Raw genomic sequence first — 576,716 nt, forward strand, 5'->3', positions numbered from 1 at the left:
AAAGATGCCTGAGGATGAAGTGGTAGTTCATCCCTCCGCAACGGTTTGCCAATCCTTTGACATGCATCGCATGCCTTACAGTATGCTTTAGAATCCTTGTGCAATGTTGGTCACCATAATCCTGCACCCAAAATATTCTCTGCAGTTGATTTCCCTTCATAATGGCCTCCCACATCTCCTCCATGAGCTTCAGCAAGAATAATATCACGCTCAAATTTTGACACATATCTCCGCAATATTTAGTGTACCCCCATTTTGTACAAATGTCTCGCGATGACCGAAAACTTTACTTCACAATCAACTAGTTCTCTCTTCTGCTCAGTTGTATATCGTTTAGGCACCATCCCTGTAGTTAAGAATTGAATAACATCAGAAAAATGGTCATCTGCTACATGTACCATAAAGAGCTTCACGTCTGGTAACCCTTTCTACAAATTACATGGTTTTTCACCTATTTCAATCATTGACAGGTGGCCTCGACTGATGTTCAATTGACTAGGGTTCACAATAACTTCAAAATCATATCCCTAAAATAATAACAGCCACCTGCAAATATTTCTGCCAACACAGGCTTGTTGCCCAGGTACTTTAAGGTTGAATGGTTTGTATACATCTTGAAATACCCTCCTAACAAATAATTCCTAAATTTCTACAACATGTAGACCATGGAAACCCCTTGCGCTTCATGGTTGAATAATTTTTTTCAGCCTTTGATAACTTCCTACCTGCGAAAGCTATAGGATGATCCAGTTCATCTTCACCTACCTGGGTTAGTACTGCACCCAGTGCAATGCAAGAAGCATCCACTTGTACATGAAGCTCCTTCTTCTAATCGGGAAATACCAGGATTGGCACAGTCACCATATTTTCTTTCAACACATCTAAGCTACGTTGGTGTTCCTCATCCCAATAGAATGTTGCATCCTTCTTTAGTAGTTTTTCCATAGGCGCGGTAATTTGAGCATAGGCTTTAATGAATTTATATAGTATCCGGTGTGCCCTAGTGTTGCGCACAGCTACTTGACATTCCTATGGGTCTCCAAGTTCAAAATTACAATGATCTTTGCAAGGTCCACCATCAATCCTTGCTTACACACAACATGACCCAGCAAGATATGAAAAGGAACACAGAATATACATTTTTCAAATTCAACACAATCTGGTATCTTCAACATGTATCCAACATAAGGTGTAGACCTGCAACATGGAACTTTACCAATCCAAACAAGGTGCAGTCATCGAAGTGTACTTCCAGAAAATTATGGATGAATTCTTTGAACGTTATGATGACTACACGAGAAAATATTTCAAGTGCATTCTTTAATCCAAAAGGCATAATAGTGTACTAAAAGCAACCCCACTCTATTGCGATGGTGGTTTTGCTTTGATCGTCTAGCACAGTCTTAATTTGGTGATAACTGGAAAACCCATATGTAAAGGAATAGGTCTCCTAGCCTCCTACATTGTCTAACACTTCATCTCTAAATGAAATTGGCAATGGATCATGAACAAATGCATCATTTAGCTTCCGCAGATCTACGCAGATCCTTATTTCGTCGTTTTGTTTCTTCTCTTAGACTACCATTAGGCTCACCCAATAAGACTCTTCAACAGGTTCTATAATGCCAACATCGATTATTTTGTCCAGCTCTTGGTGACCCTTCTCCTTATACTTAGGATTAAGGCAATAAGTCCTTTATTTGACAGGATTTGCATCCAGCTTTAATGTGATCCGCATAACATCCAAATTACCAAGTATGCCCTTTAAATCTGAAAAATTAGTGGGGAAGATATCCTGGTACTCACGAAGTAATTCAACAACTTTTTCTACCGTAGCATCGTCCCAATAATCTCCAATCTTTGTAAACATTGGTTCTTCCTCATTGACAATGTTTACCTGTCTTTTTTTCAAAGGTGTGGAGATGTCTGGGTCCCCTACTTGTGGTCATGCTATTGTCTGATGCCCTTCTATTTCTCGAATATTGATATTCCTTGGGTCCTTTTCCTCCTCTTCAGTGGTCACCTTATAGCATTTCAATGCCACAGGGGCTTCACTTGGGGAGAAATACCATACCACGTGGGTTCATATTGGGGGATATATATTGAGGAAAAAATGACATAATATATTGGGGGTAAACAGTTTTTATATTGTTAGGTGTAAAAAATGGAGGTTAAAGTTAATATAAAAATATAAAGGGGTATAAAAAATGTTAATTAAAAAATGGATACTTATGATATCTGGTGGAAGTAGGGGTTTTTTAAATTGCAAAGGTGTATTGGGTTTGTATTGGTAGGGGTTTAAATAATGTGATTTTTAGGAGTATTTTCCAATATGTAGTCAAATTAAGGGTATTGTTTAAAATGCCATGAACGCACACGATAGGTCAAAGGTTCATTTAGTGAAGCCCCCGTTGATGAGCCTAGGTATTGCAATAAGAATGCTGCAACTCCTATGGCTACCAACTTTACTTATCAACTCGGGGTTCATAAAAACTTGGAGGTGACTGTGCTATATACACAAGTAGAAGTGAAGGTATTGCTTGTTGTCACTACTCATCTAGCAAGAGACCCCAGGGGTTCCAACCCAGACTTCTATAGGATCAAAAGAAGCTTCATTTTGATGGAAGGACAAAAAATCTATTCTAAGGGAGAGCTACGCTATTGCAAAAATAAAGAAAACAACATGCAATCCTAAATCACACCATAACCTAATTAACCATGGAAATCGCTAGACTAAGCAGAATTGCTAAAAAACACTAATCTAATGCAAACTATCTAAGTTGCAAAAGCAAAAGAGCATAAAATTATCCTAAGGTGCAAGAAAAAGGAAACTAAGCTAAGTCTATGTCTAAGCGGAAGAAGCAATCAGAGGTCAAATTGGTGAAAAGAGGACGTGATGGAGCAACAACGCCTAAGAACCATTGGATCAGGCGAGTGAGAGGTAATTGAACAACTGAGATCAGATCGCATCAGGGTACATAGGTAGATGGAAGAAACAAGATTAACTAATAGGATGGATAGTTGAGATTATGTTGCAGAGGTGAAGTAAAGAGATGGACGGGCGGAATTAATCGGCAGATGGATGACGGAGATTGGCCAAGCCAGTTGGCGATCAGGTGAAGTGACAGTCGTCGGATCAAACGAGGAAGATCAACGGTGGGAGTTTAAGGCGATAAAGTGATCGCGTAATGCGATGGCCTTCAGATCAGGAGACAGATTGGCGGTGGAAATTGGTGTGCTTAAAGGAATGTGCAGAAATGGGGGAGTGGGTTTAGATGGCGGTAAGAAATCACGCACCATCAAAGTTGTAAGAAGTTTTCTCAAATTTCATACGATTAGCCTCCCCAGCCAACACGTAGCATGGAGAAACTGGCCATTTTGCGTGCCCTCAAGCAGATAACGATCAGATAGAAATCCACGCAATATCATGCGAAGGCCGTTGAATCTGGCAAGGAAGATCTACGGTGGAGATTTGATCGAGCGGGTTGGTGAGTGGGTGTGTGATAGTCATCAGATATGACAAGGCAGATCAACGGTTGGCATTTAAAGTGCACAAAGTCAAACGCTAAAAGTGAATTTGGTTGGTGATTGGTCATTTTTGTTGTGTGAGGTGATCTACGGTTAAAAATTGTTTGAACATGGATTAACAGCTTCTGCTCAACTTTTCATGCTGAAGGATAATGATAGGGATGTGAGGGAGATCAAATGATAGGAAGAGAGAGAAGGAGCAGATGACCATTAAAGGAATAGAGTGATATGAAATGAGCTCAATGGTTGTGTTAAACAGAAAACTCCCTATGAAAATCAAAACCCTATGTCTTTGGGGTCACTGCAGGGTTTCTTCCTCACGTCATGGTCCCAGAGGGAGGAGGTGAGGCCGAGACACCTATGAGCAACCTTGTGGATCTTTTCTTTACCAACCTACTGGTTGAGTGAGAGCATAAATGGAAGCAGACTGAATCACAACTAATCTACTCTGCACTACTGTAATGAGACTGCAACTACTTAAACAAATAAATAGAAAACAAGAAGCTACTTCAGTGAATGAACAGGAAAGCCATAAATCTATGCTGAACTACTGTAATGAAAATGCATCTACTTGAACAAATGAAAAATCAAACCATGGATATATTCTACTATTGTAATGGAATTGAACTACTTCAGCAAATGAAAAAAAGCTATGCTACTTAATAATACAATAAAGAGGAGCTTTGGCTGCTAGGGTCGGGCCCTAACCCAAGAGCTTTAGCCCTCTAAGTTAACTCAATGTTGGCTCAAAACAAAACTCATCTTCATTATAAAAACAGTGTATTACATCAAGAACTGTTATAGGTCTAGTTCTACAGTCAAAAGTTTGAATTCTTGCTAACTCTTGCTAACTGACTAAAAACACTGAAGTCCTAAGCCTCTTTATTTATAAATTTGAAGTCTCCAACGACTTCCTTCAAAAATAAGGGAGGCACAACTCCCAACTCAGTGATAAACTCGTATTTTCCCTTTCACTAGCTTGGCTACCTTCTAGTAGGGAGGCTACTTGTACTTTCACTTGCTTGGCTACCTTCTAGTACTCTTGATTTGGCTTGTTTTGCGCTCTCACTTGCATGGCTGCCTATACTTTCAGCTGATGGAGGGATATTTGAATGGAGGGGCAGAAATTGAGGAGGATTTACCTCCTGTAATTTCTCTCCCTTGTCCCATTTGAGTTTTTAGCAAGGTATTTTACCATAGTTCCTTGCTTTTATCTTTTTGTCCCCGCATTTTCCTTGCTTTTATCCTTTATTCCTGCATTACATCCACATTAGACCTCAAAGAAAAATATCCAACTCTAACTCATCTCATAAGCAAAATATAATAAAAAATATGGAATAAGTTGTGAGAATAGTTGGTTTGACTAAGCTAGGAGGTGAATTAAGGTCAATTAAGGCCCATATAATTACTAAATGATTAGGATCATCATCACCCCACTACTAAAAGTGTTGCTCATACTCTAAGAAACTTAGTAACTCTGGTAGCCTCTCTGACATCCTATTCTTCTACTGTGATCTCTTTTTCTTGTTCATAGAAGCATGCTTTCCTTTCTACTTCTTCCCACTGATATTCTTTGACCTTCAAGCTATGTGGTAGTGTTTTCCATATCCTTATGCAGGCATGTATATTAGCATTTTTGAGTAGCCTAACCATGTCCTCAAAATGTGAAATTTCTTGTTCTTGGGCAGCAAGATATCTATGTGCCAGCTGAGTATCATTTGTAATTAGATTATTGGTGCTGATTAGGGCTATGAGATTTGATTGTTCAGTTGCTTCTCTATCTGTGAAGCCACTTAGCTCTTTTGTTTCTTGCTGATCTTTCTTTTTCTATGCCTTCTTCCTCTTCTGTTTCAGCATCATGTTCCTTCAGATTAGTGCCTTCTTCATCATGTCCCATGAGTGATTGCATTAGAAAATAGGGTATGTTGAATCTTTGGTGAACTAGTGTTTCTACCCCAAATATTAGTTCTTCAAGCATTCTAAAATGGTAGCCAGAAACAATATTGTATCTACCCTCACATGAGATATTCTTGATGATCATCTTTCTTGTGAGGCTTGAAGAGGAAATGAGCAAATTCTTGAGAAAACAGAGTTTCCTGTGTATGTAATCCACTAGCCCCCCCCGTTTTCTTTTAGAGGAAACTGGCCACCTTTTTACTTGAAAGCCAACTACATATTAACCTTTACAAGCTTTGATCAAAGGATGCATATGAGTGAGTGAGTAGGATACTTACCTATGGCCTTAATGCCACGTTGTAGTTGTCAAATATCAGAGGCGTTGCTAATGGTCATTCTTCTTCCTCCTCTGTTGTCTGCTGATGGTTTCTTAACTGCAGATCTAATGATGCTAATGCTACTGTATGGTCATATTTCTTCCTCTCCTATTGTCTGCTGATGGTGTTTGTGACTGTAGATCTGATGTTGTTGAATGGACAAAGGGATTAGTAGTGTGTGTGAAGTCAAGGATGATGGTAATGGATGAGGTGAGGGGTCCCTATAGAAAACACAATTTTCACCTAAATTGGAGCAATGAAGTGAAAAAAAATGTAATTGATGGAGGGATGCATGGTAAGGAGTGGAGGAGATGAACATATGTGAGGCAGGGCCCCCTTTGGATCTTCTTTTTTCTCAATTGTGTTTCTCAACCTCCTACAAATAGCAATTATGTTTTTTTTTTTTCCTTTTTCTCTTATTATATCTTTTTCTTTTTTTTTAAAACAACTAGGCTGCCTCAGAGAGGTTTTCACCCTAGATATTTTCCCTGGGTGCCTCAAGGAAGGTTTTCACTAAGGGATCTTCTTTTTCCTTCAATTTTTTCTCATCCTTGGACTGCCTCATGGAGGTTTTGAACCCAAAGATGGGACTCAAGCACCTCATGGATGTTTTCACCTGAATCCTTATTCTATTTTTTTTCCAGTGACTTGATGAGGGAGGAGCTAAAACTTGCTCCACCATCATCACTATCTTGTTGATACCCACAATGAGCTCTTGTTTAGATAAATGCCTCTTGTACATTTTCAATCTGTGTCCATTAACTTGTAATGGAATGGCTTCTTCATCTATAATTATGATCTGCACTGAACCGTTGTCACGATATCTTTCCACCACACAAGGTCCGATCAATCTGGTCCTTAGCTTTCCCTTGAATTCTTTGTACCTTGAATCATATAATAATGCCCAATCTCCTTCATGAAATATCTAGATCTTCCTCTGAAGTTGAACTATCTCTGTATGAAGGAGGGCCTACATTCTGAATTCATTCAAGTCATTCAAATGGAACAATCTCTCTCTTTGTGCATGGCTAAGATCCCTATCTAGTTGGGCTGCCATCCTCAATGTGTTATATTCAAATTAATTTGATAGTAGAGCCTTTTTCCCATCGACCAACTCATACGGTGTAAACCTAGTGGTGGTCTTCCATGTTGTATTATAGGCCCAGGTGGCCTCAACTAGTCTCTCTGCCCAATCCTTTCTGCTACTATTCACTACCTTGGTTAGGATGTTTTCCAGTGCTCTGTTGGTCACCTCCACTTACCCATTAGCTTGTGGATGATAAGGAGTGGAGGTCCTATGCTTGATTTTTTGATGCTTGAGCAGTTCTTCAATCATGCTAGAGGTGAACTGGCTGCCTTGGTCTGTGACTAGTTCTCTAGGGTACCCAAATTTGTAGAATATATTCTCCCTTAGGAACTCAACCACCTTTTCTTCTATTGCTGCCTTGATTGCTTTGGTTTCAGCCCACTTAGTCACATAATCAGTGCACACAATGATGTGTTGTTTTTTCTTTGAAGGAGGGTTGATAGGCCCAATGAAGTACATGCCCCACTTTTCAAATGGTCGTAAAGTCACTTGAGGTTGTAGGGGAATTTCATCTCTTGGAGTCCGCTTTCCCATCCTCTGGCACTGATCACACTGACTAACATACTTCTTCACATCTTGATGAAGAGTAGGCCAATAATAGCCTACTTGCAACACTTTGAATGTTGTCCTTTTTGTTGCAAAGTGACCTCCAATAGGCCCATCATGACAGGTCATATGGATGTCAAAGACTTCCTCATCCCTTACACACCTTCTCAAGATTTGATCTGGGCCAAGTTTGAACATATTGCCCCCAATCTAGGTGAATGGGGCACTTTTCCTAATTATCTTATTCCTTTCTCTGGAGGGCAGGTTTGGTGGGCACTGTGCTGACACTAGATAGTTTGCTATATCAGAAAACCATGGGGGGAGCACTGAAATAGCAAAAAAATGCTCATCTAGTAACTAATCATCCACCATTCCTTCTTCACCTACAGGTAGATTCATTCTAGATAGAAAGTCAGCAACAACATTGTCCTGACCAGGATTATCAATGATAGTTAGATCAAACTGCTGTAATAAAAGTAACCATCTTATGATTCTAACGTTTACATCTGGTTTTCTCATTAAATATTTAATTGTAGCATGATCAGTATGCACAAATGTCTGATATCCTGTAATGTAATGCCTAAACTTGTTCAATGAATACACAACAACCAGGAGTTCTTTTTCAGTCACAGTGTAATTTAACTCAGCCTTTGACAAGTTTTTATTGGTAAAATAGATGGCATAAGAAAATTTCTCCTCTATCTGACCTAAGGATGTTCCTATGGCTTTATGTGAGGCATCAACATGGATATGAAAGGGGAAGGCCCAATTTGGGCCTCTAAGGATTGGTGCAGTGGTTAACTTACCCTTTAGAAAGTCTAGGGTTTCTTGATAGCTCTTTGACCATATAAATTCAGTATCTCTGGCCAATAATCCAAAAAAAGGAGAGGCTAACTTGCTGAAGTCCTTTATGAACCTTCTGTAGTATCCAGCCAACCCTAAGAAACTCCTAACATCTCTCTGCTTTTGTGGAGCTGGGACCCTTTGAATGATTTCTATTTTGTTTGGGTCCACCTGCAGTCCTTGCTGAGATATGGAATGACCTAGCACAGTCCCTTCAATCACTAACAATTGACATTTTTCTAGACTAAGAGACAGGTTCATCTCAATGCATTTGTGTAATATTTTACTTAGGTTAGTCAGGGCCTCTTGGAAATTACAGCCATTAGGTGTGAAATCATCCATATAGACCTCCACAGCGTCATGAACTAATTTAGCAAAAATACTCAAGGATGCTCTCTGGAAAGTGGCAAGAGCATTGCACAGGCCAGAAGGAAGGACCCTATAGGCAAAAGTACCCTAAGGATAGTTGAATGTGGTGTTATCCTAGTCTTCTAGGAAAATTTGGATTTGGTTGTACCCATTGAATCCATCTAGGAAAGAAAATAACTTCTTCCCTACCAGGCCATCTGGCACTTGGTCAATGAAGGGTAGGGGAAAATGATCCTTCTTTGTGCCTTTGTTTAGCTCCCTATAATCGACACAAATCCTCCACTTACCATTCTTCTTGGGAACTAACACTAAAGGAGAGACCCACTCACTATCAGAGATAGGGTAAATGAACCCTGCCTCTAACATTTTTTGCAGTTCTTCTTTGACTATGTCTTTGAGGGCTAGATTCATCCACCTTTGTGGTTGCTTGATTGGCTTGCAACCTTCCTTGACGTATATGTGGTGAGTACACACTAAGGGGTGTACTCCCTTCATTTCCTTATAGCTCCAGGAGAAGGCTTCTAGGTTCTCTTTCAACAATTTGCATAGTTGTTCCTCTTCTAAAGTAGAAAGAGATGGATTAATCTTCAAGGTTTTCTCTCGGCCAAATTCTATGGTTTTAACTCGGAGGGGGTTGGAATCGGCCAAGAATAAGTCAGTTTGATGGTTTTTCATTGTTTACTTCACTTTTTCTTCTAATGGTAATGAGCTAGGAGTTGGACTTTGGAGCAGGTGTTCAATTAAAACATCCTCATCTTACTTTCCTCCTCCTATGATGGCCTCCAAAGTATAAATTTGGGCAGAATAAAGCTCATATTTCTTCCTCCTCCTCCAACCATAAAGGTAAGTCATGTTCTAGGGAAGGTTGAGTAGGAGGGTATAAGACTAACTGTTTGGACATATTCCCATTCTTGATGGTCATATTCCCAAATCTACAGCTAATGTAGGCATTAGCTATGACCAACCATGGCCTCCCAAGGATGAGAGGGTAACCAGTAAGCTTAGCCTTAGGCTGGAGAACTAGGAAATCTGCAGGGTACTCCCAGTAATCAATGGAGACCATCACATCCTCCACAATTTCCTCAGGGGTGACTGTGGAATAGTCTGCAAGCTGCAACACTATTATGGTCTTCCTTAATGACCCTTGTAGGTTAAGCTTGAGCATGGTGTCCTTGGTCATCACATTAATGGCAGCTCCAAGATCAATCAGAGTGTTTGGGACAATGGTTCCATTAATGTGCACATCAACTATAGGGCTTTGAGGGTATAAGTATTTTGGACATATTTCCTGCCCTAGCATTAGGTCAGATAACTGCCCAATGACATTAATGGTAGGGGCATCCCTTTTTCTTCTTCCTAGATGCTTAAAGTAGTTATCCTTAATCAATTTATTGTAAATAGGAACATCTTTGATTGCCTGGAGAAGGGGTATATTTACACATAGGTTTCTCAATTCTCTCAGAAGTTTAGCTTCTTCTAGGGTAGGCTAGAGTGGTTGGGCTAATATTTTAGGAAACAGTGGATTTGATTTAAGGTTACTTTCCTCTCTTTCTTTCTCAACCTCCCTATGTGGGGAGGGAGGTTGGTTATCTGGGAGAATTCTCCCAGATCTTACGTTGATCTCCTGGATTTCTACCGCATAAGCTAGGTATGATGTATCTACATCGTATCCTTGTTGAGCCTACCTATTGTTTGGGTTTAGATCTGGCTGGGCAGATGTCTGGGGTTTCTTAGGTGGAGCAGAGTGTAGGAGTTGCGTTTGGGTAGGTGATGGAGGAAATAGAGCTGGAAGATTGTTGAATTGTTGCCTGCACCCCTGGGGTGGGGTATTCCACTGATGTTGTGACTAATTGTAAGGTTGAAATGACTGGCTGGCTGGCTGGGAATGATATTGAGATGCATAGGACCAAGGAGGGGGTGTAGACTAGGAAGGATGAGTAGGGGGGGGGCCAAGAAGGCGTAGTTGTGGTTTGGTTGGGTCTATAATATGCATGGGATGATCCTTGCATACCCTGCTGGTATGGTCTAGGCCAAGGAGGTCTCCTTTGCTTGATGTATCAAAGCTGCTCAATGACACCTTCAACTCCCTAATATACAACTTTGAGTCTAGGTAAAGAAGGGGACTTGTATGTGGAGTGGTTTTCTTCATAGATTGAGCAAATATCAATACAATTTAATGGGCATTCATTCCTAGGATGCCTCCTGGTGCATCTAGGACAAAAAATGGCCAAGGATCTCTTCGCTTCCTCTTTATTTCTTTTGATATTAATGGAATTGAATTGCAAGGCAAGGGTTTGCAGCATCTCACATTTTAAGTCCTCCAACATATTTCTAATTTCACCCTTGATGGATGAGTTGGAAGATGATGTACTGGCCATAGGTTGACTACTCCTACCCTTTTTCTTGGTTGGTAGATATCTCCTCATAGGGTAGTTGGTAGATATCTCCTCCTGCTAACAAATGCAAGGTATCTAAGATATCCTTCCTTACTCCTCTAAGCAGGCCCAACTTCAGTGACTCAGGGTCAAGTGTGCACCTGGCCCTTTTGTAATTGAGTTGGAATCTTTCTTCATAGTATTCTAAGGATTCATCCTAGCCTATTGTCATCCTAAAAATCTCTTCTTTAGTGTCTTTTGACCTATAACAGTCCCTATATTTGTTGTTAAAGGCCTGCTGCATATGAGCCCAAGTTATGATGCTATCTCTAGGTAAACCCATGAACCATCGTAATTCTGCATCCTTGAGGGTAGATAGAAACAATTTTAACTTTTTCTCTTCCTCTGTATAGTCGTAGGTTTGGCATATAATAGCAAACTCAAATAGGAAATTGTCAGGGTCCTCTGTCATCAAGCCATGGAAATGAGGTAGAGGAGAGGGGCTTATATTCTTCATTTTAGTGTCCCCATCGGTTTCCCTAATGGGGAAGGCACTCTCAATTCCCTCTCTATTTCCTCTGTCATCTTGGTTTTCAGCCATTGCTTCAGTAGGAATCAGTTCTTCCTCTTCTTCTTCTCCTAATGGTTCTTCAAATATGTCAGGTTGCTCTCCTAAAGGTTCTTCCAATTCAAAGTCACTGAAGAAGAGAGAAGGTTGACTGTCGGATGTAGTGGGGGTATTTGGCAAGAATTTTCCTAAATTATCCCTATTCCTATGAGGCATGAAAGGAAATGTTTCTGGTTTTTATTTTTTTTGTAAGATTTTTCTTAAAATCTAGAAAGTACCCTAGAGAAAGGAAATTGCTGATTGAATGAAAACCACTAACAAAAAGGAAACTACCTACTGAATTGAAATTGCTGAATGAAAGACTACTGACAGAGAGAAAACTACTTGCAGAATGAAATTGCTTAATTCAATGAAAAACTACTAAAAACTAAAACTACTTGCTGAATTGAAATCCTACTTGCAGAATGGAAAGGAAAGTGGATAAATGACAAATGAAAGAAAGAAACTAGATTACTTTTGCAGAAATAAAATAAGCGAATAAAATTGAAGACTAGAAGTGGAAGAAAAGAAAGTTAGATACTAGAAATAGAAGAAAACAATAATTCACATCCTACTCTAACACCTCCCTAACAACGACGCCAAAAAGTGATGAGCCTAGGTATTGCAGTAAGAATGTTGCAATTCCGAGGGCTACCAGCTTTACTTATCAACTCGGGGTTCATACAAACTTGGAGGTGACTGTGCTATATACACAAGTAGAAGTGAAGGTACTGCCTGTTGTCACTACTCATCTGGAAAGAGACCCCAAGGGTTCCAAGCTAGACTTCTATAGGGTCAGAGGAAGCTTGATATTGATGGAAGGAGAGAAAATCTATTCTAAGAGAGAGCTACTCTATTGTAGAAATGAAGAAACAACATGTAATCCTAAATCACACCATAACCTAATTAACCATGGAAATGGCTAGACTAAGAAGAATTGCTAAATAACACTAATCTAATGCTAACTATCTAAGTTGCAGAAGTAAAAGAGCATAAAATTATCCTAAGGTGAAAGCAAAGGATGTTGGAAATAATACTGAGAGGGGGGTGAATCAATATTATTAGATCTAAGATTTTATTTGCCAAACAGATTTATATACGCTACTTTAGCTAAGTGAACTAGCATGTACACACGACTGTACTTAAAGAAACCAACGTATATGTAGAGAAATTTTGATTTACACAATTTATCATGTATTGAGATTTAACCAGTATATTAGAGATTTATTAGATAGTGTAGTAAAATCAGAATAAAACATCACACATAAGCAACACACATGAACACCAAGATATAAGGTGGAAATCCAATGTGGATAAAAACTACCTGCTACTGTCATCTCCATCTTCTTTTAATAATAGGAAAGTCTGTTTACAATCTCGTACTGGTGTAGACTCATACCAGTATGTAGGCACCCACCTGCAGAAGGCTGCAAACTTCTCTCGTTCTCCAACTACTATTGGAAGGGAGCTACAACCCCCTAGCTCTTGTACTAGCCAATATGTTTACTAGTACATAGGTGCCATCCTACAGAAAACTCCACTCTTCCACCAGGGACCACGTTTCATGAATTTTCAAACTGGATACTCCTAGAACACAACACCACAATTTGAAGGCCACGTTTCATCCAATTTTCATAGTGGATCCATCAACAACATTGAAACTCAGAAAACCATAACTACAATACAACCATCAAATACATCTGCATCAACCAATCACTGAAACTCAATCATCACTTTCTGAATCAACCACAACTGAATCAATAAATCACTGACAACCCATCATCGCTGAAGAAAATCACAATCAATCAATCTGACTATTCAGAACACTGTTACTAGAATACAGTCATCATAATAGAACCCAAAACTCTTCAACAACAAATAGAGACTACTGAAACTTTAAACATCATGCTTCATAAGGTATACACTACTTCCATGTGTCAAACTAGCGTTTATACACACTTTTACTGAAGCGAACCAACATACAGATCTACAAATTCCAATTTATGATGTATATGCTACTATGATATGCTGAACCAGCATGCATATGCTCTGTAACTAAAGCGAACCTACGTACAGATCTTTAAATGCTAACTTAAAACATCACAACTATTCCAAACTTCAGTCATACCCAGATCACCACATTCATAGAATAAAACACGTGTCAGTATTCAGATCTAGACTGTTCAAGATCTAACCACATAATGAGAATACTTTTAAGCCTTTATGATCCTGGTCCATCAACCTTCATTCGCCATATAGGTGCCTCCTTAAATCAGATCAAGCAAACCATCAAAAGCTCATTAACCTGCATATATGATCCAACACCTCATAAGATATTCAAAATACTTGCACGCTTGGCCTAATGATCTTCTCCTCCTTACACAGTTTTAGGCCTTTCTCAATACCATGGACTAAAACTACTTAGGACCAACACCTTGGACCAAATACCTTGGACCAATTACCTTGGGTCAAATACCTTGGACCAAAAACTTTGTTTTTCCAAGATATACGCGCTTTTTCTTCTGTGAAAGTGTGTGTGTACATATACGCTCCTTTTGTTCAGTAAACCTACGTGTATACGCAGCTTGGACAAGGTGAACCTGCGTATACCTCTCTTTCTTCATTCTTTGTAGTCTGATCTGTAATTATTTGACTTGTTGCACTGTGAGCTTTCATCTGAGTGAGTTTCCATCAAGGACAACACCTGTATCATAATGCCAACAATCTCCCCCTTTGGACTTGATGGCAACAACAACACCAAGACACTCTCCCCCTTTGACATCAAGGGCAAAGGGCAGACCAATATATTCTCTCCTTTTGACATACATTATGTTGTTCATGCTCCCCTTGAGTACATGCTGAATTCTCTGATTGAGCTCCCCTTTTGTACATGCTGAGATGTACTGAAACCATCCATGCTTCCCCTGAGCATAAGCAGAGTCTACAAAAGCATTTTCAAAAGGAATAACGTGACTCTTTAACTCAACTATGTGAGTATGACCTTCCTATCACCAATGACTCATACATACATCCATTCTCCCAGCCAAGTGGGGATAGACGAAACTTTATTGATTCACCCAACCAAGTGGGGATATACCAATTGTTTATACATGACAGAAACAATAAATATTACGTCATCCATATTATGCAGAGTGGGGATACAAATTACATCATTTGTCCAATAGGACTCATTCAAATGTATGAGAAGATATATCACATCCTAGACTTTTACATGGCTTAAGCAACAAAAGGTATAAATATCCGAAGCCATAGCTGGACTCAGCAACCATAATTATTGAGGGATTAAATCCCCCAGACCAGAGATTCTAGGTTCGATCCCCAACGGAGTCACCAATTCTGTTGAGGGATTAAATCCCCTAGGGTTTTGGGTCAACACCCTAGCAGAGCGGGGGTTATCTACAGTAAAAAACAAGCATTCCACACAACCATGATACTTAAATAAGTAAACTATGCAAAGAGAGGTGCACCTGGGAGTCCTTTGTTCGGGTAGATTTAGCCAAGGTCCAAACCCTCTTGGAGTTCCTATCGATCCTTGAGCCTGCAAAACAACCAATTCAAAGAAGCATAGCAATATATGGACAAAGTATCATATAGAAATCAACTTCATATCACCTGAATCTTCCTCTTATTGGCTCCAAGTGGAACCATCCTCCGAGTCCGTCCAATCCCAAGTCTTTAAAAGGCTACTTCCATGACTCACACAAGGATATCTCAACTAGTTAAATGACATCATAACTCAAGGAAACAAGGGTTTCCTATAGTGGGGAAAGAGTTGGAAGCACAGGGATCTTCAAACTTAATCAGGGATAATCTTAGTAGAGTAATTCTCTCTCTTCTCTCCTCCCTTAGGCCTTCCCATTGAAGCCTTTTTATACTTCTCCCAAAGTAGTTTTTTAGTTGGGAATTCATTGGGAACAGTTGGGCCACGGGCACTAATAGGTAATCAACAGGTAAAACCCATGACATCCACCCAAAATTAATGAGATTTAATTTTTTTAAGTGTTTTAAGACATATACGCGGGTTGGGTATACACAGACCCACATACACATGCATTTAGCTCAGGGAAATGTCGTGTACAGGGAGTAAAACACTATTTTTTAGAGTATTTGGACTAAGTCTGGAAGGAGGGGTTGCCCTAGGCCATAAATGCAGCATCACAAATATCAAGAGTGAGATTTGGAGCTATAACAATAATGCCAACAATGCAGAGTGCGAGTGCAGGTTAATGTTACCTCTAAACCTGTGCTACCTATGCATTGTTAACAAGTCAATGATCAAGGCATCTTTGTCAGTTAGATAAAAATTAATGAACAAAGCATATCAATAGACTGTGATCATCAACATCAGACAGAGCACCCATATCAGAGCCTGCCCCACTGTTTTTCTTGTCTGAAAAACATATACGCTCCTTGTCCCACAGAAACCCGCATGTGTACGCGACTCAACTTCATGAAACACGTGTATATAATAACCTTTCTCTGAAAAAAATAGATTTAACAACAGGATGATGCAGCAACTACTCCCAACTTTTGTTTGAGATATTCAAATGTTTCTTTGGACAGTGGTTTAGTGAATATATCAGCAACCTGTTCTTTGAAAGGAACATACTCCAATTTGACTTTTTGTTCAAGCACTTGTTCATGTAAAAAATGGTATTTGATGGGTATGTGCTTGGTCTTGGAGTGCATGATTGGATTCTTTGAAATACTGATGGCACTTGTATTATCACATAGAATGGAGATGGGTGGAGTATATGTTATCTGAATGTCTTGCAAGGTTTTCATCATCCAAAGTAGTTGTGTGCAGCAAGAGGCAACAACCACATATTCTTCTTCAGCTATAGATAAGGCAATTGAACATTGTTTCTTGCTAAACCAAGACACTAACCTGGAACTGTTATGAAACCAGCTCAAGAAAAGATAGAAAAGATAGATCAACGCCTTAGAATTCAGCCTCTTCGAGGGGGAAACCTCCTTTACATTACATAAATGAACGATTCTTGGATGATACAAATGACAAAACCTTCTTTCTATATATAGGAGTCTAAGGAGTCACAATAAAATCCAGCCGACCTAACAATAATAATATAAAGCCACAAAAATAACAATAGAGGGATTCTATGGGGCACAGTAATAACAATATGCAGGCAATAGGGGCACAACAATATTAATAAGGGGTATAACTACAATAGTAACGGGGTAATCACTAGTATTATAGGGACCCAACATGCCCCTCTCCTTCAAAAAAGTGTTGTCCTCAACGCATTTTTCTAAGTGCATTCAACTAGTGGAAGATAATCTTCCCACTTTTTTTGTCAATGCATCACATACATCCTCAATGTATCCTCCAATATCCTATTGACCCTCTTTTTCTGTCCATCTATCTATGGATGATAAGCTGAGATAAAGGCAAAATATATACCCAAACCCCCAAATAACTCTTTCCAAAATCTAGAAGTGAAATTGGCATCCCTGTCTGACACAATTTTCTTTGGTATACCATGAAACCTCACTACATCTCGGATGAATACCTGTGCTATATCATTAGCTGAGTATGTAGAATTTACTAGGGTTAAGTGTTCTACCTTTTTCAACCTTTCAACCAGGAAACCTTTGTCTAGTTGTCCTTGGAAACCTATAATGAAGTCCATGGAAATGACCTCCCATTACCACTCTCGAATTAGAATTGGCTGTAGTAGACCACATGGATGCTTACATTCTACTTTTACCTGTTAACAATCCAAGCATCTAGCCACAACTTTGTCACTTCCCTCTTTATATTCAACAAATAATCAAACTTCTTCACTATTGTTAATGTATTATGATATCCTAGGTGACCTAAATATGGCTTAGCGTGAAATTACCTCAAGGTAAGCTTCTTGATATCATTGTTGTCTCGCACATATATCCCATTCCTAAATATGACCAAGCCATCTGTTGTGATATGATAGTCCACATCCTGATCACCTTTACCGTATTGTAACCTATGCTTAAGCTCCATATTCATGTTATCTTGTTGTCCTTCCTACAAGATTGGTTCCTACAGATCTATCCCATAAGAACCCATAGCTGCTATTTCCCTGTGTCCTCCTCTTACTAGCATTTGTAACCCTGTTCTCTTTATCTTTAATGTACATGATCCCAAAGTTGAACTCATTGATTGTGGCCAACCATCTGGCCTGCCTAGAATTTAGATTTGGTTGGTCAAACAAATACCTCACCCATTGTGATCACTCATTAGTACAAACCTCCTTCCAAGAAGATAGTGTCTCCACATATTCAATGCATGGATGATCAGTACCAACTCAATATCGTGTGTCAGATAATTATTCTTGTTCTCATTCCATTTCCTTGATTTATATAATACTACCTCTCCTTCATGCATAAGGAATCCACCAACCACAATGTTAGAGTCGGTCTGGTTAGCCCTCCGTCAGAGATCAAAGCTCTTTGTGCATTTCAATTTTAGGTGTCCCGCTCCATCCATGAAGCTACATTTCGCTAGGGACATGCCATGATCTGATGGAGAAAGTCATGCTACTCATTTCCCCTCATGTCTGGCCTCTACTGGTTCGTGAATTGGTCCGTAATCAATGAAATTCATGATAGTCAAGGACTGGTCATATTGTAGGACAGAGTCATTTTTTATTGTTAGGGTCTAGAAATTCATCAGTTTGGTCCTTGAAAAAACATGTCCAGAACAAGCCATGCAGGCCAGAAGGAGATCTTATACACCTACAGTGCAGAAAGCTTCATCATCACCGCAAGAGACATCCACTCTTTTTTGAAGAAAAGTCAAACAAGGTCAACTATGACAAAATTTTCCAAAAATTGACAGTTGACATTTTCAGATGCAATCATGGATTTCAAAGCCAGAGGCTCAGTCACATAGTCCTCGCAAAGAAACACCGAAATTTCAAAGAAAAAGGAAAAACAGAGTGTTCTAAAAGTCAATGAAAAGTGCAAAACTCAAACATTAGAAAGTGGGTCTTCAAAGAGGAAAAAATTAAACCCAACTCTCTCAAAGCCTATATATATTTGTTTTGGACCAAGACTAAGTCATTGTGTTATGAAAAATCTTGAGAGAGGCATTGTTGAAGAAGAGAGGGCTAAGGAGGAGGAATTCGAGTAAGGAGAGCAGATTGCTAGGTGGCGCGGTGCACACACCAGGGCACGTGACGCACATGGAGGGTGTGACGCATTGGCAGCCAGCCCACAGTGCAAAATCCATAAGGGTGTGATGCACTCAGGGTGCACGACACACTGGGCTTGCCACGCGACACACACAGCCAAGTGCATAAAAACAGTGCCAAACCATTTCAAACCTTCGTGAAAGCTATCAAATCACGAGGTAGGCCTTATGACACCTCTTCTCCATCAATTTGGTCAATGTTTAGCTGTTTGTAAGATGTTTGAAAGGTATCCAAAAGAAAAATGGCCTTCCATGGAAAAAGCAACAGGAAAAATGGTTGATGGGATTGCCAAATTGTAATGATTAGCACCAAGGTCACTTTCCTCCCCTTGTCCCCTCACTCCTCATCATTTTCACCTCCATTCCTCCTTGTCTCCCAAGCAAACCCCCTAAAATCCCCCTAAAACTCCCTCCCCTATTTTTCAAACAAAAATTGTGTCGTTTGACAGCGTGCGGTGCACACACAATGTGGCGTGGTGCACTCAGGGCACGCGACACACTGGGAGCCCGGCCACATTGTTAACATTACACTGGTGCAGCGCACTCAGGGCCGGCAGCGCACTGGGAGCACGACCATAGTGTTAACATTACACTGGCGTGGCGCATACCCGGCGCGCGGCGCATTGGGCAAAGCACGCAGTGCACAGGCCTATGAGCCTAAGAATGCACCAAATCGCCCAAAAATTTTGGAATTGGCTCTTAAAATTGCAAAAGTGCCCATAAATCTTTTCACCACTGATCCTAAGCTTAAAGAAAAATATGATGTTGGTGACCATGAGACCAAAAACAATTTTTTTTAAGCAAACACAAAAATGACACAAAAAGGTAAAAAAAAAAAAACTAGGGTTTTGCTACAGTAACTTGATTGTTAAATATGCTCCTACCCTACCTCTATCAGCTAATTCCCCTGGAGCATTTTTCCCTAATAGTTACCCTAGCTACATTGCAATCATATCCCTTTGTCCCCTTTACTCATATAGCTCAAAAGTTCCTTAACCCTACCCCATCAAAACCATACCCCAAACACTCCCAAATCCCTGATAAATTTCCCCTTTAAACCCCTATTCCCCTTTTCATCATTGCCCTCCTAACACTACCCTGTTTTATTGTCCCCTTGGTAACAGATTTTCAGAGCATTCATCAGTGTCATTGGATTCACAAGGCATCACTAAACCCAGGATACAAGTAGCAGTGATGGCATCAGAAAATTCATCAGATTATGAGGGGGATACACACAGTGACACATATTTAGGAGATAGGGCCCATAGGAGACATCACTGGAGTGGCAGACATCTTAGAGACGATCCCAACACCCTCACAGAGCTACAGGCATGCCCACTTACCATGTCCTGTTTCCAGCACTTGGCATGTTATGAATTTCGCCAAAGGGTGGCAAATGTCAGAGTACATCATGAGTTGGCCTGCCTTTTTGCACTTCATCTACAGGGAGGAAAATCTGTCCTAGCTAGGGTCACTTTCACCTTGACACCTGAGGCTATATCAGGGGCAACGAGGATACCTAATGTTGGGGAGCAGTGGCATAAGAGAAAGAAGGTGGAGAGGCATCACTATTCACATCAAGCTGAGCATGAGCTGGGAGGTCCTTCGTATCAGTTTGAGCCTGAGATGGGAAGTCCTGCACATCAGTTTGAGAGCCATGAGACTACCACCATGCCAGTTTTCATCACATACCAGAGAGGCTATCCACCAGACCGTTGTTTGCAGTAGCAAAGCGAGTGTTATCTCCACCCGGGGTGGAAGGGGCCTCGCTTCCTACATCGACGACACAGGTACAGGATAGGGGCAAGGAGCCAGTGCATGAGGAGGGGCCATCAGGTGAGCAAGAGACTGAGTTTGTTCTCCTCCAGGATGATGAGCCAGATGCAGAACCCACCAATGAGGAGCTTATAGAGATCATCAAAGAGCAACAATCAGAGATTGAAGACTTGACCATTGATCTAGAAAGGGCCAAGTGGAACATGAATTACCTGGAGTGGAGAAACAAACAGCTTGAGGACCAACAGACAATCATGGAGTTACAAAACATTCGTGAGCAGCACCAAGTTGCTCAAAGAAGAAGGGTTCCGCTCACCTCTTTGGAGAAAGAAATCAATGAAGACGGGAGTCCAACCTCGAGAGGGTCAACATGCATTTGGAGAGGCTATTGGACAAAGCAAACAGGGAGAAATACATGCTGAGGCACTTGACTCATCACTACCAGGCTCGCAACATGAGTTCCAAGGTGAGAATCAGGAGCCTAAAGGCAAAATTGAGCAAAGTGACAAAAGAGGCAAAGGAGGCAAAGGAGCAAGATCGGCTTCGAATCTTGGCTAAGGCTTCCTTGGCCCAGCAAAGTACTTCATAGGGAACCTCCAGCCCAAATTTAAGGAATTTGGGCAAATTTTGGTCGCAGGAAAATTTTTTGGGCACAAAACAGGAAATTTCTCCTTGTGCGCCGCGCCACTGGCACGACGCTAAAAATCAAGAACTTAGATCAAGGAAAGGCTTGCATATTCGGATTCAGCATCGCAAATACGTCTACTGATGTCCGGGCAAGAAATTTTGACAAGTTTTGGGTCTCCTAAAGGTCAAAAAACCCTCAAAAATGGCCTCTCTGCCACTTTTGAACACACAGAAAGCAGTCTTGGGAAAACGAAGTTTTGGAGGGGCAAATGAGCTTGAAATTTAGAAATTCCAGTTGGGTTGGAAAGTAGATAGGACAGGCGTTCCAAAAATCCCACTTGGGCACATTTTGAACACCTGAAAGTGCCCCAAAATAGGCTCCAAAGTGGTGCGATGCACAGGGAATTTGGCGCGACGCACAGGGGAAAAAATTGCCAAATTGCTCCCGTTTCGCGAAATTTCGGGTCGCGACTTCTCCAAGTGGGCCCGGTCATTTACTCTTCGGTTTTTTGGCACCAAGGGTGCCTTTTAAAGAATTTTCTCTCCAGGTGGGCATCTATCCAAGTGGCAAAAGAATACAAAGGGTCACCACAGCCAAATGTCATGCTTGAGAGCGCTGCACCTGTAGCTGATGGTTGGCTCTCCATCTCCTTTTCGAAATAATTTTAGTAACTTCCCAACCCCTGGGCATTCCATCTCTTCTCTACACTTTCTATATATTTTAAGAAATTTATTTGTAAAGGGTTGGCTGGCTTGTAACTTGTCGGAGACTATGGGAAAGAAACTCTGTTTCTGCACTGTGTATTTTTGACAGAGAGTTAATGAAAGGCAGCGGCTTTATTTCATGAGATTCTTGTGGTTGTGAGTGTGGCAAATGTGTTCTTATGTTCCATATGTATCTTTTTATGTTTCATAATTCATTTCATGTTTCATTTCTGTGAAATTTTCTAAGTGAGATTAGGTAGAATTCAATTTATATTGCTCTGCCTGTGGGAAAATTTCATGTGCAGTGTTATTCTTCTCTTGAAAAGGATTCATGCGACCATGCCCTTTTCACTCTCTTCAGAAATCTTTCCATTCCGCTTCACCTTATGTTGAAATTGTTGTGCTTCCCGCCTACCTTGCCTTACGGAATAATCTATGCCTTCATTCTCAATTCTCTGTTCTTTGCTAAGCGCCAGTCCCATATACATCCCAAAAGCTCGGCCACTTTCAAAAATCTTTTCCAAAATCCTTTTTCACTTACTAGCCTAAGGTAAATATCGCATTGCAAGTCATCTCAAACCATTTTTCTTATCCATTCGCTGAGCGTGACTCGGAGAGAGCCTCTCCTGCTCTGGTAGGGCTAGCTACCAGACTGAGTGTGGTTTGTGGTTACCCTAATTTTTGCCTTCCTTCAGCCTGAGGCATATTTAGGTGATAACATAGTGGTGACCATACTGGAGAACTTAAGATGAAAATCAAATCCCCTTGTTTCATAAGAATTCTAGGCTTCCGGATGATGAGCTTAGGATTGGAAAGGCTGAGTAAGTTGGTTGTGTCCCGTAATTCCTTTCAATAGCACACTGGCTTCAAGACGATACACCAGAGCGAATTCGGACCCAGACCCTCCTTACATTTACGAAAATCCAAATTTGATCCCAAGGCTCCTTCGTCAAGAAAGCACCATAACCCCCGTGTTCAAATCCCCTTCATATCCCGATATTTTTGAGTATCTTGAAGAGCTTGAGTTTGACGAATGATTTGAGATATCACTGTTTGAATCTAAATCCAAAAAGGTTGTTGATTACACCGTCCCCGATCCACAATTTCTTGTAGACCTTGAGACGGAAAGAGCTAATAGATTAATTGATAACTACATTGCCACACAGCCCCAAACTCCAAGTGTAAGCCCCTTGGAAACTGTGCACACTCCTCCAACACCTCCAAGGCCAAATCCACCAAGAATGATGGCTGCCCGTTTTGCTCCTCTTGTTCTACCCCAAGTCCTAGATGACATGCCAAATGACTATAAAAGTAAAATCTCGTTTTTCAATGGTACTCCTAACAGTATTACAGCTCAACAACATGTGGATAAAATGGCAGATTTCTATGAACTTCATGAGATCGATGCGGAGAACGTGGCAATGAGGCTTTTTGTACAAACATTTGCAGGTGATGTGAGGAAATGGTTCAGAGGTTTGACAGCTGCAAGTATCACCACCTTGGTAGAGCTACAAAGAAAATTTTTGAACAGGTGGGAAGTAAAAAAGAATCCCCTTCAAATTCTGGCCGAGTACGAACAAATCAAGTGGAATGTCGGTGAGTCAGTCCAAGATTATTGTGTTAGATTTAATGCAGTCTACAATGATATCCCAGACCATCTAAAGCCACCGGTGGGACTAGCAATGATGAAGTTTCCGAATGGTTTTGATGCTGACATGGCGTACCAATTACAATAGAGAGAACCAGCTACAATGGAAGATATGCAGAAAATTGCAGTCAGTGTTGAGGCTAACCTGTTGTCCAAAAGAGCAAGAGCGAAAGAAGAGAAGAAAACCATGGTGAAAGAAGAATCTTCTTCAATGGATCAACTGCTCAAGAAGGTAGAACAGATGCTCGAAAGGGTAAAACTTGACAAGCCAAAACCACAAGTTAGGAATCCTAACTTTCATGCCCAACAACAGCCACAATATAGGATAAGACAAAGAGATCAGCGGACTCAAGAGCAGACAGCACAACAACTGATACAAACACCTTTGCAGCAGAATTTTGTACATGGACTGGAATCAGATGAGGAAGGGAATGTAATAGACGAGGAAAACCATCTTTTTACTCTAGATGAGCTGCCTACGTACATCACCAAAGAAGAAGAATGTGCAGTGAAATCAGCTACACACCAAGACACTGATTTTATCCTAGCTAACGAAACCGTGTTGGAAGAAGAGTTAGAAGAATATCAAAGGGGGTATATGAATGCTTTGTCTACACAACAACAACGATATTCCCTTCGAAACAGAGATGTACCGGCTAAACAAATTCATAAAAGGAAGGAGGATGAAACAACAAAGAAAGATCCATCTACTACACAAAGAAAGGCAAAGGAGGCAGCTGTTCCGGAGAGCAGCAAATTGAAATGAGCAGAACAATCACAGCAACCAGCCACCTCAAAAGAGAAGGAAAGGAAAGAGATCCCAGTCAAAGAGGTAGAAAGAACTCCCGCCTTCAGCCTAGAGAGTGAGATTTCTAAGCTAAAGGTATCCATCCCTTTGACTGAAATCATGAAGAATAGCAGCTATAGAGGACAAATTTCTAAAATGTTGAACTTGGACCCAATGTCTGACATGGTAAACATGGAAGATGATCAGCCTGAAATGATTTTTGGGCCAGCGACGAATGGTGAGTCTCCTGAGAGCGAGGTGCCACCCTTCTATATCAGTTTACGATTACATGACTTTGTGCTACACAATGCCATGTTCGATTCCGGAGCCTCTCACAATCTCATGCCAAAGGCTATCATGGATAAGCTTGGTCTGGACATCACCCACCAATATCATGATCTCTACTCATTCGACTCCAGCAGAGTAAGATGCGTAGGGCTCATCAAAGACTTAGTTGTGAGTTTGGATCAGCTTCCTATGAAAAATGTTCTGATGCACGTAGTGGTAGCAGACATTCCTCCAAGGTTTGGTATGCTTCTTTCCAGGTCTTGGGTGGCAAAATTGAAGGGGACACTACAGCTGGATTTCTCCTATGTGACAATCTCGTTGTTTGGACAAATGAGGAAATTATATCGGGAACAAAAGATGAAGTATATGATCACAAGCAAGGAGAAACCGATAAATCATCCTATAAACTATGTACATACAGATTTAGAGTCTTTTGTTTTATTTTTAGATAGTTTAAATGAAATAGATAGTCAGATGGTAGAAGCAGATGACATTCCAGAGATAACAGAAAATTTTAGAGAGATTTTGAAGAAAGAAAGACAAGAAAAGCAACAAAAGATTGGGCAATCAGTTGAAAACGATGGACAACAAATAAATAATGGACAACAAACAAACGATGGACAGCAAACAAACAATGGACAACAAAAATATTTTCAGCACTTGCAAGAGGAAGAAGAAGGCTTATGGACCATGGATTTTGATGGAGCAGTAGGGAATGATGGAGCTGGTATTGGTATTTGGGTACGCAGTCCTTTCTCCGCCCCAAACAAAGTACCTAGCAGCGTGAGAGTTTGCTCCTACAAGCTGGCCTTCGAATGTTCCAACAATGAAGCCGAATATGAAGCTCTGATTGCTGGCCTGAAGATTCTTAGAAAGTTGAATGCGAAGAGGATTTCAGTATATGGCGACTCCAAGTTGGTGATAAAACAGGTCAGAGGTGAGTACCAAGCAAAACATCCTAGGATGCAGGCCTATCGTAATGCAGTTTTGGACATTTTGAATCTATTTGTTGAATACACCTTGACATGTGTGCCACGAATACAAAATAGTATTGCTAAGGCTCTTGCCAAGGCAACGAGCAGCTTGAAGATCCCCATGAACTCCAGCAATAAATTTGAAATCCATGTCAAGCACCATCCAACCATTCTAGACAATCAACGACATTGGCAAGTGTTCCAAGATGATGAGGAGATTAAGGATTTTTTGCTCAACAAAGGCAAGTTCGAAGAAACCTTAATCGATGTGGAAAACGATGAGAACAAAGGGAATGGTACAGAAGAAGTTCAAATCAATCAAATGGACGTATTGCAACTAAAGAACAACATCATTCCTAAAGGCTTGATACCCCTAGAAGAACTTTTCGATCAGGATTATGTAGCCCGCAAGCCAACTTTGCAGCCCACGGAGAAAGGTGTGGAAGAAGTCAACATCGATACAACAGCAAATCCAAAATTGGTAAAATTGTCCAAGACACTACCGCCAAATATCAAGGACAAATATATCAGTTTGATTGCTTCATTTGTAGATGTATTTGCTTGGGATTATTCAGATTTAAAGACCTATGATACGAACATCATTCAACACACCATACCTATCAAGCCCAACCAAAAACCATTTAGAAAAACGCTGAGAAGGATCAATCCAATGTTACTGCCATCCATCGAAAAAGAGGTAAATAGGTTGTACAAGTCAAGTATCATTGTGCCTATCAGATTTTCAGATTGGATATCTAACTTAGTACCTGTACAAAAGAAGACCGGTGAGATCCGCCTATGAATTGATTTCAGAAATCTAAACAAGGTCTCATTGAAGGACAACTATCCGCTGCCCAAGATGGACCATATACTGTAGCGAGTAGTGGGGGTATCTCGTATGCCCCTGCTTGATGGTTATTCAGGATATAACCAAATTTCAGTCCACGAAGATGATAGGGATAAGACAGCATTCACAACTCCATGGGGAACATTTCACTATGCCAAAATGCCATTCGGTTTGAAGAATATAGGTGCCACATTTCAGCATGCAATGGACTTGGTGTTTTCAAATGAGAAGGATGTGTTTTTGGTGGTGTACTTGGATGACTTGACGGTGTTTTCAAAATCTAATGAAGAGCACATGCATCACCTAAAAATTGTCTTTCAAAATGCAGGAAATATGGCCTATCTCTGAATCCTAAGAAGAGCTTCTTCGCCATGGAGGAAGGAAAATTATTTGGGCATATCATCTCAAAAGATGGCATCCACATAGACCCAGCACGTGTCCAAGCAATTCAGCAAGTCGATCTTCCTAGGAACAAAAAGGAGATATAGTCATTTAATGTAAGATGAATTTTCTGTGTTGCTTTGTGCCTAATCTTGTAGAACACTTGAACGAAATGACCAACATGCTTAAGAAGGAAAGCCGGGTGAAATGGACGGATGAGGCTATAAAATCTTTCAACATGGTCAAATTGGCCCTCTCTTCAGCTCCAGTTCTAGTCAGCCCGAATTATACTCAAGATTTCATATTGTTTTCATTTGCTTCTGAGCACACTATGGTAGTGGTATTGTTGAAGAAAAGGGATGATCATGAAAGACCCATTGCATTCTTCAGCAGGGCTATAAGGGATGCAGCTTTGAAATAAAACATCACTGAGAAGCAAGCCCTAGCATTGGTAAAGGCACTGAAAGATTTCCGAGTGTATATCTTACATTCTCACATTCTAGCCTATGTTCCTAATACTGCTGTGAAAGATGTTTTAGTGCAGACTGATCCGGAAGGGAGAAGGGGCAAATGGATCGCAGCCTTGCTAGAATATGATGTGGAGATAAAGCCTACAAAGCTGGTCAATGGACAGGGATTGGCGAAGCTAATGGCTGAGTCAAATTTGCATGCATTGGACATAAATCTGATCGCTGCCATGCCCAATGAGAATGATGAAGGAACTTCAGTTCAGGTATCTAAAATGTTTTCTTTGTCCCCATGGTATTCTGATATAATCTATGTGTTGAAAAATCTATCACCACCACCTGGCATGGTTAGAAACAAAGCGAGAACACTTAAATTGAAGGCTGCCAAATTTTGCATCTTACTAAATTGTCTGGTGGAATAGGAGGCAAAGAAAGTCATGGAATACTTCCGCGGAGGAGAGTGTGGTGGACATCTTTTTTGGAAGTCAACAGCGAACAAAATCTTGAGAGTGGGGTACTACTGGCCTACTTTGTTTGCTGATGTACATAAGATGGTAAAGTGCTGTCATAAGTTTCAAATTTTCGAAGGAAAACAAAAACTACAGCCTTTGCCACTCAAACCTATCAAAGTGAGCCCTCCATTCCAGCAGTGGGGGTTAGATTTCATTGGGGAAATTCATCCCGCATCTTCCAGATAGCACAGGTGGATCCTTACACCGACGGACTACTTCACAAAGTGGATCGAGGCAGCACCTACCAGACAAGCGACAGACACGGTAATCATCTCATTTCTTGAAAATAACATCTTGTCTCACTTTGGTTGTCCAAACAAAATAATCACTGATAATGCAACAGCTTTTAAATCAAAAAGGATGGTAGAATTTTGTCACAAATATCACATAATTTTGGGTCATTCAACTGCCTATCATCTGCAAGGCAATGGATTGGCGGAATCTTCAAATAAATCTTTGGTCAACATCATCAAGAAGCTGCTGGAAATTAATAAGAAGAGCTGGAACAAGAGGCTGGTTCATGCACTTTGGGCAGATAGAATTAGTCAGAAAAAGTCTATTGGTATGTCACCGTTTGAGCTGGTTTATGGTGTGGACACAGTATTTCCCACTTCCCTTGCTGCCCCGGTGGTCAAACTTCTTCAGGAGGCCGACAGTGAGGAAGATCCCATGCAGAGAAGGCTGAATCAAATGATCCACTTGTAGCAAACAAGAGAAGAAGTTTTCAAAAACACATCCAAGTTGCAGGAGAAGATAAAGAAAATTTATGACAGAAAAGCTAAAGCGGACAAATTTCAGTTGGATGATGTGGTGCTGAAGTGGGATGCAAGGAATGAAGAGAAAGGCAAGCACGGAAAGTTCGAAAATCTGTGGAAAGGTCCTTTCAAGATCGCAACATACAGGGGTCAAAATGCCTTTCTTCTTAAAGAAATGAATGGGGAAGACTGTCCTGGAGGGCCGATCAATGGTCGGTTGCTCAAGCGGTATCATTGTTGATCTATTAACACTGCTTCCACTATCATTGTAAATACCATTTTTATTTCAGTTTGGTTTTAGTATGTACAGTCAGTTTTTGAGTTATTCCAATTGTCAAGTTTGAGTCAATTTCTTGGTTACTTCAGTTTTGTAAATAAGTCAGAGTCTTGTGCTGTTTATCAAATGATGACTCCATAGCCCAATGGACAAAGAGGCACTATCTAGCTCCTCCAGAGATCTGTTGTTCTTGGCACCTCCAAGGAGCTACCATCCCCCATTGGAGCCAATGTTAGAGTCGGTCTGGTCAGCCCTCCGTCAGAGATCAAAGCTCTTTGTGCATTTCAATTTTAGGTGTCCCGCTCCATCCACGAAGCTGCATTTCGCTAGGGACATGCCATGATCTGACGAAGAAATTCATGCTACTCATTTCCCCTCATGTCTGGCCTCTGCTGGTTCGTGAATTGGTCCGTAATCAATGAAATTCATGATAGTCAAGGACTGGTCATATTGTAGGACAGAGTCATTTTTTATTGTTAGGGTCTAGAAATTCATCAGTTTGGTCCTTGAAAAAACATGTCCAGAACAAGCCATGCAGGCCAGAAGGAGATCTTATACACCTACAGTGCAGAAAGCTTCATCATCACCGCAAGAGACATCGACTCTTCTTCAAAACTCTGTTTTGAAGAAAAGTCAAACAAGGTCAACTATGAAATTTTTTTCCAAAAATTGACAGTTGACATTTTCAGATGTAGTCATGGATTTCAAATCCAAAGGCTCAGTCACACAGTCCCCACAAAGAAACGCCGAAAATTTTATCATGAGAGCCAAAATTTCAATGAAAAAGGAAAAACAGAGTGTTCTAAACGTCAATGAAAAGTGCAAAACTCAAACATTAGAAAGTGGGTCTTCAAAGAGGAAAAAATTAAACCCAACTCTCTCAAAGCCTATATATTTTTTTTTTGGCCCAAGACTAAGTCATTATGTTATGAAAAAGCTTGAGAGAGGCATTGTTGAAGAAAAGAGGGCTAAGGAGGAGGAATTCGAGTAAGGAGGGCAGATTGCTAGGTGGCACAGTGCACACACCAGGGCGCGTGACACACACGGAGGGCGCAATGCATTGGCAGCCATCCCACAGTGCAAAGTCCACAAGGGCGCAACGCACTCAGGGCATGTAGCGCACTGGGCTTGGCGCACGACGCACACAACCAGGGGCATAAAAGCAGTGCCAAACCATTTCAAATCTTCGTGAAAGCTATCAAATCACGAGGTAGGCCTTATGACACCTCTTCTCCATCAATTTGGTCAATGTTTAGCTGTTTGTAAGATGTTTGAAAGGTATCCAAAGGCACAATGGCCTTCCATGGAAAAAGCAACAAGAGAAATGGTTGATGGGGTTGCCAAATTGTAATGATTAGCACCAAGGTCACTTTCCTCCCCTTGTACCCTCATTCCTCATCATTTTCACCTCCATTCATCCTTGTCCCCAAAGCAAACCCCCTAAAATCCCCCTAAAACTCCCTCCCCTATTTTTCAAACAAAAATTTTGTCGTTTGACTACGCGCGACACACACACAATGTGGCGCGGCGCACTCAAGGCGCGCGACACACTAGGAGCCCGGCCACAGTGTTAACATTACACTGGGGCAGCGCATACCCGCCACACGGTGCACTGGGAAAAGCGCGCGGTGCATAGGCCTGTGAGCCTAAGAATGCACCGAATCGCCCAAAAATTTTGGAATTGGCTCTTAAAATTGCAAAAGTGCCCATAAATATTTTCACCATTGATCCTAAGCTTAAAGAAAAATATGATGTTGGTGACCATGAGAACAAAAACAATTTTTTTTAAGCAAACACAAAAATGACATAAAAAGGGTAAAAAAAACAAAAAAAAAAGCTAGGGTTTTGCTACAGTAACTTGATTGTTAAATATGCTCCTACCCTACCTCTATCAACTAATTCCCCTGGAGCATTTTTCCTTAATAGTTACCCTATCTACATTGCAATCATATCCCTTTGTCCCCTTTACTCATATAGCTCAAAAGTCCCTTAACCCTACCCCATCAAAACCATACCCCAAACACTCCAAAATCCTTCATAAATTTCCCCTTTAAACCCCTATTCCCCTTTTCATCATTCCCCTCCTAACACTCCCCTATTTTATTGTCCCCTTGGTAATAGATTTTCAGAGCATTCATCAGTGTCATTGGATTCAAAAGGCAACACTAAACCCAGGATACAAGTAGCAGTGATGGCATCAGAAAATTCATCAGATTATGAGGGGGATACACACAGTGACACATCTTCAGGAGAGAGGGCCCATAGGAGACATCATCGGAGTTGCAAACATCTCAGAGACGGGCCCAACACCCTCACAGAGCTACAGGCATGCCCACTTGCCATGTCTTGTTTCCAGCACTTGGCATGTTATGAATTTTGCCAAAGGGTGGCAAATGTTAGAGTACATCATGAGTTGGCCCACCTTTTTGCACTTCATCTACAAGGAGGCCAATCTATCCTGGCTAGGGTCACTTTCACCTTGACACCGGAGGCTATATCAGTGGCAACGGGGATACCTAATGTTAGGGAGCAGTGGCATAAGAAAAAGAAGGTGGAGAGGCATCACTATTCACATCAGGCTGAGCATGAGCTGGGAGGTCCTTCATATTAGTTTGAGCCTGAGATGGGAAGTCCTACACATCAGTTTGAGAGCCATGAGACTGCCACCATGCCAGTTTTCATCACATATCAGAGAGGCTATCCGAAAGGCACCAGACCATTGTTTGCAGCAGCAAAGCGAGTGTTATCTCCACCCAGGGTGGAAGGGGCCTCGCTTCCTACATCGATGACACAGGTACAAGATAGGGGAAAGGAGCCAGTGCATGAGGAGGGGCCATCAGGTGAGCAGGAGATTGAGTTTGTTCTCCTCCAGGATGATGAGCCAGATGCAGAACCCACCAATGAGGAGCTTATAGAGATCATCAAAGAGCAGCAATCAGAGATTGAAGACTTGACCATTGATCTAGAAAGGGCCAAGTGGAACATGAACTACCTAGAGTGGAGAAACAAATAGCTTGAGGACCAATAGACGATCATGGAGCTGCAAAACATCTGTGAGCAGCGCCAAGTTGCTCAAAGAAGAAGGGTTCCACTCACCTCTTTGGAGCAAGAAATCAATGAAGATCGAGAGTCCAACCTTGAGAGGGTCAACATGCATTTGGAGAGGCTGTTGGACAAAGAAAATAGGGAGAAATACATGCTGAGGCACTTGACTCATCACTACCAGGCCCGCAACATGAGTTCCAAGGCGAGAATCAGGAGCCTAAAGGCAAAATTGAGCAAAGCGACAAAAGAGGCAAAGGAGGAAAAGGAGAAAGATCGGCTTTGAATCTTGGCTAAGGCTTCCTTGGCCCAGCAAAGCACTTCATAGGGAAACTCCAGCCCAAATTTCAAGGAATTTGGGCAAATTTTGGTCACAGGCAAATTTTTTGGGCACAAAATAGGAAATTTCTCCCTATGCGCCGCACGACGCTAAAAATCTAGAACTCAGATCACGGAACGGCTTGCACATTCGGATTCAGAATCGAAAAATACGTCTACTGGTGTCCGGGAAAGAAATTTTGACAAGTTTTTGGTCTCCTAAAGGTCAAAAAACCCTCAAAAATGGCCTCTCAGCCACTTTTTGGACACATAGAAAGCAGTCTTGGGAAAATGAAGTTTTGGAGGGGTAAATGAGCTTCAAATTTAGAAATTCCAATTGGGTTAGAAAGTAGATTGGACCTGCTTTCCAACAAGCCCACTTGGGCACATTTTGGACACCTGAAAGTGCCCCACAATAGGCTCCAAAATGGCGCGACGCACAGGGAATTTGGCACAGTGCACAGGGGAAAAAATTGCCAAATTGCTCCCGTTTCGCGAAATTTCGGGTCGCGACTTCTCCAAGTGGGCCCAGTCATTTACTCTTCGATTTTTTGGCACCAAGGGTGCATTTTAAAGAATTTTCTCTCCAGGTGGGCATCTATCCAAGTGGCAAAAGAATACAAAGGGTCACCACAGCCAAATGTCATGCTTGAGAGCGCTGCACCTGTAGCTGATGGTTGGCTCTCCATCTCCTTTTCGAAATGATTTGAGTAACTTCCCAACCCCTGGGTGTTCCATCTCTTCTCTACACTTTCTATATATTGTAAGCAAGTTATTTGCAAAGGGTTGGCTGGCTTGTAACTTCTGGGAGACTGTGGGAAAGAAACTCTGTTTCTGCACTGTGTATTTTTGACAGAGAGTTAATGAAAGGCAGCGGCTCTATTTCATGAGATTCTTGTGGTTGTGAGTGTGGCAAATGTGTTCTTATGTTCCATATGTATCTTTTTATGTTTCATAATTCATTTCATGTTTCATTTCTCTAAGTGAGATTAGGTAGAATTCAATTTATATTGCTCTGCCTGTGGGAAAATTTCATGTGTAGTGTTATTCTTCTCTTGAAAAGGATTCATGCGACCATGCCCTTTTCACTCTCTTCGGAAATCTTTCCATTCCGCTTCACCTTAAGTTGAAATTGTTGTGCTTCTCGCCTACCTTGCCTTACGGAATAATCTGTGCCTTCATTCTCAATTCTCTGTTCTTTGCTAAGCGCCAGTCCCTATACATCCCAGACGCTCGACCACTTTCAAAAATATTTTCCAAAATCCTTTTTCACTTACTAGCCTAAGGTAAATATCGCATTGCAGGTCATCTCAGACCATTTTTCCTATCCATTCGATGAGCATGACTCGGAGAGAGCCCTCTCCTGCTCTGGTAGGGCTAGCTACCAGATTGAGCGTGGTTTGTGGTTACCCTAATTTTTGCCTTCCTTCAGCCTGAGGCAGATTTAGGCGATAACACACAATATTTAAAGCATCTATACATGCCACAAACTCTTTGTTTGGATCTGCAATATTTAAAACTGGAGCATTTATCAACAGTTGCTTCAACTACTGAAAACTAGTTGCACATTCCTCTGTCTACTCAAATTTCTTACCTTTACTTTAAAATGATATAATAGGATAATAAATTTCTGAGAAGTTCCTGATGAATCTCCTGTAATAACCTGCTAACCCCATGAATGATCTTACCTCATCCACATTTCTATGACCTTCCCACTCCATGATATCCCTTATCATTTTTGGATCCACTGCTATGCCTTCTTTGGAAACCACATGCTCCAAGTAGTGTACCTATGTCTGAAATAAACTAAATTTACTGAGTTTGGCATACAACTAATGCTCTCTCAACAATCTCAATACTACTGTTAAGTGTTCGGCATGATCTTCCTCATTTTTAGAAGATACTAATATATCATCAATGAATACAATAAAAAACTTGTCCAGATAAGGATCCAACGCACCATTCATCAAGAACATAAAGGTAGATAGAGAATTATTCAAACAAAATGGAACTACAACAAACTCATAATGCCCATACCTAGTTGGGAAGGGAGTCTTGTAGATGTCCTCCTCTTTAATGTGTACTTAATGATATCGTAATCTTAGATTAATCTTCGAGAACAATGTTTCTCCCTTCAACTGATTGAATAAGTCATCAATCATCGGGAACGAATACCTATTCTTGATGGTCACCTTGTTCAACTATCTGTAATCGATGAACAACCAAAGAGTACCATCCTTCTTCTTTACAGACAATGTTGGTTCACCCCAAGGTGACACACTTGGCCTAATGTATCCCTTGTCAAGAATTTCATTCAATTGCAACTTCAACTCCACCAACTCTAGTGTGCTCATCCTGTAAGGTGCCTTTAATGTTGATGTTTCTCCTAGTACCAAAACAATAGAAAATGTTACTTCCCTATGAGGTAGAAACTCCGAAATCTTTGCTGGAAACACATCCTGAAACTATTGTAGAACTAGGTATTTGATTAAGACATCTGCATCCTCAACTTCCTTTGCTTTGTCACTGGAAATATGCATTGAAAATAACACACACCCTTTCCTACGATTGGGCTTCGCTTGCATAACTGTCACCATTCTAACTGATGTTTCCTTCTTCTTACACTGCAAGACTCTTTGTTCCCCATTGTCATCTAGGCACTCAATAGCCTTGTCATAACAATCCACCTTGGTCCTATGAAGATGCAAATAATCCATACCCAACAACATATCATATGATCCCAATGGTAATACATTCAAATGTGATGATGTAGGCATACCATTCAACTCAAATGCACAAGCTCTTACCCAATGGTGAACTCTATTCTTTTTACATGTAGCCAACAACACTAACCAAGATCCTGTATGCACTTCTTTATTCAAACCACACTTATCCACTGGGTTAGGATTAACATAACTATAATTAGATCCAGGATCAATCAAAATAGAAACCACTTTATCACAAAGCTTACCATCCATTTCGATAATAGACGCCTGGTGATCTGCCTGCATACTCTCCATTTCTATATAAATCCATGGAATACTCTTTCCAACACCTCCCACTGTCTGTGCATCCTGAGCACTATAGATATGTAGTCTACCACCATAATGTTGTGGAAAATCTCTCCTGTGATTCTCTTGTCCACAAGTCCAACACTGCAAGGGCTTCCAACCATCACCCTTGTTCTTCTCCTCTAACCGAAATCCATGTCTTTTATCAGATGCATTGAACTTCTTCTGCAGGGTTGTAGTCTCTTTGTTACCTATGTCCTACAGTATAGCTCACTTATTGTCCAATTTTCCTTTATTCTTTGCATTACATTTCTAATCTGGCTTAGTCTCAGATCTACGATTTGATTTCTCATAACAATGCTTTAGCTTCTGTATGGCCTCCTCGAATGATTTAGGCTCATCAAACTCAATCATGTCCTTGAATGCTACCGGAAACCCACTGATGAATCTTTCAATCTTGGCCTTCCCTTCATTAAGGTAAGGCACATACCTCAATAATTCCAAGAATCTTCTATTGTACTTCTCATCGGTCATAGATCCCATCTTCAACTAATGAAATTATTTTTCCCTATCATCATAGTATCTCTCTGATAGATACTTCTTCCTGAATAGTCTCTCGAACTCAATCCAAGTCAACTCATCTTCATAAATACCTCTGACATTATTTACATATCCCCACCAGATATATGATTTACCTTAAAGACTGAATGTATCTATTATGGCCTTCATGTTTTCTGAGTAATCATGCAACCTGAAGAACTTATTCATACTAAGGAACAATACTTCTACATCTTGTGACTTCTTCATTTCTCCATCAAAGGTAGGTGTTTTTTCTTTCTTGAACTCATCCGGTAAATATCTCCTTTTAATCCTCCTCTAAGGATGATAACAATGATGACCATGATACCTATCTGCACCATAACTAGAGTAAAGCCCATGTCAACTACCTCGTCTATCAGGGGTATCTAAGAATATTCCATCTCTAATTGTGTCCTCTCTATAGAACTTGTTCCCACCATGTGACCTGCTACCATATGCTCCATTAGTCTTATCCTCCTATCCATGACTGGTCCTAATTGGTTCCTGTTTCTGCAAGTCTGACAAACTCTAAGGAATCACTACATTGAAATCTACTTGTTTCTCCTGTGCCCTAGCAAGTCTCTCTTATGATTGAATGATTCAGTCATTATCTTCTTTTCAACTCCATATTGTTGCCTTCAAACTTCTCAAAGTGTTTATTATGTCTGGAGAATATCCCTCAACATGCTTCAATATCCCTCGCCATGTTGCTCATATGATCTATAGGGATAATCTTGTGAGCTGTAGTCTACCATCTTGTTATTCATCTTTGATCTTCTATTTCTGCAAGGTATGTCATGCCAACTAAACCAAATCATAAACACACCAATGTACCTCAGTGTAGATTAAGAGAGGATATCTCATCTGCAATATCAACCAGATTAGTGCAATACATATATAAACATATTAATATCAACATTTAATCATAATTTCAACCATTATCCAGTCTGTTAGTGTCAATCTTTGCAGCCTTCCTCCAGTGACCAAACATGCTCTTACAAAGTGTTTTTAAGGTGTCAAGGTCAAATTTTGTCATTTTAGTGAGTCTTCAAGCAAAATTTGGTCACTAGGTATTAGGTCTAGGGTTTGCTTTTACTCCTATAAAATTTGTCCAAATTTTGGTCCATGTCACCATTCAGCTGAGTGTACCATCATTCAGAGGGTTGTCATCATCATGTCAAGTTCCACTGGGTCATTTTACACCTTGTTCATGCTTCAGTTGCGCTTAGGTAAAGTTCATTTCCTCTCCTAGGGTTTTGAAGGAAATTTCTCTTGGATAGTCAAATCATTAGCAAAAATTGTATCTAGATGTTCACACACCCTCCCCTATCCTTAATTTACCTTATTAAACACTTCCCATCATTGAGATCCCCCAAATTCCTCATTTTCGTACAAACCCTAGTTTCTTGCTACAACTTGACAATTTTCTAGGCTAGGCCTATGTTTTGCCGTTTTGGACTGCTTCCCCTCATTGAATATTTGAAATTCCACTTTCCCCTACTTCTTGACATCCCTCCCTACTTCGAAAATTTTTCTCAAAAATTTAGAAGCCCCTTATCCCTTTCATTCGACAAATCCCCTGTTCTACACATCAAGGTAGGTTTTACTCAAATGATGCTTCTAGATGAATTTGGAAAAAATGAGAGAGGTGTTTGTCCATAATAGGCCAAGGAAGAAAAATATCCTTCACTTTTTACACAGGTGTCATGGTTTTAGAGAAATGTCAAAAATACTGTTGCATCGGGAGAATTGATGCACCTCTAAAGTGACCTTGGGAAATTCAAATTTTCTCCTAGCTTGGTTGGCCAAATGACTTGCTTGATGAGTCAAATGATAACTAGACACAAAGTGATTTCCAATTTGCTATCATGAGCTCAATTTGGAGTTGAGGAACACCTTAAAAAGTTGACTGCAACAACACTCTGCCTTGAGGCAACCTCATTTGGCACATTTTGACCAGTCTTGGGAGCTTTGATTTTTGATAGAGAAAATGAGCTCCAAATTGAAAAATTCTAGTTTATTTATAAGGTAGACTCAAGTACCTTTCTAACGAGCTATCATGTGCCCAATTGGGACACCGGTAAGGCCTCCAAAAGTCTTCTAGAAAAAGCACGACACACTGGGTAGGAGGCGCGACGCACTGGGCCTCAAAACTCAGTGTATTTTTGCACAGGCACAGCGCATTGGTGAGGTGTAGCACATTGGGCTGGGTGCGCGGTGCACACATCTAAAGAGCCTGAAAAGTTCCAGAATGACCTCTAATTGCCAAAAACACATGAATTCAGCTTGTTCCAAGTAGGTTGAGCTTCACCTCTACTGTTTATCCAAGTTTGGTGTTGATGTTATGATGGTTGGTGTGGTAAGTGTTTAAAAACAATCAAACCCTATCATTTCAAATTCCTCAAACAAAAATTGCTGACTAGGGTTTTGAAAATCTATTTTTTTACCAATTCATCTTCCCTCCATCATTCCCTTACCCCATTTTCCCTGTTTCATGGTTCCCTAAGTTCCTCTACCCCCTAAATTCACAAATCCCCTATCCTAAGTTCCCTTTCCCAAATTTCCTATTGTAAAATCCCAAACCCTAACCTTATACAAAACTCCCAAAAACATCCCATATTTCCCTAACTCAATCTATCCAAACAGTCCCTAATCTCCCACTATTTTTCCCTCCCCTTATACTCCCTCATTTCACTGTTTTCCCTTGGTGGCAGAGGTTAAACAATCATCAAAGGCAGTCCAACACAGTTTGACACATCAACACCTATCTCTTCAGGACAATTTTTCTACCAGCAGTCATGGCATCTGATCCGTCATATGATCATGAAGAAAAGACACACAGTGACTCTCCCACAGAGGTACATGTACCCAGGAGGCCTCATAGAGGTGACAAAAACATAAAGAAAAATCGCCAAGGCTGCCCAAAGAAGCCTAAATGAGATGACACCCATTCAGCAGGAGATAGAGGTTGATAGAGAGATTTTTGGAGAAGGCCAACAAGGAGAAAGACTTGTTGAGACACGTGGCTTTTCATTACATGGCAAGAAACAAGGTGTGCCAAGCTAGAATCAGGAGCTTAAAGGCAAAACTGAAGAAGAGATCGAGGAGGCAAAAAGTGCATGGTAGACTTCAAACATTGGTCGAGGCTTCCTTGGCCCATCATAGTAGTTGATAGAGAAGACTCAGCCTAGATCTCAAGAAATTTGGAGCAATTTTTGCATTTTTTGAATTTTTGGCACTAAAACACAGAAATTTCTGCCCTATGCATCGCGCCACCTGGTGCTCGATTTTGCTAAAGGCCTCCAAATCACAAAATCTTTGCCTTTATGGATTTTTAATGAAAAGTTATGCTTTCCTACATATGGCCAAGAAAATTTGGCAAGTTTTGAGCCCTCAAAATGTCAAAAAACACTAAAAAAATGACCTCTCTGCCCCTATTTTGACACACAGGAAGCAGTGCTTGGATAACTGACTTTTGGAGGGGCAAATGGAGGCCAAATTGAAAACTTCCACTTGCGTTGGAAATTATACTGATATACCTTTCTAGCAAGCACACCTGGAGCTCATTTTGACATTGGGAATGCCTCCAAAAGTGGGTCCAAACAGGTGCTATGAATAAAGAATCAGGCGCGACGCATAGAGGAAATTTTGCGAGTTTGACCAAGTTTTGCTTTGTTTTTCGCCCAGCTTCGCCTAGTTTGACTTTTTCACTTTCCTAATGGAAACTTTATAATGTAATTTGATGAATATTGATGGATCATGATGTAAATATGTCAAATTCTCACGTGGTAAGGTAGAGTCATGAGTTAAAAAGTTGTTTGAAACTGAGTGAATCAGTTCCCTGGTTTATAGAGGCAGGCAATTTCATGGCCTAATTTCTAGTTCCTAGTTTAGAATCAGTTGGATCAGCTCCTAAACGTATGAGCTTGACCCCTAGAGGCTAGGATGAGCTATGGTTTGTCTATATTATGTTGTTTTTCAGTCATTAGCATGGTTGGACACTTGGGATTGCTTAGCACTTCATTGTACATTTGATCTCTGCATTTTTGGCAAAGGAAAGACCAGGGTTTTGCAGCACTTGTTGGGAGCCTTGTGGCTCTGTGTTTTGATGGTGTTTTTCTTCATTTAATTGTAAGTTCATTGATGTTTTATGTATGCCATTTCCCTTCTCTTTGCTTTTGAAATTAAACAAAGTGAGTGACAAAGGTAGAAGTCATTAGCTTGTTGTGCTCTACCTTAAACTTTGTTTAGTTTTACATGTTTTCATTTGTTTGGAGAGGATTCTTGCAACCTCTTGCCTTCTTTAGCTCCTTAGCGATCTTTTCTATCCATTCAATCAATCTAAAGCATCAAAACTACTACCTACCTTGCCCTAACCAGAACTCTGCAAAAATTTGGCCTCATCCCTGGACCCAAATTTGCCTTTCCCTTTTTCCAACAAAACACCCAAAAAACTCAAATTAAATCCTTGCACTTCATACCTAGCCTAAGATTAGTTGTTAAGTCAGTCATCTCAAGCTCCATCTATTATCTTTTGCTGATATTGACCCGGAGAGAGCCCTCTCCTGTCCTCGTAGGGCTAGCTACGAGGCTGAGCGTGGTTTGATGTGGACCTAGAAGCTTACCTTTTCAACCTAAGGTAAATATAGGCTCTAACACAGTCATCAATGTATGACCATACTAGCCACATACCATGACCTCATGCATGACAACTACAACAATGGTAATGCATGCACAACAATATATAAGCATCGACATGCATGACCAATGCAGAATTGACATGCGCTCATGACAAACACATCTAATAACAACACCGTCAACTTTTCACATGGTGACACCACTGCAACTAGGACCAACGCGATGCATATGAAACAAGAACATAGACCACAAGCATAAGGAACACATATGTAATTGACATGTATGTATGACCAACACACACTGCCCATCCAATTCAAGGGGTGAACCATGCTATGATACCACTTTGTAACCACCTCCTCCCACATTTACGCAAGTTAACCGACCCACTATGGTAAACATGTGACAAGAGGCTACTATGATCTAATTCAACTCCCCATGTATAGTTAAGGAAGTGGAATTGACAAGACACAACCAATCTGACCTTCTACACATGTGACAGAACCCTCAAGAGCCAACCCACCCTTCCAAGTGACCAAACCCTAAGGTAGCTTGACATTTTACTAACCTAGATCCTCATTCTCTCTCATTACATGGGCATGCATGTGACTCGTACCCTACAGTTTCTCCCACAACAAGGCCATGCTAGCGACTAGGGAATTTTCCAGCTAGTTCTAAGCGAGAGACCCCAAATTCAGTACCACTTTTTAGGGCTAGGTCTGAGGCCACTGCGCAGAACTTCATGAAACTCACATAAATGAGAAATAACTTTGAAACAATGATTATAATCTAATTACTTGAACAAGGACATGATATGACGCCTACTAGCCATGATAGGCATTTCATCAAACAGGTCACAAATATGCATTCTATAGGTCATAACAATAGATCTAAGCATAGGGGTCTCATACTTGTCTGAGAATCACTAAGAAGCATTGATTCCTTTTCACAGTAGCTGAATTATCATCTATTAGGTCATATATTCATTTTTCATTCATTTGCAAATCAAAACATGATGAGAGCCATACATCATCATTGCCATAAAACATACTCATAACCGACATTTAGCCAACAGAAATAACAAGGATATAATAGCCATAAGAACCATATAAGAACAGGTATATTTACCCATCACATTCAAGAGGAAAGAAGCTGTTATTAACATATGAAAAATTCAACTAGGTCTATGACTTCCACGTACCACCCGACCATAGATTGGCTGAACCAATATTTGTTACAGCTAATCACCCCCGTGCCATATTCCAAGCATGAATGTGGGATCTCTTGGAACAAATCCAACAAAACCAAACCAAGGCTTCCAAAGGCAAAACCACCTCAACCCTCAACCAGTGGTTCCACTTCACAACCCAACATCACTAGAAATCACCAAATTGGTCTCTACCTAAGTTGTCTAGGGCTCCAAAGCGTTTGTTCCAACTAGGGTTTCCAGGACTAGTAACTCAACCAACAGTTGTTGTCGGGCTTCTAGAGCGTTTGTCCAACCAGGGATTATAGGAACACTAACTCAACCCAGCAAGTGCTTCCAGAGAATTTGTCCAACCAAGTTTTCTAGGACTAGTAACTCAACCCAAGCTGTTACAGGGCTTCCATCACGTTTGTCCAACGAAGGCTTCAAGGAACTAGTAAATCAACCCACGCGCAAAGTAACATGAAAAACGACAAGAAAAAAGAAGGAAATAAACCCACAATACCATGGCTATGCAGGAAATGTCAAGGCTAGGAAAATCCTCCATCAATCCAAGCATTCCTCCATGCCAATGACAGATCATAACCAGGAAACGATATGCATATGCCATGCATGCCAAAACTAGCAAGGAAATCATACATGAAACTCAATACCTGCAAGAAAAAACCGTTATAGCTATTGAGCCTGATGTCCTCTTCTGCCTTCTCTTCCTTTTCCTTCTTTCTCCAAAACTCTAAGTATGCCATACTCCTCCACAAGTTCTCCAAGACACTTGAAGTGTCCAAGAGTATGAGAGAGAGAGAGTAGAATAGAGAACTCCAATCTAAAACTCACATAAGTATCTCAAATGATCCTCAAAAGTGTTTTTATTAATGAGGCCTCTATTTTCTTCAATTTTCCATTATTTTCCTTCATTTTCCTCCTCAGATGCAACCTGTGAACTTTCACCTCCCTTTTCTCCTATTTCCATTATTTTCATAAATAAAATGCCAATTAATTCCTCATCCCTTTCCAAATCCTTTGCCATTGCCTTTTCCAATTTCCATAGCCATTAATTAATAACAAATGATTCACATCCCTATGGTTTTGCCCAACATTCAGCTTGGAAGATGTATCACATGACCATGGATATTATTTTTCCTTTCTTAACTTTATTACATGGATTTTTGACCAAGGTTGTTATAGGTTCCTCTTTGCTTTCAACTTCCTTCTCCATGTCTTTTGGATTCACTGAACTATTTAGATTATCGATAACTTTGAAATGATTATTTGTTTAAGTGGGTAGGATTTCTTGGGGTGGATTTGACTAAGGAGGAACCTTATGATGGAAATTTTCATACCTATTTGAAACCATTTTTAACTTGAGTTCTTTTCTTGATTATTGTTTTGAAGGAGGTTTCTCTTCTTGGATTTGTGGACAACTTTTAGTAAAATATTTGTAAACATGAAATGCATTTCAGTTGAATGGCATCTACTTGTAGTCTAGCATTTGATGATGGCTCCACCCATTGAGAGTGATTTGTAAATCCTTTGGGATTCCTTTTGGTAAATCCACCTCCATGTGTGTGTGTGTGTGTGTACATATACATATATATATATATACATATATATACATCTATATATATATATATATATATATATATGTATATATACATATCTATATATATATATATATATACATCTATATATATATATATATATATATATATATATATATATATATATATATATATATATATATATATATATATCTATCTATATATATATATATATATATATATAGATGTCTGTGTGTGTGTGTGTTTTGGTTAATAAATTGGCCTAGGTTGTTCCCAGATTATCTAAGAGAGAATCATCTTTGGAAATAGAGGGAGGTTTGGTAACTTAACACACATGGGGGCTACTATAATTTTCCCTTTTGGATTGGAATCAAGGGACGGTGGGGTTATAAACATTCCCATAGACCCCATAAAATATGGATTGAAGTGAAATATTGAGTATTAATCTTATTTGTTAAGAGAAAGAAAAATTCAACAGCCGCAACCAGAAGAAAATGCGATTATGTGTATTTTTATCTTGGGGTACTAGTTCTTTGGTACTTGATTTTCTATATCTCTTGGACTAGAATAAAGTCTTGTTAACTTTCGAATCAAATAATTCTCAAATAGAAGAATGCCCTTTTCTCTTGGCCTTGGATACAAGAGATTCAAATAAGGGATGGTTTCCAACTAGTTTAGGAACCTTTCTTTTATGGGGATTGTTTACCTTTTAAGGTAGTCCCTTCTAGAAACACCCTCATTTTGGTGTGATGATGCTTCTTGGATGATAAATAATATTCATTTCATTTAGTTCTTCCATTAGATACATGATGAATTATGCCTCACATTTCTCATGAGTTCTTTCACATGAATCTACCACAGTTTATCAACTACAATTTTCCTTTCACCTCACATGTTATATGCACTCAAAATGATACTTCATGCATAATATTTATTTAGTTAATTTGTTATGTTATCTTTTTAGGGTTTTTTTCTTAGATATGATGTGTTGTTTTTTTACCTAGTTAATAATGGAATAAACATTTGGTTTGATCTAATAACACTTTTTAACACTAAATTTTTTAATATTGTATCTCCTTGTACATGGGGACATAATTGTCCTTAGATAAGTGTTGTCAAGACTTATCCCCAGTATTAAAATTTCATAAATGAGTTATCATACTTCATATAGTAACCATACGTAACACCTTAGGGAGGACAACCACTATTGTAGGAAATATTTCAAACTGTAATGGGGAATTTAAAAGTAATTTTCCGTTAGTGAAGGACCCACGTATGCACTACATTAGGAATAGTCATCATTTCATTTTCATACGTTAATTTTACCAATTTGTTTATCATGCAATTTCTTACAAGTGAAGGCTAAAGATAATCCCTCTTGCATTTACATTTCTCCAACGCCTTTGCTAAAGGTGCCACATTCCAAGATGAAAGTCTTATTAAATTAAATCATGGTAGGAGTGGGAGTAGTACACATAGCTTATTTAAAATCCTAAAATGCATGTTTTTCAACATCACACTATCCAAAATAATTTTTCTTGAATAAGGTGGTGGGGAAGAACAATATTTTGATATTTTTGCACAAAATTTTTGTAGAAGTCAATAATACCAAGGAAGAAATGCAAAAATTTTGAGTCATTAGGTGAGCACAATCCTTCATCATTTCAATTTTCTTAGGATCAACATGTTCTCCATCCCGACTAATAGTGTGCCTCAAATATTCCACTTCTAAGACTTTAAAAGCACATGTAGAATGTTTGAGTAATAATTGGTAATTGTGGAGGAGTTATAAAACATGTATAAAAGTTTATTTGCATGGGTTTCCCATATTTTGTTGTAGACCAATATATCATCAAAGAAGACAAAGAGAAATTTGGATAAACTCAAACTAAAATATTTTGTTTTGAGGTTCTAAAAGAAGGTGAAAATAAGGTGGCACATTGCAAAGACAAAATGTCACCATCAAGAACTTGTAATGGCCTTCATGTGTATGCAAAGGAGTTGTAGGGACATCAAATTCTTGCATTCTAATTTGGTGACAATCAAAACATAGATCAAGCTTAGTGAAGAACTAAGTTCCATGTAACTCATCGAAGAGGGCATAAATGGTTGGAATGTGAGATTTATCTTTCACTTTTAATTTGTTATAGCTCTAAAAAGTTAGGACACTCATGCCAAGCACCTTATCTTTAATAACCAAGATTACTAAGGAGATATAGAGGTTATTGCTTAGGTGGACCACATCTACTACCATTTACTCCCAAATGATCTTTTTGATTTCCATTTTTTTGTGCAAAAGGATTGTGGTATGAGTGTGCATTGGGTGGTTGGATACCCACAAGTAGTGGAATATAATGATCATGATCATTAAACGACAATGAGAATCCTTGGGGAAGTTTAATTTCTTATTAGTGTTTTCCCAAAATTTACTGCAAATTTGAATCAATTGACTATGAAGCATACTCAAAGTCTTCAATAGCATGGAATTGTATAATAATCCTTGAATGGCCCTTGTTCAAGGGTTTTCCTCTATTGTGTGAAATAACTATTTTGAGAATGCCCACTCTAATATGTTTGAGACTATAGCAATTCGTGTCCTTCTTAAACTCATGTATAATTCTAGGAAATCCATTGTCAAGAGACCTAATATTCTCAACCATTTGACACACATAACAATATTACAACATTCCGTTTCAAAGGAAAACATGTAATATTTTCAAGAAATAGTCACCAATTTTGCATTTAATATTTTTCACACCTCTTGTCACATTTCATTGATCCCCATTTGCAATCATTATTTGGAAGTTTTAACAACATGGATATAATATTGTGTTTATGTGGTGATGTGACAATGAATGAAATTATGGGTCTCATTACTATATATCAAGACAATGACCTTCCTATTCTTGAAATATCTATCCGACTTCAATGTCCAAGGGGATGAAATGTTAGTGAAGTCATGACGGGAGATGTGGGGTTCTTCAAAATGCTAGATTGAATTACAAATGTATTCCTTAAGAGGTGTGATTTTCTTTGGATTAACCATGTCAACTCCATCATTAAAAAATATTATAAACAACTTATGTTCTTTACAATACCATGGGAAACATTTTTCTTCATAGTTATTATAGTGAGCTCCTATTTAATGGTCCATCATTTCATCTTGTGTCAATTTGTGGACTGTGACGGGTGGAGAAAGCTATGGGGGAGGCACAATGTTGGGCATGAATGCAAAAAAAAGGTGGGGATTTTGGACTAGGAATATGACACAACTTGCTCATTCCAAGTGAGTTGAGATACCTCCAACTAGGTAGTAGAGTGATTCATCTCAAATTGGGTCTTTATTTCCTTCTTAAGGCCATTGTTAAAACCTTGCTTGAAAATTTCATTAGTTAAATTTATATCTTACTTGTGAAGTGCTCAAAAGCATTAATATATTCTTCCAATATATTCTTCCATTGTCCCCGTTTGACACACTTTCGTATGTCATCCGATGAAATTGGTATCCCTTACAAAGTGAAAATACATGGCTTTCACAATTGTTGTCAAAAAATATATTTCAAGGAGGTTTCCTTATGGCATTACTACTTCTATCAATGTTCCTAATATAGATATATAATTCTTACTCAAATATGTAACTTGTGATCCTCTATCACATGAAGAGAAAAAGAGTGTTCCATTTGATCAATTCAACCTGTTAGATGATTCCCATCAAACTTATTTAGATTGAACTTGGGTAAGTTTCATATTTGAGGATTGATTAGGAAAAGAGTTGTTGTTGGAGCTATGACCATTCAAAGTTATTTTTCCTTTTCTTCTTTTCCTTTTTCCAACTAGACTAAGCCTATGTTGGGGCAGATCGCAATATTGGATGGAAGAATGATCTTCCCACCTATGGGATGCTATCACCAAGGTTGTGTGAGGGTCGATCAAGCCTAGGAACCTTATGGGATAGTTTTAAACCCCATAGGTGGCCCTCGCCCGCAAGCCCTCCCATGAGATTTAAACCAATGACCTTAATGGGGACTAAACACCACACAAATATGCTAATCTACACCTTGTAGGTACCACCATTAAACGTTACATGAGTAATGTGCTTAACCTTTATAGGGCCATCATCTAAGAAGCCAATAAGATTATCATGCTTACTTTTAAGATGTTTAATATTGTCAAACTCAGTAAACGTTCTTATTAACTATAATCATGTTGGTATGAATTTGGTCTACTTTGAAGTGAGAAGATTTAGATTGCTTACTTTTGTATTCTAAGTTATCATGTTTAAAGTGTGGATCATGTCATTGATATAATTTTAAAAATACCTAAAAAATATGGTCATCAAAATATTTTATTTATTATCGACATTGCAATATTTATTATTATTAATATTTAATATTTTTTAAATACCATATATCAATTCTGTATCAAAACATTTGATTTATATTGAATCAATATATGTTAAGTAAATATTACCATTAATTTAGTATTAAACTATAAAATTTAATATAAATCTATTTTTAATTTTTATATATATTTCTTTAATTATGAAAGAATATTTATTTTATTTTATTTTAAATTTTTATATATATTTCTTTAATTATGAAAGAATATTTATTTTATTTTATTTTAAAGTTAAAATTTTTTAAAGAACATTACACATCTTACTTACGTGGAATTTGAGAAAAGTTTCTTCGCACAATTTACTTATTACAATAATGATAAAGAACTTCAACTCAAAAGTGTTGAGAGGATAGCTTTCCTTGATCTTAAACCTAATTATTATAAAAAAAAAATGGAACACAGCTGCCAGCTCAACATGATCACTTGAGCATGTATATGTGTATAAAACAGCCTAAACCTTTAGTGGTGATAACATAAACATAAATATCAGTTTTTAACAACATTCAAAACGCATGCATCTCCCATAAGAAGCAGTAATGACTTATGCCCATATTGCAAGGGAAGCCATCATTGTGCCTCCCAGTAATAGGCCAATGTAGGATACACATAGCAATTTGGGATTGCAATACATTTCCTTGGTGAGAAAGTCTGTAGCAATTAAATCTACTAAAGACATATATATGAGTATTCCTGCAGATATAGAATCAAAAATACCCTCCAAAATGAGTGCTCTTGGGCTGTTTGGGTTGTAAATTGAAGAAACTCCAGTTCCAATAGCAATGCATGCAGGTGTTGTTATGGCAAATAAGCATGCCATCAAGAAGGAAGAAATGGATTTAAAGCCAGCCTGAGAAATTACAATGTCAAAAATAATAAAATTAGATAGGATTATAAAATGCAAGGCAATATATGAAAAAAAACACAGCAATTGCATTCGGGTGGTAACCTGTGAAACACAGCCTCCAAATGCAAATCCTTCAAAGAATTGATGGAAGGTCAAAGCTGCCATTAGGGGTCTGATTGTGCATGGACTTTGTGAAACACCAAGTGAAAGACCAATGATCACAGAATGTGAGATGATCCCCATTTCAAGAACCTGCATTAAATGATTGCATGTTAGAGGCGGTAGAACAGCATGGATGAGAGGTTTAAAAGTTCAACAGAGCAATACATTACAGGAATCCACAGTCACCTGGGAAACCACTGTATGTCGGATAGAAGAATCAGTAGCAGATTGAGATCCATTTGCATGCCCGAATTGCCCATGAACATTTCCATGTGTTTCATTTGTACAGGAATGATTGCCATGGGAATGGTTATGACCGTGAGATGAAACATGAGCATGTATTCCAACAATATGCATATGACCATCACCATGTAGGGCATCTTCATTCTTCTGATTTCCATCTTCAATAGATGAAGCATGGCCCAATTTTGGCCAATACCTTTGCTCAATAGAGTTGGAAGCCCTGCTATCAGCCCTATCTTTTAACTGTTTTCTTTCATAGTATTGTGTGCTCACACAGTCAAGTAGAAGAGTGAATAAAACAGCCAACATTGCAATAAAATCAGCAAATGGAAATTTTAACCAAGGTGTTTCTGGCAAACAATCATCTGCAAGAGCCTCTTGAGCATCTGGTAACAAGTGAACAAAACCTGTTGCCACAATAACTCCAGTTGCAAAAGCCTTGCAAAAAGCAAAAAAGGTTCCACCAGTCCTTACACATTTCAGCCTCATTCCCAGAAAAGGAAATGCCACTCCTAAAGCACTGGTTATCAGAATTATAAAAATTGCAGCTGTCTTCAAATGCACTGCAAGCTCCTCATTTCCACATATACTGTCTGTGTGGCTTTGACAGTCAGCGGTTCCCATTAATTTCAAAGCTATTGCTGCCAGAAAAGAATAAGAAAAATATGAAGTGCAAATGTTTTTACAATCCAGTTGGGTGTGATGTGTAACGTGTTTAACAGATGTCATATGGCTCAAATTTAATTAACATAAAATAAATAAAAAATTAATATTCTTTTATAGTTAAAAAAAATGATAACACCGCCTTTAATCAATATATTGAAAATTTCATCATAATAACAATAATTTTTAAAAATTTGATATTTTACTCCACTCATTTTACTCGATCAATCCTGAGTTGTCAAACACATACATATCTATATATAATTTTGATCCATCTTCCTTCATATGATCTTAATATTGTTGGATTAATTAATTTTATATAATTCATTTGTATTTTTGAATGAGAAAAAATAATAAAATAAATTAATATTTATAAAACCAAAAAATAATTAGAATAAAAAATTCTAAATTAGAGAAAATAGCCATTAGTATGGTAACTTATTTATATATTTCATAATGATCTGAGATGAAAAATAATATTTGAAGTCATGATTAATGGATAAAGATAACATAATTGAAAATATTTGTTAAATTTTTTTACTTTGGAAATTGTAAAAATGAAAAAATTATTAAAATTTCAGAAATATGTGAGAGTGAAAATTTATGTATATATGAGTGAAAATTTGAAAAATCTAAATTGAAATTTTTTCAATTAGTCTAATTTTTAAATATATTAGACATTTAACTAGAATAATAAAATTATAAATTGATTAGGCTATTAATTTTTTTTTCTTATAAGTTTGGGAGGACTACATCTTCATCATGTCTAATATATAATATATCAGGAAGCTTGGAATTGAATAATCCAAAAAAAATAAAATTATAACTTAATTATGCCACTAATTTTTTTTCTCATAAGTTTGGCAGGTATCTTCATCATGTCCAATATATTACCCTTATAGAGACTGGGAATGAACTCCTAACTTCACATCAAAGAGTGCCTTAACAGCTTCATCCAAGGCCACATAAACATGGTACACACTTTCAACTAGAATGGATTTTACTATTACCTAAAAATATAAAAATTAAAATAAAAAATAAAAATGTTAATATGATCTCCAAAAAAAGTTTCAGAGATATATATATGTGAAAATTTTTATTAATTTAAATTATTATGAAATATTATTAATAAATTATTAAGAAAAAGAAATCTTAAAATATCACTTAAAACTATTTAACTCAGTTCAAAAAAAAAGAACAGATTTGAACCATTTAACTATATTGAAGATATAAAGATATTTGAAAATATTATTAATATATATTAAAAATAAAAAAGAACAAAAACAAAAACTTATCCTATTCCACACAATTGCGACTACAACTGTGATCAGGGTAATTTATAAAACAACCAAATGCCCACATGAGATCTCACATAAACATGACTGTTGTAGTTCATGGAAACGAAGGCACAGTTGGGTTGCCTTAACTTCAAACTACAGACCGGAATTGGCCCCTAACTGATAAGAGCCCTGGATTGGGTATATACATAACTCTGTAAATTAAATGATTAACCTTGTAACCAGCCTTAAGATTAATCTAACTTACAATATAAGGTACAGAAAGGTACTAAATAAAGCATCACAAGATCATGGCTGTTCATATAATTATTCAAATATCTAGAGTTTTGTGGTTCAATTTTGGGTAGAATTATGTATATGTGAGATTTGTTTTAGGCCGAGTTTTTTTGTTGAAAAAAAAAATGAAAATGGTTTATATCAATTTCAGAGAAAAATCTGAATATAAAATTTCAGAGAAAAACTTATATTTTCAGATGCTGAAAATATACCTGAAAAAAAACTCAAACCTGCTGACAGAACTTCCTCAATGGCAGAACTTCCTCAATGGAAAAAACGCTGAGACCTAAGAAATTCAAACAGAAAAATCACAGAGAAGAACATAACAAGCGAACCCTTTCGCCAAAGATCGAATCAGAAGCTTTCAACGAAAGAATACCTGGGACACCATCTCTAACAAACTGTTATTATTTATAATTGTTTTCCAATACGGACTCCGAATAGAAACCAATTCGATATAAAAGATATATACCAAATGGGTCGGCAGCAGACAAATCCTAAAGGCCAAGTTGAGAAGAATTCCCGAGCAAAGCATCTCTGTCTCCTATCATTGACTTCAAGGCATCTCTGTATATGTTTTCCAACTTTAAGTAACGGAAACACTAATTATTTGTTGCTTAAAAAGAAAAAACTAATCAGAACAGTAAAACTAGGGTACCTTTTTCAATGAAACGAACTCTGCTGTAAACTGCATTCAAAAGGGCAAGCGCCATTAACATACAGCATTCATCAGATTCATTTTACTTAATAAAATTAAGTAAACAAGTGTATAATCTCATGCTCTCCAAGTAAATTCTGAGTGTACCGTGAAATTAAACTTTTGTGTTGCTCAGTCGCTTGGTTGCCACATCGCCATCTTCGACATGGACCCTTGGGTTAAGATTCTTTTGTCGCTGTCCGACCACGGCAACGGGCGGCGACACGAAACCTCAACGGGTAGAAAAGTATTGGCATGGAAATGAGAATTTAAGTTGAAAGAGATTCTATTTTTATTTTTCTTTTATTTGTTTTCCAAAAACACCTTCCATAGTTTGAATAAAAAAAAGTTGGTGTGATGTTTGGAAACATTTTGATTTGAAAAATTAATAATAATAAGAATTAAATTAAACTAGAAAATTATAATTAATATTATAATTATTAATTATTAAATCAATTTAGATCTATTTTAATTTTAGATGTATTAAAAGTTTAAAGGAATCAAATCTTTTAAGGTGCAAATATTTCTTCAAGTTTTGCACTTAAAAAATAGGTTTTCATCTTTATATATATATATAGATATATAAGTTGTCTTTTAACTTGTTTATGTTGTCTTTTATGTTTTGGTCTTTTTGTAGACAAATTAGTTTGGTCAATTGTGCTAAAAAACCATTAGGAATTTGTTGGTTTACAAGTTTGAGTTGTGAAATTTGTATAATTGGAGTGCACCAAAACTTTTTTCAAGGGATGAATCCATTTATGCATTTTAAATAATAAAAAGACATTATTGACTAGAAAAACAAAAATGTAAGATGTAAAAGTAAATTTGGTTAATTGTGATTAGGGTGACGGAAAAACGGAACCAAGTCTCCTCACAATCGAAAAGAAAAACACTAATAACTGACAAGTTCTAAAAGTGTCTTTTAAGAGAGGCAACTAGACCATATGACTAACAAAATTATTAACTAAACTGATATACAAGAAGTTGATAAAACACATCATTAAGAAGACAAACATAAAAGACATGGGAATAAGAAACATACGAGGGCATGAAATGATAGCCAAACTAGGAATCCTCCTATCCTTCATCGTTAGGGGGAAATTGATTCTTCTACTTGCCCTTGATTTCAATGAATTTGAACTTGAACCTTTGGAGTTGGGTTTGCTTAGAAGTGTCACTATGAGGGAGAGCAATGCTATTTTATTAACATGAAACCATCTCTAATACAATGATGGTATTTTTCTTTCATCTTCAAAGAGTTTCAATGGTATTTCATGTTTTCCTGCTTCTTCTAATATTTATATTTTATTTACAAGGATAAATATTTCTAACGATTATGTGTCCAACATTCCCCCCTTAAGCTAAATGGGTGTTTGTAAGCCCAATCATCATTCTAAAATTTTTAAACTTTTCTCTTCCGAGCACTTTGGTGAAGATGTCAACAGTTTGATCATTTGTGGAGCAGTGCTTCAAATGAATAAGCTTGGCCTTTACATGATATCAAATCAAATGAAACTTTGTGTTGATGTTTTTAGTTCGATCATGGGATTTGAGATTCTTGGTCGACTTAATTATAGAAGTATCTTCAACTAGAAGAGGAATATAATTCACTAATTTCTTCTCCAAATATTCAAGTATCTTCTTGAGACACATAATCTCCTTTGTTCCTTTAGCAACTATCACATATTTTTCATTTGTTGTGGAATTTACCAAAGTTGACTCTTTGTATGACCTCTACGAGACAACTAGTAATCGAAGACCCATGAGATAGCCTAAGATTGGCACTCCTTTTCTTTGTCCCCATCAAAGTTTGAATCATATCCATTCAAACTAAAGTCATAAACCATAGAATATTTGAGACCAAAATTGATTTCCCTTCAAGTATTTCAAAACTCTTTCTACAATAGACCAATGTCCTTCACAAGAATTTTGCATAAAATTGGATAGAATCCCAAAAACAACTAAAATGTGTGGTTTGGTAGTGGTGAGGTAGATAAGACTTCCTTTAAGCTATTTTTTCTTGTTGCATCCTCAAATCCATTTCCTTCTTTTGATGTGAGCTTCAAATTTTGTTCTATTTCAGTAGAGAGAGGATTACATCCCACCATACAAATTTGTTCGAGAATACTTCTTTTCGAGGAAGAATATGTATTTTGGATGTTGCATCACTTCAATGCCCAAGTGGTAGTGAAAATGTTCCAAATCTATCATCTCAAATCCCTTCTTAAACTCTTTCTGTATGGATGAAATATAGTTCTAATTTCTTTTTGTCATGAATAGATCATCTACATACACTACAAGATATACAAAAAAATTCTAACTTTCTTGAAAAACAAAGTTGCATAATCAAGATTAAATGTTTGAAATTCAATATTATAAGATGCTTAGTTAAATTTCATACTAGGCTTCTGTTTCTTGTTTTAGGCCATATAAGGATTTGGTGTGTTTGCATACTTTTTGTTCTTGTCCCTTCATAATAAAACCTTCTAGTTGGGACACGAAGAAATTTTCTTTCATATCTCCATTCAAGAAAGTAGTACTAAAATATATTTTATTCACTTTCCATCCATTCTATTTTGCTAAGGAAAATCGAGTCTAGACGGTGGCCCATTTTAATGTGAGTCAAAATTTTCCTCATAATCAACACCTTATTTCTATGCACATCATTTTTCCATGATCTTTGCTTTATGTTTTTCAAGTGAGCCATCTAATTTGTAATTGTTCTTATAGACTCACTTGCAACAAATTGGTTTCATTCCAAACGGAGGGTGGACCAACTTCCATGTCTCATTCTTGATGAAATCATTGTATTTATTTTGCAATACATCTTTCCACTCATCATGAGTAGTTGCTTCATAAAAGGAAGTTTCTTCAAAATTAGTAGATAAATTCAATTTACAAGCATATGAAAAATCCATATCAACTACATCACCTGAATTGGAATTATCTACATCACCTTCATCTTGCTTGGCAGAACCCCTAGTTTTAATTTTTTTGATGTTGTTAGGATGAAAACTTTCATGGTTTTGATGAGCCACTTTTGTGGACCTTTCTGAGATGGTCTAGCTTGATCCACTAATTGAGATGGTGTTGCATCAAGATTCATACTTCTAATTCTCTCAACCATTGTCATGCAAGGAATCTTCTTGACTTGATGAATTGGCTAAAACTTCATGATAGGGAGATGGCGTTTCAAAAGGTAATTCCATAATTGATCCAAGATAGGGACCCCCCCTTAAAGATGTGAAATATAATTATGAAATTCATTATATGTCTTTACATGAGTGGACCTATATAGATGATCAAGTTATTGATCAACAATATTTTTGGTCTTGGAAGATTCAAGAAAAATTACATCTCTGGAAAGAATAAACATCTTTTTTATCTCATTTTAAATATGACATGACTTTGTGGTATTTGAATACCCCAAGAAGGTTCATTTCCAACTCCTTGTATCAAGCTTGTTTCTTTGCTTCGTAGGAATCAAGGAATAACATGTAGAACCAAAGACCCTAATATGCCTCATTGAAGGAATGTGTCCATACCAAATTTTGTAAGGATTCTTATTCTTAAGAGCACGAGATGGACACATGTTTTCATATATAATGCACATAGAATTGTATCATCCCTAAAAAACAACTTTATATTTTCGAAAAAAATCATGGAGTGAACCATATTCCAGATAGTCCTATTCATTCATTCACCTATGCCATTTTATTGAGGATTGCATGCAATGGTGGTTTGATGTTGAATCCCATGTTGGCAGAGATAGTTTTCAAAATAATTTGATTCAGATTGTATCATTATATTATTTTTCATCCATATTGATGATGTCAGAGTGGAAAAAGTGAAGGAATCAACTCACACAACCATTTTTACCTACAAGACCCAATTTTGGAATACGAGGTCTTGTTGGTAGAAATAGACTTGTGAATTGATTCCTCCACTTTTTCCACTCTAAAAGCATTAATATGGATGAAAAATAATATAATGACCCAATCCATTTCACACCTCCCCATTTTGTGAGGTTTTTAATCCCAAAAACTTCTACTAAACAATGCAAGGAAATTTTTCTCCACCTTCTCTTGGGTGTACCAAAGGTCATGGTTCCTATTGTAGTCTAGTAGGTAATGTGCATTGGTTTCCAGTACAAAGGACAACAATAACTCACAAAAAAATATGGAACATAAGAATAGAAGAAGAGAAACAAAGTAGCAGAGAATCAGCAAAGCACTTTTATTATATTCCCTTGATAAGCCAATCAAAACTAGTACATTGATACATACATTGTCACACACACACACACATATTTAGTCAAGATAGTTACAATAGTTTAGGTATCATAATTGACTCAACCTATCTGACTTAGATGTTTGACTCAACTAGAGAGTCAACTGAATTTACTATGTGGATTCTCAACTAGACAAGGATAGTCAACTAAGTTGACTATCGCCTCCAACATCTCCCCCACCCTCAATGCCTTCTTCATCCTGAAGAAGGGGAGATTTAGAGTCATACAAAATTTGTACAAAATTTTATGCATCATAAAGAAAGGAAAGAAAATGCTTAGAAAGAAATTAAAGTTCTTATGGATGGGTGGCTAGCTTATCAACAACTTTAGTTGCATGGTTGATTGGTGTTTCTTGAATTAGATCTATGGGATTTAAAATGTGAATTCCTCTTCTCTTCCTTTCCTTGGGTGACCAGTTAGAACCTTCGACTTATGTTTCCTGAGTGTCAGATTGTTGTTCACAGGCTGTTATGCTCTTAACCTGCAAAACGATACCCAAATATAGAATATGCGAAGAGAAGATACCCAGAACACAGAACATCAATGATTTTATTATTCAGAGAGTAATGTTCACTTGCCTCTTCGAGGGGGCAACCTCCGATAGAGCAGAGCTGGATTACAAAATAAGACACGATACTCCTCGCAGGGTGTCTCTATCCTTTATATATGACTCATACATGCAATACCACGGATCAATACCGTGGGTTTTGTTAATACCATCTATCCAATACTACGGCCCATTTGCAACTAACTATGGTCCCGTCATTAATTGCGGGTTAACCACTTACAATTATTAATATGGGCTTTATTGACTCTTGACTATGACATGATCCCATTACATAAATAAGGGGGTTAGGGTGGGACCCTAACATGCCCTCCCCCTTAAGACTAGCCTTGTCCTCAAGGATGAAGCTGCGGAAACTGCTGAAGAATAGTGGCTGGTTCCCAAGTTGCATCTTTCGGAGAGGTGTCTTTCCATTTGACGAGGACTTCCTTAAACATGCGGCCACGCAGTTGCTTGTCTCGTGTGTCTAGGACCTGTTCGGGTTGAAGCCAGATGGACCCTTCTTCGTCCAATTCAGGTAGACTGGTCTGAATTCTTCAATTGTTCCCAATCACTTTCTTGATGCATGAGACATGGAAAACTGGAAGGATTTTTGCAGTAGGTGGCAAGGCCAACTTGTAAGCCACTTCTCCAATGCGCTGAAGTACTTGATATGGTCCGTAGAATTTGGGAGATAGTTTCTAACACCCCTTGTCTTTGAGTGATGTTTGCTTATATGGTTGTAGCCGTAAAAAGACCTGGTCCCCTTATTGAAATTGGCGCTCTGAGCGATGCTGGTCTACCTGTTGCTTCATGCGGTTATGAGCTTGATGAAGATTCTCTCTAAGATGGGCGAGCATGGTTGCGCGGTGTTGTAGGAGTTGATCCATTGCTTGTACTTTTGAGCACCCCTTGAGATACGAAGTAAGTGAAGGTGGGAGTTGACCATATACTGCTTCATAGGGAGTCATTTTGGTGGTGGCATGATAGTTGGTTTTATACCACCATTCAGCTAGAGGTAACCACTGTACCCAAAGGTGTTGCTTTTCTAAAGTGAAAGACCTAAGGTAGGTTTCTAGACATTTGTTGACGGCTTCGGTTTGACCATCCGTTTGTGGATGATAGGAAGTATTGAGTTTTAGTTGAGTGCCTTGTATCCTGAGGAGTTCCTGCCAAAAATTACTGGTGAAGATCGGGTCGCGGTCGGACACAATAGAAGTGGGCATGCCATGCAATTTGAAGATCTGGTCCATGAAAGATTGAGCGACCAAAGTTGGTGTAAACGGGTGGGGTAGGGCGCAGAAATGAGCATACTTCGACAGTCGGTCCACAACCACCATGATGACTGACTTGTTCCCTGACTTTGGAAGACCTGTAATGAAATCCATAGAAACCTCCGTCCAAATTGATGCCGGAATGGGCAATGGTTGTGATGTGCCTGGTGTGTTGATGGTTTCCCCTTTGTGGCGTTGACAGACATCGCATTCTGCTACGAAGGTAAGGATGTACTTTTTCATGCCTGTCCAAAAAAATGATCTTCTAGTGCGAGCATACGTCTTCTGAAAGCCCGAATGTCCTGCAATGGGAGATGAGTGCAATTCTGCCAAAATGCAACTTTTGAGGGTGGATGTTGGTGAGATTACGACTCTGTCCCTGTAGCGAAGAATATCATCTTGCCATGAGTAGCCCTTGGTGGAATTTGGATCTACTTGCAATTGAGAAATGAGTTGGGAGAGCTCGGGGTGTGAAAACCATTCCCTGCGAGCCTCTTCAATCCATTCTGGAATGGGGAGGGAAATTGCTAGCAGAGTACTTTCCTCCTCAAATTGGCGAGATAATGCATCTGCTACACTATTGTCTTTCCCTTTCTTGTAAATGATCTCATAATCATATCCCAGCATTTTGGCAAGCCATTTATTTTGCTATGGGGAGGATAGGAGTTGCTCCAAAAAATATTTAAGACTGTGATGATCTGTGCGGATTTGGAAACGTCGCCCCAATAAGTAAGGTCGCCAGGTCTCGACTGCATGTAAGATGGCCATCATTTCCTTCTCGTAGGTAGATTGGCCCAGATTCCTCCCACTTAGTTGTTGGCTTGTGAAGGCCAAAGGTCTCCCTTCCTGCATTAAGACCACCCCAATACCTATACCCGAAGCATCACATTCAATGAAAAAAGATTTGGTGAAGTCAGGTAGTGCTAAGACTGGAGTGGAACACATGGCATTTTTTAGAGCTGTAAAGGCCTGTTGTGCTTCCTCATTCCAAAAGAATGAATTTTTCTTTAGGAGTTGGGTGAGGGGCTTCGCTATGTGACCATAGTTGCGGAAAAATTTACGATAATAGCCTGTGAGACCCAAAAATCCTCTCAAGCTCTTCAAGGTCTTAGGTTGAGGCCATTCCTGCATTGCCTAGATCTTTTTGGGGTCCACGTTGACACCTTCACGCCCCACAATGTGGCCCAAATACTCAACTTCTGCCATGCCAAACGAACACTTGGACATCTTGACAAATAATTTATGCTTGTGGAGCAGTTGCAAGAGTAGATCTACATGCTGAAGATGTGCGGCCCAAGTGCAACTATAGATGAGGATGTCATCGAAGAAGACAAGGACAAATTTCCTAAGATATGGTTTGAGAATGTGGTTCATAAGGCTCTGAAAAGTAGAGGGGGCATTACAAAGACCAAATGGCATGACCAGGAACTCATAATGGCCTTCATGAGTTCTGAAAGCAGTCTTGGGAATGTTGACTTTCTTCATGCGAATTTGGTGGTAGCCTGAGCAAAGATCCAGCTTAGTGAAGAATTGAGCCCCATTGAGTTCATCTAGCAAATCGTCAACCACCGGGATGGGAAATTTATCTTTGACTGTCAACTTATTGAGGGCCCTGAAGTCGGGACACATCCGCCACTCCCCATCTTTCTTGAGCACCATGACCACTGGGGATGAATAAGGACTAATGCTGGGACGAATGACACCTGCTTCCAAAAGTTCCTTGATTATTTTTTCTATTTCATTCTTTTGGGTGAACGGATATCTGTATGGGCGCACATTTGGGGGTTGGGCCCCTAGAACCAAGGTGATGCTATGATCATGTTCCCCTCGCGAGGGTGGAAGCTCATGAGGCTTGTCAAAGATCGACAGATGGTTATTTAAAATCTGTTGCATCTCAGGATGAATTGGCAGAGGCTTGGTTTCGACTGCCTGGATGGCATTAAATTGAGCTACAACTCCATGATTGCCCTTTTTTAACAATTTTTCCATCCTATGCAAGCTGATGATAGAGGGGGCTCCCGCCTGGAGTCCACGGAGGGTATGTGTGTAGTTGTTCTTCTTAAAACTCATATATAACTCCTGGAAGTGCATTGTGATTGGCCCAAGAGTGCGGAGCCATTCAGCACCGAGGACAATGTCACAACCCCCCATGTGTATGGTAAACATGTGAGTTTTCAACTGATAATCCCCCATTTGAAGTTTGACATTTTCACAACGGCCTTCACATTTCATTGTGCCTCCATCCGCAATTTGGACTTGGAAGTTAGAAACTGCTCGTACAAAACAATGCATTGCTTCTGCGACTTTTTGATGTATGAAATTATGTGTACTTCCACTATCAATCAAGACTACTACTGGGCGATGTTTAATAAAACCTCTGATTTTGAGAGTTTGAGGGGAAGAAATCCCTGCCAAAGAATGCAACGAAATAACTAGTTCGTCAGAGACATTGTCCTTTTGGCTGTCTTCTTCTAGCGGCTCATGTTCCTCAAGTGGTGGATCTTCCTCTGTTGAGCTGTAGTCAGTGGCATCAATTTGAAAAAATTTGGGCTCCTTGCATTTATGACCTGGGGATTATTTTTCATCACAGTAGTAACATAGGCCTTACTTTCTTCTTTTATCCATTTCCGTAGGTGACACCTTTTGGACCTTAAGTGTTTGAGTCGTGTTGTGAGCCTGTGGGGGGCGACCTTTAGCGGAGAAATTTGGGCGACTGTATTGGGCTGCTAATGCATGTTCCACGTTACGAGCTACCTTGCAAGCCTCCATCCATGTGGGAGGGTGGTGCAGTAGGACTTGGGCTTTGATAGCTTCTTTAAGACCGCTGATAAAACATTCCGTGTAGAACACATCTCAGAGACCCCAAGTGCGGAAGGCTAAGGCTTCAAAAGCTGTAATATATTCATCCACTGTACCAGTCTGTCGAAGCTTAGTAAGACGACCCAAAAAAGAAGATTCCTGGTCAAAGCGGTCTTGAAGAGCTTTTGTGAATTTGGGCCAAGTCCTAAAAGGTCCATTGCAATGTTGATGCCATTCCCACCATTGCCACCTTTCATTGTCCAAGTACATGCTCCCCAACATAAGCTGAGTCTCATCATCTAAGATGTGATTCAGATTGAAATACTGCTCCATTTGGGCTATCCATGCCGACAGGTGAGAACCGTCAAATTTATGCATATCAAACTTGGGAGGTCGCTAACGGGGTTGTTGGTGGGTGTGCCAGACATGAGGAGAGTGGCTAGACTCACCCTCATTGTGTCCATTGCCATTATACACCTCCTCGTAGGCTTGTTACTTGCCCTTCTGGATCATGCCCTCGACCAAGCTATTTAGTCAGTTAAGCTGAACGTGGACGGTTTACATGGATTCTTCAAGTTTGTCCATCCTTTCATTGGCCATCGCTTGGGCTCTAGTTTCTACCATACACCAACCTTTTTTTTTTTTGGAAAGTTGGGACCGCCTAAAAAAATTTTCACTAAGAATTGAATGGTACCACTGTGCTCAGCTCGTTATACTGATTCTGATGGGCTAGATCACCAATAAGCGCCCCGGAAGATCTCAGACTTTTTTTTTTTTGAAAACTCCTAACGGAGTTTTACTCCTTCCTTATCAATATTGCAGTTGCCAATTCCTCAAAATGTCAATGCGGCCAAAAGTCCTGCAAAAATTATACCCCGGTATAGGAACCCTTCACAACGATTCCGATCTGGTGGATCTGAGATATTTGAATGGTGGATCAGATAGCTATGGGCGGCGGAACAAACTGCTGCTGCGGATCTGATGGATCTAATAGATCGGAATGGCTGATCTGCGAACTCGAGACTACGGGACTGATGTCTGTTGCTGCTACACCCCTTTGCACAAGCGGACCTGGAAGAGATGATGTGTGATCCCCTGATAGAAAAGGGAACTATGGTCTTGAGGAGTGTCAGGTGCTACAGATCGCAATATACATAAGGGTTTGTCAGTAGTACTCGGCCCAATGTTTCAGGGCTCTAAGTAAGTAGGATCGGCCGTACCCTTAACCGTACAACCCGACTACCCTATCGTATAGGCGAGTAATCTCTCCGAGTGCTGTGCTTGGTGTACTGTAGCCGCAAGGCGGCCGACGGTTTATCTGTGGCGAGGTTTCAAGGGAGCCTAGGGGGCTTCCGATATACCCAGAGGGTACGTGGAAGACAGTCTGTGTGCGGTTCTGTCTAATGCGCTACTACTCGAAGGGGTACCCACAGGGGTTACAAGGGAGTCCAATAGACGTGACCACCACTTGTATTTCCTGCGTGCATGCCTCCCCAAATCCGCAGGTTTATGCGCTCAATGATAGATCTCGTGGTTTAAAGACGCCGGAACACGTCTCTAGCCAAAAAAAAAAAAATTTGCTAAGAAATGGAGATCCCACCGGCCCTGGAAAGTGCTCTGATACCATTTGTTATGCTCTTAACCTGCAAAACGATACCCAAATACAGAATATGTGAAGAGAAGATACCCAGAACACATAACAACAATGATTTTATTATTCAGAGAGTAATGTTCACTTGCCTCTTCGAGGGGGAAACCTCCGATAGAGCAGAGCTCGATTACAAAATAAGACACGATACTCCTCGCAGGGAGTCTCTATCCTTTATATATGACTCATACATGCAATACCACGGATCAATACCGTGGGTTTTATTAATACCATCTATCTAATACTATGGCCCATTTGCAACTAACTGTGGTCTGTCATTAATTGCGGGTTAACCACTTACAATTATTAATATGGGCTTTATTGACTCTTGACTATGACGTGATCCCATTACATAAATAATGGGGTTAGGGTGGGACCCTAACACAGGACAGGGAACATCCTAAACAACTTGTGTTAAACAAGCTTAATTTAGGCCATGGTGGAGATGATAGAGGTGATTGTGGTACTGTAGGTGTTGCTGTTGATGTTGCAAGGAATTTTGTTTTATAAATGGCTACTGTAAGCACTTGGAGACATTGATAAAACATAGACCACTCTTATACAACTAGCCTTGCCTGGGAATATAATTCTTTTAAATATATCAAATATTGTACCATGTTGGTGAGTGATATGTGCTCTGCTACTTGTTGATATTTTGGTAATTATTTTTCCAGTTTATATAATTGATTAAGAATTCCTTGCAATATTCAACAATGTTGGAGGCTTCAATTTGTGATTTTTCCCCTTCTTTAAACCATTGTATTTCATCCTGCAATAACTAAGCATGAATCTTTTTCTCCCGGCTAACCTGATTGTCATGAGTATACTTTGCTCAAGGATGAGTCACTTGTTGGAAGCACAATTATCAAATTACCATTTCTTGAGTTCTTATATAATTTCGTGTAGATGTTATGTATTGTAGCGAATTATTAAGAATTTTGTTGAGTGTAGCTCCATGATCTAATGTTTGTTCTAACTCTTTCTTTTCATGGAAAGTTTTGTGGTGAGCCTTTTGAAATATAGTGGATAATTCTTGACTTCCTTGAACTGTCACCCTATTTTGAAATTCATTTACTTGAGCATTCAGTTGCTTACTATGGTCGACCAGTTGATGTCGTAATTGTTGAAGTGAAACAATTGGATCATCAACTTTGGTTGGAATGTTGATCTTCAGTTCTTCTATTTCCCATCTCTAACATTCCAACCATATCTCCCCTTCTTCTTGTTGTCTTTGCTGAAGCTTGTTACTATTTGAATTCCTTCTTTTTATCCTTTTCTTTGCCACTCTCACTAAATTTTCCTAGGCTTCAAATATTTATTTGTTGGAAGCATGCTTTAGGTCAGGTGCCTTGATAGTTGTATTAGTTAGTTCTTTATTTTTTTATGGAGCTTAAGTACGGTGTGTAGTTGATTGTACATGAGGAACTTTCTAGACACTTGTTGGTGAAGTTGAAGTAACCTTTACTTCTAAATTGGTTTTCTTAGGAATTTCCTTTAATATGTCATCTGACATGGTATGCTCGAAAAAGACTTCCTAAGTATCAATTTTCTTGGACAGTGTTTTATCCTTACCAACATTTTCTTCTTCAATTGTTATTAGAGTCACAGGGGGTGAGCCAGAAGTGAAGTTGATGTCTAGAATTTATTCACTTTTCTTACTAGGTTCACTCAATTGACCTTGGTCCTGTGTCTATGTTGACCATTTTGTATGTTGATTTTGGTTGGAGTTAAGTGTTGATGCTCTTGTGTTCTTTGCTTCGTCATCATTTTTTGTTTTATAGTTCCAATAAATACATCTTTTGCATGTCCAAGAGACTGGAAGATGTCTAGTCCAATAAATGTTGTTAGTAATTGCTATGATTTCCTCGGCTTCTTTCCTAATTTACCCTTTTCTTGGGTATGCTCAAAAACTTCCTAGGAAATTGAATCTAGCTTTTGTTTTTTTTATGTGTCTTCTAGTCAAATACCTGTCAAAATTTCTTGCTAATTGATAGAATATGTTGATGTCTCAGTTGGTGTCGAAATCCATGAATATTTGATTGCAATATTCTTAGGAGACTATGTGGCTAGTACTAAGAGGTCAACCTTAAATGGCCCTTTGTACAATTATTCTTCCCTTTCTTGTTATTTTTTCAACATATAAATGGGGTAAAAGTATATCCCTTGCATATTCTTGAGCTTGTGGTGGAATTGGAAAAATTGTATTAGCTTGTCAAATCAACTGTAAATATCTAGTCGACTGTAGGTTGATACAGAAACTCTTGGGGGTCGACATCCAATGAGTTTAGATACCATAATTTGGTTATGTAAAGGCACAATTGCATTTGTGAAGAAGGAGGTAACATCCAACAAATGTGTTAAGGTACCCTCCATCTATTGGGTAATGATTTAATACTCAACAACTAGTTTCTAAAGATTTCTTGGGGGCTACTTGACTTTGGTTTCAACAACCAACCATGATAAAATATTTTGAAATTATGCATTAAGGGGACTGACCTCTTGGTGAATGTTGTCTCCTCAATTGGTGAAGTTTTCTTCATGGCTAGAAAACTCAATAAGGAGTGGAACTGAATGTACTTACCCAAATTTTGACATTTGTAGCAATTCATTTTGACCATGTCGTCTATGTGCTCTGCCCAATCGTAGACTTTCTCATCTTTGTCGTTTATCCAATTTCTTCTACCATAGTGAGTTTAACATCAGAGGATCAACAATAGGAGTGAGACATAGTGTGACAATGATGCACAACCATCTGATCATTGGATCCTGAACTTGACCAATTGTCAAACCCTTTGAGTTCTTGGCAATTCTTCCTCCTGTAAATTATTGAATTTAAGAAGTGGTATCAGTTATCTTTGGGATTTTCCCACCTTTATAAGGGAGTCCCGTGATATTTTATATAGTCATTGATGTAATTTGCATTGGCTTTTTGAGCCATAGAAATTCATTATGAAATTGACTAACAAGGAATTTGCTAGCTTCCTCTCTAAGGTCATGCATGATCGCTACCAAAGCAGCTTTGAGGATATGTCGAGTAATAACTCTGTTCAGTACCTTGGTCTATGGAATACATTTTTTGTCTACCTCTCCCCAATTCCTAAAATATTCATTGTGTTTCCCCCATGGGGGTTCATCCATCTTTTCATGCCTTATGTTACAGATTCATACTTCCATTTATGTTGTATACCTAGGGTTGAATCAAGATTTGGTACTCGGCTCCATTGTAATTTATTTATCCACAAAAAGAACCCACTTTTTATACATTTCAAAATCGTTATGGAATTGTTCAGTCCTTAAACAATCGAGCAATTCAATATCTAGAATAATAGGACTTGGAAAGTTTGGAATTTCCTCAGGATCAAAGTCTATATTTGGAGAAACTTCGAGAAGAATGGTGTGAAATTCCGATGGTTTACTCGATTTTATAGGAGTGGAATTTAATGTGTCATTATGTTCAACTATGGCCACCTTCCTCAAACATCTCATCGGATGATGGTTTGATCTTTCCATGTCGTTTGATTCGTGCATCCACATGGTTGCCTTACATTTTGAAATTCAATGGGCGATTTTATGGTTTCAAGTGATGGGTGATGTGATTCTAACTACGATGCGAATTTTTGATTAGGTGGCATCTGCTGATTAGACATATCCACTCGACTGCTTCAACTCCTAATTTTTAATTTTTGTCCTTTATGTCTGGATGAGTTGGTTTTGTTTGACTACTCTTTGTTCCCGACTTCATGTCTATTGTTAGTCCCCATGATGTGATAAGATACATTCCTTTCTCTTTCTTTACACCTATCATTACTTCTTCTAGTCAAGATGGATATGTCTTCCTGGTTAGTCCACCTATAAGTAAAAAGAAAAAATCCAATTCAAGTGAGTGTCTTTAAAAAAAATTTCCTTGAATCTCTTTGGTGGATCATCTTTACTTTTCCTTTGAGGTTTATGTCAGTTCATATTTTGTTGTACCTTGTTTTTGAAAAGTTTCCTCAAATATGAGCCTTGATCCATTCTTGTTATAATATCATCTAATTGATCAATGGTCCTGCTCTTTAATAGTTATTTGATTTGATGATTTAGTTATTTCCTCCTAACTTATAACTATTTTTATTAATTGACTTACTTAGAATTTTTAATAACATAATTAAGTAAAAAGATGTCTAATGTACATAAAATTGGTTAGCTTAGCCTGCCACAAAGTGGTTTTTAGGCTAGCCCATGTGACTAGTGCCTCAAAGAGGTTTTCACTAGCCACATGCAAATGCTTGTGAAGAGATATACTTTTTTAATCGGGAACCATTAAAAAGTGATTTCAACAAGTTCCCCTGTAATGTCTTTAACTAGAAAACACCTTAGGAACATATATATTTGATGGTGAGCAGTCCAAGCCATGCAATTTCCAATTTATTAGGCTTTCTCATCATTTGAATGTCATAAAGTAGTGCTAAATCTCCAACTTTTAAGTCTTTGGTCTGCAATTTTCAGTCATGCCATCCTTTTTGTTGACTTTTATTGACTACTTGTTGGTGCAGTGCATGGAGTCAATCTTATTCTAAGCATTGTAATTGATGGAATCATTCCTTTCCTTATTTTCTATTATATTTTAGGACAATCAACAAAGTTGCAACATTTGACGTATGATTTAGTGGTATGACTCTCTCTTTGCCATATACTAATTTGTTTGGTGTAAACCCAAACGACTTTTTATATGTTGTGCGATATGCCCACAAGACAATTGTAGTTTTATCATGCCAATCATTTAAGTTAAGGTTGCATATCTTGGTGAGTCCTTTATGCAATGTTTTATTAAATAATTCCACAATTCCATTTACTTTTGGGTGGTAAGAAGTGGTTTTTTATGATCAATCATGAAATTTTCCATCAGTGTTTGAATTGTAGCATTAATAAAGTGAGTTCCCATACATTAATTATAGTTAAGGGAAAACCAAATTGAGTTACTATATTCTTGTAAATAAATTTAGCTGCAACTTCTTTGGTACCTAACTCAACTGGTTCTACCTCCACCCACTTCGTCAAATACTCCATTGTTGTTATAATATATTTCACACTCATCGATCTAGCTCTTTTGGGAAATGGTCTGACAAAGTCAATTTCCCATATATCAAAAGGTAGCACTGGGTTAATAGAGTATAGTGGTGTATGATTCTTAGCTAACCGTCGACCTAATGTTTGACATAGATCACATTTTGGACCTATACTCAACAATTCTGAAACAAAGTTGGCCACCATAACCTTGTTTGCAAAATATTCCTTGTGGTCATGTCACCTACTACTCCTTTATGTTCTTCATTAATGCTATCTTCCCTTTCATGATCCAATATACACTGTCTGACTATCTTGTCTTCTGCTAACTTGTGTAATTAACCATTTATCAATGAAAATGGTGTTGCTTTAATTGCTAATATATTTTTTGTTTTCTCTGATAGTACATCAAGTGCCTTCCCTATATGTAGAAAATGTGTGATTTTTACAAACTCTGATGGAATTGTTTCACTTATGACATATGAGCATCTGGTAAGCCATCTTACAGGTATGTCCGCTCTTGCCATGTATCCAGTCAGGATAGATGATTATGAACAAATTTCTTCTTACTAGGTTGGACAATGACTTCAAATTCAAATTCTTGAAATAATAACCATCGACATATTCTTCCTCAATGAAACAACTTATTAAGAAGCTATCTCAACACTTGGTGATTTGTAAAGAATATGAGTGGGTTAGCCAGAAGATAGTGAATTCTATTTCACAGTCCAATTATCATAGCGAGTGCTTCTCTTTCAGTTTTCAAGTAATTTCTTTATACTTTATTTAATTTTGAATTTGTGTAGGTGTTAGGATGGTCCTTGGATTCATTGTCTAGTTGTGCTAAAATGGTTCTGATGGCCACATTAGAAGCATCAACATGAACATGAAATTTTTTGGACCAGTTGGGAAACTTTAAAATTTGTGCCTCAACCAACTTCTTATTTATTAAATGGAATGATTCCTCGCATTTTTTCATCCATACATAAGGAATATCTTTCTTCAGTAATTTTTCCATTGAAAAGGTGATGTTAGTTTAATTCCTTATGAATGTTCTATAGGATCTAGTATGCCCCAAAAATATTTTGATCTATTTTTTATTGAATAGAGGCTTTAAATCTAATATTACTTTTACCTTTTCCATATCAAACTTTATTCCTTATTTGGATACTATGTGACCTAACAATTTTCCAATTGGTGTAGGAAAGATGCATTTTTTGACGTTTAAAGATAATTGAATCTATCTACATCTCTCAAGCATCAAACATAGCCATTGGATATGGTATTTTAATAATGAATAGAATGTCCAATTGTCGAAATATACCACCATTGTCTTATAAATATATTCTTGAAATGATTTTAGTAAAATCCTTGAAAATACTACAAATGCAGTTTTAAGCCAAAAGGCATTGCTTTGTACGTGAAGGATCCATAGTGACAAATGTGGTTTTTACTTGATCTTCCTTCATAATAGGTACTTGATTGTAGCGAGATAATCAGAGTATAAAAGAATATGATTTGTGTTTCGCTACTTAATTTATTATTCCATCCATAAAGGGGGCAGGGTGTAATAGCCCCTCGTTGATTTTCCATGTAACTAAAATAAGACTAAGGTTATGGGACACGTATTCCAAGCTGAATGGTGAAAAATTATTATCATGGGCATCGCTTTTCATTAATTAATGGCTATGGAAATTGGTAAATGCATTGGCAAAAGAAAAGAGGCAATAATTTGAATTCAATTATAAAAATAAGGGAAAATAGGAATAAAGGAAGGTGAAGAGACATAATTGCATGCAAGGGAAATTAGAGGAAAAAGGAAGGAAAATGAAGAAATAGAGGCATCAATGATAAAAAGGCTTAAGAGAAACAATTGCTAGTTTTTTATCAGTTTTAGCTTTTCTCTCTTACACTCTTGCACACTTAGAGAACTCTTGGAGCATGCTTGGAGCATTCTAGCATTCACTTGGATTTGGAGAAATAAGGCAAAGGAAATAAGTGAAGGTCAAGCGAATGGTTGGATCATCAACTACAACTAGATTGCTTCATATGTAACAAATTTCATGTGTGATTTCCTTGTTGATTATTTGATGCATGGTATATGAATGCGATTCTTCAGTTATGTGCTATCATTGGCATGGATATTTTCCTAGATTGACAGTGGTTTTAGCCTTGCCTTGCTATTTCCTAGATAACCATGGTGTTGTGGGGTTTTCCACTTGTTTTTCCTGATTGGTGCTCAACTTCCTTATGACTATGGGTTGGAAAAAATGCTCTGGAAGCCATGGAACAACTTGGGTGGAATTACTAGTTCCTAGAGCCACAGGTTGGGACAAACACTCTAGAGCCCTTGGTGGGTTGAGTTACTAGTCCTTGGATTCGTGGTTGGAACAAACACTCTGGAGCCCTGGAAGGTCATGGGTCGATTTATTAGTTCATGGAGCCCTGGAAGGATGTGGATTGATTTATTAGTTCTTAGAGCCTTGCACAACTTTTATAGAGACCAATCTAGTTGATATTAGTGATTTCGAGACCATAGATGTGGAATCACTATGGTTGAGGGTTGAGGTGGTTCCATGAGATCCCACATTCATGCTTGGAATATGTCACGAGAGTGATTGGCTGAAAGAGAGATTTGGTTCAACCCAATCTATGGTTGGGTGGTACATGGAAGTCCCTGACTTGGTTGACATTTTCATATGTTAATAGGAGTTATTTTCCTATTGTGATTTATGAACACTTGTACTAGTTATCATGTTGACATTATGGTTGATTTTCCATGGTTTCTATGTTGGTTATTTGTTGGTTATATGATTTATGCTATCTATGGGTCTTGTAATGTTTTGGTAATTTAATGAATGGTTGATGAAAGCATGAGCTAAAAAGTGTTATTGCAAATAGCTAAAGAGGGATTAAAGCCTTGTTGGTGATTCTTAGTTGAATAATATCAGTTTATGATTAGATATGCATTCATGACATGTAACTTACATGTTTGTCATATGTTTGATGATTTTTTTTGTCATGGATTAGGCATTTCTAGTTCAATTTCTTGCTTGATTTTTAATGGTTAGCATTGTTATCATATTTTCCATGCTTCTAGAAAGTTACAGGCAGTTCTATGTAGTGGTCTAGAGGCTAGCCTAAAAAGGTGGCTCATATCTTGGAACTACTGGCACTGAACTAGAGGATTTAGGTTGTAACCACATGGAAGAAGACCTGTGCATGTGGTTTGGGCCTCATAACCACGCTATTTCCCTTTTGTGTGTGCAATTGTGGGTTATTTCAGAGAAAAAGGGGTTCCAAATAAAGGATTGATCATCTAGGGTGGTTGTTCAGTTCTAGAGCGATCTGTAGTCCCAGTAGGATGTCAGTAAGTGTTCAATTTGTAGGCCACACTTCCTTAAATGGAACTTGGAGGATGGTTTAGGTCATAGTGATACTTGTCTCATGTTTACTCTATAAAGCTTGTGAATTTTGGTAAATTTGGGGTGGCATGTTATAGATTGGTATCAAAGCGAGGTTGCAGCACTAGACGTTAGGGTAGATGTTAGTGTTATGCATACATTTTAGCTATCGATATGTTTGTTATGCATGCTTCATGGTGGTCATTGTTACATTCTTGTGTCATGATGATGATGTTGAGATGATTGATATCATTATTTAATTATGTGTACATATATCATGCTAATGTAGATTGATTGTGTAGATGAGATAACCTCCCTTGAACTACACTAAGGTATGTTTTTGATTATGTATATATTTAGTTTATCTAACATGAAAAGTTTGCAGGAAATAAAAGATAAGAGATGAAGAGTAAAATAGTAGATTATAGTTCACGTGACTTTCCTTATAGATCAATTGAGTAGCAAGGAGATGAGTATTCTCTTGATTTAGAAGATACACTGAGAAGTTTAAAGGAAAAACTCATAAGTTGCAAGGTAGATAATGACAGGATAATTAAGTCATATGAAATACTTTCCATAACTTAGGAAAAGCAAGAGAGGTTAATGTAGTGATCCCTCAGACATTATTAGAGTTTTAGACATACGGATAGCCAAAAATTAGTCATGGATGGGAGGAAAGGACTAATGGGGCATATGGAAAAAGGTCTTGATCATGATACAAGTTGGACAAGGATGACATAGTCAGAGGTGGTAGATGGTTAGATACGCCTTATAGGATATGTAGTGATTATGGGTTTTATTCAAGTTATGGTTTAGAGAGACATCATGGTCATCAGTGCCATCATCCTTATAGGAGGAGTGAGAATAAGTATTTGCGAGATGAGTTTAAGAAAATAAAGACTCATACATTTAATGGAGAGATGAAGAAAATAAAATATGTAGAAGCATAGCTACTTGGGATGAATAATTTATTAGAATTGCATGATTACATAAAGAATATGAAAGCTAGCATATTTTTAGTCTCAAGGGAAAAGACGATATTTGGTGTGAAGATTTGAAGCATGTCAAAGGCATCAAGATAGAGGATTTCAGTTGGCATGAGCTTAAAAGACTCGTCAGAAAGAAGTACTTGCTAGAGAGATAATATGATGGAAAGGCTAAGGAGTTCTATGAGTTGAAGATAGGGTCTATTATAGATGAAGAGTATATGACCAAATTTCTAGAGTTGTTAAGGTATGTGCCATATCTTAAGGATGAGAAGACAAAGGTCCAAAGGTTAATAAGTGGATTTCCTTTAACATTTAAAGATCAGATTGAGTATGATGAGCCTCAATCATTTGAGGAAGTCATTGGGAAGTTGAGGCATTGTTATGAGTAGTCTAAGCACAATTCTGAGCCTAAGAGAGATTGTAAAGGTAATGATAAGACTAAAGGAAAGTGGGTTAAGAGGCGAGGAAGATCTTAGGATGTAGGTGATAAGGAGAATGCGGCATATTATAATAATTTCAATACACTTGACAAAGGACATGGGTCTCAGCTTGAGGAGAAAAACAAAGGAGATGGTAGGAAGCCTTGGAAATGTTGAATTTCTAGTGGAGAGAATCACAAGAGATATTTTCTACAAAATCATGGTCGAAGACCTCAGATTTTCAATTCTCAAGAGGCACAAACGGTTGGGGATGTTGTGAAGTTCACTCCTTAGATTTATGTAGTAGTGGATAATAGGAAGGGTGATCATCACACATCCATTATCGAGATGGAAGGTAAGCTTTGTGGTCAAGTTTTTTTCATTTTGGTTGATCCTCGATCTAATTATATCTATATCTGTCTTGACCCGGTGGATAAGTGTTTCTTGAACAAAGAAGTGCATGCACAGTCTTGGTTGGTGTATAGGGACCAAGAGAAGAGTTCATCATTGGGTGAGATATTTTGAATTTTAGTTGAATGGTATGCCTACATCAAGAAATCTAAATGTGATTCCCTTAGGATCATACAATATGCTTTTGGGCATGGATTGGTTGTACATTCATAGGACTAAGGTGGATTTCTATGGCAAGGCTATTGAGTGCCTAGATGATGATGGGGAAAGGAGCATTTTGCAAGGTAAGAGGAAGCCTACATCAGTAAGAATGGTTACAACTATGCATGAAAATCAAAGTTGCAAGAAGGGACGTGTATTTTTTGTAATTCACATTTTCAATGACAAAGGGAAGGATGTTGAGGATGCTGAAGTTTTGAAGAGGTATCTAGTTTTGTAGCAGTTTCAAGATGTGTTTTTAGCAGAGATATCAAAGTTTCCTCCTCATAGAGAGGAAAACATTTCTATTGAGTTGGTACTAGGAGCAACACCAACATCAAAGGCACCTTACAAGATGAGAACTCTAGAGTTGGTGGAATTGAAGTTGCAGCTTAAGGAAATGATTGGCAATGGATACATTAGGCCAAGTGTGTCATCTTGGGGTGCACCAATGATGTTTGTAAACAAGAAGTATGGTACTCTAAAGTTGTGAATTTATTACACATAGTTGAATAAGGTGACTATGAAGAACAAGTATCATTTGTCATGGATTGATGATTTGTTTGATCAATTGAAGGGAGAAAGAGTGTTCTCAAATATTGACTTGAATTTAGGATATCATTGGGTGTGCATCAAAGAAGAAGTTATTTACAAGATCACATTCTGTACCAGGTATGGGAATTATGAGTTTGTAGTGGTTCCTTTTGGTCTTACTAATGCTCAAACTACTTTCATGTGTTTGATGAACAATGCATTGTGTCCTTATCTGGAAAAGTTTGTGGTAGTGTGTATTGATGGCATATTGATATATTCTAAGGATGAGGAAGAGCATGTAGAGCACTTGGAAACAATGTTGATATTGTTTGGAGAGAGAATCATTTTATGCCAAGCTTAGCAATTTCACTTTCTTTAAGATTGATGTTCACTAATTGGGGCATGTTATTTCCAAGGAAGGAATATAAGTGGACTTAGAAAAGATTAAAGCTATCATGGAGTGTCCAACTCCTAGGAATATAGATGAGGTCAGATCATTTATAGGACTAGAAGGTCATTATAGGAGGTTCATTAAGAACTTCTAGCAGATTGGCGATCGTATTACATATTTGCATAAAAAAGGGAATAAGTTCGAATGGACTAAGAAGTGTGCAACTAGTTTTGAGTAATTGAAGCATTTTCTTACAAATGCTCCAGTCATGAGGATCGCAGATCCTGATAAGCAGCTTTTTGTATGTGAAAATGCTTGGAAGAAAGAAATTTGTGGAGTCTTGATGCAGAAAGGACAAGTGGTATGCTATGAATCAAGTAAGTTGAATGAGAACAAGTAGAACTATGTGACTCATGATATTTAGTTGGCATCTATCATTCATGCCTTGAAAATGTGGAGACATTATCTTCTTGGTAGGAGGTTTATTATGATTAGTGATCATAGTGGACTATTGTACTTGTTTGAAAAACCTAATATGAATGCCAGGTAAGCTCGATGGTTGGATGCCCTTAGTGAGTTTGACTTTGAGATCAGATACATCAAAGAAAAGTAGAATAGGGTTGCCGATGCACTTTGTAGGAGAGTGCAAGTGAATCAAATTGCAATAGTAATTTCTTGTGGGATAGACTTGCAGGAGTGGTTCTTGTAGGTAGTGATTTGAATGGAAAAGTTAGTATTTGTTTTGCTAAGTTCTAATTCATAATAGTAAACAAAGTGCTTGAGGATTATGAGGTAAATTATAAGTTTTACATGAGTTTTTATGTCTTTATATGTAATCCTTGAGATTAAAACATGAATTAAAAAAACACTAAACAATAGCGTAACAATAATACTCTCCGTAATTGATAAAGGAGTTCACCCCTCCTAGGCTACGTCTCCTTGGTCCAACTTCCAATGGCTTGACCCAATCTCATTATGCTCAAAATACTTTAGTGATAAAGAGTACATAAAGTGTGTTGACCAAATGAGTGGCTACTTTCCCCTTCAAGGAAACATTGTTATGCAAATAAATCTCACTCTAAAAAAATGACAACCTACAATTAGTCATGAAACAATCAACAAGAAAATGGTTCTCAAATCAATACCCCATACTCCATCTGACAATGAGCATAAAAAGTACAACAATTCACTTGAAGTACTGAAAGAGAGCTTTCCTCGAAGACACAGAGAAAAGAAAAACGTGATTTACACGATAGATGTCTCAGCTGCTTTAGAAAACATATGAAGGTTGGAAAACCCCTACAAGCTCCTATTCATTCTCAAAAGCCTTCAAAAATTGATTCAACCCCCAAGTTGATCCTAGCACCCATAGACTTAAACATACAAAAATTCCACTCATAAGTGCTCCAATGGCTTTGAAACCTATTACATTGGCTTCATAAGACGCAAAAATGCATGTCTAACCTCTTTCTTCTCCTCAATTGTATCAAAACTGAAGAAGTTATGAGATTTCCAAGTTTTACGCTAGTTGACTCACAAATTCGCCAAGTCTAGCTAATCACCCTACAATTTTGCCCTATTTTCTGCTAACGGAGGAACAAATTGGTGCAATCCCAACGCAATTGGTGGGCTCATTAAATTTCCCAATGACACCTTTACACACCCTCCTAGTCACATGGAGCCCCCACGTGACCTGGGGCTGCCCCCGTGGTCTAGCCTCCTTCGAATCGGCCCTTGGTTCCTAGGCTATGGTCCCACCCCTAGTCCTTTTGGGTGCGATGAATAGGGATGGGGCTACACCTCAGCCCTCACCCCTTATCCGCCCCTAATTAATATTCAAATAAGGTTTGGGTGGGTCCTTTTAACAAGGCCCACCCTTGGTGCAATGGCATATGCAGATAATTTTTGGCATGAGGTCTGTAGTTTGAATCTTGTGAGGTGTAGTTCGGTCTCTTAACAATTTTTTGGTGCCCCCCATGATGCCACGTGGTGGCCTCTAGTTGGACTATGCTTGGCCACCGACACACCAATGAAAATATTTCAAATTAGTGCCAATGATATTCAGAAAAGTGGTGAGACATGATTGGCGCAATGGAGCCCACTCAACTGTGCCCAGTTAGTAGGCCTAGTTAGCTTGCCATGCCAGTAGTATGGACTGTCAATTTTTTTTCCAAATTCGCCTATTTTGGAAAATGAACAGAACATGTTTCTGGGATCATACGGAGTCTGTTTCGCGTGAAACAAGTGACAATGAATTCAGGATGATGAGCACTACACGGTCATTCATGTTCCAAACTGATATGACAACTTTGAATTTTGAGCAAATTTTTGAGCTCTGGATCACTCCTCCCAATTTGGAGCTTTTGGACCCCAAAACATCACTTTCAGTTGTTCAGCAGTTGAGGGTATAGTTCCCTCACCTTTCCAATCTCGATCCATTTGACCTTGGAAATTTTCAAGCTGATTTTGAACTGTTTGATGTACCAAATGGATTTTCTCAATGAACTTCTTGGCTTTGTCTATGTCATTATGACCATCAATAGCAACATCCTTCCCAAGAATGAAATCCAATGGCAATCTTCTGCAAAATATTTACCAAGGATAAAATCCAAAAAGACTTTGGAAAATAACCCAAACAAGCTTCACATGGAAATACTTGTATAAATGAGTGCTTGACACATTTGTAACATACTGAATGTGCTGCAACTACTCATCTCAATGTTTTAGGATGCTTATGAAAATATACACAGATGGAAATGCATCTTATAATATGGAATAAATTTGACTCCCAAATTCCCATACAAATTGACTCATCATCAAGCCAAAATAGCATAAAAATGCCAAATAAAACACTGTTGCATATAAGTGATTTATTCACAAACATCACTTTTACAAAATGCCCAATTGTGGGGACATGCAGCCCGTGAAATACAAAATAAATGCAGTCTTTAATTATACAAATAGTCCAACCATGTCTTACCCAACCATGCAGGTAATTTTATTTCTGCACTTCACTTCCTTCTAGAACTGCTTTTAGAATGGTTATGTCATGCATTGCACATTCCTCTACCTTCTCCTTCTCAGGTAATTCCATTACTTGTTTGTCCTTCTTTGGATGAATATGTGGATGCAACTTCCAACACTTTTCAATCCAATGCCCACTTATGTTGCACTGAGTGCAAAAGTTTTTGTGAGATTTTCTTGGCACAAATGTCTTTAAACTTGGATGAAAATTTCCCTTCTTGGTCGCAATTCCAATTGACATTTTGATCTTTTTTACTAATGCTTTCCTTTTCTGGCACTTAGCTACACAATGGTTAGGTGCATGACAAAAAGTGCACGGAAAAACATTCCACAACATGTTATTCAAATCATCATGTTGTTTGTAATCATCAAAAGTATTTGAATAATTAGGACGCTTATACCTCTTATGGTTGTCCTTTGGCTTATGAGCCTGGTGAGGAGAATTTGAATGGTGAGAAGAACTTGTCTTAGTGCCTTCTTCATCTTGCTCATCTCTCTTTGGAGAAGTCTTGCATTTCATGTCCTCCTTCTTTTTTAGAAATCAAGCCTGTACCAGTTTCAGATGCAAATCCCAACAATTTGCCTCCTCATGTCCCCTCTTATGACAAAAAGAACAAGATACCCAAGATCTCTTGCTGGAAGACCATTATTCCTTTTCAACAAAGCCCAAACCTTCATATCAAGTTCTCTCATTTTCCTCAATTGGATGGATGGTGCCTTGATTGTTCACTCCAAGGCCTCCTCCCTTGTAATCCATCATGGACAAGAGCATAGTTCCTATGCCTTTTATATGCTTCTTAAAGCCTGCAAAAGAGCTTAAATCAACATTTCATTTAATGAAACTACATGGAAATGCTTACCATTTGCCTCATCTTTTGTCTGAGGGGAAAATATGCTCTTAAACTCTTTCCTAATTCTTGAGGTGTCTTCTTGGACTCTTGGTCTTTTTTCTTTCAGCTCCTTGGACTTTGGTGCTGATAGAACCTCAACCTCAACACCATGCAGACAAAAGGTACAAACTTGGCCATATTCCTTCTCTGAGGGACTTTCTGCACTAGCCTCTTGTGGGTGAGTTAAAAATTCCTCCTTCTTCTCTGCTCTAGATCAAGCGGTGGAGGATGCTTCAAGGAAACATTCTTATGTCCCTAGTACATAGGATGTGTCCTCCATTTGACAAGAGCCATAGGTTGCATTCTTGCCATGTCAAAAAGCTTTCTTAGTATTGTAGGGACTCCTTTTTTCTTTCATAAAACAACATTCATCAGCCTATACCTCCACAACATTCTGCAACATGAGGCACATCTTTTGCCTCTCTTCCTCAACAACGTCAAGTATTCTTTTGAGCTCCATCTTCTCTTGTTGGAGAAATGAATAATTTCCTTCGAATCTTGGAGACTATCATGCTTTGAAATCATGCCCATGCTTACTATAGCTTCAACTAAATTTTGAAGTAGAACTGGTGGTGGAGATTGTGAAAATCTTGCTCTCCTATCCAAACCTTCTCCTCTTTTGAGCTTCAAACTTGTAAGCTTCACATTCACTTGCAAACAGTTAAATCCTCCTTGCATAAAGAAAACCAAGAGCTTTGATACCAACATTGTATGAATGGAAAAGTTAGTATTTGTGGTACTAAATTCCAATCTAGAATAGTAAGAAAAGTGCTTGAAGATTATGAGGTAAATTTCAAGCTTTACATGAGTTTTATGTCTTTATATGTAATTCATGAGATTAAACACATGAATTAAATAAACACTAAACAACAACATAACAATTGATAAAGGAGTTCACCCCTCCTGGGCTACGTCTACTTCGTCCAACTTCCAATGGCTTGATCCAATCCCATTATGATAAAAATACTTCAGTGATAAAGAGTACATAAAGTGTGTTGACCAAGAGAGTGGCTAGTTTCCCCTTCAAGGAAACATTCTTCTGCAAAGAAGTATCACCCTAGAAACATGACAACCTATAGCTAGTCATGAAATAATCAACAAGAAAAGGGTTCTCAAATCAAGACCCCATACTCTGTCTAACAATGAGCATAACAAGTACAACAATTCACTTGATGTGTTAAAAGAGATATTTCCTCAAAGACACAATAAGAAAAGAGAAACATGACCTACACCATAGATGTCTTAGCTTCTGTAAAAAAGATATGAAGGCTGGAAAACCACTACAAGGTCCTGTCCATTTTCAAAATCCTTCAAAAACTGATTCACCCCCGTAGTTGATCCTAGCACCCATAGATTTAAACATGAAAAAAATATCTTCATAAGTGCTCCAATGTCTCTGAAACCTATTCCATTGGCTTCATAAGACCCAAAAGTGCATGTCTAGCCTCTTTATGCTCGTCAATTGGATCAAAACTGAAGAAGTAATGAGCTTTCCAACTTTTGCTGCCAGTTGACCCATAAATTCATGAAGTCCGGCTAACCGTTCTACGCTTTCACCCTATTTTTAACTAAGGAGAAACAAATTGGCACAATCCTCATGCAATTTCTTAGCTCATTAAATTTCCTAATGATACTTGTGTGTGCTCTCCTAGTCACATGGACCCCCCATGTGAGCTAAGGCTGGCCCCTGTGGTCTAGCCCCCTTCGAATCGACCCTTGGTTCCTGGGTTGTGGTCGTATGCTATATTGTTTTAAGGTTGGGGGAGGTAGGGGGTGGAACTAAGCCCTAGCCCCTGGTCCCACCCCTGTTCATTTTGGGCGCGGTGACCAAGGCTAGGGTTAGCCCTCGACCCTCACCCATTATCTGCCCACAATTAATATTTAAATAAGGTTTGGGTGGGTTCTTTTAACAAGGCCCACCCTTGGTGCAATGGAATATGTAGATAATTGTTGGCATGAGGTTCGTAGTTCAAATCCTGTGAGGTGAAATTCAACCTCTTAACAATTTTTTGGTGGCCCCCATGCTGCCACATGGCAGCTTGTGGTTGGATACCAACCTACCAATGAAAATAGCCTAAATCAACACCAATGATATTCATATAAGTGGTGACACATCATTGGCCCAAGGGAGCCCAGTCAACCATGCCCAGTCAGCCTGCCATGTCAGCAATACAGACTGTTGACTTGGCTATCAATTTTTTTTCCAAATTTGCTTATTTTGGAAAATGAACAAAACATGTTTCTAGGACCATATGGACTTCATTTCACACAAAAAATGTTGTGTCAGATTCAAGATGATGAGCACTACGTGGTCATTCAGGTTTCACAACAATCCGACAACTTTGAATTTTGAGCAAATTTTTGAGCTCTGGATCAGGTAGGAAAACATGATGACATGTACCGGTGACTGAAGCACATGTTGGAGAAGTAGAGTGAAGGTGATAAGGATGAGGTGTATCACATCACAACGTATGGCTTGGTCAGATTTAGGAACAAGATTTATGAGTCGGATAACAGTGATCTAAAGAATCTTATCTTGAGGGAGTTTCATGTAAATCCATATTCAGGTGAACTGAGATGTTAGAAGACATTGAAAAAAGCTGAGAAGTTATATCATTGATCGAAATTGAAGAAAGAGGTGGTTGAGTTTGTAGCTAGATGTTTGGACTGTCAGTGGGTAAAGGCAAAGAGTAAACATCTTGCTAGTTTATTATAACTGATTTTGATTCCATAGTGGAAATGGGAGATAATTTCCATGGACTTCATTACGGGTTTTCTGAGGACATCGAAGCAGCATGATTCCATCATGGTTTCAGTTGTCAGGTTGAGTAAGGTAGCTCACTTCATTCAAGTGAAGTCTACTAATTTAGTTAGTGAGGTAGCTCATAAATTCACCAATGAGATGGTGAGGTTGCATGGTGTTCCAAAGAATATTATATTATATAGAGATTGCAAGTTCATGTTCAGGTTTCGGAAGGAGTTGCTTGCCAGCTTGGGGACAAAGTTGGATTTTAGCACAACTTATCATCCGCAGACAGATTGACAAATAGAGAGAGTTAATAAGATTATTGAGGACATGCTAAGGATTTATGTCATGCATCAGTAGTGGAAGTGGGAGGAGTATCTTCCATTGGTGGAGTTTTCTTATAATAATGGGTATTACGATTCCTTAAAGATGAGTCCATTTGAGGCACTTTTTGGACGGATTTGTAATACTCCTATCAACTGGAGTGATACAGTGAACATGGTATTGTCCATTGGACCAGATATGTTGGCTGGGATGGAATAGGAGATGCATGTTATTAAAAGGAATTTAAATGCAGCATAGGATAGGCAGAAGAGTTATAAAAATCAACATAGAGAAGTTAAGGAGTTTTAGGTTGGGGAGCATGCGTACTTTCACATCAAGCCCAAGAGGATATCCTTGAGGATTGGATCATGTGTTGAGATAGCACCTCCGTATTGAGATCCTTTTGTGATCCTTAAAAGGATTAGATCAGTGGCTTACATACTTGCATTGCTGCCAACAATGAAAGTCCATGATGCATTCCATGTTTCATTAATTAAGAGGTATGTCCAGGATGTTGATCATGTGATTCGTTGGGCTATATTGTAGGTGGAACTAGAGGGAGAATTCTATCCAAAACCTTAGCGCATTTTGCAGTGGAAAAAACTCATGCTTTGGAACTGAGAAATCAAACAAGTTAAAGCTTAGTGGAAGCACTTTGGGCCCGATGAAGCTACATGGAAGATGGTTGATCAGATGCGAGCCTTGTATCTTTAATTATTTACTCGTTGAGAAGATGTGTTTGGTTATTTGTTTTGGTTTATGTTTATGCATATGTGTATTGTATATATTGCAATGAGCTATGTTATAAACCTCCAACAAGTAGTGTGTGATGAATACTACATCGAGCTATGTTATAAATCTCCAATAAGTAATATGGTGTTCATGGTTTCAACAGTTTGGTATGATGTAAATGATACATCGAGTTGAATTATAAAGCTCCATGGGAAGCAAGTGCTTTCTAGTGTTGTTAGGATTACAACAACCCTCTTTTTTGTTTTTTGTAAAGGAAAAAAAAGGGACCTATATTAAGTTTTCTTGCTTTCCCTAAAAAGATAAAAAAAAAAAAAAAAATAAGAAAAAAACAAAAAAAAATTAATAAAGTCAGAGGTTAGATTATCTTTTTCATGAATAATTAAAATGCACAATCTTGGCCCCAACCTCTCGACTACAAATTTAGATCGACTTATGATCTATCCCCATCATATTTCAAACTCGACCACCTAACTCTCTAACCTCCCGGATATTTGACTATATGATCTTTTAGTATCGCACGAATCCTGTGTAGTTGAGGTCGGAGGTAGGTAAAATTCATCAAGAAAATAAAGAACCATTTGAATGCCTGACTTCCTGACTACCCGACTGTCTAATAAAATATTATTTTTTCTTGGTTTGTGTAATTTTTTATTTTTTCTTGATTGTTAGTAAATTGATTTGAAACTTGGTTTTCCACTTTTTCACACTTAAATGACTTTTATTTGATCCCAACATAAAAATTCTCCTACACTTTCTCAGTTTGGGGAAATAAATAGTTGGATTACATAACAGGAAATTAATGATCAAGTCATACAAATTAATTCACACATTCTCTGATTTTTAATCAAAATTCATAATTTCCCAACTCATTTTTATCTTGCATGTTGTTTCAAACTGTTACGTCTATTTTAGAAAATAAATGAATTATCGGAAAGAAAAGATTGAGTTTCATAGATTCTATTTAGGTAAAATTATATTCTTAAAAGATTGTTCATTGTTATTTCGGTTTTTTTTACTAGAGATAACTAATGTTTTCTTTATTTTATCATAGGCCATAAAATGGGAAAGAAGGGAAAATCATTTGCAATGAGACAAGAAGTGGAGCATATAAAAGGAATGCTAAAAGAAGTGCAAAATCTAGATCTAGAGGAATATATGCTCAACCCATCCTTGATCTCTGAATCCACTTATAGAACTCAGAAATAATGTACGATGAAGTGGAAGGAGATTTTTTATTTCTTTGAAAATAGAGAGTGGTTGAAAATTGCAAGACCTTCTCAATCAAAGAATAATATTTTCGAGGGAATTAGGAAAACAAAATTGCATCACGTCGCTACAAGGGCTAAATTATTCGCTTATTATGATATGATTTCCTGGATTTTTGCACATGTGGATATTCCAACACACACTATGTCAGACCACAACAAGAATTTTATAGCCTCTTGGAACAAAAATTCCTGTCTCCCATTTATAAGCTCAGTTTCCCTAAAATTCACCTCAATATTGAATTCCTCAACAATTTCCAATAAACGTTTTTCAAGCCATGTGACGAGAATTATGAAAAAGTGATTAAAGGATGTTTGCTAGAAGAAGAAGAATAGTTTAAGATTAAATCTTCAAAATAATATCCCATTTCTATTTTTAAGAAACCCATCAGATTTATTATCAAATTGTTAACCCGACTATATGGAAAAAAGGATTTAGAACATTTTAAAATGAAATGGATTCCCATAATCCATAGTATCCTTCATGATTCAAAGTGCCTTAATTGGGCCAATAATCACAAAAATCGCAGTTGCTTTGAATTTATCATTGATATCTCCCACAAGCTGCAAAGATATATTTTGTATGTATGATTTTTGAATGAATATCATTATTTCTTCAGTGCCATTTCCCCTAATGAAATGGAATTATTCAGCTAATCAGTAACTCCCCATTTACAGTTATGCCTGAATCCTTTGGCAAACAGATTTCAAATTCCATTTTTATGATATATGTCATTATGTTATGATCCCTCTTCATGAAATTCATTTTGGTAGAGACCTTCCTAAGATAAATGAAATTATCAAAGAAGGCCTAGAATGAATAGGCCACTAGTTTGTCGAAGAACTATTTTCTTACATAAGGGTCTATGGAAATGATGTCGGCCCTCACCTTTTACCCATATACATTCCTGAAAGACTTTATTTAAGGGAAGTAGTAAATTAGGCTGCTTTATATGACCAAGCTCAGAAATTGAGGAAACTACAAAATAAAATTTGGCCAGTATTTCCAATTAAATTTCGAGAAATAAATATCAAATATCGGGGGTATGTGTTCAAATATGAAGAGGAACTCCAATATGTTTGGCTTTTTTCTTTACCTAATTATCAATATTACCCCTATGGAACCATTATTAGTCATTATAATATGGTATGGTATGTTAAAATATTCACTCATTAGGTTCCTCCTTTCGATGAGGTTTTCATAGCCACTAATGATTTCTAGCAAGATTTTGATAGAGGAGAGCTCTTAGATGTTGAAGGAAGGGATAAATTACAAGAATTAAGGGTCAATATTTTTCAAGGATTATTAAGGGAGAAAAGTCTCCATTTCATTATCTCTATAGAAGAATTAAAACTTTTCAGTTCTTTCAATTTAATTTCAAACAGATTACTTCAGATCCTTCCTCTATCTCTCAGGATGAGCAAGGAATTCAAATTGAAAAACCTACAGATGTTTATGTTACATGTGAAGAAGAGGTTAAAAGGCAAGAAATAGTTATAAATGAAAATCAAAATCTCACAAAAGATGTTACAACTACAAAATTTGGTGAGAAAAATCAAGAAGACCCAGAAACAATACAATTAGTAGACAAGAAAACATTGCATGAACATGATATCATTGTTATCAATTCTCCTAAAGGCATAGAGAAAAGGCAGTGATAGAAAAAAGTAAGTGAAAATAGGGAGGTTGATGTAAAAATGGATAAGAAAATATCTGATGATATTATTTCTGAAAAAGATAAAGAGACACCAGATCCACAAACAAATATTGATAAATATTTAGTCAATAAAAAATCTCCAAGTACTTCAATGACACCTATTTCAACTAATATTCATTAGGATTCTCTTCTATTTAAACATGTTTATGAAATAAAAAATATTTCTAATACTATTCCTTCTCTAAGAAAGTATTACTTTAATTCCAAAACCAAGTCATTGGTTAGAAAAACTAAGAAGATAAAGTTTGATTCTCTAGAAATTGTTTCTGAATATAGTTGGCAAGCTTCAGACTATGCAAAGGAGAAATCAAATGAATCTTCCTAGGCCTTAGGTGATTTTGTAAATTATAATCAATATCATCTTAATGAGCTAGAAACATCCTATGATAGTATTTTACAAAGAATTAAAGCAATGAGTAAACAATTAGAGAAGGACAAACTATTTAATGAAGACAACTCACAAAGATATTCCGAAACTCTTGTTCAAGGTTTTGTAATACAAAGGGAAAATATTCAAAATTGATTCTAGATGGAATTGAATGAATTAAAATCAAAACATGTTCAACATATTCAGGAATTGAAAGAAACCCATGAGAATCAAACTCGAATATTGAAAGAATAAATTGAAACTAACATTGAAATCATGACCAAAACTATGAAAGAGTGGGCCAATTCTCTTAAATGTAAACTAAATCAAACCTGGGGAAAAATACAGAGTTTAGAAATTTTCAATGAACAAGAATTACAAATCTGCCTAATTTTAAGGAAGGATCAATCCAAGTTTTACAAGTGAATGGATAAAATCTCAATATTTTATCAAGAAATTTTAAATCTGAATGAGATGTTTGATTCCTTAGTAGAAGAAGATAAATGGATCAAACTCATTTATATGTTTGGTAGCAAGTATCAGAAAAAGAAGAAAACAATCCAAAGTTTAATTTCAAATTGCCAAGTCAGCACAAATCAATTCCATCTTATTCATTTCTCATTTGTTTCTCATATATATTCAGAATGTTTGTCGCATCCAAATCCATGCGCCACATCTACTACTCAACGTGGAGGATAAATACTCTGATAAACAAATAGACAATTTTTTTAGGAAAAATCAATTAATAGGATGAAAATTTTATTTTTAGAAGTATTGCTTTATTAGAGAAAATATTTATGATTTTCTAAGTTGTTATTTATCAAATAGACTTATGTTAATTTTCAAGTATTTATTCGACCTCTTAAGTCAGAGTAGTGGTTCAGAAATTGTGAAAGCTCAGAACTGGTATTTTTGAATCAAATTTTGAAGTTAAAGCTATTTTGAAGAATAATTTCATAATCAAATGTGCTTTTGAGCTATGGATATAATGTCTGGTCTTAATTTTAATTATTTAATGGATGCATCTAGTATTTTTCCTTAACTTGCCATATTTATTTTTGAATGAATATTTGATTATTCTGTTTAAACACTTCTCAGGATATATTGCAGTCTGTATCTATTATCAACAAATGTTTATGAATCGTTAGCTTGTTTATATATTCTTGTATGATGATTGGAGAATGGTATTCAAAAGTTAGAATAGAAGTTTCTCTCATTTACGAGATAGTGTTATTTCATGTTATTTATTGTTAATGCATGCATATAAATTTCAGAAAAACAAGTAAAAAATATTTTGGATAGGAGAAAAGCTTGATAAACTCGTTTTGAGATTTTTGTATAAAAACTCTCCCAACATTTATTTGTGTGGCAACGTGGACCCAAATTCCAACCAAATTTAAATAGACGTGATATTTCAAATGGTTTATTATTTTTGAATGAATCCCCTACACCCTGTTAGGGTCCTAGGATTTTTTATGTCAAATGTATTTTCCTTATCCATTGATTTTCAGGCTTTGAGCAGTTTAGCCTATGACTATTGTTGCTATCATAGCCTTAAAGTTACTTTCTGACATCATTGAAATTCTTCCATAAAGGGTTCATCCAAGGTGTGAAAGGGACTCAATCAGTGGGAGTCATGAGGTCACACATGCTTATACAGTTGGTCAGAGTTAAAATGGGTTTTGCGCTAGTATTCATTGATCAGAACCACCAAAAATGAGTTTGTTTTAGTAAAGGTTCTGTTGGTCATGAGGTTCGGTCATTAAAATATTTTGTTGCCTATGATCTATATTTGTATACCCTATTTCTATCTACCCCATGATTCCCTATCCCACACCCTTTTTCCCCATTTCCCTTCATACTTACACCTTCATCTATATTCCCATTCCATATACATTTACATATTCCCCCCTTTCATTCCAAATGTATCCTTTAAACATTACTATTCATATCCCTATATTGAAATATTCATTCTTACTATCCTTACCCACCCTCATAACCTAATCATTATCTATGTATCATACCCCTACACTTCATCATTTCACATACCTCTACACTCATGATAAGAAAAATAAGCACTAAAGGTAGTAAAGTAAAGTGACAAGCTGGCTATTTAATGACTACGATACAAGACAAAGTTTAAGGCACAATTCAAAGTTTATACTACCCTTACCTCATTCCACTATCCACTCAAGAAAATTGTGCTTATGCACAAGACACAACATCACTACATGAGACCATAGATCAATTCCCAACAGGCACATTATGTTATGTAACCAGCTCACAAAATAGAAGAAAAGATAGATCAATGACTTCAAAATTAGCCTCTTCGAGGGGGTAGCCTCCTTTACATTACACAAATGAACAATTCTTGGAGGATACAAATGAAAATACCTCCTTTCTATATATAGGAGTCTAAGGGGTCACAATATAATCAAAGTCGACATAACAATAACAATATAGGGGCACAACAATACAAATAAGGGCTAAAATGAAAATAGTAATGGGGGAATCACTAGTATTATAGGGACCTAACATTCCCCTCTCCTTCAAAAAAGTGTTGTCCTCAACACTTGAGTAGTTATGGATGCTTCTGTATAAATTATCATCCTCCCATGTGGAATCTCTACCGGGTAAGTTCTTCCACTTAGTGAGATACTCCGAAATTGATCAATTTTGTAGCTGTCGAGTTCTTGTTTCTATGACTACTTCAAGTTCCAATATGATTTTTCCTTCCTTTTCAAGTTCTGGAAATATTGTTTTGATTGGGAGCTTGTCACCTATAACCTTATTTAGGCATGAAACATGGAAAACTGGGTGCACTCAGGAAGCTACAAGAAGCTCCAATTTGTATGCCATAGTACCAATCTTTTGCAACACCTTGTATGGACCATAATACTTTGGCAATAATCTATTATCGTTCTTTTCTTTCTTGAGGGACATTTGTTTATATGGTTATAGTCACAGGAATACCCAGTCACCCACATCAAAACTTCTTTTGCTGTGATGTTGATCTGCCTATTGTTTAATTCTATTCTCCGCCAAAGTGAGGTTATCCTTTAAGAGTTGGATAACTTGTTGTTGATTCTCTCTGTGATCTTGCATTGCTTGAACCTTAGAATTTTCTCTTAAATAATATGTGATGGACGATTGATGATATCCATAAAGTTCCATAAATGGGGTCATTTTTCTTCAGTATGGAATGAAATGTTATACCACCATTCAGCCAGGTAAGCATTTGACCCATTGTGTATGTTTATCAAATATGAAGGAATGAAGATATCCTTTCAAACATTTGTTTACTATCTCAGTTTTCCCATCAGATTGAGGATGATAAGATGAGCTATGAGCTAATTGAGTACGAAGACAAGAAAATAATTTTGTCCAAAAATCTCTAGTGAAAATGGGATCTCTGTCACTTACAATAATCTTTTGCTTTCCATGTAGATTTTGAATTTTTTCCATAAATGTAGTAGAAACTATACTAGCTTTAAAAGGATGAGATAATGGACAAAAGTGTGCATACTTGGAATGCCTATCAACTACCACCACGATGACACTCTTTCCTTCACACTTAGATAAATCTATGATAAAATCCATTGAAACCTCCTCCCAATGTTGGCTTGGAATGGATAAAGGTTGTAATAGACCTGGGGTCTTAATTGTTTCAACTTTATTTTGTTGGTAAACCAAACATTCTGCCACAAACGTTTGAATATCTAATTTAAGGCCATCCCAAAAAGATTCCTTTTATCCCTGTGGTAAGTTTTTAAAAATCCTGAGTGCCCTCCTGAGGGAGAGGTGTGCAATTCCAAAAGAATATTTTGATTGAGTTGGGAATTCTTAAATAGGTATAAGCAATCTTTGTACCATAATGAATCATTTTTTCAACGAAGTGTATCAGATGTATTGGTATCTTGTTGTAACTTTCGAATCAGTGCCCACACTTCTTCGTCATTCTTCCATTCATCCCTTGCTTCATTTATCCAATCTGGCTGGATAATAGAAATGCGCAAAGCAATGCTTCCACATCCTCATCCTTTCTTGAGAGTGCATCTGCCACAACATTTTTCTTCCCTTTTTTGTAGATGATTTCAAAGTCATAACCCAACATCTTTGTGACCCATTTTTTCTACTCTTTTGAAGATAATCTTTGTTCTAAAAAGTATTTAAGACTATCATGATCCATTTTTACCTTGAAGTGTCTTCCCATTAGGTAGGACCACAATTTCTTAAGTGAATGTAGTATTGCCAACATTTCCTTCTCATAATAGCTTTGTGTAAATACTTTCCTTTGATTCGATGGATTTTGAAAGCAATGGGTCTTTATTCTTGCATTAAAACAACACCAATTCCATTTCCTGAGGCATCACATTCCATAATAAAGGTTTTTGTGAAGTCTGACATAGCTAAGACTGGTGCATGGCACATTGCCTCTTTAATATATTCAAAGGCCTTCATTGCTTCTGGAGTCCATGAAAATGCATCTTTCTTCAATAATTTTGTTAGAGGTATTACTACTTTCCCATAATTCTTAACCAATTTATGATAATACCCTGTCAACCCGAGAAATCAGATGCTTTATGGATGTGGGGATTTTCCATTCCTTAATGGATTTGATTTTTCTAGGGTCTACCTTAACACCATCATGAGATACAATATGACCCATATATTCCACCTCTTGTACTCCAAAGAAACATTTGGAGCTTCTTGCATATAATTGTTTCTCCTCCAATAGTTTGATCACCCTATCAACATGTTGAACATGATACTTCCAAGACTTGCTGTAGATTATTATATCATCAAAAAATAGTAACAAAAATTTTCTAAGGAAGGGTTTGAAAATGGAATTCATCAAAAATTGAAATGTAGAAGGTGCATTGGTAAGGCCAAAAGGCATGACTAAAAATTCATAATGACCCTCATGAGTTCTAAATGTTGTTTTCAGAATTTCTTTAGTCTTCATTCTGGTTTGATGATATCTTTAACAAAGATCCAACTTGGTGAAGTAAATTGATCCATGGATTTCATCCAATAATTCATCAATGATAGGAATGGGAAATGTATCCTTAATAGTGAGCTTGTTGAGCTCCCTATAATGTGGACACATGTTCCAAGATCCATCCTTCTTGTGCAACAATACTACTGGAGCAGAGAAAGAACTTTGACTATATTGAATTATACCAGCCTCTAGAATTTCTGCAACCATACATTCAATTCCACTCTTTTGGGCATAGGGATATCTATAAGGCCTGATGTTTGGAGGAAGACTTCCTGGAATCAAATGAATAGCATGATCATGATCACGAATATGTGTGAGGCCTTTGGTAGTCTCAAATACCTTGGAATGATTGTCCAAGATTTTTTGGAGATCTGGAGAAATAGATGAGTTTGATGTGGGAACCTCTAGTGAACATAATTGTGCAATTATGCCTCGTTGTTCTTTGTTTAGGAGCTTTGTCATTCCGTTAGAGATTATTATCTTTCCTGATTTCCCTGTGATACCCCTTAATTCAACTTCCTTTCCTTCCGAAAAAAAAATTCATGAAATGTTCTTGAAAGTTAAAAACTATTGTACCCAAGGATTGTAGCCATGGGACTCCTAGTACAACATCAACACCACCCATTGGAATGGAAAGAATTTTGCTATTCAATACATATTCTCCCATGGATAGCTTGATATTATGGAACTTTCCAGAGCAATGTATGGTTCCTCCACTTGCAACCATCCCTTGACACTCTGGTGGTGGATATAGGAAGCAATTCAATTCCTTGGCTATCTTACAATGAATAAAATTATGGGTACTGCCTGAACCAATCAATACTATTACCTTTTTATTCTTGATATTTCCTCCTATCTTGATAGTTTGAGGAGTGGTAATTCCAACCAATGCATTACAAGATATGGTCAAATTCATTTCTTCTTTCTCTAGGGTTGTTTCCTGGTGTATATCTTCTTCTTTTGGTGTTTCTTGTTCCTTTTCTTCCTCCTCTTCACAATCTATGTAAAATAATTTCTTCTTAGCACACTTATGACCTTTAGTGTATTTGATATCACAACTATAACAAATATCTTTTTCTCTTTTTTCATCCAATTTTTATGGTGTCAACCTTGTAGGTTGTGGAAGGATAGGGGCAACAACACTTCTATATTTATAGTTGTGAGTGGTAGGCTTCCTTGTTGCCACAATTTTGCTTTCCATTTTTCTTGCCAACCTGAATGCCTTCTCCAATGAATCAAGTTCCCAAAGGCAAACCTCATCTTGGATGTTATCCTTTAATGTCCCTATTAACACATCAATCCTATGCTCCTCTAGAATATATTTGACCCTTATATTCAATTTTTGGATGTCCTCAATCTGCTCCATCATTGAACCCTTTTGTTTGAGATTTATCAATTGGCTAAAAAAGGTGTTTCTTTTTGTATCCTCATAATGTGCTATCATTTCTTATGTAAAAATTTCCCAAGTGACAATTTGTTTATGAGAGAAAAGCCATCGATACCATACAAACTGATTTGGTTCCAAATATAAAGTTTCAATGCATACCTTTTGTGTTTTTTGCACATTATGGAGACCAAAATATTTCTCCATCTATAGTATCCATGTTGCGGGATCCTTGCCATCAAACTTCCTCATATAGATCTTTGGAACATGGTGGGTCTTCAATCCAACGTTAGAGTCTATGAAATAATGATTAACATTTTCTTTTTTCTCATCATGAGTTTCCTTTACTACCGTTTCACCATTAGTAAGCATTTCTTGTAGCAACTTTGTCAAATCTGTCTTCAAATCTTCCATGTATCCTTTAAGTTTTTCTTCTATACCATCCATCTTAGCTTCCATGTCATTCATCTTAGCTTCCATAGCTTTCTTTACACCATCCATCTTAGCTTCCATGCAATCCATCATAGCTTCCACGCCTTTCTTTAACCATCTTAGCTTCTGTTACTTTTTGTGAGAGTGAATTTTGTTGCACTTGGTCTCATAATTTTGATATATTATGTTGAATTTCTTTCTCTTCTTCATGAATCATGCTAGAGCTTTCAGGTTGCTGACTAGGTGTTTCCATTTTCTTTCTTTGGGGCATAAATTAATGATAATAATTCTTCACTATGCCCTTTGAATTCCTTCAAACTAATTTTTCAACCAAACTTATGCAAAAGTTTAAAAAAACTACACACCTTTTTTCACTTTGTAGGAGCTCGATATTGAATCTGTTGTATCTCTGTAATTCCGGATCTCTAAGGTCTGAAATTTCATCCTGTGGTAGCCCTCTAAGTCCCCTTTCCAACCCCACAAGTATGATCAAGATTGGATTCTCCAAGGAACTGTTATGGAAAATATCCCATGATGACCTGATTATAGACTAGTTTAGTAGAGAGAACTTGTACAAAGTGCCGCATTTCACCGTTTTGACCTTAGGACCTAAAACCAATACAAATAAAACTATAGGCCATCCTCTTTCTATATCATTTTATGACATTTCAATTTTATGCTGAAAGAGAAGGATATGACGATTTTACCCAGGTCACCTGTTTGAGATATAATTCAGGAGCTTGCAAAACCCTAACTTCCTTTGATCCCATCTCCGAAAGTGTAGTGAGAAAAGATCTAAAATTCGGAAACTAGGTTTATTGATATTTCGACTCAAATGGATTTTAAATTCAGCTTCTGAAATGTTGTAGAAAAAATTGTATGGCGAAAATTCCATGATGGTCTCTTTGGAGAAGCAAAACCCTAGAATCCAAAGGCTCTGATGCAAAATGTTATGTAACCAGCTCACAAAATAGAGGAAGATATAGATCAACGACTTCAAAATCAACCTCTTTTTGGGGAAAACCTCTTTTACATTACAAAAATGAAAAATTATTGGATGATACAGATGACGAAACCTCCATTTTATATATAGGAGTCTAAAGGGTCACAATATAATCAAAGACGACATAATAATAATAATATAAGGGCACAACAATAACAATAGTGAGCTTCTATGGGGCACAATAATAACAGTATGGGGAAAATATGGACACAACAATAACAATAAGGGCTACAATGACAATAGCAAGGGAGGAATATTAGTATTATAGGGACCTAACACATTGATGAGAAACTAAGTTCTTCTTCACTGTAGAAATTCACTGCGTAAATGGTACCCAACCTGGTTACTATCCAGTGCTACACAAATTTCTTTGACACCCTATAAAGCATCCACACAGTCAAAAACCAGTTCTTATTAAGTCTAAGGTAGGAGTCACCATCCCTAATCCCAATTTGACTTTTACAGGCTTAATATGTGATTAATTAAAGTTTGTTAAGACCATCGCTACCCAATCACTGTGTAAGCTCTATTTCATGCCAACTCAAGTCTAGAGATTGAAACGTAGGTGTAGGGTTAAATGTGAGTGTGTTCAAGCTTTTAATGGGGTTGGGTAAAAATACTGTAAATTATTTTTATTGCAATAGTCCTTGTATCTACAACAATTCTCCCTCTTCGTTTCATTCCATAACGTGTTGAAAGCTAGATTGTAGAGTCTTCACTATGTTCAATGCATTGTACACATAGCTAAATTGTTGTCCTACCATCATCCAAACAACGTGCCACGAGTACTAATACATGTCCTATAGTTTTTAAAGACAGATGGCCTCCACTACCAACAAGAACAAAATCAAAGGAGGGGAGATATTGTGTATTGAACCTAGAAATTTAGACCTAATAAACTCTATTCCAGAAATCAGAGTGGATTTTGAGCACACTAGTTGCATTTCCTTTTGTGAAAATATACAATCAAATGGTCACCATGTACAACTTGCTAGCATGTTTGCATTAAACTTCAAGGGAGGCAAGGTTAAGTTAGGAAATCTGGAGTTTGTTATTATAGAAAAGTTTGTTTCTAATGCCATAACCATCCCTTTGAAAGGAGAAAATTGGTTTAAGGGGGAAGAGTTGGATGTATCCTTTTTCAAGGAGTTTGTGAAACCTCAATTTAAAGACAAATTTGACACAACATTTCCCAACACTTACCTTCAAAACCACTACAATCAGTTCTTGAAATTCATACAGAGGTATTTTACTTGTGAGGGAAGGTTTATGAAGGTTTATCAATATCATATTAGACTCCTTACACACTTTAATGCCAAAAAGACTCTGAATTTTCCCTATTATTTGTTAAAAATATTGGGTAAAATGGCTGAGAGAGTGCAAGCAAAGAAAGACAATCATATGCCCAGTTTGTTTCTTTTTTCCTTGATTAAATTGTTAGTATTCCATAAACTTGAAGGGAGGAAAATATCATGGGGCAACTTCTTGTCAGGTGTGGGTTTGCTACATTAGGAAGACATTTCCCCTATGGATACTTGTGAAGAGAAATAAGAACCTAAATTTGAGGAAGAGATTAAAACAACAACAAAGGAAGTGATTCAGGGCAAGAGGATAAGTAGAAAGGGAAAAAGAGAAATTCCAAACAACAACAGAGGAAACATAGTTTGTACTTAGACCAAGAACTAGATTGGGAACCAAGTAAGTCATTGAGGAGACAACTCCTCAACAAAATGTTACTATTTCAGAAGATAGGCTAGAGAAAGTTACAGGTGAAGGACAAAACGTTCAAATGGAAGAGAAAAAAGACAATGAAATTTCAAAACTGTAGGAAGATCTTGCTAAAGCACACCTTCATATTTCTTATCTACAATAGGAGAACACAAAACTATGGCATATAGCATCACAAGTAGCTCTACAAGTGGACAGTGACACATCTGAAGGACCTTCTAAACCTACTGCATAAGAGAAGGGAAAGCAAGCGATAAATGTTGAAGACATGGAAGAACCTAAATCGAAACCAAGGAAACCTGTGATTATAGCAGCTAAATCCGCAACAACATGGGAAGAATAGATGGAGGAGATATTTCAATCAGTATAAAAACCTTAGTTTGACCAATGAGGGAATACCATAGACTATTAGGGGAGATTGAAGAATGCCAACTCCAAGCTATGCAGATAGCCTAGGATTATGAAGATTTCAAAAAATCTGTTAATAAGTTAATTGAAGAGGCTGACACTCAATTTGCAGAAGCCTCGAATGCACTTGATGGAGCCAAGTATTTCATGAAGTGGACTCTTCCCGTGAGCATGTATTTGAAAAGTTATTATATGAGAAATTTCATTTTGAGAAAGAGGTTGAGGCTGATAAACAAAAACTGTCAAAAGCTACGACACTGTTGAAAAAATATAAACAAGCGTCTGGAGCATTTGGAAGTGTGCCAAAGCCACGGTCAAAGCCACAACCATAGTCACAATTAATCAAAGAAGCTGAGACCCCTTGCAATGATATGAGAGAATCATCTAGTAAGCCCTCATCTAGTAAGAAAAGAAGGAGGTGATGTATTTGAAACATATCTTGTTAGCTACTCGAAGTTTCTTTTTGTGTTTGTTGGAGTTTTTCATTATTGCAAAGTATGACTCCTTTTGCAATTTTGTGGAGACATCATAGATAAATTTTTCAATTTTTGATGTTGTTGGGTTAACACAGAGGTTCAGGTGATTGGTTGTCAATTTTGGTTTTGTTTGGAGTAGGAAAGCATGGCTCAACCACAGGTTTAAGTTTTGTCACTTATTTTCTGTGCATGTGTTGCACAAAAGTGGAATTGAACAATCTGGATCCTTCATGTGAAAAGTGACACATTGGATGGGTTTTTCTCTGCCTCAACCACCTAATCATCATAATTCATTAGTCAGTTGTCCCTCAGTGCTACAAGTGTACGTGCCAAGCTGGAGTTGTTGCGCAACTCAAGTTGTTTGTTGTTTCTACTTTTTGTTTTGGTTCCGAAATATGTTGTCATGATAAAGGATGGGGATAACTTTGAAACTAAATGGATAAGGTCATCAAAATGGATAAGATAAAGTGCTTTATGCTTCTTTTAAGATAAACTATGTAGTTTTTATGGTTAGATTTGTTTAGTATTTTTGGTTAAAAAGAAACATGTTATTAAGCTTAGTTTTATTCGACCCACTTAGTGGATAAGACATGGAATGTATTTGGTCAATGGGGCTATCATGTAAAAAATTGTCTTTAAGGCCACAAGAAATATGATGAAAGGGTTGTTTGGGATCGAAGTAGGCCTGGTGTATGTGAACTGTTAATTTGAAAGAACTCAGTGCAATTTTTTGTCATCAGTTTCAAATATTCTTGTGGTATAATCTTTCAAGTTATTACTTTTCTCCCGTGCAACTATTATTCTTAACATCTTATTATAGGCTTGTTTTAAATGTGCAATCATGAAGCAGGTTTCTAGAATTCATTCATGATGCTCTAGATGATTGTGGATTTTTATGTATGACGGAATTTTTATTTCTCTGTCATCATTATTATTTTAAATATTTAGTTAGGAAATTTTGTAACATAATTCTAATGTGCTCTGTTGCATTTGACTGGATATAGTCATGTGTTTCTTTGTTTTTCCACTATACTAAAATCGATATCGAATTGAAACACGTACCTACCATGCCTCTTTTTTGTAGCTAGCTAATATATGCACTGATGTGTTAAGTTAAAATTTTGAACTATGTCACTTATTTCATACCCCAATGACCCTTCCTCTTCCTATATGTGCCAACAATTTTTATTAAATCTTAAGTGTTCTTTTCTAGACCTAGTCTCTACAAGTTTGTGAGCTTTAGTGTTCTTTTTCTTTAGAGTTTAATTGACGGATCCCCCTTCAGTTAGAAAGGACCATTTTATAACCCAAATATGTTTGTGGTTGCCTCTGGTATTTTTCTCTTCATCCTGGAGAAACTTATTGAGTGCTAACATATTGGAGTCATTGTCGGGGAGCGAAGGTTTCACCTTCTCCTAGAAAGGTCATCAACCTTTCAGATCAGATTGCTGATGGTGGAAAATAGTCAGACATATGTAGGTTGAGCCATTCACCTAGAGACTCCAATCAAGTTTAAAGTTGATCCAAAGACTCCAATGGCAGCATGATCCAAAAATCAGAGTTTACTAGAAATTTTATTATCTGAAAATGAATTCAACTTCGAGGTATTCCCCTATTAATTGTGCTCATATACCTGGTTTTCCAAACTACATGCCTTGTGTAGATTGGAAAAATTATCTGTAAATATTCAAAGACGAGGACAAAACTAATGTTGCTCTGCGTCTGGTTAAATTTCACATACATGTACGCAAGTTGAGGGTTCAATTTCCTGAAGATTGTCTCATGAAGATGTTCATGGCTACTCTGGAAGGAAAGGCAAGGTCATGGTCTGAAAAAATACTAGGCGCTAGTTTATGTTCTTTAAAGCATTTTCATATAGTATTTTTTTGAAAATTATAAAGGCTCTTACCCATCTCTGCTACTAGCTCAAAATTGTTGTGATCATTTTGAGAATTTCATTAAGCCTTTGGGATTATTTTACGTAGATGATGAGTTTATGGATGATGATATTATAGAGGCCTTTCATGAGAATCCCTTTCAACATTAGAAGGAAAATGTAGAGGATAGTTTCCATGATATTCAGGTGGATTCCCAGCAGGGAATAATTTCTTCCTTAGCTGAAGATGAAACTGATCAGGCATTTGATGTAGATATTCATATTCATTCTCTTGAGATTTATGAAGTGATACAATAGGTTTTTCCTCATGATCTTGATGAACATATTCAACAAATTTTAAATGATCAAGAAAAGGAAATAGACAATCAACTGGATTATTCATCTTTCGGGTCAGTTATTGAAGAAAAGCATATTATAAATCCTTTTCAAAATTATTATTCTCAACAACATCATAATGAATCCCAAGACAATCTTGTTAAAAAGGTATGTGACATAGAATTTCATCTTACTATGCCAGTTATTGAAGAGTGCATTAAAGTTAATCTTTTTCAAATATCTGATGAATTTGCTACTCTAGAAACTCTCAATTCAGACTCACATGAAGGATTACTCATGAATCCATTTTCTTAAGGAGATATGCATGTAGCTTCAGATTTTGAGGATGCTAGGCTTCAAAGCAATGAAAAAGAAAAGGTTGATCTAGATCCTGTTGAAAATGAAGGCTTTATTCAGGCCTCTTGAAGTAACAAACACATAATATTATGAAAACCAAGATCATATTTTTCTTGAAGCACATGAAAGGTTGAATCTTGACACTCCCACATAATGTAGTTGTTCCATTTGCAGTTTTTCAAGAAAGTTAAAAGTTTTTTCTTGTGGATGAGAAGACTGAGAAACATACAGTTATTTCACTTAGAACTAATTATGAGTTTTATGGTGAAAAACAAAACTTCGATCAAGCAAAAGTTGTAAGTGAAGAATGCCTTTTCCTTCTTGCTAATCGACAAGAGCTATTCATTCATGATTTCCAGGGCCTTTTTGCATTCTCTTGAGATTGATGAAGTGATACAATAGGTTTTTCCTCATGATCTTGATGAACATATTCAATATATTTTAAATGATCAAGAAAAGGAACTGACTTATTCATCTTTTAGGTAAGTTATTGAAGAAAAGCATATTATAAATCCTTTTGAAAATTCTTATTCTCAACAACATCAGAATGAATCCCAAGACAATCTTATTAAAAAGGAATGTGACATAGAATTGAATCTTACTATCCCAGTTATTGAGAGTGCATTAAAGTTAATATTTTTCAAATATTTGATGAATCTGCTACTCTATAAACTCTCAATTCAGACTCACATGAAGGATTACTCATGAATCCATTTTCTTAAGGAGATATGCATGTAGCTTCAGATTTTGAGGATGCTAGGAGTCAAAGCAGTGAAAAGGAAAAGGTTGATCTAAATCGTTTTGAAAATGAAGATTTTATTCACGAAAATTTTCCTCTTGAAGTAACAAAAACATAATATTTTTAAAATCAAGATCACATTTTTCTTGAAGCACATGAAAGGTTGACTCTTGACACTCCCAAAAAATGTAGCTGTTCCATTTGTAGTTTTTCAAGAAAGTTCAAAGTTTTTTCTTGTGGATGAGAAGATTGAGAAACATAAAATTATTTCACTTAGAACTAATTATGAGTTTTATGGTGAAAAAGAAAACTTGGATCAAGCAAAAGTTGTATGTGAAGAATGGATTTTCCTTCTTGCTAATCGATAAGAGATATTCATTCACACTTTCGGGGACCTTTTTGCAAACATGTTGGAAGCAGTTGTAAAGGTGTATTTTGTGTTATTCATTAACATAGGGATTCATTTCAGTTATCATGTTGAACTTTCATCAACTGAATACAAGCTTCAATCAGGTGGTCATTTGCTTGATTGGTTGCATTGGAAGGATCATTTCACATGATTGTGTGTCTATCTTCAGTAGGTTAGAGTAGGAAATTGCGTGATTCATGGGAAGCACTTGTCTTAGTATAATTGTCAAATTTCAGGCAACCGTCACCAGATTTTGAAGCCCGAAGTGAAGGCCCTAAGGTTCCAGTGATTTGATGCTATATGTAAGTCAGTCAGTCAATTAGTCAATTTCAGACAGTCACTTAGTCAATTTTAGTTAGTCAGTTACATTTTCAGTTTTATGTTGAATCCATTTCCAAATGGTCTGATTAGGCTACTAGACCACGGTTTTGTTCTTGGCACCTTGCTAGGAGTTTCCCACCGCCATTGGAGCCAATTTTAGGATCCTAGGATTTTTGATGTCAAATGTATTTTCCTTATCCAATGATTTTCAGTTTTTCAGTAGTTTAGCCTATGACTACTGTTGTTGTCATAGCCTCAAAGTTACTACCCGACATCATTGAAATTATTCCTTAAAGGGTTCATCCAAGGTGTGAAAGAGTCTCATTCAGTGGGATTCATGAGGTCACAAATGTTTGTACATCTAGTTAGAGTTGAAAGGGGTTTTGTGTCAAACTTCATTGATTAGAACTGTACAAAATGAGTTTGCTTTAGTTAAGGTTCTGTTGGTCATGAGGTCTGGTCCTTGAAATATTCCGCCACCTATGATCTAAATTTTTATCCCCTATTTCTATCTACCCATGCTTCCCTATCCCATAATATATTCCCCATTTCCCTTCATACATACACCTTCATCTATATTCCCATTCCATATACATTTACATATTCCCCCCTTTCATTCCAAACTTATCCTTTAAACATTACTATTCATATCTCTATATTCATTCTTACTATCCTTACCCACCCTCATACCCTAATCATTATCTATGTATCATACCCCTACACTTAATCATTTCACATACCTCAACACTCATGATAAGTAAAGTGAGCACTAAAGGTAATCAAGTAAAGTGACAAGTTGGTTGTTTAATGACTATGCTACAAGACAAAGTTCAAGGTGCAATTCAAATTTTATACGCCCTTACCTCATTCCATTGTACACTGAAGAAAATTGCGCTTATGCACAGGACACAACATCACTACAAGAGACCATAGATCGATTCCTAGTAGACACATTAATCAAAAATTGAGTTCTTCTTCACTGTAGAAATTCGCTACACAAATGCTACCCAACCTATTCATTGCACATTTCTATGCAATTGTTGTGCAACGTTCTTCGACGCCCTATAAAGCATCCAGGCAGTCACAAACCAATTCTTATTAAAGTCTGAGGTAGGAGTCACCATTCCTAATCCCAATTTGACTTTAAAGGCTTAATTTGTGATTAAATAAAGTTTGTTGAGACCATCACTACCTAATCGTTGCATAAGCTCTATTTCATGTCGGCTCAAGTCTAGAGATCGAAACATAGGTGTAGGGTTAAATGTGAGCGCTCTTGAGTTTTGAATGGGTTTGGGTAAAAATTTTGTAAAGTAGTTTTATTGCAATAATCCTTGTATCTACCAGAATACGCCCTGTTCTTTTCATTGTGTAATGAGTTGAAAGCCATACTATTGAGTCTTCATTAGGTTTAGTGCACTGTACACATAGATTTACTATTGTCTTACCACCATCCAACCAATCTTCCACGAGTACTAAGACCTATCCTATATTTTTTAAAGACAGTTGGATCCCACTGCCAATAGGAACAAAAGAAAAGGAGGGGAGATAGTGTGTAGTGAACCTAGAAACTTAGATCTAAGAAACTCTGATCTAATAATCAGAGTGGCTTTTTGGCACACTAGTTGCATTTCCTTCTATGGAAAGATACAGTCAAATGGTCACCATGTACAGCTTGCCAGCATGTTTGTATTAGACTTCAAAGGAGGAAAGGTTAAATTAGGATAAATGGAGTTTTTCATTAAAGAAAAGTTTGTTTTTGATGCCACGACCATCCCTTTGAAAGGAGAAAACTGGTTTAAGGGGGAAGAGTTGGATGTATTTTTTTCAAGGAGTTTGTGAAACCTAAGTTTAAAGACAAATTTGACACAACATTTCTGATAACTTACCTTTAAAACCATTATTGTCAGTTGCTCAAAGTCATCTAGAGGTATTTTACTAGTTAGGGTAGGTTTAGCAAGGTTTACCAATATCATATTAGACTCCTTATGCACTTTACTGCCAAGAAGTTTATGAATTTGTCTGATTATTTGTTCAAAAGCTTGGGTAAAATGGTTGAGAGAGTGCAAGAAAATAAACGCAATCATATGACAAATTTGTTTCATTTTTCCTTGATTAAATTGTTAGTATTGCATGAGATTGAAGGGAGGAAAATACCATGGGGAAGCTTCTTGTCATGTGTGGGTTTTCTACCTCAAGCATACATTTCCCCTATGGATACTTGTGAAGAGAAAGAAGAACCTAAAACTGAGGCACTGATTAAAAAAACAACAAAGGAAGTGATTTTATGCCAGAGAATAAGTAGAAAGGGAAAAGTGAAAGTCCAGACAGCAGTGGAGGAAACACAGCTGTACTTAGACCAAGAACTAGACTGGGAACCAAGTAAGTCATTGAGGAGCCAAATCCTCAACAAACTGTTACTATTCCAGAAGACATGCTAGAGAAAGATACAGGTGGAGCAAAGAATGTTCAAATGGAAGAGAACAAAGATAGTGAAATTGAAAAAATGCAAGATGTTGTTGCTAAAGCACACATTCAGATTGCTTATCTGCAAAAGGAGAACATGGAACTCAAGAATACAACATCACAAGCAACTCAACAAGTGGAGGCTGACACATCTAAATGAGCTTCTAAACCTACTGCAAAAGGGAAGAGCTAGCAAGTGATAAATCTTGAAGACATGGAAGAACCTAAAATGAAACGAAGGAACCCTGTGTCTAGAGCATCTAAATCTACAAATACATGGAAAGAATAGATGAAGGAGGTATTTCAATCAATAGAAAAACCTGAGTTTGACTGATGGAGGGAATACTAGAGACTATTAAGTGATATTGAAGAATGTCATTTACAAGCTATGCAGATAGCCCATGATAATGAAGATTTCAAAAATTATGTTAATCATTTAATTGAATAGGCTGACAATCAACTTGCAGAAGCCTCGAATCCACTTGATGGAGCCTAAAATTTCATGAAGCAGAATATTCCCCTACACATGAATTTGAAAAATTATTATATGAGAAATTTAATTCTAAGAAAGAGGTTGAGGCTAATGAAACAAAAACTGTCAGAAGCTAGGAGACTATTGAGAAAATATAAACAATCATCTGGAGCATCTGGAAGTGTGCCAAATCCATAGTCAAAGTGACAACCACAGTCACAGTTAATCAAAGAAGCCGAGACCCCTAGAAAGGATACCCAATAATCATGTAGTAAGCCCTCAATCAGTAAGAAAAGATGGAGGTGATGTATTTGAAACATATATTGTTAGCTACTAGAGGTTTTGTCTTGTGTTTGCTGGAGTTTTTCATCATTGTGTAGTAGGAATTATTGGGCGCAACCCAACTTGGCCTAGATTTTGGTGAAGACTCTGCATTTTGTGGAGCAGAGTGTGATGTAAAGAATGCAGTAGAGCATGAATTGGACTATGCAGTGGAGCAGCGGAGCACCTTCTGGATAACGTAGTAGATATACCATGTGGTGTGGGGGCTTCAAGGTTGGTTGAAGCCCATCCTTTTTGTAAAAGGCAACTAATATTGTAAAATATGAATGGTTTTAGAACCACAGTAGCTTGTATTAGGGGAGTCCATGGTATGTGGACCATGGTATTTTGATGATATATCCCTTAATGTAATAGTTTATATAGGGATCAATTAAAAGAAAGGAATAGGATTAGAATTGCATCATGAATTAAATGGTTGTATTCGTATCATCTATGGTTTGGAAGAAAAGGGGGGGCTTTTCAGCTAAGTGTGCAGAGGCCTTAGGCTACAGTTGAGTGTGCAGACGACTTGTATCTCAGTGTGCAAGTCAAGAACTACTTTTTGTACAAGAATTATTACTATAAGCAATAGTTCTTGTGGATGTAGTCCCAAATTTGGGCGAACCATGGTAAAATCAGTGTCTTCATGTGTATATTTTCTTATTATCTGTTGTAGCATAACAATTTATTACAGTTTCATTTTATTACAACACAATGATGCTTATGGGTTTATATGATGTGTTTATATGATTAAATGAATGCGCTGAAGTAATCTATGTATGTTAAAGATAAAAGAAAATACAAACACCACACCACATCATCCCTCAAGGTTGCAGAAACCTGGTTCTGCATCCTCCCATAGTCACTTCGAGTGAGACTAGCATCTACTTGTAGGTTGTTTCCAAAAGGGCTAGCGATTAAGGGTTTTGTTGGTGTGCATTATAGATCGAACTTGGGTCAACTCAACCTAAGCCAACAAATGGTTCCATTGCTAGGACCAGGATCTTTTTGAGGGATCTATTTATGTTGCATCCATTGAAGAAGGAAACTCAGGATTGGCTAGAATCAAAGGGGTGAGAATTTTCAGGTCAAGGGAATATAAACCCTCCTCTGAAGTCAAAAACTTGGTTACAGAGATATATTTTCATAGATCAATATGAATTTTTCTTCGCATTATTTCGTTTTGAAATGTACGAGTGGATATCAAGGTTGACTGAAAGAAAAAGCTATTTTAAAGGTGGAGAACACATGACATGGACTCCTGAATCGATACAATGACTCAAGAGCACTGAAAATATAATTTCAAGGACTATGAATTTCTAGATTGATAGCATCTTGGGAGGATTCGTTACTAAGTTCGTAGTAGACCAGACCATGTCCTACAACGAAGTAGAACAACGATTCTTCAAAGGGCAATGAGGTAATTATTTAAAATCTTTGAAAGTCTGGATTAAGATGCTTCTATGTGAAAAAGGAGTTTTACGGATGTAACCAAATTGATAGTTTAGTTATGTTTGGAAGAAAATAAAATGAATCTAAGTAAGAGAATAGAACAATGCGAAGCAGAAAAAGATATAGATTAGATACCATAAAAAGAGCTCGTGGACAAGACCCAAAGACATTTATAGAAACTAAGTGTAGTCCTCTTTCGAGTGAGTCTAAAAGTGAAAGGGAAGATAGCCACCCTGATAAGCCCCAGGTAGCTTCATAGTATTCACCTTCCAAGCCCGAGAATTCGCAGAAGACAGAATCCAGCAAGAGCCAGGGTATTTTTGATTCTCCCCCTCCCACTCCTTCTACCCCTCCTACCCCCATCCCCCTCCCCTTACTTCTCCCCCTCCCCTTCCCCCTCCTCCTCCAAGAAGAAGTATGGTGGATGATATTAAGTTGCATGTTTTCAAAGGAACTGGATCGGAAGATCCATAACAGTTTTGGTTTTTATGTGAAGTTGTATGGACCGTGAAGTAGATCAATAATGAAAATATAAAGAAAGTGCAACTCATTACGACATTGTGAGATAAAGCTCTAACATGGTATATGAAGTATTCCAATAATCAAATTATAACATTTTCATATATTAAAGCATCGCTGATAAGATAATTTAAGAAGCCGAAGTTTGTCGTAGTGCATCACTGAGTTAAAAGAAATTAAATAGAAACCTACTAAGTTTGTTTGGGAATTTGATCAAAGATTTAAGGAACTGTTCGATCAAGTGAACTTCGTAATAACTCCTCAATGACATCAAAAATTGCTTATAGCTATGTTGTTACTGCATATCAGATTACTATTGATGCAACAAAAGATAACAAGTCAAGTTGAAGCTCTACATATTGTGATGAAGTTGGAAGCATCGACTATAGGATAGACTAATGTAGGTATGCAAAAGATTCAGAGTCATCTGGTGAACCTAACCGTACAGATACAAGATATCAGGAAAAGAAAAGAAGCCGGAGAAGAAGTATGATGTAAAAAGTGTAGATCAAAGAGCCATTCTAAGGAAGAATGTCCTATATTTAGGGATTACATGGCTAGAGGGGCACCGAATCCCTTAAAAGTAAGATCCAACATATGGTGCGAGATATGTAAAACCATAGGCCAGCATCACTTAGAATATTGTTACCTGTTAAAGAAATATGTGCAGACTCAAGGAACCTATATTGCAAATTCTATAATAAATGAGTAGGAAATGATGAAAATAATTGTCAAGCTTATGAACTAATGATGGAGAGAATGCTGACACTTATAGAATGCAAGAAAAAGGACATGGACATGAAGGTAGTGGACAACGCGGTGGTGAAGGAGGATAACAAGGAAGAGGTCGAGGTGCTGGAGCTAGTCGAGGACACGAACAAATTATTTTCTATAACTGTGTTCAAGAAGGTAATTTTGCGAGGTATTGTCAAAACCCTACTATGACATGTAAGCACTGTAAATATTTTTGTTGGAAATAATACTGAGAGGGGGGGTGAATCAGTATTATCAAGCAATTTACCAAATCTTCCTTATTTGATCTTTTGAATTATTCTTGCATATCAGTACCATAAAATAATGAGCATGAATAAAGAAAATAGACAGTCACACCAAAGAACACAAGATGTAAGGTGGAAACCCAATGCGGGAGAAAACCACCTGCTGCAATATGTCTCTATCTTCTTTCAAGAAATTCTTTTTACAATGATTTTGTACTGGTGCAGTCCTTTACCAGCACACAGGCTGCAACCTGCAGAGAGCTACAACTCTCTCTCGTTTTCCAGTCTCTCCTGGAAGGGAGCTACAACCCCCTACTTCTTTTCATGAAGAATCAAATGATCAACAAGTATACAACAGATACAGTCCACTACAGATATCAGATCAGTAATTACAGAAATAACCCAGAACACCTTATGAACAGAAATATACAGTCAACAGATCATCTTAAGACAGGGACGCATATTTTCTTTCTGTGACCTGCGACTGGACGCAGTCTACCTTCCACTGTTCTGCGTGCCGACGCACTGTTCTTCTATGCTTTGCTGCGACCGGCGCACCCAGAAACACTATCGCGCCGCGTCTTTTGCTTCAGAGACGCACCCAATAACACAGTCGCGTCGCGTCCTTTGCCTCAGAGACGCACCTGAGCCTTTACTGTACTGCGTCCCGGCGCACTTTCCCTTCACTAAACCTGCGTCCCTTCAGATATAAAAGATATGAGGACTTCAGAACCAACCCAAACACTCAGATCCACAGATCTGATCATGCGCCATAGAGATCACAGTCCATTAGAAGATTCGCCTTCATAGATCTGGACTAGATCTCACCAAAAGATATTCAACCAAAAATGATGCCTAATCCAAATGAACTCCTTTGCTTTATATAGGCAAGCTTCTCCCAAAACATGGAACAAAACCACGAGCCGACACCATAGAAACACAAAACCGTCGGCTAGATACCACACAAGAAACCCCCACGTGCTTTTCTCTGCCTTGAAATGTGTGCACTGGGCGGACGCACCTCCTGAACGGCTGGCCTGCGTCCCTGGACGCGGGTTCTGTATGGTATACCTGCGGGGACGCACTTGCTGAACATATTTCCTGCGTCCTTCTTGATTTATCACCTGAATGGGTTTGCCATCAAGGACAACACCTGAATCATAATGCCAACAATCTCCCCCTTTGGACTTGATGGCAACCACATAATCTTCAGCTTCATTCTCCCCCTTTGACATCAAGGGCAAAGGGTATGCTCCCCCTATGCTCATGCATCTCCAGATCTGTAACCAGAAATCCATCATGAAGGAGATAGAGACATATTGCAGCTATTTCCAAGATCTCCTTCTTCATAATGCCAACAATGCATTATGTGCTCCCCCTGAGCCTATACCACCAATAGGAAGATGATCAACAGTAAGATGATGCATCAACAACCCCCAGCTTTTGCCTGAGGTATTCAAAAGTGTCCCTGGGCAATGGTTTGGTGAAAATATCAGCAACTTGTTCCTTAGAAGGAACATACTCCAACTTGACCTTCTGTTCAAGTACTTGTTCCCGGAGAAAATGGTACTTGATTGGTATGTGCTTGGTTTTTGAATGCATAACCGGATTCTTTGAGATGCTGATTGCACTTGTGTTGTCACATAAGATAGGGATTGGAGGAGTACAAGTGATTTGATAATCCTGCAAATTCTGCATCATCCAAAGGAGTTGGGTGCAACAAGATGCAGCAGCAACATATTCTGCTTCAGCTGTAGACAAGGCAATTGAACTCTGTTTCTTGCTGAACCAAGAGACCAGTCTGGGACCCATAAAGAACGCACCACCACTTGTGCTTTTCCTGTCATCCACGCTTCCGGCCCAATCTGCATCTGTATAGGCATGAAGAGTAAGATCTGTATCTCTAGGATACCATAAGCCATAATTTTGAGTCCCTTGAAGATATTTGAAAATTCTCTTCACTGCTTGAAGATGAGTCTCCTTCGGATTTGCCTGAAATCTTCCAACTATTCCAACTGCATGCATGATGTCTGGTCGGGTACCTGTCAAATATAGTAAACTTCCAATCATAGATCTGTAGGTTGGTTGATGTACTGCTGCAGATTCATCATTTGCACTGAGACTACATCCTGTGACCATGGGTGTACATACTGGTTTTGCATCTTCCATGCCATATTTCTTCAAAATCTGCTTGAGATACTTGGTTTGAGATAAAAAGATTCCTCCTTCCTTCTGTTGGATTTGCAAACCAAGGAAATATGTCAGTTCTCCTAGCAAGGACATTTCAAATTCTTTCTGCATGACTGAGGCAAAGCTTTGACTCATAGCTTCTTCATTGCTGCCAAAAATAATGTCATCTACATACACAACAAGTATTAGCAATTTGTCATTTTCAACTTTTATATACAGATTGCTATCTGCTGAACCTTTTAAGAAACCTTGTTGATGAAGATATTTGTCCAACCGGTAGTACCAAGCCCTTGGAGCTTGTTTGAGACCATAGAGAGCCTTTTTCAATCGGCATACAAGATTTGGATCATTTCCAAGAATGAACCCATCTGGCTGTTCAATGTACACTTCTTCTTCCAAGTCTCCATTCAAAAAGGCTGATTTCACATCCATTTGAAATACTTTGAAGTTCTGAAAACTTGAGAGAGCAAGGAACATTCGGATGGCCTCAAGTCTTGCAACAGGAGCAAAAGTTTCTTCAAAGTCTATTCCTTCTTGCTGCGCATACCCTTTACAGACGAGTCTGGCTTTGTTTCTAATTACTTCTCCATTTTCATTCAATTTATTTTTGAAGACCCATTTTGTTCCAATAACATTCTTATCTTTTGGTCTAGGAACCAGCTCCCAAGTGTTGTTCTTTTCGATTTGCTCAAGTTCTTCATCCATTGCTTTCACCCAACATTCATCTTTGCATGCCTCTTTCACATTTTGTGGTTCAGTGGAGGAAAGTAATGCCAAATAGCTTGAAGCTTCTGCAACTGTTCTTCTAGTTTGTATACCTGCTTCTTTTTGTCCCATGATCTGAGATTCTGGATGGTTCTTCTGAACATATCTGGATGGAGTCTTTTCTTCTATTCTTGTCCGTTCTTCTGCTTCTTCGTGAGGTTCTTCTTGAGATTCTTCTTGAGGTTCTTCTTCTTCATCATTCTGTCTTTGAGGGTAGCTCTCATCTTCTTCGATGTCTTCACGATGTATTTGCCTAGGAATATATCCCTTTTCATCAACCACTACATCAATGCTGTCAACAATTCTGCCAAGTCTTTTATTGTAGCATTTGTATGCTTTGCTATGTGGAGAATAGCCAAGAAGAATGCCTTCATCTGCTCTAGGATCAAGTTTGCCAAGCTGCTCCTCAGTATTCTTGATATAGCATTTGCTCCCAAATATTTTGAAGTGCTTTACCGAAGGAGTTTTACCACTCCAGAGCTCATGAGGGGTTTGAGTGCTGTTCACCCGGACATTTGTCTTGTTGAGAATAATAACCGCAGTATGTGCAGCCTCACCCCAGAAGGTTGCGGGGGTTCCTGATTCATCAAGCATAGCACGAGCCATTTGTTGGATTGTTCTGTTCATTCTTTCAACAACTCCATTTTGCTGAGGCGTTCTAGCTGTAGAGAATTCTCTCCTTATCCCATGTTCATCACAGAAATCGAAAAATTCATTTGAAGTAAATTCCCCACCTCTGTCAGATCTGAGGCACTTAATTTTGTGACCTGATTCATTTTCAGCCAAGGCTTTGAAGGTTTTGAATTTTTCGAATGCTTCATCTTTGTGCTTCATAAGACCTAACCAAACAAACCTGGAGAAATCGTCAATAAATAATATCAAGTATTCCTCTCCTCTAGGTGTTCTTTTTCTGAATGGTCCACATACATCTGTATGTACTAGCTCAAGAGGCATGCTGGCTGATCCTTCTTTCTCTGGAAAGTTAGTTCTGGTTTGTTTTCCAAACTGACATGATCTGCATATGGTGTTGTCAGGAATTTTGATATCTGAAAGATCGCGAACTGCCTGATATTTGCAATCTTTCCTTATTTGTGAGAAGCTTAGATGTCCCAACCTTCGATGCCATAACCAGTGCTCTTCATTCTTGCTTAGATAGCATTGTTGTTGTCCTTCATCAAATATGTATAGATTATTTGGAGTTCTCTTTCCTTTGAGAACTGTTTTACCTGTATCAAGATCACGAACAAGGCATCCATTTGATCTGAATATAACCTCGGTTCTTTGATCACACATCTGGCTGACACTTAGTAGATTATGCTTCAATCCATCAACAAACAAAACATTTCCAGCCTTAACATCTTCTTTTAAAGGAGCAATACCTTTTCCTTTTATAGTTGCAGGAGTATCATTTCCAAAAGAGACTTTCTTTCCCTTTTCTAAATTAGAATAAGACTCAAGTTTTTCTTTATCACCTGTCATATGCTTCGAACATCCACTGTCAATGTACCATAGATTTTCTTGTCCTTCTGCATAAAATGCTATCCCACATCTTTCTGTTTGAGGTTCCTTTATTCTCCATGTTTTGGCGCCTGAGGCTTGTTCCTTTTTCTGCTCTTGTACCTTTCTTTTCGGAAACCTGCTTCTGCATTCAAAGTCTTTATGTCCAAAATTATTGCAAATAGAACATTCAACTTCATTTTCAAGAGCTGAAAAGTTGTTATAGGTCCTTTTTGTAATCCCTGTCATACTTCTTTGTTTTTGAGCTTCCCTAGTCATGATTGTTTTATACGCAACACATTGAGCTGCTTTGTGACCAAAGTTATGGCAAGAAAAGCATTGTCCATTGAAGAAGCTTCTGCGATTATTGGATCTACCAGCCAACTGATTGTAATTTCTATTTTCATCTATTCTTGAACCAAATTGAGAAGATTTTACCTGTGGCTGGTTGTGGCTTTTGTTCACCCTTAAGCTGGATTGCCCCTGATAGTTTCTGCTTGACATTTGTCCCTGCTTTACCTGATGATCTTCCTTGTGCTCTTGCTCATTTCTTCTTGCTGCATCAAGATAACTTTTTGAAGTGGATGCTTGAGAAGTTTCTCCATTATAGCCCAAACCTGTCTTATTTAGTGGAGACCGCTGCACACTGATAATCTCATCCAAAGTTTCAGATCCTTTGACAAACTTGAGATTAATAGTTTTTGTTTTCTCAATTTCTTTTCTAAGACCAACAATTTCACCTTCTAATTTTTCAAGATGTTTTTCCTTTTCATCAATTTGGAATTGTAGAGTATCAATAATCATGTTCTTTTCTTCTATGCATCTCTTGAGTCTAGTAATTTCATCATAAAGGTTATCCACATCTACAGCATCCTCATAATCATCATCTTCAAATGCCATTAACAACCTATATTTATTACCTTGTTCATCTTCATCACTGTTTGATAAGCCATCACTATCTTCATGGGTGTAGTAGCTTTTCTTATTTGCGCTTTGTTTCTTGTTCCATCTAACTGGTTCCTTTCCTTTATCCTTATAAGAGCATTTTGCAGCATAATGACCTACTCTTCCACAAGCAAAGCATTTGAAAGGTAGCTTACCTCTGAACCTTCCAGAACCTCTTTGAAGATTTCTGACAAAATTTGATTCTTCTTCCTCTTCTTCTGGATCATGGCTTGCTTCATAGTAATCTTCTTTGCCTGATGCTTTAAAAGCAGCCTCCCTTCTGTCTGATGGTCCTCCCTTTCTCATTTCATAAGCAGTTAGAATTCCATGTAGCTGAGACATAGTAAGAACACGGAGATTTTCTTTTTCTTCTATTGCAGATACTTTGGATTCAAACTTGGGGGATAATGATCTTAGAATCTTTTGAACTACTAGAGACTCCTTTACTTCTTCACCCAAATTTTTCATACAATTTACAATCTCATCTACCCGAAGAAAATAATTAGCCACACTTTCATCATTATACATCTTGAGAGTCTCATATTGAATTCTGAGAGTTTGAAGTTTGGCTTGTTTTACCTGTTCATCTCCTTCATAGCTTGTGATAATTTTGTCCCATATTTCTTTTGCTGATTTGAAGTGCATTACCTTCATGAATTCTGTTTGGGATATACTTCCTAATAGAGTACTGACTGCTTTTGCATTTGTTTCATACTTCTTTTTCTCAGCTGGATCTGTAGGAGTAGCTGAAGGAAAAGCATAGCCTGTTTCTACAATGTCCCAAACTTCAGTACCAAGAGATTGAAGATATGCAGTAACTCTTACCTTCCAATAATTGAAGTTTGTCCCATCAAAAACTGGTGGCCTGATTGATGCTTCTCTCTCGTAGTTGCTCATGATGAATGATCTACCTTCAAGCGATCAAGCTTTTCTGAAGGACCTGCTCTGATACCAATTGTTGGAAATAATACTGAGAGGGGGGGTGAATCAGTATTATCAAGCAATTTACCAAATCTTCCTTATTTGATCTTTTGAATTATTCTTGCATATCAGTACCATAAAATAATGAGCATGAATAAAGAAAATAGACAGTCACACCAAAGAACACAAGATGTAAGGTGGAAACCCAATGCGGGAGAAAACCACCTGCTGCAATATGTCTCTATCTTCTTTCAAGAAATTCTTTTTACAATGATTTTGTACTGGTGCAGTCCTTTACCAGCACACAGGCTGCAACCTGCAGAGAGCTACAACTCTCTCTCGTTTTCCAGTCTCTCCTGGAAGGGAGCTACAACCCCCTACTTCTTTTCATGAAGAATCAAATGATCAACAAGTATACAACAGATACAGTCCACTACAGATATCAGATCAGTAATTACAGAAATAACCCAGAACACCTTATGAACAGAAATATACAGTCAACAGATCATCTTAAGACAGGGACGCATATTTTCTTTCTGTGACCTGCGACTGGACGCAGTCTACCTTCCACTGTTCTGCGTGCCGACGCACTGTTCTTCTATGCTTTGCTGCGACCGGCGCACCCAGAAACACTATCGCACCGCGTCTTTTGCTTCAGAGACGCACCCAATAACACAGTCGCGCCGCGTCCTTTGCCTCAGAGACGCACCTGAGCCTTTACTGTACTGCGTCCCGGAGCACTTTCCCTTCACTGAACCTGCGTCCCTTCAGATATAAAAGATATGAGGACTTCAGAACCAACCCAAACACTCAGATCCACAGATCTGATCATGCGCCATAGAGATCACAGTCCATTAGAAGATTCGCCTTCATAGATCTGGACTAGATCTCACCAAAAGATATTCAACCAAAAATGATGCCTAATCCAAATGAACTCCTTTGCTTTATATAGGCAAGCTTCTCCCCAAAACATGGAACAAAACCACGAGCCGACACCATAGAAACACAAAACCGTCGGCTAGATACCACACAAGAAACCCCCACGTGCTTTTCTCTGCCTTGAAATGTGTGCACTGGGCGGACGCACCTCCTGAACGGCTGGCCTGCGTCCCTGGACGCGGGTTCTGTATGGTATACCTGCGGGGACGCACTTGCTGAACATATTTCCTGCGTCCTTCTTGATTTATCACCTGAATGGGTTTGCCATCAAGGACAACACCTGAATCATAATGCCAACAATTTTGACCATGTCAATGAAGAATGTCTCGTACTTATGGAAAAATTGCAAGAAAAAAAGAACAAAAACTAACTGAAGATTCAAATGATCACCACTGAAAGAAGGAATGATGAGCCACAAATTAGTATTGTTACTAGAAGTGGAGTTGCAACTGGTAGTCATAAAACAGATGGACAAAAAGAATCTGAACTGCATGGTTCATAAAGACTGCTTAGAAAGCTCCTATTTTTTATATTTAGAAATAAAAAGAAGTGTTTATGGAAGCAAATTGAAGCTTTATGTGTGTTGGAGCTTTGACATCTAGTGCGTAGTCAAAGGCCTATAAGAAAATCAAATGTGACGTATCATTAACTTCAACACAAAATCAAGCTTCGACACAGATTTGAGCTTTGACACAGGATCGAGCTTCGACACAAGACCATGAGTCAGCAAATCAAGGGGGTACTTTAAAGTATTTTCTGCAAACTTGAATGAAATGATTAAGAGATCAAGAGAAACACTGCGAGGTGAGCTGCGTGCAGTGAATAATTTGCATCGATAGAAGAGAAATGAAAGAGAATTGATGTTGAGTGTGGATATAGGAGAATATGAGATGGATCAAGTTATTTTAGATCTGGGATTTGATGCTAATGTTTTGACAAAGTGGACATAGGAATTAATGGGTAAGAGTGGTCGCCTATTCAGTTAAGGATGGAAATCCAAGAAAACATCTTCCCCTTAGGAATTCTACCAGGTGTAACATTGAATATTAAAGGAGTTCTCACTATTGTTGACTTTGAAGTAATAATGATCATTGATGATATTAACCCATATCCTACATTTCTTGGACTTGATTAGGCATTTGATAATATGACTATAATTAATCTGAAGAAGAGACAAATGATATTTGAAGGAATAAATATGAGAGTAATTGTTCCCCTACATCCATCGAAAGGAGTAAGATATACATAACTTGTCAAAGAAGAGTACTACATAGCTGATATAGACAATATCTATCAGATGACATCCAAGGAATAAGACTTTGTTAACCCTAGTGCTAATCTAGGTGGATATTGGTGGCCACCCACCTATTCCATTTGGACCCCCATCATTTTTTCTTTCAGTTTTTCAGTTTCCTTAATTGTAGCATAATTTACTATTTTTGGCAATTTTTCAGGTCCTGAACTTCTGGAGCCGTTTTGAGGCCCTAAATGACATTTTTTTGAAAAATCACGACAATGAATACTAGGTTTTAACTTGATATTTATTATTAACAGTTGCAGTCCTCAAATAGATATTTCTAACAAGGTATTGTGCGCGTAAAACAAAGATCGTATGCCAAAGTTATGACCCTAGGAAGTTGATGTACCAATTTACCCCAAAGGGGCCCATAGTTTGGTGTTTCATCTCCTAGGGTTAGGATTTTGGATGTTTGGAGTTTTCCATTGTTTCTAAATAATAAATAGGCCTTAAAGCCTCATTGTAACAAAGTTCATGGGCATGTAGATGCCACATCTCTTCTTAGAGATAAGCCACCATCACCCAAGCTAGTTTATTTCCATTCTGTATATAAGCATATTTCAGTTCTTTGATATTAATGAAATGAAGTTTTATTTCTAATGCATCACTATGTTTATGGTTATATCTATAATTTGTTGCATTCTTGTTTAAATTTTGATCAGTGGTATCAGAGAGGTGTGCTCTTTCTCAATCCTTCTTTGCATGTCCCCAACGAGGTTAGGGTATAAGGAGTTAGGGCTCAATCTGGTTGAACCTTTGCAAGATCAGCCTTGCAAACCCCGATGGATGCCCATGGGGGAAGAAAAGAAAGAAGAGGGGCCAAGAGATCTTATCAAAATATTGCTCAAGGAGGCCCTCGAGAAGCAAAGGAATGCGATGATGGATAACATTTCCTAGATCCTTCAACGATTGCCCACTGACGATGCATCCACATCCAGCAGTCACTCTTGAGGCGCCATTCCTTTAAGGTAAAAGTAAAATTTGACTTTCCCATATTTGAGGGCCAAATAGATGCAGACACCATAGATAAATTGTTAAATCTGCTAGAAGGATATTTTTTGTTCATGATTTTTCTAGTTGGGAAAAAATTACTTTTTCTCTTCTCAAAGCCACCTCCCATGTCAAGGATGGGTGGGAAACCTACTCTGAGCATAAGGATGAAAGTACACCCTCACTGTTTTCAGCTGCACCCAATTGGATTCATTCTGGGATTCCATCAAGGAGCAACACTACCCCGTCGAAAGCTATGAGGATAAATTTATAAAGTGGACCATTCTGCGGCAGGGAAGTGGCAAAGATGTGATAGAGTTCACCAATCCTTTTCATACCCTGAGCACGAAGTTGGGTATCAAGGATTTTGAGAAGCATTTGGTACTCAATTACCGTGGTTGCCTACACAGGACCATCTAGGATGATATGGAGTTCCTGGACATCTCCTCGCTCGACACAACATACTGATATGCTTTCAAGATCGAGCAGAATCTTGAACAGAAAAAATGAGACTTTGGATCTATGAATCCGAAGCAAGGGAAAGGTGCCCCCAAACCACAGAACAAAGGACAAAGCCAAGGCGGGGTGGCCTAGGACAACTCGCCAAAGCTGCAAGTAAAGAACAACACTGCGAAGCCGAAGGACACATGAAAGTGGTGTGAGTTCCATAAGAGCTCCACCCAAAACACAAGTGAGTGTCGAGCCAAGCAGTCATTAGTGGCCGAGCTAAAGGTTTATGAATCAGATGCATGTTCTAACTCTGAGTGAAAGCCCAACAAGGGGAATGAAAAAGGGAAGTAGATTATCAATGGGGATCCCAACTCGACCATTGCCACCATGAAGATCCAAAAGGAGGAACCCGACAACCCAAAGGAGGAGTAATGCCTCTTCCACTCCCAGATGTGGGTAAAGGGTTGCCCGCTATAGTTCATTATTGATAGTGGAAGCCAAAAGAATCTCATTTCAGCAAAGGACATGAAGTGGCTAGGCTTACCAACCATATCACACCCATAATCATACACCATCGAGTGGCTTCACCAAGGACATTATCTTTGTGTAAGCCAACAGTGTTTCCTTCCATACAACATAAAGCCCTTCATGGATGAGATATTATGTGACATTGCTCCTCGTGATGTTTGTGATGTATTATTAGGCCAACCATACTTGTAGAAGCAACATGCTTTGTATGAGTCAAGGCCTCATACTATTGTTTTTACCTTGGGAAATAAGTTGTACAAGATACCGAAGGTGGTACCGCCTACTACCATCTCTTTGGTTACTGGAAAACAATGTAATAAGCTCATTTCCAAAACTAGGAAATTTCTTTTCCTAATGATATTCCCTTAGGGAAAGAAGAATACAGTGGCCATGACCTCCAGACAGGGCCCCTCTGCATGACAATAACAAATAGACAAGGTCATGGAGGAGTACAAGGACATCTTCACCTCCCTCGCATGGGTGCCTCTACACTGTTAGGTCAAGCACTCCATCGATCTGACTCGATGTGCGTTGTTGCACAATGGACCAATCTATCAGTGCTTTGTTCTGGAGAACAACGAAATCAAGAGGTAGATTCAGGAACTGGTATAGAAAGGTCACATTTGGTTGAGTTCATTTCCATGTGGGAGCTTGATAGTGTTGGTACAAAACAAGGATGGGACTTGGAGAATCTGTATTGACTATCGGGCATTGAACAAGATCACTGTCAAGAATAGGTAACCGAGCCCACGGATTTATGACCTTCTGGACCAACTCAAGGGGGAAAGTATTTCAGCAAGATCGACTTGAAGTCTGGATATCACCAGGCACCAATCGAACCCTTTGATGTTTGGAAGACTACCTTCAAAGCCAAAGAAGGCCATTTCTAATGAATGGTTATGCCTTTCAGGTTGACGAATGCTCTTGCAACCTTCATGAGGTTGATGGATGTGATCTTGCAGCCATTCACCAACTCATTTGTAGTGATATACTTGGATGACATCCTGATCTTCAACCAAAGTTCAAAAGAGAACCTCCACCACATCCGATAGGTTCTCCAAACACTATGGCAACATAGGCTATGTTCCAATTTGGAGAAATTCACTTTTGGCATGACCTAGGTTCAATATTTGGGATACATTATTGATGAACGCAGTGTGCATGTGGATCTAGCTAAGATCCAAGTCATTCGGGATTGGCCAGCCCCAACCACTCTAACAAAGTTCTACAACTTTCTAGGTCTTGCCAATTTCTACCACAGGTTTGTGTTCGGGTTCTCTCATATCAATTGGACCTTAAGTCAAGTCACCAAGGGAGGAGCGAAAGAAATTTCTTTCGGTTTGAATGTCAACAGAAGGCATTCACAAAGTTGAAACATCGCCTCTGCTCTGTACTAGTGCTTGCATTACCAGACTTGCAACAACCATTTGAGATCGAGACAGATTGTTGGGTCCCTATAATACTAGTGATTACCCCATTACTATTGTAGTTATACCCCTTATTAATATTGTTGTGCCCCTATTGCCCCCATATTGTTATTACTGTGCCCCAAAGAATCCCTCTATTGTTATTTTTGTGGCTTTATATTATTATTGTTAGGTCGACTGGATTATATTGTGACTCCTTAGACTCCTATATATAGAAAGGAGGTTTTTTCATTTGAATCATCCAAGAATTGTTCATTTATGTAATGTAAAGGAGGTTACCCCCTCGAAGAGGTGAATTCTAAGGCATTGATCTCTCTTTTCTATCTTTTCTTGAGCTGGTTTCATAACATTTGGTATTGGAGCTTTAGATTCTAGGGTTTCGCTGCTCCAAACAGGTCATCGTGGCATTTTCACTATAACCTTTTTTCTGTGACGTCTCAGAAGTTGAAAAAAAAAACCCATTTGATAAGAAATCACGCTGAACGTCAGGTCTGAATTTCAGAGCTTTTTGCACTATATTTGCAGAGATAAGATCTGAGGAAGTTGGTATTTTTTGCAGACTCCTGAATTACATTCCAAACAGGTGACCTAGGGAAAATCGTCGTAACTTTCTCTTTGGGGATCAGATTGAAATTTCCTTAGAAGGTACAGAAAGAGGACGGATTGTAGTTTCTTGTATGCATTTTTCAGATCCAAAGGTCGAAACAGTGACTCGTGGCATGTCGTACAAGTTCGCTCTACTGAGCTAGTCTATAATCAAGTCACTGTGGGAGATTTCACATAACTCTTCCTTGGAGAATCCAATTTGGGTCAGACTTGTGGCATTGGAAAGAGGACACAGAGGGATACTGCAGGTCACAAATTTAGAACTGGATGATCCGAAATTACAGAGATACATCAGATTCAATATCAGGCTCCTACAAAGTGAAAAAAGGTGTGTAGTTTTTTTTAAATTTTTGCATAAGATTGGTTTGAAAAATTAGTTTGAAGGAATTCAAAGGGCATAGTAAAGCATTATTATTGGTAATTGATGCCCCAAGGAAAGAAAATGCAAACACCTAGTAGGCAACCTGAAAGCTCTAGCATGACCCATGAAGAAGAGGAAGAAATGCAACATGATATATCAAAATTACGAGACCAAGTGCAACAATTGTCACTTGCACAAAAAGGAACAGAATCTAAGATGGATGGTTTAAAGAAAGATGTAGAAGCTAATATGGATGGTTTAAAAAAAGGTGTAGAAGCTAATATGGACGATTTGAAGATAGATTTGAAGACAGACATGGACGAATTGAAGATAAATATGAATAAGTTTCTACAAGAAATGGTCACTAATGGTGAAAGGGTAGTAAAGGAAACTCATGATGAGAACAAAAGAAATGTTAATCATGATTCCATAGACTCTAATGTTGGATCGAAGACCCACCATATTCCAAAAATCGATATGAGGAAGTTTGATGGCAAGGATCCCGCCACATGGATATTACAGATGGAGCAATTCTTCGATCTCAATAATGTGCAAAACACACAAAAGGTACGTATGGAAACTTTATATTTGGAACCAAATCAGTTTGTATGGTATCAATGGCTTTGCTCTCGTAAACAATTTATCACTTGGGCAATTTTTACGGAAGAATTGATAGCACATTATGAGGATACAAAAAGCAACACTTTTTTTAGCCAATTGATAAGTCTCAAACAAAAGGGTTCAATAATGGAGCACATTGAGGAGTTCCAAAAATTGAACATAAGGGTAAAAGATATTCCAGAGGAGCATAGGATTGATGTGTTCATAGGGTCTTTAAAGGATAATATCCAACATGATGTTCGCCTTTGGGAACCTGATTCATTAGAGAAGGCATTCAGGTTAGCAAGAAAAATGGAAAGCAAAATTATGGCAACCAGGAAGCATACCACTCACAACTATAAAGACGGAAGTGTTGTTGCCCCTAGTCTTCCACAACCTATAAGGTTGACACCACAACAATTGGAAGAAAAAAGAGCAAAAGGGCTTTGTTACAGTTGTGATAGCAAATACACTAAAGGTCATAAGTGTGCTGAGAAGAAATTATTCTACATAGATTGTGAAGAGGAAGAAGAAAAGGAGCAAGAAAGGTCAAAAGAAGAATATATACTCCAGGAACAAAGCCTAGATGAAGAACAAATAAATCCGACCATATCTTGTAATGCATTGGCAGGAATTACCACTCCTCAAACCATCAAGATAGAAGGACAAATCAAGAAGAAAAAGGTAATAGTGTTGATTGATTCAGGAAGCACCCACAATTTTATTCATTGTAGGGTAGCAAAAGAATTGAATTGCTTCCTATATCCAGCACCAGAGTGTCAAGTGATGATTGCAAATGGAGGAACAATAAATTGCTCTGGAAAGTGCCATAATATCAAGCTATCCATGGGAGAATATGTATTGACTAGCCCAATGCTTTCCATTCCAATGGGAGGTGCTGATGTTGTACTAGGAGTCCAATGGCTACAATCCTTGGGTACAATAGCTTTTAATTTTCAAGAACTTTTCATCAAATTTTCTACGGAAGGAAAGGAAGTTGAATTAAGGGGTATTGCAGGGAAACCAGGAAAGATAATCAGCTCTAATGGTATGACAAAGCTTCTAAAAAAGGAGCAAAGAGGTGTAATTGCACAATTATGTTCGCTAGATGTTTCCACATTGGAATCATCTATTTCTCCAGATCTCCAAAAAGTCCTGGACAATCATTCCAAGGTATTTGAGACTCCCAAAGGTCTCCCACCTATGCGTGATCATGATCATGCTATTCATCTGATTCCAGGAAGTGTTCCTCCAAACATCAGGCCGTACAGATATCCCTATGTCCAAAAGAGTGAAATTGAACGTATGGTTGCAGAAATGCTAGAGGCTGGTATAATTCAACCGAGTCAAAGTTCTTTCTCTGCTCCAGTAGTATTGGTGCACAAGAAGGATGGATCATGGCGCATGTGTCCGGATTATAGGGAGCTCAACAAGCTCACTATTAAAGATAAGTTCCCCATTCCTGTCATTGATGAATTACTGGATGAATTGCATGGATCAATTTACTTCACCAAGTTGGATCTTCGTTCAGGATATCATCAAATCAGAATGAAGATTGAAGACATTCCGAAAAAACATTTAGAACTCATGAGGGTCATTATGAATTTTTGGTCATGCCTTTTGGCCTTACCAATGCACCTTCAACATTTCAAGGTTTGATGAATTCAATTTTCAAACCATTCCTTAGAAAATTTGTGTTAGTATTTTTTGATGATATACTAATCTACAGCAAGTCTTGGAAGGATCATGTTGAACATGTTGACAGGGTGCTACAACTATTGGAGGAGAAACAATTATATGCAAAAAGATCCAAATGTTTCTTTGGAGTCCAGGAGGTGGAATATCTGGGTCATATTGTATCTCATGAAGGAGTTAAGGTAGACCCTAGCAAAATTAAAGCCATTAAGGAATGGAAAATTCCCACATCCATAAAGCATCTGCGAGGATTTCTCGGGTTGACAGGGTATTATCGCAAGTTTGTTAAGAATTATGGGAGAATAGCAGCACCTCTAACAACATTATTGAAGAAAGATGCATTTTCATGGACTCCGGAAGCAACAAAGGCCTTTGAACATCTTAAAGAGGCAATGTGCCAAGCACCGGTCTTAGCTACACCGGACTTCACAAAAACCTTTATTGTGGAATGTGATGCTTCAGGAAATGGAATTGGTGCTGTTTTAATGCAAGATGAAAGACCCATTGCTTTTGAAAGTCGTCCAATCAAGGGAAAGTTTTTAAGCAAAGCTATTTATGAGAAGGAAATGTTGGCAATACTCCATGCACTTAAGAAATGGCGACCCTACCTAATGGGAAGACACTTCAAGGTAAAAACGGATCATGATAGCCTTAAATACTTTTTAGAACAAAGATTATCCTCTGAAGAGCAACAAAAGTGGGTCACAAAGATGTTGGGTTATGACTTTGAAATCATCTACAAAAAAGGGAAGCAAAATGTGGTGGCAGATGCACTCTCAAGAAAGGATGAGGATGTGGAAGCATTTTTGTGCACCATTTCTATTATCCAACCAGATTGGATAAACGAAGCAAAGGAGGAATGGAAGAATGACGAAGAAGTGTGGGCACTTATTCGAAAGTTACAACAAGATTCCAGTACTTCTGATACATTTAGCTGGCAAAATGATCTGTTATGGTACAAAGATCGCTTATACCTCTATAAGAATTCCCAGCTAAAACAAAAGATTCTTATGGAATTGCACACTTCTCCCTTAGGAGGGCACTCAGGATTTTTAAAAACTTACCACAGGGTTAAGAAGGAATTTTTTTGGGATGGCCTTAAATCAGATATTCAAAAGTTTGTGGCGGAATGTTTGGTTTGCCAACAAAATAAAGTTGAAACAATTAAGACACCGGGTCTATTACAACCTTTATCCATTCCAAGCCAACGTTGGGAGGAGGTTTCAATGGATTTTATCACAGGTTTACCCAAGTCTGAGGGAAAGAGTGTCATCATGGTGGTAGTTGACAGACTTACCAAGTATGCACACTTTTGTGCATTATCACATCCATTTAAAGCCAGTACAGTTTCTACTGCATTTATGGAAACAATTCAAAAGCTACATGGAAACCCAAAGATTATTGTAAGTGACAGAGATCCCATTTCACTAGAAATTTTTTGACAAAATTATTTTCTTGTCTTGGTACTCAGTTAGCTCATAGCTCATCTTATCATCCTCAATCTGATGGGCAAACTGAGATAGTAAACAAATGTTTGGAAGGATATCTTCGTTGCTTTGTATCTGATAAACAGACACAATGGGTCAAATGGTTGCCTCTGGCTGAATGGTGGTATAACACTTCCTTCCATACAACAACAAAAATGACCCCATTTATGGCACTTTATGGGTATCAACCACCATCAATCACATCATATTTAAGAGAAAATTCTAAGGTTCAGGGAGTGGAACATCACATCGAACATCAACAAGAAATCCTCCAACTCCTAAAGGATAACCTTGTGTTGGCACAGAATAGAATGAAACAACAGGCAGATCAACATCGCAGTGAAAGAAGTTTTGATGTAGATGATTGGGTATTCCTACGGCTACAACCATATAAGCAAATGTCCTTCAAGCAAGCTAAGAAGGATAATAAATTATCACCAAAGTATTATGGTCCATACAAGGTGTTCCAAAACATTGGTTCTATGGCATACAAATTGGAGCTTCCTGCAACTTCTCAATTGCACCCAGTTTTCCATGTTTCATGTTTAAAGAAGGTTATAGCCGAAAAGCTCCCAGTTCAAACAATATTACCAGAACTTGACGAGGAAGGAAAAATTATATTGGAACCGGAAGCAGTCACAGAAACAAGAACTTGATAGCTACGAAATCGATCAATTTCAGAGTATCTTATCAAGTGGAAGAACTTATCTGTTGAAGATTCCACATGGGAGGATGAGAATTTTATGTAGAAGTATCCAGAACTACTCAAGCATTGAGGACAACACTTTTTTGAAGGAGAGGGGCATGTTGGGTCCCTATAATACTAGTGATTACCCCATTACTATTGTAGTTATACCCCTTATTAATATTGCCGTGCCCCTATTGCCCCCATATTGTTATTACTGTGCCCCATAGAATCCCTCTATTGTTATTTTTGTGGCTTTATATTATTATTGTTAGGTCAGCTGGATTATATTGTGACTCCTTAGACTCCTATATATAAAAAAGAGGTTTTGTCATTTGAATCATCTAAGAATTGTTCATTTATGTAATGTAAAGGAGGTTGCCCCCTCGAAGAGGCTGAATTCTAAGGCATTGATCTCTCTTTTCTATCTTTTCTTGAGATGGTTTCATAACACAGATGCCTCTAAATATGCTATTGGGGTAGTCCTTACTTAACAAGGGCATCCAGTGGCATATCATAGTGAGACACTTCCAGACACAATCCAGAAGTATCCCACTTATGACAAAGAGATGTATTCCATTGTGCAGACCTGCCGACAATGGAAGCATTACATTTTGGGGAAGGAAACGGTCATCCACATAGACCACCGACCCCTGCAGTTCATACAGATGTAAGAGAAGTTGCAAAATTATAGCCATAAAAAATGGTCCACATACCTGCAATGTCCTATAATTAATCGATAATCTTCAGCTCTCACTATTAGGTGTCTTTTCTGCCTCGATGTGTATCCCTTTGGGTAGTATCATATTGTTAGTAACACTTCAATCTCCTCTAAGTAGTCTGGAATGGCTTCTATTTAGAAAAAGTCAGCATCTGGCAATTGGTCATCTAATGGTCCTTCATTTTCTCCTGACTCTAACCTTGATAGATTGTCTGGCCCCACATTTAACCTTCTCGGTTTTATGGCCACTTCGAATGTGAAATCTTGGAACAGTAGTAACCGTCGATAGATTCTGCCCTCCAACACTGGCTTGTTCACCTGATATTTCAAAGCTAAGTGGTCTGTGAAGAACTTGAATGGTGCTCCCAGTAGATAGTGTCTGAAGTTTTATAGAGAGTAAACCATTTCCAGTGCTTCACTCTTTGTTCTTGTGTAGTTCTTCTTGACTATTGACAATTTCCTACTAGCAAAGTAAATTGGGTGATCCATTTTTTTTTCTTCAGGTTGCACCAACACTTCTCCTAATGCTATTCTTGATGCATCAATATGTACGTGAAACTGCTTATTCCAGTCTGGGTATACAAGAAGAGGGGTGCTTACCAATTTTTCTTTTAATTTGTTTAGTGTTGCTTGACATGCCTCTATCCACTTGAAAGCTTTTGTCTTCTTCAACAGTTTCTCCATAGGAGCCATAATTGAGTCATAATTTTGAATAAATTAATGGTAATATCATGTATGGCCCAGTGTTGATTGTAGTTTCTTTATGTTATTTGGTGGCTCCATATTTACAGTTTCTACAACCTTTGTGGGATCTACACACACCCCATCTTTGCAAACAATATGGCCCATTAATGTTCCGAATGGAACTGCATAGGTTAATTTCTTAAGATTTAAGGTGATTTGTAACTTCCTGCACCTTTCAAACATGACCTGTAGTAGACTGGTTTGTTTCTTTAGCAAATTGTACACCGTCCAATTGTCCATGTATACTTCTAAGAACCTGTGAATATAATCTCTAAAGGCAGCTATGACATTTCATGAGAAAACCGCTAGCGCATTCTTCAAACTGAATGGAATTACATGATAGGCATATGATCCCCATTCTATCTTGAATGTTGTTTTATTCTTATCTTCTTCCGCTATACGGACCTGATGATAACCTAAAAATCCGTCGGTGAAGCAATATGCTTCATTCCTCACAACATTGTCTAGAACTTCATCACTAAAATAAGTTGGGAACGGATCATGTACACATGCATTGTTTAGGCTCATGTAATCTACATAGGCTCTGATTTTCGTGGCATATTTCTTATTTTGTATTATAATCGATCTAATCCATTCTTCTTCATCCACCGAGAATATGAGTCCGACTTCTAAAAAAATTTCAATCTCTTTCCTGACATTCTCTTATACTCTTGGGTTTAGTCTCTATGGTCTGTGCTTCACTGGACGTGCATATGGTTTCAACATGATCTTCATCTCTCTGATGTCCCCTTTTATTCCTTTTAATTCAGCCAAAGAGGCTAGAAATTAGTCATTGTATTCATGCAACAGATCAAAAATTTCCTTAATTGTTTGCTCATCCCAATAATCTCCAATGGATGCCATCATAGGTTTATTCTTTAAGCCAATGTTATGCTTCCACAATTTCATTGGGAGAAAGTGTGCAACATCCCATGAAGGGCTTTCTTGAATATCTCGTTCACCTTCTGTTTCTTGAAATGTTAGGTGTCTAAGTCCTTCTAGATCATCCTCCTCTAGATCTGCATTTACTTTTCCGCAAGACATATATTCTGGATACCTTGCTTCATAGAAATACTGTAGGAATTTCTTGTCAACGCAACCTTCCCATAGTTGTCCCAGAGTAAATAGAATCCTTTTAATGACATACAAGGTTTCAGTCATGCGTCGATCCCTATCTTTCAACGAGAAACTGGTTTTGAATTGGTTAGCCATGATATCCCAATCTATTGTCTGTCTACAAATTTTCTCATGTATATACCATGCTTGTGGAATGGTACCTAAGGTAGGTATGAATAAATGCACCCAGAGTTCCTTTGGTACTTTCTCTTTTTCCCATTTCTTTGTGCAGTCCTCTAAAAGTTTTATGGGATCTGAGTTTCCTCTATACTTGACCTTGTCATGTGGTCAATCTCCTTCTTGTCTAAAAATCTCCCTCATTGCTCGCTTGATAGTCTCGCATTCATGCAAAGTGTTGCGATGCGCTTTCCACCACCTTTCCATGGTGGCTTGTAATGAAATATCTAATAGCGGGACTTTGTGATATTCCCTTATGGTTCAATCCACTCTATTAAGGAAAATGTCTATTGATTCAATGGCTTGGAAAGTAGGATAATTTCTTACCTCTGCCCCAATCCATTATATTATGCATACCTTGGCACAACGTCACGTATCAATCTCATACCCTCCTTGTTGACATGCATCCCAAGTGGCATCTCAACCAGCTTCTGAACTTTGTATGCTCCTCCAATTGACTGATCCTCTTGTTGTGGGATTTATGTAGTCTTCTATTTTTCCCGCCATTATCTTTTACAGATGATCTAGCATTCCTCGCTCGTCTCAATTATTATCACAAAAAAATGATCATCTAGCCATAATTTACTAGGTAGGTCGAAGTACACCGTGTAGGGCCAATTTTACTAGAGTAAAATTGCTTTCACTTTAGGAAATTACATAATAAACCATATTTGTTAAGCAATTTATAATTAAACCCATGAAGAATAATTTAAGTAAATCACTATTTATTTAATTATCTTCTAAGAATAATTAATTAAACCATTGTTTAATTAATATTCCTTGTCACATTTGACCCAGTTATGAGAAATAAATATATAAATCATTATTTGTTTATTATTCCTTAACCATATTCCTTAAGATGATAAATAAATCATTTATTTATTTATTATTTGTAAATAAAAGTTTAAATACTTTTTCCCTCTAACCAAATATAATAAAAAATTCCAAATTGTTATTTCTAGAATGGGGTTAATAGTATTTTATTATTGCTCATTATTCGAGGATAACCTAATATTTTGTTATAAATAGAAGGGCTTTCCATTCATTATTCACTTTTGATTATTTTCATTGTTGCAATCATTGTTGTAGCTATGATTATTATCATTATCACACACCATCTTCTTTTCCATTTGAGTTCCCATTGATCTCAAAGATTTTATTTGTTGGGTTTTATACATTATAGAGGAGAGAGACTCTACAAAAGCTGAAGACATTTGAGGCTAGCCAAGAACCCATCCCATAGATGGGGACTGGTAATGTTATTTGTTCCCTTCATAGGTGTTGTTTAATAAAATATATTCTTTATATATATGGTTTCCATTGGATTATTGAAGTTATTTGCATTTTTTTTACTATTCCATTTTGTTGTTTAACTATGATTGTGGCATAGATAAGGGTTTTGGCAAGTTTTGTTTCTATCTTTTGCTGCAAATCTACAATGTTTAGCATCCATTTATATTGTTAGGATTGTTTTTCATCCACATTCCAAAGTGTTTCCTTTTCATACACCTTCGCGGAGAAAACACAATAACAAAATTGGCGACTCCACTGGGAATTTTTTGATTGTCGCTACAAAATTGGTGACTCCACTGCATTTTTAATTCTGATGTGAAAACCTGGGCGACCTTCAGTTTTCAGCTTAGGATTTTTCTTTTTTAGTCTCTTAATGTTTTTTACTAGCTTTCTAACCCTAGATCAGTCAAATTTCTAACTTCCGTAAGTTTTCTAGTCATTTTCGTAGGTCACAGGAACCAGCCACAACAAAGATGATAAATTTTTCTGAGGCTTGTCAATCGAGAACCAAGGAGTAGAAATCATACTTTTCTACCCCAAAAGTATGATATGCAGGTCTAGAGCACACTTTCTAGCCCAAAAAGTGTGATATCCCAGGAATTAGGTCAGTACCTGCGATTTTTAGGGTTTATGGGATTTTTTCCGATCTGTTTATGGGTTTTGTCGAGAGCTGTCTGTTGGGTTGGTTGACCACTGTCCTAGCCCACTTAGGCCTCGATCTACTCTAATTTTCTCGTCAAAGTGGAATTTAGCCCCTTAGGGCTTCTAGTACGCTTCCACATTTATAATAAGAGTTTAGCTGAGTAAGAAGTTTGAGTTTTTATAGAGATTTCAGCTATATTTTCTAGATCTGTACCTTCCTATTTTAGATCTTCAAAGATAGGTTGTTTCCATCCAAAGTTTCATATTAAGCATTGTTTGGCCATTTTACTTAAGGTCCTGGTTGCCCTAGGTTTCACACCCATCTCCCTATCTTTTTGCAGCAATTTCCCCCCTAGTTTTTTGTTGTTGATGCACGACTTTCTAGCAGCATAGTGTCATTTGATCCCAGTCACACCGACACTTAGATCTCTTGGCCTTTTTCATGTGTTTTCATTTGATTTCACCACCAACCAATAGAGTGTTTGCAAACTCTATTTGGGTAGCATTTATAAAGATGATTTGATGTTCATTTGATGTTTTTAATTTCAGTTTATTTCAATAATCTTTTTCTTTTTTCAAACATGATCTAGGCTTAATTAATAAACACACTTGCACACACCAGCACACCTTAAGTGAAGGGAACTTGTTTTACACTACCAAGCTAAGACATAGCTTAATTAATTTCTCTCCCCACACAGAGAAAAAAGCATCTTGTTGATCTCCCTTCACCATTTCCATATCACTTGTGTCTTACAACCATTGCGCCACCAAGGCATTTATCGTAGAGACTCTTAGGCCTTCATCCCTAGTTTCCGCTTGGGCATATTACTCCCCCCCTTAGCGTTTGAGTTCATAGTCCCTCGAGTCCCCATACTGACTCCACTTCTGGTTCATTCGATTCCTCATTTGATTCCGAGCCTCCTGCACCGCATACCGTCATCATGTCAGGACCCACTACAGGTCTAGGAACCCAAACTATTGTTGGCTTAGTTTCTACCCCAGTGGTCACATCTAGTGGAACCATCTCATGAACCGTTCCAGCAACTCCCATGCTACCTTTCATGGTTGGGTTAAGCCTTTCGGATTTTAGCCAGTTGATTAATGATCCTCTACACCATGATGATGGTTGGCTAGCTATGAGAACTAAGCTCCCCTCCGACATTCCCAAGTTTGAGGGTAATTATGGAGAGGACCCTACCAATCATTTCCACTCCTTCTATATGTGGTGTTCATCTAATTCCATCATCGATGATTCCATTCGTCTTCAGTTGTTCCAACGCACGCTCACTAGAGATGCTGCGAAGTGGTATCTTGACAAACCCACTACCTCTCATTCCATTTTTGTGACACATTCTAAATCGTTCCTCTCACATTTTTAGTTACCTCTCTGATACGACACTGATATAAATCTCTTGATCGCATTCCACCGATCCTTTGCCACCCGTCTTCTGATCATGTCCAAGAATGGCATAGAAGCAGGAACATGTGCCGTGATCCACCCTTTAAAGACTGTGTCTACCTCGATTGGTTCCTTAGGACTCTTTTAGAACCTCTTTCCAAATATTTCATGTCTCATTTTCCTCAAATAGAGGATGAGGCTCTCAAGACTGCTCTAAGATATCACTTGGTTTATGCTCAATCCAGTTGTCTATACTATTATACTAGACCTCCCTTGTCCTGGTGGTACTAATGCACTAGGGACATCTCACGCAACTGACTGTATCATTGAAGCTATTTCACATCCTTCATCATATACTCAGCAGAGTTATGGCTATCCGTAGGGGGCACCAGTTCCTCCAACACATATGCCCCTCCTTCCAACACCGTTTATTCAAGACAAAGCACATATTATGCATTCACCCATCCACATCAATAGATGTTAGGGCCAAATAATCCTCAACCTGTCTACCAGACTGTTTCCCCTTCACCATATTACACCTATCCACTATCGAGCGCTCAAGCCCCTTAGACATTAGCGCTGCAACATCCCATGTGTCCTCAGCCCCAGTAGCCACCACTCCCTTAGGGTCAATTCTTCGCATAGCAGAGTGTGACCAATCCCAAAAATTCGAAGAAAAAGAATAAGGGAAAACGTAACATGGGTAACCAGGGTAACCAAGGTAATCAACCTAATGAGCCCTAGGGGAACCAACCTAACACCAACAATCAACAACATGGTGGCTAGCCCAAGCAGAACAAGGCTATTTGTATGAAAAATCCTTGTGCATGTTGTGGTGTACATGGCCATTATACTCATGAGTGTCCCCTCTTACCCCAAATTCAGAAGATGTGGGAAGCCCAAGTAGCTTCTAGAGGTCAACCGTCCATACAACAACTGCCTCATAATTTTGTTCCATCTCAACTAGCCATGCTCACAAATCCTTTCCCTCAGCAAGTATTTGTTGCTACTCAACCTCAGCCAGGTCAGGTAACTCACCTTCCCCAAACTTCTAGTCCTGCTGACTACCAAATCCTCATGATGACTTCTGATGAGGTCAATACCTCTAATGTCAGCTTGAAAACTTGGTCATGTCAATATGAAAATCCATCTAATTTGTCTACCACTGAGTCCAAAATGGAGAATCTACTGAGCCTCTTACGACACCAAATGGTTCGTTGCAGATCCCTCAACCTAAAGTATAGCCAATTCCTAAGATCCCAAAGGGACCATTACACTGTAACGTGGTTTCTAACCGAGTTGCCCATACATACGATATAGTAGACGACTTGGCACAATCCCCCACTGCCATGTCGATGCTGGAAGTCCTCCAATCATGCCAATCTCAAAAGAAAGATATACTAACTTCTTTTGGCATAGTAGATCCTTCAGACGATCATTCGATTGTCTTCCATGTTAATACGTCAGAACATCCTCCATTACCTTCATCCTTTGCTTTCTAGATACCAGTTTGATTCCATAATGCCATCATCCCTCGATGCATTATTGATGAAGGTACATCCACCTCGGTGATGTCCAATATTGTTTGAAAGAAACTCAAGTCACCTAAGTTGTCCCTATCCACCATCACTTTCCGTGCTTGGCACATTCATTCCTCCTAGCCTCTTAGCATGTATCACAATTACCTAGTGACTCTTGGAGGAACAACTTTTCATGTTGACGTTGAGGTTATTCATACCCCTCTCAATTACAATATTCTCTTGGGTTGTAGTTACACTTATGCCATGTTAGCAGTCGCATATGTAGTTTTCCATAAGATGTGCTTCCCCCACGAAGGGAATTTAGTCACCATCGGTCAGTTGACATACTAGGAGACAACATCCTTAACTTCCCCTGAGTCCATTATCTCATCAATGTCCTACAAACAATCCTCTATCCCTCTCATTACTGTCTCACTCAGTGTCTACAAAGATTCCTCATTATTAGGTGCTTTCCCCAGTCCTCCCCCTCCTATCTCTGAGCCTAGCTCTTTGAGTGGGCTGCTCACAAGAACTCTGGTACATCTAATCAACATCCAACTCCTCAACACCTTGTTGTTACTTTCTCAACTGAGCCATTCAAATCCACCCCCCTAGGACCTCCTCCATTTGTGGGTTCCTCTACTTTGTTCCCACCAAGAACTATTCCTCTAGGTCTCAACCATCCAATAGTTGTTCCACCAGGACATTACCCTGTAGGACAGATAACTTTCTTGTTCCCTCCGCCAGGAATATTTTCTGTCCCTGTCATGGCTTCATTGAATCTTCCTAATATGACTTTGGGGATCCTAGTCTACTACATTGATCCCCCAGCAGACACTCTGCCTAGTCAGGTCAGACCATATCATGCTTTGATCCTGGTTTAACCGGTCCCTACAATCCTTGTCAATGCTCCAGTTCCATCGCAGCTTAAACAAGAACCCAGTCCTCTTGCAAAAGCATCAGGACAAAGGGGCAAAGCCAAGAAGAAGGAACCTAAGGACAAGGCTCCCCAAGCACCTCCATCTCCTAAAGATCCAAAGTCAACACCTCTAGGCTCTTTGTGTAAGTTTGTTGGGCATGCCACCAATACGTTTCCTAATCTTCCTCGTCTCAAACCTTTGGTTCATGAAATGTTCCCTAAGTCAAATATCCCTGAGGTCAAAATTACCTTAACCCGACCAGCCAAGAATCTCAAAACGTTGTGAAAAAATCATAGTTATGACTTGTACGGTCATTATGTTCACTATTCCCATTGTCTCCCTCATCTCGATGAATTTCATTATTACCTTCAAACACTTTGCGAATACAAGGCCACTCATAGTGGATCACCTACTCATCTACCCATGGAATCTAGTACAACTAGTACACTAAAACAAGGGGACTCTGCTCTGACCATTGTGATCCCCCCCCTGAAATCGAGAGATAGACTCTGTATTCCATATCCTTTACCTATCTTTATCCTTGAGTTCCTTGCAAGAAATCTTCTCTGAGGTTGTTCCGCATGGTTCTGTCGAACCTCCTTCATTGGAAGCCCAAGCCTCAACATCGGTAGATTTTTTATCTACTAGCTCGTCGCCTACCATTCCACATGATGCGTATCTAAACCTTTTTTCTCAAGATGATGCAATGGGTACTGCCGCAACATCATGTAGTCAATCTATCCTCTCATCTCCCCATCTTCCATTATGATGAGGACATCATGGAAGCCATGAATATCCCTGGTTATACTTGGGACAATATGCACCATCATGCATACTTCCTTCCATATTTGGATTCCACCACTCTAAATACATCGAGTACACCCATAGCATACTAGGGGGCACATAGGCACCTACATCTCCTTACCATCCTTTGGTGGATTTTGTGCCAAGTTGGGCCGAGATGCTTGAATCATTTTTTCGAGCACTTGAAACACAATGACGCTCCACAAAATCGTCCTGCTAGGGGGCATCATTCCCACATTTGCATACCAGACCAATCCCCTCTGTCACATATGTTTGTGGGCAGTATCCCATGCTTAGGGTCATGATGGTTTTCCCCCCTAGCCATCTTCTCAGTTAATTAACATAAGTCTTGGCCTAGATCCCATTGGATCTAGGTATGGTCAATTATCGTCCCATTCCTTACATAGTTTTTCCTACCAGCCTCTCCAGCGAGCCATATGCACTTCGCATATCATAGACATCTCATACCATATCTCGAAATATTCTACTCTATGTCCACATAGTCCCCATGTTTGACTTAGTGGGTGAGGATGATTCTAGACCTCCCCTAGAACTTCATTCTTGTTTTCATCTTCCCTTAAGTCTTCACCAGGAACTATCATTTCAAGAAGAATTAAGGGCATCTTTAGAAAAGTATGACCACTTACCTAAAAGTCAAAAATCTCGATTCTGATGGTCAGTTTTCCCACTACAATCTCCACAAGATTTATGGCCTTCTCCTCCTCTCAAAATTGGAGAGAAAACACCCTTTTATAGGAAAACCCATACTTTCTATTCCGCACATTGTGACCAGAACGTAGCTCAGTTTGACAAACAATTACCACCATTGTAAATCTCTCATCGAGTACTATAATAGGTCTCTCTTAGTTTTTGATGATTTGACACTTCACCCGGAAGCCTTTTTTCTAGGAAGGGCCACTTCATCGCCTCTCAAAATCAACATTCTTCATATGTGACGTTGGTACTTTGGGTACCACCTTCCCTTGGCACTTGTCATCTCATGTGTCAATTTTCATCACAAGAAACAAGCATTTTCTCATGTTTTCATGGTCCCCACTTGGCCTATTCTGTGTGGCAGTGTCATCGAGTCACCCTTGTTCAGAGCATCAGCGATGAGTCACCTTTACATCCATGGAGTCTATTTCACATCCCATTGTATCATGTCACTGTGTTCCATCCATATTTTCATACCATTCATCATGTGTTTCCAATTTTGGCCTCTAGTTATATTGTCCCTCATCCCCTCCAGAGTCGAGTCAGTCATTGCCAGGTCAACCATGCACTTTATGCCCTGACAAGGGCAATCATTTGTTTGTCCCTCAGTCCCATATTTTCCATTGTCCTTGGTGTTAGTCCATCAGTCACATTACTATTTTCCCTCGTGCCTTAGTTGAGGATCCTCATTTCCTCACCTATGGCAGACCCTATTCTCTCAACATCAACACATATATTCTGGAAGAACGACCTAGAGGGCGATGTATCTTGGTTCCAACTTCCACTCTCATTCGGTGCCTTAGATCAAGCAAAGGGAATCGTCATTTCCCTTTGAATTGGTTGTTTCATGTCTGTGATTCATACGCTTTATGGTCCAGTGATGCAATAGATTATACCAATGATTCCTGTGTGTGTTTTACATGTTTCACACCTCATGAGGGCGTGGCCCTCCAAGTAGCCCCTCACATGCCCAAATGAATTCATATTATGCTACAACCTCAGATGAAGTTCCATAGATTTGATGGGTTTGGTTCCTTCCGCTTGCAGCATTCACAAAATTCATGTCTCCTTCAGATGATCCATTCAGTTTTGCAGAGCTCTTCCCTGTTTAGTAGGGCTTCTTCGGTTGTTCTACCCTCCCTCCCACCCATTTTTTGATGGAATGGCCATTATATCTCATGTAATCAGATGTTATTGTATTCAATCCTAGCTCATGCTTTATCTGGGCACATTATGTATATGGGACACGTTGTATTAATTTCTGGCTCAATTATGCCAGCATATCATGTACCATTCAACATGTATTTTGTTGCTCAGTTTCACATTTCTGGGCACATCATTATTTTTGTACTAAGTTATCTCAGCGGGTATAGGTATGCCTCCCCCACTTCACTGAGATCTGGTACCACAACATAAAAGGAGAGTTGCATTGGTCTCACCCCCTCTGTCCCTATCCTCTTTCGCTTCAGCTCCATTGGTCTCTCTCTCTCATTCTTTGTCTCCACTTCATTGTCTAGTGATTGTGTCCTTACAATGTACTTCAATCATACATTTTTCTCCTAACACACATACGTTGGGGGGCAATCTATTATCACAAAAAATTGATCATCTATTGATAATTTACTAGATAGGTACACCATGTAGGGCCAATTTTACCAGAGTAAAATTTCTTTCACTGTGACAAATTACTTAATAAATTACATTTGTTAAGCAATTTATAATTAAACCCATTAAGAATAATTAAGTAAATCACTATTTATTTAATTATCTTCTAGGAATAATTAATTAAACCATTGTTTAATTAATATTCCTTGTCACATTTGACCCAATTATGAGAAATAAATCGATAAATCATTAATTATCTTATTGTTTCTCTAGGAATAATTAATTAATCACTAGTTAATTATTATTCTTTGTCAAGCTTGACTAAATCCCTTAGGAATAATTAAATAAATCATTGTTTCTTTATTATTCCTTAACCATATTTCTTGAGATGATAAATAAATCATTTATTTATTTATTATTTCTACATAAATGCTTAAATACTTTTTCCCTCTAACCAAATATAATAAAATATTCGAAATGGTTATTTCTAGAATGGGGTTAATAATATTTTCTTATTTCTCATTATTCGAGGATAACCTAATATTTTGTTATAAATAGAAGAGTTTTCCATTCATTATTCCCTTTTGGTTATTTTCATTATTGCACTCATTATTGTAGCTTTGATTATCATTATTGTCTCACACCATCTTCTTTTTCATTTGAGTTCCCCTTGAGCTCAAACATTTTATTTGCTAGGTTTTATACATTATATAGGAGAGAGACTTTACAAAAGCTAAATACATTTGAGGATAGGCAAGAACCCATCCCATAGAGGGAGACTGGCAACATTATTTTTTCCCTTCACCGATGTTGTTTAATAAAATATATTCTTTATATATATGGTTTCCATTGGATTATTGGAGTTATTTGTGTTTGTTTTACTATTCCATTTTTTTGTTTCACTATGATTGTGGCATAGATCAAGGTTTTGGCAGGTTTTGTTTCTATAATTTTTTGTAGATCTACAATGTTTAGCAGCCATTTATGTTGTTCTAACTGTTTGTCATCCACAGTCCAAAGTGTTTCATTTTCGTACACCTTCAAGGAGAAAACACAATAATATCCATCATCCATAGGTTTGGTGAACCTTGATCCTTGATATGGGTCTAGCAGTTGTATTACCTGCATCCCTTCTACTTGAAAGATCATCAACTCTTTCTACAGGTTAATGATATCATACTTCTCGTATGCCCAGTCAATACCTAGAAGTGCTGCATATGGGTCCTTATCATTCATTATATTTATTACTTCAAATCCAATATAAGTTTTTACCCCTCCTATATCTACTTCTACATGTTCCAACCTTAAAATGGACAATATGCAATATTGATTCACCATCTGTAGTTGTATTGGTGAATATTTAAGTTGTAGTTTCCCCAGCGCTTCCCATGTCTTTATGGGTAGAATATTTACATCTGGCCCTAGATCTAACATTGTATCCTTACTGTGGATTCTTGCAACTTGAGAATTAGTCTGAAATTCTCTACTGGTTCTCTTCTTGTTCCATCGTACCCTTCTCAAATATATTTCCAGTAGGTTTTCCGATATTGTTTCCCTCTTTTCTTCGTCCTTTGGCAAGACTACTTTTAGACTCATGCACAACTCCTTTAGCATCTGTTCATTATCAACAATCTGCAAAAATAGCCTAAACCATTCTTCAATTGGTCGAGTGTTACCAACTATATGTGATTCTTATTTCTTGTCTCCTTTTATTTTTGTTAACCCATCAAATAACTTGGTCGCTTCCTGATAGTATTTTTTTTGTTGGGTGGGGTTATATGAATGCTTTGGTGATGCTACCCAAACAATTGAAGGATGATCTACCATACCCTGATCATCCCCTATATTATTACCCCCTCTGGTAATTATATTTACATTAGTTACTGGAAGTGTCTCAACATTTTGTGGTTCTCCATTGATCAAATTAGTCCCCTCTGTCTGGTTCTCTCTTCCCATTTTGCAATCAGCTTGTGACAATCCTCTGTGGCATGTGCATTGACCCTGCATTGTGAGCACCAAGGCCTTCTTTGGAGAAGACAGTCTATCGCGACATGCCCCTACTTATCACAATTGTAACACCTTACATGTCCTCTACCCCCTGTTCTTCTGCCTCTCATACCTCCTCCTCGTTCCCCATGACAAGATTCAATGATTCTAAAGGTGGACCTATCTAACCACTCTACTAAGGCGTCTAATGCTTGGCATTGGTTAGTTTGGTGTGTTTTGGATGTGCATAATTCACAGTAACTATTGTTAGGTACGCTGGAATACTTTTGTAGTATTGAACATACCCGCGGAAAAGGTCCATATTTCCTACAAACTTCACAGTAGTCTTGCATGTTTTAGCCTAGGAAAGATCCTTGTGATCCCACTATCACAACTCTTGTTATTGATTGGGCCCATGATGATCCTGCAATTCCCCCTAAACTATTTGTGCCTCTCAGCCTCAAGCATTCAATCACCACATGGCCTTCCACAAAGCAGTGAGTACACCATACATTGGGTCTTACTAGTCGAATTGGTTGTAGGTCCTTTAATTTCTCTGTTAGACTGGTGATTTGATTTTGGAGGCCCATGATTGATGGGTCTTGTGATCCCATCCCTCCTCGATACTCATGTGGGTATCCTGCCATGGCTTCTATGCACAACGTGTTTTCTAAGGCATCTTGGAGAGTTCCAATCTTTTGTTACATCAATGGTGCTCTTGTAAGGGGTAGGAGCGCTTTAATGAACCGATTCCTCTAATGATTGTGATCTATGGTATATCTTAGCTTGCCAATATCGTCTTTAAACCTCTGCATCAATTCCCAAGCAGTCTCTCCTTCTTTTTTCTTGATCTCTCATAGTTTGGATAGTCCCTACTGATTTGTTTGTGGCACCTTGAATTCTTGAACGATGCCTCTCTTAATATCATCCACTAAAGGATTCTGGTTCTCTTCTGCCCATTAGAAAAGTCGTCTTAAATATCTTTCTCTTAATGTGGTATGGAACTCAGTCAACTTTACATTATCTAGTCTTTGGTGTGCTCACAATATAGCTTCACACAGATACCAATGTTGTTCTATGTCTTCATTCCCTCTACGAGCAAACCGAGGATATCTGGTAAAGGGCCCTGCCATGTTGATTCAGATGTGTGCTAAGACCACAAATCCTTGGTTATTGGGTTGCTGAGATCCTTGTAACCCCATATTACTAACATTTCTATTAGATGTATTACAATTCGCTTTATATTTTTCATGCACACTGTGTAGTCGTATTACTTTAATCAACTTATCAAAAATTTTGTCAAGGTTTTTGTAAATAACCAGGGGAAGGTCAGGGTGAACACTACTTGATATTTGGGGATTCTGCTGCTGAACTCTAGTTGATGTATCATCCTTGGTGAACAATCTCCTCATCACATCACGCATCTCACCTTCCATCTCCTCTTCATAGTTGCTGCGAGTGCTTCCTTCCGACATATTTCCTACAACCTGTAAGGGAGATTCCATATCATACTCCTGGCTCCTATCTATCTAGTCAGCATTCCTTTATTTGTTTGCTTTTTTCTCCCTACCCTTTCCTTCTTTCAGGATCCTTGACACCACTCCTACTTGGTGGGGTTCCATACATCTTTTCTTCAGTGCTTGTACTGCTCCTTCCTACCACTTCTCTGCTAGTAGCACTCTCCTATGCACCTTAATATCTATATCTCTCTGTAGTCCTTCTATGTCCATTCCTTCAGCAGCATCTACATTTCCCCAAATGGTAGCATTCTCCCCTTAGGCCCTTCCCCCAATACTGGGGTTTTACACTACCATAGTTTCTTTGGGTAAAGGTAACAATCCTTCTTCCACCATCAACATCTTAATCCATAAAGGCACTTAGTTTAGTAGTTTCCCTCTTAACCCCAATCTGAACACTACATTTGCCTTTGAAAAGGACTGATAGTTTTTGATGCAAATTCGACTACGTACCCTTCTATGGTAGTATGTACCCAAAAATATACTACCCTCGTCAGATAATTATCCAAGTGTCGAAGTGTTGTGAGGTCTGCGGGAACCCAGTCGCGACGAGTTGGCATAGCTCCTTTTGGCTGACTCTTTACTTTTAGCCTCCTCAGCCAGTTATACAAGTCTTCCAGAAACTTACACCAGAAGATCTCGTACTAATCACTCACAGCCTCTAAGTACAAAATCTCTCCTCTCACTTTAGCGATAGGTTGGCTTCAACAAGTAGCCTTCTTTGATATGAAAAGATCTATTCAGTTATCCCACCAATCTTAAATATCCTTCTTAAATATCCTTGACACCATATTTCAAACCAGTTCTTGTGATTTCAGGTCCCGGCAATGGAACCATTTGTTGGCACAAAAATGTCATCAGGGAAAGACCCTGGGTTCAGGCACAAGGGGCCAACAAGGGTCCGTTGTAGTCTAGGACAACGCCGACATTTTCACCCTACCCAAACTAATAAGGAGTCTAACCCGAGACATGTTGTGACCTAACCTAAGAAGGGTTTAGAAGGATATCAAGGATGACCAAACCATTACTCTATGTATATCTTAAAGCATACATTCATCATAACACTATATCACTATAGAGATCATATTCCTATGAGGAAAGACCGTCAACATTAAAAACTTTTGAGTAGGCCCATAAATGACAACAATACACAAAGAAAATACTATGCAAATGGTCCATGTACTCATTCATATTAACCCTATGGAAGATTCATTACAACATACATTTGACATAAAGTCGTGAGAAAATACATAAAATACCATGACCATAAAATTCTCTAGATCCCCGAACAGGCCTAGGTTTGGTCTTCCCACCACTGCTCCAGTCCTTGGATTAGGTTCTTTTGTGCCACAAACTCCCTTAGATACCAACTCCTTCTTCATGTTGTTCTCTACTTTTATCTACTCCTCCATTGCTCAAACTTCCAATTCCATTTGACTGTCTATCCCCCTGGCTGCTTCCCATCCCCCTCCTTGTTCACTCGGTTGTTTTTGCTTATTCCTAACACCTTGCCACAACTTCCCCACGACTTCATGGTCTAGCTTCCTTTTCCAACTATATTCCCCACAACTTGATCGTTGCTCCTGCCACGTGTTTTTCCCTCTTCATACATTCAAAACTTTCAAAATTGAAAACAAAGGCCCGAACATATTCCATAATCATATGGCTTAATTCTCAGTTGAGATTGTTCTAAAAATCTTAATTCTTATTTCTCAATGGACTAGTGTCATTTATGGCTACCCTTAAATGGTAGGAAAAATAAAGTCAAAGTCGATTGTGAAAAACATTTGAAACATATAGTAACAGACCTTGAAAATTCTAATGAACCAATCAATTCTCCTAAATCTTCTTTAGGAAATTATAGATTTGATACCTATAATGGTAATTTCTCATTTGAAGAATCTTATTTGTTGGAAGCTAAAATTGAAAGCCTAAACTTTCTACTATTACCATCTTTAAATTGAAGATAAATTTCATATGCTAAGGTTCCATCTATCATTACAATTGATCAAATTAATAGTTGGACTTTCTATTTTTATGGTACCAAACCAAATGAGGGAGCTAGTATTGGATGCATACTAATAGACCCCCGAAGGAATATTTTTCTCCTATATTATAGTTTAAATTTTCCATTCACCAATAATGTAGCTGAATATGAAGCTTTAGTTCATGGTCTTCATAAAGCTTTTGAAACGGACATCAAACATATCAAAGTTTTAGGTGATTTAGAAATTATAGTAACACAATGCAATAAAACTATTCATTGTGTATCAAATATTTTAAGAAATTATAGACATGAAGTATGGGACTTAGCTCAAAATTTCAGTAACTTTGAATTAAATTTCTTACCCCATTCTCAAAATAATGATGTTGATGTTCTTGCTAATGTTGCATCAAGGCTTCTGCCAGTTGAAATTTTTTCTCCCAAATGATTTTCAGTTCAAATTATTTTTAAACTTTCAGTCCCTGACAATATTCAAAATTAGAGAGAATTTAATCATGATGATAAAATAAAATATTTCTTAACTCTAGAAGATACTTTTCAAAATTTTCATTATTGATGAAGATCAACATTGTTCTTAATTGCTATCAGATTTTTTGGATGATAAAAAATGTCAAAATTCAATTCCAAAATATGTAGTCCGATTAGAAAATTTATACGAATTTAAAAATAGATTCAACGGTAGTAAAAATTACAATACAAATAGATCTTTAATGAAATTTGAAGTTGCAAATCTGGGAAGAGAAAACAACCTCAAAATATTAATTTGGGAAGTAATTGTACACCTAATATTGTACAAGGATATTTTCTCCTAGAATTGTGATGATTTGAAAGTTTATGATATTAAAATCATTCAATATGTAATTCCAATCAGATTTGATACTAAACCTTTTCAGAAAAAACAAAGGAAAATGCATCCTAGACTTGAGGGTCAAATCAACGAAGAGCTTAATAAACTCTTTTAATCTTAGATTATTTTTCCTGTAAGAAATTCACAAAGGGTTTCAATTTTAGTCCCAATTCGAAAGAAAAACAAAGATATCAGAATCTCCATTGATTTTTGAAATCTGAATAAATCATCTGAAAAAACATAATTATCATGTTCCTCTAATGGAACAAATTTTAGAACCAATTGTAGGACCTGAGATGTTTTTGCTTCTTGATGGATTCTCTGGTTACAATCAAATTTTGGTTGCACCAAAAGATCAAATTAAAACTAATTTTTGAACTAAATGGGGCACATATGCTTACAAAAAGATATTGTTTGGATTAATCAATGTTGGAGCTACTTTTCAATGAGCCATGGATATTTATTTTAGTGGACTTATTAATAAATTCATGGTGGTGTATCTGGACGACATTACAATCTATTCTAAAAAAATTATCTTAACATGTTGATTGTTTAAGAAATATATAAGAAGCATGTCGGAAGTATGGGATCTCATTAAATCCAAAAAAGACCATATTTGTTGTCTTGGGGTTTATAGTTTCTAAAAATGGTATTGTTATTGATACAGGCATAATCAAATCATTCTTCCTCACAATAAAAAATGGATGCAATCTTTCTTAGGAAAGATCAATTTTGTTTGAAGGCTTATTCCAGGTTTTGCAAAAACAATAAGACTAATGCAAGATATGATTAAAAATAATCATGTTTTTAAATGGGGACTATTAGAAAAATATGGTTTTAAAAAAATCAAACTATCTATTATTGCTACTTCAACATTAATCAACCCAAATTTTGGTAAATAATTTTTATTATACACATTTTCATCTGATGTTTTGTATGCGACAATTCTCACTCAGAATTTTTTTGAAAATACAGAAATCTATATTTCTTTCATGAGTTATGGCTTTTAGGGTGTTGAATTAAATTATCAAGAAATAGACAAGCAAGCCTATGGAGTTTATAAATTTGTTAAATACTTTAGACCTTTCTTGTTGAAATTTCATACTAAATTGATAGTTCCACACCCTGTAGTTAGGAATTTGTTGGTACATAAAGATTTAAGGGAAAAAAGAGAAAACTGGATGAGTACATTACAAGAGTGTGATGTAGATATTGAACCATATAAATTCATTAGAGGATAGGGTCCATGTAAATTATCAACCAAATTAGAGGGATATCATTCACATGCAGGTGAAAATTCTAATTCATCAATAGGATGGTACAATGAATTTCAAATGAATCAAGAACATATACCTTTTGTACATGTACCAAAAAATACACGGTATGCAGATATAAAGCATTTCTTATTGATGGTATTTCCCCTGACCCCTTATTAGTTTAATGAAAAAGAGCTTTGCGTTTGAAATGTTCCAAATATCATTCAATGCATGGCATTCTTTTTAGGAAAAAATATGATGATGTATGACTAAGATGCCTTGAGAAATTTGATGTAGAAAAAGTCTTAGTAGATATACATGATGGACCTTCTGGTGGGCATTTTGGCAGAGAAACCACTACACATAAAATTTTTCTGGCAAGCTATTACTAGCCCAATATGTTCAAATATTTCTATTCATACACGAGGAAATATAAAGAGTGTCAAACAACAAAAGGAAAGTAAAAACGACCAACTCTCCCTCTTTAACTTGTAGAAGTGGAAGGACAATTTGAGCAATGGGGATTAGATAACATTGGTGAGATTAATCAAAACTCTTCAAAATTACATAAATACATTCTTACAATGATCAATTACTTCACAAGATGGGTTGAATAAATCCCTTTGAGAAAAATAATAATGAATAGGTACGATATCTCCTAGAAACCCATATAATCATGTTGACTGTGTTGGACCCACCAACATGTCAAGGGGATCTTCCCTGTAAGAAGTCCCAATTAGATCTCAGACCATTTGGTGTAGGAGTCCCAACAGTGGTTCGTAAGGTAATGCCTTGAACACGATGTCGCATAGAGGCAAGTAAGATAACTCTATTAGTAGCAAGGGTGTGACTTATGTAGTGAGTCAAGGAAGGTGTATGAGAGGTTCCAACACTTCAAAGGGAAAGGAAGGTGAAGGTGAGTTCCAGGTTGAAAGGGATCAGTCCCAACTCAGCTAGGAACACGCCACATAAAGGACATGCACAGCTTCAGGCAAGCAGTCCACTCGGATGCGGCAGTCACATAATACAAGGTAAGATAACACGAACAACACGCACGAATCAGTCCAACAGAAGTGTGACGGTTGTTATAGCAAGGTTCAAGTGAAATGTTTGTCTGATGTCTGACAGATTAGTTGACATGGATGATGACATCATTAATAGCATATGCAACCCATTAACAACAAGATTCATATAATTGCATGTGAATCAGTTCATACACAAGTATGTAAGCTAAACATCATATATCATTAAAGCAACTGGAGCACTCCAACTACAATAAAAAAATATGCATGAAAATGTGTTGGCTATTATTATATAAAGAAGTGTAAGTCACAATCATACAATGCATCCATGTAAACCTTCTAGCCCCAACAGTGGAACATTACAGCCACATCCGCCTGCTCCTACAAAAAGATGTACTAGCTCCGAGCAGTGGAGAAGCCAAGGCGTGTTACAATACTGTCTAAGCCTTCTTCAAGATAGTCTTAGTAGAAGCTTGGCTAACCAAAAGCCTATAAAATGAGTTATGAGGGACTATTTATAGCAAAGTGTGCGGTGACCCTTGACATTCCCCTTTATGACCATTCAACTACCCTCATGACTCTTCACCTACTCTATGACTATTACATCCACTCTTGACACTTGACTTACACTTGTCATGACTCAACATTACAATGCACATGTACCCATGTGAATAATGGCTCAGACAAGCCAAACTAGACATAATTCGGACTTAGACAACCATAGAAGTCCAACTGCTCGACATCCTCACCCTGATCAATAGTGACATATTGATGCCAAGATTGGTAGTCCTTAGGAGTGTCTGTGTGTTCTGCTATGAAATCCATTTGAAACTTGAACATTGCCTCCATAGCATCTGGGTACACTACTCAGGCTCCTCCGTCCAACTCGTCTGTGAGCATGCGCATCATTGTCTTCAGTGTAGTCAGACCAGCAACATACTTATGCATGATGTTTGCACTGATAATCAAGTTTGGGCTGGTGGCAGTGCACATCAGCTCGTCGAGTTGAGCTCTTGTTGGATCTGCTTCTTGGTCTTCGCTTGAGTGAGGGTATTGAGTGAGGGTCCCAAGTGAATACTCATGCATGGGAAGCCTGTATGCTAGTGACAAGTTGCGCTAGGTATTCATAGTTCTAGATCTAACTCCGAATACGTGCTTGCAACTCGAATGCCTTGGCCTTCATCGTCTTTGGAAAATGAAGCGGGGCTCCCTTGTACTTCATTGTCGATGCTCGCATGTTATCAACAATAGTGTGTATGTTCTTCAAGATGCGTACTCTTCTTGCACATCATTGCTGCCATTCGTGGAGATGAACGATTGCTTGATGCACGCTACCAAACTTGGAGTACAATGCTCGCATAACTTTTTCCAAGGACAACACTTCATCCAGTATTAACTTCTTCAGTTCACCTCGGGCAAATATTGTCACCAAGTCTCCTCCCTGCTTGGCCACCTATAGTTCCTTCGAGATTCGCTTATTATCAACTATGAGAAAATGAACACTTGAGCTAGTTGTTTTGGCATACACTCTAGTTGCATCGACCAATGTAGTTGGATGCTTGTGCACATCAGTACTCTCTCAGACTACATAACTCTGCGATGGGATTCGTCAAAGTAGATGTTGTGCATCTATGCTTCTAGTTCACCCCCAAGGATCTTAGTGCCTCTTTGGTCATCTGATACTCATTGTCTGGAAGCATTGAAGCAGGTGAGTCGACCTCTCTTTGGTGAGGCATGAGGTCAGTGTCCTGCTCCAACTCCTGCTTCTCCATGTCTGCATCCAATTGTTCAAGAACCTATTCTATCTCATGAGTAAAGTCTTTCCCATGCGAGGGTTCACCCTATTTAGCTGATGCCAGATGTTCAGAAGAATCAACTACCTGTACGGGCACTAATTTGTCTATCTGCACATGATGCACCCCTTACTGAATCTGTTGTTGTTGCGCTTCCTTCTGATGTTGGCACAACTCTTGTTCTTTCTAGAGTTGCTCCCTCATCTCATGTAACTCCTTCTCTGCTTCTTCCATTCTCTTCTTATCCATCTGCCTTTGCATGATTTACTTGTCGTGCTGCTACCTCTTCTGTTGAATATCCAGAGCTACTTGTTCTACAAGTGGATCTGCTCGAAACTTGTAGCTTTGTTCCTCCTCCATGTGGTCAAAAATCTTTCTCTTCCCTTTCTCACACAAATGTATTCTTGGCTCTGCTGGCTCTGCTGCTACTGCTACTACTGGTGTTCTCCATGATGCTGCTTCATGCTATTGTGCGAAACCAACGTGTTCATTTGGTCTAGAGGAATTGAAGCAATACCTCCATGAGTCCTCCTTGGCCCAATGAAATGCCCCATGGATCTAATTGAACTGAACTCTCATGTAGTGATCCTTCACAAGGCAATGTGGGTCATACGGGTTGAAGCTTTGGAGGTTGAACAAGTACTTCTTCATCTATTCAGCTTCAACATCCTCTTGCTTGATGCTCTGGATCTTGTATAACCCAATCCGCAGTAGAAGAGTGGGCCAAGGTGCCTTATTCTTCCACTATAGCCTAGCTATTAATCCTGGTGAGATATGATACGCTACTTCCTACATGACAAGCACGTTTAAAGCCAACTTTGGTAGAACATGCAGAGGCTTCTTCGCAATGAGCACTCAGAGGAATGTGTCGTCCAGTGAGGCATACCAATCTGCAATGCTTAATAATGCCTTCATCACTTCTTCTGACATGTAAGGTGGATCCTATTCCAATATCAACATGTACACTGGGGTGACAAGATGGTCAAACAACCATATGATCACTCCTATGAAGCTGCACTCGGACAATAACTCGAAATATGTGCTCACAAAAATCTCTGCTGGTGACCATGCTTACTCTAAGACCAGGAACTTATTTCGATCACAGACTATATCTAGAATGTAGGCGGACAAGTAAATCTATGCATGCATGCCTTTGGGTGACTGTCGAGCCTTCATGACATGCTCCTTCAGTTGATGCGCCATTATGCCAGACCATTTTCATGGTCTTCCTTCTCTAGCCAGTTGGTCCAATGCGACCACCCAACTCTACGGGAAGGTCTCAGCGCTCGCTTGGCCACTCAGTCAACATACGAGTATGACCAAGTATTGGTATGCGTTCCTCAATATATTTGTTTTATAGATCTGATTAGGGGTCATCTTGAAATGAGCTGGCTCCTTAACCCAATCCTTCATAATGTCTCTGGAGTGGCCTCTGCTATTAGGCAAGCTGAACGGGGGTCATGACAGTCATGGGCTCGGTCATCTGATACATCTCATTATAATCTCGTGCCCAAAAGATTTCAAGCTTCTTCCCACTGACACTACTCAAGGTCATCGTCTCGGGGTTAGTGTGAGAGGCGATGCAGTGAATCATGTCCATGCATGGGAACGTAGGGTATCTGCATGCAATCTAGTACAAACCGGACTTATGGATGTTCACATACGCCTAACGGTCTTCAAGGTCTTCCATAAAAGTACCTGTGAATGTTTCATTCACCTGTTGCCACTTCAGTTTGATGTCCTTGTCTAGATACAACTTTGTATCTTCATAGATCGGCAAACCAGAGGACACCTCCTTAGCTGCTGCTCCAGCTGCCATACCATCAATGTCTTGTGATCCTGTTCCCTTGGAAGCCATTGAGAAATATGAACACGTGAAGGATCTGGAAACAAACAACATGCATGGAAAGAAATATGTCAATGAAAACAAAGCAAATATAGGGAAGGACATAAGACATACTTGAGAAACAGATGTGCAAGATTGTGCAAATTTCACTGGGAGGTTGAGTGATTGGCTACCATAACTGTGCAAAAGGTAGTCTTGACTGACTAGGAGGCTGGACTAGCTGTTGGATCTATGAAATACACAATCCAGTTGGGCAGTTTGATGTTGGGATAGCGCAATGCGCGATATCAGTTGGGAAGGACTACTGGCCCTGGGACAGATTTGTGAAAATTCCTGGGCCAGGCAGTCACTTCCCTCTAGGAATGCGCAAATTAGTCTAGGAGGCCAATGTTGGGCCTGAATGTGCAAATCTGGAGAGGAAGGTGAGCCCTCCTTCTCCAGATTGTGCAATGTAGCCTTGGTGAAGGCAAAGACAGGGCGAAGGTTGGTCTAACTCACCGAACGACAACTAAAAACAAGTCGATGAAATGCATGACGAAAGTAAGTGATAGTAGCAATGATAAACAGTGCATGAAAAACATGAATGGAAGATTCAACAAACAGATCAACATGCATGTGGGTGAGGTCGTTTGTTGGTTGGGCGAATGTTCATGCAAAATAGTTTCATGCATGCAACAACATTGACATAGCAACGAAAATTGAAACAGAGCTAGGACAAGATAGAAGATATATAAATGATAGGGGGTGTTCAAATAAATCAAGCAAATAACAGTCGCACAAGCGAATACACAAAAGGTGATAGAAATGATGAAAAATACAAGTTGAGGCCACTTACCCATGAATAGCTGAGTTGGATGTGTCAAAGATTCATGGATGTGATGTGGGATGTTAGAGCTCCAAGATAAATGTGAATGAATGAGATCTGATGCATCGAATAATTAATTTTTGTCTCATGACACGCATGCCACAAATCTATGAAAAAGTGATACTTGGAGCGAAACTTCGAAAACAATGTCGCATGTAACCCCCGGCTGCTAAAATTAGCTCCCTAAATCATGGGATGCCTTTTGCATGTTGTCTCTTACTATTCCAGGAAGATCCAGTCATGCATGCATGCATGTCAAGTTTCCTCGGTCCCCGGTGGAACTAGTTGACCGAATTGTCCATGCATGCCAGTGCTCAACTACTTGAGAAAAATGTGCATTCCTAACTATAAGCTAGGCTGATTTCCCAAGGGGATTGCACAATTTTTGGGTAGAGCAACTAACTTCTCCCCAGATTTGCACAAATTCTACGCTGAATAGCCTGCTGCTAGGAAAAAATGCACAAATCATGCTGGAAGGGTTGGCTGGTAGGATTGCACAATCCTAGAGCCCATAAGGTTGTCAGAGAGGATTGCACAATCCTGGAGCCTAGCAGGTTGTTAGAGAGGATTTCACAATTCTTGGAGGGAAGGCTCTTTTCACTCTAGGAATGCACAATTTTCAAGGGGAAGCTACTCAACCTACAGCTGGACCAAGTCTGGGTGAGCAACCTGTGAGGGGAATGGATCGACTGTGATCCACAGACTGCTTTTGTGCGAGGAAAAAATTTAAGCTTGAGTACTTGATGATGCAAGACAAATTCCTATGTAAGGTTGGTAGGGGAGGCTCCAAAATAGGCTAAGGAAAAATTTTGGAGGGTGGTTGTAGCTGCTACAAAACTTGGCGACACACTGGTATAACTCTAGCTCTATAAATGGACCTTGTTCGTGAAAAACCAATCTAACACCTCCGGAAGTATTGTTCATTTCTTAGCTCATCATGGCTTCATACTAGCTTGATGTAAGATGTAGCATCTGCTAGAATCTTGGTCGATTGACACACATTCAAAGCCAAGGCAACACAGTTGTTTCAATTGGGGTTTACGGGTATATAGGTGCATAAGCAGTATAGTCGTCAGAGTCTTAGTTTCATCTCTGGTGTTGCTCCATTTCCAGTAGGCCTGGACAGTACCTCGGTGGAGTCACATAGAAACAAAACCATGGCTCCGCTGCCAATGAGCCTGGTCATTACCCCAGCAGAGTTTCTTGCATCACCTCCCTGCACAGGAAGCCTTTCTCTTCTTTCGCCTTATTCATTTTTCATTTCGAATTTTTGTACATTTTTATTTTCTTCATTTTCATTTTTACTATGCATAGCACTTATTCATTTTAGAGGCAGATGAGGGATCCCGACTTATTGAGAGCAGAGGAGGTTATTCTAGCAGAGAAGTAGTTTATTATACCTCTGATGTGCATATTAAGGTTTTTCCCCTCACCTTACTCTACTTGACTCAGCTGACAAGGGTTAACCGAAAAATAATCGAGTAGAGAAGGTGACACTAGTTAGTGCGCAAGCATTGTGTTTACACCAACGTTCACTTCGAAGAGTACGTACTTTCCTTCGACATATCATGGACTAAGAGTAACAAGTTCATCATACAGATGCAAGATGATAGATAACCAAGTAGTGATAGACCCTCTTATACTTTACCCAGCTCGTTTCATGATTTAGACATGGTTTCATGCAAACTAACCTATGAACGAAACAAGTGAATGAACTAACAACAAAGTTAAGTAAAAGCAGAAGAAAAAAAGAGAGCAAAGCAGGTAAACAAACAAGCAATCAATCAAAGCATGAAAGTGAACAAGCATGTAAGCAAACAACTAAAAGCAAACAATACTCCTACTCCTACACTAACGGTGCATGGGCCTAATCATGTGAGGTAATACTTCCAATGCAGCCACCAGTTCATTGGTAGACCCATGTGGGTGAAGGCTTGGTTTGCGAGTAACCCAGTTGTGCAGACCAACATACAAGAAAGATATAACAATGAATATAGCCACACTTCGTGTTTCAAAGTGCCTACGGGACATAAGCAAGTGCATGTGCATAACGGACAATTCGTGCACTTGTCGTGGTGTTGTGTGAAACTACATGGAACTTTTAAGAAAAAGCACACTCTTGACTATGACATGTAAGAAAATGAAATAAACAAAGACAACTTGTGTCAAGAATGAGTGCTTACAATGTACGACCCCTCCAAAGCATGAGAAATGGGATCGTGCAGTTTGAGTGGAGGAAGTGTGATCTGTGTGTGAGATGGATCTTCAATGCATACAGATGAGTGATGAGGAGACTTGGGTGATTGAACGATTTCATGATCGGAAGTAAGACTAACCTCAAGAGAGGGAGGGCCTGACATAACCATCAACTTGGGCTGAAGTTCCTCGATAGTCTTGGGTGTCTCAACTTCATCATTAGGTAGATCATCATACAATGGTGGCTTAAAAAAATCAACTGCGATAGATTTGTGATCGTGATCAAAATTGGAATCAAATGGATCACGACCACCATGGTCAAAAAAATCAATGAATTCTTCAACATCCTCATGATCAAGGGAATCAATGGATTCTTCAGCATCCTCAGACTCCCAGCAGTGGATCATAAGGTAATGCCTTGACGGTGATGTCACACAAAGGCAAGTAATATAACTCTATCAGTAGCAAGGGTGTGACTGATGCAGTGAGTCAAGGAAGGTGCATGAGAGGTTCCAACTCTTCGAAGGGAGAGGAAGGTGAAGGTGAGTTCCAGGCTGAAAGGAATCCTAACTCGACTAGGAACACACCACACAAAGGACATGCACAACTTCTGGTAGAGCAATCCACTCAGATGCGACAGTCACATCATACAAGATAAGATAACACAAACACCACTCACGGATCAGCCCGAAATGAGTGTGACGGTTGTTATAGCAAGGTTCAAGTGAAAGGTATGTCTCATGTCTGACAGAGTAGTCGGCACAAATGGTGAAAACATTAACAACATATGCAACACATTAACAACAAGATTCATATAATTTCATGTGAATCAGTTCATACACAAGTACGTAAGTTAAACAACACATATTATTAAAGAAACCGGAGCAGTCCAACTACAATAACAATATATGCATGAAAATTTGTTGCCTCTTATCATATAAAGAAGTGTAAGTCACAGTCATACAATACATCCATGTAAACCTACTAGCCCCAACAGTGGAACGTTAGAGCCACATCTGCCTGCTCCTCCAAGGAGATGTAGTAGCTTCGTGCAGTGGAGAAGCCAAGGCACGTTACAATACTGTCCAAGCCTTCTTCAAGATAGTCTTAGTAGAAGCTTGGCTGACCAAAAGCCTATAAAATGAGTTATGGGGGACTATTTATAGCAAAGGGTGGGGTGGCCCTTGACATTCCCCTTTGTGACCATTAAACTAACCTCATGACTCTTCACCTACTCTCTGACTATTACATCCACTCTTGACACTTGACTTACATTTGACATGACTCAACATTACAATGCACATGTACCCATGTGAATAATGGCTTGGAAAATCCAAACTAGACATCGTTCGGACTTAGACAACCATAGAAATCCAACTGCTTGACATCCTCATGATGATCAATAGTGACGTATTGATGCCAAGATTGGTAGTCCTTGAGAGTGTCTGTGTGTTCTGCTAGGAAATCCATCTGAAACCTAAACATTGCCTCCATAGCATTTGGGTACACTTCTCGTGCTCCTTTTTCCAAATCATATGTGAGCATGTGCATCATTGTCTTTAGTGTAGCTGGACCAACAAAATACTTGTGCATGATTTCTGCACTGATAGGCAAGTCTGGGCTGGTGGCGGTGCACATCAGCTCATAAAAATACGAGTCAAGCTCTTGTTGGACCTGCTTCTTGGTCTTCACCTGAGTGAGGGTCCCAAGTGATGGGATTGTATGAGTGTGCACTATATCCTCCATGCTTTTGAATACTCGTGCATAGGAAGCCTGTATGCTAGTGATAAGTTGCGATAGGTCTTCATAGTTCCAGATATGACTTCGGTTACATGCTTGCAGCTTGAATGCATTGGCCTTCATCATCTTTGGAAAATGAAGTGGGGATCCCTTGTACTTTGTCATCCATGATGGCATGTTATCAACAATAGTATGTATGTTCTTCAAGATGCGTACTTTTCTTGCACATCACTTCTACCATCCATGGAGATGAACAACTGCTTGATGCACAGTACCAAACTTGGAGTACAATGCTCTCATAACTTTGTCCAAGGACAACACTTCATCTAGTATTGCCTTCTTCAATTTAACATGGGTAGACATTGTCACCAAGTCTCCCCCCTTCTTGGCCACTTGTGGTTCCTTCGCCACTCGCTCATTCTGAGCTATGAGAAAATGAACACTTGAGCTAGTGGCTTCGGCATACACTCTAGTTGCATCAGCCAATGCAGCTGGATGCTTGTGCACATCAATCATGATCACTTGCTCTTCAAATTGCGCAGGGGATGTTTGGTCTTTTGGACTTGGTACTCTTTGAGACTGCACAAATCTGTGATGAAATTCGTCAAAGGAGATGTTGTGCATCTCTACTTCTGGTTGACCCCCAAGGATCTCATTCCCTCCTTGATCATCCGAGACTTGATGATCATCTGGATGCATTGAAGTAGGTGAGTCGACCTCTCTTTGGTGAGGCAAGAGTTCAGTGTCTTGTTCCAACTACTGTTGCTCCATGTCTGCATCCAAATTTTCAAGAGCTTGTTCTATCTCATGAGAAAAGTCTTTCCCTTGCGAGGTTTCACCCTTTTCTCCTGATGCTAGCTATTCAGAAGAATCAACTACTTGTAGGGGTGCTGCTTAGTCTACTTTCACGTGATGCACCCCCTACTAAATATGTTGTTCTTGCACTTCCTTCTCATGTTGGCATAACTCTTTTTCTTTCTAGAGTTGCTACCTCAACTCATGCAACTCCTTCTCTGCTTCCTCCATTCTCTTCCTATCCCTCTTCCTTCGCTCAATTCGCTTTTCACACTACTGCATCCTCGGTTGAATAGCCATAGCTGCATGTTCTATAAGTGGATCTGCTTGAAACTTGTAGCTTTGTTCCTCCTCCATGTGGTCGACTATACTTCTCTTCCCTTAGTCATGCATAGGTATGCTTGGCTATACTGCCTCTGCTGCTGCTGCTACTATTGGTGTTCTCTGTGATGGTGCTTCATTCTGCTGTGCTAACCACTCTACGGTGAAACTGGCTTGTTTATTTTGTTTGGAGGAATTGAGGCAATACCTCCATGAGTCCTCCTCGGCCCAATGACATGCCCCATGGATGAAGTTAACCTGAAAGCTCATGCAGTGACCCTTCACAATGCAATGTGGGTCTTATGGGTTGAAGCTTCGGAGGTTGAATGGGTACCTTTTCATCTATTCAACTTCGACATTCGCTTGCTTAATGCTTTGGATATCTTATAACCCAATTCATAATGGAAGAGTGGGCCAAGGTTCCTTCTTCTTCTGTTGTAACCTAGATTTTAATCCTACTGAGATACGATATGCTACTTCCTGCATGAAAAGCACGTCTAAAGCAAAATTTGGTAGAACATGCGGAGGATTCTCCCCATTTAACACTCGGATGAACGTGCCGTCCGGTGAGGCATACCAATTTGCAATCCCTAACAATGCCTTCATTGCTTATTTTGACATGCAGGGTGGATCTTGTTTGAATATCAACCTGTACAATCGGGTGAAAAGATGGTTAGCCAGCCATATGATCACTCCTCTGAAGCTGCACTCGGACAATATCTTGAAATATGTGCTCACGACAATCTCCGTCGATGACCATGCCCACTCTAAGCCTGGGAACTTATGTCGGGTACAAACTGCATCTAGAATGTAGGCACACATGTAAATCTCTACATGCATGCCTTCAAGTGACTGTCGAGCCTTCGTGACTTGCTCCTTCAGCTGATGAGCCAGTATGCCAGACTAGTTGCATGGTTTTCCTTCTCTAGCTAGTTGGTCCAGCGCGACCACCCAACTTTGAGGGATGGTCTCAGTTCTCGCTTGGCCACTCAGTTGACATGTGAGTATGACCAAGTATTCGTATGCCCTCCTCAATATATTAATTTTATAGATCTGATTAGGGGTCATCGTAAAATGCATTGACTCCTTTACCCAATCCTTCATAATGTCTCTGGAGTGGCCTCTGCTGTTGGGAAAGCTGAGCAGGGGAGTCATGACAGTCATGGGCTCAGTCATCTGATACATCTCATTGTAATATTGTGCCTAGAAGGTTGCAAGCTTCTTCCCACTGACACTGCTCAAGGTCAGCGTCTCGGGGTCAGTGTGAGAGATGATCTAGTGAATCATGTTCATGCATGGGAACATGGGGTATCTTCATGCAATTCGGTACAGATCAGACTTATGAGTGTTCACGTACACCTAGCAATCTTCAATCTCTTCCCCAAAAGTACCTACGAATGTTTCATTCACCTCTTGCCACTTTAGTTTGATGTCCTTGTATAGATACAACTTTGTATCTTCATAGATCGGAAGACCAAAGGACACCTTCTTAGCTGCTGCTCCAGCTGTCATACCATTGGTGTCTTCAAATCTTATTCTCTTGGGAGACATTGAGATAGATGAACACCTAAAAGTTACGGAAACAAGCAGCATGCATGGCAAGAAATATGTCAGTGAAAACAAATCAAATACGGGGAAGGACACAACACATACCTGGGAATCTAATGAGCAAGATTGCGCAAATTTCACTGGGAGGCTGAGTGACTGGCTACCAAAACTACACAAAAGGTAGTCTGGATGCACTGGGAGGCTAGACTGGCTACTCGATCTGCGAAATGCACAATCCAGTTGGGCAGTTGGCTGTTGGGATTGCACAATCTGCAATCTCAGTTGGGCATGACTACTAGCCCAGGGACATATTTGTGCAAATTCTTGGGCCAGTGCTAGGCTAGAACGCACAAATCTGGAGAGGAAGGTGAGCCTTCATTCTCCAAATTCCATAACGAAACCTTGGTGAAGGCAGAGACCAGGCCAAGGTTGGCCCAACTCGCCAACGGGAAATTGAAAGCAAGTAAGTTGATGAAATGCATGGTGACAGTAAGTGATAGTGGAAGTGATAAACAATGCATGAAAAACATGAATGGAAGATTCAACAAATAGATCAACATGCATGTGGGTGAGGTCGTTCTTTGGTTGGGCGAATGTCTGTGCAAAATAGTTTCATGCATGCGACAACAGTGAGATAGAAATGAAAATTGAAATAGAGCTATGAAAAGCTAGAATATATGTAAACGACAGTTGGCGTTCAAAGAAATCAAGTAAGAAACACTCACATAAGCGAATACACAAAAAGTGACAGAAATGTTGAAAAAGACAAGTTGAGGCCACTTACCCACAAATAGCTGAGTCGGATGTGTCAAAGAGTCCTGGATGTGCTGTGGGATGTTAGAGATCCAAGATCGATGTGAATGAATGGGCTCTGATGCATCAAATAAATAAGTTTGGTCTCATGACGCGCATGCCAGAAATCTAGGAAAAGGTGACACTTGTAGGGAAAGTTCTAAAACAACTTTTCATGTAACCCCCGAATGCTAAAAATAGCTCCCTAAATCATGGGATGCCTTTCACATGTTGTCTCTTGCTATTCCTGGAAGATCAAGTCAGGCATGCATGCAAGTCAATTTTCCTCGGTCCCGGGTGGAACTAGTCAGCCGAACTGTCCATGCATGCGAGTGCTCAATTGCGCATTCCTAATTGTAAGCTAGGCTGATTGCCTAAGGGGATTGTGCAATTTTTGGATAGAGCAGATGACTACTACCCAAATTTGTGCAAATCCTGGGCTGAACAGCCTACTGCTGGGAAAATTTACACAAATCCTACTGGGAGGGTTGGCTGGAAGGATTGTGCAATCCCCGAACCCAACAGGTTGTCAGAGAGGATTGCACAATTCTTGGAGGGAAGTCTAGTTTCCCTCCAAGAATGAGCAATTTTCAAGGGGAAGTTTCTCAACGTGTAGCTGGATCAAGTCTGGGTAAGTAGCCTGTGAGGGGAATGGATCGATTGTGATCCACTGGCTGCCTTTGTTCGAGGAAAACACTGAAGCTTGAGTACTTGACGAAGCAAGACAAAGTGCTTTGTAAGGTTGGTAGGGGAGGCTCCAAACTAGGCTAAGGGAAAATTTTCGAGGGTGGTTGTAGCCACTACAAGAAATCACAAGGTTTGGAGCTACAACATATTTTGTGTTTGATAATGCTTTTTATTTCTCTTCTCTTAAGATGACTGAATTTTTCTTAGATAAAGGTATCAAGATCAAAATCTTTACTAATTACTACCCTCAAGGTAATGGTTTAGCAGAATCCATAAACAAAAATTTGATTCAAATTTTGAAAAAGACTATTCAAAATCATCAAAGAAATTGGCATAACTAGTTATCTAATTCCCTATGGGCTGATAGAGTTACTCCTAAAAGAGCATTAGGGAACTCCCCATACTTTCTAGTATATGGTAAGGAATCCATATTGCCACCAAATATGTTCCTGCCATCAATCTAGTTAGCTAAATCTATAAGGAATAATTCAATTAAAGATATGGATGTTCGATTATATACATTGCTAAAATTGGAAGAGGAATGACAAAAGGAAAAAGCCAATTTTCATGAACATCAACAAACTATCAAAAAATGGTTTAATAAACATTTAGCATCCGATAGAGTTTTTTTTGTTGGTGACTTAGTCCTCAAATGGGGTAAAAGCCATGAGGACAAACGAAAACATTCTAAATTTCAGCATATTTGGATGGGTCATTTTCAAATCTTTTGAAAACTTGGTCCTTCAACTTACACCTTAAAAACATTGCAAGGCCATGTAGAAAATTTTCCAGAAAATGGAAAAATTTTGAAAAGATATTTTTCATAAGAATATCTCTTAAGATCATATGTAAATATTTTGTTTTACTAAAGGATGTTGGTGTTCCTAAAATTTTTATTTGTTTTTCACTTTCAATATTTATGTACATACTTTCTCTTTTTATTTGTTTCTTTAGTTGTAGAATTTCAAGTATGATTACATATTCCAAGAAGCATATTTTTATCAATATATTATGTTATTATTGCAGTTAAGTTAAATTTTAAGGACAAAGTATTCTCAAAATATGAATAATACAAAAATTCTTGATATTAATTTAGTTCTTATATAAACTTTCAATAGTGGGAAAGTGTTTGATTGTTTTTTTTATGTTATGAGAGTTCCATCACCTTCAAATAGTTTTAAAAAAGAAACCAAATTCTCTCAAAAACTGAATAATACAATACAGAGTTTTATTTTCTTTTAATACGTCAAAATATTTTCTCTCAAAGAAACTCTATAATTCCCCACTTCCATCACTTAGCTATGTATGATACATTTCAAAATTAGTCATAAGCTATAATGTGAAAATAGGAAGTTTGAAATTATTAAAAGAAGAAAAAATAAACCCGTTGGGGCTATAAATGCTTGGTGGTAGCGGGTCAATGTTTGTAATTCAACTAAATGGGATATTTGTGCTAACCAAAGTCAAACAATAAAAGGTTTAAAGAGAGATTATTATAATGAAAGGAAAAAACACTTTGATAATATTCAAATCATAAAATTAGCATTAAAATTTTCAAAAAATTGATTGGATTTTAAGGTTCTAAAGGCATAAATAACTTCATTATTTGACTCTTATTTCATAAAATTTTCATTTCTTTCATAAGTACCTCTATTTTTATCATTTTCTTCTTTGTAAAACTATGAAGTATCTCAAGATAAATCATAAATTAGAAGAAAATTATGAAAACTTTCTTTTATTTTGAACTATAAACATAAGCCTAACAAAGATAATTGTTTCCTCCAGTGTGTCGTAATTTGTTGTTAGTATTATGATAACCATATTTTTTGTTTTTTCTAAAAGAAAAAAACAAGAGAACTATATAATTTCATTTTCCCTAAAACGATCAAAAAAAAATTGAAAAAAGAAAAAAATAAAGATACTTAATAAAGTTGGAGGTCAGATTATGTTTTTCATGAATAATGAAAATGCATAATCATGACCCCAACCTCTCTACTGTAAAGTCAATTTGACTTCCGATCTCTCCCAATAATATTTCAAACATGACCAACTAACTCTCGTACGTCCCGACTATCTGACCGTTTGACCTCTCAGTATCACCCGACTCCTGTGTAGTTGAGGTTGGAGGTAGGTAAAACCCATCGAGAAAATAAGAAACCATCTGACTGCCCAACTTCCCAACTACCCGACCGTGTAATAAAATGCTATTTTTTCTCGATTTTCCTAAAAAAAAAAATCTTGATTGTTAATAAATTAATTTGAAACAATTTTTATTTAATCTTGGCGTTACAATTCTCTTGCGTTGTTTCAGTTTGCGGAAAGAAACAAATGGATTACATAACACAAAATTAATAATCAAGTCATATGAATTAATTCATTTGTTCTCTCATTTTTAATCATAACTTCCCAACTCTTGTTTAGCTTGCATGTTGTTTCAAACTGTTAGGTCTGCTTCAATGAAATTTGAATTATAAGAAGGAAAATACTTGGTTTCAAAGATTATTTTTGGGTAAAATTAGATTCTTAAAATATTTTTCATCCTTATTCAATTTTTTTTACCAAAGATAACTCACATTTTCAATTTTTGTTCACGGGCCATAAAATGGGAAAGAAGGGAAAATCGCCCACAATAATGCAAGCAATGGAGCATATAAAAGGAAGAATTGGACAATCAAGAACCAATGGAATATAGTCTCAACTTATCCTTGATCTCTGAATCCACTTATAAAACTCAGAAAGTAGATACGATCAAGTTGGAGGACATTTTTTATTTCTTTAAAAAGGGAGAGTGGCTGAAAATTGAAAGAACTTCTCAATCAAAGAATAATCTTTTGGAGGTATTTAGGAAAACGAAATTACATTGGGTAGCTACTAGGGCTAAAATATTCCCTTATTATGATATGATTTCCTGGATTTTTCACATGTGGATATCCCAACATGCATTATGTCAAACCAAAACAAGAATGTTATAGCCTCTTGGAAACGAAAAGTCGTATCTTCCATTTGTAAGCTCAATTCCCTTGAAATCCACCAAAATATTGAATTCCTCAACAATTTCCAAAACACTATTTTCAAAACATGTGAGGAGAATTATGACAAAGTGATTCACTGCTGGTTTCAGGAAGAAGAAGAAGGGTTTAAGCTCAAATCAACAAAATAACATCCCATTTCTATTTTTAAGAAACTCGTTAGATTTCTTATCAAATTGTTAACTTGATTGCATGGAGAATAGGATTAAGAACATTGTAAATAAAATGGCATGGATTCCCATAACCCATAGTATCCTTCATGATTGAAAGTGCCTTAATTGGGATGATATTTTATCACAAAGCATCACATTCACTTTGAAATTATCATTGATATCTCCTCCCGGCTATAAAGAAATATTTTGTATGCCTTCTTTCCTAATGGATATTGTTATGGATTTAGTCCCATTTCCCCTAATGAAATGGAATTATCTAGCTAATCAAAAAATCCCCATTCCAAATTATGCCCCAATCCTTGGGGAAAGAAATTTCAAATTCCATTTTTTATGATATTTTTCATTATGTTATGACCCCTCTTCATGAAATTATTTTTGGTATAGCCCCTCCAGGGATAAGTGAAAGTCTCAAAGAAGTTCGATAATGAATACACCATTGGTTTGTAGAAGAACTATTTTCGTACATAAGGGTCTATGACAGTGAGGTTGGTCCTCACCTTTTACCTAGAGACATTATTGAAAGACTTGCTTTAAGGGAAATAGAAAATTAGGCTACTTTGTATGACCATGCTCATAAATTGAGCAAACTACAAAAGAAAATTTGAACAATATTTCCATGTAAATTTGGAGAAATAAATATCAGAGATCGAGGACATGCATTCAAAATAGCAGAGGAGCTCTGATATGTTTGGATTTATTCTTTACCTCATTATGAATTTGACCTCCATGGAATCATTGGTAACCATTATAAAATAGTAATCTATGTTAAAATCTTCACCCAATAGGATCCTCCTTTCGATGAGGTTTTCATAGCCATTGCTTATTTCTAGTTGGATTCTGATAAAGGAAAGCTCTTAAATGTTGAAGGAATGGCAAAATTGTAAGAATTAAGGGAAAATATTTTTTAAGGATTATGAAGGGAGAAAAGTATCAATGTCAATATCTTTGTAGAAGAACTTAAAACTTTTGATTTATTTCAATTTAATTTGAGACATATTACTTCAGATTCTTCCTCTATCTCTCAAGATGAGCAAGGAATTCAAACTGAAAAACTAGTATATGTTTATGTTACATGTGAAGAAGTAATTACAAGGGAAGAAATGGTTATAAAAGAAGATCAACATATCACAAAAGATACTACAACTATAGAAGTTCCTAAGAAAAAGCAAGATGACCCAGAAATAGTAAAGTTAGCATAAAAGAAAGATTGCATGAACATGAGATCATTGTTATTAATTATCCTGAAGGCACAGAGAAAAGGTAGTCAGAGAACATAACAGGTGAAAAAATTGAGGTTGATGTAGAAAATGATAAGAAATATCTGATGATACTCTTACTGAAAAAGATAAAGAGACACTGGAACAAAAAACAAATATTGATAACTATTTAGTCATTCAAACATCTCCCAATACTTAAATGACACCTATTTCAACTAATATTCCTTAGGATTATTTTCTATTTAAACTTGTTTCTAAAATTGAAATAGTTTATGATATGGCTTCTTCTATAGAAGATTATTACTTTAATTCCTAGACCAAGTCAGTGTTTAGAATAACTAAGAAGAGAAAGTTTGATTCTCTAGAAACTGTTTTTGAATATAGTTCGCAAGCTTTAGGTGATGTAAAGGAAAAATCAAAGGAATATTCATAGGCATTATTTTCTTTTCTAAATTATAATCAATATAATCCTAATGAGCTAGAAACTTCCTATGATAGCATTTTACAAAGAATTAAAGCACTGGAAAAATATATAGAGAAGGACAAACTATTTAATGAAGACAACTGGCAAAGATATTCTACAACTCTTGTTCAAGGTCTTGCAATAGAAAAATAAAATATTCAAAATCGATTCCAAATAGAATTGAATGAGTTAAAATCAAAACTTGCTTAGCATATTCAGGAATTGAAATAATTCCATGAGAATCAAATTTGTATATTGAAAGAAGAAACTGAAAGTAACATTGAAATCATGACCACAACTCTATAAGAGTAGGCCAATCGTATTCAGTATCAACTCAATCAAAACAAGGGATAAATACAAAGTTTAGAATTTTTCAATGAATAGGAATTGCAAATTTTCTTAGTTTTAAGGAAGCATCAATTCAAGGAAATTTTAAATATTAATGAGAGGATTTATTCCTTAGTAGAAGAATATAAATTTATCAAGGTCATATTTTTGTCCATCCTTGACTGGGAGAAGGAATTATAGTCAGAAGTAATTCCAAAAGTTTCTAAGAAAGATAAAATACTAATTCATGCATCCTTAAGCCACAAAGAGACAAAATCCAAGGAAGCCAGAGAATGTGCTTAAAATTCCCTGGGTCAATGTGTAGCAATATGGGAGAAGAGAATTAATTTTAATGAGGAATTTGATCTTCCAAGTTCTAAACTGTTAAAGGATGTCCTTCGCAGAGATTTGAAGCAACCATCATAAGACATCACCATCAAGGACCAAAAATAAATAAGTGAGATAAAAATCTACATGCAACAGGGTTTCCAAAAGTTTTTGCAATTCCCTTTTGAACAAATCAAACTCATTTCTAAGTTTGGTAACAAGTATCGGAAAAAGAGGAAAACAATCCAAAATTTAATTTCAAATTTCCAAGTGAGCACAAATTAGTTTCATCTCATTCATTTCTCATATTTTTCTCAGATATATTCAAAATGGGTAAGTCAGATCCCAATCCATGCACCACATCTGCTACTCAACGTGGAGGATAAAGACTGAGGATGAGGAAGTGATGTAAAAAGCAGGACAAATTTTGAGGAAAAATTAGTTAATAGGATGAAAATTTTATTTTTAGAAGTATTTATTTACTAGAGAAAATCTCTATGATTTTCTAAGTTGTTATTTATCATTCAAAATTATCTTATTGTTCAAGTATTTATACGACCTCTTACATTGGAGTAGTGGTCGAGAAATTGTGAAAGTTAGGACTTGTATTTTTGAATCAAATTTTGAAGTTACAGCTCTTTTGAAGACCAATTTCAAAATCAAATGTGCTTTTGAGCTATGCGACTAATGTATGGTCATATTTTTAATTCTTTAATGGATGCATTTGGTATTGTTATTTAACTTGTGCATATTTATTTTTGAATGAATATTTGATTATTCTGTTTAAACATTTCTTAGGATATGTTGCAATCTATATCTATTATCAACAAAATTTTATGAATTGTTAACTTTTTAATATATTCTTGTTTGATGATTGAAATATGATATTCAAAAGGTAGAATAGATTTTTTTCTTGTTTACAATATAGAGTTCTTTCCTGTTATTTCTAGTTAATGCAAGCATATAAATTTCAGAAAAACAAATAGAAGTAAGTTTGGATAGGAGAAAAACCCGATAAACATCTTTTTGAGTTTTTTGTATAAAAACTCTCTCAAAATCAATTTTTGTGGCAATCGGGACCAGAATTCCAACAAGATTTAGATAGACATGACATTTCATGTGGTTAATTATGCCCCTCAACCCCATCCTAACTGTTGTTCAAATTGAATTCACCCAATCAACAATTTGTTTATATTTTTGTAGATAAATGTAAACATTTAAATATGACATATATTTTCCCTAATTTTTAAATTGTTTTATATTTCATCACTTTTATTTGTTTTTAGTTTAGTTTAGCACAGGCAATCGAGCGTTAGTTCCGAAGAGTATACAACCATCCCAATGAAAAAGGATCTAATTGGGCCTCTGATTGGGTGAATACTCACTCATTGCAGGAGCAATGTTTCTACTTGTAAACAAATAGTTATAAGTGTCATTGAACACAAAGGAGGTGTTCCCGAAAGGGGGAGGGGTTTGTAACAACCCCTGGCTAATTTTCCATGTAAATAAAATAATACCAGGGTCATGGGAGATTTATTCGAAGATGAATGGTGGGAAAATATTATAGTGGGAAATATTTGTGAATAATTAATGGCTATGGAAATTGGCAAAGGAATTGGCAAATGAAAAGAGGAAATACCTGACATTTAATAATGAAAACAAAGGAAAATAGGAGAAACGAAAGCTAAAGAGGCACAGATTTGGATGCAAGGGAAATTAGAGGAAAAATGAAGGAAACTGAAGAAAATAGAGGCATCAATGATAAAAAGAATTTAGAGAAATAATTTCTAGCTTTTTGTCAATTTTAGCTTTTCTCTCTCATACTCTTACACACTTAGAGCATTCCTAGAGCATGCTTCGAGCATTCTACTATTCACTTGGATTTGGATAAAGAAGGCAAAGGAAATCAGGGAAGTGTAAGCGAATAGTTGGATCAAGAACTACAACTAGATTTCTTTGTAGGTAACAGGTTGCATGTGTGATTTCCTTGTTGACTTTTGGATGCATGGTATATGCATGTGATTCTCTAGTTATGTGTTGTCATTGGCATGGAGATTTTCTTGGATTGAAAATTTTTTATCCTTGTCTTTGCATTTCCTGGATAACCATGGTGTTATGGGTTTTCCCACTTGTTTTTTTATTGGCGCTCAGGTTCCTTATGGATATGGGTTGGAACAAACACTTTGGAAGCCCTATAAAAGCTTGGGTTGATTTACTAGTTCCTAGAGCCATAGGTTGGGACAAGCGCTTTGGAACCCTTGGTGGATTAAGTTAATAGTCCTTGGAGCCACAATTGGAACAAATGCTCTGGTGCCATGGAAGGATGTCGGTTTATTTGTTAGTTACTAGAGCCCTGAACAACTTGTATAGAGACTGATCTGGTTGATCTTAGTGATTTTCGGACCATAGTGGTGGAATAATTGTGGTTGAGGGTTGAGGTTGTTTGGCCTCTGGAAGCACTTGCTAGTTTTTTCTTAGATTATTCCATGGGATCCCACATTTATGCATAGAATATGGTGCATGGGTGATTTGTTGGAAATAATACTGAGAGGGGGGGGTGAATCAGTATTATCAAATTATTTTCAATTTATAAAAATATTTGCAGATCTGACTAATGAAACTTGCATATACCTTCCAGACTTATAATTTAATATATTCTTCAGATGTTGATCATTAATCTGTGAGTCATAACCATATAATAGTAAACAGGAACAAGAAAAATAGATAGTCACACCAAAGAACACAAGATATAAGGTGGAAACCCAATGTGGGTGAAAACCACCTGCTGCAATATGTCTCTATCTTCTTTCAATTAGAAACATCTTTTTACAATGATTCTGTATTTGTGCAGTCTTATACCAGCATGCAGGCTTCAACCTGCAGAAGGCTACAACCTTCTCTTTTCTTCTAGGGACCACGTTTCATAAATTTTCAGACTGGATCCATGAATATCAATCAAACATCAAATAGATCTACAATCAACCAACTTCCTTGTACAAATACTGAATCAATAACTTCTCAACACACAGCAACCGGACACCAATTAAGAACCTTGAACATGGCAGTAATAGACAGAAACAGCTAAAACACATTTCAAGAAAAGTCTACAACTTCACCAATAGAAACATGCAGATATTCACACCCTCTCTATGCGAAACCTGTGGATCTTTGCACCTGCGCCGTGCCAAGCCTGCAGATCTCCGCTCCTGCACCATGTTTGGCCTGTAGTTCTCCGCACCTGCACCTTGTCTGTCCTGCGGTTCTCCGCAGCTCTGTCCCATCTGGCCTGCAGTTCTCCGCTCCTGCACCGTTTCTACTATGTGGGTCTCCGCACCTGCACTGTGTCGCACCTGTGGTCCTGTGAGTATAGATACTTTATCATAATTCAAGTATACCCTAGACTATCATATTTACAGATCTGATCATGCGCCACAGAGATCTCGACCCATCAGTAGATCTTTCTTCTAATGCTCAGGTTTCTCCTTGATTCAGGTCCAACTATAACTCACTAATTGATCACTAGTACTTCAGATCTTGCTCTTCTTAAGATATTCAACACATGAGTGCACAGCCAAATGATCTCCTTTCCTTTTTATAGACTAGGCCTTACTCAAACCATGGTCCAAAACCATAGAGATCCAATACTAGGGACCCAAAACCTAGGTTCAATACTTTAGAAGCAAAAACACGGACCAAAACCATAGGATCAAAAATGTCTGACTAAATACCATGGATCAACCATAAGATTTCCGACCTGCACGCGTTTTTCTCTGCATGGAAGTGTGTTTACTTTACGAGCACTCTTTTTGTTCAGTACACCTGCGGATATGTCTGCATGTTTTGTTCAACGCGCCTGTGTACATCCATGGATTTGTAAATAGGAACCTGCGGGTATCTCATTTTCTTCTATTTTGAGAGCCTGAACTTGTGATCTACAATTTTGAGAAAGTTTCCATCAAGGACAACACTTATGCCATCGAGGCAAACGTGTGTCATAATGCCAACAATATCCCCCTTTGGACTTTATGGCAACCCAAAGTCACTCAAAGTCTTTCCTCCCCCTTTGACATCAAGGGCAAAGGGCTATGCTCCCTCTGAGTACATGTTGAAATCTCTGCTCGGTTGTGTTGACCAAACTCCCCCTGACATATAGGCAAGATCTGCAAGAAGATGATCTACAAAAGAAATATGACTTTATACATCATAACTGACCTTCCTATCACCAAAGACTCATACATACGACTCCTATAGGCATATGAAATTATCCATCCCAGGCACAGTGGGGCAACCAAGATAGGCTGTTACATGACCTTGACAAAAGAAAGATAGAGACAAATTATCAGCAGCACTTGTCAAGCACTATTCAGATCAGTATCAATGTTCTCCTTCTTCACTTGCTCCTCCTGAAATCAAGACAACCGAAGAATTGAACCAAGATCTTCTGTGATAATTCCAAAAATGCATTATTATAAGAATATATGCTCCCCCTGAACCTGTGCCAGATTGTCTCTGACAAACCCATATCGGACTCTTCATCCTTGCTCTTCTTCAATTCGACTGTACCCACATAAACCAACATATGTACGCGTATACCCCATATGAAACTCACGTACAACCAACAATCTCTGAAACAGACAAGATTCAACAACAAGATGATGCATCAACTACCCCTAGCTTTTGTATGAGGTATTCAAAGGTCTCCCTGGGCAGTGGTTTGGTGAGAATATTAGCAACTTGTTCCTTAGAGGGAACATACTCCAATTTGACCTTTTCTTCAAGCACTTGTTCTCGGAGAAAATGATATTTGATTTGTATGTGCTTAGTCTTTGAATGCATGATAGGATTCTTTGAAATATTGATTGCACTTGTATTGTCATAGAAAATAGAGATAGGTGGAGTGCAGGTGATTTGAAGATCTTGCAATGTTTGCATCATCCAAAGGAGTTGTGTGCAGCAAGATGCAGCAGCTACATATTCTGCTTCAGCTGTAGATAATGCAATAGAGCTTTGTTTATTGCTGAACAAAGATACTAATCTAGGACCCATGAAGAATGCACCACCACTAGTGCTTTTCCTGTCATCCACGCTTCCTGCCCAATCTGCATCTATGTATGCATGAAGTATGAGATCTGTACCTCTAGGATACCATAAGCCATAGTTTTGAGTTCCTTGAAGATGCTTGAAAATTCTCTTAACTGCCTAAAGATGAGTTTCTTTTGGATTTGCCTGAAACCTTCCAACTATTCCCACTGCATGCATAATGTCTGGTTGGGTACCTGTTAGATAGAGTAGACTACCAATCATGGATCTATAGGTTGGTTGATGTATTGCTGCCGATTCGTCATTTGCGTTGAGGCTGCATCCTGTCACCATAGGGGTACACACTGGTTTCGAATCCTCCATCCCATATTTCTTCAAGATCTGCTTGAGATACTTGCTTTGTGATAGAAAAATATCGTCTTTGTTTTGTTGGACTTGTAAACCAAGAAAATATGTGAGCTCAACAAGCATGGACATTTCAAATTCCTTTTCCATCACCAAGGCAAAATTTTGACTCATGTCTTCTTCATTGCTGCCAAAGATGATAGCATTAGCATACACAACAAGTATTAGCAACTTTTCATTGTCAACCTTTATATATAGATTGCTATCAGCCCTAGGAGCCCTACCGATAATACCATGCCCTAGGAGCCTATTTAAGGCCATAGAGAGCCTTTTTGAGTCTGCATACAAGTTTTGGATCATTTCCAAGAATAAACCCATCTGGTTGTTCAATATATACTTCTTCCTCCAAGTCTCCATTCAGGAAAGTAGACTTCACGTCCATTGAAATACTTTGAACTTCTGAAAGCTAGATAGAGCAAGGAACATCCTTATAGCCTCAAGTCTGGCAACTGGTGCAAATGTTTCTTCAAAGTCTATTCCTTCTTGTTGTGCATACCCTTTACAAACAAGTCTTGCCTTGTTTCTAACCACATCCCCATCTTCATTCAGCTTATTTTCGAAGATCCATTTTGTCCCTATGACATTATTATCTTTTGGTCTAGGAACCAACTCCCAAGTATTATTCTTTTCAATCTACTCAAGTTCTTCCTCCATGGCCTTGACCCATCATTCATCTTTGCAAGCCTCTCTTACATTCTGTGGTTCAGTGGAGGAGAGGAATGCTAGATAACTTGAAGCTTCTGAAATGGTTCTCCTTGTTTGTACACCTGCCTCTTTCTGCCCCAAAATTTGAGATTTTGGATGATTCCTTTGAATGTATCTAGATGGAGTCTTTTATTCTATCCTTATCTATTCTTCTGGTGCCTCATGGGTTTCTTCTTCATCATGAATCTAATTTGTTGTTGACTGATAGTCTTCGCCATCTTCGAAATCTTCAGATTTTACCTGCCTAGGAGTGTTTCCTTCTTTATCAACCACCACAACAATGCTTTCAACAATTTTACCAAGTCTTTTATTATAAAATTTGTAAGCTTTGCTGTGGGGAGAGTAGCCAAGTAAGATGCCTTCATCTGCTCTAGGTTCAAACTTGCCAAGATTTTCATCAGTCCTTTTAATGTAGCATTTTCTTCCAAAAATTTTGAAGTATTTTACCGTGGGAGTCTTACTGTACCAAAGTTCATGAGGAGTCTGAGTGTTGTTTACTCAGACGTTTCTCTTTTTGAGAATAGTAACAACAACAAATGCGGCTTCACCCCAGAAGGTTGCAGGAGTTCCAGACTCATAAAGCATAGCACAAGCCATTTGTTGAACTGTTTTGTTCATGCTTTCCACAACTCCATTCTGCTAAGGAGTCCTTGCTACAGAAAATTCCCTTCTTATTCCATGTTCTTCACAAAAATCGAAAAATTCGTCTGAGGTAAATTCCCCTCCTCAATCAGATTTGAGGCATTTGATTCTGCGATCTGATTGGTTTTCAACCAAAGCTTTGAATGACTTGAACTTTTCGAAAGCTTCATCTTTATACTTCATGAGTCCTATACAACACATCCTTGAAAAGTTGTCAATGAACAATATGAAATACTCTTCTCCTCAAGGTGACCTCTTCCTAGTTGGACCACATATATCGGTGTGGACAAGTTCAAGTGGCCTACTGGCTGATCCTTTCTTCTTAGGGAAATTAGTTCTGGTTTTCTTACCAAATTGACATGATTTGCATATTGTATTGTCTGGAATTCTGATGTCAGGAAGATCATGAACTACTTGATATTTGCATGCTTTCGTTATTTAAGAGAAGCTAAGATGCCCCAGCCTTCTGCGCCATAGCCAGTGTTCATCATTCTTGCTTAAATAGCATTGTTGTTGTTCTCCCTTGAGTATATATAAGTTATTGGGAGTTCTTATGCCTCTGATCACTATCTTTCCTGTATCAAGCTCACGAACAATACAACCATTTGATCGAAATATTACTTTAGTTCCTTGACCACACATCTGACTAACACTCAATAGATTATGCTTTAAGCCATCAACATACATAACATTTCTAGCCTTAACCTTTTCTTTCAAACAAACAGAACCTTTACCTTTTATGAATGTAGGGGTGTCATTTCCAAATGAGACCTTCTTTTCTTTTTCTAAGGCACTATATGACTGAAGTTTTTCTTTATTACCTGTCATATGTTTCGAGCATCCATTGTCGATGTACCATTGATTTTCCTGTCCTTCCACATATAAGGCTATCCCACATCTTTCTGGTTGTGTTTCTTTCTTTTTCCATATTTTGGAACTCAATGAAGCTTGCTCTTTCTGAGTTGTTTACCGAAACCTGCTTCTGCATTCAGAATCTTCATGACCGAAGTTGTTACAAATAGAACATTCTATTTCATTTTCAAGAGCTGAGAAGTTATTGTAGGTTCTTTTCATGATTTCTGTCATACTCCTTTGTTTTTGAGCTTCCCTAGTCATGATGGTCTTGTAGGCAACACAATGAGCAGCTTTATGACCAAAGTTATGACATGGGAAACATTGACCATTGAAGAAATTCCTTCGATTATCAAATCTACCAACCATATGATTGTAGTTTCCATCCATTCTTGAGCCAAATTGAGAATGAGTTACCTGTGGTTGTTTGAAGCTTTTGTTCATCCTTGAAGTAGATTTCCCCCGAGCAAATTGTCCCTGATTTACCTGATGATCTACATTATGCTTTTGTTGTCGATTGTCAGCTTGTTCACTTCTCCTTGCTGCATCAAGATAACTTTCGGAGGTGGATGGCTTCTGCGTTTGCTTCTGAGCTTGAGATGTTTTTTCGGAATACCCAAGACCTATCTTGATTAGAGGAGAACGCTGCACATTGATAATCTCATCTAGAGTTTCAGATCCTTTAGCAAATCTGAGATTAAGGGCTTTTGTTTTCTCAATTTCTTTTCTACGTCCCACAATTTCACATTCTAACTTTTCATTGTGTTTATCCTTTTTGGCAAGTTGGAATGTTAGAGTATCTATAATCATATTCTTTTATTCTAAACAAACTTTAAGTTTAGAAATTTCTTCATAAAGACCTTCTTCATTTGTAGCATCCAATAAATCATCATCTTCAAAAGCCATCAAAAGTCTATCATCATTACCTTGTTCATCTTCATCACTATTTGACAATCCATCACTGTCTTCATGCGTGTAATAGCTCTTCTTATTTACATTTTGTTTTCTGTTCCATCTAACAGGTTCCTTACCTTTGTCCATTTTATATTTATGAGGACATTTTGCAGCATAATGACCGACTCTTCCACAAGAAAAGCATTTGAAAGGCAGCTTACCTCTGAATCTTCCAGATCCCCATTGAAGGTTCTTAACAATATTTGATTCTTCCTCATCTTCTGTCATATGTTCTGACTCATAGTAATCTCCTTTTCCTGAAGCCTTGAATGCAGCTTCTCTCCTATCTGATGGTCCTCCTTTTCTCATTTTGTAAGCAGTTAGAATTCCGTGCAGCTGTGAAATGGTAAGGCTCTATAGATTCTACTTTTCTTCTATGGCAGAAACTTTTGAATCAAACTTATGAGACAAAGATCTTAGAACCTTTTCAACCAAAACAACTTCTTTAATTTCTTCACCCAAGTTTTTCATACAATTTACAATCTCATCTATACATAGGAAATAGCTAGCCACACTTTCATCATTATGCATTCTGAGACTTTCATATTGAATTCTAAGGGTTTGTAATTTTTCTCGTTTTACCTGTTCATCTCCTTCATAGCTCAGAATGATCTTGTACCATATTTCTTTTGCGCTTTTGAGCTGCATAACCTTGATGAATTCTGATTGAGATAGACTTCCTAATAGAGTATTGACAGCTTTTGCATTTGATTCATACTGCTTCTTACCAGCTGCATCTGTAGGATTTTTTGATGGAAATGTGTATCTTGTTTCCACAATATCCCAAACTTCTGTACCAAGAGATTGAAGATAGGCAGTGATTCTTACCTTCCAATAGACGAAGTTGCTTCCATAAAAAATCGGTGGCCTGATAGATGCTTCCTTTTCGTAGTTGCTCATGATGATAGATCTTCCTTCAAGTGATCAAGCTTTTCCTGAAGGACCTGCTCTGATGCCAATTGTTCGAAATAATACTGATAGGGGGGGGTGAATCAATATTATCAAATTCTTTTCAATTTATACAAATATTTGCAGATCTGACTAATGAAACTTGCGTATACCTTCCAAACTTATAATTTAATATATTCTTGAGATGATGATCATTAATCTGTAAGTCAAAACCATATAATAGTAAACAAGAACAAGAAAAATAGATAGTCACACCAAAGAACACAAGATATAAGGTAGAAACCCAATCTGGGTGAAAACCACCTGCTGCAATATGTCTCTATCTTCTTTCAATTAGAAACTTCTTTTTACAATGATTCTGTACTGGTGCAGTCTTATACCAACACGTAGGCTTCAACCTATAGAAGGCTACAACCTTCTCTTTTCTTCCAGGGACCACGTTTCATAAATTTTCAGACTGGATCCATGAATATCAATCAAACATCAAATAGATCTGCAATCAACCAACTTCCTTGTACAAATACTGAATCAATAACTTCTCAACACACAGCAACCAGACACCAATTCAGAACCCTGAACACAACAGTAATAGACAGAAATAGCTAAAACATATTTCAAGAAAAGTCCGCAACTTCACCAATAGAAACCTGCGGATATCCGCACCCTCTCTGTGTGAAACCTGCGGATCTTCGCACTTGCACCGTGCCAAGCCTATGGATCTCCACTCTTGCGTCATGTTTGGTCTGCGGTTCTCTGCACCTGCACCTTGTCTATCCTGTGGTTCTCCCCACCTGCGTCCTGTCTGGCCTACGGTTCTCCGCTCCTGCATTGTTTCTTCTATGCGGGTCTCCGCACCTGCGCTGTGTCACACCTGCGGTCGTGTGAGTATAGATACTTTATCAGACTTCAAGTATACCCCAGAGTACCAGATTTACAGATCTGATCATGCACCACAGAGATCTCTACCCATTAGTAGATTTGTCTTCTAATGTTCAGGTTTCTCCTTGATTCAGGTCCAACTCTAACTCACTAACCGATCACCAGTACTTCATATCTTGCTCTTCTTAAGATATTCAACACATGAGTGCACAGCCAAATGATCTCCTTTCCTTTTTATAGACTAATCCTTACTCAAACCATGGTCCAAAACCATAGAGATCAAATACTAGGGACCGAAAACCTAGGTTCAATACTTTAGAAGAAAAACCACGGACCAAAACCATAGGATCAAAAATGTTGAACTAAATACGATGGATCAACCATAAGATTTCCCACATGTGCAGTTTTCTCTGCATAGAACTGTGTGTACTTTACGACCGCACCTTTTGTTCGATACACCTGTGGATATGTCCGCATATTTTGTTCAACGCACCTGCGTACATCTGCGACTTCGTAAACAGGAACCTGCGGGTATCTCATTTTCTTATATTTTGAGACCCTGAACTTGTGATCTGCAATTTTGAGCAAGTTGCCATCAAGGACAACACTTATGCCATCGAGAAAAACCTGTGTCATAATGCCAACATGATTGGCTAAAAGAGAGATTTCGTTCAATATAATCTATGGTTGGGCGATACGTGGAATTCCCTGACTTGGTTGCCATTTTCATATGTTAATAAGAGTTATTTTCCTATCGTGATTTATGTTATCATGTTAACATTATGGCTGATTTTCCATGGTTTCTATACTAGTTATTTGCTAGTTATGTGATGTATGTTATATATGGATCTTGTCATGTTTTGATATGTTAATGAATGGTTCATTAATGCATGGGATAAGAAGTGATATTGCAGATAGCTAAAGAGGGCTTAGAACCTTCATAGTGACTCGCAGGTGAAGACTATCAGTTTATGATCAAATATGCATTCATGACCTATAACTTACAATATCTCCATATGTTTGAAAAAATGTCTATCATGGATTATGCATGTATAGGTCTAGTTCTTTCTTAAGTTTGAATGGCTAGCATAGTTATTTTATTTTCTATGTTTCTGGAAAGTTACAGGGAGTTCTGAGTTGTGGATTGGAGGCTAGCTTGAAAAGGTGGCTCAAATATCAGAACCATTGGCCCTAAACTAGAGGATTTATGTGATAACCACATGGAAGTAGGCTTGTTCATGCGATTAGGGCCTCATAACCACACTCTTTCCTTGTCATGTGTATGGTTGGGGGTTAGTTAAGAGAAAAATAGGTTCCATATCAAGGATTGATCACCTCAGGTGGTTGCTCAACTCCTATGTGATATGTAGTCCCTATAGGATGTCAATAAGTGTTTAGTTTGTAGGCCCCACTTACTTAACTAGAACTTGGAGGTTGGGTCAAGTCATAGTGACACTCGTCTTGTGTTTACCCTATCAATCTTGTGAATTTGCATAAATGTGGGGTGGCGTGTTACATAGGGAATGGACAAGTCACTGTGATTGTGTTTAGTCTGCGAGAATTAGTGCATATTCTCAATCTAGTGGGGTCGTGATGTTTAGGTTGCATAACCATGGGACTTGTTAACACCCAGGTTGTTCCCTATGACTCCCAAGGGAATACGGCCGGGGCAACCACTAACCAATCTTTGGATCACAGCTTCTAGCCAAACTGCGATCAGAGAGGGCTCTCTCTTTATAATTTGTCTCTGTTATGATGGTGTTTTAGGCTAGCTATTGTGCTCAGGTTTTGGTTTATGTTTTTGGTTGAAGGATCTCTTTCAGGTCTTATGATATAGTGTTTATATAGTGAAATACCATTGGGCAATGGAGTCTGGAGTCGTGAAATGATCTGATATGCTGGATTGGTGGTGTTCAAACTGCAGGGCCTATTGTGTATTTTAGACAGACAAAATTAGATCAAATGGTGATGTATGTCAACCAACAGAAAGCAATTAAGAATTTTCTATTAAGTTGTTGGGGTGAAGGTGAGCACACTGCACAGGAGCAAAACTTGAATTCCTGTGACAAAGGCCACTGTGAAAGATGTATTCTGAAAGTGCAGCAATTAAGAATTACACTTATCTAGATTACAGCTGAAGAAAACATTCGTAAACAACACAGATTGAACTCAGGGTACTCAGTGAATAAATCCTGAAAGCTATTCTTTTTCCTTGTTGTTTAGTATTGAAATCAGATAACATATATGGATTTTAACAAAACAACTAATTAACAGAGAGAGATACAGAGACTTATTGTATGGTGAAATACACAGGAATCCAGCAGTTATCAACGGACACCAGAACGCATTCAGCACTTCAGAAATCCGAGAAATTCCATCGCTTTCTTATTAACTTCTGAAAGGATTACAGCATAAGAACTTCTTCAGGAGAAATCAACAACAACCCTCATCTCTAGTGCGAGGGCTCTATAAATACAAAACATCTTTACAAAATATCAAGGCGTTGAGTCATCTGAGAAATAACTCTTTCACCAACTTTGTCATTACAGCAGAGTAAAAGTTAATGCTTCCTTTAATACAACATAAATGCTCTTGCATTTGTCAGAAGATATTTTAGCTTTGGGAATCCAACGAGTCGGTTGGAGTGATCTGCATCAATGCTGAAGAAGGCGTTTTGGAGCTGTTCCGCTGTCTTTTCTCGGCTTGGACACCTGTAGCTTTTCCTTTTGCTGTGCTGGCTATGGGCTTTGCTGAGTTGGCTCAGCTTTCGTCTTAAATGCCTGCTGACCGAAATAAACTGTCCTGTGCATGACAATTCAGTTTTTCTGTAACCGAAATTTAGTGGATGGCCTGTTGTTCATAAAATCATTTGAATTGCCTTGACCCACCAGTCCTGTGGAGGCAATTGATGCCTGAGAATGGCCTCCATTGTTTCCTCTGCCTCTGTGTATTTGAAGAAATTGGGAGCTGTATCAAACAAGTGTGTGATTTCATTCATTATAAAAAATAGATTTTCTATTTTACTGTAGAAAACCTGTCCTGTAATTGTCCCTGTATCTTCTAAAGTGCTGACCTTCTCATTGATCTGAGTTGAAGCAAAAGCATTCACTCTTTTGGCATATTGTTCATGGGTGAATAGCTTCCCTCCGCTGTTCAGTAAACTAGGGAGTCCTCTGTTCTGCAATACCTGAAATCTCTCCATGAACCTATTTACCTCAGTGTGCATATCCTGAGTTCTTCTGTCTAGTGTTTGCACCAAATTTCTCAAAGTAAGCACCCTCTTGATCATTTGAATAGTCTCAGTTCTGTTTGTGATTCCAATGGTAGCTAACTGAGAGCTTGTCCTATTATTGAGTACATTGATCATTCTGGTGGCCACTTCAGGCATATTGCTCAATGCAGCTCTTGCTCTATGGACCTCCTTTTGTGCTTTTGGGATGAGCTCTAATTGCTCATGGATTGTCTCAATGTATTGCCATTGATCTGTAATAGATTGGCCAATATTGGCCCATATCATTGCTCTGACTTCAGATACAATCTTATCCAATCTGAGCTCTTTTTCCAGCTCTTTGATCCTGTCATTAAGGGCCTTGATCTCCCTGCCCTCTTCTGCCACTTCTCTTTTTGATTTATCATGTTTATCATTGATCTTGGCCAGCTTTTCCCTGGTCTCATGCAGCTCTGTCATTTGAGCTTCCAGGACTTGTATCTCATTCCTTAGTTTCTGCATGTCTAGGCTTTGTGCCTGTTCTGTATTTGTTGGTGCTGCTGAAGTGGATGTAGCTGTTTGTTCAGTTTGTTGAGGTGGAGGCACAGTGGTAGGAGTAGTGTTCTCAAGATTGATGACCGGGGGAGGCTGAGAGGTCTGGCCCTCTTCCCTTTGCTTTAGTGCTGCTTGCAGTGCCGCTTGTGCAGCCTCAGACTCTCCTAATTTCTCTTGGGCCTGCAGAAGTTGTTTATAAATAGAAATTAATAAGTCTGTGGTGTCCTTCTCCTGTCTTTGTTTGGCTACCTCATCTGTCTGAGGGTGCATGGTGGCTGGGAGTTTGATTTTCTTCCTCATGGCGGCCAAGTCAGCATCCCTTAACTTCAAGAGTTCCTGTACCCCTGACAGATCTTTGGGATCATGCCCAATTTCAATGATTATGTCTTCCAGGGACCTTATTATGTTGTCCTTTGCCTGGGATGATGCCTTCTCCAATTCTAGTTGAGAGGCTGTGGCATTGAGACTGCTTTTTAGCTTATAATTTTCCAATGTTTCATCTGCTAATGAGGCATACACCATCTCGCCAGTTTGTTTATGCAGCTCAATTTTATCCATTGGGTGTATGTCTTTGGCCATGACCTCCAGGTTGGTCCTGAGGTAGTCTGACGCAGATTGAGGGTACAGTTATGTGGGCATAAAATGACTCATGATCATTTTTCCTTCACTTACATCAAAGGCAGACATGAGTATTTGCTGATTGGTGGGAGCCAAGTTTAGCAGATGATTGTACAGCTGTATTTTGATAGGATCACTCCTCCTTTTGATGTCTATAAATTGCTGTTTGATGCTGACTTGTCCCTCTTTTTGTTGGCTGGAGGAGCTGACCTCCCCTCCCATAGTCCTGTCCTGTTCCTGCTGGAAGGAACTTGCTGAAGCTTCTCTGCTGGGTGGGCCCATTCCCAATGCTTGTCTTATTGCTATGTCTTCCTCTGAGAAATCATTTAATATTTGTCTCTTTTCTCCTTGGTCGATAGATGAAGTGAGGGGAGTTTCTCTATCCCTTTTTCTGCTTAAGTCCTCCTTTTGGGGAGTTTGGAGGACCGAGGTATCAACTGTAGTTTCAGGCCTAGGAGGTACTCTTTGTTGAGCCTGTTGCTCGGTGGTTGTTGGAGTATCAACCATTCTTTCCTGCTATAAAGGCTGTTGTCTGCCATGTTGCCCTTCTCCTTGCTGCAGATCTTGTTGCTGTTGTTGCTCTGCCTGCTGCTGTTCTTCTTTGTCTGTCTACTCTTGAGTCACTGGAGGTGACTGCTTCTTCTCTTGATGTGTCTGCTCTGTCTCCATCTCCTTTTCTTTGCCTCTGCTGGATATATTCTCAGTGGCCTTGGCAGTTTGTTGCTTGGCAGTTGAGGAGGATTCAGCTGCTCCCGTTTGTGTGGTTGGAAGTGTGAATACCTGTGGACAAAGCTCAAGGTCAGCCAACTTCTTTAGATTCCTTAGTGCCCTCTCGTTCAGCTCTTCTTGTGACAAGGGCTCTTCTAAGGTCCCTCTCCTCCATTTGTCTTGGTTTGCATATTTTTCAATGTGAGGGATGCTATGGTGATCATAGGCAGATAACTTATATTTGAGCCTCCTCATGGATATGAAATGATTAGGGTCATAGGCTACCCATACGAAACTGGTTTGCAGGCCAAGGGCCTCAAGCATTCTCTCTGCTTCCCTCCATCCTTGCTCCCTCTCATTATAGATAATATGGCCAAGTTGGCTTTTGACCTTCAACTGTGCCTTTTTGCCTTTTCCTGAAAAATGAAGCACATCAACTCTGCCAAATTGTCTAAAGTACTCTAGGGCAAATAGCCTCATAGGCACATACTTGGGTAATTTGAAAGGAGGTAGATCACACCCATATATCCTGATGACAGTGTGGTTTTGGTAGAAGTACCAGTCCGCAATGCTATAAGATTTGGACAGCTGAAGAATTCTCTGCATGTCATCAGTGAGTCTCGGAGGAGGTGAGCTCATCAGCATTGCCATAGTTGGATGGATGAACAGATCCATGAATTCACAGTAAGTATATGGAGACTCAGGTCTAATGTGGAAGACAGATGACCAGTAGACCACTGATCTGGGATTTCCTTGGGCATCCATTCTTTTGATTGAAAAGTGAAACTTCTCATGTTGATGGTACAAGATCAAATGGTAAATGTAGGAGGTGTATCTGAACATCCTATCTCTCCTTAAATTCATCAATTGCTCATGAATCTTGTCTGATATGTAGGTGGCGTAGTCATAACAGATTGGTGACTTGCCAGGAGCAAACATAAGCATCAATACCAACACAGTTGCATCAATATGCTCAATTGAACTATACCCCAAGATGGGAGAAATCATATCTGCAAGGTCTCTGCCCAGCTCATTGAGGTATACATGAAGAATTGGAGGGCCCATCACAATGTTAGTTTTGATGTATAATTGATTAAATTTGACAATTTGAGCATCTGTGAGTTTATCCCCTTGTTTTATCAGGTGTACCAGTGATAAAGGAACCAACTTCTTCTGAGGGTTGAAGCAAAGCATGTCTCTGATTGCTTGAGGGGTAACATAGAAAAGTACTGCACCAGATGGGTCAAGAACAGCTCTCTGAGAAACATCATATTGTTCAGCACAGAGGTGGATCAGTTCAGGGAATTGGTTGACCTGAGGGAGCTTAAAAATAGGGAGGAAAGAGTCCCATAAGCCCAATATATCTGTCCCATTTTCATGCTTGGCCTTCAACTCATTCAACAGATGAATGTGGAACTTGCTGCTTATAAGCTTTTCTTCTGAAATTTGGTAATCCATATCTGCCAGGGCTTGCCATTTCAAGTCCTTTTGAGGAGCATTCAGAGGTTGAACATTTAGCACTACGGGTGTCTCCATTGCACAGGAGGATTTTGAATCAAGTGTAAAGTGATTTTGCTTTGAGCAGGACAGCACAGGGGAATGCCTTTGTACCAGGGAGGTTAGATCACCAGGAATAGAGAGGGATTCTAGAAAATAGCAGTTGAAATACTATTTATGGCAACTAGGACCAATGTTTGGCTTTTCCTTGTCTCTCTCAATGGTGAAATTTGGTTTAAATGAGCCTGCCGCGATTGCGCAGACAGAACTTAGTTTTTCAACAGAATGTAGGTAGAACAAAGCTCAGCTGGTGTTTTTTGAGGTGGTAGTTTGAAATTGGAAGCTCTGCAGAGGAATCCACTGGTGAATTTATAAGTCTTAACGTCTTTTAAGCTTTCGGAGTGATTTATAGAGAATTGCAGGCGCACGGAGGATAAATGATGAAGAATACCTGGTAAAACAGTGAGCAGAGGTCGTATATGCAGGCTGGACTCGTACGCTGGAGGTCTCCTGGTCGATTTAGCAGGTTGACAGTAAGCTCGGACGTGAACCGCATGCAGCAGAGAGAACGAAAAATGAATGAAAAGAACGTAAAAAATGCGATTTTTGGCCATAATATAGACCTTTAGCAATTTGGCGCCTTTTTGCGATGACGTCATTGGTGGGGTCAAGGTCGGATGACGTCATGCTGACGTCATTGGGTGACGTGGCGAGCTCTGATTGGTCCACGGGGATGATGAGGTGGCAGGACAGATCGGCCAATGGCTGGAGCGAAAGTTGACGTGACGGCATAGGTGGCGGTGACGTAAGGCGACGGGGAGCTGACGCGGCGAGGACGTAATGCAAGCGGAATGGGGAAACCGGAAACCGGCAGCGGTTTCGTATCGCACCGCTTACGGTACGGTGGCGGTAAGTATCAGTTGTACCTCCGACGCGCTGTGGCGAGGGCGCGTGGCAGCGGAGTGACGTACCCAAAATACGGCCGTCGGAAGGTATCGCCCGGACAGAGGATCTGCTCCGATATGGATGCTGACCGTCGGATCTGGAGGGCCCGATCCAACGGCCATCGGGGAGGTGACATGACCAGTGTATACGGCAGCGGGCAGAGGCATAAATACGTGTTTTGAATGATTTTTCCAATGTATTTCAAAAATCAAATTATATGCGCAAACTTTGGTTAGGGAATAGAAAGTGGGTTTTTCGGGAATTTTGGCAGTTTCAAAGGGTTTTCATGGGTAAAAGGGTTTTTATAAGGTTTCTCTTGGCAAATAATGGTTTGGTGAGTGGAATGACTTGAGGAAAGGGAGGGTAGATGAGTTGTAGGTTCATCCAAGTGGCCAGATGCCACTTTGATCCCTGATATAGGACTTATTGGCTATATTGCCAAGGGGAGGGGTATTTATATAATGCTTGGGGTTTATACACCATGGTGTTAGTACTAATAGGGGAAAGGTAATATAGGGGATTTACATAGTAGAATTAGAGTTAATATGGATGAGAGGGTAAGTGGAGGGGAAACCATTAAGTTTATGTGAAACAAACTTGGTTTTAAGAGTAGATCAAAATGAAAAGATTTTTAGACAAGAAATGTGGCTTCTAAAGATTAAGAACCACCATGAAACCATAGTCTCTTCCATGAATCTTAGCTGATGAGGGGATGTTAGAAATTAAATTGGAGGGGAACGAGGGAAATTAGTCATGCTTCCTGCTGCAATTTGATGAAGAAGAACACCTTTGTCAATTAATTGACTTTGCTTTGATGCACACAGTTACCATCTCTGCAATGGTAGGGATAACCTTTCTGCAACCCCAACTACTTACCCAGCTACTTGCCTAGCATTTTTATTTCTTCTTGGAGGGTGCACTTGGACTTGCAGACCCTTACTTGCCTTTTCTTTTCTTTGGCTTTTTCTTTTTCTTTTTCTATCTACTTCTACCCTTATCTCTTCCAAGGTCCCAGATTAAGCTGTTGGGAGCCTTTTCTTCTCTACCTGAACTAGTTGTCTGCCAAGATTAAGCAGTTTGGACAGACTCCTTTCTCTATTCTATAACTGAAAATTGAAAACATGGCATGATCCAGATTAAACTGTTGGATCATCCACCAAAATTGAAACAAGGTCATCAACATTGAAACACTTTACACACCTTTTGTTCTCTAGGAAATATGGGATCTTTGTGACATCAAAGCAGAGCATATTTGGACTTTCCCTTGCCAATCATGAAATATGAAACCTATTGGTATAGGTATCCAACAGTGGCTCCACATGGGGATGGTTTTTCTTTTGAAAGACCAAGAACAGCAGGTCAGATTGCCTTGCTCTTTGACTGCCCATACCAATCTTGAAATTTGCTGCTTTGATGTGTCAAAATTGTGTGCTTCTTTCTTGGAAGACCTCTGATTCTATTTACCTTTTGTTAACAGTCAATAGACTAAGAAAACTGCAATTTTACAAACTTGAATAGAAATTAATCTATATATTTGGGTATGTACAATGGAAGAGTCAGGTTGCACTCATGGGTGATATTCAAAATAGTGCTTCAGCATCCTGCCATTCACAGGACCTTCATCCAAATTAGTTTCACTAAGACTTTTTAGGAAGTAAGTATTGTTACCTTGCACTGCTTGGACAGCAAATGGTCCTCTCCAAAGGGAATCAAATTTCCCATGTTTTCCTTTTTCTTCTCTCCTTGCATCCCACTTGAGGACTTTATCACCAATGCTGAAATCTTCTGCCTTAGTTCTTCTATCAAAGGCCTTTTTTAATTTTTCTTGTAATATCTGAACTCTGCTGAAAACTTGTTCCCTAGTTTGCTGTAAACAGATTATCTGATTGATCCTCCTTTGCATATCATTTGGCTCTGCTTGACTCTCTTGAAGAAGCTTCATAACAGGCACTCCTAGTGATGAAGGAAATTTGGCTTCTAATCCATAAACTAACTCATATGGGCTGGTCCCAATTGATCTTTTTGTTGTTAGTCTATCTGCCCATAAAGCATTGACTAGTTTCTTATGCCAGTTCTTTTTGTTCTCTTCCAGCACCTTCTTTATGATATTTATTAAGCTTTTGTTTGATGATTCAGCAAGGCCATTTCCTTGGGGATAGTATGCAGTAGAATGGCCCAAAGTAATGTGAAATTTATGGCAGAAGTTCACCATTTTCTTGGATCTGAAAGCAGCAGCATTGTCTGTTATTATTTTGTCTGGACAGCCAAATCTAGCCAGTATATTGTTCTCCAAGAACTGAATAATTATTGAATCATTTGCTTGTCTGCATGGGGCAGCTTCAATCCACTTGGTGAAGTAGTCTGTTGCTGTTAAAATCCATCTGTGTTGGCCTGAAGATGAAGGATGAATTTCCCCAATGAAATCCAAGCCCCATTGTTGGAAAGGTCTCTCTGTTGCAATAGGTCTTAAGGGGAGTGGCAGCAACTGTCTTTTGCCCTCAAATACTTGACATTGATGACATGAGGTGGTGAATCTCTTAACATCTGAGAACATGGTGGGCCAGTAGTACCCCGCCCTTAGTATTTTATCCACAGTGGACTTCCAGTACAAGTGTCCACCACAGTCTCCTGCATGAAACTCCTGCATGATATTGTTAGTTTCATTTTCCATTAAACAGTGCAGCAATATACCTTCATGGTTTTTCCAAAGCAGATTTCCATCCATCACACAAAATCTTGATGTTTTCATTTTTAAGAACCTACACTTAGTTCTGGACAGTCCTGGGGGAGCACACAGGTTTTGTAACACATAACAGATATCAGAGTACCAAGGGGATTGTTCAAAGGCTACATTGATCTTTGGAGTCGCCAGCTCTGTTTCACTGTCCAGCTGATTGATATCTAGGGCTTGGAAATTTGCTTCTGTCATTAATTTGGCCAAGCCTTGCCCTTTTATTAGCTTTGTAGGTTTTATTTCAATGTCAAATTCTAGTATGCTGGCAATCCATTTTCCTCTTCTGCCCTCTAAGTTTTCTTGGGTGAGAATGTCTTTGACAATAGGACTTGGTACATAAGCCACAACATGGGAATAAAGGATGTAAATCCTAAAGTCTTTAATGGCTTTGACCAAAGCATAGGCTTGTTTCTCCATAATTTGATATTTTAGAGGGGCATCTCTAAGAGCCCTGCTGAAGAAGGCAATAGGCTTCTCATTCCCTTGGTCATCTTTCTGTAATAAAACAGCAGCAATAGTATGCTGGGAGGCAAAAGAGAAGATGATGAATTCTCTGTCAAACTGAGGATTGGTCAACACTGGGGTTTGGGTAAGGGCCAGTTTTATACCTTCAAAGGCTTGCTTGGCTTCAACAGTCCATTTGACCTTTGAATCTTTCTTTAGCATATTATTAAGCAATCTGATCAACTCGGCCAGATTTGGGATAAATCTCCTTAAGAAATTGATTTTTCCCAAGAATCCTTGCAATTCTTTTATATTTCTTGGGTGGGGCATTTGTAGGATCGCTTGTATCCTGTCTGGATCAATTCTTATGCCATCTTTAGAGATGATGTGGCCCAATAGTTTACCTTCCTCTAAACCAAACAGGGATTTTTTGTGATTCAACGAAATTCCATATTTCCTACATGTTAGGAAGATCTGTCTCAAATGTTTCAAATGTTCTTGGTCAAACTTGGAAAAAGGTGTGAGGTCATCCAAATAAATGACAAGGAAATCATGAATTTCCTTTGCGAAAGCAATATCCATTGCTCTTTGAAATGTTGCCCCGGCATTCTTCAACCGAAAAGGCATCTTAACATACTTGAAAGTTCCCCATGGGGTTGTAAATGCAGTTTTGTCTTGATCATCAGGGTGTACTAGGATTTGGTTGAAACCCGAGAATCCATCAAGTAATGAGATCCTTGAGGCCCCTACCACTCTTTGGAGAATATGATCCATCTTAGGTAAGGGATAGTTGTCTTTGAGGGATACTTGGTTCAGATTCCTTAAGTCCACACACAGCCTAATTTCACCGGTCTTCTTTCTTGTAGGGACTAAGTTGGAGATCCATTCAGAGAATCTGATTGGTGCTATGATGCCTGCCTTGAACATTTTTTGTACCTCTTGTTCCATTGCTGGGAGAAGCATAGGATTGATTCTCCTCAATTTTTGTTTAAAAGGCTTTTGATCAGGTCTGAGAGGGATGGTGTGCTGGATAACAGAGGTATCATAGGACTTTAGATCTTCATAACTCCATGCAAAGACATCTTGGAACTCTTTAAAGAGGTCAATGTATTTAGGCTTTTGGTCAGGAGGTAGAGATGCAGATAATTTGATTATTTTGGGTTTGTCAAATGTACCTATGTTGCATTCTTCAATGGCTGCATTCAAGGGCTTCATTTTTGGTTTTCTGGGGATATCATTTGAATCAAAGATGTCTTCTAATGGAGTAAGCCCCGTTGGAAGAAAATTGTCTTTTAATTCAATGATTTCCTCTTCAACATTAGCTACTTCTTCACCACTGATTTGGTGAATTAGCTGAATGGTTTCCTTGTTGAAGATAGTTGGATTTAGCATTTGCTTTGCTGTTCTAGGTGATATTGGATGATTGGTTTCCTGAAACTGTATTTGTGATTGACTTGCTGTCTCAAGTATTTGTGATTGACTTGCTGTCTCAAGTATTTGTGATTGACTTGCTGTCTCAATGTCAATATTTAATCCTGCAAATTCATGTTGCAGGGTCAAGAAATGGTTTATTTGCTTGTCATTCTCAAATACTTGCCAATCCTTAACATTGTTTGGAATGGAGGGTCTGTGTTTCACCTCAGCTGTAAAACAATGATGAGCCTCAAAAGGCAGTTTACAGGTACTTGCAAAGGTGGCCAAACTGTGAGCATGCAGATTGTGGGATCTAGGAATCTTAGTGATTTGGAATTCGGAGAAAAGGTTTAGCACCTCAGCTACAGCAGACCTATAAGTCCTTAGTCTTTTGTCATTTGTAACAAAGTTTCCCTTTACTTGTTGAATAACTAAATCTGAATCACCCATGATTGAGACTTTCATGGCTTGTAGGGATTTTATTAACTTGAGACCTAGTAGAAGAGCCTCATATTCAGCCATGTTGTTAGTGCACTTGAAGTTTAGTCTATAAGCCCTGCCTTCTGCATGACTATTTTGTTTATTGTATACCCAAACTCCAGCTCCTGCCCCTAATTTGTTGACTGAGCCATCAAATTCTAGGAACCACAGTATGTCTTGTTGTGGGGGAGGTTTGGTGATATGTTCATGGGCTGGTAGTGTGAGTAGCAATTGTGGTTTTTTCTTTATCTTGTCTTCCGGGACTGTCTCTGCTTCTGATTGGATGTCCTTGGCAGTTAGGGCAGCAGCAACATCTAGTGTTTGCTTGACTCTTGTTTCATGGGTGGTAAGGCTTTTATTTGAATCTTCCTCTTGTATGAACATCTTGGTTTCAACTTCATGCTCTGAGGGGGTTGTAGTGTCGTTGAAGAGAATGTATGAGTCTATGTCTGAGTGGATAGCATATATGGGAAAGTTTTGAGGCTTTTCTTCACTGCTGACCATGTATTTCATGAGTGTTTCTCTGTACAGTCTTTTTGGTTGCCCAAAAACAGAGATGGTGGCATATGACATGTCTAATTGCAGGGAACCTTGGAGTTTAGCTCCCCATGATCTTGATAACAGCATCCCATACTTGGGTGGGATGTCAGCAACTACCACATCCATTAGGATTGTCTTATTTGGGTATTGAACCAAAGACACACATAAATCTTTTATGAGACCTAGGCACTTGACTTGGCTGGAATCAAAGGAAAACAGGTCTTTGTATGGTCTTGTTATGTCCAAATTCAGTCTTTCCATGACTGCTTTTGGCATAAGGTTGTGAGAAGCACCTGAATCAAACATTGCATTGTGTAGTATTTTGTCATGAATATGTAGGCTGACATAAAACGGTAGTACCCCTGTGACTATTGTTTTTCCATCGACTTCTGGGCAAAATAACAATTCTGGAGTGTCATCCAGCACATTGACATCATCTATGTTACTGGTGAGTTGAAGGGACTTTTTGATCTACAGTTTATAGATGTCATGCTTGGCTAGTTCCATGAGAGGAATAGCTATCTTTATTTTGCCAATTTCAGTTTCTAGATCAAAGGATTTTTCAGATTGGGTTATGGGGTTATAGGTGACAGTCCTCTCCTTATTCATTAAATCTTCTTCTTGATTTTTATCTTGATTTTGTGACTTATCCTTTTTACTCATTTCATGAGGAACAGAGTTTAGATTAGAGCAAGAGGATGAAGCTGCCAAAGGCTGCTGTTGTGGTGGCAATGGTTCAATGATCTCTTCAACAATCACTTCTTGTGTATGTGAATTTATTTTGTCACCAGGTTCTGTGCCTGTGACTCTTTCGGGCTGTTGATTATCCTTTTTCTTATCAGGCTGGTTAATATTTACAGTTCTCCTCCTCAGCTTGTATTGTTTATGGACTTCATAAACTGCAGTGTCATAGCCTTGTTTGAAGTCAAACGATTCCCCTGATCTAGTTTGGAATAGTTTGCTTTCATCATCCTCATGATCCTCTTGTGTTAAGAAAACTTGACTTTCACCATCCAGACCCATTAAATTAATCTCAGGATCTCCATTGGGCTCAGTTGATGTTGAAGTTTCTGCATAGTTTTCTTGGAAAGGGGGTCTTATGTCTTGGTCAACACTGGCCTTGCCAATGTTTGGGTTTGGGTTTCTCCTAAAATTTGGATTCCTAGGAGGATTGTTTTGTGGTGCTTCCCATGATGTTTTTCTCTCAACCGATTCTACCCTATCACCCAATCTCTTCATACCATTAAGTATTGCATCAAGTTTTTGATCAAGGGTTGTAGGTTCTTCTTTGTACATGCTTCTCTTTTCTAACCTTGCCCTGTTTCTTTTGGCAATCAGGTTTGCCTCCACTGTGACAGCAGCCTTTTGGGCGTCTTCAAGGGTTTCAGGTTCTCTTTCCTTCAACTGATATGCCATGTCAGGATCAAATCCATCAGGGAATTTGTACAAGGCCAAATCAGGAGGAGGTCTTAGGTTTTGTGGTATTGCATTGTACACATTGTTGAATCTAGCACAATACTCCAGAACGGTCTCTTGCGGACCTCTCTTGATTGTTTCATATTCAGCAAGTATGTGCAGGGGATCTTTCTTCTTCTCCCATCGGGTAGTAAAGGCTTGATACAGATCATTGGGAGTTGCAATGGAGTTTGCATTCAGGGATCTAAACCAAGTTCTTACATCCCCGGTAAGGCTTTGAACAAACATCCTCATTCGGACACTGTCATCATCTATTTCATAGGTCTCAAAATGGTCTTGCATCTTCTTGGCATGCTGGACAGCTGTTAGAGAGCCATTGGAATCAAAATATGAGATTTTTCTTTGATAATCTTGAGGTAAAGCTGCAGCATTAGCTGGTATCTGCAGAGGTGCATACCTGTTAGCCATATTTATGGGATTTAGAGGGTTGATAGGAACAAGCGGGACAACAGGGATTACTGGTATAACAGGGTTAATGGGATGAGTGGCTAGTGGGAAAGTGGTTAAAGGAGTATGTGCAGTGGATGAAGGTGAAAGAGGAGGACTTTGAGATATTGATGGTGAACTAGGAGAACCTGGGACAGACCTAAAGAGGACTTTAAGTGGAGTAGAAAGGTTAGGAAAATCTTCAACTGAGGTCAAAATGGCAGGCTGGTCCTGCTTTTGTTGTTTCCTGATGTTTTTTCGGATGGTATTTGGATTATCAACAACGATGGGTGGATTAGGGTCAGGATTTGCCCTAGTGTGCCGAGGATTTTTCTTAGGAGCCAGTTTCTAACTGTTTTTCAGGAATTTTATAGGAAGTTTTTATGTATGCAAGGACTGGATAAAGATTTTGAAATGGCTATATATGTTTCAAAGTTAAGATGAAGATTCCCTATCTAGCTCTTCCCTAAAGCTGTGACTGTGGTACAGAAACAGTTCTAAGGCCTCTTGGCTGGTTTCGGGCTTGATGGTAGCTTTGGAAGATAGATAGTAATTGAAAAACCTAAAGCAGTCCCCAGTGGAGTCGCCAATTATGTTAACACCCAGGTTGTTCCCTATGACTCCCAAGGGAATACGGCCGGGGTAACCACTAACCAATCTTTGGATCACAGCTTCTAGCCAAACTGCGATCAGAGAGGGCTCTCTCTTTATAATTTATCTCTGTTATGATGGTGTTTTAGGCTAGCTATTGTGCTCAGGTTTTGGTTTATGTTTTTGGTTGAAGGATCTCTTTCAGGTCTTATGATATAGTGTTTAGATAGTGAAATACCATTGGGCAATGGAGTCTGGAGTCGTGAAATGATCTGATACGCTGGATTGGTGGTGTTCAAACTGCAGGGCCTATTGTGTATTTTAGACAGACAAAATTAGATCAAATGGTGATGTATGTCAACCAACAGAAAGCAATTAAGAATTTTCTATTAAGTTGTTGGGGTGAAGGTGAGCACACTGCACAGGAGCAAAACTTGAATTCCTGTGACAAAGGCCACTGTGAAAGATGTATTCTGAAAGTGCAGCAATTAAGAATTACACTTATCTAGATTACAGTTGAAGAAAACATTCGTGAACAACACAGATTGAACTCAGGGTACTCAGTGAATAAATCCTGAAAGCTATTCTTTTTCCTTGTTGTTTAGTATTGAAATCAGATAACATATATGGATTTTAACAAAACAACTAATTAACAGAGAGAGATACAGAGACTTATTGTATGGTGAAATACACAGGAATCCAGTAGTTATCAACGGACACCAGAACGCATTCAGCACTTCAGAAATCCGAGAAATTCCATCGCTTTCTTATTAACTTTTGAAAGGATTACAACATAAGAACTTCTTCAGGAGAAATCAACAACAACCCTCATCTCTAGTGCGAGGGCTCTATAAATACAAAACATCTTTACAAAATATCAAGGCGTTGAGTCATCTGAGAAATAACTCTTTCACCAACTTTGTCATTACAGCAGAGTAAAAGTTAATGCTTCCTTTAATACAACATAAATGCGCTTGCATTTGTCAGAAGATATTTTAGCTTTGGGAATCCAACGAGTCGGTTGGAGTGATCCGCATCAATGCTGAAGAAGGCGTTTTGGAGCTGTTCCGCTGTCTTTTCTCGGCTTGGACACCTGTAGCTTTTCCTTTTGCTGTGCTGGCTATGGGCTTTGCTGAGTTGGCTCAGCTTTTGTCTTAAATGCCTGCTAACCGAAATAAAATGTCCTGTGCATGACAATTCAGTTTTTCTGTAACCGAAATTTAGTGGATGGCCTGTTGTTCATAAAATCATTTGAATTTCCTTGACCCACCAGTCCTGTGGAGGCAATTGATGCCTGAGAATGGCCTCCATTGTTTCCTCTGCCTCTGTGTATTTGAAGAAATTGGGAGCTGTATCAAACAAGTGTGTGATTTCATTCATTATAAAAAATAGATTTTCTATTTTACTGTAGAAAACCTGTCCTGTAATTGGCCCTGTATCTTCTAAAGTGCTGACCTTCTCATTGATCTGAGTTGAAGCAAAAGCATTCACTCTTTTGGCATATTGTTCATGGGTGAATAGCTTCCCTCCGCTGTTCAGTAAACTAGGGAGTCCTCTGTTCTGCAATACCTGAAATCTCTCCATGAACCTGTTTACCTCAATGTGCATATCCTGAGTTCTTCTGTCCAGTGTTTGAACCAAATTTCTCAAAGTAAGCACCCTCTTGATCATTTGAATAGTCTCAGTTCTGTTTGTGATTCCAATGGTAGCTAACTGAGAGCTTGTCCTATTATTGAGTACATTGATCATTCTGGTGGCCACTTCAGGCATATTGCTCAATGCAGCTCTTGCTCTATGGACCTCCTTTTGTGCTTTTGGGATGAGCTCTAATTGCTCATGGATTGTCTCAATGTATTGCCATTGATCTGTAATAGATTGGCCAATATTGGCCCATATCATTGCTCTGACTTCAGATACAATCTTATCCAATCTGAGCTCTTTTTCCAGCTCTTTGATCCTGTCATTAAGGGCCTTGATCTCCCTGCCCTTTTCTGCCACTTCTCTTTTTGATTTATCATGTTTATCATTGATCTTGGCCAGCTTTTCCCTGGTCTCATGCAGCTCTGTCATTTGAGCTTCCAGGACTTGTATCTCATTCTTCAGTTTCTGCATGTCTAGGCTTTGTGCCTGTTCTGTATTTGTTGGTGCTGCTGAAGTGGATGTAGCTGTTTGTTCAGTTTGTTGAGGTGGAGGCACAGTGGTAGGAGTAGTGTTCTCAAGATTGATGACCGGGGGAGGCTGAGAGGTCTGGCCCTCTTCCCTTTGCTTTAGTGCTGCTTGCAGTGCCGCTTGTGCAGCCTCAGACTCTCCTAATTTCTCTTGGGCCTGCAGAAGTTGTTTATAAATAGAAATCAATAAGTCTGTGGTGTCCTTCTCCTGTCTTTGTTTGGCTACCTCATCTGTCTGAGGGTGCATGGTGGCTGGGAGTTTGATTTTCTTCCTCATGGCGGCCAAGTCAGCATCCCTTAACTTCAAGAGTTCCTGTACCCCTGACAGATCTTTGGGATCATGCCCAATTTCAATGATTATGTCTTCCAGGGACCTTATTCTGTTGTCCTTTGCCTGGGATGATGCCTTCTCCAATTCTAGTTGAGAGGCTGTGGCATTGAGACTGCTTTTTAGCTTATAATTTTCCAATGTTTCATCTGCTAATGAGGCATACACCATCTCGCCAGTTTGTTTATGCAGCTCAATTTTATCCATTGGGTGTATGTCTTTGGCCATGACCTCCAGGTTGGTCCTGAGGTAGTCTGAGGCAGATTGAGGGTACAGTGATGTGGGCATAAAATGACTCATGATCATTTTTCCTTCACTTACATCAAAGGCAGACATGAGTCTTTGCTGATTGGTGGGAGCCAAGTTTAGCAGATGATTGTACAGCTGTATTTTGATAGGATCACTCCTCCTTTTGATGTCTATAAATTGCTGTTTGATGCTGACTTGTCCCTCTTTTTGTTGGCTGGAGGAGCTGACCTCCCCTCCCATAGTCCTGTCCTGTTCCTGCTGGAAGGAACTTGCTGAAGCTTCTCTGCTGGGTGGGCCCATTCCCAATGCTTGTCTTATTGCTATGTCTTCCTCTGAGAAATCATTTAATCTTTGTCTCTTTTCTCCTTGGTCGATAGATGAAGTGAGGGGAGTTTCTCTATCCCTTTTTCTGCTTAAGTCCTCCTTTTGGGGAGTTTGGAGGACCGAGGTATCAACTGTAGTTTCAGGCCTAGGAGGTACTCTTTGTTGAGCCTGTTGCTCGGTGGTTGTTGGAGTATCAACCATTCTTTCCTGCTGTAAGGGCTGCTGTCTGCCATGTTGCCCTTCTCCTTGCTGCAGATCTTGTTGCTGTTGTTGCTCTGCCTGCTGCTGTTCTTCTTTGTCTGTCTGCTCTTGAGTCACTGGAGGTGACTGCTTCTTCTCTTGATGTGTCTGCTCTGTCTCCATCTCCTTTTCTTTGCCTCTGCTGGATATATTCTCAGTGGCCTTGGCAGTTTGTTGCTTGGCAGTTGAGGAGGATTCAGCTGCTCCCGTTTGTGTGGTTGGAAGTGTGAATACCTGTGGACAAAGCTCAAGGTCAGCCAACTTCTTTAGATTCCTTAGTGCCCTCTCGTTCAGCTCTTCTTGTGTAAAGGGCTCTTCTAAGGTCCCTCTCCTCCATTTGTCTTGGTTTGCATATTTTTCAATGTGAGGGATGCTATGGTGATCATAGGCAGATAACTTATATTTGAGCCTCCTCATGGATATGAAATGATTAGGGTCATAGGGTACCCATACAAAACTGGTTTGCAGGCCAAGGGCCTCAAGCATTCTCTCTGCTTCCCTCCATCCTTGCTCCCTCTCATTATAGATAATATGGCCAAGTTGGCTTTTGACCTTCAACTGTGCCTTTTTGCCTTTTCCTGAAAAATGAAGCACATCAACTCTGCCAAATTGTCTAAAGTACTCTAGGGCAAATAGCCTCATAGGCACATACTTGGGTAATTTGAAAGGAGGTAGATCACACCCATATATCCTGATGACAGTGTGGTTTTGGTAGAAGTACCAGTCCCCAATGCTATAAGATTTGGACAGCTGAAGAATTCTCTGCATGTCATCAGTGAGTCTCGGAGGAGGTGAGCTCATCAGCATTGCCATAGTTGGATGGATGAACAGATCCATGAATTCACAGTAAGTATATGGAGACTCAGGTCTAATGTGGAAGACAGATGACCAGTAGACCACTGATCTGGGATTTCCTTGGGCATCCATTCTTTTGATTGAAAAGTGAAACTTCTCATGTTGATGGTACAAGATCAAATGGTAAATGTAGGAGGTGTATCTGAACATCCTATCTCTCCTTAAATTCATCAATTGCTCATGAATCTTGTCTGATATGTAGGTGGTGTAGTCATAACAGATTGGTGACTTGCCAGGAGCAAACATAAGCATCAATACCAACAAAGTTGCATCAATATGCTCAATTGAACTATACCCCAAGATGGGAGAAATCATATCTGCAAGGTCCCTGCCCAGCTCATTGAGGTATACATGAAGAATTGGAGGGCCCATCACAATGTTAGTTTTGATGTATAATTGATTAAATTTGACAATTTGAGCATCTGTGAGTTTATCCCCTTGTTTTATCAGGTTTACCAGTGATAAAGGAACCAACTTCTTCTGAGGGTTGAAGCAAAGCATGTCTCTGATTGCTTGAGGGGTAACATAGAAAAGTACTGCACCAGATGGGTCAAGAACAGCTCTCTGAGAAACATCATATTGTTCAGCACAGAGGTGGATCAGTTCAGGGAATTGGTTGACCTGAGGGAGCTTAAAAATAGGGAGGAAAGAGTCCCATAAGCCCAATATATCTGTCCCATTTTCATGCTTGGCCTTCAACTCATTCAACAGATGAATGTGGAACTTGCTGCTTATAAGCTTTTCTTCTGAAATTTGGTAATCCATATCTGCCAGGGCTTGCCATTTCAAGTCCTTTTGAGGAGCATTCAGAGGTTGAACATTTAGAACTACGGGTGTCTCCATTGCACAGGAGGATTTTGAATCAAGTGTAAAGTGATTTTGCTTTGAGCAGGACAGCACAGGGGAATGCCTCTGTACCAGGGAGGTTAGATCATCAGGAATAGAGAGCGATTCTAGAAAATAGCAGTTGAAATACTATTTATGGCAACTAGGACCAATGTTTGGCTTTTCCTTGTCTCTCTCAATGGTGAAATTTGGTTTAAATGAGCCTGCCGCGATTGCGCAGACAGAACTTAGTTTTTCAACAGAATGTAGGTAGAACAAAGCTCAGCTGGTGTTTTTCGAGGTGGTAGTTGGAAATAGGAAGCTCTGCAGAGGAATCCACTGGTGAATTTATAAGTCTTAACTTCTTTTAAGCTTTCGGAGTGATTTATAGAGAATTGCAGGCGCACGGAGGATAAATGATGAAGAATACCTGGTAAAACAGTGAGCAGAGGTCGTATATGCAGGCTGGACTCGTACGCTGGAGGTCTCCTGGTCGATTTAGCAGGTTGACAGTAAGCTCGGACGTGAACCACATGCAGCAGAGAGAACGAAAAATGAATGAAAAGAACGTAAAAAATGCGATTTTTGGCCATAATATAGACCTTCAACAATTTGGCACCTTTTTGCGATGACGTCATTGGTTGGGTCAAGGTCGGATGACGTCATGCTGACATCATTGGGTGACGTGGCGAGCTCTGATTGGTCCACGGGGATGATGAGGTGGCAGGACAGATCGGCCAATGGCTGGAGCGAAAGCTGACGTGACGGCATAGGTGGCGGTGACGTAAGGCAACGGGGAGCTGACGCGGCGAGGACGTAATGCAAGCGGAATGGGGAAACCGGAAACCGGCAGCGGTTTCGTATCGCACCGCTTACGGTACGGTGGCGGTAAGTATCAGTTGTACCTCCGACGCGCTGTGGCGAGGGCACATGGCAGCGGAGTGACGTACCCAAAATACGGCCGTCGGAAGGTATCGCCCGGACAGAGGATCTGCTCCGATATGGATGTTGACCGTCGGATCTGGAGGGCCCGATCCAACGGCCATCGGGGAGGTGACATGACCAGTGTATACGGCAGCGGGCGGAGGCATAAATACGTGTTTTGAATTATTTTTCCAATGTATTTCAAAAATCAACTTATATGCGCAAACTTTGGTTAGGGAATAGAAAGTGGGTTTTTCGGGAATTTTGGCAGTTTCAAAGGGTTTTCATGGGTAAAAGGGTTTTTATAAGGTTTCTCTTGGCAAATAATGGTTTGGTGAGTGGAATGACTTGAGGAAAGGGAGTGTAGATGAGTTGTAGGTTCATCCAAGTGGCCAGATGCCACTTTGATCCCTGATATAGGACTTATTGGCTATATTGCCAAGAGGAGGGGTATTTATATAATGCTTGGGGTTTATACACCATGGTGTTAGTACTAATAGGGGAAAGGTAATATAGGGGATTTACATAGTAGAATTAGAGTTAATATGGATGAGAGGGTAAGTGGAGGGGAAACCATTAAGTTTATGTGAAACAAACTTGGTTTTAAGAGTAGATCAAAATGAAAAGATTTTTAGACAAGAAATGTGGCTTCTAAAGATTAAGAACCACCATGAAACCATAGTCTCTTCCATGAATCTTAGCTGATGAGGGGATGTTAGAAATGAAATTGGAGGGGAACGAGGGAAATTAGTCATGCTTCCTGCTGCAATTTGATGAAGAATAACACCTTTGTCAATTAATTGACTTTGCTTTGATGCACACAATTACCATCTCTGCAATGGTAGGGATAACTTTTCTGCAACCCCAACTACTTACCCAGCTACTTGCCTAGCATTTTTATTTCTTCTTGGAGGGTGCACTTGGACTTGCAGACCCTTACTTGCCTTTTCTTTTCTTTGGCTTTTTCTTTTGCTTTTTCTATCTACTTCTACCCTTATCTCTTCCAAGGTCCCAGATTAAGCTGTTGGGAGCCTTTTCTTCTCTACCTGAACTAGTTGTCTGCCAAGATTAAGCAGTTTGGACAGACTCCTTTCTCTATTCTATAACTGAAAATTGAAAACATGGCATGATCCAGATTAAACTGTTGGATCATCCACCAAAATTGAAACAAGGTCATCAACATTGAAACACTTTACACACCTTTTGTTCTCTAGGAAATATGGGATCTTTGTGACATCAAAGCAGAGCATATTTGGACTTTCCCTTGCCAATCATGAAATATGAAACCTATTGGTATAGGTATCCAACAGGACTTTCCCATTTTGACTTATTGATAGGGTAGATGATTCCAGCTGCTAGCACCCCATCTATCTCTTTTTAAACAATGGGCATGCTTATATGGTCTTTTCTTTATGGGCTTGGCTCCTAGAATGAGGTTAATTTTTGTTTCCCCTATTTATTTGATGAGTCCCTTGATATATTTATAATCATGGGAAAAAACACCTTGGTACTTTTTTAGTAGGTCGATAAATTATGCCATTTATTTTTCTAACTAGTAATATTCTAGTCGAGCCATCTTCGATCAGTCATCATTTGATATATCAAATTCCTTTATTTTGATCTCTCCATCCATCTAGTTGGGGTCCTCTGACTCGTCAACTGTTCGGTCTCTAAATTTTATTTATTGATATGCGGGTGGAAAGTCTACTTGAACAAACTTCTCATTTTCCTACTTTTCCACTTTAGACGCTGATTTAATTTTTTTGAGATTCTTGTGATGTTCCTTCTTCCAACAAAAATTTTGACTAGTAGTATGAATTCCTTCCATCTCCAACTAACTAGAAAATTTTCAATTTCATTAGAATGACACATTATTACATATGAGGGTTGATCAGTTGTCGATTGGTGATTCTTGTTTACACTTAGTGATAGATTTGTCCTTCAAACATCATTTAGTATACTCATTTGTCTCAAGTAATTATGGATCTTCTAGTTGGAATTCAAAGTCTTTAATAAAATTTTCCTTTAATTATTTCCAATGTAATAACTAACCACAAGATTCCTTTAATTTACATCTTTTACTAGGAAAATCGTCCAAAGCATTAGAAAATATGTGAGGCTAGAACCTTTCATCCTTATCCCTGATTCTTCACCATTTCGACTTACTGGTTTGTATATGAAGAATGAGATATTTTCTAGGCTTAAATATTTTGATATTTAATTGTCCTGATAACTTTCAACCTCCAAACATTTTAATAAAATATGTTGTTGTTGTTTTCCATGTCTGGAGTCAGTTCACATGAGTATCCCACCAACGAGTTGCTTGGTTAGTGAAGGTCTACATCAAACTTTGCATTCTCCCTTTCTCTACAATATATTTATTCACCTTTTGTGCATGATTTATAGGAGATGCTCATTCCTTGAACCTAATTAGATTACTTGAATCCTCATTTAAATCAAATGGGAGTAGTGATGGTGTTTATCTTCTTTTCTTCTCTCAGAATATAAGTACTTCCTTGGTATTGTTTCAATTGTCCAACCTTCCTTTTCTTTAGACAAATAATTTTCAATTTTCCATTCATAGAGTTCTGTTTCAAATCTTTTCCCAATGGAATGTGGGGATCTAGTTAAAATTCATCTCAATGCATTATGCTCCACGTCGTCTTTGTCTTCATGCAGGAATTGATATAATCTCTTTGTCTCTTAATCATCTTCCCATGGTTCAACCCATGGCTTCCCTTCACAGGGGTCAAGAGGAATAATTATATTCTTATTATTACCTTTTAGTTCAATTTTGTCCCTCTCTAGATATGTAGTAGTGTTTATCCACTAACCCATGGTCTCCCAACTAATGCTGGGTAAGCAAGAATACCATTGACTAAATCAATAACCTCAAAATTGAAAAAGGTATAAGTTTCCATAATCTATGTTTTAACTTGTCCCATTGTTTTGACTGGTTCGATGAACCTTTGGTTAACTAATTTAATATAGTTAGTCATCATGTAAAGGGCTAGTTTCTCCAAATTAATCCATGTTTCTCTTGGAAGTATTTTTACTTGCAATCCAAACTTGACCATAACTTTTTTGATCATATATCAATTTATTTCTAAGTCGAATTGGGGGTCATGATCATCTAAATATTTTCCTTGTGAATGTTGATGCATGTTCTTGCACGGATTTTTTCCTTCATTACAATCCTTTAATACATTTAAGAGCTCAATAAGATGACCAACTCATTTTTATTATTTTAATAATTTTAGAAATTATTCAAATATCCTTTTTCATTTTATGCATGTCGTCTTCATTTCTAAAAAATTCTACTTCTTTTCTTATAGCATCATTCTGAGCTCTCATATCTGCCTAATTAGCATATCTTTAATTGGCTGAAGAGTTCGTTGATTCCAATAAGTATTTTCTTGACTAGTGTTGGGCCTTATAACAACATGGAGATTTTTTTAGATATAGAATCCTCTACTTTGGGATAGTCTATAACAAATTGAAATCTCTTTTTTTTAATATCTTTTCAATAATTTTATGGAAATTCTGTAATGAATGATCACCCATATCGCACATATGGTAAAAATGTAAATTGGTATTTTCCTTTAAAGAATAACTAGGTGTTATGTGGCCCTCTTCCCAGTGTGTAAAACAATAAAATCTTCCTCAACATAGATTGTTGCCAGGAACTTGACCATTATATCCTTTCCATCAACCATTGCTCTTCCATTTCTTCTTCCTCCTTGAATATGTGGTTCATGACAATTCTCTGACGCACAAGTATGGTAAATAACATGGTAATTGGGCTTATTATTTTCATTGAAATGACATTCTTGAGTTGAGTGGTTGTTATATTCCCATATGGCACACCATTTTTTATTATAATTACCCAAATTATACTAACACTCCTTAGTACTATGATTTAACACAATTTGGCATATATAAAAATACACATCCGAGTGGACTCTTTGAACATCTTGGTCAAAATAGTCAGAAAATTTACAGTTATCCTTGGTATGCCCTTCACTTTTGCAACTTATACACCAAAAATTATTCTTTTGGATAGATAATTCCAGTTACAAACTCTATAATTGTTCAATAGTTTCTTCCAATTTATTGTCATTCATCAAATTGTTTGACTTCCCTTCATCATTTGTTTCAATGTGTTGAGCCAGTTTAAGGGCTTCATCACATGTTTTCACTTCGTGCATCTCAGTGGTCCTCAAATTTTCTGCAATAGGCTAGCCATGTACTATTGAATTAATAATGCTTCATCAATAACATATGGAATCTGACTTAATAAATATTGGAATCACTTATTATATTCCCTTACTATCTCATGCATCCATTATTTAATATCTTTGAGCCACAAGGTTTTTAACATCCTTCTCTTTGAAAAAGGAGAAAAAAATAATTTTAATACCATTTTTTCTTTTCAACTAGTTTTCTATGATATTCATAAACCAAGTAAGAGCTCACTTTCGAAGAGCAATTACAAACTGGGCCAATTTTTTTGTCTTCATATGTAATATTGTTAGCTTCCAAAAACTATCACAAACAAAATAGTGTTTCTTTGGGTCTTCATTTCCTTCATAAAGAGGAATATGATTTAGCCCCATTTTTACTACCATAGGTGTTGCTTATGGGTTGATCAACTAGTTTTTATTATCTACTTCAACTTCTAGCTGATGTGTTGGGCTTGAACTATTTTCTTAGTTATCGACTTTAATTTCTATGAAAAATGACTCAACAATTTGACACCCCTTATCTATACATTCTATGAACCAAATTGTCTTGGGTCATGAATCTTTGACATTTGTATTTGTATCTTAATCACTTCAACACATAATAATTGTGGTAGGGGGTATCATCATGAGATGTTAGATCCCTATAATACTAGTGATTCCCCCACTACTATTTTCGTTGTATCCCTTATTGTTATTGTTGTTCCCCTATTATCCCCATATTGTTATTATTGTGCCCCATAGAATCCTACTATTGTTATTTTTGTGCCTTTATATTATAATTTTTAGGTAGGCTTTCGTTATATTGTGACCCCTTAGACTCCTATATATAGAAAGGAGGTTTTGTCATTTGAATCATCCGAGAATTGTTCATTTGTGTAATGTAAAGGAGGTTGCCCCCTTGAAAAGGCTGAATTCTAAGGCATTGATCTATCTTTTCTATCTTTTTGTGAGCTAGTTTCATAACATTTGGTATTAGAGCTTTGGATTCTAGGGTTTCGCTGCTCCAAATAGATCATTGTGGAATTTTCACTATAATTTTTTTTTTTGCGACGTTTCAGAAGCTCAAAAAAAACCCCATTTAAGACGAAATCTCACTAAATTTCGGGTCCACATTTTAGGTCTTGTCTTGCAATATTTTCGCATATATGATCTGAGGAAGTTAGGGTTTTTGCAAGCTCCAGAATTTCATCTAAAACGTGTCATCATGGAATTTTCACTATAACTCTTTTTCTACGAAGTTTTAGAAGCTAAAAAAAAACCCATTTGAGAATAAATCGGTCTGAACCTTGGCTCCGAATGTTAGATCCTGTATCACTATATTTTCAGAGATATAGTCTGTGTAAGTTAGGGTTTTTGCAGACCCCCGAATTACATTCCAAATAGGTGACCTTGGAAAATCGTCATAACTTTCGCTCTGAGCATTAGATTGAACTTTAGTAAGAAGTTAAAGAAAGAGGACAGACTGTCAGTTTATGGCTATCATTTTCAGAACCTAAGGTTGAAACAGTGACCCATAGCACATCGTACAAGTTCGCTCTACTGAACTAGTCTATACTCAGGTCATCGTGGGAGATTTGGCATAACTCTTCATTGGAGAATCCAATGTTGATCAGACTTGCAAGGTTAGAAATATCACTCAGAGGGTTACCGCAGGAAGAAATTTTAGACCTTGGAGATCCGAAATTACAAAGATACAGCAAATTCAATATCGAGCTCATACAAAGTGAAAAACGTTGTGTAGCATTTTTTAAATTTTGGCATAAGGTTGGTTTGAAAAATTAGTTTGAAGGAATTCAAAGGGCATAGTGAAGCATTATTATCGTTAATTGATGCCCCGAAGAAAGAAAATGGAAACACTAGTAAGAAACCTGAAAGCTCTAGCATGACTCGTGAAGAAGAGGAAGAAATGCAACATGATATATCAAAATTACGAGACCAAGTGCAACAAATTTCACTCGCACAAAAAGTAACAGAAGCTAAGATGGATGGTTTAAAGAAAGACGTAGAAGCTAAGATGGATGGTTTAAAGAAAGGCGTAGAAGCTAAGACGAATGACGTGGAAGCTAATATGGATGGCGTGGAAGCTAAGATGGATGAGTTAAAGAAAGGCATGGAAGATTTGAAGACATATTTGACAAAGTTTCTACACGAAATGCTTGCTAATGGCGAAAGGGTATTAAAGGAAAATCATGATGAGAATAAAATAATTGTTAATCATGATTTCATAGACTCTAACGTTGGATCAAAGAACCACTATGTTCCAAAGATCAATATGGGGAAGTTTGATGGTGAGGATCCCGGAACATGGATACTACAGATGGAGCAATTTTTCGATCTCCATAATGTGCAAAACACACAAAAGGTATGCATTGAAACTTTATATTTGGAATCAAATTAGTTTGTATCGTATCGATGGCTTTGCTCTCGTAAACAAATTGTCACTTGGGCTACTTTTATGTATGACATGATAACACATTATGAGGATACAAAAAACAACACTTTTTTTAGCCAATTGATAAATCTCAAAGAAAAGGGTTCAATGATGGAGCACATTGAGGACTTCCAAAAATTGAATATAAGGGTAAATGATGTTCCAAAGGAGAATAGGATTGATGTCTTCATAGGGACTTTAAAACATAACATCCAACATGAGGTTCGCCTTTGGGAACCAGATTCATTGGAGAAGGCATTCAGGTTAGCAAGAAAAATGGAAAGCAAAATAATGGCAACAAGGAAGCCTACCACTCAGAATAATAAAGATGGAAGTGTTTATTCCCCTAGCCATCCACAACCTACAAGGTTGACACCACAACAATTGGAAGAAAAAAGAGCAAAAGGGCTTTGTTACAGTTGTGATAGAAAATACACTAAAGGTCATAAGTGTGTCGAAAAGAAATTATTTTACATAGATTGTGAAGAGGAAGAAGAAAAAGAACAAGAAACGTCAAAAGAAAAGGATATACACCAGGAACAAACCCTAGAAAAAGAATAAATGAATATGACCATATCTTGTAATGCATTGGCTGGAATTACCACTCCTCAAACTATCAAGATAGAAGGGCATATCAAGAAGAAAAAGGTAATAACGTTGATTGATTCGGGAAGTACCCATAATTTTATTCATTATAAGATAGCCAAGGAATTGAATTGCTTCCTATATCTAGCACCAGAGTGTCAAGTGATGGTTTCAAGTGGAGGAACCATAAATTGCTCAAGAAAGTGCCATAATATCAAGCTATCCATGGGAGAATATGTATTGAATAGCCCAATGCTTTCCATTCCAATGGGTGGTGCTGATGCTGTACTAGGAGTCCAATGGCTACAATCCTTGGGTACAATAGCTTTTAATTTTCAAGAACTTTTCATGAAAATCTCTTTAGAAGGAAAGGAAGTTGAATTAAGGGGTATCGCAGGGAAATCGAGAAAGATAATCAGCTCTAACGGAATGACAAAGCTTCTCAAGAAAGAACAACGAGGCATAATTGCACAATTATGTTCATTACAGGTTCCCACATTGAAATCATCCATTTCTCCATATCTCCAAAAAGTCATTGATAATCATTCCAAGGTATTTGAGACTCCCAAAGGCCTCCCACCTATTCGTGATCATGATCATGCTATTAATCTGGTTCCAGGAATTTTTCCTCTAGATATCAGGCCTTATATATATCCCTATATCCAAAAGAGTGAAATTGAACGCATGGTTGCAGAAATGTTAGAGGCTGGTATAATTCAACCTAGTCAAAGTTCTTTCTCTGCTCCAGTAGTATTGGTTCACAAGAAGGATGGATCATGGTGCATGTGTCCAAATTATATGGAGCTCAACAAGCTCACTATTAAAGATAAATTTCCCATTCTTGTCATCGATTAATTATTGGATGAATTTCATGGATCAATTTACTTCACCAAGTTGGATCTTCATTCCGGATATCGTCAAATAAGAATGAAGACTGAAGACATTCCAAAAACAGCATTTAGAAATCATGAGGGTCACTATAAATTTTTGGTCATGCCTTTTGGCCTTACTAATGCACTTTCTACATTTCAAGGTTTGATGAATTCCATTTTCAAACCCTTCCTTAGAAAATTTGTGTTAGTATTTTTTGATGATATACTAATCTACAGCAAGTCTTGGAAGGATCATGTCCAACATGTTGACATGGTGCTCAAACTATTGGAGGAGAAACAATTATATGCAAAAATATCCAAATGATTCTTTGGAGTACAAGAGGTGGAATATTTGAGTCATATTGTATCTCATGAAGGTGTTAAGGTAGACCCTATCAAAATTAAAACCATTAAGGAATGGAAAATCCCCACATCCATAAAGCATCTACAAGGATTTCTTAGGTTGACAGGGTATTATCGAAAGTTTGTTAAGAATTATGGGAGAATAGTAGCACCACTAACAACATTATTGAAGAAAGATGCATTTTCATGGACTCCAGAAGCAACAAAGGCCTTTGAACATCTTAAAGAGGTAATGTGCCAAGCACCAGTCTTAGCTACACCGGACTTCACAAAAACCTTTATTGTGGAATGTGATGCCTCAAGAAATGGAATTGGTGCTATTTTAATGCAAGAAGAAAGACCCATTACTTTCGAAAGTCGTCCAATCAAAGGAAAGTATTTACACAAAGCTATTTATGAGGAGGAAATTTTGCCAATACTACATGCACTTAAGAAATGGAGACCCTTCCTAATGGGAAGACACTTCAAGGTAAAAACAGATCATGATAGTCTTAAATACTTTTTAAAACAAATATTATCTTCAGAACAACAGCAAAAATGGGTCACAAAGATGTTGGGTTATGTCTTTCAAATCATCTACAAAAAAGGGAAGCAAAATGTTGTCGCAGATGCACTCTCAAGAAAGGATGAGGATGTGGAAGCATTTCTTTGCGCCATTTCTATTATCCAAATAGATTGGATAAATGAAGCAACAGATGAATGGAAGAATGACGAGGAAGTGTGGGAACTCATTCAAAAGATACAACAATATCCTAGTACATTTGATACATTTAGCTAGAAAAATGATTCGTTATGGTACAATGATCGGTTATACCTATGTAAGAATTCCCGTCTCAAAAAAAAGATTCTTAGGGAATTCCACACCTCTCCCTTAGTAGGGCACTCAGGATTTCTAAAAACCTACCACAGGGTTAAGAAGGATTTTTTTTGGGATGGCCTTAAATCGGATATTCAAAATTTTTTGGCGGAATGTTTGGTTTGCCAACAAAATAAAGTTTAAACAATTAAGACCCCAGGACTATTACAAACTTTATTCATTCCAAGCCAATGCTAGGAGGAGGTTTCAATGGATTTTATCACAGGTTTACCCAAGTCCAAAGGAAAGAGTGTTATCATGGTGGTAGTTGACAGACTTACAAAGTATGCACACTTTTTTGCATTATCTCATCCATTTAAAGTGAGTACAGTTTCTACTGCATTTATGGAAATAATTCAAAAGCTACATGGAAACCAAAAGATTATTGTAAGCGACAGAGATCCCATTTTCACTAGAAATTTTTGGACATAATTATTTTCTTGTCTTGGTAGTCAGTTAGCTCATAGCTCATCTTATCATCCTCAATCTGATGGGAAAACTGAGATAGTAAACAGATGTTTGGAAGGATATCTTCGAGGATTTGTATCTGATAAGCAGACACAATGGGTCAAATGGTTGCCTCTGGCTGAATGGTGGTGTACCACTTCCTTCCATACTGCAACAAAAATTACCCCATTTATTGCACTTTATGGATATCGTCCACCATCCATCACATCATATTTAGGAGAAAATTCTAAGGTTCAAGTAGTGGAAGATCACATCGAGCATCAAAACAAGTTCTCCAACTCTTAAAGGATAACCTCACATTGGCGCAGAATAGAATGAAACAACAGGCAAATCAACATTGCAGTGAAAGAAGTTTTGAAGTAGGTGATTCGGTATTCCTACAGATACAATCCTAGAAACAAATGTCCCTCAAGCAAGCTAAGAAGGATAATAAATTATCACCAAAGTATTGTGGTCCGTACAAGGTGTTGCAAAATATAGGTACTATGCCATACAAATTGGAGCTTCCTGCAGCTTCCTGAGTGCACCCAGGTTTTCATATTTCATGCTTCAAGAAGGTTATAGGTGACAAGTTTCCAGTTCAAACAATATTACCAGAACTTGATGAGGAAGGAAAAATCATATTGGAACTTGAATCAGTCAAAGAAACAAGAACTCGATAGCTACGAAATCGATCAATTTTAGAGTATCTCATCAAGTGGAAGAACTTACCTGTTAAAGAGTCCACATGGGAGGATGAGAATTTTATACAAAAGCATCCAAAACTACTGAAGCATTGAAGACAACACATTTTGAAGGACAGGGGCATTCTAGGTCCCTATAATACTAGTGATTCCCCCATTACTATTGTTGTTGTATCCCTTATTGTTATTATTGTGCCCCTATTGTCCCCATATTATTATTATTGTGCCCCTTAGAATCCCACTATTGTTATTTTTGTGCCTTTATATTATTATTGTTAGGTCAGCTTTGGTTATATTGTGACCCCTTAGACTCCTATATATAGAAATGAGTTTTTTTCATTTGAATCATCCAAGAATTGTTCATTTGTGTAATGTAAAAGAGGTTTACCCCTCAAAGAGGTTGAATTCTAAGGCGTTGATCTATCTTTTCTATCTTTTTGTGAGATAGTTTCATTACATGAGATCTCTAATATGGATAATTATGTCTTCATTTTCTTAATTATCACTCCATATTTGGTGTACAATAGGAATTTCAATTTCTAGTTGATCACTTAAATTTCCTTTTTCATCTTTCTTGTGCCAAATAGTGGGCACTTATAAATAAATATGTGATCATTGTTGAAGAAATTATCGAATGGTGAGACTTGATATTGATACAATTGTTGTTCATGGTATTGTAGGGCTACAGTCATTGATTTCCGTCTCATGTACTTTCCTTTTAGGACCTATAGATCATTATTCCCAGTTGGAAAAGGTGGTGCTACATCTCTCAACTCATGATGTTGAGCACCAAAGGAGTCTCATGCATCTTCGCTCTCATGCGAGCCAAAGTTTGAACTTTAATTCTTTGGTATTGTTTTCTTATTTCTTCTCATCCTTTCTATCTCTTATCCCTTGCTAGTTTCTAATGTTGGTTGACTCCTTATACAGTCATAATCCATCTAAGGTCTTTCATTTACCATCTTCATCTTATTGTTTCTTTATGTTCAATCACTTTCCTACCATTTTAATTTTCTTAATAATTCTTCTTTTATTTATTTTCCTTTTTCTAATTTTTATTCATGAATAATCCCCCCCGCCCATGCTGACTGACTTAGTGTCTATCAATAAAGGAAAATCCAATATCCATTTTTGTTTACTAAAGAAATAATCCCATGCTTCTTTCATAAGTTTACAATGAGGTCCGAGCACCTTCTCACAGTCGATATATCTTTGTCTATGATTAAAATTTAATGGTTCTTGAAGAGGTGGTCATTAATGTACTATATGGCCAACTCCTTTATCAAGGAGAACTTGTGAAGCAATGTCAGTATAGTAGAGAAACATTTATCATTCAAATCATCAGAAAACCTTGCTTTAATTTTATCGATATAGGTTCACTCTTTTATTGCTTGTTATTCATAAAACATCCAAGATATTTTCAACTCACTCATGCAGGTTAGTTTTACCACAATTTGTGAGTTTCAATATTTTTTGTCTCTCATCTTCCATCTACCACATTAGTAGTTTGTTCAAGGAGTTTCTTAATCTTAGCAGGGGTTGCTTCAAAAAATCATTCGAGTGCCTCCATGAAAAGTATGCCCTAGCCTCCAAAATTAACGGTCTTTTTCTCCTAACGTAGTTCTTTAGGTAATTATTAATATGCATCTACCACCACTATTGTAAATCTTCTAGATTTAACACTTATGTTTGCATGTTTCAAGCACTTGATTCCAATACTATTGGAAACAAAAACAATCTTGTAGTCTAATAGAAGTGCACATTGGTTTCCAATTGAAAGTACGATAACAGCTCATGAAAACATATGAAACATAAGAATAAAGAAGAGACAAAAGGTGGCTGAGAACCAACAAAGTAGTACTTTTATTATATTTTCTTGAGAAGCTAATCAGAATTAATACATTGATATGTACATTGTCATATATATATATCTATCTATCTATATATATATATATATATATATATATATATATATATATATATATATATATATATTCGAGATAGTTACAACAATTTAATTGTCATAACTGACTTAGCATATCCAACTTAGACCATCAACTTGAATAGAGAGTTGACTGAATTTATAATGTGGATTCTAAATTGACTATGCTAGTTCACTAAGTTGACTAGCCCCTCTAGCAATATCATGTTTGGTTGGGGGTGGGATCGGCATTCAAATTTCAATTGTTGGTCTGATTTTTTCTTCACCGTCGTTGGATGGAAAAGAGGGAAGAGGCCCATGGTATATAAGTGATTGGTCCTATGATGTGGGGTAAGGTGGATCCCTGTGAGAGTTATATAATATGTATACATGTATATATATGTGGTGAGTTGTGGCCCTCCAAATGCATCCTACACATAACCCTGGTCCACGATGGTACTCACTTCGGTACAAGTTGCGTGGGTAGTAGTTGTAAAAAAAGTTTGGATATTAATACAGGGTATAATACTGTGGCTTCAAGTAACAAATGAACAAGTACATTGCACTAGATCGAATCAGAGTAGGTATGGAATAATGTTAAAAAATTTCAATATGTGTCAATAATTTGGAAAGTGGTTACTCTAGCTTTCCATCTAGTTGGAAATTGGTTAAACTAGAATTTTTTTAAACAATATAGATCACAAATGGGTATAGATCGATGGATTGGAAGTAAAGACATGCACAGGCTACCACCATAGATAATTCATGATGTAAGGAGAAGAACCTAATGCACATTAAGGTAGATAGTTAATTGTGATAGGACCATTGTATGACAACAATAATTATTATCATTGAGGGAGATTTAATGGAGGGAAGAAAATGCATTTTCATGGAAAAAATACAAAAAAATACCTAAAATATAGTTTTGTTAGCATTAGAGATGATGAAGATTCATGGATTATTTAGTCTTCAGATCTACCTGGAGACTATATTCGAAGAATTGGATGTAAATTTCTCATTGCTGAAGGAAGAAAGGAACATCAATTCTAATGGTGGAAAATCACATGCAAATTCAAGTGTCCTACAAAAAAAATATTCATGTTGCTACTCTTAAACAATAGAGTTCCCACTTTGGACATGTTGTAAGAAACGAACATTATGGGTCCAAGTCGATGTAGTCCTTGTCAAGACAAAAAAGAATAAAACACACATATCATCATGACATGTCCATCCATAAAATAGATTTGGATTGAAGTAAAATGAATAATTGGTCTAAAAATATTTGGGTAATGGATGGAAATGAAGAAGCCTTTATAATTTGGTGTACTAAAAAGAAAACAAAAAGGTTTAACACTCTCCCTTTATTATCGCATGAGGACTATGGCTAACTATAAATTTCAATTTGTCTAAGGATAAATAGACCTTTCCTATAAAATGTGATGTTCAAGACATACAAATTTTATATGATTTCCTACAAGGTTAGGACTATTCATGTTAAATATATATGTATATATATTACATTCAAAACGTTCAATTGTTAATTACATGGATATTTTGGGCATTTATGCATAGATCATGTTTCCAATGTTTCTTCATAATTTTCACAAAAAAAATAAATAAATTAGTTTTTAGATTGTGTTAAGTTGAATTAATTAACATTTTATTTCATTATATACATCTATATATATATATATATATATATATATATATATAATATATATAAATCTTATGATATATACAAAAATGTGAATAAAATGAAAATGACCAATTAAAATTCATGGTTTACGAAATGAACAGTCTTAAGAAACTTAATGAGAAATAGATTTTTGGTAAAAATCAATAGTTACAATAATGAATAGAAATTTGATTAGAAAAATAAATATGAATTTGATTAGAAAAATGAATGACACATTAAGAGTGAGAAAACTAATTCATAAAACTTAACTATTGTAAAAACAACACAATCCAAAACTATAACATATATAGATATTAGATAGATATTACATTTCTCAAGCTTTCTACTTAACTACACATTAAAGAGTTTGCTAAATAAAATATGCCACTCCCATCTATTATGAAAGTCCTTCATTCTTTATGTAACACCCCTTTTATGTACATCAATTAAAATTTAATAAGAAAAAAACCAATGAAAAATGAAGGATTAAAATGGTGAGTAAAGGTAAGATTAAGAAAATTTCAAAGGAAAATGGTTTCCGCACCAACAATTGCTTCACCTGCAGTTGAAACTGATTGGATCTCTAAGCTTCAATTCGAGGTCACGAAGTTGAGCCAGATCAATGATAATGAGAAGGAAGGGCTTATGTGACTGGTTTCTTGCCACCTCACAGGTGAAGAAGAGAATATTGAATGGAAAAAAATCAAGACTCTGACTGATGAGGTCATTGTTCCCTACTATACGCTGGAATCTTTGGGAAAATAATCTGTATGATTGTTTTTTCCTCCACCATTGTTCCACGATGCCAAGCTTCACTCTTCGGCCTTGCACTCTAATTTGGTCAATCCGCTCAAGGTTTTCGTGACCCTGAGGTTGTCTGTTGTAGTACAATCCGTCATGTTTTGGACCAAAGTTGTGATCTCTAATGGCGGGGAGACTCAAATAATACAACAAACCCTGACTTTTCACATCAACAAGTTTTATGTTGGTTTCCTTCCTTTTGAAAACATAAATGGGCAATGGGTTATGCCTAATGTTTTTTATAGTAGGGTCTATAAACAACTCATCCTGAAGCAAGCATTGGAAATACTAGCGACTCCATGTTGAATTCACACTCAATGTATAGCATACATAAGTCATCAAGATCGACATCTTATTGCATGGCAATGGGTTCTCTTTTTTAGATCTGGACCTAAGTAAAGCTTCAAGCTTGTATCTAGATAGAAGTTGGACTGGATCAGTGGGATCTGAAACAAATTCTCCAGATCTCCATTTCGTGCTTTGATATGCTCAGATCAGAGTCATGAGGCCTAAGATCTGAACTGCAAGGAAGACTCTCAATTTTTTAAGGAAGATTTTAAGAGGAAAATCTCTCAATATGGAGAGACAAATACCAAATGAAATACAAGTAGAAGGGAGATCACAGGGCACAAATCTAGATTTAGAGGCATTGTATCAGGTTTTTATCAAAACCATTATAGGAAATCAATCCTGCTAAGGGTTCGGGGAATAGATCTAGTGACACATCTGAAGGAGAGTTCTGAAAATATCGCATGTATTCCTGCTTCATTACAAAGTCTAATTTTTTAGGAAAAGTGTTGTAGGATGTGGTCCATGTGAAAGACTATGGGATTCAAAGGATTTCTACCATTATACTGAATTTAAAACTACAAGGTTGTGCCCTAGGAGCGAGCTTTCCACTTAGATCATCTTCAGTTGGCAAGGGTCTGACCTCATTCAAGGATGCATTGAGAGGGAATGTTGCCACAGAGGACAAATGAAACCCAAATATAATAATTCCAAGTCCGTACATTATAGAGAAGATGGAGAAGGCCCCAGACCTGTCCATAGAATTACTAGAAGTAAGTGGTCTTTTAACTATTTTGCAAGCAAAATCTATCATATGTCGATCTAATGGTTTCTGGCCCAAATATGAAGATCTAAATGAGTGGATCTACCTCAATTGGACCATAGTTTTCACATTTATCTGTGTGCAGAAGGTTTTTTGTGGTTCTGTTTGATAATCAAAAAGACTTTGATTATGTCATAAATGAAGGACCATGGTTTTGGGGAAGGAAAGGTCTCTTTGTAACCCCATGGTTTCCTGGTTTTGATGCCAACTCAATGGAGGTTACAAAAATTTTGGTTTGGGTAAGGCTACATAATCATCTGCTCCCCTTTTTGCACGACCGGGTCCTATAAGGCATTGGGGACTCTTTGGGAAGGTTCCTAAAGATGGATTGAGAAAGAATGGGCAAAGGTATCTTCACTTTCGCACGCATATTTCTGGAGATAGATTTAAGGAAAGGCCTTCCTAATCGTATTCAATTGACACATCAAGACTTCAAGTGGACACAATGGTTAGATTTTGAAAATACGCTCTTTAGATGTCAGATTTTCCATCAAGCAGGGAACTTGTAGAACACATGCAATGAAGCAAAGAAAAGGACAAAGAAAAGACTGCAAAAGAAAAAAGGATGGTAATTCCCAGATCCTCGTTCTTCAGATGATGAGGATGAAGAAATGGATGAGACCCAACAACATCCAAAGACCCAAAATCAACAAGGTCCTCAAAAGGAGAGAGAAGAGAAGAATATGTATAAAAAAAAATAGACAGAGATTCCCAATGACTTAGCAGTGGTTTCAATCCATGAGAATCAATACAAGAGAGCAACAATCAAGGCTCAGGTGGAATCAGGAGATCTCATGTTTCTGAGAGCTCATATTTAGATAAAGAATCCCCAAACATTCCAGGAAATAAAGAGTTGGCAATTGTTTCAACTACTCCATCACTTGGGGTTTGTCAAAAAGTCCAAAAGAAAAAAGGCGAAATGAAAAACCAGTTTATCTACCCAAATGTAATTTTAATTTCTTTTATTTTTTATCTTTTATTTTTTGCAGCCTAGCTACTATGAGTGCTTAAAGGACATGCACTGGTCCCCAGGGACAATACCTGAATGCAATAGTGCATCTACTCTATGTAACTTTTTATTTTTATTAATTGAAAGTTGTGATTTTTCCTCGGACAAAAAAAAAAGAAGAAGAAGAAGAAAAAGAAAAGGAAAGAAAGAAAGAAAGAAAGAAGAAGAAGAAGATTAAGAACATTTACAATGTCAATAAAATAGACATGTCATTAATTTTAAGCAAAAATTGATTAGTATATTTGGTGGATATGAAATTGATTCATTTTTTTTATATGATGCTTTATGTTGGTGAGAAAGTTTGTTCATAAATATTATTATGATAAAATCAACATACTCCAAAAATTAGATGAGACTGCAATTTGCCAAAATATGATAAGAGAGTGGAGAAAACATTGATGATAAAATTAGCCACTTTGTTGAACATCTTGATTCAATGTTTGCAATGCTTAAGTTGGATACGTGGGTATGCAGAATGAAAAGTTTCTTGAGACAAATTTTCCATAGAAATTAGTCGTACTAAGTATATGAAACTCACTTATTTATACACACACACACACACATATATATATATATATATATATAATTGTTTATGAATTTACTGTGGTAAAAGTAAGCCTAAGAGTCCTTTTTCAAATTTAATTTATTAAATAAAAAATATATTTCTCTAATTACATCTAAATTATTTTTATTTTATTCTTATAAGTTTTGGTTAAAAAATGGTATATTCATGTTAAGATAATTCAAGTTCTTTTTTAACATTTTGTTACTAAATCACAATAAGAGAGAAAAGTCTTTTTAAGTAAAACGTTGGATTGATACAATAATATCATTTGTGATTTTAAAAATTAAGTGAATTTTTCTTACATGCAATTGTTGCTCTATAATACATTTAAAAAAAATAAAAATTATTGAACTTTATTTTCCTAATTAGGATTTTGATTCCCTAAAAGAATTAATCACATATCATTACTAAAGCTATCATAAATTAAACTATTATAATTGTTATATTATATTAAAAAATACATATTTAAAAAATCATAAATTAAACTATTATAATTGTTATATTATATTAAAAAAATACATATTTAAAAAATTATATTTTTTTAATAAATAACATGAAATTGAAAGAGCTCATGGGGCTTTGGATTGACGGTGAATGGGTGCGCTGTTAAGGCACTCCTTGCGATAGGTCACTGGTTCAAATCCCCGTGGGTGCGTAGGTTAGTCTTAACAATAAAAAAAAAAAAAAATGAAATTGAAAGGAAAAAAAATCAAAGAGATAGAATGATCCACGATTACCTTGAGTTAAGTCCCTAGAGGTTTTGAGTTCAAAACATGTAATTCAACCTTAAGAAAAGAAGTTATTAACCTTTAACTGAACCATAATTGCAAAATATTTTTGTGTCTCCCACATTCATTAAGAAAGAAAATTGCAATCCAACCATAATTGCACAATATTTTTGTGCCTCCCACATTCATTAAGAAAGATAAATGCCACCCAACTTTTCTAAATGATATCCAACTCTTTCTCGCGTGGACAAAATATAAGATGCGTTCAACTCAATGTCAGGAGAACGTAAGTTTTAGATTGAGATTATTACTGAAAAGGTATAATGCATTATGGCTGGAACGGAATCCAAGGGTGCCCAACTTTATGCAAAGAACTTGTAGCTTTATATTAAGATGATTGGTGGAATGGAATAATTCATTAACATTGAACGTTACGAGGTTTTAAGTGGAAGGAATATTGAGGTACCCAACTTTAAAGAGTTTTGATTCTCAAATTTAATCATATTCTAAAGAAATTCGTTAAAGTTTATTAATTAAAAATTCAATTATTATTTCCTATTCTCATACCTAATTTTTAATATTCTCATAATATAATGAAAGGAAACTAAATGCCTTATTACTTTTTCTAATAAATCAAAAAATTGTTGCAAGTGTACATATTCCAATGTTTTATTATATGCTTTTCATTTTCTACAAGGAAGAGTACTAAACTACATGGATTATAATATTTACTAATTTTTAAAGAAATTGATGAATCATTTATAAAATGTTATATGTGGCCTTCCAATGTTTGAACGAGTGAAAATGTTTCTAATGAAAGGTGCAAAAGTATTAGTATATTGTAATCAACCTTGTTTTTAATGGGAATAATGGACTATTTATAAGCTGCACTTTACTAATTAGTAGAAAGGTCCTTTCAAAGATGCTTTCTTGGAAATGAATCTTGACCCAAGGAATAACATGGGGTTTTCTTTTTGCAAGTATTACCTTAAGCATGAAGTAAGGATGTATGAAGAACCTTTGAAATAGTAATAGTTATAAGCATGACAAGTATTCTAGAGAGTTACGAATTGAACTTGAGTAAAGTATCTATCATGATATTTGATTAGTGAGAACGGGTAAACATATTTCTCTATGATTGTGTGATTTTATTGAGTCCTCTCTCCACATGTCGTTAACCATCCATGTTGTACATCACTTATTCTTTTGTAAACACTAAACTTAGTTTCTATCCCATATCCCTTTAGAGAATTGCGCCCATTTGTTCCACCTAATAAAATTATTTATAGACTTATAAAGTTATTCTTTATCCTAACTATAATCTATAAAGTACACTTACTAATCCTATTAAATTTTCACATGCATGATAACCTTAAGAAATGTATGTAATTAATTACATGCTATATATGAAACTCAAATTGTATGAAATAATAAGTAGCTACCCATGAATATTCATGTAGAGCCATAATTGTGTCTAGCTATTAAACACCTAGAGTTTCTTACATAAATTTTATATCCCCAATATACTGCACTAAGATCACATATAATGACAACTATTATTTTCTAAAATAAACCCCAATATTTAAACTAGGTTGTGATGAAATAAGAGAAATAAAAGAAGGGATTCATTATTGCTTGAAAATATTTTCCTTTGTGGTCCATCAAACTTTACCTACACCTTTTAGAATTATAATTGATTATACTTTTTGATGCTATTTTATGATCTTTTTATGCTCTTTAACCATTAAAACATCTATACAATTTGTCTAGTGTTGTATGAAATGACATTATGGTGAAAAATTGTTGCCTAATCATCCTTGATCGACATTATTCTTCTACAATTCATACTAAAATTTTTCACTAAGAAATGTTTCCTATCATGGTTATTTTTTTAAGTTGCATAAATGACATCAATTGCAAAAATTGTTACAATGCAACCCTAACCTCCCTACATTAAATTAAATAGGGGCATGGGGGCTTCACCTCGTTGATCAATATTCACGAAGGGTGTTTTAAAATTGTGAAAAATAGGGTTAATATACTGTACACATTGTAAGGGGTAGGGGTTGTTTATAGCCATTCGGGGGTATAAAGATGGGTACTCAATAAAAATAGAGCTATTTATTAAAAATAAGGGTTACCTTTATTAGAAACATGTATTGGGAGGGGGGTTCAATAAAGGAATTTTGGGAGGTTTTAATCAACATCTAGTTAGATTAGAGGTATTCTTGAAAATCCCATGAACATGGGTGCTATGAACCCATGCCCCTACCTTGATTTTAGTATCTTCTTCCACTTAAGGAGGTTAGTAGCAAAGAAATGCACCCCATTTTTGTCCCATTTGTGCTAGGGAATCAACACTGCTAATTTTTATGAGGCCATGGTGAGATAGTATCTTCATAATATTTCTATTATTGTGTTGTATTATGTGGAACATGCTTTGAAGTGTATGGAGTGGAGAGAAAGGAATGTTCATGAGGAATTGATGACATAAGTTGGACAACAACTAAAAATGATAAAGGAATAACAAATTGAATCTCTCTTCATAGGTAATGTATTTTCAAAAAATAGCCTACATCATCGCATGGTGGAGAGAGTGAAGTGTTACAAACAAACTTATGCATTACAAGATCTCAAACCAATCCATAAATCCAACTCAAGTGAAGTTGATCATATTCCTCAATCCGAACAATTATTCTTCAATTCATTAACCTTGTAATCCACACAATGGTCTTTTCTATGCAATGAAAAATTCCTCAATTTTTGCTATTGATCCTGGTGGATATATATTGTCACCCACCACTGCCAATATCTAAACAATTCTCTATCTTATGGGAAGTTTTTCTATGATTTTTGGGTCCAAAACTTCTGGGGTTGTTTGAGGCCCTAAATGATGTTTTTTGGGAATTTGGGGGGTAATGGGTTTTTATGGCATTCTCTAGCCTCATCAGAATTTGTAGTCCTTGGATAGTTCCTTCCAATAAGTTATTGTGAACACCAAATGGATATTGTATGATAATGTTCCACCCTCGAGAAGTTGATGTAGCAACTAAGGACCTTGGGGACCACAAAACTTTTGGTGTTTCATCTTTTAGGGTTTGGGTTTTGGAGCTCTAGAGTTCTCATTTTATGTCAAAAGGTCATTCTTTTAGACTCTTGTGATAGCTTTGCAAATGCACGTAGCCGCCATCTCTTTTGGTTTAGAGATAAGTACCACCATTTAGCCAGTTTGCATTCTATAGTATTATGCTATTTCATTTATTAATATAAGTTGAATTTTCACCATATCATTTTTCTTTGTGTTATATATCTCTATGTCTGCTTCGTTTCCTTTCCTTCCTTTCATTTTATTCCTTGTACGACCTACAATATTGTTATTACATCAATTTGCTCCTTTTTATTTCTTGGTGCATGTCCTCAATGAGGTGAGGGTACAAAAAGGTGAGTCTCAAGCTAGTTTTACTTGGTAACAATCGCACTTATAAACCTAAGAAACCTCCCATGGAAGAAGAAAAAAGAGATGATGGAGTGGGACATTCTATCAAGTTGTTTCTCGAGAAAGAAATTGTGCAACAAAGGAATGAGATGATGGATGATTTTGCCTAGATTCTTTTATGACTTCCAACCACAATCTATGCACCTTTGAACAATGACAATTTTGGAGGTGTGTTTCCATTCAAGGTGCAAGTTAACTTTAATGTCACCATATTTGAAGGTAAAATAGATGTAGGTTATTTATAGAAATGGTTAAATCTATTAGAGGGTTATTATTCCATGAAATTTTTTTGAGATAATGAAAATATTATTTTTTTACTCCTAAAACCCCTTCCCCATGTAATATAGTAGTGGGAAGGTTCCTGGGAGAGACAAAATGAAGACAAATTTATGGTATTGAATGCAATACTGACTTGGGAAGCTTTCGTTGATTCCCTTAAGGAGAAGTTCTACTTTGTAGGGAACTATGTTAACCAATACATGAGATGAAAAACCTTGTGATAGGAGAAAGACCAAATGGTGTTGAAGTACACCAATATTTTCCATACCTTGTGCTCAAAGGTCGGTATTAGAGACTTTGAGTGACACTTTGTTTGAAGTACCATAGTTTTCTGCATAAGTACATTGACACATATATAGATTTCTTAGACATCTCCCCACTGAGAGATGCTTATTGATATGTTTGTTATAGACATTTTTGGGCACTGCAACCCCAAGCATAAAATTTCCATAAACGAAGGGCTCCTAAGTCCCTAAAAGTGTTGTTCTAACCCCTAAAGGAGCAAGGTCAACTGATTACAGCTTCTCCCAGAAGTTCTCCATGAAAAACTGCTCAGAATTGATCAAAACAGGATCATTTCAGCTACTCCATAGGCTAAGTGCGTTGCATCTCACCTAAACACACTGTGTGGGTGCGTTTCATTTCAAAAATCCCTTCTATGGGGTGCGATGGGCGAGAAATGACAAATGGCAGTGCCATTCCGCGAGGTGGAGAGGCAATAGAAGCTTCCAGAAGCTTCTCCTGTGACACTTGCCTCTCTGAATTCGACCAAGGATGAGTAAGAGATCATCAATCTCCAAGTGGAAGTAAGAACTATCAGAGGGAAGACACTAATCAAGTCACAAGCTGACTCATCTCCCTTATAGATATCTATATATGGATCCCTCATCCCAGAGATCCAGAGGATGGAATTTTGCATATTATAAGGAATTGTTGTTGGTTTCTTAAGATAAACATCAGATTTTTGGGTGATCTAAGCTTTGTATGAGGTGAAGAGGGGCTTCCTTGCTGAGAGGATGATGCTGGGTCAGAACAACTGGTTGTAACTCCCCTTGGCTCTTTCTTGTTTATCAATAAAAGCTATTCAAGTTTTCGTCCATACTCTTGTGTCATTTATATTTGCTGCATTCGTATGGTCAATTTACATCTAATCCTAGATTTTTTATGATTATAGATCCATGTTCTTGTATAGTGCTATGCTACTGTGATCTTACAGGTGTTCTGTGAAGCTGGGCGTGCAAGGGAACAAGTAGCGAAAGACTATCAAGAAGGAGAGGAACCGAACCAGAAGATTAGCGCAAGACAGAGGTTGGTCTTCTTTGTTCTTCTCTATCTATACTTCATAAAGGAAAAACGAAAGTAGCTTTACTTTGTTTGTTTCTAAGGTAGCTATCACACCTTAGTGGGATAAGCAGTTCTGAGTAGACACTTTTCCCTGTAACAAAATGGCGACTCTGCTGGGGACGAGTTAGTTTGTTTGTTTATCTTCTTTGTTGTCTATTTCATCAACTTACAGACGGAGCCTGAAGTCGAGCCAGGTAGCTTTCGAGCTGCATTTGCTATGCAAATGCAAAGTAGATAAATGCTGCTTCAGTCAATCTACGGGATTTGTTTATGATTTAGAAAACTAATTCATGAACACTCTAATTTCCCTTGTGATAGCTCTTAGATCCTCCTTAGATCTACCCCTGATTGTTGCATTAATGGTTACCTTTTGCTCGGCCAAAACCCATGAACTGAACTGCAAACTGTGACCCGGAACCCAAGCAAAGTCTCGTTTCTGGCCCAACGTAGGTACTATTCTGAGAATCTGAAATTGAGTGCACTTCCCGATTGTAGTAGGTGCGCTGCATTTCAAATTCCCTGTGTTACAGGTGTGCTGATCAGACTAGGCATTGTGCAATTTTGGTTTTTGTGATTCACTCTTTCCAGTTCTATTCATGAATTTTGCTGCCTGTGATCAGTATATCTCTGTTTGAGACCCCTTTTTCTTGCTGTTATTCTGCCTCCTTTGTACAAAAGAACTGTAAATGTTTTTGTGTGTTTGTTGAGTCATTTTCAGTTCTCCTTTGTAAAGGTAACATAATCGTACTGTCGTCCTTTGATTTGAAAGCATCGCAAGTGTCGTTTTCAGGCATAGGAAAGAGTTTGATTGCTGAAGATAGTCGATTATCCCGTTACTATTGTTTTTGGTCTGAATTTGTAATTTTTCTAGTGTTGAAAACAAGTATTCATTTCCAAATCATAGAATGTTGTGATTGTCTCCATTTTTGATTTCGAAAAGAAACTTGTTGATAATTGTCGCTTGAAAAGAAATTCAGATTTTTGCATCAACTTTCTTTTTACCATTCATATACTAAGAAAGTCGAAAACAAATACATGCATGTGCATTTGCATTTAGACAGTCTGATTAGTTTGATTTAGGAAAGTGCATTTAGAGTGTGCTCTTTGCTCTTTGTGAAAGAATTCTGTCTTTCTTTCCTTAGTAGCTAGGATTTTCATTTCACAAAGACGATAAAAAGATTGTTTATCATCTTAGATTGCATTTTAGGAATTATACTACATCTCGCGCTGAACCTGAAAGGCAAACTTCATAAACAAGATCAACTATGAAATAAATTCAATGAATCTAACAACACTTTGGAACCTAACACAAAACATTTAGAAGTCTAGGCTAGAGATGTATTCCGGCGTCGTAAAGCCTGGTAACTATTGTTCTCACTGATGGTTGGTTGATTCCTCCACTTTGAGACGATAAGTGCCAGTACGGACTTGTGCTCCCACGTACCATCGAGTATATTTTGGGAGACCACAATGGGCTTAATCCTTTATCCACAGGAAGCCGTGTCTGCCGCCCTATCAATCGCAATGCACTGAACACAGCATTCGGGAATATTGACTGCCGTACCGTAAAAAGTATTCTGCAGTTTTGCGATTGGTTTGGTAATCCCTCTACCTAGATTTCCAGAGCACTCCCTTTCGTTCCTTTTCAGACTCCTTAATGGAAAAGGTCCATCTGAGCACTTGTCACTTCAGGCTCATTAAAAATCGAAGGCGACTAGAGTCATCTTTTGTTTTTTCTCGACTCTTAAAAATTGAAAAAACAAGTTGTGTCAAAGCGTCTAAAATTTATTTTAAACGGAATATTCATCACCCTTTCCTACGTTGATCTTGGGTTGAGAAAATGGAATCCACCAACCAAGGAATTCCCCTTGGAGGAAATCCTAGTCCTTCTCCTCTTGGGGAGATGTTGGTGCACCCCATATGGCCACATTGTCGCTTCCAGGACTGAAATCGGCTTGCTTGTATGGCTCTTCTCAACCTCTGTCATTCAAAACACCGCAATTCCTGAAAAATCGAGTCAGCAACTAGACGATTCCATAATTACCCACCAACCTTCTACTTCCTCCAATTCTTCCTCTCCTCCTTCCTCTTCACTTGATAGGGCTGGTAAAGCCAAAAGTCAAGTACCCAAGAAGAAGAAGGAAAAGAAGAAGAAAGAGAAGAAGAAGAAGGAGCCAAAAGCGAAAGGGGGCAACCAAGCATCGTCTAGTGAAAATCCACACACTACACCGACCAGGCCTAAATCGCCATGTGTCATTTGCAAAGGAGACCACTACCATAGAGATTGTCCTTGCATCCCTTGGATCTTAAGGGACTGGCCTCCTCGTTTGCACAACTCGGTGTCGTCAACCTTTGATGATCATGTTGAAAACACACCATCGACTAGTGAAAGTGAAGCCCCAGGACAAAAAGGAAAATATAGATTTCCTTGTAAACTGTGTGAAGGCGATCATGCCGTCCACCGTTGTCCCTTCTTAGACGAGGCTAAAAGAGTTTTGGACGATCATTCGGTTTCACCGTTACAACTTCCTCCTCGATATAAAAAACTCTTGCCGAGTCCGTCACTAGTTGAAAAGTTGGCTGACCTGCTCAGGTGGTCGGCCGAAGCGTCTATCATTGAAGACAAACCATCTGAACCCATACCAGACGAAAGTCAAAAGGTCGAGGTGGCAGTTGACCCGATCTTGCCTTCAGAGGTTCCATCTTCAGATGATACAGTCACCGAAGAGAACAAGGATGACACCGTCCAAATTCTTTTCGTAAGCACAGACTCCGATGAACATGGGGGCAATTTACCCATTCCTTTACCGCAGGAAGGAAGTTCGTCAGAGTCGTACCCGGCCGTCTATTCGGTCCCACCTCCAAGCAACCTAGTTGTCTCCTTTGACTGGAATCAACTAGGCAGACCCCGTTTACTGGCTAGTATACCATTCCGAATCATTGTTCAAATATATAGAATGGTTATGGCTTATACCATCATAGATGAAGGGGCTTCTGTGAGTATCCTTTCCTCGACTACTTGGAAAGCGCTTGGTTCGTCGTCGCTTTTGCCTGAGATGAGAAATCTAACAGGCTTCGATAAAGGAACCAGTCGACCGTTAGGGATCCTTCCCAATGTGCCCATAACATTGAGGGGGAAAACTTTTCAAATGAACGTAATGGTAGTTCAAGGACCCCTGGATTATAATCTACTCCTTGGACGAGACTATATTTATTGCATGGGAGTGATTGTCTCCTCACCCTTTAGAGTAATGTGTTTTCCGCACGAAGGAAGAGTGGTCAAGCTCATAGACCAGCTTTCATTCCCCGGTTCACGCATAGAAAATAGTCATATACCATCCCTGAAAGGTCTTTTCATGCAAGAAATGTCTCAATCCCCAGTCCGTCCGCCTGATGAGCGCGAGTGATTCGGGGGACATGACTGAAACCCAGAGGGCATGCACCCTGGTCCACTTCGGCAGGAAAACTTCGGGTATAGGGTAGGTTTCCGCGAGAGTATATGACCTCCGTACTCCCGTCCGGGATTGGAAGAGGGAGTTGGACTAGAATAAGATTCTCTTGTCAAAGTTATGTGAGTTGGCAGGCATTGCCACTCACCTTTGTCTATTTCGGTAGACATCGCCGAAGAAGTGTTTTGTTTACGCCGTGAATAGAACAATCTTTGGTAACCTGTAAGAGGTAGACCTCTCTCGGTAAAACAAATGTTTTAATGGAAGAAAGAAGGGGTAACCTTGAAACTCTGTTTTATACCTGGGGGCATGCAAACCTTTTGGAGTGCAAGCAAAGAGCGATCATTTATCTGTTTTTTGGATTGGTCGTTTCCTAACTTGCATAAAGAAAGGATGTGGGGCAAAACTCTAAAAATTGTCGTTTTAAATGGGACATTCTTATTACACGACTGGATTAATCGAGCAGTTTTAGCGCAGACTTCATGCTCGTTAAAAAATAAACATAAGCAATGAGCACATGTTCTTCTAGAGTTTAAGCTCATTAAAAAATGAACCAATTTCTGGTAAATAACCATCGTGAATGTAACACTTCAGCCTTTAAAGCCTTGGTCGTGTTTGCACCGTCACCTCCACTTTTACATTGGCCGATCATTCACCTCCATTTGATTGTTTACCCATTTTGAGGAACAGCTGCAAAGAGTGATCATGTTAGCCATCCTTGTAACACTGCAATGATTGGAAAATTCCAAACCTTACCTGGAATTAGTTGCTACCCAATTTTATCACTCGTTCCTCAAAAGACGAGTCTCCTTTAAGATCTTTTCAAATGACTCGTAAAATATGAAAAGATTGCCGAGCCATTGGCCTCTCCAGCTCGTTAAAGGGACCGAAAGTGCTATCCCTCCTCTAAATTTTAATCTTTTTGGACCTGAGGGATTATTACACAAAAAGATCGAGCGCTTGTTTTGATTCGGCTCGTTAAAAGTATCGAAAATTCATCCCTTCTGTATTGTTTTATACTTTTTCGGACTTAAGGGATTAGATGACGAAAAAGGAATTTTGGAGTTTCCTTTACGTTCCTTTTCAGGCTCTCTAAAATTGAAAAGGACCGAGTTATCTTTGTCGTTAAACTCGTTAAAATTTTAATAGTGACAAACTTGTCTATAGACGAGAACGAGTTTCACTATCGCTAGGCTCGTTAAAACATAGCAATGGGTTTGTCCGAAGGGAAAATTATAGAACAAGCATATGTTATCCTCCTCAAGCTTGACAAAAATAAATAGGTACTCGTCAGTAATGACTGGGGAAAAATTGGGAAGAAAACTTGAAGAAACTGTTGGTAGCAAGTCGCTCTTGAACATGACACTTTCACTCCGCATCCAAGTCGGGTTGGGTTGTTTCATTCATCGGTCACATCACCATGGTCCCATCACACCATCCACATTTGGGGTTAATGCTACCAATCCATCACGTTAGTGTCACCGATATGTTCAAGAGAAGTCATTCAGAGAATTCACCTGTGTCTCACCCACTACAATACACTTATACTCCATTCTTTCATGACCGCCACCATGAACCTTATATCACCAGATCGTTTTCACCTCCATTAAAATCATTTGCTCCGTTCCGTGTCATTGATGTGGGATTCATTAAGGCCCTCCTGTGATGGATCACTTCTTGTCGACATCAGCTCATTATCCAAGAAGTCGATCTAGGAACACCCCATTCAGTACTTTGAAGCTTGCATGCCTCAATGGCAAGTTTCTCACTTCTGGCGACAGGTTTACATCAATGGCCTTCGATCGAAAGATTTTGCGTGGTGTTCGACACCAAATCCTTTATTCACACCACGTGAATTGTACTGCAGTACCTTGAGGGTCATTATCATTATCGATGATTCCTCTCGCACCTGTTAACAGCTTACATCATTGGCTGGTAATCAGGCGATGTCTTTCCATGTTCGACTCCAGAACATCTCTCACATGGATAGACTTGTACTTCGAGTGAAGATCGAACGAGATTGAAGACCCCGGATCTAGTTTCATCCATCCGGGCTGCGATATATATTCAGGGAAATAAAGACATTAAATGTACATCATTGCTGCACAGATAATCATCCAATCAAAGGGATGATGGCTCTACCAGAATCATCAGTCTACACTCAGACGATTGTTTGTCCTATGTACATGAAAATGAATTTATAAAGCTGAGCATGGGAATGCCCGCCTCAGCTAGATCATGAAAATATTATGAAGATAATGTATTGTATTGTATCTTATTACAGGTCTCCTCCCAGCTTGAAAGAACTTCGGATCCTCATAATAAAGCATTTCACCCGAAATCAAAGAGATTAACGACCTCATGCTTTAGGGGGAAACTGTTATAGACATTTTTGGGCACTGCAACCCCAAGCATAAAATGTCCATAAACCAAGGGCTCCTAAGTCCCTAAAAGTGTTGTTCTAACCCCTAAAGGAGTAAGGTCAACTGATTACAGCTTCTCCCAGAAGTTCTCCATGAAAAACTGCTCAGAATTGGTCAAAACAGGATCATTTCAGCTGCTCCATAGGCTAAGTGCGTTGCATCTCACCTAAACACACTATTTGGGTACGTTGCATTTCAAAAAGCCCTTCTATGGGGTGCGATGGGTGAGAAATGACAAATGGCAGTGTCATTCCGCGAGGTGGAGAGGCAATAGAAGCTTCCAGAAACTTCTCCTGTGACACTTGCCTCTCTGAATTCGACCAAGGATGAGTAAGAGATCATCAATCTCCAAGTGGAAGCAAGAACTATCAGAGGGAAGACACTAATCAAGTCACAAGCTGACTCATCTCCCTTACAGATATCTATATATGGATCCCTCATCCCAGAGATCCAGAGGCTGGAATTTTGCACATTGTAAGGAATTGTTGTTGGTTTCTTATGATAAACATCAGATTTTTGGGTGATCTAAGCTTTGTATGAGGTGAAGAGGGGCTTCCTTGCTGAGAGGATGATGCTGGGTCAGAACAACTGGTTGTAACTCCCCTTAGCTCTTTCTTGTTTCTCAATAAAAGCTATTCAAGTTTTCCTCCATACTCTTGTGTCATTTATATTTTTTTCATTCGTATGGTCAATTTACATCTGATCCTAGATTTTTTATGATTATAGATCCATGTTCTTGTATAGTGCTATGCTACTGTGATCTTACAGGTATTTGTGAAGCTGGGCGTGCAAGGGAACATGTAGCGAAAGACTATCAAGAAGGAGAGGAACCGAACTAGGAGATTAGCGCAAGACAGAGGTTGGTCTTCTTTGTTCTTCTCTATCTATACTTCATAAAGGAAAAACGAAAGTAGCTTTACTTTGTTTTTTTCTAAGGTAGCTATCACACCTTAGTGGGATAAGCAGTTCTGAGTAGACAATTTTCCCTGTAACAATGTTGTCAAAATTAAGTAGAAACTAAAGCAGAGGAATAAGTGAGAGTTTCATTTTGCAAATCCATTGCAACAAAATCCTAAAAAAAAATTTACAACCTTGCAAAACAAGGAACATAGAAAGGAGAGGAAACCTAAAAAAAAATCTTAAGTCATAGACAGAGGAAGAGAATGTGAAGTCTAAAAAGGACACTAGAATGTGGTGTGTTTTATCACAGAAAAAGTGATCACCTAGACAGAATCATTAGGTGGATAGAAATATGTCATGTTGGAATGGATTTTACACATTATAACCCAATTTCACCTATATAAATAGCTAAAGAAGCAACTTTTCTTATGTTATTTCCATTAATTAACACATCTAAATCAAAATAACCGATAAATTGATTAATTTTATCTTATTCTCGTAACTTTGGCAAAAATAATTTAATATATTTTCACTCACATTATTTGTTTCAATGAAAATAATTTATTTATTAATTATTTCTTAATATTTTAAACATTCTCATGGAAATAATTTATTAAATAATTATTTATGAATTATTTCTAACATATTTTATATAGTCAAATAGAAATAATCTAAATAATAATTTATTCATGAATTTTGTTTCATGAATTAACTAAATAAATCATCATTTTTTAGTTATTTACCCAACTAAAGGTCATTATCCATTATTTGTGACATTTCCTTCTCCCAAATAATAACAAACCACATTAGTTATATCTTGATTTAGTCCACAAAATATTTTATTATATTTGACATCACGAGATCTAGCTTACATTTTATTATAAATATATAGGTTTCTCTCCTTATTTCTCATCATCCATTTTCATCACTTAACTTATAATCCTAAATTTTTTTAGCCTTCTCCACTAGAAGTTCTTTACAATTCTTTTATTTTTTTCTTTCTAGATCATTTTTCCCTTTGAAGAGAGGGAATCGTACACTGTAGTTAAGGCTTACTATTAACACTTCTAAGGAGGTCCTTTAAACCATATTCAAGTGGAGCTTCTTACAGATGACACAGTAATAAAGTATTCTCTTCGGTATGTTGGACTATTGCATACATTATCCAAGTGGAAACTTGCAGCTATCCATCTTTTCCTTCAAACCACCATGATCAATAATTTCTTTCTATTGTTGGTGGATTCCAAACCTATGGTTTTGGTAAACCATGGTATCCATCCATGGCATTTGAAAGTTGGAAGAAAAATAAATAAATGTCTAATCATAAACTTATATTCTACCATATTCAACTATTCATTACCTTTTACCATAATGATTTATGGTATTCACACATGGTTTTTGTAACCCATGGTATTTATCCATGGTGTTGGAAATATAACAAAAATGCATGACTATTGTTGAAAAGGAACCATAAATAATATAAATATGGGCCTTCACTATTGTAAAATCATGAAATTTTTTCTCATGATGTAGCCTCAAATATTTTTACCATTTAATAATGAAACTATTTTCATATGAATTTACTCTACATTATTTCTTTTATGCACTTTTTATACTTTTCTATTGTCAATATTATGTCTCATTTGTCACTTAGTATGGATCAATGGTATCAGAGCAGCCTACCCTTTATCCATTTTTCTATGCATGTCCACAACATAGTCAATGTATAACGATTTAGGGCTTAGACTATTAGAGCCTTTCCAAGACCATTCTCGTTGACCCTTATGACCCCCCATGGTGGAAGAAAAGAAGGACAAGGGAGTAGGAGATATTATTAGAATATTACTCAAGGAAGCCCTCATGTGATAAATGATAACATGATGGATATTTTTTCCCATATCCTTTAACAAATGACAATGATCGACACATCTTTGTCAAACAATCACTTTGGAAACATCACCCCCTTCAAGTTACAAGTTAGTTTTTATATTCATGTATTCGAAGGTCATATAGATGTGAATACTTTAGAAAAATGGTTAAATCTACTAGAAGGGTATCTTTTGGTCCATAATTTTTTTGATAAAGAAAATATTTCCTTTGCACTCCTTAAAGTCATCCCCCGTGTCAAGGATTTTGTGGGAGACTTATCATGATCAAAAGGACAAAAATAAACCACAATGTTTGTATTTTCACCCACTTGGGATTCTCTAAAAAATGCTATAAAGGAGAAATATAACCATGTTGGAAGCTATGAAGACTAATAAATGAGATGAACCACATTGTGACAAGAGAGGGACCAAGAAATGTTAGAGTTCACAAATATATTATGTACCTTGCATAATGCACACCAAACTGGGTATCAAAGACTTTGACCGACATATGATGCTTAAAATCCATTGTGGTTTTCATTGATAAATCTAAAAAAAAATGATTTTATGGACATATCTTAATTAGGCACAGTGTACAGATATGTTGTCAAAATCAAGAAAAATATTAAACAAAAGAAGAAATAGTTTGGATTTTGTTTTGAAACCAACTCAAGAAAACATAGAAAAGATAGATCAATGCTTATAATTCAGCCTCTTTGAGGGGGCAACCTCCTTTACATTACATAAATGAACAATTCTTCGATGATTCAAATGACAAAACCTTCTTTCTATATATAGGAGTCTAAGGAGTCACAATATAACCCATTCGACCTAACAATAATAATATAAAGCCACAAAAATAACAATAAAGGGATTCTATGGGGCACATTAATAACAATATGGGGATAATAGGGGCACAACAATATTAATAAGGGATGCAACTACAAAATTAATGGGGTAATCACTAGTATTATAGGGACCCAACATGCCCCTCTCCTTCAAAAAAGTGTTTTCCTCAACGCTTGAGTAGTTTTGGATGCTTATGTATAAAATTATCATCCTCCCATGTGGAATCTTTAGCAGATAAGTTCTTCCACTTGATAAGATACTCTGAAATTGATCGATTTCATAGCTGTCGAGTTCTTGTTTCTGTGACTGCTTCTAGTTCTAATATAATTTTTCCTTCCTCGTCAAGTTCTGGCAATATTGTTTGAACTGGGAGCTTGTCGCCTATAACCTTCTTTAAACATGAAACATGGAAAACTGGGTGCAATCGAGAAGCTGTAGGAAGCTCCAATGTGTATGCCATAGTACCAATCTTTTGCAACACCTTGTACGAACCATAATACTTTGGTGATAATTTATTATCCTTCTTAGCTTGCTTGAGGGACATTTGCTTATATGGCTGTAGCCGTAGGAATACCCAATCACCTACATCAAAACTTCTTTCACTGCAATGTTGATCTGCTTGTTGTTTCATTCTATTCTGTGCCAACATGAGGTTATCCTTTAAGAGGCAAAGGACTTGTTGTTGATGTTCGATGTGATGTTCTAGTGCTTGAACCTTAGAATTTTCTCTTAAATATGATGTGATGGATGGTGGATTATAGCCATAAAGTGCCATAAATGGGGTCATTTTTGTTGCTGTATGGAAGGAAGTGTTATACCACCATTCAGCTAGAGGCAACCATTTGACCCATTGTGTCTATTTATCAGATACAAAGCAATGAAGATATCCTTCCAAACATTTGTTTACTATCTCAGTTTGCCCATCAGATTGAGGATGATAAGATGAGCTATGAGATAACTGAGTACCAAGACAAGAAAATAATTATGTCCAAAAATTTCGAGTGAAAATGGGATCTCTGTCACTTATAATAATCTTTGGGTTTCCATGTAGCTTTTGAATTGTTTCCATAAATTTAGTAGAAACTGTACTAGCTTTAAATGGATGTGATAATGCACAAAAGTGTGCATACTTGGTAAGTCTATCAACTACCACCATGATGACCCTCGTTTCCTCAGACTTGGGTGAACCTGTGATAAAATCCATTGAAACCTCTTCCCAACTGTTATAGACATTTTTGGGCACTGCAACCCCGATCATAAATGTCCATAAACCAAGGGCTCTTAAGTCCCTAAAAGTGTTGTTCCGACCTCTAAAAGAACAAGGTCAACTGATTACATCTTCTCCCTGAAGTTCTCCATGAAAAACTACTCAGAACTGGTCAAAACTAGACCATATCACCTGCTCCATGGTCAAAGTGTGCTGCATCCCACCTAAATACACATGGGAGGTGTGATGCATCTTGAAAAGCCCTTCTATGGGGTGCGATGGGTGAGAGTGGACAAATGGCAGGGTCAATCTGCAAGGTGGAGGATCATGGAATCTTCCAGAAACTTCTCCTGTGACACTTGCCTCTCTGCATTCACCCAGGGATGAGTAAGAGATCATCAATCTCCAAGTGGAATCAAGAAATATCAGAGAGAGGACACTAATCAAATCTCAAAAGCTGACTCACCCCCCTTGCAAACATCTATATATGGATCCCTCATCCCAGAGATCCAGAGGCTGGAATTTTGTATCTTGTAAGGAAGTGTTGCTGGTTTCTTGGTGTAATATCATAGTGTTGGGTGATCTAAGCTTTTCATGAGGTGAAGAAGGGCTTTCTTGCTGAGAGGATGATGCTAGGTAAGAACAATTGGTTGTAATCCTCTTTGCTATTCTTGATTATTAATAAAGCTATTCAAGTTTTCCTCCACATTCTTGTATGATTAATGATATATGCATTTGTGTGGTCAATATATATCTGGTCCTATATTGCTTATGATAATAGATCTATGTTCTTGGATAGTGTTATGCTGCTTTGATTCTACAGGTGCTCTTTGAAGCTGGGTAGACGAGGAATCGAGTGGCAAAGATCTATCAGAAGGGAGAGGAATCAAGCAAGTAACCAAGTGCAAGATAGAGGTTGGTCTCCTTTATTCCCCTCTTATCTATTTCTCATAAAGGAAAACGAAAGTAGTTTTAGTTTATTTGTTTCTAAGGTAGCTACCAGCCTTTGTGGGACTAGTAGCTCTGCATAGACACTAGATTTCCTGATAACAAAATGGTGACTCCATTGGGGAGCGAATATATTGTTTGTTTGTCTACATTTGTTTGCTTTATAAACTTATAGACGGAGCCTGAAGTCAAGCCAGCTAGCCTTCGAACTGCTATTTCTATGCAAGTACAAAGTAGATCAATGTTGCTTCAGTCTATCTCCAGGTTTTGTTTATGAACTAAACAATCGATTTACAAGCTCTCTAATTGCCCTTGTGGTGGCTCTAGTAACCTCCTTAGATCTACCCCTGTGATTGATTTAATGATTACCACTTGCTCGGCCTAAATCCCTGAACTGAGCTACAAACTGTGACTCAAGACCCAGTTGAAGTCTTGTCCCTGGACCATCGCACTGTCTCTTCTCTGGACTCTTCATGCATCACACTTCCCGAGTGTAGTAGGTGCGCTACATCTCTTTTTCCCTGTGTTACAGGTGCACTGATCAGACAAGGCCTCTTCTGCTCTTAGATTTTGGTTTCTGTGTTCACTCTTTTCAGCTCTATTCAGGAGTTTTGTTGTCTGTAGTCAGTATACCTCTATTGAAACCCCCTTCCTTGCCGTCATTTCGCCTCCATTGTGCAAAGAACTGTAAATGTTTTTATGTATTTTGAGCCATTTTCAGTTCTCTTTTACAAAGAAGTAGCATAATTGAACTGTCGTTTCTTGATTTGAAAGTGTCGCAAGCATCGTTTTCAGTCATAGAAGAGAATCTGATTGTTCTTGATAGTCGATTACACTGTTACTCTTGTATTTGATTTGAATTGGTAGTTTTTCAAGTGTCAAAAGCAAGTTTTCAATTCCAAATTGCAAAGTGTCATCATTGTCCTCATTTTGTCTTGAAAAGAAACTTGCTAGTAATGTCGCTTTGAAAAATAATTTAGACTTGCACTTGGCTTTCTTTTTATCATTCACACATTAAGAAGGTTGAAAACAAATACATGCATGTGCATTTGCATTTAGACTGTTTGTTGGTTTGATTTAGGACAGTGCATATAGTGTGTGCTCTCTGCTCTATGTTGAAAGAATATCATCTCTCTTTCCTTAGTAGCTAGGATTTTCATTGCAAAAAGAAGATTAAACGATTGTTTATCATCTTAGATTGCATTTTAGGGAATGTACATCTACATCACGTGGTGAACCTGAAAGGAAAATTTCTTAAGCAAGATCAACTGTAAAATAAATTTAATGAATCTAAAAACTCTTTGGACCCTAACGCACAACATTAAGAAGTCTAGGCTAGAGACGTATTCCGGCGTCGTAAAGCCTGGTAACTGTTGTTTTCATTGATGGTTGGTTCATTCCTCCACTTTGAGACGATAAGTGCCAGTACGGACTTGTGCTCCCATGTACCGTCGAATATATATTGGGAGACCACAATAGGCTTTATCCTTTATCCATAGGAAGCCGTGTCTGCTGCCCTATCGATCGCAATGCACTGAACATAGCATTCGGGAAGATTGACTGCCGTACCGTAAAAAGTATTCTATAGTTTTGTGATTGGTTTGGTAATCCCTCTGTCTAGATTTCCAGAGCAATCTCTTTCGTTCCTTTTCAGACTCCTTAAAGGAAAAGGTCCATCTGAGCACTTGTCACTTCAGGCTCATTAAAAATCGAAGGCGACTAGAGTCATCTTTTGTTTTTTCTCGACTCTTAAAAATTGAAAAAGCAAGTTGTGTCAAAGCATCTAAAATTTATTTTAATCGGAATAAATATCACCTTTCCTACATTGGTCTTAGGTTGAGAAAAATGGAGTCCACCAACCAAGGAGTTCCCCTTGGGGGAAATCCTAGTCCTTTCTCCTCTTGGGGAGATGTTGGCGCACCCCATATGGCCACATTGTCGCTTCCAGGATTGACAATTGGCTTGCCCGTATGGCTCTTGTCAACTTCTGTCGTTCAGAGCACGGTGATTCCTGAACAATCAAGTCAGCAACTAAACGATACCAGAGTTACCCCCAACCCTCTACTTCTTCCAATTCTTCCTCTCCTCCTTCCTCTTCACTTGATGAAGCTGGTAAAGCCAAAAATCAAGTAACTGAGAAGAAGAAGGAGAAGAAGAAGAAAGAGAAGAAGAAGAAGGAGCCAAAGGCGAAAAGGGGCGACCAGGCATCATCTAGCAAAAATCCACACACTGCACCATCCAGGCCTAAATCACCATGTTTCATTTGCAAAGGAGACCACTATCATTGAGATTGTCCTTGCATCACTCGGATCTTAAGGGACTGGTCTCCTCGTTTGCACAATCCGGTGTCATCAAACTCTGATAATCATGTTGAAAGTACACCGTCAACTAGTGAAAGTGAAGCCCCCGGACGAAAAGGAAGATGTAAATTTCCTTGTAAACTGTGTGAAGGCGATCACGTCGTCCACCATTGTCCCTTCTTAGACGAGGCTAAAAGAGTTTTGGACGATCGTCCGGTTTCACTGTTATGGCTTCCTCCTGGATATAAGAAGCTCTTGCCGAGTCTGTCACCAGTTGAAAATCCGGCTGACACGCCCTTGGGGTCGGCTGAAGCATTTATCATTGAAGATAAACCATCTGAATCCACACCAGACGAATGTCAAAAGGTCCAGGCAGCAGTTGACCCAGTCTTGCCTTCAGAGGATCCATCTTCAAATGATACAGTCACCGAAGAGAACAAGAACGACAATGTTCAAATTCTCTTCGTAAGCACAGACTCCGATGAACATGGGGGCAGTCTACCCATTCCTTTACCACAGGAAGGAAGTTCCTCAGAGTCATATCCGGCCGTCTATTCAGTCCCACCTCCAAGCAACCTAGTTGTTTCCTTCGATTGGAATCTACTAGGCAGACCCCGTTTACCGGCTAGTGTACCATTTCGAATCATTGCCCAAATATATAGAATGGTCATGGCCAGTACCATCATATATGAAGGGGCTTCTATGAGTATCCTTTCCTCAACTACTTGGAAAGAACTTGGTTCGCCGTCACTTTTGCCTGAGATGAGAAATCTAACAGTCTTTGATAAAGGAACCATTCGACCGTTATGGATCCTTCCCAATGTGCCGATATCATTGAGAAGGAAAACCATTCACATCAATGTAATGGTAGTCCAAGGACCCCTGGATTATAATCTACTCCTTGGACGTGACTATATTTATTGCATGGGAGCCATTGTCTCCTCACTCTTTAGAGTAATGTGTTTTCCACATGAAGGAAGAGTGGTCAAGCTCGTAAACCAGCTTTCATTCCTCGGTTCAAACATAGCAAATAGTCATACACCAACCCTGAATGGTCTTTTCACGCAAGGAATGTCTCATCAATCCCCAATCCATCCTCCTGATGAGCGCGAGTGATTCGGAGGATATGACTGAAACCCAGGGGGCATGTACCCTGGCCTGTTTTGATAGGAAAACCTTGGGTATAGGGTAGGTTTCCGTGAAGGATATATGACTGGTTGACACACCCGTCCATTTAGGAAAATGGGGTTAGACTGGAATAAGATACCTCTGTTAAAGGTAGGCCTTTCCCAATAAAACAAAAGTTTTGTCTACAAATTGAGGGGTTACCTGGAAACTCTACTTCATTATACCTGGGGGCATGCAAACCTTTTGGCATGCAAGCAAAGAGCGACCATTTATTTTTTTAAATTTGTAGGTCCTCTAACCCTTTAAACTCGTAGGATTGGTCATTTCCTAACTTGCATAAAGAAAGGATGTGGGGAAAAGATTTGAAAAGATGCCGTTTTTATATGAGATATCCTTATTATATGATTGGATCGAGCAGTTTTAACACATAATTTAAGCTCGTTAAATAATAAACATAAGCAATGAGAAAATTTCCCCCAGAGTTTAAGCTCATTAAAAAATGAACCATTCTCTGGTAAATAACCTTCGTGAATGTATTATCATTAGCCTTTGAAGCCTTGGTCGTGTTCTCATCATCACCTCCACTATGTATTGGCCGATTATTCACCTCCATTTGATTATTTACCCTTTTTGAGGAATAGTTGCGAAGAGTGATCCTGCTAGACATCCTTGTGACACTGCCGTGATTGGAAAATTCCAAACCTTACCTGGAATCAGCTGCTACTCGAATTTATCACTCGTTCCTCAAAAAACGAGTCTACTTTAAGCTCTTTTCAACTCACTCGTAAAATATGAAAAGATTGTCGAGCAATTGGCCTCTCCAACTCGTTAAAGGGACCGGAAGTGCTATCCCTCCTTTCGATTTTAATCTATTTGGACTTGAGGGATCATTACACAAAAATATCGAGCGCTTGTTTTGTTCGGCTCATTAAAAGTACCAAAAATTCATCCCTTTTGTATTATTTTATACTTTTTCGGACTCAAGGGATTATATGACGAAAAAGGATTATTGGAGTTTTCTTTACGTCCCTTTTTCAGACTCTCGAAAATTGAAAAGGACCGAATTATCCTTGTCATTAAACTCGTTAAAACTGAATAGCGACAAACTTGTCCATACAGACGAGAACGAGTTTCACTATCGCTAGGCTCGTTAAAGCATAGCGATGGGTTTTCCCGAAGGGAAAATTATAGAATAAGCATATGTTATCCTCCTCAAGCTTGACAAAAATAAAGAGGTACTGGTCAGCAATGACTGGGGAAAAATTGGGAAGAAAACTTGAAGAAACTTTATTGGTAGCAAGTCGCTCTTGAACATGACACTTTCACTCTACATCCGAGTCGGGTTGGGTTGTTCCGTTCACTGGTCATATCACCATGGGTCCATCACACCATCCATATTTGGGGTTAACACTACCAATCCATCATGTCAGTGTCGCCGATATGTTCAAGAGAAGTCGCTCAGAGAATTCACCTATGTCTCACCCACTGCAATATATTTATGCTCCATTCGTTCATGACTGCCACCCTGAACCTTATATCACCAGATCATTTTCACCTCCATTAAAATCATTTGCTCCATTCCATGTCATTGATGTGGGATTCACTAAGGCCCTCCTATGATGGATCGCTTCTTGTCGACATCAGCTCATTATCCAAGAGGTCGATCTAGGAACAACCCTTTCTGTACTTTGAAGCTTGCATGCTTCAATGGCAAGTTTCTCACTTCAGGCGACAGGTTTACATCAATGGCCTTCGACCGAAAGATTTTTGGTGGTGTTCGACGCCAAGTCCCTTATTCACACCACGTGAATTGTACTGTAGTACCTTGAGGGTCAACATCATTATCGGTGATTCCTCTCGTGCCTATTAACAGCTTACATCATTGGCTGGTAATCAGGTGATGTCCTTTCATGTTCGACTCCAGAACATCTCTCACATGGATCAAATTGTACTTTGAGTGAAGATCAAATGAGATTGAAGACCCCGTATCCAGTTTCATCCATCCAGGCTGCAATATATATTCAGGAAAATAAAGACATCAAATGTACATCATTACTGCATAGATAATCATCCAACCTAAGGGATGATGGCTCTACCAGAATCATCAGTCTACACTCAGACGATTGTCTGTCTTATGTACATGAAAATGAATTTATAAAGTTGAGCATGGGAATGCCCGCCTTAGCTAGATCATGAAAATATTATGAAGATAATGTATTGTATTGTATCTTATTACAGGTTGCCTTCCAGCTTGAAAAAACTTCAGATCCTCATGATAAAGCATTTCACCCGACATCAACAGATTAATGACCTCATGCTTTAGGGGGCAACTGTTATAGACATTTTTGGGCACTGCCAACCCCGATCATAAATGTCCATAAACCAAGGTCTCTTAAGTCCCTAAAAGTGTTGTTCTGACCTCTAAAAGAACAAGGTCAACTGATTACATCTTCTCCCAGAAGTTCTCCATGAAAAACTACTCAGAACTGGTCAAAACTGGACCATCTCACCTTCTCCATGGTCAAAGTGTGCTGCATCCCACCTAAATACACACAGGAGGTGCAATGAATCTTGAAAAGCCCTTCTCTGGGGTGCAATGGGCGAGAGTGGACAAATGGTAGGGTCAATCTGTAAGGTGGAGGATCATGGAATCTTCCAGAAACTTCTCCTGTGACACTTGCCTCTCTGCATTCACCCAGGGATGAGTAAGAGATCATCAATCTCCAAGTCGAATCAAGAACTATTAGAGAGAGGACACTAATCAAATCTCAAAAGCTGACTCACCCGCCTTGCAAACATCTATATATGGATCTCTCATCCCAGAGATCCAGAGGCTGGAATTTTGTATCTTGTAAGGAAGTGTTGTTGGTTTCTTGGTGTAATATCATAGTGTTGGGTGATCTAAGCTTTTCATGAGGTGAAGAAGGGCTTTCTTGCCGAGAGGATGACGATGGGTCAAAACAATTGGTTGTAATCCTCTTTGCTATTCTTGATTATTAATAAAGTTATTCAAGTTTTCCTCCACATTCTTGTATGATTGATGATATATGCATTTGTGTGGTCAATATATATCTGGTCCTATATTGCTTATGATAATAGATCTATGTTCTTGGATAGTGTTATGCTACTTTGATTCTATAGGTGCTCTTCGAAGCTGGGTAGACGAGGAAGCGAGTGGCAAAGATATATCAGAAGGGAGAGGAATCAAGCAAGGAACCAAGCGCAAGACAGAGGTTGGTCTCCTTTATTCCCCTCTTATCTATTTCTCATAAAGGAAAACGAAAGTAGTTTTAGTTTCTTTGTTTCTAAGGTAGCTACCAACCTTAGTGGGACTAGCAGCTCTGCATAGACACTAGATTTCCAGATAACACCAACATTGGGTTGGAATGGATAAAGGTTTCAATAGACCTAGTGTCTTAATTGTTGCAACTTTATTTTGTTGGAAAACCAAACATTCCGCCACAAATTTTTGAATATCCGATTTAAGGCCATCCAAAAAAAATTCCTTCTTAACCCTGTGGTAAGTTTTTAAAAATCCTAAGTGCCCTCCTAAGGGATAAGTGTGCAATTCCATAAGAATCTTTTGTTTTAGTTGGGAATTCTTACAGAGTTATAAGCGATCTTTGTACCATAAAGAATCATTTTCCCAGCTAAATGTATCAGACATACTAGAATCTTGTTGTAACTTTTGAATCAGTGCCCACACTTCTTCGTAATTCTTCCATTCCTCCCTTACTTCGTTTATCCAATCTGGTTGAATAATAGAAATGGCACACAATAATGCTTCCACATCCTCATCCTTTCTTGAGAGTGCATCTGCCACCACATTTTGCTTCCCTTTTTTGTAGATGATTTCAAAGTGATAACCCAACATCTTTGTGACCCACTTCTGTTGCTTTCCAGAGGATAATCTTTGTTCTAAAAGGTATTTAAGGCTATCATTATCCATTTTTACCTTGAAGTGTCTTCCCATTAGGTAGGGTCACCATTTCTTAAGTGCATGGAGTATTGCCAACATTTCCTTCTCATAAATAGCTTTGTGTAAAAACATTCCCTTGATTGGACGACTTTCAAAAGCAATGGGTCTTTCATCTTGCATTAAAACAACACAAATTCCATTTCTTGAAGCATCACATTCCAGAATAAAGGTTTTTGTGAAGTCCGGTGTAGCTAAGATCGTGCTTGGCACATTGCCTCTTTAAGATGTTCGAAGGCCTTTGCTGCTTCTGGAGTCCATGAAAATGAATCTTTCTTTAATAATGTTGTTAGAGGTGCTGCTATTCTCCATAATTCTTAACAAACTTGTGATAATACCGTGTCAACCCGAGAAATCCTCGCAGATGCTTTATGGATGTGGGGATTTTCCATTCCTTAATGGCTTTAATTTTTCTAGGGTCTACCTTAACTCCTTCATGAGATACAATATGACCTAGATATTCCACCTCTTGTACTCCAAAGAAACATTTGGATCTTTTTGCATATAATTGTTTCTCCTCCAATAGTTGTAGCACCCTGTCAACATGTTCAACACCATCCTTCTAAGACTTGCTGTAGATTAGTATATCATCAAAAAATACTAACACAAATTTTCTAAGGAATGGTTTGAAAATGGAATTCATCAAACCTTGAAATGTTGAAGGTGCATTGGTAAGGCCAAAAGGCATGACCAAAAATTCATAATGACCCTCATGAGTTCTAAATGTTGTTTTCATTCTGATTTGATGATATCTTGATCGAAGATCCAACTTGGTGAAGTAAATTGATCCATGCAATTCATCCAATAATTCATCAATGACAGGAATGGGAAACTTATCTTTAATAGTGAGCTTGTTGAGTTCCCTATAATCCAGACACATGCACCATGATCCATCCTTATTGTGCACTAATAATACTGGAGTAGAGAAAGAACTTTGACTCGGTTGAATTATACCAGCCTCTAGTATTTCTGCAACCACACGTTCATTTTCACTCTTTTGGGCATAGGGATATCTATACGGATTGATGTTTGGAGGAACACTTCCTGGAATCAGATGAATAGCATGATCATGATCACGAATAGGTGGGAGACCTTTGGGAGTCTCAAATACCTTGGAATGATTGTCCAAGACTTTTTGGAGATGTCGAGAAATAGATGATTGCAATGTGGAAACATCTAGTGAACATAATTGTGCAATTACACCCCTTTTTTCCCTTTTTAGAAGCTTTGTCATACCGTTAGAGCTGATTATCTTTCCTTGTTTCCCTGTAATACCCCTTAATTCAACTTCCTTTCCTTCCACAAAAAATTTCATGAAAAGTTCTTGAAAATTAAAAGCTATTGTACCCAAGGATTGTAGCCATTGGACTCCTAGTACAACATCAGCACTTCCCATTAGAATGGAAAGCATTGGGCTAGTCAATACATATTCTCCCATCGATAGCTTGATATTATGGCACTTTCGAGAGCAATTTATTGTTCCTCCATTTGCAACCATCACTTGACACTCTGGTGCTGGATATAAGAAGCAATTCAATTCTTTTTCTACCTTACAATGAATAAAATTGTGGGTACTTCCTAAATCAATCAACACTATTACCTTTTTCTTCTTGATTTGTCCTTCTATCTTGATTGTTTGAGTAGTAATTCCCACCAATGCATTACAAGATACAGTCGGACTCATTTCTTCTTTATCAAGGCTTTTTTCCTGGACTATATTCTCTTCTTTTGACCTTTCTTTCTCCTTTTCTTCTTCCTCTTTGCAATCTATGTAGAATAATTTCTTCTCAACACACATATGACCTTTAGTGTATTTGCTATCACAACTGTAACAAAGCCCTTTTGCTCTTTTCTCTTCCAGTTGTTGTGGTGTCAACCTTATAGTTGTGGAATATTAGGGGCAACAACACTTCCATATTTATAGTTGTGAGTGGTATGCTTCCTGGTTGCCATAATTTTGCTTTCCATTTTTCTTTCTAACTTGAATGCCTTCTCTAATGAATCAGGTTCCCAAAGGTGAACATCATGTTGGATATTATCCTTTAAAGTCCATATGAACACATCAATCCTATGCTCCTCTGGAATATTTTTTACCCTTATGTTCACTTTTTGGAACTCCTCAATGTGCTCCATTATTGAACCCTTTTGTTTGAGACTTATCAATTGGCTAAAAAAAGTGTTGCTTTTTGTATCCTCATAATGTGTTGTCAGTTCTTTCATAAAAATTGCCCAAGTGATATTTTGTTTACGAGAGCAAAGCCATTGGTACCATACAAACTGATTTGGTTCCAAATATAAAGTTGCAATACGTACCTTTTGTGTGTATTTCACATTATTGAGATCGAAAAATTGCTCCATCTGTAATATCCATGTTGCGGGATCCTTGCCATCAAACTTCCTCATATTGATTTTTGGAATATGGTGGGTCTTTGATCCCACATTAGAGTCTAATAAATCATAATTAACATTTCTTTTGTTCACATCATGAGTTTCCTTTACTACCTTTTCACCATTAGTAAGTATTTCTTGTAGAAAATTTGTCAAATCTGTCTTCAAATATACCATGTCTGTCTTCAAATCTGTCTTCAAATATACCATGTCTATCTTCAAATCTGTCTTCAAATATGCAATGTCTCTCTTCAAATATGTCTTCAAATCTATCTTCAAATCATCCATCTTAGCTTCCACGCCCTTTATCTTAGATTCCATGCCATTTATCTTAGCTTCTATTAGCTTTTGTGAGAGTGACATTTGTTGCACTTGTTCTTGTAATTTTGATATATCATGTAGCATTTCTTCCTCTTCTTTATGAGTCATGATAGAGGTTTCAGATTTCTTACTAGGTGTTTGCATTTTCTTTCCTCAGGGCATCAATTACCGATAATAATGCTCTACTATGCCCTTTGAATTCCTTCAAAATAAATTTTCAAACCAAGCCTACGAAAAAATTTAAAAAATCTTCACACCTTTTTTCACTTTGTAGGAGCTCGATATTGCCTCTGATGTATCTCTGTACTTTCTGATCATCTAGTTATGAAATTGTGACCTGCAATAGCCCTCTGTGTCCTCTTTCTAGTGCCACCAATCTGACCCAAATTGGATTCTCCAAGAAAGAGTTATGTGAAATCTCCCATAGTGACTTGATTATAGACTAGTTCAGTAGAGCGAACTTGTACGACATGCCACAAGTCACTGTTTCAACCTTTGGCTCTAAAAAATATCTACAAGAAACTACAGTCCATCCTCTTTTTGTAACTTCTGACGAAATTTCAATCTGATGCTTAGAGAGAAAATTATGACGATTTTCCCTAGGTCACCTATTTGGAATGTAATTCAAGAGTCTGCAAAAAGACCAACTTCCTCAAATCATATCTCCACAAATATAGTGCAATGAGCTCTGAAATTCAAACCCGAGGTTCAACGCGATGTCTTCTCAAATGGTTTTTTTTTTTTATCTTCTGAAACATTGTAGAAAAAAAGTTATAGCGAAAATACCACGATGACCTATTTGGAGTAGCGAAACCCTAGAATCCAAAGCTCTGAAACCAAATGTTATGAAACTAGCTCAGGAAAAGATAGAAAAGATAGATCAACACCTTAGAATTCAGCCTCTTCGAGGGGGAAACCTCCTTTACATTACATAAATGAACAATTCTTCAATGATTCAAATGACAAAACCTCCTTTATATATATAGGAGTCTAAGGAGTCACAATATAACCCAACCGACCTAACAATAATAATATAAAGCCACAAAAATAACAATAGAGGGATTCTATGGGGCACAGTAATAAAAATATGGGGATAATAGGGGCACAACAATATTAATAAGGGATGCAACTACAATAGTAATGGGGTAATCACTAGTATTATAGGGACCCAACATATTTACAAATTATTCACAACATAGCCAAAGTAAAGGTATCCCTAAAACAAAAAACAAAGGATGGTCCACCTTAGGAAAACCCATCTAAGCCATAAATAAATAATGGTAATGGGAAGGAAAAGAAAGACATGGGAAAGTGGTGTGAATTCCATAAGATCCCCTTGCATAACACTGATGAATATCAATCAAATCTATCATTGGTGACCTAGTTCAAATCTTGAGAGTTAGATGCAAATTCTAACTCGTAATCAGATCTAGACAAGGGGAAGCAGATCATTATTGTAGAATATAATTCCACTATTGCTACCACCAACGTCTAGCTAAATGAGCCAAAAGAACTGGAGGAATGATCCCCAAAAATATCTTTAATTGAAATGTGATTTATTGTCTTTTAAAAATTGTTAATGCATGATTCTTTAAAACCACCATTAAGCATAAGCATGAAAAACTGATAATAGATTTTGTAGCAAAATAGAACAACAAACCATGAAATGAAAAACAACATAAGAGATTATTAACGGAGTTTGGCTATCTTCAAGCCTACATCTCCAGGCCCTGGTCTTCAACGGGGAGGGCTTTATATTAGAACTTAAAATTAAATAAAATACATAAAAGTTACATAAACAAGATCCATGGTTGGTCCAACTGTATTATTCGCAACCTCAGAATTCCGACGCAACTGACGGCTCAGAAAAAGACCTCCTACAATTCCCAAAATAAGCCTGCAAAGTTTCGCCTCCAAGTCTTCAAAGCTTCTCTACAACTCTTCTGCTACATAGAAGGTTACAATACCTCTCAAGGAACCAAGCTCACCTCTCCTATATCTCTTTGCCCCCTTCATGGCATAACATTACATGTATATATAGTGTTTGTGGCTAACCCAAATATAGCAAATGAATTAAATTACATATCACCTTTGTAACCATATAACAATATGGTTCTATTGTTATAAACCCACTCTATATTTGACATATTCGTTATAACCCAAAACCCATAGTTGAACTACATGTCATTTTTGGTGCAATGAAAACTATACACATAACACAATATAACAAATCGCATATGTTATGGCTGCGGACCCGTGGTATTGTTGTTGAACTATGTATTAAACATAGCATATAACGTTACATCCCAAACCCATAATATTATACCTCATGGCTTGTGAACATGTTACATCCACTGTGTACATCGCCATTGACTTGGAGCGTAAACTCCGATGTTTCCCGTGGAAATACTCCATCGCATATTTGTTACAAGCACGCCATCCGAGGTGTAATGGTTACCAACCGCCGCCACAAACTTCATTCACCATTGCATTGTCGTTGGTACCCATGGATTGGACATAGGTTTTGATAATATATGTGCCATTCCAATATAGTTTTTGTACATAGGTTTATAACCAACGTTATTCCATGTTATGTACATAATAAATCAAATGCACCTATTTCATTTTTAATATATGCTTTTTTGTAAACTATGAAATTTTAATACATATGCCATCACCGTGCATATAATAAGAAATCACCTTTTAATCCATTCAACCCTTTATTTCACCTTGCAACCAAACTAAAGATGTTGCACCTATAACTGTAAATGCCATGTGTTGAGTAGAAAAAATCTTACATGCACTAATTCCTCACAAACTTCAACAAGCAATTTCTTATTCATCCAGAGGCCAAATGCACCCATTCAAGTTGCGTTCGGGTCATTTCCATGATCTCTACGCAATGGAACTACTTCCACTTGAATCCAGTAACTTTGACTTCTAGGCTTTTTCTATATCCTTGATCATCCATTGATCAATTTCATATCATTTCCTCCCCACTGAGACTTTTTGGACCACCAAAAGGCTTAAGTTCCATAAAACAATTATGGGTTCCATTTTCCCACTTGGCCAATATCTGTCCACTCTATTCTGAACCTATACACTTTACTCATCCATGCAATTGTTGGCAATACACACAAGATGTAGAATATATCAAGCCATTTTCCACCCACATCTACATTCATATTTGCTTATAATATCCAAGCACCATTAAACATTATTAAACCTATTACCATCATTGAAAGTATTGACATAGTTGAAACCAGACCCTGCTTTCCTTTCATAGCTGAAACAAAACTCAACTTATCATGCTACAGCTCTTGTTGATGTACAATTTTGGATTCCTTAAGCAAAGCAATTTGTTTGTAATTAACTTTAATGATCTCTTGATTAGGCTCTTTAGATTGTACTACAACATCTTTACTGGCATAAGATGCTTTTTTTAACTGTTCAACTATAAAAAGAGATTTATCTTCTTTTGTGTGATGACAATGTACAACATATTCAATTCCTTTTTTGAACAAGCGATATTTATTATGTTCCCTGTAAAAGATTGCTTTTCTATCATATAAATACAGGCTAGCCAAGACCATCCCACATGTATCTAGTTTTACCACTTCAAACATTACCTTATCCTTAAATTGAGAAGTTATTGCAAATGGTAACATGCATTTCTTAGTTACTCGTAATTTATGATTTCTTCTCATCCAAATTAAAGTATATTGTTTACGATGCTTTATGGTTTTCAATCCCAATTGCTTAACCACTTTTTCTGAATCTAGGTTATCTTGAGATCCACTATCTAACAATGTGTCAATATTTGTATGTTTCATAACAACCCTTATATGAAATAAATTGCCTCTGGAACTATTAGAATCATTACCTTCATTAGATTTACTGGTCATAATCAATGATGCAATATGCGTCTCATCACTTGAATCTGACTCTAGGTCCATCAATTTTGCTTTTACTGCAACCTTCTGCTTCTCTTTTCTAATCCACTTCGGTTTCATTTCAGAATGAAATTGGCAACAATGATCCTCGTCATGTCCCTCTTTCTTGCAAGGCTTATAAGAGAGATTTTCCACCTCCTTCTTGCCGAAGTTTACATCTTTACTTTCCCTTTTCTCTTTCTCTTCATTTTGGTTATTGATTATGATGATACCTTTCTGTAACTTACTCTACCACCAGATCAATGTTGTTCTTGCTAAACGAAGTGATTCTAGTCTAATTTTGACTTCATCTTCAGTGATCTATTACATGATACAATATACATCCATTTGCCTAACCTAGTTATCAAGCTTCTCATCATCAACTTCTCCATTATACATGGGTAACTCGAACTTAACATCGAGTTTCAACAGTGGTTTCAAAGTTTCAAGTGGAGTCAAGAGAGAAGTGATAGGGTCTTTTTGATAGCTTTCATCTTATTTTCTAGATTGTGATGGCTATCCTTCTTCATCTTTAGATTTTGTTGTCTTAAACTCTTGATACATTTCTTTGACCATGGCTGACAAGGTCATGAAAGCATCCACAAAGCCTGCATCAAATCCACACAAATGATCACTACTTCCTTCTTTAGCCATCTCTTCTCCTTGAGTATTCCTTCTTCTCGAGCCAACTTTTGGATCTCCTTCAACAAGTTCTCCTTCACCAAGCTTTGATTTCCTCCTAGTTATCATGCACGCTTCAAATCAGAGTTATCAACAACCTGCTCTGATACCAAATGATCCCAAAAAAGATTTTTAATTGAAATGTGATTTATTGTCTTTTAGGACGTGTTAATGCATGATCATTAAAAACACCATTAAGCACAAGCATGAAGAATCGATAATAGATCTTGCAGAAAAATAGAACAGCAAACCATGAAAAGGAAAACAACGCAAGAGATTATTAACGGACTTCAGCTATCTTCAAGCCTACATCTTCGGGCCTTGGTCTTCAACAGGGAGGCATATATATTATAACTTCAAAGCCAATAAAAGACATCAAAGTTACATAAACAATATCATCAGCTAGTCCAGATGTGTTCTGCTCGACCTCAGAATTCTGACACAACTGATGGCTCAGAAAAATACCTCTTACAATTCCCAGAATAAGCCTGCAAAGTTTCGTCTCTGTTATGCTCTTAACTTGCAAAATGATACCCAAATACAGAATATGCAAAGAAAATATACCCAAAACACAGAATAGCAATGATTTTATTATTCAGAGAGTAATGTTCACTTGCCTCTTCGAGGGGGCAACCTCCAATAGAGCAGAGCTCGACTACAAAATAAGACACGATGCTCCTTGCAGGGAGTCTCTATCCTTTATATATGACTCATACATGCAATACCACGGGCCAATACCGTGGGTTTTATTAATACCATCTATCTAATACTACGGCCCATTTGCAACTAACTATGGTTCCGTCATTAATTTCGGATTAACCACTTACAATTATTAATATGGGCTTTATTGACTCTTGAGTATGACGTGATCCCATTACATAAATAAGGGGGTTAGGGTGGGACCCTAACATGCCCTCCCCCTTAAGACGAGCCTTGTCCTCAAGGCTGAAGCTGCGGAAACTACTGAAGAATAGTGGCTGGTTCCCAAGTTGCATCTTTCGGAGAGGTGTCCTTCCATTTGATGAGGACTTCCTTAATAATGCGGCCACGCAGTTGCTTGTCTCGTGTGTCTAGGACCTGTTTGGGTTGAAGCCAGATGGACCCTTCTTCATCCAATTCAAGTAGACTGGTCTGAATTCTACAATTGTTCCGAATCACTTTCTTGAGGCATGAGACATGGAAAACTGGATGGATTTTTGCAGTAGGTGGCAAGACCAACTTGTAGGCCACTTCTCCAATGCACTGAAGTACTTGATATGGTCCGTAGAATTTGGGAGAGAGTTTCTGACACGCCTTGTCCTTGAGTGATGTTTTCTTATATGGTTGTAGCCGTAAAAAGACCTAATCCCCTTCTTGAAATTGGCGCTCTGAGCGATGCTGGTCTACCTGTTGCTTCATGTGGTTCTGAGCTTGATGAAGATTCGCTCGAAGATGGGTGAGCATGGTTGCACGGTGTTGTAGGAGTTGATCCACTGCTTGTACTTTTGAGCATCCCTTGAGAGACGAAGTAGGTGAAGGCAGGAGTTGACCATATACTGCTTCATAGGGAGTCATTTTGGTGGTGGCATGATAGTTGGTGTTATACCACCATTCAACCAGAGGTAACCACTGTACCCAAAGGTGTTGCTTTTTTGAAGTGAAACACCTAAGGTAGGTTTCTAGACATTTGTTGACGGCTTCAGTTTGACCATCTATTTGCGGATGATAGGAAGTACTGAGTTTGAGTTGAGTGCCTTGTATTCTGAAAAGTTCCTGCCAAAAATGATTGTTTAATGCTAATATTTATATGTATGTATGTATATCGTTGCTTGATAGGATCATCATTATTTAATGCTAATATTTATATGTATATATATGTATGTATGTATGTTTTTGTCTGTCGGGGTCATTACGAATAATTCTTGTGGAGGAATGATGGCTTAGGCATGTGAATGACATGAAGAGACTCCTGGTTTATGTCGAATCAAGTGGGAATATTAGTCCTGACAAATCTACAAGGTCATTATCATGTGGTTATGAATTGATATAATGCGATTATATTATGTATGTTATGGATAGGTTATATTGAGAGATATATTAGTGTAATTAAAGTAGTATGATATGTGGCATGCTAGGATAAACACTAATGTTGGAGGGACACTGGAAGCAAGGTTGCTTGGTAGAGACAGTGTGGTTTTGGATGTGCAATGCTACTATTGTGTATATGTTGTGCATATTGTATATTCAATGTTTATACCTATGGTGTTGAGTTCCTGTTGTATATATGGTGTTGTGTGCATATTGCATATGCAGTGTTGGCCATAGCTGTTGCTATGTACATGTTGGATATGTGGTGTTGTGCACATATTGTATTGTGCGCATGATGGATATGTGATGTTCTGTACATATGATGCTATGTACATGTTGTATATGTAGTTCTATGCACATATGGTGTTGTGTGCATGTTGTACATATGGTACTATGTACATATGATGTTGTGTGCATGATTGTACATGTGGTGTTGTGTACATGTTGTGCATGTGGTATTGTGTACATGTGGTGTCATGTCCATGTCGTGCATGTGGTGTTGTGTACATGTGGTATGTTTTCATGTTGTACATGTCGTATGTTTTCATGTTGTACTTGTGGTGTGATGTACATGTGGCGCTATGTACACATTTTGCAGGTGGTTCCTTGTACATGTGATGTTGTGTACATGTTGCGTAGGTGGTGCGATGTACAAGTGGTATTATCTACATTTTGTACATATGGTACTGGCGTACATGTGGTATTGTGCATGTCATACATGTCGTGTTGTGGGCATGTGGTACTATGTATGTGCATTCTGTAGATGTAGTATCGTGACATGTGTATGCATTGTGTTGTACTCTATGTACATATATGCATTTTGTTGTATGCCATGTGTGGGTGTATGTATGTATTGTGTTGTGTCGTAAATCACTTGTAGTTGTATGTATGTATTATGTTGTGTCATACATCAAGTGTACGTGTATGTGTGTGTTGTATTGTACACTAGGTGTAGGTGTATGAGTTGTTGTTAGGTGTAGGTGCATGTATTGCATGGTTTTGTATGTAGTGTGTGGTTGTATTTGTGTGATGCACACTACGTGTATGTGCACATGGTTAAGGAGAAGGCATTGGGTTCTTGTTGGGTGTGGCAACTAATCTAGAGTGCGTATGGAATAAGGACAAGGTAGAAGCTAATGATTGATTAAAGGATAAGTATCAATATTTTATTTCAATTTTATTATGCATGTGGTTTATGATTCTGATTTATGATGATTACATGTGATTTATGATTCTACTTTATCATGGTTACATGTGATTTACGATTTTGATCTATGATGGTTGTGTTTTGAGCTAACCTAATGTGATATGTTTATACATGATGATTTGGTAAAGGATGTGTTATAGACATTTTTGTGCCTTACAGCTATAAGCATGAAATGTCCATAAACCAAGGGATCCTAAGTCCCTAAAGATGTTGTTCCAGCTCCTAAAGAAACAAGGTCAACCAATGACAGCTTCTCCCAGAAGTTCTCCACCAGAAACTGCTCAAAACTAGTCAAATCATGATCAATTCAGAGGCTCCACTAGCTGCCTGCGTTGCAAAGCACCCAAATACACTGGCTAGGTGCGTTGCAACGCAGGTGAATGCACTACCAGGGTGCGTTGAGCGGGAAATGACAAATGGCAAGCTCATTCAACGAGGTGGAAAGACTGTGGAAGCTTCCAGAATCTTCTCCAATGACACTTGTCTCACTGAATTCGACCAGTGATGAGTAAGAGGCTCTCAGTCTCCAAGTGGAAGCAAGAACTGACAGAGAGAAGCCACAAGTCAAAACATAAGCTGACTCATCCTCTCTGCTTACATCTATATATGGATCCCTCATCCCAGAGATCTGGAGGCTGGAATTTTGTACTTTGCAGAGAATTGCTGTTGGTTTGAGATTGAGATTAGTGCATTGGCTGATTTATGCTTTGTTGGAGGAGAGGAAGGGATTCCTTTGCTGGCAGGTAGATGCTGGATCGGGACTCACTTGGTTGTATCTCCTCTTAGACTTTCTTATCATATCAATAAGACTATTTGAGTTTCTCCTATATGCTTGTATATCAATGATGTTTTGTTATATTTGCATGTTTAGCTTAATTTGATCCTAAGCTATTTATGAATGTAAATCTATGTCTTTTGTGTAGTTTCCTCTTCTGTGATCTTGCAGGAACTTGGTGAAGTTGGGCCAGTAAGAGAGCAGGCAGCGGGAAGCGAACAAAGAGGAGAGCGATTGGACCAACAAACTAGTGAAAGACATAGGTTAGTTACATCCTTCCTCTTCGTTTACATTTCATAAAGAAGAATACGAAAATAGTTTTCCTTGTTTGTTGCTAAGGCACTGTCACACCTTAGAGTGGGATAGGGGCGTTCTGAATAGATACTTTTCCCAACAACAAATTGGCGACTCCACTGGGGATCATATCTAGTTAGTTTATTTGTGTTTCTATTGTTGTTCGTCTCATAAACTCAGGAGTGGCGAATCAAACTGCATTTGCCATTTACAAATGCAAAGTAGAGATATGCTACTCTAGTCCATTCACTGGGCCTGTTTATGATCTGAACAGCTGATCCACAAATGTGCTAATTTCCCTTTGTGATAGCTCTTAGTCCTCCTTTAAATCATCCCTCTAATTGTACCTTATTGATAGCTTTTATCCGGCCAAAAACCATAGATTAAACTGCAAACCGTGACCTAGAACCCAGAGACAATTCTCGTTTCTGCTTCAGCGCAGGCTCTGTGAAGAGGTTCTGCATTTCAATGCAGGTCCCGAGAGGGCTCTCTACGCTGCAATTCAGTTTCTCTGCGCAACAGGTGTGTTGATCAGCCTTTGCCCTGTGCAGCTGTGGTTCTCTGCTTCATTTTGTCCAGTTTCATCTCTGATTTTTGCAGCCTGTTATCAGTAAGTGTACCTATCTGAAAAACCCTTTTTTTTGCCTTAATTCCGCCTCAGTTGTATAAAAGAAACTGTATTTGTTTTTGTGTATTTGTTACATCATTTGCAGTTTTCCATTACAAAAGTAAACTAGTCATACTATCGCCCTTAGATCTAGACCTGTCGTAAGTGTCGTTTTGATCTTAGGAGTAAGTTTGTTTGCTGTTGATAGTTGATTACACTTTTACTTTTGTCTTTTGGTTTGAATTTGTGAATTTCTAGTGTCGAAAAAAGTATTTACTTCAAAATCATAAAGTGTCGTAATCGTCTTGTTGATTTCGAAAAGAAGCTTGTTTGTGTTTTCACTTGAAATCGAATTCAAATTTGTACAACAACTTTCTTTTTAGGCATCAATATTAAGAAAGTGAAAACAAATACATGCATAAGTGCATTTGCATTTTGATAGTTTGTATGGTTTGATTTAGGAAAAGTGCATTTACAGTGTGCTCTATGCTCTTTGAGAAAATATTGTGTCTTTCTTTTCCCCTTGTAGCTAGGATTTTCATTGTTGAAAAGAGATAAAAGCTTGCTTATCATCTTTAGACTGCATTTAGGAATTATATCTACATCTCGTGGTGATCCAAAAAGGCAAACTTCTAAGAAAGATCAACCTAAAATAAATTGAATGAACTTAACAACGCTTTGTAACTTAACGCACAACATAGAGGTCTAGGCTAGAGACGTGTTCCGGCGTCGTAAAACCTGGTAACTGTTGCCTCACTGATGGTTGGGTGATTCCTCCTGAGAGACGATAAGTGCCAGTACGGATTGTGCTCCCACGTACCGTCAAGTATATATTGGGAGACCCCTATAGGCATAAAACCTTTATCCATAGGAAGCCGTGTCGACCGCCCTACTGATCGCAATGCACTGAACACAGCATTCGGGAAGACTGACCGCCCGTACCCTAAAAAGTATTCTGCGGTTTTGCGATTGGTTTGGCACACCCTCTACCTAGAACTCCAGAGCAGTCCCTTTCGTTCCTTTTCAGACTCCTTAATAGAAAAGGTCCATCTGAGCACTTGTCACTTCAGGCTCATTAAAAATTGAAGGAGACTAGAGTCATCTTTTGCTTTTTCTCGACTCTTTAAAATTGAAAAAGCAAGTTGTGTCTAAAGCGTCTAAAAATTCATTTAATTCAGAAACACACTTTCCCCTTTTGTATTTTAGTTGATCGAGTAATCCGCAATCGTGGAAGAAAGTCAATTGAAACCTCGTCATTCGCAGAGACTTACGAGTCAACTGTCTTTGTCTCTGGAATCGAAAACAGTACGAACAAAGCGAACTCGTTTAACCGGTTCGAAATATCCTATTAAAGTTAGAACAAGTGTTCCAACAACATCCGAGATTCCGGTTACTCCAAACATTTCTGGAAACCCTGCCTCTACAGAAGAAGTTCGACAGCCATAGAGGGACAGTGATACTGATCCTAGTCTGAGAGTAAACACTTGTGTGACTAAACCAGTTCCATCAGCAACCGGTTCGGAGATTCTTGCTCCTCAAACATCTGTCGCTGTTGATTCAACCCCTTCTTCGGCACCAGAAATATTTTACGGACCTGACGGTCTTCCCCTTCCACCTGGTTTGATTGCGATCGAAGAAATTGTAGAAGATCCGCAAGCAAGTACTCCAACACATTTCAGAGTCGGGGTCACTCTTTTTCCTTCGACATCGGAAGTTAGTCTATCACCAGCGGAAGTTCCTGTAGAATCGCTAGATAATCTTTTGGATAGACTCAAAATGTCTAAACAACCGTCAACATCTAGGACTGTGTCTTCTGACACAGCGACGGCAGAACTCCCTGCCGTCACTCCGACAATGTTTGTCGGTGTACCATCTGTCCCGACTAGCTCACAACCGCTAGAAGGAGTCCATCCAGGGACTATTTCGACAGTATGGTCCGTTCCTGTTTGTTCCTCCGGAATAATATCCGGCAACTCTTATGTTGAGACTCGACAAATTGATCCATTTGGAGGTCAATTTGGGCAATCCAGTCCCCAAGGGCAGACAATCCCCTTGAGTTCCGGGTTACCACTGTATGGGGGGCAGTATGCCCTTTCATTACCCCCTCCGGGAGGATATCCATACGGGAGTTCACAATAGTATTCAGGTTATACTGGAGTTACATCAAGTGGTTGGGTACCTATACTACCCCAACAGCCAAGGGTTGTATATTCGATTCAACAATGCGTACCTGTGTCGAATATACCTACTACACCAGCTATTGTGACAGTGTCACATGTTCAAACGCTGCCTGTTTTATGTCAACCTCAGATTTCTCAGGTCGTAATGCAACAGCCCCTTGACCCTATGACTCAATCACAATTGCCAATTGGTGGGACGACACAGGTCCAAACGGGTACAATTACCCCACACCTTGGTCCAACGGTTAGTATAGCACAACAGAACATGGCTTCACAACCGTGGCTGGTGCAATACCAACAACCAGAATTCCAACAAGTATACCAAGGTTCTGAGCAGCAGATCTTTGTGAACAGTGGACAACTGTACATTCAAAACGGTCAAAATCAACCATTTTACAATGGTCATGTCCACCAACCTTATCAATCATACCAGCATCAACTGCATTATGCTGGTATGCAAAGGCCAACTGCTCAACTAATTCCATCATATCCTGGGTATGCTTCACCTAACCTGAATCAACAGTTACCATTCGTGGCAACTTTAGAGTTACCTGATTTACACCAGTTAACAAATGATCCAATTGCTTACACCCATTGGTGGCCAGCGATCCCTCATAAACTTCCATCATATATTCCTAAATTTAATGGAAATCCAGGTGAAGATCCATCGAATCACGTGATGACATTTCATCTATGGTGTTCATCAAACACCCTAAACGATGATTCGATAAGGCTTCGCCTTTTTCAGAGGACGTTAACGAGTCCAGTGGCAAAATGGTATATTGAATTGCCTAGAGCTTCGTTCAACAACTTCAGTACCTTAGCCACGACTTTCTTAACCCATTTTCAATTACCGATAAGGTATGAAATGGGAACGGAAATCCTAACCAACTTCAAACAGACAACGGCCACTCACATATCTGATCATATACATGAGTGGCGACGTCGTCGTAGGATGGTAAAAACGTACGTTCCCGATCAGCTATTAGCTGAATGGTTTATCAAGTCGTTACTTCCTACCATAACGGAAGATGTGGCAAAGGGAGGAGTCGTAACGGAAGAGCAAGTTATCGCTCGTGCGCAATATCTAGACTTGGTCTATACTCAGTCTAGCACGCTCTACGAAAAAATACCTGACGCCCCTAGACCGGAATTCTCAATTCCTCCTCCTCCTAAATCAAACAATGACTCTCACGTCGGCAACGGCGTGATTGGCACGACAAACGCGAAATCGACAAAGGCTACATCCAAGAAAGCCCGTAAGATTTCAGATCAAAATGTAAAAGACGAAATTCTTGCTTCAGAAGTAAATGCTGTATCGACAGATAAGGGCAAAGAAACCAAACAACCAGGAAGCAAGAAAAAACAAAGCAAAGGGAAGAAGAAGAAACAGGGTGAATCATCTCCTGAAAAAACTTCTTCAGACCCTCCTGGAAATAGGAAACCCCCCTTCGGGTGTCAGATATGTGATGAGAATCACTGGATGAGAGAATGTCCATACAAAGTTGACCTTAAAAGGTTCTTTAAAAGTTCACAAACCTCAGCTGTGTTAACTGATCCGTTTCCAAATCCAGGAACAAATCTGGTTGATAGTGGAAATGCTTCCCCGTCGCAAGTGTTGATGTTGTCGATTTCGAAGCAGCAAAATGATGCTCTGATTTCGACAAGGAACAAAGATTACGGGAATCCGTAGCTGTCGAACCACAAGGATAAAGATCAACCAAGTAGTTCAACAACAACTTCGACAGAAGTTGTACCACCCATCATTCCTGAATTAACAATAAAACCGCCAAAGGGAGTAGTACACAAGTCGACGTTTAATCCTCGCGCTAGAGCGGCGCAGCATTATAACATAGTGGAAGATTTGGCCCAATCGCCATCCGCTATGTCGACTCTTGAAGTACTACATAATTGTCCATCCCAAAGGCAGGCTTTGTTATCAGCCATTGGTGGGGTTGATCCTAAGGATTCCAATCTTGTATCCTTCGACCACAAAGGATACGATCCTCAGTTACCAGCTCAACTAGCTTTCCTTATTCAAGTGAAAGCCCTCAATAAAACTGTTCATAGAACAATTATTGATGAGTGGGCATCTACATGTATTATGTCGATGAGTTGCTGGAAAACTTTAGGATCTCCAACCTTGTCGCGATTTTCGACAACATTAAAGGCATTCGATGGAAGGACTTATACCCCATATGGTATCCTAAATAACTTGAAAGTTGAACTAGGAGGGAAAACAGTAGAAATAGATGTTGAAGTCATCGATGGAAATCTTGATTACAACATCCTACTAGGAAGACCGTGGATATATGCCATGGCAGCTATTGTGTCGACATATTTTAGAAAGATTGCATTTCCCTTTCAAGGGGGGATTACAATCGTCGACCAACAAAACTTCCTCCCTAATGGTTCACAAGTTACGGGAAGCATTCCCATGATCCATGGAAGCCCCCATTTGCTTTAGAATATCGGAGTAGGCCTACTAAAAGATCCTATACTAATGGGAACTTTCGCTTTTCCACCTCCAATTGATTTGGCGGAAGTAGCGTCGATAGGAACCTGCAACATGATATCTTCCACAAAGATCTCACGAAACGATATCAACATGGATCATGCAATGGTTTTGCCCCCGAGCCCAATGGAAATATTGTAGCAATCAATATTTCAGGCTTGGGAGGCAAACCCAAATCAACGCTCGTCAAGCGTTTGGGTAGATAGGTCTAGAGAATATGGTACCCCTTCAGATCCTTGGTCGCGAGTGCATGGAACCGACGAAGGAATTGTACAATCAATGTTGATTGAAGGAGCACCATGGAATGATTGCCACCATCGTTCCCTTCTTGCGGATTATGAAGAAGATACTCAAGATGACCTTTATCATCCTTCAGTTTTTGAATTCCTATCAAATACTGTAAATACGGTGGATTCCGAGCGAAACTTATCCAACATTGAAGAGACTATAGCCATAAATATCTCGACCAAAACAGATATTGTAGAGAATATTTATGTCGGCAAGTGTTCTTCTCCTTCAGAACTGGAAATATATAATGCTCTTTTTCGCGAGTTCAGAGATGTCTTTGCTTGGTCATATGATGAAATGCCAGGCATTGACTCGAGTATCGTTGAACACGAAATTAAGATGTATCCAGAGGTCAAACCGGTACGACAACGGCTTAGGCAGGTGCACCCCAAGAAAACCGCTGCCATTAAGGCAGAAGTTGAAAAACTTCTCCATGCTGGTTTCATTTACTCGGTTCCTCTAACCGATTGGGTATCGAATATTGTCCCTGTTATGAAAAAACAGGGGACAATTAGAGTGTGTGTCGATTATAGGGATGTAAATCAAGCTTGTCCGAAAGACAACTACCCTACACCCTTCATCGACCAGATAATTGATGAATGCGCCAGATGCGAAATCTTTTCATTCATGGATGGATTTTCCAGGTATAATCAAATAAATATCCGCCCACAGGACCAGTCAAAGACTGCATTCATTTGTCCATGGGGCACATTCGCATATCGAAAATTACCCTTTGGTCTAAAGAACGCAGGGGCGACCTTTTAGAGGGCAATGAATTATGCCTTCCATGACATCAAGAACATCGTTCAACCATACCTCGACGACCTTCTAGCTCATTTGCGAAAGCGGACTGATCATCTGCAGCATTTAAGAGCGATATTTCTGCGTTGCCGACACTACAAGATACGACTCAATCCGCACAAATGTGTATTTTGCGTTAGTTCTGGTCGTTTACTTGGCTTCGTAGTCTCCAAGGATGGGATTCGTCTCAACTCGTGCAAGGTACAGGCAATCATAAATTTGCCTCCACCTTCAAATTTGCTTCAGATTCAGAAACTCCAAGGGAAAGCAAACTTTCTGAGGAGGTTCATTCCAAATTACGCCGAACTTGCTAAAGGCTATACGCGTCTTTTGAAAAAGGAGGTACCCTTCGTCTGGGATCAGGTTGCCCAAGCTTCCTTTGATGCTTTAAAAGATTCCTTAATAAAAGCATCATTAATGTACGCCCCCGATTATCAAAGAGATTTTAACCTGTATCTGGCTACAGCAGATACAACCATCGCAATGGTTTTAGTTCAAGAAGTTGATGGAATTGAACACCCTATATATTATTTAAGTAGAAACTTAAATGATACAGAAAGCAAATATTCTTATGTGGAAAAACGAGCACTTGCAGCTATTCAAGCGATACAAAGGTTTCGACACTATGTCCTCTTTCGGAAAACTACCATTCTGTCAGATTGCAACCCCATGACTTATATTTTGTCGTGACAGTTGCTGGGGGGCAAATATTCAAAATGGATAGCGATCCTTCAAGAGTTTGATCTGGAATTTGTAAAATCCAAGTCAAAGAAAGCTCTAGTTTTCGCGGAATTATTGTGCGATCTCCCATCATCGTCCAACGATGAAACATCCGAAGAATCAATCGTGGACGAGAATTTGTTTCTGGTATCTACAAGCAATGAGTGGTATGGAGATATCATAATTTATCTCCAGACCCAAAAGTTTAGGCCTAACACCTCTCACTCTGAACAGAAACGTATACGATACCAAGCAAAAGACTACATGATCGTCGGTGATACGCTTTACCGTCGTGGTGTCGATACAGTTCTGAGAAGGTGCCTCACCCATGAGGAGGCCGAAAAAGCCCTGAATGAGTGTCATTTAGGCGCGTGTGGGGGGCATCAATCTGGATATGCTACAGCACAAAAAATCTTACGAGCAGGATACTTTTGGCCGACCATGTTCAAAGATTGCATAACCGCAGTCAGAAGTTGCCATGCTTGTCAAATTTTTGATAGCAAAACCAGAAGACCACCCGCACCCTTACAGCCAATAATTGTTGTTGGGCCTTTCGCCAAATGGGGCATTGATTTCATGACATGTAACCCCACCTCGACCGGGGGGCATGGTTATATCATAGTCGCCGTGGACTATTTTACCAAATGGGCCGAGGCGATGCCTACATTAGATAACACTGGTGAAACAACTACCCTTTTCTTTTTCAATCATGTAGTCGCCAGATTCGGCGTACCACAGGCTATAGTCACAGATCATGGATCACATTTTCACAATCACATGATGCTCGAATTAGCTGCCAAACTAGGATTGTCTCACGACAGCTCTACTCCGTATTATCTGCAAGCCAATGGACAAGTTGAAGCGATCAACAAGGTCCTGAAGCGTATGTTGCAAAGGATGATCGGAGTTCAGAAAAGAAGGTGGCACCTAATCCTGTACTCAACCTTGTGGGCTTACCGAACATCGGTAAGAAATGCGACGGGGTTTACACCCTTCCAACTGGTATATGGCCTGGAAGCAGTCTTACCAGTCCAGTGCGAAATCTTGTCTCCTAAACTCGCAATCGATCTCCTCCTCGGAACTTCAGAAGAAGAGGCTTGTTTCTTGGAATTAATCCAATTGGATGAAACCCATCGTGATGCCGCTTTGGCTAACGAAGCCCATAAGAAACAAGTCAAGGTGCAGTTCGACAAAAATGTCAAACCCCGTGTCTTCTTAGAAGGTGACTTGGTCTTGCTTTACGACCAAGAATCCGATAAATTGGGAGCAGGTAAATTTAATTATTTATCGATGGGCCCCTATATTGTTAAACGAGTGTTAGCAAAAGGAGCCTACGAGTTAATGGATTATGACGGAATTCCACTGGCGCAACCTCGTAATGGGTTGTACCTCAAGCGTTACTATGCTTAAATAGTGACCAGTATGCTTTTGTTGTATTTTTTTTTCGCTAAAGTGTTCGTTTTGGTCGAGTAATCCACCTTTTTACATTTATTGCAGATGTCAAACCTTTTGGAGACATGTGTTGGATATGCCGACGGAGCGAGTCGTAGTTCGCGGAACCTGTCCTCCGCAGCCTGGGCCGTTTTTGATCCAAGCGGCGAGTTAGTAAGTTTCAGAGGTGTATGTATTGGTCAATCAACGAACAACATCACTGAGTATAGCGCGTTGATAGAACTTCTCTCTGATGCCATCACCCGTGGTATACACCGACTAATCGTCAGGCTAGACTCACAACTCGTAATACTACAACTCAATGGTATATATTCCGTCCGAAACCCAGCCATTTATCGCATGTTCCTAAGGGTTAAGATTTTTGAAAGACAATTTGATTTGATTCAATATCAACATATTTCCAGAAACTTAAACACATTAACCGACTCATTAGCAAACTATGTGTTAGATAGAAATTTGCGACATTTATAAAAAGAAACCCATCATCAATGTTTTACATGTGGATCATATAACTCAACCAGAATAAAACCCCGAAAATCAAAATATATATATAAATAGCTGTTTATGGTTTACATATAATGTTCTGTAACCAAGACAAAATCGGTCACATGACCCAAAAATTCAAAATTCTAGGGGGCACCCTAGTCTAATGATGCTCGTGATAGCAAGTCACGGCCTGTGTGATCATGCGTAAGAGACGAGTCCATCATCTAGGCACACTAGTAGTATGCCGCTATAACTGCAAAGGTAACTCGTCGATCCTCACATCTGGAATACCGAGAGTAAGGCTCTCAACCTGCTCCTGGACAGCTGTGAGGGTCTCAGCCACATCAAGGTCACGAAGGATAACCCTCCCGGTGGCCTCTCCTACTGGGGCAGCAGCTGGCACTCTCAGGTGAACTACTGGATGAACAGGACCAACATCTGCATGCACACATGAGTTTGATTAAAGTCTTGATAGAATAAAGCACAAGGTCATTATAAATAAAAACAATAAATAGTGATATGGTCAAAGATTTTACCAATAGCGCCCCACTGCTCGCCATCCGGCAGTACTAAATCCGGATCACCCCGGAATTCCATGCCAACATATGGATACTTGGAATAGACCATCTCCTGACGCTCAAACCACATGAAGAAGGTATCAGAAAAAGAAATCTGAGATTGACCAGCATGCCTAGACATATGGTCAACCCATCTCTTCATGCGTGGTTCAGTAGGAGAAGGTAAGTGGAGTGCAATGTACTGCGGCTGCATCAGTGGTATCTTCTCCAAGGCAAAGGCGGTCAAAATAGAACCGAACCCAAAGTTCTTCAACCTCCCGTCCTTTATCTTAGTCAACTGACTTTTCATCACAAGAAGTACTGCATCACACCAGTTGAATATTTTCGGTTGGAGGCATTCCAAGGCATGCTGCATATAGGATCTGTTGGCCACATGAAGAGACGCACTTCCGGCCATCCTACCAAAAGTATACAGGATAGACCTAAGGAACCTGTCAGTAACATCATGGATGATGATCTTGCCCTCTTTACTCGGTTGAGATCCTTCCCTGCAATACTGGCAGACATAATCTCTCACAGAGTCACTCCCTCGGGCCGAACCTAACAAAGAGATGGGCGCACCCCGCCTCGACAAGCCAGTCAAGAAGTAAATGTCTACTACGGTCAAAGGGATAGATTTGCCCCTAATCTGGAAAACTTGATTGATAGGATCCCAAGCATCGAGCAAATACTGCAGTAGGTTGATCTGCTGTCTCATGCTAGAGATGTGGAAGAACTTCAACAAACCACAGTTCCGCAGCGCGTTCACCGTGACCGGATCATGTAGGGCAATCATGTCCTCTTCTTCATGTTCTCGTTCTCGCCATGTAAGGGTCATTTTGCTCCAAGATCTCTGAAAAAAAAACATGAGAGGAGTTAGATCCTGATTTTGATGAGAAACAGGAAAAAAATTTCATCAAAAACTGTGCAACAAAATCCTTTTCTGCGCCCAACGCACCTGCACAGTGTTCCACCTGCGTTGAAGGTCAAACTGCCTTCATACTGCTTGACATTCAGCGCAGGTTTCGAGTGCCCAAGGTGCGCTGATGGCAGAACGAGCCCATCAAACCCCAGGGGCTCAGAAAAGCAGGAAATGAAGCATAGAATGCAGAAAGGAAACCATGAAATGAAAGAGCTCGGGTTTAGCTCCTACCTGGTCCAGACGGCGCCGAGAATCGTCCACAGAATCTCCCGAAATCAGCTGATGAAAATCAAGGGGAAGAGGCACCTCCAAAGCTCCAACAAACCAAGTTCAAATGAAATGGTAAAATGAGAGGTAAAAACACTTTTTAATTGCTTTTTACGTAGTTCAAAGTGAAATATTAGCGTTTTAATCTCATTTTCAAGAAAATGTTATTCATGTCTAACTAGTTTGATGCAGCAATTGAGGGTACAGTACTACCTTTGAAAAGTCAAAGCTATTTATGGTAAAAAAATCAAAACTAGACCATGTTATCGAGCAGTTTTAGCACATAGTTCATGCTCGTTAAAAAATAAACATAAGATCGAGCAGTTTTAACACATAGTTCATGCTCGTTAAAAAATAAACATAAGATCGAGCAAGTGTTTCAATATGCGTTTAAGCTCGTTAAAAAATGAACTATCCTCCGGTAAATAACCACTGTGAATGTAACGTTATCAGCCATTAAAGCCTTGGTCGTGTTTGCACCGTCACCTCCACTTTTCATTGGCCGATCATTCACCTCCATTTGATTGTTTACCCATTTTGAGGAACAGCTGCGAAGAGTGATTTCACTAGCCATCCTTATGACACTGTCGTGATTGGAGAATTCCAAACCTTACCTGGAATCAGCTGCTACCCATTTTATCACTCGTTCCTCAAAAGACGAGTCTTCTTTAAGCTCTTTTCATCTGACTCGTAAAATATGAAAAGATTGCCGAGTTTTGGCCTTCCAGCTCGTTAAAGTGACCGGAAGTGCTATCCCTCCTCTAGATTTTAATCTTTTTGGACCTAAGGGATTATTGCACAAAAAGATCGAGCGCTTGTTTTGTTCGGCTCGTTAAAACTATCGAAATTTCATCCCTTCTGTATTGTTTTATACTTTTTCGGACTTAAGGGATTAGATGACGAAAAAGGAATTCCGGAGTTACCTTTACGTACCTTTTCAGACTCTCTAAAAATGAAAAGGACCGAGTTATCTTTGTCGTTAGACTTGTTAAAAAGATTAATAGCGACAAACTTGTCTTTAGAGGAGAACGAGTTTCACTATCGCTAGGCTCGTTAAAACATAGCAATGGGTTTGCCCGAAGGGCAAATTATAGAACAAGAATATGTTATCCTCCTCAAGCTTGACAAAAATAAAAAGGTACTGGTCAGCAATGACTGGGGAAAAATTGGGAAGAAACTCAAAGAACCTTTATTGGTAGCAAGTCGCTCTTGAACATGACACTTCCTCTCCGTGCCTGAGTCGGGTTGGGTTGTTTCATTCACCGGTCACATCACCATGGTCTCGCCATACCATCCACCTTTGGGGTAAATGCTACCAATCCATCATACAAGTGTCACCAGTATGTTCAAGAGAAGTCATCCAGAGAAGTCACCCATGTCCCATCCACTACCATACATTATACTTCATTCTTTCATGACCGCCACCCTGAACCATATATCATCAGATCGTTTTCACCTCCATCAAAATCATTTGCTCTGTTCCATGTCATTGATGTGGGATACATCAAGGCCCTCCTTTGACGGATCGCTTCTTGTCGACATCAGCTCATTATCCAAGAAGTTGATCTAGGAACACCCCTTCAGTACTTTGAAGCTTACATGCCTCAATGGCAAGTTTCTCACTTCCGGCGACAGGTATACATCAATGACCTTCGACCGAAAGATTTTGCGTGGTGTTCGACGCCAAATCCTTTATTCACACCACGTGAATTGTACTGCAGTACCTTGAGGGTCATTATCATTATCGGTGATTCCTCTCGCGCTTGTTAACAGTTTACATCATTGACTGGTAATCAAGCGATGTCTTTCCATGTTCGACTTCAAAACATTTCTCACATGGATCGACTTGTACTTCGAGTGAAGATCAGACGAGATTGAAGACCTCGGATCTAGTTTCATCCATCCGGGCTGCGATATATATTCAGGAAAAATAAAGACATTGAAATGTACAACATTGCAGCACAGATAATCATCCTATCAAAAGGATGATGATTTCATCAAGATCATCAGTCTACCATCAGACGATTGTCTGTACTATGTACATAAAAATGAATTTATAAAGGTGAGCATGGGAATGCCCACCTCAGCTAGATCATGAAAACAGTAATGAAAATAATGTATTGTATTGTATCTTATTACAGGTCTCCTCCCAGCATTGAAAGAACTTCGGATCCTCCTAATAAAGCATTTCACCCGATAAACGGCCTCATACTTTAGGGGGCAACTGTTATAGACATTTTTGTGCCTTACAGCTATAAGCATGAAATGTCCATAAACCAAGGGATCCTAAGTCCCTAAAGATGTTGTTCCAGCTCCTAAAGAAACAAGGTCAACCAATGACAGCTTCTCCCAGAAGTTCTCCACCAGAAACTGCTCAAAACTAGTCAAATCATGATCAATTCAGAGGCTCCACTAGCTGCCTGCGTTGCAAAGCACCCAAATACACTGGCTAGGTGCGTTGCAACGCAGGTGAATGCACTACCAGGGTGCGTTGAGCGGGAAATGACAAATGGCAAGCTCATTCAACGAGGTGGAAAGACTGTGGAAGCTTCCAGAATCTTCTCCAATGACACTTGTCTCACTGAATTCGACCAGTGATGAGTAAGAGGCTCTCAGTCTCCAAGTGGAAGCAAGAACTGACAGAGAGAAGCCACAAGTCAAAACATAAGCTAACTCATCCTCTCTGCTTACATCTATATATGGATCCCTCATCCCAGAGATCCGGAGGCTGGAATTTTGTACTTTGCAGAGAATTGCTGTTGGTTTGAGATTGAGATTAGTGCATTGGGTGATTTATGCTTTGTTGGAGGAGAGGAAGGGATTCCTTTGCTGGGAGGTAGATGCTAGATCGGGACTCACTTGGTTGTATCTCCTCTTAGACTTTCTTATCATATCAATAAGACTATTTGAGTTTCTCCTATATGCTTGTATATCAATGATGTTTTGTTATATTTGCATGTTTAGCTTAATCTGATCCTAAGCTATTTATGAATGTAAATCTATGTCTTTTGTGTAGTTTCCTCTTCTGTGATCTTGCAGGAACTTGGTGAAGCTGGGCCAGTAAGAGAGCAGGCAGCGGGAAGCGAACAAAGAGGAGAGCGATTGGACCAACAAACTAGCGAAAGACACAGGTTAGTTACATCCTTCCTCTTCGTTTACATTTCATAAAGAAGAATACGAAAATAGTTTTCCTTGTTTGTTGCTAAGGCACTGTCACACCTTAGAGTGGGATAGGGGCGTTCTGAATAGATACTTTTCCCAACAACAGGATGGTAGTTTGACTTGTTGTGATAGGAAGCGAAGAGAATTGCAAGTGTACCTTATTGACAGGCCACCAATGAGGTATGATTTGAAGTTATTTCAATTTATTTTGAATCTAACGGAAATTATGTGCTTGGGACAGGAAAGCATGAAATGCTCAATTCGATGGTCGAAACTGACATAAAGCATTAGAAACAACAACAAAAGAAATTACTATAGGCAACAATATGATGGTAACACAGTTGAGGAGTAGGGACATTATGGGACACTAGTACCCAATAGTGCGCATTTATTTCGATGAGCATGCTATGACTGATACGATGGTTTTGAGGCAAATATATGCCTTTGTTTCTAGACCTTTCGATGCGAGGAAACCTTGCCAATGGATGGACTGCTTGGGATGGGGGTGTCAGGGAAACTTAGAAGCTGTGTGACTGCATGGAAGGGGGTGACCGGATCGCCCAAGGGATTGCATAGCGAACAAGGGAAGGTCGAGGATGGATTTTTTTCATCATTAGCCGATAATTGTTCATTGAGAGGAAAAGTGGCACAAGATTATAGTGTTAGACATTAGATGTAGATTTGACATTGCAGTGGATTTTTGACTTCCTGGGACGGAGGTGAATCCTAGTATTACATTGAACATGGAGGTGTGGGCCTTTGAATTCCCTTATCGCAGATACATGCATCATATCCTTTTATTTGTTGGTTGAGCCAATTTGCATATGTCTATATGTGTGTATTATTATAAATATTGTATCGACTTGGATTTATAAAGCTCCATAGACATTATGATTATTTGTTGGGTGAAGCAAATGTGTATGTGTGTATATGTGGTTATTATTGTTAATACCATAATGAGTTGTGTTATAATGCTCCATGGGAAGTATGTCTTGTTTTTAGTAGTCTTCCTAGTTATAGGTGTCATTGAACACTAAGGGTGGTGTTCCCCCAAGGGGGAGGGTTTTGTAATAAAATTGGTTAAAAATCCATGTAATATATATATATATATATATATATATATATATATATATATATATATATATATATATATATATATATAATATCATAGTCATGAGACATGTATTCCGAGATGAATGGTGGGAAAAACATTCTAGTGGTTGTTCATTTTGGTTTATTATGGCTAAGGAATTAGTAAATGCGATGGCAAAGGATTTGGAGAGGCAAAGTGGCATTTCGGCACATATATTTATGAAAATAATGGAAATTAGGAAAAAAGGAATGTGAAAGGTCACATGTTACATGTGAGGAGGAAAATAAAGGAAAATAATGGAAATTGAAGAAAATAGAGGCCTCATTGGTCATGAGCATTTCCAGATGGAATGACATGCGCATTGGCAGTGCATCTTGGAATAATGAGTCGGTAACGTTTGACTGAGAGGACAAGTGGTGCAGGATTGCAGCGTTAGAAATGGGATGCAACTTTGACTGTAGCAGTAAATTATTGACTTCCTAGGAAGGATGTGAATCCTAATACTACTTTGAGGGTGGAGGTGTGAGCCTCTAGATTCCCTTGTTAATTGATATGTGCATCACATAATCTTATTTGTTGGTTTAACATATGTGTATATATGTGTATGTGTTGGGCATGGGATCCACCACAACATGTTTTGGGGCTCAAAGCCCATGTTTTGGTCAATTGTATTATAAGACTCCGCGAAGTGCGGGTGCGAAGTGTACAATCAAGTCATAGGGTTGTCTGCCCTAAGTATTGTATTGTAATTTAATGTAAAGTTGTGTCAGCCTACCCATGGTCCGTGGACCATGGGATTGTATAAATAGAGCGAGGCTCTAAGTGTAAAGATAGCTTATGAGAGCATAGAGATATAGAATAGCGAAGGCAAGGTGAGAGCATAGAGTGGAACCTAAAGTGTACTGGGTTGTAGTAGTAGGAAGAGGCTCTGTATCTGAGTGTGCAGAGGCCTAGTAGAGTCTGCAGCTGAGTGCGTGGACCCCTGCAGCTAAGTGCATAGGGCAGAGTCAGGTCTGCACTTGGAATTGAAAGTTAATAAAGAGAAGTTTACTCTATGCATCTGTTCTTGAATCTGTGTTTTGATGTATGCATTACTTTTATTCTGGTTATTTATTGCACGCACTTGATGAATACTCATATGAATACTTATATAGGAAGGTAATCTAAGTGAACAAGTTAACAGAGCCTAACTAAGGAAGACTTGGGTAAATAACATGGGTCGCGCTACGGCTAGAACTACGTGAAGACAATATCACAGGGCACGGGGTGCCCGCAGGTGTGCGTAGCGTAGTAAGTGTGAAGGTTGGACCGCGTACCAATCGCCACATATCAGACATCCCCAGGGTGCAGAAACCTAGTTCTAGCACCCTCCCATACTACTTCAGGTGAGACCTCAGTCCATGCTCTGTGAACTGTTGCTGAAAGGGCTAGTAGTATGGAGATTTTCTTGGTTAAATCACTTCTGAACTTGGGTCAGGCCCCACTAAGCCAACAAATGGTTTCGTTGCCAGGACTAGGATTTTCATAAGGGATTTCTGATGTCATACCACTGGAACCCAACAAAAAAAGAAATTGAAGAGTGGTTGGACAAGAAGATTCACAAGTTTGTGACACGGGAAAACAGAACTCCGCAAGTATCTAAGGAAAAGTGGCTAAATCGCTACGTGTATACGGAAATCCACAATATTTTCTTTGCATCCTTTCTATCTGAGTTGTATGAGTGGATCACGAGGTTAGCTGATAGCCAGGGAAGGTGTAGGCTTGACCAACTGATAGTGTGGACTCTAGAATTAGTGTGCAGACTAGAAGCATAAGAAGATAAGATCGCGTGAGTTGTGGACCATTGGCTCAACCGAATAATAGGGGGATTTATAACTGAGTTTACGGTAGACACGATCATGAGCTACAGTGAGGCAGAGTGATGGTTTCTCAAGGGACAGCGAGGTAAGTATATTAAATATTTGAACACCTGGATTAAGATGTTGTTATGTGAAAAATGAGTTATGAGAATAAATTAATGTTTGGGACTACGCGGAACAGAAAGATCTACAGAAGCAGAAGTAGCGAAGAATTAGGAAACAATCCCTTAATGTCACCCTCACGAGAGAGCAAGGACGAGCTCATGAAGGTTTCTCTGAGAAGCGCGGTGAGTTTGATAAGGCAACACATCCTGCAGTTAACACCTCCACCCACACTGCCACCCGCTTCACCTCCCTCACCTGGATTTGCACCCACTCCACCTCTACGGTTCAGCACGGCAAGCACGATCAAACTACCAATGTTCAGAGGAGTAGGGAATGAGGATCCGAACCAATTATGGTTCATGGTAAGAGCAGTATGGGAAGCGCAGGGCATCAGAGATGACAATATTAAGAAGGCTACACTGGTGAGTGCATTGCAGGATTGCGCATTGACATGGTATATGAAGCACTCTAACAGCGACCCAAACACAGGGATAGCAGAGATCTATAATGCGCTGAATAGGGAATTTAGCAAGCCAAAGTCAGAAACACAATCAATCATTGGATTTAAAGATATTTTGATGCTCCCAGGCGAGACTTCCTAGGATATGGATCAACGGCTGAAGAGTACGATCCATGAAGCCAATATGACGTTGACATATGGACAACATCATGAATAGTTTGTAGCATCTCTATCACCATACTTGAGGATGGCGCTATCACAATAGAAACTTTCCACTCAGGCCGAAGTGTTGGAAAAGGTGATGAGATTACATGAAACCCCGATACAAGACCCTTGGTTGGGAGTTCAAAAAATCCATGCACAACTACATAACCTGTGTTTGGAAATGCAAAGTTTGAAGCAGGATAGGGTACCATGGCCAGAGGCACGCGACGAAGTATGGTGCATAAAATGCGAAGTCCAGGGCCATGACAAGGATCACTATCCAGTGTTCGTGAAATACTTGGCAGCAGGAGGGCCAATGCTGCTGAGACCAAAGGCGTAGGCAGGGCTGAGCGCGGCACCCACTTTATGCTGTGTGATCTATCAGATGGGGGGAAACACACGACAGACAATTTTCATTTACTACAGAAATATACACAGACACCCCAGCAATTGTTTTGTAATTTCTGCAGGTCGGTAGGCCACGATGAGCAACTTGCTACAGTTACGAGCTAATGATGAATTAGACCCCAACCTACATGATGCAGACTGAAACGTGAGCCCTCGACCCAGATGCGGGGATGGCACACACTGGATTTCAGGGGCGAGGTCGAGGACGAGGTGGAATGGGACTAGGAAGGGTCTACGGATAGTTAATTTGTTACAATTGCGGAGGACCAGGGCACTATGCCCGCGATTGTACCAACCCAATGAGGATATCCTATTCGTATTATGCTCAGTTTGATCATGAAACAATAGACTGTCCTACGTTGATCACAAAGATGCATGAAGAAGGGGTATTCTAGCCTCCCCTGACTCAGAATATACAAGTGATGAGGTCTGAGCCACGCGAAGAGGACCCAAATGTAAACATGATTCTCAAAATTGGTTCGACCACAGGAGACGATAAGGGAAAGTAGCCAAAGGAAAGTACATGGGTTCGCAAGCCTCTTGCAAAGGAACCCAAGTTTGTCTTAGAATGTGTAAAGAAGACATTCATGGAAGCTAAGAAGAGCTTCGTGGAGGCGTCCACTTCAGGTAGTAAGGATCAACGAGAGCCAAGAATGGATCCTTCAATGCTCGCTACCTTTTTGGAGACATGCATGAAACTACTACATGACAACAAGGCACTTAAAGGACTATAGGAATTGATCACCAGGTGTGCGGGGTCAGGGAAACCGCATGTCGTCCGAAAATTGGGAAATCATGCATTGCGCAGTGGAAGGGAAATGAGGTTGACTACACAAATTGGGGAATATGAAATGGATGAGGTAATCCTAGATCTGGGTTCGGATGTGAATGTATTACCGAAGAAAACATGGGAAAACATGGGCAAGCCCATGTTACAATGGTCCCCTATCCAATTATGAATGGAGAACCAACAAAACATTTTTCCCATGCGGAGGTTGCAAGGGGTAATAGTTGATATTGAAGGCACGAGCGCACAGGCGGATTTTGAAGTAATAGAGATTTTCGATGAAAATAATCCCTATCCCACACTGTTAGGAATAGAGTGGGGCAATGATATGAATGGAGTCATTAGCCTGAAGAAGCACAAAATTATCTTCGAGAAAAAGTAACTATGCATAGTAATCCCACTAGACCCAACAGATGGAGCGCGCTACACTGAACCAGTGCACAATGACGATATTGATGATGAGCTTGATTGTATTTACAAGATAATTGTGTGAGTCCAGGATTGGGTGAATCTAACTACAGATGGGAGGATCTCGTGGGAGCGTGAAAGCTCCTGCACTTTGGATTTAGATGAAGAAATATAGTGATGGCAAAATTGGTTGCATGAAGTAACGACATTGAATTGCTATAGGATGGTTATATCACTGTGTCGCATGACAATAGAGGCAAGAGAGCTTCCGACATATGATGGATTGACAACGGTGGATGAATTCCTGAGAAAATTTGAAAGCGCACTACCAGAACAGCAACAGTTTGATGCATTGAAGTGGGCACTGCACACAACACTCGCATGTTGATGGGGTACACATCAAGGAAATTTTGAGGACTGGCGCGGATGCAGAAGGATGATGCACCTATGGTTTGGGAAGCCACAGCTGTGGTTAGAAGACAAATATGATGGACGAGATGACCCATGTATGCACCTCGCAAAATGGACCAAGGTCTACGGGGAAGAACCACAACTCAGATGGGTACACTTATTCTACCATACCTTGGATGTAATACCCATGAACTGGTATACTAAGATAGAACTTCGACATGGTACGGGCAAATGGAATGTCTTGCATGAGGGATTTTTTTTAACGTTCACATTTGAATATCGGTGGTCGAATACTTTTGACGATGTGCTGCAAGTAGTAAAAGCCGCCATCTTCAAAATACCACAAGAGCCATTGGAAATGCTGCAACAAGTATGGGCAACCTAGTTAAGCAGCACCCTAGAATGTTATAATGTGTAGGTAGAGGAGGATGATGACAACCCTCGATATATTGATATTCCAAAAATCGAAGGCTTTCACGAGGTTTAAGGACCATAAATTAAGGATCCTGACATCACCATGCCGTTAAAAACAAAGCAGGTAAACATTGGCACAGAAGCAGAGCCGAAGTATGTGACGTTGTGAGATTATTGGGATGATGCTATGGTAGATAAGGTCGCTGAGTTACTCCATGAATACCAAGAATTGTTCTCGACCAAAATCATGAACTTAAAAGGGATCATTGGCAACTTAGGGATGATGAATATCACCCCGAAACCAGACGCGAAGCCAGTTAAGTAGCGACCTTACTGCTTGAACCCAAAGTATAAAGAAAAGGTCCACGAAAAATTATACAAAATGCTCGCACCCAGAATTATCAAACCAGTGGAAGAATCTGATTGGGTGAGTCCTATTGTAGTGCAGGAGAAAAAACAGAAAGGTGAAATAAGAATATGCATGGACCTCAGGAAGCTCAATGATGCCTTTGTTCACGATACATTCTCGACACCATTCATAGATGAAGTATTAGAGAATGTTGGCAGTCAAGAAGCTTACTCATTTACAGATGGCTTCTCAGGGTACCATCAAATAAAAATCGCACTAGAAGAGAGGAGCAAAACAGCCTTTGCGACAAAATGGGGCTGCTTTTAGTACACCGTTATGCCCTTTGGACTAAAGAACGCACCAGGAATATTTTCACGCATAGTGGTGGTGGCGTTCAAAGAATACATCCACAAGTTCCTGGAGGTCTATCTGGATTATTGGAATGTCTCTGGATTAGTTAAGCACCATGTAGCAAGCTTACAGTTGATGTTGGATACTTGCCACCGACACTAGATTGCGCTGAACCTTAAAAAGTGCACCTTCCTTGTTCCCTTTGGCAACCTACTGGGCCATGTGGTCTAAAAATAAGGCTTACTAGTGGACCCACAGGCTAATGGAACAGTAGAAGCATTCAATAAAATACTGGAGACTACGTTGACCAAAATATGTAATGTGCAGTGGGACGACTAGGACTTGCACATACCCACTATGTTATGGGCGTACAGGACAACGTGCAAGAAATTGATGGGATAGACACCATTCTGGTTGGTCTATGGTACGGAAGCAGTCATGCCAATGGAATACATAGTACCTAGTCTGCAAATAGCAGCACTCACAGGCATGACGGACCGCGAAGCTCTAGAAGAAAGGCTCACACAATTAGAAGAACTCGAGGAAAAATGATTTCTAGCTAGATTTCACCAGCAGGTACAAAAGTAGCATGGAAAAGCCTCTCACGACTGTCATATCAAGTTGTGAACCTTCTAGGTAAACAATTTTGTGCTACTGTATGACAACAAGTTTGAAAAATTTCCCGGAAAATTCAGAATGCACTAGTTGGGACCATATGTAGTAAAAGAGGTCACAGGCAGAGGCGCGGTCTAGCTAGTCAAACTTAATGGAGAACCCTTCTCAGGAAAAGTAAACGACAGTTGCTTGAAGCCCTACATGGGTGGGCCGGCTATCTGACTAACTGACTGAAGCATAGTCTTTGTGACCCGAGGAGCTGGACAGGTGCGCGGGACTATAAACACAAGCACTAGAAGCTGGTACCTAATAAGAGACTCAAGTCAGACGTAGATGATTTAAAAGCAAAAAGACTAGAGCAGATCTAACAGACAGAAGAACAGTGCGCTGTAGACCTTGGTGTAGCAAAGGTATAGTTGGAGGGGCTCCATGCCAAGATCACCGCACCAGTAGAGTTACACAAGACGATTCACGATGATTGTGTTGGGGGGCTGTTGGGCATGGAATCCCCCATAGCATGTTTTGGGGCTCAAAGCCCAAGTTTTGGCCAATTGTATTGTAAGACTCCGTGAAGTGTGGGTGCAGAGTGCAAAGTGTACAATCGAGTCATAGGGTTGTCTGCCCTAATCATTGTATTGTAATTTAATTTAAATTTGTGTCAGCCTACACATGGTATACAGACCATGGGATTGTATAAATAGAGTGAGCCTCTAAGTGTAAAGATAGCTTAGGAGACCATAGAGATATATAATAGGAAAGGCATGGTTAGAGCATAGAGTGGCACCTGAAGTGTACTGGGTTGTAGTAGTAGGAAGAGGCTTTGCAGCCGAGTTTGTAGAGGCCTAGTAGAGTCCACAGCTGAGTGTACAGACCCTTGCAGCTAAGTGCGTAGGGTGGAGTTGTGTCTGTACTTGGAATTGAAAGTTAATAAAGAGAAGTTTACTTTGTGCATCTGTTCTTGAATCTGTGTTTTGATGTATGCATTACTTTTATTCTGGTTATTTACTACACGCACTTGATGAATACTCCTATGAATGCTTATATAGGAAGGTAATATAAGTAAACAAGTTAACAGAGCCTAACTAAGGAAGACTTGGGTAAATAACATGGGTCACGCTATGGCTAGAACTACGTGAAGGTAGTATCACAGGGCGCAGGGTGCCCGCAGGTGCACGTAGTGCAGTAAGTGCGAAGGTTGGATCGCATACCAATCACCACATATCAAACATCCCTAGGGTGCGAAACCTGGTTCTAGCACCCTACCATACTACTTCAAGTGAGACCTCAGTCCATGCTCCGTGGACTGTTGCCGAAAGGGCCAGTAGTACCAGTATTTTCTTAGCTAAATCGCTTCCAAACTTGGGTCAGGCCCCATGTTGAGTCACAAAATGGGTATGTGTTTACTATTAATCTCATCATCCTTTTTCTTTATTCTTATCTTTTCTATATCTTAATGTGTTAATCTATTGAGGAATTATGGTAAGAAATCAAGGAATTATTTGTGGTTACAATTTAGCTAACTTTTACATTTCTTTATGCAGGAAAACAACAAAAGGGATAATTGTTGTTCCCTAACAAAGGAACAACAAAAACCAACAAGCAAAGGAAGGAACATGGTAGTTGTGGACAAGGCTAAAGGCAAATCAGAAGGATTAGCGCGAAAAAAGGAAAGGATGTCTGAAGTTAGAAATTGGTTGCGAATCCCTTAGGATCAAGAGATCCTGAGGGATCGCATTTACCATTTATCTTTTACCCTTTTTTATTATAAAAGGAGACGATTGTAAGAAGAAGGGGAGGAATCTCAGTTGTTATTGAAATTGTAATTTTAATTACAGACTCTCGCTGTTGAGAGAACACGGTTATATTGTAATGTTACTTACATTCGATGATTAATACATAATTGAAGTTATTGTTCCCTCGCATCATCTGAAGTAGCTTAGCAGTGTTTTCTGGCAGCTAAGGGCCCAACCACTGGTGGATTTCATTGCTTTCTTGTGTTATATTCTGATTCTTCTAAAGTTTGGTTGGTTTGATAATTTCCTATTTCTGTGAGTTTACTTTATTTTTTGTTCGTTACTTTCTTGGACTAAGATAGTGTATGCCCTGTTTATAAGTTACGTGGTGTCAATTAATTCCATTTATGCTTATTACAGAGAATATTATCTAGATAGTGAATTGCATTGATGTAATCATCTATAAAGAGTTTGATTATTGCTATTGGACTCTCATATTGATATCGTTGCTGTTTGGATTGTTTACTAGAGATTGCATTTGATTTGGATTAAATCAGTTAAGAAGAGATGAGTTATTGATATTGTACTCTCAGCTAATGCCATTGCTAGTTGAATTGCTTGAGTGAGGATTGATTACAATTTCGGTAGAAGATCGAGTCTTGAAGTTTAGATGTTATATTTCCTTTGATGATTGCAATTGGAGTTTATTAGATGCATCCATTTACTCTTGTATTTAAAGATCTATACTGCAATATAGGAAACATTACTCTCTGAATTAATAGTAGCCACATACTGTGTACACTCTTGAAATAAGAGGACTTGCCCGGGATTAATGTGGGATAATTAGGAGCTTTAAAATTCACCTTTTATTAGTCAACATTTTGGCATCGTTGCCAGGGAGAGTGTAACCATTTACAAAGAGTGATGTACATCTAATAATTGTTGTTGAGGAAGAATTGGGTATTGAAAATGGAAGGTAAGAACCTATGTAACGAGCAAGTAAAGTGCTTGCTCCTCTGCCCGCTTTTCAGCACAATTACAGAAAACTAAAGTAGGAGTTTGATGCTTGTCTATTGAGAGAGAACTGGGTATTAAAAAAATAAGGTAAGAACCTGCATACGGAGCACATAAAATGCCTACTCCCTCCCCACCTTCCAGCAGAATTGTTAGGAACTTAGTGTAGATTTGTATTGTTTGCATGAATGACTAAGAAGAAAAAACCCGAAAACAATCCAATTCCACTACCCAAACCTGAAAAATCTGAGGGACCAGTGACCCTTGGATGATCAACTTTCATAGATGACATCTTAAGGAAAGTTGAATCTTAGCCATCAGTAGGTCCCTGAAACGTTGCTTCTAGACAACCTATTGTCTCTCCTTCAGGCCATAGGCTCACCATCTGAGGTGCACATCAAAACGGTAGGAACGAAGTAGAGTTTTCAAGAAATTGAAAATCCGCGCCCAATTTCCTCAGAAGAAGGGAATTCTTCTAATATTCATGAAGGAGGAGGAGAAACATAGAAAAAAAGATCCCCTTAGGTAGTAATTGAGCAAGGAACACCCAGTATCCCAAACCAAGGGAGTGTTGTTAAGATCATTTCCACCCCTTTTAGACATCCTAGGGATAACTCTCCAGCTCCAGAGACCCCGAAAGGGTACCAACATATATTTGATCAAATGGCCAACAATCCACAAGCACCCCAAACCTCTACATTATAGTATCCCATCGTTGACACAGCTGTCAACGCACCCATGAAAGCCATCCCTCTACAATATATTCCCACCTTTCATAGACTCACATCAGAGGATCCAGATGCATTTCTATTTGAATTTGATGTATTATGTCGGGGTTATGATTACACCACTGACCCCTAGAAAGTAAAGTTGTTTCCCTCTATGTTAAAAGGAGCAGCCCTGCATTGGTTTATGGGACTAGGTGGGGGAACCATAAATGATTGGGATCAAATGAAAACCTCTTTCCTTAAAAAATATCATGACTATTGTAGATCTAGGGAACTGAAAGATGAAATATTCCAAATGGTAGCAAGACCTAGTGAAACTTTGGAGGATTATGTGGAGTGTTTTCAATATAACCTCCAATGGTCTCCCTATGCAAATTTGCCTTTGCTTGATAATGTGCTAAAAACTACACTGATTAAAGGGATGAAAGACCAATGGATAGAGTCATTAAATATTATGGGTAAAGGTGATATATATCAAGAAGACAATGCTGATATTATTAAATTGTGTATCAAGTGCTCAAGAGGCAGTACGAGATTGAAACCAACTGAATGTGCTATGACCACCAGGGATAGTAAAATCTCTGGCAAAAGCATTACTCGTGCAGAAATCAGCAACCTGCTGGAGGATTTCAAAACAGATATCTTGGGAACTTTGAGGATGCAATTAAACATTATGCAAGCCAAGAAGAAGTAGGTTGAAGTAGAACACAACCTGGCGATCTTCTGCCCTAGATGTAGGAAGAAGCATAGTGATAAAGAATGCCCATTGGATATTGTACAAACTTGTGCCATATGTGCTAAATATCATGCCACAAAAAGCTGCACATCACTCCCAGGGTTGAAAGCAATCTTCAAGGAGGCAGAGGAAGAAATAGAATCAGTCTACCTGCTAAATCAGCATCGCCAATGGCAAGCACGACAAACAAGTATGCCTAATGACCCATCTTCTTTCTTTCAGCCTTCACAATATAATGCTCAACAATACATAGGAGCTACGTGGCAAAATCAGCCACCTTTTCCTAATTGGTCATAGCAGCCATTCTCTATGCCACCTTGGCCCAATCAATCAAATCAAAATAATAGTTGGCCAAATTCCCCCCACTTCCCACCATTTTGGCAGAACAATACATATCCACCCCAATGGCCACCCTCCACTTCATAGAACCAGAATTGGCAGTCAAGATGGCAAAGACCTACAAACCAGTCAGCAGGAACAATCCCCCCATCTCAACCTACACTACTAGCAACTTACACATTGCAACAGAATCCTCAAACCAATCTATGACCACAGCTCCCAACATCCCAACAATAGGCCCATCCAATCTGTACAAATTATTGAAGGACCAAAGCCAGAAACTGAGTTGAGGAAGTGTAATGAACTCAAATTAAGGTCTGGGAGGATAATTGAGTCAGAGGGGGATAAAAACATACAAATAGAAGATCCATTACCTGTAGAACAAACACCTCAAATGGTGAATACAGTTAAACAGAAAAGCCACGATCAAACTATTACCTCTTCTCCATCATTCCCAGAGAGATTGATTATACCCCGCCCAATAAAATATCCTGATTTCGATCTTCTGGGAGAATTAAAAAATATTTGTGTAAAAATACCCCTCCTCAAGGCTATTTAGGACATTCCCTTTTATGCAAAAACCATTAAGGAATTATGTACTAAAAATCCTAAGAGGGAAATAAAATCAACCCCAACTGTCCACGTAGTCAGAACTTTGTCTGATTTATTATCAGGCAGAGAAACACCAGTGAAATATGAGGACCTAGGAAACCCTATATTCACGGTACAAATAAATGGATGTTCCTTCCCCAATGCATTAGTTGATTTAGGAGAATCCATCAATATTCTCACAACAACAACCTATCAAAAACTTGGCATTACAGCCTTGGATCCAACTACAACCCTACTGGAACTGGCTGACGGATCAGTTGTCAAACTAGAGCGGAAATTACACGATGTAATGGTGTCTGTAGATTCTTTAGAATACCCAGTAGATTTCTTGATAATTAATCCTAGAAACCATCTAGATGGACATCCCCTAATTCTAGGAAGACCTTGGCTAGCAACCGCAGATGCTTACATAAGCTGTCGAACAAGCAGCATGACAATAGCAAGAGGAAGTAATGTGAAAAATCTAGCTTTATATCTGCCAACTTAGCCAAGGCTAACAATAATAAAAACTAGAAAACAACCTGTATCATATTTAACTGAAAACATTCGATCACCGCTAACTATAGAAGATGCTCTCAAATTTAAGGATCAAATAGAAGATGACATCATTAACACTTACATTAACCAACCAGATGGCATATCCAATATAAAATGTCACATGATTGAAGCAGCCCTGGATAATGAAATGGAAGAAGATCCCTTAAAAGATATTAATGACCAGACAATACCAACAACTACTATTTATAACAACAAAACCATTGAAATTGAACCAGGGAAAGTCCTAAACATCAACAAAAACTTGACTAATGACCAGGAGCAGAGGCTTGTTCAACTCCTTAGAAAATATAAAGAGGCTTTCGCTTCAGATTACCCAGACATTAAAGGGATTGATCCTAATTATGCATGCACCATATCTATATAGAGAAAGATGTGAGGCCCATTCAACAACCTTAACGAAGGTTAAACCCTCACCTTAAAGATGTTGTTAAAGATGAACTAGAAAAATTGTTTGATGTAAATTTCTTCTATCCTATATCTGATAGCAAATGGGTTTCTCCATTAGTTGTGGTGCCTAAAAAGAATGGAAAGTGGTGTATATGTGTCGATTATAGAGAGCTTAATAAATCAACCCAAAAAGACTATTTTCCCCTCTCGTTCATCGAGTAGGTCTTGGACACACTGGTAGGAAAAAAATTCTTCTCTTTCCTAGATGGCTTCAGCAGATACAATCAAATCCAAATTGCCCCTGAAGACTAGGATAAGACTACCTTCCCCTAACCTTGGGGAACATTTGCTTAGAAGGTCTTACCTTTTGAACTGTGCAATGCACCTGCCACATTCCAGAGGGCTATACTCAGCACTTTTTCAAACTTGATAAATGAAGGGCTCGAGGTGTACATGGATGACTTTACACCCTATGGACATGACCTCAAGCCGGCATTACAAATGCTAGAGAAAGTTTTGCAAAGATGCATTGCTACCAAGCTCTGTTTAAGCCATGAAAAATGCCACATGATGATGACCAAGGGCCTCATCCTGGGTCACTACATGTCAACAGCTAGAATTCAGGTAGATCCAACAAAAATTCAGATAATTCTCTTAATACCTACCCCATCCACAAAAACTGAGGTACATATTTTTTTGGGATTTTCTGGATATTATAGAAGATTTATAAATAATTTCTCCCAAATTTCTACACCATTATATGCATTAATAGGAAATATCGATTTCATTTGGACTGACAAATGTGACATTGCTTTTGAAGATTTAAAATGGCTAGTATCAATAGCCCCAGTACTACTGGGCCCAAACTGGGATTTTCCATTTTAGATCTCATCCGATGCATTAGATACGACCATTGGAGTAGTTCTTGGCCAGGAGGAAGATAAGAAACCATATGCGATATACTACATCAGCAAAAATCTATCTCCTACTGAGTTGAATTACACTGTGACCAAAAAAGAATTTCTGGCTGTAATCTATGCTATTAATAAATTCAGACATTATATAACAGGATACCCTGTGGTTTTGTATACTGATCACTCTGCTATTAAATATCTAGCTAATAAACCTGTTATGAATGGAAGAGTGACAAGATGGTTGATCATTTTGCAGGAATTTGACATAACAATTAAGGATCGACAAGGAAAGGAAAATCCAGTGGTAGACTTCCTCTCACGTGTGCCAAAGACAGACAACTCGACAACAGTAGAAGACCAGTTCCCTGATGAGCACTTATTTGCTGTAACCATGAAAACACCATGGTACATGGATGTTGTGAACTACCTAGTAGTGGGAAAATTACCCAAGCACCTGACGCCCAGTGAAAGAAAGCAAACAGTACAACACATCACTTGGTTCTCCTGGATCGGAGGATACCTCTTTCACAGAGGAGCCAATATGCATATCTGAAGGTGTGTTAGGGAAGACAAAATATTTGACATCCTAAAATCTTGCCATGATGGACCTTATGGTGGACACTTTGCAGACTACAGGACTGGTCACAAAGTCTTACAAATGGGTTATTATTGGCCCACCATTTTTAAGGACGCCAAGAAGTTTGTCCAGGCATGCGATAGCTGCCAAAGAATGGGCCGCCCTATACAATCTGACGAGATGACCTTGAATCTACAGTTAGTCATTGAACCATTTGAACGATGGGTGTTAGACTTTATCGGCCCAATAAACCCATCATCTAATCAAAAGACATATATACTGGTTGCAACATAATATGTGACTAAATGGGTGGAGGCAGAAGCATTACCAAGGGCAACTGAGGATTCAGTAATCTACTTTCTTTTCCAAATCTTCGTGTAGTATAACTTGCCAAGAGAAATAATCACGGATGGAGGGCCACAATTTGTAGGCCATAAGATGGCTGTTACATTAAAAAACCATCATATCATGCATAAAATCACATCTCCATACCACCCACAGGAAAACGGCCAGGTAGAAAGTACCAATAAAGTAATCGAGGCTATACTGACAAAGACAGTCGCATCACATAGATGTGACTGGGCTACCCGATTTCTAGAAGCCCTATGGGCATATTGCATGACATGGAGAAATACTACAGGATACTCCCCATACCACTTAGTGTTTGGCAAAGAACCTATCTTCCCAATAGAATTTGAAATTCAAACATTGAGGATAGTTCAAGAAGTAGGTTTGGACCTGAATAAAGCACATATTAACAAACTACATCAAATTAATGAATTGGATGAAATCTGGCTATCAGCTCTTCAGCATACTACAATGATCCAACAACAGAGATCGAAATGGCATGATGCCCTCATTAAGAAGAAGATATTTCATGAAGGTGATTGGGCACTTCTGTACGATTCTACATTCCAGGATCTCCTAGGGAAACTCTAGATCAGATGGTTAGGTCCCTACGAGATAAAGGAGGTGCACGATAATGGCACCCTTACATTAACCACCATTGATGGGTCTGATTACTCTTTTAAAGAAAATGGGCATAGAGTGCGCCTCTACCGTAAACTGCTTACAAGGGAGTCCTTTTGCCAGCACATACGTGAAGATCCCACAAAACAAATTCTTGTTGAGGAGGGAAACCCTCCCTTAACACCAGTGTAGTGAAGAATTTATTCTTTTTTGAAACCTGTACATAAATTTACCTTTCTGTTTTCTTTCTATTTGATTGGATTTGCTTGGATAATACATTGTATATTAGTTTTTTTTATATTTTTCATTTATTGTTCCCTATAGGGAACAGCTGTTGTTCCCTAAAGGGAATAGTTGTTGTTCCCTACCGAGAACAACACTTTTTGTGTATATTTCGCTTTGATGTTCCCTCTAAGGAACAACTATTGTTCCCTACAAGGAACAACAATTTTCATATGAGTTTTTCTTTGTTGTTCCCTCTAAGGAACAATTGTTGTTCCCTCTAAGGAACAACTGCTATTCCCTCTAAGGAACAACAATTTTAGCATGCATTTTTTTTCTCTTCTTGTTGTTCCCTCTAAGGGACAACTATTGTTCCCTCTAAGGGACAACTATTGTTCCCTCTAAGGAATATCTTTTGTTCCCTCTAAGGAATAGTAGTTTTGACATGCATTTCTTTTTCTCTTCTTGTTGTTCCCTCTAAGGAACAAATGCTATTCCCTCTAAGTAACAGTTGTTGTTCCATCTAAGGAACAACAGTTTCAACATACATTTTCTTCTTTGTTTTCCCTATAAGGAACAGTTGTTGTTCCGTATAGGGAACATCAATTTTTTTGTATAGATTGGCTTGTTGTTCCCTATAAGGAACATCAATTTTTGTGTCCATCTTCTATGTTGTTCCCTGCAGGGAATAGCTTTTGTTCCCTACAAGGAACATAAAATTTTTTAGCGTGTATTTCCCTTGATGTTCCTTTACAGTGAACAACAATTTTTGTGTGCATTACCTTTGTTGTTCCTTACAGGGAATAGTTGTTGTTCCCTATAAGTAACAACACTTTTGCGTATATATCTTTTTGCTATTCCCTACAGGGAACAACACCGTCTGTGTGTATTTTTCATTTGTTGTTCCTTACAGGGAGCAACTATTGTTGCCTCTAAGGAACATCACCTTTTTTGCGTGTCTTTCCTTGTTGTTCCCTATAAGGAACAACACCATTTGTGTGGATTTTATTTTGCTATTTCATAGCACTTTGTGAGTATTTTTTTGGAGAACACCCTTTCTTCCTTTGCATGACCATCCCTGCTCGCTCTTTATAACCCTCTCAATGGCATGAAAGGTACAATACATATTTAAGGAAAACAAATATGGAGTCTAGTGGAATAGGAAAATACCTTGAATACTATTATCTTTAACAATATTGCTTTGTGATGATCAAAAAAGGAAATGACACAGTTATCTATATCACTTCACTGTTCTCACTTTCACTATAAGCCAAACTAATTGATTATCTATACCATGTTGGTTCACCCTTTCCTACATAACCCTCTCTGTGTATTATCAATAAGATTATGGGTATATTTTTATATTGATATGTCAAACTTCTTCTGCCATTGCTACTCTTAAGGAGTGATGAGAAACCCTCTATGTATAAAATGGGGACTAAAATAATAATAATAATAATAATAATAATAATATATAGATCTATATATAGATCTATATAAATATATATATATATATATATATATATATATATATATATATATATATATATATATATATATATATTCACTAACAAAGTTTTATGAGGTTTTTCCACAGATGGAGGATAGGGGGTCTCATCACGAGCTGGCCTGACCACTTTTTCTACTTCCCATTGAATGGCAATGTGTTCACTTGGTTACCAAGTCAACACATTGGTCTCTATTAAGGACTTCATAAGACACTTCCCCAAGTTATACATAGAGGACCATGGTTCCAAGGGTTAGAAAGAAACTTTGTCAAGGCTATGCATGGCTACAGGCAACAAAAGCTCTATTGATGGTATTGAAGCTTTATTTTACATCAATAATTATTGTAATACCCTATCTTATGATTTTTTTTTATGGAGAGACTATGTCCCTAAAAGTCCCTTGAACCTTTATGCATGAGTAATTTTGTACAAAATCAATCACAACAGTTTTACTTGGAATAAGGCAGTAAAGTAGTATTTCTAGCGCATATTGTCCCTCTTTCCTTATCATATCACATCACGACAGCCTATCACTTATTGATAATTCTCGGGTACAAGCCTTGATTTCACCACTCCAATATTCATTATGATCGTTTATTAATAAGTGTACCTTTCCAATTCATCACCCTTGTACTTCACCGCCAGCGTTTACCCTTTCATTCATTCAGTCGTAGGCGACCTATCATTTCGAAGGGGGGCAGGGACCTCTAGCGTACTTGTGCATATGCTATCAATTTTTCATTGGGTTTTGTAGAATGATACAACATTCTATGATCACAGAGCATGTGGTCTGATGACAACCTTCAATAACAGTACGTATATTTATAAAGTATCATCTGATATAGCCATTATAACGATTTGTTGTTCCATCACTCGACTCTGTTTGTTGCTGTGCTATCTCCATTACACTAACCATTTATAGAATTCAGGTAGTATGGGAGGAAGAACAGTGCACAAAGAACCGCTAATACTGGCTGTTTCTGATGCATCCAGAGAAATTTTAGCTCGAGTTGGGTGGATAGCATACTTTACGCGATTTTAGCCACCCAATGAGGAAATTTCCATTGAATTCCTACGAAATCTACAAAATGGACAGTCCATGGTAAGGGGTAGGAAAATCACAGTATCAGATGCTGTGATAGTAGAAGTATCCAGGTTTCTGGCCAAAGGACCCGTATGGGCTAAAAAACGATTTAAGTTGTAAGATGCTATTGAAGCCTTTAAGGATGAAGGTTAGGAGCTGATCAAAAAAGGCAAAGGTGTGCAGCCATCTTCACTTGGAGAACCATGGGGAGAATTAGCAAGAATCATCTAGAATTACATCACATGCGACAGGTGCAAAGACATGGTAAGGATGCGTCAACTCAAACTCATAGCAGTTCTGAAACAAAATTTCTCTATAAATTTACCTGCATTATTGAATTTTTTACTACATGACACTGCCGAGAGGATAAGGCGATCCCAGCACATAGAAACTGTAGTAAGCCACCACTATCTGATTAGGCTGATAGTTAGCTATAACCTCACCCAACAACAATAAAGCTAGGAGGAACTAATATTTTCTATCGAAGGAGGTTTAGCTCTACCTAAGCCTAATCCTATTCTGAAAAGGAAAAGGACTACCCTTTCAAGAAACATACCCGAAAAGCATAGGCAATCCACAAGGTTGAGGACAAAATTAGGAACGGCCGAAAACCCCCAAGGCAGTATTAGTCAACCCATAGAACTATCTAGCCCAGGAAGTGAGCAATACCTGCAATTAGAAGGATGGGATAACCTTGAATCAGACCACGAGGAAGAAACATGGCATTCCATAGATGAGCAAAGAAATGAATTAGGACCCCCCTCAACACCAAATACAAGTCCTCGAGGTGATTTATTGCATGATATCGAATTGGCCCAAATACTGGCCAACATGAATGATTTCATGCAGCCTAAAAGCCCACTCAATTTTGATTTGGAAGCAACCCAATCTCTAGAGAACTCTGGCCACGATAGAATTCTATCAGAAAATGTAAGTCGTGAAGTAGAAACAGGCACAGAGGCCATTCAAGAAGAGGTGAACCAACCTGGTGACACACTTCTAGGAGAACCCAGCCAGGTAGGCCTAAACATGGAGAATATAGGCCAAACAGAAAGAGTAGAAATAAACAAGGAAAACAATTACCAATCTGGGGACACGGTTCTTTTAGAACAGAGCTAGGATGAGCAACCAGGCTCGTTAGAAGTAGAAACTATTAACAGAATAGTTGCTCCTCTGAAAAAGTACAGAGCCAAATTGAAAAAGATTAGGAAGGAATAGTAGAGGCTTCACAAAATGGTAAAAAGCCTCAAAAGAAAGATAAAAGAAATATCAGTGGAGAAGGTTCCAGAAAAAACCCCGGAGACAGTAAATGCGACAGTTCAGACTAAATTATATGAAAGAAGGGCTACAGGGACTCAAACTAAGCCCATACTCACTCAACATGTTAAGGAACAACATGCAATTCTTGCAGAAGTAGCTACCCAGATAGAGGTTGTACCCTCTTATAACATAGCTACTCAGACAGAGGTGGTACCCTCCTATAGCATGGCTACCTAGACGGAGGTTTGGACCTCCCATAATAAAGAAACACAGATAGTAGGCATCCATTCTCATAGCAAAAGTACTCAGACAACCATTCAAGCCAAAGATGTCATGACACGCAATGACCCCATTATATTGAATCTTCAAGAAGAATTAGCACAGGCTCGGCTTGCCTTAGAATGGCTTGAACAAGAAACTATTTCCCAGCAAAAATACCAAGAATTGCAAAGGCAGCTTCAGGACATGAATGCATCAGAGAGCGAGACCTTTGATAGATACCGAAAAGCAAAAGAGAAAATTGAGAAAATTAAGCTCTGATTAGAGAAGGTCATGAGTCAAACAGACACTATCTGCTCATTATATATTGATGTCTTGGCATGCAGATCCCCTGCTAATAATTATGCCTTATTTTTGTTATAACAATACTTCTTGTTAAAAATTAAAGCTGTGAAAGTTGGAAAACCAATCGAATTAAAAACAATTGAGGATTTTATAAATTGTTGCAAACAGCATGGGGTTAAATTTCAAAGGTTGCTTTGTGAATTTTACCTACACAATTTCGTATTAGAGGAAGAGGTGGAAAAGAACCCCAACCCTTTTGTGGGGGATGTTCAATTCCAAGCCTTTATCTCATTTGCAGTTAATCAACTGAAACGGTTCAAGGTTCATAATGCATTCCAAAGACAAGAGCATGGACTGGATCTTTGGGTAAGAAGTGAACCCAAGCACCGTTTGCAAATGCTTTCCAATCACAAGAGTTTGATGACAAGGGAAGGGGTGATTAAAATTTTAGGGCATATTTAGAAAGAGATTGTAAAGAAGGGAGTAGAATACTTCCTCTCCATTCAGGAAAGCTCTTTGGCTGCAACCTAGCTCGGGTGGAAAGACTCCACTAGTAGTGTACATGATAGAGAGCCATTTAATTACAGAAATTTTAAACTAGCTGTAGACCATTTTGTCATATATAGCAATCTAATTTTAAGAGAAGGTCCTTATTGGTTGGGATGTCGGTTTCATAGCCCCATCATTTGGTATCCTGTTGAAGGTTATCGGACTATATATGAATTACCTGAAGGATAGACAGGGCCCATCTTCGAGCTCTTGCCCTAGAATCATGGTTTTAGACCACTTTACGACGTTCCTTCTCCAACCTACTCCTTAATTTCTCTACATACGAATTACTTGATTTTCGTGAGGCCATGAAACAGGGTAAGTAGGGGAGTATGTTGAGTCACGAAATGGGTATGTGTTTACTATTAATCTCATCATCCTTTTTCTTTATTCTTATCTTTTCGATATCTTAATGTGTTAATCTATTGAGGAATTATGGTAAGAAATGAAGGAATTATTTGTATTGACGATTTAGCTAACTTTTACCCTTCTTTATGCAGGAAAACAAAAAAAGTGATAATTGTTGTTCCCTAATGAAGGAACAGCAAAGACCAACAAGCAAAGGAAGGAACGCAGCGGTTGTGGACAATGCTAAAGTCAAATCAAAAGGAGTAGGGCAAGAAAGGAAAGGATGTCTGAAGTTAGAAATCGGTTGTGAATCCCTCAAGATTGAGAGATCCTGAGGGATCGCATTTACCATTTATCTTTCACCATTTCTGATTATAAAAGGATATGATTGTAAGAAGAAGGAGAGGAATCTCGATTGTTATTGAAATTGTAATTTTAATTAGAGACTCTCGCTGTTGAGAGAGCACGGTTATATTGTAATGTTACTTACATTCGATGATTAATACATAATTGAAGTTATTGTTCCCTCGCATAATCTAAAGTAGCTTAGCAGTGTTCGCTGGCGGTTAAGGGCCCGACCTCTGGTGGATTTCACTGCTTTCTTGTGTTATATTCCAATTCTTCTAAAGTTTGGTTGGTTTGATAATTTCCTGTTTTTGCGAGTTTACGTTTTTGTTGTTCGTTACTTTCTTGGACTAAGATAGTTTATGCTCTGTTTATAAGTTACAGCGCTGTCAATTAATTCCAGTTATGCTTATTATAGAGAATATTATCTAGATAGTGAATTACATTGATGTAATCATCTATAAAGAGTTTGATTATTTCTATTGGACTCTCAGATTAATATCATTGTTGTTTGGATTGTTTACTAGAAATTGTGTTTGATTTGGATTAAATTAGTTAAGAAGAGATGAGTTATTGCTACTGTACTCTCAGCTGATGCCATTGCTAGTTGAATTACTTAAGTGAGGATTGATTACAATTTCGGTAGAAGATCGAGTCTTGAAGTTTAGATGTTATATTTCCTTTGATGATTGCAATTGGAGTTTCCTAGATGCATCCATTTACTCTTGTATTTAAAGATCTATACTGCAATATAGGAAACATTACTCTCTAAATTAATAGCAACCACATACTGTGTACGCTCTCAAAATAAGAGGACTTGCCTGGGTTGATAATTAATGTTGGATAATTAGGAGTTTTAAAAGGCACCTTTTATCAATCAATACCCCACTAAGCCAACAATATGATTGTAAATACCGTAATGAGTTGTGTTATAAAGCTCCAATATGAGGTATGGTTGTTATATGGTCATGTTGTCATGATGTTTTTCTTCTGAGTGGGTCATTCATTGTAAATATGACAACGAGATATATTATAAAGCTCCATGGGAAGTATGTTTTGTTTTCAATAGTCTTGTTGGTTATAGGTGTCATTGGACATCGAGGATGGTGTTCCCCCAAGGGGGACGATTTTGTAACAACCCTAGTAAAAACTCATGTAAAAATATATAAATACCACAGATGATGGGACACGTATTCCAAGCTGAATAGCGGGCAAGACATCCAAGTGGGCGTTCATTTGGTTGTTTATTCCTAAGGAAATCGGCAAAGGAAATGGCTAAGGTATTCAAGAGGAAAAAATGTATTTTGACACATTTATTTATCAAAATAATGGAAATTAGGAGAAAAGGAATGTTAAAGATCATAGGTTGCATGTGAGGAGGAAATTGAAGGAAAATAATGGAAAATGAAGGAAATAGAGGCCTCAGTCATTAAAAGGCTTTTGAGGATTAGTGGGAGAGCTTGGTCAGTGTAACCTTTTGTCAGTGCAATGTTGGAGCTCTCTCATTTTCTCTCTCTCTCTCTCATACTCTTGGATACATAAAGTTTTCTTGGACCACTCTTCGAGGGTGTGGCATACTGGGATTCTTGGAGCAAGAAGGGAAATGAAGAGTAGGAAAGCACAAGAGGGCATCAACATTAGCAACTACATTAGATTTTCTTGTAGGTACCAAGTTGCATGTATGATTTATTCACTAGTTTAAACATGCATGGAATATGCATGTGGATTCTTGGTCATGATCTATCATTGGCATGGAGGATTTCCTAGATTGAAAGTGGATTGCCTAGCCTTGCCATTTCCTGGATAGCCATGGTGATTTAGGGTTTATTTTCATTGTTTCTTTTAGTTGGTTATCATTGTTCCTTAGATTGGGTTGAGTTATTAGTTCCTAGAGCCTTGGTTGGACAAACGCTCTCGAGCCCTGTAACAACTTGGGTTGAGTTACTATTCCTCAAGCCTTGGTTGGAAAAACACTCTGGAGCCCTGTAACAACTTGGGTTGAGTTACTAGTCCTAGAGCCTTGCTTGGAAAAATTCTCTAGAGCCCTTGGTGGGTTGAGTTACTAGTCTTCGAGCCTTGGTTGGAAAAACTCTTTGGAGCCTGATGAAAACTATGGGTTGAGGTATTAGTCCTAGAGCCTTGGCTGGATAAATGCTCTAGAGCTTGATGATAATTGTGGGTTGAGTTACTAATCCTAGAGCCTTGGTTGGAAAAAACACTTTGGAGCCTTGTATGGCTAGGATGGAGAATGTTCTGGTGATGGTTTTGGTGATGTCTGGCCATGAGGTGGAATCAGTGTTTGATGGGTTGAGGTGGATGGCCTCTAGAAGCCTTGGATGAGTTTTGATTGATGTGTTCTATGAGATCCCACATTCATTCTTGGAATATGGAATGAGGGTGAATGACTGAAGAGAGATTTGTCTCAGCCATTCTGTGGTCGGGTGGAACGTGGTAGTCCCATCTCCGATTGGTTCATTGCATTCATTAATGAGGAATCCATTCCCTTAATTTTCATGTGTAAAGGTATTAATGTATTTATGGATTTGATGGCTAAATTGTTTATTGTATGTCTAATCCTATTATGTTGGTTATATGTGCATTTTATAACAATAAATATATATGGATATCAACATGTTTATACTTGTATGTGAATGGATAATGTGTCAATGACCTAATAGATGATAATGCAGCAAATGGCATGAGGGAATGATGGTTCACAGCAGTTATCAAATAATTATGAAATCCCTACACTTAATTCTATTGTTTACACATGTAGGTTACATGCCAATGATATGTTTGACGAAATACCTGTCATGGCTAGTAGGAATCTAGTCAAGGTCTTGAACAAGTATTTACTTTAGTACCTTCATTTCCATGCTACTTTACTAATATGAAGATATGGATTGGTTCTTGACAGTGTCCTAGGCTCTGAGCCTAAAAACGTGGCTTAAATCCCAGGGTCACTAGCATAGCATTAACAATTTTGGTCCACAGTCACTGGCAGGCAGACTTGTGGGAGCGACTTTAGGTTGTTGGTCACTCCCTTTCCCATAACATGATAGTGACTATGGCCCAAGAGACCTAAAACAACAGTTGGACCCAGGGATAGGTTGTTTGAGTGGTTGAATTATCTTTTGAGGGTTCCGTTGATGATGTTGAATGTCTATATGGTGTGTTTCCATCAATTCCACCTCCTTAAGGTGATGTAGGATGTTGAACCATATCATAGTGGCCTCTCGTCGCATGTTTACCTCGACTAGCCAATTGCTTGGGTAGATGTGGGAGGAGGGTGTTACAACTAGCAAAATGGTGGATTACAGTTCACGAGACTCTCATTATAGATCAAATCAAAACTCAATAGATGGGTACTCTCCCAACATAGAAAACACCTTGAGAAGTCTAAAGGTAGATATCGGAAGTTGCAATTCTGATAATTAAAAAATAATTCAGTCATAGGAAAGGCTTGCCTGGGCACAAGAAAAACAAGAAGAAGTCAATGCAATTATCCTTTAGAGTTTTTCAAAATTGCATATGCAGAGACAACCATGATTAATTTATGGATAGGAGGGCATGACTAATGGATCATATGGTAGCAGGTCTCATGGTGGGAATAGGTCAGACATGGATGACACTGTAAGAGATGGCAGGTTATTGGATACACCTAATAGGAGAGATGATGGTTATGGGTTCTACTCGAGTTCTGGTTCAGACATGTGTCACGGTCATCACTGTTGTCATCCTTATAGGAGGAGTGATAGGGGATACTTTCCAGATGAGTTCAAGAAATGCAAGCCAACTACATTCGATGGAGAGTTGAAGAAATTGGAAGAGACAAAGACGTGGTTGCTTGGAATGAAGAAGTTTTTTGAGCTACATGACTATATGGAGAACATGAAGGTTGGGATAGTTATTTTCAACCTCAAAGGGAAATTAGTGCATCTCATGGGAATATGTAAAGTGTGTTAGAGATATCAGGATAAAGGATTTGAGTTGTCATAAATTCAAGAGACTCTTCACGAAGAAATACTTGTTAGAGGTACTATGAAAAAACATCGAAGGAGTTCTATGAGATGAAGATGGGATTTATGATAGATGAGGAGTACATGACTATGTTCCTAGAGTTTTTTAGGTACGTGTTGTATCTTAAGGATGATAATAGAAAAGTTTAGAGACTTATTAGTGGTCTGCCATTAGCATTTAAGGATCGGATTGAGTACGATGAGCCTTAGTCACTGGAAGAATTCAATGGAAACTAGAACCACTTTTATGAGAAATCGAAGCATAAGATCGATTCCAAGCAAGGTTGAAAAGGGAATTACAAGACTAAAGGAAAGTGGACATCAAAGCAGGGAATAACTCAACATGCATGTGAGAAAGAGAATGTTTCTCCTTACAGTAATTTTAATGTAGTTGATAAGGGACGTTGATCACATCCTAGAGAGAAACATAATAGAGGTAGTGGGCCTTTACAGTGTTTGATATGTAGCAAGGATCATTACAAGAAGGATTTTCCATTGTATCAAGTTTGTAGGCCTCATATCTATAGTGCTCAAGAGGCACAAACAGTCAGGGATGTGGGACAGAGTATTCCCCATATCTATGCAGTATTTGATAACAAGCAGGTAGATCACTAGGCATCCATCATTGAGATGGAAGGTAATCTCTGGGATCGAGTTGTTTCCATTTTGATTGAACCTGTATCTAATTATATCTATGTTAATTCTAACCTGGTGGATGAGTGTGGTTTGAGAAAATAAGTGCATGCAGAGTCTTGGTTGGTGGAGTTGGCTATAGCTATAGAGAAAAGAGTTCATCATTGGGTAAGAGCTTTTGCATTTGAGCAGAATGGTATGCCCACATCAGCGCATTTTAATGTGCTTCTGTTGGGATCATATAATATGCTATTGGGTATGTATTTGTTGTATTTTCATAGGACTAAGGTGGATTGTTACGAGAAGGCTATCGAGTGCTTGGATGATGATGGAGAAAATAGAATATTACAAGGTAAGAAGAAGCCTACATCGGTGATGATGGTTATAGCTATGCAAGCAAAGTGCAGTTGTAGGTAAGGTTGTGTATCATATTAGAGTAAATTTTAGCCTAAAACTCTCCATGAAATTTTCACATACATAATATGTAAACCAATCAAAATCCTTCAAATTTAAAAATAGGTGCATGTAGATATTTTGGAGGGAAAATAAAACAGTATTTTTTTTATTTGTATTTTTGGCTTATCTCCTTGGTTTACTCAAATTTCAATTATAGACACTTGTTGGATGAAAAATTAAATCTCACATCCAATGAGTACCCATTATGCTTACTTTTGAGAAAATTGACATTGATAAAAATTGAAGGTACATTAAAAATCGTGTTCAACATGCTTTCTTAATGTATCTTCAAATTTTATCAATGTTGGTATTATCAAAAGTATTCGTAATGGCTACGCATTGGATGTGGAATTAAATTTCACATCCAACAAGTGTCTACACTTGAAATTTGAGTAAACCTACAAGGAGATAAGCCAAAAATACAATAATAAAAAAGTAGTTTTCTTCTTTCCCTCCAACATGTACAACTCTTATTTTATTATTTTTCCTTAGGAGGCCACTTTTAGATTGAAATTTCCTCTATTCTATTTTTAGTGCATGTTTTCAGTGATAAAGGTAAGGATGTTGAGGATGTAGAAGTATTGAAGAGGTATTTCGTTTTGTAGTATTTTCATGATGTATTTCCGGTAGAGATTTATGATTTTCCACCTCACAGGGAAGTGGACTTTTCTATTGAGTTGGTACGAAGAGAAACACCAACATCAAAGGAGCCTTATATGATGATCACTCCATAGTTAGTGGAACTAAAGTTGTAGTTGAAGGAAATGCTTGACATGCGATACATTAGGCCAAGTGTATCAAATTGAGGTGCACCAGTGTTGTTTGTGAAGAAGACGGATAGTACTCTGAAGTTGTGTATTGACTATAGGCAATTGAACAAGGTAACCATCAAGAATAGGTATCTTTTACCAAGGATTGATGACTTGTTTGATCAATGATGGGAGAAGAAATGTTCTCGAATATTTATTTGAGATAAGGATATCATTAGGTATGCATCAAAGAATAGGAAATCTGCAAGAGTGCTTTCTAGACCAGTTATGGACATTATGAGTTTGGTGTGGTTCCTTTTTGTTATACTAATGCTCCAACTACTTTCATGTGTTTGATGAATATTGTGTTGTGTCCTTATCTTGAAAAGTTTGCAATATTATTCATTGATGATATATTAATATATTATAAGAATGAGGAAGAGTATGCATAACACGTAGCATTAGTATTATGATTGTTAAGAGAGCACCAGTTGTATCCCAAGCTTAGTAAGTGTAGTTTGTTTCAGAGATAGGTACATTTCTTGGGACATTTTGTCTCCAAGGAAGGCATAGTAGTGGAGCTGGAATATATTAAAGTTATCATGGAATTGGAAGAACCTATAAATGTGGATGATGTTACATCATTCATGGGGTTAGTAGGCTATTACAAGCCATTCATCAATAATTTGTCATGGATTTCCTATCTTATTACATCATTGCAGATGAAAGGAAATATAATTGAATGGACAGAGGAATGTGAAGTCAGTTTTGAGCAGTTGAAGCAATTGCTTGAAAATGATCCAATTCTAAAGATTGTAGATCAAGATAAATAGTTTTTGGTGTGTACAAATTCTTGCAAGGGAGGACTTGGTGGAGTCCTAATGCATGAGGGACAACTGGTATGTTAAAAGTCAAGGAAATTGAATGATCACGAGAAGAACTATGTGAGTCATGATCTTGAGTTGGCAGCGATTATTCATGCATTAAATATGTGGAGGGACTATCTTCTTAGCATGAGGTTTTTTTTCATGATTGATCATAGTGGGCTGAGATACATGTTTGACTATCAGGGTGGGGTCCCCTAGGTCATATTTTGTTAATTCTATAAAGATATTGTAAAGTCTTCACATTTTGAGGAGTTCAGCGTGAGTAACGTAGTTCAATAGGAGTCAAAGGGGCTTTAGGAAGGTCAATTCCCCTTATTTTTTTAAACTAAAATTGTTTTGAAACCCTCCCATGGTTCATAGACCATGGTATTGTAATGAAGGAAGAACATGAAAGGAATTCATAGAAGAGTCATAGCTAAGAAAAGTAAGGAAGTGCATGAATTGAGTCTGAATTTGTCTATTCTATACTTGGGCGAAGGGGAAGGCTCCTGTAGTTATGTGCACGGAGACCTTGGCAAGTCCATAGCTGAGTGCATGAGCCCCTATAGCTATGTGTGCAGGGACATTGGAAAGAGTTGTATCTGAGAATTTGAAGCATAATAAAGACATATTTTGAAGTGATATCTATGTATATATGTGTCTTTGTTTATTTATGAAATTACTGTATTTATGAGTTGTTGAATGCATTTATTTAGGAAAAAGACTTAATAGAGTTGCGAAGACATAGCTCTGCTTAATTGTATGATGTTATGCATGTTTGGTGCAATCAGTGAAGAACATAAATCTGTTAACTATTTTTTACTGTAAATTCTGGGTTCCAAGGGTTAGGGTTTTCAAAGGTCAAGATAAGGTCATACATTTGTAGAAAACACCTCACATAGTCCTCTGGATGCAGAAACCTAGTTCTAGCATCCCCCAATACTACCTTGAGTGAGACTGCATCCTGTGCTATGTGGGTTGTTGCCGAAAGGGCTAGTAGTGTAGGGTTTTATTGGTTAGCGCAACTAACTCCAAACCTAGGTCCAAGCCCTTCAATCCAACAAATGGTTCCATTGCTTGGACTGGGATCTATCTAAGGAACGTGTGATGTGGGTTGCATGGAAACCAACAAACAAGGAAATTTATAAGTGGATAGATGGGAAGTTGCACAATTTTGCTGGCTCAAGAAAATAGGAATCCACTTTTGTCGAAAGAAGAGTGGTTGGAGGGATATCTATATACAAATGAACACGAATTTTTCTTTTTCCATTTTCCATGTGAATTATACGGCTGGTTAGCTAAATTGGAAAATGGTCAACCTACCTGGAAGTTGGCTAACCCTGTTGTGTGGACTCCAGAGTTAGTGAAGTACTTAGAAGGATCATAACGAAGGTTGCAAAGGTTTTCGATTACTAGATCAATAATATTTTGGGTGGATTTATCACTAAGTTCATGATTGATACGTCTGCCAGTTATAGTGAAGCTGAATGCCAGTTTTTCAAAGGACTAAGAAGTAAGTATCTGAAGTCTCTGAAAACCTGGATTAAAATTCTATTGTGTGACAAATGGGTTATGCCACTAAATTGATGTTTAGAAGAGGCTTGACGGGAGCTACGCGAGGTGGAAGACAATTCAAAAAATAACTAGATACAATTGCTCAGTACAGTCATGTGTTAGGAGCATCCGATAGCAAAGAAGAAAATAATAGTTTGAAGATGCCCAGAGGTGCACCGTAGTTGGTAGATCAGGGCATTGCAGGAATTCCAAATCCATCAACTCCACCTCCACCATCAACTCCACCTCACACACCTACGCCTCCACCTCCACCTCCACCTCCACTATTTAGTATGATAAACACTATGAAGATGCTTATATTGAGGGGTCTAGGGACAGAAGACCCTGATCAATTTTGATTTGTAGTAGATGTTGTGTGGAAGTCACAACATATAACATATAATGATACGAAGAAAGCATAGATGGTCACAACAGTGTAAGATAGGGCATGGTTACTTGGTATATTAAGTACAATATGACTAATCCAAATGTGTTATTGAAAGACACAAAAGATGCGTTGAATAATAAACTTAGAAAGCCAATGTCTTAAGCCGAGTATGTGATTGAGGTCAAATAAATTAAGCAAAAGGTGAATGAATCTACATGATATATTAATCAAAGGCTAAAATATCTGCTACAAGGATAATCTACAGATTTTAGACGAGAAACATAAGGACTACTATATTTATACGATGTTTCTTCATTTGAGATTACCATTGTCACAGCAAAAGCTTCGATCGTATGCTGAAGCATTGGAAATTGCTATGAAGTTGGAGGCTTCACCTATTCAGGATACAAATCTAGAAGTGCAACAAATTTAGATACAACTAGCTAGCCTACATATGGAGTTGCAGGATCTCAAAAAGGGAAAAGAGGTCGAAAATGAGACCCATTATTAAGTGTGGTGCTCAGAGTTCAAAGGAAATGGTCATGAAAAGGATCATTTCCCAGTATATCAGAACTATCAAATTGGGGGAGCTCTTAACCCCATGAAGCCAGAAAATTCCATTGGATCAAGTAATGGTGTAGTTCCCTAGTGCGTTATCTACCAAATAATAGGAAAACACTCAACTGATAATTTCCATTTGTTGCCTAAGTTCATACAGACTCCCCAACAACTATTCTGCAATTTCTATAAGTCTCTTGGCCAAGATGAGTGCAATTGTGAAGTTATGATTTAATGATGGACAAAACTTTGACACATAGAGTATAGGTTGAGACATATCCACAGCAAGATCAAGGTGCTCCTGCAACACGGGAAAGATTCTAGGGATGTGGAAGATGACAAGGGGGAGGAGATGGAAGAGGTCACAGATAGATTATTTGTTACAATGGTGGGGAACTAGGCCACTTTGTGTGAGATTGTCAGAACCTGACACACCCCTCTTATCAATATTTCCCACAGTTTGACCACGTAATAAAATATTGTCCTATACTTATCAAAAGGATGCAAGAGAAGCAGAAAACCCAACTGACTAAAAACATATAGATGATGAGGTCATAACCATGCGAGGATGGCCCAAGTGTTAATATAGTTACGCGAAGCGATGTAGATACTAGGGAAGATAAATCCATAGGGAACAAACCAGAAGAGAATACATGGGTGCAAAGCGCTGCTGACAAAGATACTACATTTGATTTCCATAAGGAAAAATAAACATTTATGGAGGAAAAAAAGAGCTTTGTGGATCCAAAAGCTTCCACATTAAAGAATTAGAGTGCATGAATAGAGAAGACTGAAGAGGTCATTGTTGTGTAGGAGACAAATACCTCAGTATTGAAATCCTTCTTGCAAAACTACATGAAGCTCTTAAGGAACCATAAAGCATTGGAGGGATTGAAAGAGCTAATAGACAACTATGCTGGTAAGATTAATTCGATACTTAAACAACGTGCAGTGCATAAAGTAGACAAATGTAAGAAAAGGATTGGACGGGAGATGAGATTGACTGCACAAATCACTGAATTTGAAATGGACCAAGTGATCTTAGATTTGGGATTTGATGTGAATGTTTTGACTAAAAAGACCTAGGAAAGAATGGGAAGGTTGACGTTACGGTGGTCCCCAATTCAGCTACGAATGGTGAGCCAAAAGAAGATTATTCCTATGGGATGCCTACATGGAGTAACTGTAGACATTGAAGGGGCATGTGCTATAGCGGATTTTGAGGTAATCAAAATAGTGGATGATAGTAATCCTTACCCTGTGCTGCTTGGGGTCAATTGGGAATTTGATATGAATGAGGTCATCAACCTGAAGAAGCACATCATGACGTTTGAAAATAAGGAACTAAGAGTCATTGTGCCAATGGATCCAACCAAAGATGTGCGGTACACTGAACCAATTTGAGATTACTATAAGGAGGATGATATTGAATAGATCTATAAGCTTACTGCACGGAAAGAGGATTGGATCAATCCTATGACGGATGGAAGAATTACTTGGTAGAAGGAGAACTCCTAAAACTCGGATTCAGATGAGGAGCTCAATCATTGCCATAATAGATTGCATGGAGTCTCAACAATGTGATGCAACTGACTTACTAAATCACTCCGATGTATATCCATTGAGGTACACAGTTTACCATATTATGATGTCATAGAAGATGTAAAATTTTTTCTTGATCAATTTGAAAGGGATGTACCAAAGGAACATTGGTTCCAAGCATTAGACATCGCACTGAGAGCTACACCTACCAGATGGTGGTGTACACATAAGGATAGTTTTGTAGACTAGAAGTAGTACCAAAGGATGATGAAGTTGCGATTTGGCTATGCAAATACCCTCATTACTGAAAAATATAAAGGGAAGGATGATCCATGTGAGCATCTAGTGTGTTGGATGAAAACATGGCGACAGGAACCATATCCTAATGGGTACATATATTCTACTATGCCTTGGATACTATTTCGATGAATTTATACTTAGAAATAGAGCTGCGACATGGAACCGCGAAGTGGGACATTCTAAAGGAAAGGTTTTTGCTAACATTCTATTTTGAGGATGGATTTGAATGCATTGATGAAGCATTAAAGAAAATCAAGGCTTAGATATTCAAAACACCTGAAGATCCTATCATGTGGGTACAACCTGACTGGAGCATGTAGTTGCGCCATGCTCTGGAGTGCTACAATGTTACCACAGAAGAAGGTGAGGCAAATCTGAGGAATATCAGTATCCCTGAGTTAGAGGGACAACACAAAGTTGTTGTGCCTTAGGTAGAGATGCCTGACATTTAAAAACCATTAAAGACTAGCGAGTGAACATTGGGTTGGAAGCACAATCAAAGTTCGCAAATATAGGTGATTACTAGGATGAGGAAACAGTTGACAAGGTCAGACAGTTGTTACGTGAATATCAGGGGTTCTTTCGAACAAAGTTCTCTAATATAAAGGGGATAGTAGGTGATCTAGGTGTTATTAATATCATTCAGAAGCCAGATCGAAGCCGATAAAGCAGCGCCCATACCGATTGAATCCTAAATACAAAGAAAAGGTGCACGAAGAGCTGGATAAGATGCTCGCAATAGGGATTATTAAGGCTGTATAAGAATATGAATGGGTTAGTTATATGGTATTTCAAGAGAATAAGACAAAGGTTGAAATCAGGATGTCTGTAGAGCTAAGGAAGTTGAATGATGCTTGTGTACATGATCCATTCCCTATGTCATTCACAGATGAAGGTTTTGAGAATGTTGGTGGTCAAGAAGCATACTCTTTTACAATTGGATTTTCAGGATATCATGAGATCAAGATCATGTAAGAAGATCGAAGTAAGATTACCTTCACCATAGAATGGGTATATTTTTAGTATACAGTTATGCCCTTTGGACTTAAGAATTCCCCTAAGATCTTTTCTAGGGTGGTAGACTTTGCCTTTAAGGAATTTATTCACAAGTTTTTGGAGGTCTACTTTGATGATTGGATGGTTTTCGGGTTAGTTAAAAAGAATGTTTCAAGTCTTCACCTAATGTTGGATACTTGTAGGAAGTATCAGATCTCCCTAAATTTGAAGAATTTTACATACCATTTGGGATACTTTTGGGCCATGTTGTTTGTAAGCAAGGGTTGATGGTGGACCCTACTAAAATTGTGATGATTATCAATTTAGATCCCCCAAGGAATGTAAAATAGTTGTGTGCAACATTGGGCCATACAGGATACTATAGAAAGTTCATTAAGGCATACACGTAGATCACTGTGCCCATGTCAAAAGTATTGAAGAAAGATGTGACATTTTGCTGGGATGATGATTGTCAGAAAAGCTTAGATGTGTTGAAGGAAATGATGGTTACTGCCCCTATTCTAGTGTTCCCTAATTGGAAGAAGGAATTTCATGTACATGTGGATGCATCCTACATAGCATTAGAAGTTGTTTTAACCCAACCAGGCATAGGAGATCTCGACCATTTGATTTCATTTTCAAGCAGAAAACTATCTAAGGAAGAGAATAATTATTCAACCATGGAGCGCGAAGGGTTGATGGTGGTATATGTGCTCCAGAAGTTCAGGTATTATCTGTTGGGTGTGCACTTCAAAATGCATACAGACCATTCAACTTTGAAGTACCTGGTGAACAAGCTTGTGTTGGGGGGAGGAATTTCTAGATGGTTACTTTTATTTCAAGAGCATGACTTTGATGTAATTGTGAAGCCAGGAATATTAAATGCTCAACCCAATCATCTTTCATGGATTGAGAATGGTGAAGAAACTACAAGTCTTGATGAAGGATTTCCTAACATGTAGCTCTTTGCTATGCACATTGCAGATGAACATTTTGTGGACATAATCCAATTCCTTTCTACAGGTGTAGCTCCTAAAGGATATACAATGCAACAAAAGAAGGATTTGGTGGTTAGGGTTGCAGATTTCTTCATAATTTCAGGGCACTTGTACAAAATGGGGATGGATGAAGTCCTGCGTAGGTATGTATTGGATTATGAAAGACAAAGTATCCTCACTGAAGCACATAGGGTAGTTGTTGGTGGATATTATGTTGGAAAAGCGACTGTACAGAAGATCCTACGAGTTGGGTTGTGGTGGCCAACTGTGGACAAAGATTAAAAGGAGTATTGTAGGGCATGTGATGCCTATTAGAGGACTAGGAAGCCATCACAAAGGGATGAATTTCCTCTGAACCCACAAATATCATTATAGGAATTCGACAAAGGGGCAATAGATTTTGTAGGACCTATTTAGCCATGAAGAAATAAGATAGGAGCGCGCTACATCATCACAATGACAAAATACTTGACTAGGTGGATTGAGGCGCAACCCGTAAAGTATTGTAGCATAGTTGTAGCTATGAAGTTTATATTTGAGTACATTTTGTCTATGTTTGGTTGTCCTAAGATTTTAATTAGCAAGAGGGGTTCGCATTTTCTGAATGAAATGATTGCTGCTTTGCTAGAATAATTTCATATGTATCATCAGAAAAGCACACCATACCATCGTCAAGTAAATGGAATAGTTGAATCTTTCAATAAGATCCTAGAGAAGGCTTTGAAGAAGATCTATAATGGAAGTGTGAATACCAATTGTTCTTTGGGCATATAGAACTATATGTAAGAATTTGACTGGATAAACACCATTTCGATTAGTTTATGGACAAGAACCGGTGATTCCAATGGCATACATAGTGCCCAATTTAAGTATTGTTGTGATCACGGAGATGGTAGATTGAGACATAATGGAAGAGTTCAATGCACAGATACTTGAGTTAGAAGAAGATCGATTCTTGGCAAGTTTTCATGAATAGGTGGAGAAGGCTAGAGAAAAGGCGTGGCATGATCGCCACATTATGCAAAAAACACTTTAAAAGGGAGATTTAGTGTTGTTGTATGATAGAAAGTTTACTAAATTCCCAGGAAAGTTTCATATGCATTAGTTGGGACCATACATCGCTAAGGAAATTATGGATGGAGGTGTAGTTCAACTTGAGAAGCTGAACGAGGAGCTATTTCCAGGAGGAATCAATGGCAAATGATTGAAGTTTTACAGGGGCGATCTCACCTCTGTGAAATGACTACATGGATGTAGGACAGTCTTAGTACTTTAGGTAGTTGGAAGGAAGTGTGGGACTATAAACTACTCTCCCAGGAGAAAAGTTTGGCAAGGAGATTGGGCTATATGATGGTTAGGATACCAAAACCTACTACCTCCGCGACAAGAGAGAAAAATCATAAAATGCCACAGCAAGCCCCGGTTCAGAAATCACCACACAAATTTCCAACTAAGATCAGACATAAGGATTTTATGGATAAAAAAAAGTTGCCTATGAAACCCCAGGACATGGATGAAGAAGAGTTGACTATGGGGATTGAAAATATCAGTGCACAAGATGCAGAGCCAATTTCTGAGCTGAAACCATATATACCCCCTAGGAAATCAACTGCCAAGGTCACTAAGGACCCTAACTCATTGAAATTCAAGGTGTTCACACCTAGGTACCATTTCTAAAGATGGAGGATTGCGATTTGGGTGCTCATGTGAAATTTTCGTAGTTAGAATCTAGTAAATTCTTGAAATCAGTCTACTATGAGGAGGCGAGCATCACAAGGCTTGAACCAATAAAGTGGGTGACTAGTATTGAGCGCACAGGGTTACTCAACATGTTGTATGTCCCACATTTTAGCTACAACATTATTGATACCATCTATGTGCATCAATTGTTGATGCTGGTTCATGATGGGTGCCTCTAGTTGGGAGGACCCATCCCAGTTGACAATATGTTGGTCCACAAAATCATAGAATTACATTATCAAGGCACAAACCCCATAGATGCTTTTGTGGGGAAGTCATAGGAGAAAAATATCGCAGATAAGATGAAGAGCGACTTCAGGTTGGTAAAGAATTCACAAGGCTACATGTTAGCTATATATTGGATGAAGTTGTGTGGTTTGTTGCATAGATATTCATAGGAAAGATAATAAGTGTCATGCAAATGAAGTGTCAACACCAGTGGTATCCTTAGCTACACAGTGCAATCATGTGGTCCAATTCAATTAGGAAAAGTACCTTTGCCAAGAATTCTTGGATGATTGTTGTGATGCCCAGGAGGACGTTAAAGCATTCCACTATGTGTGGTTATTGTTACTAATCATACTGGTAGCTTGGAGGATGCCTGACAATTCCCAGTCCCCGCAGACAGATCCAGACTTGTGCAACGTTTCAAAATTTGCCTCACTGTGGGCAACAAAGGACCCTGACCGTATCATTGAAAACAAGATGTTTTGGTACTGTTTGAACCAGAGTTGCATATGGCGTTCAACCAACAGCCACAGTTATCACCCAGTATACATGGGCAATGTAAAGATGTAGCAGACTTCAATGAAAATTTTCACAATATGTCCATGCGCGCGAAGAAGGATGTTGTAGGAGCATGGCACAAGTTTCATTATTTAGTCACAGAGGATAATATTATGGGGGTCATCAGCAAATGGCTGAGTGACTAGCTCACCTCATCTGGTGAAGCTGCAAGAACAGGTAAGGCTACAAAAGTAGAAATAGGGAAAACAACAGCTGCAATGAAAGCCATGAAGGACAAAGAGAAAGAAGCACATAAAGATTCAATAAAGGGAAGTAAGCACATGAGGCTTCTAAGAAAGAGAAGGAAGCACAAAAGGAGAAAGATGTGCAGATAGAAACAACACAGGTCAACATTAACCTCGAAGATCCTGATACAGAGCACAGAGATGTTGAAGTTGAAACTGCAGATGAAGAGGAATGGGGTGCAGACCTCTATGTCAGATCGAAGGACTTAGAGTCCCCCTTCAGGATCAGGAATAGATATAAGCATAATTCAATGGGACCATGCAGGAAGGATAAGTTTGACAAGTCTGCGGGTGTTGAACCATTAGCCCTTACAAAGGGGGACCTTGATGAGATCAATGATGTTATATGTTTTGCAATGGAAAAAATATGGGGGCACATCGAAGACCAGTACAAGAAGGTACTGGACAAAGTATAGTAGGGCCTGAAGGAATTATAGGTCTAGACAGGAGTGATCTTGGCAAGCATGGTTCAAGCGAGTGTAAGTCATGTGAGCAGGACATCAAAGGAAGAACAAACTTCATACCTCAGAGTAATAATGTTACCAGAGGGTTTGTTGCATGTCGAAACAACCGAGGATCAGGTCAGGTTGTTGGATATTGCCAACATGAGTATCAACATTGTAGCACTACATATCTAGATCGTGCACGAGTTGCACCAAGGAATTTCATATGAGCTCCGAGTCTGGTAGAAAAGAGCTCTGTTGATTATCGAAGAGGTAAAGGATAATAATCAACAAATTTTTACAGAGGAAGTGCAGGCTTTACAGGCCCACAACGATGTTATGCAGTGCAATTAGTAGCTAGAGTCATCACTTACTCAAGTGTGCACTGAGCTCCCTAAGCTCCAAGTTCCAGCTAAGGCGTCCTCTGTAGAGAAAATTCATAGGTTAGATATTGTAGTGAAGGAATCCAAGGAGGAAATCAGAAAGGTGCGGTTTGAGTTGCAGCTACAGATTTCAGAGCTTCTAATGAAGCTGCAACAAGCGACACCTCTGGAGGTCAGAGAGCAACATGAATCTACCATTAAATTAGATATGAAAACTCTAGCACCTGTGTGAAGGTTTTCTAGGCTTCAGGAAGGAAAGACTCTGTAGGCATAAATCGATGAGCTATGCCACAAAGTGTCCATAATTGCAGAACAAACACAGTTGTGGGATGATGAGGAAAACCAGTTGTCCCAGACCATCAAGGGAAAGTTAAAGGCCATTCAATAGACACAGAGGACCATGGGCCTTGTAGTCGCAGTCCCAACAATGGAGAAGTTAGTTGAGGAAGTTCGCTAAGCCACCACGCAGGGAACAATAAAACTTTAGGCATTGAAGATCAAATTCAGCAACCTCCAAGAAAATTTTTAGGGAACACCAACAAAGGGACTCAGGATGAGTCAAGAATTTATATTGGGGGACTATTGGGGAGTGGTCCCTAGGGTAAGATTTTGTTAAAATTTTGTTAATTTTGTAAACATATTGTAAAGTCTCTTCATTTTGAGGAGCGAAGCGCAAGTAGCACAGGCCAATAGGAGTCAAAGGGGATTTAGGAAGGTCAAAGCCCCTTATTTTGTTAAAGTCAAATTGTTTTGAGACCTACCCATGGTTCATAGACCATTGTATTGAAATGAAGTAAGAATATAAAAGGAAATCATAGAACGGTATGTTGTAGCAGCTACAACCACCCTCCAAATTTTTTCCTTAGCTTCATTTTGGAGCCTCCCTACCAACCTTCATAGCAGCATGTCTTGCTTCATCAATTACACAAGCTCCTTGTGATTTTCTTGCAGAATGACAACCTTTCGATCAAACGTTGATGCATTCCCCTCACAAGTTGTTCATCCAAACTTGGTCCAGTAGTAGGCTGAGTAGCTCCTTTAATAATTTGCGCAAATCTAGAGGGAAACTAGCTTTCCCTCCAGAAATTGTGCAATCCTGACTAACAACATGTTGGGCCCTAGAATTGCGCAATTATGATGAACGAGCTTGACCAAGAAAATTGCACAATCCTTCCTAATTGGGTTGCTTAACCCAAAGTCTTCGCAAATCTGCGTAGCAGTCAGCTACTCTTCCCAAAAATTGTGCAAATATTCTGAGCAGCCAACCCAGCTCCTAACCACAAATGCACATTTTCTCCTAGTAGTTGAGCAGCTTCTTGCATGTGCAGCTGAGTTGACTAGTTCCCTCTGGGACTGCCCAAAACAGGCTTGCATGTATGGGCTACTTCTCCCAAGGTAGCATGCAAAGCATCACTTATTTGAGGGACCTATTTTTGGCAGTTGGAGGTTACATGCAAGGATCATTTCAGAAACCTCCCACCAAGTGTTGCTTTCACTAGATTTGTGGCATGCACGTCACAACCTCAATTTTATTAAAACTCATCATCCAATCACTGCAAAGATCATTCCTCGCATCCACCTTGTATCTATGATATCCCACATCACACCTAGGGACTGTCAGCACATTTAGCTCATTTGTTTTGGGGTAATCCCTCTTTCCATGTCTTGTGTTGCATTTCTAGTGCTTTTTGTGTTTTGCTTTGTATGAACATTGTCTGCTTAATTTCGTGAGCGCTTGCTATCATTTTGATACATACTAGCTTGTACAAGCACCATTTCAGTTTTCACTAACATCTCATTGTTGTCATATGCATGAAACTATTTTTCATGAACGACCACTGATTCAATGACTCACCTCACTCACATGCATGTTGTTCCATTTTCTGTAGCTATCATTCACCATGTGCATGCACAACCATTCAATTATGATTACACTCAGCATCGCCATGCATGCACATTCACTTTCACTTTCAGTTGCCCATCGGCGAGTCTGGGCAGCCTTGGCCCTGACTCCACCTCGCCAAGACAGTATTGTGAAATCCTGAGAGGAAAAGCCATGTCTTCCTCTCAGGAAATGTGCATTTATACCCAGTGACTATCCTCCAGTATTGCATTGTGTAATTCTTATGGACAGTGACTGCTCGCCCATAAAATTGTGTAATGCAGTCACCAAGCCTACAAACCATTGCCAGCTGAGATTGCGCATTTCACAATTCCAACAGTCAACAGTGAGACTAGATAGTGCATTCCACAGTTCCAGCACAGTCATCCTCCCAATAGCCCAGACTATGCCTTGCACAGTCTTGGTAGTCAGTCTCACGGGCTCCAAGTAGAAATTGCGCAATCTTCATGATCAGTCACACAGGTATGTTGCAAGTCAATTCTCAAGTTAATTTTGGTTTTCGACCAACAGATTTCTTGCCATGAGTATTGCCATGTCTCCAGGTATCACAGGTGTTCATCTGCCTCTCAGTAGTACAGGTATAATGGTTTCCATGAGAGCAGAGTTGATGACACCTTTCAGAGCACACTTGGGGATGCAGTCGATCAAGTGTCTATGAGATTGCCTACTCACGAAGACATCAATTTGTTTGTAGACAAGGACATCAAGATTTGATGGCATCATCATCACAATGAGAAACATCATGAACAACAGCTGTAGGAAGCATACCAGATGCAACGAATGCAAGAGGAAGGTTATTGACAACACAAAAGCAGAACAAAGTTGCAAGCTCAAGCAGATCCACTAATGATGAAAGCAACTTTGGAGACTTAGGCTATGAGGTGATGCCAAGATCGCGTGAAGACAGAGAATGGAACAAAGAAGGAGTTTCATATGCTAGAGGATAAACTTAAGGAAGAACATGAGCTGCACAGACAAGAAAATGAGTTGCAGTAGGAATAGGAACAACTGGGGGCACAACATGCACTCACAGATGAAACTGCATCCATACAAGTTATAGATACATCCCAGCAGCTAGCACAGAGTAGAAAGGGTGATCAATGTTGTTGATTGCATGCAAGGTATTCAGCAACATGCATGTCATTGTGTGCATGCATGCGATCCAACCCATTCAACATAGTCACCAAGGCAAAGACAAGAAGCAATTCCAACTAGAGTTGAGAATGTATTTGACAGTTGATGCACATGACCACCATCACACACTGGAAGATCAACATGAACATTAGCAGATGAGTTGGATGAAGGAGCCATGCCAATGCACCCAGATGCAACAGATGAAAGAGTTCACTTAGACAACATGTCACCATGGGGTGCATGCACACCATCACGGATGACCGAGCTTGGCATCAGCTCACCACCTTCACCATCACAAGCATGTCAAAGAGTTGGTCTCACCACAAAAGACCGATTGTTAGTGATGTATTACATGGCTTGCTCATGCCATTTTCTCTCACATGAGCACATGTGCATTGTAATGTAATGTCTTGTCAAGTGGAATTTCAAGTGTCGATAGTTGGATGTAACAATCATAGAGTAGATGAAGAGTCAGGAAGGTAGATGAACTATCACAAAGGGGAATGTTAAGGGTCACCCCACCCTTTGCTATAAATACAACTACATAACTCATTGTAAAGGATTTTGCTCAGCCAAGCTTCGATAGGAGTATCTTAGAGAAAGCTTGGACAATATTGTAACGAACCTTGGCTTCTCCACTGCGCAGAGCTAGTACATCTCTTTGGAGGAGAAAATGGTTGTGGTTGTAATGTTCCATTATTGGAACTAGTGGTTGGACATGGATGTATTGTATGATTGGAAGTTACACTTCTTAATATAACAAAGCGAGCATGTTTCATGCATATGTTGTATTCTATTCTATTCTTTCTAGTTTACTCTAAATGATATATGTATTGTTTGCTTATGCATGCATGTATGGACTATTCTGTATAAGTATGTATGAATCTTTCTGAAATGTGTTGTTGGTTTAACCATCACTTTGGATTTCTTGCTAACTTTCTTTCCAGCTTGTGATGCATCTTCACTCGTGTATTTCCTTCCAAGTCAAGTACTACTATAGGTTTCCAAGGGGCACACTCATCTCAACCCCCATGTGTTAAAACCTCTAATGCACCTTCCTTGGCCTGCTATAGCTGTCACACCCTTGCTACCAATAAAGTTATCTTACTTTCCTCTGTGTGAAATCGTGGTCAAGGCATTACAGTACAACACCCTACAGGGACTCCTACAACACATGGTTTGAGGTCTAATTAGGAATTCTTATAGGGGAGATCCCCTTAAATGTTGGCAGGTCTAGCACCATCAACATTTTGGCGCTAGATAGAGGGCCAGATGACAAGCTAATTCCTCACATCTATTTTGAATCTCTACATATCTATCATGAATAATTACCGAGTTGCTCTTCTGGAGTGCATGTCTTATGGAAACGACTTCATTATCTTGGAAAAGCTCTCGGATAACTTGTCTCATAAAACATATGATGGTGGAGGCCATGTAGCCTTGGTCAATCACGTGGTCGGTGTTGTAGGCTCATGCAAAAGACATGGATTATTTGAAGAATACATGAGCAACTCGTTGTTCATCTACACTCTTTGAGGGCACCCAATGCACTGGTGTGCCACAATGCCTAAAAAATCTATTCATTCTCTTGTTCATTTGGTCACAGAGATAGACCGTGTTTTCAATCACTTTGACTGTAAAGCACTCAATAAAAAAATCCTGAAATTATGAAAAGCACCAGATGAATCCGTTGAGTAGTTTCACACATGCTTTTGTAATCTTGCATACCGATTCCCCAAAGATGATATTGATTGGGAGTTACTCAATGGGAGATTTTAGTATCTTCTTTACATACATGAAAATCCTCAATTCCTGAAATCACTTGAATCTTGCTCATACTCCAGTGATGGAACTGCGCAATCACGAGCAGACATAGTTGTTGTCTCAAGTGACTGTCCACCTTCACTTCATCGAACAGCTCCACCACCGTGGAGTGATGTGGGAGATCATGCACACACCACCTGCTTTTGATATCTACACATATTTGGCTTGCAATCCTGTTGGTTGTCACATGGATTTGTTCCCTCAACCTCCTCGCATTTTTTTGATCCTCCACATTGTACTGTCTTATGTTCTTCAATTTTGGACCCCTCTCCTATTGTGAACAAGGATCAAGTTGTCGATAGAGATGGAGTTATGTAGCCAACCTATGCCAGCATTCATGATGAGTGTGTGCGAGAATCTAAAGAAGAACCCATAGTGAAGGATGACTCCCTTCCAGCCACGCCTCATCCACTTATTCTTGACATCCCTTGTGATTTTTCCACTGCCGATTTCCCCTATAAAAACCCATTTTTGGATGTTTATACTTCTGATCATTCATAGGACACGTCGAATGTTAGTCTATCATTACAGTGTGGAGAGGACACATATTCCTTGGAAAACTCGTCCAATCTGTCATCTATCTTTCCTAAAAGCACAGAGGGTCAACATCTTTGCTTCCCATCTACCACTCTGCTCGATTCATCAAATCATGAGGATGCCGACCAACATCCTAAATTTTTGATCTTGGTTGTCATGATCCATTCACTTCCTCATTTGATCATGATATTGATTCAATCATTGTTAATCTGTCTAAGACATTGGTCTACAATGATCTATCTATCAACGAAGTCAAAACCTCGCAGACTGTCGAGGCACTTCAGCCCGAGTTGATGTTTATTTTAGGCCCTCGCTGTCCTGAGGTTTGTTTCACTTCCTGTCAGGAAATCGTTGAAACCCTCAAGGCTCCTCATAAATGTTTGCTTTGCATTGAAGATCAACCAAACACCCATATTTTGCTTCCTCCACTCAAACTACATGATCCCATCACTCATGCATTGGAATAACCTTACATGGCAAGCACACATGCACAACATAAGTGGTCTACCTTTCTCATGTTTGCTTGCATGTTACAGTCAAGAGAATGCACACAGTCAACATCTGCATGCACTGTAGCACAACACCATGGCAACTCCATTGAGTGCATGTCATGCACTTTTACTCATCTTTGTTCTATGGTCACTTGTAAGATCGAAGTGTGTTTGTCTTCACTATTATATCTTTCTTGTATGTTGGTTCACATAGCTATCTTTTTCGTGAACCATGTCTTCACCAACATGGGTCCACCAATGCGCCAGTGGCTACTTTTGAATTATCACTTCATGTGAGATGGCTCATGCACCATTAGCTTAGGAGTAGGAGTAGTGTTTCCTTTCAGTCTCTTTTCTTTCATGCTTGTTTGCTTACATTCTTTGTTTGTTTGTTCACTTTCTTTCTTGTTTTCTTACTCACTTTTGTTTCACTTTTTCTTCTACTTCTGCTTTACTTTGTTGTTTGTTTGTTTGTTTTGTCCATATCTTAGTTTCGCATGAAACCATGTATGAATCTTGAAACAAGTTGGGTAATGTAGGAGAGGACTTGTACAACTATCAACATTTGGTTATCGGTTGTCCGCTCTCTTATGTAAGAAATTTTCACCTTCAGTCCATGATACATCAATGGAAAATATGTACTGTTCAAATTGAACCTTGGTGAAAACACAACGCTTGCACACTCGCTAGTATCACCTACTCTATTCGGTTGTTCTTTGGTTAATCCTTGTAAGCTCAGTCAAGTAGAGTAAGGTGAGGGGGAAAACATTAATAGGCACGTTAGAGGTATAATAAACTACTTCTCTATAGGAAAAACCTCTTTTTCTCTCAATAAGTTGGGATCGCTCTTCCGCCTCTGAAATGAATAAGTGTTGTGCACAGTTATGAAAAATGAAAAAATGAAAAAGTGAAAAAAGTTTGACAAAATGAAAAATGAATAAGGTAAAAGAAGAGAAAGGCTTCCTGCATAGAGAGGTGATGCAAGTAACTCTATCAAGGTATTGACTAGGCTCGCTGGAAACTGATCCATTCTTGTGTTCCTATGTGATCCTATTGAGGTACTGTCGAGGTCTGCTAGGAACAGATCAACACTAGAGATGAAACTAAGACTCTGAAGACTATATTCCTTATGCACCAATATACCCCTCAACCCTAATCAAAACAACTGTGTTAAATTGGCTTGGATTGTGTGTCAATCAACCAAGAGCATGGCAGTTGCTACATCTTACAATAAAACAAGTGTTGAAACCAAGATGAACTGAGAACTGAAAAATACTTCCGGAGGTGTTAAACTTGTTTTTCACGAACAAGGTCCATTCAGAGAGCTGAAGTTCTACCAGTGTGTCACCAAGTGTTGTAGAGGCTACAACCACCCTCCAAAATTTTTCCTTAGCTTCATTTTGGAGCCTTCCTACCAACCTTCACAACAACATGTCTTTCTTTGTCAAGTATACAATCTCCTGTGATTTTCTTGCAGAAATATAGCCTCTCAATCAAACCTTGATACATTCCCCTCAGAGGTTGTTCAACCAAACTTGGTCCAACAGTACGCTGAGTAGCTCCTTCAAGAATTTTTGCAAATCTAGAGGGAAACTAACCTTCCCTCTAGAAATTGCGCAATCCTTCCTAGCTGGGCTACTCAGCCCAAAATTTTCACAAATCTGGGTAGTAGTCAGCAGCTCTACCCAGAAATTGTGCAAATCTTCTGAGTAGTTAGCCCAACTCCCAGTCAGAAATGTGCATTTTCTCCTAGCAGTTAATCAGCCTCTTGCATGTGTAGCAGAGTTGATCAGTTCCCTCTAGGACTGAGCAAAATAGACTTGCATGCATGGGCAGCTTCTCCCAAGGCAACATGCGAAGGCAGTTGGAGGTTACACGCAAGGATCATTTTAGAAACCTCCCACCAAGTGTCGCTTTCCCTAGATTTTTGGCATGGTTGTTACAATCTCAATTTTATCAAAACTCATCATCCAGACACTACATATCTCATTCCTCACATCAACCTTGCAGTGCTAACATCCCACATTGCATCGAGGGGCTGTTGGCACATTCAGATCAATTGTTTTGGGGTAAGCCCTCTTTCCATGTGTTGTGTTTCATTTTTGATTCTTTTGTGTTTCACTTCATATGAACATTGTCTGCTTGATTTCAGTGAGCACTTGTTATCTTTTTGATACATACTAGCTTTTACAACCATTGTTCCAGTTTTCATTAACATCTCACTATTGTCGCATGCATGAAACTGTTTTTCACGAGCGGCTGCCGATTCAGGAACTCGCCTCGTTCACATGCATGATTTTCCATTTTCTAAATATGTCATTCACCGTGTGCATGCATGATCATTCACTTATGATTACACATAGAATTTCCATGCATACACATTCACTTTCACTTTCAGTTGCCCATCGGGGAGTTTGGGCAACCTTGGCCTGGACTCTGCCTCACCAAGGCAACAATGCGCAATCCTGAGAAGGAAGGCTCTCTCTTTCTCTCAAGAAATGCATATTTCTGCCCAATGACTCTCCTCCAATCTTGCATTGTGCAATTCTGAGGGACAGTGACTATTGGCCTAGAAAATTGTGTAATGCAGTCACTAATCCTGCAACCGTTGCTAGCTGAGATTGCACATTCTGCAATTCCAGCGGTTAGTAGATAGACTAGATAGTGCATTGTGTAGTTCTAGCAGTTAGTCAACCTCCAAGAAGCCCAGATTGTGCCTTGCGCAGCCTTGGTAGTTAGTCTCCTGACATCCCGGTGAAAATTTTGCAACCTTAATGATTAGTTACACAGTTATGTTACAAGTCAGTTCTCAAGTTCATTTTGGTTTTTGACTGACATATTACTTGCCATGAGTGTTGCCATGTCTGCAAGTATAACAAGTGTTCATCTGCCTCTCAGCAGTATAGGTACAATGGTTTCCAAGAGAGTAGAATCGAAGACACCATTCAGAGCACACTTGGGGATGCAGTCGGTCAAGTGTCTATGAGCTTGCCTACTTGATGAACCTAATCATTGGGTAACTATATGTGTCTTAATTCACCTCCTAGCTTAGTCAAACCAACTTTCTCATAACTTATTACATGTTTTCAATTATATTTTGTTTATGAGGTGAGTTAGAGTTGGATATTATTCTTTGTGGTATAATATGCATTGAATGTAGGATTAAAGGAGAAAATCCAGGAATTTTGGTAAAGACCAAGGTCAAAAATCAAATGGGACAAGGGAGAGGGATTGTAGGAGGTAAATCCTCCTCATTTACTTCTCCTCCATTTGAATATTCCTCCATTCATCACATCAGCTCGGAGTGCAAACAGACAAATCATGAGGGCTAGAAGGCAGACAAGAAAGTGAGAGACAAAGCACCAGTTGATCTCGAGTTTGGGATCCGAGCCTCCCTAATTTTAAGGAAGTTGTTGGGAACTTCAGATGTATAAGTATAGAGGCCTAGGACCTCAGTAGGATTCAGATTTTTTATTGTAGAACTCTAATCTATTTTCGAGCTACAAAACTTGTGACAATTCTATTGATGTAATTTAATGTTTTGGTAATAAGAATGAGTTTCATTTTAAGCCAACATTGAGTTAAATTAGAGGGTTGAATCTCTTGGGTTAGGGCCCAAACCCAGCAACCAAGTCTCCTCTGTATTTTACATGTATTTTTAGTGTAGATTCATAGCTTCATTGCTAATTTTCTTTTAGATTCATTTCCATTACATGTAGTGTAGATTAGATTGGTTGTGTGATAATTTGCTTCCATTTGTGACTTAATTCAAGTAGCAAGTTAGCAAGGAGAAAAAGGATCACCACAAGGTTGTTAGTAGGTGCCTCATCCTCACTTCCTCACTATGGGACCATGACTTGAGGAAGGGACCCTTAAGGAGCCCCAAAACCACAGATTTCTAGTTCTTTTATGAGCTTTGGAGTTTGTTGTCTTTAATTTATTATTTGGTTATTTTGCAAGGTAGATTTCATTGTCATGTTTTTCATCTCCATTTCTACAGTAGATCTCACTCATGCTTTCATTCCTTTCAGCAACTTCCTTCATGCATTAGGCAGTTGATTCATTAATTCTGCTTTTCTAGTTTATGAAAATGTATCTTCTTGCATAGCTTTTTGGAAGACACACATGTTTTATGTAGAGCAGGTGCTTCAGGAGGAGACTAAGACTTCATAGCCAGCAACCACCTTCCACTTCATCCACCTTAGCCATCCCTTATTTTCACCATCACCTTCACTAGTTTTTCATCATTTTCATTGAAATTCTCCCAAACACATTGAGCGAATCTAGCCATCTATTATCTTCGATATTGACTCTTGAGTGATCCTAGACCTTCTACCAGTCCATTCCACCCATCACACACATTTCCTAAGCCTCCCATAACCTCCAACACCTCACATTCAGCTCTTGGTTGTGTCTTGTAGGTTTCCTGTAATTCCTACAGGATCATCCTGTAGGTTTCTAGTACATCTTGTAGGTTTTCCTTAAACGGCCTATTTTGAGGCCGAATTGATGGAAAACTTCTAGGAACTCACCAAAATCCTCCTAGGGACCCTCCGCACCATCCAACCACTTCATAAACCTTCTAGCCATCCTCAAACACCCTTAATCCACCTGCCATATCCACAAGAACAATTAGTTTACATACTTGATTTTGCATAAAAAGACAAAAAAAAGGAAGCAAAAACAGATTTAGTTTAGTCTCTTTACTTGCACATTAGTATTGTTTGATGCTTCTTACTTCTGCAACTTAAATAGTAGCATTTGTTTTATGTTGATTTAGCATTTCTACCTAGCATAGCTTCTTAAATGGTTAATTAGGGAATGGTGTGATTTAGCATTACATGTTGACCTTGTCCATTAATGCAGTAGAGTAACTCTCTTAGAGTAAATTTACCCTTCTTCCATCGAAGAATAAAGCTTCTTCTAACTCCATAGAAGCCTGGCTTGGAACCCTAGTGGTGTCTCACCAGCTAAATAGTGACAACAGGCATGACCATCACTTTTACTTGTGCATACAACACTATCACCTCCAAGTTTGTACGAACCCCAGGTTGATAAGTAAAGTTGGTAGCCCTGGAGTTGCAGCATCCTTGCTGCAATGCTAGCGCTCATCACTTTTTGGCGTCATTTTCGGGGAGGTTTCTGAGTAGAATTTGATTACTAATTTCTTTTCTTCTATTTCTTGTCTTCAATATTCTTCCATTAGTTTATTTCTGTAAAAGTAATCTAGTTGTTTCCTTTCTTTCATTTTGCATTGTCTGCTTTCCTTCCCACTTTGCAAGTAAGATTTCAATTCAACAAGTAGCTTTTTCATTATGTCAATAGTTTTCATTCAACAAACAATTTCAATTCTGTAAGTACTTTCCAAGTTTAAAAAAAAATTATAAAACCAAACCAAAAATATTTCCTTCCATGCCTCATAGGAATAGGGACAACTTAGGGAAATTTTTGCCAAATACTCCCACTACATCCAATAGGAAACCTTTTCTCTTCTTTGGTGGCTGTGAACTGTAGGAACTCTTAGGTGAGGAACCTGACATATTTGAAGAGCCTACATGGGAAGAAGAAGAGGAATCCATTCCTATTGAACCAATGGCTGAAAAGAGAAATGACAGAGAGAATAGAGAGAGAGTTGAGGATTCCTTCCCCATCAGGGAAACCAATGGGGACACTAAGATGAAAAATATAAGCCCCTCTGCCCTGCCTCATTTCCATGGCCTGACCATAGAGGACCCTGACACTACCAATTACCCTACCAATTACCCTATGAGGATGTCAAGACTGTCTTTAGAAACCATTCTAGGGCAGCCAGGAAAAAGGGTAGGGGTAGTCAACCTATGGTCAGTACATCATCTTCCAACTCATCCATCAAGGGTGAAATTGGAAACATGTTGGAATATTTCAAAAGCGAGATGTTGCAAACCCTTGCCTTGAAAATGGACACCATGAACATTAAGAGGAAGCAGGAGGAAGCAGACAGAGCCTTGGCCATTTTTTGTCGTAGATGCACCAAGAGGCATCCTAGGAATGAATGTGCATTAAACTCTATTGAAATTTTCTCATTATGTGAAGAAAGCCACTCCACAGACAAGTGCCCTTCTTTGCCCAGACTCAAAGCTATATATCAAGGAGCTGAAGGGGTGACTACAAAGCTTTGCTACATTAACCAAAGGAGACCTCATGAACCTAGACCATACCAACAGGGCATGCAAGGGTTGTCCCATGCATATTACAACCCCAACTAAAACACAACCATACCTTCTTGGGGACCCTCTGCTTATCCTTCCTGGTCTACACCCTCTCCTTGGTCCTATACATCTCAGTATCACTCCCAACCAGCTAGCCAGTCATTTCAACCTTATGCTCTACCAGAACCCCAGTAGAATACGCCACTCTAGGGGTGGAGGCCCCAATACAATAATGCTCCAGATCTATTACCTCCACCACCTACCCAACCATAGCTCCTACACTATGCTCCACCCAAGAAACCCTAAATGCTTGCCCAGCCAAATTAGAACCTGAACAATAGGCAGGCTCAACAAGTATATAGTGGAGAGACATCATATCCAGTGTATGCTATGGAAATCCAGGAGATTAACCTGAGATCTGGGAGAGTTCTCCTGGATAACCAACCTCCACGTCCACCTAGGGAGGTTGAGTAAGAAAGAGAGGAATGAAACCTTAAAGTAAATCCACCCTTTCTAGAGAGATTAGCCCAATCACTCCAACCTACCCCAGAAGAGACTAAACTTCTGGGAGAATTGAAAAATCTATGTGTAAAGATCCCACTTCTGCAGACAATAAAAGATGTTCCGATTTACAATAAGTTTATTAAGGAGAAGTGTTTCAAGCATCTAGGGAGGCAAAAAAGGGATGCCCGTACCATTAATGTCATTGGGCAGCTATCCGAATTAATGTTGGGGCAAGTAATCTGTCCAAAATATTTGGACCCTGGAAACCCTATAGTAGATGTGCACATTAGTGGCACCATTGTCCCATACACTCTGATTTATCTTGGGGTTTCCATTAATGTGGTAACCAAGTACACCATGCTCAAGCTCAACCTCTAAGGTTCATTGAGGAAGACCACAACTATTCTGCAACTTGCAAACCGTTTCACAGTAACCCTTGAGGGAATCGTGGAGGATGTGATGGTCTCCATTGACTCTTGGGAGTAACCTACAAATTTCCTAGTTCTCCAACCTAAGGCTAAGCTTACTGGTTACCCTCTCATCCTTGGGAGGCCATGGTTGGCCACTGTCGATGCTTACATTAGCTACAGAGTTGGGAATATGACCATCAAGAATGGGCATATTTCCAAGCAATTAATCCTATACCCTCCTGCTCAACCTTCTCTATAGCAAGACTTACCTTTATGGTTGGAGGAGGAGGAAGAAGATGAAGTTTACTCCACCCAACTTTATGCTTTAGAATCAACCATGGGAGAAGGACAAGAGGATGAGGATGACTTGATTGAACACCTACTCCAAAGTCCAACTCCTGGTTCATTACCTTTAGAAGAAGAAATAAAGGAAACCTAGAACAATCATCCAATTGACTTATGCTTGGTTGATTCCAACCCACTCCATGTCAAAACCATAGAATTTGGCCCAGAGAGAACCTTCAAAATCAATCCATCTATTTCTGCTCTCCAAGAAGAGAAGTATGCAACATGTTAAAGGAAAATCTAGAAGCCTTAACTTGGAGTTAATAAGAAATGAAGGGAGTACAACCCTCATTGTGTACTCACCACATATACATCAAAGAAGGTTGCAAGTTGGTTCAAAAACCATAAAGGAGGATGAATCTAGCTCTTAAAGATATAGTCAAAGAAGAATTGCAAAAACTGCTAGATGCAAGATTCATTTACCCTATCTCCAACAGTGAGTGGGTCTCTCCTTTGGTGTTATCTCCCAAGAAAAATGGTAAGTGGAGAATTTGTATCGATTACAGGGAGTTGAAAAAAGCCACAAAGAAGCATCATTTTCCTTTACCCTTCATTGACAAAGTGCTAGATGGTGTGGCAGGGAAAAGTTTTTCTCTTTCCTAGATGGATTCATTGGGTACAACCAAATCCAAATTTACCCAAAAGACCAGCATAAGACCACGCTCACTTGTCCTTGGGGTACTTTTGCCTATAGGGTCCTTCCTTTTGGCCTATTCAATGCTCCTGCCACTTTCCAGAGAGCAGTCTTAAGTATTTTCGTTGAATTAGTCCATGATGCGGTGGATACTTATATGGATGATTTTACACCTTATGGCTGTGATTTTCAAGAAGTCTTGTCTAACCTAAGAAAATTACTCCACAAATGAATTGAAATGAACCTGTCTCTCAATCCTGAAAAGTGTGAATTCTTAATGACTGTAGGGACCGTGCTAGGTTATTTAATATCTTAGCAAGGACTGCGGGTGGACCCAAACAAAATAGCTATCATCCAATGGGTCCCACCTCCTCAAAATCAGAGAGATGTCAGAAGATTCCTAGGGTTAGATGGATACTATCTATGGTTCATAAAGGACTTCAACAATTTTTCCTCTCCTTTATTTGGTTTGTTTGCCAAAGACTCTGAGTTTATATGATCAAAAAGCTTTCACGAGGCCTTAGACATCCTAAAGGATAAGTTAACAACTGCACCGATTCTCTGAGGCCCAAATTGGGCCATCCCCTTTCATATTCATGCCGATGCCCTAGGTCAAATAGATGAAAAACTAGCTTATGCTCTCTATTTTATGAGTAAGAATTTATCAAAGGTTGAACTAAATTATAGAGTGACCGAAAAGCAACTCCTGGCTATTGTGAATTCATTAAAAAAATTCAAGCATTATATTACAGGCTATCAAACATTTGTGCATACTGACCATGTTGTGTAGGAATTTACAGGGTAAGTTCCTCAGAAAGAACACCAAAAGGACACCGCTCACAACCAAATCACAGATCAATACACCAGTATTTTTGACGTGGTTAAAACCCTCAAAGAGGGAAACAGTCCACGGCCTGTGCCAACGTGGCTACTACAGGCAATTTATTAATCAAAGAATGAAAATTTACATAAGCTTCTCTCATGCACGGATTACCCGAACAATGACCCTCCATGCGCTTTAAATAGAACTCATGGACTAATCGGGTGTCAAGCCACGGATCAAGTGTCGGTAATACCGAGGAGAGAGTGAACCGTCGGATCACTACATATCGTGATCGTCGGATTGTAAGTTACAAAATGTACAACGGTAAAGAAACACACTTTACCTAACTCTATACTAGACCAAGTTGAACTTAACTATTTCCTATGTGTCGGAATATCCTAACATCCCCCCTTAAGAACAACTTGGGATAGGATTGAAGGATTTACAAATATGACACAATAGGAGAAGGAAGGAGGCACTAGAGCCTATCCCCCCTTAGTGACAACTTCCTGAACTCCAAGCATATATCGAAGTTTAGTGAACTTCGCCTCTGTGAGAGCCTTTGTGAAGATGTCTGCAACCTGATCATCTGTTGAACAATATTGCACTTCAAGAACATGGTCATGAATGAGCTTTCTGATGAAGTGCATGTGTAGTTCAATGTGTTTTCTGCGCTGATGCTGGACTGGATCTTTGCATAGCTGAATGGCACTTTGATTATCACACCAAAGTGTGGTTGGATGCTGCTGCTCAAAGCCAAACTTTGATAGGATCTGACGAAGCCACAAGGCTTCCTTACTAGCTTCCACGGCACCACGATACTCTGCTTTTGCTGACGAAAGAGAAATGGCAGCCTGTTTCTTACAAGCCCATGTAATAGGTCTTGAACCAAGAGTGAAGACATAACCGGCAGTAGACTTCCGATCATCAGGGTCACCAGCCCAATCAGAATCAGTGAAACCAACTAATAGAGGAGCTGCTTTGGCACTGTAATGAATCCCAAACTATACTGTACCTCGAACATAACGAACTATTCTTTTAGCTGCTTTCCAATGACTTTCACGGGGGTTTTGCATAAAACGAGCAACAAGGCCAACAGCAAAGGAAAGGTCAGGACGAGTATGGGTTAAATACAAGAGTTTTCTGACAAGTTGACGGTATAAGGTAGAATCAACTTCAGGAGAAGTACAAGAGACTGAAAGTTTGACTCCAGACTGAAAGGGAGAAGGGGCTGGCTTATAGTCTTCCATGTGAAAATGACGAAGAATATCACAAGCATACTTGGACTGGGAAAGGGAAATACCCTCCTTGGATTGCAAGACTTGAAGACCGAGAAAATAATGTAAGTGTCCTAAGTCTGTCATTTCAAATTTCTTTTTAAGGCTGGACTTCACATGGTTTATAAGGTTGGGATCACTACCAGTAAGAATAAGATCATCAACATAAAGAACAAGGATGATAAGAGAGTTGCCCACTTTCTTGGTGTAGACAGTATTGTCAGAACAACACCTAGAAAAGCCAGATTCTAAAAGAAAGCTATCCATTTTGGCATACCAAGCCCGAGGAGCTTGCTTGAGACCATAAAGAGATTTCTTAAGTCGACATACAATGATCCAGGTGGATATTGGTGGCCACCTGCCAAGTCCACCTGGACCCCCACCATTGTCTTTCTCAGCATTTTCATTTTCCTTAATTGTAGCACAACTTACTATTTTTAGCAGTTTTTCGGGTCCTGAACTTCCGGAGCCGTTTTGAGGCCCTAAACGACGTTTTTTTGGGATTCTAGGGCAACATGGGTCCATGGACCAATTTTGCCTCCCAAAGTGGTAGTACTCGGATAGATCTTTCTAACGAGCTATCGTACGCGTCAAACAGAGATTGTATGCCAAAGTTACGACCCCGAGAAATTGATGTACCAATTTACCCAAACGGGGCCCACAATTTGGCGTTTCATCTTCTAGGGTTAGGTTTCGGGATGTGAAGGGTTTTCCATTGTTTCTCAACAATAAATAGGCCTTCGAGCCTCATTGTAATACAGTTCAGAACAGTTCAGAGGCATGTAGCCATCACATCTCTTCTCAGAGATAAGCTACCATCGCCCTAGCTGGTTTATTTCCATTTTTGGTTGTAAGCATATTTCAGTATTTTCCATTAATGAAATGAAGTATTATTTCTGCTGTATCTTTGTGTATATGGTTATCTCTGTGATTTGTTGCGTTCTTGTTTAAATCCGGATCAGTGGTATCAGAGCGGTCTGCTTTTTCTCTGTTTTTCTTTGCATGTCCCCAACAAGGTCAGGATATAAGGAGTTAGGGCTTGAACTAGTTGAACCTTTGCAAGACCAGCCTCGCAAATCCCGACGGCCTCCCATGACAGACGAGAAGAAAGACGAGGGGGCAAGAGATCCCATCAAAATCTTGCTCAAAGAAGCCCTCGAGCGACAACGGAACGCGATGATGGACAGCTTTGCCCAGATCCTTCAGCGACTACCCAGAAGCAACGCATCGGCTTCCAGCAGCTACTCTAGAAATGCCACACCCTTTAAGGTACAAGTTAATTTTGAAATCCCCATATTCGAGGGTCAGATAGACGCAGATGCCGTAGATAAATGGTTAAATCTGCTAGAGGGTTATTTTTCTGTTCATGAATTTTCGAGTCGGGAAAAGATTGTTTTTGCTCTTCTCAAAGCAGCCCCCCACGTCAAGGACTGGTGGGAAACCTACTGTGAGCAGAAGGATGAAAGTACTGGCTCACTATTTTCAGCCGCACCCACCTGGGATTCATTCCGGGATGCCATCAAGGAGCAGTACTACCCTGTCGGAAGCTATGAGGATGAATACATAAAGTGGACCACGCTGCAGCAGGGAAGGGACCAAGACGTGCCGGAGTTCACCAATCTTTTCCATACCCTTCGCACAAAGTTGGGTATCAAGGATTCAGAGCAACATTTGATACTCAAATACCGTGGTTGCCTGCACAAGTACATCCAGGAAGAAATACAATTCCTAAACATCCCCTCGCTCGGCACAGCATACCGATATGCCATCAAGGTCGAGCAGAAGTTTAAACAAAAGAAGCGAGACTTTGGATCTGCGAATCCAAAGCAGGGGAAAGGTGCCCCTAAACCACAGAACAAAGGACAAAGCCAAGGCGGGACAGCCCAAGACAACCAACCGAAGCTGCAAGCAAAGAACAGCGCCGCGAAGCCGAGAAAGGACACTGGAAAATGGTGCGAGTTCCATAAGAGCTCCACTCACAACACAAGTGAGTGTCGGGCCAAGCAGTCACTGGTGGCTGAGCTAAAGGTTTCAGAATTAGATGCATGTTCCGACTCTGAGTCAGAACCCGATAAGGGGTATGAAAAAGGGAAGCAGATCATTGATGCGGATCCCAGCGCCACTGTTGCTACCGCAAAGATCCAGAAAAATGAACCCGAAGATCCAGAGGAGGAGGAGCGTCTCTTCCACTCCCAGATGTGGGTAAAGGGCTCCCCGATACAGTTCATTGTTGATAGCGGGAGTCAAAAGAACCTCATTTCGGCAGAGGTCGTGAAGCGGTTGGGCTTACCGACCACAGCACATCCACAACCATACACCATTGGGTGGCTTCACCAAGGACGAGATCTTCGCGTGAGCCAGCAGTGTCGCCTTCCATACAACATCAAGCCCTTCACAGATGAGGTATTGTGTGACATTGCTCCCCTTGAAGTTTGTGATGTATTACTAGGACAACCATACTTGTGGAAGCGACATGCTGTGTATGAATCAAGGCCCCGTGCTGTTATTATTACATTGGGAAATAAGTTGTTCAGGATACCAGAGGTAGCACCACCTGCCGCCATCTCTTTGATTACTGCAAAACAATGCAGTAAGATCATTTCCAAAACCAGGAAATTTGTTTTCCTGATGATACGCCCTCAAGGAAAGAAGAAGACAGTGGCCGCGGCCTCCAAACGGGGTCCCTCTGCACGACAACTACAGATGGACAAGGTTGTGGAGGAGTACGAGGACATCTTCACCTCCCCGGCAGGGGTTCCTTTGCACTGTCAGGTCAAGCACTCCATCGATCTGACCCCAGGTGCGCCGCTACCCAATGGACCAATTTATCGGCGCTCCGTTCTGGAGAACAATGAAATCAAGAGGCAGATTCAGGAGCTCCTGCAGAAAGGTCACATCTGTCTGAGTTCATCGCCCTGTGGGAGCCCGATCGTGTTGGTACAGAAGAAGGATGGGATGTGGAGACTCTGTATTGACTATCGGGCGCTGAACAAGATCACTGTCCGTAATAGGTACCCGATCCCGCGGATTGATGACCTCCTAGACCAACTAAAGGGGGCGAAATATTTCAGCAAGATCGATCTGAAGTCAGGATATCACCAGGTACCAATCGAACCCTCCGATGTGTGGAAGACTGCCTTCAAATCCAAGGAGGGCCTCTTCGAATGGTTGGTCATGCCTTTCGGATTGACGAATGCTCCTGCAACCTTTATGAGGCTAATGGATGACATCTTGCGGCCATTCACCAACTCCTTTGTAGTAGTATACTTGGATGACATTCTGATCTTCAGCCAGAGTTGGGAAGAGCACCTCCACCACATCCGACAGGTTCTCCAAACACTGCGGCAACACAAGCTATGTGCCAATTTGGAGAAATGCACTTTTGGCATGACACAGGTTCAGTATCTGGGATACATCATTGATGAACAGGGGGTGCATGTCGATCCGGCCAAGATCCAAGTCATTCGGGATTGGCCCTCTCCAACCACTCTAACAGAGCTCCGCAGCTTTCTAGGTCTTGCCAACTTCTATCGCAGGTTTGTGTTGGGGTTTTCTCATATTTCTTGGCCCTTGAGTCAAGTCACCAAGGGCGGGGCGAAAGCAAAATTCTTTTGGTCTGAATCTCAACAGAAGGCATTCAGGGAATTGAAGGATCGCCTCTGCACGGCACCAGTGCTCGCGTTACCAGATTTACAACAACCATTTGAGGTCGAGACAGATGCCTCTGACTATGCTATTGGGGCAGTCCTTACTCAACATGGACATCCAGTGGCATATCACAGTGAAACACTTTCAGACACAGTCCGGAAGTACCCCACTTATGATAAAGAGATGTATTCCATTGTACAGGCCTGCCGACAATGGAAGCATTACATTTTGGGGAAGGAAACGGTCATCCACACAGACCACCGACCTCTGCAGTTCATACAGACCCAAGGGAAATTGCAGAATGATCGCCATCAGAAGTGGTCTACATACCTGCAACAGTTTCACTTGAATATCAAGTATAAAAAGGGCAGCACCAATAATGTTGCAGATTGCCTCAGTCGGCCACCGATCATGGCACTAACCACCGTGCTCAACTCTTGTGGGCACGAGACTGCTGATTGGCCACTTCTCTACAAAAGCGACCCAGAATTCGGCCACACATACCAGACACTCTTGGAGGGTCGGCATGTTGCAGATTTTCACCTTCAGGACACCCTATTATGCCACCTCGGTCACCTTTGTGTTCCTTCAAGTGAGCGTGCCAAGATGATTTGGGAAGCACACTACAGTCGGGCTGCTGGGCATTTCGGGGTCAAGAAAACAGTGGCAGTACTGCAAAATTATTTCTATTGGCCGAATCTTCGACAGGATGTTGGGAAGTACATCCGATCATGTACTGTCTGTGCCATTGCCAAACCAACCATTAAGAAGCACGGCCTCTATACCTCGTTGCCTACCCCTAGTCGACCTTGGGAATCCATCTCCATGGATTACATGTCAGGCCTTCCTTCCACTAAGCATGGAAATGACTGTGTTTTTGTGGTCGTCGACAGGTTCTCGAAGATGGCCATTATGATGGCCTGCAAGAAGAATATCACAGCAGAAGCCACTGCTAAACTCTTCTTTGAATGAGTGTGGGTGCACTTTGGGATCCCACAGTCTATCATCTCAGATCGGGACAGTCGGTTTTTCAGCACATTCTGGTCCAGTCTCTGGTCAATGTTGGACACCAAACTCACGAAGTCCACAGCCTTCCATCCTCAAACTGATGGCCAGACAGAGGTTGTCAACAGGATGATTGTGCACATTCTGCGCATGTATAACTCAAAGCATCCACGCACATGGGACGAGAGCCTCCCCTATGTTTAGCACAGCTACAACCGAGCTCTTCACAGCTCCACTAGCCATAGCCCTTTTCAGGTGGGTTTGGGATTCCAGCCACTATGCCCCATTGATGTGGCCATGCCCCTTGCAGCTACTCACATGAATTCAGCTCATGTCCAGTCCAAAACAGATAAGGCCACCAGCTTCATTGAGTGCATCGAACATATTCGCCAACAGGTCCATGACATTCTTGAGAAATCAAATGCCAAGTACAAGCAGCGACATGATCAACACCGGGTGCCACACAAGTTTCAGGTGGGCGACAAAGTCTGGTTGCATTTGCAAAAGGAACGCCTTACTGGAGCCTATCGGAAATTGAGACCACTCCGATATGGTCCTTACACCATTACTAAGGCTATGGGAGACAATGCATTTGAGCTCAGCATTCCCCCATTCCTTGGCCTGCACCCAGTGTTCAATGTGGACCGCCTTCGGCCATACTTTCCACCATTGCTAGACACATCCGACATTGCAGAACAGCTCAAACCCACAGAATTAAATCCAGATTGCATGGAACAAGATGCAACTGATCGGATCATGGACACACAGATCAAGAACACTCGCCAACAGAATATCCAACTGTATCGAGTTGTCAAAGCAGGCCAACTCCTCCAGCAGGGCAAGTGGCTCACCAGGGAACAAGTTCAGCAGAAGTTTCCTCATCTCATGGAGGAGCTCAACGCAATGGGGACCATTGCTTCCTAAGGGGGGAGGAATGATCCAGGTGGATATTGGTGGCCACCTGCCAAGTCCACCTGGACCCCCACCATTGTCTTTCTCAGCATTTTCAGTTTCCTTAATTGTAGCACAACTTACTATTTTTTGCAGTTTTTCGGGTCCTGAACTTCCGGAGCCGTTTTGAGGCCCTAAACGACGTTTTTTTGGGATTCTAGGGAAATATGGGTCCATGGACTGATGTTGCCTCCCAAAGTGGTAGTACTCGGATAGATCTTTCTAACGAGCTATCGTACGCGTCAAACGGAGATTGTATGCCAAAGTTACGACCCCGAGAAATTGATGTACCAATTTACCCAAACGGGGCCCACAATTTGGCGTTTCATCTTCTAGGGTTAGGTTTCGGGATGTGAAGGGTTTTCCATTGTTTCTCAACAATAAATAGGCCTTCGAGCCTCATTGTAATACAGTTCAGAGGCATGTAGCCATCACATCTCTTCTCAGAGATAAGCTACCATTGCCCTAGCTGGTTTATTTCCATTTTTGGTTGTAATCATATTTCAGTATTTTCCATTAATGAAATGAAGTATTATTTCCGCTGCATCTTTGTGTATATGGTTATCTCTGTGATTTGTTGCGTTCTTGTTTAAATCCGGATCATACAAGGCTGGAGTCTGTTTGGATGAAGCCAATGGGTTGTTCCATATAGATTTGTTCGTGCAAGTCCCCATGCAAGAAGGCAGATTTAACATCCATCTGATGGACTTCCCATTTTAAAGAGGCAGCAAGGGAAAGAACAAGGCAGATAGAGTTCATTTTGGCAACAGGGGAGAAGGTTTCAGCGTAGTCAATGCCTTCAACCTGTGAAAAGCCCTTAGCAACAAGACGAGCTTTATGTTTATCAACTTTCCCATCTGGTCCATACTTGGTTCTGTAAACCCATTTACATCTAACAAGTTTGTGTCCCTTTGGTAGAGGAACAAGATCCCATGTATCATTTGCCAACAATGAATGATATTCTTCATTCATAGCTGCTTCCCAATGTGGATGGCCTGAAGCTTCTGCAAAAGTGTCAGGATCATGATTTACTGGAGCTTGAGCGAGTAAAGAAGAGGCTCTTTCAAACTGAGAATGTGTACGTCGCTGATCTGTAGGATCACCGGCAAGATCACCTACTGCATCCCGAGTAGCACGGACCCATCTTGGAAGTTGAGGATCCTGAGAAGGTGGGGGAGGATTGTCATCCTCACTTTCATCATCTGAAGAAGAAATGTTTTCAGAAGTAGAAGAGATAGGAAGAGGTGGCACATCCGCCGGACTAGGCTCGCAGGCCGATTTATTTTCATCAAATTTTACATCTCTTCTAATGATAACATTTTTGGACTTAAATGGAATAAGTCTATAACCTTTTACATCTTCAGAATATCCAACAAAAGTACATTTCTCACTCTTAGGTTCTAAAGCTTTATGCTTTTCATCTGGAATATGGGCCCATGCTTCACTTCCAAAAACACGAAAGTGACTTACATCTGGTTTAATGGAACTCCAAGCTTCTTCTGGAGTGATATTCTTTAGAACCTTAGTAGGAGTGCGATTGATTATATAATTTGCACAATTAATTGCTTCGGCCCAAAAACTAAGACTGAGTCCTTTAGATTGCAGCATACAATTAGCCATTTCCTTTAAGGTGCGATTTTTCCTTTCAGCTACACCATTTTGTTGTGGAGTGTATGGAACAATATGTTGCATTTGAATTCCATTTTCGGTGCAAAAGTTGATGAAGGTGTTTTTAACATATTCTCCACCATTATCAGTTCTTAGCTTAAGAATTTGATGTCCAGATTGTTTTTCAACAAAGGCTTTGAAGGCCAAAAATGTGTTAAATACTTCGCTCTTGAGTTTTAAGAAGTATACCCAAGTGCGTCTGGAGAAATCATCAATGAAAGTTAAGAAATACTTGCAGCCAGAGAATGAAGCAACAGGAAGTGGACCACATAAATCACTGTGCACAAGCTGTAAAGGGGCTGAGGCGTGCCAAGAGGCACGTTTTTCAAAACTGTCCCGATGATGTTTTCCGAGTACACATCCGGAACAAACACCATCTCTGCAAGATACCATAGGAAGACCTGTCACCATATTTTCTTTACATAGATGCTGAAGGGAGCGATAGTTTAAGTGACCAAATCGCTCATGCCAAAGTTTGCTCACTTCATCATTATGAGCAACAAATACTGAGGGAAGATTTGATGACCCAAAGTTGTGAAACTTATACAACCTTGTGGAATCATCAGCAATACCAGTAGCTAGAATCTGTTTAGGATCTCTTAGATCCTTGATTACAACATCATGAGGTGAAAATTCAACAATTTTACCTTCACCTGAATGAGTTATCTGATATACAGATAGAAGGTTGCAGGATAAGGTTGGAACACATAATACATCATTAAACTGACCATTGTCTAGATGAACAGTTCCAGTCCCTACAACATTAAGAGATCTATCATCACCAACATATATATTTTTGGTGTTACAATCATTTAAAGAAGAAAACATGGCTTTGTTTTTGGCCATGTGATAAGAGGCTCCAGAATCAATGAGCCACTCATGAGAATGAGAAGAAGAAGATACATTTAATGCATAACCAGACTGAGATGATTGACAACGACATGCAGAAAGTGCCATTCCTGAAGATGAAGTTGAAGTTGAAGTTGAAGAATGCTCCACATGGATGTTATGTTTCTTCATTGCGGCTTCCAAGGCTTCCATCTTCTTAAAGCATTTAGATTCTAAGTGGCCATCTCGATTACAAAAGTTACAATGTCTATCAGTCTTCTTCCATTTGTTTTTATTGGTCTTATCATTTTGCTGAAATGATCTTTCATTTTGAGGCTGAGTTTGCTTATGACCCTTGTTTGGTTTAGGACCATTCTTTTTAGGATATGACTTCTTAGGATTCTTTGAATTTGGTTGCTGCTGGGCGGCTAACACTTTCTTGGAAGAGTTTCCAAGATTAAGAAGACCAAGGTGTAAGAGTTTTTCTTGTTCTCTTATTAAAGAATCACAAAAAGAGTCAAAGGAAGGGGCCTTGTAGTCTTTTCCTTGACAAATGAAAGCTTCCCTTGTAGAATGGAAGGTGGAAACAAATACAGAGTAGGCTGGTCCCAACTTAGTAAGGATGGAATAAATAAGGTTACTATCTTCTTTCTTAACCTTAACACCTTCCAAGAGATATCTAAGGGTCTTGAATTTGGACAAGAAATCTTCAATGCAAGAAAAATTATTAGGATCCAATGTAAGCAACTCATTTTCAAGTTGATGGGCTCTAATTTCATTTTTAATCCCAAAAACTTTAGTGATTTATTCCAATGCTTCATGAGGAGTTTCAAGTTCTGCAATATGGAATCTAAGATCAGGAGAAATAGACATCCCTATCAAACCACGTGCTTGATCTTGTCTATTTTCCCATTTTGCAGCCTTGTCTTCATCTTTTGGTTTCTTCTCTTGGCCTGTGGCTATTCTGTAGAGACCTTTACTTCTAAGTAAATCTTCCATGTAGGATATCCATTGGAAGTAGTTAGTGTTGTCAAGAATGACTTGGCATGGACTTTCCATTTTAAAAAAAACTGAAGCTGAAGATGCTGAAAGTAAGTGTTCCAATGGATAGATCTCGAAAAATTAGGCTGTTTTAAAAAAACGGCTCTGAAAAAGGCTTCCGGATGAAGAAGTTATGGCTTTTTGAAAACAATTTGTTGAAGTTGCCGGCAAAGTGCGCAAATGTGCGGGAATGAAAAAAGTCTGCCCCCACAAAATGGAGACTTGAACCCAAGACCTCTACTCTCTTAAAATAGCTTTGAACCAATTGATCTATACAAAAAATTTGAGAGAGAGAGAGAGAGCGGGGGGGGTGCCTTGGTTTGCGTGCTTGCCTTGAGAAAGCTCTTTTTCCCTACAAAACACAAAACACAAAACCCAACACGGAAATGCAAAGAAAACGAACCTTATGGCTTAAAGTTAGCTTTAGCCAAAAAACTAGATATTTTAAAAAATGAACCTTGCGGCTCAAAGTTAGCTTTAGCCGAAAAACTAAATATTTTTCTCAATGTTTCTGATTTTCCGAGATCACACTAAGGTGCAGGGAAAAGAGCATACGCATGAGAAAAATCCTTCCTTTCTGTTTCTGATTTGCCCAGATCGCACAGAGTCGCAGGGCAAAGAGCATACGCAGAAATGAAAGGTATAGATCCGGTTAAAAAAAAGCTAAATAAACCGAAACCGAAATAAGCAGAGAGAAAATAACAGTAAACTGCAAATAAAGATTGTATACCTCCAGATCTTAAAAATGACGCAGCTAGGGCTACCGGAAACCTTTTCGCGTGAAACGAAAGGGGTTCCTCACTGGAACAGATGCTCCGAACACAACAGAACAGTCCTCTCGGCCCGAAAGCAGTCAGAAACAGCAGATCTAGGAAAGGGGAGTCGGATGCAGTTCTATCGGCTTCAGATTTGGATCACCAACGGACGCGGCCCTCAAATAGCTCTGATACCATGTAGGAATTTACAGGGTAAGTTCCTCAGAAAGAACACCAAAAGGACACCGCTCACAACCAGATCACAGATCAATACACCAGTATTTTTGACGTGGTTAAAACCCTCAAAGAGGGAAACAATCCACGACCTGTGCCAACGTGGCTACTACAGGCAATTTATTAATCAAAGAATGAAAATTTACATAAGCTTCTCTCATGCACAAATTACCCGAACAATGACCCTCCATGCGCTTTAAATAGAACTCATGGACCAATCGGGTGTCAAGCCACGGATCAAGTGTCGGTAATACCGAGGAGAGAGTGAACCGTCGGATCACTACATATCGTGACCGTCGGATTGTAAGTTCCAAAATGTACAACGGTAAAGAAACACACTTTACCTAACTCTATACCTAACTCTATACTAGACCAAGTTGAACTTAACTATTTCCTATGTGTCGGAATATCCTAACATGTTGCAATCAAATATTTAATGAACAAACCAGATTTGAATGCTTGAATTATAATATGGTTACTTTTATTACAACAGTTTGATCTAACCATTGTTGATAAGCTTGGTAAGGAAAATGTTGTTGCAGACTTTTTTAAATTTTCCTGTAGGTGAAGAAGGAATGGTGGATGACTAGTTACCGAATGAGCACTTATTTTCTATTTCAGTTCTCTCTCTGTGGTTTGTTGATATAGCAAACTATTTGGTATTAGCATAGTTCCCACCAAACTTTTCCTCCAAATAAAAGAGCAAGATAGTTAGAAAAAGTTCCCCCTTCACTTGGATTAGGGGAAATCTTTTCAAACTTTGCCCAGATCAAATCTTGAGAAGGTGTGTCAGGGAAGAAGAAGTCTTTGACATCCTTCTGACTTGTCATGACGGGCCTTATGGAGGTCAGTTTTCAGCAAATAGGACAGCATTCAAAGTGCTGCAAGTAGGCTATTATTGGCCCACACTTCATCAGGATGTAAAAAAATACACTAGTTAGTATGATCGGTGCTAGAGGATGGGAAGGCCTATTCCAAGAGATGAAATGCGTCTGCAACCTCAAGTGACTTTCAAGCCATTTGACAAGTGGGACATGGACTTCATTGGGCCTATTGCCCCTCCTTCAAAGAAAAAATAGTACATTATTGTGTGCACTGATTATTTGGCTAAGTGGGCTGAAAATAAGGCAATTAAGGCAGCAACAGAATAGAAGGTGGCTGAGTTCCTAAGGGAGAATGTATTCTACAAATTTGGGTACCCTAGAGAGCTGGTCACAGACCAAGGTACCCAGTTTACCTCCAACATGATTGAATACTTTCTCAACCATCACAAGATCAAGCATAGAACCTCCACTCCCTATCATCCACAAGCTAATGGACAAGTGGAGGTGACCAATAGAGCACTAGAGGGCATCTTGACCAAAGTGGTGAGTAGGAGCAGGAAGGATTGGGCAGAAAGACTAGTTGAGGCCACCTGGGCCTATAATACCACATGGAAGACCACCACTGGATTCACACCCTATGAGTTGGTCTATGGGAAAATGGCCTTCCTGTCCATTGAATTTGAATATAACACATTAAGGATGGAAGCCCAGCAAGATCTGGATCTCAGCAGTGCATAGAAAGAGAGATTGTTCCATTGAATGGTTTGGATGAATTCAGAATGCAAGCCCTCCTACATACAGAGGTAATCCAACTTCAGAGGAAGATCTAGCATGATAAAAATATCAAGGAGAGGCAATTTCAGGAAGGCGATTGGGCGTTGTTATATGGTTCTAGGTATAAAGACTTCAAGGGCAAGTTAAGGACAAGATGGCTCAGACCTTATGTTGTAGAAAGATTCCATGATAATGGTTCAGTGCAAATTAGAACCATAGATGCTTTGCTTGTTAATGGACACCGATTGAAAATTTACAAGAGGCCTTTATCAAAATAAGAATTCATTGATGATATCAATAAAACAGTGATGATAGTGGAGCAAGTTCCTGCTCCCCCCTCATCAAATCACTTAGAAAAAGAAAAAAGAATAAGGACTCAAGTGAAAACATCCATGAGGTGCCTGAGTCCCATCATTGGGTTGAAAACCTCTTGAGGTGGCTCAGTGGTGTTAAAACAAAAAAAACAAAAATATGGCAGCCTAGCTGGATGTGGATCTCAGCAATGCACAAAAAGAGAGATTGTTCCAGTTGAATGGTTAATATGAATTCAGAATGCAAGCCCTCCTACATACAGAGGTAGTCCAACTTCAGAGGAAGATCTGGCATGATAAAAATATCAAGGAGAAGTAATTTCAGGAAGGCAATTGGGCGTTTTTATATGATTCTAGGTATAAAGACTTCAAGGGCACTTAAGGACAAGATGGCTTGAACCTTATGTTGTGGAAAGATGCCATGATAATGGTTTAGTGCAAATCAGAACCATAGATGAAGACGCCATTCCTTTCCTTGTTAATGGACACCGATTGAAAATTTACAAGAGACCTTTATCAAAACAAGAGTTCATTGATGATATCAATAAAATAATGATGATATTGGAGCAAGTTCCAGCTCCTCCCTCATCAAATCACTGAGAAAAAGAAAAAAGAATAAGGACTTAGGTGAAAACCTCCATGAGGCGTGTTATGAAACCAACTCAGAAAAAGATAGAAAAGATAGATGAATGCCTTAGAATTCAGCCTCTTCGAAGGGGGCAACCTCCTTTACATTACACAAATGAACAATTCTTGGATGATACAAATGAAAAGACCTCCTTTCTATATAGAGGAGTCTAAGGCATCATAACATAATCAGAGCCGACATAACAATAATAATGTAAGGGCACAATAATAACAATAGTGGGTTTCTATGGGGCACAATAGTAACAATATGGGCACTACATGGGTACATGAATATAATAAGTGGGTTGTACTAATAACAACAAGGGTTTACACTAGTAGTATAGGGGCCTAACATACCCCTCTCCTTCAAAAAGAATTGTCCTCAACACTTGAGTAGTTCTTGATGCTTCTGTATAAAATTCTTGTCCTCCCATGTGGAATCTTCAGCGAGTAAGTTCTTCAACTTGATGAGATACTCTGAAATTGATCAACTTCGTAGCTATCGGGTTCTTGTTCTGTGACTGCTCCAGGTTCCAATATGATTTTTCCTTCCTCTTCAATTTTCGACAATATTGTTTGAATTGGGATCTTTTGAATAAGTGGCCATACTTCTTCGTCCTTCTTCCATTCATCCCTTGCTTCATTTATCTAATCTAGTTGGATAATAGAAATAGCACAAAACAATGCTTCCACATCCTCATCCTTTATTGAGAGTGCATCTACAACAAAATTTTGCTTCCATTTTCTATAGATGATGTCAAAGTCATAACCTAACATATTTCTGACACATTTTTTCTGTTCTCCTAAAGATAATAGTTGCTCTAAAAGGTATTTAAGACTACCATGATCCATTTTTACCTTGAAGTGTTTTCCCATTCGGTAAAGTCGCCGTTTCTTAAGTGCATGTAGTATTGCCAACATTTCTTTCTCATAAATAGCTTGCTTGAGATGTAGCAGTAAAAATACCCAATCACCTACATCAAAACATTTTTCACTACGATGTTGATCTACCTATTGTTTCATTCGATTTTGGACCAAAGTGGCATTATCCTTTAAAAGTTAGAGAACTTGTTGTTGATGCTCAATGTGATCTTTCACTGCTTGAACCTTTTTCTTCTTGATATTTCCTTCTATCTTTAGAGTTTGAGGAGTGGTAATTTCGACCAACGAATTACAAGATATGGTTGGATTCATTTCTTCTTTCTCGATGTGATCTTTCACTTCTTGCACCTTTTTCGTCTTGATATGTCCTTCTATCTTGAGAGTTTGAGGAGTCGTAATTCTTGCCAATGCTTTCCAAGATATGGTCTGATTCATTTCTTCTTTCTCTAGGGTGGGGTCCTAGCGTATATCTTCTTCTTTTGATGTTTCTTGATCTTTTTCTTCCTCCTCTTCATATTCTATGTAAAATAATTTCTTCTCAGCACAATTATGACCTTTAGTGCATTTGCTATCATAATTGCAACAAAGCCCTTTTTCTCTTTTTTCTTCCAATTGTTGTGGTGTAACCCTTATAGGTTGTGGAAGGCTAGGAGAAACAACACTTCCATCTTTATAGTTGTGAGGGGCATGCTTCCTAGTTTTCATAATTTTGCTTTCCACTATGTCACAAAGCCCTTTTACTCTTTCCAATTGTTGTGGTGTTGCTCTAAAGAAGGTGTTGCGCTTTGTATCCTCATAATGTGCTATCATTTCCTCCATGAAAATTGACCACGTAACAAGTTGTTTACGAGAGAAAAGCCCTTCATACCATAAAAATTAATCTGGTTCTAAATATGAAGATGCAATACATACCTTTTGTAACAGTGGTACACCATGTAGATCAAAATATTGCTCCATCTGAAGTATCCAGTTTACGGACCCTTGCCATCAAACTTCCTCATCTTGTTTTTTCTTGATTTTAGGAGCTCGATCTTGAAACAACTATAACTCTATACTTTCGGATCTTTAAGTTCTGAAATTATGGCTTATAGTAGCTCTCTATGTTCTCTTTCCAATGCCACCAATCTGATCCAAGTTGGATTCTCCAAGGAAGAGTTATGCACAATCTCCCAAGATGACCTGATTATAGACTAGTTCAGTAGAGTGAACTTGTACAATGTGCCACGAGTCACTGTTTCGACCTATGGATCTGAAAAATATATAAAAGAAAATACAGTCCATCTTCTTCCTGTACCTTTTTACGAAATTTCAATCTGATGCTCAGAGAGAAAGTTATGACAATTTTCCCCAGGTCACTTGTTTGGAATGTAATTCAAGAGTCTGCAAAAATACCAACTTCCTCAGATCATATCTCAGCAAACATAGTGCGAAAAGCTCTAAAATTTGGCCCCGAGATTCAGCACGATTTCTTCTCAAATGGGTTTTTTTTTTTTAGCTTCTAAAACATCGCAGCAAAAATGTTATAGTGAAAATTCCACAATGACCTGTTTGGAGCAGCGAAACCCTAGAATCCAAAGTTCTGATACCAAATGTTATGAAACCAGCTCAGAAAAGGATAGAAAAGATAGATGAACACCTTGGAATTCAACGTCTTCGAGGGGGCAACCTCCTTTACATTACACAAATGAACAATTCTTGGATGATAGAAATGAAAAGACCTCATTTCTATATATAGGAGTCTAAGAGGTCATAACATAATCAGAGCCGATATAACAATAATAATGTAAGGGTACAATAATAACAATAGTGGGCTTCTATGGGGCACAATAGTAACAATATGGGCACTACATGGGTACATCAATACAATAAGTGGGTTGTACTAATAACAATAAGGGTTTACACTAGTAGTATAGGGGCCTAACAAGGCGCCTGAGTCCTATCATTGGGTTGAAAACCTCTTGAGGTAGCTCAGTGGTGTCAAAACAAAAAAGCAAAAAGAAGAAAAAGAGAATAAGAAAGATCCCTGGGTGAAAACCTTTCTTGAGGCACCCAAGGAAAAAAACTAAGGTGAAAACCTCTCAGAGGTAGCCTAGTTGTTTTTCAAAAATAAAAAATAAAAAAAAATTAATCATAAAATTTCCATTTGCAGGTCGAATAACGTAAACTTTGAAATGGGAACTGATACTGTTACCCATTTCGTATAAATAGCAAAAAATTGACCCAATTTTGAAAAGGGGCAATGCAAAATACAATTTTTTTTAGAGCATAGTTTTTGGCACTTTAAATAACGATACGATTACCCATTTCATACGAGTAGTAAAAACGCGACCTGATTTTGAAAAGTGGTGATGCAAAATACACTTCTCTTTTTGGAAGCATATTTTTGACATTTTAAATTTTCTTATGTATCAAATATAAACATTTTTTTTTAAATGTTAGTGATTTTCATGTTGATTTTGAAATGTTTTGATGCAATGTGTTTTTTTTAAACTAGTTTGTTTTTAATTTTTATTTTTTTCCTAGTTTTTGTTAATGTTTTTTTTTATTTTTTAATTTTTACTTATATATATATATAATTTTGTTTTTTTTTTTCCAACTTCTTCTATGGTTTATGAGATAATTTTTTTTTTTTTGTTTTTTATATATATATTTTTATATTTGCTTTTTTGAGTAATCAACATTTTAATCTTAATTTTAGTAGTTTTTATTTTTTATTTATTTATTTTTTTCAATTTTTTGTTAATTTTTTTTTAATTCTTCTATTTTTACCTAAATTTTATAGTTTTTTTTAATGGTTTTTTTTTTCTTTTCCATATTTTTTTCTTTTGCCATTTATTTATTTATTTATTACAAGATATATATATATATATATATATATATATATATATATATATTACATTTTAATGATAGTTTTTTTTTTTTTTTTTTTTTTTTTTTTTATGTTTGATTTTTTTGTCTTTTTTTATATATTTGATTTTTTTTTCTCATTTTTTTTTTTATTTTGTGTTTTGTTTTTAATATATATTTTAATTTATGTTTTGTCATTTTTTTGAACCTTTTTTTTTCATTGTTTTAATTTTTTATTTTATTTTATGTTTTCATTATTTTTTTTTAAATTTCAATGTTTTTCGGGGTCATGATAAAATATTCTATGCCATTATTTCGAAATGTTGAAATTTTACCTTTGAAAAAAAAGTGTTATCCCAGCGTCAACACTTTTCGTTTTGAGGGTATTTTTGGACAATTTTTGCACAAAAAAAGGGTGTTATTCCATCATCAACACTTTTCATTTCTAGCACTGTTTTTGATGTTTTTACGAGGTTTTTTGGCCAGAGTTCACATTTTGAGTTTATAGTTCTCGTTTCAAAGTTTACATTGTTGTCAGCAGGAAGGATATTCAAGGAGAAAAGGAGGATCCTAAAGGGACTCCTATCACTCACATATTTATTTTTCCACTCATTACCATGCATCCCTCCATCATTTCTGTCATTTTTTTCACTCCATTGCTTTAGTGTATAAAAAGACTATATTTTCTACAGGATCCCCTGTATTCCTATAGGATCCCCTCAAAACCTACAGGATGATCTTGTAGGAATTACAGTGACCCACTACAGGAAGCAGTCCAAAGGCAAATGATGGACTTGCTAGGCCCCTAAAATTCACCCTCTTCATCATCTATCACCACACCTTATCCACCATCATCATCCCTGCACTCACCATTAGAAAAAAATGAGTTTCAAGAGTATTTTTTTCCATTCTTTGAAAAAAATGAAACAGAGAGGAATAATGAGCATCACCTGAATATTACTTGCTATCCACACTCCCACTCCTTTCCATCCATGTCACCATCCTCACAACCCCAACAAGAAGAACGATCAAAGAGTTCTGAGGGAGAGGCAACTACAAGACATCTTGTAGCAGCCTATCCAAAAAAATACTAATCATACCAGCAATAAGCCTTCAGCATGATGATTCAAGAGCTCCAAAGTAGCAGCATCATATCTTCAACCATAGATACCTGTAAAAACAAAGAAGCCATTAGTAAACAGCAAGAGGAGGAAGAAGAATAGCATGCAACAAATACACACAACGACACCACTGGTCTTCGACAACTATAGCATAGCATTGGAACCATAGGTAAGTATCCCCCTTGCTCTCTCATATGCATCATGTAGTCAGAAAAATATAAGGGTTATGAGATACTTGGTTTATAAGTGAAAAGGTGGCCAGTTAACTTGTCCACCTTCGTTCAGTCAACTCATGCACAACCGCGTGTCCTCTCACACATGGCTATAGTCAACTCAAAGACAGAGAAGGAGTAGGACAAAAGTGGTTAAAACTACAGATCCATAAGGTGGGAGCTGACTACGAGGAGTGGGAAATGATGAGGTGGTAGTGGGGCCCAATGGTCCAAAAATGGAAATGTACCTTTGCTTCCAGCACACCACCTCACCCCGAATCACCATAAAAGGAAATAAAACATCCTTCCCATGCATTCATGCATTTCACTCCCTTGAAACTCACTCACTTAGGTCGCTCTCATACCCAAGCAACCCACCAGAAGCAAAACTCTATCGTTTCACTGCACATGAATTCCTACAGGATTGCATAGGTTTTCCTATAGGATCATGCATAGGAATTCCTACATGATACACAAAGACTGTCTACATGATTGGGAGAGATGAGTTCAGAAGGGGTATCATGGGAGTTGGCCACTGAAAACAATATAAAGAGGTAGGCTCTGTAATTACATCCCTATTTTCAAGTAAATGAACCAAAAATCCTCTAAGTTTGAGTGAATTTGGCAATTGTGTAAGGGAATTACATACACAGTCATCTCTGTTTTGGTTTTGCATTTGAAAAATTGTTTCAACCCTCTCATTTTCTCCTCAAACTTAACCAACAAGATGACAAGAGGGTTTAATAGGAGAGATCCCACCAACACTATGAGAATCCAACAACACCCCCAAGTGCTTGAAATCTTCACAAAACATAATTGGATGGGGTTTTTCAAAAAATTCAGAGGGTATGATGATGAGGTGGCTCAATAATTTTCACTCTCCCTCACTCCACTCACTAGAATCCATGCCATTGTTGTAATAAGGGGCCTCACCATAGATCTCACCCCTGAGCTCATCCACAGAGTCACCACACTTCTCCTAGGAATACCATGGAGGAAAGAAGACAAAGGAGATATCTAGGTTTCCAAAAGAAAATTCTTTTTAGAAGGTGATGAACCCACTGATGAAAAAAATGGAGTAAGGAGGGAAAGTCTGCTATATCCATGGAATGAGGTAGGCTACCAACTGATCAAATACATTTCATGTGAGGGTAGGTATAGTGTGGTCTATGGCTATCATTTTAGGATCCTTGAAGAATTGAGATTTGGAGTAGAAACACCCCCTCACCAAAGGCTCAACATACCATACTTCTTGCTTCAATCACTCATAGACTCAAGCATCAAAGTGAAGGAGGGAAATTCCCAACAGTTAGCTCACCATGGGTTAATTAGGATCCTTACAGAAGATGCCCTCCAAAACATCAGAACTCCTATAACATGGTCAGTTTTCAGAGATATGCTAGCAGAGGATGGCATCAAAGCTCTCACTTATGATGTTAGTCCCACTGTCAGTGAAGAGGAAGTAAAATAGGAAGAGGAAGATACAAAAGGAGATAAAGATGAGATGGGTGAAGAAGGAGATGACATAGAGGAACATGATGAAGATGAAGAAGAAGAGGGAGAAGAGGAAGAGGATGATGAAGAAACAGACGAGGATGTTTAGGAAGAAAGTAATAGAGATGATGAAGATCTACAAGAAAAAGAAGACATGAAGGACATAGAGGAAGAAGGAAATGGAAAAGAGGGGACAAAAACAAGGAGAAGTCACCTAGGGTGTCTCCACAAGCCAGTATGAGAGAGGCAACAATTGACCTCACTGCTCTTAACACCCAAATCAAGTAAAAAGGAAAAAGGCAGAGGCAGACCCCATTATATTTTAGAACAAGGAAAAGCACAAGAATAAGATAGGGGAAACCCCAGGAATCAACCAAAATTCCTATTGTGATTGAAGACTCCCATACACAAAAAGAGAAAATGCCTTCCCCTAAGTCACCCTATCAACTATGTGAGGAGGCCTACTACTAGATCAACTTCCTCCAAGGGAAAGGAAATCCTATAAGATACATAGCAAAATCTACAGGAAGAAAAAACAGTCCTATAGGATGCTCTGATGAATCTACAGGAGGCACAGAAATTGGAAAGGAAGGTAGGGGAGTAGAAAGAAGCTAAAGAAGAGGACCCAGAGATAAAAGATCCGAGCCCCCAACCTAACCTGGACTCCTATTACTGATTTATTAAAGGAGGAAGGGTCATCCCTCAAACATTTTCCATCCCACTATTCTTCGAGCTTGAGAAGGAGAGGGCTAGAACTCACCGATGGATGCATATCACCAAATCAAAGGGGGTGGAATACATTGGGCACATGGAAGAGAAACTCGAGGAGATGGGAAGAGAGCTAATTGGATTGAGGGATAGAGAAGGTATAATGAGAAATCAACTAGAAATAGAAAATGCATGGTTGAGAGGATAGCTGCAAGAAAGAGAGAATCAATTGGCATGTATGGCCAATCCCTCTTTGGAAGCAATCCAATGTAGGATGCCATCTAAATCCTATGCTCTCTACCTCAAAAAACAATGGTTATATTTTCATATTAATACCCTAGCATAGAGAGGCACCATGCCATTTCAAGACTACAAGCAGTTTATTGATCTTTGTGATCAAAGTACACTAGAAGATAGGGCCAAAATGGCTGAGTTTTATTTGCACAACATGGCCCTCATAGACATGAATGTATGGGACCCTAATTCCAAGCTAGCAGATATACAATTAATGGCTTTGGCATCCTGGATGAACCATGAGGAGTCAAGAATTGAAAAGATGAAAAGGATATTGGCAAGAGAGAAAATTGAACCTCTTTTGATTAGAGCTGAACAATCAAATCCCATGGCCCTCATTAGTACCCATAATTTGATTGCAAATGATCCTCAGCTAGCACCTAGATATCTTATTTCCCAAGAGCAAGAAATTTCACATTTTGAGGACATGTTCAGGTTACTAGGAAATGATAGTATACATGCTTGCCTGAGGAGATGGAACACACTGCCATACAGCTTAAATATAAGAGAATATCACTCTCCTCAAAGGTTGAGAGAGGCACTCAACGGGACACCTATGTATAAGCAATCTATGAAAAGGTTGAAGGTCAACTAGATAGGCCTAAAATTCAGTCCACCACTACTCTTAGGGATGCTAGAAAGGAGAAAAGAAGAAGAAGAAAAGAGGTAGTGGGAAGAGGTAGAAAAGAAAGTAGGCTTCTATGAACAAGAAGAGGAGACCACAGCAGAGGCATGGGATGTCAAAGAGGCCACTAGATCCATGAAGGATATGGATATTGATTAAGTTCCTTAGGGGATGAGCAACACTTTCAATAAGGAGTGATGATGATCCTCATCATTGGGTAATTATATGGGCTTAATTCACCTCCTAACTTAGTCAAACTAGCTTTTCTCAGAACTTATTATATGTTTTTGATTATATTTGGTTTATGAGGTGAGTTAGAGTTGGATATTATGCTTTGTGGTCTACTATGCATTGAATGTAGTATTAAAGGAGAAAATCAAGGAATTAAGGTCAAAACTCAAATGGGACAAGGGAGAGGTATTGTAGGATGTAAATCCTTCTCATTTACTACTCCTCCAGGAAAATATTCCTACATTCATCACATCAACTCGGAGTGAAAAAAACCAAATCATGAGGACTAGAAGGTAGACAAGAAAGTGAGAGACAAAGCACCAGTTTATCTCGAGTTTGGGAGTCGAGCCTCCCTAATTTTAAGGAATTTGTTGGGGACTTCAGATGTATAAGTAGAGAGTCCTAGGACCTCAATAGAATTCAGATTTTTTATTGTGGAACTCTAATATATTTTCGAGTTGCAAAACATGTGACAATTCTATTGATGTAATTTGATCTTTTGGTAATAAGAATGAGTTTTCTTTTGAGTCAGCATTGAGTTAACTTAGAGGGATGAAGCTCTTGGGTGGTGTGATAGTTTGCTTCCATTTGTGCCTTATTTCAAGTAGCGCGTTAGAAAGGAGAAAAAGGATCACCACAAGGTTTTTAGAAGGTGTCTTGGCCTCACTTCCTCCCTGTGGGACCATGACTTGAGGAAGGGACCCTTAAGCAGCCCCAAAAACACAGATTTCTAGTTCTTTTATGAGCTTCGGAGTTTGTTGTCTTTAATTTAGTATTTGGTTAATTCTGCAAGGTAGATTTCACTATCATCTTTTTCATCTCCATTTATGTAGTAGATCTCACTCATCCTTTCATTCCTTTCAACAACTTTCTTCATTCATAGTATAGGTAGTTGCTTCATTAATTATGCTGGTCTAGTTTATGAAAATGTATCTTGTTGCATAGATTTTTGGAGGACACACATGTTTTATGTAGAGCAGGTCCTTCAAGCGGAGACTAAGACTTCATATCCAATAGCCACCTTCTGCTTCATCCACCTTAGCCATCCCTTGTTTTCACCATCACCTTCACTAGTTTTTCATCCTTTTCATTGAAATTCTCCCAAACACATTGAGTGAATCTAGCCATCTATTATATTGGATATTGACCCCTGAGTGATCCTAGACCTTCTACCAGTCCATTCCACCCACCACACACCTTTCCTAAGCCTCCCATAACCTCCAACACCTCACATTTAGCTCTTAGCTATATCCTGTAGGTTTCCTGTAATTCCTACAAGATCATCCTATAGGTTTCTAGTACATCCTATAGGTTTTCCTCAAATGGCCCATTTTGAGGCAAAATTGATGGAAAACCTATAGGAAGTCACCAAAAGCCTCCTAGGGACCCTCCACACCATCCAACCACTTCATAAACCTTCTATCCATCATGAAACACCCTTAATCCACCTACCACATCCACAAGAACAATTAGTTTGCATACTTGATTTTGCATAAAAAGACCAAAAAAGAAAAAATAGATTTAGTTTAGTCTCTTTACTTCCACATTAGTATTGTTTGATGCCTCTTACTTATGCAACTTAAATAGTAGCATTTGTTTTATGTTGATTTAGCATTTTTGCCTAGCATAGCTTCTTAAATGGTTAATTAGGGAATGGTGTGATTTAGCATTACATGTTGACCTTCTCCATTAATGTAGCAGAGTAACTCTCTTAGAGTAGATTCACCTTTCTTCCATCAAAGAATCAAGCTTCTTCTGACTCCGTAGAAGTTTGGCTTGGAACCCCATTGGTCTCTCGCCAGTTGAACAGTGACAACAGGCAGAACCATTGCTTTTACTTGTACATACAACATTGTCATCTCGAAGTTTGTACGAACCTCAGGTTGATAAGTAATGCTGGTAGCCCAAGAGTTGAAGCATCCTTGCTGCAATACTGGCGCTCATCACTACTCATGAAGAAATCAAGTTGTTCGTAGACAAGGAGATCAAGATATGACGACAGAAGCATCACAACAAGAAGCATCATGAAAAACAGTTGAAGGGAGAATACCGGATGCAACGAATGCAAGAGGAAGGTTGTTGACAACATGGAGGTGGGACAAAGTTGCAAGCTCAAGCATATCCACTGGTGATGAAAGAAACTTTGGAGACTTAGGCTATGATGTGATGGCGCGATCGCGTGAAGACAAAAAATGGAACAAAGAAGGAGTTGCATGTGCTGAAGCAGCAACTCAAGGAAGAACATGAGCTACATAGACAAGCGAATGAGTTGCAGTAGGAATAGGAATAGTAGGGGGTGCAACATGCACTCATGGATGAAATTGTGCCCATACAAGTTATAGACTTGTCCCAATAGCTGGCACAGAGTAGACATGGCTAGCAATGTTGTTGATCACATGCAAGGGATTCAGCACCATGCATGTCATTTTGTGCACACATGCGATCCAACCCATTCAGCACACTCACCAAGTGAAAGACAAGAATCAAGTCTGATTTGAGCTGAGCATGTAGTTGATAGTTGATGCGCATGACCACCAGCACACACTGGAAGGTCAACACGGGCACTATGCATCAGTGTGTTTCTGGTTTAGTTCCACCAAGAAGACCACGTGCACGCTAGAAGACGAGTTGGATGAAGGAGCCACACCAGTGCACCCAAATGCAATGGAGGCAAGAGTTCTCTTCAGCAAGATGTTGCCATGGGGTGCATGCACACCATCACGGATGACCAAGTTTGGAATCATATCACCATTGTCATCATCAGAAGCATATTAAAGAGTTGGTCTCACCACAATGGACCGAATGTCAGTGATGTCTTGCATGTCTTTCTCAAGCTGTTTTGTCTCACATAAGCACATGTGCATTGTAATGTAACGTCTTGTCAAGTGGAAGTTCAAGTGTCGATAGTTGGATGTAATAGTCATAGAGTAGATGCAGAGTCATGAGGGTAGATGAACTGTCACAAAGGGGAATGTCAAGGTTCACCCCACCCTTTTCTATAAATAGAACCTCATAACTCATTGTAAAGGCTTTTCGTCAACCAAGCTTTGATAGGAGTATCTTAGAGAAAGCTTGGACAGTATTGTAACGAGCCTTGGCTTCTCCACTACGCAGAGCTAGTACATATCTTTGGAGGAGCAGGCAGTTGTGGCTGTAACATTCCACTATTAGAACTAGTGGTTGAACATGGATGTATTGTATGACTGGAACTTACACTTCTTAATATAATAAAGGTAACACGTTTCATGTATATTTTGTATTGTATTCTATGCTATCTAGTTTACTCTAAATGATATATGTATTTTTTTCTTACGCATGCATGTAACGACTATTCTGTATAAGTATGTATGAATCTTTTTAAATGTGTTGTTGGTTTAACCATCACTTTGGATTGCTCACTAACTTGCTTTCCAGCTTGTGATTCATCTTCACTCGTGTGTTACCTTCCAAGCCGAGTACTACTATAGGTTTCTAAGGGGTGCACTCATCTCAACCCCCATGTGTTAGAACCTCTCATGCACCTTCATTGGCCCGCTGCAGTTGTCAAACCCTTTCTACCAATAGAGTTATCTTACTTGCCTCTATCCAAAATTGCGGTCAAGGCAATAACATATGACCCACTGCTAGGACTCCTACAACAAATTTTTTGAGGTATAATTGGGATTTCTTACTGGGGAGATCACCATAAATGTTGGCGGGTTCAACACCATCAATAGAGTCATAGCTAAGAAAAGTAGGGAAGTGCATGAATTGAGTCTGAATTGTCTACTTTTGTACTTTGGCGAAGGGGAAGGCTCTTGCAGCTATGTGTGTAGAGACCTTGGTAAGTTCACATATGAGTGTGTGGGCATGTGTAGTTATGTGCAGAGGGTTGGAAAGAGTTATATCTGAGAATTTGAAGCATAATAAAGACGTATTTTGAAGTGATATCTGTGTATCTATGTGTCTCTATTTATTTATGAAATTACTGTATTTATGAGCTGTTGAATGCATTTAATCAGGAAAAATACTGAATAGAGTCACGAATACGTAGATCTTCTTAATTGTATGATGTTATGCATGTTTATCGGACTCGACAAAGTACCGAAATATATTAACTGTTATTTACTGTAAATTATGGGTTCCAAGGGTCAGGGTTCGCGAAGGTCAAGATAAAGCCCTAGGTCTGCAGAAAACACATCACATAGCCCTCTGAATGCAGAAACCTTGTTCTAGCAGCCCCTTATACTACCTTGGGTGAGACTGCAGCCAATGCTATGTGGGTTGTTTTCGAAAGGGCTGGTCATGTAGAGTTTTGTTGGTTAGCGCATATACCTTAGAACTTGGGTCCAAGACCCTTCAAGCCAACATTGACAAACCTAATCTTGATGCTAGACAGCCTAGATGGTTGCCTATGCTCAGTGAGTTTGACATCAAGATCAGGTACATTAAGGGTAAGGAGAACAGGGTTGTAGATGCTCTTAGTAGGAGAGTGCATGTAAATCACATAATAGCTATGAACTCATATGGGACAAATTTACAAAATTTTATTTTATAGGAAAGACAATAGGATGACAACTATCAGTAGATTAGGCACAGGTTACAGTAATAAGGTACATGCAATCAAAATGTGGATTATCATCTAATAGCAGATGGCTTGGCCATATTTAGGGACAAGATCTATGTGCTGGAAAAAAATGAGCTCAAGAAGCTTATATTGAGATAATTTCATGTCAAGTTGTATTTAGGTCACTAGGGATATCATAAGACTCTAAAAGCTATGAATAAGTTTTATTATTTTCCAAATCTGTAGAAGTAGGTAGCTGAGTATGTTGCAAGGTGTTTGGATTTTAACCTAAAAGGAGAGTGTAATCATCTAGCTAGTTTACTGTAGCTGATTCTGATTCTAGAATGGAAATGGGAGGTCATTTCCATGGACTTCATTATAGTTTTGTCTAGGACATCTAGACAACATGATTCCATCATCGTTGTGGTAAACAGATTGACTAAGGTACCTCACTTCATTCTAGTGAAGTCTACTACTTTAGAAAATGAGTTAGCATAGTTATTCATAAGGGATATAGTGAGATTACGTGGTATTCCTAAGAAGATTGTGTCATACAGAGATGCTAAGTTCACTTCCAGGTTTTGGAAGGAGGTCTTTGCAGGCTTGGGTATAGAGTTGGATTTCAGCACAACTTATCATCCATATAAAAATGGAAATATATGCAGGGTTAACAGGATCCTTGAGTACATGTTGACAATTTATGTTATGCATCAGTAATGGAAGTGTAAAGAGTATCTTCTACTCGAAGAGTTTGCTTACAATAATGGGTATTAGGAATCGTTGAAGATGGGTCGATTTGAGACACTTTATGGGTGAATTTGTAACACTACCATAAGTTGGAGTGATCTATTAAATAGGTTACTGATTAGAACATACATGTTGGTAGATATGGAGCAGAAAATGTTGTTTGTCAAGAAGAATCTAAAGGCATCATAGGACAGGCAAAAGAGTTATGTAGATCAACATAGGGTATTTAGGGAGCTTCAATTTGGGGAGCATGTGTACTTGCGCTTCAAGCCAAGGAGGATCTCCTTGAGGATTCGATCATGTGCCAAGTTGGCACCTTAGTATTTCAAGCCTTTCGAGATCCTTCAGATGATTGGACCAGTGGCCTATAGATTTGCACTTCTGCCGACAGTGAAATTCCACGATGTTTTCCATGTTTCATTGTTGAAAAGATATGTAAAGGATGTTAATCATGCAATTGACTAGCCTATATTGTAGGTGGATCCAGAAGTAGAATTCCATCTAGAGCCTCAGTGCATATTGCAATAGAAACAACTCATGCTCCAGAACTAAGAAATAGAGCAAGTTGAAATGTCGTGGAAGCACTTTGGGCCCAATGAAGCTAGATGGGAGATGACTGATCAGATGTAGAATATGTATCCTTCATTGTTTTCTAGTTAATGCAAAGGATTTTTGGTATATGTATATATTTATTTATGTTTTTTATTGTAAATATCGCAATGAGCTTTGTTATAAAGCTCTAATAAGTAGTATGATTGTCATGTTGTGATGTTTTTTATGATGGTTTTTCTTTTTAATAGATTGTCCATTGTAAATATTTCATCAAGTTAAGTTATAAAGCTCCATGGGAAGTATCTTTTGGTTTTCAGTTGTCTTTTTTTCATAGGTGTCATAGAACACCAAGGACATTGTTCCCCCAAGGGGTAGGGGTTTGTAACAACCCTCAGTTAAAATTTCATGTAATAAAGTTAATAAAGGAAAAATAAGACCAAGGTCATGGGACATGTATTCCAAGCTAAATGTTGGGAAAACCATACTAGTGAGTGTTACTTTTGGTTTACTATGGCTAAAGAAATTGGAAAAGGAATTGGAAAACAAAAAGATGCATTAATTGGTGTTTTATTTATGAAAATAAAGGGAAATAGGAGAAAAGGGAGATGAAAGGTTACAATTTTGCATGAAAGGAAAGTTGAAGGAAAAATAGAGTAAAATTGAAGAAAATAGAGGCCTCAATAATTAAAAGGCTTATGAGGATCAATCCATAGCTTTTTGTCAGTTTGGATTTTGATTTAGTTTCATAGAGAGAAGAGCACCAAAAGGAGAAAGCAAGTAAGAAAGAAAACAAAAGGAAAGGAAGGACAATGAAAGCAAAGGACAGGCAAGAAAAAGTTGTATCGGGCAGCTTCAGCAGAAATACTTGCAGATAATAGGTTGCATGTGTGATTTCCTACCTAGTTTTTGAATGCATGGTACATGGATTTGTGTATCTGGTTCTCTTGTTATCATTGGCATGGGTATTTCTGGGTGTGATAGTGGTTTCAACCTTGCCTTTCCATTTATGGATAGCCACAATGTGCTGGGATTCTTTTATTTGGTTGAGATTTGGATTTCCATAAGGTTTTGGAACCAAGGGAATTGGTCTCAGGAAAATTCCCAAGGGTTGGAGGTGGAGGCGGTTTAATCTCCAGGAAGCCCTCAACAGGTGGGTGGAGACAGGAAAATTCCTCAAGGAAACGGTGATGAAATTCAGAGGCATCGAATTTTGTTTTGGGCTTAGTAATCCCTTGACCAGTTTTGATGGGATCATTGTAGCCTAAGGGCAGAGGTGGTTTAATATCCAGAAACCCCTAGTTGTTAATATTTCAGTATTCTTATGAGATCTCCTAACTAGTTTTGGAGATATTAGAGGAGCATGAGGGTGGATGTGGTTTAATATCTAGAAATCCCTAGATGTTTATGTCTTGAGTTCCCACATTCGTGCTTGGAATATGGCATAAGGGTGATTGGATTAAATGAATATTTTGGTTAAGATCAATCTATGGTCGAGTGATACGTTGAAGCCCTTGACTTGTTCGGATTTTTCATATGTTACTAAGAGCTCTTTTCCTATTGTATTTTATGAGTACTTGTACTTGATATTATGTGGCTATGATGGCTATTCTATCATGGTTATTATTCTAGTTATTTGTTGGTTAGAAGCATTGTTCCATAACAAGTTCTAGTTATGACTCTTGATATGTTTTCATTAGTTGATGAATGATTAATGAATGCATGACCTAGAAAATTTTATTGCATATATTTTGAGAGGGAATTAGACCTTCTTAGTGATTCTCAGATAAGTTTTAAACCCCTATGTTCGTATATATTGCATTCATGACTTGTATATTATGTTAGCCTCCTGTTGCGACAGGTGTTCATTTTTCATGATTGACATTTTACATGCCAAATATGTCATACTTTGCATGCTGCAATGTTCCATATTTCCAGAAGAGACCAAAGAAGAAGCCATGAAGTGTGCTAGTCCAAATGTCACTGCTATATTCCAATTTTGATGAGTTGTTCCATTTTTGAAGAGTTCTTTAGGTTAAGGGAAGGCCAAACAGCTTAATCTTGGCCTCCCTAGGTTTCAATTTCCTATTTTAGAATATAGAGAATGATATCTGTCCAAACAGCTTAATCTTGGCAGATTTATAGATAGGTAGAGAATCAGAGGAGCCCAACTGCTTAATCTGGGCCCTTGGCAGAAATAAGTGTAGACTTAGATAGGAGAACACAAAAAAAGAAAAAATTGTAAAGTTGGGTCTACAAGTCTAAGTGCACCCACCATAAGAAGAAAAAATGTTAGGAAAGTAGGCTGGATAGGTAGTTTTTTGAGGTTGCAGAATGATGACTCATGATCAATTTTGTGTTTTAAAGTGTTACATATTTTCAGATCACAATCATGATGCAGTTTTTCATTTGGAGGAGCTCAAGCTGGACATAACTAACTCCCCCGTCTTCTTATTCCCCAAGTCACTCACTAATTTTCCCAAAGAGGTCAAGATCTGCTTAAGCCTCTTAGTCTCATCATGTTCCATAACATTGGCCTTGGTGAAAATCTGCCTCACTCAAGGATTTGCATTCTTCTGTTACAAAGTTATATTCCCCCAAAATAGCCTAAGGTTCCTTACCTTAGCGCTTTCTCATCATCTTCATATTAACTACTGACTCTATTATGTAAATCCCCATCTGTTTTCCCCTCCCCTACTAAATCTATGTTAATAACTCCCCTATGTACATATCCCACCTTGTAGTACTATAGCTATGTATTTTTTTAGTCCCGGGACATAGTAGTCCACTTGGGACTATTATGAACCCATCCGTGTCATGAAACTGGGATTGGTCTAAACCTCTGGTTAGACCAAGAACCTTTACCCACCTCGCTGTCCTCAAAACCCTGTAACTTTACCCCTCCGCAATCATTTTCACAAAGATAATGTTTAAAAGTTTTAATAAACATTAAGTTTTGTTTTTTCCCCACTCGTATAAACCCATAAAACCCACAAAACCAAAGTGTAACCCTCCCCGAGACATTTTATGAAGATCTGAATATTCGCGTAGATCCCCCGTATAAACCTGCCGCCAGCTCCGTCTCCCGTCAACCCTCCGATCTGCCACTCCCAGATCCGACGGCTCTCGGCGATTTCGGAGCCATCCTGTCGTCCAACCTTTAGCGCCCAATGGCTTGGCGGTTTTTCCATCGTACAGGAGGACGCGCGTCCGCCTGTGATTGCATCAGAGCCGCTCTCACAATTACCGCCCTCGTACAGAAGGCGGTCCGATGAAAACCACAAACCGCCTTCTGTCCCTCCCCGTGACAACTGCACCAGGACACTGCCACGTCATCTGCACACGTCGGCCTCCTGCCGAGTCACCCTTGCCACGTCACTTCCACCGTGTCCGTGCCACGTCATCCACCGTACATGCTGATGTCACCCTGTTGACGTCATCCTGCCATGTCATCCACCGTACCATGGTCCCACCTGCTGACGTCATGCTAATGTCATCATCAATTTTTGGCGCGAGAGGCGAAAATCGTGCTTAGGAAGCCCGGATTCAAATTCTGAGGCAGTTTTTCATGCGCAATTAGCGCCTAGCGCTAATCGCGCATGGTTATGGGAAAAGGGCTGAAATGGAAAACCCCTCATTGCGCAGCCCCCAGCAAGCCCAAAAGGCGCCAAATGACTCGTTTTTCTTCGCGAGGCATGCAGAAAGGATCAAAAGATAGTTCTGAAGAAAACAGAGGGCCGAACAACGGCCATTAAGTTTTGATTTGACCCAAAGCGAGAGAGAACCAGCCCGATTCATTTGTCAAAGAGTATCAGAGGAAGGATGAAGCGGCAAAGAGTATCAGTTAAATTTTTTAATGGAAATCTTCAGTTCCCAAAGGAGGTCAACATTGAAAGGCCTCCAGCAAAGTCAAATCAGGAGGTGTAAGCCCATCCCAGCTCTCAAATCAAAGTTAAAGCACTTAAAGCCACCGAACTACAATGGAGCGGAAGTCCATGCACAGTTATTGCAGAAGCACTGCACCAAGCCACCGAGGACAACACATTAATTCAATTTTGATACGACTGCCCTCAACGCAGCCCATAGATATTTTCTTGTATCTATTTCTGATAGGTTTAGGTTAAAAGTAATCTTTTACTTTCAGACCTGTTTAGGTCAAAGCTGTAATAAACAATTTTGGAGAAATTTTTCCTATATATACCACCCTCTGTATTGTTTCAAGGGTTGGTCGATTGATAATTTTCACTAGAGACTCGCACTGTATACCTGATATGTTTCACTTGATCAAATATTGCTGAAGAGATTGGAGGAATGACTGTCTGCTCTGTGTCTTATGATTTGAGGAAGTGAATGTGGAATTCTTGTGCTACAACATGACCCAATAAGTGCTTCTTTCCTCTTTTTTCATCGTTTCACCATCTAAATAGCAGAAAGAAAGATTAGCTTAGAACTTGTTTAACTGCACTCTAGGCTCAATTTCTGTTGTTTCTTTATGTTTTTTCATCTGAACTGAACTAGACATGAATATGAATTCCCTGTGGCTCATATTTACTCTAATTCACATATGCTTGACAGTTATCTAGGGATTCTTTACTGCCCCTAGATAGAACTCATTCCCCCTTTCTCTGTTAAGCTGAATGAGAGATTCTTAATTGCCTCTCTTTCCTTGGCATTCTTTCCATCCTTTAAACCTGAAAAATTGCTCCATGTGCAGCTACCTTGCTCCTTATTCCTCTTGTGACCAAGAAAACGCACCAGCAGTCCTACTCCTTGACTCCATGCCCAATGGTTTGAAACTTTCACACTATACATGCCTCTTTACCTAAAAACATCAATCTTCCCACCAAAACACAAACATAACCCCTGAACTCAATAGCTAGCCTAAAATCATCATCAACAGAGCTAAATCAGAAAGAGAGAGCCCTCTCTGATTGTAGGTAGGCTAGAACCTGCAGTCCGAAGCTGGTCTGTGGTTACCTCGGCCGTATCCCTTTACTCCAACCTGAGGGACAACCTGAGTGATAACATAATGGCGACTCCACTGGGGACCTCCTCAGTTAAATTCACGAAACAGGTTGGAAGAGTCCATTGAGTAATCAATTTTCCAATTGCTGTATATTCCTTAAAACTACAGATGAAGCCTGAATATCAGCGAGGAAGCCTTTGAAACTGTTTTTTGCTTTGCATTAACAGAAGTAAATAAAAGCTGCTTCAGTCAATCTTCATGCTAGTTTTTAGGCTATAGATAGCCATTCCAAAATATGATCAGTCCCTTGCCGATTCTAGAAGCATCCCCAGAAAAATACCAAAACAATTCGGAAGTTGGCTCCCAAGAAGAACCCACGATACAGAAGGTCAAATCCAGACCCAAATCCCCCAACTGCATTTGGAAATCCGAAATTAATCCCAAAGATCCTCAGGAAGCAAGAGCAAAGAGAAGATTTTGCTGATTTGAGTCCTAAAGCAGCTCTCCCAAGCTGTGTTCCAACTCCTGTTAAGATTTTATTTCATTCAATTCCTACTTCCCCTTGTTCATCATCCACATCTCAAAGCACTCCATCCACACCTCCATTCATTGCACATACTACAACTACCACTACTGCTGTTCCAGTTACTCCTGTTATCCATGTTGTCCCTGTTGTTCCATTTATCCCCGTTGTTCCGCTTATCCCTGCCAATATGGCTAATAGATATGCACCCATGCAACTACCTGCTAATCCTGGGGCCTTACCTCAGGAGTACCAATCTAAAATTACCTATTTTGATAGTACCGGTCCTTTCACAGCCCTTCAGCATACCAAAAGGATGCAAGACTATTTTGAAAACTACGAGATAGACGATGATAGCGTGAGAATGAGAATTTTTGTTCAAAGTTTAACCGGTGATGTAAGAACTTGGTTTAGATCACTTGCTGCAAATTCCATAACTACCCCGGATGAGCTTTACCAATCCTTTACCAACAGATGGGAGAAAAAGAAAGACCCCTTGCACATACTAGCTGAATATGATACAATTAAAAGAGGTCCTCAAGAGATTGTTTTGGAGTACTGTGCAAGATTCAATAATGTCTATAATGCAATACCACAGAACTTAAGACCCCCACCTGACCTTGCCTTGTATAAATTCCCTGATGGATTCGACCCGGATATGGCATACCAGTTAAAAGAAAGAGCTCCTCAGACCCTTGCAGACATGTAGCGCAGAGGCCAACCTAATTGCCAAAAGAAAAAGAGCTAGAATGGAAAGAAGAACCACGTTTAAGGAAGAACCCTCAGCCTTAGAACAAAAGCTTGATGCTATTATCAGTGGCATGCAAAGGCTGGGAGATAGAGTAGAAAGTGTTGAGAGGAGATCATCATGGGAAGGACAACAGTCCAATATCATAAGGAACCCAAATTTTAGGAAAACGCAAAACACGAATGCTGGTAGGTCAAGCCCAGATCATGACATAAGACCCCCTTTCCAAGAAAACTATGTTGAGGCATCCACTTCTAGTGAACCCATAGAAGACACTCACATGAATCTAATGGATCTAAAGGGTGAGCATCAAACTTTTCTGAGCCAAGAAGACCAAGATAAGCATAACTTCAGTCAATTTCAGACTAAGTCGGGTGAGTCTTTTGATTTCAAACAGGGTTATGATACTATTGTGTATGAAGTACACAAACAATATAAGCTGAGAACTAGGACCATTGACATTTCTGAACCTAGCAAAACAAAGGATGGCAAACAGCGCAACAAGATTAAGAGCAAGGCTGTCATAACAGAGCTAGCTGATACAAATGTCCCAAACCCGCATCAAGTAACTGTAGAAGACATAACAGAAGCGCAGCCTTCTATAGATTAGCTTTTGCCACCTTCTTCCTCTGAGAAAAACTCGAACAACGTTCCAAAAAGCCATCCCGAAGTTGAAAAATCACAAGCAATCAATTCCCATAACGCTGATAAACAAGAGCAAACAGCAGATAATTCAAATGAAACAGAAAAAACTGTCATTATCAACACCAAGACTCCATTGGAAAAGCCATTTAATTTAGAGGTAGAAATAGCTAAGTTGAAGATATCCATCCCCCTCTCAGAACTTGCCAAACATGATGTATATAGGCAACAAATTCAAAGATCACTTCAAATCCCATAGAATAAGGACGATGTAAATGTTTTGGATGATACCCCTGAACTGTTGTTTGGTCCAGAAGTTAATGGAAAATCAACATATGGACCTATTCCACCCTTTTATGTCAGTTTGCATATACATGACAAAATTTTGCACAACGCTATGTTTGACTCAAGTGCATCACACAATCTTATGCCCAAAGCAGTTATGGAAAAGCTAAACCTTGATATTACAAGACCCTACAAAGATTTGTACTCATTTGACTCAAGTCAAGTCAAGTGTTTAGGCCTCATTAAAGAGTTGTGTGTCTCCTTAGTTTAATATCCCAACAAGACCATCCTCATGGATGTGGTGGTGGCTGACATCCCACCAAAGTATGGTATGCTCCTGTCAAGATCATGGGGAGAAAAGTTCCAAGGATCCCTTCAACTAGATCTCTCCTATGCTACTATTTCAGTCTTTGGGCAACCAAAGAGACTGTACAGAGAAACACTTATGAAATATGTGGTAAGTAGTGAGAGCAGGCCTGAAAATTTTCCTATTTATTCAATCCATTCTGATATGGATTCCTTTATTTTGTTTAATGATGATACAAATTCTCCAACTGATGATGAGCCTTTGGCTCTAGAACAACAAGCACACATCAATGAAGAATCGGTTGCACATACCCATGAGACTGTCACAACAATTAATGCAACCAGCATGCTAGAAGAACCTCCCCAAACAGAAATTTCAAATCTGCCCACTACAAGAATGACTGAAACTCTCAGTACTAAACACAAGCAAGAAATCACATGGTATTTAGAGTTTGATGGCTCGGTCAACAAGTTAGGAGTAGGGGCAGGTGTATGGATTCACAATACACATAACAATCATGCAGAAGGTCATGCCTACAGACTGAATTTTAAATGCACCAACAACATGGCAGAGTATGAGGCTCTGCTTTTAGGCCTTAAACTGCTCAAAGCTTTAGGAGCTGCAAAAGTGTCCATTCTAGGTGACTCTGATTTAATCATACAACAGATGAAAGGTAACTTTGTTACCAATGACAATAGGATGAGGGCCTATAGGACTGCTGCCACTAATATACTCAATGCATTCACAGAATTCAAGCTGGCCAAGATTTCAAGAGAGCATAACATTCATGCACACAGCCTAGCCACCTTTGCTAGTACATGCAAGCTTCCCTTTGAGCCAAACCATCACTTTACCGCTGAAATAAAACATAGGCCCGTTGTCCCAAATAACGTTAAAGATTGGCAAGTGTTCGAAAATGATACCCAGATTAATAATTTCCTCACTCTTGAGCATGAATTTACAAATATTAACATTGACATGGATGCTATGAACGATGCCCAACAACAAACAAATGAAAACCAGCAGGCTGTAACAGCTGCAACAGCCAAACAAATCCTAAACCCAACTGTTTTTGACAAAACAAACATAGAACAGCTGAAACAAATGCATTTGGAAGAAATTGCCAAAACAGAGGCAGAGATCATTGACTTAAAGGACAATTTTATGCCTGCTGGCCTAACCCCATTAGAAGACATGTTCGACGCCAATGATGTTCCTAGAAAACCAAAATTACAACCATTGAATGCTACTATAGAAGAACACAACATTGGGACAGCAGAGAATCCCAAAATGATCAAATTGTCCAAAAATTTACCACCTGATCAAAAGCCCAAGTACATTGATTTGTTCAAAGAATTCCAAGATGTATTTGCGTGGAGTTATGAGGATTTGAAATCCTATGACACCTCGGTGATCCAACACACAATTCCCTTAAAACCAAACCAGAAACCCTTCAAACAGAAACTTAGAAGAATTAACCCTATGCTTCTTCCCATGATTGAGAAGGAAGTAAAGAGGATGTTTGAAGCAGGCATAATAGCACCCATCAGATTTTCTGAATGGGTATCCAATCTTGTTCCCACAAGAAAGAAGACAGGTGAAATTAGACTTTGTGTAGATCTGAGAAATTTAAACCAAGTCTCCCTAAAAGACCACTATCCTTTGCCCAAAATGGACCACATCCTACAAAGGGTAGTGGGGTCATCTAGAATCTCTTTGCTAGATGGCTTTTCAGGTTTCAATCAAATACTTGTTCACCCGGATGACCAAGACAAGACAGCCTTTACCACACCGTGGGGAACATTTAAGTACATAAAGATGCCATTTGGACTTAAAAACGTTGGTGCAAACTTTCAATGGGAAATTGATATTGCATTTGCCAAGGAAATACATGATTTCCTAGTTGTTTACCTTGACGACTTAACCCCTTTTTCCAAATCTGATGAAGAGCACCTTAAGCATCTTAGGCAAATATTCATGACATGCAGGAAATATGGCATTTCCTTGAATCCCAAGAAATCCCTCTTTGGCCTTGAAGAAGGCAAATTACTTGGCCACATCATATCAAAAGATGGGATTAGAATTGATCCTGAAAGAATCCAAGCCATCCTCCAAATCCCATATCCGAGAAACATAAAAGAGCTGCAAGCATTCCTTGGAAAGATCAATTTCCTAAGGAGATTTATTCCAAATCTAGCCGAGCTGATAAGATTATTAAGCAACATGTTAAAAAAGGATGCCAAGGTAAAATGGTCTCTTGAAACCAAGCAAGCATTTGAGAGTATAAAATCTGCCTTAACACAAACCCTTGTCCTCACCAGCCCACAATTTGACAAAGATTTTATCATTTTTCCTTTTGCATCTGATCATACTATAGCTGTTGTTCTTTTGCAAAAGGATGAACAGGGAGCTGAAAAGCCGATTGCATTTTTCAACCGAGCCTTAAGAGACGCCCCTTTGAAGTACCCAATCATGGAAAAGCAGGCCTATGCACTCGTTAAGGCCATCAAGGATTTCAGAGTGTACATTTTATATTCACATGTGATTGCCTATGTCCCAAATGCTGTTGTAAAAGACATATTGACCCAAGAGGGATTAGAAGGCAAAAGAGGCAAGTGGATAGCAAACATCCTTGAGTATGACATAGAAATAAAACCAACCAAGTTGATAAAGGGACAAGGTTTAGCCAAACTGATGTCTAAAACAAACTTTCAAGCCTTAGACATTAACCAACTGGACAATGAATAGGAGCTGGCGACTCCACAGATCAGTGAGACCTTTTTGCAATCTCCATGGTATGCTAATATATGTTTTGTACTGTTAAACCTGTTTGCTCCCCCAGGATTGTCCAGAACCAAGAAAAGATTTTTGAAAATGAAGGCTTTAAAGTTTTGTGTAATAGATGGTGCATTATTTTGGAGAAATCATGAAGGTATATTGCTTAATTGTTTAACCATGAGTGAAACTAACAATGTCATGAAAGAATTCCATGCAGGTGACTGTGGAGGACATCTATATTGGAAGTCCACTGCTGATAAAATCTTAAGGGCTGGTTTTTATTGGCCCTCTCTTTTTGCAGATGTAAAGAAGTTTGCCATGTCATGTCACAAATGCCAAATCTTTGAGGGCAAAAGAAAGTTGTTGCCCCTGCCCCTGAAACCCATATCAACCGAGAAGCCTTTTCAACAATGGGGTCTTGACTTCATTGGAGAAATCCATCCCTCTTCCTCAGGCCAGCACAAATGGATCCTAACAGCCACCGACTATTTCACCAAATGGGTTGAAGCCATCCCATGCAGACAAGCCAATGACACCATCATTATCCAATTCCTTGAGTGCAATATCCTTTGTAGATTTGGCTGCCCTGAGAAAATCATCATTGACAATGCCGCTGCCTTCAAATCCAAAAAAATGATCAATTTTTGCCACCAATTTCATATTACCTTGGGCCACTCTACAGCAAATTACCCTCAAGGCAATGGCTTGGCCGAATCCTCTAACAAAAGCCTCATCAACATCATAAAGAAAGTGCTAGAAGAGAACAAGAAGAACTGGCACAAAAAGCTGGTAAATGCCCTATGGGCAGACAGACTTTCAAGAAAGAGATCCATTAGAATGAGCCCTTATGAGCTGGTATATGGTATGGAGGCTAGATTTCCTTCATCCTTGGGCATCCCTACTATCAGACTGTTACAAGAAATTCAGGCTGAACCAAATGACATTCAAAGAAGGATTAATCAGACCATTCATCTTCAGCAAACTAGAGAGCAAGTTTATGACAGAGCTCAAATTTTGCAAGAAAAACTCAAAAAGATGTTTGACAAGAGAGTTAAAGCTGAGGATTTCTACATTGGTGACAAAGTTCTAAGGTGGGACTCAAGAAGAGAAGACAAGGGCAAACATGCAAAGTTTGATTTTTTATGGAAAGGGCCATTCGTTATTTCTGTTGTTCAGGAAAATAACACTTATTTTCTCAAATCTGTAGAGGATAGTTCTACTGAAGAAGGCCCTATCAATGGTCGTATGTTGAAACATTACCATGATCCCTTTTAAGGAATACAATACAACTCTGTATATATCTTTGTACAGTCTTATTTGTATATATTAGCACTTTATTTTCTTCTTTTTAACAGTCGATTGTTAGAGGAGCAGCAATAAATCTTGTGAAGACACAGCTAATACAAGTGTTCCAGTTTTAAAAGCTCTGTCTCTGTACTAATTTCAACAAAACTGCAAGAGTGGCACAGTCACATCACAGCAATTCATGGTAAAGGGAAGCTGTTTGCAGTCTTCAATCAAAAATATCAAAACAAAGGAGTGTTTTAGTTTCATATCAGCACCCTTGGTCAAAGCAAAAGTAAAGCAAACACATCAGTTTTGAGCCATGTTTTGAGAATGTTTCAAAGGTACAATGCTCAAGCACGATTATACATAATAGCAAGCACGCACAAGAAAGCAGGCAGTGCTATGCATTTCACAATATTTCAGTTGAGGAGGAGGTTGTTCATAATACAAAGTTTCAATTATCTAACAGCCAACACCAAGAAGTTTCTTCAATCTGCAACAACAACAGGAGATCAGGCATTTTGACCTGATGTTCTTGGCTTTTCACAAGGAAAGGCCATCCCCAAGTGGAGCCATTGTTAGCCTCCTATTGCGACAGGTGTTCATTTTTCATGATTGACATTTTACATGCCAAATATGTCATACTTTGCATGCTGCAATGTTCCATATTTCCAGAAGAGACCAATGAAGAAGCCATGAAGTGTGCTAGTCCAAATGTCACTGCTATATTCCAATTTTGATGAGTTGTTCCATTTTTGAAGAGTTCTTTAGGTTAAGGGAAGGCCAAACAACTTAATCTTGGCCTCCCTAGGTTTCAATTTCCTATTTCAGAATATAAAAATGATATCTGTCCAAACAGCTTAATCTTGGCAGATTTATAGATAGGTAGAGAATCAGAGGAGCCCAACTGCTTAATCTGGGCCCTTGGCAGAAATAAGTGTAGACATAGATAGGAGAAGACAAAAAGGAAAAAATTGTAAAGTTGGGTCTGCAAGTCTAAGTGTACCCACCATAAGAAGAAAAAATGTTAGGAAACTAGGCTAGGTAGGTAGTTTTTTGAGGTTGTAGAATGATGACTCATGATCAATTTTGTGTTTTAAAGTGTTACATCTTTTCAGATCACAATCATGATGCAGTTTTTCATCTGGAGGAGCTCAAGCTAGACATAACTAACTCCCCCATCTTCTTATTCCCCAAGTCACTCACTAATTTTCCCAAAGAGGTCAAGATCTGCTTGAGCCTCTTAGTCTCATCATGTTCCATAACATTGGCCTTGGTGAAAATCTGCCTCAATCAAGGATTTCCATTCTTCTGTTACAAAGTTCTATTCCCCCAAAATAGCCTAAGGTTCCTTACCTTAGCGCTTTCTCATCATCTTCATATTAACTACTGACTCTATTATGTAAATCCCCATCTGTTTTCCCCTTCCCCTACTAAATCTATGTTAATAACTCCCCTATGTACATATCCCACCTTGTAGCACTATAGCTATGTATTTTTTCAGTCCTGGGACATAGTAGTCCACTTGGGACTATTATGAACCCATCCATGTCATGAAACTGGGATTGGTCTAAACCTCTAGTTAGACCAAGAACCTTTACCCACCTCGCTATCCTCAAAACCCTGTAACTTTACCACTCTGCAATCATTTGCACAAAGATAATGTTTAAAAGTTTTAATAAACATTAAGTTTTGTTTTTTCCCCACTCTTATAAACCCATAAAACCCACAAAACCAAAGTATAACCCTCCCCGCAGCATTTTATGAATATCCGCATATTCGCGCAGATCTCCCGTATAAACCTGCCGCCAACTCTGTCTCCCGTCAATCCTCCGATCCGCCACTCCCAGATCCAACGGCTCTCGGTGATTTCAGAGCCATCCCGTCATCCAACCTTTAGAGCCTGATGGCTTGGCCGTTTTTCCGTCGTACAGGAGGATGCGCGTCCGCCTGTGATTGCATCGAAGCCGCTCTAACAGTTACCGCCCTCGTACAGAAGGCAGTCCGCTGAAAACCACAAACCACCTTTTGTCCCTCCCCTGACACTTGCACCAGGACATTGCCACATCATCTGCACACGTCGGCCTCCTGCCGAGTCACCCTTGCCACGTCACTTCCATCGTGTCCCTGCCACGTCATCCACCGTACATGCTGATGTCACCCTGTTGACGTCATCCTGCCATGTCATCCACCGTACCATGGTCCCACCCGCTGACGTCATGCTGACGTCATCATCAATTTTTGGCGTGAGAGGCGAAAATCGTGCTTAGGAAGCCTGGGTTCAAATTCTGAGGCAGTTTTTCATGCGCGATTAGCGCCTAGTGCTAATCGCGCATGGCTACGGGAAAAGGGCCGAAATGGAAAACCCCTCATTGCGCAGCCCCCAGCAAGCCCAAAAGGCGCCGAATGACCCATTTTTCTTCGCAAGGCACGCAAAAAGGATCAAAAGGTAGTTCTAAAGAAAACAGAGCGCCGAACAGCGGCCATTAAGTTTTGATTTGACCCAAAGCGAGAGAGAATCGGCCCGATTCATTTGTCAAAGAGTATCAGAGGAAAGATGAAGCGGCAAAGAGTATCAATTAAATTTTTTAATGGAAATCTTCAGTTCCCAAAGCAGGTCAACATTGAAAGGCCTCCAGCAAAGTCAAATAAGGAGGTGTAAGCCCATCCCAGCTCTCAAATCACAGTTAAAGCACTTAAAGCCACCGAACTACAATGGAGCGGAAGTCACAGTTATTGCAGAAGCACTGCACCAAGCCACTGAGGACAACGCATTAATTCAATTTTGATACGACTGCCTTCAGCGCAGCCCATAGATATTTTCTTGCATTTATTTCTGATAGGTTTAGGTTAAAAGTAATATTTTACTTTCAGACCTGTTTAGGTCAAAGCTGTAATAAACAATTTTGGAGAAATTTTTCCTATATATACCACCCTCTGTACTGTTTCAAGGGTTGGTCGATTGATAATTTTCACTAGAGACTCGCACTGTATACCTGATATGTTTCACTTGATCAAAGATTGCTGAAGAGATTGGAGGAATCACTGTCTGCTCTGTGTCTAATGATCTGAGGAAGTGAATGTGGAATTCTTGTCCTGCAACATGACCCAATAAGTGCTTCTTACCTCTGTTTTCATCGTTTCACCATCTAAATAGCAGAAAGAAAGATTAGCTTAGAACTTGTTTAACTGCACTCTAGGCTCAATTTCTGTTGTTTCTTTATGTTTTTTCATCTGAACTGAACTAGACATGAATATGAATTCCCCGTGGTTCATATTTACTCTAATTCACATGTGCTTGACAGTTATCTAGGGATTCTTTACTGCCCCTAGATAGAACTCATTCCCCCTCTCTCTGTTAAGCTGAATGAGAGATTCTTAATTGCCTCTCTTTCCTTGGCATTCTTTCCATCCTTTAAACCTGAAAAATTGCTCCATGTGCAGCTACCTTGCTCCTTATTCCTCTTGTGACCAAGAAAACGCACCAGCAGTCCTACTCCTTGACTCCATGCCCAATGGTTTGAAACTTTCACACTATACATGCCTCTTTACCTGAAAACATCAATCTTCCCACCAAAACACAAACATAACCCCTGAACTCAATAGCTAGCCTAAAATCATCATCAACAGAGCTAAATCAGAAAGAGAGAGCCCTCTCTGATTGAAGGTGGGCTAGAACCTGCAGTCCGAAGTTGGTTTTTGTTACCTCGGCCGTATCCCTTTACTCCAACCTGAGGAACAACCCGAGTGATAACATATTACATGTTCACCATATGTTTAACAAAATGATTGTCATGGTTAGGCCTAGTTAGGTCAAGTTATTGATTAAAGTTTTGTATGAATGGCCTTTTCCTAATGTTATTTATCATTTTGAAAAGTCTCATTGAGTTTTGGGTAGTTTTCTGGAGGCTAGCCTGAAATGGTGGCTCAGAATTTGGGACCGTACCCTTTGAACTAGACATTTTGGGACATAACCACAACCTCGTAGGCTTATGGGTGTGTTTAGAGGCCTATAACCTAATGTAGGCCTTGTCATGCTTGTGGTTGTGGGCCTAGGTCACTAAAATAGAAATCGAGCTCAGGGTTTGGGCACTTGGAGTGGTTGTTTAGTCCCTAGGTGTCATGTAGCTCTTGAGGCAGGTCAATAAAGTTCTAGTTGGTCGAATGCACTTCCTTAACTCTACTTAGGAGGTTAGATCATGTCATAGTATCCCTTAGCTAATGCTTACCTAGGTGGCTAGTAAAAGTGGGTAAATGTGGGAGGGCATGCTACAACAAGTGAGGGTCACTCACCTTATCCCACATATTGGCTTTAGCTCTTTTGAATCCTCTAGTATAATGTGTCCAACAATGATGGAAACTATGGCTAAATGCATTCCACATTGAATACTAGGTGCAAGCCAAGGAATGGGGGGATACTCAGCGCGAAACATTGTCACCCATCTCAATCTCATATAATGGTTTACGTGATATTAAAATTTACCTACACTCTTTATAAGAAGAGCTTGGCAATGGCTTGTGTTGTGATACTCTTCTTCCAAGCAGTGGATACGGCTGTTGGGAAATTTAGTTGCTTAAATTGCTTTCATTAAATTATCAACCAGGGATACTCATAATCTTGTGATGATGCCAACAAAAGATATGCCGAAGTAGGAAATTGTCTCTAAGCAAAGAAAACTTGGTCTTAATGAAATAAAATGCTTTATTGATCCATTTGGAGTGAACTCAATTCTCCTAAGGTTAAAGTGAAAAATTATTTCGTAAAGCCATAAAAACTTGATCTACATGCATAAATCAACGAAGTCTCTGATTCAAGATGCAGTAAGTGAAGGAAGAGGCTCCTAACTTAGGAGTCCTTGGTTGTCCTTCCCCACATTATTGTCCTCAAGAAGAGAAACTAAAGAGTAGTAGTTTGTGATGTGTAGAAAGCAAGAGAAGAGACTCCTAAATTAGGAGGTCTTGGTTGTCCTTCCTCACAGTTCTACTTCAACAACATTACTATTGCATCAAATCATAAACTTGAATTCAAGAAACAATTCAAGAAATGAAAAATGATGATTTTTAGTTGTGATTCATAATTTGATAGAAAGAGAATTTAACTTAAATGCTTGGTTGTCCTTTCATACGCAAATTAGATTTTAAACCAAAATCATCCAAAAATCATACAAATGTCATAACACATCTAAGTAACTATAGAATGGAAATTTATGTAAAATGAAGCTTTATTCTATTCCATCATAAGTTGGATACATGCTCCAAGATTCCTCCTCTTGGAATGGGGGAGGCACTCCTATTTATACATAAAATTGAGATAACTAACAAAGATTTGAAATCCACAAATTTCTCCTAAATCCACAAATGTCTCATGTGGTTACAACCATGTACTAAAACTTAGGAAGTAACATCTCTAAAAATCCTCTCACAAATATCTAATATCTTTGAGAAGAAATTTTCTCAAAATTTGCATGATTCTTCTCCATAAAGTATGCTTGAAGGAATCTCCCAAATCTTCATAAAATCCTCAAGGGGTTGAAGAATAAATTCGAATTTGAGGCTTGGTGGTCAAATATGACTTGGTTGAAGTCTTAAAATACACCTACAAACATCATGAAACTTATCCCACTTCCACATATAAGTAAAAACATGCTATTTTTCCAAAATTTAATCATAAATTCACTCAAAAAAATAAAACATATGCATTGGAAAATAATAGGTCTAAACCCAATGTAATCATGAAAATAGCTTAATGTAAGGGTATGGGAAAGAGAATATGGTTTAAAAGAGAAATGAAAGTTTGGTAAAAAGATGGTATTTGGGTGACCCAACATTCCCCCCAACTGAAGGTGTTTCATGTCCTCATGCAACCTTGCATTGACTTTCTGAACTGTGTGATGGAGTCTTCTTCCGATGTGTAGCAACATTTATTATTATTATTATTATGGTTGGTTATTGTGTGACAACCATAAATATTGCAAGTGTTGGTTCTTGTGTGACAACACTTTCCTTTTTACTCTTATTCTTACTAAACAAAGAATGATCTTGAAAATTCAACCATATGAATACATTTCAAATGATGATTCGGTAATGTGTGCATCAACCATTCAATCCTTTTGGCCTCATTTGCTTGAAATTTTTGTGAAAAGTGTGCTCTTTAAATATCCTATGTATAGGAAACCACAAAATTATGGATATATTATTGAAAATTTATGTTTCAATGGCTGCAAAAATTATTTGGAACATCGTCCACATGGTAATTTTTCTTAAGAATGTATGCTTCACATGAAAACCATTGATGCATTATGGATGTCAATCAAGGTGTTTATAAGAACAACATCTTTCAATTGGTAAAAACATGTTGGTGAATAGTATATGATGTTATGAAATATGGGATCGAAAAATAGTGTGATGATTATAAAGAATGATGAATATCCCCCCCCAATTGAAGGTATTTTCCATCCTTGGAAAATGTAGCAAATAAGGAAGACCTAGAATGCCATGAAATAGGGAAGGATATGAAAGGACAAATAGGGAAATTTTCCAAATACATGTATTTTAGTATTCAAGGAAATATTGATTAAAAAATGGAAAACAAGTTACTTGCACCTACCTGAGAAGGTTCTGAGCTATGCATATAAGAGATCTTTGTATGGTTGGGATCTTTTTGGCTGCTACTGTTGGATCATCGATCTCTGAAGTGAAACAATCTCATCTGCTTGGTTGTATGAACATAGAATGAGATCTGAAATTGGTACATTTGTACCATCTTATTGCTAGAAGTAAGTTGATGGTGCTGAATTCTGGAGATGATTTTTTTATTTATTGGAACACTGCTATAATTTGATGTAAATGTCATGGAACCATATAGTCTTCATTCATATCCACATCATGGCATAATTCTTTTCTATGTGAATAAACTTTTCTAATGTCGAACATAGAAAGAAATTGTTGGATTACTGACCATTAATGAATGTCGTAAACTAACATGAGACTAGTCACCATTAATGTTGATGAAAGTCAAGATGCCCAAGTACATCTTACTAGTTATGAATAAATGAGTTGAAGTCGAGTCACCTAGAAGATCCGACAAAAATGGGATATTGATGTATTCCCAAGGTTCATTGGTGAGAGAACTTGCCATTAAGGCATGCAAGCTTCAAGGTACTAAAAATAACTCTAGTCTCAAACCCAGATAATGTGCTGAAGTCGATGGGTGAAGACTTACTAGAAGGAGGGCCTTAATGAATCCCCCATCATCTAACACGAGCATAAATTAATGATTTAGACGACCATAGATGAAATATTTGAATTTATGAAGTAGGTTTTATTTATCAAAAGAAAAAGGAAAATGAGATAACTCAGCATTGTAAGTGAGATGAATGACTTTATTCATGGGTTAGGAATGAAATGTAAGTGATGCAGGAAAGTGTGAAACTTGTAAAGGAAAAATGATTTGAAGTTATGCTCTAGGAAGATGGAAATTGATGGATGGACTGTAAGATTAGAAAGAGGAAAATGAATGAGTAGGAATGGTATTATGGACATGGTTTTAAATGTACTTGACTTCTTCGTGTTCCTTTTTGAAAAATAGATTGGTCTTTGAAAATCACTTTTGCATAAATTGGTATTCTTTGATCTTTCTGGAACCTGCAAAAAATTAGCATTAATCTACAATAAAATGTAAGATTCTTGAAGGAGAAAGGTGATCAGTCTCTCTTCATATGATATATATGCAACAAATTCATAAATAGTACCAATAAAACAAATTCAAGGAACATAAATAAAAATGAAATGCACTTTTTACCTACTAGGAAGTGGTGCACCTTGGCCTACCTATCAATGCTTCATTGATAATTTCTTTGTTTGATATTGAATTTCAGTGGTTCAAAAGCCAAGTTAAAGCAAGTTCATATCAGAAAAGTGTTTTTAATAATTAAATGCTTTTTCCAAGTTTAATTGCTGTAAAATCCATTAAAAATGACCATTTTTTATTGTCTCAAATGCTATTAAAACCTATCTCATCACGTAGATCTCGCCAAGCTCTTTCCAACAACAATTGAATCGCCCCAAACAGTTGTTGTATGAAAAATTTACTGATGTTTGAAGTTAAAAAAGAAGGTGGTGAAAATGAAGGCATAGGTGCCATGTGGCAGCAACATCGAGTGCCATGTGGCAGCTCTAAAAAGTACCACATGGAAGCCTTCTCACTCAACCACTGACTAGAAAATGACATGGCAATGACTAGGCAGGCTGACTAGATGATGATATGGTAGTGTGGCATGATATTTACCGTGGACCAATGATAAGATGACATGTAGGCCAATCAAGGGTCGCCATGTGGTAGCCTCATTTCATTTATATAATTGGTCATTCAAAGGCCACCACGTAATAGCCTCATTTCATTCAAATTTTTAATTTCTTTTGGCCAACACTCCACATAAATTGAACTTGAGACCTTTCTATTAGAAACCCAACATTTTATCATTGTAGGAAGGTTTGATGATGTGATAGGAAATGAAACATTTTTTTTGAAGTGAAACACAATTCCATTTTTATTATTGAACGCGAGAATTTTTCCACAAAATCAAAACAAACAAACTATTTCGCCACAGTTTTGAAACAATTAAATGCCTGAAAAGAGCAACGGCTTGCACCCTGCATCTTGCCGTCCATGACAACATATAAACCATCGTTTATTATCGCTCAGGAGATCAGCGAAATGCGCGGCTAGGTTTTGTTTTGTGCTCTTTCAAGAGTTACGTGCATTTTCACCAGCATTATTTGCAGCAATTCGTTTAAAATCAAAACCATTATTTATGATTGTTTTATGTGCGTCTTAGCTTTTAAAATACCGTGGGTTTGTTTTTTTTTAAATTATTATGAAATTTGTTTATGTTTTTTTGTTTGATTTTTGTTTTGTGTTCTTTATGTATTTGTTTTCTTTGTTTTTAATCATTTATTTTTTTAAATGTTTCATGTGTTTTAAGTGTTTTTTTATATTTAATTTAGTTTTGTTTTTAATTTGTTTGTTGGTTTAATGTGTTGTTATTTTCTTAAATTATATGTTTGGTTTGTTTTTAATGTTTAATTGTTTGTTATCTATATATATTAATTTAAATGAGTGTTAATATTTTTTAAATGGTTTTTAATTTTTTTTTTTTGTTTAATTGTTTTATTTCCAACTTATGATAGAACTATGCGAGTTTTTGAATTTATTAGAGATGTAGAGAAACACTTTTTTTTTGAATTATTAAAAGAAAACTCTTTTTGAAATTTTTGAGACAAATATAACTATGAATTGGGGATAAAAAATAGAGTAAGTTTTAGATTCAATAAAGATTTAGATCTCCTAGTCATTTTTCTAGATCTATGAATTTAAATTTCATTTCAAGGCTAACTTAACCAATTTTCCTTTTCTGATTTTCCAGGTCGCAACAAGCCACAAGAAGAGAGCATACTTAACGATTATTTATGTAATTGAAATCTAAAATTTGAAAATTAATACAAGAAGAATTTTATTTAAGACCTCAAATTGTAGCTTTTGACACTCTAATGGTTATTTTTCTTCACAGGTCTCCCTTCTGTAAATCTTCCTGCGAATAATTAGTGAATGAGGTGGATTTTACTGTACCACCAAAATTTCCAAGAAAATAAATGAAATAAAACTAAAAAAAACTTTCCAAACTTGGTTTTATTTTCCTATTCTATCATACTCTATTTTGACAAAGAGATTTTTATTTTTATTTTCAAGTGTAGGAGTATTTCCAATGAATCCATTTACGGATCAAAATCTCTAGGATGTTCACATCCAAATGTGAAAAATATACCTGATTGTTTACAAGGATATGAGAGATCAATTGCACATTTGGATTAAATGCTAGGATTTGTTGAAGAATGGAAGAATGTTGTGGCCTAGTCACCCTTTGAAACCAATGTTCAATGTAGTCCACAGTCTCTTGGCTCTCCTCCAAATGCTTGAATATCATTCTAGATCTCTTGTCCATAAATGGATTAATTCAAAATTCTTATAGTGCAAAGTTGATTCAAATTTATGTATCATATTTATCATGTTTTATATATGTAGCTAAAAATGGGATTCAAAACTAACTCCTATGTACACCTCCTCATGTTACTAAGATCTTGCCATCACCAAGTCATCCTTTCAACATGAGTTATCTTTTCCGTGAATCAAACCAAATAAAAACACTCGTACTCAATTAAATTCCTAATGCTTAATCCCTTAGCACCATCCCCGTAAACGACACAAAAAATGTTGGGCAATTCAATTGCTTAAATTGCTTTCATTAAATTGTCAACCAGGGATACTCGTAAGCTTGTGATAATGCCAAAAAAATATATGCAGGAGTATGCAATTGTCTCTAAACAAAGAAAACTTGGTCGTAATGAAATAAAATGTTTCATTGATCCATTTGGAGTGAGATGAATTCTCCTAAGATCAAAGTGGCAAATTATTCCGTAAATCCATAAAAACTTGATCTACATGCATAAATAAGCAAAGTCTCTGATTCAAGATGCAGTAAATGAAGGAAGAGGCTCCTAACTTAGGAGGTCCTAGTTGTCCTTTCCTACAGTACTGTCCTCAAGAAGAGAAAATAAAGAGCAACAATTTTTGATGTGTAGAAAGCAATGGAAGAGGCTCCTAAGTTGAGAGATCTTGGTTGTCCTTCCTCACAGTTCTACTCCAACAATATTACTATTGCATCAAATCATAAATTGGAATTTAAGAAACAATTCAAGAAATGCAAAAGGATGATTTTTAGTTTTGGTTCATAATTTGATAGAAAGAGAATTTAAATTAAATTCTTGGTTGTGCTTTCATACGTAAATTAGATTTTAAACCAAAATCATCCAAAAATCATACAGAAATCATAACACATCTAAGTAACTATATAATGGAAATTTATGTAAAATGAAACTTTATTCTATTCCATCATAAGTTGGATACATGCTCCAAGAGTCCTCCTCTTGGAATGGGGGAGGCACTCCTATTTATACATAAAAGTGAGATAACTAATAAAGATTTGAGATCCACAAATCTCTCCTAAATCCACCAATGTCTCATGTGATTACAACCATGTGATAACACTTAGAAAGTAATATCTCTAAAAATCCTCTCACAAATATCTAATATCTTTGATAAGTAATCTTATCAAAAGTTGCATGATTCTTCTCCATAAAACATGCTTGAAGGAATCTTCCAAATCTTCATCAAATCTTCAATGGGTTGAAGACGAAATTTGAATTTGAGGCTTGGTGGTCAAATATGACTTTGTTGAAGTCTTCAAATATACCTACAAACATCATGAAACTCATCCCACTTCCATATGTAAGTGAAAACATGTTATTTTTCCAACATTTAATCATAGGTTCACTCAAAAACACTAAAACATATGCATTGGAAAATAATAGGTCTAACCCGATGTAATCATGAAAATAGTTTAATGTAAGGGTATGGGAAAGAGACATATGGTTTAAAAGTGAAGTGAAAGGTTGGTAAAAACATGGTATTTTGGTGACCCAACAATGGCCATCTTAGAAAATCTATCAATGACCACAAACACACATTAATTACCATGTTTGGTAGAAGGAAGGCTAAATGTATAGTCCATGGAGATGGATTCTCAAGGCCGAAAAGAAGTAGAAATAGGGGTGTACATACCTTTCTTCTTAATGGTTGGGTTGGAAACGACACATGTAGTGCAAGATTTGATATACTTTCCAACATCCTATTGGAGTTTTGGCCAATAAAAACACTCATGTAGTACTTCCACCATCTTCTCCACACTGATGTTGATCTGGAATTTATCCAGGACAAAGAAATAAAGGTATTACAGACTCATGTACATGGATGTGCCTATGTTACTTTATACAGTAGATTGATAATATTGCGAAATACATAGACATTGAAGCAGTTAGAGAAAACACAACAGGAAAACATGTAATATAACAAGTTTAATAAGGAGTTCACCCAATGCTCCTAGGCTATGTTTGCTGGTCTAGCCTTCAGTGGTGGAATCTCTATTATGTTTTCAAAGTAGAGATTTTACAACAGTGAGCTCAATTTGAGTCTCACTCAATAGATATGAATCAGTAGGACTAGAGTACACAGACTCTCCTCACTGAAACTTGACCTCTACTGGTCACAGTAGTATGAGCCCAATCTGAGACTCATACATGACAGGCCTATGCTGAGGAGTTCGCTTGAACCTCTCAAGCCTTCTGTGGAGTGCATAAAATCTCTGACTCTCTCTAGCTCTGTCTCGATGTTGCCTTTGCTCTGCAAGTCAGCTCGACTTACTTTCTCTGTTCTCTGCTCTTAGCTTTCTTACTCGCTTTTCTCACTACTTTCTAACTGCTTGCTTTGTCTCTGTCAATTCATGACTTTAAAGCTAATCTAATTTTTGACTATTCGTTTTCGCTTCCCGCCATTCTAGTTCTTCTGCTTCTGTTCGTTCGAATTCCCCTGTTCTGCGTCATCATCACTGTGTAATGCCTCACAAGGATGTGGCCACCTGTTTCATAACGAACTGAGTGTTAGTTCTGTTGGAAATGTTTGAACGGTCGTTATTTCCATTTAACTCCCAGATTGCCTGCGAACATGATTCTCTTACCAACTCATCATTCATGTCAGACTTCAAACTCTATATAACTCGGCCTTTTTACCCTATTGAATCCAGTCATTCGTCAGATTGCATGTCTGCCGTCGATATGGAGCCTCCAGATCCTACGGTCTCCATCCATATCGGGCGGGTAAGTTGCATGACGTTTACCCATCCAATGTGAGTGGTTTTCTCTCTCTTCCGCCAAACACGTGGCACCCAGTGTGTGGCATTGGGCAGGACTCGGTTGAAACCGCTTACCGCTCAAAGCCCTTCTGATATCCTGCTGGTTTTCGTGTGGGACCCGCCTCTGATGGAATCGGTGAATTCCATACAGTTATTGAATTTTCAGTCCCAATCGCTTGGGGCTTTTCCTTCACTAAGGGATTTTCCCAACGATATGTGATTAGCGACTTGTCTCTAATCCCATATCAGAAACCTTCCCCGTTTCTCCAAAAGACTTCCCGTTTTGCTGTTTCGTGGTAGCATGTGTTACCATGGGCCAACAGTTTGCGCGCTTGACCAAGAGTCCTCGTTACTCCGCGCTGCTCACAAATTACAACTATTTTGAGGGTAATCCTGATAAGCTCGACCTTTGTAAGTCTTTGAAACTTTGGCATGAACTTTACAGAGTTACGAAAACTTAGAGAGTGTTTTGGGATCCAATTTGGATCATGGCCTTCCCACTGAAAAAGCTTTTGGACCACCAAAAGTTGGTTTTTAATCATCCATCAAGTGAGGGTATTGATTCCTCGCTTGCCCAATTTCTATCTATTTTTCACTGCTTGGTTTTGAACCTTTGAGTCCAATCCTGAGGTACTCAACATCCCCTCTACACGTAGTTCTCACCTTCTGGTCCAAAACTGTATCTTCCTGCAATTCATTCAAATATTCAGGCAACAGATCATCAATAGAAGACAATTGACACTGCTCTTCAGGATCTTCAATTAATGAAGGTTCAAATAGTCTCAAGTTGTCTGCATTAACAACTAAGTAGATGTGCATGTAAGTTGGTAAATCAAGGCGAAAAGCATTCTCACCAATTTTCTCAAGTATCTTGAAAGGTCCATACCTTATTGGCTTCAACTTCTTACCTTCACCTTGCATTCTATATTTGCTGATATACAGCCAGACTTGATCACCAACTTGGAAGCTATGCTCCATCTGATGCTTATCATGCCTTGCCTTCTACTTGGCTTGGCTCTTTTCCAGTTGTTCCTGTACTTCCTAGTGAATCTCTTAGATTTGTTCGATGAACTTGGTTGCCTTGTCCACATCACTATGTCCATCAACCGCTATGTCTTTACCAAAGAAAAAATCCAAGGGAGACCTTGGTGTGAAACCAAAACAGGTCTCAAAAGGAGATCTCTGTGTAGAAGAATGTTTAGCTCGGTTGTAAGCATGTTTCACATAACATAAGTGTTCATCTCAAAGCTTGGGATGCTTGCTGTAATAGCCTCTTAGAAATTGGATCACTGTCTTGCTGACCACTTCTGTTTGGCCATCTATTTGTACATGAAAAGTTGTGCTCTTCTTCAGTCTGGTGTCCATCAATTCCCACAAACTTGACCAAAATTTCCCAACAAATCGGTTATCTCGATCAAATATAATGGAATTGGGTAATCCAAAATGAACCCATACATGCTGAAAGAACAACTTTGCAGTTTGTTCAGCTATAATCTGTTTGTTACAAGGTATTAAAATACACATTTTGTTGAACCTGTCCACAACAACATATAAATAGTCATGACCTTTCCTAGATTTAGGCAAACCCCCAACGAAGTCCATGGAAACACTTTCCCAAGGATGAGAAGGAACTGGTAGTGGAGTGTACAAGCCTAGTTTTTTATTGTTGGGCTTGCTTTTAGCATACATGGTAAACCCTCTTACATATCTAGAAATTGTCTCATTCATTTTTGGCCAATAAAAAAGTCTTTGCAACTGTGCAACTGTTTTACTTACACCAAAGTGACTTGATATTAGAGAAGTGTGTGCTTCTAAAATTATCTTTACTCTTTCAGTTTGTGGAATGCATAAATTTCCAAAATTATAAAAGAGTTGGTCCTTAACATGATAATCCAATTCTTCTGCTTGTTTTCCATGACTTAAAGTTGCTTATACATCTTTAAAATCTATATCTTGAGCACACTATTCAATGTAGCTTTCATGCAATACTGAATTATGCTTAAGTATAGTAGATGCATTTATGATTGGTCTGGACAACATATTTGCAACTTTATTGTGTATGCCCTTTTTATATCTGATGACTAGATGAAACTATTGTAGAAAACCCATCCATCTATAATGTCTTGATTGCTACAACTTAGTTTGGGAGTGTAAATATTGAAGTGGTTGATGATCAGTATGTATAACTATCTCTTTGCCCATTAAATAATGTTTCCACTTTTTCACACTCTGTACTAATGCGTACAATTATTTATCATATGTAGGATAGTTAACTACTATAGAATTAAATGTCTCAGAATGATAACATATGGGTTTACCGTGCTGCGTCAACACTACTCCCATGGCATAGTCACCGGCATCTATTTCAATCTCAAATGGTCTTTGAAGATCGGGCAGTACTAGTACTGGTGATGTACTAATCTTTTCTTTCAAGGTGTCAAAGGCTTTCTACTATTTGCCTCCCCACTGAAATACCTTGTTCAATCCTGTTAAAGCATGTAAGAGAGATCCAATTAAGGAAAAGTTAGCAATAACCTTTCTCCAATATTGTGCTACTCCTAAGAAGCTTCTAACTTCTGTAGCAAATTTGCGTTTATGCCAGTTTACAATGACTGCAACCTTAGAGAGATCTATCTTCAATTCACCACCCCATACAATATGACCCAAATAATTCAAAGTTGTTTTGCCAAATTCACATTTTGAGAGCTTAACATAAATATTTTCTCTTTTCAAAACATTTAGAGTCTGCTTGACATTCTTTAAATGTTCTTCCCATGTTTTACTAAATATAAGAATGTCATCCAAATATACAATGACAAAATCATCAAGAAAAGGTCTGAGCACATCATTCATTACTCTCATGAAAGTAGCAGGAGCATTAGTTAAGCCTAAAGGCATAACCAACCACTCATACAATCCCTGCTTCATTTTGAAAGAAGTCTTCGATGCATCCTGCTCTGCAACTCTGACCTGATGATAGCCACTATGCAAGTCCAACTTGGAGACATAAATAGCTTCTTTTGACTGATCTAATAGATCATCTATGCGAGGAAGCGGGTAACGATTTTTTATCGTTATCTTATTCAGTGCTTGGTAATCAATGCACATTCTTCATGAGCCATCTTTCTTTTGCACTAAGACATTAGGAGACCCACATGGTGGTGTGCTAGGTCTTATGAACCCTTTCTCGAGAAGCTCCTATACTTGCTTCTTGATTTTTGCATTCTCTAAAGCGGACAACCTGTACATTCTGATGTTACGCAATGGAGCATCTTGCTGCAAATTAATATCATGTACTATTTCCTTTTGGGGTGGCAGACTTTTAGGTTCTTGAAATAGTATATCATATTCTAAAACAACTTTTTCTAAACCAAATTGTTGTTTAGCATCACAACCCTAAAATACATTGGTTTTATCAGCTTTCTTTTCCTTTAGAACCATCAGTAAAAATTGTTTGCATGAATTTACAATTCTTTTCATTTGCCCTGACTTTATGAGAGTATAATTATTCTTGAGTTTATGAGCTCTTACAATATATTTGATTCCATCTTTAACGAGTTGATACTTGTTCTCAGCTCTATAGAAAATAACTTTCCTATCATACAAGTAAGGACTTACTAAAACAATTCCACATATATCCAAAGGAACTATATCTAACTTAACCTCATCTACAAATGCTGACCCAAAAGAAAACTTAAGTTTACATTGTCTAGTCACTTGTAGCTTTGCTTTATCACATAACCAAACTAATGGATATGGTTTCTTGTGAGGTGTGGTTAGTAATCCCAACTTCTTTACAATTGCTTCAGAAATTAAATTTACTTGTGAGCCACTATCAAACAAAGTATCAATCTTTTGATGCTTGGAAATAACTCGAATATGAAAAGCTCATGTCTTTTCCTCTCATTTTCTTCATTATCAGTAGATTGTGCAGAATTACTAGTAGATGCTTTAGAATTTTTACCTTTTATACCTGTGGTTGCGATTGTTGTTTCATCTCCTGAGTCTGACCCCAAATCCTTTTGAATAGATGCATTAGTCTTCTTCTTTTTTCCCTTGAACTTCTTGGGTCTCAGCTCCAGATGCAGGATCCAACAGTGTTCATCATGATGCCCATCCTTCTTACAATGAGTGCATGAAGATTTGGTCTTTGTACAGTATTTGTCTTCCTTTCTTTCCATTTCTATTTTCTCCTTTCCTTGCTTTTGCTTGTAATGGGTTTTGATGATCCCCCAACTTCTGGGTTCACATTCTTGCCTCTAGCCTCTAGATGTGTACCCTGAACAAATACCTCATCTATGCTAGTGAGATTAAACATGAGAATAGTGTGCCTTAAGTAGCTGTGTAGACCACCTATGTACTTCAGTAGAGTTTTAGGTGAGTCTAAAGAAATTCCTAGAATCAAAGCTCTTTCCCTAAATTCTTGAGTGTAGCCTTATACACTTTGCCATTTTAATTGGCAAAGAGTTTTCAAGCTCATCATGGCTTGCTGCATATAGGCTAGTGGATAGAATTGCTTTTTAATTGCAGAAATAAATTCACTCCAGAGAGAAAGGATTTTACCATGCTTCTTAATGTCAGCTTGTGTCCTGCCTTCCCACCATACCAAGGCAGTGCCTCTAAGGCGTAGGCTGGCCAGCTGAATCTTACTCTTGTCTGAATCGATGCTCTGCACTCTACAATAAACATCAATATTTCTAATCCAATTATATAGCTTCTCTGCATTCAACTCTCCATCATAAATCGACAAATCAAATTTAACATCTAATTTAATCAAAGATGTTTTCTTTTTATTTTCAGGGCTACCAAGAGGTGTGGGAAGTTTCTCTTCTTTCCATTTTCCTTTAGAGTGGTCATGGAGGAGAGATTCTTCTACTCCTTTATCTCATTTGGAGTTTGATGGATGTTCTTCTCTACCTTTCTAAATTCTCTATACATTTCCTCTACCATGGCTTTCATGTCATGAAACCATCCATGAAATGGGAGTCTGATTCCAAGGGACTCTCTTCTGACATTTTCCTCTTAGGATAGACTCTTCCAATTTTAGGGTTAGCTCCAACCAATTCTTCTTGTCCTAATTTAAGCTTTGATCTAGTTAGCATTCAACAAGAAAATCCAGCACAAGCTTGTCTAACCTTAGTAACCTAGATCTCTTATACCACTTGATATGGAATTTATCTAGAACAAATAATTAAAGGTATTACAGACTCATGTGCATGGATGTGCCTATGTTACTTTATGCAACGGATCGATAATATTGCGAAATACATAGACATTGAATCAGTTAGAGAAAACACAATAGGAAAACATGTAATACAACAAGTTTAATAAGTAGTTCACCCAATGCTCCTCGGCTACATCTCCTAGTCCAGCCTTCAGTGGTGGCCTCTCTATTATGTTTTCAAAGAAGAGCTTTTACAACAGTGAGCTCAATTTGAGTCTCACTCAATAGATATGAATCAGTAGGACTAGACTACACAGACTCTCCTTACAGAAACTTGACCTCTACTGGTCACAGCAGAATGAGCCCAATTTGAGACTCATACATGACAACCCTATGCTGAGGAGTTCGCTTGAACCTCTCAAGCCTTCTCTAGAGTGTACAAACTCTTTGACTCTCTTTGGCTCTATCTTGATGCTTCCTTTGCTTTGCAGGTTAGCTCGACTTACTTTCTCTGTTATCTGCTCTTAGCTTTCTTGCTCACTTTTCTCACTACTTTCTAGCTGCTTGCCTTGTCTCTGTCAGTTCATGGCTTTAAAGCCAATCTACTTTCTAACTGTTCATTTCCACTTCTCGATGTCCTAGTTCTTCTGCTTCTTTCCATTTGAATTCCCCTGTTCTGCGTCATCATCACTGTGTAACGCCTCAGAGGGAGGTGGCCACCTATTTCATAACGAACTGAGTGTTAGTTCTCTTGGAAATGTTTGAACAGTTGTTATTTCCATTTAACTCCCAGATTTCCCATGAACATGATTCTCCTGCCAACTCATCGTTCATGTCGAACTTCAAACTTTATATAACTCGGCCTATTTACCCTGTTGAATCCAATCATCCGTCGGATCGCATGTCCATCATCGATCTGGAGGCTCTAGATCCTACAGTCTCCAACCATATTGGGCGGGTAAGTTGCATGACGTTTACCCGTCCGATGTGAGCGGTTTTCTCTCTTTTCCATCAGACGCGTGGCACCCAGTGTGTGGCATCGGGTGGGACTTGGTTGAAACCACTTACCACTCGAAGCCCTTCCAATATCCTATCGATTTTCGTGTGGGACCCACCTTTGATAGAATCGGTGAATTCCCTACGGTTATTGACTTTTTGGTTCCAGTCACTTGGGGCTTTTCCTTCAGTGAGGGGTTTGCCTTATCGCTAATTGCATATTGGAAGCTTCCCCTGTTTCTCCGAAAGACCTCCCATTTTGCTGTTTTGTGGCAGCACATGTTACCATGGGCCAATAGTCTGTGCGCTTGATCGAGGGTCCTCGTTGCTCCGTGCTACTCACAAATTACAACTGTTCAGAGGGTATTCCTGATAAGCTCAACCTTTGTAAGTCTTTGAAACTTTGGCATGAATTTTACAGAGTTATGAAATCTTAGAGAGTGTATTAGGATCCAATTCGGATCAGAATTTCCCTACTACCTTACTATAATGCACCTACCAAATCAGCTTGGCACACTCACTTGAAGGAACAAAAAGGTGTCCCAAGTAGCACAAAAATACATCCTACTGCTTGATTCATAATTTTCTAGAAGAGAGCGATGGTATATTGGCCCATTAGGTAAAGGTGCACCAGGGGTTAGATCAATCGAATGCCTAACCTGACAGTGCAAAGATACCCCCATGGGTGAGGAGAAGATGTCCTTGTACTCTTCCATGAACTTATCCACTTACTTCTACTGCACATAGGAGCCCTTTTCTAGAGGCCATGGATGTGGCCATGATCTTCATCTTAATCTGAGAGTGAATCAAGACAAAAAAATATGTTCTAGTCTGAGAGATGATCATACTGCATTGTTTAGTAGAGATCACATAAATTTTGGTAGGAAGGTGTTGATCATGTTGCATCCTGCCAACATACAATCGATATACTTCATATTAAGTCCCAATTAGACCTCACATCATTTTCTATAGGAGTCCCAGCCATAATTATGGCTTGATTGCCATTAACTTAAATATTTTCCTTGGCTTCTGCGACTAGCATGCATGTCCTTCTGACTGAGAAAGAGATTATGCATTGGGAAATGTTCAATTGTAAATGTACCAAGGTTCTTTCATTGTAAATAAAAAAAGTGGGTCCCTAAAAGAAAAGTAATAGTACTAATCTATTAAAGGCACACACACATAAATAGGGAAGAAACGTTAGTCATCAAGAAAAATAGTTCACATAGATGCCATGATCGTTATAACAATTAAAACTCATTTACAACAAGTTTAGCACCAAATCCACCAAAATATTTCAATTTCTTTAGTACATATGGACACCAACATAAACTGAAAACATTTGAAGAGCAGTCTCAAAATATTTACGCTCTACGCATGAAAATGTGTTGGCCAAATAGCTTCAAATATTAAGAAAAATTTTCAAGATACATCAGTATAGTGAACACCACTAGCTCCAATAGTGGAGTATTAGAGTGACTACGTATTCTCCAAAATAACTATCTATATCTCTCTAATTCCTTGTGGGAGAAGCCAAGGTGAAAATTATTTTCTTGAGTAATCAGGCTTCTTTTATAACTAGAGGCAAGACCTTTCATATCCTCACGACTCTTTAGTTTCTCGTATGAATTTTCAACTTATTATGACCTTTGAAATTATATAAAACTCTTGGAATTATAAATGAATTTGGAGCTTCTTACGACTTTTGGAATTACATGTGTCTTTTGGACTTCTTCATATGGACATTTTATCCATATATGACTCTTGGACTTCCACATTTTTGTCTTTACAATAATTACATAGATACATCATTATTTCCACATCATCATGAGGTGAAAACATGACAAGTCACTATTACACAATATTTTCTCACACCTCCTACACTTCCCCATGACATACCTTGAAGTTCCCAAAACATGACCATCATGCAGTGTAATCATTCCTATACGCAGTTCAGATCCTTCCTAAGACATCGAGTGGAAAATGCTTTGAGCTTACCCTGAAGGAAATAACTCTAAAACCCTAATTCGAGAATCATCACCCTTATGAGACTAAAAACAATGATGATTTACTTTTTCACTATACTCAACCTATGATGGCATCGATTTGTTCACTTGTATATCTGCGATGATCCCAAAAAAGCAATTTTCCTAAAGAGGATGAGAATCTACGTGATCTAGAAGCTTCCAGAGCAATGAGCTGGAGGTTGTTCGACATAGATGAGGTTTAATTCTCCCAACTTGGCCTCTTGGTCTCATCCCTATGAGCTACCTCCTTCAGATGAGGGCCTACTCCTATATTTGGAGAGATCCTAACTCCCTTTCCCTACCTATATATTCATCCTCTCCCATTCCCAAATGGTTGGTCTATGTCTATTTACAACCTTATGCTAAGACTGTGCCTATATGCTACTCATTTGGCTTGGAAAAGGGGTGCTTCGAGAGCTTAGCTTGGACTTGGATATTCATTCAAGGAGATCCTATCAACATCAAGGCTTGGTTGTATGATTCCCTTTACTTTCTATTAATATACAATTGTCGGTTCATTTTCCCTAAATGTCTATGCTCATGTATCATTTAACTTAACATTCCTTGATCAGTTAAGTAGGATACTTTTGAATATGCTATTTGTATTTTCAAGCCTTGTTGTGTATTGATATTTTTTGTAGGTGCATAAACGTTTTGAATAGTAGGAATGAGCCCGTGACGCAAGTGATTCAAGGTCTTGAACAAAGGAGATCTAGATAGCATCAGAACGAGGTAGGCCATCTTCTTCGTCTCTCTTTTCAATTGTAAATTAGGAAAGTGTTTGGTAGATTGTCACATTGGTTGCTAGACTCAATCATTGGGCTAGAGGGATCGTCTTTGTCCGTAGAGAGGATTTACTTAGATAAGAGTCACTAACATTGATGAATTGGACTCATAGTGACTAACAACATGAAATTTCTTGAGAGGTGGCAATGTGTCCACTTGTATCTTCAATTTTGCATGCATCTTTTGCTTTATTATTGCCTTTACCCTTGAGAGGGTGTCAGGTCATGTGGAGTCTTTATGAGCTACATTGATCATCAAGATTCCAATGTTCCTCATCTCATGTCATTATGTGTTCTTCGATCTTGAATACTTCCTCAAGCTTCTTCCTTTGAAAGATCTCCTCATGCATCCTTGCCATGTTATTTTCAAAAGCTTACGACTAATATCACTCATGGAAAGAAAAAATCACCCTAAAAACCTCCTATTATACCATGTTTCATGCAAATGTTTTTATCATGGTTCATCAGCACATTCGAGAAGAGAGGAGAAATCTATATGGGCGCAAGGCACACTATTAAGAGGAAAGGGATCAATAATTCAGGCTTGACGATGCACTGCATGCTCAACTAAGAAGAACAATCTTGAGGGAGGGTGCAAAGTGAAATTTTAAGGATGAAGGGGGCTTATTGATGCTTGTTGATGTGCCATGCACTCAAATGGTAAATCATAAGTCACAAGGAGGGCATAGGGAATAGTGCAAATGCTAAAGAAAACTCAATGTTCATTGTTGATGCACCATGCACTTAGGTGAGGGCTTATTGAGGGGACAATGTGCATCTCGAAGAGGTATGGAAAGCTTGAATTTTGATTGATGATGTGTCATGAACTTGGCTGAGAGAGAGGCTTGCTTTAGGGCATAGTTTAGAAACAGAAGTAGGGGTTATTGCTTGGGAGTTCATTATGCACTTTTGGAGAGTGCAGGGTGTAGTCCGAACAAGGAAGGCATCCTGACTAGGCCTTAAGGGTTGTTATGAACTCTCTTAGACTTGGTGGGTAGCTTTTTCAAACCAAGATTTGTCTAAGTCTGAAGGATAAGATGAGGAAAACAAAAAGGAATTAGGCGAAAAATCAAGTGCGACACATACCAACTCCTAAATAAAACTTAGACACAATTTAATATTGAGAAACACACATCAAAATGCTAGTTTAAAAACACTGTCCGAGTATAATAAGAAGAGTGTGTGTGACTGAGACCAAAAGTGTCATTTTATGACTAATGAGTTTGTTATAACCATCAAGTAAACTATAACAACCTTGCGTTAAAAATCCATGTAATAAAATTAATAAATGAAAAACAATAACCAAGGTCATGGGACATGTATTCCAAGATCAATGTTGGGAACAAAACATAGTTATTGGGATCACTTATGGTAAATTTATGGCTATGGAAATTGGTAAAGGAAATTGCAAAGACTTTGGAAAGGCATGAGGCATTTATTGGAATTTTATTTATGAAAATAATTGAAAATAGGAGAAAAGGAAGGAGAAAGGTCACAGGTTTCATGTGAGGAGGAAAATGAAGGAAAATAATAGAAAATGAATAAAATAGAGGCCTCTTTGATAAAAAGGATTTTGAGACCAATTCACAACCTTTTGTTAGTTTTATATTGGAGCTCTCTTTTCTATTATCTCTCTCTCATACTCTTGGACACTTAGAGTTTTCTTGGAGCAATCTTGGAGAAGTGTGGCATAATTGCAATTTGGAGCAAGGAGGAAAAGGAAAAGTAGGAAAGTGCAAGAGGACAATGGGATAAACAAATACAATGGATTTTTCTTGCATGTATTGTTGGAACAGGGTCCCTTGGTGTAAATGTTGTAAACAAATTTTGTTATTATTGTAAAGTCTTCGCAATTTGAGGAGAGAAGTGTGAAGGTCGATAGGAGTCAAGGGGGATTTAGGAAGGTCAAAGCCCCTTAGTTTATTTAGGAGTTAATTTGTTTTGTGACCTACCCATGGTTTGTGGACCATGCTATTCTAATAGAGAATTCTATAAAAAGGAGTCATAGAGAGTCATGAAAATCACAATTGATCTATGTGTGAATGATCTAAGTAATAAGTATGTTTTATGTACTTAGGTGAAGGGGAAGGTTCCTATAATTGTATGAGTAGAGACCTTAGAAAGTCCTCAATTGAGTGTGCGAGCCCTTGCAGCCGAGTGTGCAGGCCCCTGCAGCTATGTGTGCAGGGTAGAAAGAGTATGTAATAGAAGATCCCAGCAAAATAAAGGCTATTTTGGAGCATTATCGGTATATTTGTGTGTTACACTTTACTTCTAATTTTACTTTATGTTCACTTTGTTTACTGCATTTATCATGAAAAGTACTTAATAGATGCATGAAAGTGATAGATCTGGTTAATTACATGACGTTATGAATGTTTAAAACAATTGGCGAAGAGTTTAAATCAGTTATCTATTAGTTATTGTAATTTATGGGTTTTAAGGGATAGGGTTCACAAAGGTCAGAACAAATCCCTAGAAGTAAAAAAAACCCATCACATAGTCCTTTGATGCAGAAACCTGGCTCTAGCTTCCCCCGATACTTCCTTGGGTGAGACTGTAGCCTATGCTATGTAGGTTGTTTCCGAAAGGGCCGGTGGGGTAGGGTTTTTTTGGTTAGCACAACTAACTCTGAACCTAGGTCCAAGACCCCTCAAGCGAACACATGGTTCCTAAAGGGTATACAATGAAAAAAAAAGAATTGATTGTCAGGACTCCATATTTCTTTGTTATTTTAGGGAACTTATATAAAATGGGATTGGATGAAGTGCTACGTAGGTATGTCCCAGATTATGAAAGACAAATTATCCTCACTAAAGCATATGGAGGGGTTTTTGGAGGACATTATGCGGGAAGATAAATTGCACAAAATATTCTACGAGCTTGGATATAGTGGTCAACTTTGCATAAGGATTACAAAGATTATTGCAGGGCATGTGATGTTTGTCAGAGAATGGGGAGGCCGTCATGAAAGGATGAATTACCTTTGAACCCGCAAGTGTCATTATAGGCATTTGATAAGTGGGAAATAGACTTCGTGGGACCAATTAAGCCACTAGGAAATAATACAGGAGCAAGATACATCATTACAACAATCGAATACTTGACTAGATGGGCTAAGGAATTTCCTACGAAGGATTGTAGTGCGACCACAGCTGCGAAGGTCATTTTTTAATACATTTTGTCTTAGTTTACCTTCCCTAAAATTTTGATCATCACTTCTTGAACAAAACAATTGTTTCCTTAATGGAAGAGTTCCAGATGTATCATCAGAAAAGTATGTTGTATCATCCTCAAGTGAAAAAAACAGTGGAGGCATCTAATAAAATTCTGGAGAATGCTTTAACGAAGATTTGTAATGAAAAGCAGAATGACTGGGATGTGTGCATACCAGTTGTTCAATGGGAGAATAGAACTACCTGTAAAAGAATTGACTGGACAAACACCGTTTAGATTGGTTTATGGATACGAAGTTGTGATCCCAATGGAGCACATCGTGCCAAGTTTGTGGATTGCTACAATTACAGACATTTCCGATCAAGATACCATGGAGGAATGCCTCAGGCAACTATTTGAATTGGAGGAAGATCACTTCTTGGCTAGTTTTCATCAACAGGTGCAGAAGGATCATGAAAAGGTATGGCATGATCACCATATTAAGGAATGCACCTTCAAGAGTGGGGATTTGGTATTGTTGTATGATAGTAAGTTCACGAAGTATCCATGAAAGTTACAAATGCATTGGCTAGGGCACTATATCGTCAAGAAGATTACAGATGGAGGGACAGTTCAACTCATAAAGCTAGATGGGGAGCTGTTTCCAGGAAAGGTCAATGGGAGTCGATTAAATTTGTACAGGGGTGATTCTACCCCTGCGCAATGACTATATGGATGTGAAGTCTTAGTACTCCAAGAAGTTGCAAGGGAGTGCTAGACTATAAACTACACTACCAAACAAATGGTTGGGCGAAGTGAATGGGTTGCACGATGAATCTAGGAAAGGCATAGAGGAGAGATGTGATGAAGGAGCTGCACTAGAATGGTGGGTCCCACGTAGCCTGGCCAAAAAGTGGCCCTTAGAAGCATTGTAGTTGATTGGGTGATGATTTTTACGTTAAAGGGAGCTGGGAGGTGGGGGGAGAACATTTAAGACACATATCTTTGGAAATATTATGCCAAAAGCACATTATGATAGGAATATAGAGGGAACAGATGGAATTGAATTCAAATTGGGCTATAAATACAACATCTCACACCAAATTTGAACACTTTTCTTCCTAAGAATTTTCCTTGAGCTTTTTCACTTTATCTTGCGCCAAAAGAATTGATGTATGTCTGTAGAGGACTAAGAAATACTTCGAGAGAATATTTCATAGCCCAAATTCTAGAATTTAACTGATTGGAAATGCAAAATATTCCTGGAGAGAATGACGACAACTCAACCTGAGCCAACCCAACCTGTGCCTACAAATTTTCCTAGCACAATGCCTAGGTCACTAAGACCTAAACCATATGCTTCCATGACCAAAGAGAAGAAGCAGAAGAAGCCCCAGTAAGCGCTGGTGTGGCAATCACTACACAAAAATCTAACGGAGGTCAGACAAAAGGAAAAAATGGATAGAACCAAGCAGCCATGTTAGGTCCCTATACTACTAGTGTAACCCCTTATTGCTATTAGTACATCCCCCTTGTTACATTGTTGTGCCCATGTAGTCCCCATATTGTTATTATTGTGCCCCATAGAAGCCCACTATTATTATTATTGTGCCCTTACATTATTATTGTTATGTGAGCTCTAACTATATTATGACCCCTTAGACTCTTATATATAGAAAGGAGGTCTTATCATTTGTATCATCCAAGAATTATTCATTTGTGTAATGTAAAGGAGGTTGTCCCCTTGAATAGGCTTATTTTGAAGGCATTTATCTATCTTTTCTATCTTTTTGTAAGCTAGTTTCATAACAGTTGGTATCAGAGCTTTGGATTCTAGGGTTTTGCTACTCCAAACAAGTCATTGTGGGATTTTCGCTATAAATTTTTCGCTACAAAGTTTCAAAAGATAAAAAAAACCATTTGAGAAGAAATCAATCTAAACCTCGGGTCTGAATTTTAGATCTTGTGTCACTATATTTGCGGAGTTATGATCTGAGGAAGTTAGGGTTTTTGCAAGCTCTAGAATTTCATCTCAAACTGGTCATCGTGGAATTTTTGCTATAATATTTGTTCTACGAAGGTTCAGACTTAGAAATTAAAACCCATTTGAACCAAAATCTTGGTGAAGCTTGGGTCTGAATTTCAGATCTTGTATCACTATATTTTCGGATATTTAATATGAGGAAGTGAGGGTTTTTACAGACTCCTGAATTACATTCTAAACATGTGACCCTGGGAAACATGTCATAACTTTCTCTCGGAGCATCAGATTGAAATTTCGTAAGAAGTTACAGAAATATGATGAAATATAGTGTTAGGTGTATATTTTTCAGATCCTAAGATTGAAACCGTGACACGTTGCACTTCGTACAAGTACGCTCTACTGAACCAGTCTATAATCATGTCACCGTGGGATATTTGACATAACTCTTCCTTGCAGACTCCAATCTTGATCAAACTTGCAAGTTTATAAAGAGAACAAAGAGGGATATAGCAGGATGCAATTTTAGAACATGGAGATCTAAAATTATAGAATTACAGTCATTTCAAGATTGAGCTCCTAAGATCAAGAAAAGGTGATATGAGGAAGTTTGATGGCAAGGATCCAGTAAATTGGATACTATAGATGGAGCAATATTTTGATCTACATGAGGTGCAACTATTACAAAAGGTACGTATTGCATCTTCATATTTATAATTGGATCAATTTTTATGGTATAAAGGGCTTTGTTCTCGTAAACCACTTGTTATGTAGTCAATTTTTATGAAGGAAGTGACACCACATTATGAGGATACAAAGAGAAACACCTTCTTTAGCCAATTGATAAATCTCAAACAAAAGTGTTCAATGGCAAAGCACATTGAGGACTTTCAAAAATTGAATATAATGGAAAATAACATTCCATAGGAGCAGAGGATTGACGTCTCCATAGGAACATAAAAGATAACATTCAACATGAGGTTCATCTTTGGGAACTTGATTCATTGGAGAAGGCATTGAGGTTGGCAAGAAAAGTGGAAAGAAAAATTATGGCAACAAGGAAGTCTGCCCCTCACAACTATAAAGATGGAAGTGTTGTTTCTCCTAGCCTTCCACAACCTACAAGATTGATGCCACAAAAATTGTAAGAAAAAAGACGAAAAGGCTTTGTTACAATTGTGATAACAAATACATTAAAGGTCATAAGTGTGCTGAGAAGAAATTATTTTACATATATTGTGAATAGAAGGAAGAAAAGGATCAAGAAACATCAAAAGAAGAGGATATACACAAGGAACCAACCCTAGAGAAAGAAGAAATGAATCCGACCATATCTTGTAAAGCATTGGAAAGAGTTACCACTCCTCAAACTCTCAAGATAGAAGGACATATCAAGAAGAAAAAGGTTCAAGAAATGAAAGATCACATTGATAAAGAAGAAATGAATCTGACCATATCTTGTAATGCATTGGCAAGAATTACCACTCCTCAAACTATCAAGATAGAAGGACATATCAACAAGAAAGAGGTTCAAGAAGTGAAAGATCACATCGAGAAAGAAGAAATGAATCTGACCATATCTTGTAATGCATTGGATAGAAACTATCAAGATAGAAGGAAATATCAAGAAGAAAAATGTTCAAGAAGTGAAACATCACATTGAGCATCAAGAAATGAATCTGACCATATCTTGTAATGCTTTGGAAGAAATTACCACTCCTCAAACTCTCAAGATAGAATGACATATCAAGAAGAAAAATATTCAAGCAGTGAAAGATCGCATCGAGCATCAACAAAAAGTTCTACAACTTTTAAAGGATAACGCCACTTTGGTGCAAAATCAAATGAAACAATAGGGAGATCAACATCACAGTGAAAGAAGTTTTGATATAGGTGATTGGGTGTTCTTATGGCTACATCTCAAGCAAGTTATTTATGAGAAGGAAATGTTGGCAATACTACATGCACTTAAGAAATGGTGACCTTACCTAATGGGAAGACACTTGAAGGTAAAAATGGATCATGATAGTCTTAAATACCTTTTAGAACAAAGATTATGTTTAGAAGAATAGAAAAAATGGGTCACAAATATGTTGGCTTATGTTTTTGAAATAATCTACAAAAAAGGGAAGCAAAATGTTGTAGCAGATGCACTCTCAAGAAAGGATGAGGATGTGGAAGCATTGTTTTATGATATTTCCATTATCCAACCAAATGAAGCAAGGGATGAATGGAAGAAGGACGAAGAAGTGTGGCCACTCATTCAAAAGTTGCAGAAGATCCCAGTTCAAACAATATTGCCAGAACTTGACGAGGAAGGAAAAATCATATTGGACCCTGGAGCAGTCATAGAAACAAGAACCCGACAGCTAGGAAATCGATTAATTTCAGAGGATCTAATCAAGTGGAAGAAATTACCAGCTAAATATTCCACATGGGAGGACAAGAATTTTATACAAAAACATCAAGAACTACTCAAGCATTGAGGACAACACTTTTTGAACGAGAGGGGCATGTTAGGTCCCTATACTACTAGCGTAACCCCTTATTGTTATTAGTACAACCCCCTTATTATATTGTTGTGCCCATGTGGTCCCCATATTGTTATTATTGTTCCCCATAAAAGCCCACTATTGTTATTATTGTGCCCTTACATTATTATTGTTATGTTGGCTTTGATTATATTATGACCCCCTAGACTCCTATATATAGAAAGGAGGTCTTGTCATTTGTATCATCCAAGAATTGTTCATTTGTGTAATGTAAAGGAGGTTTCCCCCCTCGAAGAGGCTTATTTCGAAGGCATTTATCTATCTTTTCTATCTGTTTGTGAGTTGGTTTCATAACAAGCCAATGAAACCTTTGGAATTAGATGAGGAAGAACTAACCATGGGAATTGAGGAGATTGATGTAGATGAAGTTGATATGATAACTTGGTTGTCGTCTTATATACCACCAAGGAAATCTACAGACAAGGCTCCTAGATACCTAGATTCAGTGAAGTTCATGGTCTCCACACCATTGTTGTTTGAGAACGTACCTTTTCAAGGAGATCTGTCGGTCCGAATACCATATTTAAATATGCAGGATTGGGACTTGGGGGATTAGGTGAAGTTCCTACAGTTGGAACTAAGCTAGTACCTAAAGAAGGTATACTATGAGGAATCAAATGTTAAATGGCTCAAACTAATGAAGTGGGTGACTAGGGTTCAATGCAAGGGATTGTTAAACATGTTATGGGTGCGCCATTTTAGCCACAACACCATTAGCATGGTCTGTGTGCATCAATTATTGGCGTTGCTTCATGATGGGTGCCTTTGGTTGGTAGGGCCCATCCCTTTCACAGATATGTTAATTCACCAGATAACACTCTTGCCATACCATTGATTAGACCCTGCAGATGATTTCATCCGAAAATCATAGTAGAATAAGTTAGCAGATCAGATGAAGAGCGACTTTGGGCTGGTGAATAAGTCACATGGATATGTGATCATTTCCATATCAGATGGTGCATTGTAGTTCGCTGTAGAAATATTGGCCGAGAAGATCATGAGGAAATGTCACACTGATGAAGTGCCAATGCTAGTGGTATCTATGGTTGCGTAGTGCGCCAAGGGAGTCCAATATAATTGGGCTAAGTATTTGTGTCATGAGTTTTTGGAAGATTTTCAAGAGGCCCAGGATGAGGGCAAAGAATTTCATTATGCCTAACTACTTTTGTTGATCACGCTGGTGGCATGGAGGACACTAGAGGAAATTTAGTTCCCTCGACATGATCCAAACCTATGTGAGGCTGCCAAATTGGCCTTGTTGTCGGTGACAAAGGACCCTAAGCTCATAATGGAGACAAAAAAAAATTGGGTCCTATTTGAATTAGAGTTGAGGATGGTGATTAACCAACAACCACGGTTATCACCAAGATTGCATTCCCAATATGCGAATATCATTGATTTCAAGGCAGATTTTCATAATCTATTTATCTGCGTGAAGAAAGATGCAATAGGCACATGGCACAAGTTTCCATACCTGGTTACTGAACATTCCATTATGGGGGTCGTTAGTAAATGGACGAATGATTGGCTCACCCCATCTTATGCAGGCACAAGAAGCAGTAAGGTTGTCGAAGGTTAAGCATAGAAAACCACAATTGTGACAGTAGCAACAAAAGAGAAGAAGAAGGAAGCATAGAAGGCTTCTGTGAAGGAAAAAGCTGCGGCAAAGGAAAACTCCGTGGAGCAGAAGGAGGCTTCTGCAAAGGAGAAAGAAGAAAGAAAAGAGAAGATCTCTGCCAAAGAGACAAAAGCACCAAAGGAGAAAATTTCCACCATGTTGCAGGCCACTATTTGCCTCAGTGAATCTAAAATAGAGTGCACCAATGAGGAGGTTGAGATGAAAGGTGAATAGGAAGGGGTTGTAGGATTGGAGTCCCCCCTCATTGTCAAAGAGAGGCAAAAGTGGAGCTTCACTAGGCCACACAAGAAGAAAAAGTCTAAGAAATATACGAGAGTGACCCGTTTGGTCCTCACGGAGGGGGACCTAGATGAGATCGATGATGTGGTTCGTGATGAAACATATAATATCTGGAGCCACGTTGAGGACTAGTGGCATCAAACATTGGACAAGGTGCAGCAATTACTTAGGGAATTGCAGGTCCAAACAAGGATTATTCAAGCAAGCATTGGATACACAAGCCTGAAGCAAGTGAGCGAGACAACCTTAGCAACAGAGCTCACCATGGACCTCTGCACAGTGCAATTACACGTTGAGACTTTAGAAGGTAGTGCTGGCCTCTTGCACATGAAGGATTTCAGTTTGAAACTTGCACCACTGCCTATTTAGACACTACATGAGATGCATCAGGGAGTATCAGATAAGCTGTGGGTTTAGAAAAAACGTGCACTGCTGGGAATCAACGAAGTAAAAATGAAAAACCAAAAATTGTTCGAGGAAAAGGTGTAGGCCCTTAAGGAACGTGAAAATGTTATTGCACGTAGTCAATAGCTAGAAGCGGAAATAGTGCAAGCCTGCACTCAGCTTCCCGAACTCCATTTTCCATTAGAAGTGGCCTCCACTGAAAAGATACAGAAGCTAGATATCAGAGTCAAAGAATCAAAGGTAGAGATTGGCAAAGTTCAATTTGAGCTACAACTGCAAATCTCTAAGCTCCAACTTAAGATGCATCCAACCACTCCTCCAAAAGTTAGAGAGAAGCATGAACCTGATATTAAATAAGAGATGGCTAGACTAGAAGCCGCAGTCAAGGACTGCACCCAGTTGTTTGAACAAGACATGGAACTGTGGACCTCGCTGCAAGAGGATCTAACTTTACAGAAAATCGAAGCAGATATCAGAGAAAAGTAGAGGTAGTCTGACGATATTAGATCTACAGTGTGGACCTTAGCACGAGTGCAAAGGTTCACCAGATTACAGAAGGGAAAGCTCGTCCAGAGCGAGATTGATAAGCTGTGTTAGAAGGAATCCATCATATCTTCATGGACGCATCCCTTGGCTAATGAGACCAGCCAGTTGACACATATGGTGTAGAGCAAGATGAAGGCTATGCAACAGACACAGAGAACCATGGGCCTTGCATTCAAAGGCCCCACTACTAAGAAATTTGTTGCGGAGGTTCGTCAGGCCATTATGGATGGAACAATAGATCTTAAAATATTGAAGATAGAGTTTAGCGGTCTGCAAGCAAATATTGAAGCAACACCAGCAGAGTGACTTGATATGAGTCACGACTTTGTGTTGGGGGCCTATTGGGACAGGGTCCCTTGGGGTAAATTTTGTAAACATTTTTTGTTATTATTGTAAAGTCTCCACATTTTGAGGAGCGGAGTGCAAAGGTCGATAGGAGTCAAAGGGGCTTTAGGAAGGTCAAAGCCCCTTAGTTTATTTAGGAGTTAAGTTGTTTTGTGACCCGCCCATGGTTCACAGACCATGGTATTGTAATAGAGAATGCTATAAAAAGGAGTCATAGAGATTCATGAAAAGAATAATCGATCTATGTGTGAATGATCTAAGTAAGAAGTCTATTTTTGTACTTAAGAGAAGGGGAAGGCTCATGTAGTTGTGTGCATGGAGACCTTGGCAAGGGCAGCTAAGTGTGTAGGCCCCTGCAGCTATGTGCACAGGGTAGAAAGAGTTTGTAATAGAATATCTGAGCATAATAAAGGCTATTTTGAAGCATTATTTGTGTATCTATGTGTTACACTTTACTTCTGAATTTACTTTATGTTCGCTCTGTTTACCACATTTATCATGAAAAGTACTTAATAAATGTGTGAAAGTGGTAGATATGGTTAATTACATGATGTTATGGATTCTTAGAACAATCAGCGAAGATTTTGAATCTATCATCTATTAGTTACTGTAATTTCCAGGTTTTAAGAGATAGGGTTTATGAAGGTTAGAACAAAGCCCTAGAAGTAACACAAACCCATCACATATTCCTTTGAATGCAGAAACCTAGTTCTAGCATCCACCAATATTGCCTTGGGTGAGATTGCATCCTGCGCTACGCAGGTTGTTGCCGAAAGTGCCCATAGTGTAGGGATTTTTTGGTTAGTGCAGCTGACTCTGAACCTAGGTTCAAGCTCCCTCAAGCCAACAGGTATCGAATTTCATGTATGATTTCCTTACTAGTTTTGTCATGCATGGAATGTGCATGTGGTTTCTTGGTTATGATCTATCATTGGCATTGATAATTTCCTAGATTGATATTTGTTTTGCCTACCGTTTCCATTTCTTGGAGAACTATTGTGTTGTGGGTTTTATCTTTTTTTTTCTAGTTGGTTCTCATGTCCCTTTAGCTGTGGGTTGAGTTACTAGTTCCTGGAGAATTGGTTTGACAAACGCTCTAGAAGCCCTGTAATAGATTGGGTTGAGTTACTAGTCCTGGAAGCCTTGGTTGGAAAAACACTCTAGAGGCATTGTTGGGTTGAGTTACTACTCCTGAAAGACCTGGTTGAATAAACACTCTAGAGCGTAACAACAGCTACGCGTTGAGTTACTAGTCCTAGAAGCCTTGGTTGGAACAAATTCTCTGGAGCCTTGACAACTTAGTTAGAGACAAATTTTCTAATGGTTAGTGATGTCTAATCATGAGGTGGAATCACTAGTTGAGGGTTGAGGTGGTTTGGCCTATGGAAGCCCTAGTTTGGTGTGCTTGGTTTATTCCATGAGATCATACATTCATGCTTAGATATGGCATGGGTATGATTGGCCGAAAGAGTGATTTGGTTCAGCCCAATATATGGTAAGGTGGTACATGGGATTACTTGATTTGCTGGGATTTGTAGGTGTTAGTAAGAGCTTTGTTTCCTTTGGTATTTCATGAGTAAATGTTCTTTCCATTATGTGGCTTTAATGGTTGTTTCATCATTGATATATCTCTACTTATTCACTAGTTATAAGCATGTTTCATGAAAATCGTGATGAATGGCTCTCATCATGTTTTGGTTAGTAGATGAAACATTAATGAATGAACAACCTAATATATAACAATGCATCTATTGGGAGGATACATCAGTCCTCCTTGATGATTCTAAGATAAGTATGAGATCCCTATGTTTAGATCTGTTGTTATGACCCACAGATTACATGCTTATGATATGTTTGACAAAATGCCTATCGTGGAGGGAGGGGCTAGGTCAAGTCCTTCTTCAAGTGTTTGTATAATTAGCCTTATTTCATTGTTACTTATTAGTTCTCTAAATTTCATGAACCTATGGGAAGAGGATTTAGTCCTAGCTTTGAAAAAGTCGCTTAGAATTCTAGGTCCCTGAAATAGAACTACCTGAAAAAGGTCATAGTCACATGGATGCCTTGTTGTGGTAGTGACTGGAGGGTATCAATCACATGGAAGACTTGTCAAGGGAGTTACGATGTGTCTAGTTCAGAAAAGCATCAATTTCTCTCAGGGGTTGGGCACCTAGAAGGGTTGGTTATGTCTTGACAATTCTGTAGCTCCTAAGGAAGGTCATATTGGTCTTGTCTTATCGATTTCACTTCCTTAACTGTATATGGGGAGTTGAATCATATCATAGTAACTATTCATGACATGTTTACCCTGGTAGAGCAGTTAGCTTGGGTAAATGTAGGAGGAGGGTGTAACAGAGCGGTATCAGAGAATGGTTCAACCCTTGATATAGATCAAATTAACATCATGGTGATGGGTGCTCTCTTGACATAGCAAAAACTTTGAGAAGTTTGAAGGTAGAAATAATAATTTGTAAAGTAGATAATGATAGAATCAATTGGTCACAAGAAAGACCTTCCAGGGCATAGGAGAAACAAGAAGAAATTAATGCAATTATCCTTCAGATCTTGTTAGACTTGTAGAGATAGGGGCGACTTAGGATCAGTCATGGAAAGGAGGAAAAAACTATTGGAGTATATGGTAGTAGGTCTCATGGTGGGCATAGGTCAAATAGACATGACATGGTTAGAGATGGAAGGTTCTTGGAAACACCTACTCTTCATGGAGTGGACATGGGATTTACTATAGTTATGTTTTAGACAAGTACCATGGTCATCATCATTATCATCCTTACAAGAGGAGTGATAAGGGATATTTGATGGATGAGTTCAAGAAAGAGGAGCCACCTGCATTTGATGGATATGAAGAAGTCACAAGATGCAGAAGCATGGTTACCTGGAATGAATAAGTTCTTTATATTGCATGACTACTCAGAGAAAATGAAGGCCACAATAGATACATTCATTCTTAAAGGTAAATTAGATATTTGGTGTGAATATGTAAAGAATGTCAAAGGTATTCATGAAGAAGTTTTTACTTTGAGTGAGTTTGAGATACATTTTAGGAAGAAGTATGCATCTGAGAGATATTATGATGATAGGGAAAAGGAATTATGTGAGTTAAAGATGCGATCCATGACTGATGAGGAGTACACTAGCAGATTCTTGGAGTTATTTAGGTATGAACGTTATCTTGATGAGGAGAAAGAGAAGATTTAGAGATTCATCAATGGGTTTCTGGTAGCATTCAAGGATAGGATTGAGTTTTATGAGCCTAGATCGTTCTAGGAATTCATTAGGAAGCTAATGCATTGTTAAGAGAAATCAAAGCGCGGATCTAAGACTAAGAAAGATTCAAAAGGTAATGAAAGGAGTAAAGGAAAATGGGATAAGAAGTGAACAAGACCTCAAGGCACGTGTAATAAAGATAATCCAAAACCACCTAAGAAGTTCAACGCATCTGATAGAGGACATGTATTTCAGTCAGAGGAGAAGGACAAGGTTGATGGTATGAATCCCTTGTAGTGTTGGACTTATGGAGGAGAGCATTATAGGAGATATTGTCCATAGAATTAGGGTAGTAGACCACATATCTATAGTGCTCAGGAGGCATAGAAAGTGAGGGATGTTGGACAGAGTATTCCTTGGATTTATACAACATTGGATAATGGGAAAGCAAATCACCAAGAATCTATTATCAAGATGGACAATAATATTTGTGATCAAGTTGTTTCTATTTATATTGAACCTATATCTAATTATAGTTATGTTAATCCTAACATGGTGGATAAGTGTGGTTTGAATAAAGAAGGGCATGCATAATCTTGGTTAGTGCAGTTGGCTACATGTACAAATAAGAGAGTTCATCACTGGGTAAGAGCTTGTGCATTTGAGTTGAATCATATGCCTACATCAATGCACTTGAATGTGCTTCCATTGGGATCATACAGTATGTTATTGGGTTTGTGCTAGTTGTATCTTCATAGGACCAAGGTGGATTGTTATGACAAGGCTATTGAGTTCTTGCATGACAATGGAGAATAAATGATATTGCAGGGTAAGAAGAAGACAATATCAGTTAGAATGGTGACAATTATGCAAGAAAAGCGTAGTGACATGAAATGGTGTGTGTTATTTTTAGTACATATTTCTAGTGATAAAGTTACGGATGTAGAAGTTCTGAAGATGTATCGAGTTTTGTAGTAGTTTTAGGATGTATTTCCATTAGATATTTGAGAGTTATTTCTTGATAGAGAAGTGGAATTTTCTATTTAGTTGGTACCATGGGTAACACTATCATAAAAGGAACCATACAAGATGAGCACATCAAAGTTAGTGGAATTGAAGTTAGAGTTGAAGGAAATGATTGAAAAATGATACATCAGGCCAAGTGTGTCGCCTTGGGGTGCTCCAGTGTTGTTTCTGAAGAGGAATGATGGTACTCTTAGGTTATGCATTGACTACATGCAATTGAACAAGGTAACCATTAAGAACAAGTATCCATTTCCAAGGATTGATGATTTATTTGACGAGTTGAAGGGAGCAGTAGTGTTCTTGAAGATTGATCTGAGATTGGGATGCCATTAGGTATGCATTAAAGAAGAGGACATCTACAAGACTATCTTCTGAACCAATTATGGCCATTATGATTTTGTTATAGTTCCATTTGGTTTGACTAATTCTCTAGCTACTTTTATGTCATTGATGAATAGTGTGTTGCACCCTTATCTGGACAAGTTTGTTATTATGTTCATTGATGATATATTGGTATATTTTAAGAAGGAGGAAGAACATGTTGAACATTTAGCAATAGTTCTTAGATTGCTAAGAAAGCCCTAGTTGCATGCAATCTTAGAAATTGAAGTTTCTTTCAGATAGAGGTACATTACTTGGGACATGTGGTTTTCAAAGAAGGCATAGAATGGATCAGGAAAAGATAAAAATCTATTATGGAATGGGTAGATCCTAGGAATGTGGATGAGGTAGGGTCATTTATGGGGTTAATAGGTTATTAGAGGAGGTTCATCAGGAAATTCTCACATGTTTCTTATATTATTACATCATTTAAAAGGAAAGGTAAGAAATTTGAATGGACAGAAGAATGTGCAAATAGTTTTGAGTAGTTGAAGCAATTGTTGACAAATGCTTCAGTTCTATAGATTATAGATCCAAATAAAGCGTTTGTAGTGTGTATAGATGATTGCAGGAGAGGACTTGGTGGATTATTGACGCAAGAGGGACAGGTGGTATGCTATGAATTAAGGAAACTAAATGAGCATGAGCATAATTATGTTACACATGATCTTGAGGTGGAAGCGATCATACATGCATCAGAGGTGTGGAGACACTGCCTTAATTTTAGGAGATTTGTACTGATTAAAGACCATAGTGGATTGACATTCTTGTTTGACCAACTGAAGCTGCATGCTAGGTAAGCTAAATGGTTTTCCACGATCTATGAATTCAACTTTGAGATCACGTACATTAAAGTTAAAGAGAACAAGGTTTCATATGCTCTTAGCAGAAGAGTACATGTAAATCACATTGCAGTTGTGAGTTCTTATGAGCTGAATTATAGGAGTGGATCTTACAGGCATGTCAGAAGGATGAGAGTTATAGGGAGTTTAGCTACACATTATAGTAGGATACAATTGATCAGGATGTGGACTATCATCTCACAACAGATAGTTTGGTCAGATTTGTGACGGGCAATAGTGAGCTCAAAAAATTTATCTTGAGGGAATTTTGTGCTAAACCATATTTAGGTAACCTAGGATATTTGAAGACATTGAAAATAACGAATAAGTTATACTATTGGCTGAATTTGAATAAGGAAGTGTCAAATTTTATGGCTAGGTGCTTAGATTGTCAACAAGTGAAAGAAGAGTGTAAGCATCTATATGGATTACTACTGTCGATTCCAATTACAAAGTGGAAATGGGAGGTCGTTTCTCTGGACTTCACTACAATTTTTTTGAGGACATCCAGACAACATGATTTTACTATGGTTGTGGTTGACAGGTTGACAAAGGCAACACACTTTATTCCAGTGAAGTCTACTTATTCAACTAATGATCAATGTAACATAGGTCTTCATCAAAGATGTAGTAAAATTGCATGGTGTTTTGAAGAAGATTGTGTCAGAAAGGGATGCTAAATTCACTTCCCTACTCTGGGAAGAATTATTTGGAGGTTTTCATATAGATTTCACCTTCAACACAACTTATCAGCCATAGACAAATGGACAAATAGAGAGGGCTGACTTAATCTTGGAGGACATGTTGAGGTTGTATGTGATGCATCAACAATGAAACGGGGAAGAGTATCTTCCACTAGTTGAGTTTTCATACAACAATGGGTATTAGGAGTCACTAAGGATGAGTCTTTTTGAGGCAATCTATGGAAAGATTTTTAATACTCCAATTAGTTGGAGTGATCCAATGAACAAGGTATTGATAGGATTGGACATGTTGTCATAGATGGAATAGGAAATGCAAGTAATCAATAAGAATCTAAAGGTAGCAAAGGATAGGCAGAAAAGATATGGAGATCATCACAAGTTGTTTAAGGAGTTTTAGGTTGGGGAACATGGGTACTTTTGTATCAATCCCAATAATATATCCTCGAGGATTGTTTCATCTGCAAAGCTGACACCTCAGTATTGTGTGCCTTTCGAGATCCTTCAGAAGATTGGACTGGTGGCCTACAGACTTGCACTGCCTCCAATGGTGAAAGTCCATGATGTTTTCCATCTTCCATTGCTTAAATGGTATGTGAAATATGTTGATCATGCTATTGATTGGTCTGTATTGCAGGTGGAACTAGAAGGAGAATTCCAGTTGGAACCTCAGTCCATTCTAAAGAGAAAGATGCTCATGCTCTGGAACTGAGAAATCGAGAAGGTTAAAGTGTAGTGGAAGAACTTCTGGCCTGATGAAGCTACATGGGAGATAACTGATCAGATGTGGGATATTCATCCTTCCTTCTTTTCGAGTTGAGGAAAAGAAATTTTAGTATATGTACATATTTATATATGGTTTTCATTGTAGATACCGCAACAAGTTGTGTTATAAAGCTCCAATAAGTAGTATGGGTGTCATGTTGTTATGTTTGTCATGTTGGTTTTTCTTTTCAGTAGGTTTTTCATTGTAAATACTACAACGAGCTAATATTATAAAGATCCATTGGAAATATGTTTATCTTTTTCAATGGTCTTGCTAGTTGTAGGTTTCATTGAACAACGAGGAGAATGTTCCCCTAAGGGGGAGGGTTCCATGACAGCCCCAGGGTAAAAAATCTTGTAGTAAAGTTAATAAATGAAAAACAATAACCAAGGTCATGGGACATGTATTCCAAGCTGAATGTTGGGAAAAAACATAGTGATGGGGATCACTTGTGATTACTTAATTGCTATGGAAATTGGAAAAGGAAATGGAAAAGGCTTTAGAAAGGTGTGAGGCATTTATTGGCATTTTATTTATGAAAATAATGGAAAATAGGAGAAAAGGATGGTCAAAGGTCACAAGTTGCATGTGAGGAGGAAAATGAAGAAAATAGAGGCCTAATTCATAAAAATGCTTCTGAGCACCAGTTCACAACCTTTCGTTAGTTTTAGCTTGGATCTCTCTCATCTATTATCTCTCTCTTACACTCTTGGACACTTAACGACTTTCTTGGAGCAATATTGCAAGAGTGTGGCATACTTGGGATTTGGAGCAAGGAGGAAAAGGAAAAGCAAGAAAGCAAAAGAGGACATCAAGATCAATAGCTAAAATAGGTTTTTCTTGTAGGTATCTAATTGCAAGTATGTTTTCCTTGTCATGCATGTGGTTTATTAGTTATGATTTGTCATTGGCATGGAGGATTGCCTAGATTGACAATGGTTTTACCGTGTCTTTCCATTTCGTGGAAAACCATGGTGTTATGTGTTTTATCTTTGTTTTCTAGTTGGTTCTTATGTTACTTTGGATGTGGGTTAATTTAATAGTTTAGGAACCTTCATTTAGCAAACACTCTTGAAGCCCTGTAATAGCTTGGCTTATGTTAGTAGACCTGGAAGCCTTGGTTGGAATAGAACTTTGGAGAAATTGGTGGGTTGAGTTACTAGTTGTGAAAGCCCTGGTTGGAAAAAGTCTCTGGAGCCCGATAATAGTTGTGGGTTGAGTTGGTAGTCCTGAAAGCCTTGGTTGGAACACACACTCTAGAGCCCTAGATAGCTTTGGTAGAGACCAATCTGGTGATGGTTAGTGATGTTCGTCTATGAGGTGAAATCACTGGTTGAGGGTTGAGGTGGTTTGAGCTTTGGAATCCCTTATTTGGTATTATTGGTTTATTCCATGAGATCCCACATTCATGCTTAGAATATGGTGCCAGGGTGACTGACTAAAAGAGATATTTGGTTCAACTTAATCTATCATTGGCTACTATGTGGAAGTCCCTGACTTGGTTGGATTTGCATGTGTTAATAAGAGATTCTTTTCCTGTGGTATTTTATGAGTAAATATGCTTGCCATTATGTGGATTTAATGGTTCTTTCATCATTTATATATCTCTAGTTAATCACCGGTTATAAACTTGTTTCATGATAATCATAATGAATGGCTTTCATAATGTTTTGGTTAGTAGATGAAATATTGATAAATGAATGACCTAATGGATAAAGATGAAGGTATTGGGAGGAGACATCAGTCCTCCTTGATGATTCTCATATAATTATGAGATACCTATATTCATATCTGTTGTTATGACATGTTGATTACATGGTTATGATATGTTTGACGAAAATTATGTCATGGTTGGTAGGGTCAGGTCAATTCATTGTTCAAATGTTTGTACTAGTAACCTTATTTTATTTTTATTTATCAATTTTGTATGTTTCATTATGTTCTGGGTAGAGGCATGAGTCCTAGCCTTGAAAAGGAGGCTTAGAATTTAGTGTCCCTATAACAAAACTTCCTGAAAAAGGTCACAGTCATATGGATTCATTGTTGTGGGACTGACTGGAGGGTCTCAGTCGTATGGAAACTTGTCATGGGAGCTACTAAGGGTCTAGTTGAACAAAACATCAAGTTGTTTTAGGGGTTGGGCACTTGTAAGGGTTGGTTGTCTCCTAAAGGTCATGTAGCTCCCGAGGAAGGTAAGGTTGGTCTTGTCTTGTCAGCTCCACTTCTTTAACTGTACATGGGGATTTGAATCATATCATAGTAACTTTTCGTCACATGTGTACCCCGATGGAATGGTTAGCTTGGGTAAGTGTGGGAGGAGGGTGTTACATACACCATAGATGTTCTAAAAAATGTGATGACAATTGGGAATGAATAAGAAAACTTAAAACGTGTAAAATGACATGAAGCGACACTTGAAGACTAAAGTGACCCTTGATATGACAGTTAGGTAGGCTCTAAAATTTGAATGTAGCAAAATTTTGGAGCTTGTTATGGTGGAAACAACAAAAGGGTACCCTTGGTATCCTGTATAGTTTTCTTCCCAAAGTAATAATAACAATATGAGGTCTGTAGTCATACACAACATGGAACTTGCACAAGTATAGTTAGTTGAATAAAACATAAAAAACTTCAAGGGGAGAAACATCACAAAATACCTCATCTATGAAAGCTTAATTTTGTAGGGTAGGCATCTCTTCTGGGTAATGTGGAGATATTTCCCTTGGTAGAGCCACCTGATCATGTATGGATGTTGGTGTAATATTTTTAGCAGGCCCAAACACTTAATGACCTCTACTAATATGATGTTCTTTTAACTCCCACTATTGACAATGAACTACAATAGATCACCCTCCACTCACATTTGTGATTGGAAGAGACGCTCACCCTCATATGGATGTCTGAGCTCACTTTTTTTTACCTTAATGGTTGAAATGGTGGTTCTAGATTCTGCATCAATGATTTGGTTCGATTTTTCAAGTTCTAGTTTAGAGTCAGAATATGCATCTGAATATAAGCTTTAAGCTTGGTTGTCAGTCACTGATTTTCCTAACATTAATTTGTGTTGTCAGTGGGACCCTTGTGGAACTCACACCACTTTCATGTATCTTTGTTTTTCTTCTCAATATTTTCTTGAGGATTTGACGAGTGGTCCAGGTTCATTCCAATTTGCCTCTATCCTTTGCTCCATGGTTTGGGGGTTCCCTTTCCCTACTTCAAATTCGTCGATCCAAATTCTCTCTTTTTTAGTTTAAATTTCTACTCAATCTTGACAACATATATGTATGTTGCACCAAGCTAGGAGACATCTCAGAATACCATTTCTTCATGGATGTATTTTTGTAGAAAGCCATGGTACTTAAGCACCAAATGTCACTAAGATTCTTTGATACCCAACTTCATGCATAGGGTATGAAATATATTTGTGTACTATGGTACTTCTTTGTCCCTTTTTCACCATAACATGGTCCATTTTATGTACTTGTCTTCATAGCTCCCAACATGGTAATATTGTTCCTTGACAACATTTCAGAAAGAATCTCAAGAGGGTGAAACTAAGGATAGTGAGGATTCCTCCTCTGCCTTCGCTCACAATAATTTTCCCACCAGTCCCTGACATGGGGGATGACCTTCAAGAGTTAAAAAGTAATATTTTATTTGTTAGAAAAATTATGGAGTGCGAAATAACATTCTAATAGATTTAACCATTTATCTAGAGAATTTTCATTTATAACAAGTGGATGACCTTTCATATCGCCATGACTCTTGAACTAAACTCGTGACTCTTGGACTTCTAATATGACTTTTGGAATTCCACAAGACTTTTGGAATTTTCCTAGTGACTCTTGTTCAGATGGGGTCCCTTGGGTCAATTTTGGGGAAAAAGCCCAATTTTTGATGTAAAAATATGTAAAGTCTCTGCAAATTGCGGTCACAAAGTGTGTAGGTAGTTATAAGTACAAAATTGTTTTACCCTTCTTTTATGTAATTTGAGTCGGCTTTTGAAGATCTACCAATGGTCCGTGGACCATGGAATTGTATAAATAGGTGTGCCATAGGAATTTCTAAAGAAATTAATGAAGTTTTCTATGGGTACAAGAAAAGAAGTCTAACACAAAAGTAGAAGTCTTAAAGGATGAAAAGGCTCTGTAGCTGAGGCGCAGAGGCCTAGAGTAGTGTTCGCAGTTGAGTGTGCAGATCCCTGCAGATGAGTGTGCAGGGAAGTTTTGAGTGTTTAGTCTTAACTGGATATCAATAAAGAAGATTGTTGGAGAAATTCTTGTGTTTTATCTATTAACTTCTGTTATCCATGAATGCGTTGTATGCTGTGATGAATAATGGGTTTATGAAATAATGTTGTATTGATGCGCGACTTTACTTGTTTCGTATTGCTATCTAAATGCAATTAATGTCAAGTGATTACGTAGAGACTATAATGCATTTTGTTAAGGTTATCAAACACTTAAGTAGATCTCAACAATTAATGGTTTAAGAGTAAACTATGGTGCATGTAAGTAGCTAATTGACCTATTCAGGGTCTACAAAAGCCAATTGTAGACCTTCATAGAGGTTTAGAGGCTGATTAGAGAAATTTACATCAATAGTCTATAGAAGTATAGAGGTATGCGTGAAGGCATATCTAGGTCACCAAAAAGACATCACACTAATATCTGGGTGCGAAAACTTGGTTCCAGCAACCCCCCATACTGATTCGGGTGAGACTTCAATTTGCATACCATGGATTGATGCCGTAAGGGCCAGTAGTGTAGGGATTTGTTTGGTGCAACTAACTCTAAACCTGGGTTAGGACCCCCTATGCCAACAAACAATTTCGTTTCCAGACTAGGATCTACATAAAGTGATGTCTGATGTCACATCACTGGAATCAGACCAAGAAGGAAATTGAGAAGTGGTTGGATAGAAAGATTCACAAATTCACAGTGCAAGAAAATAGAAATCTGTTCCTGACAAAATAATAGTGGTTGGATAGATATTTATACACAGAAATACATGAGATCATCTTTTGCACCTTCCCGATCAAACTATATGAGTGGATCTCTAAATTGGTAGATGACCAAGGAAGGTGGAGGCTTGATGGTTTGATTGTGTGGACCCCAAATCTTGTGGAGAGGTTGGAAGATTTTGAAGATAAGATTGCATTTGCAGTTGATCATTGGCTTGATCTAGTCATCAGAGGATTTTTTACAGAGTTTGCGGTCAATACCTCAGTCTATTATAGCGAAGCAGAGCGACACTTCTTCAAGGGACCATGACGTAAGTATTTGAGATCTTTGAATACTTGGATTAAGATGCTCCTATGTGAAAAATGGGTTATGCCATTACCTTGATGTTTGGATCTATGCGAACTGGATGAAGCTTTAGAAATCAAGGAAGAACAAGTTCTGAATATAATCCATTGATTTTACCCCCGTCAAGTGACAATGAGGGAGTAGCATAGGCTTCACCATAGAGAATTTTCCAATTGATAAGGCGAGGTTTTCCGCGGATACCTCATCTTCCCACACCACATCCACCTCCACCTCCACAACATACACTTTCACCCACACCACCACCACTGCCGCCACTGATTGATATGCCAAATACAATGAAATTTCCAGTTTTCAATGTTTAGGAAGTCAGGAAATCAATTTTGATTTGTTGTGAAGGCTATATGGATAGCACAAAACATTGCGTACAATAATATAAAGAATGTGCAGTTGGTTACCGCTTTACAAGATCGTGTGCTGACATGGTACATTAAGTAGTGCATCGACAACCTACTAGCATCATTAGCGGCCGCTCAGACTACTCTGAACAAAGAATTCAATAAGCATAAGTATGAACCTTTAGTAATTGGATTCAAGGAAATCATAATGAGGCCTAGAGAAACACCATGGGAATTAGATCAAAGATTGAAGTGTTACATCTGTGAAGCTAATATGAATCTCATGGACAGTCAACACCATGAATGGTTTGTAGCCTTGCTCCTACCCCACTTAAGGGTTGATTTATTGCAGCAAAACATAGGAACTCAAGCAAAAGCCCTGGAAATTGCAATCAAATTGCATGAAACGCCTATTCAGGATGCTTCTTTGGGAGTTCAACAGATTCATCTAGAGTTGCAAAACCTCTGCTTGGAGTTGCAAAGGTTGAAAAGGGAAAAAGAGGCTCGGTCGGTGGTGTGCGAAGAACTTTGGTGTCTCAAGTGTGAAAACTAGGGGCATGATAAAGATCACTACCTTGTCTTCGCAAATTACATCACAGGAGGGGGACCTATTCCCCTAAGGTAGGAAACTCCAGCAGGACCAAGTGTGAGGCTCGTGCTATGGTGCATTATTTTTCAAATAGCTGGAAAACATGTAATATACAATTGCCCTTTACTGCAAAAGTTTGTAAAAACAACACAATTATTGTTCTGCGACTTCTGCAAATCAGTGGGGCATGACAAGCACCGCTGTTGGAGCTCTAAATTAATGATGGAGAGGATGCCTACGTATCGAATGAAAGAAGAAACTCAACCTTTGGATCAGGGTGATAGGGGAACACGCGGAGGATGTCAGGGGTGCGGATGATGTCAAGGCAGAGGAGGACTTGGTAGGGGTTGGGGGTAGGTCATTTGTTACAATTGATGCCAGGAAACTATGTGTGGGAGTCTACGAATCAGACACGCTCGTCATGTCAATACTATACTCAGTTTGACCACACAATTGAATAATGTCTTGTGATGATGGCCAATATGTAGGAAAAGAAAGCGTAACCTTAGCATCCTACCCAGAACTTATAGATGATGAGGGATGAGCCCCGCGAAGAAGACCTGAATGTGAATATTGTACTACGAAGTGGGATCGAGACTGGTGATGATAACGGAAAGCAACTTGAAGAAGGTGGATGGGTATGCAAGGCCCCAAAAAAGGAGTTTGGGTTTGATCTAGAGCATGTGAAGAAAACATTGATGGAAGCGAAGAAAGTCTTCGTTGAAGCCTCTACCTCAGGGGGTCAGAACAAACTACAAGATACTAGTGTGCCTATAGAAGTTAACCCCTCTGTGCTTACCACATTCTTGGAAACTTGTATGAAATTATTTTTCGACAGCAAGGCTATGAAAGGGCTACAAGAGTTGATAAACAAATGTGTCGATAAGGATAATTCCCTTGATGGACTGTGACTAGTCTGAAAAATTGGTAAGCATAAGGCAAGAACAAGGTGGGACATGAGGCTTACCGCACAAATAGGAAACTATGATATGGACTAGGTTATTCTAGATTTGGGGTCTGATGTGAACGTATTCCCTAAATAGACATGGGAGAGAAAGGGGAGGCTTGTGCTACAGTGGTCTCCGATTCAACTGAGGATGGTGAACTAGTAGAAGATTATCCCTATGGGATGATTACAGAGAGTTACCTTAGATATAGAAGGTGCGAGCGCGTTGGATGATTTTAAAGTTATAGAGATTTTTTATGATATAAATCCATACCTCACGCTCTTAGGAATTGATTGGGCTATCGACATGAATGGGGTCATCAATTTGAAGAAGCAGACAATGTCGTTTGAAAGGAAATCGCTCCACGTTGTAGTACCATTGGACCTTGCAGAAGGACCACACTATATTGAACCGGTCTATGACTATGAGGAGAGTGATGATGATTTGGATCAAATCTATAAAATCATAGCGCAAGACCAAGACTCGGTTAATCTGATACCTTATGGATGAATTTCATGGGACAACGAAAGTTCCTATACCTTGGATTCAGACGAAGAGTTGGTACGCTCACAAAACAGGCTACATGAAGTATCCACACTGCGCTGTGTGTCATTGGAGGTAAGAAATTTGCCTTATTACGATGGTCTAACTAACATAGATAAATTTTTCGATGCCTTTCAAAGAGAGGTTCCAGAGGATTACTGCTCTCAGGCATTGGACTAGGCACTGCACGCTATGCCCGCTCGATGGTGGGGTATTCACAAAGAAAACTTTGATGAGTGGCACAATTACAGAACGATGATGAGAATGTAATTCGGTCATCCTAAAGTGTAGGTAAATAAGAAGTATGATGGGAGGAATGATCCATGTAATCATTTAGCCAAATGGACTAAGGTATATGGAATGGATCCACAACCAGAATGGGTGCATGTATTATATCACACTCTGGACATAATCCCTATTAATTGATATTTGGAAATGGAGCTCCGCCATGGCACCATAGAGTGGAATTCCTTAAGATAAGGGTTGGTGAGGACATTCATCTTTGAATATGGGTTCGAAAGCATTGATGAGGCACTGTAGGAGGTTAAGGCAACGATATTCAGAATCTCACGGGATCCTTTGGAATTGATTCAACCATATTGGAGCACCCAGCTGCGCCATGCGCTTGAATGCTATAATATGACCACTGAAGGAGAGGATGAGGATCCAAGGAATATTAACATCCCAGAAACAAAAGGCCACCACGAGGTTGAGGGACCACAGATAGAGAATCCAAACATCACTGTGCCATTGAAAACTAGGAAAGTAAACATTGGCATAGAGGTGGAGCCAAAGTTTGTGAATATTGGGGATTACTAGGATGATGCTACAGTAGATAAGGTCACTGAATTGCTCCGCGAATACCAAGATTTATTCCCTACAAAATTTTCGGACTTGAAAGGCATCATAGGCGATTTGGGAGTGGTGAAAATAACTCTAAAACTAGATGTGAAGCCCGTTAAGTAGAGGCCATATCAACTTAATCCCAAATATAAGGAAAAGGTCTGCTTGGAGTTGGACAAAATTCTTGAAGCAAATATCATTGAACTAGCGGAGGAATCTGATTTGGTAAGCCTAATGGTAGTTTAGTAAAAGAAGTAGAAGGATGAAATAAGGATTTGCATAGATCTAAGAAGGCTTAATGATTCCTGTGTCCATGATCCTTTCCCAACACCATTTATTGACGAGGTCCTAAAAAATATTGGAGGACAGGAGGCCTATTCGTTTACTGGCGGGTTCTCTGGATACCATTAGATCAAGATCACGGTAAAAGATAGTAGTAAAACAACCTTCACAATGGAATGGGGTTGTTTTCAGTATATAGTTATGCCCTTTGGACTCAAGAATGTGACAACAATATTCTCTCGTGTAGTCATAGTAGCATTCAAAGAGTTTATTCACAAATTTTTGGAGGTCTATTTCGATGACTAGAAAGTGTTTGGGCTAATCAAGCACCATGTAGACAATCTACACTTAATGTTGGATACGTGCTGAAGGTATCAAATTGTGCTAAATTTGAAGAAGTGCTTATTTTGTGTCCCCTTTGGGATTTTGATGGATCATGTGGTATTCAAGCAAGGAATAATGGTGGACCCTGCCAGGATCGCAGTCATAATCAATTTGGAAGCCCTAAGGAGTGTTAAACAACTGCGCACAATGCCGGGACATACTGGGTCTTACCGAAAGTTCATCAAGGCTTATGCTTAGATTACACGCCCATGGAAAAGTTGCTAAAGAAGGATGCTACATTATATTGGAATGAAGAATGTCAGCATAGTCTGGATGTCTTGAAGGAGAAAACGGTTACTGCGCCAATATTGGTCTTCCTGGACTGGTAGAAAGAATTCCATGTGCACATTGATGCCTCATGTATTGCATTGGGAGATGTGCTGACATAGTCTAGCGAAGAACGGGATCATCCTATAGCATTTGCAAGCAGAAAATTGTCAAAGGATGAGAAGAATTACTCCACAATAGAGTGCAAGGGATTGGCTATGTTGTACATGCTCCAAAAGTTCAGGCACTATCTATTGGTTGGACATTTCAATATGTACACAAACCACTCCACCTTGAAGTACCTAGTCAATAAGCTTGTGTTGGGGGGTGGGATAGGCAAATGTCTATTGTTATTCCAAGCATATGATTTTGAGGTAATTGTGAAACTAGGAAGCTTGAATGTAGGACCTGACCATCTATCACGCATTGAGATGGGAGAGGAGCCTACTAATTTGGAGGAAGGGTCGCCTGACATGTAGATCTTTATGGTGTGCATAGTGGATAACCACTTCGCAGATATTATATGCTTCATGACTACGCAGATGACTCTAGAAGGGTACACCAGTCAGTAGAAGAAATAGTTGGTGGTGCGTGTGACTGATTTCTCAGTAATTGCAGGCCATTTGTATAAGATGGGATCAGATGAGATACTTTGACAATATGTGCCCGATTTTGAACAAAATAGTATCCTCGCTGAATCTCATGGAGGAGTTGAGGGAGGAAATTATGCAGGGAAAGCAATAGCACCGAAGGTTTTGTGCGTTGGGTTGTGGTGGCTGACGCTACATAAAGATTCTAAAGAATATTGTAAGGCATGTCATGCAGGTCAGAGGATGGGTAGGTCATTGCGAAGGGATGAGCTGCCGCTGAATCCACAGGTGTCATTGTAGCCATTTGAGAAATGTGCAATTGATTTTGTAGGATCGATTCATCCCCTAGGTAAGAAGACAGGTGCGCACTACATCATCACCACAACAGAATATTTGACTAGATAGGCGGAGGCACAGCCTGTAAGGGACTGTATAGGGGAAATAGTAGATTTTTTTTTTGAATATGTATTGACCAGGTTGGGTTTCCTGAAGGTATTGATGAGCGACCGTGGCAAACATTTTCTCAATGAAACAATCAACGTGCTAACAAAAGAGTTCCAAGTTTACCATAAGAAAAGTACACCATATCATCCTCAAGCCAATGAAACAGTTGAGGCTTTCAATAAGATATTGGAGAATGCGTTGATGGAGATTTGTAATGCATAGCAGAATGATTGGGAAGTGCACACACCATCACTGTTATCGGCATACATAACTACTTGAAAAAAGCTAACAGGTCAGACGCCTTGCTGATTGGTTTATGGTGTCAAGGCTGTAATGCCAATGGAATACAACATGTTGAGTCTACACATAGCAGCTTTCATAGGAATGGTGGACCGCGGAGCCTTAGAAGAACGGCTAGCGTAGCTAATGGAACTTGAAGAAGATAGGTTTCTGGTTCGATTCCATCAACAGGTTCAGGAGGAATGCAAAAAAGCTTGGCATGATCAGCACATCAAACTATGCACCTTCAAGGTAAATGACTTAGTTTTATTATATGAATGCAAGTTCGTTCAGTTTCTAGGAAAGTTTCGAATGCATTAGTTGGGGCCATATTTCATCAAAGAAATTACAGATGGTGGCACAATTTAGCTCGCAATGTTGAATGGAGATCCATTTCCGGGAAGGGTAAATGGAAGTCGGTTGAAGCCATACACAGGGGATCTGACCCAATGACTACATGATGGAATGATAGTCTTAATGCTCCAAGCAGCTGCAAGGGAGTGTGTGACTATAAACTACACTGCCCAGTTGGTGGAACTATGTGACAGAGGGGTTGCATAGAAATGGGTGGTGTCACAGTATCACAAGGCGCACAAAGGGAGTTGTGCTGTGAGTGGAAACACCATGTAGCATAGCCAGAAAATGACTGTTACAGTCACTATTAATGATTTGATACCTAAGAGACAATTAAGAGGAGTGAGGGAGTGACATTTAAGGAATTTAAGGCTAAAATATTTGTAGTTCTACCGCCAAATCATCATTTATGGACAGCTTTTTTGGGGAATAGTCGAATTTGAATTCGAATTCGCCTATAAATTATGCATGGCCATCCAGTACAGAACACTTTCCATCATTAGAATTTTTTAGTTGTGTTGTGTGTCATTTATGAATCCTTAGTTTTTCAAAAATTTAGTCACGAGCTCTCTGTTTCACAGATTACCTAAGGATACCCAACAATTCATTCTCACCACCATGTCTGAACAAGGTGAGACTGCAAGAACCAAAGGAACTATTTCCTCTGAGGGAGAGACTCCGAAAGTTTTAAGCATAGAGGATCTGGCTCTTATGCGTACGATGCCGATGTCGCCTAGGCTAAATCCCATAGTAGTGTGTGAGAATCCCAAGCCCAAGAAAGACAAGTAGAAGGGGCCACTATCGGTGCATGAGTCACCGAGGAAACACTCTGCTACCCAAGCTCGGAAGAAAGATAAACAACCAGCGAAGGATAAGGGGAAGTTGTGGATTTAGAGGCTAAAGAGGGCATGGAGGATATAGATGCCGAGGGTGTGGAGCCCATGTCCAAACTTCTGGATTACATCCCTCCAAATAAGGGAAAGGTGAAGGTCACTAAGGACCCATATGCAGGGAAATTGCTCCTAAATACGCCCCTGCTACCAAAAGACTTCACCTTTCAAGGCTCGCACCTAGCGCGGATTCCCCATTTGAAAATGTAAGACTAGGATTTGGCAAACCATGAGAGGTTCCCCCACCTCACGATGGAGAAATACATGAAGCGGGTGTACTATAAAGAATCTAGTGTCACCGTGTTGGAGCCAATCGAGTGGATTCACAGAGTGAATAAGTCGAGACTACTAAACCTCTTGTGGGTGACCCACTACCACCACTCCAACATCAATATCATTGTTATCAAACAATTGTTTACCCTAGTACATGATGGATGTTTATGGCTGAGTGAACCAATCCCAATTACAAACATGTTGATCCATTGGATCGCGCTCCTGTGACATTCAGGCTTGAATCTGGCCAAGGAGTTTGGCGGAAAAACCAGTGAGTACGACCTAGCAGAAAGGAAGAAGGAGAAGTTCAAGCTAGTCAAGAAGTTGCACAGGTACTCCATCACCTCTATCGCTAACCTCACAGTGCAAGTTGCCACACAGATACTCACCGGTAAGATCATGAGCAAATGCTGCACAGACAAGGTTCCGGTGCTAATAATCTCGTTAGCTACATAGTGTGCGGAAGGAACGCAATTTAACTGGTTGTGGTACCTCTGTAGTGAATTCCTTGTGAATTTTCACAAGGCTCAGGATGAGAGAAAAAAATTCCACTACGCGTGGTTGTTTGTTTGGAACAAGATTCCCCAAGGAAAGTTTTGGCGCTAAAAGCCCATGTTTTGGGTCAATTTTTGTAATAAAGTTGTAAAGCCTCCACATTTTTTAGTTGCGGAGAGCAAGCACGTCATGAGTCATAAAGGGTTTTCTGCCCTTATTTTGTAAATTAAGGTTAGCTATAAAGATCTACCCATGGTCCATGGACCATGGGATTGTATAAAAAAGAGCTAAGTAAGCTCGCTCTAAAGGGAGAGAGATAGTTTTGAAGTAAGAAGTCTTGAGCGATAAGAAGAGAAGTCTAAGTTTCGAGTAATAGCATAGGTAGAGGATCTATAGCTGAGTGTGTAGAGGCCTAGGGTAGAAGTCCGCAACTGAGTGCACATACCCCTGAAGCTATGTGCACGGGGTGGATAGAATCTGTAATTATCTAAAGATATCAATAAAGAGGAGCATTCTACAAATTCTATTTGTTCATTTCCTGTTAATGCATCTCATCGTATTGTGTATGAATTTCATTTAAAAAGCTTATGTGATATGCGAATGTGTGTAATTACATTGGTTAATTGAACACAAGTAAGAATATTTGTTTAGGTGACGCTAATTGGGATTGTTTAATAACATAAGAAAGATACCTAAGATAATTTGGGAATCTGTACAACCGCTTCCCTAGCAATGCGAAAGTACCTGAACCGTAGGTTAGGACTATGCGAAGGTCACTCGTACCCCTTCACGAAGGTACTGAAGGGTGGAAGAAAGGGCTAGTCTGACAGAGCCCTAGAACCTAGCGACCTGTGCAAAAGCAAGGATAGAAGGAATAAATCAACATGTTATGAAACCAGCTCAAGAAAGGATAGAAAAGATAGATCAACGCCTTAGAATTTAGCCTCTTCGAGGGGGCGACCTCCTTTCCATTACATAAATGAACAATTCTTGGATGATACAAATGACAAAACCTCCTTTCTATATATAGGAGTCTAAGGAGTCACAATATAATCCAGCCAACCTAACAATAATAATATAAAGCCACAAAAATAACAATAGAGGGATTCTATGGGGCACAGTAATAACAATATGGGGGCAATAGGGGCACAACAATATTAATAAGGGGTATAACTACAATAGTAATGGGGTAATCACTAGTATTATAGGGACCCAACATGCCCCTCTCCTTCAAAAAAGTGTTGTCCTCAACGCTTGAGTAGTTCTGGATACTTCTGCATAAAATTCTCATCCTCCAATGCGGAATCTTCAGCAGATAAGTTCTTCCACTTGATAAGATACTCTAAAATTGAACGATTTCGTAGCTGTCGAGTTCTTGTTTCTGTGACTGCTTCCGGTTCCAATATAATTTTTTCTTCCTCGTAAAGTTCTGGCAATATTGTTTGAACTAGGATCTTGTCGCCTATAACCCTCTTTAAACATGAAACATGGAAAACTGGGTGCAATCAAGAAGCTGCAGGAAGCTCCAATTTGTATGCCATAGTACCAATCTTTTGCAACACCTTGTACGAACCATAATACTTTGGTGATAATTTATTATCCTTCTTAGCTTGCTTGAGGGACATTTGCTTATATGGTTGTAGCTGTAGGAATACCCAATCACCTACATCAAAACTTCTTTCACTGCGATGTTGATCTGCCTGTTGTTTCATTCTATTATGTGCCAACACGAGGTTATCCTTTAAGAGTTGGAGAACTTGTTGTTGATGTTCGATGTGATGTTACACTACTTGAACCTTAGAATTTTCTCTTAAATATGATGTGATGGATGGTGGTTGATACCCATAAAGTGCCATAAATGGGGTCATTTTTGTTGTTGTATGGAAGGAAGTGTTATACCACCATTCAGCCAGAGGAAACCATTTGACCCATTGTGTCTGTTTATCAAATACAAAGCAACGAAAATATCCTTCCAAACATTTGCTTACTATCTCAGTTTGCCCATCAAATTGAGGATGATAAGATGAGCTATGAGCTAACTGAGTACCAAGACAAGAAAATAATTCTTTCCAAAAATTTCCAGTGAAAATGGGATCTCTCTCACTTACAATAATCTTTGGGTTTCCATGTAACTTTTGAATTGTTTCCATAAATGTAGTAGAAATTGTACTGGCTTTAAAAGGATGTGATAATGCACAAAAGTGTGCATACTTGGTAAGTCTGTCAACTACCACCATGATGACACTCTTTCCCTCAGACTTGGGTAAACCTGTGATAAAATCCATTGAAACCTCCTCCCAACGTTGGCTTGGAATGGATAAAGGTTGTAATAGACCCGATGTCTTAATTGTTTCAACTTTATTTTGTTGGCAAACCAAACATTCAGCCACAAACTTTTGAATATCTGATTTAAGGCCATCCCAAAAAAATTCCTTCTTAACCCTTTGGTAAGTTTTTAAAAATCCTGAGTGCCCTCCTAAGGGAGAAGTATGCAATTCCATAAGAATATTTTGTTTTAGCTGGGAATTCTTACAGAGGTATAAGCGATCTTTGTACCATAACAAATCATTTTTCCAACTAAATGTACCAGACGTACTCGAATCTTGTTGTAACTTTTGAATAAGTGCCCACACTTCTTCGTCATTCTTCCATTCCTTCCTTGCTTCGTTTATCCAATCTGGTTGGATAATAGAAATGGTGCACAACAATGCTTCAACATCCTCATCCTTTCTTGAGAGTGCATCTGCCACCACATTTTGCTTCCCTTTTTTGTAGATGATTTCAAAGTCATAACCCAATATCTTTGTGACCCACTTTTGTTGCTCTTCAGAGGATAATCTTTGTTGTAAAAAGTATTTAAGGCTATCATGATCTGTTTTTACCTTGAAGTGTCTACCCATTAGGTAGGGTCGCCATTTCTTAAGTGCATGGAGTATCACCAACATTTCCTTCTCATAAATAACTTTGCTTAAAAACTTTCCCTTGATTGGACGACTTTCAAAAGAAATGGGTCTTTCATCTTGCATTAGAACAGCACCAATTCCATTTCCTGAAGCATCACATTCCACAATAAAGGTTTTTGTGAAGTCCGGTGTAGCTAAGACCGGTGCTTGGCACATTACCTCTTGAAGATGTTCAAAGGCCTTTGTTGCTTCCGGAGTCCATGAAAATGCATCTTTCTTCAATAATGTTGTTAGAGGTGCTATTATTCTCCCGTAATTCTTAACAAACTTGCGATAATACCCTGTCAACCCAAGAAATCCTCGTAGATGCTTTATGGATGTGGGGATTTTCCATTCCTTAATGGCTTTAATTTTGCTAGGGTCTACCTTAACTCCTTCATGAGATACAATATGACCCAAATATTCCACCTCCAGGACTCCAAAGAAACATTTGGATCTTTTTGCATATAATTGTTTCTCCTTCAATAGTTGTAGCACCTTGTCAACATGTTCAACATGATCCTTCCAAGACTTGTTTTAGATTAGTATATCATCAAAAAATACTAACACAAATTTTCTAAGGAATGGTTTGGAAATTGAATTCCTCAAACCTTGAAATGTTGAAGGTGCATTGGTAAGGCCAAAAGGCATGACCAAAAATTCATAATGACCCTCATGAGTTCTAAATGCTTTTTTCGGAATGTCTTCAGTCTTCCTTCTGATTTGTTGATATCCTGAACGAAGATCCAACTTGGTGAAGTAAATTGATCCATGCAATTCATCCAGTAATTCATCAATGACAGGAATGGGGAACTTCTCTCTAATAGTGAGCTTGTTGAGCTCCCTATAATCCGGACACATGCGCCATGATCCATCCTTCTTGTGCACCAATACTACTGGAGCAGAGAAAGAACTTTGACTCGGTTGAATTATACCAGCCTCTAGCATTTCTGCAACCATACGTTCAATTTCACTCTTTTGGACATAGGGATATCTGTACGGCCTAATGTTTGGAGGAACACTTCCTGGAATTAGATGAATAGCATGATCATGATCACGCATAGGTGGGAGACCTTTGGGAGTCTCAAATACCTTGGAATGATTGTCCAGGACTTTTTGGAGATCTGGAGAAATAGATGATTCCGATGTGGACACATCTAGCGAGCATAATTGTGCAATTACACCTCTTTGCTCCTTTTTTAGAAGCTTTGTCATACTATTAGAGCTGATTATCATTCCTGGTTTCCCTGCAATACCCCTTAATTCAACTTCCTTTCCTTCCGTAGAAAATTTGATGAAAAGTTCTTGAAAATTAAAAGCTATTGTACCCAGGGATTGTAGCCATTGGACTCCTAGTACAACATCAGCACCTCCCATTGGAATGGAAAGCATTGGGCTAGTCAATACATATTCTCCCATGGATAGCTTGATATTATGGCACTTTCCAAAGCAATTTATTGTTCCTCCATTTGAAATCATCACTTGACACTCTGGTGCTAGATATAGGAAGCAATTCAATTCTTTTGCTACCTTACAATGAATATAATTGTGGGTGCTTCCTGAATCAATCAACACTATTATCTTTTTCTTCTTGATTTGTCCTTCTATCTTGATGGTTTGAGGAGTGGTAATTCATGCCAATGCATTACAAGATATGTTCGGATTTATTTGTTCTTCATCTAGGCTTTGTTCCTGGAGTATATCCTCTTCTTTTGACCTTTCTTTCTCCTTTTCTTCTTCCTCTTCACAATCTATGTAGAATAATTTCTTCTCAGCACACTTATGACCTTTAGTGTACTTGCTATCACAACTGTAACAAAGCCCTTTTGCTCTTTTTTCTTCCAATTGTTGTGGTGTCAACCTTATAGGTTGTGGAAGACTAGGGGCAACAACACTTCCGTCTTTATAGTTGTGAGTGGTATGCTTCCTGGTTGCCATAATTTTGCTTTCCATTTTTCTTGCTAACCTGAATGCCTTCTCTAATGAATCATGTTCCCAAAGGCGAACATCATTTTGGATATTATCCTTTAAAGACCCCATGAACACATCAATCCTATGCTCCTCTGGAATATCTTTTACCCTTATGTTCAATTTTTGGAACTCCTCAATGTGCTCCATTATTGAACCCTTTTGTTTGAGGCTTATCAATTTGCTAAAAAAAGTGTTGCTTTTTGTATCCTCATAATGTGCTATCAATTCTTCTGTAAAAATTGCCCAAGTGATAAATGGTTTACGAGAGCAAAGCCATTGATATCATACAAACTGATTTGGTTCCAAATATAAAGTTGCCATACGTACCTTTTGTGTGTTTTGCACATTATTGAGATCGAAGAATTGCTCCATCTGTAATATCCATGTGGCAGGATGCTTGCCATCAAACTTCCTCATATCAATTTTTGGAATATGGTGAGTCTTCAATCCAAAAATAGCATCTATGGAATCATGATTAACATTTCTTTTGTTCTCATCATGAGTTTCCTTTAGTACCCTTTCACCCTTAGGGACCATTTCTTGTAGCAACTTATTCATATTTATCTTCAATTCGTCCATGTCTGTCTTCAAATCTATCTTCAAATCATCCATCTTAGCTTCCACGTCAATCATCTTAGCTTCTACGCCTTTCTTTAAATAGTCCATCTTAGCTTCTACACCTTTCTTTAAACCATCCATCTTAGCTTCTACATCTTTCTTTAAACCATCCATCTTAGATTCTGTTCCTTTTTGTGCAAGGGACAGTTGTTGCACTTGGTCTTGTAATTTTGATATATCATGTTGCATTTCTTCCTCTTCTTCATGAGTCATGCTAGAGCTTTCAGGTTCCTTACTAGGTGTTTGCATTTTCTTTCCTCGGGGCATCAGTTACCGATAATAATGCTCTAATATTCCATTTGAATTCCTTGAAAATAAATTTTCAAACCAAGCTTAAGCAAAAATTTAAGAAAATCTACACACCTTTTTTCACTTTGTAGGAGATCGATATTGCCTCTGATGTATCTCTGTACTTTCCAATCATCTAGTGCTAAATTTGTGAGCTGTAGTAGCCCACTGTGTCCTCTTTCCAATGCCACAAGTCTGACCCAAATTGGATTCTCCAAGGAAGATTTATGTGAAATCTCCCACAGTGACTTGCTTATAGACTAGTTCAGTAGAGTGAACTTGTACGACCTGCCACGAGTCACTATTTCAACCTTTGGATCCGAAACATGCATACAAGAAACTGCAATCCATCCTCTTTCTTTACCTTCTTACAAAATTTCAATCTGATCCCCAGAGAGAAAGTCATGATGATTTTCCCCAGGTCACATGTTCTGAATGTAATTTAGGAGTCTGCAAAAAGACCAACTTCCTCAGATCATATCTCCACAAATATCGCGCGAAAAGCTCAGAAATTTGGACCCAAGGTTCAGCGCAATTTCTTCTCAAATGGGTTTTTTTTGCGATTTCTGAAACATCACAGAAAATAGTTATAGCGAAAATTCCACGATGACCTGTTTGGAGCAGCGAAACCCTAAAATCCAAAGCTTTGATACCAAATGTTATGAAACCAGCTCAAGAAAAGATAGAAAAGATAGATCAACGCCTTATAATTTAGCCTCTTCGAGGGGGCGACCTCCTTTACATCACATAAATGAACAATTCTTGGATGATACAAATGACAAAACCTCCTTTCTATATATAGGAGTCTAAGGAGTCACAATATAATCCAACTGACCTAACAATAATAATATAAAGCCACAAAAATAAAAATAGAGGGATTCTATGGGGCACAGTAATAACAATATGGGGGCAATAGGGGCACAACAATATTATTAAGGGGTATAACTACAATAGTAATGGGGTAATCACTAGTATTATAGGGACCCAACACAACATGATCACCATCTCAGGGTGCGGAAAATTGGTTCCAACATCCCCCCATACTGCTTTAGTTGAGACTTCTGTCTGTGCTCCGTGGGCTGATGCCGAAAGGGCTAGTAGTTTAGGGATTTTTTTAGCTAGCTAAAACTGAACCTGGGTCAGGCCCCACCAAGCCAAAAAATGGTTCCATTTCCGGGACTGGAATCTACATAAGAGATGTGTGATGCCATATCACTGGAATATAACTAAGAAAGAGATCAGATACTGGTTGGATAGGAAGATCCACAAATTCACGATGCAGGAGAACAGAAACATGGGACTGGAAAAGGAACAGTGGCTGGAAAGATACCTATATACAGAAATCCACGAGATCTTTCTCTGTTCCTTTCCAGTTGAGTTATACGAGTGGGCGAAGCTAGCGGATAGCCAAGGTGGAGACTTGATGGTCATATTGTTTGGACCTCAGAGTTAGTGAAAAGATTAGAAGCATCTAAGGATAAGATTTTCCACGCTGTTGATCATTGGCTTGATCACATCATAGGAGGATTTGTGACTGAATTCACGGTCGATACCTTAGTTAGCTACAGTGAGGCAGAGAAGTGATTTTTCAAAGGTCCGCAAGGTAAGTACTTGAAGTTTTTGAATACTTGGATTAAGATGTTATTGTGTGAAAAATGGGTTATGAAGCTACCTTACTGTTCGAAGTGACGTGAAGTGGAAAAACTTATAGGAATGAAGGAAGAAAGGGTCATGAATCTAGTCCATTGATTTCACCTCCATTGGGTGATGAAGAGGGAATATCGCAGGCTTCTCCATGAAGTGCTATTTAGTTAATGAAACAAGGATTCCCATGACTTCCACCTCCACCCACAACACCTCCAACTTCACCTCCATCACCTGCAACTTCACCCACACCACCTCCGCCTCCACTGCTAGAGGAAGAAGAAACTAAAGACATCCCAATGGATGATGAGGATGTGGGAAGAGACGTGGAGGAAGTTGAAGCCCAGGGTGCTAACCCTATCACTCAGTTACCTGAGTACGTCCCTCCATGCAAGGGAAAGACCAAGGTGCTGAAAGATATTGATGAGAGAAAGGTACCCTTGGAAACCCCTTAGCTATCAGATGAAATTATTTTTGAAGAACCATGCTTGGGGCAGGTCCCTCTGTTAAAACTTGAAGGCTGGGACTTGGCTAACCATGAGAAGTTCCCATACTTGGAAACTGAGCAACCGATGCATTAAATTATTGATACAACCATCGGAATGACCACTTTGGAGCCACGGAGGTGGCTCAGAGGAGTCAACATGGCAAGTTTTCTCAACCTGCTATGGGTGTTGCACTACAACCACACACATGTTACAGTATTCATCATCAAGCAGTTGTTGTGCTTGGTGTATGATGTGTGTCTATGGCTAGAGGAGCCAATACCCATTGTTGACATAATGATCGATAGGATCACATGGTTTCCTTACACACGAGAGAATCCGGCCATGATATTTGGCGGAAAAGGAGGTGAGCAGGCCCTTGGGGATGCCATGAAGGAGAAGTTTAAGTTGGTGAAAAAGCCACACAGATATGCCATATCTAGCATCTGTGACCCTATTGTAAAGGTGGCTATGCATATTTTAGCAGGGAAAGTAATGAGGAAGTGTTGCATCGATGAGGTTCCGACACCTGTTGTCGTGCTAGTAGCCCAATGCGCTGAAGGAGTCCAGTTTAACTGGGTGGATTATCTACACGACGAGTTCCTTGTGAACTTTCGCAAGGCATAGGAGCTCAACAAGACGTTCCACTACACGTGGCTCTTACTATATATTGTGTTAGTAGCATGGGAGCTACCAGAGGATAACCAATTCCCTTTGGTCATGCCAGACCTACTAGAAGAAGAAAAGTTTGCTTCGTTGTGGGCGACCAAGGATGTGCAGTTCATCAAGGAAAACAAGATCTTTTGGATCTTGATGGAGATGAACGTCCGCATGGCCATTAATCATAAACTGTGATTATCACCTACGATGTATGACAACCTACAAGGCTATGTAGAGTTTAAAGCATCTTTTCACCATGTGTGCATCAAGGCGCAGAAGGACCCTCCACAGACATGGTATGACTTACCTTACTTGGCAATGGATGATGCCATTGATGCACTACTTGATTGTTGGTTGGTAGAATGGCGCACTACAGAAAACTTGGCAGTGGGAGGAAGAAATTCCATCGCACAGTGCAAGAAGGAGGAGGCCAAGCTCAAGATGATGCAGCTGGCTGAAAAGAGAAAGAAGGAGGCCACTAACAAGGACCAGGTGGAGCGCGATGCTGCTGAGCAAACAGAGAAGAAAACAGGTGGAACAGAGTGGGGCTCTAACAAAGGCATGAGGTTGTCTTGACCTGAGACAGAGGAAGAGACAGATGAGCAGACGGAGCAGCACAGCATAGACCCAATCACCCTCATAGAGGGCGACTTCCACGACATTGGTGACATGGTGCGAGATGTCACCATGGATGCCCTACAACAGTTTAAGCAGTAGCAGGAACTAGTATTGGGGGTTATCCAGACAGGTCTGTGAGACCTGCAGACCAATGCATCACAAGCTGGCATGGTGTCCACCAGCCTTGCTATCGACATGTCAGAAGCTGTCGAGATGCTGTCCACGAAGGCCTCTAGCATGATATTTCTTCTTGATGGAGCACCCACCATGGAGAATGAAGCTGACAGACCCATTGTCAGCGCCCTCAAGGGAGTAGGGTTGAATCAGGCGACACTCCGTCGTGAAGTGCTCCACCTCTTGTAGGATGGAACGATTGCAGAGCTAAGGGCCCGTGAGCACCGCGCCCTCTAGGTGATCAGCGAGCAATGGATTAACAATGAAAAGATGGAACTACAATGAGAATCTTCCATCTCCACTATGACTGAGGCAACCAACCAAAACAAGCATATAATGCAAGTCATCGAGGAGGCATGTCGAATGGTCCTAGAGTTGGCCATTCCTAAGGAAGAACTAGTCAAGGTGCGAGTTTGCAAGTTGGCTATAGGGGTGTGTGGTGCATGTACATAAATGGTGAGGGTTCAGTTGGATTTGAACCTACAAATCACCAAGTTATAGTTGAAGGCTTAGCCTTCAACCCCACCAAAAGCAAAGGAGAAATGGGTGACCACTGTCATAGAGGTAATAGTGGCGGTTGACAATGAAGTAGCAACTGTACAAAACTCTTTAAGGAGTCATTCAAGGTCCTGACGAGCTTGCAGGAGGACCCCAATGTACAACGACTAGAGATAGAAGTGCGCGAACTGGAGCAATGCTATGACGAGGTAAAAGGCACAGCGTGAACCATCATGCTCACACAGAGACTAGTAATGTTGTAGGAGGCCAAGCAGCTAAAAGAACAGGTGAATGCAGCACTACACAAGGAAGCAGTGTTGAAGGCATGACTGAAGCACTAGCTAAATGAGGCTTACATGGTCATAGCCTCTATTGAAGGAAATCTTGCGAATCTGCAAAAAACTCAGCAAAAGCTTCAAGCCAACAGTTCAGGAGCAGTGTTCGAGCAGATGGTTGAAGATATGAAGCAGGCGGTCGCACAATGCACTGCCAATGTTTTGGTCATCCAGGTCGAGCTGGGAGGTCTTCGCCTTAAGATCTCCACACTTGCTGAGTGACTCGAGGGTGAGTCACAATTTTTGTGTTGGGGGCCTATTGGGAACGAGATCCCCAAGGAGAGTTTTTGGGCTAAAAGCCCATGTTTTCGGTCAAGTTTTGTAATAAAGTTGTAAACCCTCCACATTTTATGGTCACAGAGCATGAGGGTGTCATGAGTCATAAAGGGTTGTCTGCCCTTATTTTTTAAAGTAAAGTCGGCTCTAAAGATTTACCCATGGTCCGCGGACCATGGGATTGTATAAAAAAGAGCTAAGTAAGTAAGCTCTAAGGAGAGAGATATCGTTTTGAAGTAAGAAGTCTTGAGCGATAAGAAGAGAATTCTATGTTTCAGGTCGTAGTGTAGGTAGAGTCTTTGCAGCTGAGTGCATAGAGGCCCAGGGTAAAAGTCCGCAGGTGAGTGCGCGAACCCCTGCAACTATGTGCGCAGGGCAGAGAGAGTATGTACTTATCTGAAGATATCAATAAATAGAATCATTCTACAAATTCTGTGTCTTTGTTTCCTGTTAAAGCCTCTTATCTTATTGCGTATGAATTTCATTTACAAATCTTATGTGATGCGCGAATGTGTGTAATTACGTTGGTTAACTGAACGCAAGTCAGAATATCTATTTATGCGATGCTAATTGGGAATGTTTAATAAGATAAGTAATATACTTAAGGTAATTTGGTAATCTACACGATACACTGCCCTAGTAGTGCGAAAGTACCTTAATCATCGGTTAGGGCTGCGCGAAGGTCAATCATACCCCTTTGTGGAGGTACTGAAGGGTGAAAGAAAGGGCTAGTCTATCAGAGCCCTAAAACTTAGTGACCTCTACAAAATCAGGGATAGAAGGAATAAACCGACATCATGACCATCTTAGGCTGTGGAAACTGTGTTCCAGCATCCCCCAATACTGCTTTGGGTAAGTCTTCAGTCCACACTCCACGGGCTGATGCCGAAAGGGCCAGTAGTGTAGGGATTTGTTTAGCTAACTGACATTGAACCTGGGTCAGGCCCCACCAAGCCAAACTTCCACTGCGTATATATCAGGGTGCAGAAGGAACCACAGTAGAAATGGTTTGACATACCTTATCTTAACACAGACGATGTTATTCAGGAGGTTATCAAGTGATAGCCAGCAAATTGGCATTCTCCATTCGATCTGGCCGCAGGCTCTAGAAAGGCGTGGGGAGTTCGGGGGAGAGGAAAAATAAGGAGGTAACAAAGCAGGTGGTCCAGCAGTTGGCAAGAAGCACAGAAAGGAGGGAAAGGAGAAATCCTGGGTGGAAAAATAGTGCGTTGTAAAGCAGCAGGCAAAACAGGAACAACGTGACTCTAAGCGGAGTGGTAAATCCCCTTCACCCCAAACTAACAAAGAGGAGCAGTCGAAGGATGGAGGTGGAGGAGATGAAGAGCAGATAAATCCATTTTGGGTGGAGACATGTAGGGAACAATAGAAGGAGGGGCCCCAGAATATTTCGAAAGTAACAAAGCCACCACTGGATCCCATCACACTCACAGAAGGTGATCTCGACGAGATCAGAGATAAAGTGCATGATACCACTATAGAAATGTTGCAATAATTTGAAAAAAGGCATGTATAGTCATTGGGAATTCCTTAGAAGGATTTACGCAAGCTGTGGATCTAGACCAGCAAGATCCAGGTGGGCATAGGGTAGGTGAGCGCTGCACAGACAAGTCTAGCACCAGGGATGAGTCAGGCTGTCAAGATGGTTAGATCAGTGGATCTTCGAGTAGTCACACTATGGGAAGGGTCGTTGAGTGCATAATCAGTCGATGATAAGGTCATCATCAGTACTCTGAAGAATATTATCCTCAACCTCACAACACTCCCCAATGAGTATCTTCACACATTGTAGGTAGGTGTGAAAATGAAGTTATGAGTGTAGGAGGAGTGCACTCTCAGCTGAATCAGTGAATATTAGGTGACCAATGAGTAGTTGTTTGCTAAGAAGACAGAGGCATTAACAGAAAAGGAGACAATCCAAGCACAGAGAACCGAGTTGGCGTCATGGTTGTAGAAGCATGCAAGACAGTGCTTGAGTTGCACATACCCAAGGAAGCACCACTTGAGGCCAAGATCAGGAAGCTTGTAGTGGGTGTCCACGATGCCAAGATAGAAGTGTCCTGAGTTTAGTTTGAGCTCAACTTGGAAATAACAGAATTGGAGCTCAAGTCATGACCTTTGACCCTACCAAAAGTTAGGGAAGAGCGTGAAGGTGCTATTAAGGATGGACTAGCTACTGTCGATGCCGCGATGGTGTTTTGTAGAATTTGGTATCTATGTATAAATATTGTTTCCATAGATCAGTAGCCATATCTAGAACAACAATTTAAAGCACTTTAGCCTTTTCCTATAAGCAATAGATAAGACAAAGAAGATGAGAAGACCTACTTGTAGTTTTTCTTTCCTCTTCTCTCCTTTGTATCGATCTTGTTGCTCCTTTCTGTTTTTAACACGCTTGAGAAGTACCAATAAACATCAATAGAAGACAAGTAACTGATCAAAGAAAAATATCTATTGAATACAAGTAAATGGAATCAGATACATTCACACATATAAGCATCCTATAACAAGATAAGCATATGGGAAAAAGGTTCAAATACTTTATTGAATAGAAGAAGGAATTACAACCATCAAGTATGATTTGAAGTCACTCCTCTAGCTTGGATCCCATCCACATCATGTCAAAAGAATGACAAACCTGTAGCATAACAATACTTGTCTCAAAGTCAATTCTCATAGCAACATTATCTCCTTACAATTCAACATAGTTCAGTGCCTGATCACTTAGATGAGTGTTCAATTTATAGGAAGATGAACAAGGTTATGTCATAAATGGGGGTATTGAATGGCCTTCCATACTTAGAATTAGTTCCATGCAGGAAGAGAGAGAGGATAGCATGCATCTTAACTCATTCCTCATCCATTTTCAAGGTCATAGGAGTTGATAAGTGAGGAAAACTTCTAGATGAATCCAAGAGATAAGAATATTCCCTAAACCCTATCTAAATTTCACTCAACCTCACCCAGCATAGGTGAAAGAGGGCCTAAGTGCTCTGTAGAGCACCTTGGCATGGACTCAACTGCTCTGCAGTGCACCCTTACATGGGTCTACCTGTGCTGGTCCCTTTAGAGGTCATTTCAGGATGTCTTCAAGTCATGAAACTCTCTGGGAAGGAGGCATTCAAAAGCGTGACTTGTTTAGGGCACGTAGCAACTGAAATTAGGGTTTGATGAGCCCTAAAACATTGATCTAGATGATGGGAGTGATGTGCACAAATGGATCTATAATAGCTGGCCCCTAAAGCATGAAGTCAAAAAAATGTTAATCGAATGAAATTCTTTACAATGTGATGAGGAGGTTCCGAAGTGGTTGGTGACCTGCATCGATTACAATACATAATATCATGATATTTTTATTTTTTTTCATGAATCACTGAGGGAAGGCATACCCATGCTCAGCATATAAACTTTCATTACAAGTACATAGACAGTCGTCTACAGATATAGACCCATGATCAGAATGACCATCAATGTAAAGCCATTGTATGGATGATTTGGTACATTTCCTGAAATCGCAGCCTGGATGGATGAAACTAGATCCAGGGTCTTCTATCTCATTCAATCGTTCGCTCAAGTATAAGTCTAACTATGTGAATATGTGATCTGAAGTCGAACATGGGGAGACACCGTTTGATTACTAGCCAATGATGTAAGCCATTAACAAACATGAGAGAAATCACTAATAATGAAAATGATCCTCAAGGTACTACAATACATTCTACATGGTGTGAATGGATGTTTTGATGTCAAACACCAACATGCAAAGTATTTCAGTTAAAGGCCAGTGATGTCAACCTATCACCGGAAGTGAGAAACTTGCCATTGATGTATGTAAGCCTCAAGGTACTGGAAGGGTGTTTCTAAGTCAAATTCTTGGATAATGTGCTGATGTCGACAAGAAGCGAATCATCACAGGAAGGCCTTGATGTATCCCACATCAACGTCATGAAACAATTGTAATTATTTTGGAGACGAAATTTGATTGACGAAACAAGTTTCAGGAATGGCGGTCATGAAAATGAAGGTTTATGGTATTGCAAAGGATGAATTTTGACTAAATGACTTCTCTTGAACATGTCGGTGACACTGAAATGAATTGGTAGCATTGACCCAAAACAAAGTGATGGATGGTATGATAGACCAATGGTATGATAACCATCAAGCTGATAACCCAACCCAAATAGTCACGGTGATGAAGTGAAAGTGTCATGTTCAAGAGCAACCTGCTACCAAAAGTGTTCTACCCCTTTTTCGATTTTCCCTAGTCATTTTTGACCAGTACCTCTTTATTTTTTATCAAGCTTGAGGAGGATAACATATTCTTGTTGTATAATTCCACCCTTTGGGTGAATCCATCGCTATGTCATGTTTTAATGAGTCTAGTGAAGGTGAAACTCAATCTTGGCATGATGGACAAGTTTGTCGCTATTTGATGTTTTAACGAGTCTAAAAGCAATGATAACTTGACCCTTTTCATGTTTAGAGAGTTTAAAAAGATACAAAAAGGAAACTCCACAATTTCTTTTTCATAGATTTTTCTCTCATGTCCGAAAAAGTGTAAAACAATACAATAGAGAACCTATTGACCATGTTCGATCAACATATTCCTTTTTTATAAATAATATATCTCATTCCAGAAAAGGGTTTAAATTATATTGAATAGATGTCATTTCCAATCTGTTGACGAGTTGAAAAGGACAAGCGCTTGACAATCTTTTCATATTTTGAGAGTCTGAAAGGAGCTTAAAGAGGACTCTATTTTGAGGAATGAGTGGTGTCTAGGATAGCAACTAGTTCCGGTGATGTTGGAACTTCTCAAAACATGTTGATTTATGTGAAGAGGTTAGCTAATAAGATCACTCACTGCAACTGTTCCTCAAAAAGGGTAAAACATCTAAGTCAAAGTGTATGATTGGCCAAGCAGATAGTGACAATGGAAGGATAAAGACCAAGTCTCATCTGATAGAAGACGCGAATAGAATGGCAATCACGAGGGTTAAAATGGAGATGTGGTCATTTTTACACAATTTTGAACCATGGGGAACTATGTTTGGATATATTTTCATGTTTACACAAGCTTGAAATGAAAAACTATGCTTGGATTCAGTTTCATGTTTACACAAACTTGAAATGAAAAACTATGCTTGGATTTAGTTTCATTTTTACACAAGCTTGAAACAAAAACTATGCTTGAGATTGGTCTACATGCCCCCAACATGATGACTTGATTCTAGGTGCATGCCCCCCAAGCTTCATTACATTCACCTAAGTACATTACTTGTCGCTATGAGGTGGATGGAATGAAGGTTGATTTATGAGATCAAGTGAAAGAATCGACAAGGATTTTATGAGATCTACTCAAAGACTCGACTTGGAACTTTACTCTAGGGGACATTGTTTCATTTTTTAATGAGCTTGACACAAGACAAGGAACTCTGCTCAGATTCCTTGTTTCATTTTTTAACAAGCTTGACACAAGACAAGGAATTATGCTCATACTTCTTGTTTCATTTTTTCATGAGCTTGACACAAGACAAGGAACTATGCTCATATTCATTGTTTCATTTTTTAACTAGGTTGACACAAGACCAAGAACTATCCTCATGGGAGATGTTTCATTTTTAATGAGGTTGACAAAGTAAAATAACTATCATCATACCCTTTGTTTCATTTTTTAATGAGGTTGACACAAGACCGGGAACTATCCTCAAATTCCTTGTTTCATCTTTTAACGAGCTTGACACAAGACAAGGAACTATGCTCATACCCTTTGTTTCATTTCTTAACGAGGTTGACAGAAGACCAGGAACTATCCTCATATTCCTTGTTTCATTTTTAACGAGCTTGACACAAGACAAGGAAATATGCGCATACCCTTTGTTTCATTTTTTAACGAGGTTGACACAATACTACGAACTATCCTCAGATTCCTTGATCACGAATCATAAGAGGTCATGACTTCCAAGAGGTTCTCATCATATGGGATAAAAATGCTCTGGAAGGGATCCATAGCAAGGAATCAATTAGAGAGATCTGCTTCCAATGCCCCCAGTACATAATGTACAACATCACTGAATTGGTCATCAGTTGATGTTGCCACATAATTAACCCGTGGTGGGGATGATACCATTGTACAATGAGCCATTTCAAGAGGCAATTTGACACAATTTTTGACCAAAATTCAATGCAAAAGAGCTAAAATACAATCAATGAACACAAGTAGGGTCTACAAGAGTGTCCTAGGATGTGGATATGCTACTAGGAAACATGATTTTTCCCCAGTGGAGTTGCCAATTTTTTTTGGGGGAATTTGGTATCTACGGATAAAAACTAATTCCTTGGATAAGTAGCCATATATAAAACAAGAGTTTAAAGAACTTTAGCCTTTTCCTATAAGAAATAAATAAGAAAAAGAAGATGAGAAGACCTACTTGTAGTTTCACTTTCCTCTTGTCTCCTTTGTATCGATCCTGTCTCTCCTTCACGTACTTAACATGCTTAAGAAGTACCTGTAAACATAAACAGAAGACAAAGAACTAATCAAAGAAAAATATATATTGAATACAAGTAAATGGAATAAGATACATTCACACATATGAGCATCATATAACAAGATAAGCATATGGGAAAAAGGTTCAAATAATTTATTGAATAGAAGAAGTAATTACAACCATCAAGTCTAATTTGTAGTCACTCCTCCAGCTTGGATCCCATCCACATGACGTCAAAAGCATGACATAATTGTACCATAGCAATAATTGTCTCAAATTCAATTCCCATAGCAACATTATCTCCTTACAATTCAACATAGTTCAGCCCCTTATCACTTATATGAGTGTTCAATTTATAGGAAGATGAACGAGGTTATGTCATAAATGGGGGTATTGAATGGCCTTCCATACATAGAATTAGTTCCATGGAGGAAGGGATGAGAGGATAGGATCCATATTAACTCATTCCTCATCCATTTTCAAGCTCATAGTAGCTGATAAGTGAGGGAAAGTTATAGATGAATCCAAGAGATAAGAATATTCCCCAAACCCTATGTGAATTTTGCTCAATCTCGCCTAGCGTAGGTGAAAGAGGGCCTAAGTGCTCTACAGAGCACCTTGGCATGGAATCAACTGCTCTGCAATGCACCCTTACATGGGCCTACCTACACTGGTCCCTTTAGAGGTCATTTCAGGATGCCTTCAAGTCATGAAACTGTTTGGGAAGGAGGCATTCAAAAGGGTGAGTTGTTTAGGGCATGTGGCAATTGAAACTAGGGTTTGATGAGCCCTAAAACATTGATCTGGATGATGGGAGTGAAGTTCCCAAATGGATCTGTAACAGGTGGTGGACTACACAACGTTGTTTGATTAGGCCATGGAAGTAGTGACAACCTTGCAGGAATATCCCAACCTACAGAGATTAAATATAGAGACCTGCGAGCTTCAATAGTAGTACAATGAAGTGTAGGTGACAGTGTGCATAATGGCTATAGCATAGCACCTCGCCAAGTTGCAGGAGGGGAAGAAACACCTTGCACAAGTGGAAGTCACACAGAAGAAAGAGGTAGTCCTTAAGGTGCAGTTGGACCCTTGGTTAGAAGAATCCTACCAAGTCTCCGCCAACATATAGGAAAAGTTGGAAAACCTGTAGCTTACATAGTAGAAGATCAAGTAGGATAGCAAAGGACCAACCACAGAGCAACTGGTCGAACAGGTGAAGCAGGTAGCCATGGAGAGCGTGGCTCAGGTAGTAGTGGTTTAAGTGGAGCTGGGGGGTCTTCACAACAAGATCTTCATGCTAGTTGAGTGACTTGAGGGTGATTCACGACCTTTGTGTTGGGGACCTATTTGGATGGGGTCCCCTGGGATTGTTTTGGGGCAAAAGCCCAAGTTTTGATGTAAAAGCATGTAAAGCCTCTACAAATTATGGTCACGAAGCACGTAGCTAGTTATAAGTAAAAAAGGGTTTTACCCTTCTTTTATGTAATTTGAGTGAACTTTTGAAGATCTACCCATGGTCTATGGACCATGGAATTATATAAATAGGTGTGTCTTAGGAATGTCTAAGGAAAGTAATGAAGTTGTTTATGGGTACAAGCAAAGAAGTCTAGCATAGAAGTAGAAGTCTTAGAGGAGGAAAATGCTCTGCAGCTGAGTGCATAGAGGCCTAGATTAGTGTTTGCAGTTGAGTGCACAGACCCCTGTAGTAGAATGCGTAGGGAAGTTTTGAGTGTATAAGCTTAACTAAATATCAATAAAGAAGATTGTTGCAGAAATTGTTGTAGAAATTCATGTGTTTTATCTATTAACTTCTGTTATGTATGAATGTGCTATATGTTGTGATGAATAACAGGTTTATGAAATAATGATGTATTGATGTGCAACTTTACTTGTTTCACATTGTTATTTGAACACAATTAATTTTAAGTGATTCGCAAAGACTATAATGCATTTTGTTAAAGTTATCGAACACTTAAGTAGATCTGAGAAATTAATGGTCTAAGAGTAATATATGGTGCACGTAAGTAGCTAATTGACCTATTTAGGGTCCACAAAAGCCAATCTTAGACCTTCATAGAGGTCTAGAGGCTGATTGGAGGAAGTTACAACAATAGGCTATAGAAGTACAAAGGTCTGTGTGAAGGAAAATCTAGGTCGCCAAAAAGACATCACACTTATATCTAGGTGTGGAAACCTGGTTCCAGTACCATCCCATACTACTTTAGGTGAGACTTCAATCTACACACCATGGATTGGTGCCAAAAGGGCCAGTAGTATAGGGATTTGTTTGGTGCAATTAACTCTAAACCTAGGTCAGGACCCCCTAAGCCAACAACTCTTTTGTCCATATGTGGATCTTGGAGTTTCCAAATATTTACATTTACAATATTTCCCAAAATACATAACTATTTTCCACATAATCATATTAGGGTGAGCATAATACAAATCATTGAATTTGATGAACTGGAGTCTGATGACTTGTAACATGAAGTTCTTTGAGAAGTGATGGCACTACCACTAAGTGTTCAATACTTTCTACATATCTTGCATTGTAATGTATTTCTACCCTCCAAAGGGCCTAGACATGTTTCAGAGTCTTCATGGGTCACTTTGACTTTCGCAACAAGGTTCCTTTACTCCTTTGTCTTCAAGAATGAATCCATGAACAACTTTGATTAATAGATCTCTTGAAACATATTCTACCATGCTTGCTATGAACAACTGTGGATAAGGATCACTCATGGCATGAAAATTTTAGTCCGAAAATATCCTACCCAACTATGATTCATGCAATGTACCAACTATAGATCAACAATGCATAAGGGAGAGGGAATAGGGCTTTTTGGTTGCAATGGAACTTGCAGGAGATAGGGAGGTAGGGACTACTTACTAATACTACACCATGCGCAACTATGGGAGAGGAGGAGGTAGGATGAGCACAAAGTGCACTTGCAAGAGGAAATAAAGCAAGGTATTCTCATTGAAACTATAAAATGCACTAAGGAGGAAGGCCAATGACATAGGGAGAGTTCAGAGTACAGTCCTAAGGCATAAGGAGCGACATCAAACCCCACTACATGTGCATAGAGTGCAACATTGGGTAGCCAGGGGGAGGGCTACTGCATGGAGGAAGAGTAAGCAATAGAGAGAGGGTCCTGCTAACTAGGATTGTGCGCTGCACAAGAGAGAGAGTGAAGGCTTAAGGTGGCACAAAGCACATCTCCAACTGACAAGGATGGTAATAACTAGGCTCTTGAATTGTGCAATGCAAACATCCTAGTCTATAGGGAAGGTTGCAAGGTCAACAAAATGATTAATTATTAAAGAGTAAAACATGGAAAAATACAATGATTTAGGGGTATAATCAATATTTACACATATCTAATCAACAATAAAAATTATACGAGACACAATATGAAGAAATATACATAAAAGCACTAGTTCACAAACAATCTCCAAGTGAAACAAGCAAAGCATGAGCGGTTGTGATACATAAGTGTCATTTTGTGACTAGAAGGTGCGTTATAGATCAAAAGTGTGCTATAGATATTCTTGGTGATCTGGTGATGCTTGGTAAGGGATGTGGATAATTGAAATATGCGTGAAAACATAAAAAGACAGCTGATGACTAAAAAATATACTTCACATGATGACAGGGAGGATCCAAAATTCAAATATAACCAAAATTTTGAAGGGTGTTGTAGCAGCGACAACAATTGGCAACACACTGGATGAAATTCAGCTTCTCTGTTTAGGTCTTGATTTTAGCACATATTATAGAACTTTAGGAAGTTTTGACTCATCATAAGGTTTCCCCTAGCTTCACCAATTATCCCAATTTAACATGGGCTATCCTATTTCTTGCCTGGCTTAAACACATTCAAAGACATGTCAGAGCTCAATTGTTTTGATTGGGAATGTTAATAATGTATCAAGATTCTAATTATAAGCTAATAAGTACATTCCCTATTATCTCTCCACTTCCAACAACCCTGTTTAGTACCCCGGTAGAATCACCTCAAGGAATCACAAGCATCACTTCACTACCAACAGGCTTGTTTAGCACCCTAACGAAGTTGCTTTCTTAACCTCTTTGCACATGAAGCCTTTATCTTCTTCACCTCTTTATCTAGTTACTAATAGAATTTGTGAATGAAACTTATATATTTTAAAGGTGGAAGATGGACCCTACCTTATTTTACATGTAGGAGAGGTTATTCCTTGTTTAAGGGCTTCATATAGTGTCTGAAATTGATATGCTCATTTTTCATATTTTCTCCTTTCCTTTCTCTATTAAGTCAAGTTGACACATGAACCCACCATTAAGTAAAATTCCATGTCAAGAGTGAATACCCAAAGGTACAAGCATCATAGGCCCACCAAGAATGTTTCATTCTGCATGACTCGTATTTTCCATGTGGACATGGCTTGACATAAAACACTAAGACCTAAACAAAGAAAGAGACTTAGTAGATATCCAAGTATTGTAGTTGTCATAGTTCCTTCCCATTTCCACCGCATCCTTGTTTTGTGACATAAATACACTCTCATACATGGTCTTATTTATGTAAACTGACCGAAAAAATAAGAAAGAAACATGAAATGACGTAACACACACTACAAGACAAGGAAAGAAAATTGTACTAGTTAGGAACGCATCCCAAGGATTCTACTAGAAATAATTCTTAAGATATTTTCCATTAATGAGAAGAGGACCAGTCATCACATCTAAGGGTTTTAGTCTGTAATAATCGTAGCTAGGATTTTCATGCATGGCATAAGGTCTAACCATAGAGAATGAAAGTTGGTGTGCTTTCCTTTCTCTTTATTGGCATTATACCACTTCAATACTAGGTGTCCCACACTAAAACATTTGTTCCTTGTATACTTCTTGCCAAACCAACACTTGATTCGGTTTTGGTGTATGGAAAAAATTTCATTCGCTTTGAGCCATTCTTCCTCAAGCTTGAGAAAGGTATATATCCTATTCTAAACAAGGAGACATGGTTTTCCTTGAGACTCCCGAAAAAGATGCAAGGCTAGAAGGTATATGGTTGGAGGAAGGATAAATTATTTTTTGTATACAAGAAAGTAGGGAGAAGTCTTCATAGAGGCTTTAAGAGTAATGTGGTCATCCCATAGTGAATTCACCAAGGATTTATGATAGCTCCTTTCCTCAGAGTAAATGATTTTCTTGATAATATAGATTAGATTCTTGTTGGTAGACTCATCCAAACTATTCCCCTAACAGTAGTAGCTTGATGCATACTTTAAAACAATACCATTTTCTAAAGAAAACTCATAAATATTAAATGATTAAAAGTAGTTTCATTATCATAGACAAGTGATGTTGGAATGTTGAACCTGGTTATGATGTTTTTCTTGAGAAACTATATGACTTCTTGGTCATTAACTTGTCTTAACAACACTACTTCAGCCTACCGAGTGAAATAGTCATTAGCAGTTAGGATGTATCAATTTTTATTTGATTATTGAGGAAATATTTCACTAATAAAATCAAATCCCCAATGTTGAAATGATTCATCAACTGCTATGGTAAATAATGGGGTGGCTTACTTCCTATCATGGTGAGCACATCTTTGATACACTAGGCACTTTTATGCATAGACATGAGCATCCTTAAATAACATGGGCCAATAATAACCTACCCTCATCACCTTATGAGAAATGGTGTCACCTACAAAGTGGCCACCTCCTATTCCATCATTATGATATCTTAACACCCTTTCTCAACCGAGAGGCTCTAGACATATGAGGAGTACACAATTATGGTTCTTCCATAAAAGCACATTGTGCACAAGTTGATAAGATAAAGATTTAAAGTGTATTTCCCTCTTCTGTTTGGTCAATAGATGCAGGGGAAAGGTTAAATGCTCTAAGGATTGTCATAAGTATGTATACTAAGATGTGGCTATACTAGCAGGGGAATATTGTTACATGTTGTACATTTTGATCTCTTGTTCCCACCCAGAAGAGTCCTCTTTCGGTGAATCTATTACTTCTACTATGATTTGGAAGTGACTATGGCCTTCGATAGTTTTAGTGTGAAAATTCTTGGAAGGTGTACCAAAAATACTTCACTTAAGTCGCTAGGTGAAAAGTGACCCTAAAAACAAGTTGATGGTTGTTGTCATCTTAGATCTGTAACACAAATAGAAAACTTGCAGTAAAAGAAGATATGATCCAAAACGTAAAGAAACAATATAAAATATCTAGTATAATAACCCAACTTGAAAGGCTATTTTGAATGAATAAATATTTTATTACTAACACATGGTGAAGGAGATCTACAGATTGGTCTACAAGTCCCCCTCCATGGGATGGGTCCTTTGATATCCTTGATGCTTCAAAAACTGATTCTCTTTCTCAATATGTGAAAAACCCAAACAAAAAGTGGAGAACTCAAAATGGGAGCTCAAGAAAAAATGATGATAATGTTGACAATGATTATGATCATGGTCAAGAATGAATGAAAAAGCCTCCTTTTTATAGCAAAGTATGGAGTTAATCTTGAAAATGGAGAATAATAAAATATTATTAACCAAATTCAGATCTAACTACTTGGAATACTTTATTATATTTATTGGAGAGGGAAAAGGTATTTAAAATGGTTAAATACCTTTATTCAGAAATAATGAACAAATAAAATGATTTATTAATTATTTCACGAGAAATAAGAAAGGTGTGAAATCAAAATATTTATTAAATAGTGATTTTAATCATTATTCTAATAACACAAATAAGAAAATTTAAATAAATAGTGATTTATTTAAATATTCCTAAGGGATTTAATTAAATGTGACAAGGAATAATTATTTAATAGTCATTCCTAGGGAAAATTAAATAAATAATGATTCATCTAATTATTCTCATGGGGTCTTTTAATTTAAATCAGAAAATAATTTAATAAAAGTAGTTTCCTAAATTATTTTCCACAGTGAGAGAGATTTTACAATGGTAAAATGAAATCTACATGGTGTATTTCAATCCACCTAGTTAGAAATGACTATGTGATCAGTTTTTGGTGATAAAAAAATCCCCCCACACGTATGAGTGTTAGGAGAAAATTGTATGACCGAAATACATTGTACATTACACATCCACGAGACACCAAAATGGGAGTCAAAGAGAGAGAGAGAACTGAAGCAAGTCAAGGACAAACAAATAATGGAGGGGGTGAGACCTACTAAATTTATAGGAGTCTCCTTTTATGTGGTAGTACATGATCTCAAATGACGTGGGGGAGGCATACCCATACCCGCCTAGATAACTGCGTACAAATAATAATGGTGACCTAGCCATGTGGGATTTAGATATAAGATACATGATACATGATACACTCACACCAATGGCTAAGAAAATAATACAATGGGTCCCGTATACATAATGTGCCTGGAAAAACATAGGTCAGGACTCAATACAATAATTTTTTAGTACATGAGATGTAATGCCCCTAAAGCTGACATGGGGAGGGGGGAATCAAAACCAAGGAAACCCTAATGGATTGGAAAGGGATCTGAAGATCTGAATGGATCATATGGAGGAGAAATGCATCTTGTGGGCACTACAAGTGGTGGAAATTGAACCCATCAAATTTATGGAACTGCGTCATAGGCTAGATCATCATCTGTGGTAATTCGGGCATGTGGGGGGCTACCTGAAGGGCCACCCCCTCATGAGGCCTAGAACATCACACACATACATGGGAATAATTGGGACAATCATCTGGATCACCGAACTGTAAAGTGTATGAATCTCAATCGTGTAATAAGGAGTTGATGTCGAGCATGTGAGAAACAACGAAGTCAAAGGGAAATAATGAGTCCCTTTGCTTTATCTGAGGCACCAAAAGAATATGGAAGTTGGAACCAAGGTACAACACCCTCTAGACCACTCTTCTAGAATAAATGTGATGATTTCAACAAAAGAGAGCCCACCAGAGTTAAGGAAATGAGGAATCCTCAACAAAGGAATGAGGGAATATAATAGAGTTATTGATGGACTAACACTAGGGAGAATGATGGAAGGAAATAAGATGAGTGGGAAATTGATGACTTCGCTTTTCAGAGCATAAAAAAAATTGGTTGACCTGGCTGCGACTGACTCGATTCTAGAGGGGATGGTCAATGACTCAAATGGGGGTTCGACAAAGGCAGAGGAAGAAATGGAGACCAAATATGAGTAAAATTGGAGAAATATGACATGAATATCAATGAAATACTATAACAAGACTCAATGGGAACTTGGCACAGACCCCAGAGGTACAAGGGTGAGACATCTCGAATGCTATGAACAAGGGTGACTCGATGATGTTGCCATGTGGTGGAGGCTTGGTGTGGACCATGAAAGCATGAGTAAATTATGGTTACTCATGACTAAAATCAAAATGCGAATCAACTAGTGCAAAGGTGAACAGGTACCAGAGTACAGGTGTCTCAAATGAAGAGATTTGATTTTAAGAGGTGGAAAAGTGAGACCTCATGTAAAAAATGGCTTCTAGGTGAATTTTTCAAATTACCAAAAACAGAGAGAGACTCATTATAGAAATCAATGAGAGCTTTCCAAAGGTGCTGACGGTTCATCAAACGAAGCTACAAATTGGTCACAATGGGAGATAGAAAAAACTAGGGTTTTCCCTATCAAAAGGCTTTTTGCCTCCAAATCCAATTCATTTTCATGTTGAACTATGCAGAATTCGGAGAGGAGGAGAAGGCCCTAAATATTATGTACATCATTGTGTCTATGTTGATCTGTATTCTGAGTGAGAAAGATAGAGGATATTGTGTGAGAGTGAAGAGGGAATTACACCAAATCTGTTGTATGTTGTATCTCTTCAGTTTGCTAGATAATATAAAAGGAAGGACTAGCTGTTTCTCCATGGAAGTAGCCCAAATTGGGTGAGCCACGTATATCTGTGTCTCTCTTGTTTTATTTTTTTTTATTTTTGTATTTCTGCAATATATTGTATGTGTTTTGTTTCTCTGTAATTTATAATTTTCTAACACTTAATGCTTCTTGGCAAGATGTTTCTTGGTGAAGAATCAAGGTAAGAAAGGAATACAGGGATGTACTACTAGAGAAGGTCTAGAATCATCCCTACCCTCCAGGTCAAACATGGGGACTAGTTGGTAAGTGTGGCATCACACAGAGTAGAAAGGTTGAATATATGGTATCAAGCATCTACAATATGTGATGTGTATATGGCTCATCGAATAAGCTTATAGGATAAACTATCCAAGGAATGGAAGGATAATTGACCATAACAAGATCATTGTGGTCTAGGTCGAGACTTATGTTAACCGAACAGGAATGTGTCTAGGGACCATCATGCCCCTAAGCATGGGATACTTCCCCCCAACATAGGTGATGGAGGGGACTGATCTGGTATGTAAAGGTGGGAATTATGACACCTAACAAGAGGAGTTTGTGGAGTGCCATTGTGTTCCAAGTTCTCAAATAAGGGATTCAAGCATATCGGCCCAGCTGGCATGACATCCTCCAAAGGATCATGAATATATGTAGGGGCATACCTGCCCTCGAATAGGGATAGATGGAGTATGATATGGGCATACCAGATGTATTTAGAGTAGTGGACTCCAAACACATTTTGAGGATGTGGTTCACCATTTGTTTATGGATGTCTTCATATGGGAAGAAATTATAAAGGATGCAGTAAGAAAAATGAAATGGTGGATTACCAATCTTATTTAGAACTGCATATTTGAAGCAAATGGACTAAATTTCTAGGTTTGCATACATGGTGTTACTATACCAAAGAGTGGCTTTGGAAATAAGGAACTGATGCTCACCTAGAAAACATGGTGATTGAACAAAAACAATGTCCAAGGGACTAGGTTGTTGAGGTAGGATCAAGGGAGAAGGAAGTAGATCACCCCAAGAGTGATTCTAAGTGATATCAAAATCTAGAGGCTCTTTTAAATTGGGAGGAATAATGTTACTAGAGTTGACACTACCAGATGCATTAAGAGGATTGGGGAGAATTGTTTCTCTTGGACTCTCAAAACTGGATGCCCCCTTACCCAAACATTGGGTATCAATGTAATGGACACAAGGTGGATGTTGTTTGAAGTCATGGGTTTGAAGTAAGGGGTTATTGAACCAATCAACCTCACCATAAATGAAGTCTTTGAACTCCACATAATATTGGTTATGGGTCTACTATTGAAGGAAGTACGCACGATGGTGCATATCATCCTAAGGGTAATAAGGGGTGGTCATATATTCTATGATGTCTTCATTAGAATGGAAGACAAGTGGATTGCAGGAAGAAACACCACATGATGGCGAAGAGCTACATAAAAAATCTTCATCGAAGACAAGGTTCACATACACATCATCGAGGGTGGGAGACATATGACTAGTAGATGGGATATCTACCGATGTTGAGACAGTTATGTTTGACAAAGAGGGTTCAACAGAATCTGAAGATGAGACATCAAGGCAGTTCCAAGGTATCGATGTCATGAATGACGAGAGGTAGAGAATAGGGGCATAAATATCCGTCACCTCGACATTAGGGGGAGGGATCACAATGGATTTTTGAGAGACCTCATGTTCTGGTGTAGGAGTGGTACCTAAATTCACAGTTAAAGGAGATGTGGACTCATTATGAAAATCATCTAATTCACAAAGCACTTGAAGTGTACTGCAAAAATATTTGAGACAGGGATAGTGATGGGAATAGTGGCCATAGTTATCACACAAAGCACAAGGGTGGTTTGTGCGTAACGATCAGATCTTCTTAGATGAATCAAGTATGGTGACATGGACCTCAAGAATGTTAGAATAAGGGAAGCTATCAGTGAGAACATCCTTAACATGAGGGAGTTTAGGATAGTTATTTGTGGTATAACCTATAAAATTACACAAAGCATAAGGAGGAAGAGACTTTGGTAGCTTAGGAGGACTTGGAGTTGATTGGGGGGGCTTGTCTTGGGTTCCATTCCTTTGGGGTTTGTTCCCCTTGCTAGATTCTTTCACAATGGAAGTAGGCTCCTATTGAGGTTGCTTTGGAACTCAAGCAAAGGTAGGGGTATGAACAATTGGTTGGACCAGGGTAAAAGAAGTGTAAGGTTTCAATTGATTAGGTGGAGTGTTTGCAGGGGGATTGATGTACTAGACTGGGAGCCCCAAGGTAATATTGGGTAAACTCAACGCAGCCATGACAGTCGTATTAAACACTCTAGGAGGTGGAAATAAGAATGGTATCTGACCAAAATTGTAATGGCCTCAAGGAACGGCTCCGCAATGGTTAAGGCTTGGGGGAACTGTTCGGGTGGAAAAGGATCAGGAAAGACACCATCTAAAGGAAATGACCCTTGAGGAGTAATATTGGTGGGTTGGGTTGAGTTAGGCATAACAAGTTGTTGAGCTGTGGTCTAATGTGAGGGCATATCAGACCATTTGTGGGTGGCCCATGATGCTTGGAGCATGAAAACACTTGATATGTAAGGCTCAAAACGAGTAAGTGGTGGGCCATAGTAAGCACCAAGCAAAGTGGAATATTTATAGACTCTTGAAGAGATAGATGGGACAATCTTACTTTCAGCCATGAAAGAAATTTTGGATTGAGGTGAAGTCCAGGCTTTTGGATCATAGTACGTCAATTGATTAATTGTGATGATTTTTCCATTGTGTGGAAATCACATCTTACGGTGAACTACAGATGCGACATATGACATAGAATAAGTATAACTATGACCCAAAAGGATATCATAGTCTAAGAGACCATTGATGAATTCAATTTCAATATAGACATTCCTTCCAGCAACTGCGAATAGGAAGTTGCGGTATAAGACAAGGGGTTGTGAAGGATGACCACCCCATGTATGCAGAGTGATGGTGGAAAGATATAGGTCAGGGGAACCAAGTTGCTTCCAAACAACAGTAGCCATCACACAAGTGGATGTGCCTTCACCAATGATACACCATTGAATAATGGAATTTATAATGGAGATTGGAATTTGAAATGCAACTGATGAAGGTAAGGGAGGATTTTTCGACTTGTCAACATGAAAGAAAATGATCTGATCATCTTGAGGGTCCACAACACCTAGAGAAAATTGTAGATATTCTGTTGTGATGGGCATGTCAGGAGAACTTCCATCATTGACATGGTATCAAGAGACTGCGCCAAATCATCTACTATACTACATGGATGTGTAGGTTTGCTAGAATCATCCTTTCAACGTAACGAACCTTTGTGGATCTTGGGAGTAACCTCGACCTTAGACAGAGGGATCTGTAAGGTATTTTTGGGTGACGATAGAGGATTAATGGACAGTTTGGGTTTGGACTCAGTCGAAGACTTAGCAGGCATCTTTTCGTATGGGTGAGATTGAGTTTGAAGTTTGAATTGCTTAGTATTTACCTAATCAGAATTCATCATAAGAATCTAATAATCATGGTGACCAGATGGTGGAGCTAGTTGAGTGGCTTGACCTTGCGTAGCTTGGGGAATGGTCTATCCTTCATGAGGAAAAGTATTGGTAAGAATGAATAGTTGAGATGAAGCAGGAGGAGGAGGAGGAGCAGTGGGTTGTGCTTCTATAGAAGTTTCTTGAGCTTCCCATAATTTCAGCATCTGAGGTAAAATAGGACACTCATGGGTATAATTGCCATAGACTCTAGAACAAGGACAAGGTTTGTTCGTATGAAGACCCTTGTTCTGCTTGGGTTGACCACCCTGTTGCTGGGTTGCAGGATTAGGTTGAGGACCTATTGACTGTTCTCAACCTGCCAACATGTCAGGGGATCTCCCCGTTAAGAAGTCCCAATTAGAACTCAAACCATTTGGTGTAAGAGTCCCAACAATGGGTCGTATAGTAATGCCTTGACTATGATTTCATGCAGAGGACAGTAAGATAAATATATTAGTAGTAAGGGTGTGACCGCTATAGTGAGTCAAGGAATATGCATGAGAGGTTCTAACACATGTGGGTTGAAATGAGTGGGCCCCTTGGTAACCTGTAATAGGTCTCGGATGGGAAGGGAACACATGAGTGAAGATACATCACAAGATAGAAAGCAAGTCAGCTAGAAATCCAAAGTGATGGTTCAACCAACCAATAAATTTCAGAAAGATTCATACATACTCATATGGATCAGTCCATACATGCAAGTGTAAGAAAGAAAATACATATTCCATTTAGAGTAAAAAAGACAGCTGGAATACAATACAACATATGCATGAAACATGTTGGCTCTTATTATATAAAGAAGTGTAAGTTCCAGTCATGCAATACATCCATATACACCCGTTATCCCCAATAATGGAACGTTACAGACACATGCTCCTGCTCCTCCAAAGATATGAACTAGCTCCATGCAGTGGAGAAGCCAAGGCGTGTTATAATATTGTCCAAGCTCTCTCCAAGATAGTCTTATCGGAAGCTTGGCTGAACAAAAGCCTATACAATGAGTTATGAGGGACTATTTATAGCAAAGGGTGGGGTGACCCTTGATATTCCCCTTTGTGATAGTTCAAGTACCCTCATGACTCTTCACCTACTCTATGAATATTACATCCAACTATTGGCACTTAACTTACACTTGACATGAATTAACATAACAATGCACATGTACCCATGTGAAAAAAATGGAATTACCAAGCCATTCTAGAAATCACTCTAACTTAGACAACCATGGAAGTACAACTCCTCAACATCCTCATGTTGATCAACAATAACATATTGATGCCAAGATTGGTAGTCCTCAATGGTGTCCGTGTGCTCTATGGTGACATCTATCTAAAACCTGATTCTTACCTCCATAGCATTCTGGTACACTTCTCGGGCTCCTCTATCCAACTCATCTGAAAGCATGCGCATCATTGTCTTCAATGTGGCTGGACCAGCAACATAATTGTGCATGATGTATGCACTGATTGGAAAGTCTGGGTTGGTGGAAATGTGCATCAACTCGTTGAAGTACTAGTCAAGCTCTAGTTGGAGGTGTTTCTTTGTGTTCACCTGGGTGAGAGTCCCAAGTGATGGCATCACATGTGTGCACACCACAACATCCATACTCTTGAATACTCATGCATTGGAAGCTTATATGCTAGTGATGAACTTCAAAAGCTATTCATAATTTCAGATTTGACTATGGATACATGCTTTCAGCTCGACTACATTGGCCCTCATCATCTTAGGCAAGTGAAGTGGGGCTCCCTTGTACTTCATCATCCATGTTTGCATGTCATCAACAGCAGCATGCACGTTCATCAAGATACGTGCTCTTCTAGCACATCGCTTCTGCCATCCGTTGAGATGGACGACAACCTTGTGCACGGTACCAAACTTGGAGTACAATGCTTGCATAACTATGTCAAGGGACAATAGTTCATCTAGTATTGACTTCTTCAGTTCAGATCCAATGGAAATTGTCACCAAGTCTCCTCCTTGCTTGGGCATTTGTAGCTCCTTTGCCATTCACTCATTCTCAACTATTAGGAAGCAAACACTTGATCTAGTGGCTTGGTTGCATCAGCCGAGCCAGTTGGATGTTTGTGCACATCAATCATGATCACTTGCTCCTCAACTTGAGTAGGAGAACTATGACCCTCTAGGGTTGACACTCTGCGAGACTCCACACCTCTCGTCGGGATTTGTCAAACGAGATGTTGTGCATCTCTTCTTCTAGATAATCACCAAGGATCTCAGTGTCTCCTTGGTGGGTCGATCTCTTTGCGGTGAGGCATGAGGTCAGTGTCCTATTCCAACTCCTGCTGCTCCATGTCTACATCCAACTCTTGAAGTGCTTCTTCTATCTCATGAGCGATGTCTTGTCCCTGTGATGATTAACCATATTCGCTTGATGCTAGTTTTTCTGATGAATCAACCATTTTTATGAGTGTTGCTTCATCTATTTGCACATGTTTTGCCCCCTGCTATATCTGCTGTCTATGTGCTTCTCTTTCCTATTTTCGCAACTCTTGTTCCTTTCAGAGTTTCTCCCTCACCTCATGCAACTCTTTCTTTGCTTCTTCCATTCTCTTCTTATCCCTCCACCTTTGCGTGATTCACATGTCATGCTGGTGCCTCTTTTCCTCTATAGGCATTGTTGCTTTCTCTACCAATGGATCCGCTCAAAACTTGCACCTTTGCTCCTCCTCCATGTGATTGAAAATCTTCCTCTTACCTTTTTCGCGCACTAGTATGCTTGCCATTGCTGCCACTACTACTACTGCTGTTGTTGGTGCTCCCGAGGTGTTGCTTCATGTTACTTTGCTAACCACTCCACAGTGAAGCCAACCTATTCATTGGGTATAGAGAAACTATAGCAATATCTCCATGGGTCCTCCTCAGCCCAATGAAACACCCCGTGGATCCAATTGAACTAAACTCTCGTGTAGTGATCTTTCACAATGTAATGTGGGTCATATGGATTGTAGCTTTCAAGGTTGAGTGCGTACTTCCTCCCCTATTGTGCCTCAAAATCCACTTGCTTGATACTCCAGATCTCATATAACCCAATCCGGAAAGGAAGAGTGGGCCAAGGTGCCTTGTTCTTCCGATGCAGTATAGTTGTCAATTCTACTGAGATGTGATATGCTACTTCTTGCATGAAAAGTACGTCCAAGGAAAGCTTCAGTAGAAAATGCAGAGGTTTCTCCGCATTGGACATTTGGATGAATGTTCCAGATGGTGACGCATACCAATCAACAATTCCCAACAATGCCTCCATTGCTTCCCTTGACATGCAGGGTGGATCCAATTCAAATATCATCTTGTACACAGGGGTGAAAAAATGATCGAATAGCCGTGTGATTACTCCTCTGAAGTTGCATTCAGAAAACAACTTGAAATATACGTTCACAGTAGTCTCTGCTGGTGACCATGCCCACTGCAAACCCAGGAACTCCTATCGGGCACAAATTGCATCTAAGATATAGGCGGACATGTAAATCTTTGCATGCATACCTCCGAGTGATTGTCAAGCCTTTAAAGCTACTTGTTACTTCCAAGGAAAAATTTAAGGATGGAAATTTTTCTTGAAGTTTACAAACATTGGCGAATCTCACTAAACCCTAAAATGTAAACTATAAAATGTTTATTGATATATTTGTAAAACTATTAAAATTTATAATGATTTTATATATAGTGTGTATAAAATGTTGGCGATTTTTAAGGTAAAATAATTTTATATTCTAAAATTTGGGCGAATCATCTTTTATAAAAATAGGAAATTGGCGAATATTTTTTGCGTAAAAATCATGGAAAATTAGCCCACTGGGTGAACATTAGCCCCTAATATTTTCCATGGTTACTTCAGCTAATGAGTCAATATGCCAGACTAGTTACATGGTTTTCCTTCTCTAGCTAGTTGGTCCAGTGCGATCACCCAATTCTGTGGGAAGGTTTCCATGCTTTCTTGGCCATACAGTCGAAAAGAAAATATGACCAAGTATTGGTACGCCTTACTCATTATTTTTGTCTTGTAGATCTGGTTGGGTGTCAACTTGATTCAAGTCAGCTCCTTTAACCATTTCTTCAGAATATCTCTGGAGTTAGCACTGTTGTTGGATAAGCTGAATGGAGTCTTCATGAAAGTCACGAGCTGTGAAATATGACACATCTCATCATAATCTCGTGCCCAGAAGGTCACAAGATTTTTCCCACTGACAGTGCACAAGGTCATCATCTTGGGATCAGTGTGAGAGATGATCTAGTGTATCATGTCTCCGCATGGGAATGTGAGGTATTTGCATGCAATCTGGTACAAGCCAGACTTGTGAATCTTCACTTACACCTGAAAGTCTTTGAGGTCTTCCTCAAAAGTGCCTACAAATGTTTCATTGACCTATTTCCATTTCAGTTTGATGTCCCTGTCTAGATACAGCATTGTATCTTCATAGATTGGTAAGCTAGAGGACACTCACTCAACGGCTGCTCCAGCTGCATTTCCATCAGTGTCCTGTGATCCCTCTCTCTTGGAGGCCATGTATTTGGTACTACTAAGAGGCGGATCAACACTTGAAACATCTAGAGACAAGAAACATGCATGGCAAGAAATCTATCAGCGAAAACTAAAGAAAATTTGGGGGGTGACACAGCAAATACCCGGGAAATTGATGGGCAAGATTGTGCAATTTCTTCTGGGAGGCTGGGTGACAAGCTGCCAAAACTGCGCAAAATGCAGTCTGGGTGAATGGCTTCTGGACTTGGGTCATGCGCAATCCAAATTGGTTACTAGCTATTGGGATTGTGCAATGCGCAATTCCAGCAAGGAGTGACTGCAGGCTCAGGGACTACATTGCATAATTTTCTAGGCCAACAGTCACTGTCCCTTAGAAATGCACAAAACAGTCTTGGAGGATATTGCTGGGTAGAAATGTGCATTTTTGTAGAGGAAGACAGAGCCTTCCTTCCCCAGATTGTGCAATGTTGTCTCAGTGAAGGTAGAGTCCGGGCCAAGGTTGGCCCGACTCGCCGATGGGAAACTGAAAGAAAATATGACAGTGAATGCATGGCGACACTAAGTGAAAGCAGAAGTGATTGACAGTGCATGCAAACATGAATGAAATATTTAGTAAACATATCAACATGCATGTGGGTGAGGTGAGTCGCCGAATCGGCGACCATTTGTGCAAAACAACTTCATGCATGTGACAATAGTGAGGTAGCAATGAAAACTGAAACAAAACTAGGAAAAACTAGTATACATGAAAATGATAGAAAGCATTAAAATAAATCAAGCAAACAATACTCACACAAGCAAATACAGAAAAAGCGACAGAAATGTTGAAAAAGACAAGTTGAGGCCACTTACCCGTGAATAGTTGATCCAGATGTGTCGAAGAGTACTAGATGTGCTATGGGATGTCAAAGCTCCAATATCGATGTGACATAATGAGCTATGATGTGTCAAATAAATAAGTTTTGAGCTCATGACCCACATGCCACAAATCTGGGAAAAAGCGACACTTGGAGTAAAGTTTCTAAAACAACTTTACATGTAACCTCTAATTGCTAAAAATAGCTCCCTGAATCATGGGATGACTTTTTCATGTTGCATTTTTCTATTCTGGGAAAAATCAAGCCATGCATGCAAGTCAAGTTTCCTTGACCTCGAGTGGAACTAGTCAACTGGACTACTCATGCATGAAGCTACCCAAGTGCTTGAGGAAAATGTGCATTTCTGGATGGGAGCTGGGCTGGCTTCCTAGGACTTTTGTGCAATTTATGGGTACATTAGCTGACTTCTGTCTAGATTTTCACAAATTCTGGGTTGAGCAGCCCTGTTGGGGAAAATAATGCAATTTTCACGGGGGGTGCTGACTAATAGGATTGCGCAATTCTGGAGCCGATCAGGCTGCCAAATAGGATTGCGCAATTTCTGGAGGGAAGGCTAGCTTTCCTCTAAAAATCCGTAATTTCTTATGGGAACTGCTCAGCCTGCAGCTAAACCAAGTCCAAGTGATTAGCCTCTAAGGGTAATGCATCAAGATGTGATTGAGAGGCTACCTTTGTCAAAGCGAAACACTGAAGCTTGTGTACCTGATGAAGCAAGACAAGGTGTTGTGAAAGGTTGATAGGGAGGCTCCAAAATGAAGCTAAGGAAAAATTTTGTAGGGTGGTTGTAGCTGCTACAACAATTGGCAAAAAACTGGTAGAACTCCGTCTCTCTGAATGGACCTTGTTCATGAAAAGCAAGTCTAACACCTTCGGAAGTAGTGTTCACTTCTCAACTCATCATGGTTTCTCACTAGCTTGATTGTAAGATGTAGCATCTACCAATATCTTGGTCTGTTGACACACATTCCAAGCCAAGGAGACACAGTTTTTTCGATTGGGGTTGAGGGGTATATTGATGCAAAAGCATTATAGTCACCAGAGTCTTAGTTTCATCTCCAGTGTTGCTCTGCTGCCGACAGGCCTGGACAGTACCTCGACGACATCACATAGAAACACAAGCATGGCTCCCCTGCCAGTGAGCCTGGTCGGTACCCTGACAGAGTTACTTGCATCACCTCTCTACGTAGGAAGCCTTTCTCTTCTTTCACCTTGTTCATTTTCATTTTTTAATTTTATTCACTTTTCATTTTTTCATTTTTCATTTTTCAAATGAGCATAACACTTAATCATTTCAGAGGTGGAATAGGGATCCTGACTTATTGAGATCATAAGAGGTTGTTCGAACATATAAGTAGTTTATTATAACTCTCATGTGCTTTTTAAGGTTTTCCACCTCACCTTACTCTACTTGACTGAGCTAACAAGGGTTTACCCAAAAAAAACCAACTAGAGAACGTGATACCAATTAGCGCACAAGTGTTGTGTTTTCACCAAGGTTCACTTCGAATAGTACATATTTTCCTTCGATGTATCATGGACTAAAAGCAACAAGTTCTTCGTATAGAGGCAAGATGACAGATAACCAAGTAGCAATAGTTATACAAGCCCTCTTGTACCTCACCCAGGTCATTTCAAGACTCATACACAGTTTCATGCGAAACTAACCTACGAAAGAAACAAAAAACTAAATGAATGAAACAAACAAACTAACAAACAACAAAGCAAAGAAAGAGCAGAAGAAAAAGTGAAAGAAAATCAAGTAAGCAAACAAGCAAGCAGAGAAACAAACAAACAATGTGAGTAAGCAAACAAGTATACAAGAAAACTGACTGAAAGCAAACACTACTCCTACTCCTACACTAACAGTGCATGGGCCTGAACAAGTGATGTGATATTTCCAATGTAGCCACTGATGCATTGTTTGACCCATGTTGGTGAAGGCTTGGTCCACGAGAAACCTAGTTGTGATAACCAACAAACAATAAATATATAACAATGAAGATAACCACACTTCATGTTTTAAAGCACCCACAAGACATAAGTGAGTGTAAGTGCATGACCAACTATCTATGGACTTACCATAGTGTTGTGTGACACTATGTGAAACTTTTAAACATAAGCACACTTTTGACTGTGACATGCAAGCAAACAAAATAAACAAATATAACTTGTGTCGCGAATGAGTGCTTGCAATATAAGATTCATCCAATGCATGAGTAATGGGATTGTGCAATTCGAGTGGAGGAAGAATGATCTGTGTGTGAGATGGATCTTCAATGCATATAGATAAGTGATGAGGAGCCTGAGGTTATTGAACAGTTTTATGATTGGAAGTGAGACTAACCCCAACAGAGTGAGGACCTGACATAACCATCAGCTCGGGCTGGAGTGCCTCAACAGTCTTGGGTGTTTCAACTTCATGATCAAATAGATTATTATAAACTAGTGGCTTTGAAATATCAACTACGATAGAGTCATGATCATGATCAAATATGGAAACAAATGGATCATGACTGCCAGGATTAGAAACATCAATAAATTCATCATCATCCTAATGATCAGATGAATCAAATAGAGGTGTAGATGAAAAGTGAACAAACCCATCCTCTGTGTTTCTGGAAAAGACAGATGAAAGATCAAGTGGATTTTCAACGAATAACTTATCGTCTCCATTATCGAATGATGGACCAACATCCAGCAGGTCCTGCGAGTGATCAACAATAGGTGCATCCATGGATGAAGACACACATGCGAAATCATGGATGGAAAGTTCACCAAATATGTTAGGAAAGAATGGAGGGGGCTCAGATAGAAGGGAGTCATCCTTCATCGAGTGTTGATGGTCAAGCTCCCACTCATACTCTTCATGAATTACATCACATATTGGTTTTGCAACACGGACTCCGTCAATGGCTTGTTCCTCATTCACAAGAAGTAAAGAGTCTAGAATGGACGAAAACAAGACAATATCATCTGGAGGAACACCCAAGTGTGAAGACGGAGGTCGTAGAACAAAAATCATATGAGAACTTGAAGGACTCACAACCAAATTTGCATGAAAATTGAGTGAAGTGATGTTGGGAGGATGTGAAAACTGAAAATATGTGTGAGCCTAATCCTCAACATCACTCAGTAGTGGTGGAGCTATTGAATGAGGGGAAGGTGGACAATCAATCGAGATAGTGACCGAATCCACATGAGATTGTGCACCTCCCTCACTAAAGAATGTTGAGCGAGGCCTTATTTCAAGGCTTCTTCTTGGGATGGGTAGATTTCTTAAGGAAATACTTGAATTGGTCCCAAAGATAGGAAAACTTCATCTGTCTCCTTGGAGCTTCAAACTACAAGTCACGGAAGTGCTGCCAAAAATCCATAACTGATTCATGCAGAGCCTTTAATTTCTATAATAGTTTTTGGTCAAGATAGTCTGGATCAAAATGATAGAAAGTGTCTTCAATGAGATCACAAAAGTGCTCAAGTAAGTGCACAGTGTTAGCTGGTAGGCTGAGTAGCCATCGACGTGGAGATTCGTGAAGTGTGTGTGAAAGATGCAAGTTGGCTTATTTGTCAGAACACCCATCTCCCTCGTGAAACATGGAAAGAAAGTCATGTAAGTACTGAGGCCAGGCCACTTCGCCTTCACCATCATGCATGTAAGTGGACAAGAGATAAAAAAACTCCCCCGTGATGGTGACATCTTCATGATTTGAAAAACATCGCGAAGGGAGAAGAGTGCAAGAATCCATGAAAGGAAAGAAAAGGTTCAAAACTTGATGCAAGGAAATAGCTTGTCATCTGACCCTCCTTCTAGCACCAGGAATGTTGACGATGTTGGACTCACCAGCATGTCAAGGGATCTCCCTAGTAAGAAGTCTCAATGATACCTCAGACCATTCGGTGTAGGATTCCTAGCAGTGGGTCATATAGCAATGCCTTGACTGTGATTTTGCACAGAGGCAAGTAAGATAACTTTTTTGGTAGCAAGGGTGTGTCTGCTGTAGTGAGTCAAGGAAGGTGCATGAGAGGTTCTAACACAACTGAGTTGAGTTGAGTGCACCCCTTGGTAACCTGTAATAGTACACGAATGGGAAGGGAACACATGAGTGAAGATACATCACAAGATGGAAAGAAAGTCAGTTGGAAATCCAAAGTGATGGTTAAACCAATTGACGCATTTTAGAAAGATTCATACATATTCATAATGAACAATCCATACATGTATGCATAAGAAAGCAAATAAATATGCCATTTAGTGTAAACAAGACATATTCAATAAAATAAAACAGATGCATGAAATGTGTTGGGTCTTATTATTTAAAGAAGTGTAAGTTCCACTCATACAATACATCCATGTACACTTGTTAGCCCCAATAGTGGAACGTTACAACCACATCTGCCTGCTCCACCAAAGAGATGAACTAGCTCCATGCAGTGGAGAAGCCAGGGCGTGTTACAATATTGTCCAAGCTCTCTCCAAGATAGTCTTATTAGAAGCTTGGCTAACCAAAAGCCTATACAATGAGTTATGAGGGACTATTTTATAGCAAAGTGCGTGGTGACCCTTGACATTCCCCTTTATGACAGTTCAACTACCCTCATGACTCTTCACCTACTCTATGGCTATTACATCCAACTATTGACACTTGACTTACACTTGACATGACTTAACATTACAATGCACATGTACCCATGTGAACAAAATGGCTTGAGCAAGGCATGCTAGACATCACTCTGACTTAGACAACCATTGAAGTCCAACTCCTCAACATCCTCATGATGATCAACAATAACATATTGATGCCAAGATTTGTAGTCCTTGATGGTGTCCGTGTCCTCTGCAGTGACATCTGTCTGAAACCTAACTCTTTCCTCCATAGCATCCGGGTACACTGCTCGGGCTCCTCTGTCCAACTCATCTGAAATCATGCACATCATTGTATTCAATGTGGCCAGACCAACAACATACTTGTGCATGATGTCTCCACTGGTGGGTAAGTCTGGGCTGGTGGAAATGTGCATCAATTCATCGAAGTACAAGTCAAGCTCTAGTCGGACCTGTTTCTTTGTCTTTGCCTAGGTGAGAGTCCCAAGTGATGGGATCGCATGTGTGCACACCAAAACATCCATACTCTTGAATACTTGTGCATGGGAAGCCTGTATGCTAGTGATGAACTATTGGATCTCTTCATAATTTTGGATCTGACTCCAGATACATGACTTCAGCTTGACTGCATTAGCCCTCATCATCTTAGGCAAGTGAATTTGGGCTCCCTTGTACTTCATCATCCATGTTTTCATGTCATCAATAGAATCATGAAAGTTCATCAAGACACGTGCTATTCTAACACATCGCTGATGCCATTTGTTGAGATGGATGACTGCCTTGTGCATGTCACAAAACTTGGAGTACAATATTCGCATAACTGTGTCAAGGGACAATACTTCATCTAGTATTGCCTTCCTTAGTTCAGCTCGGGTGGACATTGTCACCAAGTCTCCTCCTTGCTTGGTTGTTTGTAGCTCCTTTTTCATTCACTCATTCTCAGCTATTAGGAAGTGAACACTTGAGCTAGTGGCTTTGGCATACACTCTGGCTACATCGGCCAAGGCAGCTGGATGTTTGTGCACATCAGTCATGATCACTCCCTCTTTAACTTGCACAGGAGATGTATGATCCTCCATAGTTGACACTCTGCAAGACTGCACAACTATATGTTTAGATTCATCGAATGTGATGTGCTTCTCTTCTTCCGGCTGATCACCAAGGATATTAGTGCCTCCTTTGTCATTCAAGACTTGCTCATCATCTGGATGCATTGAAGTGGGTGAGTCGACCTCTTTGTGGTGAGGTATGAGGTTGGTGTCCTGTTCCAACTCCTGCTGCTTCATGTCTGCATCCAACTGTTGAAGTGCTTGTTTTATATCATGAGCGAAGTCTTTCCCCTATAATGGATCACCCCGTTCACCTGATTCCTTCTATTATAATGAATCAACTACTTGTATGGGTGCTGCTTCATCTGTTTACACATGTTGCACCCCCTATTGTGTCCACTACTGTTGTGCTTCTCTCTCTTGTTTGCATAGCTCTTGTTCCTTTCGTAGTTGTTCCCTCAGCTCATGCAACTCCTTCTCTGCTTCTTCCATTCTCTTCTTATCCCTCTGCCTTTGTATGATTCACATGTAGAGATTGTGCCTCTTAGCCTATATAAGCATTGTTACTTTCTCTACCAAAGGATCTGCTCAAAACTTGCATATTTTCTCCTCCTCCACGCGATCGATAATCTTCCTCTTACCTTGGTCACGCATTGGTATGCTTACGTCTGGTTCCACTGCTGCTACTATTGTTGTTGGTGCTCTTCGTGGTGCTACTTCATGTTTCTTTTCCAACCAATCCATAGCGAAGCCCACCTATTCATTGGGTCTAGAGAAACTGTAGCAATATCTCCATGGGTCCTCCTTGGCCCAATGAAATGTCCCGTGGATCTAATTGAACTGAACTCTCATGCAGTGATCTTTCACAATGCAATGTGGGTCATACAGATTGTAGCTTCAAAGGTCGAGTGGGTACTTCCTCATCTGTTATGCTTTGACATATGCTTGCTTGATACTTTGGATCTCATATAACCCAATCCACAATGGAAGAGCGAACCGATGTGCCTTATTCTTCTGATGAAGTCTAGCTGTTAATCCTGTTGAGATGTGATATGCTACTTCATCCATGAAAAGTATGTCCAAGGAAAAATTTGATAGAACATGCAGAGGCTTCTCCGCACTGAACATTCGGATGAAAATGCCAGACGGTGAGGCATACCAATCAGCAATGTCCAACAATGCCTCCATTTCTTCCTTTGACATGCAGGGTGGATCCTGTTCAAATATCATCTTGTACACAGGGGTGATAAAATAATCGAATGACCATGTGATTACTCCTCTGAAGCTGGATTTAGACAACAACTTGAAATATGTGTTCACAGCAGTCTCCACCAGTGACCATGCCCACTCCAAACCCGGGAACTCCTGTCAGGCACATACTCCATCTAATATGTAGGCATACATGTAAATCTCTGCATGCATACCTCTCGGTGACTGTCAAGTGTTCGTTCTTTCTTCCATCAACTGATGAGCTAATATGTTAGACTAGTTACATGGTTTTCCTTCTCTAGCCAGTTGGTCCAGTGTGATCACCCAACTCTGTCGGAAGGTTTCTGTGCTTGCTTAGCCATATCATCAACAAGAAAATATGACCAAGTATTGGTACACCTTCCTCAGTATATTTGTCTTGTATATCTAGTTGGGTGTTAACCTGAATCGAGCTGGCTCCTTTGCCCAATTCTTCAGAATGTCTCTGGAGATAGCATTGTTATTGGGTAAGCTAAATAGAGTCTTCATGATAGTCATGAGTTGTGAAATTTGATACATCTCATCATAATCTCATGCCCAGAAGTTCAGAAGATTTGTCTCACTGACACTTCTCAAGGTCATCATCTGAGGATCAATGTTAGAGATGATCCAGTGTATCGTGTATGCGCATGGGAATGTAGGGTATCTGCATGCAATCCAATACAATTTGGACTTGTGAATGTTCACGTACACTTGAAGGTCTTCAAGGCCTTCCTCAAAAGTGCCTGCAAATGTTCCATTGACCTCTTCCCACTTTAGTTTGGTGTCCATATCTAGATACAACTTTGTATCATCATAGATTGGTAAACTAGAGGACACTCGGCCAACTACTGCTCTAACTGCATTTCCATCAGTGTCCTGTGATCCCACTCTCTTAGAGGCCATTGATTCAATACTGCTAAGAGGTCGATGAACACCTGAAATATCTAGATACAAGAAACATGTATGGAAAGAAAGATATCAGTGAAAACCAAAGCAAATTCGGTGGATGACACAACACATACCTCGAAAACTAATGGGAAATATTACGCAATTTCTTCTTGGAGGCTAGGTGACTGGCTACCAAAACTATACAAAAGGAAGTTTGGGTTGTCTAGGAGGCAATATTGGCTACTGGAATTACATAATGTGCAATCCAAATTGGATGTGGGGATTGCATAATGCACAATTCTAGCTGGGAGTGACTACAGGCTCAGGGACTACATTGCAATTTTCTGGGCCAATAGTCACTGTCCCTCATAAATTCGCAAAACAGTCCTTGAGGATAGCGTTAGGCAGAAATGTGCATTTATGTAGAGAAAGACAGAGCCTTCCTTCTCCATATTGCAGAATGTTGTCTCAATGAAGGCAGAGTCTAGGCCAAGGTTGGCCCAACTCGCTGACGGCAACTGAAATCAAATATGACACTGAGTTCATGGAGAAACTATGTGAAAGTAGAAGTCATTGACAACACATGAAAAAATGAATGAAAGATTCAGTAAACAAATCAACATGCATTTGGGTGAGGCAAGTCGCCGAATCAGTGACCGTTCGTGCAAAACAATTTCATGCATGCGACAGTAGTGGGATAGCAACAAAAATTGAAATAGAGCTAGGACAAGCTAGTATACATTAAAATGACAACAAGCGTTCAAATAAATCAAGCAAACAACACTCACACAAGCGAATACACAAAAAGTGATAGAAATGCTGAAAAATACAAGTTGAGGCCACTTACTCGTGAATACCTGAACCGAATGTGTTGAAGAGTCCTAGATGTGCTGTGGGATGGCAGAGATCCAAGATTGTGTGAACAAATGAGCTTTGATGTGTAGAATAAATAATTTTTGAGCTCATGACGTGCATGCCACAAATCTAGGAAAAAGCGACACTTGGAGGAAAGTTTCTAAAACAACTTCGCATGTAACCTCTAGCTGCTAAAAATAGCTCCCTAAATCATGGGATGCCTTTCACATGTTTCCTTTTACTATTTCAAGAAAAAGCAAGCCATGCACGCAAGTCAAGTTTCCTTGGTCTCAAGTGGAACTAGTCAACCAAACTTCTCATGCATGAAGTTTCTCAACTTCTTGAGAAAAATGAGCATTTCTGGCTAGGAGTTAGGCTGGCTGCCCAGACGATTTGCGCAATTTCTAGGCAGAGCAGTTGATTGCTGCCCAGATTTGTGCAAATTCTAGGCTAAGCAGCCCTGCTAGGGAAAATTGCACAATTTTTACTAGGAGTGTTGACTGACAGAATTGCATAATTCTAGAGTCCAGCATGCCGTCAGACAAGATTACGTAATTTCTGGAGGGAAATCTGGTTGCCGTCTAAAAATGTGCATTGTCTTAGCGGAGTTACTTAGCTTGTAGATAGACCAAGTCTAAGTGATTAGCCTATGAGGGGAATGCATCACGATGCGATCGATAGGCTTCCTTTGTGCAAGAAAAACACCAAAGCTTGTGTAATTAATGAAGCAAAAGAAGGTGTTGTGAAAGGTTGGTAAGGAGGCTCCAAAACGAAGCTAAGGAAAAATTTTGGAGGATGGTTTCATTCGCTACAACAGGACCCTAAGGGGCATTGGATGGAGGACCCTAGTTTCCTTGATTACCTTTAGACTGCTGGTTTCTATTACCCTTCCCCTTATTCCTTTTCTTGGGGTTAGGGGGATTGGGTCTACTCTGCTGAGCATACACTTGTCCTTGGGGAGGAGGAGGTTTTTGTTATGGAAGGTTTACCAAAAATACATCACTTAAGTCACTAGGTGACAAGTGACCATAACAACAAGTTGATGGATGTTGTTATTTTGGATCTGAAACAAAAATAGAAAACATGTAGTAAAATAAGATATGATCCAGAAAGGAGCAATATAAAATATCCAGTATAATAACCCACTTGGAAAGACTATTTTAAATGAATAAATATTTTATTGATAACACTTGGTGAAGGAGATCTATAGATTGGTCTACAAGTCCCCCCCTGTGGGATGGGTCCTTTGATATCCTTGATGCTTTAGAAACTTATTCTCTTTCTTAATATCTAAAAAACCCAAACAAAATTGGAGAACTCAAAATGGGAGCTCAAGAAAAATTTCGATAAAATGTTGTTGATGATTATGATCATGGTGAAGAATGAATGAAAAACCCTCCTTTGTATAGCAAAGTATGGAGTTAATCTCGTAAATGGATAATAATAAAATATTATTAACGAAATTCAGATCTAACTATTTGGAATACTTTATTATATTTATTGGAGAGGGAAAAGGTATTTAAGATGGTTAAATACCTTAATTTAGAAATAATTAATAAATAAAATGATTTATTAATTATTTCGCGAGAAATAAGAAAGGCGTGAAATCAAAATAATTATTGAATAGTGATTTTAATAATTATTCTAATAACGTAAATAAGAAAATTTAACTAAATAGTGATTTATTTAAATATTCCTAAGGGATTTAGTCAAATGTGACAAGGAATAATTATTAAATAATGATTTAATAATCATTCCTAGACAATATTAAATAAATAATGATTTATCTAATTATTTTCATAGGGTTTTTTAATTTAAATCAGAAAAAATTTAATAAAAATGGTTTACTAAATTATTTTCATAGTGAAAGTGATTTTACTATGGTAAAATTAAATCTACATGGTGTCTTTTGATCCATCTAGCTAGAAATGGCTAGGTGATAATTTTTTCGTGATAATAAATAGTATGAATATGCTTGAATTCAAGATCATATTCTTGTAGGAACATCATCCAGTTCACTCTACTCTCACCCATTTCCGAATAAGGCACATAGATAATAGTGTGAGATTTGAAGAGGGAATGCTTGAAATGCTTAACCGCCTTCTATATTGCATATTATTGCTTAACAATAGTAGGATAGTTTATTTCTGATCCCTGTAATCCAGTTTTTGGCTTGTTGGGGCCTGACCCAGGTTTAATGTTAGCTACACCAACCAATAAAACCCTAAAATGCTGGCCCTTTTTGAAACCACCCGCATAACATAGGTTGCAGTCTCACCTGAAGTAGTATTGGGGGATGATAGAACTAGGTTTATGCATCTAGATGCATGTTCGATAGGTTCTTGTGGCTCCTAGAGCTTAGTCCTATCTTCGCGAACCCTAACCCTTCTGAAACATATAATTACAGTAATTCACTTAAACAACATATATACCTTCACAAAGGTCATGCAACATTCATAACATGTATAAATTGTACTAATCTACCACTTTCACACATACAATAAGCATCCATTCATATAATTTGTGATACAGAGCGAAAATACAGAAAACTACAAAAGTAAAAGTAGATACACATATGCATAGTTATTGGATCAAAACTGCCTTTATTAGATGTATTCATTCAAGTACAAACTCTTTTTCCCTCCCCACTTAGTTGGAGGGGCCCACGCACTCAACCTGCAGACTTACCAAGGTCTCCGTGCACTCAGCTGTAAGACCCTTCACCTTTGCCTAAGTATAAGAAACAAACCTTTCCTGCCTTAGCTTTATCTCCTGAACAATGATCTTCTATTAATTGATGATCCGCTAGACTTTCTATGACTCTTCTATTTATAGCCTTTTCTTTTACAATACCGTGGTTCATCAAGCATGGGCGGGTCTCAAAACCTTCCTATCACTTAACCACCTAAGGGACTAAAGTCCCTTTGCCTCTTACTATCCTTGCACTCCGCTTCGACAAATCGCAGAGACCTTACATCTTTAAAAAAAGGAATTACACAATCAACCCCAAGGACGCCATCCCAATAGGCCACCAACGAAATTTTGTGACTCGTCCTCAAGTCACTTAGTTGGTGCTTCAATATTTTCTTGGAGTTCAAAGAAATCCAACTTTAGAACCTGCAGATTGTTGAGTTAGCAAAAGGTATATATATATTATTTATTTCATTATCCTTTTATTTATTTATATCCCTTCTAGAACCTAAAGTTTTAATTTATCAAAGGATTATGGTAAAAATAAGGAAATTATCTATCATCATGATTTAGCTAATTGTTATCACTCCTTATGCAGGAAAAGGGCGAAATGGAACAACTGTTGTTCTCTAGCCAGGAAACAGTGTATAGGCAGCAAGCCAAGGATGGAGCATGCAATTATGGATAAGAACAAAGGAGATCACAGCATCAAGGCAAGAAAAGAAAGTTAATTGAAGATGGAATATTGCATGAATCCCTCAGGATCTCTTGATCCTGAGGGATCGTTGTTACTATTTTACCCTTCTTACCGCTTTCCCATTATAAAAGGCAACGATTGTAAAGAGAATGGGGATTGGAGATTATTCAAAAATTACTATTGTATTTTTACTTTGATCATCGACTCTCGTTGTTGAAATAGAGTACGAACTGGCTGTAACTATTTTGCAAATGATTAATATATAATACATTTGTTGTTGCTTCTCTCATATTGAAGTAATCCGGCTGTGTTCACTGGTGGCTAAGGGACCGACCCTGGTGGATTCACTTGCTGTTCCTGTATCATTCTTTTATAATTCCTTCCATGTGATGGTTTGGTTTGATTTCCCTTTATTGTAATCACATCGCTTTGCTATTTAGTATTCTTATACTTAACGTAATTACTCTGTTTTACATGCTACAGAAGTATTGGTTCAAGTTGTTATTCAATTACCTATTTCAGTATTTCCTTATTATTATTTCAAATTTAGTCATTTGAGTTCAAAATTCTATTTCCAATCTAGTAATTTAGTTCAACGTGCTATCTTTAGATTCTCCATTGTAAAGAGCATTGACTACTGCTATCTACGCTCTCAGACTGAGATCCATGTGGTTTAGGTTAGAGAACGCTTTTGGAATATCGATCAGTTAAAAGAGAAATGAGTTATTGTTACTATATTCTTGACTGATACTTGAATGAATGTTTGGTTTGGTTTCATTAGCAAGTTAAGCTTTCTTTTAATTGTAATTTGAGTTCACTAGCTGCATCCATTTATTCTTGTATTTGAAAGCACTGTATTGCAATTTAGAAACATTACTCTTGAGTAAATAGCCACCACATACTGTGTACACTCTTGAAATAGAAAATCTTGCCTGGATTGATAACTAATGTGAAGATAATTAGGAGTTAAAAAGACACCTTTTATACCTCAACATTTTGGCGTCATTGTCGGGGAGAGTGTAGCCATTTCTAAGGAGTAGTGTGCATCTAATGAGTGCCTGTTAGGAGAGAATTGGGTATTAAAAATGGAAGGTAAGAACCTGCATACAGAGCATGTAAAAGCCCTGCTCCCTCGCCCATTTTCCAGCATAATTGTTAAGGACTTAGGGTATAAGTAAATATTTTAGTTGTGTATGACTAAGAAGAAAATAGCTGAAAACAATCCAAATCCACTACCCAAACCTGACAAAGCTAAGGGACTAGTGACCCTTGTTTGATCAACCTTCATGGATGACATCATTAAGAAAGTCGAATCTCAGCCATCAGTAGGCCCTAGGAAAGTTGCTTCTAGACAACCTACTGGCTCCCTTCGGGCCATAGATTCACTATCTATAGCCTTTGCTAAGGTGCACGGAAAAACAAAAGGGACTGAGTAAAATTTTCAAGAAATTGAAAATTCTTGTCCAATTTCTTTACAAGAAGGAAATTCTAGTAATCTCCATGAAGGAGGAGGAGAAACAGGGGAAACAGAGGAGCCAAGATCCCCTCTCGAAACAATTCAAACACTTAGCAACCCAGATAATAGGAGTGTTGTTAAGTTTATCCAAAAAGAAGCAGGAGAAACTGAGGATCCAAGATCCCCCAGGTTGTAGTTCAGCAAGGAACACTCATAGTCCTAGACCAAGGAAGTGTTGTTAAGCTCATTCCTATCCCTTCCAATCATCCTAGCAACAACTCTTTGGAAATCCAAAAAGGATATTGGCACATATTTGATCAAATGGCTCAGAACCAACCAACACTTCAGACCTCCACACTGTAGTATCCCATCGTGGACACAGTAGTCAACGCACCTATGAAAGCCATTCCTCTCCAGAATATCCCTACCTTCCATGGGCTAACATCAGAGGATCCAGATGCATTTCTATTTGAGTTTGATGTATTGTGCCAGGGGTATGACTATACCACCGATCCCCAAAAGCTAAACTTCTTTCCCTCCACATTAAAAGGAGCATCTTTACGATGGTTTATGGGGTTAGGTGGGGGCGTTATAAATGATTGGGATCAAATGAAAACTTCCTTCCTAAATAAAAATCAAGACTATTGTAAATCTAGGGAATTAAAAGATGAGATAATTCAAACGACAGCAAGACCTAGTGAAATACTGGAGGAATATGTAGAAAACTTTCAATACAATCTCCAAATATCTCCTTATGCATCTTTGCCCTTGCTTGATAATGTGTTGAAAACTACACTAATTAAAGTGATGAAAGAACAATGGATTGAAACATTAGACATTATGGGTAAATGTGACATATATCAAGAAATTTTTTTTGACATCATTAATTTGTGCATCAGGTGTTCAAGAGGCAGCACAAGACTAAAGCCAATAGAACGCGACATGATCACAAGGGATAAAAAATTCTGATATCCTAGGGACTCTAACAACGTAGTTGGACATTATGCAAGCCAAACAAAACCAAGTAGAAGAGGAACAAAACTTGGTAATATTCTTTCCTAGATGCAAAAAGAAGCATAGCCATAAAGAGTGCCCGTTGGATATAGTCAAAATCTGCGCCATCTGTACAAGAGATCATGCCACAGAAAGATACCCATCACTCCTAAGACTGAAAGCAGTCTATAAAGAAAGAGAAGAAGAAATAGAACCGGTTTACCTACTAAATCAGTGCCACCAATGGCAGTCACGACAAATAGGTATGCCCATTGATTCCTCCTCTTCTTTTTAGCCTCCTCAGTATAATTCTCAGCAATATAATGGAATGTGGCAGAATCAGCCACCTTTACCCAGCTGATCACAACAGCCATTCCCCATGTCACCATGGCCAAATAAAACAAATCAAACCAATTGGTCGAACTTTCCTTACTGTCCACCATTTTGGAAAAATAATGCATACTCAACACAATGGCCACCCTCCACCCCGCAGAGTCAAAACTGGTAGTCGAACTAGCAAAGACCTATAAATCAGCCAGCAGGAACAATCCCCCTCCATCAACCCACACTGCCAACACCATACACATTGCAACAAAACCCCCAAACCAACTTAAGACTGTAGCTCCTAGCCCAACCCAACCTGAACCCCAACAACGGACCGATCCAATTTGTGCAAATTATTGAAGGACCAGAACGAGAAACCGAGTTAAGGGAGTGCAATGACCTTCAATTAAGATGTAGGCATATAATAGAATTAGAGGGGGATAAAAAGGTTCAAATTGAAAATCCGTTACCTATAGAACAAACACCATAAGAAGAGAATCTGGTTAGACAGAAAACTCATGAACAAGCAACCATCTCTTCTCCACCATTCCCAAAATGACTAATCATAGCTCGCCCAATAGAACACCCTAATTTTGATCTTCCGAGAGAATTGAAAAATTTGTGTATAAAAATACCACTCCTCTAGGCTATTCAAGATATCCCAATTTAATGCAAAAACCATCAAGGAATTATGTATGAAAAAGCCAAAGAGGAAAATAACAACAAATCCAACTGCCCATGTAGTTGATACCTTATCTGACTTACTATCAGGAAGAGAAACACCTATAAAATATGAGGACCTAGGAAATCCTATAGTCACGGTGCAAATAAATGGATTCTCCTTCCCTAATGCCTTAGTTGATTTAGGAGTAGCAATCAATATTCTTACAACCACCACTTGTCAAAATCTTGGCATTACATCATTAGACCTAACTGCAACCTTATTGGAGTTGGCTGACCGATCAGTAGTCAGACTAGAAGGCACATTGCATGATGTAATGGTGTCTGTAGACTCCTGGGAATACCTGCAGACTTTCTGTTTATCAATCCTAGAAACTGACTTGATGGACACCCCTTAATTCTAGGTAGACCTTGGCTAGCAACGGCAGATGCTTACAGTAGTTATCGAACAGGCAACATGACTATATCAAGAGGAAGCAATGTAAAGAATTTAGCGTTATACCCTCCAGATCAGCTAGGTTTAACAATAATATAGACCAGAAAACAACCTGTATCATACCTAACTGAAAACATTGGATCACCACTAACCATAGAAGATGCTCTTGAATTTAAAGATCAAAGAGAAGATGACATCATTAACAGCTTCATTAACCAACCAAAAGCTGGATCCCATCTAAAATGTCACATGATCGAAGCAACATTCGATAGTGAAGTAGAGGAAGATCCCCTAAAAGATACTAATGATCAATCAATACCAACCACCTCTGTTTATAACAGAAAAACCATAGAAATTGAGCCAGGAAAAATTTTGAACATTAACAAAAACCTGACTGCTGACTAAGAGCAAAAGCTGGTTCAACTCCTAAGAAAATATAAAGAAGCCTTTGCATGGGATTACCTGGACATGAAAGGAATTGATCCCCAGTTGTGTACGCACCACATCTATACAGAAAAGGATGCTAGACCCGTTCGCCAACCCCAACGGAGATTAAATCCTCATCTTAAGGATATTGTGAAAGCTGAATTGCAAAAACTTTTAGATGTAAACTTTATCTACCCAATATTTGACAGCAAGTGGGTCTCTCCATTAGTAGTGGTGCCGAAAAAGAATGGAAAGTGGCAGATATGTTTTGGCTATAGAGAACTAGATAGAGAAACCTAGAAAGACCACTTTCCCCTTCCATTCATTGACCAAGTATTAGACACATTGGCAGGGAAGAAATTATTTTCTTTCCTAGATGGCTTCAGTGGATACAATCAGATTCAGATTTCCCCTGAAGATCAGGATAAAACTACCTTTACCTTCCCTTGGGGAACATTTGCTTACAGGGTCTTACCCTTTGGGCTATGCAATGCACCTGACACATTTCAGAGGGTTGTACTCAGCATTTTTTTAGATTTGATAAATGAAGGGCTCGAAGTGTATATGGATGACTTCACACCTTATGGGGATGAATTTGAGCCAGCATTACAAACATTAGAAAAAGTGCTACAAAGATTCATTGCCACCAGGCTTTGTTTATGCCATGAAAAGTGTCATATGATGATGACCGGGGGACTCATCTTAGGTCATTATATCTCAGCAGCTGGAATACAGGTAGATCCAGCTAAAATTCAGATAATTCTGTTAATACCTACCCCTACCACACAAACAGAGGTACACAGTCTTTTGGGATTTTTTGGTTATTATAGAAGATTTATAAATAATTTTTCTTAGATTGTTGCACCATTATATGCACTATGGGGCCCAAACTGGGACTTTCCATTCCATATTTCATCTGATGCTTTAGACACAGCAATCGGAGCAGTTCTTGGACAGGAAGAAGATAAAAATCCATATGCAATATATTATATCGCCAAAAATCTATCTCTTGCTAAATTAAACTATACTATGACTGAAAAAGAAGTTTTAGCTGTAATATATGCTGTAAATAAAGTTAGACATTATATAACTAGATACCCTATAGTTTTATATACAGATCACTCTGCCATTAAATATTTAGTAAATAAACCTATTACAAATGGAAGAGTGACAATATGGTTGATTCTCTTGTAGGAATTTGACATCACAATTAAGGATCGACCTGGAAAAGAAAATATTGTAGCTGATTTTCCCTCACGAATGCCAAAGCTAGCTGATGCAGCAGGAGTTGAGGATCAATTTCCTGATGAACATTTATTTGTTGTTACTTTCAGAACACCACGGTATGCAGACATTGCAAATTACTTGGCAATAGGCAAATTACCCAAGCACCTAACGCCTAATGAAAGAAAACAAATAGTGCAGCGCAGTACCCGATTCTCTTGGATCGGGGGCTACTTATTCCACACAGGGGTAGATATGCACATTAGAAGATTTGTACGAGAAGATGAAGTGTTTGACATTCTAAAAGCATGCCACAATGGGCCATGCGGCAGACATTTTGCAGACCGCAAAACTGGTCACAAAGTCTTACAAACAGGCTATTACTGGCCCACTATCTTTAAAGATGCTAAAAAGTTTGTTCAAGCCTATGATAGTTGCCAGAGGGCGGGACACCCTGGACAATCTGATGAGATGCCTCTGAACCCGAAATTAGTAATCGAGTCATTTGAGTAGTGGGCGTTAGATTTTATCGACCATATTAACCCACATCCAATCAAAAAACATACACACTGGTTGCAACAAAATATGTTACTAAATGGGTTGAGCCAGAGGCGCTACCAAGAGCTACTAAGGATTTAGTGATACATTTTCTTTTCCAATTATTTGTGCGATATGGCTTGCCGAGAGACATAATTACAGGTGGAGGACCGTAATTTGTAGGTAACAAGATTGCTGCAACATTGAGAAATTACCACATTCTCCACAAAATTACAACTCCATACGACCCACAGGCAAATGGCCAAGTAGGAAGTACTAATAAGGTAATTGAGGCAATACTTACAAAAACAGTTGCATCACATAGACGTGATTGGGCTTCTAGATTACCAGAAGCCTTGTGGGCATACCGCACAACATGGAGAAATACCATGGGATATTCACCATATCAGTTAGTATTTGGTAAAGAACACATCTTCCCAATCGAATTCTAGATTCAAACATTAAGAACAGCCCAGGAGGTGGGTTTAAATTTAAATGAAGCTAAGATCAATAGATTATAGCAGATGAATGAATTAGATGAAATCAAGATCTCATCTCTTCAACACACTGCACTAATCCAACAGTAGAGAGCGAAATGGCATGATGCCCTTATTAAAAAGAAGATATTCCATGAAGGAGATTGGGCACTCCTATACGATTCCAAGCTCTAGGATTTCCCTGGAAAACTCCAGACCAGATGGTTAGGACCTTATGAGATACAAAAAGTGCATGATAATGGCACCATTACATTGGCAACCATTGATGGATCTCGCTATTCTTTTAAAGTGAATGGTCAGCGAGTGAGATTGTATCGCAAACCGCTTACCAGGGAGTCCTTTTGCCAACAGTTATGGGAAGATTCCACCATGAAAATTCTCGCTGAAGAGGATAACCCATCCTCACCATCAATCCAGTGAACAAATCATTTGTTTTTGAATTTTGTGTATATACTTTTCTTTCTATTTAAATTTTCTTGTATAAACTGTATTTTTTTGTACAGATTTTCATGCCATTCCTTTTAAGGAATAGCTATTGTCCCTCTTAAGGAACAACGACTATTCCATTTAAGGAACAATAGTTTGTTGGCATTATGGCACAGGTTTGGAGCTATGGCACAGGTGTTGTCCTTGATGGCAACTCACTCTGGTAACAGATCACAATTTAGGCACTCAAAAAGAAGAAAAATATATATACGTAGGTTCACCTAGATGAAGGTGCGTATACATGCGGGTGTGACGTTACAAAGGCGCACATGCATATACACACACTTTCACGCAAGGAAAAGCGCGTATATGTTCGAGAAATTACTTTTGGTCCATGGTATTTAGTCCTTGGTAATTGAAGCTATGGTTTTTGGACATGGTATCTTGTCAAGAGTGTTGATCCCAAGTATTGGGTCCATGGTATTGTTTTATTATGGTTTTGGATCGTGGTATTGTGAAAGGCCTAAGACTATAAAAGAGGAAGGAGATCATTTGGCAAAGGATCATCTGAATTATTGAATATCTGATAAAGTGCTAGATCTAGAATATTGGTGATTGGGTTATGGTGCAGATCTGGATCTGAATGAAGGAGGAACCTAAGTGCAAAGAGAAGGATAAGTTCTATTGGTGGGTCATAATCTTAAGGCTTGAATAATAGTATCTTTGTATGATTTTAAACCGTTATATGTGGCACATGCTTGACCTATAAATCTGGTAATCTGGGTTAATTAATGTTTGAATATTTGAAAGAGTGAATTACCCTTTATAGATCTGTATGTAGGTTCAGTGAAGCGAAGGCACGTATACACGCTGGTTCTGTGAGTAAAAACAGTGTATACGCAGGTTGGTCCAAACACAGAAGTGTATGCACGCAGGTTTCTGGTTATTGAAGTAGCGTATATCTCTTGAGTTATGTTCTAGCAGCTTCTGTTTATTGCTACAGTGTTCTAGGTTCAGAATTTGGTGTGAGGTTACTATTACTGTGTTTGGGTTTAGCTGTCAGAGAAGTGTCTACTTGATTCAGTTCTAATTGGTGAAAAGGAGATTGTTTGATGCAGAAATTCTTGATGATTGATTGATGTTCATGGATCTAGTTTGAAAATTTATGAAACGTGGTCCCTGGAAGAAAGAGAAGGTTGTAGCCTTTTGTAGGCCAGCACCTACGTACTAGTATCTTGGCTAGTGCAAGAGATAAGGGGGTTGTAGCTCCCTTCCAGAAGAAGCTGGAGAACGAGAGAGAGGGTTGTACCTCTCTGCAGGTTGCAGCCTGCGTAATGGTAAAAGACTGCACCAGTACATAATCATTGTAAAAGGAAGTTTCTAAGTAAAAAGAAGATAGAGACGAATTGCAGCATCTGGTTTTCACCCACATTAGATTTCCACCTTATATCTTGTGTTCTTGTGTGTGATTGTCTTTTGCTCTGTTTCACTGTTTCTGGTTACTGTTTATTTGATTCTGATACACAGATTAATGATCAACATCTGTAACATAAAGTAAATTATAAGTTTGCATGGTATACGCGGGTTTCCTTATACATAGTTGCGTATATACGCGGGTTTCACTAACTGAAGTAGCGTATATGATCTGGATTTGAAAAAGGAAATAATTGACTTGATAATACTGATTCACCCCCCCTCTTAGTGTTATTTCCAACAATTGGAATCAGAGCAGGTCCTTCTGAAGAAGCTTGATCGCTTGAAGGAAGATCCATTATCATGAGCAACTACGAGAGAGAAGCATCGATCAGGCCACCAATTTTTGATGGGACTAACTTCGTCTATTGGAAGGTAAGAGTCATAGCCTATCTTCAATCTCTTGGTACAGAAGTTTGGGATATCATAGATACAGGGTACCCTTTTCCATCCACAACTCCTACAGATTCGGCTGGTAAGAATCAATATGAAACAAATGCAAAGGCTGTAAATACTCTATTAAGATGTCTATCTCAATTAAAATTCGTCAAGATTATTCATTATAAATCCACAAAAGAAATATGGGACAAGATTATTCTGAGTTATGAAGGAGATGAACAGGTAAAACAAGCAAAACTTCAAACCCTCAGAATTCAGTATGAAAATCTCAGAATGCACAATGATGAAAGTGTGGCTAACTATTTCCTTCGTGTATATGAGATTGTTAATTGTATGAAAAACTTGGGTGAAGAAACAAAAGAGGCTGTTGTGGTTGAAAAGGTTCTAATATCTCTGTCCCCTAAGTTTGAATCTAAAGTTTCTGCAATAGAAGAAAAGGAGAATCTATGAAACCTTACCATGTGACAGCTGCACAGAATTCTGACTGCTTACGAAATGAGGAAAGGAGGACCATCAAATAGGAGAGAAGTTGCTTTCAAGGCTTCAGGAAAAGGAGATTACTATGAGTCAGGACATATGTCAGAAGAAGAGGAAGAATCAAATTTTGTCAAGAACCTTCAACGGGGTGTTGGAAGATTCAGAGGTAAGTTACCTTTCAAATTCTTTTCTTGTGGAAGAGTCGGTCACTATGCTGCAAAATGTCCTCATAAAGATAAGCTTGAAAAGGGTAATGAACCTGTTAGATGGGACAAGAAATAGAATGTAAATAAGAAAAGCTATTACACTCATGAAGATAGTGATGGACTTTCAAATAGTGATGAAGATGAACAAGGTAATATATATAGACTTTTAATGGCTTTTGAAGATGAAGATTTCATGGATGCTATAGATGAAGAAGGTCTTTATGAAGATATTTTTAAACTCAAAATTTGTTTAGAAGAGAAAAATATGATTATTGATACTCTGCAATTCCAACTGGCTAAAAGGGAAAAACATCATGAAAAGTTAGAATGTGAAATTGTGGGACTTAGAAAAGAGAATGAGAAATCTAAAGCTCTTAATCTTAGATTTGTTAAAGGATCTGAAACATTAGATGAGATTATCAAAGTGCAGTGTTCTCCAGTAATCAAGACAGGTCTGGGATATAATGAAGAAACAACTCAAGTGCAAGAACCATCTACCTCCAAAACTTATCTTGATGCTGCAAGGAAAAGTGAACAAAGGCCAAATGGAGATCACCAGGTAAATCGGGGACAATTCACCTCAAGAATGAACAAGACTATCAGATAAATTGGGGGCAATCTACTTTTAGAATGAACAGAAGATACAACCAGCCACATGTAAAACCTTCTCAATCCGCCTCAAGAATGAACAAGACTATCAGATAAATTGGGGGCAATCTACTTTTAGAATGAACAGAAGATACAACCAGCCACATGTAAAACCTTCTCAATCCACCTCAAGAATGGAAGTCAATAGGAACTACAATCATGTGGCTGGTATATTTGATAATCACAGGAGTTTCTTCAATGGCCAATGTTTTTCTTGTCATAACTTTGGTCACAAAGTAGCTCAATGTGTTGCCTATAAGACAATCATGAATAGAGAAGCTCATAAATAGAGGAGTATGACTGGGATCATGAAAAGGACCTACAATGACTTCTCTTCTCTTGAAAATGAAATAGAATGTTCTATTTGTAACAATTTCGGTCATAAAGATTCTGAATGTAGGAGCAGGTTTCGGCAGACAACTCAGAAGGAGCAAACCTCAAGTGCCAAATCATGGAGAATAAAAGAATCACAACCAGAAAGATGTGGTATAGCCTTATATGCAGAAGGGTAGGAAAATTAAAGGTACATTGACAATGGATGTTCGAAACATATGACAGGTGATAAAGAAAAACTTCAGTCATATAGTGCCTTAGAGAAGGAGAAGAAGGTCTCTTTTGGAAATGACACCCCTGCTCTCATAAAAGGTAAACGTTCTGTTCAGTTGAACGAAAGGGTCAAAGCTGAAAATGTCATGTATATTGATGGCTTAAAGCATAATCTATTAAGCGTCAGTCAGATGTGTGATCAAGGAATTGAGGTAATATTTCGATCAAATGGATGTAGTGTTCATGACCTTGATACAAGAAAAACAGTGATCAAAGGCGTAAGAACTGTTATAGAAATTTTTGTGCCTTACAACTCCAAGCATGAAATGTCCATAAACCAAGGGCTCCTAAGTCCCTAAAAGTGTTGTTCTAACCCCTAAAGGAACAAGGTCAACAAATTACAGCTTCTCCCAAAAGTTCTCCACCAGAAACTGCTTAGAATAAGTCAAAATAGGATCATTTCAGCTGCCCCACTGGCTAGGTGCGTTGCATTGCACCTAAATACACTGTGAGGGTGCGTTGCATTGCAAATGTCCCTTCTGTGGGGTGCGATGGGCAAGAAATGAAAAATGGCAGTGTCATTCCGCGAGGTGGAGAGACAATGGAAGCTTCCAGAATCTTCTCCTATGACACTTGCCTCACTGAATTCGACCAAGGATGAGTAAGAGGCCTTCAATCTCCAAGTGGAAGCAAGAACTGACAGAGAGAAGACACTAATAAAATCACAAGCTGACTCATCCTCCTTACACATATCTATATATGGATCCCTCATCTCAGAGATCCAGAGGCTGGAATTTTGCATATTGTAAGGAATTGATGTTGGTTTTTGAGACAAAGATCAGAGTATTGGGTGATCTATGCTTTGTTTGAGGTGAAGAGGGGTTTTCTTTTCTGGGAGGTTGATGCTGGGTCGGGAACCATTGGTTGTAACTCTTCCTGGATCTTTTCTTGTTTATCAATAAAAACTATTTGAGTTTTTCCTCCATGCTTCTGTATCATTGATGCTTGTTACATTTGTATGGTTAACTTAAATCTGATCCTAAGTTGTTTATGAATATAGATCCATGTCTTTGTATAGTGTTCTTCTTCTGTGATCTTATAGGTACTTTGTGAAGCCAGGCAAGTAAGGGAGGAGGTAGCTGGAGACAATCAAAGAAGAGAGGGATTGGGTCAAAGGATTAGCGCAAGACATAGGTTGGTTCTTTCTATTCCTCTCTATCTATAGTTCATAAAGGAAATACAAAAGTAGTTTTTCTCTGTTTGTTTCTAAGGAAACTATCACACCTTAGTGGGAAAGAGCAGTTCTAAATAGACACTTTTCCCTGTAACAAAATGGCGACTCCGCTGGGGAATGTCTAATTAGTTTGTTTGTGTCTCATTCTTTGTTGTTTGTTTCATAAACTTATAAGTAGATTTCGAATTGCATTTGCCATAACAAATGCAAAGTAGATAACTGCTACTTCAATCCATGCATTGGATCTGTTTATGATTTAAACAGTTGATTCACAAACTATCTGATTTCCCTTGTGATAGCTCTTAGATCCTCCTTCGATCTACCCATGATTGTTGCATTACTGATTGCTTTTACTCGGCCAAAAACCAAAGACTGAACTGCAAACTGTGACTCGGAACCTGGACAGATTCTCGTTTCTGGCCGAGCGCAGGTACTGTTAAGAGATCCTGAATTTCAGTGCACTTCCCGAAAGGGAAACCTGCGCTGCATTTCAGATTCTCTGTGTTACAGGTGCACTGATTAGACTAGCCCTGTGCAGCTGTGGTTCTTGTGCTTCATTCTTTCCAGTTCTATCTCTGAATTTTGCTAGCTGTGATCAGTATATGTCTGTTTGAAACCCCTTTTCCTTGCTGTTATTATGCCTCCTTTGTACAAAAGAACTGTAGATGTTTTTGTGTGTTTGTTGAGTCGTTTACAGTTTTCCATTGCAAAAGTAAAATAGTCGTACTGTCGTCCTTTGATTTGGATCTGTCGCAAGTGTCGATTTCGATCATAGGAGAAAGTTTGATTGCTGTTGATGGTCGATTATACTGTTACTATTGCCTTTGGTCTGAATTTGTGATTTTCTAGTGTCAAGAACAAGTGGTCATTTCAAAATCGCAAGGTGTCGTAATCATCTCTGTTTTTTATTTCGAAAAAGAGCTTGTTTATATTTGTCGCTTGAAAAGAAATTCAGATTTGTACATCAACTTTCTTTTTAGCATCAATACTAAGAAAGTCGAAAACAAATACATGCATGTGCATTTGCATATAGACAGTCTGTTTGGCTTGATTTAGGAAAGTGCATTTACGGTGTGCTCTTTGCTCTTTGTGAAAAGATTGTGTCTTTCTTTTCCTCTAGTAGCTAGGATTTTCATTGCACAAAAGAGATAAAAGTTTGTTCATCATCTTTAGATTGCATTTTAGGAATTACATCTACATCTCGTGGTGAACCCAAAAGGAAAACTTCATAAGCAAGATCAACTTAAAATAAATTCAATGAATCTAACAACGCTTTGGAACTTAACGCACAACATTTAGAGGTCTAGGCTAGAGACGTATTCCGGCGTCGTAAAGCCTGGTAACTGTTGTCCTCACTGATGGTTGGGTGATTCCTCCACTTTGAGACGATAAGTGCCAGTACGGACTTGTGCTCCCACGTACCGTCGAGTATATTTTGGGAGACACCTATAGGCTTAAATCCTTTATCCTTAGGAAGCCGTGTCTGCCGCCCTATCGATCGCAATGCACTGAACACAACATTCGGGAAGATTGACTGCCGTACCATAAAAAGTATTCTGCAGTTTTGCGATTGGTTTGGTACTCCCTCTACCTAGATCTCCAGAGTAGTCCCTTTCGTTCCTTTTCAGACTCCTTAACGGAAAAGGTCCATCTGAGCACTTGTCACTTCAGGCTCATTAAAAATCGAAGGAGACTAGAGTCATCTTTTGTTTTTTCTCGACTCTTAAAAACTGAAAAAACAAGTTGTGTCAAAGCGTCTAAAATTTATTTTAAACGGAATATTCATTACCCTTTCCTACGTTGATCTTGGGTTGAGAAAATGGAGTCTACCAACCAAGGAATTCCCCTTGGAGGAAATCCTAGTCCCTTCTCCTCTTGGGGAGATGTTGGTGCGCCCCATATGGCCACATTGTCGCTTCCAGGACTGACAATTGGTTTGCCTGTATGGCTCTTCTCAACCTCTGTCGTTCAGAACACCACTATTCCTGAACAATCGAATCAGCAATTAGACGAATCCAGAGTTACCCACCAACCTTCTACTTCCTCTAATTCTTCCTCTCCTCCTTCCTCTTCGCTTGTCGGGGCTGGTAAAGCCGAAAGTCAAGTTCCTAAGGAGAAGAAGGAAAAGAAGAAGAAAGAGAAGAAGAAGAAGGAGCCAAAAGCGAGTGGGGGCAAATGAGTGTCGTCTAACGAAAATCCACACACTGCACCGACCAGGCCTAAATCGCCACATGTCATTTGCAAAGGAGACCACTTTCACAGAGATTGTCCTTGCATCCCTCGGATCTTAAGGGACTGGTCTCCTCGTTTGCACAACCCAGTGTCGTCAACCTCTGATGATCATGTTGAAAACACACCGTCAACTAGTGAAAGTGAAGCCCCAGGACAAAAAGGAAAATATAGATTTCCTTGTAAACTGTGCGAAGGCGATCATGCCGTTCACCGTTGTCCCTTCTTAGATGAAGCTAAAAGAGTTTTGGATGATCGTCCGGTTTCACCGTTACGACTTCCTCCTGGATATAAAAAACTCTTGCCGAGTCCGTCACTAGTCGAAAATCCGGCTGACCCGCTCAGGTGGTCGGCTGAAGCATCTGTCATTGAAGATGAACCATCTGAATCCATACCAGACGAAAGTCAAAAGGTCAAGGCGGCAGTTGACCCGGTCTTGCCTTCAGAAGTTCCATCTTCAGATGATACAATCACTGAAGAGAACAAGGATGACACCGTCCAAATTCTTTTCATAAGCACAGACTCCAACGAACATGGGGGAAATTTACCCGTTCCTTTATCGCAGGAAGGAAGTTCGTCAGAGTCATACCCGGCCGTCTATTCGGTCCCACCTCCAAGCAACCTAGTTGTCTCCTTCGATTGGAATCAACTAGGCAGACCCCGTTTACCAGCTAGTGTACCATTCCAAATTATTTTTCAGATATATAGAATGGTTATGGCTGGTACCATCATAGATGAGGGGGCTTCTGTGAGTATCCTTTCCTCAACTGCTTGGAAAGCGCTTGGTTCGCCATCGCTTTTGCCTGAGATGAGAAATCTGACAGGCTTTGATAAAGGAACCAGTCGACCGTTAGGGATCCTTCCCGATGTGCCCATAACATTGAGAAGAAAAACCGTTCACATGAACATTATGGTAGTTCAAGGACCCCTGGATTACAATCTACTCCTTGGACGAGACTATATTTATTGCATGAGAGCCATTGTCTCATCGCTCTTTAGAGTGATGTGTTTTCCGCACGAAGGAAGAGTGGTCAAGCTCGTGGACCAGCTTTCATTTCCTGGATCACACATAGCAAATAGTCATATACCATCCCTGAATGGTCTTTTCACGCAAGAAATGTCTCAATCTCCAGTCCGTCCTCCCGATGAGCGCGAGTAATTCGGAGGGATATGACTGAAACCCAGGGGGCATGCACCTTGGTCTGCTTCGGCAGGAAAACTTCGGGTATAGGGTAGGTTTCCGCGGGAGAATATGACTAGTCTGTACCCCCGTCCGTGAGTGGAAGAGGGGGTTATTCTAGAACAAGATTCTCTTGTTAAAGTTATGTGAGTGGAGTAGCCTCCTTCACTCACCTTTGTCTATTTCGGTAGACATCGCTGAAGAAGTGTTTTGTTTGTGCTGTGAATAGAGCAATCTTTGGGTAGCCTGAAAGAGGTATACCTTTCCTGATAAAACAAATGTTTTGTCAGCTCGAATAGAAGGTGACCTTGAAACTCTGTTTTATACCTGGGGGCATGCAAACCTTTTGGAATGCAAGCAAAGAGCGACTATTTATTTTTTAAATTTTTAGGACCTCTACCCCTTTAAACTCGTAGGATTGGTCGTTTCCTAACTTGCATAAAGAAAGGATGTGGGGCAAATCTCTAAAAGTTGCCGTTTTATATGAGACATTCTTATCATACGACTAGATTAATCGAGCAGTTTTAGCACATAGTTCAAGCTCGTTAAAAAATAAACATAAGACATGAGCAAATGTTTCCACCTGCGTTTAAGCTCGTTAAAAAAATGAACTATTCCCCGGTAAATAACCACCGTGAATGAAGTAATTCAGCCATTAAAGCCTTGGTCGTGTTTGCACCATCACCTCCACTTTTTCATTGGCCGATCATTCACCTCCATTTGATTGTTTACCCATTTTGAGGAACAGCTGCGAAGAGTGATTTCACTAGCCATCCTTGTGACACTACCGTGATTGGAAAATTCCAAACCTTACCTGGAATCAGCTGCTACCCGTTTTATCACTCGTTCCTCAAAAGACGAGTCTTCTTTAGGCTCTTTTCAACTGACTCGTAAAATATGAAAAGATTGCCGAGTCCTTGGCCTTCCAGCTCGTTAAAGGGACAGGAAGTGCTATCCCTCCTCTAGATTTTAATCTTTTTGGACCTAAGGGATTATTACACAAAAAGATCGAGCGCTTGTTTTGTTCGGCTCGTTAAAACTATCGAAAATTCATCCCTTCTGTATTGTTTTATACTTTTTTGGACTTAAGGGATTAGATGACGAAAAAGGAATTTTGGAGTTACCTTTACGTACCTTTTCAGACTCTATAAAATTGAAAAGGACCGAGTTATCTTTGTTGTCAAACTCGTTAAAAAGATTAATAGCGACAAACTTGTCTTTAGACGAGAACGAGTTTCACTATCGCTAGGCTCGTTAAAACATAGCGATGGGTTTGCCCAAAGGGAAAATTATAGAACAAGCATATGTTATCCTCCTCAAGCTTGACAAAAATAAAGAGGTACTGGTCAGCAATGACTGGGGAAAAATTGGGAAGAAAACTCAAAGAATCTTTATTGGTAGCAAGTCGCTCTTGAACATGACACTTCCACTCCGTGTCCGAGTCGGGTTGGGTTGTTTCATTCACCGGTCACATTGCCATGGTCATGCCATACCATCCACATTTTGGGTTAATGCTACCAATCCATCACATCAGTGTCGCCGACATGTTCAAGAGAAGTCATCCAGAGAGTCCACCTGTGTCTCACCCACTACCATACATTATACTCCATTCTTTCATGACCGCCACCCTGAACCGTATATCATCAGATCGTTTTCACCTCCATCAAAATCATTTGCTCCGTTCTGTGTCATTGATGTGGGATTCATTAAGGCCCTCCTGTGATGGATCACTTCTTGTCGACATCAGCTCATTATCCAAGAAGTTGATCTAGGAACACCCCATTCAGTACTTTGAAGCTTGCATGCCTTAATGGCAAGTTTCTCACTTCCGGCGACAGGTTTACATCAATGGCCTTCGACCGAAAGAATTTGCGTGGTGTTCGACGCCAAGTCCTTTATTCACACCACGTGGATTGTACTGCAGTACCTTGAGGATCATTATCATTATCGGTGATTCCTCTCGCGCTTGTTAACAGTTTACATCATTGACTGGTAATCAAGCGATGTCTTTCCATGTTCGACTTCAAAACATTTCTCACATGGATCGACTTGTACTTTGAGTAAAGATCAGACAAGATTGAAGACCCTGGATCTAGTTTCATCCATCCGGGCTGCGATATATATTCAGGGAAATAAAGACATCAAATGTACAGCATTGCAGCACAGATAATCATCCTACCAAAAGGATGATGGCTCTATCAGAATCATCAGTCTACACTCAGACGATTGTCTGTCCTATGTACATAAAAATGAATTTATAAAGCTGAGCATGGGAATGCCCGCCTCAGCTAGATCATGAAAACAGTATGAAGATAATGTATTGTATTGTATCTTATTATAGGTCTCCTCCCAGCATTGAAAGAACTTCGGATCCTCATAATAAAGCATTTCACCCGACACCAAAAGGTTAACGGCCTCATACTTTAGGGGCAACTGTTATAGACATTTTTGTGCCTTACAACTCCAAGCATGAAATGTCCATAAACCAAGGGCTCCTAAGTCCCTAAAAGTGTTTTTCTAACCCCTAAAGGAACAAGGTCAACAGATTACAGCTTCTCCCAGAAGTTCTCCACCAGAAACTGCTCAGAATAAGTCAAAACAGGATCATTTCAGCTGCTCCACTGGCTAGGTGCGTTGCATTGCACCTAAATACACTGTGAGGGTGCGTTGCATTGCAAAAGTCCCTTCTGTGGGGTGCGATGGGCGAGAAATGGCAAATGGCAGTGTCATTCCGCGAGGTGGAGAGACAATGGAAGCTTCCAGAATCTTCTCCTGTGACACTTGCCTCACTGAATTCGACCAAGGATGAGTAAGAGGCCTTCAGTCTCCAAATGGAAGCAAGAACTGACAGAGAGAAGACACTAATCAAATCACAAGCTGACTCATCCTCCTTACACATATCTATATATGGATCCCTCATCTCAGAGATCCAGAGGCTGGAATTTTGCATATTGTAAGGAATTGATGTTGGTTTTTGAGACAAACATCAGAGTATTGGGTGATCTATGCTTTGTTTGAGGTGAAGAGGGGTTTTCTTTGCTGGGAGGTTGATGCTGGGTCAGGAACCACCGGTTGTAACTCTTCCTGGATCTTTTCTTGTTTATCAATAAAAACTATTTGAGTTTTTCCTCCATGCTTCTGTATCATTGATGCTTGTTACATTTGTATGGTTAACTTAAATCTGATCCTAAGTTGTTTATGAATATAGATCCATGTCTTTGTATAGTGTTATTCTTCTGTGATCTTACAGGTACTTTGTGAAGCGGGCAAGTAAGGGAGCAGGTAGCTAGAGACTATCAAAGAAGAGAGGGATTGGGTCAAAGGATTAGCACAAGACACAGGTTGGTTCTTTCTATTCCTCTCTATCTATAGTTCATAAAGGAAATACAAAAGTAGTTTTTCTCTATTTGTTTCTAAGGCAACTGTCACACCTTAGTGGGATAGAGCCGTTCTAAATAGACACTTTTCCCTGTAACAAGAACTCCAAATAATTTATACATATTCAAAGAGGGACAACATCAATGCTATCTAAGCAAGAATGATGAACACTGGCTATGGCACAGAAGATTGGGGCATCTTAGCTTCTCACAGATAAGGAAAGCATGCAAATACTAGGCAGTTCATGGTCTTCTAGACATCAGAATGCCAGACAATAAAATATGCAAATCATGTCAGTTTGGTAAGAAAACCAGAACTAACTTCCCTGAGAAGGAAGGATCAGCCAGCTGGCCGCTTGAACTTTTCCATACTGATGTATGTGGTCCATCTAGGAAAAGGTCACCTCAAGGAGAAGAATACTTTATATTATTCATTGATGAATTTTCCAGGATGTGTTGGATAGGACTTATGAAGCACAAAGACGAAGCCTTTGAAAATTTCAAATCGTTCAAAGCCTTGGTGGAGAATGAATCAGATCACAGAATCAAATGCCTCAGGTCTGATCAAGGAGGAGAATTTACCTCAAATGAGTTTTTAGATTTTTGTGAAGAACATGGAATAAGAAGGGAATTCTCTACAGCTAGGACTCCTCAGCAAAATGGAGTAGTGGAAAGGATGAACATAACAGTTCAACAAATGGCTCGTGCTATGCTTGATGAGTCTGGAACTCCCGCAACCTTCTGGGGTGAAGCCGCATTTGCTGCAGTTGTTATTCTCAACAAAACAAATGTCCGGGTGAATAGCACTCAAACTCCTCATGAGCTCTGGTATGGTGAGACTCCTTCGGTAAAATATTTCAAAATTTTTGGAAGAAAATGCTATATCAAAAATACTAATGAAAATCTTGGCAAGTTTGAACCTAGAGCAGATGAAGGCATTCTCCTTGGTTACTCTCCCCACAACAAAGCTTACAAGTGTTACAATAAAAGGCTTGGAAAAATTGTTGAAAGTATTGATGTAGTAGTTGATGAAGAAGAAAACACTCCTAGGCAAGTAAGATCTGAAGATTTTGAAGATGATGAGGACTATCCTTCAACATCAAATCAGACTTATGATGAAGAAGAAGCTCAAGAGGTAGCAGAAGAACAGATAAGGATAGAAGATAAGACTCCATCCAGGTATGTTCAGAAGAATCATCCAGAATCTCAAATTTTGGGGCAGAAAGAGGCAAGTATACAAACAAGAAGAACAATTGCAGAAGCCTCAAGCTATTTGGCATTTCTCTCCTCCACTAAACCACAAAATGTAAAAGAGGCATGCAAAGATGAATGTTGGGTCATGGAAATGGATGAAGAGCTTGAGCAGATTGAAAATAATAACACTTGGGAGTTGGTTCCTAGACCAAAAGATAAGAATGTCATAGGGACGAAATGGATATTCAAAAACAAGTTGAATGAAAATGGGGAAGTTATAAGAAACAAGGCCAGACTTGTTTGTAAAGGGTATGCTCAACAAGAAGGAATAGACTTTGAAGAAACTTTTGCTCCCATTGCTAGACTTGAGGCCATCCAAATGTTCCTTGCTCTCTCAAGCTTTCAGAAATTCAAAGTATTTCAAATGGACGTGAAATCAGCCTTTCTGAATGAAGACTTAGAAGAAGAAGTGTATATTGAACAACCAGATGGATTCATCCTTGGAAATGATCCAAAACTTGTGTGCAAACTTAAGAAGGCTCTCTATGGTCTTAAACAAGCTCCAAGGGCTTGGTACTATCATCTGGACAAATATCTTCATCAACAAGGTTTCTCAAAAGGATCAAGAAATAGCAATCTTTATATAAAAATTGAAAATAGAAAATTGCTAATACTTGTTGTGGATGGTGATGATATCATGTTTGGTAGCAATGAAGAAGCTATGAGTCAAAACTTTGCCTTGGTGATATAGAAAGAATTCGAAATGTCCTTGCTTGGAGAACTGACATATTTTCTTGGATTACAAATCCAACAAAATGGAGGTGGTATCTTTTTATCTCAAACCAAGTACCTCAAGCAGATTTTAAAGAAGTATGGCATGGAAGATTCAAAACCAGTACGTACCCCTATGGTTACAGGATGCAGCCTCAGTGCAAATGATGAATCAGCAACAGTGCATCAACCAACTTATAGATCCATGATTGGAAGTCTTCTCTATTTAACAGGTACCCGACCAGACATCATGCATGCAGTGGGAATGGTTGGAAGATTTCAGGCAAATCCTAAGGAAACTCATCTTCAGGTAGTAAAGAGAATTTTCAAGTATCTTCAAGGAACTCAAAATTATGGCGTGTGGTATCCGAGAGATACATATCTCACTCTTCATGCTTATACAGATGCATATTGGGCTGGAAGCATGGATGACAGAAAAAGCACAAGTGGCGGTGCATTCTTTATGGGTTCCAGATTAGTATCTTGGTTCAGCAAGAAACAAAGTTCGATTGCCTTATCTACAGCTGAAGCAGAATATGTGGCTGCTGCATCTTGTTGCACACAACTCCTTTGGATTATGCAAACTTTGCAGGATTTTCAAATCACTTGTACTCCTCCTATCTCCATCTTATTTGATAATACAAGTGCTATCAGTATCTCAAAGAATCCTGTCATGCATTCAAAGACTAAGCACATACCGATCAAGTATCATTTTCTCCGGGAACAAGTATTGGAACAAAAGGTCAAATTGGAGTATGTTCCCTCTAAGGAACAAGTTGCTAATATTCTCACCAAACGACTACCCAGGGAAACTTTTGAATACCTCAGACAGAAGCTGGGAGTAGTTGATGCGTCATCTTGCTGTTGAAACTTGTCTGTTTCAGAGAAAAGTTGGTGTACGCGAGTTTCCTGAGGAGGATCCGCATACATACGCTGGTTTATGCAGAGACAGTCGCGTATATGGTAGTTTGAAAGAAATCAGTGGGGACAGACTCTGATTGAAGAGAGTCTAATATGGGTCTGATAGAGACCATCTGACATAGGTTCAGGGGGAGCAGATAATCTTTTAATAATGCATTGTTGGCATTATCTTAGAAGTTTTTGGTTCTAGTTCATAGCTATTGTTGGTTTCAGGTGGAACAAATGCAGAGGGAGAACAGAAAAAAAACATGGTTGCTGATCTGAATAGTGATTGATAGATGCTGCTGATATCAGTTATTAGTGACTTTCATAAGTCTTGCTCTAGATATTTCGTCTCTATGTCATGTATCTCTTTTATGGTGTCAAGGTCATGTAACGGCCTATTTTGGTTTTCCCACTATGCTTGGGATGAATGATGTAATGTACTTGGTTGTCATATGTAAATTTCTGATGATCCCCACTTGGTTGGGTGATGAATGTATATATAGATTCTTTTGGTGATAGGAAGGTCTTTTATGATGTATAAGTCATGGTTCTTCTTGAAGAAAATCTTTTTGCAGATCTTGTCTACAGTCAGGGGAGCATGGTTAGCACAGCAGAGCAGAGATTTCAGCATGTACTCAGGGGGAGCACAACCCTTTCCCCTTGATGACAAAGGGGGGGAATGAATTTGAGGATCTTGGGGTTTCCATCAAGTCCAAAGGGGGAGATTGTTGGCATTATGGCATAGGTTTGGAGCTATGGCACAGGTGTTGTCCTTGATGGCAACTCACTCTGGTAACAGATCACAGTTTAGGCACTCAAAAAGAACAAAAAGATATATATAAAGGTTCACCTAGACGAAGGTGTGTATACACGCGAGTGTGACGTTACAAAGGCGCATATGCATATACACGCACTTTCAGGCAAGGAAAAGCGCGTATATGTTGGAGAACCTACTTTTGATCTGTGGTATTTAGTCCTTGGTAATTGAACCTATGGTTTTGGGCCATGGTATCTCGTCAAAAGTGTTGATCCCAAGTATTGGGTCCATGGTATTGTTTTATTATGGTTTTGGACCGTGGTATTGTGAAAGGCCTAAGACTATAAAAGAGGAAGGAGATCATTTGGCAAAGGATCATCTGAATTATTGAATATCTGATAAAGTGCTAGATCTGGAATATTGGTGATTGGGTTATGGTGCAGATCTGGATCTAAATGAAGGAGGAACCTGAGCGCAAAGAGAAGGATAAGTTCTATTGATGGGTCATAATCTTAAGGTTTGAATAATAGTATCTTTGTATGATTTTGAACCATTATATGTGGTGCATGATTGATCTATAAATTTGGTAATCTGGGTTAATTAATGTTTGAATATTTGAAAGAGTGAATTATCCTCTATAGATCTGTACGCAGGTTCAGTGAAGCGAAGGCGCTTATACATGTTGGTTCTGTGAGTAAAAACAGCGTATATGCAGGTTGGTCCAAACACAGAAGCGTATGCACACAGGTTTCTGGTTATTGAAGTAGTGTATATCTCTTGAGTTGTGTTCTAGCAGTTTCTGTTTATTGCTGCAGTGTTTTGGGTTCAGAATTTGGTGTGAGGTTACTGTTACTATGTTTGGGTTCAGCTGTCAGAGAAGTGTCTACTTGATTCAGTTCTAATTGGTGAAAAGGAGATTGTTTGATGCAGAAATTCTTGATGATTGATTTATGTTCATGGATCCAGTCTGAAAATTTATGAAACGTGGTACCTGGAAGAAAGAGAAGGTTGTAGCCTTCTATAGGCCAGTACCTACGTACTAGTATCTTGGCTAGTGCAAGAGATAAGGGGGTTGTAGCTCCCTTCCAGGAGAAGCTGGAGAACGAGAGAGAGGGTTGTAGCTCTCTGTAGGTTGCAGCCTACGTACTGGTAAAAGACTGCACCAGTACAGAATCATTGTAAAAGGAAGTTTCTAATTAAAAAGAAGATAGAGATGAATTGCAGCAGGTGGTTTTCACCCACATTGGGTTTCCACCTTATATCTTGTGTTCTTGTGTGTGATTGTCTTCTGCTCTGTTTCACTGTTTTTGGTTATTGTTTATTTGATTCTGATACACAGATTAATGATCAACATTTGCAAGATAAAGTAAATTATAAGTTTGCATGGTATACGCGGGTTTCCTTATACATAGTTGCGTATATACAAGGGTTTCACTAACTGAAGTAGCGTATATGATCTGGATTTGAAAAAGGAAATAATTGACTTGATAATACTAATTCACCCCCTCTCTCAGTATTATTGACAACATAGTTTTGTCTTTATTTAATCTTTTTGCTGTTCCATTTAAAATGGAACAGCTACTGTTCCTTTTAAGGAACAACTACCATTCCATTTATGAAACAACAGTCCCCTGTATATACGCTTTTCGTGTTGTTCCATTTAAGGAACAACTGTTGTCCCTCTTAAGGAACAATAGCCGTTCCATTTAAGGAACAATAGTTTTGCATGTGTTTTCTTATTGCTGTTCCATTTAAGGAACAATTGTTGTCCCTCTTAAGGAACAACAGTTGTTCCATTTAAGGAACAACAGTTGTTCCATTTAAGGAACAACAGTCTTGCGTGTGTTTTCTTATTGTTGTTCCATTTAAGGAACAGGTGTTGTCCCTCTTAAGGAACAGCAGCCATTCCATTTAAGGAACAACAGTTCCACATGTGTTTTCTTTGTGCTATTCCATTTAAGGAACAACAGTTTTGCAGATGTTTTCTTCTTGTTGTTCCATTTAAGGAACAGTTGTTGTCCCTCTTAAGGAACAACGATCATTCCATTTAAGGAACAACAATTTTGGTGTGATGTTCCTCTTAAGGAATGACAGTCTCGCATGTTTGTATTTTTGTTGTTCAATTTAAGGAACAACTACTGCTCCTCTTAAGGAACAACAACTGTTCTCTTTAAGGAACAACAATCTTACATGTTTGTGTTTTTTTTGCTGTTCCATTTAAGGAACAACTGTTGTTCCTCTTAAGGAACAACATCCGTTCGATTTAAGGAATAACAGTTTCGCGAGCATTTCTTTATGTTGTTCTATTTAAGGAACAGTTGTTGTTCCCTCTAAGGAACAAAAGCTGTTCCATTTAAGGAACATCACTTCCGTTTACGTTTCTTTTCACTGTTCCATTTAAGGAATAGTTGTTGTTCCCTTTAAAAGAACAAAAACTATTCCATCTAAGGAACAACAGTTTGATATGCAAGTGCTTTATGCTGTTTGATTTAAGGAACAATTGTTGTTCCTCCTAAGGAACAATTGTTGTTCCATCTAAGAACAATAGTTTTTTCATTATTTGTTGTTCCCCTGAAGGATCAGCACTTTCGCTTATGCCCATTTAGTTTCGTGTGCAATTTTTTTTGTTTTTTCCTATTCCTCCTAAGGAACATAAGTTTTTTGTGCAGTTATCTTTTTGTTGTTCCTCCTAAGGAACATCAGCGGCTCCTTTTAAGGAACAACACCTTTTTTTGTGTGTGCTTTTTTTCTTGTTCCTCCTAAAGAATAACAATTTTTTCAAAAAGTTTTTCTTGTGAAGTTTCACTCTTCATGATCCTTTGAAGGCAAGAATACACACATATATCAAAGGATACAAAATTTAAAGGTTACAGGAATAAGAAAATCAAAGAGAAATTATCATCTTTAATGAGATTGTTTTGTATTGATTAGAAAAGGGGAGGACACAACTATCTATATCACTTTGTTGTCCTTATTTTCACTATAACTCAAATTGATTGATTACTTGTACCATGTTGGTTCTTCCCTAATTCTCATAATTCTCTTTGCTTATTATCATTGAATAAGAATAAGGGCATATTTTCTTCTATTGATATGTTCAGACTTCTTCCACCATCCCTACTCTTAAGGAGTGTTCAAGCATACTTTATATATAAATAGGAAGTGATATAAAAGAAAAGAAAAAAAGAAGGAAAGAATATGTATATATATATATATTTACTAACAATTCTATGATTTGTTAGATGGGGGATAAAGGTTCTCATCATCAGCTAGACTACCATGATCATAAGGAAGCGGTGAAGTGGCATTCCCACTATGGCCACCACACCAGGGATATGATCCAATGGACACATCAGAAAAATAAAAGTCCTTGGAATAGGACGTCTTATCACAAGTCAGCTTGCCCACCTTTCACTCCTTCCCAGTGAATGGCATTGTGATCCATCTGGTTACCAAGGCAACACAATGGCCTCCATTCTGACATCACAAGGCACTTTCCTAAAGTATACATAAAGGATCATGGTTCCAAAGGGTGAAAAAGTAACTCTGTTAAGGTTATAAACACTTGTGGGCAACAAAGATCTACTAATGGTATTGGAGTCATCTTTGTCAACATCAATAGTAATTATAACCCCTCTTCTTATTTCTTTATCTTTATTTCAAAAGAGATTATGTTACCAATTATTTTTGAACCTTTATGCATGAAATATTGTTTAAAAAGTCAATCATAATGGTTTAAGTGGAATAATGACCACATAGCATCTTACCCATGTTAGATGTCCTTTCCCCTTTTCAAATCACTCCATGGCATCTTTATAATTATTCATAATTCTTATGCTATGCATCGATTTCAGCATCTTGATATTTTTGTGGTCTTGTCATAAATATGTAAAGCTTGCCATTTTTACCATTGTACGATTGTCGTCAGTACTTCGTTCCTACATTTAACTGGTCGAAGGAAACCTATCATTTTTTAGGGGGTGTAGGTGACTTCCAAAGCACTTTTGCATATGTGTCAGTCTTTTATTTGGTTGTACCAGGCTACATGATATCCCACAATATCAATTTTTTAACGGTATCTATGTTAAAAAAAGTATTATATGAATTTAACTACTTGTTGTTCCATTGTTGGCTCTATGTATTGGTGTGTTACTGGTGTTAAAGCTAATAGTGTGCAGAATTCAGAAAAAATGGGAGGACGATTAGTACGCAGCAAGCCACAAACACTAGCTATTTATGATGCTTCCCGATAAATTCTAGTACGAGCCGGATGGGTCGCATATTTTACACGACTGCAACAACCCAATGAAACTGTGGCTATTGATTTTTTACAGAATTTGCAGGATGATCATTCTATAATAAGAGGAAGGTGAATGATAGTAACGGATGCAGTAATAGCGGAGGTGTTTGGATTACCAGGAGTCGGACCCATATGGACGCATAAAAAATTGAGGCTACAAGACACCATTGCCACCTTTCGGGATGAGGGATAGAACTTGATTGTCAAAGGCAAAGGAGTTCAACCCTCATCTCTGGGAGAACCATGGACAGAGCTGGCTAGAATCATTCAGAGCTATATCACATGCGATGGAAGAAAAGATGTGGTAAGACCATGCCACCTCAAATTATTAGCAGTTTTAAAACATAAATGTTCTGTAAACTTGCCTACATATTTGAAATTCTTGTTGAATAACGCTGCTCAAAGCATAAAGAAATCCCAGAATATAGAGGTTGTTGTAAGTCAACATTGTTTAATTAGATTGATAGTAAGCTACAATCTAGCCCAACAGTAAACCAGTTGGGAAGAATTAGTGTTTACTATAGGGGGGGTTAGCCTTACCTGCCCCAAAAAGGAAAAGGACTACCAACACAATAAATAGACCACAAAAACGTAGATGATATGCCGAGACAAGTCAGGGAACAACTGAAAACCTTCTGGGTAGTAGCAGCCAACCCTTATAATTATTTAGCGCTAAAAACAAGCAACCTTTACAGCTAGAAGGAAGAGATAACCTAGAGTCAGAACTAGAGGGGGAAACAAAGCATACTAGTTAAGAGGAGAGGGATGAAACAGAACTTCCCTTAACTCCTTGCACAAGTCCACCAGAAGATTTACTTGATGATGTTGAAATGGCCCAAACTTTTACCAATATGAGTGAATATATATAGCCCGAAAGTCCGCTCAACCTCAATGTTGAAGCAACAAAATTGGAAGAAAACTTTGCCCACAATAGGAGTATATCAGAAGAAATAATTGGTGAAGCAGAAATAGGGGCATAAGCCACTTAAGAAGAGGCAGAAAAAACTAGGGATACCCCTCAAGTCAATTTAAACACAAAAGATGTGGACGAAATGGAGCAAATATAAACCAGTTAGGGTAAAGACACAGCCCTTGGGGAACAAAACCCAAATGAGCAACCGAACTCGGTGAGAGCAGAAACAGTTAGTGAAATAGGTGTTCCTCCCAAAAAGAAGAAAAGTGAAATTAAGAGGTTGAGAAAGGAATAGCAGAAGCTGCAGAATTTAGTGAAAAGACTCAGACAAAAGATAAGGACATTAAAAAGGGGGAAAATTTCAAGCAGAACCCTGAAAATGGTGAATGCAACCATTCAAACTAAATTCCCTAATATAAGGGTTACTGGGACTCAAACCGAGCCCGTATTCAATCAAATTGATAAGGAAAAACTTGCAACTGTTACAGAAGCGGTTGCCCAAATAGAGAATGTACATTTTTGTAATGTAGTTGTTCAAATAGAGGCAGTACCCTCCAACAGTGAGGACACCCAGACATATATCCAAGCCAAAGATGTTCTGATATGCAGTGATCCTGGTATAAAAAATCTTCAAGAGAATTTGGCACAGGCTCAGCTAACCATAAAAAGGCTTGAGGAAGAAACTATTCCCTAACAGAGGTACCAGGAATTATAGAGGCAATGGTGGGATATCAATGCATCGGAGAGCGAGGCCTTCAATAAATATCAGAGGGTAGAAGAAAGAACTGAGAAAATAAAGATCAGACTAGAGGCAGTCATGCATCAAAGGGATACTCTCTGTTCCCTATACACAGATGTTTTAGCATGCAGGTCCCTTGCCAAGAACTATGCTTTATTTTTGTTAGAAAGGTATTTACAGTTAAAAATTAAGGCTGTCAGGGCAAGGAAATCCATAGAATTGAAAACTGTGGAAGATTTCATAAACTATTGTAAACACCATGGAGTGAAAGTTCAATGATTACTCTGTGAGTTTTATTTGCATAATTTTGTATTGGAAGAAGAAATGGAGAAGAATCCCAACCCTTTTTTGGGGAATATACAATTTCAAGCTTTCATTTCATTTGTTGTTAACCAGTTGAAATGGTTCAAAGCCCATAATACTTTCTAGAGGTAGGAAAATGGGTTGGACCTTTGGGTCAGGGGTGAACTGAAAAACCCACTGCAAATGCTGGCCAAACACAGAAGTTTGATGTGAAAGGAAGGAGTAATCCAGGTATTGGGGCCCATTCACAAAGAAATTGTCCAGCAGGGGGTAGAGTATTTTCTCTCTATCAAAGACAACTCCTTGGCAGCAGCTAAATTCAGATGGATAGTTTTCAAATGTAATGTACAGGATAGAGAACCATTAAACTATAAAAAAATTAAATTGGCCACAAATCGCTTTGTTACTTATAGCAACCTCATATTGAGGGAAGGCCCATATTGGCTAGGCTGTCGATTTCATAGTCCTATTGTCTGGTATCCTGCAGAAGACTATAAAGCTATATATGAATTACCTGAAGGACAGACATGACACATTTTTGAAACCTTGGCCAAGAATCATGGGTTCAGGCCACTTCATGACAATCCTTCTCCAACCTATTCCTTGACTACTTTGCATACAAACTATATGGTTTTCATGAGGACATGAAAAAGGGTAAGCAAGGGAGTATGTTGAGTCATGGAAAAGGTATATATATATTATTTATTTCATTATCCTTTTCTTTAGTTATATCCCTTCTACACCCTAAAGTGTTAATATATCAAAGGATTATGGTAAAAATAAGGAAATTATCTATCATCACAATTTAGCTAATTGCTATCACTCCTTATGCAGGAAAAGGACGAAATGGAACAACTGTTGTTCCCTAGCCAGGAAACAATGTACAGGAAGCAAGCCAAGGATGGAGCATGCAGCTATTGATAAGAACAAAGGACATCACAGCATCAGTGCAAGGAAAGAAAGTTAACTGAAGATAGAAGATTGCGTGAATCCCTCAGGATCTCTTGATCATGAGGGATCGATGTTACTATTTTACCCTTCTTATCGCTTGCACATTATAAAAGGCAGCGATTGTAAAGAGAATGAGGATTGGAGATTATTTAGAAATTACTATTGTATTTTTACTTTGATCATTGACTCTCATTGTTGAAACAAAGTACGAATTGGTTGTAACTATTGTGCAAATGATTAATATATAATACAGTTGTTGTTCCTTCTCTCATATTGAAGTAATCCGATGGTGTTCACTGTTGGCTAAGGGCCCGGCCCTGGTGGATTCACTTGTTGTTCCTATATCAATCTTTTATAATTCCTGCCATGTGATGGTTTGGTTTGATTTCCCTTTATTGTAATCACATTTATTTTCTATTTTGTATTCTTAGACTTAACGCAATTACTCTGTTTTACATGTTGTAGAAGTATTGGTTCAAGTTGTTATTCAATTACCTGTTTCAGTATTTCCTTATTATTATTTCATATTTGGTCATTTGAGTTCAACATTCTATTTCCAATCTAGTAATTTAGTTCAGCATGCTATCTTGAGATTCTCCACTGTAAAGAGCATTGACTACTACTGTCTACGCTCTCAGACCGAGATCCCTGCTGTTTAGATTAGAGAATACTTTTGGAATATCGATCAGTTAAAAGAGAAATGAGTTATTGTTACTGTTTCTTGACTGATACTTGAATGAATGTTTGGTTTGGTTTCATTAGAAAGTTAAGATTTATTTTAATTGTAATTTGAGTTCACTAGCTACATCCATTTATTCTTGTATTTGAAAGCATTGTACTGCATTTTAGAAACATTACTCTTGAGTAAATAGCCGCCACATACTATGTACACTCTTGAAATAGAAAATCTTGCCTGGATTGATAACTAATGTGAAGATAATTAGGAGTTAAAAAGACACCTTTTATACCTCATCATAGATTAGTTGTTCCCTGTGTAGCTGCTTGCTACACTTCTTCGATTAATTTCTTTGCAGTGGGGCCTTCCACTATGAGGCCAATTGTACTTTGAGACTACTGCATGCCCTTTAGCTAGCTTTGCATTGACAGAGTGATATGGCTGGCCTCCTCTGTCCAAGGTTGTGTTATGGCCATAAGAATGGCCTCCTTCTGGCATAACTCTTCCATTTCTATTTGAAGCTACTTCCTTCCTGTAATCTTACGAACATTGTACTGGCACCAAAGTCTGCGCAGTCAACCTAATCTCATCAAATTGCTATTTTTTTTCTCTAAGGTCAGTGCCAATCTTCTACAAAGTGGGGTCCTCCTGCAGAGATGCCCATAATTCCATGGCATGCTCAAAAAAATTTGTGTAGTCCTTGATTGTTATGTCTAGAGTGGTAATTTCTTCCTTTATAGTAGCTCCACGCTACTCTCAAACCTTTGGTGGAGTCATCCGCTCCAGCTTCAATCACAACTCTGAAATTTGTAGCTATAACTCAAATTAGACTCAGTTGATTTCATCTTTGGATTCCTTGACCGTTGCAACCAGATTTTGGATCTTTTCTGTGGACTCTGCATCACCTATAATATTAATTCTAGGCAAGGCATTACATGCCTGTGCAATCGCTACTTCTAAGTGCTCGCTACGTGTAGAAATTTCTTCCTTTTCATTCAGTGCTTGTTCCTTTTCCTCAAATATCTGCGCGTTGTTTGTTTTGATTTCATTAATCAACAACCATGTGTGCTTCTCCCTAACACTTAGCTCATCTGATACATTTTGGTGCAACTCATGTGGGGTCTGGATAGGGTTTGCTTTGAGGTTGATGCCCAGATCCTTGATTTGCAAAAGATGGGTGTTGGCCTCTGCTAAGTGGGCACACAGGGCCCCTTCTGGCAATTGGATCACACAACGATCCAAAGTTCAATACATGTCCAATACTATCATGCTTGCTTGATGTAGGCTCGCCTTAATCCCACTCACTTGACCTATGCTCGCTTGCAGGCGGCCTGTCTGGATCTGCAGATCGTACAGATACTTTTGCACATTTCCTAGTACCTACTGGTACTGCTACTCAAACTAGGCCCATACTTTAGTTGTAGTGTCCTGGACCTTGTCGCCAGTTTCATCTACGTCCCCTTCATTGAGGACTAACTGATCTACCTGGGAGAATCTGGTCCACTTTTCCTTCTTTCGCGGCCCCGAGGTTGTCTCCTTCATTCTTTTTCTGACCACAAAGAGGGTTCATTGTTTCGCAACCCCTTCCCTTCTACATCTAACTGTACTTGGTCCTGGGTGTGCTGCAAGTGAGACTCCTCTACCTCGATCATAGTTTCCTTGACTGCCCGTTCCTTGGCAGTCGTTGCCTTAGTAGCAACTTCCTTAGTAGTAGTTACCTTAGCAGTAGCTTCTTTCTACAATGAAACTTTCTCGTGAGCTACAACCTACTAAGCCTCCTTCTGTGCTTCTGATGTTGTGGCCTACGTGGTGGTACCTTTTGCGGCCTTGCTTGTTCATAAACCTAGATTTGATGGGTAAAGCCATCCCCCTAGCCATTTTTTACAATTTCTTGGACATCCACCTTGCCAACAAGATAAGATAACTTATGCCATATCTTCTTTGGATCCCATCATGTGTGAATATATACATTGTGGAAGTCAGCCTTCAAATTAGTGTAGGGCTCCAATTGACCATGTAAGGTAGGCGATAACCTCGACCTTTGGCTAATCACTGTGTGCACATTCATCTCCACTAGTCCCCAGAACATCTTGGTCTCTGTGACCCATGTTGTGTCTTTTGTTGCCCAAAGTGAAGCGAACTTTGTTGCTTCCAAAAGGTCTACATCTTGAGGAGGAAACTGGATATCCTCTAAGATCCTCTAGGTTACTAATACTATCAAAAGTAATAACTAGGCATAATGAAATGCCTTGCCCTCATCTTGGGCCTCTTGGCAATCCCCCAAGAACTTTTTGCATAGGTATTGAGCCTAGTTGTACTTGAATCCTTTAGTGCACTGCGTATCCAAAGAGATTATGGGCACTGGAACCTAGTCTGTGCGACACTTCCACATGATCTTGCACGCTAATATCTATGTGATGAAATCCACCGTGGGATCTAAACTGGAGTGGATGGAATATCCGTGTGAATTTTTAATGAATATGAACTCTCTCTTCATTTGATCTACGAGTTGCTTCTCCTTTTCCCCTCTAAATTATTCTACTAGATCCACACCTTGATAGTGTAGCAAGGTGATCCAGTGGATCAGCTTATCAAAAATTGGGATGGGTTCTCCCAGCCAGAGACACCCATCCTACATGAAGGTGAGTAAGTACCGAACACATACAGTGTTAATGATGGTGCGACTAAAGTGTGGCTCCCATAACATGCTCAAGAGGCCCACTTTCTCAACTTCCGTGACCCACTTCCTAGGTTCCAATCACATGAACTCGGTTTCATCATAATAAATTTTTGGCAAATATTTGTTCGATGCAATCTAAGGGAACTTCTTGTGATCTCCCAAATCCCAATGCTTCAGCTTGAGGGACAGAATCCAGCCCAACAACGCGCCTTCAAACACTACCTTCTCCAGCAGCACTTGTGTTGAGATCATAAATTTAGCATTTTCTGGGTCCTTAGGCACCTTAATGGTGCCCTTTTGCAGTGGTGTGTATTTTGGGAGCTGCTTATAGGCTCATCCTCCTTGTCATCCATCTCCTCGATGCCTCCATGCAGTTCCTCTTCATCCAAATCAAGGGGCTTATGCGGTTGTTTCACTCTATCCATCTTCCCCTTCTAGAGGACATCCATGGGGTTTTTCGATAGTGACTGCCTCACCGGAACTTGTTGTGATTTCTTCTGTTTCTTGTCAGCTACAGAGAGCTTAGGCCTAGGATACTTAGGCATCATAGTAGAAATTCCCATAGGAATAAAGGGTGTTTCTTCAACTGAGGGTGTTACTTCAACTGAGGATTCTACTTCAGAGGGCATTTCTTTTGTTGCCGGGATAGTTGCAGTCATGTATTTTATAAATGCCTACAGAAATATTCAAGGACGTTAGCTAATCCTAGTCTTGAGAAGAGTTCTTCCCAATCTGATTTAGACATACAGTTCATCTCTTGGTGCAACACAAGGAAGAAAATCTTAAAATCGATTCTTAGGATGCAAAGTGTTCTAATGCAAGGTGGAATGCCATATTTATAGGAGAATTTGAATTTGAATCCAACCATTCCCTCCAAATTTCTCTCATAAATTCATCTTTGGCAGAAAATTTCCAAATATCTTCCCCATAAATGTGGATTCCCCACTCCTAATAACAGACAATCTGCAATCCAATCATCTATAGTGCAGCCAATGACTACGTTTTTATTAGGTTGTACAACATCAACCTCAACAGAGCAGCTCCCCTTGGTGTCCTACTTTCTTCCATCGTACATCCTTCTTACTTTGTCTATCCAATTTTTGGGCAGTGTAGTTTACAGTCCCATAATTCCTTCCAGCTGCCTAGAGTACTAAGACTATCTTGCCATCATATAGTCATTGCATAGGGATGGGATCACCCTAGTACAACTTCAATCGACTGCCATGGACTCTACCTAGAAATAATTCACCATTCAGCTTCGTGAGCTGAACTATGCCACCATCTGTAATTTCCTTTACCACATAGGGTCCAAGCCAATGCATTTGAAACTTTGAGGAAATTTTGAAAATTTTCTATCATATAATAAGACCAAATCATTAACCTGGAAACTGCACTGCTTTATATGTCGATCGTGCCATCCCTTTTTGGCTCCTTTTGCACCTGTTTTTGAAATCCTGCTAAAATTGATCCTCCTCTAATTCCATCAGTTGCACGAGGTGCTCCTCCATAGTATCGTGATTAGCCATGTTGGTCAGTGCTGAAATCTGTAGACTTGACACAATATATTCCATGGGCATCACAACCTCCTGCCCATATACCAACCTAAAAGGGGTTTGGCCTATCAGTTTTTCATGAGTGGTTCTATATTCCCACAAGACTGCTGGTATGCACACATCCCAATCATTTTTCTTTGCATTTCAAACCTTCATTAAAGCGCTCTCTAGGATTTTTTTGAAGGCTTCAATTGTAGCATTGGCTTGAGGGTTATAGGGTGTACTCTTCGAATGATAAACCTGAAATTCCTCAAGAATCACAACGATCATTTAATTTAAGAAGTGTGTGCCCCTGTCACTCATTATGATCTTAGGGCACCCAAATCAAGACATGATAAACTCAAAAATAAACTTCGCAGTGGTAGTTGTGCTACAATCCTTTACCAGTTGAGCCTCCACCCATCGCATCAAGTATTCAATTGCTGTAATAATATATCGTGCTCCAGTATTCTTCCCTAGTGGCTGGATCAGACCTACAAAATCAATTGCCCACTTATCAAACACCTACAAAGTTATCTGTGGATTTAAGGGAAATTATTCCCTTTGCGATGGTCTCCCCATTCGTTGGCAAACATCACACGCCCTAGAATATGCCTTTGCATCCTTATGGACAATTGGTCACCGAAGTCTTGCATTCAGGATCTTCTGATGGTCACTCTTCCTACATAATGGCCTCCCACTACTCCTCCATGTGCTTCTGTGAGGATGCTTTCTTGTTCAAAGTCTTGGACATATCGGTGCAGTATCTCATCAGAGCCCATTTTATATAGGTGTCCAACAATCATAGAAAAATCAGCCATGCAAACCACTAATTCCTTCTACTATATAGAATATCCCTCTCGCATTGTGCGAGTTGTTAAAAACTATATTATATCGACTAAGTGATCATCTGCAACATGAAAAACAAAGAGCTATGGATTGGGCAACGCTTCTTCCAAACTAGTAGGCTCATCACCAGTCTCAATCCAGGAGAGATGATTAGGAACAACACTCAATCATCTGAGATTTACAATGACCTCAAAATTTTACTCCTGAAATAGAAACAACGATCTGCAGATCTTCCCCCAAACACAAGCTTATTGACCAGGTATTTTAAGAGTAGAATGGTCTATATACATCTTAATGTGCGCACCTAACAGATAGTGCCAGAATTTTTGTAGCATGTACACCATTGCTAGTCCTTCATGCTTTGTATTCCAGTAGTGCTTCTTTGCGTTCAGAAATTTCCTACTTGCAAACACTATAGGATGATCAATATCGTCATCACCTGGTTGGGTTAGCACTGCACCTATCGCAATACAAGAAGAATCCACAAGAACATGAAGCTACTTTTTCCAATATGGGAACACCAGAATGGGCACGGAACCCATTTTGTCCTTCATAATTTCTAAATTGTTCTGACACTCTTCATCCCAGTAGAATGTTGCATCTTTCTTCAACAATTTCTCCATTAGCACAGTGACTTGCGCATATGCCTTGATAAAATTTCTATAGTACCCAGTATGGACGAGTGTCATGTCTAGCTATTTTACATTCTTTAGGGCCTCCAAATGGACAATAACAACTATTTTTGCAGAGTCTACCATTAATCCCTTCTTGCAAACCACATGACCCAACAATATTCCATAAGGAACACAGAAGATGCATTTTTTTCATATTCAGGGCGATCTAATGTCTATGACAAGTGTATAAAATAAGGCACAAACTTGCAACGTGGTGCTTTACTAACCCAAATATAGTCCAATCATTAAAGTAGACTTCTAAGAACTTATGGATGAATTCACTAAAAGATGTAATTACTACACGTGAGAAGATCGTAGGTGCATTCTTCAATCTAAATGGAATTATCATGTATTGAAAACATCCCCATTCCATCGTGAAGGTGGTCTTGCTTTAATCCTCTGACGTGATCTTGATCTGATGGTACCCCAAGAAGCCATCAGTGAAAGAGTAGGCTTCTTGTGCTCCAACATTCTCCAGGACTTCATTTTTAAATAGCATTGGAAATGGTCTCATGGACGCACGCATCATTGAGCTTCCTCAGATCTAGCATATTTGGATTTCATCCTGTTGCTTTTTCTCTCGGACTACCATAGGACTTACCTAGTCTGATTCTTCCATCGGCTTAATTATCCTAGCCTCTAGCATTTTTTCCAACTATTTGCACACCTTTTACTTTTACTTGGGATTCAAATGGTAGGGTCATTGTTTTACAGGTTTCATGTCTCAGTTCAAAGTAATCTTGATCACACCGAGGTCCCCTAAAATCCCCTCCATATCTGAGAACTTGGTGGGAAACAAGTTCTAGTATTCATGCAACAGTTCCACGACCTTATCATTTGTATTTTCATCCCAATAGTCACCAATCTTCGCAAACATTGGCTGCGCGTCCAATCTAACGTTTACTTTTCAAGTCTTCAAAGGCTCTGCCATGTCAGGGATTGCTACTTTGGGTCCTTCAACCTCACGTTGTCACTCAAACTCTAGAATGTTCATATTTCTAGGGTCATCATCTTCTTCTTATGCGGTCATGTTACAGCGTTCTAGTGCATGGTACAGCTGAATATTCTAGTGAGGTTGAACCCATTCTACTGGTCCCTCTGGAATTCTAAATATTGGAGCCTTAATTTCTTGAAGAGCTTCATCAATACATTCAAATCCATTCTCAAAGCTGAAGGTCAATAGAAAAATTTCCTTAAGGATATCCCACTCGGTTGTTCCATGGCATAACTTAGTTTCCAAGTACCAATTCATCGGAATGGTATCCACAGTGTGACAAAATTTTTGCACCCATTCAAGTTGACGTGTCTCTCCCCATTTTTTAGTCCATCGTGCCAGATGCTCACGGGGATCATCTTTTCCAGTGTATTTCTCTAGTGTATGAGTATTGGCATACCCAAACCTTAGTTTCATCATTCACTGGTATTCTTTACAGTCAATGAAGTTGTCCTTATGCATTCCCCACCAACGGGAAGGTGTATCATGCAATGTCAGATCTAGTACCTGTAACTGAGGTTATCTGGCACCTCCCTCTCAAAATTATCCAAAAATAAATTAACATCATCTAAACCATCAAAATGGGGTAGATTTTGTACCCCTGTGGATACACAGTGCATCGATTTTGTCAACATGTTGTAGCACAGCGTGAAGACTTCATGTAATATGTTCTACCAATGCTCAAGCTCTTCGTCAAAATCTGAGGTGTAGGAACTATCTCTATTCCATCTAATTTGTCCATCTTCTGTAGGATTGATCCATTCTTCATCATGTACAGTGATCCTATATATCTGATCCACATCATCTTCTTCTTCATAATCATGAACTAGTTTCGTGTATCGTGTACCTTCATTTGGATGCATTGGAACAATAACTTGGAGTGCCTTTCTCTTAAATGTAATCCTGGGCTTCTTAATATTAATGATTGCATCCATGTCGAAGGCCCAATCAATGCCTCATAGTGCAGGGTAAGGATAATTATCATCCACTATCTCGATCACTTCAAAGTCAGCCAGGGCACTCGCCCCTTCAATATCAACCATAACCCCATTCAAGCGCCCATAGGAATGATCTTCTATTGATTTTCCATACGTAGCTAGATAGGAGACCACTGCATATTAGGTCTTCACATTATTTCCTAAGTTTGTTTTGTTAGCACATTCACATTAGATCTGAGATCTAGAATTACCGAATCCATTTCGTACTCTCCAATATGCCCAATTAGCATCATTTCGCGACCTGTTCATTTCTTACTTTTTCCCACTCTCGGTACAACAGGCTATTCTGGAGGAGTCTTAACCTTTCTTGTACAATTATCAATCAAATCTTGGAGCCCTTCTACCACCTTTCTATCCCGTAATAACTTCATACAAGTCTTTAGAAAGGTAGCTAATAGTAAAGGATATACGTCGTGCACTTTAGTGTTTCTGCCAGACTTCTCCTGACATCCTGAGGTAGAGGGCTCAATGAAGCTCTTTTTGGCTTCCATAAAGGTTTCCTTAGCCAGGTTTAGAATGAATCCAAGTTCCTTCTCAGCAGCCTTGCATACCCACCATTTAGATTCTGGTTGTTTCCCTTTATATTCTCCAGTGGAAATACCACATCGCTTCACTATATTAATGCCAATTTCTTCCTCACGAGTCTCCACTTTATTCATCTAAATATTTTGCATTGGTGTTTGCACCTTTTTCTTTTGCATCTTGGCTATTAGTAATAGACAATCTTCTATAACATGATCAAACTATCGATAATAGGGATGTTTTGGGTTCTGACAGTCGTGCACAAAATGACCCGCTTCTCCACAATTATAACACATGACTTGTCTGCGACCCCTTCCATCCCCTCCTCCTTGTCCTCTTCCTCGACCTTGGAATCATCCATGTACTACACCCACACCCTGAGCCTAAGACCTATTTTCCGTCTACATTCTATATGCAGGGTTCGCTCCATCATTAATTCATAGCTTCAACAGTTGTGCTCATCATGCCCTACTTATTTAGAAAAGGTACAAAAGAATGGTTGCAGAGTTTGCACAAATTTCTGTAGGAGATGGTAGTTGTGAGTCACGTGCTTCTTAACTATCTAACAGATAACGCACCATAGGGCTACTGTTGCACTTGGTCTGACAATGTTTTCTAGTTTTAGTGGAACAAGACCTCCCCCATTAAGGTAATTCTAATAAACAAGATAGTGGTCCTTGTCATGACCATGACCTTAGGCACCAAACTTCTGTGCGCACCTCAGGTTGGACTTCCTTTCCCTTCTTCAATTTCTGCAATTCCATGTGAAAACTCACCAACCGTGATTGAATCTACTGTAATCTTGCATTCATGTCCTGCACTAGTGAAGCTTCTAATCTCATGGAGATATCAATTACCTTTGCTTGCGTTCCTATTTTCTGCTGTGATAATGGTAATCTCAGATGAGGCAGGAGTGAAGAAATGTACCAGTCTCTATGTTGAGTATTTTTAATGCTTATATTAGCCTGTTGAATAAGGATTTTAATCTTTTATCAAAGTCCCACATGGACTCATTTACCCTGTGCTGAATTTCCTTAAGCTCTGTCACAGAATGGGCTTGAGATTTGGGCTTCTTATCCTCATTGTTTAGTGCTTGTTGGGTTTCTAGCATAGTCCTGTTGTGTTTATATATGAAAAATTTGATGTACCAACTCAGCGCTCTATCCTGTAGCGCTATGACTAGCCATGCTTTCTTCATGTTGTCATCAATGATTTGTTGTGCCTTCCATACAACATTTGTGACCAACCAAAATGGTTAAGGGTCTTCAGTTCCCACACCCTTAAGCATGGGAATCTTCATTTTATTCCCCATGTTAAATGATGAAGGTGGAGGTGGAGGTGGAGGTGGAGGCGTAGGTGTGTGAGGCGGAGGTGGAGGAAGAAGTGGAGTGGATGGATGAGGTATCCCTGCGATACCCTGACTTACAATCTATAGTGTGCTTTGTGGTGCTCCAAGAATATTACCTTCATCGTCGCTATCAGATGATCCTAATAGCATATTGTATTCAGAGCTTGATTCGTCATTCCTTGGGAATGCTCTCCTGCTTCGTGTAGTCCCAAACATCAATTTAAAGGCATAACCCGCTTTTCACATAATAGCATCTTAATCTAGGTCTTCAGAGATTTTAGGTACTTACCTCTTGGTCCTTTGAAGAACTTGCGCTCTTCTTCATTCTAGCTGGTGGATGTATCGATCGCAAACTTAGTGATGAATCCTCCCAGAATACAATTGATCCATTGGTCAACGACCCGTGCGATGTTATTTTATGAAGCCTACAAGCACTTCACCAATTCTAGGGTCCACACGATAGGCTCGTCAAGCTTCCACATACCTTGACTACCTGCCTATTTGGATAGCCACTTCTGCAATTCACAGGGGAAAGAGCAGAAGAATATTTCGTGCTCGTCTATGAATATATCTATTCATCCACTCTTCCTTTCATAAGTGTGGATTTCTCTTCTCCTGGGCAGCAAACGCATGCATCTTTCGATTGATCCACTTTTCGATCTCTTTCTTAGTGTGGAACCACTTATCATACATTCCTCAGAAATATCGTAGTCCCAACAATGGAGCCATTTGTTGGCTTGTTGGGGCCTGACCCAGGTTCAACGTTAGATGCACCAACCAATAAAACACTAAACTGATGGCCCTATCAGCAACAACCCACGTAGTGTAGGTTGTAGTCTCACCCAAAGCAGTATTGGGGGATGACAAAACCATCTTTATGCATCTAGAGGCTTGTGTGATAGGCTGTTGCGGCTCGTAAAGCTTAGTTCTATCTTCCCGAACCCTAATCCTTCCGAAACACATAATTACAGTAATTCACTTAAACAATATCTATACCTTTGTGAAGGTCATGTAAGATTCATAACATGTATAAATTGTATTGATCTACCACTTTCATGCATAAGATAAGCATTCATTCATATAATTTGTGATACAGAGAGAAAATACAGAAAACTGCAGAAGTAAAAATAGATACACAAATGCATAATTATTGGATCAAAACTATCTTTAGTAGATGTATTTGTTCAAGTACACACTCTTTTTCCCTTCACACTCAGCTGTAGGGGCACGTGCACTCAACCCGTGGGCTTACTAAGGTATCTGTGCACTCAGCTGCAAGATCCTTCCCCTTCACCTAAGTACAGGAAACATACCTTTCCTACCTTAACCTTCTTGCCCAAACAATGATATTCTATTAATCAATGATCCCCTAGACTCGCTATGACTCTTATATTTATAGCCTTTTTCCTTTACAATACCATAGTCCACGGACCATGAGCAGGTCTAGAAACCTTCCTATCACCTAACCACCAAAAGGACTAAAGTCTCTTTGACTCTTACTATGTTCGTGCTCCACTTCCACAAGTCGCATAGACTTTACTTCTTTACAAAAAGGAATTACAAAATTTAACCCTAGGGACCCCATCTAAACACCAGTACTCATGACATATATAGGTCGCTCATTCTCTTGATTGTCCTTCTGTGTCAATAGGGCGACAATAGATGTGCCTGAAGCAAAAGTATATAAAAAGAAATATTTTTGAAAATATGGGTTGTATAAAGTTGGGGAATAGGAAATGGCTTGTTTGATTTGGGTAAAGGCATCTTTCGCCCTCTTATCCCATTTATATATAGCATCCTTCTTTATCATCTCTTGTAATGGTTTAACAATATGTGCATAATCAAAGATGAATTTTCGAACAAAATTGATCTTTCCCAATAAGGATTGCATCACTTTATTGTTCACGGGACAAGGGATTTGAGCAATAGCCTTGGCCCTCTCTGGGCCAAACTTAATTCCACTCTAAGAAATATTTTTCCCTAAGAGGTTACTTTTACACACACCAAATATGTTCTTCTTTGGATTTATTGATATTCCATACTTGCGATATCACTGAAAAAAAATTCTTTAGATGACAGATGTGATCAAATATTTTCTTACAAAATCTTGTTACATCATCCAAGTAGAAAATCACACTGTCTGATCAATCCATGGAATGCAATGTCCATATTTTGTTGAAATGTAGCACCAATGTTAATAAGTCCAAATGGAGTGTGCTTGAACGTAAAAGTTCCCCACTTCATATTGAAGGTGGTTTTCAATCTATCTAGTTCTGCTACTAGCACTTGATTATATCTAGAAAATCTATCTAGTAATGAGAAAATTTATGAACTAGATACCATCTAGAGTATCTACTCCATTGATGGCAGAGGGAAATTATCCTTATTTGAAGCATGGGTGAGGCTGCAAAAATCAACACACAAGTGTATCTCGCCATAATTTTTCCTGATAGGATCCAGGTTGGAAACCTATGTAGAATGACAAACTTTGGAGATGATTCAAGCACCCAACAACTTCCTTAATTCCTTTTGAATCAGGAGTTCGAGCGTCGGATGAATTTTTTTTAGCTTTTGTTGAAATGGATTCACCCCTTCTTTGATTGGAATTACATGCTAGATGATATGTGTATCATGTATTTATATCATCATATGTCCATGTGAATACATCTGAATATTTTTTGAAAACACAAATGAAAGCCTATTGTTCTTGGGAATAATAATATGTTCCTAGCTTCACATATTTTATATCTTCTTTGGCTCCCAAATTAACTTGTTTGTGTCACATCATTGAGGTATGAGTATTTTTGTTCACTAGTGCTCTAAAATGGCTTTGCAAGTCATATAATTTCTCAAGAGATACACACCCTTCGGTATTGGATTCCCTTTGGATACTTTAGATACTTCCTACAAATCCTTCTCATGCTCATCTTCTTTAATAGCACATCTTTGAAAACATCTTCATTGGCCATGAAGTGCAATATATGTTGGTCTTCTTTAAATACACGAAAGTTAGATACATTATCAGGCACAAATGGCTTATAAATAATTTCTGTAAGAAATCCATATCTTAATGGTTACATCCTAGCATATGCATTGGTTAATGTATTTGTGGAAACATTACAAATTCTAGAAACAAAAATAATATTAAATTATTTAAAGAATGAGATTCTATGCCATAACTCTTGTTGGTAATTTTTCAAATCAGGTGAAACATGGTGGATGGTATTTCATACCTAGCACGTAAATATATTTGAATTAACGATTACCTTAAGTACTTCCACCTTGAGGTCTATGGATTTCTTTCATCCTAGAACAAGTGCTTCATATTCAATAGTATTCTTCGTGCACTCAAACTCCAGGAAACATGATAATATATACTTTTATTTTGATGGTCAATAAGAATATAACTAGCTCCAAAACCCTCCTGAGTTTTAGAACCATCAAAATATAAATTCCAGATGCCAAGGGATACATGGTTAGTTACTACACTAGTAGTATGTGCATATATGATACAAATTCCATTAGCACCAGTTGGACTACAAGGAAGGAGCTCCAACTATGTATTAGATGGTATAGGGGATGGCTATGTTTGGTAACATCAGTGGTCGAATTCTAGAATTTTTTTTCCAAAAGTGACATGCACAAATTTGATTGGCTCATTGTGTCCCTCAAGTGTGTCACAATATGTCTCTTGTAAGGTTCACTGTCTACTCGAATATGATTATTTCTTCCCCTATAAGGAAGCCATAAATGTGTCTAGTTTGTAGAAAATTATCCTTGTAGTTTGTTGGACTAGTCTCTACTTATAACGAGGACATAAGCTTCACAAATGTCCATAATAAGAATATTAATTCATTGGTGTACTCTATTTCCTAGAGATAAATGGATTATAAAATTATTTAGTTCACTATTTTCCTAGACCAATGATTTATCCATTTGTTTGATTCAGGCATCAATATTTTCCCATTTTGTGTTAATCTTCTTGGCAGCAGATAAAGGCATGAAATTTGCATGTGCACTAGAATCAACAATGAAATTATGGACATTATAATTAGATATTTGAAATGATAAAAGAAAAAGGGGTCAGGTAGTATAGAATTCAGATTAGCAGCATTAACCACAGATTTGAGAATACCACGAGATATATTAGACAAGGTCTAAGAAGAAAAAACTTCATTATCTTATGGAGGTTGTGATGCAAATTCTTGGATGATCAGTTAACACTCTCCTATTATCTTCGTGAGCTCAAATATTGAGATATTGGCATGATTCCTATTCATATCCTGAATAATACTACAATCGATCTCTTGCTCCTTAGCAGGTTGTACTGAAGTGTTATGTCGTGTATCTTTGTTCGAAGCCTCATGAGTGATGGACTTAATAGTATTCCTTGTGGAAGTGTTCTTAGGATCCGGATCACTTCCAAACTTATTCTGTGAACTTTGGGTAGGATTAGTAAGTGGTATAGTTATCCTCAATAACTACATTTGAGTTCTTGCCTAGAAAACTATCTTTTGCTCCTCAAATTATGTTATTTAGCTGATTATTTTGGAAGAGCTTCACTCACTAGGGATTCATTGACACATTTTTTATCAATATTGAATATAACATTGTATGCATTAACTAAGCTACCAATATCTAAAATTTCCTCTATCAGGGTTTATTCATTTTCTTTCCTAGTTTTCTTAGATCTCTCTGCTACTAATAAAATTTCTATGAAATTGGCCATCATGGAATTCATGTTTTGATTCCATTATGGACATGTTATCTTTGAATTCCTCTCCTAACAGAAAGTACAAGTGCTTTCCATGCCCAAGATTTGAACGTTAAACACAACATTAGAGCTATGTGCAGATTTGGTGAGTTGGTTATTTTTCTTCTTAATGAAAGGTTGCCTGAAAGACTTACTGTTGGTATATACCTCACCTAAATTTATCTTTAGTTATGATACTTCATTAGTGAGCAACTTCAAAGAATTAAACAAGATTTATATATCAAATAATATTTCTCTTTGGTTTTAGTATAAGAGGCTTGTGATTTCTTACCAGTGTCTTTGAAGTCTTTAGAGTCTTCATGATCACCAATAGCTCCAATAGAACACTAATATTTCCCAACAAAGATTTCTTCTTCAAAGTTAAGGGCTAATGTTTCCTTTGCAACTCTTTTAACAAACACGTAAATGATTGTAGGCAAGGCAACAATGTAATAATATTTGGTAATAGAATTTTCTAGTTAAACATCAGTAGTGAACTTATTCAATAAACAAGTGAATATCTAATTAAAATCCTTTAATTTTTCCTTATCCCTCATTTTAATATTTCCAGGTTCCATAAGTAACATGGAAAGATTTTTATCATTAACAAATTTATCTACAAAAACCTTTTTGAACTCCCTCCAATTATGGACAGAATTAGGCGGAAGACTGTGGTACCAAACTAATGCTCTACCTTCCAGAGTGTACATAATAAGTCTAGAAGTGACATCGTCAAATTGTACCTATAGCATTTACAAATTCATGTAGAATTCATCAATCTGGTCTTCAAATTGCATCTTCTTATCGGGATCAAACTTTGAGAGCGACTTTTTCAGGTGCCTAGACATACAATGAAGATTACACAGAAGAGTAAGAGGCCCTTGGTCCATCCATTATAATTGGTAATCAGCCATGTATTCATCTTCCTCCTACTATTAACCCTTTTATTTTTAAAATTATCCTTCTTCATTGTTCAATTCTTCATTATTATCAGGATGTTCTTCTTCTCTCAGTTATTCTTCGTCAGACAATGAAAAATCCTCCCTGTCATCAACCATATTTTCCTCAATAGGTGGAAGATCCCATTTTTGATGTATTCTTTCCTTAGTATCAACTAACTCTTCAGGGGTTACAATAACCAAATATTACAGTAAATAAACCAACAAACCATGGAAATTTGTCTCTTTCTTTATGGGCTTATGAGGAAGGATAACGACAATAGGAAGAAACATAAGAGCTCTAGAAAACTGGCAAGTAATAGGCCAAATTTTCTGGAATTGATGATAAGTCACTTCAAAATAACATTTTGGAAATAGATTAAAGGAATTTCATATCTCAGTAATGTGAGTTGGAGTTGAACTCAGACCGTTACTTCCTTGCATAGAAGGTTCTTTGTTAGAATTTTGTGAATTGTCAGCATTAAAAGTGCTCCCCTCCTAGCACTAGAATATTGACAGTGTTGGAAACCACCAACATATAGGGGGTTTCCTTGATATGAAGTCTCAATTAGACCTCACATTGTTTGGTATAGGAGCCCCATTGGAAATATGGCACAACTACCATAATCTTAAATATTTTTCTTTGCTATAGTAGTTAGCATGAGGGAGAAACACACATGTACTTTCAAATGAATAAGTAAGCCCTATGAAATCTTCAATTACAATATGTATAAGGGTTCTTTCACTAGAAGGGAAGAGAAAGTCAATATTTAAAACAAAAGTAGTATTACTATCTTAATAAAGACACACACACATACATATGGAAGAATTTTTTACCATCTAGAGAAATACTTCACATAGACATAACAATCATTAAAGAAACTATAACACACATTCAACAAGATGAGCACCATAGCTAATGAAATAGTTCAATTTCTTTAGTACATAAAAACATAAACACATATCGCAAACATCTAAAGAATAGTTTTACAATACTCATAATATATGCATGAAAGTGTGTTGGCTAAATGAGCTTCGATTATTAAGAAACTTTTCCATGATACATCTATACAATGAGACATCACTAGGTCCAACAGTGGAGCATTAAGCCACTGCTTTCTCCTCAAAAGAAAAAATATCCTCTCTAATGCCTAGTTTGAGAAGCCAAGGTGAAAAGTCCTATGCTTGAGTATTGAGGCTTCCTCTATAACAAGGGGGATTACCTTTCATATCCTTGTGACTCTTGAACTACTGTCATGACTCTTAGACTTCTAATATGACCTTTGGACTCTAAAAAAACTTTTGGAATTTTCCTAGGGACTTTTTTGTCCATATGTGACTCTCGGACTTTCCAAATATTAAATTTACAATATTTCCCAAGATAAATAATGATCAGTGTAGAAGACTACATCCGTATATACTGAGAGAGAGAGTAGTCTCAGTGTAGAAGACTACATCCGTATATACTGTCCTAGCCACCCCGAAAAGGTTGGAAGTCAAATTCCATCAAGCACGTAGAGAGTTTATCATTGAAAATCCTACTATTTACTATAGTGAGGGTAAATGGTTCTACTGCTCTACATTAGGCTTCACGTGTGTCCATGAGCCTAGTAGTGAATTGCCTCACTACTGTCTTTGATTGGTGTACACCTCTACTGACCAACATGAAGAACCAACTCACTTCCATTCAGAAGGATCATACAAAGAATTTCGGATACAACACTATCTTATGCTCGTTCTTTTTCGAGAAAGTACTTGGGCTTCATCCCAAGGTATTATCTACCATCAATAGCCTGAGAGATCCGTGAATGGGCAGATGGGCTCACTTGATGAAATGCGTAGGGGGTGGTGAGGTCCCTAGGATGACTTTTGACGACAAGTTTTTCCATTGGTCGGATCAATAGGTTATTGCAGTCGATGACTACCCCTACACCGAAATGCATTTCCAAGGAGATCTAGATCTATTATTGCCACCAGACATGTCATGGAGTGCCATAGGTATAAATTATTTTTGAATTTTTAATATTTTTTGGATTTTCTATATAAATGAATTAAAAATATTTTTGATGAGACAAGACACTTACAAAATATTTATCATGTTTCATATGTGGGACTAGTGAGACCTGACGGATTTCCTCGACATAGGCATCATGGAAGAGATGCTGAAGGGGCTGTAGTTGAGACTAAGAGAGTTCTCAATGTAGTCTAGAGGAACTTGGTGAGACTGACTCACCAAGTACCAATGGTGGCCATAGAGGACTTACCAGAGGAGATGCAATGGCGCGTGGTAGGAGCACCACGGGACTGGGTGCGACTATTTCAACGTGTGGCCAATGTCGTCGTTTACTTTCTAGCTGCTCATCCTAAGCAGGATCGTTAGATAGATGATCAAATCTTTTTGTGATTTAGACATGATGATGGGCATAAGCCCAAATTTTGTATGGCATTTTGTCCCGATTTTTATATATTATTTTGGATAGAAAAACTCTATCTATATACAGACAATTTTATGATGATCACATATATAGATGATATTCAATTATTCTTAAATTTTTTTAATTTGATGAATGATTTATATGCCAATCCAATGCTTGATTAGCAAGAGAATCTACTAAGGAATTTTCTGATCCTGGAATGTGAACAAATGTAATGTAAACAAATGATTGTTGCAACAACCACACTCTCATAAATTGGTTATAATAATAGGGATCTCGTACCTGATAGATGTTATTCCATTGAGATACCACCAGTTGTGATTCTAAATAAACTGCTAATGAATTAATATCAAGAGATATCGCTTCAGATAAAAAATTAATAACAACAATATATTTTGCAATATTATTCGAAGCAGGATTGATACATACTCCTCTCGAAACCATCAACTGGCCAGATGGATAATAAAGCACCCAAGCCGTGGAAGTAAGGTTATGGGTGTGTCTATTGGCACCATCAACGAACCCTAGATATATCAAATCATCCATCAATACCTGCCAAAGTAGATCAAAAGTATCGACATCACTAAAACTGACAGATAGATATGTACAATCATACAATATATACAAACAACTAAATGCTCAGTCGAAGCCTAAGAAAAGTACTTCTTAAGGTAGAGCCCATTTCTAGGCTCTGGCAACTTGTTTCCTTCAAAGTCAATCAATTCATAACCTCCCTTTTTTAAAACTCACTTGACAATAAAGGGACCATACCACATAGACTTAAACTTGCCTGCCCCCAAGGCATCTTTGTCTTGATCATTGACCAAGACAAGGTCTCCCTCAAAATTTTTTTTAGGAAGGACAACTTTATCATATTGAGTTTTTACCCTCTTTTTATGGGCTTCATTTATTTTGGTAGCATCTTGACGCTTCTCATTGAGATGCTCCAAATGAATGAGGTGCTCTTTAAGACTAGAAGTCTCAGGAAGAAGTTCAACAACCAGTTTAAGGGAAGGAATTTCACATTCAATAGAAAAGTTAAATTCCAACCCATAAACCAGTTGAAAGGGAGTAAAAATAATCAAAGTTTTAATTGACATTCGATATACCCAAAGTGTCAGATACAATATGATGTGCCAATTGGATCTAGCTTTGACAATTTTCCTTTGCAGGATGCTTTTAAGGGATTTGTTCACGGCTTCAACCTACCCATTGGCATAAAGATAATATATAGATTAATTTTCCTGCTAGAAACCCAACTTGAGAGGAAATTTAGACATCATTTGATTTTGGAAATGACTGCCATGGTCAAAGACAATCTCTTTAGGAATACCGAATTGGGAAATAACCTGATTGAAGAGAAACAAGGCCGTTGTTTCACTGTTATTCTTAAAAGTAAGCATGGCCTCAGCCCACTTAGTAAATGATCCAGGAATCTTTTGCTTATAGATGTATCAAAAGAATCACATGTGAGAATTGCAGCTATCATGGAAATCTAATGTGCCCATGAGAAAAGAAGAAGAAACATGTAAAAGCATGAAAGAAGACAACAATATTTGATAACAGAATTCATCCAACTTGGACTACATCTCCGAGCCCTTCTTGATCAATGGGGAAGCCTTCATTTATTAAATGGCATCAAAAAGAGAAATACAATCATCAGTCACAAAAGGGAGTCTTGTAATTCTTCCATTGTATCAAGCTCTGCACCACTCTGACTTTTACACTTATCTGGGGGACTTCTCGACTCTATCTGGCCCTCTCGCTCTGCGGCTCTATAGCTCTGTCTCTCTTGAGGAATCCACCCTGCAGCTCTCCCTATATTGTGTTTTTATAACATGTTTTTTTGTTATCAACGTGCTTAAATCGGGGGTTGGTTTGTTCATAATAGAATTTGTTTCAATGGAAGGATCAACAGGTGAAAAAATAACTCGAAAATAGGCCTTTTCTGTTAAAAGCAATAATACATAGAAATACTGAAAAATCCAAAAAAACCGGACTTCAAATTTCATGAAATCGTGTCCATAAACCCAATGGGTCAGGGTCCTGATCACTAATTGCAATCACGACAACCCAGGGGTTCTTCCCTTTGGTTATGCCGATCACCGATACGCCAATCCGCTGATCACCGATATGCCGATCTACTGATCGTCGATCCGCCGATCAGCCAATCACCAATATGTTGATCCGCCAATCGCTGATCTGCCGATCACTGATATGGTAATATACCGATTAAATCTGGACCGTAGATCTCTTTTCTAATCTGACGGCCAATATTGCACATCAGGGATCGCTATCGCATATCACATTCGCTACGGCCCGAGGGTTCTTCCCTTGTCATACGTCAATGCCAATCACTGATATTGCAATTGCAAGTTGGCTTTGCTCGAGTCCCAATATCGTGTGCTTGCCTTCCTCCGCCCCGATATATGAGAGATTGCTGATCAGGGGTTCTAAAGGATTAGCCTTAAGTCTACCCTTTTGACTCCTCTAATTGTGATTTCCTTTAATAAGGCCTTCAACCCATTTTCATAAGTTTTTTCCTACTTTTCAAAGGAAAAGGGCAATTTGCTTTCTGCGATAACTTCTTCATCCAGACTCAGATTGGAGTGTCATTCACACTGTTGGAATTAGGGTGATGAGCACTTCAATCTAGTGTCAAGATACTTGCCTTTCTGCCACTTTAAATTTTGAGCTTTTCCATGCCATTGTGTCTGAAGATCCACTTGGATCAATCCTCCCCACTAAAAAGCTTTTGGACCCCAAAATATTTACACTTAGCATGCTATCTCAATCCACAGTTTCAATCACCTGCACATGAAACTGGTACATTCTTACAATCATGCACACCACACATGACTCAAAAACCCCTCCTTGCCAAGAGTTCATAGCACACACTCATTGGCCAAGCATTAAATAAAAGTAATTTCTGTCTCAAATACTAATAAGGAAAGGCCAAAATATCATCGTTGCATCTTTGAAGTGATGGGACACACACCATCATTTTTACATTTACTTGCAACGTATGATATACAATGGTGGCCATAACAGGCTACTACGCCTAAAAAAACCAGCTTAATAAACTAGACCACCATGAATGGGGTGGATTAATCTATTGAACATGTTCACCTTTCAACTCCTCTAACAATGTTTCCAGAACATGGAGCATCGGTCATGTGGTTTGTTGGTGTCCCTCTTTGTTGCAATGGCAACATGATTCTTTCTCCTCTAAACTTTCGGGGCTACGTTGGGGCACTTTCCCCTAGTGTTCCTTTGATAAGTGTTCATGGAGCCTTCACTATCACTGGACTGTGAGGAAGGGATTTCTTCGTCTGTCGTTGGTTGGTTACTAGCTATATTGGAGCTTTCCCCCAGCTCATTTCTGGTGTATCCGAGTCCTGCATGGTGCGGAAATTCCTAGACTTTTATGGGGTTTATGATGCCTTGGCCTTTGATGTCGAGGCACTTTCCTTTATATCCCATTTCCTTCATTAATTTGTATCCCATCCCTTTAGTATGTTTTTGAAACGCAGCAAACTCATCATCATGAAAATCATATAAAATCAAAGAATCATTTTTTACCCCTAGATGGCTATGTTGTAGCTTTTCCAAGGTCGTGTCCTTGGCTTGCAACTGGTGTAATAATATTTGGTTTTCTTCCCTTGCCTGCTGTAGAAGCCTCCCTAGCTCAACGTTCTCTTCTTGGATGTGATTAATCTCCTCATGTTCTGGGAGTCTTGCTACGGGGAGTGCCCTCCTCGTTATATCACTTGAAAACCTTGATTCAGTGCCAGAATCAGATGCCAAATCTACGGGTCCCCCTGCCGCAATCCCAAGGCTGTAAACTTCGGTTCATTGCTGGAGTCAGACCCCAAGTCAATGGGCCTACCCCATGCAAATCCTATAGCTATGACCTTCTCGTCTTCCTCTGACTCAGAATCTTGGCCTTGCTACACAGTGGCAACAACCCCCTGCTTACCCTTTCTGTCAATCCTCTCAGGTCTCAACTCAGGTTGCAGCTTCCAGCAATTCTCTTTGTCATGCCCCTATTTCTCACAATGTGTGCAAGAGGGCTTTGCTCCCCTTCTCTTGGCTGCCACAATTCTCTTTGAGTGGTCATCTTGTCCATGTGTTCCCCTATTTACCATATGAATGACCTTTACACTAGCCGAGACAATGGTAGTAGGTTCAAACAATAATAATGAATGCCTAATGTAACTATGTAATGATCCAATATACTTAGTTACTACTTTAGGTGTATCAAGTGAAATACCAAAATTAAGTGCTTGTTTTCTAAACTCCTCTGTAAAACTTTGAACTTCCTAATCTTTGCCTTGCCTTAAATACTACCAATTCATTAATGCTTTCTGCTTGTAACCCAAGGGATAAAATTGTTCCTTTAATGCAAAAACGAAATCAGGCCATGAGGAAAGAAGGTTACCCACATTCTTACTACTTTGAAATCTTCTCTCCCACCAGACGAGAGTGGTGCTACTCAGCCGTAGAGAGGCCAGCTGAATCTTTGCCTCATCCTCCACGATCTGCTGAATCCTGCAGTAGATCTCAATCTGCCTAATCCAATTATTAAGCTTCTCTGCATTACATTCACCATTAAACATGGGAAGATCAAATTTGACATATAATTTAAAGAAAGGTTTCTTATGTGCATCCCTTGAATTCCTAAGATGATGGTGATGGGAGGAAGAATAACTTTCACTCATGGAAGGAGAAGGAGGGGGTTATTCTCCACCATTTCCATGCATTGAACCTTGTTCTTCTGGAGCTCTTTTCTCTTCACTTTCAAGTTCTTCAAGTCTTGAGAATAGCTTATCAATGCAATCTGCCATTGTGTAGAATGTCTTGTGGAAGTTTTTCTCCTCTTTAGAATGAGCCTCATCATCTGCCATGTTTCTCCTTCGATGTGCACACCCCACTTCAGGATCGAAAGGCTCTAGTTCCCCTTCGCCTCTTCGAAGCCTGTTTCTTGTTAGCATTCAAACATGCAATTCACATATAGAAAGACCTGCTGTGATACCACTTGATCCAGGGACCTTTTGCTTATAGATGTAACAAAAGAATCACATGTGAAAATTGCAGCTATCATAGAAATCTAATGTGCCCATGAGAAAAGAAGAAGAAACATATAAAAGCATGAAAGAAGACAACAAGACTTGATAATGGAGTTCGTCCAACTTGGACTACATCTCTGGGCCCTGCTTGATCAATGGGGAGGCCTTCATTCATTAAATTTCATCAAAAAGAGAAATACAATCATCAGTCACAAAAGGGAGTCTTGTAATTCTGCCATTGTATCAAGCTCTGCGGCTCTGCCGCACTCTGGGTTTTATGCTTCTCTGGGGGACTTCTCTACTTTGTCTGGCCCTCTCACTCTACGGGTCTATAGCTCTGTCTCTCCTGAGGAATCCCCCTGCGGCTTTGCCTCTATCATGTTTTTATTACATGTTTTTTTTGTTACCAGTGTGCTTAAATCGGGGGTTCTTGTTGGCTTATATGGGCCTGACCCAGGCTCGGAAGAATAATTTAGCCAAGGAAATCCTGTAGCTACTGGCCCTTTCGGCAATAGCCCATGAACTGTGGACTGAGGTCTCACCCGAGGTAGCAGGGGAGGGTGCTGGAACTAGGTTTCCACATCCTTGGGATCTCTAGATGTGGTTTGGAGGTTTCGCGACCCGTTCTGCAGCTTCGCGCTGCACTGCATTTGTGTGGATCCTAAATACGTTTTACTGTCTGTTAGCGTGCAGTCTACAGATATAATCCAGTGGATGAAGTATTGCAACTAAAATCTATTTTAGAATGGTCTTTAAGCAAACATTTATCACATTTATTCAGTTCACGTAGTAAGATTAAAGCCAGATTCACAAGTATTCAACAAGCAATCATATGCGCATAGATCAAAACATTCTTATTAACCATAAAAAATACCATATTCGTGGTAATTCTGATTTCACACATAATTCTCAGAAGGAACTTATCTTTATTTCCAGTTATCACTAGAACATGCAGATCCGCCCTGCGTACTCAATTGCAGGGGTCTACGCACGCAACTGCGGACTCTTCCAGGCCTCTGTGCACACAGCTACAGAGTCTCTATCCTCTACCCAAACCCTCTACTCGGACTTACAGACGCTTTCAGAATGCTTTTCTCAAAACCCCATTACATTTCAGATCTAAAACTATACAACAAAACTTAGCTACTATACCCATAGAGCCTCGCTCTATTTATACCTTTCCATGTACTGCGATCCATGGGCAGGTCGAATCAACTTAAATTTATTTACACTATTTCTTGGCAGACTAACCCTTTGACTTTGACTTATTACAAATCGTACTCCACACATCCCGTAGAGTCTTTACCTTGGTTTTACCCAAAATTTTAGGCTTCGAGCCCCATGACTGTTGCATGGGGCTTCCACTACCCAACAGTCGCCCAACACAATCATCGTGACTCGTCTCGAGTCACTCGGCTGGTACAGGAATCTTTACGTAGAGGTCGGTCAACAACTTCTGCATCTCACCTGTCTCGGCAACAAATTCGGCTGCGAACCTCTGTACCCTTTCCACATGAGCCATTGAGGTATTCGTATCATTTTCAACTACTTTCTCCATCGCACATACTACCTACATCTGCATGACCTTGCCTTGAATGATTGTAGATACGCTAAATACTTCTTCATGCCAGGGTTGGATACGCTCTTTAAGTGCTTCCTCCTATTGTCGCACTGCATCAACTTGGGCTTTGAGTGCCTGGGCCTCCTTCATTTTGGCCAACCATTGTGTGATAGAGACCATTTGTGCAATTCCCCGGGTGGTGTCATACGTCTGCTACAACTCGCGCACCTTGATTTCTACCTGCTATATGGTTGGATCTTCCTCGAGGGTGGCGATTATCCCGAGCGACTGACTGAGTAGTCGCAAGCATTCACGAACAACACCACTCATTGTTTCTAGTCCAACTACAACTTCGCTGCAGTGGCGCTCTCATTTCGCTGGAGGTGTGGGCGGCCGAGCCTTGAGATAGAGCTCTGCAACCTATAATGTTAGTTCCTCCTGGTGTCTTGCAGCCTCCACTTGGGTCGTGCGAAAGTCGGCTGCCATGTGCTAAATCTTGGTAGCTAGGGGGAGGTCCCCAGGGATGGCTAGCTTGAGGACTGTACCACACGCCTCTGTCACAGCTTGTTCTACCTCCCAGTGTTGTGCAGCCAGTTCATCATGTTGGAGAGTGATTTGTTCTATCTTTTCCTTTTGTTCTATCAAGATGTGGAACGCGCAACCTTCCCTGGCATGAAATTCCTGAGTTACTCCCTCTTGCAGTAGCTACAATACATCTCTAGATAGAGTGGCTAGATTTAATTCCCAACTACCTTCGTCACCTATGGCTGTGGCTCGGACAAGCTCGACTAGCAATCAGACGATGTGTGGTGTGTGTGTGCTGACCATCTGCACGGCAGTGGCTGTGTCTTATGTGGGCTCGCAAGTGACCGAACCCGGGGGTCACTCTTGTAAGGCCTGTAACTATGCTCTGATCTCCCCCAACACAGTTTTTTGTGTAGTGATTAGTTAGGGCAACGCACTAGTGGTAACATTGCTTGCAGGCTGGCTACTGTCCATGAAGTCTTTCTTCAGAGCCTTCACTGTTTTGGACTTTTTCCAGGCGGCCAGTGATTCCTTGGTGCGTGACCACTTGAGGTGGTTCTGCATCTCTGTTTCATGTTGTGGATCCTATTCCAAATCCGTTCCCTAATCCATCTAGTTCCCCATTGTTATCGGGCTCGTGGTAGCCCCCTACTGCAAAGCAGCTTGTTGTTCCTGTCGTGTTTTTCTATAAGTTGGATGAGTCACTGTTGGCATTCCTTCTTCTGCTATTGTGCGCCACTCGGTCGAGAATGGTCTTCTCTAGGGTGGGCCATTCCAAGGGCCATGCTGCTAATATTGTGTAAATTGCATCATCCATTGCAAGGAACAAAAGTGTGACCCAAGATCACTCTGGATCCTTACGCGCGCAGATATAGACGTGATGAATGTCTGCTTTGAACTCAACTGTGCTTTAAAAATTGTTGTAAATTGTGGGGGACATGCGCGGTCTTCAAGAAATCCACGTCCATATCTTTCCTTCCATGGAGGTCCATAATGCCCAGATCGCGGAAACCCTTGTTGCATCATTTGTAGCCCAAAGTGTAATATACCGTACTGCTTCGGGTAGACTATCGTTAATGCTGGGAAACTGGCTCTCTTACCGGCAAGTCACCTGTAACCAGAAGGATTGATAAGAGCAACCATGCATAATGAAAGGTCTTAACTTTGTCCTGTGCTTCTTAACAATTGGTCAGAAATTCATCAAATGAAAACTATGCCCAATTGAACTGAACCCCCTCGGCACACTATCCTACCAATGCGATGACAGTGGCAGGCACCTCATCTATGTGACATTTTCTCATAAGTTTACCAGCTAGGATCTAAGTGGCGACTTATACTGCACGGTTGTTGATGCTTGCTATGACACACCCCTGCCTTCCTTTATCCAAATGGTACTTTGCTTTGACTGTTTCGGCGAGGCCTCCCTCACTACTAGTTCCGGCTATGTCTATGGGGTTATTCCATTTATATGGCAGGCCGTAATCCGGTGGATTAGGTCGACTATGATCGGGATCGGTTCTTCCAACCAGAGATATCCATCATGGATGAGACCTAGCAGCTGTCAAATCACAAATATGGTGATGGACGTGTGGTGATAGTGAGGTCTCCATCTAAGGTTTAGCGGTCCAGCCCTCTCCATGCCTAGTAACCACTTCTGCAGCAATAGCGTGCCTTCGGCTAGTTCGGGGAACTTGTCACTGTCTGCAAGGTCCCAATCTTCGAATTTGGTGCTTGGAACGCGCCCCATTGGCAACCCTTCGAACCTTATATCATTCGGAAGAAGCAGGCTCTGGATCGTACTTTTTACATCTAACACATATTTCAATAAATTTGGAATTAAATAGTGGATATGGAATTTTAAAATAACCAAAAAATCTCAATTTAGTGATGCCCTTGTAATAAAATGTTTCCAATTTTAGTGAAATATGTGTTATCTACATCTTTCGCTAGCTTGGTCATCCCGGTCCATGGAGAAAGATACGGGGGTAACGACAGGAACTGGAATGCAATTTCTTTTTCCTCCACCTGTGCATCAATTTGATCGATCAGGTCTTGTAGGTCATCATCCTCCTCTGCGGGTTCGGTAGTCACTACTTTGCTGTTATCAACTGGTAAGCATTTGTTGAATCTTGGGGAGGCCTGGACTGGACCCATCTTCTGCTTGTTCTTGCTGGGTCGAGGGGTACATGGGCACTTAGGAACATCAAGAACTTGAGTCACCACTTCGAGCTCCTTTTGATTCAGCTAGATTTCTTTGGCAACTTGTGCTTATGTTCTTGCCATAGTACTCATGGAGCGCCTGGTAGCCTTGTACTCGCTACTTTTTGCTAGCTCTAAGCTCCAAAAATCCAGTACCAGCCACACCTATGAGCTTTGAAAAAATCTCTTCCCCACGTTTTCAATTCATTAGTGGTGCCAAGTTGGCAAATCTTTACGTATCTCATCCGGAACTTTCGCCTTAATGTCCCGCTACCCACTCCTTTCTGACGTGATCTGACCTTCCTGTCAGGGCCCATGTGACTAACGATTATCTTTTGACTTTTTCCTGTAGTAGCACTATCCTTGAGGCGCAACAACAAACTTGGGAATTGCCTAGTTTGGTGAAGACTCCTTTTCCTGCGCCAGCTTTTCACAGACTGGTTTATAGTCCCACGCCTTCTTTCAACTGTGTGAGAAGCTGAGACTGTAGTTTCTATTGCTAGTTAGGTGTTCGCACCCTTGGTGCGAGTTCGGCTTGTCCCTGCTAGCCCGGGCTTGCGAGCACCTCTGAAACATTTAGGCAATCGGTCTAATGTTTATATTCTTCTGTAAGTGCGGGCGCAGCCACAATAGCATGGTTGCAGCTGTTATAGATATATTTGGGCACTGCAACCCCAATCACATATGTCCATAAACCAAGGGCTTATAAGTCCCTAAAAGTGTTGTTTCATACCCTAAAGGAGCAAGGTCAGCTGATTACATCATCTCCCAGAAGTTCTCCATGAAAATCTACTCAGAACTGGTCAAAGTAGGACCATACAAACTGCCCAGTGCTAAAGGTGCGATGAATCTCACCTGCCACATGCAAAAAGTGCAATGCATACTAGAAATCCCTTCTATAGGGTGCGATGAGCGAGAGTAGACAAATGGCACAAGTAGTTAGCTAGGTGGAAACCCAGAAAATCTTCTAGAAACTGCTCATTTGACACTTGCCTCTATGAGTTCGCCCAGGGATGAGTAAGAGATCTAAAATCTCCAAGTGGAACCAAGAACTATCAGAGAGATGACACTAATCAAAATCCTAGAAGCTGACTCACCCCCCCTACAAATATCTATACATGGATCCCTCATCTAAGAGATCCAAAGGTTGGAATTTGGTAATTTGCAAAGAGGTGCTACTGGTTTCTCTTTGAAGACATTGTTGGGTGATCTTGCTTTGTGTGAGGTGAAGAGGGCTTTCAAGCTGGGAGGATGGCACTGGGTCAGACCAACTGGTTGTAATCCTCTCTTCTATGACTTTTACTAATAAAGCTATTTGAGTTTTCCTCCATATTCTTGTGTATTTCTGAATATTATGTTTGTTATATGCATTTGTATGGCCAATATATATCTGATCCTATATTGTTTACGGTGAAAGATATCTATGCTTTGATGGTATTATGTTGCTGTGAATCTACCGGTGCTCTTTGAAGTTGGACAAGTAAGGAAGCAATGGTGAGATTTTGTCAAAGGGTAAGGGAAACAAGCAAGGAGCCAAGCGGAAGACTGAGGTTGGTACTCTCTGCTTCTTTCCCATCTCTCTCTCGTAAAGGAAAAACAAGTGACTTTAATCTGTTTGTTTCTAAGATAGCTACCCATCTTAGTGGGACTAGTAGCTCTGCATAGACCCTAGATTTCCCGGTAACAAAATGGTGACTCTGCTGGGGAGCGATTAGTTTGATTTCTTGTCTCTATTTGTTTGATTCATAAACCACAGATGGAGCCCGAAGTCAAGCAAACTAGCCTTCGAACTGCATTTGCTATGCAAGTGCAAAGTAGATCAATGTTGCTTCAGTCAATCTCCGGGTTTGTTTATGAGATGAACAATTGACTTGGAAACATCCTAAGTGCCCTAGAGGTAGCTTGAGTAACCTCATTAAATCAGCCCTATACTTTGTAGTTACTGACTATCATTTTCTCGGTCTAAATCCCTGGACTAAACTGCAAACTATGACAAAAAACCAAGCTAAAGTCTCGTTCCTTAACCATCGCACACTCTCCTTTAGGAAATCTGGATGCATCGCACCTCCCATGTGCAGTAGGTGGGATGCATCCCTGTTTCCCTATGTTGTAGGTGCAATGATCAGACAAGAGTAGATCTGCCTGCAGATTTTGGTTTTTTCTTCACTGTCTTCAGTTTTATTTAGGAGTTTTGTTGTCTATGATCAGTAGACCACTATTGAAACCCGCTTCTTTTCATCATCCAAGCTCTATTGTACAAATAATTGTGAATATTTTTATGTATTGTGCGCCATTTATAGTTCTCTTTTACAAAATAGTAGGTTAATCGAACTGTCTTCTTTTGATTTGGAAGTGTCACAAGTGTCATTTTCAGTCAAAGAAAAGAATCCCATTGTTCTTGATAGTCGATTACACTATTACTCTTGTATTTGATCTGAACTTATAAGTATTTCAAGTGTCGAAAGAAGTTTTCAATTCAAAATCGCAAAGTGTCGTCTTGCCTTCCTATCGTTTTTGAAAAGAAAATTGTTAGTATTGTCGCTTTGAAAGAAGAAATAATTCTGATTTGTACTTAGCATTCTTTTCGTCATTCACACATTAAGAAAGAAAAAACAAATACATGCACGTGCAATTGCATTTATAATGCTTGTTGATTTTGATTTAGGACAGTGCATCTAGTGTGTGCTCTCTGCTCTATGTTGAAAGGATTTCATTTCTCTTTCCTTAGTAGCTAGGATTTTCATTGCAAAAGGAAGAATAAATGAATATTTATCATGTTAGATTGCATTTTAGGGATTGTATATCTACATCACACGGTGAACCTTAAAGGAAAACTTCTTAAGAAAGATCAACTGTAAAATAAATTCAATGAACATAAAAACACTTTGGAACCTAATGCACAACATCTAGAAGTTAGGCTAGAGACATATTCCGGCATCGTAAAGCCTGATAACTATTGCTTTAATCGTAGGTTGGCTGATTCCTCCTCTTTGAGACGATAAGTGCCAGTACGGACTTGTGCTCCCACATACCGTCGAGTATATATTGGAAGACCACAATAGGCTATATCCTTTATCCTTAGGAAGCCGTGTCTGCCACCCTATTGATTGCAATGCACTGAACACAACATTTGGGAATATTGACTGCCGTACCATAAAAAGTATTCTACAGTTTTGCAATTGGTTTGGTAATCCCCCTGTCTAGATTTCCAGAGCAGTCTCTTTCATTCCTTTTCAGACCCCTTAAAGGAAAAGGTCCATCTGAGCACTTGTCACTTTAGGCTCATTAAAAATCGAAGGCGACTAGAGTCATCTTTAGCTTTTTCTCAACTCTTAAAAATTGAAAAAGCGAGTTGTGTCAAAGCCTCTAAAATTTATTTTAAGCGAAATAACATCACTGTTCCCTCATTGGTCTTAGGTTGAGAAAATCGAGTCCACCAACAAAGGATTTCCCCTTGGGGGAAGTCCTAGTCCTTTCTCCTCTTAGGGAGATGTTGGTGCACTCATATGGCCACATTGTCCCTTCCAAGACTGATAATTGGCTTGTCGGTATGGCTTTTCTCGACTTCTGTCGTTCAAAGCATCGTAATTCCTGAACAATCGAATTAGCAACTAGATGATACCAGAGTTTCCCCCCAACCTTCTACTTCGTTTGTCTCTCCCTCTCCTTCTTCCTCTTCGCTTGGTAAAGATAGTAAAACTACAAACCAAGTAACTAAGAAGAAGAAGAAGGGGAAGGAGAAGAAGAAGAAGGAGTCAACGAAAAAAAGGGGCAACCGTGCATCGTCTAGCGAAAATCCATACACTGTACTATCCAATCCTAAATCTCCATGTGTCATCTACAAAGGAGACCACTATCACCGAGATTGTCCTTACATCCCACGGATCCTAAGGGACTGGTCTCCCCGCTTGCACAATATGGTGTCATCAACCTCTGACAATCATGTTGAAAGTACACCATCAACTAGTGAAAGCAAAGTCACTAGACAAAAAGTAAAATATAAATTTCCCTACAGACTGTGTGAAGGCGATCATTCCCTCCACCGTTGTCCCTTCCTGGATGAAGCTAAAAGAGTCTTGGATAATCGTCCTGTGTCACCAGAGCGACTCCCTCCTGGGTACAAGAAACTCTTACTGAATCCATTGCTAGTTGAAAATTCGACTGATCCACCTTTGGAGTCAGTTGAAGGACCTATCATTGAATATAAAACCTCTAATTCCACATCGGAACAAAGTCAACAGGCTGAGATGGCAGTTGACCCCATCTTGACTTCAGAAGATTTACCTTTAGATGATATAGTCACCGAAGAGAATGAGAACGACACCGTTCAAATTCTTTTCGTAAACACAGACTCCGATGAACATGGGGGAAATCTACCCATTCCTTTACTGCAGGAGGGAAATTTATCAGAGTCGTATCTGGCCGTTTATTTGGTCCCACCTCCAAGCAACCTAGTCGTTTCCTTTGATTGGAATCTACTAGGCAGACCTCGTTTACCATCTAATGTACCATTTCGAATCATAGTGCAAACTTACAAAATGGTCATGGTTGGTACCATCATAGATGAAGGGGCTTCTGTGAGTATCCTTTCCTTAACTGCTTGGAAAATGCTGGGTTCGCCAGTGCTTTTGCCTAAGATGCAATATCTGACAAGCTTCTATAAAGGACCTAGTCGATCGTTACGGATCCTTCCAAGTTTGCCTATAAATTTGAGAAGGGAAACCATTTATCTGAACATGATGGTAGTCCAATGACCTTTAGATTACAATATACTCCTTGGGTGTGACTACATTTATAGCATGGGAGCCATCGTCTCCTCACTCTTTCAAGTAATGTGTTTCTGCATGAAGGCAGAGTGGTCCATCTTGTAGACCATCTTTCATTCCCTGGCTCGCACATAGCTAATAGTCAAATTCCATCCCTGATGGGTCTTTTTGCACAAGGAATGTCTCATCAATCTCTAGTCCATCCACCTAATGAGTGCAACTGATTCGATGGTCAAGACTGAAACCCAAGGGGCATGCACCCTAGCCTGCTTCAGCATGAAATGTTCAGGTATAGGGTAGGTTTCCACAGAGGATATGTGATTGGTCTGACACACCCGTTCGTTTAGGAAAATGGGATTAGATCAGAATAAGGTACCTCTTTTAGAAGGTAGGCCTTTCCTGATAAAACAAATGTTTTGTCTGCAAATTTAGGGGTAATCTGGAGAAGGTAGGCCTTTCCCAATAGAACGAATGTTTTGTCTGCAAATTGAGGGGTAAGCTGGAGAAGGTAGGCCTCTCCCGATAGAATGAGTGTTTTGTCTACAAATTGAGGGGTGACCTGGGAGACTCTACTTTGCTATGCCTCGTGGCATGCAAAAATTTTTGCGTGAAAGTGAAAAACAACCATTTATTTTCTTAGTTTGTAGGCTCTTAACCCTTTAAACTCGTAGGATTGGTTGTTCCTAGCTTACATAATAAAAGGAGTTGGAGCATAATTTCGAATGGAGCAAGCTCCCTAAAAAATGAACCTATCAATGAGACATCCTTATTATACAACTGGCATGAGCAGTTTTACGCAAAGTTAAAGCTCGTTAAAAATTAAACCTAGCAATGAGCATATGTTCCACCAGAGTTTAAGCTCATTAAAAAATGAACCCACCTCTGGTAAATAACCATTGTGAATGCACTATCATCAGCTTTTGAGCCTTGATCATGTTCTTACCATCACCTCCACTCTGTTGTTGCCGATCATTCGCCTCCATTTGATTGTTTACCCCTTTTTGAGGAACAGCTGCGACGAGTGATCCTATTAGCCACCTTACACTGTCGTGATTCGAAAGTTCCAAACCTTACCTGGAACCAGCTACTATCCGAAAACATCACTCGTTCCTCAAAAAATGAGTCTCCTTTAAGCTCTTTTCATCTGACTCGTAAAATATGAAAATGTTGCCAAGCAATTGGCCTCTCCAACTTGTTAAAGTGATTGGAAGTGCTATCCCTCCTCTAAATTTTAATCTTTTTGGACCTAAGGGATTATTACAGAAAAAGATCGAGCGTTTGTCTTGTTCGGCTCGTTAAAACTATTGAAAAGTCATCCCTTTGGTTTGTTTTATACTTTTTCAGACTTAAGGGATTATATTACGAAAAAGGAATATTGGAGTCTTCTTTCCGTCTCTTTTTAGACTCTCTAAAATTGAAAAGAACCGAGTTATCCTTGTCATTAAACTCGTTAAAACAATAGCGACAAACTTTTCCATTCAGACAAGAGTGAGTTTCACTGTTGCTAGGCTCGTTAAAACATAGCAATGAGTTTGCCCGAAGGGAAAATTATAGAACAAGCATATCTTATCCTCCTCAAGCTTGAAAAAAATAAAGAGGTACTGGTCAGAAATGACTGGGGAAAATTGGGAAGAAAACTTGAAGAAACTTTATTGGTAGCAGGTCGCTCTTGAACATGACACTTTCACTCCATCACCATGATTGAGTCGGGTTGGGTTATTCCGTTCACAGGTCATATCACCATTGTTCCACCATACCATCCACTTTTGGGGTTAATGCTACCAATCCATTTCAGTGTCGCCGATATGTTCAAGAGAAGTTGCTCAGAGAATTCACCTACCCACCTTGTGTCTCATCCGCTACAATACCTTCACACTTCATTCTTTCATGACCGCCACCCTGAACCTTTTATCATCAGATCATTTTCACCTCTACAAAATCATTTGTTCCGTTCCGTGTCATAGATGTGGGATCCATTGATGCCCTCCTATGAGGGGTCACTTCTTTTCGATATCAGATCATCATCCAAGAAGCCCACCTAGGGACAACCCTTCCAGTACTTTGAAGCTTGCATGCCTCAATGGCAAGTTTCTCATTTCCGATGAAAGGTTTACACTAATGGCCATTGACTAAAAGATTTAAAAGATTTTGCGTGGTGTTCGACATCAACTCATGTATTCACACCACGTGAATTGTACTGTAGTACCTTGAGGGTCATCATCATCATCGGTGATTCCTCTCATGCCTGTTAACAATTTACATCATTGAATGGTAATCAGGAGATGTATTTCCATGTTTGACATCAGAACATCTTTTCACATGGATCGACTTGTACTTCGGGTGAAGATTGAACGCATTTTGAAGACCCTAGATCTAGTTTCATCCATCCGGGCTGCGATATAATCAGGAAAATAAATACATCGAATGTACATCATTGTTGCACAGATAATCATCCAAACTAAGGGATGATGGCTCTACCAGAATCATCAGTCTGCACACAGACAATTTTCTGTCCTATGTACATGAAACTGAACTTATCAAGCTGAGCATGGGAATGCCCAGCTCAACTAGATCATGAAAATATTACGAAGATAATGTATTGTATTGTATCTTATTATAGGTCACCTTCCAATGTGAAAAGCCTTGGATCCTCATTATAAAGCATTTCACCCGACATCAAAAGATTTACGACCTCATGCCTTAGGGGGCAACTATTATAGACATATTTGGGCACTGCAACCCCAATCACATATGTCCATAAACCAAGGGCTTCTAAGTCCCTAAAAGTGTTGTTTCATACCCTAAAGGAGCATGGTCATCTGATTACATCATCTCCCAGAAGTTCTCCATGAAAAGCTACTCAGAAATGGTTAAAGGAGGACCATACAGAGTGCCCAGTGCTAAAGGTGCAATGCATCTCACCTGCCACATGCAAAAAGTGCGATGCATACTAGAAAGCCCTTCTATAGGGTGCGATGAGCGAGAGTAGACTAATGGCACAAGCAGTTTGCTAGGTGGAAACCTAGAGAATCTTCTAGAAACTGCTCATTTGACACTTGCCTCTGTAATTTCACCCAGGTGAGTAAGAGATCTAAAATCTCCAAGTGGAACCAAGAACTATCGGAGAGATGACACTAATGAAAATCCCAGAAGTTGACTCAACCTACCTACAAATATCTATAAATGGATCCCTCATCCAAGAGATCCAAAGGTTGGAATTTGGTAATTTGCAAAGAGGTGCTACTATTTTCTCTTTGAAGACATTGTTGGGTGATCTTGCTTTGTGTGAGGTGAAGAGGGATTTCAAGCTCGAAGGATGGCGTAGGGTCAAGCCAAGTGGTTGTAATCCTCTCTTCTATGACTTTTACTAATAAAGTTATTTGAGTTTTCCTCCATATTCTTGTGTATCTATAAATATTATGTTTGTTATATGCATTTGTATGGACAATATATATCTGATCCTATATTGTTTACATTGAAAGATCTCTATGCTTTGATGGTATTATGTTGTTGTGGATCTACAGGTGCTCTTTGAAGCTGGACAAGTAAGGAAGCAATGGCGAGATTCTGTCAAAGCGGAAAGGAAACAAGAAAGGAGCCAGGCAGAAGACTGAGGTTGGTACTCTCTGCTTCTTTCCCATCACTCTATCGTAAAGGAAAAACAAGTGACTTTATTATGTTTGTTTCTAAGATAGCTACCCGTCTTAGTGGGACTAGTAGCTCTGCATAGACACTAGATTTCCCGGTAACAGCGGCGCTTTCCAGGGCCCCTCTGCTCCCAACGCACTTTGCTCCTTTGGCTGTAGCCCCCGTTTATGATTGTTGGAGGGCCCACAACCACTCTATCTTTGTTGAGCTTCCTTATGTCATCGATTACAAGCCCAATGAACTCATGGTATCCGCAACTTCTTTGAGCCCCTGCTAACCTTAGCACTGGTCTGTTGAGGTAGCTTCAGGCTACTACTTCTAAACTAGGTGAATGTCCGCACCTCAAACACCTGTAGCCTTGACTGGCAAGGGCTACTTACTTTGTTTCATACTTCTGACCATGCATGCGCCTTCCTTTGACATCTGCGCCTTGTCATTCGCATCTTCGGAGTGACACCTTGTCTAGAAGAAGTAGTTGTGCAGAATATTTTTGCAAATATCTTCGGCTGTTTCTTTACTCTCACTGTCACCATACAATTACAGTTGAGCGTGGTTACTTCATGCAACCGGTTTTGCCATCGTTCAACCTCTTCATCCAAGTCTGATCTTCAAGAACTATCGTGGCCCCATGAGAACCGACCATCCACTATTGGATTAACCTGGTCCTGATCTTGCGCTGTAATCTGGTAGGTACAGTCCAATTCTCCATCATTGTCTTCATCGTGCATGGGCTCAGTATATCGCGCCCCTTCTATGGGGTCCAACGGGACCACTACGCAGAGAGCTTTCTTTTCGAATATCATTTTTTAGTTCTTGAGGTTGATGATTCCATTCATATTTGTTTCCCACTCTATCCCTAACAGTGCAGGATATGGGTTACTATCATCCACGATTTCAATGACCTCAAAATCGGTCTAGGTGTTGGCGCCATCGATGTCTACTGTAACTCCGTTTAGGCGTCCCATGGGTAGAATCTTCTATTGGTTAGCCATTCATAGTTGAATCGGGGACCATTGCAGTGGAGGTCTACCCATGTGTTCCCATGTCTGCTTCGGTAAGACATTCACGTTGGACCCAAAATCTAAGACGACCTGATCCATTTCATAGTCTCTGATCTGGATAGTTAGTCGCATTTCCTGCCCCATGTGCAAAGCATGTTTACCTAATTTTTGGATCATCTGTGGTTCATCTACTCCCGCGCTCTAAGTTATCAATTCCTGCAGCCCCTTTACCGCCTTAGCATCCCTGAGTAAGTTCATGCAGGTTTCCAAGAAGGTGGTTAGCACAGATGTATCCTTCTCTGATCCTAATTGATCCTTACTTCCCAACGTAGAAGCTTCCGTGAAGCTCTTCTTGGCTTCCATAAAGGTTTCTTTCGCGTGCTCCAAGTCAAAGTCTGGTTGTTTTAGGGGGGCCTTACAGACCCATGCATCCGTTTCTAGTTGTTTCCCCTTATCTTCTCCGGTGGTAGCGCCACTCGAGAGCATCATATTTAGGTTCGACTCCTCTGCACAAGTTTCATCCTTCATCATCTAGACATTCTGAGTTGGGTTGGCCAGAAGCACCCCCTTTCCTCGCATCTAAGCAATCAGCGTGGGGAAGTTGACTGCTTCCTGGTCAAATTGATAACAGTAAGGACAACAAGCTTTGGTTGGGTTCGTGCAATCCCGCATGTAATGCCCCGACCCTCCACAATTGTAACAAATTAATTTCCCTCGTTCCCGTCCAAGTCCCATGCCTCCACGAACCCGTCCACGGCCCTGGTACCCTCCCTGCACAAATGGTGCGGTGGGATCCTACCCACGCACCTTTGTTTGCATCCTATAAGTAGGTGTTCGATCCATCAACATTTGGACACTGCGACAATTCCTTTCCTCATGACCAACCGTTCTGCAAAAGTTACAAAATAATTGTTGAGGAGGGGGTTGTCTTAAGCTTGGCAATAGGTGGCAATTGTCCATGGCATTCTTTCCTCCCACTTCGTAAATTGTGCACCAAAGTGCGGGCGCCATACTTGGCCCAGCTTGTACCTCTAGTTGCGACGCTATTGGCCCCCCTCCTACCACATAGTTCGCAAAGATCAGATAGTGGTCCTTATCGTGTCCCGGTCCCTTACATTTGATACACCATACTTCTTCCCGTACCTCTGTCCTAGGAACCTATCCTTGTTTCAGGCTTCGCATCTCTAGACATAAGTTTTGTATCTGTGCTTGGATTTGCTGTACTCCCAACCCTGGGTCCTGTATTGGGGTTCCATGTAGCTGCATTGTTGCCTCCAGTGCTTCAGCTTAGGTCGAGATCTTTTGTTGCGACACAGCCAATCTCAGATAGGGCGTTAACAATGCGACAAACGAAGCACAATGCTGCACATTCGTCAATGTCATATTGGTCTCATGGATGGTTCTTTTCAACCTCTAATCTAAATCCCATGGGGTTTCACCAGGCAACATTACAATCTCCTTGAACCCAATAACTGACTGTGCTTCCAACTTCGGTCACCCAAATTCCTTGTTTAGTGCCTCTTGGATTGCTATTATTCCTTCATTTCGATGATCACTTGAATATTTCATGTACTAGGTCAATGCGCAGTCCTACAACACACTAACTAAGGTAGCCTTCCTGATGTTATCATCTATGATGCCTTGAGCGTCCCATACAGAATTCATCACAAACTAGAACCGGCCCAGTTCCTCATTTCCTATCCCCTTAAATGTTGGCAGCTGGATTGCGCCCTCCATCCCGAATTTTGGTGGTGGTTGGGTTGGTGGTGGGGTTGGAGTTGGTGTGGAAAGATTTGACGTCGGTGACATGGGTGATGGCGTGGACAGAGGTGGTATTAGTAGGAAACACTCCCTGACTAACCAGACCGCACTTCCTGGTGAGAACCTCATGAATTCCTCCTCGTTTTCCCCGAAATGGAAGATAAAGGACTGTTGTCTACGCCTCCTATGCCACGGTAACCTCTTCTGCTTCACATTACTCCAGACATCAATAAACACGCATAATCTGTTTTTCACACAACAGCATCTTAATCCAAGTATTCAATGATTTTATATACCTACCCTGAGGTCCTTTAAGAAAACACCTTTCTACTTCACTATAGCTCACAGTTGTATCGATCGCAAACTTAGTGATAATCCTCCTATTACCCGATCCAGCCAATGATCTACTCCACACATGATTTTATCCTATGTGGCTTCTAGCCTGCACACTAGTTCTGGGGTCCACACAATAGGTTGGTCCAATCTGCACCTTCCCACGCTGTCAGCTAGCCTTGCAATCCACTCGTATAGCTCTACCGGGAATGACACAAAGAAGATCTTGTGAATGTCTGTGAATATATACCGCTCCAGCCAATATTCCTCTGATACTCATGGGTTTCTGTTTTCCTGAACTGCGAACTCGTGGAGTTTCAGATCCCACCACTCTTCAACCTCTTTCTTTGTAGGGTTATAGTGTTCCCACATTAGACACCCCATAGGCAAATCCCAGTCCTGGCAACAAAACCATTTGTTGGCTTATATGGGCCTGACCCAGGTTCGGAAGAATTATTTAGCCAAGAAAATCCTGCAACTACCGGTCCTTTTGGCAATTGCCCGCGAAGCGTAGACTAAGGTCTCACCTGAGGTAGCAAGGGAGGGTGCTCGAACTAGGTTTCTGCACCCTTGGGATGTCTAGATGTGGTTTGGAAGTTTTGTGGCCCGTTCTGCAGCTTCGCGCTACTCTGTATTTTCATGGATCCCAAATGCCTTTTACTGTCTATTAGCATGTAGTCTACAAATCCAATCCAGTGGATGAAGTATTGCAACTCAGATCTAATTTAGAATGGTCTTTAAGCAAACATTTATCACATTTATTCAGTTCATGTAGTAAGATTAAACCCAGATTCACAAGTATTCAATAAGAAATCATATGCGCATAGATCAAAACAGTCTTATTAACCATACAAAATGCCATATTTGTGGTAATTCAGAGTTCACACATAATTCTCATAAGGAAATTATCTTTATTTCCACTTATCATCAGTACATCTAGATTCGCCCTGGACACTCAGCTACAGGGGTCCGCGTACACAGCTACAGACACTTCCAGGCCTCTATATACACAGCTGTAGAGCCTCTATCCTCTACCCAAACCCTCGACTCGGACTTACAAATGCTTTCAAAATGCTTTTCTCAAAACCCCATTACATGTCAGATCCAAAACCATACAAAAATACTTAGCTACTCTACTCATAGAGCCTCGCTCTATTTATACCTTTCCATGGACCGTGATCCATGGGCAAGCCGAATCAACTTACATTTCTTTACACTATTTTTGGTTGGACTACCCCTTTGACTTTGAATTATTACAAATCACACTCCGCACATCCTGCGGAGTCTTTACCTTGGTTTTACCTAAATTTCCAGTCTTCGAGCCCCACGATCGTTGTGCGAGGCTTCTGCTACCCAATAGTTGCTTTGTTCATAATAGAAGCCATTTCAATGGAAGGATTAGAGGGTGCAACAAAACCCCAAAAATAGGCCTTTTCTGCTAAAAGCGATAATACACAGAAATACTGAAAAATCCGAAAACACCGAACTTCAAAATTTATGAAATTGGGTCCATAAAACCATCGGGTCTAGGTCCTGATTGCTAATCACAATTGCAACGGCCTAGGGGTTCTTCCCTTTGGTTACATTGATTTCTGATATGTTGATCCGATGATCGTTGATATGCCAATCCACTGATCAGCGATACGCCGATCCGCCGATCGCCGATACGCCGATCCACCGATCGCCGATATGCCGATATGCTAATATGCCGATTAAATTTGGACTGTAGATCTCTTTTCTGATCCGACGATTGAGATTGCACGTCGTGGATCTCTATCACATATCGCATTCGCTGCAGCCTGGGGGTTCTTCCCTTCTCATACACCGACGCCGATCGCCAACGCCAATCATCGATATAGCAATCGCAAGTTGGCTCTGCCCAGGTCCCCATATCGTGTGTCTGTCTTCCTCCAACCTGATATATTGGAGATCACTGATCAGGGGTTCTAAAGACCTGGCCTTAGGTCCGACCTTTTGACTCCTCCGATTGCGATTTCCTTTAAGAAGGCCTTAAGCCCATTTTCATAAGATTTATCCTCCTTTTCAAAGGACAAAGGCAATCTACTTTTTGTGATAACTTCATCCAGACTCAGATTGGAGTGTCATTCGAACTATTGGAATCAGGGCGACGAGCACTTCAATCTGATGTCAAGATACCTGCCTTTCTACCAGTTTAAATTTTGAGCTTTTCCATGCCATTTTGTTTGAAGATCCACTTAGATCAGTAAAGTAGTCTATGGCCAGAATGATATACTTGTGGTTTCCTGCCGAAGGCAGATTACAGGTAGTAAAATCAATGCTCCACTTCATGAAAGGACCGACGATGATAACAAGGAAAAGTGGAGCTGGATTTCCATGCATTTTCTGAGTATAGACCTAATAAGGATAGCATATTTTGACCACCTCAATACAATCTTTGAAGATTGAAGGCCAAAAGTAGCCTGCTTGCAAAAAATATTTGGCCTGTAGCAAGCCTAGATAGATGACCACCACAAGCTCCACTGTGGCAATCATTAAGAACTGACTCAGCCTCTTCCAAGGTTAAATAACACCTAAGGATTGAATCAATCCCATGATGATATAATGTGTCACCTATAATAACATAATTCTTAGCGAGGTTACACAACATTCTATGCTTGTCCTTGGAAAAAGAGGGTAGAAACTTCGAAGTCTGGAGATATATAATGATATCCCCATACCAAGGATCTTATGAGGAAATAAGAAATATATGTTCATCAAGAAAATTTTCCTCATGAATAATTTCTTCCTGACAAGGTAGCTCTGATATCAACTCTGCAAATACTAAAGATTTCTTAGATTTAGCTAACATGAATTCGAGGTTGAATTCTTACAAGATGACAATCCATCTATTATAATTTCCCCCAATTACTCTCCTACTAAGAACAAACTAAAATGGATTGATGGCTTCTAAGTCGAACGTTTTTTGAAGAAGAATATAATGTTGAAGCCACTAGACATGATGAGTAGCTTCCAAAGCTAATTTCTCTATTGGAGAATAGCATTGTTTAGAACCTACCAAACCTCGGCTTAGAAAGTAAATTACATGCTCACATAAGGCATCATCTTCCTGAACCAGAACCATACCAATGGTTGATTTTGCTATAGCAAGATACAAGAGGAAATCTCTGCTATAATAAGGTGGACTCAACAATGGAGCAGAGGTTGAGGATTTCTTCAAAGCATCGAAAGATTGTTTCGCTAAATCATCCCATAAAAATGGTACCCCTTTCTTAAGCAATCACACAAGTCCTTTTGTGAGCTTGGCATAATTGGCTATAAATCTCGTCAAGAAATTTTCTTTCCCTTGGAGACTTTGAAGTTGATGTATGGAAGACGGGGCAGGCAACTAAAGTATTTCCTCAACCTTGAAGGGATCTACATAAATCCCTTTGTTGACATGATGAATCCCAGCAGCCGACTAGATGTGACAGTGAAAACACACTTATTCAGATTCAACAAAATTTTATAAAAATTACACCGCCCAAAAATCAAACGAATATTTTTAAGATGATCAATTCTCTTTCAAGAATGAGTAGCTAAATCATCCAAATATGCTTTCAATAATGTGCTTGATGTCGTGAAAAGGATAATAAATGGCCCATTGAAAAGTAGCTCCAGCATTTTTTAGGCGAAAAGGCAACTTTTTGTACACAAACATACACCAGGGACAAATAAAAGTTGTCTTGTGTTAATCTTTTCGATGGATAGTAATTGGATTATAACCAAAGAATTTGTCCATAAATGAAAAAATCTCATTACCCGCACATTCATCAATAATTTGATCAATAAAGGGCGTGGGGTAATTATCCTGAGGAAATGGCTTATTTAGGTCCCTAAAGTCAATCCATACTCAAATCATTCCTTTCTTTTTGTCTACGGGGACTCAATTAGAGACTCACTGAGTTAAAGGAATGAAGTATATGAAACCAGCCTTAAGAATCTTCTCGAATTTAACTTTGATAGCTGCTACTTTTCTAGGATTGATGGGTCAAAGTTTTTGATGAATAGGTTTAGCATTTTGATACGTCTTGATCTCATGCTAGACTATAGATGGATCTATTCCAGGCATTTCCTCATAAGACCAAGCGAACACATCAAGGAATTGTATTAAAAGATCTATATAAGTTTGAATTTCTTCAGGGGAATAGCCAGCTCCAATGAAGACATTTTCAATAATGTTAGGATTCCTAGAGATGTTCACCAGTATAGTTTGTGAGATAATAAACATGTTACCTTCGCAAGAAAATTGTGTTGGGGCCAAAGGGTTTAAAATTGCATGAATATCACTAGTAGAAGGACTGGATAAACTTGACTCAACTTCCCATAAATGAGGTAGGAAATACGAATGATGATGCAAATCATCCCATGGTCTATCAACACCCATCATTGCTTCTAGAATTGATTCTTCAGATGGAAAGACAATATCTAATCAATCCTGAGCTGAAGTTGAATCGAGGGTCTAGGCCAGAGCCACATATCCATCCAGCTCCTCTGGTGAGAAAGGAGTAGGATCAGAGTCTACAGAGTTAACAATAGAATAATAAGAAATTTTTGTTGCAGACATAGGACATGTCATTCCACCTACCTTCCCTTCATCTAATGTGGTGGTAGATGAGGGTAAAGGCCAAGGGTCTGAAAAATAATGAGTTATAAAGAACTCTCTTCGAGAAGGTCCCTTAGAGGATGAAATAGAATTACTTCTAGCTATAGGAGAAGGAAGATCAAAGGTACCCATTAAGGAAGAGTACATTCCAACTTCTAAATTCTCTATAAGTTGTTTGGGGTTGTCCACTAATGGAACAATAAACTCAAAAGATGTGTGGGAGTCACTCGAAGAATAATCCATCTAATCAACCTTTACAATTCTCCCTTCATGAGGAAAGAAAAGTATGCAAAATAATGATGATACAATGGCATCCATCTCATAAATCCAATTCCTACCTAAAAGGAGGTTGTAATCCAGATTCGCATCGACTATTTCTACTTCAATATTTACCACCTTTCCCCCAACATAGATGGGAAAGGCTAGAATAATCTCATGCGGCCTATGAGAATGACCATCAAATGATGTCAACAAATATGGTGAAGGAGCAGCTTGGGGTGATCCAACGACCTTCCAACATGACATGAACATTACACATGTGGAAGCTCCATCATCGATAATAGTTTGAAATATATTGGTCTTTCGATATGTAGACCTTATCTGGAAAGCCATATGATGCGGGAGTCTCTTTTTTATGTTCGACATATCAAATGTAATCACAAGAGACTATTTTGGATCAACTGCTCTGATTGCATTGAGTAATTCACTCCTTTGCGTGAGGCACGACTGGGGTACCTCTAACGTTGACATAGCACAAGGACTCTGAGCCAGATCTTCTGCAATCGAGTAGTTTGGGGCTGCCCTATCATTAGGGTTAATGGTCGAGTGTTTTGAATAGCCTTTCAGCATCTGAGGTATAAACTCAACAAAGGGCCTCTCAATATGAAGCAGCTCTAAAAGACTTAGCCTTAGATGACTCTGATTCACCATAATCATGCAATCACGTAGCGACATCGATATGTGAACTCATCATGTAGAAATTTGATTTATTATCGCCTTCCTGGTTGCCCCCTGTGGAGATACCAGTACTAGAGATGACGACAGTAAGTAACTGCTGCCCTTGGGGAAAATGGTTAGTGAGGATAGCTTGGGAGCTAGAGGACCCCTGCTAAACTAATAAGCACTGAGCATATTGGATTTGAGGGTAAAGATGAGTCAAACGATCTCCATTGCATAACTTGTATAGAAATTTTACTTTTTTCTTAGACTCTTTTCTACCCCCATCGGCATCATTGTCAGGTTTGTTTACATTTCCCTTCCCATCGTGGTTCTTTTTCCTAGCTCCTCCTTTCTTCTTCCCATTGGATTGTTGGTTTCCTTTGGGTTAGAAGTTTGGACTGCATTTATAGACGTAGGTTGAGAAGGTGAAGTTACAGATGGTGATGCCTGCATAGAAGAAGCAATTTGTAAAGACAACTGTTGCAATTGATTCAGCAGGTTAGCTGTGTTAGCATTGATCGATCCGACTAGCCCATCGGCATGGGGGCCTGGCTTCAGCTTGACTACATCAACCTTGGACTTAGGAGCATCCAGTAGAATTTTTTAAAGAACCCTAGATAGAGTGTATATAAGTTCTAAATGTTGGGCCTGAAAAATAGTCTTCTTTTTGGTGAACACACTGGAGAGTGACATGTCCTTAGAGATCTCGGGTTGTAAATATTTAATAAACCATTCAAGAAGGAATTCTTGTGGAATATCGGCTTTAATGAGCCTCTTCCTTCTCCTCCATTCCTGGATATGATCTAAAATGTAGGTTGCCTGTTCTTGGTGAAAATTAGGCAAAAGCTTAGTTCTAGCATCATAGCAAACAGGGAATTGAAAATGGTTTAAAAAGATAGTAGCCAAATCGCCGAAAGAAGAGAAGGTTCACCCCAAATTTCAATGTACCACTTGACCACATTTCCAGTTAGGGTACATTAGAATAATCTCAACCATATTGAATCATCTATCAGGGAGTTTGGTGAACACCATAAGTGGAAAGTGGTTACGTGGTCACCCGAATCTTCACCAGTCTTCCCTTCAAATTTAGGTATATCTGAGGGAAGTTTGGTTGGGACTGGAGGCCAAACTAGCTTATACCTAATTGTATCATGAGTCAATCTAGAAAGACCTTGCAAGTTTAACATTGCCAAGAAAGGTAGTTGCAAAGGACCCTGAGGATTCCACCCCGTGTGGGCAGAATTCCCAACATTCTTAAAGGAATTCCCTAGATTTGTTAAGGCACTAGGTTGCCTAAAGTAACTTGTAGACCCAACTAAACCATAAGGAGATCCTTATGGTCTAGAAAATACTAGAGTTTAACCAACTCCTGCCAAAAAATTTCCGTAGCCAGTAAAATTTCCCCCTAGGGAGGTGTTAAAAGGAGTAGAGAGGCCTTGGTAACAGTTCCATGCATTAGCATAGGGAGAAATTTTTTGGAATGAATTGACAGAAGAATATATCATATTCCCCTGTTGTCTAAAATAATATTGATTCTTGACTCCTAACCTGCTAATGTGGGATTTTTCCAACCTTGAAATAGATTATAACTTTGACTCGTGGAGGACAAAGGTATTGATCCCAAAGATGGGTTGGAATGTGGTATATGACCACTCCCAAAATGGAAACCCCGAAAAGAAGCTGACCCACTTTCCATGGAAGTCATGAATGCCGAGGTACATGATGGAATACTTAACGGAACTAAAGGAATCGTGCTGGTTGGCATTCCAAAAGGGAAAAAGCTAATGACAGAGGCAAAAGCTTGAGTACTTCCACTCAAAGATGGGATGGAAGTGGAGACAAATATAGCAGTGCTAGGAGTAACAAAAGGTATGCAAATTGTTCCTCCTCCTTGTACAGAGACAGGAGTTTGTCTACTAGTAGCACTCATGGTGGATGCCATGCTTTCAACAGTGGTCATCGAAGGAAAAGATTGAAAGAAACCTGGGCTTGAAGGCCTGTTGATTGCAGTCCCGATGTATAATAAAACATCTGGGTGATTGGGAGGAAGATGAGAATTAGGAGCCAAAAGGGGCTCTTAAAGCTCTTCGACCTCAATAATGTCTTCTGACTAGAAGAGGACTCTATAAAGAATTGGAGTGTTCTTCTCCAACTCTCTACTTGTACGAGGTTTATCTTGTGAATCAATAACTCCAACCGGAGGATCAATCTCCGATGCGTCTATTGCCACTAATTGAAAATCACTGGAAGAATTTCTCCTACGCCTTCGAGGAGAAGGTTCAGGAATCATAGGTGAAATCCCACGAACTCTCCTAAATCAATGAATCGGTCGATCAGCCATTTTGAATTATTTTGAAGAAATCTAATTAAAAACTCAAAAAGGTTGTAAAGCTAGGCCAAAAAGGAGCAAAGATCACTCTCTAAAAATCCCTAAAGATGCAGTCAATCAAACTACTTTCACATATTTCTGCTCCAGGTGATGGGGACTGGACACCAAAATACAAGAAAGTGAATATCAAGGACCTTCCAAAAATAGTCTGGGGTAATGAAGGCCGAGGCCTACTAGCGAAGGTATCAAAAACAATTACGATGACCTCCAGAAAACATCATTTTCTGGTGCAAGCACCCAAGCTTTGCAAGGGTACCCTATAGAAGTAATGAAGAATGTGATGCAACATCTGCCTCAAGTTCCACAAGATTCCCCTATGTAGCCATAGGATTCCCCTCAACAACCACCTATGAGATCCATAGGAAAGGAAACTATGGGAACCAACTCATATTAAAATTCGAGCAGAATAGTTGTGGGGCAGGATTCAACAAGTAAGAGAGGGATTATCTCTCTTCCTTGTATTCACTCTCCCTCGTTCTTAACTCCCAGTCACGGAGCTTTCCTGGCCTTTCTAAAGATATTGGATTTCACTCGTTATTCAACTTCTATGTTTGATAATTTGAGCGGCCTTGGAGCGTTAACTCTCCAGTCACCTATTCCAAGGCTCGAATGAACCTAAAGTTGTTGGTGTTTGTTAATGAAAAAAATAAAAAGTTTTAGTTCATTTTATTAAATAGCTTGATTTTATATAGTTGTTCTTTAAGTCAAGGGTATGATGAGAGTGAAACAGATGATGTTTATGATGCAAAAGAAACCAATACATACCTAATTATATGCATGCAGTTATTTTCTTTCGATGAAGAGTGATTTCTACTTGGCTTCTACGAAAAACTTATATAAGAAAAAAAAATTCTTTTCTTTTCTGAAACACCCCACACACACTCAAAATCTAAAAATACTAAGAATGCTTAAGATGCAAACTAACCTAATGCAAATTTAAATGACGATGCAAGATCCTAAAAAACACTCATACTATAAGCAAATGTGCTTCTTTATAAAGTCAATAAGCCAACTTGATAATGAAGAGGGAAAAAATTTTAACAAGAAATTTCCCTCCAAAGCAAGAAAATCAAATCGAAAAAGATCACAATTTCTCAACAACAAAAAAACAAAAGAAACCAAAAAGCCAAAAGCTTGAAAAAAGAAAAGAAAAGGCAATGGTTTTGTGTTTTTTTTCTTTTAAAGAAATTAAAGCAACTTTTGAGGTCACAAAAAGAACTACTAAATTTGAAAGATCAAGAAAGAAGCACAAGGAGTCCTTATATCTTGAAAGTTATAAAACTCATTAACAAATGAAACTTGAAACAAGAAAGACTACAAACTCACACAAATTGATCCGAATAGTAGTAAGAGATTTCAACAAATTGACAAAATGTCAAGAAGGAAAAACTTTCAAATTTGCCAAAAAAATACTCAAAAAAGCACGAAAAGCAACAAGGCCAATCAAAAGGAAAAGAAAAACAAGGCAACTTGAAATTTGGGCTACAAACAAAATCGAAATCAATTTCTTGTTTTGGAAAACTAGACCATCCAAGAACTTTAGACAAAAGCCTTGAACCCAAGACACAAACCAAAAACTTGCTTAACAAGAAATCCTAGGCCAACTAGGCTTTTCAGTGAGAAGGAGATTTGAAAACGAAAACTTGCAGGAGAACTAATTTCTTCAAACAGTGGATGACCATAAAACAATAGAAATCACCAAGTAGTAGTCCTAACTGGGAAAAAATATTTGAAAAAACAATCAAAAAAGTGTATATGTGACTGTGTAAAGACACAGAAGTGTACACACGTGTTTCTAACACAAGAAACTCGGGTATACGCGAGTCTGTTTAAGGAAACTAGCATGTATATGTGACTATAACCCACGAAAAAAAGCATATATAAGGCTCAATTAAGAAAAAAGAAAAAATCAAGGCCTGATCTAGAAGATCAGACTTGATGCCTGGGAAGCTAATGAGTCAAATAACATTGTAAAAGCAAGCAATTAAGAAAACAAAACCTGATCGAGAACAAACAACCCAAACTAGGAATAACAAGAATGTTATCTCTAGTGGAGTCACCAATTCTGTTGTGGGTGAGAACACCCTAGGTTCTTGGGTTGAAAACCCCAATAAAATAGAGGGAAAACAACAACAAGAAATGATCAGATAAAAAATCTAAATGCTTATTCTATAGAACTAGGAAGAAGTGTCCTTACCCGAAGGTCTTACATTTGGGTAGATCCTGGAGGGTGCAAACCCTCTGCTTCTCCTGATGCCTTTGAAACCTGTAAATTATTCAAACAAAACATATAAAATAGTAGAAACATAAAGCATATTCATGATATATACATTAGATCATATAAATGAATGAACAACTACACATCGATATAAGATTCATAAACAAGTCACAATATAGATCAATTCATAAACACGTTTTAATGTCACAAACATAAAAACATTTATTTTTTGATGTAAGCTACAAGAAAGGTGGAAAAATATGACCTGAGTCTTCCTCCAGCTCTAAGCGGAACCATCATCCGGATGCATCCCTTCATAACCTCGACAATCTTACTCCATCATCATACACAAGGATATCTCAAGAAGGATGAAGGATATCTCAAAATTAGAAACGAGGGTTTCCTAAAGCTTTGGGGAGTGCAGGAGTCACAGGGATTTCATTAGACTCGATGAGGGATAAATCAACTATAATATAGATATCTCATTTCTTTTCCCTTAAGGCCTTCCCAAGGAGGTTTATTTATACCTCTCCAAATTAGTTTTTTTTAGTTGGGAAACAGTTGGGCCACGCATTATAGGAAGTGAGTAATAGGTAAAACCCATGAACTCCACCCAAAATTAAGTAAATTTATTATTTCTAAGTGTTTTAAGACATGTACGCTGGTTGAGTACATGTTGACGCAGGTGTACATGATTTTATCACAGGGAAGAGAAGCATATAGGAAATAAAACACTATTTTTTAGATTTTGGACCAAGTCTAGAAGGAAGGGTTACCCCAGGCCATAACCAGAGCATCATATCTACAAAGAGTGGTAAATGGTGCTATAACACCTTCCATTAACATAAATTATAAAAACCAACAACTTCAGCAATAGCCAAAGCCAATAGTACCCCTTATAAATATTAGATTTATCACACATCAAGTTAAACTTAATAAAGGTAGGATTGATAATTAATTATGATGTGCATTTAGCTATTGGCCTACTTACCTCAGGAAAACAATTTCATGTTAACTCTTACTTACATAAATAATAGAGTAGCACAAGTGGTGTAGACAGAGAGATATCACCTCTGATCTCTTCCCACTATAAAGAAAGTTCAGTATATGAATCATTCTTGTAGGCATAATATTGTCATTATAGACCTCAGATCTATAGTTATATTATAAAAAGAAAACTAATAGGTTAAGTCACACTTCGCATCAAATCAGTTAGATAAGTAAGGTGAGGAATAATTAATAAACCTATGACTTAATAGTATTGAGACAACTATTGGTCTTAATACCATACACCTTACGTAACAACCCTAGTGAAAATTCGATGTAATAAAAGTTGAAAACAATAACCATGGTTGATGGGAGACTTATTCCAAGCTGAATGTTGGGCAAGACATCCTAGGGGGTGTTCATTTGGTTGTTTATGTCTAAGTAAATTGAAAAAGGTAATGGCTAAGGATTTGGAGAGGAAAAATAGCATTTTTGGCACATTTTTTTATGAAAACAATGGAAATTATGAGAAAAGGAAGGTGAAAGGTCACAGATTTTAAGTGAGGAAGAAATTGAAGGAAAATTATGGAAACTGAAGAAAATAGAGGCCTCATTGATAAAAAAGGATTTTGAGGATCACTTGGCAGGCTTGATCAGTTCAGTTTTGGACTGCTCTTCTATTTTGTTTCTCTCTCTCTCACTCTTGGACACTTAGAGGCTTCTTGGAGCACTTTGGCATTAGAGCAAGAAAGGCAGAGAAGGAAAGAGGAAGAATAGATGAAGCAGGGAAAGGTCAGTTCAAGAAGCTACAGTAGGATCATTGTAGGTATCGATTTGCATGTGTATTTTCCTTGTTAGATTTGGCATGCATGGTATTGCATGTGCTTATTTTCTATCATGGCATGGGTTTTTCCAAGTGTGACAGTGTTCTTCAGCCTAGCCTTTCCATTTCTTGATAGCTTTCATGAGATGGGTTCTCATATTCGATTAATGTGGGATGGCCAGATATATTCGAAGATGAGTGGGGTGGATCTCTGAAATGGAAAACACATGGCCTTGTGGTCCCCGAACTAGATTGTGAATCATTGTAAATTCACTAGCCTAGTAACCTCTAAATTAGATTCTGGGTTGTGGTAAAGCCACATGTGTGCCTGAGTGAGCCTAGGAATCCTTGTCAGTGAATGGCGGGATATACAGTAAAGACAAGATGTGTATTTTATCTTCGTTGGGTCTAGTATTCCTGGGATGGGATGTAAAGAAAATCCTAGAGAGTATGTCTCAATGTAGGGCCTAGTGATCCCTAGATCAGACTATTGATTTCCATAAAGCCTGAGATACTAGGAGGCACCCAAATTCCTCACGATGTGGGCAGAGAACTCTGGTGGCATCCATGTTGGTTGGTGGTTATGTTTTGTTCTATGAGTACCACATTCATTCTTGGAATATGGAACACGAGTGATTGGCAGAATATAGACTTGTTTTAGCCAATCTATAGTCGGGTGGAACATGGTAGTCCCATCTCTGGTTGGTTTATTGCACTCATTAATGAGAAATGCATTCCCTTGATTTTCATGTGTAAATGTACTAATATATATGTGGATTTTATGGCCGATATCTTTATGATATTTTTGTTCCTATTATGTTTGTTATATGTATGTTTTATGACAGTAGCCATATATGGATCTCAACATGTTTTTACTTGTAAATGAATGGATAATGTATATATGGCCTAATAGATGATAATGCAACAAATGACACGAGGGAAAATGATTCATATCGATTCTAAGATAAGCATGAGGTGCTTACAATTAATTCTTTTGTTTACACATGTAGGTTACATGTTGATGGTATGTTTGACAAAATGTTGGTCATGGCTAGTAGATTTTTGGTTAAGGTCTTATTTAGCTTATTTCTTTTGCATCATTGTTTCCCCGTACTTTTACTAATTTTAAGCTATCACTCCATTCAGGGCAGTGACCTAGGCTATGGGCCTGAAAAAGTGGCTTAAATCTCGTGATCACTGGCACAGAACTGGCAATTTTAGTCTTTGGTCACTGGCAGGAAAGCCTGTGAGACCGACTTTGGGTTTTTGGATGCTCTCTTACCCATAGCATGGGAGCGACTGAGGCCTAAGATGTCCAGAACATCAGTGGGACCCATGGACAGGATGTCTTAGTGGCTGACATGTCTCATGAGGATTTTGAAGCTGATGTTGGATGACTGCGTATGATGTTTCTGTTGATTCCACTTCCTTAAGGTCACGTAGGAGGTCGAGGCTAGTAGCCTCTCATCTCATGTTTACCACAAACGGCTAGTTACTTGGGTAGATGTGGGAGGAGGGAATTACAAAGTTTTATTGTAGCATGGCTAACCCCTAGGACTAGATGGGCTATGTGTTGGTCATGCATGCATGTCGGTTTCATGTGTGTCTCTACACTTACATTCCATATGCTTTTTGCATTTGCATGATGTCAATCAGGGTTGCAGTGATGTCGTCATGTGAAACGTGAGGTTGTCATGAGGAGCTTGATGTTGATTTTGTGGAATGCATCGTCATGAGTATATGACTGGTTACATATCGCTATATGGAACTTATGTGTTTTTATATGTCACTTGATTACATACTTGTATGTTAGGTTTCATTCTTGCATGTTTGATTACATGTATTATTCTTGTAGATTGGTTACAATAATTGATCGCTCATGCTTGACTACATGCATTCATATGCATGTGTAGTTTATTATGCATTGCTTATGCATGTTGATGGTTGCATGTGGAAATGTGTACAGTGGAGTGTTGCTTTTTGTCATGCATGGGGTCATGGTTTGTGTAGTTGATATGGTCATGCATTGATGATTGGACTCTAGATAGAATGGTGTGTACATGGTTTTCCACTCATGTGTTATATGTCTATATGTAGTTATTATGCATGTATAGTATTGGTTATAGTTATGCATGAATAGTAGGTCAAAAATGCCTTGTGAACTCATTGAATGAAAATTTAGGTCATCATGGTGTTATTGGTTGTTATGATGCTAATGTGTTTCCTAAGATAGAACTGGAGATGCAAATCATTAAAGTGAAGTTGCAGCATTGGACCTCAAGGCAAGAGCAAATCATCATACAAGTATTGTATGTTTGGCATGCAGGTATGTAATTTTAGGATTTTCATATGCATTAGGTTTATATACATTAGGTTTATGTAGATGTTTTTGATGTTATCATTACATACATGATAGATGATAGTTGATTAGTATAGTCGCATGCACATGTGTCAGATAGTCATGAATGATAGTAACATGTGGTTGTATGCATTGCTATTTTTGTTTTATGTTAGATAACTTGATGATTAGGTCATATGTTGTTGATGATCATGTTATATGTTAACTGATTGTTGTTATATGTTAGCTAACATGATGATTACAGTTATAACATTAATATCTTGATGTTATAGTATCATGCTAAATTGTATTGGACTATGTAGATTGTTATGGTTATGATATTCAGGTATGATTTGACATATTTGTGATGACTTTGCACATGTGGTCATTATGCATGAATGATAAATGTGTACGAGTTTATGATGTGAACATGTTAGTTACTTAGTGTTATCGATATCATGATCTTATTTATGTTTGAGTTGACATGTTGTAAAATTATATAATGCTAACTAGATTGATTGTGTAGACAAGATAGCCTCTCTTGAGGTACACTAAGGTATGAGTTTTCATATGTAGTATACTTGGTGCTTCATTCTTGATTATGTCATCTATTTGATGTTGAGTGTTTTATGAACACATATGTGTTGAGACAGTCGATATGTACTAGACTATAGTAGGTGAAAATTCTAGAATTATGTCTAATAACTATGAGTTGACTATGGATTATGACATGATTGTTTGTAAAGGTTGATTTCAAATTGATAGATATGATTGTCTTGATATTTGGAACGTGTGATTGACATGGGTAAATAGTTGTAGGAAACATGCTTGGTATTAGTATGACAAGGTAATAATTGATATGTTTATATAAATAACAATTGGATGATGTGAAAGTAGATAGTAAGCCTCTATTTCAACAAGGTAAAAAAAGGGTAAAATAAAGTAATTGGACAAGAATTCCTTTGGATATGTTTAGAAACCCTAATTCCAAATGAATGAGTGTCTTGCATACAAGAAGTGTTCTTAACCTTGATTTTGTCTGAAATTATGTGGATATGTTCTATATTGATGAACATGTATTTGACAGGTATATTAGCTAATCTCTAGTTACAGGTGGATCTATCAAGGGAATTGGAGTCCCTTGAGAAAGGGCATGGATGTGTGAAGTTGCAAGCAACGTGCTTGGCACAACAAGGTAAGGTAACTAGTATATTGTTATATTTATTTATGCACTATTATTTATGTGTTTATGGCAGTATGATGCGGGAGATTGCATGGAAACTAAACTGCCACAAAATATTGAAGAAGGATCGAGTTGACCTTTCCTTGGAAGCACTAGGAACCGTGGGGATTGAGTCATGGTGTTTATTGTGCTTTTAGTTTGTCATGATTTGTTGTATTTGAATGTCGATTTTGATTGTGTTTGGTGCATAGTTATGCCACTTTGTTTGTGGTGTTGTATTGTTGTTGGTTTTCCATTGTTTTCTTATTGTTTTCTTCTTGATCTTTCCTTTATTATTTTGAGTGTCTTGGGAATTAGTTGGCGAAGGAGGAAATTTAATGGAGCTCGAGGAGATGTGTGTGGTACCTAACAGGTAATGTAAGACTCAAATGAAGCTCTATGCATGAGTAAGTGCAACGAAACGTAACACTATGATAGTTCGTTGGATTGATTGGGTCTATTGTGGTAAATGAATGATGACAGGACTATCATGAGAAAGGTAACCAGGAAGGGTAAAGTAAATGGACCTCAAGTGTCAGATGGTTTGTCTAGGTTGGGAATGGTGGTTCTCGATGTTTTTCATGTTGTGAACAAATAAGGAAGTTATCTTAACCTTGACCTTATGTAATTATGTTGGAATCATGATTATGTTGATGTATATATGCGTATACATGTATATATGTATGTCGTTGACTCGCTAGATCATTATTATTTTATGTTGATGTTTACATGTATGTATGTGTATGTATGCATATTGTTTCCTGATAGGATCATGATCGTTTATGCTAATGCTTGTATATTTGTATGTATCTATGTATCTGTGTCACTGTCTAACAGGGTCATCAGGAATCACTCTTGTGGAGAAATGATTGCTTACGTAGGCAAATAACATGAAGAGGTTCCTGACCTTACGAGGAATCAATTGGGAAGAGTAGTCGTCTCAAATATATGAGGTCAGTATCATGTGGATATGAATTCATATTTTATTCTTATATTATGCCTATGTTGGTGTTATGACAGATAACCTTGAGGAACGCATCTACGAAATGACAGCAGTGTGGTCTATGAAGTATTGTTACAAGCATGGATAAGACATTGGAAGAATAGTTTCTTGGTAAGGACAATGTGGTTTTGGATGTGTGGTAGTATTGTTGTGCATATTCTATATATGTTGTACGTGTTGCATCTATGATGTGTGCACATGTAGGGATGTGTATATATAGTGTGCATACATGTTTTTTATGCAGTGTTGTGTACATGATGGTATAGATAGTGTTGTGTGAATATTGCATATGGTGTTGTGTTCATGATTGGATATGTAGTGTTGTGTACATATGATGTTATGTACATGTTGGATATGCAGTGTTATGTATAGATGGTGATGTGTTCATGTTGTACATGTGGCGCTATGTACATCTGGTATTGTGTGCATGATTTTACAAGTGGTGTTGTGTGCATGTGGTGTTGTGTACATGTAGTACAAGTGGCGTTGTGTGTAGGAGGTATTGTGTACATGTCGTTCATGTGGCACCGTGTACATGTGGTGTCATGTACCTAACATGTGCGTGGTACTGTGTACATGTGTTATTGTGTACACGTTGTATAATGGTGCAGTGTACATGAGGTGTTGTGTACATGTTACGCAGGTGGTGTCATGCACATGTGTTGGGTGCAATTTGTGCAGGTGGTGCTTTGTACATGTGGTACTGGTGTACATGTGCGATTGAGTGCATGTCGTACATGTTGTATTGTGGGCATGCATTACTATGTATGTGCATTGTGTAGTCATGGTATCATGACATATGCATTCATTGTGTTGCACTCTATATGCATATTTGTGTTGTGTTGTACACCAAGTGTAGGTGTATGTGTTGTATGTTAGGTGTAGGTGCATGTATTTCATGGTGTTGTATGCAATGTGTGATTGTGTGTGCGTGATGCACACTGTGTTATAATATTATATCTACAACACTAGCTATCTATCTAAGAAACTAAAAATATTTCAACATATAAATAAGACTAGAAAGAGAAAAAGGAAAAATAATACAATAGATATACATGGTTCACCCAATTGGGCTACATCGATGGGAAGGTTGTCTTCTATTATCTCCAGAAATATCCTACAATCTTACAAAGAGAGAAACTACAAATAACCGGATACAAATGGTAGTATGCTATGAGCATAGGATAAGATGTGATGGTTTCACAAAATGGTATATATCTTAAGAGGCTCCCTTGACCCTATTATATACCCAAAGATGTGGAGGAATTACTCTCACATATTATATGTGGGATAATATAATTCTCCAAAATAACACCTCATTATATAATAAATGGATACAAGAGTATACTATGCCATGATAAGTATGGGATATAATGATGATGATGATGATGATGATGGTTAATGGCCACTAAGACCAAATTGGTTTATCGGACCTATAATTTAGTTTTTAGTAGTTTGGCTCCTCATCTTTCTTGGCGAGATTGATGCTATAGCTTTATTTTTTTTTCTCTACAGTCTTCCAACTTCCTTTATCTTGCATCTCCTTCATCTCTTCTGGTTCTTGGGACATTGGTGTCTTAGCTACGTGATATATTGTATTCGTCCTTTTGAAGAATGTATTACTTTCTCACATAAGATTTTGGACAGCTTCCAACATAATACAAAGACATTATTACCTTCCAAGGAATATAATATATTCCAACACTGCCCATTAATAATGGCTGGGAGAAGGGCCCATCCTAACACTAAGGAAGGGAGGAGTCATTACTGCTCCCTCTTGATGACAACTTCCCTCATCCCAAGCAAAGAACAAAGATGCACATACTTCACTTCTGTAAAGGATTTGGTGAAGATATCAGCTGCCTACTACTGAGTAGGACAATACTCCAGAGAAAGAATACCATTGGTGACAAGTCCTCGAATATAATGAGCATCAAGGTCGATATGCTTAGTCTTGAAGTGATATATCAGATTATAAGCAAGCTGAGTTACACCTTGATTATCACATTCCAACACAGTGGATGATATCGGAACGAGACCAAGCTCGATAAGAACATGTCAAAATTAAATGCCTTCTTTACCTTCCTCTTTGGCTTCTCTATACTTTTCTTCACGTGAATATAAAGAAAGAATTTGTATCTTCTTCTGGACCAAGGGATCAGACCTAAACCAAGTTGAAATATGTAACCAACATTTGACCATCGATCAGATCTATCACCTCCCCAATCAGAATCTGTATAAACAGAGAGTAAAATTGTAGCACTACTCAAATAAAATACACCATAATGCAATGTCCCCTATAAATATCATAGAAATCCCTTGGCTTCTTGCCATTGACTTTCATGAGGTTTCTTTATGAATCGAGAAACCATTCTGACCACAAAAGAGAGATTTGAACTTTTGTGAGTTAAATATATGAAACTTCCAACGAGCTAATGATAAAGAGTAGCATCAACCAGTGGAGTGGTACACTCAACAATTAAATTTACACTGGATGGAAATGGTGTAGGAGTAGGTTTACAATCACTCATATGGAAACGAGCCACTAAATTTGTCGAATACTTAGGCTGTGAGAGAAAAATACCATCGTCCATATGCAAGATTTGAAGACCCAAGAAATAGTGCAATGTACTGAGATCATTCATCTCAAATAGCTTCCCAAGAGCAATTTTCATATCTTGAATTAATACAAGTTGGGTGCCAGCGATAATTAGATCATCCACATATAAAACAATAATGAGGACATTATCACCAAAGTTCTTAACATATAGCTTTGGATCAGATATACAACGCTTAAAACCATTATTGAAGAAATGTGCATCAATTTTATCATACCAAGCCCTAGATGCTTGTTTGAGACCATATAAGGATTTGTGTAAGTTGCATACTAAACTAGAGGTATCAGCAGAAATAAAACTAGGAGGTTGTTGCATATAAATTTCTTCAGTAAGATCACCATTTAAAAAGGAACTTTGAACATCCATTTTATGAATTTCCCACTTATAAGGTTCAGGAAGTGATGAAATGGTTCTTATTGTGTTCATTTTAGCAATAGGAGAAAATTTTTCATTATAATCAATACCTTCAAGTTTATTAAAACCATTTGCAACTAATCAACTTTATGTTTTTCAATCTATCCTTCTGCAGTGAACTTATTTTTATAAACCCATTTATAGCCAGCTAAATTCTTTCCTAAATGAATAGGAACAAGAGACCAAGTCTTGTTTCTCAAAAGAGATTCATATTTGGTAGACATAGTTTGTTCCTAATGAGGCTTACCCTTAGCTTGAGCATAAGTAATAGGATCATCTGTGGCCAAAACTTTGGTCATAAGAGAAAAGTTAGATCTATTTCAACGAGACTCACTAACTGCAAATTCAAGAGATTTCTGAGCCAAAACAGGAAGAGTAGAAGGAACGGGAGTCACTTCAGGAGCTTCATGAGTTTCAGGTGGAACACTTGAGGGAGAGGAAGAATCAAGATCAATAAGAGGCACAGAAACGGAAGAACGAGTAATAAGAATAGGAGTAACATGTGGTATTGGTAAATTAAGGGTAACATAAGATTCTACAAACTTAAGTGGGGAAGAGACTTCGTGAAATTGAACATCCCTTATGATTATGACACTTTGATTAGAAGGATAAAAAACTTGCAAGCCTTGAAATTCTCACCATAACCAATGAAGATACACTTGTGAATGCTGGTTTCTAACTTTTTCCGTTTTTCATCAAGAATATCAGCCCAACATTCACAACCAAACACCTTAAAATTACTAGTATATGGTTTACGTCCATTCCATTTTTCCTCAAGGGTGACATCCTTTACAACTTTAGTAGGAAATATACTTGAAATAAAATTAGCACAACAGATGGCTTCAGCCCAAAATTTCTTATGCAGTCCTTTAGAATAAAGCATACATCTAGCCATTCCAACTAAAGTTTTGTGTTTCCTTTCAACAACACCATTTTGTTAAGGTGTGTAAGGAATGATTTTTGATGTTGAATACCATGTTTAGATAGATATGCATCAGATTATTGCATAATAAATTCCGACCACCAATTATCAGATCGCAAGGTTTTAATACTCTTACCAGATGCATTTTCAACCATGGATTTAAATTCTTGAAATTTTACAAATGTTTCACATTTAATTTTCAAAAAATAAACCCAAGAATTTTTACTAAAGTCATAAATAAAGGAAAGAAAATAAAATGCATAAGATATTGAAGGAACTTCAAGAGGACCATAGATATCACTATGAATTAATTGCAAAGGTGCTTCAACATATCAGGATTTAACTTTATCAAACATTTCTCTACGATTTTTACTAAGAAGACATCCTTCACAAACACTAGTAGTAGAAGAAATATTAGGAAAACCATGAACCATTTTAGTTATCATTTGCATTTTACAATAATTCAATTCACCCATCCTTTCATGACATAATTGACTTAGTTTATCAGCATGAGCAACATAGGAATAAAAGGGTTGTCTCTTAGTTGAATTAAAACCAACAAATTTATATAAACGAGTTGTATGATCAACAGGACCATAAGAGACTACTTTGTAATTTCGGTTCATATCTTTAAGAACATATTTATCAGGCCGAGCTTCAAATTTAAAACCTTTCTGACATGCATGATAAATAGAAAGTAAGTTGACGAGAATGTTTTAAACATTAAAAACATCTTCCAATTTAGCAACATTAATATTACTAGAACCAATTATGGAAAAAAATTTAGCATCACCAATAGAAAAATTTCTGAGATGAGCGCTTATTAGTGTCATAAGATGTAAATAAAGTGTAGAATTCCTGCAGAAACTTCGATAGATCTAGAATTATAGTTAAATTAAACACAAGTCATTTGTTGATATTCAAGAGAGAAGAGAGAGAATTTTCTCCTTAAAATCAATGTATTAAATTAATGAACAATAGTAATACATGAGCAACCAAACCTCTAATCCTAAAGGGAGGTCGCTATATAGAAATTGTTGAATCTAGAAAACTAGGAAAAAACTAGTAAAAAACTAGAAAAGGCTAAGAAAAGCTAAAGGGAGGCCTAAAATAGCAACAATGACTCAAGAAAACCTATTCCAACTATCCGCCATGAGGAAAGCATGAGGAGGGGTGCATTTCCCAAGGAAGGCAACTTTAAAACATGCTAAAATGGTCGGGGGGACTAAATCCCTTGATTTAAGGGGAATCTTCATGTGGGGTGCCAATTCTCAAATAACTCAAGTGGATGAGGTGTGGTTAGGTGTGAAGATGCATTTGGATGTATAAATGGTTTAGGAAAGTGGTTGGACCAATATTTCCATAATATTAAGCCTTTAAAGGCAAAAAACAAGGGAAAGTTGGTCCACCAAGCTATTTACCAGAAACCACGTGTGAACATGATTTTTAGTGAATGTGGCTAAGTCAAGGATACTTAGGCTAAAAAATAAATGTAGATGTTAGGATTATATTCCAACACCTCCCCTTAATCCTAACTCACTTATCTAAACTGAGTCCTGGCCAAGATGCCATGTTAGGTACTCAGGTACAATAAATAAAAAATCCTCATAAAATGAAGAAAGAGGGAAAACCTCGTGGGAACACCCCCCCGCCCCCACCAAAAGAGGAAAAAAGGGCTAAGTGGCCAGAGGATCCTAATCAGTTGTCTCCACCACTCCAAGGTTAGCTCTTAGTTCTAAAAATTTCTTTTCAGTGAAAGACTTGGTGAAGATGTCTGCAACCTTGCTGCTTAGTGGGGCAGTACTGCAGTGACATGACTCGGTCAGGAATCATCTTGCGGATGTAATGCATGTGAATCTCGATGTGCTTGGTCCTTTGCCTCTGAAATGGATCAATGGATATCTGAATGGACCCCTTATTGTCACAAAATATGACAGTCAGAAGTGGTTACCGAATACCAAACTTGGAGAGAAACCCCTACAACCAAATAGCCTGTGTAGCTGCACTCACTGCACCTCTATACTCTGCCTCGGTTGTAGATAAAACAATCGTGGATTGCTTCTTGCTAGACTAGAAAAAAGGCCCTGAACCAAATCTGAAAAAATAACCAGAGGTGGACTTGCAGTCTGTGCCATCGCCAGCCCAATCAGAATCTGTGTACCCAATCAGTGAAAGTGGGCAATCTGCAACATAAAGGATACCAAAACTGGAAGTACTTTTCACATATCTAAGGATTCTCTTTGCATCTTTCCAGTGAAGCTCATGGGGCTCTTGCATATATCTGGAACAAACTCCTACTTCAAAATTTATATCAGGTCGGGTGTGAGCAAGATACAACAAACTCCCAACCAACTGTCAATACAGTGTACTGTCCACCAAAGGTGTAGTACTTGCATCCTCAAATCTAATCCCCAAAAGAAAGGGAGATGTTGTTGGCTTACATTCTGTCATCTGAAAGCAGACAAGTAGATCTGATGCATAATTATACTGTGCCATCTTGATCCCTGAAGTGGAATAAGAAACTTCAAGACCAAGAAAGTAGTGCAAAAATCCTAAATCTGTCATGTAAAATTGATCGTGCAATGCTAATTTTGCGAAATCAATAGCTGAGGTAAGGTTCCTCGTCATCAGTAAATCATCTACATAAAGTACTATCAGCAAAAGGGAATATCATGTTGCAGCAAATAAACGTTTGGATCAGATTTGCATCGAATAAATCCAATGGAAAGCGAGAAAGAATCCATCTTTGCATACCAGGCTCTGGGAGGCTATTTTAGGCCATACAAAGATTTATTTAATCTGCAAACGAGGAAAGAGTTCTAAATGTATCCCTATGGATACTCCACATATATCCCCTCCTTGAGATCTCCACGAAGAAATGCACTCTTCACATCCATGTGATGAACTTCCCATTTGCGAGAAGCAGCAATGGCTAAAACTAGTCGAATGGAGTCCATTTTTGCAACACGTGCAAATGTCTTTGTGTAGTCTATGCCATGTACCTATGAGTATCCTTTTGCAACAAGTCGAGATTTGTACTTTTTGATCTCACCATATGTAGCAATATTTTTTCGATATATCCATCGAAATCAAACAAGCATTCCTCCTTTCGGAAGTGGAACCAAGTCCCATGTGTTGTTTTCCATGAGAGCAGAGTACTCTTCATCCATGGCAGCCTCCCAAAGCGGGTTTCCAGAAGCCTTAGAGTGTGACTGTGGATCTAAACCAATTTTCATATAGCAATGTATGGGAATAAATGGTTCAATGGCAGCTAGGGCTTGAGGAGCCCCAAAAAACTGTGATCTAGTCCTTCTCGCATCTGCAGGATCACCGACTAGTTCACTCGCATCTTGAAGGGTTTTCTCTGCCCAAGTTGGCAGCTAAGTTGGAGTAACCATGACCTGATCCTCATCCTCTGAATCAAACCCAAGAGGCTTCTCTGATGGTTGCTCTAAAGTTCTCGAAGAAGCTTCAAACTCCTCCTCATCAGTGGCAACAAGCGGTTCCTTGGCAGGGTCTGCTAAAAAATCATGCAGTGATTCTTCTTCAAACTTCACACTTCGAGCTACAAGGAAATTTTTCAGTGTGAGGGTCCAAAAATATATATCCTTTGACATTCTCAGGATATCCAAGAAATATACATTCAACACTTTGAGGCTCCAAATCCTTCCTCTTATCTGTCGGAATGTGAGCCTGTGCTCGTGAACCAAAAATGTGAAAGTGTGACACTTTCGGTTTCCTATCGGTCCAACATTCAAATGGAGTGTGCCTTTGAGTTCTTTGTGAGGAATGCGGTTCTAAATGTATGCTACAAAGTTAATGGTTTCATCCCATAGCTTAGGAGATCATGATTTTGTCTGTAGCATACAATTGGCCATCTCTTTTAACGACCATTTTTTCCTCTCCGTGACACCATTCTATTGTGGTGTATATGGCATAGTGTGTTGTAGCTGTATACCTGCATCAATACAAAGTTTCTACACATATTTGTTGACATACTCCTCCCCATTATTAATATGGAGTATCTTAATCTTACACCCAGACTGATTCTTAGCAAGTGCTTTAAGCTCTATAAGGCATTCAAATACTTCTGATTTTAATTTTAGAAAAAATACCCAAGTAAAGCGCGAGAAATCATCTATGAAGGTGAGTACATATTGAGCCTTACTGATTGAAGCCTATGGAAACGGGCTTGTGATGTCACTGTGAATCAGCCCAAGAGGTGAAGAAGCTCTCTATGCCTTCCCTTTGTCAAACTTTTTCTCTGGATGCTTTCCAAGAATGCATCCTTGACATACACCGCTTGTGAATTTAATAGCGGGAAATCCTTCTACCATGTTTTCCTTGCTATGTTGATGCAAGTACTTATAGTTTAGATGGCCAAATATTTCACACCATAACCTACTGATATCATTAGATTGTGACAAAAATATAGTGGTAATAGATTTAGGAACAAATTGGGAGAAGAAATACAAACGAGAGCTGTGATATGCAATTCCATGTGCAAGCTGTGAGCCCGTGGAAATGTCAGTAATCACTACGAAGTCCAGAGTGAACTCCACCTTCCTTCCAGAGCCAGAATGAGTGATCTGATATATCAAGAGAAGATTTGTGGATAACAAGGGAACATGAAGCACATTTTTGAAGCAGCCCCCTTAAAGGTCTACAATTCCTTCTCCGTACACCTTTGCGGGTGTGGCATCTCCCAAGTAAATTGGGGATTTGGTGCTTTCTTCGATGGAGGAAAATTCATCTTCTGATGCAGCCATATGGTTCGATGCACCTAAGTCAAGGATCCAAGCTGATGGAGTTGATGTGACATCCATTAAAGCATGACCATCTCATGCTCTCCCTCTCCCATCTCCTATTCTGTTATCATCCTTCTTCTTTGCATTCTTAGGCACAATGAGATTGTGTTGTTGCAATTGCTTAGCCATCTCATCGATTGTTTTCCTCATACAATTTTCTTCAGGATGAAAACCTTTGGAATAGTAGCTGCAAAGTGTTCTTTCCTTCTTCTTCTTACCCTTAGGCAAAGAAGAGCTCTCTGAAGATTGTACGGGTCTCTCCTTCTTCGATTCGTTAAATGTACCCTTCCCCTTTTGCTTGTCTCTTCCACTTCTCTTTGGAGCTTTAGTAGCCGCAAGTGCTTGGTTGTTTGAATGCTTGATGGCACCCATTTGGACTAACTTAGCTTGCTGTTGAGTCAATGCTGTAATGAAGTCATTCAATGGAGGCATTTTCCATTTTTCCAGAGTCAATTTAGATGCCTGAAAGGACGATACAAATACGGAATATTAAGGGCCTAATTTCGAGAGAATCGAAAGGATGAGTTGATCTTCCTCTTTCTTAACTCCACATGCATCAATTTTAATGAGGAGGGATTTAAACTTGGTGAATTTTTCTCGCAGGTTGCTGAAATGAGTTGGATTGAGGGATATGAGTTCATTCTCAAGTTGATGCACTCTCATTTCATCTTGCTTGCCAAATAGTCCTTCGAATGTGGTCCAGACCGCATGGGGAGTAGTGGCTCCGCTGACATGAAAGAGGAGTTATCTGGAAATTGATAGGAATATCAGCCAAATTTCTTCATCTAATTTACTAAAATACTTGATCTTCTCCACTGCAGAAGTCGGTTCAATCTCCGTTCCCATTGTTACCCTGTAAAGGCCTTTGCTTTGGGGGAGAAGAGTGATCTTTGTCTTCCATTCGAAGTAATTGAAAGGATTTAGAATGAGTTTTGTGGGCTGAGAGAGATGATTCATTGCTTATTTATGCACCTCCTGATGATCTATAACTACAAATAAAACCATGTACAATCCACTAGATTTGAACTAGCTCTAATACCATGCAGAATTCATGCAGAAACTCTGACAGATCTAGGATTCTAGTTAAATTAAACACAAGTAATTTGCTGATATTCAATAGATGAGAGAAAGAATTTTATCCATAAAATCAATGTATTAAATTAATTAACAATAGTAATACATGAGCAACCAAACCTCTAATCCTAAAGGGAAGTGGTTCTATAGAAATTGTCGAATCTAGGAAACTAGGAAAAAACTAGTAAAAAACTAGAAAAGGCTAAGAAAAGCTAAAGGGAGGCCTAAAATAGAAACAATGAATCAAGAAAACCTATGCCAACTATCAACCACGAGGAAAGAATGAGGAAGGGCACATTTCCCAAGGAAGGCAACTTTAAAACATGCTAAAATGATCCGGGGGACCAAATCCCTTGATTTAAGGGGAATCTTCATGTGGGGTGCCAATCCTCAAATAACTCAAGTGGATGAGGTGTGGTTAGGTGTGAACATGTAATTAGATGTATAAATAGTTTAGGAATTTTTTTGGACCAATATTTCCATAATATTAAGCCTTTAAAGGAAAAAACAAGGGAAAGTTGGTCCACCGAGCTAGTTTACCAAAAACCAAGTGTGAACATGATTTTTAGTGCATGTGGCTAAGGCAAGGATACTTAGGCTAAAAAATAAATGTATATGTTAGGATTATATTCCAACATAAAGAATAATTACCAATCATATGTTTAGAAGCACCAGAATCCATTAACCATTCCACATTAGAAGAATAATTTCTAGACGAAACAATCGATGCACATAAAGCTACTTGAGATTCATTATAATTTTTCTTGTTAGATTTAGGCATTAAACATTTTGCTTTAAAGAAATTCTTTTCAGGATGGTTAGCTTTACCACAATGCTTACAAGGATCCTACAATTTCTTCTTCTTACTAGATTAATGATGTGCATGAGAAGCATGACCATTATTATTAGTATGATTAGAAGTGTGGGAATAAGAACCTTTAGCATTATTAAAACATTTCTTAGGAATCTTATTGTGCCATAAAAGCTTTATTAGGTGATACTTGTCCTGAAGCAATAAACCTTTCTTTCTCATTTATCAACCCTTTATAGAAATCATCAAAAGTAGGTTTCATGGTACTTTGAGACAATTCAAGAGCCTTACTCCTAGTTTGGATGAACATGTCAAAACAAGATGGAAATTTTTGTTCTACAAGAATGATAAGAGAAGTGTTTCTCTTCTTGTAATATTTACCACAATTATTTAACTTTTCATTTAAGGTTCTTAATTCAATAAGATATAATTCTACTCTATCAAAATTAGTGGGATCTATCTCATGGATCTTCTTTTCAAGGCAATAAGAAGAAACATGATCATATTTATCAAATACAGAAGCAAGAATTACCATACCCCAACTAGGTCATATTCTACCTCAATACTCACTTGAAGACTATCTGAAACTGTTTGACCAATGATCCCTCTTTCTTGATCACACTTTTCTTACCATTTAATCAAGGCTTGAGTATATGTAGGCTTCTTCTGTTCACCATTAACCAACCTCCATATATTCTTACTCTTGAGAACATCAATCATTTTCCTTTTCCATGGAATATTGTTAGAACTGACAAGTTCAGGAACAAAAGCTACTTTTGAAGCCATAATGATAGAAATTTTGACAAGAAATATAAACCCAAATGCAAGAAATGACAAGAGAAAAAGTGGATAGAAAACTATATATTTTTGTAGTTCATTCTGTCGTCACCAGAAAACCTGAAAAAATTGTCAATCTTAAATTAGCGATAATTTTTCTTCCAGTACTCCATTTGAGCTGATTGCTTTTTTGAAATTGGGTAGCTTGGTGAGAGGAACCAAATATTTAATATGTTCTGGGAAATGCTGCAGAAAGGGTAACAAATCTGAAAAACAAATGTGGGGTGTCAAAACGAAAAACACTCAATAATTCTTCAAATGTTCATTATAACTAGTTTTCGGAAATGGCATAGCAACTCTGCATCCACTTATGTGACCAAAATTTTGATATGAACCCTTGGTCTACCAATCTTCTTCCCTGCCAAAAAAGGACCAAAAACTGGACGAAAATCATACATATTAGAATCGGAAGATAGATCCCCTTAGGGAGAATCCAAAAACCATATAGGTCTTATAGAAAAACAATCAAGAGCCTCTTGAACAAAAAAATTTGCAAAAAACTACATAACAAAGTTAGGGTTATGAGAAAAAAAACTGAAATATGTAGAGTCATGCCCAGATCTAAAGAGGAGCCTAATGGTGACCAGTTAGAAAGAAAATCTAGGAAAAATAATGAGTGCCCAAATAACAAAAAATGAATATACACACTGATGGTTAAATTCAAATAAGATGCTAGATCATAGTAGCCATGGCTTCGATATCATTTTAGAATATTAGATATACTACACTAGCTATCTATCTAAGAAACCAACAATATATCAACATATGAATAAGAACAGAAAGAGAAGAAGGAAAAATAATACAATAGATATACATGGTTCACCCGATTTGGCTACATCCATGGAAAAGTTGTCCTCTATTATCTCTAGAAATCTCCTACAATCTTACAAAGAGAGCAACTACAAATAACCCAATACAAATGGCAGTATGCTGTGAGTACATGATAAGATGTGATGGTATCACGGAATAATATATATCTTAAGAGGATCCATTGATCCTATTATATACCCAGAGATGTGGAGGATTTACTCTCACATATTAAATGTTGGATAATATAATTCTCCAAAATAACACCTCTTTACATAATATTGTGGACAACTTCCAACATAATATGAATACATTATTACCTTCCAAGGAATATAATATATTCCAAAACTATGTGTACATGCACATTGTTTAGGAGAAGGAACTGGGTGCTTTTCTAGTGTGGAAACCGATCTAGAGTGTATATGGAATAAAGACAAATGTAGAAGCTAAGGATTAATGAAAGGATAAGTATCATAATTTTATTTAGTTTTATTATGCATGTGATTTATGATTATGGAATATGATTATTACATGTGATCTATGATTCTTATGTATGATGGTTACATTTGATTTATGATGTTTATCTATGATGGTTGTGTCTTGAGCTAACCAGATGTGATATGTTTATACATGATGTTTTGATCAAGCAGTTAGATTGAATTTTTGCGATAGGAAGCGAACAAGATATCAAGTGTACCTTATTGACAAACTACCAATGAGGTATGATTTGAAGTTATTTTAATTTATTTTGAATGTAATGAAAGTTATGTGCTTGTTACAAGAAGCACGGAAATTCTCAGTTGGGTGGTTGAAACTAACTACAAGAATTAGCAGTAATAGTGAAAGAAATAGGCAAATGCAACAGTATGTTGGTAAAGCATTTCAGGAGTAGGGCCATTGTCAAACACTGGTACCCAATAGTGTCCATTTATTTCCATTAGCATGTTATGACCGGTATGATGGTTGAGGCAGGTATATTCCTTGGTTATTTGATCTTCTGATGTGAGGAAGCCTTGCTGAGGGATGGATAGCCAGGGATAGGGGATGTCAGGGAACTTGGAAGGTGAGTGACTATGTAAAAAGGGGTGACCATATTTCCCGAGGGACTATGTAGCAGAGAAGGGAAGGTTGAAATTATATTGGTTTTGGTAATTAGCATTGCTAGATGGAATCAAATGCACATTGCGAGTGCACCCTAGAACAATGAGCTGGTAATTGTTCACTGAGAGGACAAGTGGCGTAGGATTGTAGCATTGGACATTTGATGCATTTTGACTTTGGTAGTGGATTCTAGACTTCCTGGGAAGGAGGTGAATCATGGTATCACTTTGAGGATGGAGGTGTGAGCCTCTGGATTTCCTTGTTGTAGATGTAGGCATCATATCCTTTATTTGTTGGTTTGACATATGTGCATATGTGTATATGTGGTTATTGTAAATACCATAATTAACTGTGTTATAAAGCTCCAGTATGTAGTATGGTGATTATTTGGTCATTTTTTTATGTTTTAGAAGATGGTCATTGTAAATAATACAACGAGCTCTCCTATAAAGCTCCATGGGAAGTATGTTTTTATCAACAGTCTTGTTGGTTATATGTGTCACTGAACACTGAGGATGGTGTCCCCGAAGGGGGACAATTCTGTAACAACGCTAGTAAAAATTCCATGTAATAAAAATTAAAAACAATAACCATGGTTGATGGGACACTTATTCCAAGTTGAATGTTGGGCAAGACATCCTAGGGGGTGTTCATTTGGTTCTCTATGGCTAAGGAAATTGGAAAAGGAAATGAATAAGGCTTTGGAAAGGCCAAATGGCATTTTTAGCACATTTATTTATGAAAATAATGGAAATTAGGAGAAAATGAAGGTGAAAGGTCACAGGTTTCATGTGAGGAGAAAATTTAAGTAAAATGATGGAAAATGAATAAACTAGAGGCCTCATTGAGAAAAAGGCTTATGAGGATCAGTTGGCAGGCTTGATTAGTTCAGTTTTCAAGCTCTCTTCTATTCTCTCCCTCTCTCTCTCTCTTTCTCTCACTCTTCGAAACTTAGAGTTTTCTTGGAGCACTTTGGCATTGGAGCAAGAAAGATAGAGAAGCCAAGAGGAAGCAAATATCACAGGGAAATGGAGGATCAAGTAGCTACAACAAGATCCACTACAGGTATCGATTTGCATGTGTATTTTCCTTGTTAAATTTGGCATGCATGGTACTCCATGTGGTTCTTTTCTATCATGTCATGGATTTTTCCAGGTGTGACAGTGTTCTTCAGCCTAGCCTTGTCATTTCCTAATAGCTTTGATGAGATGGGTTCTCATATTTGGTTCATGTGGGATGGCCAGATGGATTAGAAGCTGAGTGGGGTGGATCTTCGAAATGGCAAACATATGGCCTAGTGTTCCCTGAACTGGACTATGGATCACGATAAAGCCACTAATCTAGTAACCCCTGAATTGGACTTTGGGTTGCGATAAAGCCATATTGTGTGCCTCGGTTAGCCTAGGAATCCTTGTCGGTGAATGGCACGATATACGGTAAAGACAAAGGTGGATTTTCTCTCTGTTGGGCCTAGTAGTCCCAAGATGGGTTGTATAGTAAATTGTGGAGAGTATGTCTTAGTGTAGGACCTAGTGATCCCTGGATCAGTCTGTGGATTACAGTAAAGCTTGAGAGACTAAGAGGCACTCATATTCCTCATGGTGTAGGCTAATAACTCCTGTGGCATCCATGTTTGCCGGTGTTTTTGGTGTGTTTTCTAAGTCCCAAATTCATGCTTGGAATATGGCAAGAGGGTGATTGGATAAATAGATACTTGGATCAGCAAATCTATGGTCGGGTGGATCATGCTAGTCCCATATCCGGTTGGTTTATTACATTCGTTAATGAGAAATTCATTCGCTTGATTTTCATATGTAAATGTATTGATGTATATGATGATTTTATGGATTATATGTTTATGATATTTTTGTTCCTATTATGTTGGTTATATGTATGTTTTATGACAACAACTATGTATAGCTCTCAACATGTTTTTACTTGTAAATGAATGGATAATGTATCTATGGCCTAATATATGATAATGCAGAAAATGACATGAGGGAAAAATGGTTCATAGCGATTATCAGATAAGTATGAGATCCCTACACTTAATTCCATTATTTACACATGTAGGTTACCCCAGATGGCTAGTTACTTGGGTGGATGGCTCATGTTTAACCCCGATGGCTAGTTACTTGGGTAGATGTGGGAGGAGGGTGTTACACCTCATCACAACTCTATGTTGTTTAGACAAACTGTCACACACATCGAGGGATAATCACACCATAGCACTGATTGATAAGAGTAGAATTGTACTCAATAACACCAGAGAAAGATTAGTTCACGACTTACAAACATAAATAGAGATCTAAACTCTTGTATACAAATTTAGATCGACAACACCTTAGTGAACCAAACATTTCTGAGCTCACATCAGATAAAGTTAGTGATAAATCACACATTTCGAACACACTGCACTAGAACAAAGAATATGTTACCACCATCACCACCCATAGAGTATAATTAAATTCTTACAAACTGGATTAGACCACGACACTTTTCCTCTAATTTCCTTTAGATTATCGTACGCCCAAAATGCTAAGTTATAGTTTGTAAATTCATCAATTTTCAATAGGAAATATTTTCATTTAATCACCATGGCCATTTGGTTGTACCATTGGAATAATTTACATATACCAATCACAAATAGAGGACCCTTGTTTGGACTGAAACAAATCACCATCAACGCTCCAAAATTTCAACCATAGATATCTTAATTTGAAAATATTTTCTATTTAATCACACAAGTCCTTATTACTTCAAAAGTCAATGGCCATTGGAGACTTTAGAACGTGTATTTATCCATGCTTGAATTGCACCCAATCACTCTCAATCACTTGTCAAACCACATCTCAAAAGTATAGGATATTAGTTGTTTCATCCCATCGCTTGATCTCTGCATTACTTGATCACCATACTCGATCTATTAAACAATGCACAGAGTTACATACCTATTCTAGAACAAATTAAAACAAAATAACACTACTCAGAATGCTTAGTTGATTCACTAATTCCATTTTACCTTTGTTTATATATATGGATCACTTCTCAAACCGACTAACACAATACCATGGGTATTTACCATCGAGATACCCATTATAAAATTGCTTGCTTAAAATGACCAAATAAACACTAAAACCATAATATCATGGGAAATCTAATAGAAAAAAATCCATGTATTTGATGCAATATGTTGTTTTCCATGTCGAACAATGAAAACATGGATTACTAACAGGTAACATGAGTTATGAATGCAATTTGTGAACTTTCAATCTAGTTTGGAGATGAATATTGGCTATGGTTAGTTAATGTCCACTTCCTAACCTCAAAAAATTTATAATTAAACCTCAAAAATGTTATCAGAAACTTCAATTAGAAACTTTAAGTCCATTACTGAAACATTAGGTTCATCATAGTTCCAAGTCCATCCATGTCACTATAGGCGTCAATGCCAACACAATGCCAACAAAAGCAAGTTCAAATATTGTCCTAAATCTAAAAGGAGATCCTAAAATCACATAAAAAGAAGTTGAAAGCACCATAATATGTGGGAAGTACAAGTAAACCCATTGAGGATATGGATGATCACTAGAAATGGGGCCATACTTGTATACTAATATGGCACTTTCGTTGAGGCTATGGATGCTCATGGGAAATGAAGAAATGCTAGGTTAAAGAGAGATGAGGAACTAATTTATGTATTATATATTGTTGATATTAAGGCTCATACTTATAAATTCAAATTCAAAATCAGTTAAAATAAATAATTAGTAAATAAACTCCATGTTTTGGTCTTGAAGAAATATTGAACAAAATATAAGTATTCATAATTATGGACATATCTACTTTTAAATATCATACATTCTAATTGATACTTGTAATTGTTTAGAGATTATTATTTAAGATCTTATTTTGATGAGTATCCTTTATGATAGATAATTTGTTCTTCCTAGCATGTCGCCATTTGTTTTTCATGTATACAAAAACACCCTATTTTTCCAAAAATAAATGGGGAACCTATTTAAAAATTTTATTTTCACTTGATTAGTGTCTTCTGTTAGCATCAGAAGTTCAATTTTCTTTCATTTTTTTCTAAAAGCACACATTTTTCTTTTATCTTATAAATCTTGTAAATCATTCAGGTGATATTCCTTTAATTCCCTAGATTCCTTATGGGAGGATTTCGCCTATTCTCATTTTCTCAATAAATTAGACCCACTATTATATTTCATTCAATTTAAATATGTTTGAATTCCACGCCAAATTGTCCCATCCAAGCTAGTGATAAACGTCCAATGTCGTGGCCTATCTACCTTTCGGATGATCAGATGTCTTCTGTCAAGACATCTGACTATATGGTCTCAAACAACAATGAACAAGCTCCACCACCTCCACCTCCTAGAAGACCAATTACCCTATTTTAGAATCCACCATCTAGTCAATTTCTCAAACAAAAGGCACTATGTATGTTCCACACACTGGATGACCATATCAGATGATAAATTTATTTTAAACATGGTTTAAAATAATCAAGAAGTACAATTAAGCTATGATTAAAGTAAATATGGTATCTAGACTCCTTCAGCAAGAATTACTCATCTCATTTACCAAACCCTAGATACTTGGATGATATCATTGAAACACATGAAAATGAGATAATTAGATAAAGTTAAACCATGTTTAAGTTTTAAATAAATATTTCCATATTTTCATGATAGTTAATTTGTTGCATAATTTTCTTAATCTTCTAAGTTACCATATGTGTTAAACTTATTTGTGCAGGGGAAATGAAAAAGAAGGGAAGGATCAAGATACATCCCATGAAAGTTGGAAGTTGATTCCATTTCATTGGGTGGAGATCCAACTAATGGCCATTTTGAGCAATCTCCATAATAGCTTTAACATCTAAAATTTCAATTTAGAAATTTTATTACATCTATGCAATGAATTTACTATTGACAAAAATGTTTTTTTAATCATAGTAGTGAATAATATTTATTTTATTACAAATATTTCCTCTATATATATGACCCCCTTCGATGAAGAAAGGGTTCATCATATGAATTTTCATTAAATTAGGACTGATATTATTTATCAACTATTTTTTATTGATTTTGAAGACCTCATGATATTTTCAAAAAAGTTTTTTTTTCTTTAGAAATCCTATATGCTACATATTATTATATGCATCTATGATTTTAGATGAATGTGAAATCTATATTTCATGAATTTTTCCCTATCTCATGAATGTTAGAATACTCAATTTAATCATATAATTAAAATGAGTATTAGTGCTCTTTAATTAATTTAAATTTAGATTATTTCTATTCTTTAAATTGACTATAATTCTATCTAACATTCCTCACTTCATATGAAGTCCTAATTATCACTGGTGACATTGATTAGTTTTACTAGTTTTGCTTAAAGTAGGATTTAATATTTGCAATTAATATTATGGAATAAACATAAAAAAAAAGTAACAAAATTATGCATTATCTCCTTCCTGTTGTATTAGATTAAATCTTACTTGGTGGCTTAGTTGAGCCCACATATTAGTTGCAAAGATGATACAGACTTATACAAGAATGAAACAAAATACAGATACAAACATAAACACTGATATGCAACAGAAATAAAACTTCATTTAATTAATATCAAATAATTGAAATATGATTACATAAAGAATGGAAATAAACGAGCTTGGGCGATGGTAGATGATCTCTGAGAAGAGATGTGGTGGTTATATGCCTCTGAATTGTTACAATGAGGATCGAAGGCCAATTTATTATTGAGAAACAATGGAAAGCCCTAGGAGATGAAGCACTAAAACTATGGGCTGTGTTGGGGTAAGTTGGTACATCAACTTCTTGGGGTTGTAAGTTTGGCATACGATATTCATTTCATGCACATGATACCTCGTTAGAAAGATATATCTGAGTACTACAAAATTCGACTACAAGTGTAATTCAAAGATACAATTTTTCCCATTTTCAAAAAAAGCATCGTTTAGAAACTCAAAACCGCTCGGGAAGTTGAGGACACGAAAAACTACCAAAAATAGTAAATTGTGATACAATTAAGGAAACTAAAAAACTGAAAGAAACAACTGTGTGGGTCCAAATGGAATATTCGGGTGGACACCAATATCCACCTAGATGAATCCTCCCCCCTTAGGAATAAATGGTCCCCATTGCATTGAGTGCCTCCATGAGATGGGAATACTTCTGTTGAAGTTGGTCCCTGGTGAGCCACTTGCCTTGGTGCATTAGTTGTACAGCTGTAACAACCCGATATAGTTGGATCTTCTACTAGAAATTGTTATTGATATTTGTATCCATTATCTTATCAATTTTTTCCTCTTTGATGTAGCATGGGTTGAGCTCTGTTGGTGTCAAATTCTCAACAATGTCTTATGTGTCTAGCAATGGGGGAAAGTATGGTTGCAGTCGATCCACATTGAGTACTGGGTGGAGGCCAAGAAATGGTGGAATGCTGAGCTTGAAATAATTTTCCCTACATACTTAGTGATGGTGTAAGGCCCATATAAAATTGAGTGAAGCTTGTGGTAGGCCCCAGCGAGATGCTCCTTCTACACATATAACCAAACTTTGTCACCGACCGGAAACTTGTGTGGCACCCAATGTTGATGATGACGTTGTTTGTACTTAGAATTTGTTATTTCTAATATGTCATGGACCTACTAGAGGATGTGATGAATGAACTCAATGAATTTTTTTGCTTTGTCAGCTTCGGAATGGACATGAGACGAAACTGCTTGAGTAGCTGCAAGTGGTAGGGAAACATCAATGTGACATAGTGGCTGGAACCCTAGTCCCACTCGAAAGGGGATATGACTAGTTGAGTTATGGAGAGCTTTTTCTTAGCTGTGATAAGCATAGGGGAGGCTTTCATCCCACTTGCATGGATGCTTTTAGTTGTACATGCGTAAGATATGCACGATCATCTTGTTGATAACCTCTGTCTAGTCATCATTTTGGGGGTGCAAGGTCATGGACTTAGTGAGCTTGGTATCTAAAAATGACCAAATGTTTGACCAGAATGAATTTAGGAACCTATTTTCACAATCTGAGATAATGGATTGTGGAATCCAAAATTGTACCCACACTTGTTCAAAGAAGATTTTGATAGTGGCTTCTGTTGTGATACTCTTCTTATAGGCTGCTAGAATGGCCATCTTGGAGAATTTGTCGATGACCGATAAAACACAGTCACTGTTGGCATCTAAATAGAAACAGGGTTAAGACCCTAGGTTCAGGCACAAGGGACAACAAGGCTTCGTTTTAGTCTAGTACAACACTTACATTTTTACCTTACCCTAGATGGGTAAGGAGTGTCACCCGAGGCATGCCACAACCTAAGTTAGAGGAGGGTTGGAATCTGATATCAGGTAAACCATATCAGAAGATAGAGGCCAAGGGATAGTAACTTAACATTCAAAGAAACCATATCATAACATTGTATGCATTCTATAACAGAGAGACTACCTAAACAGGTGCATATAGAAAATCTTTTAATAACCAGAATAACACATAATGAGCACATTATAATCCCATAATAGTACTCTTCATTAGTATCAAAATAATCACATTACATAAGACTCACTACTTCTTACTGGGCATTAGAACTCTTACAAAAGGGATATAAACTCATACAAATATAACTGCAAAGTTGTTCTCATAACTCTGCAAAACACGAAGAATGAAAATACCAAGAACACAACATAACCAACCAACTCCTTCTCCGCTCTCCTCTCTGCATTTTATCCTTTTCTGCCAACCCTAACTTCCAGTTCCTTTTCCCTTGCTCGGTTTTCCTCATCCTCTACTACTCCTTCTCTTTACAAGCTTCGTTGCCCCTTCTTCTTCTCGCCACTCTTCTGCAATTGTTAGTCTTCCTTCAGTCTCCTGTATTTCCTTGGCTCTCAACTCTGTAACTTTCAAAAAACTATTTATGCCACTTTTCAGTAGCCTATTTCTTCAAAAAGTATCACAAAAATGAAGGCCCCAATAGTCCCCAACCATAGTTCATTGACTCATACCAAAGTCAATCTTCCTTTAGTGTTGTTGGTGCTATTAATGCTTCTGTTGGTGCTTCTAAGAGTGCTTCTAATTGTGCTGCTACTGGCTCTTCTACTAATGATGCTACTAGAACTTCCTCTCATGTTGTTGCTACCTCATCTTGTCCAACTTCTTTAAACAAAGGCCCTAATTCAAACATAGCCGAAATTGTTACATGGAATAATTGATTGTAGTTATTGAGCATCGTTTTCCAAGTATCTATGATCACAACTACTTGTGTGAGGAATTTATTCCTTGTGTTGGACATTGGTTGGGATGGTCATTCCATTAGTAAGGAAGCACATTATACCTCCATGTCCTCATTTAGCTCCTATAGTGTGTCAGCATGCGCTTGAACGAGGGGCCGAAGATGACGGAGTATATGTTTTATCATGGTTGACTCATCTTCGATCTATTGGATGCGACCTTTCAAAGTGGTGACTCCTACTCAGAACTGTGCCTTTACTCCTTGTTATTTTTTTTCTTGGTAGAAGTGAGGGGTTGATTAAGTCAATTTCAGAGTGGATAGATTGGTTGATTCTTCTTTGTCGAGATTCCTAACCAGTCATGAACCTACTGGAGTATGGTGTATACATCATTCATTTCCTCAACAATGGAGTCCTTTAGAGTAGCTGGAATGGTAACCCTTTGCTCAATCTAATTCACATATGTTGTGCCAGGGTCTAAAAATGCACTCCTCATAGCAACAAGGATTTTCTTGAACAATTGGTTGATCATGATTAATCCATTTCATGCAGTCCAGATAAGGTCGTAGCATCGACCAATGTGCAATAAAAGAAATTTTCTAGCACATTAATTACAACATCATAAATGGATGGCCATAGTGCCTAGAATCGTGAGGTGATCTGCTCGACCTGATCTTACAGTTGTTTCTTGTCTTGGAAAATTGGGTCTCATTCAACTATAAGTGCAACAATTTATTGTTGTTGCTGCTCATGGTCAACAGTGAGGTCATTATGCATGTTTTTTTTCCCTCTGTGCGGCTTGTTGAATAAAATTGAACAAATGGGCTAAGGACTAGCTTCAAAGATCATTTTTCTGCATGGTGGATGGATCGAGGAATCAAATCTCCATGGGCTATCCACTAGTTATGGACTTGTCTAAGTGTCCATGACATGAGGTTAATTGTTGTGAGGGTTCTGCAAATGGATGAGTTGTCTAGATGGAAATGGGGAGTGATGCAATGGGGGGAACTAAACGAAATGTTAGTGTGACAAGCTCAACAGTGGTAATGAGGGACTGTGGAATGATGGGCCTTGTATTTAGAAATGGACCCAAATCTAGTAATAATGACATCATGGAGGTGGTGACGAATCCTCCGCTGGACTCTCATGGTATACTGAATAACTAAGTCAACTTCCATGTTTATCTCCATGCCTAGCAGTGTCCCAGAAGGTATGGTGTCTGAGAGGGTGGTGAATGTAGATGTAGTGTGTGGTGATAGATTGTGTGAGCTAGGTGATGCAACTGATGTGGAAGGTGGAATCTCTTTGATGATGGGAGAGGCAATGTTGGACTAGGGCTCTTTAAGAGTGAGGTCATCACTGCGAGCTGTAGGGGTTGGTTTCTACTTCTTGGCCCCGCCTAGAGGTTTGGTGACTTTTTCTTTAAGGGATTTGGGGATGGTGGGTTTAGATTGTGAATGGAGCCCTACAACTAGCATTAGAAAAATACGAGGGGTAGTAATGAGAGGATTATGTTGTATTAAACCTTGAGATTCAGAAGAGTTGGAAACCGAACCTAATGGTATGCTGATATTTGCGATGGTCTCCTTTAGGGAGCTCATGTGCTTCTTCAGTTGTGAGATGACCAGTTTCACCTCCTATTCGGCCACACACTTCTTGGACTCCACAGTTGTTTCTCTTAGTAATGGAGGTGGCACCATCCTGTCAAATAAATATAGGTACCTTCCTTCTCTAATTTCCTCTTTGACTCCTGACCACGACCCAACCTCTGCATGGAAGGCTTTGGTTGATAATACAAATTTCTGAACCCACATCTAGAAGGTATGACGGTGAACATAGTGCGATCTCACATAGGTTCTCCCATGAGTAGCACTGAAACAAATTTCTTTTGAATACTCGTTAAGTAGTGACCTAGGGATCCATTCTGCAACTCTAATTACTTCCAGAATATTTATATACTAGTCGCTGAACAAAGCCTTGTTTATCTCTTTTCTCCTCGGGTCTCCTAAACTTATTCAAGGCACATATCATAGGGCCAAGGGTTGGTATTCTGTAATTTGAGCTAAATCCTAGCCCTCTAGTGGGCACCACTTCTACATTGCCATGGAAATGACAAGATAATCGTAAATGAAATTTGTGGTCCACTTATAGACATATTCACATGCTTTAAACAATTCATGGAGGAGAAAAGCACACCATTTTAGATGGGCACTTGCTGCACAATGCTCTACTTCTAAAATCATATCCAGTGTGCACTTTTTCTTAGAGAAGTGATGCATCAACTTCCCTATAATAATGTGGCAGACGAACTTAATTTTTGGGGAGTTGATCAGGTCTATGCATGCTCCCTTTCCTCCTCTCTTGGTATCATACTTGGTGTAGTAGTCTGCATCACCCTCCTTTATATCTATCTTGGGATTCATCTCAAATGTGGTTGAAACTACATCTCGTGCCATTGATAGACCTGTAAGCCTCCGAATGTCAATCGCATGAATAGGATACTCCTCGTTGAGCCAAAGTGGCTCGCCTTGCATTTTGCTGATCAAAAGCTTGGTGCATTGCATCGCTACTAGAGTTGTGCCAAACATATGAAAACTCCTCAAATTTAGTAGGGTAGATTTTTGGATCCCTCTAAAGTCAGTCTTGACCTTGATTTTTAGCATTCCATATTATGTTTTGATTGAATTTGTGTAGACCCCGTGCTTCATGGATGGAAATTGGAGCGAGTCTAATAGATCATTATCGACTAGCGTTGCTTTGTCATACTTTCCATAGAGAAACTCTTATACTTGTCAGGCCAGGGTAACTCCAGAATCAATGAGCGGAAGAAAACTGATTGATTTATTCATTAGCTAACTATTAGTTATATACATAAATATGACGGATCAGTTCATCTTCTTGATGACTGTCCAGTTCACCCATCCGTTGAGGATTAGGTGTCAACATTCCCCCCCTTAATCTAAAGGGATGTTGGTGAGTCCAAGCATCGTTCTGAATCTTTCAAGCTTTTCTCTTCCAAGCGCTTTGGTGAAGATGTTTGCAATTTGCTCGTTTGTGGAACAATGACGGAGATGGATTGTTTTGGCCACAACATGATGTCGGATCAGATGATATTTAGTATTGATGTGCTTAGTACGATCATGGAACTTTGGGTTCTTGGCCAACTTTATTGCAGAGGTGTTATCAATCATGAGTGGAGTTGATTGTATTTGTTTTACCTGCAAATCTTCAAGAATTTTCCTGAGCCACATAATTTCTTTCGTTGCTTCAGTTGCTGCCACATATTCTGCTTCTGTTGTGGAATCTGCTGGAACTGATTGTTTACGTGATCTCCAGGAGTCAGCTCCTGATCTAATACTCATAGCATATCCTGAAGTAGATACCCAGTTTCTTTGTCTCCATCGAAGTCTGAATCAGAGTATCCAATCAAGTTGAAGTCGTCCACCTGTGTATACTTGATTCCAAGGTCTTGAGTTCCCTTCAAGTACCTTAGAACTCTTTTTGCAGCAGACCAATGTCCCTCACAAGGCTTTTGCATAAACCTGGAGAGGATTCCAACAACAAATGAAATGTCTGGTCTGGTAGTAGTGAGGTAGATGAGACTTCCTACAAGCTGTCTATACTTTGTTGCATCCTCAAATTCCTTTCCTTCAATAGATGTGAGCTTCAAGTTTTGTTCCATTGGAGTAGAAAGAGGATTACACTCTGTCATGCCAAATCTGTTTAACAAATCTCCAATGTATTTCTTTTGAGAAAGAAATATGGACTTTGGATGTTGGGTTACTTCAATGCCAAGATAGTAATGAACATAGCCCAAATCAGTCATTTCAAAAATTTTTCCTAATTCTTTCTTTATGGATGCAATATAGCTTTCATTGTTCCTTGTCATTAAAAGATCATCTACATATACCACAAGATATACAACTGTTTTGCCAACTTTCTTGACAAATAAATTTGCATCATCAAGATCAAAATGATTGAAGTTGAGTTTCAGAAGATGCTCTGTTAGTTTTTCATACCAGGCTCGTGGTGCTTGTTTGAGGCCATACAAGGACTTCACAAGTTTGCATACTTTATGTTCATGTCCTTTCACAGCAAATCCTTCAGGCTGAGACATAAAAACATTCTCTTTTAGATCTCCATTCAAGAATGCAGTTTTTACATCCATTTGATGGACTTTCCAACCGTTCTAAGCAGCTAGTGCAAAGAGTGTCCGGATGGTGGCCCATTTTGCTGTGGGGGCAAAAGTTTCCTCATAATCGACCCCTTCCTTCTATGCAAAACCTTTTGCCACAAGCCTATCTTTGTGCTTGTCAAGTGAGCCATCAGCTTTGTACTTGTTCTTGTAGACCCACTTGCAGCCAATTGGTTTGGTTCCAAATGGAGGATCAACCAGCTTCCAAGTGCCATTCTTTATGAGGGCATCATACTCCTTCTGCATCGCTTCTTTCCATTCATCATGAGAAGCAGCTTCTTTGAAGGAAGTTGGTTCAAAATATGTAGACAAGTTCAATTCACAATCATAAGTAACATCCATATCAACAGGTGAATTAGAGTTATCTACATCACCTCCATCTTGTCGGTTTGTATTTCTGGTTCCTGTTTTTCCAATTTCATCAGGATGAACACTTTCAAGTGTCTTTGTCAGCCACTTTGGGGGACCTTTCTGAGATGGTCCAGGATGTTCTGTTGATTGAGTTGGGACTGAATCAAGATTAAGTCTCCCAATTCTATCAATTACATCACTTAAAGCATCATCCGTTGTTGGAGTGTCATGCAGGGGAGATTGTTCTTCAGAAGAAGATTCCACATGTTGATCTAGTATAGGAATCCCCCCTTCAAGATGTGGAATCTGATTATCAAACTCTTGAAATGATTTCGGTTTTGTGAATCTATCCAAGCGATCAAGTTGCCGCTCAACAACACTGTCAGATTTGGATGATTCAAGAAAAATGACATCTCTAGATAAAACAAACTTTTTATTTACTTCATCATAGAGGTGGTATGCTTTAGATGTGTTTGAATACCCCAGGAAGATACACTTACGACTTCTAGCACCAAGTTTGTTTCTATGTGCCTTTGGTATTAAAGCATAACAGGTGGAACCAAAGATCCTGAGATGTTTTACCGAAGGAACATGTCCATACCACAATTCATAAGGAGTCTTGTTTCTTATAGCACTAGATGGACATCTATTCTTTATATATGCAGCACATAGAACAGCATCAGCCCAAAACATTGTCTTTACATTTTTGAAGAAAAGCATGGATCGTACCATATTCAAGATTGTTCTATTCATTCTTTCTGCTACACCATTCTGTTGGGGATTATAAGGTACAGTTGTTTGATGTTTAATCCCATGTTGGCGAAGATAGTGTTCAAATTCATTTGATGTATATTCTTTTCCATTATCAGTGCGAATAGACCCAATATGAGTTTGTGCATCATTTTCAATCCACTTATGAAAATTCTTGAATGTTTGAAAAGCATCAGATTTGTTCTTCAATAAATAAACCCAACACATTCTGGTGTAATCATCAATAAATGTCATGATATATTTATTTCCATTTGCAGAAGAAACAGGCATTGGACCACATAAATCTGAATGAATGAGTTCAAGCTTCCTATGTGCTCTTGAATGTGAATCATGAAAAGACTGTTTGCTATGCTTTCCTAGAATGCAAGCATCACATTGCTTATGTTTTCTGGGAATTGTAGGCAAACCAGCAACACCATTTTTCTTCAACAAGTGGAGACTATCATAGTTTAAATGTCCAAATCTAGCATGCCATAATAAACTTGATGGAAGTGTACCTTCTTCATGATGAGAAATATATGAGAAATGTTGTGCATAAGTAGAAGTTCCTTGCAGTTTAAGAAGTCTTTCTTCTTCTATACCCCTCATGACAAGTGAGTGGTCAGATGCCTTTCTTACCTCAAGCTTGCCATCAAACATATGAATGGAGTGACCTTGCTGGTGGATGTGGACCAGGGACAGCAAGTTTCTTTTGAGCTGTGGGAGATATAGAACATGATCCAAAAGAAAGTCTGGAAGACCAGGCAGTTTAAGCCTAATTGTGCCAAGCCCTGATGGCTTGATTTTTGATTGATCTGCAAAGTATACTGCTCCATCAACATTATCAGTGAAATCTTCAAAAAAATCTTTCCTATGAGTCATATGACAGGCTGCTCCTGAATCAAGCAACCAGTCATTTTTCGAAGAAGCAAGTGAAGCATTAAACAAATCTTCATTTACTCCAATGTTACATTGTGCCTCAATATAGTAAGCAGATTCAGGTGCTTTACCTTTATCTGTGTCATCAGTTTTACCTTTCTCCTGATTTCTTCTCTGCTCAATTTTGTCCCATGGTAGCTTGCATGTAGAAGCATCATGTGATCCATTTCGTTTGCAGCGAATGCAATGCAGATCTGCCTTTTCTACTTGAGAATGTCTGCCCCCCTGCCTCTGAAGTATCTTCCTCTTCCTCTTCGTCCACCTCTTCCTCTTGTAGAATCTTGAGTAGGATGCTTTTCTTTATGAGCAAGGCAAACAGTCTCTTCAGAAGATTCAGGGACTATTTTCTTTCCAAAGGCTTTCTCTCTTTCAGCAAACTTTTTCACAAGAGAGTCAAAGATTATATCTTTAATATTTCCATTTGCTTGTAAAGACTCAAGATAATTGGAGTAGGTAGGATAGAGTGCTTTGAGAAAGGCAATAAGAGAGATATCCAGCTCAACCTTAGTGGATTTAATATCATGCATTATAGACTTTATTTCAGATGCAAGAGCAAGAGGATCATTATTTTTCAGTTCAAGAGTGAAGAGTTTAATCATGAGCTGAACAACTTCTAGTGCAGAATGTGTATCATAGAGTTCTTTCAGCTTTTGCAAAGCTTCAAAGGCAGTGGAATAGGATGAAATATGATGACTTACTTCTTCATTTACAGATGCTGCGATCAATGCATAGGCTTTGCTGTTCTTGTTTTCCCAAATGACAAGTTCTTTATCTGATGTAGGCTGCATAGGGTCTTTGTCTTCTTCTCCGACACACACTCCTTTCCACAACTCATTGTAGATGAGGGTGTGTTTTACCATCCGGGACCATTCAGGATAGTTCTCCTTGCCAGTGAGAACTATTCCTACCATAGAAATGATTGAATGCATTCTGTAAAAGAATGTCTTTGCCAGAAAAAAAACCTTATGTTGATTAAAAAAAACTTCTGCCAAAAAAAATCCTTATGCCACAGCCTTATGCACTTTATTTTCTTCCTACGTTTGATAGAAGCATCAACATTTCTTATATCACTGCGATATTACTATGTTTGAAAAATGCACAATGGATCACTTCAATATATCACTTCATTCTATTAATATATCACTTCAATATATTAAAAATGCGCAAGGGATATATTACTTCAATATATATATATCAAAACTATTATGAAAGTAGCGCAATAAAACTTTTGAATGATACAAATGTTTTAAACAATACTGAACACTTTCAACTATCCCAGTAGCTTCGTGTCAAGAATGCATGGAGAACGACCCTCTCGATCCTTTCCGCTCCAAGTATAAGCATCTGTGTGTGCATACTATAATATTCAATGTCTATACAGCTGACAGCTAATAACTCGTTTCAAATACATGCATACAATAATATCATCATACAATATCTTTATGCCTTGGTCCCGCTGAGCATATTTTGAAACATCAAAGTTTCTGAGAGAAATATGATTAGCGCAGTTCTCAGGAACTTGTTCCCATAGAGCTCAATCTGTTCCTGTACTTAAAAATATTTCAATAGTATCTATAGAGACTAAGCTTCGCTATACAAGAGAATATGTATCAACAAGGGTACCGAAAGAAAGCATTCTTGAAGTAAAATGCGTGGTTCCATCTATACTGCACACGAGAGAGTAATAAAAGTATTGCACTATCGCGCCATATAACATTATATGTCCATCTTCAAACAGCTTCAGCAAATCGGAAAAAAATGAGTTTGAGCCAACAGTCCCTTATATTAACTCCTGCCAATCATTGAATCCATTCATGGTATTCATAGCTCTGCTAGCAAAGGCTTGAAATCACGTGTCGGAGGTCACCGCATTCGGTTATTATTAAATCGAACTCCCCAGGAATCGAACTCCGAATCTCTGCAATTGCGTCAAAATTTGGTTCAATTGCAGAAGGATTGTAAGCTCGTCGGCAAATTTGAAGTAAATTATAAGTCCGCCAGGTATTCAGGGGTTAGCAGAAAAAAAATGGACGCAGGAGGATGCACAAGACGCTCGGATCGACCTCAGGGCGGATGGGTGGAGCGAAAGAGACCTTTCAAAAAACTGGGGAAATGTGAGCCAAGCTGGGCAAATGAGAGATCAAACAGAATCTATCAATTTCATCAGGCCAACATTTAATTACGGAATATGGACAGACTGGCATTACAAAGGCAGCGCTGGTGCGCCAGAGAACATCATGTCAAGACAGAGGCAGTGCTGGTGTGCCAGAGAACATTATGTCAAGACAGAGGCAGTGCTGGTGTGCCAAAGAACATTATGTCAAGACAGAGGCATTATGGACAGAGGAGTTACAAGGAATCTGGGACCTGCGCTCTGATACCATGTCAGGCCAGGGTAACTCCAGAATCAATGAGCGGAAGAAAACTGATTGATTTATTCATTAGCTAACTATTAGTTATATACATAAATATGACGGATCGGTTCATCTTCTTGATGACTGTCCAGTTCACCCATCCGTTGAGGATTAGGTGTCAACAATACTGAAATTATTTCATCCAACCCAAACTCAGGAACAAATAAAATTGCCTTCATCATGCTCGATTGGTGCTCATAAACTAGAATCATGAGGGCTAGTAGCTAATCCTTGAACGACATCACTTGGAACCAAAATGCAAATGGAGCGACTCTACCACCTTGGCTTCATACCCTGAGAAATTCAACATTGTCATGCAAATTAAAGAGACAATCTTGATGCAACGTTTCTGATGAGACCCCCTAACTAATTACTATGAAAAATTTCCTTATGCAAACTCAAACGTGTTAATTTGATCATAAGCTGAGCTGGAATTGACTTTCCTGACACAATTATGAAAAAGGAAAGGTGGGGTTGATGGGTAATTATGTTATTGTAATGGAAGACATTTAGGAATTAATTATTTTTATAATGATAAAGATTTTAGAGGAATCTGGGCTGACACCAAAATTAGTTTCTAATTATTACAGAAAGGACTCATAACACGTGTGACTACCCCCCCGTCCATAAACAATTGAGGTGTGGTGGAATGAAAACTACAACTGTGACTATGGTCACAGATACTTATTTGGAAACTTCAAGGATAGACTTATCAGAGAAAAAGAAAAGACGAAAGAAAAAACTGACCGACGCAAAAAATGAAGATGCAAATAATGACTCCTACCGAATATTCTTACTCCTACCTACGATCCCCTCATGGAGATCTAATCAATTCTGAGTAGCATTAGTTGATGTGAGCAAAGGTTTTAGGCATTCACCATTCACCCAACTTGGTAGCGATACCCCTTCCAATTGCGCGATCTTGACAACTCCAGAATCCCTAATATTTGCAACAACAATAACCAGTGCATCTGTAGCTTTCTAGGAAACATCAGCAACTTACTATCATATAACAAAACATGCCCCCTAATTATGAAAGAATTCCTTTTGATATGTTAGCCATGCCACACCTTTTTCCTTTGCTTCTCAACCATTTGGTGGAAATTTGCCATCAATCTTGCCTCATCAAACTGTTTGGTCAATTTAGTGTTGTCTAAATTGCTATCATAAATTGTCAACCCGGGGCTTGTAAGCTGATGAAGTGAAGTGTACAATATATACTTAAGCAGCCTTTCCTAGTTCTTTTTGTCGTTTTTAGTTCGTGTTTGACTTATCTTCCTAATGTGATGATGGAGTTATAAACAAGTGAGTGAATGTGTGTGTGTGTGGCAATTTCTAAATGCTTCTTGAAATTTAAAGAGAAAACTTGAACAATAACTTGGAATGAAATTAAAGCTTCAAATGAAAGTAAAGTATTAGGCAAAAGACCAATGGCACTAGTCCAATACCTCTACTGCTGATAAGAATGAAAATGATAACTCTATTGAAAGCAAGAACACTACTCTAACTCCTTTAAAGCAATGCAAAAATTAAACGACAAATCACACTACTTAATTCTCCCTTAACATTTTGCCTTTAGCCAAATTGATCATGTGAAAAAGAGTTAGGAGTGAATTAGCAATATGAGTCTAAAACTAAATAAACCAAGCTGCAATTGAATGATGTTTTGGTCCCATAAAAGTTAGTGGATTATGATAAAAAGAACCATCAAGAGATTAGCAACTTGACAAAACTTTGATAAAGTAAACTAGGCAAGGAAACTAACTAAGCAGAGAAACTAATCAAAGCAAAAGTCAGCAGTTTAGATAAGACAACTTCAAATGCCACTAGTGATAAAAAGAAGTAAAAGCACACTGTCCCGGGCCTGCAAAAAACACACACTGATCAGTCATGAAAAGTACAGAAATGTAAAGCAGCATAATTCAAACTGTACAATATTATACATGTCAAAAGAAATCAAGATTGCAGAAATCAAACTGTACATTAATATACATGGCAAATTAAAAAAAAAGATGCAGGAAAATAAATCTAAGAGCTACTATACAATGGTTGTAGCAGACAGGGGCCCTCCATCCACTCAACCAATTAGAAAGATCAGCTACGCAGGTAAGAACAGAACTGTCTTCTTGTATTAAATCAGCACATAACAAAAATACAGTGGGGAAGCGTAAACGCTTATATAAAAGAGTCTTGAAACAGAGTTTACAACAGTAAAAGACTAAGTTCAAAAAGCTAACTATTCAGCGTGTGCAAACGCTTTATTTATAACAGGAACGCTAACTGTTCTGTGCGTAAACTGAGCTAACTAAACTAACAGCAAAAGACACGTTCACAGCAGCACCGTGCACGGATTTAGGAAACGGTCATCATGGCTGATAAATCCACTGTTGGATTCTTGTCCCCTGCAGTCTCCGTGGCTCAAGAAGAGGCCAGCTGTGAGTTACGTGCTCCACCTGAACACGCAGAGCCGTGCCACCGTTTGCTACCTTGCCGTTTGACCAGAGTTGCCTCCGCGTTGACCAGGGGTGTAGACGGCCAGTTTGGCTGAGCTGATAGCACACGTACCATGTACACAGTCATACAAACTTGCCCATGTGGCTCTTTCCTCTGGAGGACACCTGGAGCATATCAAACAAGAAAATGGCTGCGGAATCTGGGATCAGCTGCGGAAACCCTGTATTGGCTGCGATATTGCAGCATTTGAACCAAAAATCTAAACCAACAGTCAATCATTAGCACAATTAGCAAATCATGTTAAAAAGTCCTTTAATGCAATGAATTGAACAAGTTGATGAAGGAAATGATGACAAAATAAGGAAATGAGTAGGAAAAGGCTATCAGGAGGATGGGTAAATGATTGCAGGTTTGAGGCTCAACATACCCCCACTGTGAAGGTGTTGCATGTCCTCATGCAACCAAAACTTTGTCATGATTTTTCAGTCCATATGCTCAGATGCCTCTGCCAAGACATCCAGCCTTCTCCTTTTTCTTCTTGCTGCCAAATTTGTTCTTGGTTTTCTAACCAAACACCTAAATTTCAAGTTAATCAAGGCCCTGCTCAATTTCTTGCATTTCCTCTTCAATTTCATATTCTTTTTCTGCCAAAGACCCAAGTGAAGCATTGTGTTGTCGTGGACAATTTTGTCCACCTTGCTTTGTTCTTTCAATGCTTCATTCTCTTGTTTAATATGTCAGTTCAAGACTTCCAGCTCAAATACCTCTTGTTTTAGAGAGTGAACTTGTTCCTCAAGAGGTAATATAGTACTTGGACCGGCAACAGATTGCTCTAAGGTCTCCACATAATCATATGCCTCCTGCTGGTCAGGGTCTATGTCAGGTGTCTGTCTTGGCCTAAATTCAAATCCTTGAAAACTGCTTTCTCTCTCTTGCTGGAAAGGACTTTCCTCCCTTGGAGGACTTAGCTCAATATCTAACCGAATTGGAGTCTTTTCAGGTGTGCCCAAATCAATGAAGTGGGACTGTTTCTCTTTAGTCACACTCTTCTTCTCTATCAGTCTACTGCTTCTTCTCACTTGTATGCTAGTACTCTTTGGCTGACTGTTTTGTTTCTTTTTGGAGAGGGCAGTAGCATGGAGTTGAGCAAGTCTATCAGCTAGTGTTTGGGATTCTTCTTCAATTGAGGGCTCAGGTGAAGGGTATGACTCTTGCACAATGGCTTTCCCTTTATCCCTCTTTTGTCTTTTAGTTCTGCCTCTCTTTTTCTTTTCTTCTTGAATAATTTCTTGGACAGTTTCTTGAACAGTTTCTTCAGCAGTTTCTTGGGCAGTTTCCTCAATTTCTACATCAGTTTCTTGGGCAGTGACTTCTCTCCCTCCTCTCCTACTTCTCTTTGGTATCCTAGGAGAGCTGCTAGAGGCTTCAGCTACCTCTTGAAAATGGTTTCTAACTAGAAACTTCTCCCATGTATCATTTTTAGTTTTCAACTGCTCCTCAATTAAAATTCTAATGAGTCCATGGTGATACAAGTGGGGTTCAATGTTTCCCACGTGTTTCTGAACAGCAGCACTCATCTTCTTTAGACTAGCTAACAAGAAATAAGGTAGGTTGATAGCATGGTCATCCATAAAGTGCATCATGATTCTTGCATGGTATATATACATGACACCGAAGCGGCCTTCACATGTTAAAATTTTTTGAACAAGCAACAGTAATGAAGTCCATTCTTCCTTAATAACACATACAGGGATTCCCTTAGTGAAAATGGAGGTATCCATACCTGGATTCTTCAGCATATTTTTCCACTCTTGATCTTCAACTGTTCTGTTTTTGAACCAGCGTTCTCCTTTTTGAGGCAAACCGGTTGCTGTGGCCAAAGTGTTCTCTGTTATAGTGAACTGCAGGTCTCCCACCTCCACGGTATCTCCATTAAATGACCGGGCAAATGCCTTTGTCACCTCCTTATTGTACCCTTTAAATTTCTGGATGAACTTCAACCATTTGGCTTTCTGCAGTGCTTGCTTTGTCTGTGGGTAACCCTCTAGAAATTTCGAACCTTCTGGTTCTGCTCTTAATAATTTCCCCATTTTCGGCTCTCAGTTTTACTTGAAGCTCTGACAGTTGTATAAGGACGCTGGAGGAGGATGCTCTCGGAAAAAAACAGGGGAATTACGGTTGTGACAGAGTAACCGTAATGTAATAAACGGTATGGTGCAGAACTGGTGATCGGGGTTTTGAACAGAGAGGTGAGGAAAAAGAACAGAGAGAGATGTACAGTAAAAACGAGAGTGGTGTATAAAAACGAGAATGGGAGTAGTGGTATGAGAGAGTAGAGAACAGCAGAGTTTATGCATGCGGAAAATGGAGATATGAGTGGATGAAGCAACGGCCAACTCCGTAAGCGTCGGGTGGCTTCGTACACTTGGCTGCGGAAATGATCACATGTAGAGCCGTAGTACACTGGTATACGTCACTGAGGTACGAATAGTTAATGGAAGAGCAGCTCGTATTAAGTTCGAATCAACAACAATTAGAGAACCGTTGGGTGGATGATGAGGTGGATTAGGCGTGATCATGGACGAGGAGTGGGGTAATCTTGTCAATCATTGCATTAAGTGACTCCTACCATGATTTGAAAACCATGCATAAATGATATTAAACTGTTAGTTAAAAATTTGGAACATACCTTCATACATTTGCATTTGATCCCTTTGTTGATTATGGTGGCTAACTTTTAATTGCTTTCTGGCCTTGTAGGTGCTATGTATCCTTGCTGCTCTTTTGATGATGATACCTCTAGCTGTAAATTTTCCTTTATGAAAACAGAATTGCTTTGATTGCAGAGACAGAGTGTATGAGCTGCGGAAACTCTGTATCAGCTGCGGAAACTGCAATCAACACTTTTCTGCCTGCACAAAGATGATTAGAACAAACTTAACTGCATGGAATAGTCCTGAGAGGGACTTTATTGGTGAAAATGAGATGGAATGAATGAACTGGAAGAAAATGAAGTGGAATGAAAATGATGAGATGGATGAAATGGACAAAATGGCGGATGAGATGGAAAGAGAAAGAAAGATTTTTTTTGGAAAATATAAAGTGTCAGGTGACCCTGATTTTCACCTTATATTTTCTGCATAAGACCGCCAATCCAAGATTGGTTTTCAGGCTTATACAAGAGATTTTTTTTTTCTTTTTCTTTTTTTTTTTTTTTTTAACTGAAAGAAACAAAGATTAGGCTGATGGAGGAGAAGAATTCTTCTCCACCAGCCTCATTGCAGAATCTTCTTGGAACATTTTAACAAATTCCTCCTTTGAGAGTGGCTTATGGTAGACTTTCAATCGCTGGCCATTCACAATGAAAGGAGTCTGAAGCTCATCAATGGTCTTCACTCGAACTGCTCCATTGTTAAAGACTTCATCAATCTCATATGGTCGAAGCCAATGAGTTTGAAATTTTCCTTTGAAGTCCTTAAACTTGGAATCAAACAATAGTGCCCAATCTCCCTTTCGAAACTTTCTCTCTTTGATGTGTTGATCATGCCACTTAGTTCTTTGGTACTGAACTAGATCAGTCCTTAAAATTGCATCTTGTCTTATCTCATCTAGCTCATTCAGCTGCTCCATTCTGTGCTTTTGGGCTTTTGATAGGCTCATCCCCAATTGAACTGCCATTTTGAAGGTCTTGACTTGGAACTCAATGGGGAGCATGACTTCTTTCCCATAAACAAGTTCATAGGGAGAATGTCCTGTTCTGTTCCTCCATGTAGTTCTATAGGCCCATAAGGCTTCAGGAAGCCTTTCTGCCCAATCTCTTCTGTGGAGATGAACAGTTTTGGTGATGATGCTTTCAAGAACTTTGTTTGTAGATTCCACTTGACCATTTGCTTGCGGATGGTATGGAGTAGATGTTCTATGCTTGATTTTATATTCTTCCATCAGCTTCTCCATCAAGTTAGATGTAAATTGACTTCCCTAATCTGTCACAATTTCTCTTGGGACACCAAAACGAGTAAAAATATCCTCAAAAAGAAATTGAACAACTGAATTTTCAGTGGCAGAAGGCAATGCCTTTGCTTCTACCCATTTAGTAACATAATCAGTACAAACCAATATATACTTCTTTTTCTTAGATGGTGGGTCAATAGGTCCAACGAAATCTAAAGCCCATTTTTCAAAGGGTTCTATGCATACCGGTGGCTGTAATGGCATTTCATTTGAAAGAGTTGGTCTCCCTACTCTTTGGCAGCTGTCACACCTTTTGACATATTGTTTTGCATCTTTAAAGAGAGAAGGCCAATAATATCCTAAAGAAAGGATTTTATAGGCCGTCCTCTTGTCAGCAAAGTGTCCGCCGCATGGTTCATCATGACATGCCTTAAGGATGTCAGGTATTTCATCTTCCCGAACACATCTTCTGATCACACAATCTGGCCCTGTTTTGAACAATTCATTAGAAATCCATGAATAATGTGAACTCTCCTGAATGATTTTCCTTTTCTCATTAGGAAATAAGTGTGGAGGTAGCTTCCCTGTAACTAAATAGTTAGCAATATCTGCATACCAAGGAGTTTTAGTAGTTACTGCAAACAAGTATTCATCTGGAAACTTATCCTCTACAGGAGAATCTTCGTTAGTATTTTGGATTCTAGACAAGAAATCAGCTACTGTGTTTTGTTTCCCTGGTCTATTTAACACAGTAATATTGAATTCTTGTAAAAGT

At 38.7% G+C, this 576,716-nt stretch overlaps 1 protein-coding gene across 3 annotated transcripts; it reads right to left on the minus strand.

The window, feature by feature from the left end:
- Positions 1–48,086: 48,086 nt before the first annotated feature.
- Positions 48,087–51,574, minus strand: LOC149196276 (zinc transporter 10-like). 3 transcript variants are annotated; one of them, XM_089403721.1, is made up of 5 exons: positions 51,500–51,574; positions 51,333–51,406; positions 48,827–49,484; positions 48,581–48,730; positions 48,087–48,481 (listed from the first exon to the last, which is right to left on the minus strand). In XM_089403721.1, exons 3-5 carry the CDS (start codon positions 49,370–49,372, stop codon positions 48,176–48,178), a joined length of 1,002 nt encoding a protein of 333 aa, XP_089259847.1. In that variant the 5' UTR covers positions 49,373–49,484; positions 51,333–51,406; positions 51,500–51,574; the 3' UTR covers positions 48,087–48,175. The 3 variants fall into 3 exon arrangements, with proteins under 3 accessions (XP_089259847.1, XP_089259845.1, XP_089259846.1); XM_089403719.1 differs by having other exon boundaries at positions 48,827–49,524; XM_089403720.1 differs by lacking the exon at positions 51,500–51,574 and having other exon boundaries at positions 51,333–51,483.
- Positions 51,575–576,716: the final 525,142 nt, after the last annotated feature.

Source organism: Pinus tabuliformis, chromosome 2_2, assembly GCF_031772625.1.
Source record: "Pinus tabuliformis cultivar Carrire ecotype Pingquan chromosome 2_2, CPIR1, whole genome shotgun sequence".
NCBI classification, from domain to species: domain Eukaryota; kingdom Viridiplantae; phylum Streptophyta; class Pinopsida; order Pinales; family Pinaceae; genus Pinus; species Pinus tabuliformis.

Excerpts from the sequence above, each read along its gene's own strand:
- LOC149196276 (XM_089403719.1), bottom strand. The coding sequence starts at position 49,507 with ATGGGAACCGCTGACTGTCAAAGCCACACAGACAGTATATGTGGAAAT. Across the intron at positions 48,731-48,826 it reads GACATACAGTGGTTTCCCAG|GTTCTTGAAATGGGGATCAT; the intron begins GTGACTGTGGAT and ends CATTTAATGCAG. Across the intron at positions 48,482-48,580 it reads TTGGAGGCTGTGTTTCACAG|GCTGGCTTTAAATCCATTTC; the intron begins GTTACCACCCGA and ends GTAATTTCTCAG.